Genomic DNA, 576,716 nt, shown 5'->3' on the forward strand with positions numbered 1-576,716 from the left:
TCTTACGAAGCATCAAGTCACCATTCTCTCTCCCGTAAAACCTTCAAACATTTCTGCGCGTATGTGTAGTTATATCAAATGGGCGCATGTTATACCTGCTAAGTTGTATCCTGCTGTCTCCATTTAAAAGTTGGAAATATCTTCACAGTTCAGTAAATGTACTCTACCATTCTTATTGTTTGCATGAGACTCCCTTTTGTGGATGTATGATAGGCTAGCCATTTCCCTATCATTAGATAGTTCCGTTTCCAGGTTTCGTGGTTGCTATTATTTTGCTCTTGCAAAAACGGTGCTGATGCAATGGTGAAGAAACAGCAGAGAAGAATATTCTACAGAACAACTGGCCGGTACTCTTCAAAGAAGTGAATGTCTCGAAGATCGAAGACACACTGAGCAAAGGTGACAAAGAGACGTGACAACTAAAAGTAATGTGTGATCCTGAATCGGGGACTGGTTCGGGAAAACAGAATTCTTGCTGGGCAGGACATTTGGGGAACTATTGAGTAAATGTAAATACGGATTGAAGATCAGATATTACTATGTCAATGTTAATTTTGATAATGGTGGTTATGTAAGAGAATATTCTTGTTAGAAAGTATACACTGAAGTGTTTAGGAGTAAAGGGTCATGTCTACCTTTTAACTGGTTCAGGAAAAGAATGTGTGTGTGTGTGTGCGTGCGTGTGTGTGTGTAAAGAGATAAAAGCAAGAACTCTTTGTACTATTTTTGCAACTTTTCTATAATTTTGAAAAAAAACTTCAAGTACACCAACAGAAATAGCAGCAATTATTAAGGGAGCCTGAAGAAGGTCCAAACTCGGAACAACGATCTGGGGAGGGGAGAGGAACCACATTCTGGAGGAAAGAGCATGAACTATATTTAGATCAAGTGGCCTAGAGAGAACTCTCTCCCTCCCCATGACTCAGGGTGATTCCCAATGTTTTCCGCTGACGTACACCCAAAATACAGGAAATTGACCTTTCAAGCTGTTTTCACCCTTCAGATACCACCGCTTTGTTTATATTTCAATGTCCTCGTCTATCTTAGGTTCCTTTTTCATTTTGTTGAAGTAACATTTCCTTTCTTCTTATAGGAAGCATGGGTAACAAATATTTAAAAATAAATAATGCTGAGATGAACATTCTTATACATATAGCTTTCTGCCCTTGTCTGATTGTATCCTTAAGATACATTTCTAAACAGAGATTCCCAAGTTAAAGTTTTGGGCACATTTTTCGAAAAGTCCATTAATTCATACTGTGAAATGCCCTGCAGAAAGATTTTACCATGAACACATGACCCAGCTTCAACGGTTGTCAACCAATTTCCAGACTTGTTTCATATATACCCTTACCTGTTCCCCTCCCATACACCATAATTGATTTTAAAGCAAATCACAGACATAGCATTTTTATGTATTTATTTACAATTATATATCTCTAAAATACAATCCTGATTTCAGCACTCACTTTACATATTATTAGTGTCTCTATATTATATGTGATACAGGCATACATTCCGGGCAATCCTAGTAGACTGTATAAAATTAGATGCTTATTAATGTAGTTTTATACTGATTTGAACTCCCCGAAGACACTTAAGAATATTAAGAGATATAAAATAGAGGTAAAATACTGTTGCTAAATGATCTTTACAAACACGCAGCAGATAGTATGCCTTTAAAAGTCCTCACACAAAGTCGAGTGGAAACATTTCTAGATACTCATGTAAATTTCAGAATGTTACCTGGATTCAGCTAAACAAATTATTACTAACTAGCTACCAGAGAAAATTCAATTAATTTGTTGCCTGATCAATTGCTTTTTAAATTTCTAACAAATGGGATCGCCTGGGTGGCTTGGTGGGTTAAAGCATCCGACTTTGGCTCATGAGCTCACGGTTTGTGAGTTCGAGCCCCGCATCAGGCTCTCTGCTGTCAGTGCAGAGCCTGCTCTGGGTTCTCTGTCTCTGCACCTCCTGCATGTGCCTATGCTCTCTCCTTCTCTCTCAAATAAACAAACAAACAAAAAAACAAACATTAAAAATAAAATAGGGGCACCTGGGTGGTTCAGTCGGTTAAGCACCTGACTCTTGATTTTGGCTCAGGCCATGATCTCACAATTTGTGGGTTCCAGCCTCGCATCAGGGTGCACGCTCGCAGTGCAGTCTGCTTTGGATTCTTTCTGTCCCTCCCCTGCTTCTCAAAATAAATAAACGTAAAAAAATAAATTTTTTCACAAATGGTGGAAATTAGACATAGTCTTAATTCTGTAGCACACAAGGTCATTATTAAAGTTATTTATATTCATGATAATGTAATATTCCTTGAAACTTGATTCCTAGGTTAGGAAAATGTTTCCAACAAATTTCATGAGAACTCCTTTTCACTGGTAGCTATTTCGTGTAGCCTGTGGACATGGGTGTGGTAGATGTGTTGGTGCCCTCTCTGGGTCCCTTTACCAGCTAGTGCCCTCATCCCGCATCTGCTTGCTGTATGGTTGACGCCTGCGATCTCTGGTTACTCGCCCTTGTCTTATGGGAGCCTGGGAGGCTACACTCTCCCCCTTCCCAGGGAACCAATGGTACTAGGATACCAAGTCCCTGTCCCCTAGCTCAAGAGGAGACCAACGTGAGTAGGCCCTGGGAGTTGGCCAGGGCTAGACCTCACCTGAGGCCCTACCCTTGCTCTGCTCTCTCCCTGTCCCTATCCTGCTTTGATTCCTCCCTTGCAAGGTTTTCCTTAAAAGCACCCCTCCACAAATCAGATCATTGAAATAACCTACCAGTCAAGGAAAGAGGTATGCTCTTGGTTTAGAAGTTTAGGTCGGGAGTCCACTGGTAATGAACTTTGAGCAAATGTGTGCACCCCAATGGCATCAATACAGCTTGCTAAACAGGGTTAGAGGAGAGAGAAGAGGAAGGGGACTTTGCCCATGTCTGCCAGAAACGGAACATTCAAAACAATTCCGATAAGATTCTAAGACAAACCGCGACTAGATTTCTCATCAACTTCACTCAGTCCTACTCCGTTTTCTACGCAGAGTAGCAGTCTACTCTCATGAAGTCATCTGCCTCCGGGCTAAGATAATCCTGGAAATCCTAAGAGTTAGGAGTACTGGAACAGTCTGACAGTTTTATGCACAGTATCAGCTTACAGAGAAGCCGGCTTCGGTTACTAGAGCCCTTCCCACCGATGCTCTGAGACTGTTCTTTGTCATTCCTTCTAGAAGTCTCACTCTCTAGCCCAGAGCTAATCTACGGAACTTTCTACAGTGTTGCAAATGTTCTTTGTGCTCATACAGTAGCCACCAGCTGCAAGTGGCTATTGAGCATTTGAAATGTGGCTAGTAGGACTGAGGCACCCAAGTTTTAATTCATTTAAACTTAGATTTACATAGCCACGTGTGGTTGGTGGCTACTATATTGGATGGCACATCTCTATCTAAACTACAGCAGGGACCTTGGGGCGCCCGGGGGGTGGCTCAGTCAGTTAAGCGTCTGACTCTAGATTTCGGCTCGCGTTATGATCTCACAGTTCATGACTTTGAGCCCCGTCTCGAGCTCTGCACTGACAGCATGGAGCCTGCTTGGGATTCTCTCCCTCTCTCTCTGCCCCTCCCCTGCACATGCTCTCTCTTTTTCTCTCTCCCTCTCCCCCCAAAATAGATACACTAAAAGAAAATTTTCAACGATAGCAGGGACCTTTAGGCAAGCCTGAAGGGAGAACAGAGACCACAGGTTGAAAGACCAAATTGTTCTGTTCGTTTCTTACAGTAACCAAAAGTGTCAGAATGGAGGAAAGCGGAATATCTTATTAGGGAGCTGTACACGAGGGAACGGACCAGCTTGTAACTATTAGTGTACGATAACCCTGAGGCGAGAACACTTTATGAAGAGGAGGCGTTGGGTAAATGTTCAGGGTGTTACAATCTGTCCAGTAGGTCGTGTGCTACAATCGCTATGGAACAATAGAGCTATTTTAAACTGGGCAGTAAAACCTTTGTTACAAGGCAACTTGTTAACAGTCCCTTCATTAGCCCTTACACACGTGAATGGGAACCTGTCACTACTCTGCTTGAAAAGATGCACAATTCCCTATACTAATAAAAAGTAACCTAAAGTCACTTGAGCTGCTTTGTACTTGACAACTTTGCCTATACCGTGAGCCTCAACTATAAGATAGTTTACTGTTGATCTCATTAAAAATATAGGAAGCATACCTATTATACCTAATTATTTCTAACATACCCCTCCCCACCTTTGCTTGTGAGACCACGTGGTGTGTGTTAACTAACTGGAGTGTAAATAAAAACTTGGGGGGAAAAAAAGAAAGAGATGTCAGCATACGGCCACGGCCAGTAGCCACGGCCTTAGCTATATTAATAACCAGAGTAACAGTGCTTCCTTAAAGCCCTGACAGGAGGTGACCTCACCTTAGGGACTTCTAGCTTCTTTAGAAGCAAAGAACCCTTATAAAATCCTGTTTTATTTGCTGATTTTTCTACCGTTGGCTCTAGCAGAAACACTCAAATGCAGCACAGAAGCATGAAAGTCAGCAGGCCTTTTTATTTTAATTTTCTTAATGTTTATTGATTTTTGAGAGAGAGAGAGCGTGAGCGGGCCAGGGGCAGAGAGAGAAGGAGACACGGAATCCGAAGCAGGCTCCAGGCTCTGAACTGTCAGCACAGAGCCCGATGTGGGGCTTGAACTCACGAACCGGGAGATCATGACCTGATCAGAACATGAGGTTCTGTTTCCAAAAAAGAATTCAATATATACATATTTGAATATATGAATTTAAACATACATACACATAGTAAATAATGATAGGTGGCATTACTTAAGCTTTAAACCTTAGTTTTTATATTTTTTAATTCTTTCCCCTCTTTTGTAAGTAATCTCTACTCCCAACTTGGGGTTCAAACTCCCAACCCCGAGATCAAGAGTCCCATGCTCGGGACACCTGGGTGGCTCAGTCGGTTGAATGTCAGACTTGATTTTGGCTCAGGGCATGATCTCACAGTTGGTGAGTTTGAGCCCCACGTCGGACTTCTCTGTCTCCCTCTCTCTCTCTCTCTCTGCTCCTCCCTGCTCGCTATCTATCTCTCTCTCTCAAAATAAATAAACATTAAAAAAAAAGAGTTGCATGTTCTGACTGAGCCAGCCAGGCACCCCTAAACCTTAGTTTTTAAAATATAATTACTCTTAAGACATTGTTGATTTTTACCATCATGATTTAAATGTTATAACCCAATGCCCAGAGCTTGGTTTCTTTTTTTTTTTTTTTTTTTTTTTTTACATTTTTTTAATGTTTACTTTTGAAAGAGACGGAGTGTGAGTGGGTAAGGGGCAGAGAGAAGGAGACACAGGATCTGAAGCAGGCTTGAGGCTCTGAGCTGTCAGCACAGAGCCCGACGCTGGGCTCAAACTCACGAACCGTGAGATCATAACCTGAGCCGAAGTCAGACGGTTAACTGACTGAGCCACCCAGATGCCCCTCTACTTCTTTTAACACTACTTTCCAATGGAAGGAACCAGGGCTTTTTGGAAAAACAGCAGATTCCAAGGCTAGGACAGGAAAGGTACAAGATGAGCCTTGGAGTATCTTGTGGTGCCAGAAATTAAGGAAGTGCTCAAAGAACGATGGGGAAATAACCACAAAGATACAGGAACCAACATGGAGGGACTCCCAACAGCCAGATGTGAAGCAATTTGGGCAACAGAGTAATTAATGCTACTAGTGGATCATTACGTATAGGATAGAATTCCTGAGTCCGTCGTGATTTAAATAATTTAAAAAACAATGAATAGGGAGAAAGAAAAGCTCTTTATTATAGTAGCATTCCAACTAATATGTGAAGAAGGAATGATGTTCATGGAAAAAAAATCAACATTCGAGAAACACCCCAGTAATAATTGTTTCAGTGAACAATCACCAATGCATGTTAGAATTAGTCAGTGAAAGTTTGATGAGGAACAGAATATTTACATAGTCTCAAAGTATGTGGAGTTTCTGGCCCCAAATGGAACACCTGAAATTCAGACAAACCCAGATCGTGGGAGATTCTGCAGAATAACTAGCCAGTGTCCTTCAAAAATGTGGTCATAACAGACTGAGGAACAGTTCTGGAGTAAAGGAGATTAAGGAGATTTAAGGAAATGCATGTGTGCTCCTGGATCAGATCTTGGCCCAGAAAAGAACATTAATGGGACAATTGGTGACGTTTAAATAAGGATTCCAGATTAGTTAAAAATGTTACGTCAGTGTTAATTTCCTGATTTTGATCATTGTACCAGATGTGGTTATGTTGAATGTTAACACTGGGGAAGGGTATATACATCTTGCTCTACTTACAATGGGCTTATGCCCTGATAAGCCCATTGTAAGTTGAAAATATTGGATATAAAAAAATGCATTTACTACACCTAACCTATCAAACATCACAGCTTAGCCTAGCCTAGCCTACCTTAACCGTGCTCCAAACACTTACATGAGCCTACAGTTGGGCAAAATCATCTAACGCAAAGCCTATTTTATAATAAAGTGTTGAATGTCTCGTGTAATGTGTTGAATACTGTACTGAAAGTGAAAGAAAGATGGTTATATGGGTGCAGAATGGTTGTCAGTGTATGGGTTGTTTACCCTCGTGATCGCGTGGCTCACTGGGAGCTGTGGCTCACTGCCACTGTGTCCAGCATCACGAGAGAGGGCCATACAGTACGTCACTAGCCTGGGAAAAGATTGAAATCCAAAATTCCAAGTATAGTTTCTACTGAATGTGTATCACTTTTTTACCATCATAAACTTGAAAATTTGTAAGTTGAACCATTGTAAGTCAGGAACCATCTGGACTGAGAAGTTTGAGAGAGAAAACTAGAGAGGTAGGACAGTCAGGAGGGTGTTGTCCCAGAAGCCAAAGGAATAGAGTCAAAAAGAACACAGTGATAGGGGCACCTGGGTGGCTCAGTGGGTTAAGCATCCAACTCTTGATTTCAGCTCAGGTCATGATCTCACAGTTCGTGGGTGCAAGCCCCGCGTTGGGCTCTGTGCTGACAGCTCAGAGCCTGCTTGGGATTCTCTCCCTCTCTCAACGCCCCTCCCCCACTTGCTCTCTCCCTCTCTCTCTCAAAATAAATAAATAAACATTAAAGAATAAGAGAACACAGTGGTAAATACATCAAATGCAACAGGGAGAACAATTATAGAAGGTCAAAAATAGTGTCCATCGGGAGCCTGGGTGGCTCAATCAGTTAAGTTTCCGACTCTTGATCTCAGCTCAGGTCTTGATCTCAGGGTCGTGAGTTCAAGCCCTGTGTTGGGCTCCGCACTGGGCATGAAGCCTACTTAAAAAATGAAAGAAACCTTTGGGGCACCTGGGTGGCTCAGTAGGTTAAACGTCAGACTTGAGCTCAGGTCATGATCTCATGGATCATAAAAATAAATAAATAAACTTAAAAAAAATAAGCTAGGGCTGTAACCAAACAATATTTATTTATTTATTTATATTTTTATTTTTAATTATTTTTAATTATTTTATTTTTTATTTTTTTTAATTTTATTTTTTATTTTTTAAAATCTACATCCAGGGGCGCCTGGGTGGCTCAGTCGGTTAAGTGGCCGACTTCAGCTCAGGTCATGATCTCGCGGTCTGTGGGTTCGAGCCCCGTGTCGGGCTCTGTGCTGACAGCTCAGAGCCTGGAGCCTGTTTCAGATTCTGTGTCTCCCTCTCTCTGACCCTCCCCCATTCATGCTCTGTCTCTCTCTGTCTCAAAAATAAATAAACATTTAAAAAAATTTAAAAAAAAATAAAATTTACATCCAAATTAGTTAGCATATAGTGCAACAATGATTTCAGGAGTAGACTCCTTAGTGCCCTTACCCATTTAGCCCATCCCCCCCCCCCACAACCCCTCCAGTAACCCTCAGTTTGTTCTCCATACTTATGAGTCTCTTCTGTTTTGTCCCTCTATCTGTTTTTATATTATTTTTGTTTCCCTTCCCTTATGTTCATCTGTTTTGTCTCTTCAAGTCCTCATATGAATGAAGTCATATGATTTTTGTCTTTCTCTGACTGACTAATTTCACTTAGCATAATACCCTCCAGTTCCATCCACGTGGTTGCAAATGGCAAGATTTCATTCTTTTTGATTGCCGAGTAATACTCCATTGTACATACATACCACATCTTCTTTATCCATTCATCCATCGATGGACATTTGGGCTCTTTCTATACTTTGGCTGTTGTTGATAGTGCTGCTGTAAACATGGGGGCGCATGTGTCCCTTCGAAACAGCACACCTGTATCCCGTGGATAAATGCCTAGTAGTGCAATTGCTGGGTCGTAGGGTAGTTCTATTTTTAGTTTTTTGAGGAACCTCCATCCTGTTTTCCAGAGCGGCTGCACCAGCTTGCATTCCCACCAACAGTGCAAAAGAGATCCTCTTTTGGCATCCTTGCCAACATCTGTGGTTGCCTGAGTTGTGAATGTTAGCCATTCTGACAGGTGTAAGGTAGTATCTCATTGTGGTTTTGATTTGTATTTCCCTGATGATGAGTGATGTTGAGTATTTTTTCATGCGTCGGTTGGCCATCTGGATGTCTTCCTTGGAGAAGTGTCTATTCATGTCTTTTGCCCATTTCTTCACTAGATTATTTATTTTTTGGGCGTTGAGTTTGATAAGTTCTTTATAGATTTTGGACACTAACCCTTTATCTGATATGTCATTTGCAAATATCTTCTCCCATTCTGTCACTTGCCTTTTAGTTTAGCTGATTGTTTCCTTCGCTGTGCAGTTTTTTTACTTTGATGAGGTCCCAGTAGCTCATTTTTGCTTTTGTTTCCCTTGCCTCTGGAGACATGTTGAGTAAGAAGTTGCTGCAGCCAAGATCAAAGAGGTTTTTGCCTGCTTTCTCCTCGGGGATTTTGAGGGCTTCCTGTCTTTACATTTAGGTCTTTCCTCCATTTTGAGTTTATTTTTGTGTCTGGTGTAAGGAAGTGGTCCAGGTTCATTTTTCTGCTTGTCGCTGTCCAGTTTTCCCAACACCACTTGCTGAAGAGACTGTCTTTATTCCATTGGGTATTCTTTCCTGCTTTGTCAAAGATGAGTTGGCCATACGTTTGTGGGTCCACTTCTGGGTTCTCTATTCTGTTCCATTGATCTGAGTGTCTGTTCTTGTGCCAGTACCATACTGTCTTGATGGTTACAGCTTTGTAGTATAGCTTGAAGTCTGGGATTGTGATGCCTCCCGCTTTGGTTTTCTTTTTCAAGATTGCTTTGGCTATTTGGGGTCTTTTCTGGTTCCATACAAATTTATTTATTTATGTATTTATTTATTTATAGTTTTATTTTTAATTTTTTAAAAATATAATTTATTGCCGAATTGGTTTCCATACAACACCCAGTGCTCATCCCAACAAGTGCCTTCCTCCATGCCCATCATGCACTTTCCCCTCTCCCTCCACCCCCCCCCCCCATCAACCCTCAGTTTGTTCTCAGTCCTTAAGAGTCTCTTATGGTTTGGCTCCCTCCCTCTCTGTAACTTTTTTTCCCCCTTCCCCTTTCCCATGGTCTTCTGTTAAGTTTCTCATATTTATTTATTTTTGAGAAAGAGATAGCAAGTAGGGGTAGGGTAGAGAGAGAGAGGGAGACAGGGGATCCAGAGCGGGTTTTGTCACCCAGGTGCCCCCCAAAAAACTTTTTTTAATTAAAGTTTATTTTTAAAAACCATAAGGAAGCAGAAAGCAACTTCCATTAGCCGTGTGGGATTTTGAAAGCTCTAGAAATTAGTCTTATATAAAAAACTATTTGCAGTAATATCAGAAGTCTATAAAAGGTGTAAGACAAGGGCAGACGGCCTTATGCCCTGAAAATAGTTTGTCATTAAGAAAACCCTGATATAGACATAGAACATTAGAATGGCGATTTAATGGGGGAAACTCTGGGTGATTGGTGGCTGACAATTTTCAGATGAATAGATACAGCATTTTAAAAGAACTCAGGAAGAATACGTTGGTCTTATAATAGCATCTGGCCTTACTTGTTATAAACTCATTTCTGTGTTCCACCTAAAGCCAGCATACATGGCTTACAATAGCACTTAACTTGCTGTAGACATTCCTGTCGTAAAATGTATTAAAACAAACATTTTTTGGGTGACTGGGTGGCTCAGTTAGTTAAGTGTCTGACTCTCGATTTCGGTTCAGGTCACGATCTTATGGTTCATGAGTTCGAGCCAGCTGATGATGTGGAGCCTGTTTGGGATTCTCTCTCTCTCTCTCTCTCTCTCTCTCTGGCTCTCCCCCATTCGCTCTTTCTCTCTCTCTCAAAATAAAAAAATAAACTTTAAAAAAACCACAAATTTTTCTAAGAACCTCATGGACATTTTTCTGAGAACCTGAGATGTGGCATTAAGAGAGGACTTTAGGGGTGCCTGGGTTGCTCAGTTGGTTGAGCGTTGGACTCCTGATTTTGGCTCGGGCCATGATCTCAAGGGCTGTGGGACTGAGCCCCGCATCGGGCTCTGCTCTGATTGTGGAGCCTGCTTGGGATTCTCTCTCTCTCTCCTTCTGCCGCTCCCCTGGGCTCACCCTCTCCCTCTTTAAAAAATAATAAATACTAAATAAAAAAGAGAGGGCTTTAAACATGTTCATTCGCTCATTCATTCATTGATTCAGTTATGCATTTACTTATTTATTTTTAGGATGGGAGAAACTTGAGTCTGTGTACAGGCCCACGGGGAAAGACTAGAAGGAAGGACAAGAGGTATAGGAGAATAAAAGTAGCTATCTGACAGAGACAGGTACCAGAGGCGATGGATCGCAGGGTGTACCTGGATCTGCCAGTCAGAGGAGGGACTCCTCACCTCTGGGCCCGGAGGAGAGAGAGGACACAGCATAGACGTGGGTGGACGGGACTGACGTGTTGCATCCTTGTTTCATTCACTCTCTTCGTAAGTTAATGGGTTGAGTCTATCCTTCGAGAATGAGGATGATGAAGTTGAATGGGGACAGACGTACAGAACATGACTGAGGGGGGACATGATGGGGGGCAGACCAAGGTCTTGGAAAGGATTGTGGAGGGGTGTTTAGGGCCTAGTTGAGACCCGGGCCCACGAATGTATAGAGGAACCAATCTCCGTGGTTGTGGGATTTTCTCCAGCCGCACTCTGCAGCCTAGCGGGGGTAGATCAGACAGGCTGGGGGGTGGAGCCAAGATGTGGCTTTGCCGTCCTGGCAGAGCAGAATTAGGAGGGTGCAAAGGACTCCACACTGAAGGTGGGATCCACACGGAAGCGGGAAGTAAGGGAAGGCGGGAGCGGAGTGGTAGACGGGGGACTTGGAGGTCTCCCGATGACTCTGAAGCACAATTATGCCAGGCAGGGTGGCCAGGGACAACTAGGGACGGAGAAAATTGTGGTCGGAGATTGGGATACTGCAGTGAAGAGCCGCCAGCAACAGCGTTGGAAGGCGTCCCCCCTGCCTGGCCCTGCACCGCTGCAGGGGGCTCTATGCTCCCATGTGCCGGGGACCGCTAACCCAGCATCTTGTCCAGTGTAAAGTTTTGAAAAATGTTTATTTATTTTGAGAGAGAGAGAGACAGAGAGTGAGCGAGCACGAGCAGGGGAGGGGGAGAGGGAGAGCATGCCAAGCAGGCTCCGTGCTCAGCGTGGAGCCCTACGTGGGGCTCGATCCCACGACCCTGGGATCACAACCTGAGCCAAAATCAAGAGTCGGACACTCAATGGACCGAGCCACCCAGCTGCCCCGTGTCTTGTCCGATTTAGCGGTTGTCCCGGAGTTTTCATTTTCCCACCAGGAGGAAGTATTAACAACTAAATTGATATAAGCAAGCCAGATGGGTCTGTGGGACCACCACTGTTTAATTCCAGCTTCTGCCTTGGTCTCGTCTGCTGGCTTGTGCGAGGCCTGTACAGAGAAGCAAATTCTCACTTTGACACAGAGTTAAACGTGAACGGCAACCGGTGATAACCTTTCTCCCTTTTTCTTTTTAATTCTTTTTCTTTTATTTATTTTGAGAGAGAGAGAGAGAGAGAGAGAGAAAGTGCAAGCAGGGGAGGGGTAGAGAGAGAGAGGGAGAGGGAGAGAATCCCAAGCAGGCACATGTTCAGTGCAGGGCCCAAAGCGGGGCTCAAACCCACAAACTGTGACATCATGACCTGAGCCCCGAAGTTGGACGCTTAACCAGCCGGGCCACCCGGGCGCCACCCTTCTCCCTCTTTCTAATCTTTTCCAAATACAACATAACCCTGTCAAGGACAGTGTGCTGGGTATTCACTGATAACGAAGCAAGTGCACTCAGATATTAGACAACCGACTCATTCTTGTCCCAGGCGGGGATGGGGAGGGGGGAGTATTCACCATTGTGCCCCTTGCTGGACACACACAGCAGGGTGTGCCGGCCAGCTGTGCCCATGCCAAAGCCTACGAGATACAGGAAGCTGCCAGGCCACGAGTTGGTAGGCCCGTGGATGTAGGAAATTACACCTTCGCGTGTACATAAAATATGTTTAGGAAACGGAGGCTGAGGAGTCCTGCCGTACGAGTAGCCTGAATGGTCTTCGTACAATGGTTATGCCATTCGTTACGTGGTGCAAATCTACAACCCGTTATGTTTTTAAATTTTGCAATCCACCCTTTCAGCATGAGTTCAGAAACTAAAGTGCCTAGTTAATGTGCAATTAAATACCATATTTGTTACTCAAGAAAATTGATCATGAACGTGTAACACGAACAAAACACTTGTCCACGTTTATCACCTACATCGATGTCACTGACCCCTTGAAAACCAGAAGACATAAATCTGCAGAGACGGCGTCAGCATCTACCTCAAAAGTTTGTACTTATTTTAAGAAGACTGTGCTCAAAGATGAGGATTTCAGGGGATGCAGCTGCCGAGAGGGTATTTATCTATTGCTCTGTGAACGACTTGTTTTGATCCAATGACTTCTCTTCAAAATTCATTTGCTCGTTTTGATTTCAAGTTTCCTTGTACATGACAAAGAGTGAAGCAATAAATAGCTTTAAATGAGGAGCTCTGTTAGCAGAAGGACTTCACAGTTAAATGATGCCACTTACGTGATGTCATCTATATCATTAGATGCTTCAAATAGAAAATGAGTTGAATTAGGGTTCTCCAGAGAAAGAGAACTAATGGGACGGGTGTGTGTATGAGAGAGAGAGAGAAAGAAAGAGAGAGAGAGAGAGAGAGAGAGAGAGAGAGATTTATTTTAAGCAATTGGCTCACACGATTGTGGAGGCTTCTTCCCAAGTCCAAATTCTGGTGGGGTAGGCCAGCAGGCCGGACAACTCAGGGAGGAGTTGCTGTTCCAGTCCAAATGCAGTCTGCTGGCAGAATTCCTTCTCGATTAGGGTCAGCATTTGCTCTGTTCAGGCCTTCAAATGATTGCATGAGGCCCACCCACATCGTGGAAGGTAATCTGCTCTACTCATTTAAAATGATTTAAATGTTAATCTTCTCCAAAAACCACCTTCCCCGAAACTTCCAGAATAATGTTTGTCCAGCTATCTGGGCACCGTGGCCCAGCCAAGTTGACACAGAAAATTAACCGTCACGTTAATAAATTCCAATACTTCTTCACTGTTGCATCCAGCTCATGGAATCAAAGCAAAGCTTACAGAAATTTATTCTGATGAGGGGGAAATATACAAGATTATTGAGAAAGCTACTGTAAATTCAGTTTAAACATTCAACATTTATGGGGCACCTGGGTGGCTCAGTTGGTTAAGCATCAGATTTCGGCTCAGGTCATGATCTCACGGTTCATGGGTTCAAGCCCTGCGTCGGGCTCTGTGCTGATAGCTCAGAGCCTGGAGCCCACTTTAGATTCTGTGTCTCCCTCTCTCTCTCTGACCCTTTCCCGCTCACACTCTGTGTGTGTGTCTCTCTCTCAAAAATAAATAAATAAATAAATAAAATAAACATAAAAAAAATAAAAAAAAATTCAACATTTAGGGTGAGTATTTTGGTGGTGATTATTTTTTTCATAGAAATACAAATTTGGTGGAGAAAAAAAGACAAAATTATTTTGTCTCTATGAAAGTTTTATTTTCTGTAATAATGAGTAACAATTATTATTTTCTTGACTTCTTTTTTGCTTTCAAGACTATTATAATTTTATTTTATTTTTTATTTTTGAAGACAATTATAATTTTAAAATAACACATTTTGATTTTAAATATATTGTCCAAATTCAGCAAAATATTTCACATGTGAACCAGATTTTCACTTACCAAATAAAAGTATCACATCTTACAAATGGCACTGTTTGCTGTTTTAAATTTTTCTTAAGTTTTTTTAATTCATTTTGAGAGAAGGATAGAGAGAGAGAGCACGGGCAGGGGAGGGACAGAGAGAGGGAGACAGGATCTGAAGCGGGCTCTGCACTGACAGCACAGGGCCCGATGTGGGGCGTGAACCCACAAACCGTGAGATCGTGACCTGAGATGAAGTCAGATGTGCTTGACCAAGTGAGCCGCCCAGCTGTCCCCGCTGTTTAAAATTTTAAACACAAATAAAAGCTCCAAGTCGTCCTAGAATGACAGGAATGAAATGATAGTACTGTTTCTTTGTCTTTAGAATCACCAGGCTATCACTGTTTAGTTCAAACCTCTGTGACAATACGGGGGTATGTGCTACCACGGGTGTTGCAGAAAGAAACTGCAAGCCACAAACAAACTGGAAGGGCTCTGAAGTGTTGGGACACCTAATTTAGACACAAATGTGGGTAGTCGAGTCCACATGTCAGGGGCCAAATGTATAACTAGAAGTGCTCTGAATTGACTCTCTGTGGAACGCAGTGTTTGGTAAAAGGATAAGTAATAAACATGTGCTGATATGAACTTCAAAGTCTATGTCCAAAGAAGTGCATTCGTATGTTTACCAAAAGATATGTAAAGATACATACAAAATGTTCATAGCAGCACTATTTGTAACAAACCAAACCTGGAAACTGCCCACATGCCCATCAACAGGAGAATGGATGTCTTAGAGACTAGAAGGATAAATAGAGTGAAGACTTGTTTAAGGCAAGTTTAAGGCACTTGTTGTGGAAAGGGGGGGGGGAGTGGGGGGCAGAGAGAGAGAGGGAGACACCGAATCGGAAGCAGGCTCCAGGCTGTCCGCACAGAGCCTGACACTGGGCTCGAACTCACAAACCATGAGATCATGACCTGAGCCGTGACCTGAGCGAAAGTCCGATGGTTAATGGACTGAGCTACCCAGGTGCCCCTGAACTTTTTTTGGAGCAAGGGCTATGCTATGCACTCTTGCGTTATTTTGTTTAATCCTCGCCATGCCCTGTGATGGAGATATTAGCCTCATTTGACATATAAGGAAACTGAGGCACACTGAGGTCAAGGATTCTGCCCAAGGTATAAACTTGGGATTTAAACTCAGATCTTTCTCAATCCAAAGGTCATATGTACCCTTTCCATTATAGTCTGTTTTCTTTCCATGATAGATAGGGGAGGCAGAGAAACTTGGACAGTATGGTGTTCACACACTCATACATTCTAAAATTATAACTGCTACTATTTCTTGAGCACCTACTATGAGGCAAGTACCATGCTTGGTACTTTACATAAATTATTTTTACAATTCTCATAACCCTTCATAGCAAGAATTATTATTCTCAGTTTTTAGATGAAGAGACTGAGGCTCAGAGAAATTCAATGATTTGACCAGTTTCACAAATCTCTTACCATCACCTATCTCTTGGCAGCCTTAACAGGGGCCACCAACTGTGTGCCAGGCACTATGGTGGGTTCTGGAGTCCTACGAACGCTAGGAACGAACAACTGTTGTTTGCTTACCTGACCTATTTGAGAGTAGGGTAAGATTCCTGTCCCCAGTTCCATACAGGGACTTGTGGAGACAAAAATAAAGATCAGTAATAGTGACAGTTCCCATTTACTGATTATGCAACGTCCTAGGTACTGTACCACACACACACACACACACACACACACAGGGATACCATGTCTAATTCTCACAACGATCCTGTTAATACCCTCATTTTACTGAGACGAAAAGAGAGGCTCAGTGAGTCTGATTTGCACAAGGTCACAGAGCAGCTAGGTGTCTCCCGTCCGATTTGCACCCTGACCTGCTGACTCTAGGGCTCTTGGTCTCAACTCTCACACCCAGTTAAAGATGTTTGGTAGAATTAGTAAAACGGAATCCGCAATGCAGTCCAGAGTCTTGGGAAGGGGGCGCCGGGCGACAGAAGCACGTGGTGACGGCAAGCCGAAAAGCCGGCGCCCAGTTTAGGGGCACTAGGAAGAAACCGGGCGGAGGCAGGTGTGGGGAGCCAGGAGCCCTCAGGCTGGGAGACCCAGGGAAAGCTGGACGGAGGCTGCGCACCAGGAGTCTCCGCTCCTTCCGGAGGAAAATTCCCACCTCCGGCGCGTGGAAACCCGCAGGCGCCGGCAGAGGCGCCCGGGCGGTCTGTGGGCGGAGCCTCGGGGGCGGGCGGGGCCGGTTTTGCCTTCGCTCCGGCGGCGGCGGCGGCGGCGGCCTAGAGTGCCCGAGCGAGCGGCTCTTTCCGCTCTCCCGCGCGTCGCCGCCTTCTCGGAGCCTCCGCCTCCTCCTCTGTGGCGCCTCCGGCTTCCTCCTCCTCCGGCTGCCCTCAGCGCGCGCGCCCATCGGCTCCGTTATGGCGACCCGCAGCCCCAGCGTCGTGGTGAGCGGCTCGGCCCGCGGCACCTGAGGCTCGCGGCCCGCAGTGCGGGCGCCGGCCGGTGTGGCCCGGGGAAGCCCGGAGGGGCGGGGGGGGGGGGGGCGACCGCCGCGTCCCGGCTCGGGCTTTACGTCACACGGGGTGGCGTGGGGGATGCGTGGCGAGGTGCGGGGTGGGTGCCTCCGGACAGCCCGGGGGAGGGGGGCTGCGTGTGGCAGGGGAGGGTGGGGATGGCGCTTTGGCGGACTCGTGCGGCCGGGGAGGGCCCGCGGGCCAGTTCGGGAATGACCCGGCGCGCCGCGGGTGGGGGCTTTGTCCGGAGAGGCCCTTCTCTAAACCGGGGGTATGCCGCTGAGGTCCTCGGGGCCCCTGTAATAGAGGGCGCAGGCACGGGAGCGGCCACGTGGGAGGGCATGCGGGGACTGGTACTTGCACCTAGTTCCGCAAATGCCATAATGACCGTGCGAATGCGCATTGCCTGCTTGAACCCTCACAGCAGCCTTGGTAGCGGTAACCATGCCCGCGTTTTGACACACGAGGAAAATAGTGACACGGTATTAGGTAATTTTCTCTCGGCCCAGAGGGAGCTAGGCCTCGAATTCAGGTGTGCCTCGATCCGGATCCTACGTTCTTTGATGCTGCGGGGACAAAAAGTGCGAATCTGGTCCTTACCTTCAAGGACATTCGTACCATCACCAGCCTCTGTATCCTGTCTCCAACCTCATTGGTTCTTTTTGTTTCTGGAACAAGCCAAGCTGCACCCCCCCCCCCCCCCCCCCGCCTTTCCGATCATGCTTGCTAAAACGGCCAACACCCTTCCCAATAGTTACATGCCTCACTCTGCATCATCGTCATCATTATATTTTAGCAGTTACCTGATTACCTGTTGATTGTCTCTCCCACTAAAACAGAAGCTTTATAAGGTCAGGAATCGCCACCATAACCACAGCATATAGGACAGTGCCTGGCATGTAAGAAATTCTCAATAATGGTTTGTTGAGTGAATAAATAATTAACCACTTGAGCCCCCCGAAAGGAAGGATTCTATTGATATTGGGAATGATGGCTTAAGGTAAAGGGCAGAGTTCTTCGTGGAGTCTGGCCTGGAATCCTGCTTGCTTGGGCTGTTTACTAGCTGTGTGGCCTTGGGTAACTTCCCTTTTCTGGGCTTAAGTGTCCCTAATGTATAACTGAGGTACTAGCTACCCCTGGGTGTTACTGAAATATTGTAAGACTGTCTGCTTAAACAACCTTTCCGTGGTCCTTGACTGGGAATAGTAATAATAGCTATCATCGTGTTTACCTACATAGTCCTACTTACTCCTCGAAACAACTCTGTAACAATAGCATGATTATTACCATTTTACAGAGGAGGAACCTTTGGAGCCTCAGAGAAGTTAAGTAATTTTACTTCTTGCCATACCCACGTCACATAGTTGCAAAGAGAAACTCCGACTCAAGCCTAGGTCTCTCTCAAGAGTCCATGCCCTTAAGTGGTATGCTAATAGTAGGTACTCAAAAAATGGTGGGGGCTTTTGTGTTTACTCAGTTGCTGAGGAAGTTAGATGTTTTTAGCTTTGGGGTGTGATGCCTGCCCCAGCATACAGTGAGTTATTATTGCTAGAACTAGCTATTGTTAGTTTCATTTGAACGTTAAGATCTTCCTTGTGTTTTTGGTTTGCAAAGTACTGTTCTTTTTTTATTTCCTTGCCAAAAATTGCACGTTAGTAATAACAGGCACTCGTATAGTGTTTAGTATGTTCTGGTTTCTGTTCTAAACTCTTTACATATATTAACTGATTTGATATTTTTAAATTTAAAAATAAATTTATGTGGCTCAGAGAGGTTAAGTAACTTATCCTAGATCACCCAGCAATGCTAGGATTTGAATCTGACTTATCTGGACCCAGAGTCTGCTCTTAACCTCCATTTTTTAATGTTTATTTTTGAGAGAGCAGGGGAGGGGCAGAGAGGGGGGAGACAGAATCCGAAGCAGGCTTCGCGCTGTCTGTGCAAAGCCCGACATGGGGCTCAAACCCAGGAACCGTCAGATCATGACCTGAGCCAAAGCCAGACGCTCAACTGACTGAGCCACCCAGGTCCTTTTTAACATCTCCATTTTAGAAAAATATTTTATTATTTATTTTTGAGAGAGAGCGGGGAGAGGGGCAGAGAGAGAGGGAGAGAGGATCCCCAGCAGGTTCCACACTGACAGCACCGAGCCCAGTACGGGGCTCAAACTCACCAACCATGAGATCATAACCCAAGCCAAAACCAAGAATCAGATGCTTAACCGACTGGGCCACGCAGGTGCCCCCAAATATTTTAAGATTTTTTTTTTATTTTTGAGAGCGTGAGTGGGGGAGGAGCAGAGAAAGAGGGAGAAAGAGGATCGAAAGCAGGCTCTGCACTGATAGCAGCGAGCCCGACACGGGGCTCCATCCCACGAACCATAAGATCATGACCTGAGCCAAAGTTGGACACTCAACCAAGTGAGCCACTCACGTGTCCCATTTCCCCAAATGTTTTCGGGTTGGGCTTTTCCCAGAGCCATCCAGAACCTTCTTTGTGATCTTCTTTAGCCATTTTATGTCCGGTTCTTGTTATGGACTGAACGTTTGTATCTCCAGTAATAGCCAACAGATACATATGTTGAAGCCCCAACTGCCCACTGTGTGGTATTTGGAGATGGGGCCCTTTGTGGAGTAATTACGATTACTAATAAGGTCATGAGATTGGGGTCCTGGTCTTTTAAGAAAAGACACCAAAGAGCTCCCTTCCCCACCCTCCACTGTGCACATAGTTAAGAGAAAGCAGCTGCCTACAAACCTAGAGAGGAGGCCTCGGGATGAAACCTATTTTGCTGGCATCTTGATCTTGGACTTCCCAGCTTCCAGAACTGCAAGAGATAAATTATTGTTGTTTAAGCCACCCAGCTGGTGGGATTTTGCTAGGGCAGCTCCAGCAGACTGATACAGTTGTTTTAGAAGATGTCGGTAATCACCACATGCTTAGACATGCCACACCAAGTCACCAATAAAACAGATGTGGTTTACATTCATTTCGAGGTGCGACTTACATTCATAATCAACTATTGCCTGGTTGATTTAGAAAACTGTGCTAATTCAGTATTAGAGACATGCCAGTGTACTTGACTCTGTTTACAACCAGGCAACAGACTACTTGAAGCTCGGTAGGCTGTAGGGGGAGTCATTGGTGATGGGTTCCAGGTTTATCTTTAGTGCATGTATAACTGCTGTTGATAATCACAAATTTGTGGGCTGGTCAAATTAGATTCAAGTACAAATGACAAGCTTTATTGTGCTGTATAGTTGTATGTATGTCTTTTCTACTAGATTATGTATAAGCTCTGTGAGGGCTCTCAGTTTAAAATCATCTTTGTATGCTCCCTACAAAATTAACTGCACAGTGCCTTACCAAAGTGAATGCTAAATGCATTTTTATGTAATTTAATATATTGCAATCCCTTCCTGTCAAAGCAGCCACTGGATTGTTAACTAATCCAAATCAGATGAGGTTAATATCAGATATTAATATCAAATCAGACAAATAAGGGCTAATAAGATTAAAGGCCACCGAGTATATTTCTATCTAGCTCTTGTGGAGATTGGAGTTATTGGACCCATTTAATATGAAGTTTTGGTGTTTTGGATGATTAAGAACAAGTTCCTGGGGGCACCTGGATGGCTTAGTCAGTTGAGTGTCTGTCTGACTTGATTTTGGCTCAAGTCGTGATCTCAGGGTCATGGGATTGAGCCCCCCATCAAGCTCCACACTGAGTGTGGAGCCTGCTTCAGATTCATTCTCTCTCTGTCTCTCTCTGTCTCTCTCTCTGTCTCTCTCTCTGTCTCTCTCTTTCTTTCTCTCTCTCTTTCCCTTTGCCCCTTTCCTTCCCTCTAAAATAAGTAAAATGAAAAAAAAAAAGACCACATTCGTGTTCATTGAATTATATCTTATTTCTTATCATTGGTCCAGGTGCACGTGAGGCTTCTGAGAGTTTGAGTACTCTCTAAATTCCCAGCATGCTTCACCTATATCTTTTTCATAGCGGTTTAACACTGCCTTATGGTTATTCATATGCATGTCATGTCTTCTATACTGTAAGCTCTTTGAGGGTAGGTATGTCAAATTTATCTAATCCCGTCTAGTATGTACAACACAGTAGATTCTCAATAAATATTTGAGTATTAGTAATAATACAGGTTCTGGATAAGGTCCTCACCATTTTAAAATTAGTATTCTAATATTTGGTCATTATATATGGATTTGAAAGACTTGGACTTTTCATTACATGTAAAAATTGGGAAAAGTTGATGTTGGTGCCTTGTCATCATTTAAATAAATTGCTCCGTATTTAACTTTATATTTGAAATATCTACAAGTAGACATAATAGTATAACAGACCATCATATACCCATTGCCCAGTTCTGACAACAAACTATCTACCTATGGCCAATCATATATTTCTTAAATTAGGACCTCCATCAATATACCCCTTTTATTTATAGTTAATTTTAATAGAGTTGTGAATTCATGCCTAAAGTACCTCAAGTGATACAAGTTTTAAGATTTTTTTTTGTTTCTGCCTTTTGGAAAGGGTTATATTTTAACATGTTTTTTATGCTTGAAAGCACAAATCAACCCTTTTTAAAAATGGTACTGTTTTTTTTTAAATTTTAATTCCAGTATAATTAGTGTAGTGTGATATTAGTTTCAGGTGTATAATATAGTCACTCAACAGTTCTGTACATTACTCAGTACTCATCACAGTAAGTGTACTCTTAATCCCCATCACCTGTTTAACCCATCTCCCTCCTACCCGCCTCCCCTCTGGTAACCATCTGCTTGTTCTCTATAGTTAAGAGTCCCTTTCTTGGTTTGTCTTTTTTTCTCCTTTATTCGTTGTTTTTCTTAAATTCCACATATGAGTGAAATCATATGATATTTGTCTTTCTCTGACTGACTTATTTTACTTAGCATTATACTCTCTAGCTCCATCTGTGTTGTTGCAAATGGCAAGATTTCATTCTTTTTTTTATGGCTGAATAATAGTCCGTTGTATGTATATATATATACGTGTGTATATATATATATATATATATATGTATATATATACATACATATGTATATATATATGTGTATATATATATATGTACGTATATATATACATATATATATATACGTATACAGCATCTTTACACATCTGTGTGTGTGCATATATATATGCATATATATGCATATATATATATATATATATATATATACTTTATGCATTCATCAATCGATGGGCACTTGGGCTGCTTCCATCATTTGGCTATTGTAAATAATACTGTAGTAAACATAGGGGTGCATGTATCCCTTTGAATTAGTGTTTTGTTTTGTTGTTTGGTAAATACCCAGTAGTGTGATTCCTAGATCATAGGGTAGTTCTATTTTTAACTTTCTGAGGTATCTGCATACTGTTTTCTACAGTGGCTGCATGAGTTTGCATTCCCACCAACAGTACAAGAGGGTTCCCCTTCCTCCATATCCTAGCCATCACCTGTTGTTTCTTGTGTTGTTGATTTTAGCCATTCTGACAGGTGTGAGGTGATAGCTTACTGTAATTTTGATTTGCATTTCCCTGATGATGAGTAATGTTGAGCATCTTTCAAATGTGTCTGTTGGCCATCTGTATGTCTTCTTTGGAGAAATGTCTGTTCATGTCTTCTCATTTTTTAGAAGTTTCTTTATTTTGAGAGAGAGCACAAGTAGGGGAGGGGCAGAGAGAGAATCCCAAGCAGGCTCTGCACTGTCAGTGCAGAGCCTGATGCAAGACTCGAACTCACAAACTGTGAGATCATGACCTGAGTTGGATACTTAACCAACTGAGCCACCCAGGGGCCCCTTCTGCTCATTTTTTAATTGGATTATTTGTCTTTTGGGTGTTATGTCAGTTCTTTATATATTTTGGATAGTGACCCTTTTTTGGATATGTCATTTGCAAATATCTTCTCCCATTCAGTAGACTGTCTTCTAGTTTTATTGATTGTCTCCTTTGCTGAACAGAAGCTTTTTATTTTGATAAACTTGAATAGTTTATCTTTATTTCCCTTGCCTCAAGGAGACCTATCTAGAAAGAAGTTGCTACCGCTGATGTCAGAAAAATTACTGCCTGTGCTCTCTTCTAGGATTTTTATGGTTTCAGGTCCCACATTTAGGTCTTTAATCCAATTTGAGTTTATTTTTGTGTATGGTGTAGGAAAGTAGTCCAGTTTCCTTCTTTTGCATGTGGCTGTCCAGTTTTCCTAACACCATTTTTTGAAGAGACTTTTTCCCATTGCATATTCTTTCCTGCTTTGTTGAAGATTAATTGACCATACAGTCGTGGGTTTGTTTCTGGGCTTTCGATCCTGTTCTATTGATCTATGTGTCTATTTTTGTGCCAGTATCATACTATTTTGATTACTACAACTTTGTAGTGTAACTTGAAATCTGGAATTATAATACTTCCAAACTTTGCTTTTCTTTTTCAAGATTTTTTTTGGCTATTCAGGGTCTTTTGTGGTTCCATATGAATTTTAGGATTATTTGCTCTAGTTCTGTGAAAAATGCTGTTGGTATTTTGATAGAGATTGCATTAAACATGTAGGTTGCTTTGGGTAGTATGGACATTTTAACAATATCTGTTCTTCCAATCCATGAGCATGGAATATCTTTCCATTTGTTCATGTTGTCTTCAATTTCTTTCATCAGTGTTTTATGGTTTTCAGAGTACAGATCTTTTCACCTCCTTGGTTAAATTTACTCCTGAGTGTTTTATTATTTTTGGTGCAGTTGTAAATGGGATTGCTTTCTTAGTGTCTCTTTCTGTTACTTCATCATTAGTGTATAAAAATGCAATGGATTTCTCTACATTGATTTTGTATCCTGCGACCTTACTGAAGTTCTAGTTGTTTTTCCAGTAGAGTCTTTAGGGTTTTCTATATATAGTATCATGTCATCTCCAAATAGTGTAAGTTTTACTTCTTCCTTACCAATTTGAATCCTTTTATTCCGTTTTTATTGTCTGATTGCTGTGGCTAGGACTTCCAGTACTATGTTGAATAAAAGTGGTGAGAGTGGACATCCTTGTCTTTTTCCTGAACTTAGGGGAAAGGCTCTCAGTTTTTCACTATGAGTATGATTTTAGCTGTGGGTTTTTTTTTAATGTTTATTTATTTTTGAGAAAGAGAGCGAGCGCGCACGAGCGTGAGCAGGGGAGGGGCAGAGAGAGAGGGAGACACAGAATCTGAATCAGGCTCCAGGCTCTGAGCTGTCAGCACAGAGTCCGACACGGGACTCGAACTCAGAAACGGTGAGATCATGACCTGAGCTGAAGTCAGATGCTTAACCAACTGGGCCACCAAGGCATCCCAGCTGTGGGTTTTTCATATATGGCATTTATTATGTTGATGTATGTTCCCTCTAAAACTACTTTGTTGACAGTTTTATCAAGAATGGATGTTGTACTTTGTCATATGCTTTTTCTGCATCTATTGAAATGATCATATGGTTTTTATCCTTTTTCTTACTAATGTGATGTATTACATTGATTTGCAAATATTGAACCACGCTTGCATCCCAGAAATCAGTCCCACTTGATCGTGGTGAATGATTTTTTTAATGTATTGTTGGATTTGGTTTGCTAATATTTTGTTGAGGATTTTTCCATCTGTGTTCATCAGAGATATTGGCCTGTAGTTCTCTTTTTTTGTAGTGTCTTTATCTGGTTTTGGTATCAGGGTAATGCAGACCTCATGGAAGCAATTTGGGTTTTCTTCTTTCCTCTTCTGTTTTTTGGAATAGTTTGAGAAAAATGGGTATTAATTCTTCTTTACGTGTTTGATAGAATTTACCTGTGAAGGCGTCTGGTCCTGAACTTCTGTTTGTTGGGAGTTTTTTGATTAGTGATTCAATTTCATTGCTGGTAATTGGTCTCTTCAAATTTTCTATTTCCTGATTCAGTTTTAGGAGGTTATATGTTGCTAGAAATTTATCCATTTCTTCTAGGATGTCCAGTTTGTTGGCATGTAATTTTTTGTAATATTCTCATATAATCACAAATCAACCTTTTGACATTAAATGTGATTTATAAATCTAATAGTATTGATTGAAAATAGAAACTTTTGAATTAGAAATTAATTTGGTATTTTGACAGAGGTAGAATTCCTATTTTGGTGTGCATCCCAGCTGTTCTGTCTATATTAGACTGCATGTCTAGGATGAACTCTGGGCAGAGTTCACATTGGCTTTGATTGAAACAAATCAGACTCATGAAGTTCTTAGGCTGCCTGCAAAACCTATAGCCAGGCACTGAGCCATTTTCACAGAAGCCATAGATAGGCTTTATAAATGTTGCATGTTTCAAAGAGTCCGGGTGGGTCCTGGTTTATGCTTGTGTGGAGCAGTGAGTAAGTTGGTAGAAGTGGTGAGTAACCTTCAGGGAAGCCAGTTTGGTTTTCTGGATCTTCTTAGTGTTAAAGCAGTATGAAGTGGTACATTTTCATTCTTGTCAGGTAATAGCAGATATATTCTGAGCCAGACTTGAATGTTTATCCTCTCATCTTGTAGGATCTAGCAAGGTCTGTCTTTTCCCAAAACTTGAACTGAGTTTCAGTTTATAAAATTTAGAAAAGTAATATTTGCTTGTTAGAAAGTCTTTTAGAAATATTCCTATAGGGGACACAAATGTCCCATTTCCATTCTTTTTGTAGTGAAAGTGTTCTGAAATACACATGATGTGAATGTTTAGCAGGCACATTAGTACTTTATGCCAGATCTTAAGATCTGGCATCATCTTTTTTCCCCAAGAATATAATTTTTCTTGCTGTGTATGAAAGTAATATGTGTTGGTTTAAAAACAAGTCAGTACTGACTTCCTACCACCCTCAAACTGGCTGCCGAGCGAGTGCCTGGGCACTCCATGCCACAGGGCCGTGCCCGTGTTCGTGTCCTGGTCTACCTACCTGAATCACTGCCAGCTTCCTGGCCGTGTGCATAGGTGCAAATGGTGTGAAGGTAACACCAGCTGGATAAAACAATACCTAAAATTCCACCCAAGTCAGGAGAACTCAAAACTGACCTTTTGGGACAGAAAAAGTAACACGAACCTCAGATTTTTCAGAATATAATTATGAATTCTGTGAATAATATTATAAATCTTAAGTATGTATTTTTAAAATTTATTGAAAGCCTAGCTACCTGTCCTTAAGCATCTAACATAGTGCTGACGGAAAGGTGTTCAATAGATGTTGGCTGATACTTTGAGATTTAATTATGGTTTGACCAGTATTTCTTGAAAACTGCCAAAGCTCTTATCATCATCTTCTTGAATGTGATTTGGAAGATATTTAGTCTTGAATATCATGTGAAGTAGAGTATTATAACTGGTTTATTTCTTTGAATTTTAAATATAATGGTGAGTAGAAATTATAAATCACCTATGATTAAAAAAAAAAGTGAAATTGACAATGAAAAAAAAGGCCAGGTCAATATTAAAGTGTGCAACTCAGCGAGTTCCCCCTTCTTGTAGTTGACCACTGTTTGGTATATTCCTTCATGCCCACCCTTTCTTCCTTCTTCCACTCCTTCCTTTCCTCCTTTGTTCCCTCTCCCTTCCCCTCCTCACTTCTTTTTTATTTTTTGGGATTACAATTTTTGTTTGTAGATTTTACTTTCATACATCTTTCAGAATTCCTGTACTTTTTATATGTGTGTAAAAAAACACATAATGCCACAAATAATTTAAAAGAAAGACTACTGAATTTTTTTAAAAAGCAGTATATACTCAATGAAGGAAATTTGCAATATATAGTATAAAGAACTAAGTAAAATCACTATAACTCTCTTCCCCGAGATAATAGCTGTTATGATTTTATTATATTTTTTCTGTATGTATAGGTACATGTATAATATTTATAAAACTATAATCATAGTACATTTTACCACCACAGGTACCACATCATCGGTTTTATTCAATAGTTTGTATGCCAGCTATTGGGCATACGAAGACAGCCAAATATGGTTCTACTCAAGCAATCGTGGAGTATCTGCTAGGAAGGCACCTCATGGATTGATTATAACAATCTCAGACTTCTAAGAGTTTGGGTTTTTAAGAAATCACTTAGCTTTCTTGGTGATTTTTTTTCCCCCCTACTCTGAGGTGAGAGAGGCTGTTTGTATTTGGGGTAGGAAACAACAGCTTTTGTTCTGTGTGATTTTTTAACTTGTTAGACTACAGTGTATGAAAATTTTTTTCTACAGTGTTACTAAAATCGTTTTTACTAAAATTTCAAACATACTCAAAAGTGGAGAGAATAGTATACTGAATCCCCATATGCTCATCAGCCGTGTTTAAAATGTTAGCAAGATTTTGCTACATTTGTCTTAACTCTTTAAAGTTTTTCGTTTCGTTAGCTCTTTGCGGAGCTAAAGGAAATTTCATACATGTCATTTTACTGATACAATCTTAACTATTCATCTCTAAAGCATACAGTTCATTTCTTATATAACTATAATTCATTGTCATACCTACAAAGTTACAGAAAATTCTTGATGTCTCATACCTAAATTTCTCTTGTTTTTTGTTTTTATTTTTATTAAAAAAAATTTTTTTTTTACATTTATTTATTTTTGAGAAACAGAGTGAGACAAAGCATGAGCGGGGGAGGGGCAGAGAGAAGGAGACACAGAATCCGAAGCCGGCTCCAGCCTCTGAGCATGCTGTCAGCACAGAGCCTGATGCATGGCTTGAACCCACGAACTGTGAGATCATGACCTGAGCCGAAGTCAGACACCCAACCGACTGAGCCACCCAGGCGCCCCTAAATTTCTCTCATAGGCTAAGGTTTTTTAACATCTAAATTCAGTCGTGTAATGCTGTCACTGAAACAGTCATATTTCTTTTTCAGATTAGTGATGATGAACCAGGTTATGACCTAGATTTATTCTGTATACCTCATCATTACGCTGAGGATTTGGAAAAGGTGTTTATTCCTCATGGACTAATTATGGACAGGTTAGTAAGATCTTAAATTGAAGTTTTTGGTTTTTTTCTTAATTTCTATTTCTGTTTTTTCTTAATTTTCTATTAATTTCAAGTGTCAGCAACTGTTTTAAGGCATTGATGTTTGAACATAAACTAGGCCAGCTTGTCGAATAATAGAGGTTTTCTGTTTTAGGGCCCTCTTTACAAAAAAGTTGGGGGGAGAGCTAATTACCCAGTGTAAGTCATGGTATACTAGGAATCTGTAGGGAGTAGAATAAAGTAAACATTGAAGGGACATTGGAGGAATGAACTCTAGTAACAGTCTTTGATTGCTCAGCCTTGAACAGGATAATGGGCTGGGGCTAAATCACAGGAGGGGAAGGTAATGTTTTGACTATTATGCATGTCTAGCTTGAAGAGTTCCCCTTAAATGAATTGCAGTGAGAGACCTTACTTGGTATTTAAATGCTTGCCTTGTGTGGCTATTTTGTTTTTGACTTTAAGGTTATAGTATCAATATATAGCTGTTGTAAAATATTCTAAGGATTGAGGCTTTAAATGAGTAGAGTTCTTCCTCTCAGCCTCCTGCATAGTCCTTCGTACACACTGGCTATGCACATATGCTGTATGCAAATATATGTACAGTAACTCTTGAACAATGTGGGGGTTAGGGATGCCACCATCTGCGCAGTCAAAATCTGTGTATCACTTCTGACTCCGCTTAAAACTTAACTATTAATAGCCTACTGTTGACCAGAAGTCTCACTGATAACATATAGTTGATGAACACATATTTTGTATATGTGTTATATACTGTATTCTTACAATAAAGTAAGCTGGAGAAATATGTCATTAATAAAATCATAAGGAAGAGAAAATATATTTATAGTGTGATATTTATAACAAAATCCATGTATAAGTGGACTTGTGTGTGCAGTTCAAACCTGTGTTGTCCAAGAGTCAACTGCGTATATTTTAACACATAGGCATGTACTATCATACAGGTCTGAAGTGTATTGGAGATGTTTTCATATTAGTATATTTAGAGCTTTCTCCTATATTTTGAAGGTGGTACTGTCATACAGGTCTGAAATTTATCGGGCACTGTTTCATACTAGTATGGTTAGAGCTATCCTATATTTTGAAGGTTGCATAACATTCCATTTTCTGATTGTACCATAACTGATCTAAGCAGTCCTTTATTGACGGACATGCAAGATATCACCATTATTTTACAGACCATACTAGAAGGGAACATCCTCTTATACACATTTGGTCACTTGCTTCAGCTTTATCCATGGGGAAGATCTGGGTCAAGGGGAAGGTATTTATTGAATGCTTCTGATACCGCCAGATTATGCTCCAAAACGTTGTTTTAATTTATACTCACAGTGGTATACGACAGTGCTCTTTTTCGCAGTCTCTTACAATATTGCCTATTATCAGGGAAATCTCATTTAATCAGAATTTGCCATTCTGATAGGTGACAATGGTATTTTAATTTGCATTTTAAATATTTATTTTTTTAATGTTTATTTATTTATTTTGAGAGAGAGAGCAAGTGGGGGAGAAGCAGAGAGAGAGGGAGAGAGAATCCCAAGCAGGCTCTGCGATGTCAGCTCAGAGCCTGATGCGGGGGTCGAACCCATGAACCGTGAGATCGTGACCTGAGCTGAGACCAAGAGTCAGACTCTTAATCGGCTGAGCCACGCAGGCGCCCCTTAAATATTTATGATAGATGTTACAGTATACCTGTATTTTGAAGTTTATCTTTACTTTATGAAGCAAGGGTATACTTGATGGGGGGGCAAAGGATGTGTTTGGTGGAAGTTTAATGCCTAAAGGGGATGTTTGGTATAAAGCTAAATATATTTCTATTATATTGTAAATTAATTTCTATTAAATTCCTGATACTTCTCTAGGACCGAGCGTCTTGCCCGAGACGTGTTGAAGGAGATGGGTGGCCATCACATCGTAGCCCTCTGTGTGCTCAAGGGGGGCTATAAATTCTTTGCTGACCTGCTGGATTATATCAAAGCACTGAACAGAAATAGTGATGGATCCATTCCTATGACTGTAGATTTCATCAGACTGAAGAGCTACTGTGTAAGTATACTTAATATATGCTTATAAAAACCTTGGTAACTGTACGTTTTTCTGTGTGTGTTTGAAAGTCTACAAACCATACTTACATGTTCATTGCACTTGGTTACAGTGACATTTTCTAATCTATTCACTACTACTTTGTATACAAGTGAATATTGTCTTTTTCAAACTAATCACCTTAGACTAGTCACTCTTTTTAAAGGATTTTTGATCTGGTTTTGTTTTTCTGGTTTTTTAAAGACCACTTTTGGGAGTTGCTGTTGGGACCTGGAGTTACATTTTTGACTATACTTAGTGTTGGCAGATCTCTTCTCTTCTCTGGAGCTAGATTGGTTTTCCGGGGAGTTGAAAGTCAGTTTGCAGCTGATAAATAAGGTGGGCCAACAGTTGTTTCCTAGAAAGCACATGTGGAGTGAAAGCACCGGCCCACTGAAGAAACCTTTGGATTCAGTTACTCTGCCGGTGTCACGGGATCTCAAATGTCTGAGAATATTGACACAATAACCATTATTGACACTGTCAGATGAGCCAGAGTCCGTGTGATCTTTACATGTGAATTTCATCCTCCATAATTTCTTTGAGCATGTGAATGTGTGATTTTTATTAGTTCATAGTGTTGTTTGTGTCTGGTTGCCTGTGGGCGCTGTAGTTCCTGCGGGTTTACTATTTTCCTTACAAGTGGGGTTTCTCCTAGCTTCTTCAAAGATTAGAATAAATGTCTGGTCTTTGTTGTTTCATGAATCTGTATTGTGCATCTTTGTAGAAACTAGCCTTATGTTTATATTTTCATTGAGAATAAAGCTACTTACATTTAACTTTCAACCTTCATTCTCCCAGTTAATCATCTATTTGACCCAAGTTTTTTGACCTTTTCCACATTTTCATCAGTCCTGTGGGTGATTGGAGAACGATTTAAGACATTTTCCCTATCCCCCGAAAACCCTTTGTGCTCATACACCATGACATTCCTTCATAACTACAAGCTCCTTTTAATTTGTCAAAGTCTTGCATGAATTAAAGAATTGCTTAAATGAAGAGTTTGGATTTCACTCTAACAGAAGTTAGTTACAGTTAGTTAGCTGGTTTACACTAAGATTGGAATCTAGTCAGTGTAATTGCTGGCAGTAGCTACCCAGCCTTTAATTGATTGTTGGCTTAGAGTCAAAACAGGTACTTCTGGTCCATGGTATGATTTCGCTTTTGATCTTCTGGAGTCCCCCTGCCCCCGCTCCACACACATATACATAAAAATCAGTCTTATTTCTTTATGCCTTAAATTTAATTTCTTTCAGGATTTGCATAGAATGCTTTTTCTTTGAAAACTTGTGAAAAAAATGAGGGGAACTTAATATTTTCTTCTTTAAAGTATTTTATAGTTATAAGAACAGTATAAAGCCATGGAAATACTTTGACAGTTTAATTCCATTTTCTCCTTTCAGGTTTTTTTTTCCTATTAGTTTTAAATCTTAGAGGATTATTAAGCTTAAGCCCTGAGCTGATAAAAAGAATGAGATCTTAGGGGCACCTGGGTGGCTCAGTCGGTTAAGCGGCCAACTATTATTTGGGCTCAGGTCATGACCACATGGTTCATGGGACATGCAGCCCCTCATTGAGCTCTGGGCTGAAGTGCAGAGCCTGACTGGGGTTCGTTCTCTCTCTCTCTCTCTCTCTGCCTCTCTCTCTCTCTCTCTGCCTCTCTCTTTCTCTCTCTGCCCCTCCCCTGCTTACATGCACACTCTCTCGCTCTCAAAATAAATAAACATTTAAAAAATCACATATTAAAAAAAAGAATGAAGTCTTAAGCATAAGCAAAGCAAGTTTTTAGGTTAGTTTTTACATAGAGAAAAATCATATCTGTTCTATGTGAAATTCTGTGTAAATTTACTACTAAACAACAAAAAATTAAACCCATATACTTACTGTTGATTTGAAGTAACATTTCTGCCCTATTTAATAATTCATCAGCTTGTCATGGAAGATCTTCACACGTACATATTAAAAATCATGCAGCTTAACTTGATAAAATCCTGAGATGGAAATTTAGAATTGTTGCAGTGTCAGTAACATTGATGTTAGTGTAGTTTTACATGCTGATCTTGACCAATTTGAAACAGTGAATTAAACCTTAACTGATCTGTACTAATCCTAAAGTAATGCTCCATGAACTGTTAAATGTTTCTGGAATATGTAAAGAGCAGTAACAGTAACAGCACACTGCATCTAGTTTTCCTCCAAAATAAAAATTGCCTTTTTTTGATTAAAGAATACGTGTTTATTACGAAAAAGCATACAATTACAGGAAGTAAAGAAATGAAGAAATGAAGTTACCCTGACTTCCACTCTACCACTTTTATTTCTAATACGTTATTTTTTATTTAAAATTTTTTTAAAATGTTCATTTATTTTGAGAGAGCGAGAGAGTGCATGCAAGCGGGGAGGGGGCAGAGAGAGAGGGAGACAGAGAATCCCAAGCAGGCTCCCCACTGACAGCACAGAGCCCGATGCGGGGCTTGAACCCGCGAACTGTGAGGTCATGACCTGAGCCGAAATCAAGAGTCGGATGCTTAACTGACTGAGCTACCCAGGTGCCCCTATTTCTCACATTTAAAAGAATTTTCTCTCTGACTATACGTGCATACATATCCGAGTTTACACGTAGTCTTTTTTTTTTAAACATCACAAACAATAAGATCTTTTGTCACCATCAGATGTCTTAATTTTAAAAATTCTTGGATTGGCGACTCGTATCCATCAGCTCGTTCAACTTTAGCGCCAGCCTCACCCCCAGTAGCTTTTCCTGAAGCTTAACCGTGAAGCTCCATGAGCTTTCCCGATTCAAACTTAGGCTTCTTCAGCATTTTCACTTTTCTAACGAAGACATCCTGGAATGGATAAATAGACCGACAGGCCTTTTCTGTGTGTTTTCCAGTGCTGTCTGGAATCAATTTGTTGACGACTTCTTTCAAGTCACTTGTCTGCACCTCTCGGGTCATGATCTCCATCATCTTTTTCTGAATTGGGTGGACCTGTTGGTGCTGAGCGTGAGAGGTCTTCTGAATCTGATTGTTGCATTTGTTAGTAAAACCAACACAAAATAGTTGAAGCCAGTAACCATTGCTAGTCTTGGCGTCAACATGAGATTCAGTCCTGGTCTGCCATTTTTTGACCATGGAGCACATTTTGTCATGGGTAAGATCTGTGCCGTGGAAATTAGGCAATTTTTGCCCTGGAAATCTTCAGTAATTAGCTTGCATTTTCTAAATGCAACTTCATCATTCTGCAGATAAGCAAGGGTCACTTCAAAAATACAACCCTTGAGGCCATCATATGCGATTTTGGTTCCTTGAGTTCTTGTGACTAGTGTTTTTCCAATATTTGTTATATTGAACATAGCTGGTGCTTTCATATCATACCAGTCTTTCCTAGAAAATGGATCAACAACTTTCTTCTTGGCTCCCTTTTTGCCGACTTTTGTAAGGCACTTTTCTTGCCAGCCGCCATGGCACTGCTCAGGGAGCCAAAAGGGCGTAGTTTACATACTCTTAGAGTAGCTAGGTAGGATTTTATTTGCTTAGTGCCTCGATGGGAAATTGCCTGGGGATTCCAAATACCATATTTCATTAAATGTAAGGTGTCACTGATGTTCACGTACCCCTGTTTTTTGTACCACTACAAAAGAAGACACTGTCAGTTATATTGTAAGTTGCCATCAGTTGTAATACATCAATTTCAAGGGTATTAAAATGCGAGTGTGCAGCTTAGAACAATGAAATGTAGTACTGTATATTCAAAGACCTTTTCTATCCTTAAGCCTCTGTGATAATTCAGAAGAATGGAATAATTGATAAGTATGCAAATGTGTTTTCTTTCTTATAAGTTTAATTTCATAGTAATTTTTTAAATAATTTTTTTCATCATAAAAATATGAAGCCTCTGGGTGGCTCAGTCAGTTAAGTGTCCGACTTCGGCTCAGGTCATGATCTCGTGGTTCACGAGTTAGAGCCCCGCATCGGGCTCTGTGCTGACAGCTCGCAGCCTGGAGCCTGCTTCCGATTCTGTGTCTCCCTCTCTCTCTGACCCTCCCCCCATTCATGCTCTGTTTCTCTCTGTCTCAAAAATAAACAAACGTTAAAAAAAAATTAAAAAAAAAAGATGAAGCCTCAGGGGGAAAAATTGTCAGGTAAATTTTTTGTGGTAATATTTTGTATGGGTCTTAAACAAAGGGAAAATTAACCTGATTTATCGTGTCCGGACAAAGTGGCTTACGTTAAAATGAAATTGTTCTTACGATTTGAAATCTTGGAGAAAATTTTTTGAGTTCTGAATTATTATCTCCATGTACACTTGAGAACAGGGAGGTGCAGGGGGATGAAATGACTTGCCCAAGATCATACAGGTTTTTTGAATTGAACCCACACCTTTAATTGTGCAGAACTGAGTCTCGTTTGGGAAAACGTGTAACTGACTTGAATCCTCTGATATGGCTTCCTTTTATTTCTTCATTTTCTACCAGTCAGAAGTTTTGTATGCAAACAAGTTATCTCGCCAGTTGTGAGATTTCTTTTCGTCAGTTGCAGTCAAGGTGTGTAAAGCTATAACTTTCAGTCTTGATCTTGGAAGTCGCTTGGTTAGTAGCTTGATTAAGCTGTTTAATGTATCAAAGATGCAAATTACCTTGTAATTTGTAAGAGGGTGGCTATTTGAACTTGTTAACGAAAAATGTGGAAAATATTGGAGTAGTTTCTTAAAGTGCCTCTTATGGGAAGAGGTCAGTAGCTTTCAGTCTGACCTTTTCCTTTATTTAGTCGATTGCTTTCAGGTCTGCTTTTTTTTTTCTTTTTTTAATCTTTTGGCTTTTTAAAAAATCTTCTATAAATCTAATATCTATCTATCTGTCTATAAAGCAAGTGGAGCGATTTCTATTTCCTGCTTATTCATTTAAGACCATAGACATGTATGGGGGAAAGAATTTGTTCAGTATAAATTGGCAGGAAAGGGGATGTGTACTATCTGTGGTATAAGCAACTACCAGAACTGTATCAAAAGTATACTCTAGCCATTTCCTGTGGGTTTTCACTTGGATGTAGGCTGAGGTATTATATAAACACCTTGTTTCTTAGAACATAAAGGTAGTGTTCAAGTTTGGCCCTGCTAACCCACAAATTTTATATTCAAAAAATGAAGGAAAATAATTCACTCAGCAAACATATTGCCCATCTGTTGTATACAAGGCCATGCAAAGTGGTTCTGTTGAACCTGTTTATTGATTCAGATCCTTGCTCCAAACCAGACCTGGAATGAAAAGCATGAAGATTGGGTGCAATAACTACTCAAGGTTGTAGAAACTGTATTTGAAAACGCTAGATTTTTAAAATTTAAATGTTTATTTACTTGAGAGAGACAAAGCATGAGTGGGGGAGGGGCAGAGAGAGAGAGAGAGAGAGAGAGACACAGACAGACAGAATCTGAAACAGGCTCCAGGCTCTGAGCTGTCAGCACAGAGCCCGAAGCGGGGCTCGAACCCACAAACCGTGAGATCATGACCTGAGCTGAAGACGTAGACTAAACCAACTGAGCCACCCAGGTGCCCCGAAAACACTAGATATTAAATGTCAGCACTAACTCTTCAATTTTTTCAGTATTACGTTGTGCAAATGGTATCTTTGGTTTGATTAGAGCAGTGCTGAGCAATAGAACTTTCTGTGATGATGGAAGTGTTCTGTATCTGTGCTGTCAAATACAGAGTCACTCTGTTGAGCACTTGAATTAGGTCTTCTGCAACAGAAGAACTGAATTTTTAATTTTATGTAATTTTAAGAACAGTTGACCCTTGAACAATACAGGGGTTAGGGTGCTAACCCCCTGCACAGTCGAAAATTCTTGTATCACTTTTGACTCCCCCAAAACTTAACTACTAACAGCCTGCTATTGCCCAGAAGCCTCACTGCTAACATAAACAGCTGATTAACACATATTTTGTATGTTTTTTGTATTATATTCTGTATTCTCACAGTAAACTTGAGAAAAGAAAATGTTACTAAGGAAACCACAAAGGAGAGAAAATACACTTCTAGTTCTGCACTGTACTGATCAAAAATATGCATGTATAAATGGGCCTGCACAGTTCAAACCTGTGTTGTTCCAGGGTCACCTGTAATTGCCACATGTGCTCAGCGGCTACTGTCTCGGATGGTGCAGGAGTAGATGCTCCAGGAGCCCTGCTTCATTAGCATCATTAAAAACATTTGTTTTACTATTTTTTATTTTTAAACATTTATTTATTTTGAGAGAGAGTGAGAGCATGAGTAGGGGAGGGGCAGAGAGAATCCCAAGCAGGCTCTCCACTGTCAGTGCTGAGCCCAATGAGGGGCTCAATCTCATGAACCAGGAGCTGAGATTAAGAGTCAGACGCTTAACTGAGCCACCAAGGTGCCCCTATTTTCTTTTACCTTTTAAGTAAGTTCTGGGCCCAACATGGGGCTTGAACTCACGACCCCAAAATCAAGAGTCCCAAGCTCCACCGACTGATTCAGCCAGGCGTCGTTCACTATTAGCATCATTTTTTAAATTGATAATAATAACTTTTTTTAAAAGGAACGTATTTTTTCAAAAAACTCATAAAACACAGGTAAATCAATTACTCCCTGGGTGTATATCCTTCCAGACCTACTTTTTCTGTATATATTTTCCAAAAATTGGGTATCTGCCGTTTTTCGTCTGAGGTGTGGTCTACTTCTAAAGGTATATGATTCTAATACTGTCACTGCTGTTGATATTTGATCACGGTACAGGAAAGCGGGGAAAGACAGAGGATGCTTGTGATTAGGATGTGCGGAGCGCCTGCCTGAGTGTGGTGGACCGGGGCCGAGCTGGACGTAGAGGGAGTGACTTTCCCGGCAACTCCATTCTAGGGCTCTGAAAGAACTGTCTGGAGTTCGCTGCAACGAGCAATCCCCGTGGTGCTAAGCCCAGACGTCCTACCTCAGTACGACTCCTAGTCTTGCCCTCTTGGGAGCTCAGCTTTGGGGGTTGGCCTCTCTGCATCCTCTTCTTATGGTCTCCTGTTTGTTCCAAGCCGTTCTTTTGCAGCCCGTTCGTTGTGTGTTCTCGCACAGCCTTCTCTCCTGCTTTCCTGTACCAGGCTGCGGTTCTTGTTGCCGCCTGGAGGCTGCAAAATCCCTAGCCATGTACAACTAAGAATAAACAAAGTTCCTTCCTAATTCCTTTCTCATTTTTCTCACCTAGACTCATGAAAGGTAATTGTACATGTGAAATTGCTATAACACTGTTAATTATACCTGAATAAAAAAAAGCAAAAATCATAACTGCCAGTCTTAACACTTAAAAAAAAAAGGTAGACACAGTTGCTAAGGGTAGGTATTTGTAGACCCAGAGAGTTTCTTTGGGAATGATATGTAGTCGACGATGACACTCTCAGTTGAGGACAGATTGGGCTGTCTGGCTGGGACGAATGAGGGGATGGGGTGATTGAGAAGAGGGAAGAGCAACTCGTGAGGGGGACTCTCCCCTCCCCCACGCCAGCCCCATCATCTCGTTAAAGATGAGGCATGCGAGAGTCAACTCAGTAATGTAACAAAGCAGGGATCCAGGGGGAAACTTGTGGCACCGGGAGAGGGGGGGAGGCAGGTTCCTCTGGCAGGACACTTGATCCATGGATGCCATTTCTGTGCGATTGGGGCATTTAACGCCTGTATCCTAGCACACTGGGCTGGAATATTTTTCTTAAACGCATCTTCTTTAGTAGCCTCCATTGGCAAGGTGGCTTTTCACGTGAAAAGGAGATTTAAACTAAATTCACCCTCTTGAGGGGTGCCTGGGTGGCTCAGTCGGTTAAGTGTCTGACTTCGGCTCAGGTCATGAGTCCGAGCCCCACGTCGGGCTCTGTGCTGTCAGTTCAGAGCCTGGAGCCTGCATTGGATTCTGTGTCTCCCTCTCTCTCTGCCCCTCCCCCACTTAAGCTCTGTCTCTCTCTGTCTCTCAAAAAATGAATAAACGTTAAAAAAAAAAAGTCTCTTGAGGCAAACAGGAATATGGAGGTTTGTTTGGATGCTAGTGGAGCAAGTGTCTTACATGCTTAGAGTTCTCTTTTCTCTTAGCGCGTCACCATAGTCTTTGAATCATGGGTTTTTTTCCCCTTGGCTCCATACTTTTCAGTTCTCCTTTCTCTGTTTAAAAAAAAAAAAAAAAAAAAAAAGGCGGGGGGGGGGGGGGGGGGGGCGGGGATGGCATTTGGAATTGGACTGTAATACCAAACTTGTACAGAAGATGTCACTGTCTGCTTTGCTGTACCATGTAAATCATTTAATATGATTCATTCATAGAAAGCTTCAGGTTTTGTACAGTCTTTCTTTTTTTTCTTTCTTTTTTTTGCTATTAATCATTTCTCTCTGTTTGAAATTCTAGGTTTTAAGTTAGTTGAATAAAAGGTGTCTATTAATTTCCTTGAAAAGTAATATGCTTGAATTTTTTCATATCAGAAGTCATACTTAGATCTTTTTAGTTTGCAACACTGAATAGTTTTGGCCCAGTTGTGTTTTTTTTAAAATGATGCTCCATATAAAATGGACATGTGTAAAGAAGCATATGACGAAAATGGAAGTATATAAAGGTAAAAAGCCTTGTTATCCCCTTTCTCACTACTGAGACGTAACTGATGTTATAAACTTGTTTAAAATGCTGAACAAAAGTGGTTTCATAGGCAACACATTGCTCTACTACTTGGTGTTTTTAATTCCCATTGTTCATGTCAGCATGTATAGATTTTCAGATTCTTTTTAATAGTGGCACAGTATTACCTTTTGCAGATGAAATTAATTTAAATAGGTCCCTGTTAATAGACATGTTGGTTGTCTCCAGTTTTTCTTTTTTATAAATAGTTGATACAGTGAACCTCCTTTATATGTATCTTTGCATAGTTGTGTTTTTATAGCATCAGTAGGATTGCTGGGGCAAATGGCACACATGCTTACGATTTCATTTTATTTTATTTTTTATTTATTTTTAAGTTTTATTTATTGAGAGAGAGAGAGAGAGAGAGAGAGAGAGAGAGAGAGAGAAAGCGAGCAAGCAGGGGAGGGGCAGAGAGAGAGGGGGAGAGAGAGAATCCCAAGCAGGCTCTGTACTGTCAGCACAGAACCCGACTGGGGCTTGAACACACAAACTGTGGGATCATGATCTGAGCCGAAGTCAGACGCTTAACTAACTGAGCCACCCAGGTGCCCCACATGCTTACAATTTAATAGGTATTGCTATGTCATTTTGAAAAAGGCTTGTACCAGTTTATACTCTCACTGGGAGTGCTTGTTCCCCCTCACTTTTGTCAACATATATCATCAGGCTTAAATTTTGCCAGTGTGAATGGATGAATGGAGAATCACATTGTTTTAGTGTTTGTCTCTCAGCTCAATATCATTTTATATGTTATGGCCTTCTCTTTTGTGAATTGCCTATTTGTGTTTGTTCTTCATTTTCTATTGGATTCTTGTTCTTGGAATCCAGCATATAATGGGAATATTTGTTACAGATCTTTTCTTTCAGTTTGGGTTCATGTTATGCCTGGGTTTTTACCCTAAGAATGTAGAAATATTTCTTCTCCGTTTTCTTCCGGTCTGCTTATAGTTTTATTTTTTACATTTAGATTTTAATTCAGCTGGAATTTATTTTTGGGTATGCTGTGAGGTAGGGATCATACTTTATTCCCCCCCCAAATGGATAACTACTTCATTGAATAATTCATCTTTTCCTTACTGACTTAAAATACTGTCTTTATCATATACTAAATCCTCATATATTTCTGGGTGTGTTTCTGGGCTCTATTCTGTTCCGTGGGCTCTTCGTAACTGTGCTGGTACAGCGTTGTTTTAATTGCTGTAGGTTTGGTATGGTCTGTTCTCTGGTAGGGTAGCTCAGCTCTTTCGTTCACCTGCTCGTTGGCTCTAGCACAGCCAAATTATGATTATCACCACTAACTACAGTGGATAAGGAGGATTTCCCTTTGAACTCCTGTAAGGGTCTCTGCTGGATTCTGTGACAGAAGAAAACTGGGAGCGTAAGAAGTATGCCTTAAAGGACTACTAATCAGACCTGTTTCTCCAGACTGTGTTGAAGATGACCTGGATCTTGCCTAGATTGTTGAAGGCAGTATTTTGGGGGTTGAGTGTGATCTAGACCAGAATCTAGAGCTTGCTTGACTCATGGGAATGGTCCAGGGCCAGAACCAGACATCCGTCATGCTAATAACTTCCTTCATGGTTCAGAAATTACTGTGACTGGATATGGGTGGCTGCTATAATACTGCCCACTTGACAATGTGTGTCTCCTATTTTTTAGGACTCTTAAAAGCATCAAATCAGTAATGGCCAATTAGAACTTTAAAATTCTTACTAATGTCTAGCTGAGAGTTACCTTGTTCATTTCTTGAAACATAATTCTTAATAATTTGTATCATTTAGAATATCATAATGCTATGACATTAGATAGCTAACTTCTTAAATCTTCTAGGTCCCATTTGATAATTTGAAATGTGTGTGTGTGTACGCAAAAGGATATACATATATGTATTTATATCTTTTTTTTTTTTTTTTAACTAGAATGACCAGTCAACAGGGGACATAAAAGTAATTGGTGGAGATGATCTCTCAACTTTAACTGGAAAGGTATGTGTCTTGAAGGGGAAGAAAAGAGTTCTCTTGACTTCATGCCAAGAGTCAATTAGTAACACTGTGCTTTATCACTAAGAGGCAGTTTACATGGTTATTTATACACCTAAACAAGGGTTATTTAACTCTTAGAAGCAATCTAAGTTAGCTATCTTTCCCTAGGTCATATGCAAGAGAGGCAGAAGAATCCAACATTAAAGTCCATGTTACAAAGTACTTTCTCTGTGGTGATCTAATTTGGAATTGTCCAAAAATATATTTTTGGGCATCTCCTGGGCGGCTCAGTCAGTTAAGCGTCCAACTCTGGATTTCGGCTCAGGTCATGATCTCATGGTTCGTGAGATCTAGCCTCATGCTGGACTTTGCATTGACAGCTCATCATGGAGCCTGCTTGGGATTCTCTCTCTCTCTGCCCCTCCCCTGCATGTACATTCTCTCTCTCAAAATAAATAAGCTTTATATATATATTGGGGGCGGGGGCGAGAAACAGTCTTCTTTTTAAAAACAGACTCACTCAAGGGCACCTGACTGGCTTAGTTGGTAGAATGGGTGACTGTTGGTCTCAAGGTCATGAGTTCAAGCCCCATGTTTGCTATAGAGATTACATAAATAAATAAATAAAGCCTTAAAAAAAGTAAAAAAAAAAAAATAGATTCACACAGCAAAACATGTAGTAGTTGTGAAAGTGTGGGTTCTAGAGATGGACAGCTTTTTTTTGTTTGTTTTTAAATAAACTCTACACCCAACATGGGGCTCAAGATGAAGAATCCCATGCTCTACCATCTGAGCCAGGCCTAAGATGGGCAGCTTTGATCCAAAGCCTGGTTCGGTACTTCCTCTGTGTGACCCTCGGCAGATTATCTAATCCCTCTGTCCTCCCGTATGTAAGGTGGGGACAGTAATGGCAGGTACCTCATAGAATTAAGAGCATTAAGTGAAATAGTGCATTAGACCTCTTCCAACAGTTTCTGGTAGTTAGAATACTCAATAAATTCAAACATACTACTATTTTAAGAAATCTCAAAAAGAGTTCTTTAAAATGCATCAAGATATTTCCAGTGTAGACAGTTGGCCGAAATAATAGAGATATTAAGATATTTGAATATTATTCTTGTGATACATTGAAATGATTTTTGAGTAACCAGTGATAAATCATGGAATGTTACAGTTTTTTTCAGCTGCTGGTTATTTTTTTATTTGTAAACACTGCCAAATATAAAGGCATAATCTCATAAAAGTATCACAACCATCCCATGAGGTAAATACTGTTACCCCTATTTTACAGATCAGGAAACTAAGACTCAGCAAATTTGAAAGACTTGTCCAGAGTCACACTGCTGCTAAGTGGCAGAACTTGACTAAATGCAGGTCTGTCTGGCCCCACAGCTCTTTTCTTCCTCTGGCTTTTAGGTTTTAATGGTTACAGCTTACTTGACTATCTGTTAGGAAACTTTAGCATGCAATACTGGTGTCAAATCCCCTTGCCCCATGTCAGTGTCATGCCAAACTAATCTTGTCTTCCTCAGCATCTTTTGAAAACTTCAAAAGAGAAATTATAATCTGTTGACTTTTTCCCCTTCCTGCCCATCTTATATACCACTGCCAAACCTATTCTTCCCTTCTAGCGTGCTTTGCCCATATTTAGAAGTCATTTGAAGTCCTTACTCCTATAATCAGTTTTTAGTGCTGGAAGGGGCCTAGCCTTCAAAGCCTCCTGGGATTCCATTTGACCTTGCCTTTCCCGCCTAATGGCTCTATCCTATTATGTGGCTTTGTGATCTTTAAAGGTCTCTTTCTAAGATAAATTTCTTTTCACGATCATCACAGTAGAACACATTTATTGTGGGGAAAAAAAACAAGACACGTAAGTTGGGTGAAGCTATTTCATGGTGGTGAGATTGTTTAGACTTTCTATTTCAGTTCTTTTTGGGACACTGTGTGTGTGCAGATACATAGGTATATAAATATTTTTCCTCTTTTTTTCCAGTTAGTGCTTGAGAATATGGGCTTTGGACCCTGAAAACACTTCTTTAGATCTTTACCACTTCACTAGTTTTATGACTTTAGGCAAATTATTTGACCTCTGAGTCTCATTCTTTTCATTTATGAAGTAAGGATGTAGCTGTTTGGCATAAAATGAGCTCTCCATAATGGTAGAAATTCTCATTATTTTTAAATATTTTTAAAATTAAGTTTATTTATTTGTTTTGAGAGAGAGAGCGAGTGAGCTGGTGCACATGGAGGGGAGGGGCAGAGAAAGAGAGGATCCTAAGCAGGCTCCTTGCTATCCGTGCAGAGCCCGAGCCTGGCTCGAACTCAAACCGTGAGATCATGACCTGAGCTGAAACCGGGTCAGACGCTTAACCGACTGAGCCACCCAGGCGCCCCTCGTTGTTTATTTTTAAAACAGTATTGAGATCATACTCTAGATACTACGATTTTGTATCGGGTAAATATTTACTCGCTTTGGATTTTGATTGGTTTGTACAAACTATATCATAATACCAGAAGTCAGTGGTTATGATTTAATCAAGATTGTGCAGCTAGAATTAGAGCCAAGACTAGAATACAGTTTGTGTCTCATGATTCAGTTCTGTTTTCAAACTATAACTCCATCCCGTGGTGTAAATTGCTGCAGCAGTGAGCCGCAGTTAGGATGGGAGAATGTTGTCCTTCACGTGTGCCAGCACAGAACCACATGGTAGGTGGTGAAACAATGATGGGTCCAATAACCGCTTGTATTCGGCTTTAGTAGTGATTGAGATTGCGGTATCTTTTGAAAAGAGACAAATTAGTTGTGATGTGAGGAAAGGGGTAAATAATATACAGACTGTGGTAACAGTGTTACGTATATTACAAAATACACACAAAATTACAGGTTAAACAGGGTAAGGTTAAAGAAAGTTCTAATATTTCTTTCTTGCAACCCTGTGGATCTCGTGTGCCCTACCTTGATAACCACTGACTTAGAAGAATATATAGAACATTAAAATTCCGATGCAATAGGTATGCAACCAAGAAATGAGATCTGCAAATACACAATATAGCATGAATCTTTCTTATGAAATGATTAAACCAGTATGTGAAATGCTGCCTCGTTCCCATAACTGACATAAGAATAGATAGAGCTCTTCTCTACCTTGGAGGTCATTGTTAGATGGTTTCTCCTGTAAGGGCTTTTCCAGTTATAAAATTCTGAGAGGTAGAAACTGGGCTGAGGGTTTATGGTGGAAGAAAGCATTGGTACCTTTCTTTAGTTGAGTCCAAGAATACGAACACATCCAGAAAATGCAGATCAGTTTCAGCCTAATGAGAAAATGGGTTTTGAGTTGGATTCCGTATGGTAAGTTAAATGCATGAGTTTGGAGTTACAGTAAAAATTACAGTTGTTGAATGTTAGAGTTGGAAGAGACATACTAGTTCAAGTCCCTTATTTTACACATGGTAAACTGAGGCCCAGAGAAATTTCACTCTCTGCCCAAGATTAGACATTTGTTTAAAATAATGAGAATTAAAAAAATGTTTCTTAATCTTTATTTATTCTTGAGAGAGAGAGAGACACAGTGAGAGTAGGGGAGGAACAGAGAGAGAGAGGGAGATGCAGAATCCGAAGCAGGCTCCAGGCTCTGAGCTGTCAGCACAGAGCCGGACGCGGGGCTTGAACCCACGAACCGTGAGATCATGACCTGAGCCGAAGTCGGGCGCTTAACCGACTGAGCCACCCACGTGCCCCTAAAATAATGAGGATTTTTTAAAAAAATGAACATATAGGTCAAATTTTATTTTTAAAAATTCCATTATAGTGAAAATTTCTAATTAAAGAGTTCCATATCCCAGCAGACGGCCCATTGTTTAAATCAGGGTTTGATATAGGAAGGTATCTTAAAATAGGAATTTGGATGATGACTTTGTTATGATGTGATTCGAGTTATAATTGGAAACACTGTCTGACTCATTGTACTGATTTTCATTTTTTTTTCTTCTAGAATGTCTTGATTGTTGAGGTAAGTTCCACCTTCTTTTAATATAGTTATTTATGACTTTTCTGACTTAGTTCGCATAGTCCTAAAGGTAATCCAGGGAAAGAAATTCCTCTTCATCAATTTTAATGGTGGGCTTGTGTTATGTAAAAGGGAGTAAGATTGTTTTTTTGTGAGAAATACTTAGTAATTTATTTTTATTGGATAATGGAAAAATGTTGGTATATTTCTTACCCTTCTCTTTTGGGCTTGAAATTTTTTTTCTTTCTTTTAAAGTTATATATATCATTCCCGTGTATGTTTTTTTATACTTCTATTGCATATGTGTATCCATATCCAAAACATATTTTGTGATTTAATGATCTCTGTAGTGCTGCGCTATACATATTCTCTCTCACCCCTTGTTATTTTCACTCAATACATTCTGAGATTGTTCGTGTTGGGACGTACGGTTCGTTGGCCTTAAAGTGCAACATCGCATTGCAGTGACAAATCCACCGGTTTGTTGCCCTTCCATTTTTCCTACAGGGCTGCCGAGAGCATCCTTTTGCGGCACCCTACATGCACGTGTGTGAGTTCCGTCTGTATACAGGCACTCAGGCGTGCAGTGACCACACTAAGTACATTTTGTTTTACTGTTATTGCCAAATTACTCAACAGAGCGGTTGTATGCTTTTTCACTCTCACCAGGAGAATGAGTTCTCATTCTTGTATGTAAAATGTTTAAGGCTTAAGAGCAACAGTATCCCCCAATTCATTTTCGTTGTTTTTAAGGTTTTTAGAAACTTTAGCTTGTGGATTAAAAACTAAACAGATAACACTTTTCCAAGGATGCAGGAATATCCCTGGGAACCGGTTGCTTGTTTGTAAATGTAGATTAATTCCACTTCAGATTGATTTTGTGTGGGGTAATGCCACCTAACAAATTACTGCAAATCCAGCTGAAAACCACACGTGTAGTCTCTCCGCTTGCATGGGGCAGGGGCCTGAGTACCAGTTAGCTGGGTCCTCCGCTCGGCCTCATCAGGCTGAATCAAGGCCGGGGCTCCTGTCTCACCCATGGCCCATGGTAATCTTCCAAGTTCATTTAGGTGGTTGGCAGAATTTAGTGCTTGTGGTTGCAGGGTCGAGGGCCCCGTTGTCTTCCTGGCTGCTGGCCTGGGGCGGCTCCCAGCTTCTAAAGGCCGACCTCGCGCCCTTGCACGGGGCCCTCTCACCTGGCAGCTGACTTCTTCGGAACCAGCAGGAGATCCTCTCTCCGGTGCGCTGTCTCATAGAGCTAATCACAAGAGTGACCGTCCCCCTCATTTTCACAGGCCTGCTCATGCTGGGGGTGGGGGTTATCCTGGGCGTGTCCACTGGGCAGTGGGAGTCTTGGGGGCCATCCGAACTCTAGCCACCGCGGCCCGGAAATCCGCCTCTTTCTCAGGTCTGTAGCCCTGACGTTGCTGATGACTCACAGGTACCACTTTGTGAAGCTTTACACCATCTGTGGAGGGTTTTCGTTGAAGAGCATTAGGGTTATGGTTTAAGAAGTTTTTTCTCAACTGGAGATGGGTTTCTTTTGGATAATGTCCTACTTTTTTTTAAATTAAGTAGGTTCCACACCCACCACAGGGCTTGAACTCACCACCCTGAAATCAGGAGTCACGTGCTGTGCCTATTGAGCCAGCCAGGCGCCCCGTTAATGTTGACTAAATAGCTAAGATTCACCTTCATGTAAAGTCATTTTATATAGTAAAACCTTATTTTTTTGGATACTTTCAAGATGGCATAAAGCAGTGTTTCTCAGAATGTGGTCTATTAACCACGTGCATCCGAGAGTTGGTTACACTAAAAAAAAAAAAAAAAAAGCATTATTCCATTTACACACAGCACTTTGGCATTTTGTATTTATATAATTTCTCAGTTTTATTAACTATATAAATGTCTTTTCTCTTTTTTTTTAAGGATATAATTGACACTGGCAAAACAATGCAAACCTTGCTGTCCATGGTCAAGCAGCATAATCCAAAGATGGTCAAGGTTGCAAGGTATGTATATAACATTATGACATGGGGCATTTTCTTCATTTGAAACAGGATTAAGTAATTGCTTCTTTGTAACGGTAAATGTGCTCGAGTCGTGTTGTCTTCAAAAAGTAATGTGATCTCAAATAAGACTCAGTAAATATCCTTTGTAAATAATTTTGTCATGTGTTAACAAAGCCCTTCATTGCAGTCATTTTTGCCTAATATCATTAACATTTGGTTTTTCAGCATGCTGATAATGGTATCAACTTGTCCCAGGTAGCATGGTAGATGGTTTGGGACTTTCTTGAAAAAATGAGACCAAGGATCCCAAATTGAGGTTCGGAGGTGGCAGGAGGGGGATGGGTTCCGAGGTCCAGGTAGTGGTGACACGTGCCAGCCTCACCTCCGGGCCCTGCCTGTGCTGTTTGGCTTTTGCTTTCTTAGTTTTACCTTTGTTTGCAGCTTAATCATAATTGTATTTCATTATAATTACAGTGTAATCCCTGACAACCGGGAGATAGCACTTTACTCCCACTTTGCAGATAAGGGTACCAAGGCGTAGGGAGCTGGCCGAAGGCACACAGCCTGGCTAGCACACTCTAGAGGTGAGATTTGAAGCCAGGCGAGCCGGCTCAGAGTTCGTGCTTTACCGCCTTAAGTTTTCGGTAGGGTAACATCCCAGATGGTTTTTTGGTTTTTGTTGTTTTGTTGTTTTATATATTTGCAGTTTCAGCGTTTATTTTGAAATCATTGACCATGCTATAATTTTTCTGTGACAAGAGTGTATAATGATGCACTCTTAGGGCACTAGTACCCTAGAAGCCAATCGGGGCTCTTGCTTATTTCTCTACGTGCCCTTTAGGATTGTAGATGTCAACCTACTGTGACCTAGGATGTCCTGTAGCTTCTGAATGTTCCTTTGTCCCTCTTTCCCGGAGTATGCTGTGGAATTGAGAATGCCTCATGAAAGAGGGATTTTGTGTCGCTGGAGGTATGACGTGCTCAAAGAATAAATACTTAGGTCATTTCTTACTGATGCATTTGGCCTAAGTCAGTGTTTCTTAACCTTTTCTTCTTAGTCTCTCCCTCACCGGTGAATTTTAATATCTCAAATACGTTGTTTACAGTATGTGTGTATCTGTGCTTTATACATAAGAAGAGTAAGCATGAGAGCTTATTTTTGTTATTCAGTGCAGCTTTAAGAATGACTAGGTAACCATTTTAACTTAAAAGTTTAATTCAAAATGTAAGCACTATTGGGGCGCCTGGGTGGTGCAGTCGGTTGAGCATCTGACCCTTGATTTTGGCTCAGGTCCCGCATCCAGGTGCTGATCATGGAGCCTGCTTGAGATTGTCTCTCTCTCTCCCCCACCCTGCCCCTCTCCCCTGCTCATGCCCTCTCTCTCAAAAAATAAAAAATAAAACACTTAAAAACTATGAACCGATAGGAATGTCAAACGGAATGGCTGCTTTGGCAAATAGTCTGGCAGTTTCGTGAGAAACGAAACACGTAGCTGTCATAGGACTCCAGCATCTGCGTTTATCCCAGAGAAATGAGGATTCACGTTCTCACAAAAATTTGTGTATGAAAGTTCATAGCGGCTTCATCTGTAATAGCCCCAAACCGGAAACAACCAAAATGTCCCTCAGTGGGTGAATGGCTAAGCAGACCGCCGTGCACCTTCTGTGGAGCCCCGCTCAGCGGGACAGAGGAGCGCGCCATTGAGCCACGCGGCCGCTTGGCTGAGCCTCGGGGGGGTTGTGCTGATAAGAGCCCATCCTGAAAGCTCACCTCCTGTGTGAGTCCATTTACGCAACCCCCTTAAAGTGACAAAATGATAGAAACGGACAACGAATTAGTGCTTGCCGGGGTGAGGGGGGTAATGGGTGGGCGTGACTGGAAATAAAGAGGTGGACAGAGAGAGCCTCGTGTGATGGAAAGTTCTGTATCTTCAGTGTGGTGGTGGTTACATGGATCCACGCGTGTGATGAAATTGCCAAGAGGTATACGCACGCGCACACACACAAATATACGTGTGAGTGACTGGTGGAATCTGGAGAAGGTCGGTTCCCCAGAGTCTGTGTGGGAACTGGTGGTGGCAAGCTCCTAGCGACGAGGAACCTGCGGAGAGGGCACGTAGGACCTCCCGTGCACTTTTGTGGCTTCCTGGGGATCCATAATTATTTCAAAATGAAAACTTTGAAAAAGCTGTTAACGTTGGACTCTCTAGCTGCTTAGTAGCTTTTAATACAGGTGTAGCTCACTCTTTTGTGCTGTGCCTCATCGCACTTTGCAGGTGCTGTGTTTTACAGACTGAAGGCCTGTGGCAGCCCTGCATCGGGCAAGTCGGTACGCAGGCGCCGTTCCTTTTTCCAATAGTATTTGCTCATGTCGTCTGTGTCACATTTGGATGATTCTTGGAATGTTGCAGAGTTTTTCATTATTATTGTATACTTGCCGTGGGGATCTGCGATCGGTGATTATGACTTCTGAAAGCTCAGATGATGGTTTTAGCATGTTTTAACAATACACTGTTTTTAAATTAAGGTATGAACACTTTTTAGACATAATGCTGTTGCACACCTAATAGACTACAGCGCAGTGTAAACATAACTTTGTGCACTGGGAGACCCAAAAATTCATTTGACTCGCTCTTTTGTGATATTTGCTTTGTTGTGGTGCTCTCAAACCAAACCTGCAAGATCTCTGAGCTATGTCTATATAATTTACCCACTTCTACAGACTGTAAAAATTAAAACAAAACAAAACAAAAAGAAACCTGTGTCGGTGTCCCATCCGTAGCAGTTCTGATGTATGGGTCAGGGGTGTGGTGTGGGTATCTTGAGTGTTGTTCTGTTAAAGTTCCCAGGTCATTCTGACGTGCAGCTAAAGTTGAGAATCGCTTCCTGTCCTTCCCAGCTTTTTAAATATATTTATCTAGGAAGGTATAAAATCATAAGTTGTATCGGGACTGCCCTTAACATGCGTAAAGGCTGTCGAAACACCGTCTACAACTTTTCTTAATGGCTGAAGATTTTCAGCAGGTAGTAGGCACTTGAGTTACAAGATTGGCTTATGTTGGAGGTGGCTTATCCCACCTGTGATTTTTGCTCTCAGAAGTAAATACTAGCTCCTCCAGCATGCTAGTTATATTTCAGCCTAAAGATCTTTGTAAGCCACGAATTAAAGGTCTCAAAAGGTGATGCTCACCTCTCCTACCCGTTTGCAGCGTTAGGATTGGATTTCCAGGGATTCTGAACCACTCGTTGGCACTCCCCATCCATTCATCCTTCTGATTAGCCGCCCTTCGATGGGTGCACGGGCGCTCGGGGTGCAGCTCTCAGGACAGTCGATCGTGTTCCAGGTGGGGCTCAGTCAAGGGCCTCATCTGTGGTGTGAACTCACTGCTGCTCCTGCCCAGCGATCCCTGTGACCCAGCTCGCCGTTTCACAGTGTGCCTTGGGGTGTGTTGAAACCGAACGTAGTATATTCTACATGCAGGTGAAAGCAGGTTTCAGAGCACTGATGTTCTCTTGTGTGGTGCCCTGTCATGTCTCCGTATGTCACATGTTACATTTTGTCACTAACAGCTTGCTGGTGAAGAGGACCCCTCGAAGCGTTGGCTATAAACCAGACTGTAAGTGAATTACTTTTTGTCAATCATTGAACCATCTTTAACCCAAACGAGTTTTGTAGGAAATGGTGTAGAGTTACTTTAGAGAATATTTGCGGAGAAGGCACATTTGTAAGCATTGGATCGGAAAGTGATGTGCTGTATCTAAGTGATGAACTGTGATTCTTTGTAGTTGTCGGATTTGAAATCCCAGACAAGTTTGTCGTAGGATATGCCCTTGACTACAATGAATACTTCAGGGACTTGAATGTAAGTAATGCTTCTTTTCCTCGCTCTCATTTTTCAGAACCCGTATACAAATTTACGAAAGAGAAGAATTGTTTTCTCTTTCCAGCACCTCATCATTGGAACAGACTGATGGTTCCCATTAGTCACATAAAGCTGTAGTCGAGTGCAGACGTCCTGAGAGCTGGAACGTGGCCAGGCTAGCGCGACACTTCTTGCTGGCTGCAACAGTTGAGCAGCTTTAGTACACAGTCACTGTCCCATTATGATTGCGGATGATAGATGTGGTCATAAGTACGAAATAAACGAACTGGTTCAAGTCTTTGCACTCACTCTCCTTCAGATCCCCGCCTCTGCTCCGTAGGCGGGAGGCCCGAGAGCGCGTTGGTGCACACGGGCGGGGGAGATTAGCCAGGCCGCGCGAACATCTGTCTGTCCAGCGAACAGCCCCGCGGCACGGTGCAGAACGCGCTTCTTGCCTTGTGTCGCAGAATACGCTTTTCTGATGTGGATTTCTGACTTTCTGTTTTACAGCACGTTTGTGTCATTAGTGAAACTGGAAAAGCAAAATACAAAGCGTAAGATGAGATTTCAAGTTGAGTTTGGAAGCGCCTGGAGTCCCCTTGGAATCACCAGTCCCGTGTTCTAGTTCTGTGGCCAGCTGCCTAGTAGAGCTTTCTGCATGTATCTCCTAAGAATTTTATCTGTTTTGTATTTTAGAAATGTCAGTTCTTTATTTGCACTATAAGCATATAGACTATCAGTTCCCTTTGGGTGGATTGGTGTTTGACTTGTGAATGAAAAATCTCTTAAACCACACCACTATTGAATGAAAATAATGAAATTGTATCTGTAAGAAACATTTAAAGAGAAGATGTATTAGTTTTTTAATTGGTATTTTAATTTTTATATATTCAGGAAAGAACAGAAGTGATTGAATATTGGTAATTATACTACTGTGTATTTAGAAGAGGAAGAAACAGTTTTCCTATCAGTGACAGCATCTAAGGTATTGTTGTGTTGGATAAGCCATACGTCCTGGAATTATTTTACTGTTTCAGTAGTATCGACTGTATTTTCTCACTTGTTCAGATGATTTCCGGTAACTCTTTGTCAACAGTTCCTTTTAAATACAAATCTGCAAATTCCAGAAAACTTGACCACGTTTTGAATTCTTCAGTGTAAAAATCCTTACAATAAAGGCTGTCTCTTTAAAAGAAACTATGCATACCTATCATTTCTCTACAAATTAACCTAGTGTAGTTTTTGTGTCGGTTACCTTTTCCTTGTCTGTTAAGTTTTAGCAGCTATTTTAGTTGTAATCTTTACCAAGCATAGCAAATACTGATTACCTGGTAGAGTGGGTTGGCGGAGCTGGTGAAATCCTTACCAACCCGGGGGACGTTAAATTTCCGACACACGGTGTACTTTCTCACACCTCACTGTGTTAACGCGACACGGCTTTGTCTCGGAGTTGTGTTAGATGGCTCACATCGCAGTCTCGCATGCGGCTCAGCAGTCTGCCTGCAGACACGTGATGCTCCCTTCCTCATGTAGACAATACCTTACTGATTAAAGACCAGCAGCAGCAAAACCTCTTGTTTTCTGGGAGCAGGAAGAAAAGTTTGAAACCCAAACTCTCAGTGGCTTCTCTGCCCCAGGTAGGGTATGAACCGGCAACCCCGTGAGCCATCTAGCCGTATCGATGCCTTAAAAAGTTGCTGTAATTCCCGGGAGCGAAGTAGGGAAGAACTTTAAGTAATACCAAGTAACCATTTGTCGCAGTCCTAGAACTCGCAGAAAACCTTTTCACTTCCGTTCTCTCCTTTGATCCTCATAACCCTGTGACGTCGAGGTTGGCGTTGGTGCACGCAAGTGGAGTACCCGCCGTGAGTCCCGATTCCTCTCCTCCCGTCAACACGTCACCTCCCGGTGGGCTACCCCATGGGCTGCGTCCTGCTGCTTCTCCCCCGCCACCTTTTCGGGTGCACTTCCCACCTCCGGTCAGGTTGAACCGTGTGAAATGACCGTTCTTGCAGGTAAAAAATTATTGGCTGTTGGCAGTTTCAAGTGGTATAAAGTAAAAACGTGCTGCGTTATCTACATTTGTATGTATTGCTTACTCTTTGTGTCCCCCATCCAAGTCTTCTAGAACTTGAGCCCCATTAGGGAGGCAAGAATTTTTATCTGTCTCGTGCACTGATGTAGACTCAGTGTCTCAAAGTTACCGGGAACTCAGGTGATGTTGAATGGATGAATGGCTAAGAGCCCTGGGTTAGACCACCCTGACCTTTGCTTATTAGCTGTATGACATTGAGTGACTGAACCTTGGAACCCGTTTCCAGCTCATGAACGGGGGGAATGCTGGCTCTCCACAGGCGTGCCGTGAGGCTAGTTAGATGCGGTAGTGCAGGTGACACAGGACGGTGTGGCCTGGGACCTAGCAAGGGCTCCGTGAACATTAGTTGATGCTGAAAGAAATGAATGTTTTGAGAACTTAGGTGCATGGCCGGTAAGTGGCAGAGAATTAAAATAAGGTCTGATTCTTGCTACAGTGTCATGAAGAAGCTCAGCTGTTTTCTTCTGATTCACCGGAACTCCTTGGTTTCTGGTTGGGCGATGTTTGAGCTGCTTGGTAAACCCATCAGGAAGCCCAGCTGGCAGCCAGGAAGGAAGGCCCCGGGAGCTCACACACTTTTCTTTTTTATTTCTTTTTTTTTTTAATGCTTTTTTAAAAAGTTCATCTATTTTTAGAGAGAGAGGGAGTGCGGGAGGGGCAGAGAGAGATGGAATCCCAAGCAGGCTCCGCACTGTCAGCGCAGAGCCCAGCGCGGGGCTTGAACTCCCGAGCTGTGACATCATGACCTGAGCCGAAACCAAGAGTCAGACGCTCCACCCACCGAGCCACCCAGGCGCCCCTCATGCACTTTTCTCATAAGAGTTCTCAGCGCTTACTTCACCCGCTTTTCGGGCATACGCTTCTAATCATTTTATTTCTTTAACCAATTTAGAACAGGTTACGTGTAGTCCGTTCATAAGATGACAGAAGGGACACACCATGGGAGCATCAGTAATTTCTGGAATAACGGTCTGTCAAGGTAGAGGAAGAGCACCAACGGCAAAAAAGCCAAAGCCTTCTGGGGTCGCTTAGTCATTTAGAGGAGCAGATGGGCATACAGGGCACACGTCAGTAGTCCTCGGCTGCACTTTCGTTACAGCCTTGTATGATAAGGGAGGTGCATGAGGAGAGGAAAGTGAAATGCCATTTGCTTGATTTTAGGAGATACGGGAACATGGAGTCTGTTTTAGGAATATTCCCACGGGGCGCCTGGGCGGCTCAGTCGGATGAGCGTCCGACTCTTGGTTTCAGCTCAGGTCACGCTCCTGCCGTTCGTGAGTTCGTGCTGTGCTGACAGCACAGAGCCTGCTTGGGATTCTCTCTCTTTCTTTCTCTCTGTCTCTCTCTCTCTCTCTCTCTGTCTCTCAAAAGAAAGAAACTTAAAACCAAACAGACAAAAGGAACATTCCCATCCAAGGCAATGTTGGTGCTTAAGGAAGGGGTAAGCATCTCTCTTCCTTGGAAAATTCACGTGCACCTTGTTCCCTTCACTGCAGCCTCGCTGCTTTTCTCTCAGTTCCTCAGACCTGCCAGTCCCCCCACCTTGCCTCAGGGCCCCCGTTACTGCTGTTCCTTCTGCCTGCCACTCCGTTCCCCCAGATCAGCCGGGCTGGCTCACGTACCACCCCAGTGGACCCTTCCCCGGTCTCCCCTAACAGCCTCAAAGTCGCCCTCTGCCACATTCCGTTTCACTTTCCTCGTGGCCCTCTGCACTGTCGGGCTGGGGAGGAAACAGCCCAGGCGGATGCGGTCTCGGCGAAAGTGAGACCGGCGCCACGCAGCTGCCCGCATCCCCAGTCCCACAGGATGACACCAAACCAGAGAGGGCGGATGACACAAGGGCTAGTTGCCCTGTCGTGGAGGAGCCGCCTCTACGCTCCACTAAATGCTTTTCTAGCCGGCAGCTCTGTCCCCACTCGGGAGGCAAGGTGGCAAGTCCCATGGCTTAGCCCGAAGCCGGGGGGCGGGGGAGGGATGAGAAACTGCCGCACGGCACAACCCCGCAACGCGAGGTGGGTGACAGCCTGGGCACGGCTCCTCGCAAGGCAGCGCGCCTTACCTCCTTCCTGGGAGGGTCACTGGGGTCGGATAGCGGTTGACTTTACGTGGCCTACGTGGTGACGTCTGTGGCAGAGGGGTTCCCTTAGAAGCACCTGCCGATCGATCTTTCTCTGCTTCCTGCCTGGCTTCCCTAATAGACCCTTGGGCCTGTCAGGGCAGGACCTCGCCGGTCTTTTCCCCGCCGTATTTCCAACACCTGCAGCCGTGCCTGGCTGCTACAGTGCTAAGTATTTGTTGGATAAGTGATAGGAGCTCAAAAAGCAAATAAACTATTGAAAAATGATATGTGAATCACCTAGAATTAGAAGCAAAATGCTCAACATTTCAGGGTGAGCAAAAAAACCCAAGAAACAGAAAATTCTGTTTCTTGTTAATACCAGCTAATACTGAATGATTACCATACGGAATGGAGTCATACTAAGTAAGCACTGTTGAATCTCTATGATACCCCTATGAGGCAGATTGTTTTTGTGTTTTTAAAAGATGTTTATTTATTTTGAGACAGAGAGAGAGAGACTGTGCGCGTGCATGCACGCAAGCAGGGGAGGGGTGGAGAGAGAATCCCAAGCACGCTTGTGCTGTCAGCACAGAACCAGACTGAGTCCCCATCGCACAAACCTGGAGATCACGACCTGATCCCTTATCAGGTCAGATGCTTAAGCGACAGCGATCCAGGCGCCCCGAGGCAGATGTTTTTTGATCATCCCGATTTTGCAGATGAAGAAATGCAGGCCCAGAGAGGTTGCGTAATTTGCCCAGGATCACACAGCTAGAGGGGGCAGAAAAAGAATTTGAACCCAGGCAGTCTTATTCCAGAACCTGCCCTCTTAGTTCATTGCCACTTAAACGTTAATGCCCAGCTTTTATGTGCAAACGAATACACTGACAGCATAGAGAAAAATATTAAGCTCATTGAAGGTAATAACTCCAAATGACTTGAACATTAAGCAGCTTTTTGAGGTTACAGCCGATCACTAGGAATGTAAACTGACTTCCTCCAGCGCTAGGAACCCTTTTCAAAGACAGTTACGGAGTTCTTCCAACGTGATCTTCGAGTTGTTCTGCTGGCTCCTTTTACGATCCCATGGGCAGCTTCAGACAAAATAACTTCCTGGCATGAAGGATTGTGTGTGTGCTCTTTGCCATTTTTAAATGTGAATTTTATAGATACTTCAAACCACTTGAAAGAGTAATGATTTTTTTTTAATGGTTTTTCATTGTTATTTGTAACTTCAAGCATTACTGGTAAAAACTGCCAGATTCTTTCAAGTTTTCTCTTTACACGATCTGGGTGCACTTCACAGCGAGCCTCGTCCTTGTGACTCATGACCGAAGTGACTTTCAAACTTGGTGGCTTTACAGCGAAGCTCCCTTTCCCAACATTTTTTTCTCTTTCATTCATTACGACGACCTTTGCGAGCTATGGTTCAGTTATATTGCCCACGGCTTCCCCTGGAGCCCCGGGCCAGAATCAGCCGTCACCTCAAGGAGCCCCGGCTGGTGTTGAAGAACGGCGTTAGACACCAGGATGTGGCAGTTAGGTGTCCTCAGTACCGCTGGGGTGTCCCTGCCTCCGGGTCCTCCTAGTGGGCAGAGCTAGAAGACGAAGCATGCACACTCACACACGTGTCTATGTTTGTATCCATCTACGTGTGAAAATGAGGAGTTCCCACTGGTGTCTGCTCTAATCCACACGGCAGGATTCATTCTAGCCCTCTCCTTCCCTTCCTTGTGAACCCTTTTGCTTTGGGAGAATCTGGCTCAATTCACTACCCTGTCCAACCCCAGGATCGTAAAAGTGGTTACAGGTGCCCGTAACAGATTTACCTAACAAGAGCCCAGTGTCTGGGCGCAGATCGCTTCGTCGCAAGCCTTACAGCATCCGGTTGAAATACTGTTGCCCGGAGTTATTTTCTTCTGCCTCCCTTTCGGCGTGGCTGTGTTATTCACCTGTGAGGCAGTTTGATTTGTTAGTGTCTTTTGTTTAGGCCCCCGTATCCTAGTTGCAGTTCGTTCCGAGGGTGGAACGTAATAAGAGAGCAGTCCAGAAAGGTCTGCTCGGAGATACTTTGTTCCCTCCCCACCCCCACCGTCCCGTTCCCGTTCCCCCTGCTTTTCACTCCCTTCTCCCGCCCACTCTGTGAGCACCGTCTTCCTTGCTTTGAGGGGCGGTTGCGATCGTACCGAACACATACTACGGGTATAGGCACGTCGACCACGTTGCTTCGTTCCTGTTCGCGGCAGACCCTCGAGGTAGGCACTCTCGTTCCCGCCATTTTCTTAGATGAGGGGGTTGAGCCCCACAGATGTGAGGAAGGTGTCCAAGGTGACGTCTTGGAACATAACCAGTCCTCCCAAACTGGGATCGGACCCCAGGACCGACGTTTGTGCCACACCTCTTCCTTAAAATTGTCCGCTCCCTCCTCAGACTGGGTCTCCCTGAAGCTCGGCGTGTCTGAAGTCACCTTTCTGTTAACTGTTGGAACCCTCTCTCGAGTTACTCAGGTGTGGTCAGACAAAGTCCCCAAGGGGCCACCCGGCCTTTGGTTGGAACCTGGGGGAAGATGTTGCCTTTCAGTTGATCCCACCCTCCCCATTTTCAAACTGTGTTTGCGTGTGTTACGGGCAAATTTGGAAATCTACCAATTTCTTTCAAAGGCCACTGAGCCCTCCTAGAAAACAGTTGTGTCTCAGGCTCTGTGCTGGGCATTTCGGGGATAGAGCGGAATGCAGCCGGTCCCTGCCCTTGAAGGGCTTAAGGTCTAGGAGGGGAGAGGGGTCAAGTATACGGGTGTTGTCCTGCAAGGCAAGGCTCCATTGTGCTGGAAGGAGAGGGCGCACATAATGTAACCCGGGTTCAAAGAAAACCCAGAAAGAGGAGGGGACGGCAGGCGGCATTCTGAAAGAAGCTTCAGGGACAAGCAACATTTCACATGCAACGTGGGAGGAAGGGAAAGGTTTGGATAGGTACATAGAGAGGAAGGGAAACTGGGGAACAGTTTGCAGCCACAGGGTCTCTGAGCAGAGGCACGGGTTAAAAAAAAAAATCACAGGGCAGCGTGGGAAATGGCGAGAAGACTATTTTGGCCGTGGCAGAAAGGATGTAGAAGGGAGCGATAGGAGAGACAGCCAGAGAGGTGGATTGGGGTCCTCTTAAGGGCTGTGAGTCTGTTAGGATGTTCTAGACTTCCAGTCAGATGGCCCAGCTCAAACTGGCTTAGACAATAAGGAGGCGTCTTGGCCATGGGACCGGGAAGCCCAGGGGTAGCTCAAGCCTGATCAGTTTGATCCACTGCTCCGTTCTGATGCCAACCCACGTGGTCTCCATCCCATACTCCGCTGTCTGTCCTGCCAGCTTCATCCTCGGCCCTCCCGCCATCAGATGACATCAGCTGAGTGCGAGCTTCATGGAGAATGGCTCTCTGGGTCAACTTTCTGTTAGAAGTGGTGACAAATCCCTCCTTGGGTCTCACTAGACAGAATGGACTGACTCAAATGTCCACTTCTTAACCAGTCACTGGCGGTTGGGGGTGGGATCACCCTTTGCCCCGGCAGACCCACTTCCGGAGCTAAGATTATAGAGTGCATTTCCCTCGGGACCCATAGGACAAAATCAGAACTTGGTAAAGAGGAAGTAAAGTAATGGGGAATTGGTGCTGGGGAGGCAACCAACAACCTCTGTGGCCTCAAGTGCCAAGAAAGGAGTCTTGTGCTCGTTAAGTGAAAACTGGGGAATGTGGAAAGTTTTTAAGTTTGATAAAGTAAAAATATTCCTGTTTTTCAGGGCATCTAAGATACTATCCATTGTTTGTCTAGCGGGACAAACAACTTGGTTTCTTCAACAAATAAATTGCAAAGAAGAACACGAAAGGGGAAACCTATAAAGAGAGACTTAAAGAAATATCAACCAGTAGCAACATATGGACCTCATTTATATCCCGATTCGAGTAAACGTTAAAATACACATCTCTGGGGCGCCTGGGTGGCTCAGTCGGTTATGTGTCCGACTTCGGCTCAGGTCGTGATCTCACAGTTCGTGGGTTCGAGCCCCGTGTCCGGCTCTGTGCTGACAGCTTGGAGCCTGGAGCCTGCTTCCGATTCTGTGTCTCCTTCTCTCTCTGCCCCTACCCCTGCTCGCACTGTGTCTCGCTCTCTGTCTCTCAAAAATAAATAAACATTAAAAAAAATTTAAAATACACATCTCTGACATGAGACGATTGGAAATGTGAACACTGACTTGAACATACGTTGATACCAAGGAATTATTGTGGTTTTTAAAATGTGGAATAATATGTTGTGGTTATGGCAAAAAAAAAAAAAAGAGTCCTATCTTTTAGAAATACATGCTGAATCATTTACAGATGAAAATGGTTTGATGTCTGGGATTTATCTCAAAATAATACAGGAGTCAGGAGAAATAGGTAGGGTCATGACTACAAGATTGGTTATGAGCTGATAATCGCTGAAGCTGGGTGATGGGTATATGCGGAGTTCATGATGCCATTCTACCTTTTTCTGTGTTTGAAATTTTTCATCATAAGTTGTTTTTAAGAAAGGAAGAAAAGGGGGTACCTGGCTGGCGCAGTCAGTGGACCATGCGACTCTTGATCTCGGGGTTGTGAGTTCAAGCCCCACGTTGGGTGAAGAGATTACTTAAAAATAAAATCTTTTAAAAAAGGAAGAAAAACAACTTATCAGGATAAACCTAAGTGAGAAGGCGGACAGGGCCCTTGCCACCATCTGGCATTAAGAATACTAAAAAACATATTATCCAGGGACTGTGACAGATTAAAGATGGCTAAAAATTCTTTCTAACCTTGCTCTTAAGAGGTGGAGCAAACTCCCCTCTCCTGGAATCCAGGCTGGCCTTAGAGAGTTGCTCGACAATTGGCGGCAGAAGTGATATTCAAGGACTATTGAGGCTAAGTCATAAGGAGCCTTGTAAGCCTTATTTGGCTCTCTTAGAACACTCTGGAAGACTTGAGCTACCATATGAGAAATTTGACCACCCAGAGTCGGTCATTTGGGAAGCTTCCAATAAAGAGTCCCAGCTGTACTCAATCTTTTACCCAGCCCCACCAAGTCTCCAGACTTGAGTGGAGCCCACACGGACCTTCCAGACCAGCCTGTCTGCTATGTGAAATAAAAGAATCACCCGCTGAACCCTGCCTGAATTCCTGACCCATAAAATCATGAGATATAATTAAATGGTTGATCCTTTAAGTCACTATGTTTTGAGGAAGTTTTTGAGGCAGCAAAAGGTGGCCAGAACAGAGCCATCTATCTAAGTGACAGGTTGTCACTTAGGGGTAATGTCATGAAGGGATAATAAACATGGAAGTCAGGATAGTGTTTCCTGGGGGAGGGAGATGTAGGTAGGAAGAGGTGGGATGACACGGGGAAGAACACAGGGCCTCGTGCTGAGGTTGGGTGATGTGGGTTCTCAACTGTGCATTTTTATTTTGCCTGCACTTTACAATACTGTCGGTACTAAATATCACATGAGAAAAAAGACTTTTTTAAAAGATCTCAAGCAAGCATGGGGAAATGTTAGAATTTGTTAAAGCTGAGTGGTGGGTACACAGCCATCTGCATTCTGATTCTCTGTGCTTTATATTTGAAGGGATTCTCTAGACATCTGAGATATAATTAGACTATTGTAAGATTGATTAATGGGGCTTCTCCAAGGACGAAAAAGAAAGAACAACATGTGACATGTGTATATGTGAGTGTAGAAAAAGAGGCCGAAGTTCAGTTCCCAAAATTGTAATGATTATTATCTCAGGGAGGTTCTCGTGTGTCTATTGTGGTAACATACATGGACCGTAAAATTGACCATTTCAACATGTTTAAGTGTACAATTCAGTGGCTTTAAGTACATCTGCCTTGTGAGGCAACTATCACTACTATCTATCCCTAGAACCTTTTCATCTTCCGAAATCGACACTCCATGCTACTACACAATAATCCCCCAACCCCACCCTCCCCACCCCCCCCCACCCCCCCCCACCCCCCCCACCCCGCCTCTGGAAGCCATCGTTCTACCTTCTGCCCTGTGAATGTGACTGCTCTACGTGGTTGAATGTAAGTGGAATCGTACAACATCTGCCCCTTTGGAACTGGCCTTTCACTTTGCGTGATGTCTGCAAGATTCAGCCATGTTGTAGCAGGTGCCAGAATCTATCCATTCGTCCATCGATGAAGCCCAGAACCCCCAATGTGACTGTACTGAGATAGGACTTTGAAGAGGTAACTAAGACTTAATGATGTCAGAGGATGGGGCCCTAGTCTGATAGGACTGGTGTCCTTGTAAGAAAAGGAAGACACACCAAGGATGTGTGAAAAGGCCACGTGACGACGTGGCAAGAAGGAGGCCATCTACAAGCCGTGAGGAGAGGTCGCGAGAGAAACTGACCCTGCTGGCACCTTGGTCTCAGACTCCAGCCTCCAGAGCTGTGAGGAAATAAATGTCTTGTTTAAGCCCCCCAGTCAGTAGTCTTTCGTTATGGCGGCCCTAGCAAATGAGTACATTTGGGTTGCTTCCACAGTTTGGCTATTGTGAACAAGGCTGCTGTGAACACGGGTGTACAAATATCTATGGGAGTCTGCTTTCGACTCTCTTGGGTACATATCGAGAAGTGGAATTGCTGAATCATACGATAATTCTACGTTTAATTTTTTGAAGAACTGTCATGCTGTTTTCCGCAGCGACTACACCATTTAACATTCCCAACGGCAGTGCACAAGGGTTCCAGTCTCTCCACGTCCTCATCAACACTTGTCATTGTCTCTTTTCTTTTTTTTTAATACGTACAAAAATTTTAAGTAAACTCTACCCCCAATGTGGGGCTCGAACTCAGAACACAGATCAAGAGCCGCATGCTCTTCCAACTGAGCCAGCCAGGTGCCCCCTGATTTCTTGATAATGGCCATCCCGGTGGGTATGAAGTGGTATCTCATTGTGGGTTTCTTGTTTAGTTTTGTTTTGTCTTTTTTTTTTAAGTGTATTTATTTTTTGAGAGAGAGAAAGACAGAGGGTGAGCAGGGGAGGGGCAGAGAGAGAAGGAGACACAGAATCTGAGGCAGGTTCCAGGTTCCAAGCTGTCAGCACAGAGCACAACGTGGGGCCTGAACTCACCGAGCTGTGAAATGGTGACCCGAGCCGAAGCCGGAGTAAGCCACCCAGGCACTCCTGTTTTGTCTTTAAGTAGGCTCCTTACCCCATGCAGGGCTTAAACTCATGACCCTCAGATCAAGAGTCTGAGCCAGCCAGGTGCCCCTCATTGTGGTTTTTGTTTTGCATTTCTCTAAAGATTGGTGATGTTGAGCATCTTTTCATGTGTTTATTAGCTATTTATTTAAAATTTTTTTTTAATGTTTATTTATTTTTGAGAGAAAGAGAGAGACAGAGACAGAGCACGAGCAGGGGAGGGGCAGAGAGAGAAGGTGACACGGAATCCGAAGCAGGCTCCAGGCTCTGCGCTGTCAGCACAGAGCCCGACGTGAGGCTCAAACTCATGAACCGCAAGATCATGACCTGAGCCAAAGTCAGACATGTAACCGACTGAGCCACCCAGGCGCTCTATTTATTTATTTTTAAATGTTTATTTATTTTTGGAAGAGAGAGAATGCGCATGAGTGGGGCAGGTGCAGAGAAAGAGGGAGGCCAAGGATCCGAAGCAGGCTCTGTGCTCACGGCAGAGAGCCCAATGCGGGGTTCAAACTCGAGAACCATGAGATTGTGACCCAAGCCAAAGTCTGATGCCTAACCAACTGAGCCACCCAGGTGTGCCTCGTTATTTAAATGTATGCCTTCTTTGGAGAAATGTCTATTCAAGTGCTTTGCCCATTTTCTAATCAGGTCGTTTGCTTGGTTCTTGAACTTTTATGTATATATTTAAATGTGTATCATCAGAAAACATGAAATTATTTTTGATGAAACTAAAACAGAGAAAGGGGATTATTTTTTAAAGGAAGCTAATGCACTCTGATTTTTTTTCGTATCTTTTCAATCATTATGATTTTTCTATCATTCTGATTATATCAAAAAGAAAGCCTCAATTTGTGCTATGGTTTTTAATGTTCTCTGAGTTTCAAAAATGTGGGAAATACAGAAACGTAGAAGGTAAGTCATCCAAATACAATTGTAAGCGCACAGTGTTTTTTATCCTAATTGTAATCACATTTTATGTATTACCATGACTTCTTGCTTTTGCGTGTGTGTGTCACACACATTTCCAGGCTACTGCATGAGAAGACCAACACTTCCTCTCAACCTCTCTGGGCCTCAGTTTCCACTGAGAGACCACTTCCAATAACATGGGGTAGGTAGTCAGCAAATAATTCTTTAAAAAAAATTTTTTTAATGTTTATATATTTTTGAGAGAGAGAGAGAGAGAGAGAGAGACAGAGTACAAGTGAGGGACAGACAGAGAGAGAGGGAGACACAGAATCCTAAGCAGCTCCAGGCTCCGAGCTGTCAGCACAGAGCCCGACGCGGGGCTCGAACCCACGAACTGCGAGATCATGACCTGAGCCGAAGTCAGACGCTTAACTGGCTGAGCCACCCAGGCGCCCCTAAATGGTAATTCTTAATACAGCTGCTGCCCAAATTTTATTGCCAGTCTTCTTAACACCTGTATGCTATTTTAAAAACAGTAACTGTTTCAAAATCAAAATAGCTCTTTATTTCCCTGTGTGTGGTCTCTGGAAGGCCCTGGCTTAAAGCAGTCCCTTTCACAGCCCTGCCGCGATGGCTGAAAACTTCCACGGTAGGATGTACATTTGAACCATACACCCAATGCTGAGAATGTTCTTTAAAAACTAACCCAATGGGGCGCCTGGGTGGCTCCATCGGTTGAGCGTACAACTCTTGATTTTGGCTCAGGTTGTGATCCTAGAGTCGTGGGATCGAGCCCCGCATCAGGCTCCACACAGCGTGGAGTCTGCTTAAGATTCTCTCTCTCTCTCTCTCTCTGACCCTATCTTCAGCTTGCACTCTCTGTCTTAAAAAATTAACCAAAGTTATTCATTTATTAGTCAGAATAGCTTTATCATTTTTTCCTGGTTGTAGAAGGTATACATTCTCAATGTAAAATACATACATATGATAGGTTAAGTTTAAAGGAAGAAAGTGAAAATCTCCAGGGAAACCCATCCCAGAGAGAACCACAATTTAAAAGTTGGTGGACATACTTCCTGACTTTTCTCTCTGCATATACATCTGTGTTTTCTTAAATGATAGGACTTTTAAAACAGAAATAGTATATATTCTCAAGAGCCTTCTTAATGTAAGAATAGCTATCACAGTATGAAAACTCAGTTTGTTGTTACTGTGGCTCTGGCACTTTATTTTTATTATAATTAAAAAAAGGTTTTTGGGGGGGCACCTGGGTGACTCAGTCGCTTAAGCGTCCGACTTCAGCTCAGGTCATGATCTTGCGGTCCGTGAGTTCGAGCCCCGCATCGGGCTCTGTGCTGACAGCTCAGAGCCTGGAGCCTGCTTCAAATGCTGTGTCTCCCATTCTCTCTGCCCCTCCCCCATTCATGCTCTGTCTCTCTCGATCTCAAAAAATGAATAAATGTTAAATTTTTTAAAAAAATTTTTAAGCAAGCTCTAGACCCAACGAAGGGCTTGAACTCATGTCCCCAAGACGAAGAGTCACATGCTCTACTGACTGAGCCAGCCAGACATCCCTGTGGCTATGGTGCTTTAGAAGACACCTTTGGGTTTTTAAGGTCTGGGACCTCCTTACCATCCAGAGAGTGAACAAGTTGTATGTTGTTGAAAGACTGGGGATTGGGGTGCCTGGGTGGCTCAGTCGGTTGGGCGTCCGACTTCGGCTCAGGTCGTGATCTCACAGTTCGTGGGTTCGAGTCCCGCCTCAGTCTCTGTGCTGACAGCTCAGAGCCTGGAGCCTGTTTCGGATTCAGTGTCTCCCTCTCTCTCTGCCCCTCCCCTGTTCACGCTCTGCCTCTGTCTCAAGAATAAATAAAAACATCAAAAAAAATTAAAAAAAAGACTGGGGATCTTTGCTGGCAATGGCTTCAGAAGCCATTTTGCTCTGCTGGGAGGGAAAAGAATGAGTGCATTATGGGTGGGAGGGATGAGAAAGTGGGCAGGAGCCTGTGGGGCGACTGGAAGAGGAGGCCTGGGATTCAGGTGTCCAGTACCATTCTTCAACGCGCTCCCGTCTTCACTTGGTGACCCAGAAAGTGCTGGGTCCAGTCAATAGGGGCAGAGCTTGAGTCTAGAGCACTATCTATCTGCCCAGGAGCACGTGAGCTTGAGGAAGTCCCTCCAGCACCGTAATCCAAGAACAGCAGGACCACACAGACTGCCCACCTTGTGAGTGTGGTCATTACTTTTGCTAACTGTCCTGTTGTCTTGTGAGTGCGAAAATCACTTTGTCGGGGTCTCGAAACGTCCCCAGATCATTCACTGCCCTCAGGCTTTCAGGGAACCACTGTTCATGGAGAGGAGTGATGGAGGGAAGCTCTCATAGCCTTATTCAGAGGACAAACAAGGATAAGGGAGGGGACATCCCTTTACAATAAAAATGTGACCTCCTAAATACCTATTGAATGTGTCTGCTTTTCTCTAGCTCTTTGCCGCCATCCGAAATCAGGCCCATCATCTTCTCCTGAGCTATGGCTTTGGCTGTACACCTGCATTTTTATTGTCTCATCTATTTTAAGGACATGAAACCGGGAAGACTCTAAAAGACAAGGTAGAGTGCCATAAACACAAGGATGTGGGAGGAAGAGAACTGGCCCGGGAGTCAGGGCATGTAGCCCATTCCCTGCCATTCATCTCCTTGTGGCCTTGGAGAGGTCCCTTCCTAGTTTCAAATTTCTCCTTCTGTAAGAAGGGGGTAGGACAGTGAATTCTATTCAGCAGTGCTCTCATCCAAAAGGGTGTGGGCAGGACCGAGTTGCAGGCACATTGGCTCCTTCACCATCTTGCCCAGCCCCAGTCCTAACCAACCCTACACGAGCATAATGGTTATTAGCTGGTAAGTGACCTGCCTATTTCTTCTGCAGAGGACGATAATGGAATTCAGAATATCTTCAATACAGTATTCATAATGTCCTGCATTCAATCAAAAATACTACAGACACAAAGAAGCAAAAAAAAAAAGGTCTCATTACCAAGGCAAAAAAAGTGACTGTAAACAACCTGAGGGAGCCCAGATGCTCTAATTAACAGAAAAAGATCACGGCACTTACAAATATGGTCAAAGAACGTTAAGGAAACTAGGGTTTTAGTGAGTGAACAGATAAGGAATCCTAGCAGAAAAACAAAACCCCAGGAGAAAAGGGAAATTCTAGAACTGAAAAGTACAAGTAACATAAAAGATTCACTTGATGAGCTTAAAATAGAAAAGAAATAGTAGAAGAAACAGTAGTTAAACTTAAAGGCAACCAAGAGAAATAACCCCATGTGAAAGATTAAAAAAAAGAAGAAAAATGACCATAGTTTTAGGGCCCTGTCAGACAATATGAAATGATATAACATAGGTGTAATTGGAGTCTTCGGGAATAATGAGTGAGAGTCAGGCAGGAAGCATTTGAAAGCATTTGAAAATGTCCCACATTAATAAAAACCAAAAACAACATTGATTTACAGTTTCAAGAAGCTCAGTGAACCCCAGCTAGGCATATCATAGTCAAATGCTAAAAACCAAATATAAAAAAATAATCCCAAAATGACATATAGGGAAGCAAGGATAAGATTTCTTGCTGACCTGAGAAACAACAGGGGTCGGAAGAGAATGAAACAACTTTGTTAAACTGGGGAAAGAAAGAAAGCCTGTCAACTCAGAATTCTGCATCCATCCAAAATTGGCCTTCACAAATGAGTGGGAAACGGCTTCAGATAAGCCAAGGGTGAGAAAATGTGTCCCTAGCAGACCTTCATTACAAGAAACCATTGAAGGAGGTCCCTCAGACCAAAAAGAAATAAGGCCAGAAGGAAAGCCAGGTATGCAAGAAGGTATGTAGAGTGCTGGAAATAGCAAGTAAGTGACCTGGTTTTACAATTTTGAATATTTTCCATTGACTTGCCTCTACCCCTCTGTCTGTCTCTCTCGTTTGTTCAAATCCCTGGCTAAGTGGTCTCATAGTGTCCACTAACCTTGTAAACCAGCTTTCAACCCAGTTGATAACCTATCAGTTCTACTTTTTTCCCTCTTGGGAAACAACCTTCTTGAAGCCTTCCATCCCCTGCTCCGGTCTGAACTTGTAGCTCTCAAGGTCTAGTGCACGGGTTTCATGCTGGCATCTCCTCCACTATGACCTTGGGAACTGCCTTTGTACCTCTCCTGTGTTGTGCCCCTATTTGATGGATCCCATATCTTTGTCTTAATCGGTTTCCTCTCACGTTCTGGTTTCTTTCTCTTTTAATCTGTGTCCCGTTGTATAGTTTTCCGATTCCTGCCACAGTTGTAAATCTTGGCATTTTCTTCTCGAACAAAATAAGCAGCTTTGTTTTGCAGTCGTGCTTGAAAATTCTGGTATTTGAGGTTCTTCTGCATTTATTTCTACTGGCTGTTATTTCTACTGGTTCATCATCGTAGTGTCTTAAATTTTTACGTGTCTTTGTGTTGGACATTCGGTCTTAGTTTAAAGAAACAACTTGAAGACTAAGATATTGTTGTTCCTCCAAAGAACATTTTGATTTGTTTTCCCTAGGTGCCTGGGGCTCCCAGCTATCTGAAATAAACTTAACCTGATTTCAGGGTATGAGACTTTCTGAGTTACACAGATGAATGGAAGACAGGCATGTGAGACATGATTTACATCCAATTCATCCTTACTCCTAGGGCACCATTTCTCAGGATATAGTCCAAGGCAGGCGATGGTTTACCAGACTTTTTATTCTGGCCTGAACCTGGACTCTGACTTTTGTTCCCTGTCCCTGGGAGTCCACCAGAAGTACCTGATCTCTTGGCTGCTTCTTGCTGATTAGAAAAATCTCCCTGAGCCAAAGTGACCCAAAGAGCTGGTCTTATCTCACTGGTTTGTTGTCCTCTCCTGGGTCTTGACTCACTACTTTCTCACTAAAATTATTTTGTTCACCATCTTTGATGTTTTCAGCAGGAGTGTTGGTCCCCATTGCCTAGTCTGCCATTTACAGAAGCGAAGTCTCTCTCTTTTACATTTTGGTGGCATGCATCCTCCAGTAGCTTCCTGAGAAAAAGTGCCCAAGAGTTAATTTTTGAGGCCTTGTATGTTTGAAAATCCTATCCTCATAATTGTTGGTTTGGCTGGATTTGGAACTCTAGGTTGGATATGAATTTTAATATTGAACGCATTCCTTCCTTGTATTCTAGCGGCCAGTATTTCCCTTGAAAAATCCAAAGCCATTCTGATTTCTGGTCCTTTTCATCTAATCTCTTGTTTTTCCCCTGGAAGCTCTTAAATCTTCTCTTTATCCTTGTATTTGAAGTTTTCATGATGAAGTTGCTTTGAGTTGGGCTATTTTCACTCACCGTGCTGGGCACACTGTATTCTTCCAGACTGGAAACTCATGTCTTTCAGCTCTGGGTATTTTCATGTAATATTTTTTGGATAATCTCCTCTCCACGCACCCCCCCCCCATTTTGTTTTAATTTTCCTGCTCTCTTTCTAGAATGTCTATCTAATATTTGTCTCCTGGAACAATTCTGTAATGTCCTTTTTCTTTTTGGTCCTATTTTCCCACTTTTTGCCTTTTTGTTCTACTCTTTGAGAGCCGTCCTAAACTTTTAATTTGCAGAAGTTCTTTCTTGTTCTCTAAGTGCTCCTGCTTGATGAATTAGGTCTCCAAGGATATTGTGGATTGTTAAACATTCTGCAGTGTGCATTACTTCCTTTTCATTTGAGTTTCTTTTTTCCTATTTGTTTCTTTTACTGTTAGAAGCTTTTTACTAGTGTCTTGGCCAGAACCAGGACGAGGTACGCCTAGGGTACAAAATTTCGGGAAGCACTCCCTTCTCAGGCTCATCCAAATGCAGGGTCAGCACGTGAGGGCGAGCGCCTCCTAAAATTATGCACGCTGGGCACCTTGCCTTACTCTAGTCCCCACTGTGGACCCTGATCCATATTTAAGGATGAGAAATGAACATACTCATTACGGATGAGTCTCATTAAGGATGAGAAATGACCCATGCCATGGAAGCTCCATGGCATGGGTTAGGCCTGTCCACTGGCTGCACTCTAGAATGCCTGGACCAGGACACAGACATTTGATTATGGCATCTTCACATGGACAGCATCTTAATTTGGGTTTTCTGAAAAGTGGAGGCTGAGAAAAGGGTTTGAGAGAAGGTAGTTTATTTGGGCATTGGTCTCCGAAATTTGGAGTCAAGGAGCTGAGAGAGTGACACGGGGCAAGAGAGAAAGCCAATATCAGTGTGTGCATGACTGAGGTCATCCCCATGGAAAACATGGGTTTTATTTCCCCTAGCTCTTCCCCTAGTCCTTAGAAGGACTCAGAGGTTGGGGCACCCGGGTGGTTCAGTCGGTTAAGCATCCAACTCTCGATTTCAGCTCAGGTCATGATCTCACAGTTCATGGGTTTGAACCCTGCACCGGGCTCTGCAATGATGGTGCAAAGCCTGCTTGGGATTCTGTTTCTCCTTCTCTCTGACTCTCCCCCGTTTGTGCGCTCTCTCTCTCTCTCAAAGAAATAAACTTAAAAAAAAGAAGCACCCAGAGGCCTCCCAGAATTGACCATCAAGAACAAGAAGCTGGAGCATTTATTTATTTGTTTTTTTTAATACAGTTAGAGGCTTAATCATACATTTACTTATTTACTTATTTATTGATTTATTTTTAATTTACATCCAAAATAGTTAGCATACAGTGCAATAATGATTTCAGGAGTAGATTCCAGTGATTCGTCCCCTACGTATAACACCCAGTGCTCATCCCCACAAGTGTCTTCCTTAATGCCCCTTACCCTTTTGGCCCATCCCCCCACCCACAGCCCCTCCAGCAACCCTCAGTTTGTTCTCTGTATTTAAGAGGTTCTTATGTTTTGTGCCCTTCCCTGTTTTTATATTATTTTTGCTTTCCTTCCCTTACATTCATCTGTTTTGTATCTTAAGTTCCATATATGAGTGAAGTCATATGGTATTTGTCTTTCTCTGACTGACTTATTTCACTTAGTATAATCCCCTCCAGCTCCATCCACGTAGTGGCAAATGGCCAAGATTTCCTTCTTTTTGATTACCGAGTAATACTCCACTGTGTGTGTGTGTGTGTGTGTGTGTGTGTGTGTGTGTGTATACCACAAATTCTTTATCCATTCATCCATCGATGGACATTTGGGCTCTTTCCATACTTTGGCTATTGCTGATAGCGCTTAAGACATGCGCAATGGTTGGGGCGCCTGCGTGGCTCAGTTGGCTAAGCATCTGACTCTTGGTTTTGGCTCAGGTCATGATCTCATGGTTCGTGGGTTCGAGCCCCACGTTGGGCTCTTTACTGACAGTGCAGAGCCTGCTTGGGATTTTCTGTCTATCTCTCCTTCTGTGTCTGCCCCTCTCATGTGCTCTCTCTCTCTCAAAATACATAAACTTTAAAAAAGAGAAAGAAACTCTCAACGGTTCCAATTTCTCCATATCTGGCCAACACTTGTTGTTTTCCGGGTTGTTTTCGTAGTAGCCATCTTAATGAGTGTGACGTAAATTTATTTTTAAGTATAATTGTGTCTCTCTATGGTCAACAAAAGCCATTTTCACTCGCCAGAAATAAAAAGAAAGGAAAAATGAGCACATAGTGCTAAATACATTGGTCTCCTCTACTAACCACCCTCCCACCCACCAGTAGTATCATACTCTATGAACTCGGGGCACAGCAGTACAGGGTCCTCTGTTCCCTCCACCTGCTGTTCCCTTCCCCTGCCTCACATTTGGTTGTAGGGCTGAAATAGCACGGCCCACTTAGGCTACACAAAGCGCTAGACCAACACCGGCGGGAGGGAGTGTCCTGCTTGTCAATTACTAGCTACCTAAGCACCTCAAAACATTGTCTGTTAGAACAACAGCGATCATTTGTTTTGCTCAGGAATCTGCGATTTGGCCGGGATGGCTTGTGATATCCGAGGACTGGGCAGGGATGACCCTGAACCACGGGGGGCTGCAACAGTAATGGGCCCCCTGGGCCTCTGTGTCCCTCCTTATGGGGTTCTCAGGGCCTTTCCACGGCATCTGCCCACATGGCTTCTCCGGCACGGAGTCCTCAGAGTAGTTGGACTTCTACGTAGAAGCTCAGGGCTCCAAGAGACCCGGCTGGAAGCTGTTGAGGCCACTTCTGCCACATGGGGTAACAAGTCACTGAGGTCAACCCGAACTCGAGGGGAGGGAACACAGACCCCGTACCCCAGGGGGAGGAGCGTCAAAGAATCCATGACCATCGTTAGCCCGTCAAAGAGAGACTTGCTAGGCACGGGTGTTCTCCACTCTGAAGACGGTGAGTGTCCTAGGCAGACAGAGCACCCCACTGCGGTGGCAGGACGAAGCCATGACTCTGGGGGCCCAAAACGCCCGTCCTGCGGCAGCTCGCCCCCTCTGTTTGGCTCCCGACCCATTCATGACTGCCTTTGATTTCTTTCCGCTCCTGGGCTGGGCCCGTGTGCCTTTCCAGTCTCTGCGGGGCCAACCGTGCTGTTTTATGTGCCCGTGGCATGAAATGGGTGGGGGAAATATGTGCATCTTGTGACAGGCTGCACTGTGGCTCTAATGCTTTGTGTGCCGGAGAGCGCGTGGGAGCCGGCCGCAGTCGAGCAGGCCAGACTTTCCGGAGCTCTGGAAGGAAAGTTGTTCCTTGCATGTTCAGTTCCAAGCGACAGAGCACGGCATTGCAATATGCCGCTGTTTGGCTTTTATAAATATTTTGTCCTAGGTCGGGAGCCGCTTCAACTTGGCTGTGTCAACGGCCCCTTTGGTACTCTCCAGATAAGTAGGTGACGGTATATTTTATCATAAGACACTTTGGAGAGTGAAGGAAGATGCTGTGAAATAACGATGACGCTAAAATCAGCCTAAACTCAGACTGTTCCCGGGAAAAGGACTTCAGATCCCCCTATCTCTGAGCTGTCTCCACCATCAGTCCCTCAACCAACCTGGGTCGAGCACCCCCTCTGCTGTGTCAGGCACAGGGCTAGGCTCCCGGGTGTGGGGGGGGGTGGTGGTAAAGGGGAGCCTGGTTCTTGCCCTCAGGCAGCTTGCTACTGAATCGCACGAGGCACACCTGAAAAAAATCCACTTCTGTGAGCAGGTGCCCGGACATGGGGGTGGCAGAAACTCCGAGGAGGTTCGGCATGGCGGGGGTGGGGGGCCGTCCGGGGAGCCCTCCGGAGAAGGAAGCACCCGGAATGGCTCCTAGAGGTGCAGTGGGTCGGAGCAGGGAGAGAGCAGCCCAGCTGGGAGCTCCTAAGGGCCTTCCCTCCAGCTAATATGTCCCCGCCAGTGGCGGGTGCTGCACGTACAGATGAGCGTCCGGGCAGCAAACGGGCAAAGGGCTGGAAAATGGAGCAGGCGGGGGAAGGCTGAACCGAACCATCCGTGAAGGTGACGGTGGGAGCACCGCAAGAGCGGGGCCTGGAGCACTTCCTGGAAGCATTTTATCTTCCAAGTTGAGTTTCCTCCCGGGAAGCTTGACTCATGAGGGTATTTTAAAAATGGAGCAAGTCAGAGTCCTGGCCACTCCAGCCCTTTCAAAGTCCCTATTTCCAACCTGGTCTGCCTCAAATCCAGAGGGCTGTGAAAGATCACGTGATTCCCCTGCTCCAGAAACTTCAGACTTTCCCTTGTTTATAGTATAGACTCTCTCTCTCTCTGATCCTTATCCTAGCTTGTAAATTCTGAGATCTGGCAGGCAGCATTGTTTTCCGTTGCAAATGACAGAAGCACAACTCACCCTAGAATGTAAACTCCATGGAAGCAGGCACTCAGTAAGCACTTGGTGAGTGAATAAGTGAAACCAGCTATTAAAAAAGGGACAAAGGGCGCCAGGGTGGCTGTTGGTTAAGCGTCCGACTCTTGACTGTGTCTCGGGTCATGATCTCACGGTTTGTGAGTTTGAGCCCCACGACGGACTCTGTGCTGACAGGGTGGAGCCTGCTTGGGATTCTCTCTCTACCCCCCCCCCCGCCCCTCCCCTGCTCACACGCGTGCACAAGCGCGCTCTCTCTCTCTCCAAATAAACTTTAAAAAAAGACTTTAACAAGATAAAGGCACAGTATGTGCTCCGGACCTGGGTCTAGGGACTCAAGGCGTCGTTTCCCTCAATCTCCCTCTGTCTTGTGTTTCTATGTGTTTCTATGTACACATCATCATTCTCTCCTGCGGAAGGTGGGCTTCCTCCCAGTGATGGACACGGTCAAGCGGGGTGAGTAGGGCCGTAGCCACATAGAGCTCCAAGCTTAGAAACTGCAGAAGAAGAAACGACTCTCTCCATTTCACGATAAAAAAAAAAAAAAAATCCCAGGGAAGTAGTCTCATTGGTGAGGCTGGGAGCTTTCTGTAGCACCGCTGGCACGGAAGGGGACACGAGTCGCTACGATTGACCTGACCTGGGTCATGTGCTTGGCTGGAGGCTAAGCAGTTTGTTGCCGACGGTGTGGGCAGGGGCAGTTCACCCAAGGAAAGAGCAGGAGAGCTGTTATCAGGAGAAGTTGAGGACCCTGGTACCGGTAGGAAAAACAAACAAAAAGCCAGAATGTCTAGGGACCAGTGCCTGAATACTCACTTGCAATGGGACTGGGGTGGAAGCAGTCCCGGACTGTGGGACAGCCCGGAGGGGCCTGCAACACCCTTGAAATGCTTTTGAGGTGTCAGTTTTATCTTTTTGGATCTGTGCTGCTTTCCACAGGAAAACGAGGCTTTAAACGATTCGATCAAATTTGCGCTCTAGGAAGTTGTGCCATAAGTATTCTGTGGCTTTTTGTACCCCTTGGGACACCCTCAATGGTCTGAAGAGCTCACGTTGAGAGGCCAGACTTGACCTTAACAATTTCCTCCAGACCTATTTCCTGACTGCCTCGGTGCCATGCCATATCCAAGCCTGCCTGTGCCTGTGCGGGGCCGTCCTCCCCTGCTGGGATGTCCTCCCCTGCCCTCTCCGCCTCTTCTGGCCTTGCCCACCTTCAAAGGTGCTCATCAGGCCCCACATTCTTTATAGTGTCTGCCTGGGTGGCTCCCTGTGTCCTTTATACACAGCGTATTACGGTGGAGAGAGCCCCGAAAATCAAGGTTCCGGTTCTAACGTTGCCACCGATTCTCTGCACGACCTCTCTACGAGGTATTTCCTCTCTCTCGGCAACTCAGTTTCCTCTTCTGTAAAATGAGGGATTGCACTGACCCCGTGAGCAAAGGGCAGCTCCCAGCTCGTTCGGCGCCTGCTCCTGCCCCCCACCCAGCCCTTCTTGGCATAACCCCAATTGGGAGTGGTCTCTCCACTGGCCAAATTCTAGGACATTTTATTGGTCCAGAAATTCAGGGCCTAGAGCTTTTTTTCACTGGTAAATGAGAGTTAAGGTCAGTGCTTATATTAAAGATCTCTCTCTCTCAGCTGGGCATGAGGCCTTCCATTTAGTAAGGGGACCCTCCCACACTCTTCCCTATTTTACACTCTGTCTAGCAGGGACTACAGTGAAGCCTAGGGAAAGGAGGACACTGGATAATTTGGCTGAACAAAGCAGATTCTCTGTGTGGTCCGACCTGGCTCAGAAGAAGGTCAAAGCACCAGCTGATCCCAGTTTTATACCCAATGGCAGATGCAGGAAAGGATTCATGTGTTCGAGGCCTCTCTGGCTCAGAATCCCCTTACCCCTCGCTCCTGTCCTCTTCTCTCCCAAGTCAGCAGCACAGAGCCGGGCCTCCAGAAAATGTGCTCAGATTGATGGAATGAGGTGGGGAAAAATGTTTATGAAAGACATACAAGACATACAGAGGGGGTGCCCGGGTGGCTCAGTCGGTTAAGGCTCCAACTCTTGGTTTCTGCTCGGGTCATGATCTCACAGATCCTGGGATTGAGTCCCACGTAGGGCTCCACACTGATCATGAAGCCTGCTTGAGATTTTCTCTCATCTCTCTCTCTGCCCCTCTCCCACCCACCCACACACTCTCTCTCTCTCTGCCCTTCTCCTGCTCATGCTTTCTCTCTCAAAATAAATGAACTTAAAAAAAAAAGACATACAGAGGAGTACACATGTCGCCAAGGATGACTTTGGCTGTATGACTGTTCTTAAGCAGAACAAAGGCAGGACACCAGGAAATGGGAAGAATGTTCTTTCAAGTATATTTTTGCCTCGTGACTGCAGCTTCTGCTTTAAAGACTAAGATACAGGTTTTGAGAGTAATGCCCAGTGATAGGGTCTTGCTCCAGAGTGCGACTAATTCTTTGGGGGAAACTGTTTCCCCAAGAGAGCATCGAAGAGGGTGGGAGAGGCCGTACATCCTCTTCTCATGCGGTATCTCCGTTCAAAGAAGTGCAACTGAGGAATGCTCGAGCCCTTGGCCGGTGTCTTCTCAGGCCAGGGGCCTGGTATGTTTCCAAATGGTTATGTCTCTCTTAACAAAACAGGGAAAGCCTAAATTCGGGTGTCACATGGGCCCCCCGACACCAGGGCAGCTCTGGAGCTCAGCAGAACCGGTGGCAAGATGCAGGGGGCTTTATCTGCCTCTGCAAAAGATCGGCTGGGTGGAATTAGGTTTCCTGTAAGGTGTTTTCCTGACTCAGGCACGTCCCAGATGGGCCCATGTGTCTTGAGGCCCCAGGCAAGCGTCCAAGTCGCGCCATCGTGAATTGCTCTTACAGGAAAAGGAGCCTGTTTCAACTTTCTATACTTCTTAAAGTGTTACTTTGATTAGACAGGAGATAGCAGTGTGTTTAACGATATTACTATTATTACTCTGTCATGGTTATATTTTTAAATTATGCTTTCTCTACCCTTTGCCAAGAGCAAAGGAGAACACACATTTGCACTGCAAAACCAACCAAAGCTGTGTAGGGTTGGCCCAGACAGGTTTGCAAATGTCTGCTAGGCCCTTGCAAGTCTGCTAGAGACTTGCAAATAGGAAGTCTCTCCCTATCCCCAGGTCAGGGGGCTATGATGTTTTTTAAAAATAAATACAAACTCTTTATAAAAAAAAGGAAGTTTTATTATCGCTATAAAAGTAATGAATTTTGTTGTTTGTACAAGTATTACTTGGAAAATACATAAAAGTATAAAGGGAAGAACAGATATCATCTATAATACTAGAACCCACAAATAACCACTATTAAATTTTAATATATTTCTTCCTAGCCTTTTCTCTAAATATTGATACAAAACTATGGATGCAAAATGTCCCCAATACACTCATATTACATATTCAGGAACATATTGCAAAAATAATTTTGTACCTTACTTTTTATTACTTTATCATATCGCAACCCACAGATAAGCATTATAGGATTTTTGGTGTGCTCCCTCCAGCCTCTTATCTGTATATTGATACAAAACCATGCATGCAAAATGCTCCCAATATATTTATACTGCATATTAGGAACACATCGCAAAAATAGTTCAGCATCTTTCTTTGACAGACTCTTGGTATACTTTCTCCTAGCCTTCTTTCCATATTATTGATGCAAGACTATGAATGCAAAATGTTCCCAATACATTTATATTACATATTAGGAACACATCGCAAAAATAGTTCAGCATCTTCCTCTGATCATGTGTGCCGCCCGAGATCACCACTATTAAGGTTGTGATCTATTTCCTTCCAGCCTTTTATCTCCATATTGAAACCAAACTGCACACGGAATGCTCCCTATACTCCTAGATTGCATAGATGGAAACTGCGAGCACTTTGCATGTTTCTGTTAGCATCACGTATTTCGTCAGGGGCACAGTCTCGTGTTACTTACTAGATGCACCATATTTTATTTACCCCATCCTTCATTGTTGATCACCAGGATGTTCCTAATTTCCATCCTTACAAATCCTAAACTGAGCTTTTTTATGGATTCTTTTTCTGTGGCTTTTTGTTCATGCAGTTTTTGTTGTTTCTTGACCATTTTTAGAGGGTCAACATATTAACGATGAGCCCCCTTATGTCTCAGTGCTTACAGCTAATGTATTTCCAGTTGTTTGCTTGAGCAGAAATCCTTTAACATTCTGGCACGAATATAGAAGTTTCCATTCATTAGAAAGAAACTTAAAGTCTGACCCCCGCTTCCCATGAAACTACGAAAATACAACTCAGCCCCTTCTCCTGCCGTGGCAGCCACGTTCTTCCTTGCTTAGGGCCCACTTTTTCCCGATCTTTTCATCAGCTGGTCTTGCAATACTTACCAGCTGTATTGCTGTGAAGAGGAGTGGCTCCCAGACCTTTCAGTTATCAATCTGTCACAAGTGCACAGTGGTCTCTCGTGACATGATGATCCCCGAGATGTCTGAGGTCTGTGCATCCTTGACCCAAATTTTCTGGGTTGCCCGTGACCCCTAAAGGCTTTTTAGAGAATTATGTTTGACAACATAACAAAACAACACGGCATAACAAACACACAGGGAAAAGGAGAGAAAGAAGAGACTCCAGCTCAAATCCCAGCACCTTAGGCAACAGGTATGTTTGTCTTGCATGGTCTTTCCAGTCAGTGCCTGCTCCTGTTTAGACCTACATTTCCATCATGGTGTCCACATGATTTTATGTCCTGATTTGTAAAACTTGGTTATCATAAGCATTTTCCAGGTTTCCACATAGGCTTTATAATTATTACTTGTAACAGCCGAAAAAGGTTCCACTGAGTGAGTGACCACATTAAGTTAACCCCTATGGTTGAACATTCCACTTGTTTCCTTAAGGTTAATTTGGTTGAATCTATAGAAAGTAACAACATGGGCCACAGATTCTAATGAACTTCAAGCATTTGTGGGTTGTACATATCTACTTGTACACGGCTGGGTACTTTAGTCACTATTTCCTCATCCTGGGGCCAAATCTTGGGCCTCCCCCAGGAAGTGCTCAGGGTGTAGGCAAAAGCTCATTATAAGACTGATCAATATCACCTTGAATTTTTTTAACCAAACGAATTCATTTCCGACTCTAGTCACTACTGTGTAGAGGGTATATAAGTAAGCACCGCATGAGGTCTGGAGGGAGAGCCTTGAGACCAGCCTGAGCCAAATCCCTAACCTCCAGAAGCCCCAGTCTTCTTGTTTGTAATTGGTTCTTTTGACTGCCTTATCCTATTTTTCTCTTGTTACAAGTAGAAAATGTGAAAATATTTGCAAAAACATGTAAAAGCACGCTACAACCGCAAGGTGCTGGGATTACTGGGATTCTGACTATTGCGGTTTTTGTGACCAAGACCTTTAAAAGATCTGGTCTTGGGAGAACGGTCCGGTCTGGAGAGCGGGTGGAGGTGGGGAAAGGCGAACAGGTGAAGGAGCTGCCTCAGCAGAATCACACTTCAAAGCAATGAGGACTCCCAGCTCTGTTCTCAGCTCCCAGACCAACAGCGGTAGCGGTGGCGGCGGTGAAGCCCCGGCCACCTCCCCCCCTCCCCAACCCCACCCCCCACCAGCTGCCCAGATTGTTGAGCTAGTAAGGGGGAGAGCTCCAAAGCCTGAGCCACTACAGGAAATGGAGATCTTTTCAGGGCTCCTCCCTAATGGCTCGATTTACTATCCTGCGGGGGTGGGGGTGGGGGGGTGGTTAAGGCTTTTTGAACTTGCCAAAGAGATCAATTGTGGAGGAGGGGAGGGAGGCTAAGGTGGTGGCTAGGTGAAATGGGGTGTTAGGGATGACAGATCTTTGTTCATTCACTGAGCAGTAACTAGTGGGCAGGGTGAGTGGGGTGGAGGGGGCAAGGAGATATACATTTGCTAGAATTGGGGTGTGTGTGTAAGAATATAGATGTATCTGTATACATATATACTTTTTTGAGATTAATGTAATCATTCAAAATACATATGCATATATAAAATTTTAGGGTTATGACGCTAAGTTATGCTGCAGGCCAATGGGAAAACAGATTTCTAAAAGTTTATGCCAACTTGGATATAGCCTTCGGTTCAAGTCTTTCAGGCCTATCGATAAACTCATTGATCTCCCCGCCCCCAAAATGCTTTTTGAACCTATTTTTACTTTCCTCTTGCACTGTCTCTTGGCAAAGCTGTGTAGAAGTGAACTCCCGCCTGCGTGGGAGCACTTTTTTCCAAGTGTTGCCCTGAGCTCTAGGGCCCAGGATCCGGGAGAAATGAATCTGCTGCCCCATCTGCCTCGAGGGTTGCATAGGTACGGTGTTTTAAAACAGCAAAATAATTTGAACTGCAGAGTCCTTCTTAGGTCTTTTTAATTGGACAGTTGCCTGTATTAAAGGAAATCAAAAGCAGCATACAATCACTCCATCTCTCAGCACGGGAGTGTATCCAACTGTTTTCCTGTTTGGGGTTCCATTTTAGTCCTTGTCTGCACGCCCGCATAAATTTGTACGGAGTTGCAACCACTGCCTTTTTGTGTGGCCCTGGTTATTGGCATCTAGTTTCCCAAGTAACACTGACACACATCTGTTCAAATCAATTGACGTTCCCATCATAACTGACTCATTTGGCGGGAAAACCAAGTTGAACATGCCAGTTGGAACAAAGATGCGTGGGTATGGGGGAGCAGCAGGGAGAAAGAAATGGTGGGAGAGGGTATTTTGTCTTACAGATCATAAAACATTTTCCAATAACATTTTTAAGGGATGTATAATATTACACTCAGTGATTATATTTTACCCCATGTCGTGGGACACTTGGGTGGTTTTCAATACCTAGTGAGTTAAAAATGCATATAAATTACAGACTTTAAGAGACGATTGTATTTTCTTGAAACAGGAGTCTTCTGCGTCCAGATCCCGGCCAAGAGTGTTGACGTAGTGTGCCTTTGTTGGGGGGGGGGGGGAGTCAGTACTGCTAACTGGAGATGCTGGATGCCTTCAAAAAAAAATTCCTGTGATTAAATTTGTCTTAAGATTATGTTCAGTTATAGATCATAAAAGCTACCTGTATATCTTAATCCACAACTTAATGTCCATTTTTGAATTTAGAGCTAGACTAGGCTTTTCCTAGTTTGAGAGCCGCGTCTGCCTAACGGACTGAATACAGTGCTGTGTGCACGGAGCTTCCTCACTAACAGATAACACGTGTTGGGAAAAAACCGAGAAAACAATGGAAAGGTGCCTCCTTGAAGGTGTGACACTGGATCGAGGGATCAGCCCACTATAAATTGATTCGCTTTACACAAGTCTCCCACACGTCATGATGCACATTCAGCAGTGTTGAAAAAACAATTTTAAAGAATACCTTGGAGAGTTGCTAAAGAGAATTTATAGTCCGGAACGAATTGCCATCTTCTTCATTAACACCGAAATGTTTGACTAAAATATTGCTTTATTCACATTTTTGTCCTTGGAGGAAAATCTAGGCACACTGCAACTTGGACCGCGTGGCTAATGGTGCGAGATGAATGTTTTAAGTCAGCAAAGGGCACCGCGCAGTCCGAGGGCGGAGTGGACGCCCTGGACCTCGAGGCCCCTGGGGGGGGGGGGGGCATGGAGAGGAGGCCCGGCGTCGGGAAGGCAACGCCCCCCGCCCCCCTGCCCGCCCTCCGCCCCGCGCGGCTCCCCGCCGGCCACCCGCTCACCTGGGTCCTGCGGCTGCCCACCGGAGGGAGCCAGAAGGCGCGGGCGCCGTCCCCCGGGGGAGGGGGGGGGGGAGAGGCTGGGCGCCGGCTGCCACCGGGCCTCCTTCTGGCCCGAGGGGCGCCAGTACAGAGCGGGGAGAGGGGGAGAAGGGAGGCCGGTGAGAGGCTGGAAGGCCGCTGCGAGGTGCCTCCCCGACCCCCGGGGGGCGCAGAGGCAAGGCGGGCGCTGGAACCCGTTCGCCGGCCAGGCCCCGGGACCGCGCGCCGGAGGGGTCCCGGCGGCGGCGAGCGGGCGGGGCCCGGGTGGCTGCGCCCCGGGGAGCCCGAGGGGCCGCGGCGGCCGGAAGGGCCCCAAAACGCCCCGCGCCCGCCCCAGGCGCAAGGGAGTCTGGGAGCGCGGCCGCGTGGGCGCCGGGGCCCGACCGACTCTTCGCTCGGGGCCGCCCGGAACCCCCCGGAACCCCGGCCTCCCCGCACCGCAGATCTGCCAGACTGCCAGGGCCCCGGCCGCGGCCCCGGCCCCGGCCCCCGCGAGGCCAGTTCGAGGCAGCCCGCGCCCGCCAGGGGGGCTTTTGGTGTTTTGTTTCTTCTAAGAGGACCTAAAGTGTGGGGAGGACGCCACACCTCCCTTTGTCCTCTACCTGTCCGTGCGCCAGGTCAAAAGCCCTGCACAGCTTTAGTGGCTTCCACAGATAAAGTAAGGCCTCAACCAGGGGATCAGCCGTCTTTTCTCTAGGCCGACTATCCCGGCTCTATCCCGCCCCTAGCCGACCGGGACCCCCTGTGAGGGGTGCAGGTGGCTCTAGAGGTCGATGGCTGTGCGACACGAACGAGCCGCAGTGTCGGAGTTTGGAGGCACGAAGGGCCCCTGGATCGACAGCTCGGGTGCTGCCGTTTTCTTGGGAAGTGTCAAGCCAGTACCTTGCCAGCGGGGTAACAATCTCTTTTCTGTGAGGCCCCTGGAGCGACAAAGGTGGCCTTGGGGCAGCGCCTCCAGAGTGGAATTCTGGGACCAGATTTGGCGACATAAGGCAAGAAGCAGCTAGAAAACGCAGAGCCTCATCCCGGAGCCACCCCCCTCCGGCCCTTGCTCTGCTGCAGGCCTCAGATCGGGCAGGTCAGGGCCTTCCCACCCGCATGCTAGGCCTCGCCCGGATCCCTCGTTGCCCGCCCCGATCCCTCGTTGCCCAACCCCAAGGAAGGTCCCCGCCACACAGCTGGGGAGGGGGCGGGAGGGAAAGAGGGTGTCGGGAAGGGGCGGAAACGTGAATCTTTCCTGCACTCCAAAGCCCTCTCCACATGCAGGATGTGAGCCCGGTTCCCAGGAGCCACAGAGTGGCCTGGGAACTGCTTGCAGCGGGTCACCCTTCCTGCCACCTCTCGCTCCTTTTCCAATATCCAGCCCTCCTTGACTTGTTGGGCCTTGAAGGTAGTCCTTTTTGTCGTGTGGGTGGTATTCTAAGTGATCGGGAAGGGATCTTTGCAATCGTTTACATTTTACCTGGGCAGGGAAAGGGGTGCTACGAGGAAGCATCTTTCACAGCCATTTACGTATCCAAAGACGGGCAATCGTTTGAGGGACAGCAAACGCGCCACGCGCTAGTCCCGGGCCTAGCTGCTCGCTCCTCCCGGGGCGGACACGGCAGGCGCCGCACTAGGACTTACCTGGCGGCTGGGCCCGTGCGGCTGTCCCAGCCTTGCCCGGGCAGCAGAAACAATACTCCAGAGCACCGATCGCCCACTGCAGTACTGTTCCCGCTGCTAGGGCACGGCTGAGAGCGGGCCACCGCGTCCCTGCTCGGCGCTCAACGCCTGCGCGCAGCCGTCGACCACCCCCCTCCCCGAAGTCGTCGCACAGCCCTGGCCCTCTCCCCGGACTATGGCGGTGCCTCGAGGGCGGGGAGAGGCGTAGAGGGAAGAGGAAGAGAGACCGAAGCCCCCGCCCACCTACCTGCTCCCGAACTGGCCTTTGGGAGCGGGCGCCCCGCGGGACCCCACGTCCAGCAGAACCCAACCTTCCAACTTCCCCGCGAGGGGGTATAGCAGCGCCTCACGTTTTGAACCGTTTAAAGCACTTCAAAACATGAATTGCTGCTGCATCCCCTCGGAGTCAACGAAGGGGGATCGTTCTGGGGTACCTGCAGGTGGAGAAAGACATGATGACTGGAAGGAAGCCCCGTCAAGTCCCGCCCGAAGGCGAGGAACAAAGCAAAACGCAGGACTAAGACACGTCATTCCAGATCGACGTACTTTTTAGAACTTCACCGCGTGACTTCCAGGACTGGCAGGTGGAGCGAAGGGTGTGGCTCTCAGTATTTTTTTCCCAGAGGCTGAATCTTGGAAAAGTGTAGGGTGAAAATCAGAGGGGTGGGAGTCAGGAATGAAGGTGGGAAAGAATCTTACCTCTGAGAGTAATAATAATAAGATAAAATAAATTGAGGCGCTTTGGCAATATCCGGGTCACTCTTGCCAGCTTTAAAGTATTAGGGAAACGTCTTCCTGCTGCAGGCTATGAACCGTAAGTCTCATTTAATGTCCCCATTAAAAAAAAAAAAAAAAGAAACTTTTCACTTATTGATTAAAGGTGATAACCAAAATGTCTCTGGCAGCTTCAGCTGATTCTAACACATAAGAGAGCTGGGAAACACAGCTGGTCCATACGAGCATCCGAGGTCCTTTTTAACCCCCCAGTGCCCCATTCTTGCAGCAAACGCCCTGCTTTGAGCTCTTCCCTCGAGGCACCAAAGAATGAGAGATAACTGCCCCTAAATAAGATACCTGGATGTTTACGTATAAACCTGGCTATTCAAAGTTATTTATAAATAATTTATACCTTTCAATGTCACCTATCAAAACAAATCAAAGCATTTTAAATACTTGATGTCAATTCACTCCTTCCTGTGTCAAGCAGTTCCACAGAAACTATTTCATGTCCTGAAATGGCCGGCACAGTGCATACTCCTTAATGATTAACTCATTAGATACCACTTTTTTCCCTTCTTAAAATGGACACCCATCAGCAATAAGTTACAAGGCACCCACTCCCCCTCCTTTAAACGAAATAGTCAATTAAGCAGAGAAGAAACTACTCTGTAACCTCAACCACACACCTAAAATTTAAAACAACAAAGCCACCACAAAACTCTAATGGGTTCGCAAATTAAAATACGTTTCAATACAAGTAGCGGACACTTGAAGCATCCAACCAAATCTGCTAAGTGTCTTGGTTCACTTAAAAATCACGTCGGTGTTTCAGAGCCAGTACAAGGGATGTCGTGTCCTACTTACTGGTTGGTAAAACGAGCAGAGTATTTAATCAGACTAACAACAACATTCCTAACACCAGACAGAGACCCAGTGTTACCAATTACACTGCTTATGTCACGGTAAACACGGTTATTAATATAGCAACTCCATTCCCTCAACTGGGACATACAGTTAAGTGTTTCTAAATTCCATCTCGTTCTGGCTATGTTATGTACAAACAACTCTTATAGTGACTTTTGGGATTAATGGTGAAAAACGTCCTTGGTTGCCCTTAAAAAGAAAGAAAAACATGTTTAGCAAATGTACAGTTATATTTTGAAACTCCACAACCCTCTCCCAATTAAATATTTACGTTCCACACAAACATGTGAAGCATCACATCAGATGTTAAAGTCATCCCTAATTTCACATTTCCTTAGTTGACTACTTAGCAAAACAAAAGTTTATTCGAAATAGCAATGGTGTCAAAGGCGAAGGACCCGTCCAGATCGCTCTGCAAACTCACTGGAATTGAATTCATTTGTACCTTTCACTTAACCCCTTTCTTCTCTCCCAGTGACAGGACAACGACTTACATTCCTAAAGAGGCACCTCGATCCCCTACTTTACAGATTTCCCTTTAGACTGAAATTTACTTACGAAAACAGATTACAAAGAGGCGTCTGGTCACTTCAGGAGATGGTCAGTCGCTGATACAATAGACAAAGAATCGATACTTTCGAGTGGCCCATAGCCCCACCCCCTGACGAACTGAACTGTGTTCGGCCAAATCATTTAAGAGCCAAAGAATACGCCTCTTCTTCCGTTCATATTTTACAACGTTTTGTCTTAATTTTGCAAATGCCTTCTTCCCCACGCCCCAGACACACGATGTACCTTCCCTTGGCGCGTTCCTGCCAAACTTTCCTAATGTCAAGTTTCCTCCAGGGAAAACTAAACATCTTTGAAAGTTTTAATTGGGAAAAGACAATGCGAAATTAACCACATTTCTTTCTAACACATATTTGCCTGCTTGCATATAAGAGCCACGAAAAGTCCATTTACAGTCTGTCAAAACCGGTGGCTCCCGACCCTGGCGAGGCTGACAGTCGGTCACTGCCCCTCTACTCGGTTTGCTCTCCCCACCCCTCCATGTTAGCTTTTCTCCAGCCCGTTTCCTAAGAATTTTCCCTGCCGTAGTCGTGTGCTAAACACTTTCAAGGTCTGTTTCGCCCGCACCCTGGCCCACAACGCGCTTTACAACCCCAAAGCAACACTGAACTTTTTCAGCATTGTCACCAGATTTTTTTTTTCCAGTCTGCCGTAACCAACGTTACTAGCGGGGAAGACGCCAGCCAACAAGTCCCTTTTAAAAAAAATCGCATGTCACCTCTCGCTCCACTCGAAAATGGCGCCGAAATCGAAGAACTTCTTAAATTTCATTGTCAGCTTTTTGCAAAGGTTTCTGGGATTTTCCTGCGAAGCTGCTTCGCCTGGTCTGAGAGCTAGCGAACGAGCAAGCAAGCAAGCAAGCGAGAGAGGGAGGAACGGGGTGGGGGTGGGGGGAGCACACAGACAGTGAGAGAGCGGGGCCAGGCGGGGAGCAGGACCGGGACTTGGGAGACCGCGAGGTCGCGGGGCGCGGGGGCCGGGCACCGAGCAACGGGGACCGGGGCGCCGGGAGCCGGGGTGGCGGCGCTGAGGGCGCGCTCTCGCGCTGGCTTCGGCGAAGCTCGGAGAGCGGCGTGGCGGAGGCGGAGCGGAGCGAGGGCCGGAGCTGTGCACGCACGGGAGGCGAGCGGGGAGCCAGCGGAGAGCCTCCGGCAGCGGCCCTAGAAAAAGCCGGCTCCGGGGGCGTGGCCACGCGGTGCTCACGCTCCCACCCCCCCCTCAACCCCTCCCCGTCCCGCGCGCCTCTCCCGGGCCCGGGGGCGGAAGGGGGGGGGAGGGGGCGAGGGGAGCGGCGAGGAGGTGGGGGTGTGCGGGCGCTCGACGCCACAGCCTGGGCCCGCAGCCGCCAAGGGCCGAGGGGGGCACTGGGCGCGCGGAGTAGCCGATGCAGAGCCGAGTAGCGGGCTTCAGGGAGAAAAGAAAGAGTGTGGAAAATGGCAAAGCCAGGGGCTCTAGGTAGCGCGGCGTGCACCCAGAGACCGACAAGACGGTCGCCGCCCCACGCCCATCGGTCCCCTCGCGGTGCCCTCTGAGCTGCCGGAAGGGAGTAAGGTGGCTGAGCAAAGACCCCCCCCCCCTTCCCGGCGCTGAGCTCGCTGGGGGTGCCTGAAAAGGTTTGGGGAGGAGATGGGGGTCTGGGACCGCGTGAGTGGGGCTCTCCCCACGCGAGTCCAGACTTATTGGGACTCCCCGGCCCCCGCCGTCTGGCCAAGCTCTCAGGGAGAGAGGCCCCTGGCACGAGGGGATCCCCGAACAGGCTGGCCTTCCGCACTGGGGGACATAGCACGGAGGGAGGGAGCAGTTGTCTACCCAAGCCCCATTCCAACAAGGGAAGCTGATTTTAAGACGAAGTGGGGATACAGGAGGGGAAGAGCCCTTATTGTGGGTGCTGTTCGGGACGGAGAGTTAATTTCCTTAGGTGTGAGAATGGTGAAGACAAGTACGAGAACGTCCGTACAGTTAGAAGATGCACGCTGAAGTGCAGAGGTGAAAAGTCACAAAGTCTGCAATTTTCAAATGATGCAGCGAACACACGCTCGCGCGCGCGCGCACACACACACACACACACACAGAGGAAGCAAGTGTTGCAATAGGGCAACAGTTGTTATATCCAAGTTGGTGGGGGGGGGGGTGGTAAACAGACCGTTCCTCTTGTTGTTCTTTCAACTTTTCTGCATATTTGCAAAGTGTCAAAATAAACATTTTGTGAGCCATCCTTATGAAGTAGTGCCTAAACGCTGTCTATGAGCGCGGCTTCTTTCTCTCTGCCCGTCCCGGGTGGGACAAATCCGCCAGCAAGCAGGACTCCAAGCGAGCCGGCTCTGGACGGGAAGGGCAGTGGGTAGCGCGGCCCGCGGCGGCCACAGCCCGGGACACCGCACGAAGGAGGGCTGGGGCCCCGGGGCCCTCGGGGCAGGTGGGCAGCTAGGCGCACCGCGCGGCTGAGGAACTGCCCGGCGCGATCGCTGGGACCGGGGCCGCCCCGGCGGCTCTCGGCGACCCCGGGTCCCACTCCGGCTGGGTGGACTCCGCCGTGCCTGGCCGCCTGCGCCGGGGACGAGCGAGGAGAGCAGTGGGCCGCGGGGAGCAGAGCCGCGCGCTGACACCGCCGCCGCGGCCCGGGTCCCCCGCACTCCCCGAGGGAGGCCGAGGCTGTCGCGGCCTGCGTCCAGCGCCTGAGAGCGGGGTGGTGGAGGAGCGCGCGCGGGCGCTAGAAAAAAAAAAAATCAGGTGCGGAAAGAAAATGGAACAGGGGCACACACACGCACGCACACACACGCACGCAGGAAATCAGTACACAGAAATAGAACCACGGATTCCACCGTGCTCGGCTCTCGAGTTTCTTGAGCTCCTTAACTCTCGCATGCATTTTACTGTCATGTTTCTGTAGGTCTGATGTAAAAAGTTTAATTTCTTTGCCAGAGCGATCTCGCAGACCCAAGGCGTTGCAAGTGCTGCGCGGCCTTTCGCTGGTGTCTGCGGCTTTTTTTTTTTTTTTTTTAGAGGTGGGGGGGAGGGAGAATGGAGTCTAACAGGGTCTGCAAAGGCTTTAAAAAAAATATCCAAGAGGATTGTACGACTAAGATTGGGTTTTCAGGAAGGGTTTTAAAACTGCAGTGACTTGTACGGCTTCGGTGGGCGCTAAAAACTTATTACTGAACTACAGTTTCCCTATTAAAGTCTTCAGAACTCTTCGTGGACAGGCTGAAAGCTTGCCGGTCCGTCAGACGTGACTGAACAAGCTTCTAAATCCTCAGATCATTTATAAAGCTCCAGTGTCCTTGGGGTGAAAGACTTCTCTGGGCTTTTAAGGCTCGGCTTCGTGGGTAAATTTGCTTATGTTGATCTAACTGCATGTAAGCATTTATTCTCCTACCTAGATTAGTAGCAGGGCAGAAGATTCCAGCACCTTAAGACAAAAGTCGAGTTTGTGGCACGTCCTGTAAAGAAAAATTGCAACAGCTTTCTTTATTAACCGCTCTTTGCTACATCAGCAAATTAGAGAGCCAGTTGAATATTGATGAATTCTTTGAGGGTGAGTAACATGGCCCCAGGCCGCAGAAAGTGAGGGAGGGCAGGCTTAAGTATTTACTCAAGTGAACAATCTTCAAATATTTTTCGAATATGATGTCTCAAGGATTTTCTTAGGTTTTCTTAGGACCTCTGGAGCAAACCCTAATTCTGCAAATGGCTTCTCATTTTAGTAGGCCCTTCCCAACTGGACAAACTCGCAGGACTTAAATTGCCCTCCGAAGTGCTTAGAAACTCGTCCTGGGATTAGAACCCTGCTCGACTCAGCAGCGGCCGGGCCCCACGTCAGGGAGGCCCTCCACCGCTAGTGAGGCAACTTCTCACTGGGCCACTGGGACCCCAAAACGAAAGGGACGTCAGCCACTGTTTATTGTCATCTCTAAAGGACTGTTTCCAAGCTAGTGGTTTTCAGGAAAATAGCACATATTTTTTCTTCCTGGAGTCTACCATGAAACATTCAGAAATTACCTTGCTAAGAAATACTTAGAGTCAGCGGAGGGAGGGGAATTTAGCAATAGCTTTGAAGGGTCTGAAAGTGCAGCTGAGAAAAATAAATTAGCTCTAGACTGGAGATACTCAGCAAGGAAGTTACGCACAACAAGGTATTTGGAGTAATCTCTGGAAAAGTGTTTTCTGAAAAGCCATTGCGAATGGATGTTTGGAAATAGGTACTAAAGAAAGGAGTTGTAAAGAAAATGTCTGTATCTTGGCATGTTCATTTTAAATAGAAATGTCTCTTATGATTACGTGTTTCATGAAGGCCTTGAGTTAGGTAAACAAGACTTTCCTTATGTTGTAAATATCCAGAAGTCTTCGGAGAGATAAAATCAGGATAGAGTTACAGATTTAACAGAAAGAAAACAACCGGGATCGTGTTATGAAGCTTCTACTGTGTTATTTGTAAAGGCTTTTTTTTTCAGGGTTCAAGTAAAGGCTAGTAGCGAGCAGTAATCTGTCAGATTAAACAAAAAAAGATAGGGCCATTTGGTAATTTTTGCACTTTATGAAATTAGTTATGATAAAAAAAATTGCTTTTTGCAAAACTTAGAACTTTGGGGGGAAAATTCAAATCTTAAACTTCTCCCACCCCCATGATCTCACCAGGAAAAAGTAGAATGAATTAGTACATTTTTCCTTTCTGCCAAAGAGGAGCTTAGTAAATCCTTGATGGCTGTTGCTTTTGATTTCAAGGTCTCTTTTCCATCCTCAAAGACGCAGAATCACTGCCTTGAGTGCTGCAGGGATTTCTTCTTTAAACACAGCATGTTTTTCTTGTTGGGTGTGCACTATTATTGTCTTAATTATTCCTGGATTTTTGCCCACTGAATCAAAGACTGTCTCAGATGACAGAAATGATCGGACCTTCGCGCAAAGGAAGGCCACAATGAAGGGGCACAGGGTGGCCTCATTCGCTTCTCCGTGCTGGCCCTACAGTGTCACTGTCCTACAAGTGAGCATGACTTTGTGCAGCGTATGAACTGATAGAGCAAAGTGCAATGAGAGGGATGTGGAAATAGAAAACCCATCTCCTATGTACAAGGATAGGAGTTCAAGTGTAGTCCCAGGCTAGATTTTGACACTTGCTTTCACTCTAAACGTTATGATCATCAGTTTCTAACCTTACACTTCTGGCACTTTCCTTGAGTCTTACCCGATTATGAAAAAGAGAGAAGGGAAAAAAACCAGTATAGATCAATGTCAACACGTCAAATGTGACTGTGTTCAGGAAGCTGAAGTGCATTCGGACAGTTGGTTGCTCCATTTATACAAAAAAAGTTTTAAAAGCCCCAAAGTGATCAGCACCAAGGAGGTCCCGTAAAAAAGCACAGAGCTCTGCCAAGTCTGAATGACTTCACTTTTAGGATCTTGCTATATAAAGGAAAACGCTCCTGGGGGCAAATAAGATCTTGCTGGGCAGAGGGAGGAGGAGGGAACAGGAAATTGAAGGGTGCTAAGGGGTGCTATCTTTGTTTCAAACCGAGATGTGTTTTCCAAACCATGAAATACTTTGTTGAAATAGGGAAGGAGGAAAAGTCAATATGTCTAACTGAAACATTTACATTAAAGCTGTTAACACTGAACGATCCAGGACTCACAGGCAGCTCTCCTTCTTGTCCCCGTAACATAACTGCTGGCATTTAAAAAAAAAAAAAAAAAAAAAAAAAAAAAAGACTTAATAGGCAGAATTTCTAGGACTGGTGGAAAATGTCATTTTTTTTCACTTCCTGTCTCCTAAAATAAGTCTTGGGTTTAAAATTGGGTGGGATTTTGTAGTAGCTACTGAGCAGAGTGAGCCCCATCCATCGGCATGGAATACAGCTGGACGTGTAGACCCAGTTTTCATTTTTAGCATTTGCCCTAAACCCAGGGCTCAGCATCTTTCTTAGTCCAGTGTCCCCAGGGGATACCTAGGCCACAGACAAGGAGGAGGGGGAGAGAGAGAGCCAGGGCAGAAGAGAGACCAAAAGAAGATGAAAAAGAAAAAAGAAAACCAAATCCTTCTCCTCCACTCCTGCCTCTTAGTTCAAACCCTCGATCTGTGCCACTGGGTCACCAAGGTCACCTTCTCAGTCTCCCCACTCATCTCCCAGCTGAGTTTTGCCCCCCTCCTAGGGGTCCCCTAAGTTCTACTCTGAAAACACAATTCTGCTTAAATGTAAGCGATGTAAGCAATGTAAGAAATGTAATCCTTGGCACAAAAATCACACAAGTAAAGGGAACCCTTGAATGTGGCCTTCAGGGCCCTCTTCAGCCTGGCTCCAATTTGCCCCTCTGGTTGTGCCCCCACCCTCCGGCCGCACCTTCTTTGTGTTTCCCTGCCCAAGATGTCTGTTCTTCCTATTTCCTCATCCCTCAAGGCCCAACTCAAAGGCCGCCTCCTCCTTGAAGCCTTCTCATATGACCTCAGAGTGGAGTTAACTGCCTCTGCCCTGCCCTGTCTGAGCACATTAATAAAGTTAGTTACTCTGAGTCTCTTCCTAGCAGATGACAAGCTCCCAGAGGATCGGACATGTCTATCTATGGGTATCTCTTGGCACTTTGCACAATTTTACCTCGCACCCTCATCTGGTGTCCAGTACATATTATTGGCCAAATAAAGGCACACCTGAGAAGGGATAAGAGGAAGTGGAGGGAGTGAGAAGGTTCCTGCTGGTGGTAAAGATTTTGGCCAACATCCTCAACAGTTGGCTTCGGTGGCCTTTGGTGCCCTTGGGACTGAATCTGAAACACATCTCCTTTAGTAATATGGAATTAATCTACTTTTAAATTAGCTACTCAGTCCTGTAAACCTTCTCCTGAAAACCTGTCATCATCATTTTATACTTAACAATTTTTTCATGTTTGTTTATTTTGAGAGAGAGAGAGAGAGAGAGAGAGAGAGAAAATGCACTCAAAGTGGGGAGAAGCAAAGAGAGACAGAGAATCCCAAGCAGGCTCCTTGCTGTCAGCACAGAGCCTGACACCGGGCTTGGTCTCATGAACCGTGAGATCACGACCTGAGCCGAAATCAGGAGTCTAGATGCTTAACCAACTGAGCTGCCCAGGCGGCCCATCATCATATACTTTTAGGTGTCAAGCTGGTCCTTGAAGGGAAGATGGAGTTTGGCCAGAATGGGGGAAACGATGTGGTCAGAGGCCAAGAGACAGAGAAGAGCTGGACAGAGGATATCTACTGGGGAATTAGTTGGAGATTGGGCAGGACAAATAGTGTCCATCCAATCTAGAACAAATAGACTATGGGAGGCGTGCAAGCAGGCACGGGAGTTTTCGCTTTACTTGCAAGGTGATGTGAAGCCTCCAAAGGGCCTTGAGTGGGGGTGTGATGTAACAAAGCAGTGTTTGCAACAGATTCACTTGGCTTACGTGGTCACTCTACAAACTTCGAACCGTGGCAAACCTCCGATGACCTGAATAATCGGAATGTGCTATGTTCCATGCCACACGGGAGTGAGTTTTCTTCTTAGGGAAGAGACACGATGGAAAAACACGATCTGTTGTATTTGCACGTCTAGCCCATCTCCTGATACATAGTAGGCATGCAAATACAACAGATAGTGTTCTTTCTCCCTCCCTCTTCCCCCCTTCCCTCCCTCTCTCACACACTGCGCGTGCACACGTCAAAATGCTCCCCAACAAGAACTTGACTGTCCTTCAAAGTTGATCAACTTCTTGTTAAATGACTCATAAAAATATGTTTTGAAATACCAGTCAATATCAGGCAAAAAAAAAAAAAATCACCGAAAGGATCCAGAAACTTCGCATCATGTGCCGATTTGATGGAATGGAGTGTCCCCATAGATGCTGTGACCGAAATATCACAAGCTATGTAGAGTTCAGGTGCATCTGAATATAATCAGAATATAATCCAAATAGAATCTCCACCCCAATGGAGCACAACTTCAGCAGACAATGAAATGCGAAATGAAAACGAGAATTAATTTGTAGTTTGGGTCACTTAAGAAGGCAGCTTTGAGAAGAGATTATTTTATTTTGGTTGCAGACTGTAAATTATTATAGGGAGTTGGTGTGGGAAGGTCATGGAGGTTGACTTTGGGTCAGTTTGTCCCTAAATTGACCCATCCTCTGTAGTGGGGAGGGACTTCCTCTAGCCCCAAAGAAACCAGTCTCACTTGCTGCATAGACTTGGTCACCAGCCTTTTTTTTTTTTTTTTTTGTATTTTGTTATGTAAATGCAGCTTAGAAAACAGACCAAATATTCTATGGGCATTACTTGGAAAATAAACTTTTCTTTTAAAGATGTGTGTGTGTGTGTGTGTGTGTGTGTGTGTGTGTGTGTATTGAAATAGGTATTTGGCTAAAAGTCAAAAATTTTGAAGCAACTTTAAGAGGTGAATAATTTACATTAGCATGGTGTTTATATAATAGGGCGTGTGTGACAAAGTTAAAATAACACTGAAAATAGCCTGGGCAATTTAAATATTCCTCCTAGTAACTGTAGACCATAAGTGCCTTCGAATGGCAGTCGTTTGGAGAGAATGGCAGGGCGTTTGTATGTTCCTTTACATCTGAAAACTGGCACTAGCATTTACTTCTCTGTCTCAGAGCAAGTCCCCCTTACCAGTCGGAGGACACCTACGAATGAAGGCTGACAAAGGAGGAAAAGGCCAGCCTGTCACTTCCCTTCTGGAAACCTGTTTAGGAATGCCCGCCCCCAATCCTCCCACCTGCTCCTGACCCCAGAGCGCCTCTCAGCCAGTGCTGGTTAGCAACCTGTGAGCTAGTCGCATTTCACGCATCACCCTTCGGGCAAGTCACAAGGACTTCCCCGAAGGCCAAGCCAGATGCTGGTGAGTTGGATTAGAGGCAAGCCAAAACCGGAAGTAGGAAGTGATGGGGAAAAATTGTGTTACTCTTAATATAGAAATCCATGAGCAAAACCCCCTGCCTCTTGATTTGGAAGACTGTTGGCCTGGTCTGAGTTGTACTGCGTTAGAGGATTGTTGACAGAATTTATATGATCCCTAACATGGGTGACATTGGAAACTACATTAGAATTTCTACCCGGTATCACCGTGCATATTGTTTGATTTACCTCGTATACTGTTTTCCTTTGGCTTTAACTGTTGTCATCAATGTCCCCTTGTAAAAACATATGGAAGCTTCCTCTGGGATGCTTTTCACCAATCAGTCAGTCCTGCAACTTGCGGCTTGTAAGACTTGTTTTCCCCGGAGAAGGAAAATAGAACTGACCAAGGCAAGGGTACAGTGACAGATGATGTGTTTCTCTACCCGGTCCGTGTCCTGCCATTCACTGTATTTTCATAAATAAGCTGAAGAATGTTGTATTTGTGGTTTGCCTGTATGACGGTCCCCAGTGATCCCCACCTCCTGGTGTTCCCCGCTGTGTGTAATCCCCTCCCCTTGTACACGGGCTGGAACTGGACACACGCTTCTAGCAAACAGAATATGGCAGAAGCGAGATGTCACCTCTGAGTTTGGATTACAAAAAGCCTGTGGCATCTAGTGTGGGCTCCTCCCCTCCCCTCCCCTCCCCTCCATCCCCTCCCCTCCCCTTCATTTCCTTCTATCACCACGATGATCATCATGATCGGGAACATCATCACCATCTTCCAAACCGCGAGAACATTCAGACAGCCTACGGAGAGGCCGACAGAGGGGAGCTGGGGCCTCCTGCCAACAGCCCCTTGAGTGAGCTTAGAAGTGGATCCTCCAACCCCAGCTGAGCCTTGAGGTGAATGCAGCTGCACTGAGGGCTTCGCTGCACATCCTGAGAGGCCCCGAGCGAGAAGCCCCAGCTAAGTTGTGCCAGATTCCCGACCCACAGATGCTGTAAGATCACAAATGGCTGTGGTTCGGAGTGATTTGTTGTTCAGTAATAGATAACGAGTACAGAATGTCTTGTGATTGTATAAGCGACATTAAGTTGGTAAGCCAAAATCTGACCCAATACTTTATTTTCTTTTGAAAAAGTTGTAGAAAATCACAAAACTGAGTCTCTCTCTCTCCCTCCCCCTCCCTCTCTCCCTCTCCCTCTAACTCCTCTCTTTCCCCCTCTTCTCTCTTTCTCTCTTTTTTGGAAATAACTGTCATTACAATTTACTTTCTATTAATTTTATTTAGTTTTTTAGCAATCTTTATACCCAACGTGGGGCTCAAACTCACCACCCCGAGATCAAGATTCGCACGCTCTTCTGACTGAGCCAGCCAGGCGTCCCTATCATTACAATTTAAGTGGGATATCATAGAGATCAATCATAGGGATTAATACTGCTTAGAATTAAAGTGGGTTCTCTGAAAGTCTTCCCTTTATAATAAACACTTGTCCCTTGATAATGCATTTCTTATAAACACACACAGTGTGTGTGCCTCTGTGTGTGTGTATGTGTGTGCGCGTGTGTGTCTGAACAGCAGTGTCTTAGTGTAATGCCCCACCAGGCTATCATTACTGGTGGACGGATGCAGGGATGGGGGGACTTTCGTGCATCTCCAAAATGTGCTATTGGTTAAAATTAGGGATAAAAGACTTTTTGCCCTTGACATTAACATATACTTTACACACTTAAAAAAATTTGCTGTTTTCAGGTTATAGGAACCAAAAATTTAATGTTACTTTTGAGTCTCCTTTTATGCATGAAAAATCTCATTATGGCTCTAATCTTTTTTGGTGATTTAAAAAGTTGTGTGAAAATAAATATAATGTTTGTCATTTTAACCATTTTTAAGTGTACAGATTATGGCTCTAATTTTTTAAATTTAAATTTTATTTTAGAGAGACAGAGCGAGTGCAAGTGGGGGAGAGGGGTAGAGGGAGGGAGAGAGAGAGAGAGAGAGAGAGAGAGAGAGAGAGAATCTCAAGTTGACTCCACACTCAGTGCAGAGCCCCACATGGGGCTTTAATCCCACGACCCTGCGATCATGACCTGAGCCAAAATCAAGAGTGCGACACTCAACCGGCTGAGCCACCCAGGAACCCTCTGTAATTTTTTTAAAAGTGATCTCTACACCCATCATGGGGCTTGAGCTTGCAACCCAAGATCAAGAGTCAGATGCTCTTCTGACTGAGCCAGCCAGGTGCCCCATGGCTCTAATTTTTAAATATTTGACAAGCAATTACCATAACAAACGGTTTCAGATAATTTTGGCTTTCCAGAGACGGAAAGAAAGATGAAAACTCTCATTTCCTTTGATGGCAATAAAACATTTCTTCTTATTACTACAAATATGATGAACACTATGTGGAAGGTTTTTTTTTTTTTTATAAGTCGCACCCCCTTCAAAATGGAGTGAATATTACCACAGTAAAGGAGGAAAATACTTTTTTTTAAGCGTGGCATTTCAAAAGGTAAATAGGGGTGCCGGGTGGCTCAGTTGGTTAAACCTCCGGCTCTTGGTCTTGGCTCAGGTCCTGATCTCATGGTTCGTGAGATCGAGTCCTGCGTCAGGCTCTGCACTGACAGCACAGAGCCTGTTTGGGATCTTCTCTCCTGCTCTCTCTGCCCGCCCTTCACCCACCGAAAAAATAAAGAAATAAACCTTTCAAAAGGTACATAATTTAGCCAGTTCAAAGTGCATTTTTTTGGTTACAACAGTTTTATCTTCCCGTCTTTGGGATGGCTCCTATGCTTAGGAACTCTCCGCCCCTTCTTCGGTACCAGTCAACTGGACTGAGCACCGACTGAGTACCTTCACCAAGGGCCGTGTAAGAGAAAGGCGAACCAAAGAAGCAAACAAGTAGGAGAGGGTGCCCCGTGCTCAAGAAGGAGGCGGTCCAGTGCGGAAGAAGGGACACGCAGCCAAGATGGCCGCAGTACGCTTTCCCTAATGACACATCCAAGTCAACGAGTGCAGACTACTCCTGAATTCTGACAACTCGTGCCTAATTATACCGAGACGTTTACCGGGCAAGATCTGATTCTTGACCACCATGTTGCTTTGCGTGTTTGTCCTTGCTGTTTCCTTTGCCTAGAATGCCCTTCCCCTCCAACTTCCCCTAGTGAAATTCTCTCTCTTGGCTTTATGGCCTAGTTCAAAGGCTCCCAATTCCATGGTGACTAGGCTTACTCCACCTTGACTCATCTCCTTCCATCTCTTGATCACTTTTGCTTGGTCTCCTTTGATGTATCTGCTTCTTTTCCTAACTGTGCCTTGAATATTAAGTGTTAGGGAATTCTGACACTGTGGTCCTGATTGCCTGTATGCACGTGACCTCTCCAAGGCCGTATCTCCCAGGAATTACCCCTTCCAACTTCTTGAGCTAATTCCTGGTCTCATCCACTGGGATGTTACTATCATCTACCAAACTCCACACATCTAATCTGGACTCATCTTCACCCCTGTCCTCTCTCCTCTCTCCAATTTCCTCACTTAAATCCAGAGCTCACCATGTCTTCTGAGCTTCTCAGGCTCGAAATGGTGATACCTTCTTTGATTCAATCCTTCATTGTCACAGACAGATCGGGATTCAGCTCAAGTCTGATGCCCTCCATGAAGGCTGCTCTCTGTGCTCCGGAGTTTTCCACACTCCAAATTTGCCTACACTGCTCAATTGATCTCTTAATCACGAATGGGGCTTATATCCACATGTAACTGTTTTGTAGGCTAAAAGGAACGAAGTCTTGTTGTTCTTCACTTGAAATAGTTCTCATTTTCATCTCTTCCCACCCTTTGACCCGTTCGCCATCTGGCTCCACACGTCTTCTCGCCTGGTTTGGAGCTATCGCCCCCAAGTGTCCACCTTCCAACAGTGTGCTTCTTCACCCTGCCCCAGTGCTTGTGCCCACCAAGAATGTTCTTCGTCCTCTTCTCTGCCCAGCTAACTCGTCCTCATTTTCTAAGAGTGGGGTCATTGCCCACCTCTGCAAGGAAATCTTCCTTGGATCTTGGGTTGGATCTTCCAACCCAGCTAGAGGCTTCTCTTCTCGGGGAGGGCGTGTTGAGTACAGTGGGAGAAAGTGGACTTTGGAGCCAGACAAACCTGGGTTTGAATCTGCGTGACGTTCCTTACTGCATGGCCTCGATTTGTCTGAGCCTCAGTTTCCTCATCTATAAAACCGAGAAACCAATTTTTCTCTTGCAGCCCTATTGTGAGGATTGAATGAGATTATACGTATAAGGTGTCCGGCACACGGAAACGACTCTTATTACCGTGTGCGTCTGGAGTCTCTTCCGAGGCTGACTCGTTGCACAACCCCAGGGGGTGTCTCGGTGAAAAGTGCTCCTTGCATTTGTGAAGCACACAGCCCGCACGTGGCGACCCAGGTCTAATGTGTCCGGCATTGAGTTATTTCTGTGTGTTGTGGCGTTTAATCTGGGAATTTCTGAAGAGAGGACGAGGCAGGGAAGCGCTGCTACCTCTTGAGCCTCATTTCTTGCCACTATCAACTGCCCCTCCCCATCATATTGGACTAAACTCCTTGTGGTCTTTCTTTTTTCTTATTTGAGAGAGAGAGAGAGAGAGCAGGAGAGAGGGGCAGAGGGAGAGAGAGAGAATCTTAAGCAGGCTCCACGCTCAGCGTGGAGCCCTGTGTGGTGCTCGATCCCATGACCGTGAGATCATGACCTGAGCCGAAATCAAGAGTCAGACAACGCTAAACTGACCGAGCCATCCGGGCGCCCACTACCTGTGGTCTTTGTAATGGTCACAGCTCACATCCGCTGCACAGCTTTTCTCTGAGCTGGAATACTTGTTTCCTCCTGACCAGGCCGCTGGTTTCATTCACCACTGCACACTCAGCACCTATCAGAATGTCTGGAACAGAGGACAAGCTCCATAAACGTCCGTTGGATGAATATGGTGCTTTGGGGGGTTATCTGGTTTTCCTCAGAAAGGGGCAGGAGATTTTTAAATGAACAGTTGTGTCTTCAATACCACGACTGCAATGGACTGTGCATCCCCCACGTTCATATGTTGAAATCCTCACCCCCCCCAGGGTGCTGGTATTAAGAGGTGGGGCCCTGGGGAAGTGATTCCGTCATGAGAGTGGGGCCCTCGTGCATGGAATTAGTGCCTTATAAAAGGAATGCCAGAGAGCTCACTCGCTGTCTTTCCATCACGTGAAAACACAACCAGAAGACAGCAGTTTGCAACCTGGAAGAGTGCGTCACCAGGCCTGATCTTGAATTTTTAGCTTCCAGAATCATGAGAAAGAAACGTCTGTTGTTGACAAGCCCTCCAGTCTATGGTACTTGGTTATAGAGGCCTGAACAGATCTAAGACAATGACTGCATTTCTGATGTCTACTCATGTGCTGAATGACTATAATATCATGCCCACTGTGTATAATATCACGTACATGGTGCTAACACTGCTTTCTAATTATTTGTTTGTCTGTTAGTTTATTTATTTACTTATTTATTCATTTATTTGAGAGAGACAGAGAGAAGAGCATGAGTGGGGAAGAGGGGCAGAGGGAGAGAGACACTCCTAAGCGGGCTCCCCACTCAGTGCGGAGTCCGACATGGGGCTCAATCCCATGACCTTGGGATCGTGACCTGAGCTGAAATCAAGAGTCAGATGCTCCACTGACTGAGCCACCCAGGTAGCCCCAACAGTGCCTGCTGCTTAATAGGTATGTGGCCTTGGGCGAGTTTCTTAATCATTCTGTGCTTCTGTTTCCTGTAAAATGGATATAGTAAGAGTACTTCTCTCAAGGTTGTGGTGAAGATTAAATGAGATGCTTCTACTCTCTGGAATGTTCTCTCTCAGATCGTGCCAGGGCTGGCTCCTTCTCCACATCAAGACTCAGGTTACATGACTCCTCAGAGTCCCTGCCTGCTCTGACCCTTTCTCCAGCTTCTCTCGTATTACCTGGTTTTAAGGTTTTTTTCATGGCATTCGTTGCTATCGCGATGTATCGTTGTTTACTTATTTGTTTATTAGCTGTGTGACCTCAATTTCTCTGAGGCTCAGTTTCAATTCACCGTCTTAGCTCAATGCCTAGAACGGTACCTGAAATGCAGTAGCGCTCAGTGGATGTTTGTTGAATGCATTTATTCTCCTTTTCCAAGTATTTGAGAAAGTTAATGGACAGCCAAACCTGGGTGAAAGCTTTCTGATCATGTAAGTCGGGGAATAAAATTCCTTCCAAAGTACTATCAGTCTGTGGCTAAACATAAGATCCAGCCCTTGGCCTCAGGAGCTTACCATCTAGTTGGTGGGAAGTGACTTGAGTAATTCTTAGAACCACTGGTGGTTTATAAATCACCAGGTTGGAATCCGTGCCTCCCCCGAATGAAAAGTGATACGGCCATTGATCAAACTAAGAAAGCGTGCAGTTCGGCGCTAGGGCTGAGTGGTGCAGCGTGTTCAGTGAAATGGGGACACAGAGGGAGGGATTCAGTTGGGGGCCTTCAAGGAGAGCGCAATCATCCCAGTCAGAAGACACCAGGCATGCATGTTTGCAAAGCGCTTAGAACAGTGTGTGGCCCATAGTAAAAGTTATGTGTGTGTTTCTTAAATAAAAAGAGCTGAACTGATATTTTTATGCCATCAAAATTTTATTTTTTCTTTTAGAAAAAGATATAAAAATATAAGAAAGCTTTATTCATGAAGTTACTATGAGTTGTCCTCTCTCAAAAGCACTCATAAAGGGGATGCCAGAACACTTATTTGTCTGATACTAGAAAATATTATATACTAACGTCATAAAGAGCCTCTACAGGAGACCTCAAACCTGGGGATCACATGGACCCAATCAGATCGTCTGAGTGAAGAGACCAGTCCTCAGAAATATTAACAAGCGAAGATGGCTGCATAAGCTGGCCCTCCTGAGCCTCTGCTTGGTGACATGGGGCCTGGGCACCCTCTTCTTCGTTGAACACACAAGGTGGGCAATCGCAGTTGGGCCTCTGGTTGGACTGTGACGAGGTGAACACCTCACCGCATGCCTCACCATTCTGGGTTGTGGTTCCCGTGTCACTGGCTACTTTCGCGGAGCAGGGCAGAGTAAGCCATGGGGACTGCTGGGGAGCTGCACATGACACTGGGATCACCTGCTTAGAAGAGGTAACTTTTGAAACATAGTACAACTCGGTGCTATACAGAACCATATCCTGAGAGATAGCCTTGGCCCTGATGCCACATTCAGTGACACGGTAGGTGAACTGGTACACGTGTGGCTCAACGTGGTTGGCAGGGCAACCCAGGCCCAAGTGTAACTCATGGAAATGAACATATACATCATTATTCAACATGAAGGGGTGTACTGTGACCATGAACCAGTCTGCGGAGCACAGTACAGTCATCGGACTTTGTGCGGAACAGGCCGAAAACACAGAGGTGAGGATGACCATCCCTCCTATCAACTCCAAAACTTTCATCCCTGTGGCTGATCAGGTAACGACTCTCAGGAAACAGGAAGTTGTCTGGTGAGGATTTCTAGAGCATACAAAAACACAAAAGGCAAATCATCTTATTTCCTATTGGAAGTTCAAACACAATCATTTTTTTAAAACAGAAGTATTTTTAAGGCTAAAAGAGTAGAACCTAAATGTTCTCAAAAAAGGAAAAGGGGTAAATATGTGAGGTGATGGACGTGTTCATTAACTTGATCGGGCGAATTCTTTCATGACGCATACGTACGTCAAACCATCATGGGGCACACTTTAAATATCCTATAATTTTATTTGTCAATTATACCTCGATAAAACTGAAAAAAAAAAGAAAACAAAGAAAAGGAAAACATTCTTGTGAGAGAGAACTGAATTTTCATTGTCAGAACTCACATGTTGACGGATGACTACAAATGGCTTCTCTAAGTGGTTTTTACCATACTGTTTTGATATAAAACACATATCCCCCATATACAGAATGAGTGTCTACACTGGTCAGCAATGGCATCCTTTTTTGTGTGTAACCCCAGCAAAAAAGAAGATGAAATGATTTTTGGGCCACACATTAAATAAGGTGACAGTTTAATTCAAGTTGGCAGCCCCAGTGTCCTCCCATGTACCACAAACGACCCTCCCCCCCCCATTGCCTTGTTTTTGGTTTAGCAACAAACAGAACTCAATAAAAGCCGGAGAAGAAATTGTGGTTTATTACTGACAACCACATATGGCAATCTCCGCAAGTGGCTCACTTGAATTGAGCCCGTGGGTACTTCATAAACTCTAGCAGCAGCGTCATCAATTGTTGCGACCGACGGATTCCCTGATATCTCAGTCAGGCCACGTTGTAAAATCGTGAAATCACAGAAACAAAAAATGCTGCTTTATACTTCGTGTAATGATTGACGAGGTATCTCCTGAAATATTCTTTGCGGCCACGGTTTCCACCTCACTGAGTCATAGTCTTTGCTTTACGGTTTTATTTGATTTTCACTAGCTTTTTATTTCTTTTCTTTTCCAATGGGAAGCTCTGCAGCCACTTCCTAGGCCTTTTACCTCCTAAAGAGTGGCAGGTAGAGCAATTCTAAGAACATATGTCTAAAACACAATATCAGAAGGGGAAGACAAGTGAAACACGAAGGAAGGAAGAGGAATATCATCAAATATTGCCCAACCCAGGTCTCATCTTAAAAGTGAAAATGACATAAACCAAACAGAAACAAACCTAAACTTCCGAAGGAAAATGTATATGCACAACTGTAGGGTTTTACGTTTGTTCTTCTCTGATGGGTTAAGTGACCCCTGCATATATGAATTCACCCTTCGACTATTATTTATTGAGTCCTACTATGTGCACAGCATTGTACTAAAAAGCATCCCAAGCCATTTCTACCCTCCTCTTTTCCCCGGCTGCAAAAATGCAACTTTCTCTTCCTTTGATATTGATGAATTTGCTGCATTCTTTGATGGAAACCATGGCATAATGGGCCCACTAGAAAAGTGCACTGGCCTGGATGAAATGCTTTGTTTCAGACACTTGCTCTGATTGGTACGGATTGGGCCTCCCTACCTCTCTCATTAGTGACTTCTCATTCTGTTGGGTGTAAAGAGAAGTCTAAGGGGTCTATCTGGATCCTCCTTTTCCTCTTGGTTTTTTTCTGAAATATCCCTCCTGGGATCGCCTGTTTGTTTCTTGCAAAGCAAAAAACAGAAGCAGCAGCAACAAACAAACAAAAAAACCCTGACCCTCTTGCCCCTCCAAAAAAAACCAAAACAAACAAAATAAAACGGCAACAACAACAAAACACAAGTAAACTCTGATGCCAGCTGGTCTTGGATAATGACTCAACAGTTAAATAAACAAACCCCTTGCTCTGGAATGATGCTTGATATTTGCTGAGATAATCACTCCACCACACTATTCACTACTGTCCTGGGCTGGTGAAGTCCACCCTACCCAGAGCATGTTTTAGGAGTGGCTTTCTCTCCCTCTCTCTCCTCTCTGTGCTTACTATCATCTCATAGCCTGGATCTGTTGGCCCTGAACAAAAACCTCCCCTTTGAGTAGTTCCTGGAATAGGCCAAAGAAACAATCCTCCCATTGCATTTTGGTTGTTCAGACCCAACACTGAGACCCAAGTTCAAGGCCAGGTTCTGGCCCAGGGAGTCCTGCCTTCCATTTCTGCTCCCTTTCTCAAGCATCTTCCCTATCCCTCACCCCCCTCCGCCCTCTCAGGAATAATCCAAAAAGGGTTATAAAAAGCCCAGAGCCTCTGAGAAACAAGACAGTCCCCCCCCACCAAGCAATCATTTTAGGCCACTTCACCTCTACACCCACTTTTGAATGACATTGCACCAAATCGGTCTTGAAGAAAGGGGTTTAGTAACATCACTAAGTTTGGGGGTTCGTTTAGTACAAATTTCCAAACTCAGGACAGTCTCTCTTTCCTGTTTTATTTATTTATTTATTTATTTATTTATTTATTTATTTATAGCCAGGAACAGCTTGCCACATGAAGGAAGACATAAATGAAGATGCCCATGTGTGTGACACCATGCCTTTGAGTGCAGATAAAACTTGAAAATGAAGTCAGTGGGACCCACATTCGAGACCCTGCATCTCTGAGGTGGCAGGGAGGAGTGAGGAGGCCGGAAGGAGAGCAGAATGTAGTTGCTAATGAGCTCGCTAACCGATGCCACACTTTGGGAATTGCTCCGTTTTACTGAGTACAGGCATCATCACAACTGGGCACCCTCCCTTCGCAACCCCCCCGCCCCGCCGCTACCTGCCATTCCCAGGAAGGGTAGAGGCTGTGTGTGTGTGTTGGGGGATGGTTATAAGTCATTCACAACACAGTGTGGAATCATCAAATCAACTGGCCTTTCTAACTTCTGAGATGTGCTGGCAGGACGGGATCTTTGGGGCTGTGCACTGCATCCTGGGAGCTGTGGACAGAATCCCATTTAAAGTCTCCAGAAATCTTCAGAGCTAAGGGAGCTGAGGACATGGAAGAAATATATGCAGAGAAGGGAGTGCTCACCTTGGGATTACTGTCCAGCTTCTTGAAGAAGAGGAGGGGGAGGAGGAGGGGGGAGGTGGAGGGGGAGGAGGAGGGGGAGGAGGAGGGGGAGGAGGAGGGGGGAGGAGGAGGGGGAGGAGGAGGGGGAGGAGGAGGGGGAGGAGGAGGGGGAGGAGGAGGGGGAGGAGGAGGGGGGAGGAGGAGGGGGAGGAGGAGGGGGGGAGGAGGAGGGGGGAGGAGGAGGGGGAGGAGGAGGGGGGAGGAGGAGGGGGAGGAGGAGGGGGGAGGAGGAGGGGGAGGCATTGGCAGCTGGGCATTTAGAAAGCAGATCTCAAGGTTTGCGTTACCCTAGCCCCATTTTGACTTGATTGCAAATCATCCCTGTGACATTCCAGAAGCACTGGGCTTAGGTGCATTTGTATAGCCAAGCAGGGCTCAGCTATTGGTACAAGCTGTCCTGAACTGAGCTATAGAGGCGGACAAACCCAGAGCTACTAATGGCACCTGGATGCAAAATGTTTGCTTTCCCTGTAGCTACAGAGCACAGTAGCTTTCTGTTTTTCTAAATGTGGTCTATGCATATATATTTTCCATTAGTTCCTCTGACAGCGTTTTCCTCCTTCCTTTTATTTTTTTCAAGAACTCCCTAATAAGCTTAATTCTTAATAGGTCTCATTCATTCATTCATTCATTCATCTTTTACATTAAAAAAAATCATGAACTGTTTCATTCTGGGAATGTAAACTCTATTTCTTAATGTCTTACAGGAAAGAGACTGAATATTGGCGTGAACACAGAGCATTTTTAATCTCAGGAAGAAAAGATCCTTTTTAAAAGAGACAAAAGTTGCAGTCCAAATTAGTTTTGTGCTGTTTGTGTTTTGTGAAAGCAGACGGGATTTTTGCCCCCCCATCTCCTCTGATGTCGTTAGAGACACATATGAACTCTTTGCATGGGGATTGGGGAGGGGAATTAGCTAAACATTTCCACATCTGGTTTTGGAACGGTTTGGAAAAAGAACTCGCTCCATAGGCTCCTGGAAGCTTTTTGGGTCGACAGTTATTTATTTTTAAAATTCAGTATACTCATGACAGCATAGTTATCAATTGTATATTGTTTTCCCAGAATCTTGTTGTCAAAACAAAAGGAAACAGAGGGGAAAAGGAAACTCCAAAGCAGTATGCAATTATCTCAGGGAAATATAACTGTCAGGGCTTTGATTTGCAGCAAAGTTTGTTCATTCTCTTGCAGCTGATTTGAAGAAAAAAGAATCTGAGTCGGAGCAAAGATTCTTTGACAAAACAAGAACAGAAAAAAGAATCCTAACACTTTGTGAACTCTTTCGCCCAGAAACTCAAATAGTCACATTTTGACTTTGCCCTGCCAGCTACCTCGAGGTTTGGGAGGCTTTTAAAATTGAATTCTTTGGATAAAGCCCAGTTTTAAAGAATTAGTTGCTTCACTGCTCTCAAAGAAAGTGGGGATTGTGATTGTACTAATGATGTTGAAGGTACATTAAAGTGAGTTAGAAAATTAAATAACTACTTTGGTGGAATTTACATTAATTCTAAAGACTCCAGGTCCAGCTCAGTGTTGCAAGCTGGCGAAGCATGGTGTTTAAGTTACCGCACGCTATTCATCATTGTGCGCGGAAGAAGAATTATGAACTGCTAATGCTTAACAATGTCCACCTTCTCGACAGAGGAAAACACCTTGACTCAACCTTAGAAAAGACTTCGTTCAAATTAAATGAAAGAGTAGTCATTAAAAAAGTTTTCACTGATTCTAAGAGTAACTGTAGAAAAGTGGAGAGATACAGAAAACAGAAGAAAACATTTCTTAACCTTCAAAGTAACCATCGTTAAATTTTTGGTTTATATACTTCTGATTTGGGGGAATGTAAATATAAATATAAATATAAATATAAATATAATCCATATATAATATATATATAATCCATATATATAAAATCCACATATATGTATAAAATCCGTATATGTATAAAATCCATATATATATAATCCATATTTATGTATAAAATCCACACATATGTATAATATGTAATGTATATATATGTATGTAAAATCCAAAGTCATTTCTGGAAAAAAAGTCAAGGATTTTTGAAAGCTGCTCTTAATTTTTGACATTGAATTTGAAAGCAATCAAAGCATTATTTTTGTTTGGGCCATCTGGTTTTGTTCTTATAATCTGTTAAGCTATCAAGCATAGTTTAAATGTCATGGTTCATCTCCTGCACAAATAAAGGTTGCGAAATAAGTAAGAGCCCAAGATCTCTTGTAAAAGAAGTTTCTGTTGGGTCACAACTTTAGTTGCTTAAAAGGTGAGGAGTCCAATGTGAAATCAAACCATAATAAGGCTACATAACAAGGGTAAACCATACCCTGACTGCACGTAAGTATTTCCAAATAAATACAGAAAGCTGTACTTTAGTGGAAATTGCAAATATCAGGTCATGGGAACTCCTTCCCTTTCGTGCAGAGAAGCTGAGTTGGTTTAATTTTAAAGTTGAATGAAAGGATGTATTTCATAATTTCCGTACAATGTAAGGAAAATCCCAAAGCCATGCCCCTAATTCAGTTTATGTTTTAATCTAATAATTTATTTGAGTTTGATTTTTCCGAAAAACTACACCCTTTGCCACGAAGTCCCAGCGTCCTTTCTCATTTTACAAGACAAGGTGAGCTCGTGTCTGTGCAGGACTCCCAGCCCACAGCAACGGGGCTGCGTTTGTAACCTATTAGCAGTCTCGGGGGGTCTGCCCAAACCAGATAAAGGCCTGTTGTCCTGAGATGATTTCCGGATGTTACCAACAGAAGGCAGAGGATCGAATCAGATGCTCCTTCAAGGGCCTCACCACCTCTTTGATACACCTGTGTCAATAAATGAGGGCTCTAGATGCCTTCCAGAAATGGTCAGGCACATTCCTCTCTCCCTTTCAAAGTCGGGATTTTGGGGTACAGGTTTTCTTAAAGCAAGGTGCACATATACGGCCCCAGCGGAAGGATGGCTTGAGTCCAGATCAAACCACAGTTGACTTTATAGGTTGCCTGGCTGATTTTTAACTGGCTTGAGCAACATGCATCTTTCCCAAATCCAGAGCTATCTTATGTACGCCCCACCCAAAATGTAGCGACTTGGTGCGTGTGTGCACACCCTGACTGAGGCTATTCACCATCCCTGGGGCCCTGAACGGGAGCAAAGGTTTAGAAAAAGGTCCTCTGATAGCAAGGCCGACGGTCATTGTTACAGAGCCTATAATTTGGGAGGCATGCTGTATATTGGAGTAGTTGAAGATGTACTGCTCGGTGGCCAGTACGCTGCTGTGGGAAGACCGAATTTCACACATGCATATGCACGCGCACACACACAGAGGACGGATGGACAGACAGACATACGCACTAAGGAGAAAGGAAAGCCCAGACCCGTTCCCTTCTATTGCCCTCATCCCTCCTATTTTTCTCCATTCCCTAATCCTGGGACTGTAAATTCCTTAAGGAACTGGGTATTGGTCTACTACAGTGTCTGGTACATAGTAAGTACTCAGTAAATATTTATTGAATGAATGACCACCAGCCACCTGCCCCTGTGCCTCCTTGCCCGGTCCCTAAGGGCCTGAGTCTGGTTATCGGCTAATCCCCTGCACCACTTCTTCCCCAGACTCCCAGCTGAAGGCCTGGAATAGCAGCAGAGTCTTTCTTGGTAGAGTGCAGGGCCCCTGTCAGAGGTCAAGGGTCAAGGTCCCCAGCCTGCCCACTTGCCTACCTGACTGCCTACTTGGCTTGCTGATGCCAAGGGCTTCACATCTGCTCAGCACAATGGTACCCACTTCCCTCTCAAGGAGCTCTTAGCCAGCCACTCCAGAGAGAGCCAGAACTCCTTATACTACCCTCCTCGCCCCCCTGCCACAGTCACTTTCTTCGTTCCTTCTGTCAACCCAAACAACCAGTGTCAGCATGAATGGATTCAGCCACAGAGTCACAGGCTATCCCCACTCTGATGGTCTCGGGCAAGTGAACTAAGTCAACCTCTAGAGAGAAGACAAGGTGCTCTTCTCCTCTGGTCTGGCTTTACATGGGAAGAAAGAAATTCTCAAGCCCCAGCCAGGCCAAGTCCAGGCAACCGAGAGACGGTGTAGTCAGAACGGGAAGCCTCCGGCCTACAAGGTCCTGGGAGAGCCTGCAAGGGGCTTGCTGGAGTCACTGGGTTGACTGAGGCACATGGTCACGGCCCCCTGAAGTTGCCCGTGGAGGGGATTCCGTCCGCCAGAAGGAGGAAGCTAAACCACGGGCTGCGTATCTGTTCCTCCTCAGGGCACGTCTACGTGCCCGCTGCCAGACCCGAGCACAGAGGTAGAAATCACAAAACACCAGAGGCTCCTGGGAAATCGGAGGCAAAATGGGTTCGGTCTCCCCTCCCACAAGTTGACCCTGGGCTCACTCTGAGCTAGCCTGGCACCCGCCACTCTGCAACTTCAGACTAAGAGAGAGATCCAGGCCAACTTCAGGCTTTGTTTCAGTGTCCCCTAGCCACAGGGCTCCCTAAAATGCTTCGAAGTTGACCCCATCTTCACATATTTTATTGGTAAATATCACTCTCCATTTCTTTTACCCGTACCTTTTATATAACAAAGGTTTGATACTGAGTGTGATAGCCCCTTATCCTAGCAGTCCCAAATCGTTGGGGCAAGGAGTTGGCCTGGCACGTTCTTATGCAATTCATATTTGGTTAAAATATGCAAATAATGTGTAACATTGTGGGTCAGCTATACTTAAAAAACACATTGCAAAAAATATATATACTTAATAGGTTGAACTGGTGTTCATCATTTGTATATCGTAACATATAAGTCATTAAAAATATGTAACATACAGACGTTAAAATAAATACAAAATGCTGACTTATTATATTATTATCCCTGATGATATATACATATATGACATATAATACTATTATGATATGTATTAATGACAAAAAGAAGTCTCCTTTGCCCTGGCAATCTATCATTCCCTTAACAAAGAATAAAGGATCCTCATGACATTTTTCTCAAGGGCCAAGACTTGAAATATATGTATATAATATATGCAAACATATGCATATGTATACACTATATGCCAATATGTATAATATAATATATAACCCCCACCCTTGGTCACTGTCTTTCCTTTTTGAAAAGAGTTTATTTTGAGAGAGAGAGAGAGCACGCACGTGTGCAAGAAGGGGAGAGGCAGAGAGAGAGGGAGAGAGAGAATTCCAAGCAGGCCCCATGCTATCAGCACACAGCCCGTCATGGGGCTTGATCTCATGATCCGTGAGATCATGACCTGAGCTGAAATAGAGAGTCAGATGCTTAACCAAGCAAGCCACCCAGGCACGCCTATCCTCCTTCTTTCTATATGTATCTAATATATATTATATTATATTATATTATATTATATTATATTATATTATATTAATTATATAATATATATATAGAGAGAGATAGATATATATTTATGGTTGAATTGTGTCTCTCCAAATTCATATTTGAAATGCTAACCCCCAGTACCTCAGAATGTGACCTTATTTGGAAATAGGGTCTTTACAGAAATCATCAAGTTAAAATGAGGTCACTGGGGTGGACCCTAATCCACTATGACTGACGTTCTTACAAAAAAGGGACGTTTGGACACAGGGACCCTGCAGAGGGAAGACAACGTGAAGACACATGGGAGAAGACAGCCACGGGACTGGAGTGAATGAGGCATTTGAAGCCCAAGAATACCCAGAATTGTCGGCAAACATGAGAAACTAGAAGAGGCGAAGGAGGATCCTCTCCTAGAGCCACCAGAGAGAACATGGCCTTTCTGACACTTGATCTTGGGCTTGCGGCTTCCTGAACTGAGAGAGTAAATTCCTGTTGTTTTCAGCCACCTAGTTTGTGGTGCTTTGTACAGCGGCCCTTGCAAACTAATAAATATATTTTCCCAACCAACTGAGCAGACACACATGCTTCCTTCCTGAGATAAGAGCTTGCAACTATGTATGTTCTGACTCTGTGTCTTGCTACAGCCTTAAATTCCATTCGGAATTACAAAGATGGTGAGACAAGGAACAGAGACAACGTGAAGATAAGAGGAGCCAGTCAAAGGGGTGCTGGCGCTGGACGTCTACGGGAGAAACCGAACGGGGTGGGGGGTTAGTGTCATAGCAGGAAGACTTTCTTATTCTAAAAGTTGTCCAAAAGTGAAGGGAGACAGCAGGGATGAAACCAAGCTTTCTTGGTTCTCAGGAGGCATTCAGGTAGAGGCGGGATGGGCACTGGTCAGGATGACTGGAGAGGGCATTCTGTCCTATTGGCAGGCGGGAGATCATAGGGTCTTTAAAGTTCGATTACAGGATGCTGCGTGCGCGTTCCCATGTGTGCATTCATAATATCGTCATTCATAGTGTTCAGAATTATGTATCTTAATGTGCTCATAATTAGCATGTATATTATAAACACAGGCATGGGAGAACACACACACACACACACACACACGCACGCACGCACGCACACCCCATGTGTGCATAGGTTATATATATAGGTCCTTTGAGAGTCTCACAATGTCATTGATGCCCAGAGCCTCTAAACCTGACACATGGAAGACTATGGAATACGACTTACCAGGGACTGAGCCCCCAGTCAGGTTTTTATTGTGACTGGGACTTAAAAGAGGCAGGTGGAAGGGGAGATGGACGGCGGGTCACAGTGTTAAGGAAGATACTCAGAATGAGGCTCACCGCTCTGCTCTAAATGTTGGGGGAGCTGACATGGCCTTTCTATAAGCGGCACGATCTGGGCTCCTGGGTGGCTTAGTCGGTTCAGCGTCCGACTCTTGATTTTGGCTCGGGTCATGATCTCACAGTTCCCAAAATCGAGCCCCGTGTTGTGCTTGGTGCTGACAGTGCTGAGCCTGCTTGGGATTCTCTCTCTCTCTCCCTCTCTCTCTCTGCTCTCTCTCTCTGTCTCTCTCAAAAAAAAAAAAAGTGGCATGATTTCTGAAAGCTCCTCACCAAGGGTTCTTTTTCCAAACTTCTTGCACTGGATTGCAAAGGCTGGGGCTCTGCTCCTTGGAACTACATCCATGGAGGCTCCAGCACAGCTGTAGGGCAAGTGGTCCAGAGTATAAACATTTTCTATTTAACCTAGAAGGGAGGGAGGTAGTCATGGCTTCTTTTCTATACTTATGCTTCTTAGCAATGTTTTAACAATTGCAGAATTCAAAGAATTTTAAAAGTTTGTTTGAACATATAAGGGTCACATATGGCAACAGGTCTCAAACATTTTCTTTCTTTTTTTTTTAGAAAGAGAGAGAGTGGGTGGAAGGGGCAGAGGGAGGGAGGGAGGGAGAGAGAAAGAGAGAGAGAGAGAATCTCAAGCAGGCTCTATACCAAGCATAGAGCCTGATGCAGGGCTTGATCCCACGACTGTGAGATCATCGCCTGAGCCAAAATCAAGAATCGGACGCTTAGCCAATTGAGCCACCTAGGTGCCCCTCAAACATTTTCTTTAGTTTGGATATCTTTTCTTTGCATAGAAAACCCCCAACAGCGTGTGCTCTCTCCAGTTATCTCCCTAGATCCTTGCAGCTCTCCTGTAAGGTCCCCAAAGACAGGCATTGCATGTTAAAACCGTGGAAATGGGATCCCAGAAGGGCAGAAAGCCTTGGCCAAGATCAAGTTTGGCTAAGTAGATTTGGGCCTCAGGCCTTCCCACCAGCCTACCTGGCTTCTCTTCCCCTTTACTCCGTATACAACATTGTATGTTGTATTCATTATGAGTGAACCATTGTGGAAAAGAAGAGAAAGCCCTGGAGTGGCCTGGCCTAGGGACTACTGCACCAAGATACGTGGCGGAGTTCTGCTCCAGTATCTGATGGTGGCCCAGTTACTCAGAAGAGGGAGACACAGCTAACTCCAACTCAGCCGAGGTTGCTGAGCAAACCAAAGCACAGAGGGCATCCAGGAGCAACATCCCAGAGCTGGGAAGAGCCGAGTGAAGCTCTAAGATGGCAAGTGGCAGTGAGGGGCAAGGACCAAGCTTTCTAGAATAGCCCAAGATTCGCAAAAGACAAGAGGAAGGATGGAGTATTCACAGACCGGAGAGGGCAGATCCAGTCAGACACAGCTGAGCGGGTAGTGTGTGCTTCCTTGGCCCCCCTCACTCGGTAAAGTTTTCTTTTCACTCCTGAGTTATGGGAAACAAAGATGGAAACCGAGTCTACCCACTAGACGGGGCCATTCATCAGAGGCAGCTGCCTGACCATAGAAACTAAAATTCTTTTGAAGAAGGAAGGAAGGAAATGAACATTTATTGAAGTTAGAAAACTCACTGAAGACACAGAACCAGTAAGTGGCAAAGACAGGACTGAAAGCGTCTGCGATGCTCACGAAGCTTCCATACCTTTCTTTCTAGTATATGCCAACTCTAAGAAAGTAAACACAGGGAGTGTTGAAAAAAGAGGACGTGAAAAGCGTAGATTGTTTATGGGGATCAGAGTCTAGGGTGATGGGGAGGTGGGGAAATTAATAGCTTTTCAAGCAGGGGAAATGGAGGGGGGAAAAAGGCCATAAACGAGAGACAGAAATTTAGAGGCACTCAGAGAAGATAATTCAAAATCACTGTTTATATTTTATCGCTCCTTATATTTTAGGCTTCTTGAGAACAAGCAGTCATTCCTGATTTCCATGTAACACATTTGTTCCAGAAGCTGCATGTATATCCAGAACATAATGAACTTGAGGACACACAGTATATCCAGGCCCTCCCAATCTATTTTGACAAGGGACATGTATATGGCTTCTGTACAAAGCAACCAAATATGGCAGCCCCAAACTATGAAGAATGGCCTGCAGGCTCACCCAATAAATCTTTCTGAATGGAAAAAGGGTACCACACATTCCCAAAGTCTTACATTTGTTACGGAAGTGGGGAATCACATATTCCCGATTCCGCCCCGAGGACAGAGACTGTGTTTTTTTTCTGATTTCATCACGTCTTTAAAAAGAATGCTGGGCTTTATTTACCAAGCCTGGACGTTTGTGAATCTCCAGACAGGGCTTGGATGAGAATGGTGGGGGGAGGGGAACAGACAGCCAAATATAGATTCAGTGGGTAATTTTATATCAGTACCATGTTCTACACAACTAGGGCTAGGCAGCCCTGGTGCCCTGACAAAAGGCAGGTTTTCACCAACGTTTTGGTGTTCAAAAAAAAAAAAGCCTACTTAGTGAGTATAAAGAAAGCAGTAGGGCTGGGTGCTCTTTATTCCTGGTTGAAGCTACTAGCTGGAGATGTTACAGAAAGGAATTGAGTTTATTTCCCTCAATAATACCATCTGGCATTCTGTCAGACTCTTTATGAAGAATCTTATATTGTTCGAGCCATGCTCTGGCTCATAACAAGAATTGAACAACTGTGGCATCCACCTGTTCCAAATCAAGACTGGGGTATTAAGATCAGCAGTGTTGACCCATTAGAAGGGCCTGACCATTTTGCGTGGAAGGCGAACCTCTCCTAAGCCCAGGGATTAGCATGTTCACATTGGGACAATAACCGAAGCAGGTGCTCATTCTACGGGTGGTTCAGAGTAATTTTTCTGGCTGCCTAGAGGTAGAAGCTGAAATAGAATAAGTCCTCGAGGGCATGACCCCAGACAGGGGATGGGGAGATAAGGGAGATACTCCTTGTTCTTTGCTTTATTGGAAAATGGAAAGAGAATCTCTTGGCACAAAATGGCAGCTTCCCTGGCTCTTCCGGGGCTGTTCTATAGAACAAGGGGGAAAGAGAATGAAGGATTAAAGAAGTATAAAGGATGGTCTTTTTCAAGGGATACGTTCATTTATCAGTATGAGGTACCTTTAGATTCTGAGTCTCTTAGATAAGCAACACTCTCAAAAGGGCCACCTTATCATTATTTATAAAATAAACTGATTTTCAGAGAGGAAGACTTCTCTCTTGTCTCCCTTTTTGAGATTCTGCTTGTGGGAGTTTGTAGACCTGGGGGGGTATTTTTTTTTTAATCAAGTTTTAAGTAGGGGCGCCTGGGTGGTTTAGTCGGTTAAGCGTTCGACTTCGGCTGAGGTCATGATCTCACAGTTTGTGGGTTTAAGCCCCGCGTGGGGCTCTGTGCCAACAGCTCAGAGCCTGGAGCCTCCTTCGGATTCTGTGTCTCCCTCTCTCTCTGCCCCTCCCATGCTCATGCTCTGTCTCTGTCTCTCAACAATAAATACACATTAAAAAATTTAAATCAAGTTTTAAGTAGCATTTATTACTTCTAAATTTAAGAACTTATGGCTTTATTTTGCCACCTTCTTAAGATTCCATGAACCTATAAGGGTGACTGGAAATTTGGTGCTTGTAATGTTCTGGTTCTTAATGCTCCTGTATGGACACATCCCTGGGACCTCAGGTTGGGCTAATTGGATATTGGGGATGGTAAGTGGTCTTGGTGAGGAGGTTACGGAGGAGACAATGACTTAGCTCACCTTATAGAGCACAATTGGGTGAAACTGTTATACGGACAGAAAAGGGGTGAGTAGGAAGTCATTATTTGAAAGTAATGAGGTCCTGGTGGGTTTAAGGCAGGACAGTCATAGTAGCTAAGTGGCTCTGATGTGTCACAGAGACGTGGATGAAACTGCCCTGGTTTTACTAGCTGTGGAACCTTGGGCATATTACTTTCTAAGCTTTGTCTTCCTCATTTGTAAAATGAGGATAATAATAATAATAATTCTTCATAGTTTTGTGTGATGATTACATAAGACCATGAGTCTAAAACTGTCTTGTAGAGTTCCTGACATGGGAACACTCAACAAATATTAGCTATTGTTAAAATTATTATTGTTTTTTTTTTAAATTTAATGTTTATTAATTTTTGAGAGAGAGAGAGAGAGAGAGAGAGAGAGAGAGGAAGAGAGAGCGTGAGCGTGGGAGGGGCAGATAGAAAGGGAGACACAGAATCTGAAGCCATCTGCTCAGAGTCTGACACGGGGCTCGAACTCACAAACTGCGAGATCATGACCTGAGCCGAAGTCAGACGCTTAACCGACAGAGCCACCCAGGCGCCACAAACTTACTACTGTTGAATATAGAAACTCAAGCAACTGCATTGAAACAGATTTCCCAGCACATTTTGGAAGCTCCTCGGCTATTTTTGTGCTGAAGTCTAAACCGCACCTGAGTTTTTCAAAGGCCTGGGAGTTGGAGATATGGGGCTCTGTCGCTTCCTAGCTGTGTGACCTTGGGCAAGTCACTTCCCCTTCCTGGCTTCAGTTTCCTCGTCTAAAACAGGGCCAGTTGTAACAAATACCTTGTGGTCTGGGGGATTGAACGAGGTATGGGAAACTGCACGTATGGGGCCTGGCACAGAGCAAGGGCCCGATAAATGGGAACTATAGAATAGGCTTGGGCAGACGGCCTGGCTACAGGCTTCCTTCCCCCCCCCCCCCCCCGCCGCCGCCGCCACCTCCCTCCACCCCCTTGTTAGTCCCAACGAGAGTGCCATCAATCTGCCACTCTCCTTGGGGGTTGCCGGAAATTCCTGGCACAGATATCTCCTACAGGGATGAATTTTGGATATTCCTCCGTCCACCCCTGTTACCACTGAATTATGGGGGGGAGAGAAGGAGAGAAGAACCATTGAGAGGGAGAGGAGAAAACAAACGTCTTCTGTATACTCCTGCCCTGGCGAGCCCAGGCGTATGCCTGAAATAGGTGTTCGGTAAATACTTGAGGAATGTATGTACAAATGAATGAAAAAAGCGAGGTGGCAGGCAGGCATCCGGGAAAGGAGAGAAAGAAATGGCAGGCTCTCCCCGACTCGGCCTGCACACCATCCCTGTCTCGGGGGCCTCCCCTGGTCGTGGACCGTGACCAACCCCGAATCTCTCCTTTCTCTTGCACAGGCTACATGCAATACCCTTCAAGATACCCAGACAGAGGCTTGAGGCTGGATCAGGGCTCCCCACTTTGGGGCTAGGGCCCTTGTGTCTCTCTGCTGTGGGCAGAAAACGGCTTCATTCTCAGACTGGTCTCAGCGAGCTCCTCAAGGGATCTCCAGATACAACCCCTTCCACCATTTTGAGATTCCTTCCTCGTCCCGAGACCACGCAGTCGGGTGCGAAGGGACGGGTCCACTGGTCCACTTCCATTTGTCTTTTACACACGGAAGCAACCTGACCACCTGGTCTGGCTGCGAAACATACGCAAATGAGTACAGACACCTGTACACACAGGTAGATGAACACATGCTTCAGATACACATGCTGACCACGGACGGGACTGAGGCCGAGGGTGATGCTTTTTACGGGCCACATTTAAAACCTTATGTGCTGTGGTTTCTCAGCGCCTTTCATAAGCTCGACTTCTGTTCTGACATTTGTTTCAAATAAGGTTTCCTTCCATAAAAATACCACTTAGGGACACACATGCAGAATATGCATTTGGCTTTTCCTGGGTGTTAAATATTTTATTTGATGTGCTGATTTTCAAACTACATTGCTGGGAAATTAATAAACACTTAATTGCCTGTGTGACAACCTCTCAACACAGTAGCAACAGTGATTTGGATCCTGAATCCTTAATTCTTTACCTCTTGTTTTCCCTGTGAGCTCCCAGCCTCGTTTTCGTACCCAACCTCTGGTTACCCACAAATTCTACACATGGCACATGAAAGCAGGCAAAACATCTCCCCCCCACCAAAAAAAAAAACAAAAACCCAACAAGGAATTGGAAAAGGAGTGTGAGGGTTCTACCCTACATGATGCGATTAAAAGTAAAATATATATATATTTTAAAGAGACCCATTAAGCCAGTCCTTTTGAACACATGTAACTTCCTGATTGGTTCCACGCTCACATCATCTCTGGCTCGATTTGGTTCTTGGGGTCTGATTCAGCAAGCTTTTGTTTTATCTCATCTCCCATGTGCTGAGAGCGTGGGGTGTCTGGAAGTTGCCCTTTTTTGTGAAAATAAAAAATACTGGAGAAAACCAGGGCTGACTTCCGATATGGGCAATTCCAGCTCATGGGCCAGGCGAACGAGCCCCAGGGAGTGTGTGGATGGGACCCGGAGGTGGAGGTAATTTGGGCCTCATAGCAGCTGGCCAGGCAGCTGGTGGAGAGCAGCTGCAGGAGGGGACAACTTCCATGGGGGGTAGAATTGAAAGTTGGACTTCTGTACAGAACTGTTCAAGGTGACCTGACCCTGGGTTGAATTCTATCCCTCGGTATATGTTACCGGCTTATGCTTTGACATTAGATGCAAAAGGGGTGGGAGAATGAACCAGAGGCACAGAGAAGGACCTCTGCCTACTTCCGGAGGCACAGCATTGCTGGGGGATTTCAGGACCCAAAGGTGGCAATTTCCGTGTGACCTTCCCCTCAAGGCCACGTTGTGATGGAACTTAGCAGTGAGAATGTATCACCAACAGGGCACTCATTTAAAGTTAAAATGTCCTTTCATAACTTTTGGAAAGGAGGTTTGTATACACAGAGTATCTAGGATTTGCCCATTTCTGTTAAAAAAAAAAAAAAAAAAAAGAACTCCTTCCTGACTATAAATCCTGAGCTCTGTAAATAATTTTTGGGTCCAAGAAGACCAACAACTGGCATTTTCACACCCCACTGCCCCCCCCTTCCCCGCTTCTGGAGCCCACAGCAACGGGAGGGGGACAAGGCATCTGCAAGGGAGGACGTGACAGATCCAAATGCACATATTTATTTAGTAAACAAGCTCATAATCTTTGAAATTTTAAAATTCGCCATAAGCCAACACAAGCTCAGGCTTCATCTGCAAAAATGCACAGCATCCGCCTTAAAGCGATTTGGTCATTGCAGGAGGGTGAGAGTGACATTGTACCCAGGAGCACAGTCTTGGCCGGTAAAGGCAGGGAGCCTTGAGTCGAGGGAGGGGAGCAGGGGAAGGAGACAGAGGGGTGGCCAGGCCCCTTTGATTTGGTGGAATCCAAGGTCATCTCCTCACTTTCTCCTTCTCCTTCTTCCCCCCCCCCCACCACTCCTCCTCACTCACATTTATTGAGCACTTACAATATGCCAAGCACAGCACCCAGGGCTTTACGAGGCTTGCCTCATTTACCGTCCAGGACGTTCTCAGGTGGGCACTGTTATCATCCCCGTGTTAGAAGGAAACCGAGGCCCAGAGAGTTTACATCACTTGTGCCTGTGGGTCACATCCTAGCAAGTGACCAGGGCTGAGGCCTGGTGAGATGGCTCCAGAGCTGGTTCTCTCTCCCCCAGAAGTCATGGAAGATCCCTCTCTCATGAAGCCTCCCCTCGTGGGTCCCAACAGGATAAACCCCTTGGTTCTCTCGGACAGTTTCATAAAGAGAGGGCCCAGGCACACCACAGAAAGGGGCCAGGGGTGAGGGGTGGCGCCAGCCAGATGCTTCCCAATTATCCTTTTCTCTCACTTCATTCAACTGCCAACGTATTTCTTGGTTTTAAGAACTGATACGCTTTTTTCCTTGCTTACAAAAATGCAGTTGAGCCTAGAAAAGCCCAATGTATAAGGCTCTGGTGCTTGTATTTTTTTTTTCCAGAGCGCTTGGAATAAGCTTCATACACAAAAAGTATGCACGTAGAAAAGTAGCATAAAATGGCCTTGCATAGATTGTCGTTGAGTACGATTTGATTCGTCACTCCCGGCTCTAGCTATTTTGCTGAAAACCACTGTCATCTGGTCAGCAAAGGAAAAGGGGGCCCGAGGAATACTCAAGGACACAGAGAGCTCGGGCTGGAGAAGGTGAGGAGAAACCTGGGACGGATTCAGTTAAGAACAGCAGAAAGCAGAAGAGGAGCTTGGGAAGAGGTTGACTTAGTCGGGGTGGGGGGGGGGGTGCAGGGAGAAGCTAATTCAAGCACCACAGGCGTGGGAACAGGGAGGGTTGAGCAACAGCTCTGGTGTCAGGTGGCTGTGGGGAGTTACAGTGTGCACTGTAACTTGGGGACCGAATGTGGAACTCAGCCAGCAAGGACCTTGTTTCTCCTAAGGGACTAGGGCATGGGGGAAGCCTAGGTGGCCTGGGGCTGAATCATGGGATACTGAGAAGAAAAGCCAAGCTTATGTGTTAAAGGCTAAACAGGTTGGGCTTGTCCCTGAAATGTACTGACGTGTAACATGTGACTCCTCCCCCCTCCCTCCCGTTGGGAGAATCTGTGCTTCCTTACTGGCTGGTGGGGAGGGCTCCAATGTGAGTGACAGGGAATGGAAAATCTGGAGAAGCCTGATGGACAGCATTTGGATCCTAAGATCAAAATCTAAAGGAGAGTCTCCTCTCGCATCTTCTGTGGTCTTGCAACTAACTCAGTTCTTCCCTTGGGGGAAATAAATATAGGTCATAGAAACCATAATTTTTGATACGTACCAGTCCTTATTTAACCTGGACAGGCACTCTGAACTAGCAAATGGTTCCACCAACCCTTGGGCTCTACTGGAGGGGTTGGAGGGATCCTTGGTGGGTGGAAAGAACCCCCCAGTGATGGCCACACGAGCACTGACGTCCACATTTTCCTCACACATCCACGGCTTGGATTTCATGCCTCAAAGAATGTGCAGGGGGCCTGCAAAGCTCAAAGGGTATGAAGCCATCACTTTATTAGTATTAGCCCATGTCGTTGAACAGTGCTTTTTACTCCAGAGCATTTTCATATCTACTCAGTCTTATCTGATGTGGTAAGTGGGGTAAGTAATGTTTTTCTTATTTTTGTAAGACAGAAAATAAATACAAATCAAAGTTTATATTCCTTAATATGATTTTAAGTAACTATGCTTAATTCAATCTGGGTCTTGTTACCTCCCTTTCACTCATCCAACAAATATGTACTGAGCACCTTCTCCAGACCAGCACCGTTTTAGGTGCTGGAATATATAAAAGTGAACTAAGACACAGGGCATTTGGCTGGCTCAGTTGGAAGAGCATGCAGCTCTTGATCTCGCGGCCATGGGTTTGAGCCCCATGTTGGGTGTAGAGATTAAACAAATAAATAAACTTTAAAAAAAATGTTAACCGAGACAGGGTTCCTATGCTAATAGAGTTTGCAGTCCCAAGTCAGAGACACATTAAATAGAAAAACTCACACATCATTATATAACATCAAATAGTTAATCTCAAAACATGTCATTACAACTGTGATAAACGACACCAAGCTTAGGTTCAAGTGTTATGAGAGTGTATAACACAGGGATCTAACCCAGTCTTGGGGTCTGGCAAGGCTTCCCTGAAGAAAAGACATTTCCATATCAGCTTGCAGACTCAGAACTGGGGCTGCAGATGGGGAAGATAGCGAGCACGTGTCAGTGGAATGCCTAAGACCAAAGCTACAGAGCTGGAGCACAGGTCAACACAATCCTGTCCCTGCAACTCTTTTGGTTTTATCTTCCCTTCTTTCCTGCTACTCTTCTTCCTGTGCTGCTACTGGCCATCATTTTCTCCCTTCATCTCAGCACAATTCAGGTGGGTCTTTGTATTTCATCTTTTTTTTTTTAAAGTTAGTTAATTAATTAATTTAGTGATCTCTACATCCAACGTGGGACTTGAACTCAAGACCCCGAGATCAAGAGTCTCATGCCCTTCCAACTGGGCCAGCCGGGCGCCCCATCCATCTTTCATCTTTGAAAATGAGTCAAAAGAAGCAGGATCTCATAGCATGAAAATCCTGACATCTTGGATGTGTATGTCTTGTAGATGAGGGATGATAATGATAATATATAAGAAACATTGCCTTAGAGATTGCCACAAAGCTGAAATCACTTGGGGTGCTTCTTTTGGCTAATTTGTCTTTTAAATCCTAGGGAACTGAATCTAGAATGTTTGCAATTGGGGGGGGTGGGGGTGAGGGGTAGAGAGTGAGGGATGGAGATCTTCGTGCAAACAATTTTGCCACTCGGGATAATACCCTTGAGATCCATCCGACTTGGTGGCCATTCCTTTTCATCATACCACAATTTGTTTAATTATTCACCTATTGAAGGACATTTCGGTTGTTTTCAGTTTTTGGCTATTACAAATAAAGCTGCTATAAACATTCATGTATAAGATTCTGTGTGGACATAAGTTTTCATTTCTCTGGGATAAATGCCCAGGAGCATGATTGCTGGGTCCTATGGTAATTGCATGTTTAGTTTTATAAGAAACTGCCAAACTATTTTCCAGGGTGGCTGCAGCGTTTCACATTCCCACCAACAGTGCCTGAGAGATCTGGTTTCTCTACATTCTCGCCAGCTCTTGGTATTGTCACTATTTCTTGTTTTAGCTGTTCTAATCGGTGTGAAGTAACACTTCATTGGGGTCCACCTTTGCATTTCCCTAATGGTTAATGATAGTGACCATCTTTTCATGTATTTACCATCTATATTTCCTCTTTGCTGGAAAGTCTCTTCATGTCCTTGGCTCATTTTCTGATTGGATTGTTTTTATACTGTTGAGTTTTTTAAAGTTCTTCATATAGGAGTCATTTGTCAGATATATGGTTTGCAAATACATTTGCCCACTTTGTAGCTTGTCCTTGTATCCTCTTACCAAGGTTTTCACAGAGCAAAAGTTTTCAGTTTTGATCAGGTCTAATTTATTGATTTTTCCTTTTATACGTGATGCTTTTGGGATCAAGTCTATGAATTTTGCCTAGCCCTAGATCCTGAAGATTTTCTCCTATGTTTTTCAAGTTTCATGGTTTTTTACATTTAAGTCCATGACCCAGTTTGAGTTAATTTTTGTATAAGGTATGAGACTTAGGACGAAGTTTGTGACAGTTAATTATGTATCAACTTGGCTAGGCTACAGTACCCAGATATTTGGTGAAACACCTAGATGTTGCTGTGAAGGTTTTTTTTTTTAAAGAAAAGATTAAGGGGTGCCGGGGTGGCTCAGTCAGTTAAGTGTCCGACTTCAGTTCAGGTCACGATCTCGCGGTCTGTGAGTTCGAGCCCCGCATCGGGCTCTGGGCTGATGGCTCAGAGCCTGGAGCCTGCTTCCGGTTCTGTGTCTCCCTCTCTCTTTGCCCCTCCCCCGTTCATGCTCTGTCTCTCTCTGTCTCAAAAATAAATAAACGTTGGGGCGCCTGGGTGGCTTGGTCGGTTAGGCATCCGACTTCGGCTCAGGTCACGATCTCACGGTCAGTGAGTTCGAGCCCCGAGTCGGGCTCTGTGCTGACAGCTCAGAGCCTGGAGCCTGTTTCAGATTCTGTGTCTCCCTCTCTCTCTGCTCCTCCCCTGTTCATGCTCTGTCTCTCTCTGTCTCAAAAATAAATAAACGTTAAAAAAAAATTTAAAAAAAAATAAATAAACGTTAAAAAAAATTTAAAAAAAATAAAGAAAAGATTAACATTTAATTCAGGAGACTTTTAATAAGGCAGATTACCCTCCTTAATATAGGTGGACCTCAACTAATCGGGTCAAGGCCTTAAGAAAAAGACTGACCTCTCCTAAGGAAGAGGGAATTCTCCAGCAGACTGCCTTTGGACTTTAGCTTCAACATCAGTGTTTCCCTGGGTCTCCAGCCTGCTGGCCTATCCTGAAGATTTGGACTTACCAGCTTCCACGATCACATGAGCCAATCTCTTAAAAATAAATCTCTCTTTCTTTCTCTAGTCTCTCTCTCTCTCTCCCTGCCTCGTTTCCTTCCTCCCTCTCTCTGGGTTCTGTTTCTCAAGAGAACCCTGACTACTACCAGGTTATTTTTTTTTTCTGTTTGCCTATGGATATCCAATTTCTCCAGTACTGTTTGTCAAAAAATCTATCTTTCCTTCATTGAACTGCATCTGTACTTTAAAAAATCAGTTGGGCATATTTATGTAAGTCTATTTATGGATTCTATTCTGTTCTATTGGTCTGTGTGTTTATTCTCCTGCCAATACTACACAGACTATAGATAGATAATAGGGCCAACTGATTCCTCCTACTTCATTCTTTTTTAAAGTTTAGCTATTCTAGTTCCTTTGACTTTCTGTATAAATTTTAGATAAAATCCAACAAAAGTCTTGCCAGGATTTTGAGTAGGAATTATGTGAAACCTGTATACCAATTTGGGGAGACTGATAGTTTTACTATGCTGTGTCTTCAAACCCATGAATGTGCTATGTCTATTTTTTTAGATCTTTTATTCTTTCATTAGCATTCTGTGGTTTTCAACATGTAAGTCTTTTTTTTTAAGTTTATTCATTTGAGAGAGAGAGAGAGAGAGAGAGAGAGCGAGCAGGGGAGGGGCAGAGAGAGAGGGAGGGGGGAGAATCCCAAGCAGGCTCTGCACTGTCAGCACAGAGCCTGATGCGGGACTTGAACTTACGAACCGTGAGAGCATGACCTGAGTCGAAACCACGAGTCAGATGCTTAACCGACTGAGCCACCCAGGCGCCCCTCAGCATATAAGGCTTGTGTATATTGTGTTAGATATATCCAAGTGTTTGTTTTTTTTTTTTTGGCAATTACAAATGGTATTGTATTTTTGATCCTGGTGTCCATGTATTAATTGCATTTATATAGAAATATAATTGATTTTTGTATGTTTATCTTTTATCCTGTGACCTTGCTGAACTCACTTATTAGTTCTAGAAGTTTTAAAAATAGATTCCTTGGAATTATCTATATAGATAATCATGTTATCACCTAATAGGAAAAGTTTCATTTCTTCCTTTCTAATCTGTATGCCTTCTATTTTCGTTTCTGACCCTATTGTACTGGCTAGAACTTCCAGCATTATGTTGAATATGGTGGTAAGAGTGGACATGCCTGCCTTCTTCCTGTTCTTAGGATGAAAGCATTCAGTTTTTTTATCATTAAATGTAATGTTAGCTGTAGGTATTTTTGTAGACACCCTCTATCAAGTTGAGGAAGTTCCCCTCCATTCCTCATTTGCTGAGAGATCTGTATCAGGAATGGATGTTAACTTTTGCCAAGTGCCTTTTCTGCATCAATGGATGCAATCATGTCATATTTCTTCTTTCGCTTGTTAATATGGTGGTTTACATTGATTAATTTTTGAATATTGAACCAGACTTGCATATTTGGAATAAACCCCACTTGGTCATGGCATATAATTCCTTTGTGTTGCTGAATATATGCTATTAATATTTTGTTAAGAATTTTTTGCATCTATATTTACGAGGGATACTAATCTGTAGTTTTCTCACACTAGCTTTGGTTTTAGTACCAGAGTAATATTAGCTTCATGAAATGAATAGGAAATGTTCCCACTACTTCTAATTTCTGGAAGAGATTATGTATAATGGCCATTACTTTTTCTTCAAATGTTTGGTAGAATTCTTTGTGAAACCATCCGGGCCTAGGGATTTCTTCTGGGGGAGCTTTAAAATTATGGATTTAACTTGCTTAATAGTTATAGGGCTACTAACTATATTTATTTTTGGTGAGTGTGGTAGCTTGTGCTTTTCAGAGTCCCCTATTATCCTTTTGATGTCTGCAGGGTCGATAGTAATATCTTCTGTTTTGGCCTGATACTGGTTATTTGTTCTCTCTTTTATCTTTGTCAGTCTTGCTAGAAATCTGTTGATTTTATTGATTTTTAGAAAGGAATGGCTTTTTGTTTCATTGATTTTCTTTATTGTCTTCCTCTTTTCAATGTTATTGATTTCTGCTCTTTATGGTTTTTCCTCCCTTCTGTTTCCTTTGTGTTTGTTTTGCTCTTCTTTTTCCAGGTTCTAGAGGGAGCTTAGATTTACTGATTTCAGACCTTTCCTCTTTTCTAATGTATGTATTTAGTGCTATAAATTTCCCTCTCAGCATGGCTTTTGCTGTGTCCCGCACATTTTGAAATGTTGCATTTTTAAAGTTTATTTACTTATTGAGAGAGAGAGATTGAGAGTGAGAATGAGAATCCCAAGCAGGCTCCACACTGACAGTGTGGAGTCTGACACAGGGCTCAAACTCACGAACTGTGTGAGATCATGACCTGAGCCAGAATCAAGAGTTAGATGCTTAACCGACTAAGCCACCCGGGTGCCCCTGAAATGTTGCATTCTTATTTGAAATTTAGTTCAATGTGTTTTTTATTTCTCTCGAGACTTCCTCTTTGACCTGTGGATTATTTAGAAGTATGTCATTTAATTTCAAGTATTTGGATATGTTCCTGTTACCTTTCTGTTGTTGATTCCTAATTTGATTCCATTATGGTCAGAGAACACACTGTGTGTGGTTTTAATTCTTCTAAATATGTTTAAGTTTGTTTTATAGTGCAGAATGTGGTCCATCAAGTTCCATGGGTACTTGAAAAGAATGTGTATTTTGCTGGTGTTGGATAATGTGTGCTATAACTGTCGATTAGACCCTGTTGGTTGATGGTATTGTTAAGTTCTTTTATGTCTTTGTTTTCTGCCTAGCTGTTCTATCAATTATGGAGAGAGGGGTGTTTATATCTCTACCTGCAATTGGGATTTATCTGTTTCTCCTTTCAGTTCTATCAGTTTTTGCTTCACATATTTTGCTTCAAAAACAGCTCAGTTGTTTGCCACATACACATTTAGCATTGCTACGTCTTCCTCATGGGCTGACCATTTTATCATTATATCATTGTCACATATAATGTCCCACTCTGTCTCTGCTAATTTTCTTCAACCTGAAGCCTATCCGATATTAATAGAGCCAGAGACACCCATGTTGTCTTTTGATTAATGTCTGCATAAGATATGTGTTTCCATCATTTTACTCTCAATCTCCCTATATTATTATATTTGAAGTGAGTTTCTTTTAGAGTGCATATTGTTGGGTGATGTTTTTCTTATCCACTTTGCCAATCTCTATCTTCTAATTGATGCATTTAGATGATTTATTTAACATTTTTTATTTATTTATTATATATATATATTATATATATATATATAATAAATAAATATATATTATATATATATTTATTATTATTACATATTTATTTATTTAACATTTAACATATTTAACATTATTGTTGATATATTAGGGTCTGTGTCTGCCATTTTATTTTTTGTTTTCTGTTTTTCATTTCTCTGTTTTTCTTCTTCCTGCATTCCTGCGGGTCACTTGAATATTTTTTTGGAATATCATTTGGATTTATCTGTAATGGTTTGAGTGTATATCTTTGTATAGATTTTAGTGGTTCCTTTAGGTATTACATTGTATATACATAAATTATCACAGTCTAATGGTGGTGTTATTTTACCAGTTTGGGGAAGTGTAGAAAACTTACTTTCATTTATGTCCCTTTGCCCTCCCCAGTTTATAATATAATTATTTTAAATATCTCCTCTACATGCATTTAAAACTCAATCAGACAGTGTTATAATTTTTGCTTCAACCACCAAACATAATTTTGAAGACTCAAGAGGGGAAGGAAAGTCTATTTAATTTATTCACATTTTCATTGTGTTCTTTCTTCCTGATGTTCCAAGAAATTCTTTTTTTTTTTTTAATCATTTCTGTTTAGAGAACATCCTTTAGCTGCTCATTTAGGGTAGGTGCGATAGTGACAGATTCTCTTAGAGTTTTTTCATCCGAGAATGTCATTATTTCCCTTTCATTCCTGAAGGATACTTTTGCATGATATAGGATTCTGGGTTGGCAGGTTTAGCACTTGAAAAAGGTGCCAATTTCCTTATTCAAAATATGGTTTTCCTGTAAGTAATATCTTTTCTCCTCTGTCTGCTTTCAAGATTTTTTTCTTTGTCTTTGGTTTTCGGAAGTTTGGCTATGATACGTCTGAGTGTGCATTGGAGTCATCCTGTTTGGGGTTCTCTCAACTTTTTGAATGTATTTTTCTACATTTCCCCCAATTTGGAAATGTTCAGCTTTTCTCTTTTTCGTCTTTTCTTACAGCATCACCGGTTCCTGAAGCACTATTCATTTGAGTTCCAGTCTATTTTCTCTCTGCGTAATTTCTATTGTTATATCTTCAAATACTCTGATTCTTTCATTTGTCTCCTCTGTTCTTTTGAGCCTAGCCACTGAGGTCTTCAGTTCTAAAATTGCCATTTGGTTCTCCTCTGTATATTCTTGTTTACTGAGACTTTAGAGTTCTTTGCTGAGACTTTCTTTTTATTTGTTCCAAACATGTTTGTAGGTGCTGAGTAAAGCATTTTTATGACAGCAGCTTCAAAATCTTCATTAGATAATTCCAACATCCTTGTCATCTTGGTTTTGGCATCTACTGATTGTGTTTTTTCATTCAGTTTGAGATCTTCCTGGTTCTCGGTGTAATGAATGATTTTAAATTGAATACTGTTCATTTTGGGTATTATGTAATGAAACCCTGGATCTTATTCAAACCCCCTGTTTTAGCTGTTTTTTTTTTTTTTTTTTTTTTTTTTTTTCTGATGCTACTCTGGGAGGGGAAAGGAGGGGATATTGCCCTGTTACTGTCGGGTTGGAGTAGAAGGTCAGGCTCCTCATTTGGCCATTGCTGGCAGGGGTGAGGTGGGAGTCACAGTTTTTCCTGTGGTATAGAACAGTAATTGTTGAACGCATTACCATGTCATTCTTTGGTTCGTGAGGTCCTTAGCCAGTCGGCCTTCTTCTCTGCATCTTTATTGGTCTTCTCATGTTTGTTTTACATATAACGTCCAGGGTTTTTAGTTGTACTTAGTGGAAGGAATGGGGAACAGTGTATCTACTCCATCTTCTTGGAGGCAGAAGTCCCCAGTTGACTTTGAGGATCCCACATCTCATATTAGTTAAATCTCATTACTTATTTGTTAAGGTATGGTGTTAAAAAGCTACATTTGGATATGCTGTCTTCATTGAATGAGTGGATCATACCCTTGTAGCTTGTGAGATGTTGAGGAAGAACCACAGATTAAGGCATCCCCAGAGTTCTCCAGCTGCCAAGCTGGTGACAGATTCCTTAAATCTGTTCTACTCTTGAACAAACAAGTCTTCAATACATGCCCAGAGCTGCAATAGGTATGTAAAAGGCTGTGGAAAAACTCATACTCTAGACTCCCAGAGTTTTTCATGTCTAGTTGGGGAGATACAACAAGCGAATTATCCATCTCAGGACCTGGCGTGTGGTAGACACTCAATAAAGGTTTGTCACATGAAGGAATGCTGCTGACCAAATGCTAACTGCTCCCGGATGAGAGATTTCTTAAGGAGGTGAAGGTTGGGTTGTCTTATGGGTTGCATAGGATCTGGAGGTTTTTTTGAAGGAAAAAACTGACAGGACTTGTTTACAGAGTGGGGTGAAAGAGAGTAAGAAAACAATCAGATTTTGGTTTGGATTCTGGGTGACTGGGAGACAAGGGGAAGGCTGTGAGTTTGATTTTGGACCTGATTAGCCCGAGCTATTAACAAAATACCCAAGCACAACTGCACAGTAAATATTTGGACTGTTTGGAACTGAGGGGAAGATTATACTAGAAAACCCCTTTTCATCTGAGTCTCCAGAAGATGTAGGACTAGCCCAAACTTTGTAGGCAACAAACTGATTTAAGGCAATTTACAACCCCTCCCTGGGCTTTGATTTCCTCATCTGTAAAATGGGATGCATTGCTAGATAGTTGTTATGAGATAAGCTGGCATAGTGTCTGGTATTTGGAAGGAGCCCTATGCTTGTTGGAATGTTTTCCTTCAAGCTCTAGGATTCTGAGATTTCTCTGAATAGTCCGTACTGTATCACCTTCTATGATTTTTTACTTAGTTTTTTTTTTTTTTTTTTTTTTTTTTTTGCCCCCAGCAGAGCTCACTAGTTATATTGTATGAAACTAAGAACGCAGGGGAGAGAGAAGGTTGTACGTGTTGTGTCTCAATCTTTACTTTACGGACAGAAGTTTTTCTCTCTTGTGAGCATTTGCAGTATTCACGCTTGAATCAGAAAAGCCTCCATTTTGGCTGATTCCAGCCCTATACTCTGGGGAGTACAGTGGGCAGGTAGCCATTAGTACACAGGAAGGGAGGGTTTTGTGGTATTTTAAAGCCATTGGATTTTATTTATTTCCAGTTTGCTCAACATTTGTTCCACATATCTATACAGTTGAAAAAGGGGTGCGGATGAGAAGAGAGAAGGATGAAATCTAACTAGGCCTAGAGAAAAGGATGAACACATTTGCCTTTCAATACCAAACTTGGGCTCATAATGCTTAAACACGAGACTTCTGGGTTTCATTTTGTCTTTCTGAAAACTAAACGCTGCTGTGACTTTCCACGTGACATCTGAAGGGTTGATCTTGGTTTGAGAAATGGTTCCATATCTTACTGCTAGGGCTTTATGAGTATAAGTCCTCAATCTATCAGAAATAGTCTTTATTTCTTTCAAGTGGAAAAGATATTTTTCAGATTATAATGTAATACAAGCTCATTGTAAGGAATTTGGAAATTACAGAAATTAGACAATGAAAGTCACTCATAATCCTACAACCTAGAGGTAACCCGTATTAATATTTCTATTTATTTCTTTTCAGTCTTCTTTTTTCTACGCACACACACACACACACACACACACACATGAGCGAGTGCACGCACATGGGATCATACTGTATGTTCATTGCGTATCTTCTAAACAGGATTGTAAATAACTATGTAGCATTTCATGGTATAAATGTTACTGCATAGAATTTCGTAGTAAGGACAACTTTTAAGCTGCTTCTACTTTCCCTCTATTTTAAAAGATGTTACAATGAATCTCTTCATATTTATATATTTTTTGTGCATCTCTATTATTTATTTATTTATTTTTGGATAAGTCCTTAGAAAGAGAATAACTGGGTGAAAGAAGAAGAACATTGTTAAGGTTTTGGCACATGTCGTCAAAGTGCCCTGTGGGAGAGTTGTGCCAATTTGCATTCCCAGTAGTGTTCGAGAGTGCCTGCTTCATTGCATTAATCCAGAATACTTCACCCTCATGTATACATAACACTATTTTGGACCATTTTAATTTAAAAGGCATTTGCTGAGCACCTATTATGTGTAGGGTACTGTGCAGGTATTAGACTCACTCCTGTTATGCAGTGTAAATGCTAAGTAGATAAGGTACATACACAAAGATGGTTTAAAAACCAAGTGAAATAGAACAACATACACATCTCTATAGCCAAGGCTGATATCATTCAGTCTTTAAGTGGCTACTCTTTGAGGAAAGACACTGTGCTAACAAATTTAAAAAATAATTTGGCTCTGGTAAACACTTTAAAAATGCATTAATATGAATCTTGCAAATAATAAACGTTCAGTTGTGATCATTTATGCTGTATTTCCCAGCATACATTTGGGCATGAATGGAGAGGAATATTACAAATTCACATCTTTTAAAAGAGCAAAAAAAAAAAAAAACCATTTGGGGTAAAAAGACAATTTCTGCTTTTGTCAGTTCCTTTTAGAAAATTAACCTGTTGGTTATCGGAGAAGGGGGACACAGAACACACAGAAAGCTAACCTCCTTCTGGCAGCTGGGGATAATTTGTCAGTCTCCTTTGAAATGTGGCTTTGTGCTCGCTGGTGAAGGCAGCTGGAACAGAAAAAGCATGACAGACAAAAGCTGAAATCCACATGAAGAAAGGTCTTTTTCCCCAAAATTACCGTCTGAGTTAGCAATGGTCAGAAAAGAAAGTACATGTATATCTTCCCAGCAACAAGCACGTCTGGTACTAGAGAAGGCCGTCTATGCTACAGGAGCCATTTAGAAGAGCTGTAGCCCTGAATAGGGCTGCTGGATAGCATTTAATCCACCCCTCCGACCCCCATGAAAAGTTACACCCTCAAATGAAATTGAGTTAAAACCGAGTGTAAATGAATGAAAGTATCATGTTTAAAATCCAATCAAAAGCATTTACTATGCTGAAGAAGATCTACTTCATAGATAGTGGATGATGGCTCAAGAAATATGGGTTTAAGAATACGATTGCAACTTAAAAGGTAGCCAATGGAATGGCTAAAAATAATACTATCAAACTGGAAACAACCGAAATGTCCTTCACCTGGTGAATGCATAAACTGTGGTACATCCATACAATGGAATACTACTCAGTAATACAAAAGAATGAACTACTGATGCATGGATCTCAAAGTAATTATACTGAGTGAAAGATGCAATCTCAAAAGATCACATACTCCGTTGTTCCATTTCTATCACATTCTGGAAAAAGCAAAATTATAGCAACATAAAACAGGGCAGTGGTTATCTGGGGTTGGGGGTAGCAGGCTGGACTGATTACAAAAGGCAGCATGGGAAAATTTGGACAGGGCGGGTAATGAACTGTTCTATATCTTGATTGTGGTGGTAGTTACATGACTTTATATACTTGTCTTAACTCATAAAACTAACTATACACCAAAAATAGTAAATTTTACCATATGTTACTTTAAAAAGTGAATGAAAAAAATCTCATAAAGATAACACTATCAAACATGGGGAGGTGGAGGAAAGAGGGGAGGTTGGGAGTAATGTTAAGTGAGCTCCTTTTTTTTTTTTTTTTATAGCCGGGAGTCAGTAGATAAGATCCAAAATGGATAAACCAAGAAATAGGAGTAGAGGCATATTATTTAGTGATGCCGAAGTAACCACCAGATGAACTGAAAACAGAATCTGTTAAAAATGGTTGCCCCTGAGGAGTGGGACTAGGGGTGGGGCCGAGAACTGTTGTTTTTTGTTCCAAGCTCTCTTGTACTATTTGGTATTTTTGAACCATGCTCATGCATTACTCTGATTTAAAAATAAATGTAGTGGAAAATGCACTGGACTGGGAATCGAGAAACCTGATCTCTAAACCTTGATTCTGCACTAATTGAACAACTCCCTTCTCCTCTCTGGCTCTTGGTTTCTACATCTGTACGACAAAGGGGTTGTTGGACTAGATGATCTTCAAGACTCCTTACAGATCTAAAAAAAACAAAAAATGATCAAACAGATGATCTGCATATCCACAACGATCTTTTGTCAAATTCAGCACAAAGAAACAGACGTTTTTATTTTTAAAGCCAGAAGGGACGAAATCATCTCATTAAACAGTCTCTTTCTAACCGCTGAAGAAACCAAGATACAGATTGGTTAAAAGACTCACTCGGAATGACAGTTAATTGGCGACAGAGCTAGGGCTGGAGCTTAGGGCTTCGCCTGGCTCTTGCCATGGCACCACACCGCTCCTCCCAGGTCTAATGGAATCATTCCCAGGCACCAGGGCTGACAAAAATTCCCTGGGATGACACCAGGAATGAAACTCATATGCTGACATGGTTTCATTGGCCTGGGAAATGAGTCAGAATTTTGGAAGTGGTCCCTGACATACGCATGCATGATGCAATACCACAGGCATCCTGAAGTTGGTCAGGGCGATGTTAAAGCTCAATTTGGGGGCTCTGTTTCCTAATAACTGGTGGACGAGCTGCCTTTGACAGCTATTGCCAGCCTACTGACCTTCCCCTTTTGTGCGATAGGAATCCCAGCACTGGAAATCCTACCCATTCCCATTCTGATTTAAAACCATGGGTTTAGCCATTTTTTTCTCAATGATCTTTTATCCCTATAACCTTTAAGTTCACACCATGTCTCACCGACGTCTATCAAGCATGATGGAAGATATGTCCACCTGGAAATTTTTATCAGCCATCGTCAAATGAACAAGGCATCTTGGTATGGTTTAGCAGTCCTCCTAGGAATAGAGCGGAACCAGACTCCTGACTTGGACCATACCATCTTCCTAGGAAGAGCTTCCATGTTGACTCGGAAGCAAGCTAAAAGCATGCGTGTCTTGCCGAGCATTCCCCCCTCCCCCTTTGCTTGGGCCTGCAGGCTCACTTGCCCCTCATCACATAAGGTCTGGGGTTTGGAGAAGAAGGACACCATTATGCGGGGCTATCATTCTTCCTCAGTGGAAACAACGCTGCCCTTTGTAAGCTCCCAGCAAACTTCAAAGGGTGTGGCTATCTTTCTGTGTTCCCAGGCAAGCCTCCTCGGGAAACACGGCTCACAGTGCCTTTCTGGTACTAGAATCTTCTTTCGCTGATAGTGAGTTAAAACAGGAATTTTTAGGCAGCCCTCCTCCCTGCCCCCTTTGGTGCTTTGTCTACTTAAGAAGCAAAATTGTATTTTTTAACCCCCCTTGGAAAATACTTGTTTGCCAACTTTTGTGTCCCCCCCCCCCCCCCCATCTGTGCTCTCACTCTAGCCTGGCTGTCTGCCCAGCTCTGAATCCTGCCTTACCTACTGCCTGGCATTTACTTCACAACAGCTGGCCCAGGGATCTCAAGTGCTTAGCCTCAGCTGCCAGCTTAGGGAAGGAGAGGCCCCTGTAGCTGAGCTCGTGACAAAGACAGCATTTGTTCCCACACCAGTATTCTCGATGTCAACAGCAGTGACAGGCTCCAAAGGGGATCATGCCCAGTCACTGCCCACTTGGGGAGAACTCCACAGGCCCAGGGATGTTCATACATCCAGCTTCCATATCTGCTTTGAGTCTCTCCACCATCCTGTGAGGTGACTAGAAACCAGTAACAGGATTCCCATGTTACAGTGGAGAAAGGTGAACCATTGGACGCCAGGAGATCGCCCAAGGGAATGACGATCATGTTGTTCAAAACAAGATTCAGGATACCCGGGTCTGACAAGCATCAGTTTCTGAGATTTGCCCATTTGTGTATGTGGAATGTGCTATCAAGCCCGGTTTGACCCTGTGAAGACATGGGGACAAGAGAGGGTGCCCAAGATCACCTCTCCCAGGGGGCTGGGTGGCATTCTTGTCCCCTTCCACCAACAAATGTTGACTGTGCCAGGCGCTGGGATAACAGAGGTGACTCAGATAAGCCTTTGTCCTCAGGGTGTTCGCAGATTGCGAGGGTATCACCGTGGCCGGCCAATAGCAACTGGTGTTTGTGTGGTTTTTCTAACTGTAGAAACGAGCATGCACTGAATGGCTCACTTTGAGCCTCCTTGAGAGGAGGATCCATTTTGTCACAAATGTGGCCAGACTACTTACAATGTTTAAACATGTTAAAAAACAAAAAGTTTCAAATGATTAGTTTTTTGGTTGCTGGGTGGTTTTTCGTCTTCAGTATAAAAGTGGGCCCTTTCCCTGATTCCTCAGTAAGCACAGTATTGCCATATGACCCACAACTCTACTCCTAGGGATATGCCCCAGGGAACTGAAATCTATGTCCAAACAAAAACTTGTTCATCAATGTTCACAGCAGCACCATTCACAATAGCCAAAAGGTGGAAACAACCCAAATGTCATCACCTGATGAATGGATAAACAGAACGTGGTCTACTCATACGATGGAATATGATTCACCCCTAAAGGGAAGCAAGCAGTGATCCATGCTACAACATGGATGAACCTTGAAAACACGGCTAGAATGAGAGCACAGACACAAAAGGACACATATTATATGATCCCAGCTATATGAAATATCCAGAATTATGCAAAACCACAGAGCCAGAAAGTAGATTAGTGGTTCATAGGGCTGGGGGGGTGAGGGTGGGGAGGAAGAAAGTGGGGGGGGGGAGTATTTAACGGGTAGATTTCCTTTAGGGGTGATGAAAATGTCTTGGAACTAGATAGCAGTGAGGGCTGCGTGGCATTGTGAATGGAGTTCATGCTGCCAAATTGTACACGGGTTTCTCCTGCTGTCTGAAAATAAAGCATCACACCTGCCTTGGTCACTGTTGAGAAGTGTTCCTGGCACACAGTAGGCACTCGATAATTATTTATGGAGTTCTTTAAAAGAACGAATAAAATATATTTTTCTAATGCTGTTCTGAGAGCCATTGGAGAAGCATAAACCACTTTTCTCTAACATTTTCAGAATGTAGGGAATCAGTTGAAGTATATGTCCAGCAGGGAGAGAGGGGGAGCAAGCTCTCTGGTGTCTCTTCTTATGAGGGCACTAATCGTATCGTGAGGGTCCCACCTGCATGACCTCATCTCAACTAATTACCTCCCGAAGGCCCCGTCTCCAAATACCATCACATTGCGGGGTGAGGGCTTCAACACGGGAATTTGGGGAGGGCACACACTTCAGTCCATAGCAGCCAGGATGCATTAGGTAGTCATTGTACATCAATGGGAAAGGATCACATTTATGAGCAAGATATTGATGTTCATATCTTCACTATACCTTCTCCCTCTAGCCCACCAATGGTGCCTGCTCCTCTTTGGCTCCTGAAGCCCCTAAAATCTCTTCTCTGACGTGGTTTTCCTTGCAGTATCATCTCAAAGCTTCCAAGAAACTAGAGTATAGTTTTTCTCTGTCCCTTGTTTATACTAGTAACACTAGGTTCCCCCCAGGAAGCCCTGCCAACACCAAGGGTCACTCTTGTCACCCTTGCCATGCCCTCTGCCCAGCCCAGATGCTTGCTGTTTGCTTTTTACCCATGTCAATAAGACATGGGCATTTTGCATCACATGACATAGCGATCCATGCAGATCCCATCGCCCCAAAGCTGCTTGGGGGCGACAGGTTAGGGCACTACCAGGTAGGAGAGTAGCAGGCCAGAGTTTTTGAACTGATGTGATTGCAACAACCAGTGATCCTGCTGTCATGTAGATACAACTTATATGAAATAGTCTATGTCGGGGCGCCTGGGTGGCTCAGTTGGTTAAGTATCTGACTTCAGCTCAGGTCACAATCTCGCAGTTTGTGGGTTCAAGCCCGACGTCAGGCTCTGTGCTGACAGCTCAGAGCCTGGAGCCTGCTTCAGATTCTATGTCTCCTTCTCTCTCTGCCCCTCCCCTGCTCATGCTCTCTCTCTCTCTCTCTCTCTCTCTCTCTCTCTGAAAAATAAACATGAAATTTTTTTTAAAAAAGAAATAGTCTATGTCAAGATGCCTGACACATTGTAAGTACTCAATAAATGTTAATTATTACCCTCATGACAAAGGTATTTATGCATCCATTAAAATGTTATTGAATAATACTTAGGCATATAAGTAAATTATTACAGTGTATTAAGTGAAAGGAAGAGATTACAAAGAACATGAAGAGCTTCATCCCATTTTTACAAAAAAGTCACATGAATAAGCGAGATATTATTATTATTATTAATGTTTCTTTTTATTTTTGAGGGAGAGAGCACAAGCGGGAGGGGGACAGAGAGAGGGGGGGACAGAGGATCAGAAGCGGGCTCCATGCTGACAGCAGAGAGCCTGATGCAGGGCTCAAACCCATGAACCACAAGATCATGACCTGAGCCAAAGTCAGATGCTTAACCAACGGAGCCACCCAGGCGCCCCTAAGAGAAATGTTACTGTATAGTGATTTAGGTCTCAGGATCTGAAGGTAGGTCTACTGTTTAATCTGTGCAGTCACTTATTAGCTGTGTGACCTAGAGGGAGTTACTAAACCTCCTCGAAACTCAGTTTTTTTAATCTGTAAAATGAAGATGTGTGTGTGTGTGTGTGTGTGTGTGTGTGTGTGTGTATACATTGACGATATGCTTGCATATCTGCACAACCCAAGAGATGTGAGCTGTAATTTTAAATCAGAATTAATGAGAGTTCAGTACAGTAGTTAGATACACAGTGAACACACAGAAATCAAAAGCTTCCTTCGATACCAGCAATTAGCACTTCGAAAATAGGAACAAAAGATACCAGTCACAAGAGCAGCGTAGGTCAGTGCAATGAGCCGAGTGTCCCCTCTGCCCGACTCTACCACAACCGGGTTTAGAAACAGTATTCCTGGTGATGCAGTTTCCGGAGCCGATAAGCCTCTGGCCTTGGCCCTCTCCCCTCAGGGCTCAAGCCCAGCTAAAGGGACTGGCTGTCGGACTCCATGTTATCCCCTCAGCTTCCTTGTTCTCTCCCCGGTTGAGATATAATTGCTCCCATAGCAAACCAGTCTGCAGACATGATTCCCCGCCTCCCATGTAGACAACATCCTATCTCTCTCCTCGCAAAGCCACTTTCACTTCTTGAACCACACTTTAGTTTTCAGTAGGGTCTCTGCTTGAAATTTGCAGGGAAATGAATTTGCAGTTTCCAGGGGAAAGGTTTTCACGCTCATGAACATGATGGGTTCAAATCCCAGCATTCCACTTGCTAACTGCCTTGCCTTGGTCAAGTCTCTTAACCTCTCTTTCTGTCACTGTCCTCTTCCGTTATCTGGGGGATAATACTGACACCTCACTTTTAAGGATTTGTGAAACTTATATGATATTATGTACATAGGAAGCTCTCAGTATATAGGAGCCTGACGTCATCATTAGAACAGGAATACAGCTGAGCCTTGAACAACATGGGTTTGAACTGCACGGGTCCACTTATATGCAGATTTTTTTTTTCTTAAATAAATCATGTGTGTTCCTTGACTGTTTTTATTTATTTATTTTTTGTTATCAGTAAGGCTTCCAGTAAACAACAGGCTATTAGTAGTTTGGGGGGAGTCAAAAGTTATACGCCGATTGTTCAACGTACAGGAGGTCAGCACCCGTAATCCCCATGCTGCTCAAGAGTTAACTGTAGTTTGTTCTAAACGAATATCAAAGGTTTTATCTCTTATAAGCTACAAACTGCTTGTAGCAACTAAACAGGATTTTCCTACTCCTAGCTTCTGTCCAAGAGTTTCAACAAGATCAGGATCTTAGTTTTAGCCTGGGGACCCCAAACACGACAGCGCAGGACCCCTCAAGAAATAAGCTCAGAAATAAGCACCTAGATGGAGGAAGTGCTTCACAGCACTGGGTTTTCTCCCCCAAAGGAAAATGTTCAAATCTAGAAAAGAAATTCTCAGGACAACCCAGGGAACTGAATCCCGAGCTCCCCTTTGCAGACCTCTCTCTCTCCCTCTCTCTCTCTCTCTCCCTCTCTCTCTCTCTGTCTCTCTCTCTCTGTACCTTTTATGCTGAAATGTCAACAAAATCCGTTCACTGCTGGACCAGGTCCATGACCAATCTGTGCAGGCCGAGAGAGGCGTTTCTTCCACCTGAAAAGCTTCCTAAGACCTGCTACATCAAGTGGAACCCTGGGCAGGGGCTGAGGAGCGGGACTGTGGGGGTGTTTTGTTACTCTGCACCCCAAAGCCTCCTTGGGAGGCGGGCGCTACCGTGCACGTAACTTAGGGGAGTTTCTTTCTTGTTATTTTAAGGATACTGTGTACTTGGGTTAACTACCCTGAAGGCATCATTTTCCTTGTCTCTGAAATGGGGGGAACATAGTAAAATACATCTCAAAGGACTGTTGTGAGGATCAGACAGGTAATGGCTTTAAATCATTTAGTGATATGCAAGCCTTTGATCCATGTTGATTATTATTACTATTGGTTAATCCTCATACATTGCAACTTACTAAATTATTTTAAAAATTACTGCAGCTTAGTATTTTCATAAGTGGTAAGTTTTATATAGTTCCCACGTATCGCAAGCAAGGACAACTGGCACTATTTGACTGCTTTCCCCCCACCCCGCCCTCTTTAGCTATTCAAAAAAACTTTTCCCCTATCATTTTTGGCTGTTCTTCCTGAATCCAAAAAAGCCTACCGTTCTAATCCAAAAGCATTCTAAACTGAGGGGAGTTTCTAAGTCAAACAACCTCCTGTGCATCCTCTGGTGAAGGACCATTTTGTAACATGGAGAATCACCTCTCAGTTTTTCTCCTTTGAAAGTGATTTTGCCTGGCTGTCTTAACAAAGCAGGTCACGTGTGCCTGTATGAAAGGGGTGTTACTTACGCTAGAGAAAACTGGTGCAGCCACCATGGAAAACAGTACGGAGCTTCCTCAAAAAGTTAAAAATGGAACTACGTTACGATCCAGCAATCGCACTACTGGGTATTTACCCAAGGAATACAAAAACATTGATTCAAAGGGATACGTGCACCCCTGCGTTTAGAGCAGCATTATTCACGATAGCCAAACTGTGGAAGGAGACCAAGTGTCCATCGATAGACGAATGGATAAAGAAGACGTGGTATACATACGATGAATATTATCCAGCCATCAAGAGGATGAAATCTTGCCATTTGCAACATGGCTGGATCTAGAAGGTATCAAGCTAAGTGAAATAAGTCAGAGAAAGACAAATACCATATGACTTCACTCATACATGGAATTTAAGAAACAGAACAAACGAGCAAAGGGAAAGAGAGAGAGAGAGAGAGACACCAAGAAATAGACTCTTAACTATAGAGAACAAACTGATGGTTACCAGAGGGGAAGGAGGTGGGGGGAGGGGTGAAATAGGTGATGGGGATTAAGGAGGGCACTTGCCGTGATGGGCACCGGGTGATGTATGAAACCGCTGAATGACTGTACTGTCCACCTGAAACTAATACAACACTGTGTACTAACCATACTGGAATTAAGGTGACGGGCATCGAGGAGGGCACTTGTTGGGATGAGCACTGGGTGTTGTGTGGAAGCCAGTTTGACAATAAATTATACTTTAAAAAAAGAAAGGAACAAAAACAAAGAGAAAACTCTTGGGGTTACTCGAAGCAAAGGCTCTGGAGACCAGCAGGCTCTCACTCCTCGTTCCCATGGTCTCCTGCTAGCCCAGACTGTTCTGCCCATTTAAGTCCGGATTCTTCTTCGTGGCTCCCAGTCGGACTCTGACTCCATTCCCCCTCCTTGCCCCTCCGTTGCCACACTTAGCCGCTCCTCACTGCCTACCACATCAAGTCCACACCCTTCCCTTCGTGTTTGGGCATTTGAGGCCTTCGATGACCCCTTCAACTAAAATCCCTGCTACTTTCCAAAAGCAGCCCCCTGTTTCGCCACCGTGTAAGCGCCTCCATGCCCTGGGCCTGCCTCTTTTCAGAAGCGTTTTGGGGCCTCTGGGTGGCTCAGTGCGTTAAGCGACCGACTCTTGATTTCGGCTCAGGTCACGATCTCATGGTTTGTAGGTTCGAGCCCCGCATCGGACTCTGTGCTGACGGTGCACAGTCCTCTGTTCCCCTAGCTCTCTGCCCCTCCCCCCCCCTTGCGCTCTCGTGCTCATAAAAATAAATAAATAAATAAACATTAAAAAAAAAGAAGCTTTCATTTGTCACTGACTTATGTCTTCCCTTCTCTGAAGTCTTACAGCCCTTGATTGTACCAGAGCATCCAATGACTTGTTAGACTGTCTCACGAGATTCCCTCTCATGGAATTCTTGACACCCCAACCTGACTATATAAGCCTTTCTTATGTGCCTAGTTCTGTGCTATATTCATTTGTTCCCAATAAACTCAAAAAACTCAAAAACGGATACTCAGTAAACATTTCTTGCTAACTCGTTTTGCTTTTTTTTTTTTTTTTTTTTTTGCAAAACCTCACATTTTCACCAAGTCCTTGAAACTCCCAGACTTGCTTCTATGATTGCTGCCCATAAATGGCTTCTTTGACACCTGCCCTGCTGACCTCATCTGGCTGTTTTGAGACTCAGACAGGAACAAGAGAGAGAAAGCCTTTTGGATACTGTCATTGCTGCCATGCCAAAGCACTGACCAAGGTCTGGAGCCAATTTGACTGCACCAGTTGTTTTGGCCTCCTGTAGCCACAGCCTGCATCCCTACATAGAATTCCCATGTTCAATAATCAAACACGGTTTCAGCCTCCTTGACAGCAGAGGACCGGCACTGAACGGGCCAAAGCCTGTGTTTTGACAAAATGGCAAAGGTCCGATCGGTTTTGTGCTCATGCCCACGAATGGGCCACTGGGCATGGTCCTGGGCAGCAAGGTGGCCCCCAGAAAGAGCTATCCATGTAGTTAGAAAAGAGCTTTAGGTCTTCTTAAGGACTTGGTCACCTGGTACAGATACTGTTGACATTTTTCTTTATTGAGCACTTACTATGTGTCAAGCATATTATAGCCATCATCTCATTTAGAATCCTCACAATAACCTGTTATTATCCCTATCTATTAGATGAGGAAACTATGGCTCAGAGAGATTAAGCAACTTGCCCCACATCACAGAGCTGTCTGCCTCCAAAGTTTAAACTGTATGGCCAATCACCACTCAAATCCTCTCAAATAGGGCAGGCGGATGATCAAAGCTTGGCAGCATGCCCCAGGGGTACCCATCCCTCAGTGGCAGCAGAAGGGAAGAGAACCAGACACTGGCAATGGACAAAGACAAAGCCACCGTCCCACTAAACTGTAATCAGAGTTGCAAGCTGATGTTCATGAACACAGTTACAGTTCTACCTTCCTGTAAACCAATAGTTCTTAACTTTTTGGGAGGCTGACCCTTTGAGAAATTGAGGAAAGCTGTAGACTCTCTTCTTACAGAAATGTGTAAATGCAAACACATAATTTTGCATAGTTTCAGAAAAATTCATGGAGCTTCCTGTATTTCATCCAAGAACTACAGACCCTAGGTTAAAAAATCCCTGCTTTATGCAAATCTAATACTACGTTTTAAAAAGTGATAAGTTAGGGAACAATGATTCCTTTAAATAACAAGCCAACCTAAGACACAAAAAACAGGATTTGCTTTATGGACATTTTGTTTTCATATAACTTTCAGGATTATGCCTAGTTGCCTACATGAGATGCATTTGCCATCAACATCTCTGTATTCCCCTAGAGCCCCATGTCGTCAGAAATGACAATGGCACAGGGTGCCTGGATAGCTCAGTCAATTGAGCGTCTGACTCTGGATTTTGGCTCAGGTCATGATCCCAGGGTCATGGGATTGAACCCCATGTCAGGCTCCATGCTGAGCATTAGATGAAGATTCTCTCTATCTCCCTCTGCCCCCCTCCCTAGTTCACACTCTCTCTCAAGGAAAGGAAAGGGAAGGGAAGGGAAGGGAAGGGAAGGGAAGGGAAGGGAAGGGAAGGAAAAAAAAGAAAAGAAAAGAAAAGAAAGGAAAAGAAAAGAAAAGAAAAGAAAAGAAAAGAAAAAAAAGAAAAGAAAAGAAAAGAAAACAGAAGAAAAGAAATGACGATGGCATAGATGACCATCATCAGGACTGGCCAGAGCACAGAGCTAGAAATGACACATAGAGCTGGTAAGAAGTTTTTTGTCACCAGAGAGTGGGTAGTCACTCAGCAGGAGTGGCTTCACTGGTGGGGATTGGACTATATGACCTATAATGGCCCCAATCAGCACCATGAGTCAAGGGTTCTAAGACCTATGGAAACCTGAAGAAGATTTATGCCACAAGTCCACTACTGTTAAGCAGCTGATGGCTCCATGAGAAGCCAGGTACTCGAAGGGGGTGGACTAAGTATATATTGGCTCACTCACCTGAGTCTACAATCAACCTCTTTACACTGGCCCATGTTATTCCAAATAGCAACTGTTCATTCCCCGCCAACCAGAGGTCCTATTGTTCTTTTACAAAAATATTAGATAATCCCAACCCAAGTCATTCCAAGGCCACTTCCCCCTGGCCTCTTGTGTTTTGAGTAGACAAGGTCTTACTGTAATCTTTAATACTATTTGTTAGTCACAGCCTGATACTGCTTCTTCTGAGCCCTCCTCCAATGTTTGAGCCCTCATACAAAGGGTGCTTAGTTGCAAGACATAGATCTGATACATTGATCCTATCGTCCTTTATCCTTTAAAAACCTTTGCACCTTAAAATGAGATGTTGTGTGGTATGTTCGAAGGAACACTGGATCTAGAGCCCTTGTTCCTTCATACACTGCCTCCTGACCTCTCTGAGCCTCACTTCCCTCTATCAGACAGGTAACAGTCTTTACCCTGCTGACATCACATGCATCTTGTAAGATCCAAATAAGATAGTGAAAATAGAAATAGTGTATTTGCTGTAAAGCGTTAGACAAACAGAAGAATTCATAACTACAAGAAATTTAGAAATTTAGAAAACACTTATCAAGGCCATATTATTCCCAGGTACTTTATGTACCTTACATGCTTACAGGATCTGAAACAGGCTTAGAAAAGTCAGATAACACTTCCAAGCTCACCTTGCTAGGTGGCAAGGAACTGGGGCACTCTCTCTCCTCCCTTCCCCCTCCCCCAAGACCAGACTGCTTTCCATTACTCCACATTGCCTGTCCCAGGACATTCCCCCCATTGGAATAAGAGATTGTTACTCACTTATGAAAAATAAATCCTTGACCCTCTTTGAGACCTCCAAGGCAGTTGGTGGTGTTTCCTCCTTGTGAAAGAGCGGCTGGGGATGAGGAGGGGAGAGAGAGAGGATGGGGCAGCGCCTTAGACTCAACTCCTCTATGTTGGAACTGTTCGAGTTATGTATTGCTTTGAGAAGATGGCCGAGTACTTCACTCTCCCTCTTTCCCCGCCCCCCTTTCTAATTTGCAAGTTGTAAAAATGTGTCGCCCCCAAATGCACCAGGTGTCTCCAACTTTCTAATTGAGCAAGGCAGACTCTTTCCCAGCCAAGAGCCTTGAAATATTTATCCAAATTTTAGTTTCACTGAATTAATGCCTTAAGCTGGTGAGCAATCCAACTGAAGGTCAATGTTCGTTTCCTAAAGTTGTCCAATGTCTGTGTGGTATTTAGACCTGAAAATGATGACTTTACTCCAGATTGCAAACTCCCCAGAGTGCACCCTGGAGATGGAAGCCAGCCCACACTGTTTTGTGATCAGTCAGCATAAATGATCCTCTCTTTTGAGTTCAAGGTGGGCTCAGAATTGAAGCTGTCTTGAGATAAAGCAGATCAGCCCCCATTCACCCCTGGGGGGGGAAGGCCTCTGAGCAGGGGAATGTGAAAGGCCCCTCCGGTCAGGGGAGACGTCCGCTCCCCTTGGCTTTGGGCTGTACCAGTTGGCAGATATCGCTCTATGCGAATGCTGGCCAGACCAAAATGGTGCCGAGACAGCCACAGGGTTGTTTAGCAAAAAGAAAGGAAACATCTGCAAATCCTGCGTTGGTGCTGAGCGGGGACAGCCTGCTGCTTTTCCTCATGGGCCCACGGTGGGCCAGGTCCTGACTGATCAGAATGGTTCCCTGAAACAAATGCATTTGAAAGATATTTTCCATCCCCCCCCAACAGGAAATTCTTGTGTTTAGTCATCCTTACTCCATGGGCTGAGTCAGCAAGCTCTGCTCTAACCACAGCTGCTTTCAAATGGTAAGCTTAGAAGACCAGTTAGTTGAGCGAGGAGGCTTGGCTGAAATGCTTTGACAGCCAGAGCTCCAAAATCAGGTTGGATACATTGGAGGAGCTGGAAGTTAGGCACTGCTCGATACCTTTGAGTCCTTCTGGGTGGGCCTCAATTACTTTTTAGTATGTTGGCAATACAGAGCATTCCAGAACTAGAAGGGACAGCAGTTGGAAACCAGTATGGTGCAATGGCGTGATCTGTTGGCCTATGACCTAAGTACTGGCCCTGCCAATAATTAGCTATGTGACTATAGGGTCATTGTCTCCGTTCTCTGGGTCTTAGAATTCTCAGGCTTAAAACCAAGGCTTGGATAAGATGACCTCTAAGTGTTCTTCTTGCTTGCTCTGACAGTCCAAGACAATCTAGGACAGATGACCAGCTGTTCTCTTCTGAAATTACCAAGGGAAGACACCATATAACCTGCTTTGGGAATCTGGCCCAGTGTTTTATCTATCTGTGCTACAAATGTCTTCCCTGGATCTAACTGCAATCTGTTTTCTCTTGTCTGGACCTCTGTAGACATGGAGAAGCCCTAGGGAACGCACTTTTCTAAAAGATCCTTTGTTACCTCCGAGAGCCTTCAGGTCGGAGTTATGATAACTCCTCTGCGGGCAAGGGAGGCAATTGCTTAGGTTCAGATGACCACGTTTCCCTCTCATCAGATGTTTGCCACCCTTCTGGTTGTTATCACTGACTTGTGAACCTAGGCGGACTAAGGCTGGGATAGACGGACTATCCGTCGGACACTTAGCTCTGCAGAGAGGAGGACGTCACTTATTTCGGATCAGACACCTCACAAAAGTTGTTTTAAAGCACAGAGAGTCTGGGGCACCTCTGAGAGAGAGAACAGCTTCATGTAAGGTGACCCTCTCCACTCCTGGGACTGCATCTGGACATGTGTGCCCAACGATGAAAATGGCTCGCATTTACCGAACACTTGTTCTGTGTGTGCTGGGCATTGTTCTAGGCACTTTACATGCTTATTTGACCTCATTTAATCCTTACAAAAGTACAACTGTTATTCGTGTTTTACAGATTAGGAAACTGAGGCACAGAGAGGTTAATTAACTTGCTCCAGGTTAAACTTCCAGTAAGCAGGGGAGCTGCTCTTCTGGCCCAGGGCTCAGCTCTGAACCATCATGCTTCTGAGTGGGGCCAGCTTCATGGGAGGAATGAGATGTTACGGATGATTCTGGCCCCTGTGAGGACTGCCCACCCCACCTGCCTCATGTGCCTACATTCCTTGTGAGGTACATGTGCCCGGCTTGGTTTCCAGGGCGCTCTGTGCCCCTTCTACAGAGAGCAAAGTTTCCTCACGCAGAACTGCCAAGTGTGGACTCTAAGACACTGGAAATGAGTCATGTTTTCCTCTTACAAGGGCAACCTAGGGAAAGATCGTTCTAGAAAATGGGTTTACCCAAACTAAAGAAAGTGTTGGGAAATGGCCATATTCCTCTGCGCTGGTAAATCCATTAGATTTGTCACATGTCAGAGTTGGGGGAGAACTCAGAGCTTGCATAGTGAAAGCCCTTCATGTTACAGATAAGGAGACTGAAGCTGAGATAATGGGATCAGATGCATGTGGACTGAGGGTTAGATGGCTCTTAAAAGTTTGGGAAAGGGACAGAGATTACAGACTTGACCTAATTTATAATTCCCCTTGGAGCCAACCCTGTGAGGGAATTGGAAGGAGGGATTCACCCACACATCAGAGCCATAACCCCTTGCATAACAGGGATTCCGGAAGCGTGGGCTTCAAAGGTAGCGAGATACCAAGAGACTGCCCCATTCAGACGGCCAAGGTCCCCGGCTAAATGGTAAGGTCTTATTTTTAAACTTATTTTTAAAACCAGACCTACTTACGAAATGGATCCCACACTAACAATCACAAACGACTTCGGGGAAAACCACTTCTGTGGAAAAAGAAGCCGGTCACGAAACTCGTGGACTAATGACCGGGATCCAAAGATATGACTCTCAAAGCTTTTACTACGGTGAAAGCCAAACGGAACCGTCTTAGTTCTCAGTTTTGAATGTGCAGACATTATTGAAATGTTTTCAGGCCAAAAGTCTTGCAAAGTATTATTTTAAAAGAAATCTTATGGCAGTGTAAGTTTTCACTGATCCTGACACAAAGAGTCAATATGGAAAAAAGGAAAGAAGGACCTGAGGCCGCCAGGAACCGGCCCTCGGGAACAGTATCTTAATGGCTGTTTTCAAAGAAATAGCAGGATCTCCTTTCATTCCCCAGTGTGAGCCCACAATGTATTTTCCAGCCTCTTCCTCCTAAGCTAAAAAGAAAGTACCAGAGTTTAAAAATAAAAGATACAGAATTAGAGCTCCTGCCTGATTCGCCTGCTACTTGAGCAGATACGTACAGTAAAACCTTATGAAGTGTCATGTCTCCTCGAGCCGGACTCAAACAGATTGTTAAAAAGACCTACATCATGTTGTTGGGCATAGTCTATTACTGCTTACTGACCTTGCCATGTGGTAAAGTCGGCCACACACCATCTTATAAATAGCCAAATGAACTCCCCCTCGTTTTATAGGGTGGCTAAAGCCTGGTTACCTTTCACAATCAGCCAACCTCTTAATTCATCCCAGGTTGCAGCTGGGCTCCGGGAACATGGAGGAGGCTTGGTGAGGCGGGAAGACGGAGGCTGGGAGGGCGACAGGGCACGTGTGCCCACGTGCGTGGCACACAGAATCGCTTTGGAAGGTTTTTTAGAGGTAGTCGGTACTCTCAAACTAGAAAAAACCCTGCCTTTGTAGTGTGAGGGGATGACATTTCGTTGCAAAAATAAATGATTTGGTCATTACCATTTCATGGTTGCTGGCAACCGACCGCCTCTGCTTTCTAACAATTTCCATTTTAGGCACTGACAGGCCCTTCAAAGTGATTCAGCCAAATATCCACCCCAAATTGCGTATTTGGCAGTTTCATACTGAAAAATCTGGGGCCTCTGGGCAAAAATGTCAGAAAGGGCTCCCTCCTTCTTTGTCAATTGCGAAACAAACAGATCACCATAAACAGTCACTGGGGGCTCCTTGGGCAGCCATGCCGACGGAAAGAGAAGGAACGGAAGTTGTTGGCAGGGGCTGCTTCCTTGGCTCCGGTTACTGCTCTCGCTCTCCGTTGCTGCTTGTTCTTTTCCTGAGGGCCAGAGCTGCCTCAGTCGTTAACCCTAACCAAGGTGAGGCCCAGGTTTTCAGCAAGCAGCCATTCTCTGCTGACGGAAAGCAATGAGCAGAAATGGAAATCACTGGGACACGATTCTCTGAGGCCCTGGGGTCTGGGAATACACTGGAAGCTCACCTTATTGAACTGGCTGAAGCTATACGCAGGCCATTACCATGGATCCTCATTGGGCAACTTGTTCTGGTTGATCTCTGGAACCCACCTGGGTCTCTGGGCCTCTGAGCAACCACAAGGCCTGGAGCACTCTGGTTTGCCCGGTGGGAAGCCTGGGAGCACCTCCCAGGTAGTCTCCTGCCTGACAGGTAACCCTAAGAGTCTGATTCCCCCAAGTTCTTTTACACACATTTCCCTCAGCCTTGAAGGCTGTCCCCTTGACTTAAAAAAAAAAATTTTGGGGGCACCTGGGTGGCGCAGTCGGTTAAGCGTCCGACTTCAGCCAGGTCACGATCTCGCGGTCCGTGAGTTCGAGCCCCGCGTCAGGCTCTGGGCTGACGGCTCAGAGCCTGGAGCCTGTTTCCGATTCTGTGTCTCCCTCTCTCTCTGCCCCTCCCCTGTTCATGCTCTGTCTCTCTCTGTCCCAAAAATAAATAAAAAATGTTGAAAAAAAAATTTAAAAAAATAAAATAAAATAAAATAAAAAAATTTTTTTTTAATGTTTATTTATTTCTGAGACAGAGAGAGACAGAGCATGAGCAGGGGAGGGGCAGAGAGAGAGAGGGAGACACAGAATCCGAAGCAGGCTCCGGGCTCTGAGCTGTCAGCACAGAGCCCGACGCGGGGCTCGAACTCACAAACCGTGAGACCATGACCTGAACTGAAGTCGGTCGCTCAACCGACTGAGCCGCCCAGGCGCCCCTCTCCCCTTGACTTTTTAAGCGACTGGTCCCCCTCTCTTCACTTAGGACTCACTTTAAATGTCAGGCCACCTTGGTGAGGCCATCCTGACTCCGCAGCCCAGGCCCGACCCATATTTTCTCTCTCACAGAACTAGTTTTTTTGTTTTTGTTTTTTTTCTGCTTAAAGCACCCATTACCATTTGAATCTATGTATTTATCCACAGTAAATGCTCAGGAAACATTTGTTGAGTGAATGAACAAAAGGGTGGTATTCTGTTTTCTCGTCCAGTCTGAAAAAACTTTAAGAAGTAGGCTTATTATCCCCATACATAGGTGTCTCCCTAAACACGGCCTGCATTTGTTACCACTTGTCTCTCTGAGAGAGAGAGAACTAGCCCTCTCTCTCAGAGTAAGGCTACCCCTTTCCCTGCCCACTTCTTACTTCTTACTTGGTTCATGATGCCCAGGATCTGGGCACCAGGACTACGCAGCGTTTTGGTCGGAGACATTGCTGGAAATTTGTCACCCAGAACTGACCCTGCCAGCAGAGTACTGAAACGTCATTTGGGGGTGGGGAGGCTAGACCATTATACTTAACAATACTATTCACAGTTACCTTCTCTTCCCTTTGGGAGCTATTTTTAAGAGGTTACTTGGATTCCCTGACTATAAATGATAGCCAATCGCCTCGAAACTACAAATAAAGTCAAGTTGCTATTATGTCTGAAAATCGCCTTCCATTCAATTTGCCAGTCCCCCTTTTGGGGAAAGGCCGTCTGCTCTAGTCACAGCCATCCAGCTGCTCAGGTCCCCTTCCTTTAACATTAAGTAATGAAGAGAGATGAGTTGCTAGATCGCCAACATTCGAAAATGGTTCCCAAAGGGTTACCATGCCTTCTGTTCTCTTTCTTCCTGTCATTAGTTGCAATAATATTGATGTTTGTCCAGTTTAGAAAGCCATGGAAGGCCCTGTGCTTTCTGATTACACTTTGGAATGGTGACCAACCCGGTTATTCCTGAACGCTACCAAGGAAGGTTTTGCCCCATCTCTATTTTAAAATATGAATCACCTCAACTATGAAAATCTTCTCCAAAAAGCCTATCCAAATTTAAAATATGTTCCTTTCAGCCTGGAAATTCCACCCCTTGGAGACGATCCTGTATATATACCAGGATGCAAAGGTACACGTACATCCAGTGTGCCCACCGAAATAGTGTTTATGATAGCAGTGCTCCCAAAGAATGGAATCTTAGCTTAGCCGTCACAAAAAAGGGCAAGATGTATTTGTATGTGCTGTCACGGAAAGATCTCCATGATGTCCTAAATGAAAAAAGCGAAGTCTAAAACGGTAGGATCCCATATGTCTTCAGAGCCTGTCAGTTCCTCCTTCAAGCAATCTCACAAAATCCGACTTGTCATTTCCTCTCACTGGTTCAAGCCTCCTAACTGATTCCCTGGTCCCAGGGTCTCTCTTTCCAGGTCATCTTTCCCACCGACCAGAACGAACGTTCTAAAGCATCACTTTTTCCAGCGCTCTTTACTGCCAGAGGGAGAGTCTCAAGCAAGCATCACAATTACAGGAGGCAGGTTGGTGGAGTGTTGCCATGTTCGGGGATTAAGGGAGATCTTACTGGAGGGTGGGTTGCCACCCCTGACTAGCTGTTTGACTTAACCCCTCTGAGCCTCAGTTTCTCCATCTGCAAAATGGACACTGGGTGGTTGTGAGGATGGAACGAGGGAACCATGTAAAGAGCTCAGCATGCTGGCCCAACAAATGGCCAGCTACTATTAGTATTGTCATTTTTGTTATGAAACCACAAATTGGTTTATTTGAAGTTCTTTGAGAGTGGCTTTGTACCTTCATAACACCTTTTGGAAGAAGAAGGTTCCCACATTTCGTTCATGTTTACTGGACATCTAGAACCCGCTGCATACAGTGAGGCCGCCTCTTGTGTATTTTCCCTGATATGCATTGCAGAAGCTGCCCCTTTCTCTTGTACCCCCAAATCTGGAGGAAGTGTCTAAGTCCCTTGGATCCATCACCTTCAAGAGTTTCTCTGCGGACTTCAATCACATGATACCCCTCCTATGCCTTCATTTCTCCAACTATTTGGCTCTAATCTTTCCTGCCTGCCTTGGAGGGCAGCATCCCAATGCCTTCGGCCCTTTCCTGGCCTCATTAAGATTTTCTTTGTGGCTGCCTGTTTTGTGTTTTTTTTTTTTTTTCCTTTGGGATCGGGTGACTATTTTACTCCACTAATTCTTTAAAACAAAAAGGGCTGTTAGCCCGTGCTGTGGAATGAAAGGGCAGGCCAGCTCTGTTTTTTCTTGTAATATCCTAATTTTATGCCATTACTGTGAAAGGGAAATGATGTTTTTATATTCAGTTTGGATTTCTACCTGTTTCATTGAGTGGGCTCTCAGAGTGGAGTCATGAAGGCTAAGACTCAGGTCTCAACTTTGCCTGGGGACAGACTCACTGTGCGACCCGAGGCACGTCTAAGAGATTCCTGCGTCTGTCCCCTCATCAGTGAAATGAGAGTGTTGGGTTATAGTTCCCACTGTGTCTTCCAGCCCTGCTGTAGGTGCTTCCGTGGTCTGGATGGGTCCTGAAGGCAAAGACTATGGCAAAGTTCTCTCATTACACCCACCCCAGTGCCTGGGCTGGGCTGATTCAAGTTGAAATGAGCTCTTCCGTGGGACAGTTGCATGCATTTTCCAAGAGCCTATCTCTCGAAAATTTTTCTGAGGTATATTAAATGTCAAAAGAATTTCCTTTTTTTTTTTTTTTTTTTTTTTCCAGGGCTCACCTTACCACCAAGCTCCAAGCTCCACTTATGCTGAGAAAAACCATACATGCTGAGCTCCGGTCAGACTTGATGGCAAAGAACATGTCTCTCATTACCACCTCCATTTCTGGTGATTGCCATCATCACACGTTTACATCCTGGATGTCTTCCAGGCAAATGCTGAATAGTTGATTATTTGCACAGATGACTGTAGCATGCCCTCGCTTGGATTTTGCCTCCAAAGTCTCTTTATTGAGAGTTTTTATATTAAACATACACTAAGTCTCAAGCTTGATTTTAACTGATCCCACATGAAGGAATGATTTTCAACTCATAACACATGAGGAACATCTGTTCTGCTTATTTGAATTCAGGCAGTGCCATTATTATTGTAGAAGCTGACTGTTGAGTATCAATATTTGTCTCTTTCAGTTCCATTGAACTTTCTGGGGTGCCACTCCCATTTGTGGATCTTTTAAACATACATCTTGGAGTCTATAAAACAGCAGAACAACTCCCATTTTCCTTTTCATTTTCACCGACTTTTGCTGTAGAACTTGGGTCAGGCTCTGGCTATTGCTTGCACACGTGTTTGGGACAGGAGGGTCCTTGTCAAATGCAGCCAGAATCACTGTTCAAAAGTCTAGACATCAGGTGCACAGACTTTGAGGCTGCCTCATGAAGACCATTCCAGACCTTTGTTTGAAACAGGCAAGTTCCCAGGGGGAACCTGACTGATCCAGGAATTCACCTGCAAACTGGAACCCGCGGAGCTGAGTTATACCTCCCTGGGGCCTCCAGATAGGTCACAAAGGAGGATGTCTTTGGACCAGAGGCTCTCATCTTTGATGTCAGGACACCCTGGTATCTGACAATCAGTTATTATTCATTTCCAATAATCAAATGGCAAACTTGTATGTGATTTACTTAGAAAAATAAACTCAAGCAGATTCAAGGATTTCTCTATAAATAACTCTAACATCCCCATATGCTCTCATGAGTGGGAGAGAAAGGGGTGGGGTTTTAGTCAGTGCTCTGGGAACTAAAGAGAACTCTGGGTGTGCCCAAGTGCATGTGAACACTAGGGGCGCTCATGCCAGGCTTCCTATCTGGCAGCAAATGTATATTTTAACAAGGGCCTCATGAGATTATCCCCTGCCTATGGGGTCTGTCACAGCGGGGATTTAAGGGCAGGCAAGACAAGGCAGGCAACACATACCACAAAGGCAGTACGTTGGCTCTAAGTAAGCAGATTGGCTCTAAGTTGGGCTAAATAACAGAAGGACTTAAGTTGGACTCTTAACTACTAGTGCATCCTTGGCTAAGTTACTCAATGTTTCTGAGCCTCGGACTATTCGCTTTTAAAATGGAGACATTACTGGGGCACCTGGGTGACTCCGTTGGTTAAGCGTCTGCCTTCTGCTCAGGTCATGATCTCACGGTTGGTGGGTTCGAGCCCCGCGTCGGGCTCTCTGCTGACAGCTCAGAGCCTGGAGCCTGTCTTCGGATTCTGTGTTTCCCTCTTTCTCTGTCCCTCCCCTGCTCATGCTGTCTCTCTCTCTCTCTTTCAAAAATAAATAAAACATAAAAAAATTTTTTTAATGGAGACATTACTATCACCTACTTCTGAGAGTTGTTGTGTGGCTTAAACAGGATGGTGCAAATAAATCACCCGGCGTGTCTTGAGTGAGCTAAGTGTTCCAAAACACATAGCAGCTGTGGATACCTGGTGTGCATCTGAGGCTGGATCCTTATGCCTCTTACAGTGACTAGCACATTGTAGGTCCTCAAAAACACGCTGGCTTGATACAACAGGCCACACATTATATGTGTCCGCTTAAATAAAATATCTAGAATAGTTAAATCCATACAGGCAGAAAGCAGATTAACGGCTGCCAGGAGCTAGAGGGTGAGGGGGATGGGGAATGACTGCTTAATGGGTATGGGGTCTCCTTCGGGGGTGATGAAAATGTTCCAGAACTAGACAGAAGTGACAATTGCACAACATTGTGAATACACTAAATGCCACTGAACTATACACTTTAAAATGGTCACAGTGGGGCACCTGGGTGGCTCAGTCAGTGAAGCACCTGACTCTTGATCTCAGTGGCTCAGTCGGTTAAGCGTCCGACTCTTGATCTTGGCTCCGTCATGATCTCACAGTCTGTGAGTTTGAGCCCTGTGTCGTGCTCTGTCCCTCCCCTGTGGAGCCTGCTTGGGATTCTCTCTCTCCTCTCTCTCTGCTCCTCCCCTGCTCACTCTCTCTCCTTCTCAAAAAGAAAAAAATTCAAAAAAAATTAAAAATGGTTAAGGTCATAAGTTTGTGTTATTTGTATTTTACCACAATAAAAAATTCATTGGCTTGGGTTTAGCATTTGATTGTCTTTTGTGTGACTCTAATTCACAGACAGCCCTAGGACAGTGCACATGTACAGGGGCTGATAACTGGGTACCTGCTTCTACCCCAAGCAGGCTAGAGGGGACAGCTATGAGGTGCTCATGTTCTAGGCCAATGTCCCACAAAATGGCTGGGCCCTAGCCCTCATCTCCTTCAATCTGGTGTCATGTTGGCCCTGTGGCCTTTCCCCTGACCTAAGCCCATGTAGGAGGAGTAAGAACAGTAGGAAGGATGCCAGCAAGAACCAAAGGATTAGGCTGAGGCTTAGCAGAAACAGTGATGTTCAACTCAAAGCCAACTGTTCTTTGGTCAGGCCACTCAAAGCTGATTGGCCCTGGTGGAAGCCATTGACAGTCCTACTCTTGGAAAACACCACTGTCCACACTACTCCGGGGAGCCTAAGAGGGCTCATGTGATTATTAAGGCCCCGCCATACCCTCCTTGAGCAATCACCCAACACTCCAAATGCTAAGATTCTTGAGCTGCAACCAGGAATGTCCCTGGAGTGAATTAGTTTTGGGGGGATTGAGGGACTGGCTCCAATCTGGGGTCTAGAGGGTGACTGAAGCATTTGAGATTTGTTACCCAATAAAAATCTCTGCTAAGGCCCAAGACTGAAATAACTCAGCTGGGCTCTGGACTCAGCAGGGACCATTCATTAGCTAACACTTCTCGTCTGTGATAGTTACAGACAGGTTTTTTCATGCCCCCCGAAATGGGCTTCAGCATTGCAGCTGGCAGACAGCTGTGGCCTCACAGTGTTTACATTACCCAGACTAATGCAGTCTGTGCAGGAGACACAGAATGAATCTGATTTAGCTTTTGGAAAACGGGATTTTGAAAAGTTCCGTGGTTTGCTCTCACCCCTCCCTTCCTGAGCTGCAGAAAGACCGAGGTGGAACGAAACAGGCACGGCCAGGAAAAGGAGACTCTCATGTCTTTGTTTGGCAATGCTTTGTTTGACACCTCCAGGTGGTGGGAGCTGAGCTGAGACCATAGGATTAAGACGGCCAAATGCTGGTTCATCACTCTGGAGCCTCATCCTACTGGTCAGCCTGAGCTCCCTGGGGACTCTGCAACGTGAAAAGAACAGAAGGGCCGGGGTCCCCATAGACACCTAGGTCTGTGACCAATGGCACACAAAGTGGAAGCAGGGGCTGGCTAATCCTGGTAGGGTGTTCAGGACCTACCACACTACCTTGTGGGCAACCTACTCCAGTTTGATAGCCATTTTGTTTTATGTCCTCAGGTTGGTGTAAAATAAGGTTCCCAAGTCCTGTCCATTCTGCCTTCAAAGTGTATCTGACATCCTCCCTTCTTCTCTGTCACCATGGCTACTGTTTAGTTAGGGCCATATTTCCTCCTGTCTGTACCAGGGCACCATCTTTCCAACTGGTCTCCTTTCCCTGCTCACTCTTCCAGATTGCTCTTTCAGAGATGTGACCTTATATCCCATCCCATCAATAAACATTTCCTGAGAGCTGGCCATTGGGTAAGCCCTTTGTTAGGCAGCAGGGATATGCACATCAACCAGACACAGGCTCTTTCCACAAGAAAATCAGTTCAAGGGGAATAGGGGCCAGGAAGCAGAGAATAATAGGAAAGCCTGCAAAGTGCTACAACTGGGCCCAGAGGATTATGGGAGCCTAGAGGAGAGAGCACCTAACCTAGCACTGAGGAGAGAGTAAAGAGAAGATTCCCCTGATGTGGTTTTCATCTGGCCACTCACCTCAAACCCTACACTGCCGTCACAGTCAGACTCCAACTTTCTCTTTCAGCCAAATATCCCATGACCCCCCTTAAAGAAATCTCTAATCCAGAACGACTTGGTCCCCTGACTCATTCAACATATATAAACTCTCCTACTTCCTCAACTTTACTATTGCCCGTGGCCATGATTTGTCTTATTTTGGAGGTGTATGGCCGCGGTTGGCCAGGCATCGTGTCTTCCCCCTCACCTCTCATGTCTTCTTCCAGCGCCAACACAGTACCTGATACATGGTATCTGTTGACTGATGACCTACTAAGTACATTTTCTTTTCACTGCGGTACTCATCTGCCTCTCACAAAGCAGGATAAATAATTTCACTTCTGTTAGGGCTATCAGAAAAATCTGTGAATGTAGATGAAGGGGGTTGGAAAACTGCTGATGAGTTTGGGTCACACTGTCCCCAGCTTTGTCCTGACCTCTTGGAAAGAGGATGTTGTCAATAATCAAGTGGAGATTAGCAGTTTCAAGAGCTCCAGTAGGCGTATAGTTGGATATATTTTCCATTCTGATTTAAACATTTAGCCTGATTTGTTTTTGGCTTTATTTATTTTTTTGTTTTGTTTTGTTTTGTTTTGGTCCTGAGCCTGTTGGTCAGGGCTAATTTGTACAGCTGCTTTTTCGTTTGGTTTCTTCCAAGAAAGCGAGAGGAAATAAGGTTGCCAGCAAATTTGCAGTTACCAAGGTTTTCCTAAGATGAATATTATTTTTCTCTTCTAATACTGCCAAATACAGTATAAAGAGAAGCATGTGATTATTCCACAAATTTAGTTGTACCAGGGGTCAAATCCTGTACTCTGTCCACATCCTGATGTTGGGAGACCTATAATGCTGATTTCCTGACTTGCTATTTAGTCAACCATATTTCCATAGTTGTACCATATTTCCAAAATTGCAAATTCACCCTGATTTTGAGCTTCGATTCTCAGACTTGACTCCTCCCGTATTTTAGCTGGAAGGGCCAAAGGGGCTGTGGTGGGTAGGGTAGGGAAAGTGGAGGCAATGGAGAAGCCAGAGCAGGAGAAAGAGTGCTGGAGTGAGAAGAGCACTGGGTTTTGGTCCCTGCTCTGCCACTGACCAAATGTGGGACTTGGGCAAGTCACTTCCTCTTTCTGAGCATCTCCACAGGGACCAGTATAGTGAATACACCCTAAGGCTTTTTCCTTTCAAATATTATTGGACCCTATGACTTCGTGGTGGGTATTTCTACAAAGGCTAATCAAGCAAATGCCAAAGCCTTGCCAGTATTGACAAGTCTTCTCCCTTGTGGTCTGCCCTTAAGAGGCATTTGCCCAAGTTGGTGCTTGGTCATTCTGAAGCCTGAGAAGAATGGCCTGAAAGAGAGTGCCCATGTCGTTACTAAAGGAACACAAGTCTGGCCTGGGTAGCTGGTTGTGAGTGCTGCTTAGGCCTGGAGTCTACTTCTTTAACAGCTTTGCTGAGATAGGATTCATAGACCATACAATTCGTCCCTTCAAAATGTATAATTCAGTGGGTTTTAATCGATTGTGCAACCATCACCAAAATCAATTTTAGAACATTCTTATCACCCCCAAAAGAGACCCTGTACCCTTTAGCTGTCATGCCCCTGCACCCAAACCTCTCACCCTGGACAGTGCTGGACAACCACTAATATTTCTGTTTCTATGGATCCATCCATTCTGGACATTTCATAGAAATGGAATCATATGATGCTGTCTTTTGTGACTGGCTTCTTTCACTTGGCATAATGTTTTTAAGGTTCATCCATGCTGTAGCACGGATCAGTCCTTCATTCCTTTTATGGCTGAATAACATTTCATTGCATAGATACACCACATTTTGTTTAATCCATTCATCAGTTGATGGACATTTGAATGGCTTCCATGTCTAACCTACTACGAATAATGCTATTGAACATTCATGTACACATTTTTGTTTGGACATTTGTATTAGATTCATTTGGGTATATACTTAGGAGTAGAACTGTTGAGTCCTATGGTAACTGTGTTTAATTGAGAGCTTTCAGACTGTTTTGCAAAGTGGCTGTACCATTTCACAGTCCCACCAGCAGTATATGAGGGCTCCAATTTCTGGAGGTTACATTTTAGTCCTGTCATGTTGGTAGAGAATATTTTCCAGGGTCGATGGCTTGGAGAAACCATCTACTTGGGATAGTTTGACCATGTAATGTTAACTTTTCAAGGGGATAATTTTTACAAGCAAGTCCCCTCCACTTTATAATATGGCCATTACATCCTAGGAGAAGGTGACTTAGGGGAAGCCACTGTTGGCCTTTGAAATCTACAGGAATTCAGTGGAAACACTTCCAGGCTATCTGACAGATGGCTTATAATAAGATGCCATGGATGTATGGTGGACTTGTATCAGTTTTAACCCTTTTAAGGTAATTTCTGTCCGCATTAGATCATTTCTGGGGTAGAGGGAGTGGAGGGGGTTTTGGTATATCTGCCTCCTCAGTGTCAGTGTCCACCAGTCCTGCCTGGGAGCTAGGGTAGGAACAAAAGAAATCAAAAAGGAACAAGTGCTTTAGGTAGGGTGATCGTATGTACTGGTATGCCCAGGATGGTCCCAGTATATACTTGCTATTCCAGTGTTATTATTAATGGCGCTCTCAAAAGTGTCTCAGTTTGGACAATAAACTGTATGGTCACCTCAACTGTATGCTGCAAAGATGTAATACCCAGCATCCCATTCAGAGCTATAAAGGCTACAGGGTTTCATATCTTGATGAACTTATATCTCATTGGGAGAAAGAAAGGATCTCTCAAGCCTGCTGAAGGTTGCCTCCCAAATGACAGAGTGAGCCAGGGTCATATACAATAGAAACCAAATGCTGATGCGATTCAAAGCATAGGAAAAGTATACTTTGGAGGAAGGGCTGGATGGAAGTTTATTCAGGGAAGGCTTCCATGGATGAGGTGAGGTCTAAAGAGAACCTTGAACGAAGTATAGGATTTGGGCCCTCCGAGTTCCCTGACAGACCAAGGTCCTGAATATCCTTCATCCTTGTTCTAATTAAAAGGCACCGTGCTCACTTGTGCCTGGGCAGACAATTCACATGACCTCCCAGCTCATTTGGCAGCACTTGGGAGAAATCTGGCCTTGCAATCAGACTAAATGATGTGTTACCCTACACTTAATCTCCACCATCCATCAAAATCCAGGGGCCTTGGCCCCAGCCCCTCAACAAGAGGCCCACAGTACCTGGGTAGGATTTCATCCAGGGAATGAATGCAAAGCCCCTAATTCTCCATCCATCTCAGCCCTCTGTAAACAGTTAAAGACTGCAGCCAACAGCAAAAGAACTGCCAACCCAAATGAAAACAGTGAGTCAGCAAAATAAAGACAGATGGCAATGGATTAACTGTAGCATAGACGGCAAGAAGCAGACCCTCCTTAGTTCTGACCAGATTGCCTCCCCTCAATTTCAGGCAACCTAGTGTTCACACGGAGCCCCTCATGAGCTACGCTGGGGGTGGGAGAAAGCATCTGCTGCACACAGAGTGTGTGTAGCCATGGCAGTCTAGAGGAACACTGCTTCAATTCATCGTCTCCTGGTGGTCCAGGCTTGGGGTGGGGGAACAGAGAGGACAGGAAAGATGGGAAGAAGACATTGCTCAGGCTTTCCCCCAGGGCCTTGTGCCACGGCCATTGCCTTAGATGGCCTTATTTTCAAGTACTCTGCTCTGTTGCCCCTGAACCATACTTGTTGGACCACATATTCTAGTTTGTGGAAACACCATCGCCGTAACTTGCCCTGTTCTATCAGTTGGATCCATCGGTAAACTGTTCCATCAGTTTACTCGAGCTCAAGGTTTGGAGATGATAAAAGGTTGAATTTATGTCTAAAACTATTTTTTACAACTGTATGTGAATTTCTGTTTTGAAATTGAAGTATAATTGACACACAATGTTACATTAGTTTCAGGTATACAACCTAGTGATTCAACAATTGGATACATTATGCTGTGCTCACCACAAGTGTAGCTACCAACTGTCACCATACTATTACAATATCATTGACTATATTCCCTATGCTGTACCTTTCATACCTATGACTTATTCGTGTATGTGAATTTCTTTTATCCGTGTTGATGATGGTAAGTACCTAGCACTGTACTTCCTAGAACATCGGAGATGCTCAATAAATATTTGTTGAATGGAAGAAAGAATGGATGAATGAAAGCTCTTACACAAAATGTGGCCTGAAGACCGTAAACAAGGCAGGGCCATCACTAGCGTGAGATCCTTTGTGTAAATGTCTTTATTTATTCAATCAAGGAATCAGTCATTTCACAAGCATTTCCTAGCATTCCCCGGGTACCCAACACTTCGTGCCCACCCGTCACCTGAGCCCAACATTTTCTGAAGACTTTCTTCAAAAGTCCATCGTCTTAAACTGACCTATGTTTTCATGCCAGCTTCCTGCGTTCCTGACATCTTGATATTGGGGATTTCTCGGAAGAGCTCTTAACAAACAACAACTGCTTTTTTATGATGAACAGTCCTTGGAGAAATGGAATAGTCTTAATAATAATTCCAGACAATTCTTGGATATGGACAGGAATGGAGATAGGAATAAACACTTGACCTAGTTGAGTAGGAAAGAAACAAGCATTGGAACGTGGTGGAGCAGGGGATGAAGAAGGTTATAGTTCCCACCCTGTACTGACCTAGCCTACCACTTTCCACAACTAGTCACTCTGCCCAGAATCACCACTGGGGCTTCTCTAGCCTGACTTTTCCTAAGGCTACCCTAATATTGTTACTGGAAAGAATAATTTATGAAAGTGAAATTCACATAAAATTAACTATTTTTAAATTGAACAATTCAGTGACGTTTAGCACATTCACATGTTGTACAACCGATCACATCTATCTAGTTCCGAAACATTTCCATCACTCCAAAGTAAAACCCTTACGCATTTAGCACATTCTCTCAATTTTGCCTTTCACCCAGCCCCTGGCAAGCACCAATCCATGTCCTCTGTCTATAGATTTACCTATTCTGCATATAGCAAAAACATGGAATCATGCGATATGTGGCCTTTGTGTCTGCCTTCTTTCACTTAGCATAATGCCTTTAAGGTTCAGCCACGTTGTAGCAGGTATTAGCACTTCGTTCCTTTTTATGGTTGAATAGCATCTCATTGTGTGGATGTATCACACTTTTAAGTTTATTTATTTACTTAGAGATAGAGAGTACAAGTCGGGGAGGGACAGGGAGAGAGAATCCCAAGCAGGGTCTACACTGTCAGCACAGAGCCCCGTGCGGGGCTCAAACTCAGGAACCGTGAGGTCATGACCAGAGCCGCAGCCAGATGGTTAACCGCTTGAGCCACCCAGGCACCCCTTGTATCATACCGTTTAAGTTCACCATCCACTGATGAACTTTGGGCTGTTTTCACCTTTTGGCTATTGTGAGTAGTGTTGCTAGTGGGAATCCCTGTTTTCAATTCTTTTGGGGTATATACCTAGGAGTGGAATTGTGGACTCACTTGGTAATTCTATGTTTAATTGTTTCGGGAGCCACCAACTGTTTTCCTACCCTGTTATTTTAATACCTTCAAGGACTCGTAAAACACAACAACAAGAGTGACCAATTTCAAGTGACCAGCTTCCGTGAAGTTAACCTAGGTATCCCTGGCTTTTTTGTCCCTCTCCTCTTCTTTCCTTCCTTCCTTCATGTCATGAATATTAATTGAGTGCCTACCATATTTTAAGTAGCATGCTGGATACTGGGGGTACAGAGATCAATGCGACGCAGTCCCCATCTTTGAGGTGCCAGACGTCACAGTAGCCGGGAGGGTTCCAATTGTGGACATTGTGTCCCACATAGACACCATGCTATAAGCTCCTCAGGGTGGTAACTGTGCTTTGCTATATCCCTAGAGCCTAGCAGAGTGCCTGGAACACATTTGCTACCAGCAAAGCAACCTCAGAAGGGTCTGAAATAGGCTGCCCTTCAGCCCATTGCCCTGTCCCAACACCCATGGGGCCCACATAGCTCTGTGTAGGCCATCTCTCTTCCCTTAGTCCTGTCTTAGGCAGGTGGCCCAGAGTGGGTCCACGTTGAGCCTTGTTTCCTCTGGATTCTGTTCCATTTCAGGATGAGTTCTCTTTTGAAAGTGTTTTTATATTTTTAGTTTCATGATCCTTTCTTCAAAGAGGAACCTAGATTGTATGAGGAAGTGAGACCATCTTTCCCAGGGAGTACATTCACGGTGAGCAGAAAAACTCTTGGTCACCAGTTTGATTTCTGTCTCTAGAAAGAGTCTGCTTTCAGACCATGGCTGATAGGGTGGAGGAAGGGGCCGAGAAGTAGGCAGGAGCTGGCCCTAAAGCTCATGGTGTTCCATGATTTTGGTATACTTCTCTTTCAGTTCGGCCTGTGTTCTGCTTTCCTTGGACCTGATTGCTAACCACAGAAGTTTCCAGAAGAAAACCTAGGGCAGCGACGCATAGAGGTTGCCAATTTCATAAACTACTACTTCAGTTCATATTCTCGAAACACCTCCTGGACACAAGTAATAAAAAACTACAGGGTCAATGGTGAGTAAAAGGAGGGCATTGAGGGGGAAGATGAATAGAGAGGGAAGGTGTTTCAGATTAGACTGGAAACCAGAGAAGCCGAAGTGTGGGATGAGGATGCCCCACCTCCACTGTTGAGTAGGAAAGTGCCCCTGGGCAGGAAAGCTGCTTGTAAAGGGAAACGCCCTGAAGCAATCTATAGACCTTTTAACTCCGGTTTAGTCTTAGCTCCTTTATGTCTAATTCTTTGCCTTGGCTCCTTCTGGAGTTAAACCTTCTAGATCCTTCCTGGAGTGCAAGGCTGAGAGGGTAGTGGAGAAGGACTCCTCCCCCAAGCGATGACCATTGGAATGACACATCCGAAGGGTTTTGATACTTTTAATGTTTATTTATTTTTTGAGAGAGAGAGAGACAGAGTGTGAGTGGGGGAGGGGCAGAGAGAGCGGGAGACACAGAATCTGAAGCAGGCTCCAGGCTCCGAGCTGTCAGCACAGAGCCCCACGCGGGGCTCGAACTCATGAACTGCGAGATCATGGCCTGAGCTGAAGTCGGACGCCTAACAGACTGAGCCACCCGGGTGCCCCTTGGTTCTTTTAAAAAACAAGAAAAGAAGTTCTACAAGAGATCATTGCTCTTCCTTTTTGTAAGACCCCAAACCTCAGGCAATAGGCTAGTGGGAGCCCCTTTGTTAGATCAGCCTGCCAGCTCTTGGGTTGCTACCTCTGAATTCCCACTGGGGATGCCAAGTACTATGTTAGGCACTTGGAGGTACAATTATGAACTAGACACGGTCCTTGCCCTCAAGGAATTTACAGTCAAGTAGAGAAGAGAGACAAGCAGACGGCTAATGATAACATAGAATAATGAGCGCTGGAAGCGCTGGGGGAGGACAGAGGAGGAGCATTTAAATCATGCTGGAAGGTCAGGGAAGGCTTCCTAAAAGACATGATGCATAAACTGAAGAATGAGTAGGAGTTAGCCAAGTGAAAGGGAAGGAGGAAAGGATATTCCAGACAGATGGGCTTTGCAGGAATAGGCTTGCTAATAGAGATTAAAGCAAAAATTTATAAAATACACAATCACAAAAAATGGAAAGTTGATCCATACAAGCAAAAGCTGGCTCTTTGGAAACATTAAACTAGGCACAGTTAGGAAGTTTGCAAACAAATAAATAAATAAACCACCTAGGGGTAAAGAAAAGAGGGAAAAGGAAAGAGAGGAGAGAGAGAGAACTACACTGAGAATATATTAAAGAGTATAGGAAAGATTAAATACTCTTAGCAATTAGTGATAAATCTTGCTCAACTCCCTGGTCAGAATACCTTTGGCTACCTCTGTAATTAGAAGTTGTGGTATAGATATAAAATTATAAATAATTGGTATTTTGTATTAATATTTATGGAACCCAGATGAAATGGATGGTTTTCTAGGGGAATATAAATTACCAAAACTGGCTTGAGAACAAGGTGAAAATCTGACTACACCGATAGAGAAAAAATTGAAATAGAATCAAACATGCATACACATAAGCCCTCTTCTCTCTCTCTCTCTGTCTCTCTCTCTCTCTCTCTCTCTCTCTCTCACACACACACACACACACACACACACACACACACACACGTGCGCGCACACACACACAGGTTTATTTTTAAGGTAAATTGCACAAAACCTTTGAGACAAATCATCCCTTTATCAAACAAACTGCTTCAGAGCATTGAAAAAGTTGAAAAGCTCCCAACTTATTTTCCAAAACTATCATTACACCAACACCAAATTTTATGAGGACAAATAACAGTATACAACAGCCCTGAATAAATTATTACCAAATCAAGTCGTGCACTTTTGCAAAAGAAAAATATAACATAACCAAGTAGGGTTTAATCCCAGAGATGCAAGGCTGATTCCCCATTAGAAACGATATCAATATAACTCATATTTGCATATTAAAGGGGGAAAAAAGCTACACGATCATTTCAATAAATATAGCAAAAGTATTTGACACCTTGGCACCATTTGCTTTTAGAAAGCTCTAAAGAAACTAGGACTAAAAGGAAACTTTAATGTGATAGAGAGTACCTTCCAGAAATCTATAGAAAACTCCATATTTCAGGAGGTAGCAGGCATAGCAGAGTGGTTAAAAATACAGTCTCTGAAGCTAGATAGTGGAGGTGTGATTCTCCATTCTGCCACTTGCTACCTGTGTGACCTGGGGCAAGTTAGACAGCTTCTTTGTGCTTCAGTTTCCTCATCTGTAAAATGGAAATAATAATAATAATAATAATAATATATGTATATATATATATATCATTGTGGGAGGATTAAATAATTTGTCAAGTGCTTGGCACATAGAAGCACTACGTAAGCGTTTGTTAATAAATTTTGAAACAGGTATTTTCTCTCACATTTAAGAACAAGATAGGAATGTCCAGTACTAGTTACTCTATTCAGCATTTTACTGGAGGTCCAAGCTAATGTAATAGAACAAGAAAAATAATTAATAGAACCAAAAAGGAAGGAGTAAGACTGTCAAAACATTCATATAACAAGTCTAACCAGGAATGAAGTTGGCCTCTGTTCAGGGAGGAAGTAAGAAAAGGAAGTGGGAGAAATGGGTGAAGGGGGTTGAAAAGTTAAAAAAAAAAATTATGCCCTCTAGGACGTTTGGGCATCACAGTTCTCTTCTAGACATTTCTACTTGGATATCTCACCATCATCTCACATTGAACATTGAATCCAATATCTTCCCCCCATGCCCGCTTCTCTTGACTCTCATTTTACTGTCAATGGTACGACCACTTTCCAAGTCTTCTAGACTCAAAACTTTGGAACTCTTTTGTACTCCTCCTTCTCCTTTGTTTCTCATACCCAATCACCTAGTCTGTCTAGTTAATTTTTCTCCCCAAATGTTTTTCAAATGTTTTATATTCTCATTCTCATCCAGGCCTGTCTCAGCTCATACCTGAAGCAGTGGCTACCCCCTCAGTCCCTCTCCAAGTCACTGGCACACCACAGGCCAGTATTTACTCTAAGACCACTATCCTCAAGTTAGTCTCTTGCTTGCAAGTCTCCGGTGGCTTCTCACTTCCTGCCATATCCAGACTAAACTCCTCCACTTGGTGGTAAGGCCTTTCACCATGTAGCTGCCCCCGACCTAACAAAGTTTCTTTTTTCCTGCTCCCTTACTGTGTACCCTCTGCTTTAGTAAGACCAGTACCCTCAACATCCTCACACACCTCCTTTCTTTTTTAATTTAGTGCCTTTAATTCAGTGCCTGGGATTTTCCTCTTTCTCTCCCTCACTGTCTCCAAGTCTTGTCCTATTGTTCAATGGTCAGCTTAAATAGGGCCTTAACAGGGGCGTCTGGGTAGCTCAGTCGGTTAAGTGTCCAACTTCAACTCAGGTCATGATCTTGCGGTTTGTGAGTTTGAGCCCCGCGTCGGGCTCTGTGCTGACAGCTCAGAGCCTGGAGCCTGCTTCGGATTCTGTGTCTCCCTCCCTCTGTGCCCCTCCCCTGCTAACGCTCTGTCTGTCTGTCTGTCTCTTTCTCTCAAAACTAAACATTAAAAGTTATATAGTGCCTTAATGATACCATTTGTTGAACGCTTAACAGTGTTAATTGCTATGTGCCAGGTATTGTGCTCATTTAATCTTCTCGGTAGCCTTATATGAGAAGTATTTCTTAATTTTCACCCTGTTTTATGGATTGGGTATAGTGATTTGCTCAAGGCTCACATTTCTGGTGATGGTGGATTTGGAATTCAAAGCTGTGTTTATCGCCCAACCCAGAACTTATGCTCCTAATGGACTCTCTGGGCTGCCTCCCCTGGCTGCATCAATCCCACTGACCTTCTCTTCATCACTTTGGCTACTGTGCATTGCTGTCTGGTGCGTACAAGTTTAGCTCCCAGCAAAACTGTGAGCCCCTGGAGATCAGGGCCCACATCTCATACTTCTCTGTGCTCCCACAGAGCTGGGTCCACAGTAGGCACTTGACTAATTGGTAAGGGTCGATCAAACATGGATAGATATACAGAAATTTGGTCTTAGCATCCAGTCTTCAAGTAAGGCTTATGTAGCTTGAAGGTGACACAAGCCCTCCCCATTCAAAAGCCTTGGTTTTAGCTCCAGGAAGGGGATGGGGGAGTAGAATTACTATAATTTTCAAGATCACCCTCCTCCCGATCCTGTCACTCCCTGATGATCAGGCTTCTCTCTGCCTAGCTTAAGTCAATGTTGCATGATGAATCTTCCCTTTACATAAGGATTAGACCAGGCCAGGTTTTGTTAGCATGCAAAAATGGAGCCAACGCTGTCAACTTACCGTGGTGCAAAATCTGACTCCTGGGAATCTTCCAGAAGTAAGCCTGGGGAAAACGAACAGTTATCCTACCTACCTCACAGGGTCATGGTAACAATCAAGTGAGATAATGGATATGACCACACTTTGGAAAGTAGCAAAGAAAAGCAGCTTGCTTCTCGAGCCTGGAGTAGAGCAATCAGAGCTATTTGGTGATATCAAGGCCTTGGCCAGGTGAAGGGTGGGGAGTCTTTGGAAATTCTTGAACTCACCATTTCCCAAAGGTTGCAAGACTCGCTTTCTGGAAACCTTGGGAAAAGTTCACTGTATCATGAAACTTCTTCAGCTACATGTGAATTTATCCTTGACTTCCTTTTCCTTTTTCTAATTACACTTACTCAGCTAGTCCACGATACTCTGGAGACTTCTGAAAGATAAGCTAACTTTCTCTCCTTTTGGTGCATTGACAAGGCAGTATTTCGTTGGTGGCTTGCATTTAGATTTCAAACTTCTCTCCAAGGTCAAGAGCAAGTGATACACTCTGAGACTGCTGTCTTCTGTAGATGATCTATACATGATACCAGCCATCAGAGGTTACTAAATAAATAAGGAGATCTTCTGATTCCCCTAGAGAAACCCCTAGATATTCCTCCAGAATACAAGAGTTGGAAGACTCGTGAGAATTTAGGAGCCCAGGATGGGATAAAGTTAGAGGTAAAAGAAGAGAATTTTTTAAGAGAGAAAGTTTGGGTTCAAAAAATTCCGATTCTGAAAGCGAAGGACTTTGGGGGGAGCCAGGGGAGAGTGAGCTCAGCTTGGACGGAGAAGAGGAGAAAGTGCCGACTGCGCAGGGACCTTGGCCAAAGGGTCTTGGATCAAGAATAGACTGGGCTTGCAGAGGTAGCCAAAGGTATTCGGACCAGGGAATTGAGCAAGATTTATCACCTAAGTTGGCCTAGAATGGACAGAGCTTGGCTTTGGGTCTGTTTTATGTGTTGGGCATGAATTCATACCTCCTTACAGTTGGAGCCTTCGGATAGGGAGCCATCACTCTCAGTGAAAAGGGAACAAAGGGAGGTTGCTGCTGGTGTCAGCGGCAGGGACAGAACCTGAGAAGCAAAGCTATGGAGTATACCCCTAGGCCAAGCTGCACTGTCCCCCGGCTCCTGGGCTACTGGCTATCTTATCTGCATTTGAACAGTGTGCACCCTGCAGATCTGGCAGTTGACCAGGAAGCTCACCTTTGTGCCTCACCCCATGGTCCTAGGCCACCGGCTTCCATGCACCATATCCCATCACTTTACTTTGGGTTCTAGAACACTGACCCTGATGAACTGCTGCACTGAGTTGTGGGAACATTGTAGGTGTGTGTGTGTGTGTGTGTGTGTGTGTGTGTGTGTATGTAGCAAGGGGGGGTGGTTCTCGAGAGGCCCCAGCCTCAGCCTCTCCGACTGCAGGCTTCAGAGGGTGCCTGTGACTATGAACTTTGCTCCACTGTGACTGCTGGACAGAGAGAGATGAGTGTAGGCCCCTGCTGGTTCTGTCCCACACTCCCCGTTATGATAGGCAGTGAAGCAAAGCATTTGGGCAATTGCCTGACCTTAATGGGATAGAAAGGGCTCCTCTCTTGCCTGAAAGGAACATCCAAGTATGTGCTTACTGTTTAGTTTTCCTGGAAAAATAATTTCTCTGGCAGGCTAAGGAGAGTGAATTTGTCTTCAGAAAAGGATTGTGTCATATTCATAATTCCTGCGGCCCCTTCTATGCATTTCCATGGCTCAAAAGCTTGCATTCAGTGGAAGAGCCACCAAACGTGTGCTAAGAAAAGTTTTTAGTTTTTACTCAAAGAAAACTGTGTTGTATAAAGAAAAATAAAGATATACTATTAGGCACTTGGGGGTAACCCAGCCATCCACTGAAATCCAGAGATTTTTGAAGGAGAATGCAAAATATAAAACAGGTAAATTTTAAGGGTACCCTCTCCCTACTTGGAAATCTGCCCTTTAGAAATTCATCCCTTTGTATTTGAAAGAACTTTAGAGGCTTCTACACTCATGTGTTAAAGAGTAAACTATGCCAGGCAGGGATCTCACTTTAAATCAGGTGATAACAGCTGTCTCTTCAGTGAAGATGGGATGGGACAAAAGGATTCAAGGGGAACAGGAAGCCTGAGTGACAAGAGGGGACAAGGGAATGAAAGGGGGAACAGGAGAGTACATAGACTTGGCTAACTTAGGCTATCCTAGCTGGAAGGAGCTTCATAGACCGTCTATACCGGTGCCTTTCAAAAAAACAAAACCAGAAAACCACATTTAAAAAATACCGGAACCCTTTGTTCAAACACAGAATCCCATTATGCATAAAATGAATACAAGTGGGGATGCCCCGGTTAAAGTTGGGGTGAGGGCCTGGGGCTCTAATTAGCTTCTCTTTGCACTGCTGAGCCTAAGAGCAAGGTGAGGTACCACCCCCCCCCCCCGCCGCCCCCCCCCCCCCCCCCGCCGCCCCACTCAGCTGATAGTGAATTGTTCAATCGTTCAATGTGAATTTTGGGAGTTGACTTGTTACATGCAGTAATTATTAAAAATTAACTTACAATTCAGTTCTATGAAAGCTAATGAATGCCCAATGTTCATCTCTTCCTAATTGTTTTGCTACTCTTTACTATGATCTGTTGTGTCTGTGTGGGGGAAACACTGTAGCACGGTGCACTGATGTGCTTCTCTACTCATTGTTCAGTGACATCATGTTGGGAGCTTGGAACTGCCCATGGTGGGAGTATTGACACCACGGCAATCAGCAAACACTATAAATCAGCCCCCCTCTCCCCCACCGACTGAGAGTGCCAATGGTTAAACATTCACCAGCACACCGCTGACCACACTGTAAGTCCTCGCTTTTCCAGAAGCTATACTTCCGGCAACCTCAACTAGACCTGCAGCTTAGAAATGGGGGCAGGGAAGGGGGAAGAAATGCTGCTGAATGACCGCCATCACAAATCACATACACTTAACTCTGTGGAAGAGACAAGTGGCTGCGAGGCCCCAGCCCAGGCAAATATGTGTTAAATTGCATGGCAGATGAGAAGGAACGTAGTGACAACAGCATGAACTGACAGCTGGCATTGGGTGGTGCCAGCATCACAGTCTTGAGCCTTCTACTGTAAGGGCAAACAACCCAACTTACTCCTAAGACCCGCGTCACTGCCCACAGTTTAGAAGTAGTAGCATTGATCCTATGACACCCCCAAATGGGGTAAACTGCAGGCAGAACAAGGTCCGTTGGAAGGCTCCAGGTCTGTGGTGCCCACCAGTGTCCACGTGGATGAACCTGGCACGGTGCTTGGCATATTGAAGGCCCTTAATAACTATTTGTTGAAAGAATGAAACCAATGTTCATGAGCAAACTCCTTGCCTATTTTACCATGATTTCCAGAAAAGGTAATTCGGGACGTTTCTGTTTCAGAAAGCAACAGAGTACAAATACATTTTGAAAAGCTATTTCTGGGGCACCTGGGTGGCTTGGTCGGTTAAGCATCTGACCAGCTCAGGTCATGATCTCACGGTCTGTGAGTTCGAGCCCCGCGTCGGGCTCTGTACTGACAGCTCAGAGCCTGGAGCCTGTTTCAGATTCTGTGTCTCTCTCTCTCTCTCTGCTCCTCCCCTGTTCATGCTCTGTCTCTCTCTGTCTCAAAAATAAATAAACGTTAAAAAAAAATTAAAAAAAAAAAAGAAAAGCTATCTCTGCAAACTTCAGTTACAAAAGTATTGATACGCGAAGGCGGTAAGTGTCCATTATTGGATAAGGCATTGGTGTAAGACCTCTAATGCCCCAATGGTATTTGATAAACAGGAAATTACTTCATCAAGATGGTGAGCAGATTGCCAGTGGCAAAGGCCCTCCCCTTACTGCCTCTACTACAAACATCTCTGCTGTTCCTCTCCTCCTTTTTGTGCCTGCTCCCTTTCCAGTCCCTTGTCACCCTCTCCTTCTGCCCCCCTTTTCTTCCTCTGTCCTCCTCATGCCCTCATCCTGTCAGTCATCGCCCACCTGCCCCTCCCCACCCACCTAAACACCCCCCATGCAAAATCCTGCCTGAGGCCCTGTGGGCTGGAGATTGCTCTCCCCATACCCAAACAAAGTGTCTTTAGTAGACAAGCCCCTTTGTCTACAGTCTTTACAAAAGGAAACTCATCTAGAGCCAAATACTTTCCTTTTCTTATTTCTCAATTTATACTGGCGTGTGTGTGTGTGTGTGTGTGTGTGTGTGTGTGTGTTGTGTGTGTGTGTCCCAAATGATTATGCTGTGCCCAAAGCCCATTTTATGCTTCTACTTTCTCATAAGATAATTTGCTGTATCTAGACTTTATAGCATCGCAGAAGAGGAGATTGAACATATTTCCTGATTTTAATTAAGACTTTTTGGGTTACAGTGACCCAGATGCAGCTATCTGGCTGCTTTAGGCAGATTCCAAGAGGAGCCTAGACCAGAATTGCTGGATTAACTGAAGGCTTTTGTCAGAAAAAAAACACAAAAAACAAACAAACAAAAAAAAACCCAAATTGGCAGTTCAAGTAGCTCAAATGGACGGACACTTGCTCTGATGATGCTTTTTCACTCTCTGGTGGCAAATTAAATGATCTGACTATTGGTTTTCAGAGGCATTTTGGGGTCCTTCTAATGGAGTTTTTGGTTTGTGGCCAATCCTAGTGAGGTTGGTTATTTCTTTTCTTTGGTTCTACAGGTGACTGTCCCCAAGCAAGTGGTGAGGCTGGCTCCTGGTCAGGCTGACTCCATAACAGAGCTATCCCAGGCAACCTCACTTTGCAGAAAAACCTCTCACTGTGGGAGCCGAATCAATAGGAAGAGACAATTCAGAAGTGAGTTTGAGTTAGGAAAAGTAATCTCCAAGATTCCAGCAGGCCACATGACTTCTAGATGGGAAAGTCATCTACTAAGGGCTGTGGTAAGGATTAGATCAACGATATATCCGATATGGTTAACTCCAGCATTTGGCACGTAGTATGTGCTTCAAAGAGTGTTGCAGGGGCAGTTAAAAGTTTTACAAAACAATCAGAATTGTAGGTTTCTTAAGAGACCTGCCAGAGTTGGAACAAATGTATCGCAAGATCCTCAGCTGTGATATCTGTGGCTGCCCCCTGCCACTGTGGTCCATCTACCTGTGCCACCAAATAATGGGATGTGTCTGTGGGTTGAGCAGGCTCGCAGCAAACGCAGAGGGCACGCACCCTGAAAGGTCATGGCAACAACAGAGTTAGGGAATTGGAGACTCGTGGTGATGGCTTCCCAATGTCACAGTTATTAGAGCCAGTGTGTACCTGTGGGGCCACATACAAGAGTCTTGGCCCAGGCCCCGGCTGACTTTGCCTTTCCCCGGGCACCATCCCTCGCCCTGCTCACTTCCAAAGCTTCTACCGACAACTCAGGGGCTGTGCCCGCAAGGCCCTGGGCCCTCCTGGCATCCTTTCCTCGGCCCACCCGCTGCCTACCCTCTGGGCTCACACCAAAGACTAGACTGAGCACTGCCCTCCCTTTCCATTTGGTTTCTTTTTGCTCTAAATAAAAAGCTGATGATGTTCTTTAAAGATGGGGGATGTCTCTATCTCTGAGACATTTTGCTTTAGAGAAGACAGGGACTTCGGTGCTTTACATTGCAGTGTGAACCTTTCAGGCAGTGTGACAAGCCAGTGGGTCCTCTGGCATTTTGGGTCCCTCAAATGACATAGAGATTTGGCTGCCTACTCTACCCGGTACCAATTCAGAGGGCCGTTTAATGCAGGTCTGGGTTCTCCAGGACTCCTGAAGGGACCCATCTGGGGTTAGTACACAGCCTTATGGGTCTGTGGGCGCTCAAGCCCCCAGAGCTCTGGCTCTTATCTCAGCATTGTTCCTGAAACATTGTGACTGGAACTCCTAGGACTGCTTGTAGTGGAGGTTCAATTCCACAGCTCTCAAAAAAAAAAAAAAAAAAAAAAAAGGCATTTCTTAGAAATTCAAGTCCATATCAGGAATGATAATAGGATGGCTGCCTCCCAAGGTTTGCAAGCTGTGCAGGATTTAGCTGCAAAAAAAATAAACAAATAAAGGAATCCAGTCCCTTTTTGTTAATTGCGCCAATGCTTTCATTTTTCAGGCAATTTCAGTTCAATCCCAGATCTGATTTCTTGAATCACATTTTGCAATCAAATCTTTCCCATTTGCAGGAAGGAGCCTTGCTTCGAGTGTGGGATTTGAACGTGCCCAGGTGCTGGCGGTTTTCATAGGCAACGTGGCACATGCTTTGGAAATGTGAACCCCCCCTCTCCCCCATGATTGTGGACCAGGAGGCAAATCATCTTTGGTGGGGGGTGGGGGCAGGGGCCGAAGCTCCTAGGGGAGTTTATGGGCTCTGTCCTTGGACCTCAGCATTTCTTTGGCATCTTGCCTTCTCTCTGTCGGTTTCTCATGCCTTTACCACTGGTAGAACTGCCATCCCTCAGAGTGGTCCTGCCATTGGAGCTCCAGCCGCGCTTCTCCACCTGCTTAGGGCGGCATCGCTCAAGCTTGGGTGCTTGTTGGAAAAATCCCCAAGTGAAGTCTCGGATCAAGCAACTTCAGGAAGCCCCAGGCAGTATCCACTCAGGTGCGCTCTCCCCATAGCCTCAAGCACAATATGATTACGACCACACTCATCTTAAAAGCAACACATCCAAAACACTGCTGAGAGAATGAGGCAGGTCTACACTTGGTCACATGAACAATTCCGAAGAAGGCTTGTGAAGTGATTAAAAAAAAAAAAAAAAAAAGCAAGCTGCCAACAGGACAGTGGAAGCTTGCTTACCTGGCCTCTGGGAGCCACCTCTCGGGATTAAAGGATGCTGTCCACACCCTCCGTAAAAGACGCTGCCACTGGATGCCCTGTTACGTCTGTCCTTGGTATGTCCAGGCACTTCTGCTTTAACTGATTTTTAGTTAACTGACCAACTCTCCCCCAGTTGCATAGATAAAAGAGAGTCTACTGTAGCTAACAAAAAGATTTCTAGCATGAACCCGACTATTTTTTTTTAAAGGATCTACAAATACATATACAGGCTGGTAAATACAGAGACAATTTCAGGAAGTGTGAACAGCAGTTGCTTCTGGGAAGGTAGTACTGAGTGCCCGGGGTAGAAAGGTTCACTACATACCCCTTTATACTGTTTTAACTTTTCACTATGTTCATGAAGTAGTTTCCCCAAATTTTTATTTTCCAAATTGTAAAAAATACAGAGATCAAAAAAGTAGTGCAGTGAACACACGCATATACCTATCAAGGTTCCCCACTCAACATTTTGACCTATGTGTTATATATTTGTATGTGCGTGCATGTATGTATATTTCTTTGTTGAACCACTTGAGTGTAAGTTACAGGCATCACGATACGCTACCCTCAATTCTGCAGAATTCTTGTCCTAAGAATAAGGAAAATTTCCCTCCTCGACACAAACCATTATTACACCTACAGAATAATCTAATATCTAACTGCCAGTCCACGTTCAAATTGTCCCAACATCCTCAAAATGCATTTTAGAAGTTTTTGTTTTGTTTTGATTTGAATCCAGAAGAAGAATCCACATGCAAAGGATTTGTGCGTTGCATTTACTTATGTCTCTTTGGTGTTATTTAATCTATGTCAGTGCATGCTCTTGATTTTGCGTGTGTGTGACCCTGACTTGTTGAAGAGGTCAGGGCAGTTGTGTCATAGTATATCCCGTATTCTGAATTTGTTGGTTTCCTCTCGGTATACGTTATTTTCTTCAATAAAAAGATTTAAAGGCAATAGTAATAAAGGAAATCAGGCCCTGGGTTATAGAAACAGAGATCTTCAAATCAGCTCACCTTCTTAATATCTCCTGCAGTGACACTGCCCAGTGTTCTGGTCCTCAGACCTGATTCTTTAAGCCCCTTCCCTGCCAGTCTATGGCTCTGCCCTTTGGCATGCCTCATGTTGTCATGCCTTCTCCAGTCCCACTGTGCCCTGCCCACCGAAGTCAGGACTTCGGTGCCTCACCCCTAAGTTACTGTAACTGCTTCCTAACTGACCTCTCTCTAGTGCTAGAATCTTCCCCTAAACGTCTGCTGCTGCCTTCATCATGTCATTCCTCCCTAAAAAACCATCAATAGCTCCCTATTTCCTACTCTCCAGCAAAAGTCCATCTTTTCTGTCACAGCCAGCTTTGAACACAGCCTTCAACATCAGAGACACATCTCTACTTAAATCCTAGCGCTGCCAATTTCTTGCTGAGTGGCCTTGGAGAAGTCACTAGGCTTATCTAGCCTTCCATTTGCTTATTTGTAAATGGAAATAATAACTGTGCCTGCCTCCCGAGTTTGTCCAGCGTGCATCTCTCCAGAGCCCCCACTTCTTCTAACGGTCTGTTCAAATCTTGCCCTTTGAGTCTTGGCTCAAGCCCTGCCTCCTCCAGGAAGGCTTCTTATCCACAGCAGCCCTCCTGCTCTGCATTCCCATAGCTCTTGTGGTCTATAGGGAATGATTTAGCAGATGCCAGTTGCTCTGAACTAAATGTTTGTGCTCCCCCCCCCCCCCGTTCGTATATTGAAAACTAACTCCAATGTTTACATTTTCATCTTATCTGCTAGTTTAGATGGCTGGGGCCCCTTGAGGGCAGGCGTAGGTCTGTCTGTTCTTTCTCCCAGAGCTCAGAGAGCTAGTACTGCACTAAGCTCTCAGCATTCAGGGGGGCGGTGCTCTGTGAGAAGATGCTTTGTGAATGTTCAAGATCCTCCTTTTAACTCTGAGAAAATATGAGAATCTCTGTCTTGGGTGAGACAAGAAGGACCAAGGACTGTGACCATCATCCAAGTATGCCACAGTCATTGCTCCTATGTATAGAGTGCCTAGGGTGTGTCTGCATATATATTCTGTTTGATTCCAACTTTATAGTTCGAGAAGCAGAGGCTCAGAGAGGGTAAGTGACTTGCCCACGGTCACCCACATATTAACTGCTGAAGGTGGAATTTGAACCCAGATCTGTCAAAATACAGAGCCCATACTCTTTCCCTGCTGCCTCAGAAGCAGCAGCGAATAGTAGGTGTGTTGGTGGAAGGAAGGGCGAGTTACGAGGGCCACTGTGATTAGGACCAAGTTTATTCCAGCACTCTCCTTTATCAAGGAGAATGTCCACCCGGATGGTAGTGTTGTATTACCAGCAGTGGAGCAACTTCCACGAATCCGTCTTCCCTCAGAATCGAGGCCCTAGGACAGGATTCTCTGTGGCCATGGGAGAGAATGAAACGAAGCAGCTCACACAGGAAAAGGATTTAGGGGCCCCATCTCTGTCTCAAAGGGCCTTAAACAGACCATCTGGGTTAGTGGGAACTCCCAGAGGGTTAAAAGTAATGATAAGGAAATAAGTAGGAGAGCAAAGGAGGAGAGAATGATAAGATGGCAAGTAAACAGGGGACAGGATAGGAGATTAGCTTAGGAAATATGTGTTCAGGGGAATCCCGCATGAAATCCTAAAAAACAACCCCCTGCAGCTGGGGAATTGTGTGTGTGTATGTGTGTGTGTGTGTGTGTGTGTGTGTGTGTGTGTGTGTGTGTGTTTGTTCAATCTTTGGATTTAAATAAAGAACAGACCAGATTCAGAGTCACACTGCCTCCTTCTCGGCAGCCACTTCATCACCCTGGCGTCACATTTCCCAGCTGGAGGGCAGTAATTGCCTGGCCAGATCTGGACCCATCTGGGAAACACCAGGGTCGTCCTGAATCGTCATATACCATGCTGGCCGCCAAAGGCATAAGGTGACCTAAGTGAAGCCTTCACACAGGCCATATGTACAGAGTCATAAAACCCCAAGGGAATGTGGCAACAGAGGCAGAGTTGGTGTGCCTGCCAAATTTCCAAGGGGAAGAAGGAACTTGCTGCGTCTGTATTTGCCCCCAGGATTGGAAAAATGTATCTCAGTCACTGGAACTGAAGGGGGGTGGCCTTTACCTTCACAGGAGAGTCACTGTTTATACAAATACTGCTGATGGCCTGATATATGTGTGTCTTTATATAAATAGAGCTATACACTCACTTTGCCAGATTGCATCAGCTACCTGCTTAACATTTTACCCTGGTGTTTTTTTTTTTTTTTAAACCAGTCTGAAAATCAGAATAATCTGTTGTCTCTGCACTGTTTCTAGTTTAGAATTTTTGCTTTGAGAGTCAAAGAAGCCCACATCTGGTGCTTGCCCTTGAGACAGTCACTGATTAAATGAATTGCACCTACTTTCATTTGTTAGAAACCATATCGCTTTGACAGAGCTCATTCACAGCGACAAGGAGGGTGGAGGGGCGGTCCTGTGGTGGTGGTGGTAATTCTTAGAGAAACCAAGCAGTGAGCTGGCCACTTGCAGGGCTTGCTGTTGCCAGTGTACCCTTTCATTTCTGAATTCAGCAAACGGATGTCAAATGTATCAGGACCTGTGCTAGACATGGGATACAAAAGCAAATAAAACATGTCCCGTCTTGTCCGGGGTTCTCTTAAGGATCTCATGTCCAAGGAAGAGGTAAGCTCCTTGAGAAACAACATTCAGGGATTTCTGGTCATCTTGGTCACTGGAGCTGTTTGCTGCAGGAAGCTCCTCCTCCACTCCAAGCACGTTGTTTGGAAAAAAAAAAATCAGTATGTAGGGGAGGGGAGTGGGGAGATGGGTGAAATGGGTGATGGGGATTAAGGAGGGCACTTGTCATGATGAGCACTGGGTGACATGTGCAAGTGTTGAGTCACTGTATTGTACACCTGAAACTAACATAACAGTGTGTGTTAACTAACTGGAATTAAAATAAAAACTAAAATAATAATAATAATAATAATAATAATAATAATAAAAAACCCCCAGGCCCACGATAGCAACTGACTTTGCATAGCTTTATATATTTGAGTGTCAGCTACCCGAGGGAAGAAATTGGAATTTTTCAGTCTCCTGTAGAATCTAGCAAGGTGCCCTGAGCATAATATCACAATTAATATTTTTGCCAAATGGATTTGTGAATAAATAAATGATTTTGAAGGATGAAGAAAATATTTTTCAATATGTAGTGGAGATCAAAAGCAAAACCAAACAAACAAATTCTAGTGCCAGAATTGGAGAGGCAGCTCAAAGCCACAGCAGTGAGCAAGAGTTGGCATTTATGCAAGCCACAGAGGAATCAAAAGTAGACGTGCATCCTGGGTGCCGGGTATTAATGGCAGAGTGGGGATGGGAGTAGGAGCTGAGCTCCTACAGAAAGCCAGCAGCTGGAAGGATAACTCATAAACAGGGACCGGGATAGGAAAACAAAAAGCAGTTCAGAAGTGTAGTGGCTGCTTTGAGTAGAGCGCAGGGAGAGAGCCACATAACCCAGGGTATGCAGGCAGGGAGGCCTCCCAGGTAAAGTAATTCTTGCCAAATCACAGTATTTGCTTAATTATGTGCTGGACACTGTACTGAGTGCTTTGCTTATATTAGCTCATTCTTAGAACAGCCCTATCTTACAGATACTGAAACTAAGGAACAGAGAGATTAAGAAACTTGCCTAAGGTCACACAGCTACTAAGTGACAGAATCCAAACTCAAACCCAGGTAGTATGGTGCGAGTCTGTGTTCGTAATTATGACTCTGAAAATGAATTTATAACTCAAACTTTCTAAGTCTATGAGGAAATAAACCACCACAAGACTGGCACAACAAATGGAAGAATTCACCTCTTAGGAGCTATAGCTAATAGAGAAATCTGAAAGGGGCTTTGAAATGAGTATGCTGGGGCACCTGGGTGGCTCAGTTGGTTAAGCATCGGACTCTTGATTTCGGCTCAGGTCATGATCTCACAGTTGGTGAGTTCAAGCCCTGCGTGGGGCTCTGTGCTGACAGCACGGAGCCTGCTTGGGATTCTCTGTCTCCTCTCTCTGCCTCTCCCCTTCTTATGCACTCACACTCTCTCTCAAAATAAATAAACAAACTTAAATAAATAAATAAATAAATAAATAAAATAAAATAAAATAAAATAAAATAAAAAATTTCAAGTGAGTATGCTTAGAATGTTCCAAAGATTTTTTAAAAAGGAATAGGAATTATAAGGCAATAATAGAACAGTTTAAAAAATATGGGTGGGCTTGCAAAAGAACCAAACTATAGGCATGGAAATGGAAAAAAAAGAACACAATTAGACGAAGCAAATGGCAAACAAGACACAGCTGATGAGAGGATTAGTAAAGTAGAAGATAGATCTGAGGGAATCATCTGGAATGCAAAGCAGAGGAATAAAGATGCGGAAGATATGAAAGAGACATGAAACTACTTGGAGGCTAAAATGAGAAGTTCTAACAAGTTTCCGGTAGGAGAGAATAGAGGGAATGGAGAACAGGTAGCATTCGGAAGATAATAGGGGGAAATTTCCAGAGTTCTTGAAAACCAGGAGTGCTCTAACTTCCTGTTGTAGTATCAGGCTCAGGAGCCCGCAGGTAGGTCATCAGTCCCCACGGAGGAGGCCAGCATCTTTAGCTCTAGCACTGCTACTGTAACAGCTCCCTCCTCTTTTGCCTGGCTTTCTACTCATTCTTCAGGTGTCAAGGTTAAGTATCACATCCCGCACCTCCCCAAATAGGTCAGGCACCTATGCTATATGATCTCCTGTAATGCACTTATGAAAAGTCTAAGTAAATGTCGATCTGTGTAATTATTGATTCATCTGGGTCCTTGTCTCTCTTGCATGCTGCTATGACTCCAGAGCTCAGGGCAGTGGCTGTCACGTGGCAGATGCTCAAATAGCTGAATAAATGAATGGGTACAATGAGTGGCTATCACCTGAGCCGATGAGAGGAAAATCACAGCCTTGGGAGGGACCTTGGAAAAGCTATTTTAACTCTTCCCCAGTTTATGAGCAGAACTGTTGTGTAACTACTTCTGAAAGAGCAAAGCAATGTGTTTTTCTTAAAACCACAACATAGTAGTTCCTTTTTCCTTTAAATAGTTCTTATTATTTGGAAGCAAAAGGTGGTCAGGAAGCTGTTGAGAATAGACACAGACCTCTTCTTGAAAATACGTAAAAATAACATCTAAAATCATTTCCTATTTTAGAAGAGCCAAGGAAACTGCCAGCTTCAAAGAAACCTTGTAGTAAATCCTTTTGTTGCATGGAATAATGGACCAAATTGAGTGAAGATTCTCTTTTTATCCAACAGAACCAAAAGAAACAGGTTGAAATTTGGTGTGGTCACAGCAGTTGCTCATATCACCTCGTGAGAGCCAATTATTAAATTTTTCAGAAACTGTGACTGGCTGTTAAATACAGCCATTATTAAAAATTAAACTACAGAAACTTACAATGAAATCAACACGATTGAAAAGAAAGCTAATAAATACTCAAACTCATCACTTCCTAATTATTTTACTACACTTATCTATTATCCGTGCTCTTGAGGTTTTTTGTGTCCTTTGTATCCAGATACAAAGCGGAAATAATATATGCTTTGCAACCGTTCATCTCTTTGCAACTCCACCTTCAGTGACGTCAAGTCGGTAGTTTGAAATCAGCCATGGTAAGAGTATTTACATCCTGGAAATTATCAAATGCTACAAATCAGTGTTTCATCTATTATTTTTGATTCTCTTGATCGGGGGTCTGCAAACTTCCGCCCACAGCATGTTTTTGTACAGCTCACAAGCTAAGAATGGTTTTTAGATTTTTAAAGAGTTGTAGAAAACCTGAAAAAAGAATATGCAACAGAGACCCTATGTGGCCACAAAACCTAAAATATTTGTCATGTGTCTCTTTACAGAAAAATTTTGATGACCCTTGGTCTAGACTTAAGAAACTGATGGAGAAATGTTAATAGTACAGATTAAACTTAAAATTGCACTGTCTCTGTAGCTGTTACATTTTAAATAATACAAAAAAATGTAGGAAATATTCCTCCAGTATATTCATAGACTGTTACCAGATTTAGTAAAGAAGTCCCTCACGTCACCGATGTGAACGAGCGACATTTCAACCTACATTCTGTTGTTTCAGTTTTGTCTTACTCATTAATGCAAATACACAAATCTACCGATACTCATGTTGGAACTACACTTGTTTGTAAATTGCCACCTTAGGTTGGCTATAGATACAAGAGTCAGGGAAAAATCAACGAAAGCATTCTGTAAGGGTTATTTGGTGAAATTTGTAATAATGAATATGACATGTTTTATTATTATTTGTCAACTGTGTGCTACACATTTATAATCAAGATGTATAGATATATTTTATTTTCAGAGAGCAGGTTATTAAGCATTTAACAGTGCAGTACTGGTCATATCTTTGGTTTTGTTTTCAGATCTCTAGTTCATTTTATAAATAATAGTATATATTTATAAATTATATCTTTTATATGCTATAAATAGTATAGTATATTTTATGAATTTGATAGCATATTTAGTTACTATTTTTTATTGAAGTAAGAGCATTTAACATGAGATCTATCTTCTTAACAAATTTTCAGGTGTACAGTAAAGTGTTGTTAACCCCAGGCACAATGTTGTATAGCAGAACTCTAGAACTTATTCATCTTGCTTAACTGAAATTTGCAACTGCTGATTAGCAACTTCCCATTTCCTTCGCTTCCCCAGCCCCTGGCAATCATCATGTTATTCTCTGCTTCTTTGAGTTTGACCATTTTAGATATCTCATATAAGTAGAATCACATCGTATTTGTCCTTCTGTGTTTGGCTTACTTCACTTAGCATAATGCCTTCTAGGTTGAAAATGGCAGGATTTCCTTCTTTTTTACGGCTGAATAATATTTCATTGTATGTATATAGCACATTTTCTTCACCCATTCATTCATCAATGGACGTTTAGGCTGTTGCCACATCTTGACTATTGTGAATAATGCTGCAATGCACATGGGAATGCAAATATCTCTTCGAGATCCTGATTTCAATTCTTTTGGATAAATATGCAAAGGTGTGACTGCTGGATCATATGGTAGTTCCATTTTTAAGTTTTGGAAGAATTTCCATACTGTTTTCCATTGTGGCTGAACCATTTTACGTTCCAACAATTCACAAGGGTTCCAATTTCTTCACATCCTTGCTAACTCTTGCTATCTTTTCATTTTTGATGATAGCCATTCTAACAGGTGTGAAGTGATATTTCATTGTGGTTTTGATTTGCATTTCCCTGATGATTAGTAGTGTTGAGCATCTTTCCATAGACCTGTTGGCCATTTGTACGTCTTCTTTGGAGAAATGTCTATTCAGGTCCTTTGCCCATTTCTAAATTGGGTTGCTTTTGGTTTTGTTTTTTGTTTTGTTTTTGCTATCGAGCTCTAGGAGTTTCTTATATTTTCTGGATATTAAACCCTCTCAGATAAATGTTAGCCAATATATTCTCCCATTTCATAGACTGCCTTTTCACTCCATCGATTGTTTTCTTTGCCATGCAGAAGCTTTTTGGTTTGATGCAATTCCACTTGTCTATTTTTGCTTTTGTTGCCTGTGCCTTTGTTGTCCTAGCCAAGAGATCATTGCTCTGTTCATATCTTAAGGAGATAAAGGTCTGTGGGGATTTTTTTAAGGCTTTCAACAGGTTCAGAGTCTCCTTTCTTCAGCTGGATCTGAGCAAAGCTACTAACCTGAAAACAAACTTACATCTGAGCTGTCTTAAAGCATTTGAGTTATGGCTGCAAACTCTAACCCTCTTCATCTGATCATGGGGAGGGAGGAGGCTGTCTAGTCCTTGAGGCCTTGAGCTGCCTGGGAAAATCCTTGGGAAAAGATAACATTTCACTTTGGTGACAAATTTGTTGATTTTACAGATAACATCCACATTTTGCCCTCGAGAAGGAGCACTCAACAAGGACATTGGTTTTTATGGTTTTCTCTAAACAGTCATTAGTACAAATTAATAAATCTTTTTGTTGGGGAACATTGGGCTATATTTCATCTTTGTTCAGCTAACAGAAACAAGGAATGCATTTCCTTGAGTTCAAGATATAAAGAACAAGAAACTTTGAAGTTACATGGATCTGGCACATGCCCCTAAGTCATGCTAAAGACCCAGTGCACCAGTTATGAGCATGAAAGAGTACATGTGAGTAAATTCTTGCTTTCTTTGGCAGTGGAATTTACAAACCTCTAGAACTAAGGTTATTAAACTTGAGACTGCATCAGAATCACCTGGAGGGCTGTTGAAACACAGATGACCAGGTCCCACCCCTGAGTCTCTACCACCAGGTCTACGGTGGGGGCCCCAAATTTGCATTTATAACCAGTTCACAGGTGATGGTGATGGTAATGCTGACACTGCTGGTCTGCGGACCACACTTTGAGAACCAGTTGTCTAAGAAGAAAGCCCCTGTGTTCCAGCTGCCTGGTTTTGATTAAATTCTTTCTTAAGATGTTCCCTGCAGTGTCACTTCGACAGTTTGTGGTCAGCGAAGCAATCTGGAAAATGCCTTTCTCCTACAACTCACACAAAAATAGGCAAAAGGCTTGGCTGCTCTGAACCTGGATCATTTCAGCCTTGGGGAAAGTGAGCTCCATTCCCATCAGAAAGCCCTTTGGGGCTTGAGTTAGTGTTTCAACTCCTGTTAAGACAAGAGATCCAGTGACTCTGAGCCCTTGATATGTACTGTTCTAGAAAGGATCCAGAGACCTAGGGGATCCCAGCTGCAGTGTGGGGATGAGGTGTAGGTTAGGAGATTAAAATTTTGGCACTAGTTAGCTTCAGGTTCTATCTGGGGAAGGAGTGCAAGAGAGGCTAGAAAGTGAGCCTAGAAATAATCCTCCCAGCACTACTCCCAAGAAAGTGGAAGTGATGGTGGAACTTCCTGTCTCCTTGAACCAAAGTAGCACCCTAGAGAGGTGGAGTGATAGGAGAGCTGGAGAGTGTAATGCAATATCTAAAATGTCTCCAGCGGTTATCTTTGTGGGGTGGGGCCACAGGTGATATTTTTCTTTCTACTTCTCTGCATTTTCTAAGTAAAAAACGTACATGTATATATGCTCATAAAAAATTCCTCACTGTTTTTCCCTTTTTAAAAAAATTTTTTTTAACGTTTATTTATTTTTGAGACAGAGAGAGACAGAGCATGAACAGGGGAGGGGCAGAGAGAGGGAGACACAGAATCTGAAACAGGCTCCAGGCTCTGAGCTGTCAGCACAGAGCCCGATGCGGGGCTCGAACTCACGGACCGCGAGTTCATGACCTGAGCCGAAGTCGGACGCTTAACCGACCGAGCCACCCAGGTGCCCCTGTTTTTCCCTTTTTTAAAAAAAAATGATGCATGACATATATAATTAAGTGCATGAATTCCCTTAACCTTAAGTATAAGCTTCATGATTGTGTGTGTGTGTGTGTGTGTGTGTGTGTGTGTGTGTGTGTGAGAGAGAGAGAGAGAGAGAGAGAGAGAGAGAGAGAGAGAGAATACCCATGTAACCAGGATCTAGACCAAGATAGAGAATATGTCCAACTTCCCAGAAGGCCCCTTCATGCTTCCAGTCAATATCCCCCAAGGGTAACCACTGAGTCACTGACCTCTACCATCACCAATTAGTTTCATCTATTCTTGAACTTCAGAAAAATAGAATCACATAGTATGTATTTTTTGTGTCTAGTCTCTTTAGCTCAATATAATGCTGTTAAGATTTACTCAGGTTGTTGCCTATAACAGTAGTTCCTTCCATTTTATTGCTAATTAGAATTCCATTGTATAGAAACACCATAATTTATTTATCCCTTCTCCTATTGATGATCATTGAGGTTATTTCCAGGTCTGAGCTAGTATGGATATCCCATCTATTTCTTTCAAAAGTTAGGATGTAGCAGTGGAAACGATAGATTCCTTAATAGTAACAGCACTCTTTTATTGAATGCCTATTTTGTGCCAGATATTTTACTTAGTTCCAGTCATCCTAATAGCCCTGGGTGAGACAATGCCATTATTCTTCTTTCACAGGAGAGGAAACTGAAACTGAGAGAGACACGCCGGGTTCTCTGGAGACCAGATTCTGCAACAGTTAGAAGTGCAAACAGTTTAGTGGGAAATAGTACCTGTGAAAGAAAAGGGGAGGGAGCAGGATTGGGCAAGGGGATTGTCATATCATGGTGGAGACCTGTCAGAATCTACCAGCCCAAATGGGGAGCTCCAGAGCAAAGATTGCCTTATAGAGGAATCTTCTGTGTGGCGGAAATGGGCTTTGGATCTTCTCCTTGATCAGTCATTGGCTGGGGGCCACCCCAAGAACAGGATGACCTTGGCGCCAAAGCTGACACAGACCCTGAAGGAACTAACAGCTGGAGGCTGTCAACTAACCACAGTACTCACAGCTGGGAAGTGGGTTCTTTCAGGACAGGGGTTCTGAGCAGAGCATCTCCATGTGTGCCATCGCAAGTAAATACAGAATCAAGGATTCAAACCCAAGTTACCTGCAGCCAAAGTCTGTCCCCCTTTCCACTCTGGCATACTGCCTTCCCAAGTCAAGAAACTCTTCTAGTCAAGACAAAGAATCTCTTCACAGCATGAGCCCTGGTCATTAGGTGCTAGGTAAAGCCAAAGCTGGGGGCAGGTCTGATTTTCTTTCTGTCCTTTGCAGTTTGCTCCAACTCTCAGGTGCTCACCATCAATTGCAGGAGTCCTGGCAGCAGAAGTGGGAAGGACATGTTCAAGATAAATCTATCGCCACTTGCTGGGGTGCTGCCCAAAGTGTGAGGCTGCATGTAAGGCAAACAAGTCATGGGCAAGAGCCTTTTCCTTTGAGAAACAAATGAAGGCAAGCTCCTCTTCTTTTTGAGAGTCTGGGCTCCAACTATAGCTTAAACTCAGAGTGGGCAGTCTTAAGAGGGTTAACGTTGAATGAAGTGCCCCACTGAGGGGAAAGGGGCCTCAGTCAGAGGGAAAGACTTTTCTTAAACTCAGGGCAGCATGCTCAGAAAGATGAATGGGATATATATTGAAGTGTGACTTTTCAGAGAAAGTAAGGTTGGTTCTGGAAACACGTGTAACTTTCCAACACGATTCGCTTCCAGGTTGGAGTCATTAGACCTAATTTCGGTGACTACTGTTTCCCTAGGCTGTGCCCTTTCTCTGCAGAGTGGAGGGATCAGAGGTCTCCGGGTATGCTAGCCTGAGACATTGAGACTATTGTGGGCCCTTCATATCTGACCATTCATTTCTGTCAGTTAAAAATGCTGTGGACCAGAAACAAACCCTCACATTTATGGTCAATTTACTTTCAACAAGGGTGCCAAGACAATCCGATGGGGAAAGAATAGTCCTTTAAATAAATGGTGCTGGGACAAGTGGATATCCACACACAAAAGAATGAAGTTGGGCCTTTACCTTGTACCATATATAAAAAATTAAATCAAAACAGATCAAAGCCCTACATAGAAGAGCTAAAACTATAAAATTCTTAGAAATAAACATAGGTATAAATCTTTCTGATCTTGGATTAGGCAACAGTTTCTTAGATAGGACACCAAAAGCACAAGCAACCAAAGAAAAAATAGATAAATGGGACTATATAAAAATTAAGAGCTTTTGTGCTTCAAAGCACACAATCAAGAAAAAGTGAAGAGACCACCCACAGAATGGGAGAAAATTTTTGCAAATTATGTATCTGATAAGAGACTTGCATCTAGAATATATACAGAACACTTACAACTCCATTATAAAAACACAAATAACTCAAAAATTATCAAAGGATCTGAATAGACAGGCCTCCAAAGAAGATATACAAATGGCCAATAAGCAGATGAAATGATGCTCAACTTCACTAGTATTGGGGAAATGCAAATCAAGCCACAATGAGATACCACTTCATAACCACCAGGATGGCTATAATAGAAGGTAAGATGGGAAATAGTAAGCGTCAGTGAGGATGTAGAGAAATCAGAACCCTCACACACTGCTGGTGGGATTATAACATTGTGAGGCCACTTTGAAAAAACAACCTGGCAGTTCCCGAAAAAAGTGAAACATAGAGTTAGTTACCCCATGACCCAGGAGTTTCACTCCTAAGGTACATACTCAAGAGAACTGAAAACATATAGCCACATGAAAATTTGTACCTGGATGTTCATAGCAGCATTAATCACAGTAGCCAAAGAATGGAAACAACACCAAAGTCCACCTCAACAAATGAATGAACAAAATGTGGTACACCCACACGATGGAGTATTATTTAGCTATAAAAGGAATAAAGCACTGACATGTGCTACAACTTGCTGAACCTTGAAAACATGCTAAGTGAAAGAGCCTAATTCCAAAGGACCGCATATTGTATGATTCCATTTATAGGAGATGTCCAGAATATGCAAATCCATAGAGACAGGAAGTAGATTAGGGTTTGGGAGGAGCTAGAAGGGAAGAGAACCAGATTGCCTGTTAAAGGCTACAGGGTTTCTTTTTGGAGCGATGACAATATTCCAGAGCACTGGTGATGGTTGTACAGCTCTGTGAATATACTGTGGTAGGTGAATTATATCTCCATGAATCTATTAAAAACCCTGTGGATGCCTAATCACCTGGTACTCACACCTTTGGATTCTTCTAGCTGTCCTGGATGGGTGGTCAGTTTTATTCAATTCTAAATTCCTGGGCCTGTACCGTCAGAAGTTAGGAATTAAGGTTGGAGCTGTTTTTGTCTTTTGCTCCCAAGTAACATTTTTCTCAATGATGTTAGCACAGTGCAGCCTTTATTCTGAAGCAGCCACTGTCAGAAGGCCAATTTGGACATATGTCGCTTGGATATTTTTTACCCTGAATGTAGTGCCTACTTCAGAGGCTATGCTAAGGGTGGCTTCCTTCTTGAAGAGTCACATCTGCCCAGTTGAAGAAACTGCAATGATACTCAAGTGTTAACATGTCTATAGCAACTTGGATAAAGCTATAGTCAAGAACACACACACCAAAATGGAGAAAATAGAATGACTGACAATGCACAGCGTTGCCAAAGATTTACAGTAAATGGAACGCTCATATGTTGCTAATGGAACTGGAAATCAGTAAAACCACTCTTGCAACGGTTTGGCAATACCTACTAAAGTTAAACAGATGCGCACCCTATGACCCAGCAATTTAACTCCTGCATATACACCAAATAGTGGTGCATAAGAATGTTCACCAAAAGGCATGTGCAGGAATGGACGCGGTATTCCTATTCATAATAGCTCCCGACTAGAAACAACTCAAATGTCCATCAACTGGATAAAGGATAAAATGTAATATAGCTGTACAGTGGAACACCACTCAGCAATTTTTACAAAGCCTCCTAGTACATGTAACAACTCAGATGCAGCTCAGAGACAGAATGCTGAGCAAAAGAAGCCAAACACAAAGCATGCTACAGATTCTATGTTTTCATTTCTAGAAAGTACAAAAGGAGGCAGAACCAATCTACGGTGATGAAGGTCAGGATCGTAGTTACTTTTGGGGGCAGGTGTTGACTGGAAGGGGACAGGAGAAGCCTGTGATTTACTGGAATCATTCTAGATCTTGATCTGAATGGTGTAGACAGATGCGTACCTGGGGACACGATTCACAGAGCTGTACCGTGAGGTTTGAACACCTAACTGAATATAAAGTGTACCTCAATTAAATATATAGAAAAATGTAAACTGAGGTGGCAAAACTATGTTGTTATGGAAAGTGAGAGCTGGAAGGGGTTGTACGGAGAAGGTGCAACCCCTCCTTTTACAGATGAGGAAACCGAAGAAATTCAAGACTTGTCCATAAGCTAATTGGCGTAAGAACCAAGACTGATAACAGTTTGCCATCTTGGAACATGTATTACGTGCCAGGAGCTGTTTTCAGTTATGTGATCCAATGCTCGCATTAACCCTATGAGGTGAGTGGCTGTTGTTATCAGACCCATTTTACAGATGCAGAACCTAAGGCCAGATAGCTGCCAGTCCAGGCAGTCCTACCCCAGCACCCACGCACATAGCCACTCTCCCCAGAGCTGAATGCTGAGACTCACGATCCAGTGCTTTGGGTCCTGAGCATCATGCTCTATTTTTTATTGTTTATAGGAATATCTGTTTATTTCCTCAAAACATCCTCTGAGAATTCTGGGGAGGACTAGCGGTAGGTATAAATCCAGTCATAATGCCCAGCTTATACTTGTCTATAGAAATTGCACATAGGTGAAGTCTTCACATGAAGGCTTCAAGGCTGATGACAGAAAGTTCTAGAACTCAGAAAGATTTCCTCCTGGCTGCTCCAAATCCCTCCCTGAGATTGGGGCAGGATGGGCTAAGTGTGACTCCTCCAAACAAAGCCCTCTCCCACCCCACCTACTCCCCCAGTGAGCAAGTACATTGTTGTCCTTAACCAAAACCAAATGAGCAGTCACGGTTACACTGTTGTCAATGAGGAAGACAGGCCCAGCGGAAATGGGTCTGGCTTTGGGCAATGGCCTCCCAGAGACTGCCTCCCAAGGTGGGACCTACAGCCTGGTTCTGGCTTTTGTGCTATGGGCTGGGAAGAGGGAACTCACCCACAGAGGGGTCTGCTAGGCTTGAACATCTGTTCACAAGGTCAGGAAACAGATGTGTGTTACAAGGGGCCACCTCTTCTTTTGACCCCTTTCCACTCTTCCAGGATCTTCCCCCATGGGCTTAGCAGTCACATGTGGTTCAATTAAGGTCATCCAACATCTCTGGAGTGTCTACTCTGAGAATTCAGGTATGATTTTACTCACCCGCCCTCAAAGAGTTCACTTTCCAGTGGGGCAGATTCCAGAGCCAGACAGCTTGGGTCCAAATCCCCACCTCCCCCCACCCCCTACTTGTGTGACACTGGACAAGTTCCTTCACCTCTCTTGGTTTCCTAGTTTCCTCATCAATAAAGTCAGGACGTCAATCTCACTGTAGGGCTGTGAGGGTTAAATGTTAACACACGTGAAGGATTTAGAACAGTGACTTACGCACCCTAAGTCCAAGATAGATGTGAGCTATTGTTATAATACAACGTTTTGTGGGAGCACAGAGGAGAAGGCCAAACTCAGAGGGAGTCAGGGAAGGCTTCCCAGAGGAGGTGACAGCGAAGTGAGTCTCGAAGGATGAGTAGGGATCAGGATGGAGAAGCAGTGGGGGAAAGAACGTTGTGGACAGAGGAAAGAGCACGAATTGTAGTGGAGAGGCTGGACACTGCTCGGCACGAGCAAGGTGCCGGGGGTGCAGTGTGGTGTCACTGGAGCTGGGGGCGCAGAGGGCCTTAGAAACCTGAATGCTCCCCTTGAAGTCTCCTTTTCTTCCCTCTGAGCCAGGCCAGCCTGCTTTTGGCCATGGGGCTTGCCCTGGATCTCGATAGAACCTTGGCTGGGGTTCACAGGAGGCTGCAACAATCTCCAGGAAATGCCGAGGTGATGAGGATGGCCCTGCATACGGCTAATGTAACTGTCACTCTAGTCTCCCTCCCCCCTTACCCCCCAAAACACATTTTTGTCTCTGTCTCTGGAAAACATGTGTGCAAGCAAAGTTTGGCTGGGTGGCAGATGAATTGAATTTTTTTTTTCTTTTTTTACAACAGAAAGCCATCAACAGTGCAGCTACGTGAGAGCCCCCAACCAGCCTCATATGTTCACCTGAAAAACCAGTCCGAAAAGCCCAAGTCCCCAGGGTGGTCCCATTCCACCTGGGGACTGTCCTCAGTGCATCTGTTTCCCACCGACCCTATAGCGGAGATCCAGCAGGCAAAGGGAGCCTACTGCCTCATGCTTGAGGAATGCTCCCTCCCATCCTCATGGCTTCCAGAACTCAACAGCTCGCCTCTTATGGGCCAATGTTTGCAGAAAATGTTTGCAGACTTCATAGCATGCCACTTCCAGGAATAATTAGCAGTCAGGCAGTCAGTCTTTCACTCAGGTCTGGTGAACAAAAACCTCAAGAATGTGGAGCCGGGTGGGAGGGGTGGAGGAGGTTAGGGGTGTTTGCCTAAGTGAGGCTTGCCAGCCAGCCTAGCTGGCCGAGTTTGCTAGCCCCCTGAATCCCAGTCTCTGAGCACACATCTATCCCCCCGACCCCCCAGCACACCACCCAAGGAACCTGCTCAGTCTGGCCTCCAAAGGAAGGTCACTGGCTAGTCTTTCCTTTGTCCCATAGAACACCCAAGTCACCGTGTAGCCTCTAGCCCTGCCATGCAAACAAGACAAGGAGGCGCCCTAACTCATATCAAGAGCTACTGGTCGTGGGCACCTTTTCCAATAATGTCCCCATGGTCTTGAAGATTTGGCATCTGAAAATCCCCTTCCCCCGCCGTCACCTAACAAAGACACTGCTGAGTTTTAAGTTCACAGACCCAATTGAGTATCAACCGCAGAGTGAACAGTTGGGGATTTTTCTGAGAAGGCTGTGATCTATGCTCTGCCTTGGACTTCTGGCACTATTTCACTGAACCAAAGAAGAATACGGTCGCTTTGCTTCTTTGTTTAAGAAAAAAGTATAACCCCACGGGGTGAAACTCCTGTGACACGTTGGTTTTTGTCAGGCCTCTGACCTTTGGCTAAAACCTAGTCTCTCCCTGTGATAATCCAGTGTTACTAGTTTAATGTACAGGCCCCTGAGTAAATTTTGCAAAGGACTTCCTATCCTGGTGAATGGCAAACTAGCTCAACAGACTGGAATGACAGGGTATTTTAGGAAAATAAAATTGAACAGAAATCAACATAAAGTCCTGTAACTTAGTCCCAAAAAGTCAGTTGCACAAATACAGGACAGGAGAAAACTAGCTGAAAGGTATAATATGCAAAAAAATAATAATAACGGGGGATGCTTAGAAGTTTCTGGCGACAGTCAGACAGACAGTTATCTGGTGATAAAGTGTGATGTGGCCAGTAAACCAAAAAGAAAAAGTAGTTTTAGGTTGCATTCATAAAAGTCTAGTCTTCAGAATAAAGGAGGTCTTCTCTGGCCCCATAGATCAAGCAAAATCCTCCTGAGTCATTGGGTGACATTTGGGGCAAACTGGTGGGTAAGGAGGTAGAGTGTTGAGCTGGATAGGGAGAGTTTTGTTCTTTTATTATCTATCTCCCCACTAGACTGTGAACTCCATGAGAGCAGGGATCACACTTGTTCCATCCACTGTTGGATCCCTAGTACATAGTATGGTGCCTGTCACAAAAGCATGTGCTCAGTGAACAGAACCGAGAGACTGAACAAATGAAGGGAAAATCTTTTTTTGGTCCGAGCCACTCAAGAGTGCCGAACCAGCTCTGGAGGTGAGGTCCCTCCCACTGGAGGAGTACAAGAAGAGGCTGGATAGCCATTGGCGTGGGGATTGTAGAAGGGGTTCAGGGTCCTTAGATGACCTTAAAGCACACCTCCCAAGTCCCAAGGGCGTATAACAACACTCCCTGTGGGAAAAGCAGAGGCTGACACGGTGCCTCTGGGTGGTTTCAATACCCTAGCTGGTTGTGGGCTCAGAGCCATAGGAAGCATGCATTCTTTCACATACCTACTTACTCCCTCTCTCTTCCCTTCCATTTTGCAGTTAAATGGGGTCTCGAGAGTGTTTTGGGGTACCTGTACTAAAATCAGGCAATACTCTGTTATCTTCCTCAGTGGTCGAGAATGATGGTGTGGCCAATCTCACCAGCTGCTTGGAGGTACACCCCCACTCTGAAGAAAATACACTGAATAAATACTAACCTTAAAATCGTGATTCTGATGAAACAGAGCCAGTGACTCTCTCAGAAGTCCTGAGACTTTGTTACCCCCAAAGGGGGCTTTATTTGGAAAAAAAACCCAATTCACAATATACTAGTGACAAATGAGAAGCGACCGTTCACTGTGTAGAAGTCGCTGCCTGACCAGTGCCCTGTAATAGGTAGCTGGCTGGTGGGTGAGGAGAGGGGTCAGGCTCGGGATTTCAGAGACTGGAGCTGCTGAGTTTTCTCTATTGAACACCCTGCCGGGCACACCCGTACCTCTCGTCATTCCTGAGGCTCCTTCAGCCATACTCCTAGAGGCAAACTCAAGACTTACTGGGGGCTGTGAGGAGACTCAAACTCCTTATGTAAGTTATGAAAAGGTGGATTTTTCCTCCTCTGTATCTGTTTAAGCCAAAACAGTCCTTTTGGGGGAATCTGGTTAGTGCTGACAGAAGCAAGGATGAGAGACAGAGAGAAAGATCCAGGGGTTGTGAACCTGCTGAAGTTATACTGGGTGAACTTTTGCAGGTTTGTTTGTTGGTTTGTTTGTTTGGAGAGAGACAGAGACAGAGACAGAGACAGAGACAGAGAGACAGAGAAAGGGAGGAAGGAGGGAAGGAAGAAAGAGGAAGGGAAAGAAGGAAAGAGGGAAGGAAGGGGAGGAAGGAGAGGAGGAAAGAAAGGAAGGAGGGAAGACGGAGGGAAGGAGAAAGGGAAAGGAAGGAGGGAGAAGGGAAAGAAAAAGCTAAGTGGATTTAAGACAGTATGTGGGAAAGGAAATGTCCCATTATTCTGTGGCCATTTCCTTTACACCTAGGAACTCTCCCATGTGAAAGTCTCATCGCAGTCCTAAAAATTAAACTCTACAGAGAGATTCAGTGAGCCAAATGATCCCAAATGAGAAATGGCAGAGGAAGCGGCGCCCACCGTGGTCCCCAGGCCCTCTGGGTGAAGGAGGCTGTTCCAGTGAGTGTCAAATGCCAGAGAGATTTGTGGCGGGCCAGGCGGACACCGCCTTTTGATCTCCATCTGTAGAGGGAGGAATTCGGCTCGCCTTGTTCTGATATAGCTTAATCTCAGATTGAGGGCCCAGAGAGCTTCTAACTATGTGAGCTAGGTACTGCTGGCCAATCCCCAAATGTTCCTTGTCTTTACTCTTCCGTTAATGAGACAAAATGTGAGTGTAATCTAGTGCAGAGCCGGGCAGCACTGTTCACACAGTTTCTATCTATTCTGGAGATGAAAGGGAAAATGTTCAACAGATGGATATTTCTAAAGCCTACCATCCTTTGCTTTTTTTGAAGCTACACATCTGTTGGATATGATTACAACAATCCCCTATGGGGTGAAACACAAGAAGCTTGCCTCGGACACCAAAATCTTGGCCCAAGAGCCCACTTGGGAGCCATTGAGGATATGGCCTTTTTTGTGATATTTTTACAAGTTTAATGGGTATGGGAAGACACCGAGATTGTCCAAAGGGATCTGATATCATGGAGCTTCCCTGGAAATTCTAGCTTCAGGATGACACGTGGAAAAATATTCTAAGCACTAAATCCTAAAAACTCGTTTTCACAGCCTCACGCCTCAGAGTCTCTTGGGAAGCTTCAAAAGGACTGGGGGAGACACCCTCCATCTTTGCAAAGCCAAGAGAGTCTCCATCCCAGCCCAGAGGCCATTCAGGAGAGAAATGGGTAGGACTGGGGTAGACAGGAGGGGGTAGCTTCTGTGTCTTCCGTATATCCAAACAAGAAAAGCTCACACATCCAATAAAAGAAGGCCAAAGTGGGAAATGACCCAAGACAAAATACACTTGGTTCCTAGAATATTCTTTCCCCAAGTTTCTGTGGTGCACTGACATGAGGAATTTAGACTTGTAAAAAACAAACACCACCAGTCTCTCAAACAGGAGGTGACTGGGTCCTCCTCTTCCCTACTGGCTATGTTAATTTCAGGTCCAAGTGGTCCAAGGTGGACCGCACTAAGTGCTTTGGCACTGGTGGGGGAGGAAACTATTTGGGGGAATTCAAGGAAAACTTGAAAATGGGTTTTCCCTCACTGATTTCTCATTCCCTCCTCTTCCTGTCTCTATAGTTGGCAGTCCCGATTAGATTATACGGATTAGACCCAATCTTTCAGCAGCATGGGGAAAAGTAAACATGGGAACAGCTCTGCTCCCATAAATAGATCCACAGGATAGGAGTTTGGGGGTGTTTAGTAAGAGAAAAAATGATCAAGGAAACACTGACTCTTTACTCTCCTCAATTCTTAGCAGGGGACACCCTGGACCTCAATTGTCCCGTCCCTGCTATGTGGAGCACAATATCATTGATTCGTCTGAGGCAGGGTTGCTGATCACTTGAGACCACATCCACCTCTGCCATCTACGATCAACAGGCTTTGTTCTGGGCCCGTAGACAGCCACTGTCTCTGAACTCTGTTAAGGGCTGAGCTGATTTATAATCAAGAAGAACGAGGAAGCTGTCATATCTCAACAGACCCACCGCGACAAATACTGTCTGGCCTCTTCCTTCTTTACTACGCTGGAATTTGAGAAAAGGCAAGCCCAAGATAAAAACTGGTGAGGTTTGCCGGTCTCCCCACAGGCCTCCGCAGACATTTCCTCTAAGTGTGGCCTGGAGAGAAATAAAAGTGGCCTCTTCCCCCCTCTACAGCCTCTGGCCCCAGAGGATGAGGCAGAGTCAGAGCTTACAGTGTGGACGGCCAATACAGAAAATCTGAGCTCACAAGGTTCCTTTCGGGGTAGAGATGGAGAGCCCGAATTCCCAGATGGACAAGGTCACCCCATCGTTGCTCAACCCTCTGTTGTTCTGAGCAAGGCAGCCCAGCGTCTCTGTCTCCCCCAAAGGTAGAATGCACACTAGCAGAGGCAGGAGCAAAAGGGGAGGCAGAAACAAAGGAGTCTTTCTTTAGCAGAGTGACCTTCCATAAGTCACTTAACCCTTCCATGCCCCTTGCTGCCATGTGACTCAAGCCATAATTTATTGGTTACAAACGTTTCAGTTGCTCAATGAAAAGTAATGGAAAAAGGGTGAACTTGTATAGTTATTCTACTATGGAAACTTTGTCCATTCAAAGGCAGGTTACAGAGTGGCCTTTATTTTAATTGAAAAGCATCTGGAAATTGAAAAGCCTGTTTGGCCCAGGGCCGCCTTGCAGAGTAATTGATGCGTGTCATCTGGCTGGACCATCCTCTGTGGGGACTCCAGGGCGGGGGAGTGGGGCCTGCCTGGGCCTGGTGCCCTTTTGGTGACTGGGGCAGATAAGCTCTGCCGCGCATACCTGCTCCCTCTACGGATATTACGGGGACTGCTGTGGCACACCGTCTCAACGAGTCCTCGCCCCACTGAGCCAGGCTGCCATGCCTTTGGCTTTGTGGACTGCATCCTGAGGGAAGGGGGTGTCTGACGTTAAGCCTGTATTCCCAGAAAGATGGTTAGAGAAGCCCGTACCAGGGTGCGTTCCCGCACTCCCTGACAATAAGCCCTGATAGCACAAACATTTCTAGATAACATCTTGTGACTGGATTTTTATGTGAGCAACATGCTCCCAGGCCCTGCTCCTCACAGAACACAGAATGACTGGACAGAATGGAACGCTCTTTAGATAGGGAGATACCAAACCCGGCTCATCCCTGACTGTGGCTTTAAAGAGGTCCTTTCTCGGGGCGCCTGGGGGGCTCAGTCAGTTAAATGTCTGACGCCTGGTTTCAGCTCAGGTCACAATCTCATGGTTCGTTAGTTCGAGCTCCGTGTCGGGCTCCGTGCTGACAGCACAGAGTCTGCTTGGGATTCTCTCTCTCCCTCTCTCTCTGCTCCTCCTCTCTCTTGCTCACTCTCACTCTCTCTCTCTCTGTCAAAATAAACTTAAAACACTTAAAACTTAAAAAAAAAAAAAAAGAGAGAGAGAGATCCATTGTCTTGTCCGGGGCTCAGTGTCCTCATCAGAGAAAATTTATCCACGGGTCCCAAATGGAGCTGTTCACAGAATCTACTGTGCAGGGATAGCGTAGAATGTCAGTTACCAGTCCAGATGGCCTGGGTTTGAATTCTGACTCTCCCGCTTCCTACCCAGGTGACCTTGGGCAACTTACTAACCTCTGTGTGCCTCAGCTTCCTCCTGAGTAAAATGAGAATATTGAAATTACTATTGTGAGGGTCATATGAGTTAATATTCGTAAATTACTTAGAACAGCAGTGGTTAGAGCTATGTAAGCATTTGTTACATAAGGAAACTTATCCAGAATGAAGATTTCTGGACACTGCCCTGGGAGATTTTGATGCAATGGGTCTGGAAGGAGCCAGGACAATATGGATCTTTCAAAGGCTTTCCAGGTGATTCCGAAGCCCAGACACTAGATGGTCCCTAAGCATCCAGCTGTGCACCATGAGAGCTGTGTTCACTTAACAAATGTTAGCAGAGGGACCATTGTGTGCCAGGCACTGGGCTAGGTGCTGGGGATACAACAGCGAACAAGTCAGATGTGAACTCTGCCTCGAAGAAGCTCACCCTCTAGGGGAGAGAGACAGAGTGTAAACAAGTAACCACATAAATACATAATAAACACCTGATATAATTTCAGAGAGTAATAAGTGCTCTGAAGGAAACAAAAGAAAATAAGGTGACTGCTGGGGTCCTACTTTCATGAGGGTAATCAAGGAGGCCTCTTAGAGGAGGTGATAGCATCTGTGAACACCTATGTTACTATCTAGGGAAAGAGCTAGTGCAAAGGCCCTGAGGTAGGAACAAGCTGAAAGGGTTCAAGAAACAGAAAGAAGACTAGAGTAGCCGGAATGTGGCAAGTGAGGATAAGAATGGCAGAAAATGAGGTCGGGGGGTAGGTGGAAGCCAGATAACGGGACCATGGTAGAGTGTTGGGATTTTAAGTGCACTGGAAAACCATTAAGGGTTTTAAGCCTGGGGTAATATGTTCTAACTTATGCTTTAAAATCTTTTTAACGTTTATTTATTTTTGAGAGAGAGAGAGAGAGAGAGAGAGAGAACGCAAGTGGGGGAGGGACAGAGAGAACAGGGAGACACAGAATCCGAAGCAGGCCCCAGGCTCTGAGTTGTCAGCACAGAGCCCAATGTGGGGCTCAAACCCACGGCCGCGAGATCATGACCTGAAGTCAGATGCTTAATTAACTGAGCCACCCAGGTGCCCCTAATTTATGCTTTTAAAGGATCGATTTGGCTTCTGTGTTTGGGGTAGACTAGGGAGGCAGGGTGTGAAGCAGGGAGACCAGTTAGGATACTGTTGTGGTGGTCCAGGCAAGAGATGGCTATAGCTTGGGCAAGGAGGGTAGTCCCAGAGGTGCTGAGGAGTGGTCAGACCCCGGATATATTTTGAGTATGAAGCCAAAGGGATTTGCCACTGGCTGGAATCACAAACTGTCCCTACATGCGTGCCTTGCTGCTATGCTTTGCTCTCCACGTAGCAGCCACGCTGACCTTCTTGAAATGTAGATCAGGCCATGTCACTCCCCTGATCTCAAGCCTCAGTCTAACGGTTTCCCATCACACCATGGAAAGGCCCACAGTTTCCCAGGCGCTCTGGTTCCAGCTAACCTCTCCAAGCTCATTTCCTGCCACTGTTCTGATCCACTCCCCATGCAACAGTCACCCCAGCCTCTTTTTCAAACACACCAAGGAAGAGCCTTTCTAAAGGCCTTTGCACTTGCCGTCGCATTTGCCTCTAGCACCTTCCCCCAGACCTTCTCATGCCCTGCTTCTGTGCTCCAGGTTCCGACTTGAAGGTTGCCTCTTCCAACAGCCTTTCCCCAAGCACTGTATCAAAAGCAGCAGCCGCTGTCATTTTCTATCTACTTACCCTGCTTTATTTTCCTTCCTAGCAATTTTATATTACATTATATTATACCACACTGTATTATAACTTGACATTATATATTATATAGTTATCCATTTATTATCCAACTGCCTACAATCTAGTATAATTTCCATGAGAGGAGGGACTTTGTTCTCTGCTGTATCCCCAGCATTTATAACATGCCTGGTGCGTAGTGGGTTGAATGAGAACCATGGCATACTAAGACATGGATGTCTACATCCTAAACCCCAAGAACATGTGAATGTGATCTTATTTGGGAAAAGGGTCTTTGCAGATGTAATTCAGGATCTTGAAATGAGATCATCCTGGTTTATATGGGTGGGTCTTAAATCCAGTGACAAGTGTCCTTACAAGAGACACACAGAGAGGGACACGGAGAAGAGAAGGCCGTGTGAAGACAGAGGCAGAGACTGGAGCAATGTAGCCCCCAAGCCAAGGAAGGCCTGCAGCCACCGGAAGCTTGGAAGACGCAAGCAAGGATCCTCCCGTAGGGCCTGTGGAGGGAGGCTGACCCCTCCCTCCTGCTGACACCCTGCCGACACCTTGATTTTGAACTTCTGGCCTCCAGAACTGCAAGAGACTAAATTCCAGTTGTTTTAAGCCTTACTGAGTTTGTGGTAATTTGTTACGGCAGCCACAAGAAACTGATACAGTAGGTGTGCAATGCCGTATAATGGAAGAATGAATGCATAAATGAATGAATATGGGCAAGAACTAGATGGGAACAGGATAGGATCAGGAATCAGGAGCTTGGTATTGGACATATCGTCTGAGATGCCCATCGCACGTACAAGAGAGATGTCCAGTAGGCAGTGGGCATATGAGACAGGAGAGGTCAAAGCTAGAGACATCCCACTTGGGGGTCATCAACCACAGGGCTAGACAGTATCGCCACTGGAGGCAGAATAGTTCAGATTGAGGAGAAGGCTGAGGAGGAAGCATTTACAGTGCTGTTTCCATCCGGCAGTAGTTCTCCATCTAGGGTGATTTTGCTACCTTCCCCCAGCAGGGCACATTTGGCAATGTCTGGAGACATTTTTTGGTTGCCACAGGTGGGGGGGGGGGAATGCTACCGTTATCTAGTGGGTAGAGACCAGGGACACTGCTAAACATCGTAAAATGCACAGGACAGCCCCACAACAAAAAAAATATCTGGCCCCGAACTGTTTGTAGCACTGAAGATGAGAAACCTTTGTATATAGGGACTGGTTTAAGTCTCCTAGTGTTGTGGGTTTCTTCTTCTTCTTTTTTTTTTAAACCTATTTTGTGCTGTACACATTTTCTTTCTAAACTCTTATTTATAAAAGATTTAGAAAAAAGATCAAGAGGCGGCAACCAACTCCCCACTACTGGCTTATTGTGTGTGACCTTGTGCAATTTACTTCCTTTTTCTAAGCTTCTGGGTCCTTTGGGTGGCTCTGGGAGAAGGCGGGGAGCAGGCTGATGGCATTAGCTGCTCTCTGAGCTTTCTGCCAGGCCCCAGCGTCTGCATGTTTGTTCTCCACCCCCAGTGAGAGGTAAATCCCCGCTTGGGTCAAGCCCCTGAGCAGAGTTCCCGGCACTCACGGGCAAAGAGAAGAATGTAAGATACCTTAGGCACAGAGACTTCATTTTCTAGGACAGCCCCAATTTCAAACATCCATCACCTTGAATCCCCACAAGCACATCCACGGGTACTTTTGTGTCCCAATATTTGGATTTAGAATTCCTTTTTCCTAATGCTGAACGAGCACTTAAGTGTCAGGCACTATTCTAAGTGCATCATATCATTTAATCTATCACACTGACCCTAGGAGGCAGGACCACTATTATTCCCTTTTTATAGATAAGGAAACTAGGGGTCAGAGGTTAAGTCACTTGGCTAAGGTCACCCAGCCAGCAAATGATAGAGCTGAAGTGAAGACCCAGGTCTGCCCGATGCCAGAGTGTGCCATCTTAGCTACTCTGTCACCTGGCTCGTCACATCACCTTCCAATATACTCTGGAGCTGTTGAGCTCCAGAGGGGAAGCTCTCTCCAGTAGGGGGAGAGGAAAAGAGAAACAAGGACGCCCTCAAATGTTAGCCATTTCCTGGTCTCCGGAAGGGCTTCTGTATGAGCCAGCATTCTAAAAAGGGAAAACACCTTTCCCGATCCCTATGGCACTTGTGTAAGGCCTCTCAAGAAAATTACACAGTTCAAGGCTTGCAAAATCTGTTTTATATGTGGGGCGTTGGCTGTAATACTAGACTTTTCATTTGGCTGCCTTAATTAAGGCCAATAGCCAAGTGTCTCTGCACTGCACTTTTAATTAGAACAGGGCACAGACATGGTGATGTGGAGGGCCATTTGAGAAGTCGCTATTTAGTCGCTTTAGTCGTGGCTATTTCTTCCCTTCTTAAAGTCAGGAGGAATCAAGCCTAATAGAAAAGTGTAAAGGATTCCAGTGCCCAGAGGTCAACCCCTTCATTGTACAGGTGAACGTACTGAATTTCAAGGGCCTAAGACTTCCCCAGAGTCATATGAGCAGATTGGGGGAAGATTTGTAAGCAGTCTCCTGTGACCAGGCCACAAAAATTCTGCATGTCAAGGGGTCACTTCCTCTTCTCAGGGCCTAAAATTGTATTAGCTGCTCTTTTGTTAGGGCATCATTGTTGTTTTCACAGGCTCCCTGGGAAGCTGGAAATTATTCTACCTTGAAGGAACCCACCTGAATTCTTCAGTGGCCGTTAACAGAGTTAAATAACCAAACCACAGTCCCTCAGGCTGTCACAATACTGTATGTGATGAGGAATCAAATGAGTAGTAAATGCTCCGGTCATTAAGAGGAGGAGATCCTCTTGGGAAGAGGTAATTGAGGAAATGAGGCTGCCTTAAAGGATAATAAGAGAGAAGGGAGATGCTGTTCCAAGCAAGGGGGATAGATTGAGCTAAAGTACAGACGTAGAATGTACGTCAGTTACTATTTATTAAGCTCCTACTCTGTGCCCGGTCCTAGAGATATATCCATTTAAGAGTGTCTCTGCAAAGGACCACAAATTTAAAAGAAAGCGAGCATTTAACCCACTGGGGGCAGAGGAGTAGATGAAATGAACTTCTGAAGTTAAAAACAAAAATAAAAGAAGGCAAATACTATGAAATGACAATAATGAGAATGGGAATGAAGAAGGCAAAGATGAAATAAGATGACAATGAATGGAAGCCCCATGAATGCAGAGAAGTTTTGTTCTACTCACTAACGACTCCATTGTTCCAAGCGCAGTACCTAGGACACAGCAGGAACTCATAAAAATATTTGTTGAGAAAAAAATGAACGTAACAGCAGCAGCAGCAACATCATCATCATCCTCATATTCAGAACCAGGTGGCTCAGCAAAAGATCATGGAGAAAGGACTCCAATTACAATTTTTTTAATGATTATTTATTTTTGAGAGAGAGACAGACAGACAGACAGACAGAGCACAAGCAGGGGAGAGGCAGAGAGAGACAGAGAGAGAGAAACACAATCCAAAGCAAGCTCCAGTCTCTGAGCTGTCAGTGCAGAGCCCAACGTGGGGCTCGAACCCACAAACTGTAAGTTCATGACCTTAGCCAAAGTTGGACTCTTAACCAACTGAGCCACCCAGGCACCCTCAATTCCAATTTTTTACTCAGTTCCTTCTCCTTTTGGGGCATTTAATTTCCCATTGTGTGCAGAACGGTGCTTTTTTTCTCAGATTTTTATTTTAAAAACATTACATAAAGGATGTTGTGTCCTCATTGCATTGTATCAGAAGACACATTATGTAAGTTTGCTCGACTGTTGGTGATGTTAGGCTTGTAATTTCAAAGGGGAAAAGATAATTTCACAATGGAGAAATCAGGCAGACACCAACATACACAAGAAATCAAACTAACATACCCTCATGCCCTAGCATTTCAGCATATATTGATGGCCATTGCCTGAATCCATTATTAAGGTGGTGGTTGCAAAATGGTGACCTCCTAATTCTGTGATTCCTTCTATATTTGTTGGCATTCTTCTGGGCAAAGTGATTTTTTAAAAATTTTCAATGTTTATTTATTTTTGAGACAGAGAAAGAGAGAATGAGGACATGAGCAGGGGAGGAGCAGAGAGAGAGGGAGATACAGAATCCGAAGCTGGCTCTAGGTTCTGAGCTGTCAGCACAGAGCCGGACATGGAGCTGGAACTCGCAAACCATGAGATCATGACCTGAGCCGAAGTTGGATGCTTAACCGACTGAGCCACTCAGGCACCCCTGGGCAAAATGATTTTTAAAGTCCTCTCTGACCCAGATGTTCTGTGCTTCTATCATTGAACCTGATTTAATTTATCTGGTAGCAGGGACATTGGAGAGTAGTAGGGCCATTGACTAACGAAGCTCTTCACAGAACAGTTGGATGGGGCACAGAGCCCAGGCTGCTGAGCCAATGAGGAAGGCAAGCAAGGTCAGATGGATTTTGAGGTGCTCAAGGAAGAAGGAAGAACCATTTGGCCAAATGACTCCTCTTGTCTTGATCAGAGTTACTGAAGACTGGCCTTGCCATAGGTGACTCACATGCTGCCTCCCGATCTGCTCTTGACTCTAGGATGTAAGCTACTCAGATGGCCCAAGAAAAAGTGTGACATATATCTTTGTAAAGTCAAACTCAGACAGTAAACGAAGATACAGTAAAAGGGCATATGAACTCTTCAATTGTGACAAGAGTCATTTTCATCCTTGTCTAGTTCATAAGTAGGAGAGAAAAGCCCAGGAAATATGCACAGTATTATTTTGTGTGTGATTTACTTGTTCAGTTTCTACACTCTCTTCTTCCTTTCCTCCATTTCTAGAATTTTCCATGAAGTCCTAGTACACTAAGAAAAATCAAGGGGTACATTAGCTTCAAAGTTTTCATTCTTCCTCTGATTGAAGCTGTAAAATTGATTCTTGGGGTGTGTTTTCAGCAGTGAAATGGGATTTGGCTTAGTTCAGTGGGCCCTGGAATCATCCCAGAACTTCCATGGCCATTTCTCGCACCACCTGCAGAGATCCTAGAGATGTCAGCTAGAGCACCCTTTCCCCATCATCACAGGTCTGCCCACCTTCCATCGTAAACAGCAAAAATGGGGAGGTTAGTTACACAAGCTGGTTCAGATGGGCCCACTCAGAGGAGTCTAGAATCTAGGTTCCTCTTCTAGAAGAAATTCTAGTCTGTTCTCACCACTTGATGGCACAAAGATCTGAGTGCCACAAATCTTTTCCACCAAGGATTGCCAGAGGTTTGCAAACAGTGGCCTTGTCTCATTTATCTTTCTCTGCTTCCCATCACAGGCTAATTCAGCCCAGATTAAAAACAGATGATAGGGCTGGCTTTTGGTGAAGTCAGAGATAGGGTTCTTCCAGAGTCCTGCCCATAACACTGAGCCCAAATGTAGAGTGTCTATGTGATTTGCAAAGTACTGCAAAACCATCCATGGTAGCTTTTGTGGCAAGAGGCTTGGAAGGATGCTTATTCTCTCATTCAAGGTCTCCTACTTCTGTAGCTTCCACAAGTCAACACGGGCTTTGTGCCCAACCCTTCTTGGTGCTCACATCAGTCTGTGTGGGTACCATGTTTAAGGCCTGAAAATTGAGTTGGGCATCTGCAATAGTGTTGGCCTAGATCTGAAGGGAAAGTGAATTTGGCATGCCCACTACATGCAAGGTGACAGAGGCCCTTTGTACACTGCCTGTCTGGACTGACCTGGGTTGAGATGCCCAGTAAGAAAGTTAGAGAGTGGTCTTTTGTCAGCATGATGAGAAGCTGGCCACATCAGAGGATGATCAATCTTGGACTAGAATTGGGCAGAAGGGTGGAGTGGGAGAAAAGGACTAAGGATGGGACTTCTATACAACACCTAAGAAGCCTTACCAATAGTGCAAATTGAGTTCCAAGGGAAAGGAGCCCACCTTACTAGGAATTTTCCCCCATCACCCTCAACAAAAGAAGGATTCCTTTTTGCATACTTCAGCCTGATCCCCAACTACATGAAGGCAAATGAATGTCCCTCCAAAGCTTCTCATGGGAACTCAGAATCTGGCATCATTCAGGAACTGAGAGAGTTCTAGGGATTAAATCTCATTATCTCCTCAATAGCCAGAATGTTATCCAATGCTCTACCATTAAAAAACAAAACAAAACAAAACAAAACACCACTGTAGTTGGTCTCTGCTTTGATCTAGTATTTTCTCATTTCTTATACTCTTGCTACCAACAAACTGAAAATCTCAGCATTTTCCCCACTTACATTCTAGGGAGACAAGTTGTATGTCCTAGCTACTCCCCATTGCCCTATTGAGTACTTTTTTCTTGCTAGGCCACTTCATACATAGGTCATCCATCAGCTGATACATCGACTGTCCTTGGGTCAGGTACCCATCCATGACCTAAGAAGTCACCATTCCATTTTTGAAGAATAGTCCAGGGCCATTTTCTTCAGCAAGGGAGTGTGGACCATGTAGTTTCCCTTAGAAGGAAATGGTGGAGAGGCCGGCTGTAATTGGCATGTCTGCTCTAAGATTTCTAACGGCATAATGGCTGAGGAAGAGATAATGAAGGCCCTATCGGACACCCTTTGCATCAGAGTGTGTGATGGTCACCGATTGCAGCTTTGCCCAAAGCTGGCCCTAGGCATATCCCTCGAATCCCATAGAGTATACAGAGGGCCATTAGTGACGTGGACTATGTAGGAGAAAGACAGTTTCACCAGAGTTTTCTACTGATGGCAGAAGGTAGTAGTGGAGATTAAATGGCTTTTCTTATCTTGGAAGGCTGCCTAGCCCCTCCAGAGGGCCTCAGCAGAACAGCTGTCATTCTCTACAGAGCAGTAACTTTGGCCCCGCTGAGTGAGTGGCCACGTGTCATGTGCCCTTCCTGAGGAACATGCTCCAACTTGTGTCCCCTGCTATATTTGAGCTATTGAAAGTCCCAGCAGGAGCTAAACACCTGCAGCACTGAGTGGTAACCCAGATCGTTACTTTTACTGGGCCAAGCACTAGAGACACAGGAATCCCTTCTCAAATTCCTCACCCCAGTGCCACCAACCTTTCTCTTAGGTTAGTTCCAAAAATAGTGCCCATGTGGGGCCACAGGCTGGTGGGTAAGGGGATGTAAAACATGGAAATACATGTAATATAGCAGGCGGGATGAAACGGAATCGTTCCCTTTTTGGGTCAGGACTGGGAAAATATTGATTATTTCATGTGAATGGAAAAAACTGTCTTGAATCTAGTAACTGATAGAAGAACAGATTAAGGTCTTCTGAGAAGAACTCAAGCTCGGACTTAAAAGCCAATTTTCCAAAACACAGGGCTCACCAGGCTGCTTCAAGTCAGGGGAGTCTGTACACATCCTCTTTGACAAGGAAAATTCAACATGTTGTACATTTGGTCCTGTGGGGAAGAGGGAGGTAGACGACGGCAGCTCTCTTGCACTCTAAAGGCTTGTGTCCCTTATCAGGGCTTGTAGCCGGTCTTTTTCCCTGCCTGGTAGCTAAGGAGTCATTTTGAGACAGACATCTGTTCAGCAATCTGAAAGCCCCAGACAGAAGACGGAGACATTCATTTTCCTTTACTCATAATGCAGAGGCCAGGGAGGACTGATTTGGTGGCAGCGTTCCATCCTGACCTGGATTGCAGCTGATCTGGGAAGAATAATCCAGGATGACACTTAGGCACTATCCAAACGGTCTTGAATTACCAAGCAAGTCCCAAAAGCCAGCTAGGAGAATACTTTGGAACCTGAAATGGATGTAAGCCGAGAGGTCCTTAATCGGAGGTCTGCTGTTGATGAGGTTACAATGTGGTGAAGTGGAAGAATGCTCATCCAAGAATCAGGACATCTGGGTCCTGGCCCACAACTAACTCACTGCATGACCTTGAGCAAATCCATCTCTTTCTCTGAGCCTCTCTGTTCCCCATCTGTGCAACTCAGGGTAGAACTAGATGCATTAGGAGTTCCTTTCCAGCCCTGTCTTCCTATGGTTTGAAGATAGGAAAGTTGGTGGCCCAGAGTATCTCTTGCAGGGTACGATGCCAAACCCAGGGTATACAAAGGTGGTTTACTTTTTATTGAATATTAAATAAACAAAGAAAAATCCTTTTCTCTGGTTCAACATCTCCCTTCACCTCAGCCAGCCATCTCGTTTGGCACAGGGAGGACTAGGTGAGAGAATGAGAAGTACTCAGTATGAGCCCTGCCTGCTGCTGGACCAATTGCCCCTTCCAGGACCCCAATTGCAGCTTGGCCCTTGCCCTTTTTCTTCTTCAGCATGACCAAGAATCCTGGTTTTTAGTCTTCATCTTAGAAACCGATGGGATGAACTAATCCCAATAACAAATTGGGCAATAATTCAAGAAGAAATGATAGCCTACTCTTCCAGAGGGCTTACAATGTAATAGGGGGATAATTACAAATCACAAAGATTTCCCAGTGCCCCTCTAATTTTACGCCACTCTTAAGAATGATGTATCAACAGAAAGAGATCATGAAAGGAATATTAGCATTAAGATTCTGTCACAGATCAGTCATGGGAATAGCTAGATAGAAACAAAGTGCGAATTCAAAATCATTTACAAAGCCTAAGGAAAATGTGTGTTATGCTTTTCTCATCTGAAATCATCTGAAGAGTGACCATAAACTTCTTGTCAAATCAAAACTCTCCCTTTACCCCTGTCAAAGGCAGAAAGGGTCTTTCTAGTTTCTTTCAGACCATCAGTGGAGTCTGTCTTAGGGGGTAGATTTAAAGTCTTCTGGGAAGTTCATTGCTCAGTATATGATGTGAGAGTCTACTGGTTGCTAGAGTTAATGTAGCTGCTTTAGCTGGCTAGGTTATGCCCCCTTTCCTCCTCTCACTCTTGGACAAAGTGTGATGTAGTGGAACGAGTGCTGGACTTGGGCTTGTGCCTTAGTGGAATTTATTTAACTTCATCAAGTTTCACTTTCCTGATCTGTACAATGAGGGGAATAATAGCTACTTACCTCATAATTTTGTTTGAGGACTAAATGAGATAATGCATATATAAAGCACCTAGCATAGTGCCTGTTGGGCACACTGTCGATTCTCAATACACAGTAGTTATTCTTAGTTTTAGAGAGGCCTCACAGTGGGGCTGTGTGATAGCTCTGGGCACTTGGAGGTGAGCCTGTGGACTACTGAAAGTAGTTGTGAGGAGAGAAACAGAAGACAGGAAGAGAAGTGAAGGGGCCAAGCAGAAACTTCTCTTGTTTCCTAATGGCCAGCCCTGACTCCAGGAAACAAGTTTAGAAGAAAGGGCTCCCCCAGTCGTCTCTGTAAATGTGGCCAGAGCGGACCGTTTTCCCTCCTGCTCTAAGAGTGCACGAGAACATCTGCTAAACCTGCCGTTTTCCCCCAACTCGGACATTTTCCACTCATTTGACTCACAGAAATCAGAGATGAGATTTTTTAGGGTTTTTTTTTTTATAGCAAATCCAAGTGTTTTGTCAGTCATGCTTAAGGGGGTATAGCCTTTCAGACGCTGAGCAAGTCTGTAACAGACAACACGGCAAAGAGTGTCAATCCTCCCGTTCCCGCTTTGTCAAATGATGTGGTGCTGTGTGATGCTGTGATATGAATCATTCAGGCAGCTGCCATACTGCATTAATTGCAGAGGAGCTGGATTGCATACAAGGTGTTCCCAAAGGTTCATTACTAAATACTCCTCCAGCAGTTCTTTGAAAGGTTGCATTGGGTGACAAGGACACTAAATCCTTCTATGCGTTAGAGCTCCAAGAAAGGACAACTGGAAATTACACCATGGTTTTCCTCTCTTTTCTTTCCAGAAGAGAAAACATAATTACTCACTTGGGCCATTCCCACCCTCTCCTTGATGTTTTCTGGCTTTGAAGGCACTTAAGTTGCTGTTCCCTCGCGTTCAAAGTCTTACACCACAATTTCTTTATGAAAACAATATGTCTTTTAAATTAATGATAAATAAAAGTGAATATGTCACTGGAAGATCATTCTTGTGTACAGTATCCAGAATTAAAAAGAGTCCAATCACCTCTAACCTCACCCCAATCTCATATCTTAAATTTCAAGCTACTTGGAGACCATCTCCACTCAGATGTTGCACCATTACGTCCCACTCCCTACGCCCCAAACCAAATGTTTCACCTTTGCTCCGAAGCATCTCCTTTTCCTACTTTTTTTTCATTTCTGGTGAGGGCACTACGTACGATGACTCAAACAGCCAGGCCTCGAAACCTTGGGCTCATCCTAGATTTCTCTCTTTCCTTCATCTGCCCTTTCACAGATGACTAAGTTCTGGTTGTTCTGCTTCATGACTTGCCTTTAAATCAGCCTCTGAGTTGCCTACGCCCCTCTGTTGCCACTGCCACAGCTCTGCCCAAAATTCCAGAAGGGTTGCCCTATTGCTCATTGTATTGAATCTAAATTGACCTATCATTCAGGAACCTTACATTATTTCAGAACGAACCCATAGCTCCGGCCGGGGCTCCATCCTCCTTGTATCGGTATGAACCACAAACCACATTCACTCCTGCTTCCGGGCCTGTGTTTGTTTTTGTGCCCACCTTCTATCGCCCCGAATTTACACATCTTCGTATCTCTGAGGGCCTCTGACAAGGTCCGCTTCCTCCAGCAAGCTCTCCCTGACTTATCTAGCATATAGGCACTACCCTCTGTGCCTGTTGCCTCCACCATGATATTTTAGCAAATATTCAGATGATATAAAGGAAAAAATATTGAAAGAGTCAGGAAACCTGGGTGCTAGTCCCGGCCTTGCTTTTGACTCAATATGCGACATTGGACATTGGGCAGTCACTCCCCTTTGGGTGTTGGTGTTCTCCTAAGCAAAATTAGAGAGTGAAACCACAACACTGTTTCTCAGGTACAGGTTATTTGCACAGCACCTTCACATTTGCTGTACCTGCAATCAATCTCTACTTTTATTTAAGTAGAAGTTTCCTATCTTTCTTTTTGATTGAAATACATTTTTCTGGGAAGCCTGGGTGGCTCATTCGGTTGAGTGTCCGACTTCAGCCCAGGTCATGATCTTGTGGTTTGTGAGTTCGAGACCCGTGTCAGGCTCTGTGCTTGGAGCCTGGAGCCTGCTTCTGATTCTGTGTCTCCCTGTCTCTCTGCTCCTCCCCTGTTCACGCTCTGTTTCTCTCTCTCTCTCTCTCTCTCTCTCTCAAAAATAAACATTAAAAACAATTTAAAAAAAAGAAATACATTTTTCATTGTGGTAAAACATATAGAACATAAACTTTACCGTTTTAAAAATTTTTAAGTGTCCAGTTAAGTGACATTAAGTACATTCACACTATTGTGCAATCATCACCACCATCCGTCTCCAGAACTCTCTCCCAAATATTGCAACACTGGAAGTCCATACACGTTAAACAATAATTCACCATTTCCTCTTTCCCTAGTCCCTAGCAACCACTATTCTACTTTCTGTCTCTCTGAGAGTATTCTAGGTACCTCATATAAGTGGAATCATAGGGCAACTGTTTATTTTGTCTCTGGCTTATTTCATTTAGCATAGTGTCTTCAAGGTTCATCCACGCTGTAGCATGTGTCAGAATCATGTACATTTTTCATAAAAGGAAATGATCACATCTGTGAAGTCATGATTTTATGGAATGGCTATATATTTTTCTAATATACATTAAGATAAATATGTAACAATAAAAATAAAGTTTGTGTGCCTCAGTCCCGTCAGTAGTGTGTGCCTCGTTTTCAGGGAACACCTGACTCAATCATCTTCACAGGCTTATCAAGCACGAAAAATATATGCCTCAGGGCAGCAATGGCTTTCAAACATGGCTGATTATCAGGAGGCTTCAAGTGGTTTTGAGAACGGACCTGAGGCCTATCCCAGACCTACTGAATCAGAATCTCTGGGGATGGCCTGGGAGTCTGTGTGTGAACAAGCTCCTGAGGTGTTCACGATGATTAGTCAGGTTTGGGGGCACTACCCCACAACTGACTTGAAGGCAGGGTGCCAGGTCTATGCCACTTTTTAAAAAGCTTTTAAAAATTTGTTCATTTTGAGAGAGAATGAACGGGGGAGGGGGGGAGAGAGACAGAGAGAGAGAGAGAGAGAGAGAGAGAATCCCAAGAAGGCTCTGTGCTGTCAGCACAGAGCCTGATGCAGGGCTTGAACTCATGAACTGTGAGACCATGACCTAAGCTGAGACCAAGAGTCGGATACTTAATTAACTGAGCCACCCAGATGCCCCTATCTATGCCTCTTTTACGTTTCCAATTGCACAGTGCTGGTCACAGAGGTCAAACTCAAAAATATCATATTGGCTGATAAATTGAGAACTTCCAGAAATAGAAAAGAGATGGAATTTTAAATTAACTTTTTTCTTTTCAGCAGTGTGTCCCCCCCCAACTAGTTCCTCTGTAAAAGAGGCATAATGACACCCTACCTTATGGGGTAGCTGTGACTCAAATTGGATAATATGTGGGAAAGCAATGACTGTTACAAAAATTTCTTGTACACTTCTTCTGAGCCCAGCATCATGCCAAGGGCTATGGAAGACAGACAAGAAGTTTAAAACATGATTCCTGGGGCGCCTGGGTGGCGCAGTCGGTGAAGCGTCCGACTTCAGCCAGGTCACGATCTCGCAGTCCGTGAGTTCGAGCCCCGCGTCAGGCTCTGGGCTGATGGCTCGGAGCCTGTTTCCGATTCTGTGTCTCCCTCTCTCTCTGCCCCTCCCCCGTTCATGCTCTGTCTCTCTCTGTCCCAAAAATAAATAAAAAAAAAAAACGTTGAAAAAAAAAATTAAAAAAAAAAACAAAAAAAAAAACATGATTCCTGTTCTCACAGAGCTCAGGATCTGCTCGAGGAAACCAAACTAACCCAGATGGAACAAGTGAGAAGCAAGGACTTCCGAGTGGGGCAGAAATTCAAGCCAGGTGCTCTCTGGGCAGGCTTCATGGGCAAGGCTTGAGCTGAGCCCTGAAGGAAAAACAGAACTTAGAGACAGAGAGAGACAGAAGAGGCCAGAACATTCCAAGAGCAGGGAATGGCATCAGACGTGGCAGAGGCGGTTACCCATGTGGTATATTTGAGTTGGCCCAATAAGACTCGTCTCATCACACAACGCCCCAAAATAACACTGGAAATTTGACTGTTTAGAATTCTGTTCCTTATGATGGCTCTTCTGGAAATGCAAACACACCTGGGCTAGTTTGTATATGACCTCACTTACACCTTAGTGTGCATTAGTTAAATCAGAATGCTTTCTCCTCAACATCTGGACGAGATGGGTGGGCTGAGGGATGGGACTCTGATTGGTGGAGGCTCAGGAAAGGGTCATTTTGGAGCCCCAGGAACAGTTCCAGCTGGGAATCCAGAAAGCGGTGCGGGGGCCCAGGGAGGGCAGCAGGTATCAAGGCTCTAAACTGCCAATGACAATGTCATTGTGAACACAAGGAAGGAGACAAGTCCTAACCAGAATCAATTTCAAATAATTTCTTCTGTTGATGTGTTTAGAGGCCTTTGCAAACCAGGTTAACTTACAGATTTCTATTAGAAAAGCATCAAGCTTCCACGCTGAACAAATGATGGGTACACATGGGTTATTTCATTTGATGGGTGTTTGGGAAGAGGGACTGTGACAGGCATAGAGATGTGGTTCTTTGGAAACAGGCCTGTAATAGGCTCTCTTGGTCATTTCATACCCAGGCTCTCCCTCCCAGCCCCTTTGCAGTTTGACTCTTGGGCTTGACCTCAGGTTGGAAAAAAGTTTCCTTTGCAAAGACTATGTATTTTTTTTTGTCTCCCAGCGTCTGCTGCTCTCAGCAGAGCTGGTTTCTTGAATAGCTGCGATTAAAGACAGAGGCCCTTTCTCTTCCTTCTCTGGGCTGTGAGGAAGCTGGTTTCCCACATAGGGCTGCACTTGGGGCATCTCTTCCTGGTCAGCCCTCCATTCTCTGAGGCCATTACACCAGTTAATCCAGCCAGCCAGCTAGCCAGCCTTGGAAGGTTTGGCTTGGAAGGTCCCAAGTAACTTAGGCAAAGATATTTCGAAAAATGTCTACAAAACTTGACTCTGGGGCTTCAGGAATGAGTCTATGACAGTGAATCCTGTCCACCTTTTTAAAATTTTACTACTTTCCTCACAGAGCCAGTACACATCCTGCCTGTGGGACATTTTTGTTTTCCCTACTCCAATTAGGCATGTCCATAATCAATCACTGAGTTAATTCAAACTATTCCTTCAGAGATCACAATGTGCTAAGCTTTATATTGGAAAGAGGAAGTGAAAGGCAAGGCCATATATTCAGAGAAAATATATCCTCTCCCTACACAACACACATACACAAAACATAGTTAGTTCCCAAGAGGAGACAGTAGAAGGTTAAAGTCAAAATTACTGCAGGGGAAGAGCAATCAGTGTCAACAGAATTTGGAAAAGGAACAGTGAAATTCAGGAGGGGGAAGTGGTCTAGTAAGGCTTCCAATAGGAAGTGGCTGTGAGCTAGACTTGGACAGATAAGCCACATTTAGAAAATATATTGACATAAGTTTTATCATCCTATCACCCTTGCCTGAAAAATCTCAAACAATTCCTCCAGAATCACAGCCTGGCATTCGAGGCTGTTAGTCATATGGCTCCACTTCCCTAGTAACTCCTAATGTTCTGCTACACAGGATTCCTCACCCACCCCCATTTACATTTGGTCTCTTGAGCATCCCCACATGTCTATACCTTGGCTTTCTCTGTGTTCCACCTTCACTCCTTCCCTCCCCTCCAATTCTCCAATGTCACCTATTCCTCATCAAGTTCAAAATCACTTCACCCTTGACTCATCGCTGCCAACACACATCCAGTTATGTCTCCCTCCTCTGAAATTCCTCAACACGTAAGGCATGTCTCTCATCCGATACACCACATCTAAACCACTTGCTAGAAGAGTTAACAGTAGTATATTATGGGATGCAGCAAAAGCAGTTCTAGTGGGATTCGTAGTGATTTATTCCTACATTAAGGAAGAAGAAAAAGCTCAAATAGACAACCTAACTTTACACCTCAAGGAACTGGAAGAAAAAACAACAAACTAAGTGCAAAATCAGTAGAAGGAAGGAAATAACAAAGATCAGAGCAGAAATAAATGAAATAAAGACTAAAAAGACAATAGAAAAGATCTGTGAAATTAAGAGCAGCTTTTTAAAAAGATAAATAAAACAGACAAACCTTTAGTTAGACTTACCAAGAAAAAAGGAGAGAGGACTCAAATATATAAACATAAATGAAACAAGAAACATTAGAAATGATACCACAGAAATGCAAAGAATCATAAAAGACTACAATGGGTAACTATGAAACAATAAATTGTGCAACCTAGAAGAAATGAATAAATTCCTAGAAATATACAGCCTACAAAGACTGAATCATAAAGAAATAGACAATCTAAACAGATGGATTACTAGTAAGGAATCCATAATCAAAAACCTCACAACAAAGAAAACTCCAGGACCAGATGGTGTCAGGGGTGAATTCCATAAAAAGCTTAAAGAATTAATAACAATCCTTCTCAAACTCTTCTAAAAAATGGAAGAGGAAGGAACACTTCTAGCTAGACTCATTTTACGAGGTCAGCATTACCCTGATACCAAAACCAGACAAAGACACCAGAGGAAAAAAAATAAGCCAATATTCCTCATGAACATAAATGTAAAAATCCTCAACAAAATATCATCAAACTGAATTCAACCGTACATTAAGAGGATAATATACCATGATCAAGTGGGGTTTATTCCAGGGATGCAAGGATGTTTCAATATCCACAAATAAATCAATGAGATACACCACATTAATAAAATGAAGGATAAAAATCATATGATTATCTCAATAGATGCAGAAAATGCATTTGACAAAATCTAACATCCATTCATGATAAAACAAGACACTCAAAAAAACAGGTAGAGAGGGAGTATACCTCAACATAATAAAGGCTACATATGACAAACCTACCACCAGTATCATATTCAATGTGAAAAGCTAAAAACTTTTCCTCTAAGATCAGGAACAAGACAAAGATGCCCACTCTCACCACTTTTATTCAACACTGTACTGGAAGTCCTAGCCACAGCAATTAGACAAGAAAAAGAAATAAAAGACATCCAAATTGGAAAAGAGAAAGACTTTTTCTATTTGCAGAAGACATGATATTATACATGGAAAATGCAAAGATTCTACCAAAGAAGCTGTCAGAACTAATAAACAAGTTCAATAAACTTTCAGGGTACAAAATCAATATACAAAAATCAGTTGCAGTTCTGTATGCTAAAAATGAACAGAAAGAGAAATCGAGAAAATAATCCTGCTTGCAATTACATCAAAAAGAATAAAATACCTAGGAATAAATTTAACCAAGGAGGTGAAAGATCTGTAAACTGAAAATTATGACACTGATGAAAGAAACTGAAGATGACACAAATAAATAAGATACTCTGTGCTCATAGATGAGAAGAATTAATACTGTTAAAATGTCCATGCCACACAAAGCAATCTCCAGATTCAATGCAATCCCTATCAAAATTCTACCAGCATTTTTCACATAAATAAAATAAAACAATCTTAAAATTTATATGGAACCACAAAAGACCCAGAAGAGCCAAAGTAAGTTTGAGAAAAAAGAATAAAATTGGAGGCATTACACTTCCTGATTCTAAGCTATGTTGCAGAGCTATAGTTATCAAGACAGTATGACCTTGGCACTGCACTGCCTGCAGAGATGTCTGCCCTCACACTTCTGGTGAAGCCCAAAATCATTAAAAAGAGAACCAAGAAGTTCATTTCACACCAGTCAAAATTAAACGCCAAGTGGCAGAAACCCAGAGGCATTGACAATAGAGTGCACAGAAGACTCAAGGGCCAGATCCTGATGCCCAACATTTGGTTATGAGAGCAACAAGAAAACAAGGCACATGCTGCTCAGTGGCTTCCAGAAATTCCTAGCCCACAACGTCAAGGAGCTTGAAATGCTGCTGATGCGCAACAAATCTTACTGTGCGGAGACTGCTCACAATGTGTCCTCCAAAGCCACTGTGTAAAGGGCAGCCCAGCTGGCCATCAGAGTCACCAATCCCAATGCCAGGCTGCACAGTGGAGAAAATTACTAGACAGACAGCTTATGCGCACATTGCATTTGTGTTAATAAAACTACAAAAAGAAACCCAGTATGGTATTTACATTAAAACACATATAGGTCAATGAAACAGAATAGAGAGCCCAGTAATAAACTCATACATATATGATCAATCAATCTATGACAAAGGGGTCAAGAATACACAGTGGGGAAAGGATAGTCTCTTCAATAAATGGTGTTGAGAGGGGCGCCTGGGTGGCTCAGTCGGTTAAGCAGCGGACTTCAGCTCAGGTCATGATCTCACGCTTTGTGAGTTTGAGCCCCGCATTGGGCTTTGTCCTGACAGCTTAGAGCCCGGAGCCTGCTTCCGATTCTGTGTCTCCCTCTTTCTCTGTCCTTTCCCCACTCTCTCTCTCTCTCTCTGTCCTTTCCCTGCTCTCTGTCTCTCTCTCTTTCTCTCAAAAATAAAGATTAAAGAAAAAATGAAAATAAAAAAATAAATGGTGTTGAGAAAACCGGACAGCCATATGCAAAATAATGAAACTGGACCCTTACACTATACACAAAAATCAACTCAAAATAAATTAAAGACTTGAACATAAGACCTGAAACCCTAAAACTCCTAGAAGAAAACAGAAAAAGTTCCTTGACGTCAGTCTTGGCAATAATTTTTTTAGATTTGACACCAAAAGCAAAGGCAATAAAAGCAAAAACAAATAAGTGGGACTTCACCAAACTAAAAAGCTTTAGCACAGCAAAGGAATCCATCAACAAAATGAAAATAAACCTACCGAATGAGAGAAAATGTTTGCAAATCATATCTGATAAAGGGTTAATAACCAATATATAAACAGAACTCTCACGGCTCTATAGCAAAAAACCAATCTGCATTTAAAAACAGGCAGAGCAACTAAATAGACATTTTCCCAAAGAAGACATACAAGTGGCCCAATAGGTACATGAAAAGGTGCTCAACATCACTAACCGTCAGGGAAATGCAAGTCAAAACCATAATCAGATATCACCTCACACCTGTTGGAATAGCTATCATCAAAAAGATGAGGGGCGCCTGGGTGGTTCAGTTGGTTAAGTGTCTGACTCTTGATTTCGACTCAGGTCATGATCTCACAGATCATGAGATAGAGCCCCGCATTGGGCTCTGCCCTGACACTGCAGAGCCTGCTTGGGATTTCCCTCTCTCCCTCTCTCTCTGCCTCTCCTCTGCTTGCACGTGCACATACTTGCTTGCTCTCTCTCTCAAAAACAAATAAATAAGCATAAAAAAGAAATGTTAATTTAAAAAAAGTTAAGGGATAACAAGTGTTGGCAAGGATGTGAAGCAAAGGGAACCTTTGTGCACTGTGGATAGGAATGTAAATTGGCACGGCCACTCTGGAAAACAGTATGCAGCTTCCTCAAAAAATTACAAATAGTACTACCATATGACCCAGCAATCCCATCACATTTTAATGTGACACACACACACACACACACACACACACACACACACACACACAGGAATATTATTTGTCCCTGAGAAAGGCAAAAATCCTGCCATTTGTGACAACACGGATGGACCTTGAGGGCATTATACTAAGTGAAATGAGCCAAATAAAGACAGATTCTGTATGGTATCACTTATATGTGGAATACTTTAAAAGGAAGTCAAAGTCTTAGAAACAGAGAGTAGAAAAGTGGTTGCCAGGAGCTGGGGGGGTGGGTAGGGGAAACAGAGAGAGGTTGGTAAAAGGATACCAGCTTCCAGCTATCAGATGAGCAAGGTCTGAGGAGGTGATGTAAAACATCGTGACTATAGTTGGTAACACTGTATCATATCATTGAAATTTGCTAAGAGAGTAGAATGTAAATGTTCTACAAAAAAAAAAGAGATAAATACCTGAGGTGATGGATGTGTTAACTAACCAGATGATGAGAATCCCTTTCACACTGCATATCAAATGGCTGATGGGGCCCCTGGGTGGCTCAGTCAGCTGAGCGTCCAACTTTAACTTGGGTCATGATCTCATGGTTCACGAATTCGAGCCCCACATCGGGCTCTGTGCTGACAGCCCGGAGCCTGGAGCCTGCTTTGGATTCTCTGTCTCCCTCTCTCTCTGTCTCTCCCCCACCCCTCTCTCTCTCTCAAAAATAAGTGAAAGTTAAAAAAATATCAAATGGTTGTGATGTATACTTTAAATATCTTACAATTTTACTTGTTATACCTCAATAAAGTTGAAAAATAAAAGCAATTACACACACACACACACGTTAACCATTATTAAGGCTTTTATGTTACTAGGCACTAGGTGAAGCATTTTGTGAGCATTGCATTTGATTGGCAGAACGATCTTGTCAGGAAGATGCAATTATTATTCTCATTTTATGGATGAGGGACTGGATGCTCTGTGGGGTTCACTTGGCCAACGTCATACAATCAGTAAGTGGTGAAACTCGCCTTCTTGTGGCCTCTCCTATCTGGGCACATAGGTATTGAGAGGTACAATGTAAGCAAACCATTCTTACATGAATCCATCCATATTCCGAAACTTTGAGAGAGAGGGTAGAGAGAGAAAGAGGGAGCGAGGGAGGGAGAGAGTGGGCACACAGTTGAAATTGTGTGGGTAATTCTATCCACCATTCCACTTTGTTTTGCCTTGGAGTTAACTTAAACTGAGAGATGTGAATCTGCTGTTCCCTCATATGGTGTTGGTTCCTGTGAGCCTCTCATGAATGATTCTCATGCTTAAACATATGTGCTTTCGAAATTCAATATGGTCCCTAAATGCAAGCCGATTGGCATGGTTCTCAACTAAAGAGTGATCTGGTATAACGTTGGAGGAAATAATAAAGACAAGCCCGTGCTGGACTTACCAAAAATGGTATATCTGTCTCCAGTGTAGCACCTTTCAAAGGAACTTTTGAGGGGTATTTCGTCTATAAATTGTTATGTTTTTGCTCACCAGGAACCTAACCCCTCATAAGATATGACTTTCCTATACTTGTCTTGATTCCCCAACTGGTGTGAAAACTCCATGTGAGTAGAGCCTCTATCCTAAACTATTTTATATTCCTTCCAAGTGCCTAGCAAAGTAACTTGAAAATAATAGGAGTTGAACAAATCAATGTCAAAGATTATTCATGAGACATGTTAATTTTCCCAGCAGGTTTAAGGTTACTGAGATATCCTCTCAAGCTACCCACAAAATGGAAGAGAAGATTTGTACTACCGTGTCTATCCCATGACTCGTTGGCATTCTCTGTACTATTTCTAGAAATAGAATCTGTCTGTTCCCATCCCTCACTGGGTCAACCGAGCACCTGGCAGTTTCCTATTGATGCCTGTTCAGCTGTCACCTTCAAACTCCTGGTTCTGTTTGCTCAGTGTGCCTCCTAGAGTAGGCCTGACTATTTCGGGTCTGAGTTACAGCTGTCAGCGTTTCAGGCGTACCTCACGTATTTCTAGAATTAGGTGGAAATATTTGAAGCCTGAAAAAGGAGCTATAACGTTCTGAGTATGAAGGAAATATTTAGGCAAGTATCAACTGGCAGCACAGAAGGCCAACTAAGAAGAATCGAGTCCCTGGTGATAAAATGAGATGAGAACAACATAGCCAAGCCATCTTGGGTTACTTGCATTTTAGTAGCATGGGGTGAGTTACCAAACTATTTATGTTATTTTTATTAGCATGCGATTAAGGAATTGACCCAATGTGAGACTGTTTGCTATAAATGTGAAATGACAGAATGACTGAACACATTTGCTTTGCTTTGCTCTAATAGAGAATAATTGTAATTCCTTAATTTAAAAAGCCATTCCGGTTGTACATATGTCCTAGGGATGCTTTGAAAGTCAAGCTGTACCTCTTGGACCTCATTCTTTCCAGTTCTGGGTAATAGTTTCTACTCTCCAATCTGATAGGGTTCAACACTGACCTGCAGGAATTATACTGTGATTCTGTACCAAATTATTAAGATATGATTAGTTCTCTTGGAGTTGGGCCCAGAAAAAGTAGAGGAGATTTTATGGAATGGCAAGGTACCAAGGCAAGATGATGATGATAGAGATTTCTTCAGCTTCCAAGATCAAATTCAATTTGGTGACTGAATGCAGGCGAGGCCAATCATCTCTTCTCTTACAACGCATAGTTATTTGGGATTCCTTTATCCAAGAGTGTGTCAGGGGAGGAGTCAAACCCGTCTTCAATTTTGCCTTTTAATAACTTTGCCATTTCATAATTTTGCTTTTGTCATGCACACTGGAAAAAAACAAAACCTTAAAAGTAACTAACAACCCCTCTGTCATTGAGATCCCCCAGATAAAAGCTATTAGTGGAATCAAATAAAAGTTCTGGAGATGAAAAGGGTAGTGATTGTGGTGGCAGCGAGACAAAGACCATAGGCTCAATCCTTAAAAGGATCGGTTGGCTTTACTTTCTGTCTGTATTTACAGACTGCTTCCCAGATGATTCCGAGGCAGGTAGTTCAGGCACCACGCTTGGAGAAACACTACCTTAGAGACTAAACATAGTCATGTCCACAGTCCAAAGGAAATTAAAATCCTGAGAGCCATTGCCCTTAAATTCTTTTCAAATCTTACTTTTCGTGGGAATCTGTGCCTTTCTGCTGAGTCTATTCCTGCTTCCTTCTAGCCCATAAATGACTGGCATGGAGGTCATGGATTTAAATTGTGGGTGGAAGAAGTTGAAAACTTAAAATTTCAGCTCTAGTGCTAATTTGCAGTCTAGTTTCAACTTAATAAGTCAGTCATTTCCCCCTTTGTCAATTGAAAGCCCGTCTAAGAAACATCTGGCAAATTTTGGATGAAAAGCACGGGGAAAATGCTTGCATCACAAGATGAGTTTTTTCTCTACCTACGGTTGCCAGAGTCTGCACACACAACAAAATTGAATTACAGATAAAGGGTGACTAATTCTTTGGCGTAAGTATGTCCCATGCAATATCTGGGATATACTCATCCTGAAAATTCATTGGTTATCTGAAATTCAGACTTAACTGGGCATGCTGTATTTTATCTGGCAGCCCTATCTCTACCACCACCCTTTTCCTGGAGCCTGCACTTGCCAAGACTTGGGCAACAGAAGAGAGCGTTTTGTAACTCAAGGCCGGGAAGGAAATGAGCGCTCATTTAGCATAATGCAGGACAGGAGAAACGCTAGCAGGGGATTAACCTTCCACGCTGGAGAAATGCAGGCATATTCTGGGGATGGGGAGCAGGAGGCTAATGGAGGGGAATGGAGGGGAGGACAGAGCGTGCTTGGGCAAACACACACATAATCCAACTTGCTCCTCCTGCAGCCGCAGAAAAAAAATAGAGAACCAAGGACCTCCTCACACAGAAGGCTTCTGTCATTTTCCACCGCCACCATCAAAGGGAATGAGGCATTTCTATACCAAAAGGCACAATCTCGGAACCGTAGCTTGGCTTTTTTATTATCTCCTATGTCCATCCACAATTGTGAGTTAAGAATTTAGATTGCAAAACTCACTGTGCTCTCTGGGTTCCACGGGCTCCTTTTCCCCCCCAGGTCAGGTTGTGCAAGGGGCTCCCGGCTTCTTGTGCTATGCTGCTCTGCTCTGCAAAAACCCAGCCTCACTCCTTTCTTTCCTGCAAGGCGCAAGTCTTTTTTCCCCATGGCTCCTGTCAGTCTTCACCTCCTAGTCCACTTTTCCAGCCTCCGGCTCTCTAAGAGCCAACATATCTCTCTGCTATCATTCTGATCTTCCTGCCCAAATATGGATTTACAATGGCAAAGCAACCACTTTGCCCTGAATTCAACCAAATAGGGGTACGTGGAGGTCATAGGTAACTGACAAGGGTGGAGGTGGTTTCAAAAATTAAAAGAATTTTCTTCCTGATAAAAAAGAAAGCATGCTCGTTGTAAAAGAATCCAAACAAAATGTAAAAGAAAGGAAAATAAAATACCCTTAATCACAAGACCTAGAGATAACCACTCTGGCCATTTTAGAGAGCATTTTTCAATATTCATTTGTTCATTCATTCTTTCAAAAACAACGTATTAGTGCCTGCTACGTGCTAAACACTGTTTGAGGCTCAAGGAATGCATCTGTAAACAAAGTAGAAAAACAAAACTACCTACATGGCTCTATTTACATATGCACACAAACCCATCCACAATAGAATTTTACGTTAATGGGCTCATACAAGACACGCTATTTTGTAACCTGCTCTTTCGTGGAATAATGTGTCACGGACCTCCTTATACGTCATCAAGTACTGATTTACGTCATCCTCTTAATGTCGACCTTGTACATTCTATAGTATATGCGCACCACAATTTATTTAATCATCTCCCTAACAGACATTTATTTCCCATTTCTGCTACTGTAAAAAAAACAGAGCAATGAGTATACTTGTACGTGTATATCTCTACGTGCTCGTCCAATCATCTTATTAGGAAAAATTCCTGGTTTTGCTCCTATCTCACTTCTTGTTTCTTCTCAGTCTCTTTTGCTATCTTTCCCTTCTCTGATTAATCTCTGAATGTTAAAGCCCTTCACCCTCTTTTCTAGCTTCACCTCCCCCTAGATTATCTCATACAATCCCATGGCTTTAAACATTATCTATATGCTGCTTATATCTACAATTTTGATATCTCCTCTGGAGCTCTAGACTCCTATCCAACGGTCTTTTTTTAGAATCTCCGCTTGTATGTCTGGCATTGGATCTCAAAGTTAATGTCACCAAAAGAGAACCCTTAATTTTGTCCCCCTAATATATTCCTACCTTGGCCTTCTATACTTCAGACAACGGCATCACCAACCATGCAGTTATTCGGGCCCCAAACAAGGCATCAGTCTGGTTTCTCCTCTTTTCTTTACCCTCAGCCCCCTTTCAAATGTTTTCAAGACTATCTCCAAAACACAGTTCAGATCTGTCCCTTTCTCTCTATATTTGCCACCGTCATTTGCTACCATCTGAATCCAGGCCACTCCAGCCTCTCACCCAGGCTACTGCATTAGCTTCCTAATTTCTCTTTCAGTTTCCCCTGTTGTTCTTCTGCACTCCTTTCTTTACATAGTAGTCAAAGGCCCTACAATAATCATACTAACGATACAAGAATACAAGCATTTACTTTAAACTCAGAAAAAGAAGACAAGCTTGTGCCTGACATTGTAATCGAAGACCCAGCAAACACAGTAGTATAAGAAAAAGAAATAAGACAAGCAAGGATTGGGAAGAAAGAAAAAACGATCATACTTGCAGACGATACAGTTGCCTACATATAAAATACAATAGAATTTCCAAGCCATTAAAACTGTGAGGATTCAACAAGTGTGCTGCATCTAGTAGTGTGAAAAATCAGTATCGTTTCACTTCACCGAAAACAACCAATTAGAGCAGGTAGTGTTTAAAAAGGAATTCTACTAGTCAGAGTATATATTCTTGGCAAGGATCTAGAAATACATATACACACAGGTCTTGGGTAAGACCTTTATGAAAGATTTTTGGAACTCACAAAAGATGACCTTGTACTTCCAGTTCCAGGACAAGATGAGGTGGAAGTAATTTTCCCTATTTGTCCCACTAGGTTCAGGTAAAACCTGTCGATGTTATGCATAAAATAAACATAAGAAGCCTCTGATAGGTGGAGAGAAGGCTCAAATAGACTGGCTCCGGATTTGGGGAACTGACGAGCCACATCGGTAAGTCCCTTCTGTGTTTCTCTGGCCTCGTCTATCCCAGACTGGGTGCCAGAGAAACTGGCAACCCCAAAACACCCACAAGGACAGACCAAAACGAGTCCCAACAAAGCCCGCTCTCTCTAGCCAAAGTACCAGGAGAGGAGCAATGTAGTAGAACAGACAACTTTTAACAATACAGTAATGTTCCCTACGCCAGCTAAATACCCGCAGGAAAACAAAAACATTGGGGTACCACTTCCCCTTCTGCCAGCACAGGCAGATTTTAGAGAGCCTGGACTTCACCCTCCCCCAGACTGTAAAGAGGCAGCACAACCTCATAAAGGGCTGAGTGGGAAGCCAGGATTGTAACAGGGTCCCTCCTCACGTGGAGTAAGTGACAGTAATGAGGCTGTACATCTTCGTCCTCCACCGCAGCATTGCCAGAGAAGGCCTGCTAAACCACAAGATTTCAAGAACATATACCGAATGATAATATATGCCCAAAATATCAAAATCATTTGTCACACCAAGAACCAGGAAAATCTAACATGAAGGAGAAAAAACAATCGACAGATGCCAAGACAGAGATGCCATAGCTGTTAGAATTACCCAATAAAGATTTTACAGCAGCCTTCACAAAAATGTTTGCGCCGGGGGCGCCTGGGTGGCTCAGTCAGTTAAGCGCTTGACTCTTGACTTCGGCCCAGGTCATGATCTCACGGTTCATGAGTCCGAGCCCCGCATCGGGTTCTGTGCGGACAGCACAGAGCCTGCTTGGGATTCTTTCACGCACCCTCTCTCTGTCCCTCCCCCACTCATGCACGCGCACACGTGCTCTCTCTCTCTCTCTCAATAAATAAACCTTTAAAAATAATGTTTGAGCCAATAATTACAAATATAAAAACAAAGGGTAAAACACCCTTATCAAAGAAATAGAAGATATAAAGAAGAGCCAAATGGAAATTTCAGAACTGAAAAAGCAAAATAACCAAAATAAAAAAAAAAATCAGTGGAAGGGCTCCAAAAGCAAAAAACAAAACACAAACTCGGTGGGTGGGCTCGATAGCAGAATGGAAGAGGCAGGAAAAAATAGTTGTAAACTTGATGATAAAAAAAAATAGAAATTACTCAGGATGAACAACAGAAGGAAAGTAGACAAAAAATATGAACAGAGCCTCAAGGACCTATGGGATTATATCTAAAGATATAATATTCGTGGCATCAGAATCCCAGAAGAAGAGGAGAAAGAAGACAGGGCTCAAAAAGTAGTCAAAGAAATGCCGGCTGAAAACTTCTCAAATTTGGCAAAAGACACAAATACACCTACAGATTCAAGAAGCTTAGTGAATCTAGGGGTGCCTGGGTGGCTCAGTCCGTTAGGCATCTGACTCTTGATTTCAGGTCAGGGCATGATCTCACGGTTGTGAGATCCTGTCCTGGGCATGGAGTCTGCTTAAGATTCATTCTCATTCTCTCTCTCCCTCCCTTCCTCTCTCTCTCCCCTCTCACCTCCTCCCCAGCTCCCATATGCTCTCTAAAAAAAAAAAAAAAAAAAAAAAAAAAAAGGAGAAAGGAAGATAAACCCAGAGAAATCTAATTCTAGATACATAGTCAAACTTCTGAAAACTAAAAACAAAGAAAAAAGTCTTCAGAGAAATAATACTTTTACCTATCAGGGAAAAACAAATTCCAGTGACAGTGGGTTTCTCATCAGAACCTGTGAAGGTCACTAGAAAGTGGCATAATGTTTTTCAAGTGCTGAAAGAAAAGAATTGCCAACACAGAACTCTACATTCAGAAAAAGTACCCTTCAGAAATGAAGGAGAAATCAAGGCATTCTCAGATAAAAGAAAATTAAAAGAACTGGTCACTAGTACACCAACACTTAAAGAATGGCCAGAGGAAGTTCTTCAGAAAGAAAGAAGGATGAAAGAAAGGATCTACAAACATCAGGAAGTAAGAGGAACAAAGAAAGAGCAAAACATAAGGGTAAATACAATGGGTCTCCTTCTCTTGAGTTTTCTAAATTATGTTTCATGCTTGAATCATAAAATAAAACCCTGTCTTAATACATTTATCAATGTATGTAGAGGAAATATTTAGGGCAATTTTAAACTGGGGAGGAGGTAAGGGGACATAAAGGAAGGAAGTTTACACATTTTTCTCTACTAGGTAAAATGTTGACAGCAGTAGACTGTAATGAGTTATGTATATACCTATACAAAGAGATACACACACACACAAAACCTATAGATAGGGGCGCTTGGGTGGGTCAGTTGGTTGAGCTTCCGACTCTTGATTTTGGCTCAGGTCATGATCTCATGGTTTGTGGGTTTGAGCCCCGCATTGGGCTCCACACTGACGGTGTAGAGCCTGCTTGAGAGTCTCTCCCTCTCTTTCTGCACCTCCCCTGCTCTCTCTGTCTCTCAAAATAAATAAACTTAAAAATAAAAATAAATAAAAATTTTGTAGATACATCAAGTGAAACTCTAAAGAACTCTCAAGTAACCCACGGGAAGATAAAAAAATAAAAACATAGAAACAAAAGATAGAAAAAACAGAAAACATCAAAAATGGAGATGACCAAAATGTCATTCAACAGGTGAATGGTTCAAAAAACTGGGCTATGTCCATACCATGGACTCATGTTCAGCAATGAAAAGGAGAAAATTATTGATACACACAACTTGGATGAATATCCAGGGAATTAAGATGATTAAAAAAATATAATCTCAGGGGCACCTGGGTGGCTCAGTCGGTTGAGCGTCTGACTTCGGCTCAGGTCATGATCTCTCGGTTCACGAGTTTGAGCCCCACGTCGGGCTCTATGCTGACAGCTCAGAGCCTGGAGCCTGCTTCAGATTCTGTGTTTCCCTCTCTCTACCCCTCCCCTGCTTGCACTCTGTCTCTCTGTCTCTCTCTCAAAATAAATTAGAATTTTTAATAAAAAAAAATTTTTAATAAAACATTTTTTAAGATAATTTCAGAAGTTCACATACTGTATGATTCCATTTACATAACATTCTTAAAATGACAAAATTGTAGAGATGAAAAGATTAGTGGTCTCTGGGAGTTAAAGATGGGGTGGGTGTAACTGTAAAGGGGCAGCATGAGGGATCTCTTTGTGGTGATGGACTAGTTCTGTATCTTGATTGCAACGGTGGTTAGACAAAGCTACACGTGATAAAATGGCTTAGAACTATACACAAACATTGTGCCAGTCTCAAATTCCTGGTTTTGATAGTGTACTCTAGTTATGTAAAATGTAATTGCTGATAGTAAGGTTTCAGTTATGCAAGAAAAATAAGTTCTAGGCACCTGTGTACAACATTTTGCCTAGAGTTAACAATTCTGCATGTTCCGCTTAAGAATTTGTTAAGAGGGTAGATCTCATGTTAAGTTTCTTACCAGAAAATACCAACCAAAAGAAAAAGGGACAGGAGGAAACTTTCAGAGGTGATGGATATGCTTATTACCTGATCGTGGTCTTAGTTTCACAGGTATATGCATATCTTCAAACTCATCAAATTGTACACATTAAGTGTGTCCAGTTTGGGGTATATCAATTTTTTCCTCAATAAAACTGTTTAAAAAAACAAAATGTAACCACTGTGAGAAAATGGGCAAATAGTACAGGATGTCTCTGTACTACATTTCCATCTTCCCATGAATCTATAATTACATCGAAATAAGACCTTTCAAAAAAGGTAACCTCAAAAAGCAGAGATATATAATGATCATGTATGAGAAGACTCAACATCAAGATGTCAATTCTCTTCAAATTGATCTATAAATTTAGATCAGTTTTCAGTCAAAATCATAATGGGATTTTTTAATGGATCTTAACAAGCTGATTCTAGAACAGAATAGACAAAACAGTTTCAGAGAAGAGCAACAGAGACAGATTATCAAGACTTATTGTCACGTTATAGCAATTAAAACAGTGTGGTATTGGCAGATGGATCAATAGATCAGTGAAATATAAAAAAAAAAGCCTAAAAGTAACTCTTATAAATCTGTGGGAAGTAGGTATATAACAGACGTTGATTATAAATCATGGAAGATATGATATAGACTATTCGATAAATGTTGTTAAAATTATCCATGTAAGAAAAGATAAAACGTGATAACATCTTCAGATCCTATGTAAGAATTCAAAATGAATTAAAGATCTAGATGAGTTTTCTTTTTTTTTCTTTTTTTCTTTTTAAATTTTTTTTTTCAATGTTTATTTAATTTTGAGAGACAGAGAGAGACAGAGTGTGAGTAGGGAAGGGGCAGAGAGAGAGGGAGACACAGAATTCCAAACAAGCTCCAGGCTCTGAGCTGTCAGCACAGAGCCCGATGCGGGGCTTGAACCCACGAACTGTGAGATCATGACCTGGGCTGAAGTCGGATGCCCACCCGACCGAGCCACCCAGGCGCCCCTAGATGAGTTTTCTTTAAGTTCATTTATGTAAGTAAGCTTTATATCCAATGTGGGGCTTGACCTCACAACCCCAAGATCAAGAGTCGCACGCTCTTCCAACTGAGCCGCCAAGTGCCCCAAAGATCTAAATGTTAAAAGCAAAATTTTATAACGTTTTGATGCAAATATAGAATACCTTTATGATATTGGAGTAAGGAAGAATTTATTAATCACACACACACAAAAAAACCTCACACATTTTAATAGAAAAGACTGATAAATGTGACTGCATTAAATATTAAAATATCGGGGCACCTGGGTGGCCCAGTCGGATAAGCGTCTGACTTCAGCTCAGGTCACGATGTCACCGTTCGTGAGTTCGAGCCCCGCGTCGGGCTCTCTGCTGTCAGCGGGGAGCCTGCTTGGGATTCTCTGTCTCCCTCTCTCTCTGCCCCTCCCCTGCTCTCTCCTGCTCTCAAAAATAGAATAAACATTAAAAAAATAATAAATAAATCTTAAAATGCCTATAGAAAAACGTGACACTACAAAGACAAACCATACAGTGGGAGAAAACATTCACCACACCGAAAATTGAAAAAGAAACTGTATCCAAAAGATACATAACAAATACGTTTTTAAAAGGCAACCAACCCAAAAGAAAAATGTGCAAAGAATACCAACAGGCAACGGATGGAAGGAACTGGAATGATCTATAAATATATGAAAAGATTGAACATCTTTGTTCAATCTTTGAAAAGATTGAATACAGCCTCACTAGTATTCAGGGAAACACTGGTCAGATTGACAAATTTAAGACTCAAACGTTGCCAGTTGTATGGTGTCATGGGAGCACGTAGACAACTGGTGGGGCTGTTAGTAAGAAATTGGAAACAACCTAAATATCTGTCAACTGGGGAATGAATAGGTTAAGTGCGTCACGGTTGTACTATAGGTTGCTGTTCAGCGGTGAAACGGCCTAGCTCAGTATGTACCTACATGGACTCATCTCAGGAACACAATACTGAGAATGCGTGGACAGAAAGTGGGAAATAAAGAGAACCTCAACTTCTCCTTAAGTATTTTATTCTTTTTATTTTAAAAAATGGAAGTCAAAGTAAATATAGTACTGCATTTCCACTCTGCACAGCAAGGACACAAGTGGTTGCTATATTCTTCTCTGAACTTTCCTGTATTTTGAAAGTTCTCAATAGAAATGAAAGGTGTGGCATCAGTTGCTTCTGAGAAACACTGAGTTTGGTGAACTGCCATATAGGTACTAGTAACTTAATGTGTTAACCTTCCCAGGGACATTTTCAGTTTTTTGCACAATGTCTATTTACTGTTTTTTTTGTTTTGAGAGAGAGAGAGAGAGAGAGAGACAGAGACAGAGACAGAGTGTGAGCGGGGCGGGGGCAGAGAGAGAGGGGGAGACACAGAATCCGAAGCAGGCTCCAGGCTCTGAGCTGTCAGCACAGAGCCCGACGCGGGGCTCGAACCCACAAACGTGAGATCGTGACCTGAGCCGAAGTCGGACGCTTCACCGACTGAGCCACCCAGGCGCCCTGAGACATTTTCATTTTGAAACAAGGCTGCAATGTTTAATCCAAAGGTCAAGGCACTGTGGTATTTGCTGTCACTTAGGAATCGTGAGCTACAGAGTTTTGAAGACAAAACTTCAAAGGGAGTTCTTTTCCTTCCATGTACTAGTCTTGCAATTTGGGTACAGTCGCTGCCACTTTGACAGAACGATAGGCTCCCGTTAGGTTGGACAGCTCAGAGAGAACGGCACATTTCCCCCCATTCAATTAGGCTTCCATTCTTGATAAATAAAACTGGACTTGAAACAACTCCCCATAAAATAAAATTTATAGAGACATGATTTATAGAAGCAAGATTTATAGAAACACGGACACCTACCTGCAAATCCCCTCCAATTTTATGAAGCATTGATTCTACTGTGTTCATCAACCCTGAGTAGACTGAACACAATTTAAATATTTCTTGGCTTGTCTGCGGAGCATCAAGTCTTGTCCATAGCTTGGACACTCCTAACTCCCTTCGCCCCCGTCAACTCTGCCAGTTGTTTAAACTGCTCGAATCTTTCTGCAGCCACAGCTTTTAAGTGAGAGTCTTTTTATTGCTTTGGGCATGTTCCTTCTCCCAGCCAGCGCTCAGAATTTTAACTATCTCACTATTCAATTTCTCTCTGTCTCTTTACATGGGGGAGAAACTGGATTGCTGTTCCACACAGTTTGGCAAAGGCTAGCAGGGAGTGAGAGATTACAGCCAGATGCACATCTGCACGTCAGCAGCAAGAAGGTCTGGGATGGTGCTTTTTCAATCAGAAGGGAGTCGTTTTCCCCCTCTCGAAGGAGAGGGCCTCCTCCCTCCCATCAGATATTTGGCGGCTAGATGCTCACTGATTAATTACCGAGGCCGCATCGACACACAATTGGTTTTCTTAACAGCAATCCTAGCAGGCTTCCAGTTCACTCGTGAATGTGCTTTTTATTTTTAAAAGAACTACCCTCCTTTCCCAAAGCATACATTTTATAAAAAAAAAAGGAAAAATAGAAAAATCGTTAAAAGAACAAAGGATGATTTTTAAACAAATGACTCTACCACAATTTCTACTAGTAGAAATTCAAGCACCAGTGGGAGAGTATTTTCAGGGGCAGGGAAACATTGTGAGTACCCTTCAAATCAGAACACCAAGCCAAACAGTTATTCTATTGGCACATCACATGAGGTATCATTCCTAATATCTTCCGGTCAAGTACAGAAATCTATTTTATATTGGAAAGGTAAGGCAACATAGGCATCTTTTCTCTGTACCCCAACAGCCCCCCCATGTGCCTAGTAGAGATAGTATATCAACTTCATTATTAGTAAGTTCCTTTTTCTAGTTTGACTCATTACTGAGCCTTTCCATCTGTTTTCCAAGACATATGAGGTCGCCGATATAATCACTCCAGGAAACCTAACCTGGTTCCTGCCTCTTGGGTCACATTCTCTTTTCTAAGGAGCTCAACATACAATGCAGCCAGTGCTAGAAGTAGTTGATTGCAAGAAGTATAGTTATGGGTTCTCCAAGACAGGCTAAATGTGCAAGTCTGGGTCGATAGTCACTACTTTAAGATCCCATCTCTGTATCGGGGGAAATACTGGAATCTGACAAATGAGCGGTAGCTCTCTGATATCAATGACAATTTGCCATGCAAAATTTGGGGGCAGTCCAAATGAAAAAGTGTTCACTTGAGTCCTGAGAAGCTGCCCCTACTCATCCTGCCCCCCAGGTTCATCTCTCTCCGCTCTCCCAGATACCACACACCTTGTGGGCCACTCCAGTTCTAAACTGTGATATAACCGATAGATGTTCATATGTATGACATACCCCATGGGTGTACTTGGGGACTACACAATTCTTGGCATGCCAGCAATTAATTGGGCCCTTGTCTCTAACTCTCATTAAAACATACTGAAATGTTGGGGCACCTGGGTGCCTCAGTTGGTTGGGCGTCCAACTTCGGCTCAGGTCATGATCTCACGTCCGTGGGTTCGAGCCCCACCTCGGGCTCTGTGCCGACAGCTCGGAGCGGGAAGACTGCTTTGAATTCTTTGTCTCTCTATCTCTGCCCCTCCCTGCTTGTGCTCTGTTTCTCTCTGTCTCTCAAAAAATAAAATAAAACATTAAAAAAAAAGATACCGAAATGCAAACGAGCAAGAATGACGCTGTTATTATAAGGATAACCTTGAACCCATTCCAACTCATAACTCAAGTAAATCATTCAGCAATTTTGGTAACTTCACTACTATCAGTAACAAATTATCTACGCTACACTTTACAGCCAATCATGACCCATCAGCTGTGGTTAACAATGGCTACTCGTCACATCAGTGGCCTGGCCTGCTCTCTCGTGCCTCTGCACATGCTTTTCCCTCTGCTTCAAAAGGTCTAAAACCCCACATAATAAGTCCACAAAACAAGCTTGTTGATTGACTGAAGGAATGAACGAATGAAGTGCTTGCGACCTCAGATAAGCCTCCCACCGCGTTAATAACGTTCACACATCAGGCCACAGCCATGCACAGATGAAAAATAATATTCTGTTACGACTAGGAAAGTCAACTGTGATTATGGGCAATTTTCTTAACCAGAAAGCATTGAGAAGTAAGATGCTTTGCAGCTGTACATTTTTATTAAGGGCCGTTTAAATAAACATAAAACATGTTTGCCAGGGGAGGGTAAAAAGACAGATGCAAATTTCAGTCAGAAAATAGGTACATTCATTATTTTTTTTTGCATTTGCCTTAAAATGTGCCCCTAAAACAGCAATTACCCCTTGGATGTCATTTTTGACCAGCGACAGGGACCAGAAATAGTGACTTAATTTAGGCAGGAGTTTGCTGGTACATAATATGGCTACTGTGCCTGGAGTCTTTCTTGGTCATAAAAGCAGCAAGGAAGTATGACATAACGTTATGATGGTAAATCACAGCCCAAGCCATTTTGGTTGGCAGAATTTGAAAGACAAACATTACTTCAGGAGCGGAGAAGACGTGCCTAATTACCTCCGTGCCTGGGCTGGGTTCCCTGCCGTGTCGTTCCTGGACTCGGGTGTGTCCACACGGCCAGGGGCCACGTGTGCAGGGGCCAGCGTGGCTTGGTGAGGAAGGAGGCGCCCGGAGATGTGAGGACCGGCAGCCCCACCCCTGCAACCTCCTATCCAGGGAAATCAGGCAGCTGAACCCAAGGAGAAGGCAGCCTCCAGGGGCCCTGTGGAGCCTGGAGGGAGGGAGGCGGCGGGAAAGGGAAGAGGCTGGTCCCTGCCTCGGCTGAGGTGGGGAGCTGAACCCATGGCACTTGCGCATCTCCACCATTTTTCCCTCGGGCCAGCCCAAATCACCGCCTGCTTCCCTCCTGAGGTCTCCCTGTCTGGCTGCAGCTGAGGCCCAAATGGGCTTGGGGGCTCACCCACCCCAGGTGACCACAGTCTAGGGGTGGGGTCTTCTGTGCTTGCTTGCTGCCTTTTTGGGGGCTCAGAAATTTCCGTTCCTTTGTAGATTTTGTTTTACACGGATGGCCCCGGGCCACCCTCCTCTCCTGCTTCTGTTTTCTGTCTGTCTGCATCTCTCTCTCTCTCTCTCTGTCTCAGTCTCTCTGTCCCTTTATGGAAATCAGCTACCCTCCATAGGGTAGGTTATAGTAGAATCCCAGCAACGACGCTTTCCCTGGGCCACTCATCCCTTTGCCAGAGCTTTTATTTTTTTTCTCTCACTCCTCAAGGGTAGCCCCCAAATCCCATTAATTCTCAAACTTTCTCTCTCTTTTTAATTGCGATGATACACACAGAACATAAAATCTACATTTTTAAAAAAACCCAAAATGCAGGGGGCACCTGGGTGGCTCAGTCACTTAAGCGTCCGAGTCTTGGCTTCGACTCAGGTCATGATCTCATGGTTCGTGAGTTCAAGCCCCACGTAGGGCTTCGCACTGACAGCGCAGAGCCTGTTTGGGATTCTCTCTCCCACCCCCCCCCCCCTTCCTCCACTTGCGCTCTCTGTCTCTCTCTCTCAAAATAAATACACTCAAAAAATAAATTAAAAAAAAATAAAATCCTGAATGCATTTATTGGGATAGTTTCCCACTCATCTTGATTTAGCGTGCTTTTAGTGCTGCTTCTGTCTGAGGGAGCATCTTTCTGTAATCCTTGCTTGTCCTCCTGCAGGCTGGCAGGGGACAGTGGAGCAGCCAACACACAGGACGACGGTCTACTTTCTGTCTCTATGAATGTGACTACTCTAAGTCCGCCGCCTAAGTGGAATCACACAGTGTTTATTTTTTGTAACAGGCTCATTTCATTTAGGCTAACGTCTTCAAGGTTCATCTACGGTGTGGCAGGTGTCAGAATGTCCTTCCTTTTTACGGCTGAGTAATATTCCATTACATGGACGTACCACCTTTTGTTTACATTCATCCGTTGACAGACACTTGGGTTGCTTCTGCCTTCCAATCTTTCCCTTGAACTGTGGAGACATTAGGAATGAACACCCAAAGTGCTGAAGCTCTCAGGTACCCCATCCTCTGTTCTCCAGAATCCTCATCTTTGATCATCACAGCCCCCAGGTATTGATTATACAGATCAGTTCCTAAGTGGGTTGGCTTACTTTATAGCGGTTAATCTTCACAACAATGCAGTGAGGCGGGTGTTGCTCCCATTTAACAGAGGGCGATACTGAGTCTCAGAAAAGCTAAGCAACTTGCGTAAAGTCAAACGGTTAAGAAATAGCAGAGCTCAGATTTGAAACCCCCAGTCAGGCCTGTCTGGCTCCAAAGCCCCTACTGAGAACCACGACTCCTAGTGTCCACCCAAGGCCCAGAGACCTTTGCCACCAGTTGCTACTTCCTTCGGTTTGGTCTCAGCTTGGGTTGGTTGGGAAGAAAAGTAGAGCTTGCTCCACGCACTGACAGACCACTGACCACCTGTGCCTGGAAGGGCCCTTTGAATCCTCAAATCCTGGCCACCACCTCTTGCGCACGCACATGCATGCCTACACACACACACACTGCGTTCCGAGATCATTCTACTCTGGAGACTGTTTGTTCATCAATTAGTAGAAGAAGACTGGTCTAGACGAGGGACTTGGTTCATGTTCTTGGATCTGCTACTCTTCCGCAAGCTATTTGTTTCGTTTCCTCTCCCGGGGCAATCTGCTCTTGAATGGATTAATTAAAGAGGTGCCCAGCATTTTAAAATGCTAGAAGAATTAGGCTTGAGGCTGTTGGCAGATGTTCACCTGTTAATGTAAGTGTGTCTTAGATGCCCGAGCGACACCGGTTTCTACCGAGGAAAAGACGGGCTGAGGGACCCTGTGGCTGAGATTGGGGTGTGTGTGGAGGGGTGCCCCATGGGGGTGAGAAAAAGCATAATGGGGCAGGGAAGTTGCAGATAGAAAACACAAACTCAACTGCCTCCATTTTGCCAGGAGCTGGCCAAGTCCATAGCTTTCTCTGACACTACCCCGAAAGACGGGCCAGAGTGGCTGTGCACATGCCAGTACCCTGGGCAGCAGCAGGCCCAGCTGGGTAAACAGAAGTACAGGAGCAAAACAAGCCAATAAATCAAGGTGCAGCTCTAGCCTGCCCCAGTCCCCTCCTCCCTCTTCCTTTCCAGCTCCCCCGGGTCTCCCTATCAAGCAAATGGGCCCAGGTGTCCTTTAATCTATCTCCTTTGCCCTTCACAAGGGAGAAATGTATCTGTAGGAAGGGTGAGCTCAGCCCCACCTGTGACCTGCGTCCAGGGTTTCTTGCAGGGATCTGTGAGTTTCACACATCCAGCTGCTAATGGCAGAAAAGACAAGCAGACGTGGGGTGTTTGAGAAGCTTACGGTTGGCCTATGGTTAGAGGGGCCCTGGGTGGCTGACCTTTACAGAGTTACAGAGATGAATGGGCATGTTCTCCACTTCAAGCATTGGAACATGAGCCACAGCCTATATTAAGCACACAGAGCCCTGATAGAACCAGAGTTGACCTCAAACTCCACCACTGCCCCTTTGCCTCATGACTTGCGTTTTTCATACACTCCCTGTGCTCAAATTTGGAGCTCTCACATTTTTGAGAGCCCTAATCCTGCTGGCAAATGGATATATCACCCGCTGTTGTGTCATTGATCCGCAGAGGGCTTCTTCCTTCCGGAGGCCTACACGGTGTCATGTTCCACCGGGTGGAGGTCTTCTGACTGCTCTATCCCCAGTGCCTAGAACAGTGCTAACATATCATTGGTGCTGGTCAAATACTCGTTGATAGAATGAATAAATTAGCATAATGTAATGGCTTAGGGGTCAGTCTCTGAAGTCAGACCAGAATTCCAGCCCAGGTTCTGCCAGTTTGACCTTGGCAAAGATAACTTTCCTTGGCCTTGATCTTCTTGTCTATAAAATAATAGTATCATAAAAAGACTAATGCATGAATTAAAAAAAAAATGCACGTACTGCACTTAGCCAGTGCTTGACCCATAAGTCCTCAGTAAACTGTTAGTTATTATTGTTTCTTTGTACATCAACTCGAGGCAACTGGTCTAGATTGCCAGGGGTGCTGAACTAAAGATTCTGTGGTCTCAACCTGACTCGATGGAAAAGAGGGCTTTAAGGCCTGCTGTGAGTGAAGACAGGAGAAATGGGAGCTTACTCGCAGGGGATTTGCCTTCTCTGGCTTGGCTGTGAAAATGGCCAACCCCAAACCATCTGGAATACTCTTCAGGGAAAAGTACATCATGTACATATGGCAAATTGCTTTTATCAACCATTCAGGTGTAGGAAAAAAACATATGCCTTCAGCGGGGACTGCCCCCCACAGTAAGGGCAAGGTGGAGGGTAGGCCTGCCTACTAAAATTCTGAAACCCTTCAAATAGCCCACTACTTGCCCAAGGGTTGGAAACAGTATTCTTCATCAAAGAAGCAGACCCTGATGAGAAGTCACTCCCTTATTCTTGATGGAGTCTTTGGCTCTATAAGAAGAATGACGGTCTTTCCATGTGCTTTTCAGTCTGTCAAGTGTCACACGCTATATTTCAAACATGTAAGTTGACATCGTGTGAGCAATACTGCACTCATTTCCAACCCTATTTGAACTTCAAAGGACATGTCAACCACATTAGTCCCACCTAAGTATGTGGCACTTTTGATCAACAGGTACCTGATGGCCAAGAAGACTTAGAGGCCCATGTGTATTTAGAAATGGAGCCAAGAAAGGGAATTTTGGACTAAAGGTAAATGAACTTAAGTCTTGTAAAGTTTGACTTCATCTGTAAACACAAAGCACATGAGGTCAGAGAAATTCTTAAATTCTCTATCTGTTTTAAAACACTCCAATGACATCATCTTGAGTCTGGGAGTGTCTTTGGGGTCTGGAGAAGTGTGAGCCAGGAAGCTTCCATGGAGAGAAAAAAATTTTCCCCATCACAAATTCTCTCCAGAGACTTTTAGCTCTCAACAAAGCTGTGGGGTAGACTTGGGCCAGGAGGGGCACTGTGAGCGTAAAAGTCTAATCTTTCACTCCCTATTCCCTGAACCTGCTTCACCAAATAATGAACTTGCCTGTGTACGTTACTCGAAAAGTACCTAAAGAACAACCTGCTCTCCAGAAATACCTCCTTCTTGGCCTCTAGCAAGCCATCTTTTTTTTTTTTTTTTACAGCTTTGGGGCTTGACATTCCTCTTGATCAGAGAATTCGGACAGGGTAACTTAGGGAGGGGCCTTAGCAAACAAGAACACGTGACTCAAGCAAGTGGATGCCATCTGGTCAGTTAGCAATTGTTGGCAAGGGACACTCAACAGGGAACCAATTATGAGAGTAGTCTCAGGGCCTAAAGTCCCAGCTGGGGGGCAGAGACCTCAGAGATATAATCCCAGAACCTGGCTACTTGAGGCCACTGGGGGGCTGGACAGAGCAGCAGAAAAGGGAGATTTGGGGGTAAAGAAGACAAATGTTTGCATTTTGCCTGGAGTCATGCTGGACAGAGTCCTTTTTCACCAGACAGAAGGAAGACAAAGCTCAAAGACTGCTTACCTCCTTTTCTCTGCCCACCTCCCTCCCTTGCCAAATGAATCGGGTACAAAGGGGCTTGTGAATAATTGTGTTTTGCAGAAAGGTTAGGCCCCCTCTTTATGGGCTCCTTACTGATAAAGAATTTATAACAGTCATTCTCTAAAAAGAAAGAATTTCACCCAAGTCATTTTCACCTTACACCTGAGCAAAAACTATGGACAAATGTTCTTTATGAATATAGATGTAAAAATCTTCAAAAAATTTAGAATAGGTAAATCCATAGAGACAGAATGTAGATTAGCGGTTGCCAAAGGCTAGGAAGAAAGGAGAATGAGGAGTGACTGATTAATGTGTATGGCTTTTCCTTCTGGGGTGATGAAAATGTTCTGGAACTACATAGTAGTGATGATTGCACAACAGTGTGAATGTACTAAATGCTACTACTGAGTTGGACACTTTGAAATGGTTGAAATGGTGAATTTTATGTTATGTGTATTTTACCACAATAATAAAATCCTCAACAAAATACAGTTGACCCTTAAAGAATGCAGGGTTAGGGACACCAACCCCTCCCTGCATTTAAAAATCCACATATAACTTTTGGTTCTCCAAAACCTTAACTACTAATAGCCTACTGTTGACTAAAAGCCTCACCCATAACACAGTCGATCAATACATATTTTGTATGTCATATTATTATATACTGTATTCTTACAATAAAGTTAGAGAAAAGGTTATTAAGCAAATCATAAGAAAAAATACATTTACACTGCTATACTGTATAACTTCCTCAATCTGACAAAGGGCATCTATGAAAAACCCACAACTAACAAAATTTAATGGTATAAGACTGAAAGCTCTTTCCTTAAGATCAGGAACAAGACAAAGATTTCTACTCTTACTCTATTCAACATTGTACCAGAGGTCCTAACCAGGCCAAGTAGGCAAGAGAAAGAAATAAAAGGCATCTATATTAGAAAGAAAGAAGTAAAAATATCCCTACTCATAGATGATATAATCTTATATGTAGAAAATTCTAAAGAATCGACCAAGATAACCTATTAGAGCTAGTAATCATGCTCAGCAAGGTTGCAGGATACAAGTTAAACACACATACAAAAAATGAGCAAAGGAAGAAAAAGAGAGACAGAGACAAACCAAGAAACAGACTCCTAGCTATAGAGAACAAACTGATGTTTACCAGAAGGGAGGGCAGGAGGAGGGATGGGTGAAATAGGCGAAGGGATTAAGGAGTACACTTGTGATGAGCACAGGGTGTTGTATGGAATTGTTGAATCACTACATTGTACACCTGAAGCTACTCTAACACTGTGTGTTAACTATACTGGAATTTAAAATAAAATAAAATTTAAAAAATCAATTGTATTACTATACACAAACCATGGACATCCTGAAAATTAAATTAAGAAAACAATTCCAGGGGTGCCTGGGTGGCTCAGTACGTTGAGCATCTGACTTCGGCTCAGGTCATGATCTCACAGTTCATGGGTTCGAGCCCCGCGTCGGGCTCTGTGCTGACTGCTCAGAGCCTGGAGCCTGCTTCGGATTCTGTGTCTCCCTCTCTCTCTGCCCCTCCCTCGCTCATGTTCGCTCTCTCTCTCTCTCTCTCTCTCTCTCTCTCTCTGTCAAAAATAAATAAACATTAAAAATTTTTTTTTTAAATAAATAAAAAAATAAAGAAAGAAAACAATTCCATTCATAATGAAGTAATAAAATAGGAATAAATTTAACAAAAGAAGTACAACACTTGCACACTGAAAACTATAAAACATTATCGAACAAAATAAAAGAAGACCTAACTAAATGTAAAGACATTCTTTGGGTATGAATTAGAAGACATAACGTTGTCGGGGTACCTGGGTGGCTCAGTTGGATAAGCGGCCGAGTTCAGCTCAGGTCATTGATCTCAACGTTCATGAACTCAAGCACTGCGTGGGGCTCTGTGCTGACAACTCGGAGCCTGGAGCCTGCTTCGGATTCTGTCTCCCTCTCTCTCTGCACCTCCCCCACTTGCACTCTCTCTCAAAAATAAACAAATATTTTCTAAAAATTTTAAAAAGAAGAAATAACATTGCCAAGATGTCAATAGTCCCCAGATTAATTAATTTGAATCAAACAGATGCACTGCAAGCCCCAACAAAATCCCAGCTGGCTTTTCTTTCAGAAATTGACATGCTGATTCTAAAACTCACATGGAAATGGCAAGAGACTAGGAGCTAAAACTATAAAAACTAAAACTCTTAGAAGAAAACATAGCTATAAATTCTCGTGACCTTGGATTAGGCAACGGAGTCTTAAATTGGCCAAAAAGCACAAGTGACAAAAGAAAAAGATAAATTGGACTACATAAAAGTGTAAAGCTGTCATACTGTAAATTATACCATCTAGAACATGAAAAGACATCATGAAGAATGGGAGAAAATATTTGCAAGTCACATACCTGATAAGGGACTTAGAGCTCTTACAACTTAATAAAAAAAGACAAATAGCCCAATTAAAAGTGGAAAAAAGATTTGAAAAGACAGTGCTCTGTATAAATGGCCAATAAGTACATGAAAAGATGTTCAGCATCATTAGCCACCCAGAAAATGCAAATAAGAACTATAAAGAGATACCATTTCACATCCACTAGAATGGCTACAATAAAAAAAGATAACAACAAGCGTTGGCAAGGATGTGCAGAAATTGGAATGCTTATATGCTACTAGCAGAGATGTATAATGACGGTGACACTTTGGAAACTGGTCTGGCACTTTCTTAAAAGGTTACACATAGTTATCATAAGACCTAATAACTCCACTCCCAGGTATATATAGCCAAGAGAAATGAAAACATATCCACTCAAAAAGGTGTATACAAATGTTCATGACAACACTATTCACAATAGCCAAAAGGTGGAAACAACTCATATGTCCGTCAACTGATAAATGGATAAAGAAATTTAATATATCTATACCATGAAATATTATTCAGCCATAAAAAGAATAAACCTTAAGGACATTAAGCAAAGTGAAATAAGCCAGACAAAAAAGGCCACACGTTATATGATTCCATTTATATGAAGTGCCCAGAATAGCAAAATCCATAGACAGAGAGAAAATTAGTAGTTGCCAAGGCCTGGGAGGGGCTAGGACAGGGCCTGGTATGGGACTGCTAATGTGTAAGAAATGTCTTTTTGGTGTGATGAAAATATTCTGGAATTGGATAGTGGTAATGGTTGTACCACTTTTTGAATATACTAAAACCACTGAATTTTATACTTCAAAAGAGTATATTTTATGCTATATGAATTATACTGCAATAAAAAATGGAAAAAAGTTTTCTTGGGGAGATCACTCTGATTTTTGGTATGTAACTCAGAAGGAACTCATGGAATTATGTCACACGTTATAATAAAACTTTTCAACTCTCATCTTCTTATTTCTATGAACAAGATTTCTCAGTCCTTATGTATATAAAGAAGGAAAACTAGAAATGGAATAGATGCTGAGTACTGTCTTTCTAGCAAAAAGCAATATTTATTCATGGATACCTGAAAAAAATCCCATCCATTTCATTAAGAGATGCACTTAAATAAAAGTTTACTTTTACGTGGTAATCTTGTCAAAAATGCATAAAGTCAATCTGATTGTGAAAAACATCACACAACCCTAAATTGAGGGACATTCTACAAAGTAGCTTGCCAGTATCTTTAAAAAAAGGTGTCAAGGTCATGAAAGACTGAGAAAGACTAAAGAACTGTTACAGACTGAAAGGGATTAAGGAGATATGACAACTCAATCCCATATGGGATCCTGGATTAGATCCTGGAACAGAAAACAAACAAACAAACAAACAAACATCAGTGGAAAGGCTGGGAAAATCTGAATAAACTCTGCTGTTTAGTGCAACAGACTGAATGTGTCCACCCCAAAATTAGTATATTGAAATCTAACCCCCAACGTGATGGTATTAAGAGGTAAGGACTTTGGTAGATAATTAGGTCAGGAGAGTGGAGCCTCCACGAATGGGATTAGTGCCTTTATAAAGGGGACTCCAGAGAGCTCTCTCTCCCTGTTTCTGCCATGTGATGGCAGTCCGCAACCCAGAAATGGGCCCTCACCTTACCATGCTGACACCCATTTCTCAGACCTCCAGCCTCCAGAACTATGAGAAATAAATTTCTGTTGCTTATAAACCATCCAGTCTGTGGTACTTAGTTACAGCAACCTGAACTAAGTCAGTATTTAGTCAGTATTATGTGCCAATGTTAATTTCCTGGTTTTGATCACTGTACTATGGTTAAGTCCGTTAACATTACAGAAGACAGGTGAAAGGTATATAGGAACTCTCTGTACTGTTTTTTTCAACTTTCACATAAATCTACAATTACTTCAAAATAAAAGAAAATCACAGGGGATTCTCGGGCAAAAATGTTTGATGACTATTGAGTTACATGAGTCACAGCACCCATGAGACTAAAGCAAACCAGTGCAACTCTTCCTGGTTCTGAGACCTGAGAGAAATTTCTCCCCCGGTGTCCTCACCGCGCACTGATGTGATCAAGTCCTTAGCATCCTTTTGCAGGAAACAGCAACAAGTAGGGCTCATTTTTCTTTCTGCAAGTCTACATTGTGCACTGAGAGGATGCTTACATCTCTCTCAAGTGCAGCGGCTCAATTTATTTATTTATTTTTAAAAGAGTGCTCTTCCTGATTACAAAAGTTCTGGAAAACAAAGGTAACTACAAACAAGAAGATAAAAATGCCTGCAATTGCACACTACAATGAGTACGTTGGGCTATTTCCTCCTAGTCTTTTTCCATGCATACATACACGATTTGTTGGGGGGGGGCAGTTCTTTTAATAAAAATATGAATCATCCCAACGTAACTGTAAACTACTTTTCTTTATAATTACAATAAAAGACCATCTCTCCACATCATGACGTTTTTCTCCTACATTTTAAGTCACAAGATAAAATTCCTTTGTGTGGAAGCACCAAAACTGATGTTACTGACCCCCTATTACTGGATTTTATGCTCGTCAACCCTACAGGGCCAGGGGCCCTGTCTCTGCCAGAATCTCTGCATGCAGGCTAGGCAATGAGACCAAGCCAAATGAACCAAGAAACACTGATGGCTAATTAATAAGAAGATAGGGTTTCTGCTCTTCCAAAATATAAGCAAGCCTCAGAATGTTGCTTCCTAGTGGATGATGGTGAGCTGTGGTGCCTATCTCCCTGCACCCCTATTTAGAAAAATGTTTGAGTCTATCTCCAAATATCATATATATATATAATGTTAATATATTTATTTATATATTTAAGAACATATACTTAAGTACATATATATTGCTGGTTTACAAATTACATTAATGTACTGCATACTAATATACGAATTATGGACATTATATAATATACACAAAACCAGAAAATTATTTATACATAATGGATGAGTAATTTGTAAATTATAAACATACACTCCTGAGTTTGTTTAGTGTGTCTGTTTTATGTCATAAAGCATATACAGAAAACAGAAATTTAAAAGTGGTAAAATAAAGAGGCAATGGAAACAGAAGTTCTAATATTTTCTTCCTGCACACACTCCACTTTGGAGATGGAGTGGGATGAATGGAGAGATCTTCAACTCTATCCATTACTTGCTTGGAAAGAAAGGCAGCATGTCACTTGTCATAACACCTTCAAACAGCTCCTGAAAGAGTCCTCAGTCAGGAAGTCTACCTCAAAGCCTCTTGGACCCCTCTAGGCATTTCAAATTGGCTCCTGCAGAGGACTGGTGACCTCTGTGCCACACGGTCGTTCGTTACACTGCTGGTGTGTTGTCTATTGACTTTAGATTGTTGGAGCCTGTAGGCAAGAGGCGGGCCATTAATCTGTCCAGCGCTTAGCATGCTGTTAGCCTTCATTGTTAGAGGCCACTGTGATTTGTAGACCAAACACTGGCCCTAGAGTCAGAAAACCTGGGTTTTGGTCCCTTCTCTGCCCCTTGCTTAGCTGTGTGACCTTGGGCAAGCCCATTCATCTCTCTGAAGGAAGCCTCAGTGTGCCATAGGAGGCAGTGTAATAAGCAGAAGAGACCTAGACCCTAGAATCAGCCAGACCGGGCTCAAATCTCAGCCCTGCCATTGGGTGCTCTATAATCCGGGACAAGCTCAGGTTCCATGTTCTCATTTTCAACTGGGGGACAGCAGTAATACCTATCTCACAGGCTTGTGAAAAGTTCCTCGAAGAACACTCAATAAATGTTTACTGAATCCGACATTTAAAGGTAAGCAGAACTACTGAATATCAAAGTCCTCCAAAATTGGGGCACCTGGGTGGTTCGGTCAGTCAAGCGCCCAACTCTTGATCTCAGCTCAAGTCATGGTCTCATGGTTCCCAGGATCAAACCTCCATCAGGCTGGGCTCTGTGCTGGCAGCACAGAGCTTGCTTGGGATTCTCTCTCTCCCTCTCTTTCTGTCCCTCCCTCCCTCACATGTGCACATGCTCGCTCTCTCTCTCTCTCTCTCAAAATAAATACATAAACATTTTAAAAAGTCATCCAAAAGCATCTGTTCCAACCCCCTCACTCCACAGATGAACATACTGAGGGCAAGCCTGGGGAAGGGGGTTTGTCCAAGGCTACACCCTGAGTTCTGTCTCTTCCATAGTCAGCAAACCTGGATTCTCATTAGGGTGCTAGAATTATCTCCAGGTGGATTACCCTCAACCACCCCTTTGCTTGTAATACACATTTAATAGTTATTGTTCTACATATGAGGGAAGGAATAGGAAGGGAGGAGAAGAGCCATGACACTAAACTAAGGCCCACAGGTCGGATAAAAACTTTCAGCCATTCAGAAGGAATTGGGGGTGACAATAACATTCGTGATAATGGCTCACACACTAAGGACCAGGTATGACGCTAAGCTCTTTCCATATATTAATGTACTTAATCCTCACAACAGCTATATAATCCCCACTTTACAGCTGAGGAAATGGGCTCAGAAAAATTTCTCACTTGCCCATGGTTATACACTGGGAAAGCTAGGATTCCAACCCAGGTAGTCTGTCTTGGGCAGTGGTTCTCCAACTCGAGTAAGCCCTGGAATCAACGGGAGAGCTCATTCAAACACAGATGACTGGGTCCCACCTTCAGAGTTTCTGAGTAAGTAGGTCTCGGATGGGGCTCAAGAACTTCTATTTTTAATGAGTTCCCTGTTGATACTGCTGCTGCTGCTGGTAGAAGGGCCACAACTGTGCACATCAATAGTATATGATTCTACATCCAACCACCTTATTACACTACCCAGGTCACTCTCTTGCAAATTCTTCATTGACTCTTCCATAACCTTAAGATAAAACACAGATGCCTCCTTAAAACACACAGGGCATTTCATGATCTGGCCGTATTTAGCTTTCTAATCTAATCTCCTTCTGGTACCCTCCATACACCACATGTCCATCCTCCAAAGTTGTTCTTCCACTGCAGAAGGTACCAGAAGCTCTCTGTGGCTTCTGTCTGCATTTGTTATTGCTTCTCTCTAGGATGCTGCACCTTCACATGCTCCTCCTGCCAAACTTAACTAACTTCTTGTGCTTTAAGGTTAGAGGTTCGGCTCAAGCATCACTTCCTTCCAGAAACTTAACAGGATCCTACTTCCTACCCCCGCTCCAAGCTGGAATGACAGGCCTCCTTGGGGCTCCCAGTTCTCTGGCCTTCCTTCCTGCTCTCACTATACTGTACTTTTCTATATAGTGATTTCTCCTATAACCATGAGGGACCTGTTTTTATTCATATTAGTATTCCCAGCACTTGATATGTGGTAAATGTTTGTTAAATGAATGTACAAGGTTGATGGTTGGGGAACATCACAGAACCCAAATAACAATATTAAAAAACTGTTTGGTGAGGAGTGCCTGGCTGGCTTAGTCAGTAGAGCATGCAACTCTTGATCTTGGGGTTGTAACTTTGAGCCCCACGTTGAGTGTAGAGATTACTAAAATAAAATCTTAAAAATAAATAGGAACATCTGGGTGGCTCAGTCGGTTAAACGTCCGACTTCAGCTCAGGTCATGATCTTACAGTTACCAAGTTCGAGCCCCACGTCGGGCTCTGTTTTGACAGCTCAGAGCCTGGAGCCTGCTTCGGATTCTGTGTCTCCCTCTCTTTGTGTCTCTTCCCTGCTTATTCTCATTCTCTCTCTCTCAAAAATAAATAAAACATTAAAAAATTTTTAATAAAAATAAATAAATAAAAACTATGTGGTGAAAATATAGAATCAGAAAAAGCAAACTGTCTCTTTCTGTAAGCCTGTCCCAGTGGTGCAGAATTTATCAACCATTCTTTTTCCCATTGCCTATCTCCCTTTCACTCTTTCTCTTCCTCCCCAACTCCACCTACAGTGCTGGAGATATTCTAACTATGCTCCTGGGGCTACATTTCCAGTCCTTCTGCCCCAGTCTCTGATTGCCTCCAGATTGCCATTAAAGTTGTCCCCATATGGTGTGGGGAGAGAACCTATCTCTGGCAACACTATACGACTTAGCCAACTCCAGTTTGCAGGGGTGTGCTCCCCTTCCCTCAAAAGTAGGGAAAATCAGGAATGGAAGGAGAGGGCTGGGGCCGTATATCCTGGGTGACATAGATTTCAACTCTCTTTCCAGATTGTGGCTTATTCTCTTCAGGGCAGTTGTTTTCACCCTCTTAGAAGAATGGAACAGGATCATTTCTCATTATTTTTTTTTCTGACATGAAGGCAGATAATGAATGCTGGATGGCCTTGTGATTTATGAGTTCCTTGAAAAGAGGTTGCTCAGCTGAGATCTAAGAAGCATAAGGCAAGTTTAATATTTATAATTTGCTTCTCCCAATGACTCATCTCAAGTTTCATCAAGAGTTGTGGTTCAGCCAAAGCAAACAGTAGGGGGAGCTATACTTTGTAAAGTGTAACTATGAGAGCCAACCAGCTCTGGTGGAAGTTCAAAGAGTCACCTAACAAACAACAACAAGCAGCAACAACAAAAAAACTGGGAAGGAGAAAGAACCTGATTTCCAGAGTTACATTATAATATTCAAAATGACCAGTTTTTAACAAAAAATTATGAGACCTGCAAAGAAATAGACCATACCCAAGAAAAAACAGAACAACCAATAGAAACTGTCCCTGAAGAAGCCAAAATGTTGGACCTTTTAGACAAAGCTATTTTAAATATATCCAAGGAGCTAAGGGAAACCATGTCTAAAGAACTAAAGGAAAACGTGAGAATGATATCTCAATAAATAGAGAGTATCAATAAAGATGTAGAAATGATCTTTTAAAAGAACCAAATAGATATTCTGGAGTTGAGAAGTACAATAACTGATATGAAAAATTTACTAGAGAGTTTCAACAGCAGATTTGAACAGGCAGAAGAAAAAAGTCAGCAAACTTGAAGATACTGATATCCAATGTGAGAAACAGAAAGAAAAAATAAAGAAAAATGACCAGAGCCTGAGAGACTCATGGTACACCCTCAAATGTACCAACATATACATAATGGAAGTCTCCAAAGAAAAGGACAAAGAAGCAGGAAGAATATTTGAGGACATAATAGCCAAAACCTCCCCAAACTTGATGAAAAATATTCATCTACATATCCAAAAAGTTCAACTAACTCTACATAGGATAAACTCAAAAAGGTCTGCACCTAGACAAATCATAAGCACACTGTCAAAAGCCAAAGGCAAGGAGAGAATCTTGAAAACAGCAAGAGAGAAATCAGTCATCACATACAAAGTATCCTCAATAAGATTAACAGCTGATTTCTCATCAGAAACAGGGAGGTATGAAGGCAGTAGGATGATATATTCAAAGTGTTGAAAGGCAAAAGTTGTCAACCAAGAATTCTATATCCAGGAAAAATTATCCTTACAAATGAAGGAGACTATTATTCAGCCACACACACACACACACACACACACACACACACACAAAAAGAATAAAATTTTGCCATTTCCAACAACGTGAATAGACCTTGAGGGCTTTATACTAAGTGAAATAAATTAGAGAAAGGCAAATATCATAGGATCTCACTTATATGTAGAACCAAAAACACTAACCCAAGCTCACAGATACAGAGAACAGATGGGTGGTTGCCTGAGGTGGGGGGAGGGGGACAAAATGGGTGAAGGAGTCAAAAGATACAAACTTCCAGTTATAAAATAAATAGGTCATGGGGTGGAATGTACAGCATGGTGACTATAGTTCATAAGGCTGTACTGCATATTTGAAAGTTGCTAAGAGAGTAGATCTTAAAATTCTTCATCACAAGAAAAAACTTTTTCTGTAAGTAGGTATGGTGACAGGGGTTAACTCGACTTACTGTGGTGATCATTTTGCAATATATGCTAATGTTGAATCATGTTGTACACCTGAAGCTAATACAATATTATATGTCAATTATACCTCAATTAAAAAAAGAGGGGAAAGATGGCAAAGGGCATCCTTCAGGCTGCAATTAAAGGACATTAGATAGTAACTCAAATCCACACAAAGAAAGAGCCCCAGTGCATGTAATATTAATATTTATGGGTAAATATAAAGGTATTAATGTATTTTTGTAACTCCTTTTTTCCACCTGATTGAAAAGACAACTGCATAAAGCAATAATTATGAATCTATGTTTATGGGCATATCATGTATAAGGATGTAATTATGATGCTCATTTTACAGATAAAGAACCAAGGCATGCCCAGACTGAGGCATGGGGAGGTAGTGAGCCTTGCCAAGGTCACACCACGGTCGAGAGGTGGAGGCCAGAAATGAACACACGTCTGCCTGATCGCAGAGCCCATGAGCTTAAACCTTTTGCTTTGCTCTGCCTCTCCACCTAGCTGCTAGAGGGAAGAAGCTCAAAACATCCCACCGAAGATGGTTCTTGAAAATAGCTTCTCCTTCATAGATTTCTATTATATTACTCACAGTGCCCCCAGCACAGGGCTAGGCACACAGCAGATACTCAATAATTCCAGTTGAACTGAGTTTACCCAGAGTGATCTACATAGTTCAGGGACCTAGGGACAAGGCAGCTTTAACAAGGGAATGGCAAGACTAAATATTATTCATTAAGTGTTTCCCATTTTACCAGGCACCATGCCAAGTGTTTGTATGCATTCAAGTTACCTAGTTTTATCCATATAAGAACCCTGAGAGTTAGGTCCTAGAACTATCTTGTCTTATAGAATGAGGAAATTGAGGCACCAAACACTTAAATAACTTAAGCAAGGTCCCACAGCTGGTAAGTGGCAGAGCCTGAATGTGACCTCCCCCGTGCTCTCTCCATTTGACCATGTCAGGAGTTCTGAGAATTTTCCAGGTATAGATACTAGTTACCAAATGAGTTGACATCCAGAGCCAGTAGTATGATTTCGGAAGTGCCAGAAAGGTACCTTCTCTCAATATCCCTTTAACAACCCTCCCACTTGCTGGCCAACGCATGAAATTCCACTAATAATGATCTATTCCTTGGGCTTAAGTTCCCGTACCCTGAAACGATGGCCTAGGGAAGAGCGCATAAGCCACTGTGATATTCCTTCCAGAGGGATGCTTTCATTGTGCCCATATAGATAGGCAACATAAGATGCCATCATGGCCAGAGAAGGGAAAAACACAGGAGCATGAGGGCCTGAGGCTGCATGAAGGAGAAAGGAACAGGTAGAGACCGGCAATAGACAAATGTCATTGTTTTGGAGAGGACCAGCCTTGGTCAAATGACAGTTATTGCTCTGCAAACATCCTCACAGACAGCACTGAATTTCTGAGAAGGAGAGTCGTTCACATGGGAGCCTTTGGAGCGAAGTTCTTCAAGGGGAGGTGGTGATGAAAACCCAGACTTGTCTGTTTATCCTGAAAGTCCCTCAGTTAGCTCTGAGATGCTACTCAGCACAAACTCCTCTGAGTGCCAATACTGTTACTGCTACCTGCGAAACGACTCCTGTTTGAAAGTAAGAGGAAGGGGACTGATGAGCAGGTTGGGGGAAGGCTGGTGCAGCCTCCCGGGGAAGGGGAGGGATGGAGGTTGCAGCTGAGAGCTATGCTTTTCCACCCAGCTGCAGGGAGTAGTGTGGGGAAAGAGGTCTTGTCTGGGCTCGGTTCTGCCTTCGATGACTGTATAACCTTGAGCGAGTCGTTCTGGCTGGTTCCTTCTCTCCACAGATCTTACATGCTTTCTGTATACTAATGGCTCCTGTCCCTATATCCTTACACTAAAATCTCCCGGCTGAGCTAGAGCTGTTGTCCTAGGTGGGCCAGGTTCCCCTCCAGAGAACACTTACAAAACTAAACATCCTTTAATTTCATATATCCTTCTATAAGACAAAGAATGTTGGGGCACCTGGGTGACTCAATTGGTTAAGCATCCGACTCTCAATTTCGGCTCAGATCATGAGCTCATGGTTCGTGAGATCGTGCCCCACATTGGGCTCTGTGCTGACAGCTCAGAGCCTGCTTGGGATTCCCCCTTTCCTTTTCTCTCTCTGCCCCTCCCTGCTCGCTAGCTCTCTCTCTCAAAATAAACAAACAAACAAACAAAAACATTTAAAACAAAGACAAAGAATGTTCCCTACAGTCTGACCTTGGAATCTGTTCTCTTTGCTATGCCATGTTTTAATTCCGGGTCACACTTCAGAGCTATGTGACCTGGAATAATGCACCTGAGCCTCAGTTTCCTGGTCTATAAAATGGGAATATAATCTTGCTTGCCTGCGCCTTAAGCCCTGCGCCTGGCACATACTGAGCGCTCAAAACGTGCATGTAAAAGTGAATAAATGAACAATGGTTGGATTTGATTCCCAAATTTATGTTTTTGTATCAGCAGAAGATTGGGCCCTTTCTCTATTTGGGGGATATTTAAATAAAATGAAAGCCAAATAAAGCTTTAGAAATGCTGGGTAAAGCCTTCAGCCTTCTCATCTACATTATAAGCCATCCCAGGGACCCGTCCCTAAACTGGCAAAGGCACACGTGCCACCTGGTACTTCATAAATGTTCTCTACCGCTGCCAGGGTGGAGCAGAGAGACTGGCACCACGTGACAGGAGACTCAGTGTGGTCTATTTGGTGGGATTTCTGGGCTATTTGGACTGGTCCACCCCACACCCTGTTTTCCCAATCACATCTTTCCTGAAGCCTGAAATGTCCACATTGTCGTCTGAGGAAACTTAATACAAAACTATCTACCCTATCAGGCGCCTGGGTGGCTCAGTCGGTTAAGCGTCTGGCTTCGGCTCAGGTCATGATCTCGTGGTCTGTGAGTTCGAGCCCCACGTCGGGCTCTGTGCAGACAGCTCAGAGCCTGGAGCCTGCTTCCGATGCTGTGTTTCCCTCTCTCTCTGCCCTCCCCCACTCACGTTTTCTCTCTCTCTCTCAAAAATAGACATTAAAAAAAAACCATCTACCCTATCAGCTCTCATCCTAGCACTGTGGCCTCTACCCAGGAGGCTTTTTGTCCCCTTAGAGTCTTGTTAATATGCACATGTGCCTGTGATGCCCCAGGCTCTTACCAACTAACCTCCAACTTGCAGTTCAATCCTTAGCAGGACTTGACAGAGTGGGACACAAAATCAGTATGTGAGCTAGAGGGCTTGCCTCACAGCAAGAAGGCAAGTGAGGCCAAAGGAGGTGGGGAACTGGGGGCCAGAGTCTCCTCCCTGACATTGCACACAACCCTGGTGACTGTCCCTCCAGTCTGCCTAAAGCTCCGGGCAGAAATGAAATCCAGCATCTGAGCAGCCCAAGATTGGACCATCAAGTCATACCAATTTGGCCTAATGGGTGCAGAGGAGGCTAGTCTACATTATAGACCATTTTTCAAAAAGATACAGTTTTATGACTGCCCAGCCGGTAAAGTAGCATGGAACTAATAGCTAACCCAAGGGCTGCCAAGCCCCAGCCCTGCCAGATCTGTTTAATGACAAGATAAGAACCATTTATAATTAGCACATTTGGTCTGTAAATGGGCCCCGCTATACTCCTAGCCAACAGTTTGTTCCCAGGGTTGCGATGAGCATGTACCCATGATGCTTACTCCATTTTTAACAGGATCTCAAAGCAAACTCAATCTTTATGAAGCTTCGCCCCTAGCAGATGCTCCCAAATGCTGAGGTAGGGGCATCCAAAGCAGCGACTGAGGTTGGCTGGAGCCAGATCATCCAAAAGCAGCACTGTGGGGGAGACGAAACCCTGACCTTTGTTAGAATGAAGCATCAGCGCCCTGAAACCAGAACGGCCCCAAGCTCCCTTATCTGCTAGAAATACGCAGTCTCCCAAACATCAACTGAACACGCTTTTTTTGGTGGGCATCTAGTTGGCAGTAGGACGGAGTCAGAGATGCAACTTTCTGGTTACGTCAAACGAAACTGTTAGGAAAAGACATCCCAAGCAAGCTGGCAGGATACCCGCTTCGGTTTCCTCCCGGGAAAAGTGAATGCACAACAAGGATCCTGTGTGCGCTCTCCGGCCATGGTTACACACACTCACACACACACACAAGTCCTTTGTTGGGCTTTGAGGCAGGAAATGGGAAATTAAAAAGAAGAGCCTGAGAAGCCATTTTATTTCATTTTCAGGGGGCTTGTCACCATCCTGCAAAGGAGCCAGCCCCGAGTGATACAGACTGGAGGCCCTCTCATGGAGTCTTATTTTTCATTCCCAATATAAAGCAGAGAACTTGCAGGGCTCAGCACAGGAGAAGCTTCATCTGATGGGGAAAAGCCTGTAGGCTCTGAAAGTAACCCAGGGTTGGCCTTGCGGGTGTGGTGAATCCATGTTTTGATGAAGTGAACGCATAAAAGAGGTGAGTGTGTGCAAAAAAAAAAAAAAAAAAAATCACAGGCAAAGCTCCAAAAACACCCACTTGAGCTGGGTCTGGAGAGGCAGCCAAACAGAGAGAGGCTCGCCTTTCTCCTTTAGACTTCTTTGGCATATTTGGAGTTTGTGAGGATATGCACACAGGTAGTATGTGCTCCCCCCCACCCAAAGAGCTGGGTTCGGCAACAATGGGGGCACCAGGGGGAGCCTGGGGCTGTTTCCTCCAAAAACTGGACAAGGAGGCTTTGGATCATCAAGGGGTGAGAGGGTTGCAGACAGAGTGAAAGCTTAAAGGTACAAAGGAGCATGGTGGGTGGCAGGGGTACTAGGTACCCAGAGGAGGCCTGACGTGACTGGAAGGCCCCAGGCCAGGAGCATAGAGAGGTGAGGAAGTGAAAAAAAAAAAAAAACCCAAACCAACAGACTGTACGTGTCAGATACTACAGGTTGTTGGCATGAGAGTGTTCCCTGCCCTGCCCTCGGGGAAAAAATGTTTGCAGACCCGTGTGAGTTTAAGCGCTGCGCACCCCAACATGATGTCTGCACAGCAGTGTCACCTCTGGGAAATACATCTCTTGTCTTCAGAGATCCGTATGAGTCCTAGGGAACCTGGTTGAGGTTGTTTCTCAGATGAAATACAGTAAGCCGGGACAGCTGTGCCTGACATTTCCTGAGCAAAGCAAGGGGGGCTGTGCCTGGCTCTGCCTTGTCTGGGAGGGGAAACATTCCGGAAGGAGCCCGCACTCCCAGCCCCTGCTGGGCCTCCCTGCTTCCACTCTGCTCTCTCGGCCCCAGAGTTGGGAGCCCTCTCAAATGTGTTGGGCTGAAGGTTGCAGATAAACCCTGGATGTGGTTTTTTTCCAAGCGCCATCCAGGGCAACCTTCTCACACGTAGCCTCTTGTCCCCAGCCCGTTGGCAATGACCTAGGCCTGACCCCCCCACCCCTGCCCCCCGAAGCAAAGGCTGGCTGGTTTCTGGAGAAGTGTTAGGACCAGGGGAGCATGGGAGCCAGGGCTCTCCCCGGAGCCCAGCAAATCCAGTGCTCTCTGTCCCAGCTTGTGGGGTCTGCACGTGGGGAGTTAAAATGCAGGCTTAGTCCCCCACTCCACACCTGCGGAGGGACAGCAGGCCTGGTGTGCCCCCGATGGCTGGCATACAGGGGCCTCATTCACAATTCACTGCGTTTCAAGGGGCCTTGCCTATCACAGGCCACTCTTCCACAGGGCCTCCTTCCTACGAGTTCCTCCTGCTCACGGTCAAGCTGCTCTAATCTTACAGATAGGCCTGAACCTCCTTCCCTCAGCACATTTTTTAGGAAGGGTGTTTTTTTCTTCTTCTCCCTCTCTCTCTCTCTCTTTTTTTATCATCATCAAAATATATTCACAAAACACCCACATCTCTGTCCACACTATAAATCAGGGTGGGGAGCCTCTGGCCCACAGCCCAGATCTGGCCCTCAGCTTGATTCATCTGGCATGTGGGGGATACTGTACTGGCTGCTACAGCTGCAACCCAGAGAATAATGCCTGCCTCCCTCCCTGCCTCCCACCCCCTGGACCGCCGGGGCGGCCCATTCCAAAGGGAGCCTCGAAAATCGCCAGACTCAGATGGGGGTGGGGGGGTGGCTCCTGTGGCTCCTTCAGTTGTTATTCAACAGGAAGCGGGACTAGGGAGCCAGGGAGGTGATTTTCATAATGACAAAAGTCAATGTTTAGCGGCCACTTTGCGAAATTTTCAGGACTGACCTAACAAGGCACCGGCACCTAGATTTTCTCATTTAGCCTTCCCAACCCTTTTGCGCCAAAGAACTCTTGTTTTCCTCTGGAGGGTAGGAAGCAGGGGCTCAGGAACTGGCCTGGCCCCACAGCTAGAAGCGGCCCAGCTGGGAATGAAACTCGGCAGGCTTACATCAGCGCCTTCGCGGCCATTCGGCACTGCTGTCTGCTGTATCGCTGCTCCGCACTTGTTCTCACGGTTCTGGAGTCCCCTCTTTCCTGGTCTCGGTGACGTCTGCAGTCACCATGTGGTAGTTCGGGGGGGGGGGGGGGCAGTAAACTCGACTCCAGTCACTTCAGTGTGGCAATCTCTGCTCTACACAGTTACAGCACAAACAAGCAAACAAAACCTAAGGGTAGAGAGGATGTTTAATGGGCTACTTGTAATTTTAAAAGGCAGTGAAACTCTTCTCCAGTCCAGACCCGCAAAGAAATAGGAGGATATTAGGGGAGTTGATCACAAAGATTCCCTCTTATTATTTGTCTAGATAGGTGAGGAAAGGTGTAATGGGGGTGGGGGAGGGAGGGGGAGAGGGGAAGAGAGAGAGGGAGGGAGAGGGGGAGGAGAGGGAAGGAAAGGAAGAGAAGCCCAGTAAGCCCTCTTGTACTTTCCGAGAGAGACCTCTTCAAAGCCTCCCATGGTATCTCAATGCCCCAAAGAACCCCTGGAACCCTTTACCACCTCAAAGACTGTGTTGGGAGGGCATCTCCGAGCAGCTGAGCCGGAGCCCGGAGTTTACGCCCCAATAAAGTAGAGCACGTCTCTGGGTACCAAGAAAGATGTTATAAGTCCAGAAATACCCAGCAGTTGAATGGTTAAAGACAAAAAGGGAGCAGGGGGTAAGTTCCAAGCCCCCAGTGTCAGACCATCTGTCTACCTTAAAAAAAAAAAAAAGAAATCTAAGCTTTTGCCTGATGTGAAATCTGCAAATACCAATGGACCCACAAATACCCTTTGCTGACACTCCAAGGCAGCGGACAACTGCTTGGGTTTAGGAAAAACCGGGGGAACTCTAGACTGATCCAGGAAAGAGGAGGCAGCTGCTTGGTGACAGAGCCCCAGAGCCCCCATGACTCCTGCTTCTTAAGGCCCAAGTGACCAGAGATATAGAATAAAAGACAGAGTTGGCTGAGCCCCTAACCCCGCAGACAGGGTGGTCCCAGAATCCGACAGCTGGTACTAACAGCCCTGGCAGCGTGACACTCCAAATGAGTACATCTCGTCCTCCCAAGATCCTTGGAAATGGAAGCTTCGCTATGCTCATTAGTGAGAAGGCTCTGGCGCCCTCCAACCCATTTGTATCTCTACATCCTCTCTCTAAACATTTGTTGTCTGCAGGCACAGCTGCAGGCTCCTAAAAGCCACGGCCTCAGACCTCCGGGAGACCCCACAGGAAGGAGTCAAGGTGAGCATAATGAACCTGAAGGGCATCCTGTCAGAGTCCCACAAGCAAGTGGTCTTGCAGATCTGGCCACGGAAAACACAAGGCTCTGTTTGCAGAACCTGCTTGTATCTTGCCCTGCGTGGCAGTCCAGAAGCCAGCTAACTCGGAGGAGTTTGATTCTACCCAGAGAGAAGTGTATAAAAACTGCAAGACTCTAAGGAAGTAAATCAAAATAACAGTGCATCTAGCAGCCTGGTGACCTATTTCCTGAATTGGATGTTGGAATCGCCTTCCCACAGCACAGCCAATTGTGATGTGTTAGTATTTTCATGCAGCGCAGCCCTCTGGCTTGGAGGCTCTGCCCCGTTCCTTCCCAAGGAAATTCCACTGCAGGCAATGTTATGATTAGTGGACTAATAACACTTGTCGTTGGAACACTCCAGACAAAGCTGCAGTGTGGACTGGCCTCCAAGTCCCTTAATCACCTATTTCATCATCTCGACACTGGAGCCCTGGCAATGGGGATGGGCTTGTGGATCCCAATAATTAACCAAGGGGACAGCTGCTTGCTTGCATGGGGATCTCCCTTCCCTCCATTCATAATCCCAAGCCGATCTGGGGTGTTAACCGGTGTGGTTGCCATGTCCAATACTGGATGACAGTTAGAAAAAGAGATGCTGCGGGGCGCCTGGGTGGCTCAGTCGGTCGAGCGTCCAGCTTGGGCTCAGGTCATGATCTCGCGGTTCGTGAGTTCGAGCCCCGCGTCGGGCTCTGTGCTGACAGCTCGGAGCCTGCTTCGGATTCTGCGTCTCCCTCTCTCTCTCTGTCCCTCCTCCGCTTGTGCTCTGTCTCTCTCTGTCTCTCAAAAATGAATACATGTAAAAAAATTTTTTTAAGAAAAAGAGATGCCGCAGGCTAATTCTGAAGCAAGCCACCTGCCTGTTCACTCCTGACATTCAGGCACACACATTTGCCTTGTGATTAGCTTGCTGGGGTTCTGGGCAGGGGCCAGGGGAGAGTCCGGGAAATGTGTGTGTGCTAATGGGCCCCACCACCTGATTGGGAGCGCTGCCAATTCCCAACACTATAATGGCAGCTCCTTCACTCCTCCCCCTGACTTTGCATGGGGCCATGGGGGGAGGGGACACGGAGTCTCTAATCACACCAAGGCCTCTGAAGGAGCCAGTTCCGTCTATGGGAAATGAGGCAGGGGGTCGGGGGCGGGGGGTGGGGGGACAGTCTACTCCACTCCTTCATCTGGTCCCTTTTGATGGGGCTTCAAATCAAATCAGTTCATTAGCTGAAGGCAGATGCTTCCAGTCTCTGAATGAGCTGATTTAGAAGTGAACATGTATAAAAAGGCAATACAATAACATAGACAAGCAGGGGAGAGGGAGGCTGATACAATCATAGAGGGAGGAAAAGGATCTCCCGGGACTTACTGATTTCTCAGAACTGCTGACTAGCCTCAGACCAGCGAACTTCACTTCCTTTCTAACTCTGAGAGCCATAGGGGCTTCTTGGACACATGTTTGAGGGAAGAAATAAGCGTATAAAAATAAAAAAAAACATATGAAGGGAAAACTAAGTGGGGGGGGGGTAAGTAGAGAGAGCAAGACAGAGAGGGTGAGAAAAAAGAAAATTAAAAAAAAAGGGGAAAGGTCAATTATTGTTGGAAGGTAGAGTGCTAACGGCAACATCTACAGGCCCTTCGCAGAAGCACCGGAGCTCTGGGGTGCCTGAAGCTGGCTTCAGGGAGAAGTACTTTCCCAGTGCACGGTATTTGATTATTTGGAACACATCAGCGGTTCTCCCGATAACAAGACACAAGGCAGGCAATCCTTGGCAGTTTTCTTCCCACAAACGCACTCGTCGTCCAAGGTTCCTGACATAACTACACTATTCATGGGGTTCCCAGGATGAGATGGCTGCCCGCAAGCCAACTGGGCAAATCCCAGGTGTCCACACCCCCATCCCAGACCTAGGTACCAAGACAGAATGGCTTTTGTCCTCTCCTCCACCCTCCCTGAGAAGTATAAGCTGCCTGGGTGACCAGATAGCTCATGGAGCAGAGGCTCAAATATTCTCTGGGAAAGTCCCACCCCCATCCCTTTCCCACTGACCTTTCCAAAATTCATTTGGCTTTGTTTTAGGCTCTACAAGTTATGAAAGTTAGCTTCCAGGGGAGCTAGAGATGAGGCATTCCCAATGTGGGATTTAGACCTCTGTTAATTTCCACCCAACTGCCAGAGTATAGTTTGGGGGCTGCTTCTCCCTCATATCTAGACAATGACGCAAAACCTGTTGATTTGTTTAGACACAAATTGTCCCTTAGCAGGACAGATGGTATTCAACAGAATGGAATAATTAGGAGATTTAAGCAAAATAATTATGTGGGAAAATATAGCTGGAGTCAAGCGTGCCTGGTAATCTATCTATATGAAGAATTCATTTTTTAAATGTGCATAAAAATTGTCATTCTAGATTCCATTGCCTTGTTACCCTGAAGTAAAACAATACTTTATCGATGAGAGATGTTTCATATCATGCTGTTAAAGACAAACACGATTTTTTAAGAATCGTGGGAACAGTGACATGAAACGTTCAGTTTATTTTCATCTCTTCCTGGGGAAACTGAAGTTCCTGGTGAAACAACTTTATGAGGCAACGGCTTAATTACACTAAATGGTTTTTGAAAAATAACACCGTGGGGTGGGGGTCGGGGGGTGGCAGGAGCCACCTTGTTAAGTTGCTGTTTTGACGTTGAGCTGCCTTTGGCTTTCCATAGCTCGGGGTCCAAGAGATGGGACTCTTTTCTGAAACATACATTTCTTTAAAGGAAAGCTTCGTGTCTAATGCTCTTTACTAGGCACACGTTAAGTCCTCGGCCCACACAAGGGACGATGAAAGGGCCTGCCCGAAACATTTAATCTTGAGACAGCTGACTCCTGGAGCAAACAGGAGGCCAAACTGCTTCTTGCCTCCCCCATGGCCAGTGCCACCAAGCTGTCTTTCACTTGTGTGATCTGACAAAGGCAACGAACGTGATTTGGGCCCAGCACCTTGATGGCGTACCCAGCCAGAAGGACAATTGCAATAATACCCGCCCAGTTCAAAAGGTCTGGGGCCAGGGGAAAGAGTGGACTTTGAATTCATTGCATTTGGGATATTTGCATTTTATTTAAGCGAGGCATCGGGTCTTGATCTCCAAAAGTCATTCCAACTTTACAATTCTGGAATTTCTTGCCATTATCTACCAAAGCTGAACACGCACAACCTCGGACTCAGTAATTCTGAGTGTACTCAGAATTATAATTATAATTATAATTATTTTATAAATATTTTATAAATATTTATAAAAATTCTGAATACACTCAGAATTACTAGGCCAGCGTGCTAATATCAGTCCAATATACTCAACAGAAATGCACGTGCGCATGCTCCAAGACACATGCACAGAAATATTTATAAGAGCCAACACTGATAATAACTCAAAGGCACAGCAAGAGTAGAATGGATAGACACTGAGACAGTCATTCGGTGGAATACTATACAGCAATGAGAATGAATGGTCTACAGCTATAAGCAAACGTGTATATAAATCTCACAAGGGCAATGACGAGCAAATCGGCCAGACACAAAAAGAGCCCAGACCTGTATGGTTCCATTTAAATAAAGCTCAAGCGCAGGCAAAGCTGGTCTATGCCGTGAGAGGTCAGGACAGTGGTTAGTGTTGACAGGGAGTGGCTGGGAGAGATGAGGAGGTGTGGTAGGTTGCACGGTGGTCCCCCAAAAGATATATCCACATTCCAGAACGTGTGAATGTGAACTTCTGCAGGGAAAAGGGTGTCTTTGCAGACGTAATTAAATTAAGGATCTCAAGATGAGATCATCCTGGATTATCTGGCTGAGCCCTCAGTGACAAGCGTCCTTATAAGAGGTAGAAGAAGAGAAGACAGAGAAGAGGGGTAAAAAGGAGAAGGGCCCTGTGAAGACAGAGGCAGAGATTCAGAGTGATGCAGCCTGAAGCCAAGGAAGGTCTGAAACCATCAGAGTTGGACGAGGCAAGGAAGAATTCTCCCCTAGATTCCCCAGACGGAGCATGGCTTTGCTGCCACCTTGATTTCAGACTGCTGGTTTCCAGAACTGTGAAAGAAACATTTCTATTGTTGTAAGCCATGGAATCTGTGGTAATTTGTCATGGCAGCCCTAGGAAACTAATACGGGAAAGGTGTTCTCTTTCTCGATTGGGGTGCTTGGTTACATGGGTAAGTTCACTTTGTAAAAATCCATCCCGTTGCACACTAATAATTTGTGCACTTTTTTACGTGTGTATTATACTTCAATAAGTCATTCCCTTAAAAAAAATCTATGATTCAATAATCTAGGTTCCAGTTACCCACCATTTTGAGTAAAGAGAGGCTGGCTTTATGAGGTTTCGTTGTTTAATATTCAAGCCTCGCTTCACAACAGGAAGGAAGGCATTTCACCAAATCAAAAAGTATGCCCCTAACAAATGTATACTCATAGTCTTTCTTTCCACTGAAGCATGGTGAGGGAACTTTGGAAGACACGAGGTCAGAATATCCAGCAGATATCCATTTTCAGATTTTCCTTTTTCATTGAAGTAGGTGGCAGGAGAGTTAAGGGATAACAAATCTCCAGGACTGGAACTGTCTGGAAGTTTGGGGTAATGATAGAAAGACCAATACCTTACTTCTGCTCAGGGTGGGTCAGCTGTAAGCCTTTTGTGATCAACAACAAGAAGCAGCCAAACCGTAACTCCACCTCATCTGGAAATTTTGCAGTGGGCGGGAGAAGCGTGGCATGTAGTTCGTGTGTTGTTGAGAGTGACACTTAAAGACAGTTCCCTCGGTCTTGAAAAACAAACAAACAAACACACAGACAAAAACCACACTTGGCAGCTTACAAACAGCGAACCAGTGGAGGTTTCAGATTTTTCCCAAAAGAATGAGATGCCTCCAAAACGAGCGTGTTTTCCAGTTTCCACCCTCTCCGACCCCCGGCGAGGATTTTGAACATGCACTCCCCTCACGCTGGCTTTGAAGAAGTCAGTACTTGCCAGGACTGTGGACTCAAGACAAAAGCCAAGTGCAGATGGAAGGGACTGTGGAGAGCAGGCCCAGATTCCCTCGGCAGGGATTAGTGAGGAACAAAGCTGGCAGGGTGGGGATTTCGGTCACAGGTGCAGAGAGGCGTAGGGCAGGGGATGGGGTGCCAGGGAAGGCCCTCTTCCGTCCTCATGAAAGTCAGCTTTCACACATGTCTACTTAAAGGGGGCCCCGGCTGCCTAAATCCAGTTACTGATCTCTAGTTCGAGGACACCTCGTGACTGAAGGCGAGCAGACAGGCCTACTGTGTCCTCCATCAGGGAGCAGCCCCTCGCCCATTAGCCCTGCTAAGGCACCTACAATATGGGACTGTGGCCACACGGTCTGGGGTATGCAGTGTGAGGCAAAGACAACGTGGTCTTCTTCCAACCCTGAGAGGGGTTTTGAAGTCCACAGTGGGAATAAACAAAGTTTTCGCGACGGTTTGGGTGCTGACTCCCTTAAGGGGCCAGATCAGGTTAAAATTGATGACTTCTCCAGGTTCCCTCCTGCACTCAAATCCTCACATGCGCGTGCTCTGTTCTGCGTGGAAGAAACAGCAAGGGCCGAGCCCTCCGTTTCTGTTGTCACCTTTGAGCTGCTGCCATCTACACGCAGCTGTGAATGCAAAGGAAAATGAAAGAGAGAGAGAAAAAAGAAAAGTGAAGACAGAACTGAATGGCACATGTTCCAAATTAGGCCACTACGGGATGGCCACAACAGTGACTTCTTCGGCAAGAAGAAAAACTTCACTCAAGGATTTGTTTGAGGGGAAAATGTGAAATAAGGGGCGAAAAAGAAGAAAATGCCTACCTAGGAGATACCAAAAGAAAGGCAATGTTCATGAGACCAGATAACAACTAACTGATTTGAAAAGAAGTCACAACATAAATATAACACTGTAGGTTTACTACAGTGGGATTTTAAAAAATTAATTAAAAAAACATTAGCTAATGTGAAATCCTGAGACTTGACTGTAACATATATTGCATGTTTTTTTCCTAATTCAGTTTCGTCTGTATGGCATTCCGGCCAAATGTTCTAACCAAAACCCCTGAGGACAGACTGAACATGAGACAATAGTTCATAATTCAATTCCATCAGCATTCACTGAATGCTTAGTACGTGCTCAACATTCTGTGTAGTGCTGCGGGCAATGTGTAGGAAGCAGACAACACGGGTGATGCCTGCAAGAAGTTTGCCATTTTGTTGGGGGAGAGAAGACTTCCAAACATAGAACAGTGCAAACAATTAAATTAGAAAATAAAGGCCAAAATAAAGAACCAAGAGAAACATACTTCAGGGCAAAGATGCATGGTTCGGGCAAGAACGGGCAATTCAACACCACGAAAATGCCAAAGATCGTAAGGAGTGGTCCACCGGATACAAATAAGGGAGACTCCTGGGCTGTAGGAAGGGCGGCAGCCAATGTCACGCTCTGAAACTGACAGTAATGAGAAAACTCTCAACTGTTGGTGCTGTTGAGACCAGGGTACTGTCTCCAAATCGACAAAAGACTAAGAACGGCTTCTAAACTCTCTACCATAAGGTGTCAATTTAAAAGGCTAACTGATGCAAAATCGGTCATCTTGATGTGGTAGTGACAAAAGTCTTTGGTAACTGTGTGTGGATACTACCTAAGAAAACCTGGATCAGAAGAAGTTGTTGGTAAGTGCGCGGCACTGTTTACAGAAGCAGACCTAAGTTCTTCGGGCCATCACAAAGGTAGGTTTTAGGTCAAAACAGAGGAGACAATCCAGATACTACTCTCTCTCTCCTCCCTTGGTTATGATTCCCCAAAACGTAGTGGTTCCTTTAGAGTCAGACCGAGTGACCCCACCATGTATTTTACCCACGTGGCCTCACCTCACTTCTCCAAGTCTCAGTTTCCTCAAATGGAAATAATCATAATAGTACCTACCCCCACTGGATTCTGATGAGGAGTCAATTAGGTTATATGTGTGGAGTGCTTAGCACAGGGCTTGCCATATGGCAGGAGCACAGTAAAAGTTTGCTATTGTTTTCCTTAATCATAATAACCTCCTGATTGCCACCAAGGGCTAGATAAATTCATAGTTAAGAGTCTGGGATTCGGACTCAGATTAGAGTCTAAATCCAGTGCTCTGCTATTTACTATGTAACTGTGGGAAAATTAGGCTGATTATTATTATTATTATTATTATTATTATTATTTGCCATTGTGGCTATTATTACTACCATCTTCGTTTCCTAGGTACCCTAAGAGTGGGAAAGGAAGTTAGAAGACACAAGTATTCCAGGCACTGGAAAGGCCAACCTTCCACTGTCAATGAATAAACTGCTCTTCTGAATTACAGTCTCCTCTGAGTCCAGTTAGATCAGTCTTCCAGAGTCCCCATGGATGATCTGGGATTTCCTGTCTCAGCGACCAGCCAGCCTCTTTTGTCACCATCTACCCCGCTGAATAAGAAAGGTTTGGGCCCACAAGGCTGCAAGTCCAGAGTGAATACTGGGATTACTGTGGCCATAGCTCCTTTTTCCTGCTCTCCTCCCCGAGTTGACTATGTCCTCAAGTTCACGGGAGACCACGTGGCACTTTCCGACCTCACCTCCACACAGGACAGCAGATTAGAAGGATACTGACCTCTTAACACTGAGGAAACTCTCCTAGAAGCCCACAGAGAACATTCTTTCCTCTCTCGTTGATATGAACTGGGTCATGTGCCCATTCCCAAATGAATCGTCATAGCCAGGTAGATCTGAGACACCCGGGGGCACAGCATTACCAAGATTGGCTTAGATTACTTAGGCTCCACCCAGTGAAACTGGAAGCAATCCTCGAAACTACACTTGTGGTGAACAATGTGAGAGAGGTAGAATCGATGGTAGGATATCAACCCACAATGGACCACCATTTTAAGCATAGGATATCCGTGCTCCCTAATGCTAGAGATAATGAAAAATAACCCTACCACAAATAATTGGCCACTCCCCGAAAGCTAGTTGAAGTTAAGGTCTACCCCAGTGACCTCTTTGGAACTATAGTCATATCCGGAGTAACAGGAATGTCACTGCCTGGAAAAACAGGGTCCTTTTCTAAAATGGGCTTTCCCTTCTGGCCAGACTTCTTGGTCCATAACGGCAGTTGATAGGATCTTTGGGAGAGGTTTCCTTGGCCTTTTGTTTGAATGTTGTGCCCCCTTTATGATTCTATACATGAAGAGGAAACCAGCCCTTTCCAGGTTTGTCAGGACCCTGATTAATGCCTCAGTAGCAAGCACGACCCAAGCCACAGTGAGCCCAGTTCCTTCCTTTCCCAGAAGGAAGCTAACATGGCTCTCCCTTTGTTTGAAGGTGCTGGGTGAAAAAACACTCACTGCAGGTTCAGAAGGAGCTAAGGAGGCCCGAAAATCAGTTTCCCTCCTCACCTCCCTAATGTTTGTGTTGAATTTAAAATGAAGCAGCCTGAGAAACTAAGATTCATCTAAGCCAAGGTTGAAGACTCCATACACTGGCACAGCTGAGGCTGGCCTACTTGCAGAGTTCAGCGTGACGCCCTGTTCTGGAAGGTATATAGCCATAGGCCTGTGCCACAAGGTTCCATTCCCATCGCTGGCTTCCTTTTTGACCTGTTTTTAAGTTTTCAAAACTCCCACCCCTCTTGCAGAACAGTTTTGATTCCTTGCCTGACCTCTGCCTGGTCTCCCTGGGCAGGTTGTCTTTTCTTCTGCAGCTGGCCAGGCTGGCTGGCTGCCTAACTGTCCCAGGAGACAGAAAGGCACCCTTTACAGCTCTCCAGTTTGGGTCCATTTTCACTGCCTCTCTGGAGTTAACATCAAGGACTTTAAAAACATCTTGGTAAATGCAGATATAGAGGGTAGATAGGATTGTGGTCGCCTTGGCTTTCGTTTTCCTTGCTGCGCACAGAGTAGGAAAATTCAGTGCTGTTTTTGGATTTGACCCAACACCTTTTCTGTCCAGAAAGCCTATATGTGTGTGTGTGTGTGTGTGTGTGTGTGTGTGTGTGTGTGTATGTGTGTATATATATATATATATATATATATATATATATATATAATAGATGATATATCACAGTCATTGGCAAAGCTAACTAATGCCCAAACCCCACTCCTAGATCCTGGTGCCGACTGCCAGAGGTAACCATACGTTAACATTAGTGAGACATGGTGGACTGTTAAACCCATCTGCATTATTTGAGGTGAAAAGGTGGAAGTGAACAGACTTCCAAGTTTCTTGGATTAGTAGCAGTATAATTTCTCTTGGACTGTAAATACTTCGAAAGATCATATTTTCTACATTACTTGGAATTTGTTTTTCAAATCAAGTGAATATTGTATACAGAACATTGTGCTCCATGTTCAAGGGGCTATGTGGGTTTTAGTAAGGGATACATGCCATATGCTTTGGAAAAATTATAAGCAATCCAAGGTAGTATATGCTAAGTCAAAAGGAATGGTAAAGAATGGTACAGAGCAGGCTGTAAGTGTAACAGCAGCACAGAGGACTTTATCCTTAGTTGATGTATAACTAACGGCTTAAACTCATTTCTAAGCCTTGCCCTTAGGCCTTTTCAATCAGGACAATGACATGCACTGGGAGAGGTGGGGTGGAACAGCAACCATCTAGAGTTAAAGGAAACCTCTCATCAACCCGTTGCCAATAGGCACCAAGAGTGCCCTGTTCAGGTGCTTGCTTCCGGGGGCTAATATTGGACTCTCCAGGAGGCCAAAAGAGGGTCTGCCCAGGGGTTTACGTGGCAGCTTGCATTCGGATGGGGAAGGGAAGATAAATGTGGAAGAAGGTTGGAATAATGGTGACCTGACCTCCCTGGGAAACACCCCGCTGTATTTTGAGTTGCCTGGTCACTCAGCTTAACAATCTTAAAAGAAGACATTATTTTGTTCAGTGGCTTGTAGTGAAGTTTATATTCTGCCAAGGAAGAGAAAATAAATGTCTGTGGGAGTGGGGAAATAGTGGGGACCTCCTTGGGAAATTCTCTGCTGTTCACTCAGCTTATTAATTTTTAAGAGACATTCCAAGGTCAGGAAGAGAACCCTGGCCAAAAGTCAGGAAATGTGCTGTGGGGTAGGCCATTTAGCAGAGGTAGGGAGAACATCAGCCTCTGGGAACCCACAAGGAGTATTTATAATGATGACGACACAGGTGTTACCTTTTATACCTCGTTACACTCTTCAAAGTACTTCACATTTGCTACCACAAAATCATAGAATCTTACGAGGAGGACTTGAAGACTTATCCCGGACTTTGGGAATTCTCCAGTGTGGCCTCCCACCCCAGGCAAGACGGGCACCTACAAAATTCCACTCATTGAACTTTCAAAGCAGCCCTCTGTGGAAGCCAGCTTAGTAGGTTGTAACATCTCTATCTTATAGAAAAACCAACTGAGGAACTAGAGAGTGTTGGGCCAAGATGATACAGTCAATTAATGATAAAACTGGCCTTTGACATGCTAGTCCCCAGCTCTTTCCAAGCTATCACACATTTTTTATCTTTAAGGGGATATATTCTAGTCAATCTTCTGGTCCTTACTATGTAACTTAGCAACTAACTGTTCTCAAGTTGCTTTAGAAGCTTCAAATCAACTAGAGTACAAGGTCCTTGGGGACTAAATTCACATCCCATACCACCTTTGAATCTCCATCCTCTCCCCACCTCACCACCAATGTTAGGAGTTCCTGGAAGGTATTTAACAAATGCCCAGAATGAATGGATTGAAATTCTAAAATTTCTGAGCTACTGCTTATACCTTAGCGGTATGCCAGAGTCTACTTTCCACGAGTGTATCCCCATATTTGGAAATTTCGTTTGGTTGTAGCTATTGGGATTACTTAGGCAGGTTGAAACACTCTGATATGAGGACTTAAATTGGGGGAATGTCTTGATATCTTATAGCAGATCGTCTTTCTCGATGGATGAAACAACTGACAATTACCTAGACCTGATATTGGCAAGGTGAGGATCCAACATCTTTATTCCCCCTGAAAGCCCTGGCTGGAATTCTAGAGAATAGGTTAGTCAAGTTGCCCCTTTATGGCCACTGGAATGTATTAAATGAAACACACTGTGTTCACATTAAATCTTTTTTTAAGAATTATTTTTTAAATGTTTATTTATTTATTTATTTATTTATTTATTTATTGAGAGAGAGAGAGAGAGAGAGAGAGAGAGAGCAAGCAAGCAGGGGAGGGGCAGACATAGAGGGAGAGTAAGAATCCCAAGCAGGGCCCACGCTGTCAGCACAGAGCCCTCCCTACACAGGGTTCGAACTCACAAACTGCGATGACCTGAGCCGAAATCAAGAGTTGGACGCTTAGCTGACCGAAACACTCAGGTGCTCCTGCTCATATTAAATCTTAATGTGAGAGGCAGTTCTAATCAGGGTTATTTGTCATGGGTTTTTGACATAAACTAGTGTCCTCCAAGAATGTTAGGCCACAATAAAGACAAGAATCAATTATGAAGAAATATCCACAGGATAGACTAGTTAGCCAGAATATGTGCTTTTTTTCTGAAGTTAAAATTCTGGACTTGGTGAGATACTTCTATTACAAAAATAGATTTTAAACTGCTGTCTATACCTGTCTGTGCCTAAACTTAAAAACAAACAAACAAACTCTCTTAGGGCACCCAGGTGGCTCAGTCGGTTAAGCGTCCGATTTCAGCTCAAGTCATGATCTCACAGTTCGTGAGTTCAGGCCTCACGTCGGGCTCTGTGCTGACAGCTCGGAGCCTTGAGCCTGCTTCAGATTCTGTGTCTCTTCTCTCTCTGCCCCTCCCCGCTCCTCTCTCTCTCTCAAAAATAAACATTAAAAAACATTTTTTTAACTCTCTTTAGTTCATAATTCTTTTGATGTTGTTGACACACACAAAAGCCTTCACTCATCAGTTTCCATTCCTATCTGCCCATTGCTTTAATTCTCCTCTCCCACCAATAGAGTCTCTATTGCCATAAACATCTCTTGTTCCCACCCCCCAAGGAATCTGGAAATGGTGTTAAATAGCAATGAGTTTGCACAGTGCTGTAATTTTTATAGCTATCAGGAGCCGCCACTGCCACTCCTACACCAGAGAGGAGTTAGCTGCCCCAAAAGTCTTCCAAGAGGAGAACAATCTGGCAGATTACCCTCACCAAACACGACCCAGGCAGAAGGGGCCCAACCTGTCTGGTGAGATTCTTTCAAACACATTTTATACTATCAAGGCTTGAATTCACCAGAAATCAACAACAACAACAACAACAATGAAATGTATCAGGAAACGTGTAAGGTGGAGTAATATAAGTAAGATACACTTGAACGTAACTTTCTAAGCCTAAACTGCATAATAATCTTTTCCAGATCCTTTTAGTTCACGTCTTAGTCCAAAAAGAACCTTATATGGAACTGCACACATTTGGCCCGGTACAAATTTGGCCCAGACCAAGCCCCTTAGACATGTCCCACCACAAATTCATTCTGTCAACTGCAGCTTGGCTCCCACCACGGCTGGTTGCGGCTTACACACCTTATGCTGTGAATATTCTACTCTTTCTCCTCAGCCCCCACCCCCAGGCCTCTATCTCCCAACTCCCCATGCTTAGTAGATGAACTTGACAAAGGTTGCTGAAAAAAACTGAAGCTATGGGCCAGAACTCTTTTAAAGCAATTGGACATGTGAGGTATCTCCCACACCGCATGAAGACTTTTCTCTCAAGATTCTCAAAGTTATCCCTCCCTCTCTGCTTTAAAGTTCATCCCTTTCCACCTTTCTCCTTCCACATTTATCCTCTCCCTCGAGACTTGCACTGTCCTATTGGTAGCTCCCAGCCACAAGTGGCTATTTACACGTAAATGAATTAATGGGGCGCCTGGGCGGCTCAGTGGATTAAGGGTAGGACTCTGGGTTTCTGCCTGGGTCATGATCTCATGGTTTCGTGGGTTTGAGCCCCATGTAGGGTTCTGTGCTAACAGTGTGAAGCCTGCTTGGGATTCTTTCTCTCTCTCTCTCTCTCTCTCTCTCTCTGTCTGTCTCTCTCACTCTCTCTGCCCTTCCCCTGCTCACGCTGTCTCTTTCTCTCTCAAAAATAAACTTAAAAAAATTTAAATGTAAATAAATTAAAATGAAATCAAATTGAAAATTCAGTTTAGCTTATTGCCTTAGCCACATTTCAAGTGCTCAGTAGCCACATGTGGCCAGTGGCTACTGTATGGTACAGCAAAGAGGCAGAATGTTTCCATAACTGCAGAATGTTCTAGTGGATAGTGCTGATCAGTAGGATCCTCTGATTCCTTACCTATCCCATGGGTTCTTCAATCTCATCACAACAACAGTACCAACTACCTACACTGGTCCACCTACCCTTGTAGCTACCAGTCTCTAAATGTAACCAAACTTTTTTTTTTAATTTTTAAGTAATCTCTCCATCCAATGTGGGGCTCAAACTCACAACGCTGAGATCAACAGTCGCAAGCTCTACTGACTGAGCTAGCCACGAGCCCCTCTGTCATACTTTTAGAATGGAAATTTGCCTTCAGGACTGCATTCCCTTCCTGATCCTCTGCAATCTGACTTCTATACCTTCTTTAAGAAATGACGCCACCAAAGACTTTTGGGGTATCTGCCACCATTTTTTTTTTCAGTCATCACCTTCTTAAAATTTCTTCTCTCTAACCTCTTTCTCTAACCTCCGGTCCCTGGCACAGCATCACTGCTGAAGTGTTGGTAAGAGGAGACAGTGAGCTTCCCTCCTTGATCATTCATTCATCCAGGATCCTTGTTATGTATCCCTCCTGTCCCCAAAGCCCTGTCCTCTTTTCTTCTTTCTGCCAGCCCTCCTCTGATGAGCTCATCTTCCCTTGTTCGCCGTTAACTATCGACCCCACAAAGATGGATTCAATCTCATGGCTCAAGACACTAATTTCTCACCTATATGCCTGGCATTACTGGGAGAGCACCCAGCATGCATGTTTATAATATCAGTGAATGCCCCCACTTAACCAATGAGTGCAGAGAAATCTACCTCCCCATCCTAGTTCATTCCCATGTCCCTCACAACACTGGGCACGTGAAGAGTCAGGGACTGAAGGAGGCAGAAACCAACACTAGAAAATGAAAGATACGGGAAGGCTCTGGCCCAAGGAACTTTGTCTATATAATAATTCTGCCATAGTCTTTCTTATGGCTAATTCCAAAGTCTCAAGATGGGATAGAAGTTCTTTCGCCTTTTGATTTCTTCTTCTTCCTTTTTATGGAGGGAGGGGTGAGTCGGTAACCTCCACATTGCCACTTCGTAGCACACTATAGTTGTAGACCAAAATGGAAAAGCAGTCACTTGCACAAAGGCAATAGCATGTCATAAGCCTGCAGCGAATTACACCCTGGTGTTGTGTGAAGGAAGCTGACAGGACAACACCTCCTTCCCTTCTCAAAATGAACGCATAAAGTACACTCTAACCTTTAACAGCAGATGACGTCTATAACTAATGTGAAGGGAAGTCAGAACTTGTTTTCTCCCTTTGGCCTTTTTTTTTTTCTTCAGCAGACACATTGCTCTGCTAATGAGAGAGCTAAGAAAGTGATCAGGTAGAAATACACAGCTCAGTCAACTGAAGGAAAATTAAAGTAATGCAGACAACACAGTGCATGGTGCTTGAGTTGGTCACACTTAACTTAAAGACAACTAGTTCCTGACCAACGTACTTCCCCTGCCCCCACCCTAGCCTTATTGAGGTGTATTCATTTGGCCCTTGAACTACACAGGTTTGGACTGTGTGGGGCTCTACTTATATGCAGACTTTTTTACAGGACGGTACTGTAAATGTATTTTCTCTTCCTTGTGACTTTCCTAATAACATTTTCTTTCCTCTAGCTTACTTCATTTTAAGAACACAGCGTATAATACGTAAAACATACAAAATATGTGTCAATCAACTTTATGTTACCAGTAAGGATTCTGGTCAACAGTAGGCTATTGGTGGTTAAATTTGGGGGGAATCAAAAGTTACCCATGGATTTTTGTACAGGAGCGGGGGTCAGTTACTTCTTCTGGTGAAAATGCTTAAGATCTCCTCTCTTGGCACATTTCAAGTACACAACACACTACTATTAACTACAGTCACCATGCTGTCCGTTAGGTATCTAGAACTTATTCATCCAATAACTGGAAGTTTGTACCCTTTGACCAACATCTTCCCATTTCTGCTACCCTCCATTCTACTCTTCCTATGAGCGCAGCATTTTTTTTTTTCAGATTCCACACATACGTGATACCATACAGTATTTGTCTCGCTCTCTCTCCTGGTCAATGTTCCTGAAATGTATATTCAACATCTAAAATGCATAAGTGATGCTAAGAACACTGGGAAACAGGAGAAATTTACACTGGACAGAGGTGAGTAGTCCCAAATCTCAGGGATCTTTGACAGCTACAAGGTCAAAGACAGTTTTTCACAGTGATTTGTATGAAGTTTGCTTATAAAAGAAAAACAAATTTAAAAGAGGCCATTCAGTTATATATAAGGTAATCAAAGTGGCAACAAGAATCTCCAAAGTAAGCATTTACTAAGCAATTTGGGTTAAAATGATATAAAAGGCAGATTGTTTGGGCCACTATATCTGCCTTTTTTGCACTTGAAGAAAATTTATAGGTGAAGAAACTGCTTTAAAAAAAATAAAAAGAAAGAAAAAGGAAAGTCTCCTTTCCCACAGCCTTCTGCTAAACAGATTCTGTTGCTAGGTAAACATAAGCTACCAACAATTTATGTACCAATATATACAGCAAATTGTAGCTGAGAGGAAGCTTGCTAGCTTATGAAACAGATGGTAGATTTGTGCCATGGCCCAAGAAAGAACAGGGTTTTGCCAGGATGAGCCACCCCAAGTCTCTCTGACAATTTCCTAGCCTAATAAACACCCTGACTTTTTATGTTGTGAAGTTGGAGGAGAGGAGAATCATGTAGAAAAGAAGGAAACAGGAAGGAATGGCAAAGAGGATGCTCTCTGAGACTCGAAATTATCGGTTTTAAACTTTGTGTTTAAATATATGATAACAGCAGAAAGTAAACCAACACAGCTCATAATATATCCCTGAGACTTGCCATGTGGGTTGAAGTCAAATTTAATAAGTCCAAATACATCAACTCCACTTCTCTAGCACTATAACAAATTTAAGCAAGCCTCGTCAAAGAATCAGGGGTGGAAAAAAAGGAGGGCATAATCTTCTGTGAAGTCTGTAACCAGAGAATACATCTGTGCTTATGAACATTTTGTAAAAAGAAATTTCGGCAACTCAAGGCCCCCGCGGTTCATATTTCTCACACAAACTACACTGGTGTTTGTCTAACAAGCAACTGGTTCACAACTGGACTTCAACTACCCCCCAATCCTGGAACAAACTGTTGAACCACACTCAGATCCACACTGACATCTGCAGGTAATTGAAACAGGACTTCTGTGAATTAATTTCTGGACACAGATTCTCAAACCATTCATCACAGTAGTGTGTGAACCCATAAAACTGAAATACCCTGGATGGCCGTTTCTTTAAAAAATGCTCTCACTGTTTAAGCCTTTTCATAGCTTAAAATACTGTCTAGATAGAGTATGAACTCAATTATGGAGAGAAAACCCACAAACATATAGCTATTTCTACCTGGTGTCTTTATGGTGATTTTTATTTTCACTTTAAAATGTTCTTCTATTTTCCATTGCTTTTCATTTATTCTCCAACGATCATACAGCACTTTAACACTACGTTCTGGCTACCTCACTTTACCCTCAAACCCTTTGTTGTCCCAATTTAATTTGCATTCACATTCATCAGAGCCTTGAAGATAAAACCCTGCAGAGTGTTGTTTTACTGTATTCAACTGCCGCCAGGCAGTGTGCTTATTTATATACGGCTATCAAAACTAAATACGCACAAACAGATTTGTAGCAGACTCAAACTGCCATAGTCTAATCCATGTGATTTTTCTACAGTACCTTTCAACTGAGCAAAATTTCCAAGTAACATTTATTGGATCAATCTATCATTGCAATATTAGAGAAAATAGGATCTACTACCAAGAGGCTCCTTTTACAATGAGTATCTGGAGGAAAGCCTGTTTTTCTGGGCTTGAAAAATCAAGTGACTCATTCAAGGTCTGAGGTAAAAATCAGCATTTGAAGAAAGCCTTATTCTACATGTTAAAAAATTAAGTGTAATAGAAAAACACATGGAGAATTTCGAGTCATAGCAAAGAAAGTGCAACTGCTGAAGGGCTCATTAGCAAACTTCATCCACAGGCACTCAGAAACATGCATTTCCCCCTCCCCCGAGGCCCCCCCCCCCAACTTACAGTTGGGTTACATAGCAAATGTTTATTGATGTGTTTATTTTTTGGTGCCTGGAATGCATTTTCTTGAAGAACCGAAGTTATGGTTGTTAGAGTAACAAGTTAACTCACAAAAGGAAAGCTAAGATGTTGTAGGTTTACAACGAAATTCTAGGAAGCAATTTTAGCAATAAGATCAAACAAATGTAGGTAGGATCTTAGCAAGAGACTACTTTTTAGTTTCCTTGTTTTGGTGCCTGAGAAAATAATTCTAGGAAGATAAGAAAGAGGACATTTTCCAGTACTGTTCACTGTTAGCATCTAAAATTCCCTTTAAAACTTGCAACTTCTCTTACTTTTTGATTTTATGCTTATGGGCCTTGCTTAAAGTTTTAGTTTAGTTAACAAAAGGACAAGAGATGGGAAATTCGAGAGAAAAATTAAGAGAGATTTTGCTCTAAAAACTGGGTAGGAATCGAAACAGAATGGAGAGAGGGAACTAATGAAAATATGGATATTGCCTCCACTTTATTCACCCAGTCATTCATTCAAGTATTAAGTGACAGGAACCAGTAATTTCTTCATTCAGTTATTCACCCCTCTCCCCAAGTGAGCCACATGGTCAAGGTGACTGCATATTTTCAAAATCATACTTGCATCTCTCTTGCTTTTGACGTTGCTTATGTGTTTTTTTTTCCCATGCAAAAGGTTTTTACTTTCATTTTTATGTGGCTGAAATTTATCCATCGTTTTCATTCCATCTGGATTTGGAGTCATACGTAGAAAGGCTTTCCCCATACCCAGGTTTTCTTTCAGTACTTGTATGGCTTTATTTTTTACATTTAGATTCAGGTGGGAGCTTATTCCAGTATACAGTGTGAGGTGTGGAGCCAAATTATCTATTTTTTACAGCTATCCAGTTATCCCATAGTATTTATTAAAAAGGTCATCTTTGCCCCCAGTGATTTGGGTGTACCACCTTTATTATATATTAAGTTTTCAGGGGCGCCTGGGTGGCTCAGTTGGTTGAGTGTCCAACTACAGCTCAGGTCATGATCTCCCCGTCGATAGTCCAACCGTGGGTTCAAGCCCCGCATCAGGCTCTGTGCTGACAGCTCAGAGCCTGGAGCCTACTTCGGATTCTGTGTCTCCCTCTCTCTGCCCCTTCCCCACTTATGCTCTGTCTGTCTGTCTCTCTGTCTCTCTCTCTCTCAAAAATAATAATAAACATTATTATTTTTTTAATTTTTATATATACCTGGGTCTACTTCCGGACCTTCTGCTTTATTCCATTGATCTGTCTGTTCATGCACCAGTACAATAATAGCAACAGGTTATAAACATTGAATAATAATTTAACAAAAGAATTTGAAGTGATACGCAAAAAGAAAGGGTGCAGCTTTCTTTAACAGAATGGTCGCTAGCAAATGTGGAAGGAATGAGAGAATTAGGAGAACACTATTTTGCAGCTACCATTTAAAAACTGATTCGGGGGGCACCTGGCTGGCTCAGTCGGTAGAGCATGTGACCCTTGATCTCAGGGTTGTAAACTCAAGCCCTACATTGAGTGTAGAGATTACTTAAAAATAAAATCTTTAGGGGTGCCTGGGTGGCTCAGTCGGTTAACCGTCCAACTTCGGCTCAGGTCATGATCTCACGGTCCCTGAGTTCGAGCCCCACGTCGGGCTCTGTGCTGACAGCTCAGAGCCTGGAGCCTGCTTCAGATTCTGTGTCTCCCTCTCTGTCTGACCCTCCCCCATTCATGCTCTGTCTCTGTCTCAAAAATAAATAAACATTAGAAAAAAATTTTTTAATAAATAAAATCTTTAAAATAAAATAAAAATAAAAATAAAATAAAATAAAATAAAATAACTGCTTCATGGGCACCTGGCTGGCACTGGAAGAGCATGAGACTCTTGATCTTAGGGTCATGAGTTTGAGCCCCATGTTGGGTGTAGAGATTACTCAAATAAATAAACTTTAAAAAAAACTGACTCAGATAGGCATCACTAATGAATATGAAAACTATTTGGTTCAAGTTTTGAGGGAACAGGACATGTCCACGGTCACACATACTGTTTAAATGCTAATCCGTTAATTACAAAGGGGAAAGAGGACCTTGGTGGTGGAAGAATCTGGAGAATACTACCTTGACTAAGTGACCAACTTGGCATTGCCAACGGGACACCAACATCATGTACTGCCTGATGTGGTGCAATAGGAATCACCTATGTGGTGGCATTTTTGCCAAAAATGTTCAATCTAATGTTTCACTGAACCTAATCCTGAGGAAACAGTCTAAAAAAATCCAAATTACAAGACATTATGCAAAATAACTGGCTCAGGATCTTCAAAATAAATGTTTTATGAAAGATGAAAAAAACTGGGGGGCTGTCCTGTATTAAAGAAAACTAAAGAGACATGACACCTAGGTAAATTTGCGTGACCTTTGATCCTGAATTTGGGATCCTCAATTAAAAAAAGAAAAGCCCTAAAGGAGATTTTTGGGACAATTTGGGAAATTTGAATATGGACCGTGAATTAAATAAAGTTATGTTATCAATGTTACATTTCTTGGGTATGATGACAAAATTGTGATTATGTAAGCAAACCTCCCTGTTTTTAGGCAATGTAGGATGAAAAAGTGTTTGAAAAAGTGCCTTGATGGCTGTAACTTAATTTCAAATGGTTCAGAACAATATGTGTGTATATATGAGGAGGGAGAGGAGGAGAAAGTGGAGAGGAAGAGACAGTGGGCATGAGAGGGAACAAAGGTGGCAAAATGCTAACAAATGTTTAATCTTAACAAATCTGAACAAAATGTTTCATCTTGGTGAAGGGTATATAGGTGTTCGTTGAACTATTCTTTCAACTTTTCTATAGGTTTGACATTTTTCCAAGTAAAAAGTTGAAAAAATATTTAATTGAATTTGGCCATACCTGTCAAAATTACAAATACACATACCCTTTGTCTCAGTGGTTCCCTTTCTAGAAATTTATCTGACATATGATCAATGTTATTCATTGCAGCAATGTTAGGTAATAACAAGATTGGGAGCAATCAAAATTTCCTCCAACAGGGAACTAGCAAAATAAAATGGAATAAAAAAATGACATCAACTGATGAATGGATAAAGATGTGGTATATATACATACACAATGGAATACTACTCAGTCATCAAAAAGAATGAAATCTTGCCATTTGAAACAACTTGGATGGAACTAGAGTGTATTATGCTAAGCAAAATAAGTCAGTCAGAGAAAGACAAATACCATGTGATTTCACTCGTATGTGGAATTTGAGAAACAAAACAGATGACCATAGGGGAAGGGAAGGAAAAATAAAATAGGATAAAAACAGAGAGGGAAGCAGACCATAAGAGACTCTTAACTGTAGAGAACAAACTGAGGGTTGCTGGAGGGGAGGTGGGTGAGGGGATGGGCTAAATAGATGCCAGGCGTTAAGGAGGGCGCTTGTTGGGATGAGCACTGGGTGTTACACATAAGCAATGAACCACTAAATCCTGCTCCTGGTACCAATTCTACACTATATGTTAACTAACTTGAATTTAAAGAAAATCTTGGAAGGAAAAAGAAACGACGAAGCACTCTGAGGACTAATACGAAGTCATCTTCAAAATATAGGATACATTGTTAGGAAAAAAGGGTAAGGTACAGAACAATACCTACCTATAGCATTGTGTTTGATGGAATAAATAACTTACTTCTTCCCTTCCCTAAACCCACATCCCTTGCAAGGTGACTTTACAGCTCCTTCCAGGCCTTGAATCTGGGCTAGCCTGTGACTTGCTTTGATCAATAAAATATAACAGAAGTTACAGTGCGCCAGATCCAAGCCTAGGCTTCCAGAGGCCTGTGGTTTCTGTTCTTATGAAGCCCTAACCCCACAATAAGAACAAGCTGGAAGGTGAAAGACCCTGTGGAATAGAGCTGAATAATCCCAGCTGAGGCCATACTAGACGAACTGATCCCCAGATGACTCTTCAACTGATCGACTGAGATCAGTGGAACCTTCTAGCTTGCCCCTAGACTCATGAGAAAAAATGAACAATTATTATAAGTCACAAAGGTTTTACTTTGGGTGGGCGGAGAAGGCGGCGGGGGGGGGGGGGAATACATAGTAACAGTTCATAAAAATAATGCTATCGCCTGTGTAAAATTTTGGGGAAAAATACTGATGCATTTGTTCGCATATGCAAACTCTCTGTAAGTACACACAAGAAATTGGAAACACAACTGTTTTGGGGAAGAAAAGCTAGGGTGGCTAGGGGATGAAGATGGGAGGGGGACACTTCACTGCTCTTTTGTACCTGTAGAATTTTGAACCCTGTATTCCCAATGAATTAATAAAATCTGTTTCTTTCACTCAAATCTTTCTAGAACCCTTGAATCATCTCTAGTGGGTAATGTGAACTCTCATACCCTATAGGAGAGATTATAAATTGGGATAATCTTGGCGGGGTGGATGTGTGGTTTTAAGCAGTGCCTATAAAATATGCAAATACGTATGCAATGCAGACTGTCTCTGGAAAAAAACCACCAAAAGCTGGTAACACCGGTTGCTTCTGAGGAAGCACCTTATGGAACTGGGGGGTTAAGGGCAGAAGGAAGACTGACTTTTCCCTATATGCCCATGTCACTATTTGAATTTTTTACCCTGAACTTATATTACCTTTTCAAAAGGAAAATCATGACTAAAATACACACAGCCTTTGACCCAATAATTTATCATTTCTAAAAATCTCTCCTGCAGAAATACTTACAGAAGCAAAAATAAATGTATGTTATTACTTGTGTATACTAATAAATTATAAACAGCCTAAATGACCATCAATTAAGGATTAGTTAAATAAATTATGGAATGTTTGTACAAGGGAATAATATACAGTTGCTAAAAATGAACCCATAAACCATCACCCAGGTCAACATAGCACATTCCAGAACTCTTGAAGCACTTCCGTACTCCCCAATGCCCAATGAATTATTGCAAACTGAATAAACCCATGTAAGCATCACCAAGATCAACATAGAACATTCCAGAACTCTTGAAGAACCCCCCCATGCCAATTCCAGCCATTTAACACTCTATCAATTATCACAAACTGAACGAACCCATTTAACCATCACCCATGTCACGAACAGTCCAGAACTCCTGAAGCGCCCCCTAATGCCCACTTCTAGCCATTCACACTGTGAATTTCACAAACAATAAACACATGTAACTATCACCCAGGTCATAGAGAACATTCCATAGGACATGTTTTCCAGAACATTCCATAGGACATCCAGTTTGTGATCATTCATCAAGCAGTATACTCTTCTGTATGTATACTTCAATAAAAAGCTCTACAATATGCATGTGAGCCTATTATAAAGATGCTTCATATGTATAAAAAGGCTAATTAGGTCTACAAATCAAACTTACATTACAGATGAGAAGGCTGTGGGGAAAGGGGTTTTTATTTACTTTGCATACTTCTATAAGGTTTTTATTTATAATTATAATGTTTATAATGAGCTTTTTCCCCTTCATAACTGATACTTTTTAAATGAATAAAAAATGATGAAAAATACCCAAAAAATAACTTTAAATACTGCTATGAGACGTTAGTTTTTTCCTTGAAGAGAAACTATACACCATCAGGATTACAAATCCTAGAATCCTTGACCCACCACCACCACCAATCAGCGTCCCCCTTCCTGCTACCCGTACCCCACAGGTCTTGGAGGGAGATAAATGCCCGAAGAACAGATTCAAAGAAACACTTGACCAGCTCAGGCTTTCACCTCAAACTTCAGTGTAGTCACTAAACGGGTTAGACTAAAAATTCCTTTTGCCCGAAATAGGCCTCAGTGACCTAGACTTGAACCTTCTTTCTCTGAGGGTGACCTTCTGACCTTAGCTTTGGAGCTCTAAACACTCCTTCAGTCAGAAGAGAGGTAAGGAAAGAAACTGAAGGAAAACCACACCTGAGGAAGGCAAGACACCTCTCAGGGTAACTGAATGGCCCTACTTTGCCTAAGACTTTCCTTGTTTTAGCACTGAAAGTCCCCAGGAAACACCTCAATTCCAAACAAACCAGAACCTAACAAACCAGGCGTCAAGTGCTCTTTAGGCTCCTTTTTCCTGAGCCCCAACCAAGTTCCCCCTTGACTTTCAAGCTGAGAGGGGTGTCTTCTCCTCAGACCCTTAACTTTCAAGCTGAGAGGAGTGTCTTCTCCTCAGAAGGCACCAGACTTCTCTTACCACACTTCACGGAAAATCAGAATCAGAGTCTCAGAAAGAGAGGATCCAAGAGGCACCCAAAAAGAGCATTCCACACAGATTCAACAGCCTTTAACTTCTTCATACCATCAGTTCCACACGCCACGGTGACCCAGTGCTTTCCTGGATCTAAGTTCTGATTTCAACTTTACTTTGAAGATCTGGGCAGTAACTTGGATATCTATCACTCATACTATTGTTTATTTAAGATGTTTCTTTAAATGAGCTCACTTTTTGTTATATTCATTTCTTAAATATATGTTTTAAAATATGTGCTAACTCGGGGCGCCTGGGTGGCGCAGTCGGTTAAGCGTCCGACTTCAGCCAGGTCACGATCTCGCGGTCCGTGAGTTTGAGCCCCGAGTCGGGCTCTGGGCTGATGGCTCAGAGCCTGGAGCCTGTTTCCGATTCTGTGTCTCCCTCTCTCTGCCCCTCCCCCGTTCATGCTCTGTCTCTCTCTGTCCCAAAAATAAAAAAAAAACGTTGAAAAAAAATATGTGCTAACAGAAAACTTCACATCACTATCATAAATGGAAAATCAGCACCACATGCAACGAACAGAACTTACTAGGTATATATTAAAAGGTTGGACTCCCTGACGCAGACTCCTCAAGCAAGTTTTCCTCAGGAATGTCTGCAAGACCAGAAGCTTGGTGCTCCTCCTAGAGGTCAGAGCGTGTGGTTAACACTTCCCTGGGGGTTTTCTTCCAGCTCCTTCTGTAGGGGAACACTCCCCCTGACTTCCTTTCAGCTCCCTCTACAGGTTAGAGTGACTTTCCTCTAGCTCCCCCTATTGGTTAGAGGGTGGAGTTACTCAACAAAATTCTATTGGTTAGAGGGTGGAGTTACTCAACAAAATTTTATTGAGTGACTGTTATGTTTTGGATACAGTGCTAGCTGCTGGGGATACGGAGGAGAAAATGGGGAACGAGTGGGGGTTGTAACTGAGCAAGGGCTGGGAGAGAAGGGAAGGAGGGAGTTAGAAGATTCCGGCACCGCCTGTGCTGTCTCCATTTCCTAAACTCCCCGCTTCATTCAAGCCACGACAATCTGGCTTTTGCCCCGCCCACCTCCCCAAGAGCACACTAATGAAAGTCTCCCGGGGACCGGAATTATCGGATCCAATGGGAAGAGTTTCAGTCCTCATCTTGAGTGACCGTGGAGACAACGCCTTCCTTAGCTTCGCTGATAGTGTTAGCTCCTGTCTCCAGGTTTTTCTCCTACCTCTCTCGCCGCCCCATCTCTCCTTCAACCTGTCTCTTCGGTGTTGGTGCTGGTCAGGACTTGGTCCTTCACCCTCTTCTCCGCTAATCCCACTACTTCCATCTATGCGCATAACCTCCACCCCCATAACCTGACTCTCAAGTCCTGAAATACCAGATGTTTCTCTCTCCAGCCTCGTTTCTTCTATTAGCAAGTTACCGGTCTCTGTGGTAGCACCTGTATCCTATTTCCCTCTACCTGACTCCCACCTCCACCCCAAGTTTGTTCTTCAAGATTCAGCTTCGGTGTTACCTCTTCTGGGAGGCATTCCAGAAGCACAGCCCAGGTTGTGAGGGACTCTCCCTTGGTGTTCCCCACCACACTGGGTGCTTCACCACACGACACCGGGGCTTCCAGATTACCTCCGCTTATGCCACCAGGCTGGTCTACTTGAAGGCATGAACTTAATCTGCACTTAGTTCCCAGCACGGGGCTCAGTAAGTCAATTTGTCAAATTGACTTCAATTTGTCATCAATCTGTCAAACTGATGAACATAAGAAATCCCTGAGCTGTGAGCAATTCAACGCAGAAGAGGAGCTTAGGGGTGGTGACTGGGATGGGTGTGAGCCAGGGAGATTTAAGACCTGAGTATTTAAGCCCGTTTTCCCTTTCCCTTCTGCAGAGGCAGCCAGGGCTGGTGGGACTGAAGGGACCATCAGGGTCAGAGCAGGAAGATGGCTGGAACTGAGGAGGCAGGCAGGGTCAGAAACCGGTTACATACAGGGGAAATGAACAACCGTATTGAGGATGACGGGAGCCGGGGTCCTCACTGTCAGAGATCGGAGTTACAAATATGGATAGGGTGGACCCTGGAATGAACCCTGTGGTGTTTAACGGGAATCGAAGGTACCAGTTTGAACTCATGATTTTTAAGACAGATACATATGTGTGCATGCACACACACACATTTACATATATTTTCTCTATGCTGCCTTTAGACCAGGATATCCAGATAGTAATGATGATACCTAGTGCCTACACCTTGGCTTTGAAAGATTAAAGGAATCAAGGCTCCTTAGAGAAATGTCTGATCTCAAGGCTGGGGCAGGGAACGTATGATTCTGGGGCATATTAAGCCACATAGTGAAACACTGATAAAAAAAACCAGAGATTGGTCAAAAGGACACAGGAGCCAGCTTGGAGGGGCTCTCTCCACTGTCCAAATCTGCGATGTGAATATCAAAATAACGAAAATGACTTAAAACCCACGGACTAAAACAGGACTCCATGAGTCCCACACTGATGCAAATAAATGGTGAAGGGAATTTTTTTTTTTACGGTATTACGCCAACCAGTAAATGTAGAAAGAATGATAGAATGAGAGTCACCATCAGTTGGCCATCATAATGCCACCAGGCATGAATGATCTATGGATACTAAAACTAGTGAGGGGAAGTTTGAGGAAACAGGGTATTTATATACCCTCAAAGGATCTCCACACAAAGTATTTTATTAATTTCAAAGGGAAACCATTAACTGTACAAAAGAAACCTGGCAGGTACCACCTGAACCAAAGGACCAAGGTTCCCATCACCAGCAAAAGGATGGTGATGTCACGTGTATCCTGCAAGAACACACTGCCAATGCAGTGTCACTTCTGTGGTATTTCTGCCCAAAATGCATGACCTGAATTTAATAACTAGGAAACGGCAGTCAAACCTAAATTGAGGCACAGTTTTCAAAATTGGCCAGTACTTTTCAAAAATATGAAAATCGCAAAAGGAGAGACTGGGGACTTCAGATTGGGGGAGATCAAAGGCACATAACGAAGTGTAACACATAATCTTGGATTGAATCCTGGGTCAGAAGAAAAGATTTTTTTTTTCCTTTTTGCTAAAAGAACATTATTGGGACCACGGGAAACCTTTGAATAGAGTCTACAGATTGGATGGTAGTTTTCTATCAAAGGTAATTTCCTGATTTCGATAGTTTTATTACATAGACCGTCCCAGTCTTTGGGAAAAGTACACTGAAGCATGTAAAGGTAATGGGGTGTCATTTCTGTAACTTCTCAGATGGTTTAGAAAAAAATACGTGAATTCTTAAGTATGAAGTATTCGCACATACAGAAGAGAGGGGGAAACAGGGAGAATGCTAAAGCAAACGTGGTTAAATGTTAACTAGGGAATCTGGGTGAAGGACGTGCGGGAATTCTTCGTGCTACTGTCGCCACTTTTCCGTAAGTGTGAAATAGAATAGTTCATGTTTTTAAGATACTGAAAAGAAAATGGAGTGTTTATGGCCTGAGTCACGCATACAAGGCTTTTATTTTTTACCTGTCTACCCACCCATGTTGTTCCAAAACAATTTAGTCTTATGAATAGGTCAAAAACAAACAGCAAGAGAAAAATGAAAAATAAGAAGTCTGCGTGGCCTTGGCAAAAACAGTCTCAATCGTCCCGTTCTACAGAATGCTCGTGAAAAGTCTGACAGACCGTGTGGAGCGGTTTCCTTTTCGTTTTGGGAAACAGCCCCAACTTCAATGCAGCTAATTCTTCTGTGGTCCTGGTATCATTTCATCCCGAACTTGACTGCGACGAGACACACAGAATGCAATACGGGGATACGGAGGCAGAAAATTAATTATTCAGAAGAATAAAAGAGCCTTTAACAACTTTTACAGAATTTTATGCATGTGTACACACTTTATTAAATTTGCATTCTAAGATATACACAAGGTCAGCATTTCACAAAATTTTCTAGAATTTATTCCAAAAGCGGTTATCATGAAACACAGTGATTATATAAGTTAGTCAAGCAAAAAGAGCGTCTATAGGATTTTCTTATCGTATCATCTCTTGTACTTGTTTTCAAATAGAAGCCTGAAACAGGATATATTAGAATAGGAAGAGAGAATTTTATTTTATAACAATGACCACTTTTCAAATATTAGACTTTATATAAAAATAAAGGGGTACTGTCACCAGAGCTCATTTGAAGGTTAGCATCTCTTTTTATTTATTCCAAAACAATCCCTGCATAAACTTAACTTTCTAGTCAATTTAAGCAACAAAAACGAACTTCGGTTTAAACAATAAAGTGAATCATCTGGTCTCCTAGTTCTCCTACTATTGGAACAACTTCATTTTCCTGTCCCAATTCTAACCCACCACTGAATTTCAAGAAGAAATTTCAATATCAACACATTCCAAAGGTTGTTTCTTAAGAGTCCTAAATTAGAGCCCAAAATTCATGGCCAAAAGTATCCCTTTAAGGCAAAGAAGACAGTAGAGCAAAGGTGGGTAAGTATCCTGTAAGAGAAAACCATCTCTCGGTATTATACAGGCAGAAACATCTTCACGTGGTTCTTTCACAAGCGGAATAAACACACCGAATACCCTCGAAGTAACTTCTCTTTAAAATGGCACACTAGGGAACGACCTTCATAATATATACATTTATGTTAGGATTGAAAGATTATGGACTCTGCACAGGGGAAAACAATGTGAGAAACAAAGCCACTCGTGGCCATCGTGGTGGTTATTACAGTTTAAAATCAACACCACACGTGATGCTGTAACAGAACAACTTACTGCAAGCTAAGCGACGCTGTCTCAGAATTCAAAGAGGATAGATTTCCCTTCAAGTCATACAGTGTTACTACTCTGTGAGTACCCTCAAAGCGCATCATCTTCCTTCAGAATTCAAGAATCTTTGCCTTCAAAGGACACAAAGGCAGTAGTTTCCATTTCTTACATTCATTTAAAACGTGGAATATTATGATCCTAGCGGGAAAATTTGCATATTAAACACAGACAACCCAACCACGATGTCTCAACATTAAAAGAAATCTCTCACAACATTTTAACACAGTTTTAAATAATAAATAACACAACGATAGATTACACTCAGCTTTTTTAAATAGCTCTGTCAGGATTTTCCTCTTTTAGAAATTAAATAACTTACGGTACCTCAGACTTACTATCATGTCCACTGTTCACAGCTCAACAGCTTCTTAAAAGCAGAATGCACAGTAACGTGGACTTTTGCGGCTCCTGAGAGCTTCCTCGGAGATACGAAGCTGCCCTCGCTAGAAGGCAGCATCAACAAGAACTGGATTCTGACTCTAGCGGCAAAAACACAACAACCAAAACACAGTGGGCAGCAGCACTCACCACGCGACAAAACAAACAAATCCGAGGACGAGAAAGGAATCAGCAAAAAGCAGCAATCAAAACAGCGTGTGGCAGTAAGACACATAAAGCCCCCTTTTCTAGCCTACCTTATGACATACACCTTTACAGCACAACACTGCACCCCAAGGCACCTCAGGCCTCGTAATACCACCCGAAACAAGCTGTCAAGCTCCGCGTACGCTTTTCTACACAGTGCTTTGTGTGTAAATAACATTATTCATTCATTTGTAGATGCTCCACACATCTGGTCAAGGCAGGGATTTCTTCTCCTTGATAACACCACCTAGAAACATTAACAATATTTTATATATTCCTTCGGGCAACAGGTTTGGGGAGAAAAACATCAACCGCGGTAGCTAAGGCATAAGAACCTCTGGTGACTAATCCAGGCATCCCGTCAGTCCATTTACATTCTCAGCACTAAAATCAATCCTCACGTCATACACTCCACCAGCAAAGCGACATGGATAGTAATGAAAGCAACTACGTGTTCCCTCCCCTCGGTGAGAAATGGCAAGTAAGCAGCTCAAACAGGAAAGGGAAACAAAATAATGTACTTTAAGCTGATGCGGAAAAATAAAAATTTAATATAATCGAAAGCAATCCATCTATTATCGTGGAATAAGGAGATTTGAAACTATGTAGTCAACAGACAACAAAAACAATCTCTCAAGCAAGAGAATTTCTGATCAACTTTAGCTGTCATGTCACTGCTGGGAAAAAGAACCACTGTTGAAAATACACATCAGTGCTTTCCTTTATTAAACGCATAGACTCGAAAATAGGTGCTCTCTGAGGCACGGAGGGAAAAAATATATACTCTAAGCAATCAAAAATGAGTTATTTGAGATTTAGTCACTAGATCCAAAACGAAATCAGCAAGAAGAGACATGAGTCAGGTCACTACACTCGTAAAATTGAACTTTAGAGGAGAGAGATGCCAAAAAAGAACGGCATCGAAATGGTTGAAGTCTGTCACACTTTAATCCTCGTTATGGATCAAAGCTGTCTGCGTTCCTCACTGAAATGTTTTGTGTAGGAAACAGCAGTTAAAACACTGAATCAGAAATGGGTAAGTCACTTGGGTGAGAGATCATCCATCAAGATGAACGAAGAGCATGAATTGGTGCATGCTACTGGAGACTCTGCGGTTGTGCTGCCTTTAGCCAGTGAGTCTGAGGATAAGCCACTGCTGCTACTACTGCCATCCAAAATATCTGAACTGAGGACAAAGCAAAAAGAATTATAAGCAGATGCATCTATCAGGGTAAAGGTAAACATAACATGCAACGACATAGTTTCAAGAACTCACGAATCGGTAAGAGCATTTGTAAATGATAAAAAGCACAAAAGCAACAGCAATGAACTACATAATGGACTATATTCAGATACCTGCAAAAACAAAGTCACAGAAATCCAAAGTAAGACGTTCAAGGTTCTGTAGCATTTTAGTGCTCTCGTGGAGGCACCAGAATGTCAGCATTCCCCTTGACAGGTCATGATTTTTGTGAGGGAGTTAACTCCCTTACCTTTAGCTCAAGAGATTGCTACCCTTAGATTTACCTTCTTCCCTTGCCATCAGCCTTACAGTAAGAGCGATGGTTACTGGTTGAGGTACCCTGGACTGTCTGAAGTACTCTATTAAGTACACTGCTTCGTGGTTCCTCTACTCCAGAACAACAGGTGTTCGGCTACTCTAGATTTGACCGCTTCCCCTTTCCCAAGGTGCCTTCAATTCAAACACATTTGTTTCCTGATTTCCCCCTCCACTTTTGGTCTTTTCTATTCTTCTCATTTTGTGAACTTCTTATACCGTTTCCTTTTCTCTTGCTTTCAAAACCCAAAGGTGTCCCTGCTATCTCTACAAGCTGCCTTCAGTTACTGTCCAGTTAGGCTGCTAAAAGGAATGCTCTCTAGCCACAGACCCAATACCCTCACCAGCCTCCACTTGCCTCTCTGATTCTGACAACTAGCTTCTGCGCCTATCCTTCCGCCAAAACACCTGATGTGGGCATCAGGGCCTCTACAGTCCAGCCCAGGGATGCCTTCCTTATCCATCCAGCCCAGGCTCTCATGGCTGCCAATCACCCATCTGGCCTGCTTCACAAACCTGGCTTCATACTTCAGTATTCACAATTAAGAGCCTTCACAGTTGCGCACCAGGCTGCCTTTCTGGTTCAGATTCCCACTGATCCAACAGTGAAGTTCTATGCTCTCGATCTGGCCTGAATTCACTCACATTCATTTATTCTAGTATTTGTTGAGTACCTACCAAGTGCAGGAAGTAGGCTAGACATTAGAAATACAGTGGTGTCTAAGACAGACATGGTCCCTGCCCTCATCGAACTTACAGTACAGTACAGGAGACAGACATTTAAATAACTCTGCTAATACATATATAATTTGTGATCAAAGCAATAAAAGCAAGATACAAAGGGCTCTGCGAGTACATAACATGGGTAACCTGATCTAATTTGGAGGAACAGGGAGGAACACGTTCCCCAAAAGTGATACGTGAGCTGTCACTTGGAAGATGAGTAGGCATTAACCAGGTGTGGTTTGGGAGGAAGCAAGGGTAGTTTTAGGAGCCAAAAGCAGGCTAGTGTGGCTGTTAAGTACAAAGGGTAAGAACACAATGAGAGACAAAGCTGGAGAGGTAGTCAGGCAGTTTTAGGATTTACACACACACACTTTTTAATTTTGGAAAGGGAAGCAAGCATAGAATTGGAGAAGGATTAATGATCAGGAAATATGGATTCTAAATGAAGTCTGGTTACTAGCTCTTCTACAAAAGCCCGCACTGGTCTAAAGTGCTCTGAGGCTCAATATTAAGAGTACTTAATATCGGGGCGCCTGGGTGGCTCAGTCGGTAAGTGTCCGACTTCAGCTCAAGTCATGATCTTGCGGTTTGCAAATTTGAGCCCCACGTCGGGCTCTGTGCTGACAGCTCAGAGCCTGGAGCCTGCTTCGGATTCTGTCCCCTCTCTCTCTGCCCCTCGCTCGCTCGCTATTTTTCTCTCTCTCTCAAAAATAAACACTAAAAATTTTTTTTTTTAAAAAGAGCATTTAACATCATTTTTATGAATTTCCAAGTTAATGTAGTTCCAGTGTTAACCCATAGTACATTTGGAAGTTTCTGGGCCCTATACCTCCCCCACCTCAACAACATGTAACATTCCCCTCCACACACTTCTCTGCTATTTTTCTTCAAAATGTCATTTCTATTGCCTGTGGATTGTTTTTAGGTGGAGACAGAATACAAATAAGCTTCGGAAAAGTAAAAATAAAAATGGAAACAGTATAGTCCACAGTACTCCCAGTCTATGCTCACTGCTGTGAAATGCATCATTAATAATACCACTTTTAAGTAAGAAGTTCGGAAAATTTAGCTGGCTCTGATATTTTTTCAACCCAATGGGAAAATAGGTCTAAAATATGAATTATTCAAAGTACTGAAAGAAAGTTACACAGATAATCTAAGACATTGGAAAATCAAAAGGCCTTTATATTTGCCTTTGGAACATATGTGATTTTTCCTCCTGCAGCATTTTGCCTAGACTAATATTAAAATGAATTTACTTTCCTAAAGCACATATTGGCCGGGCAGCCGAAGGACACGCTCTGTGCTACTTGGCAGGAAAAAACAGACTTAGATTAAAATTTGGCCACCAAGCAGATAATCTGAATATAAATAAAGACTTTCTTATTCCAGCCACCAGACTTATGGTGAGCCCTGGGTTAAAAGATTCCATTCGTAATAAGACCTGCTTGCTTAGGTGAATCCTGCATTCATTCAAAAACACAGAACATGACTCATGCAGAGAGAGCTCTCACCTAACACCACTGATTACCTTAAGAGAAATAAGCTAACAGGGAAGTTACCAAGCAGTTACCAAGAGAAAAATACAAATCTGAATTTTTCGTTTCGTTTATTCCTTTTCAGGAATTTCTTCTCTATTCTTAAATACGAACATGCATAAAACTTTGTTCCTTTATAGTACAATAGCATACCTCCATCTAGCCTCCAGTAGAATTTACTCCGGATATTTTCACAAAACTAAAACCCGTTCTATCCAACAGTCACAAACTACCCACAGTATATCCATGTAAAGCAAGACTTACGTGATTTTTTTATTCATAGATCACTGAACAAAAGTGACTTTCATAGTGTTCACTATTAAACCTTCTACCGGGCCTTCTAAAAGCAACAACATATGGTCCAATTTGAGTTTATCTTTTTCCCTTCCTAGCTTAAGCTCTGATGGAGGTGTTAATGAGCCTCAGACTAATGGCTGAAAGCCAGACAATGCAAGGAAAGCAGAGGACCTAGACAGTTCAAACTGGACATAGGGGTAACAAATCAAAAGTGAACGATGGGGTGCCTGCGTGGCTCAGTCGGCCGAGCGTCTGACTTCGGCTCAGGTCACGATCTCACGGTTTGTGGGTTTGAGCCCCCTGTCGGGCTCTGTGCAGACAGCTCAGAGCCCGGAGCCTGCTGCGGATTCTGTGTCTCCCTCTCTCTCTCTGCCCCTCCCCTGCTCGTGCCGTCTCTCAAAAATAAACATTAAAAACAGTGAACGAATTCTAATTCATTCTAGCCATGGTGTATACATATTGACGCAATATCTAAATCACACAAAAATAGTTATAATTATTACGGTAGTGCCCTCTGCCTAAAAAAATAAGGGTGAAAGCATAAGAGAATCATTAAAACATTCAAATAATAAGGTAACAACAAAATCAGGATGTCCAGCGTGTCTCACACTATTATCCATCTGGGTCAGCCACTTGGTGCCTTGTGCGGTCAATAAACTGGACTCTATCAGATTAGATTTGGCAGGCAGGTAAATGCACTAGAAATAAGCCACAGCTCTACCAACCCCAGCACAGATCCTGGTATAAGCTAAGACTTACAGGGCATCCCCTACCCCTTGGTGTGGGTTAAACTGGTCCCTAGGGTACATTCTCTGGTCTCTACCGTCTCACCTGAAGAAGACCCAGCATTATCTTTCTGCATAACTTCTAAGTTTTTAAGATCACACATTTAAATATTATCATTTCCCCAGTCACCTTGGGGATAGGAGCTTTAAAGTATCGGCACAGATGTCTAAGCTGCTCACATAACCATGTTCAAGGTATACGAATACAGTTCTGTTATAAAATAAATCTTGATTAAGTCTTATTCTTTGCACATATCACATATTCATGATTAAATTTTCTTGCCGTGACACATATACCATTAAAAATAATGTTAAAGTCACTAAGTGAAATCTAATGAAAAATGTTAAAATAAAACTATAAAGGCTAAATTAGCAGTCACAATAACACTGATGCAGTGGGGAAAAATTTCATGGGAGAACTTGTCCTTTTCTGTGCGAGAAACAGACTACCACTTAATCTTCACTATATGACTGGTGGCCCTCAAAATTCCTTTATGTAACGTGCCACAGATAATCTTGTCCCCAAAAGGACAAGGAGCAGAACAAGAGTTCTCAAGACACAAAAAGAATCAAAGCACCATGGAAAGGTGAACTTCCAAGCTATCGTCAAATTCTTGATGTTCAGGGGCGCCGGGGTGGCTCAGTCGGTTGAGCGTCCGAGGTCATGATCTCACGGTTGGTGGGTTCGAGCCCCGCGACGGGCTCCGTGCTGACAGCTCAAGAGGCTGCAGCCTGCTTCGGATTCTGTGTCTCCCTCTCTCTCTCTGTCCCTCCCTGGCTTGTGCTCTGTCTCTGCCTCTCAAAAATAAATAAAAATGTTAAAAAAAATTCTTGATGTTCAGAAGGACTAAATCCAGAATGACAGAATTCCTGCCTTGTGGTTAACAATGCTCCCCAGATTTGGTTGGCAAAGATTTCAGAATTTTCATCGAGTAAAAAATATGATACGAAGAGCAGGCCTACTATTCCTTTGCGTGGCAGTTAACACACTGGACACAAACCCCAAATGGGTCCATACTCAAACTTCACACTTAATTTACACTTCAGACATCAGATTTTAAAGACTATTATCCGATATATAAAGCTTAATTTACATTGAGGAGGACACTTGTTGGGATGAGCACTGGGTGTTGTATGGAAGCGATGAATCACGGGAATCTACCCCCAAAACCAAGAGCACATGTACACACTGTATGTCAGCCAATCTGACAATACATTATATTTAAAAAAATAAAGTTTAACTTAAAGTTTTAAAACCCACCTCTTCTTTATGGGGTGGGGCAGAGAACAAATTACAATAACTTAAATGATGAGATAACATCTACTTATGATCTGGTGGTACCTTTTCTGCTCCCTAAAATATATAAATATGGTTTCCTCAGCGATCAAGTATACTGTTACCCTTGGCAACAGAAACCAGAACACAGTTAGTCTCCATCTCTGTCCCCGTTTCTAAGAATACGGATGTCTGATCAATGAAACTGCATTACAGAGATAGGAAAAACAGTTTCTGCAAAGGCAGGATCTAATTTTTATATATCATGAATAACTCATGTTTAAAATCTCTTCATTGCAGGCCTACATGTCAGCAATACTAGTATACAAGGGGTCCCAAAAGTCAGTGCAATTTTAAGTTTTAATAGTCTCAGGAGTCCAGATGCTACGAACTTACTAAAAACATCTTTTAAAGCTTAATTGCTTACATACCTTTCACACTTAGTTTTGTGAGTTTTGAGCAATAAATTTCTTTTTAACATATTACTTGAGCCACATGTTGGCTTGTTACTGCTCGATGACTGGTCTCATGTGAATAAAACAAATCTTTCCAGGGTGAAGCAACACTTTTTGCCTTTAGGGATCAAAGTGCCCTTGATCGCCAATGTCAGTGTCCCCAGGGCTCTCATAGCTAGTCACAGGTCGGAGGAGAATGAGCGTAGTGGCAACATAAACAGGACAGAAATAGGACCCTCACCGCAGCCACCATGGTCGATAACGTACGTTTTGCTGCTCAGAGGAATAAACGTCTGAAGGAGGGGTAGGGACCCTTGGTAAACACCCTCTCTTTCCCTTTTTATTTGTGTGAACCTGTTTTATGGCATCCTGTAGAGTCCATGACAATATTTAAAAACTCCACCGCACCCTGTATGTTTTCAGCTCGGCAAAATGCTTTCGTATCTTTTCCCTAACTTGGTTGCTTGGTTAGTAACTGGGTAAGCAAAGCTATTTATAATGTCATGTGCCTATATTAAAACACACTTTACCATAAAAGTGATAGGCAGTTTCCACTAAGTATAGAGTTTCATCCACTAGTCCTGTTGACGAGCTTTAGAAGTTTTCTCTTTGCAATCATCTACATACCTGGAAAAGCACTCTATACCGAAATTAGCACACTGAGCCATCAAGGACAGACACATATGAGAGAGAAGAGAGACTGTGGGGCTGAAAATAGCTAGAACAATCTAAAAGACATCTGTTCCAACATTAGAACGGCACTGATCGACGAGTCTAATAAACTAGAATAATCTGTGACTTCTTGGTCAACTAGAAGTACAGGTTATCTTACATAAAACAAGTATCTGATTTGGAAAGAAAGAATCGCTAATCCTTATACCTTATAAGTAGATTACACAATTCTTCCATTTAGAGGGCACCGTCCTTCTATTTTTGTATAAGTATTTACTTTATTTGAGAGAGAGAGAGAGAGAGAGAGAGAGAGAGAGAGACAGAGAGAATATGCACACGCAAGTGTGTGAGGGGCAGAAAAAGAAAATCCCAAGGAGGCTCCCTGCTGTCAGCACAAAGCCTAATGCAGGGCTTCAACTCACAAACTGTGAAATCATGACCTGAGCCAAAATCAAGAGTCGGACGCTTAACTGACTGAGCCACCCATGCGTCCAATCCCCCCCTTTTTAAATAAGTATTCCCATCCTTTTTTTTTTTTTGAAGTGAATGTACTGTTGGGCTCTTAAAAAAAAGACCCTCGGCTATAAACTCAGGATCCTGACAAAAGGTGCCAAACAAAAAGTCTAGACACAACTGTGTCTAGAACACAGGTGCTCAGTGAGTTGATTAGAAATACATGCTAAAAGATTTCAACATATTACCCGGCCACTGCCACTATCCCTTCCCCTTCCTTCCAATATGTACATCAGCATCCAAGTACTCAACTTCAGGTAGATGAAGAGAAGTTGACTGTTGCACAAAAACACTGAAGGGTCTTAAGTTAGACACCCACACTTGGATGAGTAAGACTAAAATTATGTGAACAGACCACAGGAGTCAGGAAGTATTGGTATACAACAAAACCTCAGTTAGGATTAGGACAGAATACCTCCAAAATTTCCAAAAGATTTTTACAACAACAGGAAATGCTATTTAGAAAACGCCATGCTTAAGAGGATGCCGGTATTCTCTGCTCAGTTAAAAGAATATACTACAAAACGTGGCAGAACAGCCACGATCGAGGCACACTGTCCACAGCGACCCAGGAAAACTTTCTCCCGCCAGCCAGCTGCTGCCCCTCCCCCACACCATTAGCACCCACTGAGAGAGGCTGACCTGACAGGAGCTAGGAATGAAGGTGCCAAGAAGAAACACACATTCCCAAAAAAGTACTCGATGACTTTCAAATGATCTGGTTTTCCACGGTATCTGTACCTCCATGGAGATTTCCCTTCTACAGAGCATGAATCAAAAGTTGAATATTATTTCAAATGATCCCAATGTACTGTTAATGTGGCTCTTTTTAAATAGATCATACCCTAACATCTTTTCGATTTTATTTCATTTTTTACCATGAACTGAGATCAGACAGTTGTGCAGCCTCCGGAGACAGCATATTGGTAGTGCCTTGGAAGAGCCTCTTGGGCTGGCTTTCCGTTTCCATTTCACCTAAAACAGAAAGAGATGATGCTACTGTAAAACAATTTTACAGATACGGGCGTGGTGCTAAAATGGGATGATCTTTGTTTAACCAAAGCTCAGAATACTTCTTCAAGCCATTACTTCAAAGCTATTTTTCCATGCGCTTTAAGGTGGAAGAAACATGCTTCCATAGAACCTCAACCAAAAAGTAAGCAGCCCTAAAAAAAAAAAAAAAAAAAAGAAAAAAAAAAGAAAGAAAAGAAAAGAAAAAGCCCTTCTTATTTAGCACACTACGGATATAGTCATGTTCTTTAACAGAAGAGAAGAACACTGACTGCATCGGGCAAAATGAATCAAGGCTTACCACAGCAGAAATAAAGACTCCCCAAATAGCTGAAGCTCACAGTGAATAATGATTTATCCTAGAGAATTAGGAAAGTCCATTGATTTTATATTATTTTAATAGTGGAACATTTCCCGAGTCGAAGTCAAATGGGTTGAAACGTATGTAGTCTAATAAACTCAAAGGTTGCTTTAGACTACTTAGTAAAATGAAGACTAAAACAAAAATAACTCTGTTAAGAGAAAATACTGAAAATCGGAACCTAATTTTTCTAAGATGTTACACATGATGAGGCCCAGGGGACTTGACTACCCAGGTAAGGTTTAAGGAAGCCTTTGACATCTTTACATACAAATGAAATGTGTGGCATGGAAGAAGAAAATCCCATGAAAAAATCATACTTTTACTCTTCGCTAGAGTTCTTTTAAAAAAAATAGTAACTGAACGCCCATCTGTAATCGAAAGCAATTATTAGTCAATTCACAAAATTGGTGGTGTACTGGCTACCCCAATTTTCCAGATTTTCTCAGAACATCTAGAAGCTAGCAGAAAAACTGCATCCATCACAATAACATTTTGCCCCCAGGAGTGCTAAGACTAAAAACCCTCGGTTAGACCGAAAAAGCCCCTTTCCAAATAAGTCATGATCTAAAACACACAAATAAATACCTTAGTTTTGAGGTTCCTTATCTGAGCTTTACAATGGAAGATTAAACAAAATTCAATTCTTGGGCCTAACTATACTCCAATAGAAAATTAGTAACTGTGAACTTAAAGCTGTACAAGATTCTTAGGATGGAGAAAGATCAAGAAAGAACAAATGCAACATTCATTTTTTTTTCATATTATCAATTAATTCATATTACCTCTCTTCTGGAACTATTCTGAAAATCGCTGAAACTCAGGAAAGGTTATATCTTTATCTGCTTCTTCCAAGCTTTAATATGGAGCTTTTAAAAGCTACTGCTGGACTTTCAACAACACCTTGTTAGCAAAAGACTTTAGCCCTTTTTAGCAAAGAATCCCTCCATCTGCTGGTATATTTTGGAATAGCTTTCAAACTAAACAACCATACTAATTCCACCAATTTCCTGCAAGATATTTAAAATTGATAACAATAATGATGGCTCTTGTTTCCAGGTGTTAGTGTCATGTAATACCTCCTGAGAGGGTTCCTATGATTGTAAATAATTCTCTGCGGCATTAAGGCTACTAGTTCATAAAATAAAATTTATTCGCTGAATACAAACATTGTCACCATATCAAAATCTATTTTCCAGAGCACACCATCTTTAATTTTAAGTTATCTAAAATATCGTACTTTTGGAATCTGGGCATGATGCTATCGCTGGAGTTTCCACTAAAGCTGCAAGTACCTGTTAACCTGATATTAGGAGAGCGACTTGTTTCCTGGCCCCCACAGAGATCTACACAAAGAAATCACTTAGTGCATTGCTTTTTCAAAATTATTGCTAAAACTCTCATTTAAAATGACCCCCAACACTTGCAATCACATAGATACAGGCCCAGGAATAATGACTAAACGTGCATTAATTTTTTTTGCCTTTTGAAAATAGACTCCGGGGGCTAGGCATTTGAGTATACAGCATGTTTATAGACCTGTTCGCTATGACATAAGCACATACTTCTGCAACATATTAACTTGCATCTGTTTTCTATTCAGATCACTGAGAGGCAAAAGTTTTGGAATATATATTGGTAATATGAACATATGAATAAGATTCAGTTGTGAAGTGTAAAAAATATGGACAGTGTTAAGTAACCAATTTACAAACTTCAGAATCAGTAAAGCATACGTTGGGAAGAATATTTCCTATTTCTTCAGAAAAAAGGAATCACGCCTTGAGCTAATTTCAGACAGAAATTCTAATTTGTCATTCAAGCTCAACTAGGTTTAATATCAGAAGTGGGACACTTACCTTTTCTTTTAAGAGGACCAAGAACACTGGGCCTAATGCACTTGACTGGACTCTGACTCCTCCTGCTTCAAAGAATAAACAAACAGGATGATGTGAAGTACTTTTAAGATGCAAGATAAACGTTATAGCCCAAATAAATCAATAAAATTGACAGTCATGTAGAAAAAAATGGAAAATGCCTGTGTTATAAGTTGAGTAACTGAACTGCCAATACATGATCTGACCTGGAATATGATAATCTGAAAAAACACGGCATTTTAAGCTATTTTAAAAAATCGTCTAGGGGCACCTGGCTGGCTCAGTCGGAAGCACACGCAAGTCTTGATCTCAGGGTCATGAGTTCAAGCCTCACGTTGGGTGTAGAGATTACTTAAATAATAATAAAAAAAAAACTTAAAAAAAATAATTCTATAAGACAAAATATCCACAAGTTTTTTCAAAACAGATAAACCTTATTAAAAAACTATTTGGATTTGACTGGTATACAATCTTTAACAAACTTTTTTCCTTATCCTTACAAAGGATAGATTATTGCGCGCATGCACGTGTGCGTGTGTACGTGTGTTCGTTCTCTGGCACCATGTCTCAAAAAACACATCTCTGGTAAAACGTTACTGCTAGAATACAGGTGGTAGGTATATGGATGTTCATTGTGTTCAATTTTGCTGTCTGTTGGAAAATTTCCGTAAGAAAATGTTGGGGAAAAAGGTCATCGGGAGACACAAACTGAACGTGTAGCATTTCAACCACATTTTTTGAAAAGTAGGCTGACTTACCTGGAAAAGCGTCTTGGACTATGCACGGGACTTGGCGGCAGCCCACTGCTGCTCACAAACATTTGTAAGGATGGTGAAAAACATTGCTAGAAAAAAAGCATATTTAATATTAAAATAGTTCTAGTGCTCTGGCTTTCAAAAAGTTCTCAAAATAATAGAAACGACATCCTTAGAACTGCTTAGCTGTGTGTGTATATTTTACATACGCAGAAACACATGCGTGAGAATATGTACCTAGACTGACGTACCATTTTCTTCAAGTTACTATCAGAAACTTTCATGGATTTTCCTTCCAGTCATTGGATTTTTTAAAAAATGAGGCGATTTGTGTGTGTGTGTGTGTGTGTGTGTGTGTGTGTGTGTGTGTGCGCGCGCGCACAGCGCGTGTGTGTGTGTTTTAGAGTAAACAGCTCAGTGTGTGAAAGACAGCTAACACTTTGTCAAGGAGCCTACCTTTCCAAACCCTCTGGTGGGTGATGGTGCTGGAGAAACTGGAGTGAAGTCAATCCTTTTAGGAGAATATAGTTTCTCCGGCTTCTCAAAATCGCTATCACTCTGTAAACATAAAGTGTTATTTCCTTGTAATTCACAATTCAGCCCATCGCAGTTCTTCTTTACTACTCAAACACGCCTACACTTTTAGAATAGAAATGCACAGACACTAAACAGTTGCAATCTAATATCCTGGCGGAAAAGCAGAGATCAAAAACCGAATACAAATTTGGAAATGGGGGAGACAGAAGTGTCTGAAAAAAATTAATGAAGCCAATGAATGACATAAAGGTTTCCAGAAAATCAAAACCAAGCAAACATGTGAGAACTTTACCAGGCTCAAGCTCTCGTCCCATGACTGGCTGATCTGCATTGCTGTCTGCACTTCCCTAAAACAAATAAAAATGAGAGGCCGTCAGTGCTCAGAAGCAAGACATACATTAGGCTCTGCTCTTGTGAAGCACTGCTCTGTTCTTTGTGAAGCACTAACCGTTCGTGTGCAGTTTCTCTGTTCATCATATCCATGCCTTCCTCCTACAAAGACAAGCACATGCTGAAAACACAGTATTTACCCACATCCACACAGTTCTCTACTTCAAAGTACAATTTAAAAGACTTCTTTCTACCAAAAAATAAACAAATAAAAGACTTTTCTACCGTCTTTGACATAATTACAGTACAGCAGCACATGCTAAGACTGTCACCCAGGCCACATCTGTGTTTCACCTGCACGCACACTCAGAAGAATTTGCATCTGTCTATGGCCACCCAGAGTGGGCTCATTTTTAATATCTACATCTTCAGAATGAAAATAAAATCCAAATGGAAGATTCAGACAACTGCAGCTGAGCTAGGAAGTAGAATTTACCCTTTTGATCTGATGCAGTCTGCTACTAGGAACGCGATTTGGTGACGACGACAGCAACTGGAAAGGAAAAGTAAACACTTACTACTTTCTGAATCACAAAGCAGTGTCTGCTGTCAGTACCAGTGTCCAACCTCCCCCCAAATAAGATTTCACATTCTTCTCAGAGATCTAGCTCTTTAGATCACTGAACATTAATGCACCAGAGGCAGGACACTCGGTTTTTGGAAAGTACACCAGGTGTCCAACCTCAAAGCACCATCTGTCGCAAGACAGGCACTGACTTTAACACTTTTCCCAAATGAATGCAGAGCTGTGTACGTTCATGTAAAAAAAGATTCCAGGCCTTAGAAATATCCATTACCCGACTTATCTAAAATAAAGAACTAGGTAAGAAGGGAAAGAAAAAACTTGTAGTCATTTTTAACACCAATGCACCCATGGAGGAAGATAGGCAAAGAAGCCCAGTATAGTATTTTGTCTATGATTAGTGTTTATCGAAAACACTTCAAATCTGCAATAGGGAGATTTTGTTTGTATGCTCTAAATCACTTCTAAAATTTGGTCACTACCACTACATATACCACTGTGGTAGAATATACACCACAAACCTTACTAGTTAAGAAAAAATCAACGTGGACGGCAATGTGTATTTTTCAAATAACCATTCCTTTCCCTTAGAGCATCATTTTTTGACAACACAAGGCTAAAATGACCTGGGGGCCAAATCATGTTCCTTCAAAATAAACACAATCTGATCCCAGAATGAAAGGTAGAATTCATCTCAAGAGACCTTACAGGGTTCTAATAGCCATAATGTAAACAACTGCTATTTACTCCCTAATGAAACGCAAACAAATTTGTAATGCTGTAAGACAAATAAGACAACAATCCAGTTACGAGAGGCCCTATCCTATTAAAACTTCTAAAAACCCTAATGTAGTGAGTAGAATAAAATGGTGATAAACTGTTCCAAGTTTTTTAGGCAAAAGCTAATCCAGGTGCCATTTTTAAAAGTTAGACACTGAAATATGATTTGACCTCAAAGGATATCTCTTCAGTACCCACCCTTTTCTCTTTCTCTTTCCTCGGCTCTGAAAATAGAAAAACTTTACAAATAAAATCCTTTGCAAAAGTGTTTTTTTTCCACTTATAAAAATAACACGTGTTTACCACTAAACTCTTAATAAGGCCATTTGAAAAGCACTGGGCCACGAGGCAAGTCTCTAAGGCAGGAAACACTAACAGGATATCGTGGCAGAGAACATGGACGTGGCAGAGAACAAAAGAAACCCCAGGGGCAACGAAATCATCAGGAAAGCCAAAGTAAAGAGTGCAAAAAGCTGACAGTAGAGGAAGTCAGAAATGTAGATGCTGCATCTATAGAATGTACAACTTGTCAACTAAGAACTAGAAGGAAGACCCAAAAGGAAGACAGGGAGGAGAAATGCTGGGTCTTGTACCAGAAACAAGAGCAATGTACCAACTGAGAAGAAAGCCAAGCACTTCAAGGAGGTGCTGTTAATGGTGTTAAGTAAAGCGAAGAGCCTAAGTAGGAGAAGGAAAGAGGCCCCTGCCACTGGGCACTGGTGATTTTTGCAAGAAGTTTTTTAATAGCATGGTGGTAGGAGCAGTGAGATCACAAACTGGTCGAGTAGCTGGCAAGAAATTGGGAAACAAGGAGCTGGAGGCAGCTGGGTGTAGATTAGGCTTTGTAGAAGCTCGGAGGGGTCAAGGGAAAACAAAGAGAGACGTAGGGAAAAAGACAAGTTTGTGTTCCAGATATTCAATGTGTGAGTCAGGAGAAGAAGGCAGGAGCGAAAAAGCCAGGGAGGAGGGGACTAGAGAGGAGACAACAGACCAAGCAAAGTGACAAGAGACAGAAAATCTAGGAACCATTGGAGAAAACATCACATGTGAAGGTAACGACATCTTAAGAGTAAGAAAGCTGACGTTTATACAAGATGACCGTCTGCCTTCACAGAGAAGGGTCAGCCACTGAAAGTGAAAGGTCCAGGAAGCTCGCAATTTTTAATTAGAATATTGCTTCGGAGAACAGTGCAGAGTAAGTGGCAGGCACCTTGGGCCCAACATGCCCAGAATTTATCTCCTGGCCCTTCAGATGACCAATTCCTTGAAATTTCCCTACTCATAATAAAGGCAACGCTTTTCCCCTGGCCGCTAAGAAATAAAAGTTCAGTCCCCTGGAGTCCTCCTTCCCCTTGCATTTACACCTAATCAGTTGTCAGATGCTGCACAGACAACTCCTGCAGATCTTGCGTCGCTCCTTTCCATTTCATTCAACACCTTGCTTTTTGCAGGTTAATCCGAGAGGTGGGTAAGCGTATTAAGATTTATAGAGGACACTGTGATTGAACACACGTGGTATAACCCATCCGATGACCGAAGTACCCGAAGGGTGCTCCGGAAGGCATCCCAAACCAGGAAGCTCAAAAGGAGAAGGGGATGGAGGGAAGGACAACGTAAGGATCCACAAAGAGAAGTGAACCAACGTGGCCCCTTCAGCGAAATAGGCATTTTAGTGCAGCCAGAGCAAAACGTATCTGTCAGGGAGTAGGGAGAGAGGAATCAAGACAGAGTTGATAAGAATTTTCACATCTTAGAAAAGAGCAAAGTCAAGTGTACAGAGGCAAATTCATTTTCCCTTCTTTGCTATACTACTGATATCGGGAGCATGGCTGTGTAACAAGCAGAAACATTTCTCATCTACAGGGCGAAATGAAGCCGTTCTATTTTCCAGTATCCTCGGGGAAGAAGGTGAGGTGAATCAAACCTCCAGACAGCTAACATTTTCCCCTTTTAAGTATTTCTAGCCACTTCAGCTGGAAATCTTCCTTAAAAGTGTATTTTATTTCTCCTTTCTTAAACAGATTTTACCAACCAGAATGGCCTTGACCTATCTCTATTCTAATCCCAGCTCTGCCACTTAGCAATTGTGTGATTCTGAGCAAGTCATTTCTATCAGCTGAGTCTTAGCTGCTGCCTCTTTGAACTGGTAAGGACATCTTTGGCCCTGCCTACTTCGCAGGGGGTGGCTATGAGGATTAGAAATGTGAAAGGACTCGGTAACATGTAGAATACCATGAAGGCACAGGGTATGGTACACTACAATTTGAAAAAAGGTTAGTGACCCAGGTATCCTTAAGAACATCAAGTATTTTACAGTTCAGTGCCAGTGAGACCCTCAGGGACCATTAACAGGCTCTTAGCCCTTATGCTAAGCCACAGACTGCGTTGTTAAAAACCGGTCTGCTTTTCAGTTTTCCCCTCTCCTCCTCTGCTAGCAGCTATTAGTATACCTTAAGCCCGAATGCACCTCTTTTGATTTGCTGCTTCTCACACACTACTGAGTTGGAAGCTTATTATGATTGTGCATAATTTTAGATGATTTGGAGGTCAGAGGCTCTCCTGTAAACAAACTGATGAACCTTTGTGCACAGACTATGGAAATCTAGTGCGGCCATTCAGAGGTCTGTTTGCTTACATCTCAGATGTCTTTCAGAGTGATGCAGCTACTGGCTAAGTGGGCTCCACATGTGAAGTGCTACTATATTAAAAACCTCATCATAATCTCTCCCAATGCGTCCAACTAATAGGGTGACCCCTGACAGCTCAGGCTATTTAGAACAGTCACAATTAGCAACTCTACCGAGAATATAAATACACGCATTTTAAGGGAGATTTCACTTTGGATACATAGCACTGTCCAACAGGTAAGTGTCAGAAATACTCGGCTAATGTCTAAACAATTTTTTGCTTCCTGGGATAAATAAAGACCATTTTTCTCAGCTATATTTAGAAGTTAATCCTGACTTCCCTCATAACCATCATGCAAGCAGTGACAAAAAAAACAACGAACAATTTTTAAAAACACAAAGTCCCACAGCCAAGAAAAAAGTCTTAAGCAGATCTCTGTTTTGCACCAAAAGCTGACAAGGGCCACAGCATGAGCAAGATAGGTAAAATTATTTTTCTTTAGTGAACGATGGTACATAGCACATCATCTTAAGAACGAACTACGTCTGGAAGTATTTTCCCCAATCCATACCACTAAAAATACTTACTTCTATACTTACCAGGGTATGACGGCTCATAATCGTTGTACTATTCCTCCGAGTTCTAAATGTGTAAGGTTGAAAAACCTGAGAAAGATCACTAAAAAATAAAAATAAAATGATTAATGTCTTTTCCTTTAAGACATCCTTCAACTGTATTAACGCCCACTCTCCAGTTAACAATGAATCTTCGATGGCTCCTCACTCCAAACAATGAATAAACTCCTCACCGGCCTTCCTAGTGGCTTGCTGTGGATCACAGGTCTACCCAGATACTGATCTCCTCAGTGCTTGGGGGGCAGCTAGGAGAGGTATGGGGCGGAGCTCCAGACTGGTTGCTTCCAGCTGCCTCTGGCCAGAGCCCACGCCCCCAAACCGGTTCCCACCAGACAAGAGCAGCCTCATCTGTTTACCCCAGAGCACCTAAACATGTTGCTGCTTTCTGTGTGCGCCATGACGGTGAGAAGGGCCGGGCCCTGTTCTACAGTGTGAGCCCAGTTAGCACCTCTCCCACTACTGCCCTAAATATGTTCTACCTTTGAACCCGCTGCGCAGCTAAATAAACGTACCTGGGGTTTTGTTCATGTTGTCTCTTCTGTCTCCCCCCCCCCACCCCACCACCACCATCGGCCCAAATCCTTCCTCTTCTTGAGCACCCATTTCCATGCAGTGCCCTCTGTGAAGCCTCTCTTCAATACACAAACCTGACGCAATCATCCCTCCTTTGAGTCCAAAGAGCACAATGGGAAATGAGATTCTTCTTGAGATACCCACTTTACCTTTTATTAAAGAAAAGTGTGCGTGTGTCTCAAACTCCTTGGGCAGAGGTCTTTTGTTCATCTTTGCACAATCTCCCCGCACTGCCTAGCAGAGTGCCATGCCCATAATAAGAGGGCAAGAAGGATTTTCAGGGCTGAACTGAATTGGGTTCCAAGGGACCGCTGAAATCACCTAATCCAGCTCTCCTAAATTTTGAATGAGAAAACTGACACTCATGACCACAATCAGGGAGAAAATTGGGATGAGGCCTAGTCTCCTCACCCCTGCTTCTGTCACATCATGCTACCTTGCAAGTATTTACTTAGATCCTGATTCAAAAAACAGTGCATTATTTCTACAACAGTCTAAATGCAGGTCAGTGGGATGGCCCCGACCCCCTAGCAACTGCTTTTGCTTACCAGATTTTAAAAGACAACCCCAAAGACCAATTTATTCCTATAGTATCAAAAATAAATGTAGAGCGGAGGACGGCATTAGGAAAGCAAGGAGCCACTCCAACCTCCCCCCAGTTTCAAAATTTAGTAAAAGAAAATAAGTAAATCCATTTCCCCCCAAAATACAGATATTGTAATCAGTTTGACAGACAAGGATTACCTGTTTCTTTGCCTTCACTGTGCTTGATTAATGATTTTGGCTAATTCTACTCCCATCCCCTTTTTTGGACTAATTCCATTTCCACAGGGTCTCACAAATTAGCTCTCTACTAAGATGAATTGTCTTACTTCTAAGAGTGAAATGTAATAGGCTCAGGAGGTCTGCCAACCTCCTTCACCATCACAAAATTCTACCTGAAAATAGACCCTCTGGTGACTTATTCACATGACAATACAAGACCCTACCACTAAAATTCAAGGGTTGATTGTTCCCATTGTTTTCTAAAACATTGTTTTCTTTAACTGATCTAAGCTACAGGACACCCTTTTTTTTTTTTTATTCACTGGAATGCATTTCAGGCAGTTTTGGGATCTGAAAACATTAGGACAAATCCGAATCACTTAATGTGACATGAACACGCCACTTGAGTACAAGTTATTAGATAAATTGTGATTTATTAAAGTAAATGCTCTGTTAATGCCAGGGTTCCTAAACCGAGCTTAGAAATAGCAGCTCTTAGAGACAGGTGTCAAGTTGCAAGTCTAGTTCCAGGGGCTTCAGTCTGACATTCAGTGGTGTAAATTAGGCAGGGTAAGCAACCTGTTAGAAGAGCCAGAAGCTCCTTGTAGTTCCTTTCAGAGTGAGCCAACAGAGCCCCAGGTAAAGAGGGCCTCATTTTCCCCCACGCTTCCCAGAGTTTGGGGTCAAACTTTCACTCCACCTTGGGACCCAAGTCACTGTCAAGCAAACAAGCCCCCCCCCCCCCCCCCCCCAGTTTGGAGAACCCAAATGAGCTCCAAGTCTCACTTTAGGGAAGCAAGATTGCTTGCAGGGAATAGAGGAGACCCTGAACCCCCTATTCATCGTCCCCCACCCCGCTCACCTGAGCCCGTGGATCAGGGGAGCGCTGCTGGATCTCCTCAGGGCGCCCCCATCAGATGTGTCAGGCTCAAAGTCCAGCTCCATTTTCTCCTGAGCCATGTCGGAGACTTGCAGGCAGGCACAGCGGGCAGTGCTCAGCTCCTGGTGCTTAGCTATGGACTCCCAAGACTCTCACTGCAGGACTGAGCTGCTGGGGACTGGCAGCTGGGGGCGGGGGCTAAGGGGCGGAGGCTTGGGGGCGGGGGCTGGGGCGGAGAAAAGCAGGAGAGGAGGAGGAGGAGGAGGGAAGGAGGATGAGGATGAGGATGAGGAAGGGAGGCTGATAGTGAGTGAGGGGAGGAGGAAGGGGAGACGGTATCGAGAGGAGGTGGTGGTGGAGGGTGACAGAATAAGCGGAAGACGATGGAGAAAAGAGAGGAATGGAGGGAAAAGAGCAAGAGGAAGGGAAAGGGGATAGATGGAAAAACAGGAAAACAGAGTACAAGGAGGACAGAATCGGGAAAGGAAGATGGGGAAAGGACGAGGACGGAAGGGAAGGAGGGCAGGGTGGAGGAAAAAGAGCACGAGAGAGGGAAAGGAAAAGACGAAGTATGGGGAAGAGGAGAAGGAGGCGGACAGAGGGAGAAGAGGAGGGGGAGGAAACTAGGCAGCGGCGAAACTCATGTTGCTATCTTTCGGCCGACGACCTCAAGTGGGGCCGGGCTACAGACACCGCAGCTGCCCGGGCAGTGCTAACACCACCGTAAAGCTGACAGTCGAGCAGGGCCTGGCCGGGCGGCCTCGACGGCTCCAGCTCCCCATGCTCGGGGACCCGGTCCAGCCCCCCATGCTCTGGGACCCGGTCCTAGGGGCTCCTCAGCCCTGCGAGGGGTGCTTATCCCCTCCCTACCCCCCCTCCCCTCCTGGAGGACAGGTGGGGGGTTCGGCCCCTCAGCCGCCGCCGCGGTGCCTCCTCTTCCTCTCTTGGGTTCTGATGGCCCGGGGGGAACCCCTTGGGGCCAAGACCAAAATCTACAACCTGCCGCCTCTTCCGCCTCCCACGCTTCAGAAGCGGGAACCTCCACCGGGCCAAGTCTTCCGCGTCCGGGCACCTATCGGGTCCTGCGCACGCGCCCGGCGGCAGCGCCAATGAGCCCGCGGGCACGGAGCATGCGTGGGAGCCCCGCCCCGCAAACCTCCTCCAAAGTGGGAGGAGCGTTTCCAGGGGGCCCGGCGCCTTCCTCTATGGCATTGGCCCGGGGACCCTGGCGCCCGATTTTGAAAAGAACCAATAGTTTGGAGACACTGGAGCATCATCTTTCAGGAGGAGTTTGGGCCAATATTCGAGGGAAATGGAAACTTGTGGTTTTCACGTTTTTTCGCTCCCAGTTTGTTTGCTCTGACCTCTGTGATCCCTGCTCGTTTCTTAAATCCCTTGATTTTGTTGGCCTTTGGAGGGGCTGATTTCTTTTTCAGATCATCCATTTGGTTGCACTAGACAAAACGGAAGTGAAAAAATAATGAAAGTTCATATGGCGAGTGGCAAGGAGTCATCTCCATTTTGCAAGGCTTCAACGATGTTAAGAAAAGTCCTGAAGAACAAGTAGCAGACCCAGAATTTTTTTTTTTCTTTCTAGGATTTATGGAGACCCCAACAATAGCCATTCGGCACGTGTGAGGCCTGGAATTATTTTATTTAACAAACACCTACATAGCAGTTACTGTGCTAGGTCCAATAATAAGAGCTTTAGAAATATTAACTCATGTAATCCTCACTACTTGAATGACCCTAGGATAAAGATGGCATTGTATTGTGTTAATCATACATACAAAGAGGGGCGCCTGGGTGGCGCAGTCGGTTAAGCGTCCGACTTCAGCCAGGTCACGATCTCGCGGTCTGTGAGTTCGAGCCCCGCGTCAGGCTCTGGGCTGATGGCTCGGAGCCTGGAGCCTGTTTCCGATTCTGTGTCTCCCTCTCTCTCTGCCCCTCCCCCGTTCATGCTCTGTCTCTCTCTGTCCCAAAAATAAATAAAAAAAAAAATCATACATACAAAGAAATATAGGAAATTTGCTAGTTGGGAAATTGGTTTCAAAATTTAGCAAAACTACTTTTACCTGACTCTTCAATTTAGTTATCCCATATTAAACCTGCCAAGCTCAATCATTTTATTCCTCAATGTTAATATTTGCTCCTTGTAATACAGAGTTTCTAAAGCTCTTTTGGAAAGTTTCCTTTAGATTGCCTACATCTTCCTGCCAACTGGATTAGAAACTCTGTTTTTGATCAATTTATTTATCTCTTTTTATCTCAAGGTCATAGCAACTCCATCATCTGCTCAAAAAAAAAAAAAAGTACATTCTCGGGTTCACAAAAGCTACTGAACAGTCATTCGCTGACCACATGCAGAGTCCCTAACTCTGAGGAGTCCAACAATTTAGTAGAATTGCTAACGTTCAGAAGCTTAATGATTAGGAGAAACTTAAGGACATGTGAGGATATGGATACTACCTTGGCCATCATTTCAAGGTTCAATTCACATATTCCTGCCTACCTAGTTTCTTTCACTTCATGGAAATCTTTTGGGAGATTTGGGGTGTTTGTAACCTGTGGCCTTGGACTCAACTTTTCTCTGACTTACCCTTATGATAACTAAGGGTTAAGCAGTTGCTTAAAAGTTGCCATAACAACTGGTAAACTAGACAACTGATTATCACATATTTGTGGGTCACCTTTTATAATGAAGAGGCCTGGTACAGATGGCAGCAGACTGGGACACTCAAAGACAGGAGTAGCATAAGTGGCAAGGTATAGATCTAAGCAAAATGGCAATCTGAGATCATGGCATATTGCTATGGAACAGCAGGAGCTGATCATGAAACACAGCTAGGTTGGTATAATCATGTATAAAAATGGGAATAAGTAAAAATAATTTCTTCAAATATTGTGTTTGCCACTATAGTATACAGAATTGTTTTTGTACTACTCGTTCCTTTTGACATTCTAACTTATGCATGTACTATGGGTTCCTGGCATTTAGCTACACTTTAGTTAGAGAGTTCCTCCTCTTTGGTAATAGCTGAAAACTTCCTGCCATCTTGGGTACGTATTTGTTTCATATTACTACCCCTTTTCTTGCAAGTCTCTTGGTTGCTCTTTCCTTGTCATGTTATAATCTATTGTCTTAGTGTTATTGTACTTCGATTTTTAAAAATTAGATATCTGTAATGCTTAGGCATGATGATATTGTCTGTTCATTCAAAATATATCTATTAAACTTTATTACTTGCCACGAATATCAACAAACTCTTTGAAAAGTAAAATGAGCAGCAGAGTGGGAGTAAGATCTAGTTCTTTTCTCATGTACTCCCTCTCTATTTTTCTGCTATTCAATTTGGCTTTGACCCCATTCTGTATTTAACCACAGCCTTTGACATCCACCCTTACTTACTCAGCTTTAACTACCATCTTTCGTAAATTTTCTAGGTACCCTGGGAACTTTAACAGTGGCTTTCAGGAGACTTTGGTACCAGCTCAGATTCTACTGCTACCTAATTATGTGCCATTAATCTCTCTGGAATTTTATCGACTGTAAAATAGAAGTAACTTGCCTTCTTTACAAGATGGCTGTGAATGGCAGGTTATTTAAACTTGCATTTATTCATAAAATAATTTAAAAAGATGTATCAAGTGTTTATGAGTACAGAAATAGTATCCAGAGAAATATCCAGACGCACCTCATCTGTCTTTTCACTTAAATAGAACGGCAGAGGACTCTTGGCTTTGCCACTTAGCAGTTGTCACTTGAGTAACTCCTCTGGGCTTCAGTTTCCTCCTTTGAAAAATGGGCATTGTGATAGTGCCTACCTCACAGAATTACTGTAAGCATTAAATGCAATCACATATTTAAAGTGCTTATGGGGCGCCTGGGTGGCTCAGTCAGTTAAGGCTCCAACTCTTGATTTTGCCCAGATCATGATCTCACAGTTCATGGGATTGAGCCCTGCGTTTGTCAGCACAGAGCCTGCTTGGGATTCTCTCTCCCTCTGTCTCTGCTCCTCCCCCACATGCACATGCTTGCACTCTCTCTCTCAGAATGGATAAAAAAAATTTTAATAAGTGCTTAGGACAGTACCTGGCATATAATTAAGTGCGTAAAAAAATGGTAGCTATTGTTAACCTGTCTTATGTCAGGAGACTCCAAATCATCCTCATGTCTGGTAATATAATTAAGTTTTTCTTATTCTGTTCTCAGAATGAATGAAGAATGATTATGATCGTTCATGTCATTAACTTGTCATGAACTGTTTCAAGATAATCCCATTACATTCACCAGTAATTAGCTGAGCAGGGTTCATGATTGAACCAATTGAGACAAGTATATGAAGACATTTTTTAAACACTGAAGTGCTATACCATGTAGTGACTATTTTAATTAATAACTATCATTTCAGTAGTTTCACTTGCCTTCTCTGCCAGTTCTCTATACGGTTCTTAAAAGGTATGGTTTTACAAAATTATTAGCATGGAGTTACGATTTCAGTATTCCGTGGCTCATTAAAGTGGTGAAAAATTCTAAAAGAGCACTTCTTAAAATGTTTGAGCCATGACAGCGTTATTAAATGGAAACACTGATTTGGATGAATATTAAATTCTGAGACATTTGTTCTGAGCAAACAAGCTTCTCTACTTTAACTCAAATCATTTTCTTATATGTATAGCTTTGAGAAGATAAATGGTATTTAGTGTAAAAATATACACTTATGATTACGGTAAAAAAACAAAAACAATGAAACCACATGGAAAACAGTGATTTGTCTGCACAGTTGATTCAATTGGATTAGCGCCCTACCAGGACACTTTGGCCCCCTCCCTGTTTTTATATTATTTTTGCTTCCCTTCCCTTATGTTCTCTTATGTTTTGCCTACCAGGACACTTTGGGAGCAGGTGGCAGGTCTTGGGTTGTTCCCCCCCCCCCCCCAGACGTATTGCATTATTTTAAAACTACAAATGTGTAGTGTTGGCTATAACAGGACAGAGGTAACAAGCTTGTAGGTCTCAATTATAAGGGGATAATTGGCTAATCAAATCTGAGAAAACAATATTATTTTAGACACAGCAGAAAAGACGGCGCTCCCGTACCCCTTACTCCTCCCCACCCTTTCTTTCCTAAATAACGGTCAGCGAAACCATCCCGCGGTTCACATGGGAGCGGAGGAACAACCACGGTGAATCGCCCCTAGGAAGAGAGAAGAGAGAACCCGGCTAAGGGTAAAAAAAGCGGCTCTGACTGCGCGTGCGCCCCCCCGCCCCCGCAAGGCTGGCGAAAGCGCCCTCATTAACCTTCATTGCTTGCGTAATAAGTGTGCGTCGGCGGGCCGCGCGTCCGGCGCATGTGCGGAGGGGCGGCACCCAACTGATTCTCGGAGGCGACAGGTTGTAGTTTTTGCTTGGGCCGGAAAGGGTCCCCTGGGGTTTCCTTGGCCGAGGGAAATAAGGGCGAACAGTTGTGGAGGTGACTAAGATAAATTCCCCACTTTCATTATAGACTTGGAGGTGGAGTATCTTCTCAGCGTTAGGGACCCGGAGCTTGTGGGGGGTCCGAGGGTCCGAGCCAGTCTTGCCACGCTTTGTGCCCACTGGTATTAGGGATGGTAGGGCTGCAAAGGTGAGCACTCGTCTAAAGGTGGTGCTTCCTCTCTTTTTTCCCTTTTCCTCCCTCCCTGCTCTCCTCAACCAGTTGACTTGTCCTTATGTGAATGGGAGCCAGAAAACCTTGCGAAGTTCGGACCAAGCAGTAGCTTCTTCCTCGACGTGGACATGGCACAAGAGAAAATGGACCTAGACTCGGAGCTGCTGCCGAGTTCAGCCACAACAGACGACTCGCTGAAACGATCCAACAGCGCCCCTTTGATCAGTGGGCTTGGGTGAGCAGGCTTGAGATAGCAGGGGGTGGGTGGCAGGAGTTGGGGACAGTGACTTACGATAGCATTCCCATCCCTTTCTTCATCGAGCTTCTGCAGCTATCTCCCGTGTTCCTGTTGTCTGGAGATCTCACACTCAGCCTTGGGGAGGAGTGGGTTGGGCTGGCCGAAGGGAGAGCGCACACCTACCCTGAGGTTGACACACGTGAACCTGAACGTGCTCTTCTGACAGTCCACAGGGACCCAAAAGCAGCAACCTATTGGTGTGGAGCAGGACTTTTTCTAACTTCACCCCATCTCTTACCCACTCCTTTGAAGAAACTGAGTGTTCCCCACCCTTTGCCTCCAGATCTTCTGTAATGACTAATTTTTTGTCATTCTCTCAGCTGCTTTGTCACCTCTGACCTTCACCTCCAGCCATCATAAAAGGTTGCCAAGCAACTAAGCTTGGACCTTTTTTTACACCTAGTTTTTATTTGAACAAAAAGTTTAGGTACCAGAGAAACTTGATCTCCTAAATGTTGCATCCTCAATGGCCGGTACTGCCCCCAACTTCGTTCTTGGGGGGAGGGTGGTGAAAAACATCTTGCCTTTTTATGTACAAACCACAGCTATACATACAAAAATTTTGTGTGAATTTTCAAGAGGGAGTAATTGGAGGGAAAATGTAAAAAAAAAAAAAAAAAAAAAAAAAAAAAAAGGGCTCCTTAGAGGGGCGCCCGAGTGGCTCAGTCGGTTAAGCATCCGAATCTTGATTTCGTCTCAGGTCATGATCTCATGGAGCCTGCTTAAGATTCTCTCTCTCCCTTTCCCTCTGCCCCTACCCTCTCTAAAAAAAGGGGGAGGGAAGACACCTTTGAGGACTGATAATGGAAAACATAAGATTTAGAAACACTGTCCTGATGGTTAACTGTTTTTCCTGCACATATCCACTATCTGGCATGGCACAAGCTTATAATTTCTTAAAATAGGGTTTGAAAGTGAGATCTTGGATCTCACATCATAGTATCATAAAGTTTTATCAGTATTGTAAAAATGTTTGAAAAATTCATTCACTTCCTGTGTTAGTAACTTTGTTCCTCGTTTTTGCTAGCATCATACTAATTGATAGGTATAAATCACAACAGTTAGAAGTGAACTCAGAGACCAGATATACCCTCCTTATTTAATGTATGAGGAAACCGAGGCCCATAAGTCTCTAAAATGACGTAGTAGGGCCAGTACTAGGAACCTGTGTCTCCTGACTCCTAAGCTAGTGTTTTGTCCACTACTAATCAACTTCTAAGCTCATTAACTAACCAAATACAGCTTTCTGGTCATTTGAGGCAAAGGAGAATATACTGTTCCAAAAGGAAATGCAAACTAAGATTAATCAAAAAAATAATGCATTATCTTTTTTAATAGGCAGATAGAAAAATAAAGGGGAGGCAGCTGTGCATGTTGAGCTGAAAACGAGAACATTCTATAAATTCAGGATAGACCCTAATCCTATTGTATGAAAAAATGAATTGCTGTGGACCCACTCTGCTAGAAGAAAGCACTTGAGGAGAATGTTGGTTTTACTGGAAGCCTTTATGAAATGAAAAACAAGTTGCAAGCAGTCCTAGAAACAAGGAGAGTGATCGCAGTTATCCCTTCATGCTTTGTTTTGTTCTGCGAAGGATTTAAAGTTTTTATTTTTATCATATTAGAGCATGCTTACAGTGTCAAATTCTGTAGCTTAAGCTCCTGATGCATGAAGCGAAATTGGTACAGAAAGGTGAGAATCAGTTTACCTATTTATCTACGAGGAGTTAAAGATAAAGAAACCACAAGGTGGACCAAGTCCAGGGACTCTCATGTGTCATAAAGAAGTAACCCGAAGATGATATGTGACATGCCTGATGTCAGGGAACTTGGCCAAATGATCTCCTGAGGGCAGATTTTGTGCTGTTATGGCCAGTTTAGAGCATGGTCAGGAAAGTGACACGGCAGGGAAAACAATTTGGAGTAGAATTACACTAGAATTCAAGTTCACCTCCATTCTGTTTGGTTGTATATGTACACTGCTCACTTCCCTCGCTTTCTCACTAAATTGAGCCTCTAATACTTGTTGTCTTGCCTCTTTCACTGCTCATTAAATATTGTTGCACTTCTTTCAAGTAATTTTCCAATTTTGCTTGATGCTTCCTGTGTATGAACACAATCTCTTGCACCAGTATTCGCAGAATTTGTTCCTTAAATACTAACTCTTTAATATAAGAATTACTGGTTTTTTTTCAAAAAAGTTCCTGCACTGTTTTGTGTACATCTCGTATTAATAAAAATACTGATGTCAGGGGCGCCTGGGTGGCTCAGTAAAAATACTGAGCCTGGGTGGCTCAGTCGGTTGGGTGTCCAACTTTGGCTCAGGTCATGATCTCACCGTCCATGAGTTCGAACCCAGTGTCAGGCTCTGTGCTGACAGCTCAGAGCCTGGAGCCTGCTTCCCAGTCTGTGTCTCCTTCTCTCTCTGCCCCTCCCCTGCTTGCTCTCTGTCTCTCTCTGTCTCAAAAATGAATAAAAACATTAAAAAATTTTTTTAAAAATCAAAAATACTGTTGTCAAAACTTTTGAACCTCTTGGTTCTTTATACCCTTTAGCCATCTACTTGTCTGACTTCACTACTGGTGTCAATAACCTTATTTAAAGGTAGTTTTTTTTTCCTTTTACTTCTCTGGCCCTTTGAGTATTAGTAAGTTCTGGGATTTCTGCCAGTGCCTTCCCCCTGTAAATACCTCTAGTCTGGCCCTGCATTTAAACTGTTTGAAAGTCAAACTACTACCTGTGGGCCAAATCCAGCCTGCCATTTGGTTTTGTAAATAAAGTTTTATTGGAACATAGCCATGCCCATTTGCCTACTTGTTGCCCATGGCCACTTTCCTACTACAATGACAGAGTAGCTGCCACAGAGATTGTATGTCCCACAAAGCCCAAAATATTTACTGTCTGGCCCTTTGCAGAAGAAATTTGCCAACTATCTGGCTTATTAAATTCGTACAAACCTGGAAAGACAATAGTGGCTGTAGTGAATGATTGCTTTGGGGATATAACTAGCATAAACATCTTGTAGCTTAGATATTTAGACAGAGCTGCTTATTGCTCATCTGATGTGGTGCATTGAACCTGTATCTAGTTATAGTGTCTTTACTTTAAGTTGTAGCACTTAACTCAGTTGTAGGTATCACCTAGGATTTTATGAATTCATGTTGAGTGACTCCTACCTATTGAAATCTATGCTTCCTCAATGATTTCTTTCAGTTATAGTCGTATTAAAATTGAGTGACAAAAATTTAGGGGAGAATATAATTGCCAGCCTTAAGGATTACCCTCACATACAAGAGTGCAAATATGTAACCCATTAGTGTCCCTCCAGCTTTCTTGTGACTGCTAGAATATTTTCCTGTTCTCATAGAGAAAAATGATTGGAAAAGGAAGTAAACATTAGACCCATACCACATATCCCCTCATAAAATATTGAGTTACTACCTGTTATATACAAATTACTATGCTGCAAAGATGTATTACAACTCAGTAAGCTTTTAATTTAATAGGGAAAATAAATAATCAAAGGATTTAAATATATGATAGACTAAGACCTGTGCTTAGGGAGGGAAAGAAAGTGCTAGGGAGATGCAAAGAAGGGAGTGAGAAATGACAGTAGGATTGAGGGATAAGGAAAATGTTCTTGGAGACGAGGCATATGAGATGGATTCTGATGGATCGATAGGATACAGATGGGAAGAGGGGAGCTGGAGAGCTGGGACAGCATTCCAAGAATATGCTGAGCCTCGAGCCTGCTGAAGATTCTCTCTCTCTCTCTCTCTCTCTCTCTCTCTCTCTCTCTCTTTTTCTCTCTCAGTCTTCCTTTCTCCCTCTCTCCTTCTCTCCTCCATCCCTCTGCCCTTTGCACCTCTCCCCCACTCTCACGCAGGCTCAAAAAAAAAAATGTCCTCTTGTAAGTGAACTGATGGTGTTGGTAAATGGTGGGATTTAAAAAAAAATTTTTTAATGTTTATTCATTTTTGAGAGACAGAGCATGAAGCGGGGAGGGGCAGAGAGAGAGGGAGACACGGAATCCGAAGCAGGCTCCAGGCTCCAAGCTGTCAGCACTGAGCGCAACTCAGGGCTTGAACTCACGAGCTGGGAGATCATGACCTGAACCGAAGTCAGACGCTTAACCTGCTGAGCCACCCAGGCGCCCCTGGGATTTTTTTTTTTTTTTTTTTTGATGACTTTACTTCACAACAGAAAGTTGGTAGCAACTGTACGTTTGTGCCAAGATTTTGTTTTGAAATCTTACTAGTTCATCACATCCAAAAGTCTAGAGCTAAAGTGTGGAGGGCTTTGAATGTTATAGTAATGAACGTAATTAAATTCAGCCCACGGTAATGAAGAGAATTACTGAATATTGTGAGCAGGAGAGCAAGCTGTCCTTCAGGAAGGTGACCTGGTAGTCTGTTAGGTAGATTGTGTCAGGGGCAAAACTGAGATGAAGTGACAAATGAGACTATTGCAAAGTCCGCAGGAAAGTAAAAAGGCTTTGAATTGGTTTTTGGCAGGGAGCCTAAAAAGAATAAGATGGCCCTATGAGCAGCTACAGAGGCAAAACCTGAAAGACTTGGCACCCGAGTGGATATGGCAAAAATGAAGGAAATGTTACCAGTGACTTTTATCCTCCTTGGGGAAACCTGGGTGAAAGGTACACGGGAACCCTCTGTAGTCTAGCAACTTATTGTGAGTCTTCAACTGCTTCAAAATAAAAAGTTTTAAAAAAAGACATAAAGGGGCACCTGGGTGGCTCCGTCGGTTGAGCGTCCGACTTCGGCTCAGGTCATGATCTCACAGTCCGGGAGTTCGGGCCCTGCGTCGGGCTCTGTGCTGACAGCTCAGAGCCTGGAGCCTGCTTCGGATTCTGTGTCTCTCTCTCTCTGCCCCTCCCTTGCTCATGCTCTGTCCCTCTCTGTCTCAAAAATAAATAAAAACATTTTTAAAAATTAAAAAGACATAAAAAGGAGAAGATGTTTTCAGGGTCCCAAGCCCAAATAAGGCCGAGGCGCCATCGACGCAGAGAAAGACAAGCCCCATCTTCAGCAGGCAGCGGTTGCTTGGCTTCAGCCTGTGGTTGCCATGTGGGAACGTGGCCCGGTGTGGCCACGTCTTGCAGAGTTTTCGAGAGAAGCTAGAAATCCGGAATCTGGATTATTTGCGTGAACCCTCTTAATGTTTTGAGTGTGTGCAACTACGTTAAAAACATTTTCATCAAACAGAAGATATCTGTGAAAATCTCAGTTCTGTCGACCTCTACCGGTTATCCCTCTTGTTCGTGTGAAAGCTTCACAGTCGAGAGGGAGTTGGTATCGCACATGGTAGCTTCAGTCATAAATTTAAGTCAGTTACAGGTTTACACAGAAAATGATGCATTTCCAAGGCCACAATAAATTATACTTATTCTTGGTAGCATGACTAGAGGTAAAGTGGCATGCTTGAAAATTTCTTCCCTTACAGGGACACTTGTTTAGGCTCAGCCAACTAAGGCTGTGCGTGTGCACGTGCACACATATTGCAATTTATCCACCTGCACAACTGGCTCCCCAAAGAAGCCATTTACGTTAATGGCATGGTTTCTTAAGTATCTGGAATCTTAATTCTTTAAAAAAAGTTTTGTAATGGATTTTAAATGTTTTCCTTTTTTTCATAGTGATAATTCACAGGTATTCCAAGCTGACACGTTAACAACTAGAAGAAATAGCACAACGCTTATGACCCAACAATGTCTGGTAAGAAAATGCTTGTAGCAGCCTCACTTGGCCAAGACTTGTGCAGTTGGTTTTAACTAGTGCTTCTCAAACTTGAGTGTGCATCTGGAAGGCTTATTAAAATAGACTACTGGCCCTCAACCCCAGAGTTTCTGATTCTGGAGATCTGGGGCGGGACCTGAGAATTTGTATTTCTAACAAGTTCCCAATTTGAGAAACACAGCTCTAAACATCACTGAAGGAAAAATAAACACGGTGACTACAGTTATGATTGCTTTGCTGCAGCTGCAGCAGAGTTAACTTTTAAATCCCATGTGGATTTAACACTGAGATTTGTTCTTATGTATAAGACCATCTGGCTTCCAATTTTTAAAAGAATGTTCTAATTTTGAGAGGAAAATTTGCAGGCTCTCTTAAGAATAGTTTTTAGGCTTTTAGTTTGACTTTTATCTCACATTTATCTTGAATTGAAAATAAAGTTTGTTTTTCATGGTGTTAAAATGTAATCTCTAAATTATTACTCTCACTTAACTAATTATCCTATAAATGTAGGTAATAGCTTGTAGATCAGTAAACCAAAATGAACAAATGATTTACTAAATGAATCTCTTTATTGATGTGAAATTCATATAATATACAGTTAACTAATTGAAAAGTATTCAATTCAGGGGCATTTAGTGCATTTACAGTGTTGTTCAACTACCACCTCTCTCTGGTTTCAAAAAGCACACACTCTTATCTTGTTTTCCAGGTTGAAGGCTTTCAGTCTTTCATCACTGAGTATGATATTACCTATAGGTTTTGGTAAATGCCCTCTATCATGTTAGGGAGGTTCCTTTCTATTCCTACGTAGTTGAGTATTTTTATCATCAAAGCATTGGATTGTTTCAAACGCTTTTCCTGCATCTATTGAAATAATCATGTGGTTTTTCCCCCCCTCTGTTCTTTTAACATGATGCGTTACATTGATTTTCTTTTATGGAACCACATTTGCATTCCTAGGATAAATCCCACTTGGTCTTGCTGTATGATCCTTTTAATGTACTATTGGATTTGGTTTGCTATTGTTGAGAATTTTTCCATTTGTATTCTTCATACGCAATGTTGGTCTGTAGTTTTCTTTTCTTGTAGTGTCTTTGCTGGCTTTGGTATCAGGGTAATGCTGATCTCATAGAATGTGTCAGGAAATGTTCCTCCTCTTCTATTTTTGGAAGAGTTTGAGTAGGATTGGTGTTGATTCTTCTTTAAATGTTTGGTAAAATTCACCAGTGAAGCTATATCTGACTTTTCTTTGTTGGGAGGGTTTTGAAACAGATTCTATCTCTGTACTTGTTTACAGATCTATTGAGGTCTCCTATTTTTTCTTGAGTTTGTTTGGTAATTTATGTGATTTTTATTTGTCCATTTCTTCTAGATTACCTAATTTGTTGACGTATAGTCGTTCATAGATTTCTCTTACGTGATTTTTTAGTGAAATGTTATAGCTTGGAACCCATTTTAAAATAATGCCTCCTGATCTTGCAACTGGGTATTTTCCTCTTTGTAGAATGGTATCCAATATTATTTCCCCCAATGCGCTAATATTATACCAGGAAAAAAATAGAATTGTTCGTTAAACAAATCTTCCTGCTTTTACTCATTCATTTATTTACTCATTCATTTAACAATATTTATTGACTGCTTGCTTCTCCATCAAAGCCCTCCCTACCTATTCACTCTTCTTTTCTACTTAGCCAAGCCAACAAATATTTTTAGGAACCTCCTATGTATTAAGCCCTGATCTAGTTGCCAGAGAGATCTAACCTAGTTTGAGGGGTTGAGGGAGGAAATGACCTCTCTTAGTTGAGATCTTACTGATGTGTAGGAGTTAGCTAGCTTGGGATATGGACTATAGGAGCAGACAGTACTCCAGGTAAAAAATGACACGTGTAAAAGCCTGGAAATGAAAAGGAGTATGGTGTGTAGAGAATTTGAAAGAAGTGCATTCTAGCTAAAGTGGAAGTAAGGATGAAGTGGGGAGAGATGACATTGATTGGACACATAGATTAGTGCACAATCTCGTAGGGCCTTCCAAGTCGTGCTAAAGATTTTTCACTTTGTCCTTCTAAGGTCAATGTGAAGCCACTGAAGAATTCTAAGTCTGGGACTGACATGACCAGATTTGCATCTTTGAAAGACTACCCTGGCTGCAAAGCGGTAAGTAGATTGGAAGTGGGCAAAAGGAAATACAGGATGATCAGATAGGAGGCAGCTGCGGTGACCCTGGCTACTGCCATGGCCGTGAGCATGGAGGAGAGCAGGAGATTCGGGAGATATTTGAAAGGTAGACTCAATTGTTGATAAATTTGGTGGAGGGTGGGCAACGGTGGAGGCAAGGATGACTGCTAGGCCTCTGGCTTGGGCAGTTGATGGGTCGGTGGGGCCACAGAAGAAGGGAACATTGGCAGAAGAATGGATTTGGAGGGAAGACGAGTTTAGTGTTGGACATGTTAAATTTGAAGTTCTCTGGGATCTCTAAGTGAAGATGTTAGTTGTACTGATCTCAGTACCACTGAGTTTGAAGCTCAGTTTGAAGGAACGGTTTGAAGCCCAGGATAGAGATCTGAGCTAAAGACACATGTTTAGGCACCATCACTGGATCGTTAATTAAAGCTCTGAGAATGCATGCTATGACCTATGCAGAAAGTATAAAAGAAGAAAAGAGGCTACAGGAAACAGCTTTAAAGATCACCAGTAGTACCATGAAAAGACACGGAAAAGTATTAAGTTATATGCTATCGAGTGGCCAGAGAGCAAGTACTTAAGTAATACTTAAGTATTAAGTTATAAAGACTGAAGGATGTCCTTTGAGTTACCAAAATGGAGATTATTAATGAATTGCTTGTATTTGAAAGCAAATTCTGTGGAGAGAGGGGTGGGGTGAAATGAAGCCAGATTGGATTGGGTTGAAGAATGACTGAGAAGAAAAGACTTACAGATGGCATCGTATATACTAGCTTGGTTATTCGGGTACACGTTACCCTTTCTATGTGCTAATTTCCTCATCTGTAAAATGGGAATGTAACCGTATCTGCCTCATAGGTTTGTTGAAGTGAGTACATTAATCAGTGTGAAATATATCCATAAAACTGGAAGAAAAAGAGAAACTTACAGCACGTAGCACAACAATGTGAATATACTTGACACCACTGAACTGGTACATTTACACACAGCTAAGATGGTAAATTTTATGTTATGTGTATTTTAACATAGTTTAAAGGGGGAAAATGCTCACAGCATGTAAAAAAAAAATCAGTGTAAAGCACTCAGCACAGCATTGACACATACTAAGTGCTCCACAAATATTATTAATTTTTTTAGTTTTATTAGTAATGGTACATATATAGAACAGACATGTACCTGGCATTTTTTTAAATGCATAATTTTCCTTTGGAATTCTAGGCTTTTAATTTGCATAACGTTCAGTTTAATATAATGTGTGTTTTAAAACAAACCATCTTATATAACAGGTTGTGTTTGGCACAACTGACGTCATTTACACTTACCTGATGACAGGAGTTTCAAGGCTTATTGGTTTCACTTGCTGTAACAGCATGATGCATGAGGTTTTATTTTGTTCAAAGTCTGCACTTCATTATTATTGTGAGACTTATGTAGGTTTATACTTGCTTTCGGGATAGATAGGCCGAATTGTCTAGGAGAATGACAGATAGTTGGGATGCTTTTGGCAGAAGTAACAAAATCCAGTTAGAAGCAGCTTAAACTCTAAGGGAATTTATTATCTCCAATAACAAGAAGTCTTAAGGAAAGGAGCTTCCAGGGTTGGTTAATTCAGTGGCTCAGTGATGTCATCAGACACCCAGGTTCCTTCCGTCTTTCCACTCTGCTACCCTCAGCAGCCTCACTAAACTTTGTACCTAGTAATTAGACGTAGGGTTCAGAATCCTATGTATAGCATGAGCTTGCATGTATTTACAGATGTCGAGAAGGATATGTGTCAATCTATCAGTAGTTATTTCTGGAGCATGGAATTATAGGAAGACTATTAACTTATAGCATTTCTATACTATTTGCTTTTCACAAAGCATCAACAATACAGGTGTTTTCATTTCCTTTTTTTATTTTTTTTTTTATTTATTTATTTTTTTATCATTTCCTTTTTTTTAAATTTTTTGTAATGTTTATTCATTTTTGAAAGAGAGAGACAGAGCACAAGCAGGGGTGGGGCGGAGAGAGAAGGGGACACAGAATCCGAAGCAGGCTCTAGGCTCCGAGCTGTCAGCACAGAGCCCGACACTGGGCTCGGACTCACGATCTGCGAGATCATGACCTGAGCCGAAGTTGGACGCTCAACCGACTGAGCCACCCAGGCGCCCCCAGGTGTTTTCATTTCTAGCTGATATATCACATCACAAATTAGAAACATCATTCTTGAAAAAATACATGTATTATTGAGTGATAACATGAATCATAAGTTTAAGGGTCCTACCCTATACTGGACTGTCCTTAAAATTGGCGTGGCAAGAACCTAGAGTAGCCAAGTTCATACAGACAGAAAGTAGAATGGTGGCTGCCAGGGGCTAGGAGGAGGGTGGAATGAAAAGTATTTAATGGGTATAGAGTTTCGCTTTTGCAAGATGAAAAGAGTTCTGGATACTGGTTGCACAACAATATGAATGTACTTAACACTATCGAACTGTAGATTTAAAAGTGGTTAAGATGGGAAGTTTTATGTGTATTTTATCACCATTAAAATTTCTCAGGGGCACCTGAGTGGCTCAGTCGGTTAAGCGTCCGACTTCGGCTCAGGTCAGGATCTCACGGTTCATGAGTTCGAGCCCCACGTCGGGCTCTGTGCTGACAGCTCAGAGCCTGGAGCCCACTTCAGACAGGGCTGTGTCTCCCTCTGTCTGCCCCTCCGCTGCTTGCACTCTGTCTCTTGCATTGTCTCAAAAATAAATAAACATTTTTTAAAAATTAAAAAAAATTTTTTTCATGTATTTCAGTGAAGGTGAAAGTGTTTTAGGAAAAATTGCAGTGGTAGAAGGTATTGAAGAACAATGGGTGCCCTTTAACATGCAGATAAAGATGTATATTTCCAAACCTTGTAAAAATCTGCTGTCTCACAATTATTTTCTGAATTAAATGCCAATATTTTCCTCCCCACTCTCAGAAAATCACTCCACCCCACTTCTGATGATCAGAAACTTGAGGCCCTCTTTTTTTCTTTTAAAGTAGGCTCCACGCCTAGCATGGAGCCCGATCTGGAGCCCAAACTCACAACCCCAAGATCAAGACCCGAGCTGAGATCGAGTCAGATGCTTCACCAACTGAGCCACCCAGGTGCCCCCTGAGGCCTTCTTCTGACTGTGGAGACCATGCCGTCCCCCCAAATTATCCCTTCGCTGTATCTCCAGGGTTTGCATGCCTGTTCCCCACCCTTCCACTAGGAATTCACTTCCTGGCACCCCTGTTTAATTTGGTTTAGCTACATCTCCTCATCTCTACCCCCACCTTCTCAAAACAGAGCAGGAGAAATATTTCATCTTCCTCTTGGAAATGATTGTGTTTTTCTTGAGCAGTTTGTCCATTTTAATGTCATGACTACTGATATTTGTCTGATTAGGGTTTGCTTTTCACATTGGCAACTACAAACTAAATTTAATTTATGGCCCACCCAGTAGTGAGTGTATAATACATTCCTGGCCCTGCTTTATGCTCGGTCTTGCTAGCCTGCATTCAATTCATGTTCAGAATCAGTCACTGCAGGAACTAGGCAGAGGCATTCGTAAACACAGCACACAACTCTTGTTCAGGATTTTTTAAGTGCTTTATCTCTAGTAACTACAGAAGGAAAATGGGTTAAGATTAGCAACTGTAGTCAAGTTAAAATTCTTTCCAAAGAATTTGATGTCTTTACAATATTAATTTTCTGTGGTTTCTCTTTTAAATGGAAATGAGCTTGATCTTTCTTATCGTAATTCCTTCACTGGAGGTAATGCTTGGGAATCAGCTTCACCCAGCACCCACCCCAATGCCCCTCCTCCTCCCCACCCCCATGACATCATTCCTTGGTGCTGATACTCTTGCTTCCTCCCAAGGACTTTTTCCCCCTAGAGTGTGAGAGAAAGGCACAATGAGAAATTGATACAAAAGATACCAGTGAGGTTTATTGAGATCTCAGGAAATGCTTTATTTCTATTTTAGTACCTTGTTTCGTGTAGTAAAATTATCTAAGGTAATTCCCTTGCAAACACCACCTGTAGTACTTAACCTGTGGGAGATTCTCTTCCAAAAGCCTTCTTTTCTCCATTTAATTTTCCATGTCATTCCTAAAAGAATCAGCCAAGTCCAGTCCACATTTTGTCCAGTGTAAGAACCTTCCTGTGGCTAATGATTCAAATCCTACCTTCCCGAGACATTCACACTACATTCCTGTTGATCTCTTCAGTTGCAGTCAGGCAGTCTTCTTAGGATTTCCTAGATAAAGTTTTCCAATATGAAATTCTTTTTTTTTTTTACAAATTTTATTTTTTTAAGTTTATTTATTTATTTTGAAAGAGAGAGCAAGTGTGCACAAGCAAGCAGGGGAGGGGCAGAGAGAGAGGGAGAGAATCCCAAGCAGGCCCTGCACTGTCAGCACAGAGCCCAATGCAGGGCTTGAACTCACAAAACAGAAGATCAAGGCCTGAGCCAAAACCAAAAGTCAGACACTTAACCGACCCAGCCACCCAGGCACCCCACAATGGGAAATTCTAGGCCTTTACCTGAAACTAACCAGTTTCTTCCTAACCCTTAGATATCAATTAAAAATAATCTCTTCCGGGAAGTCTTTCATAGTTCAGAACAGTTTGCCACACCATGCAATTCTCTTATTTTGTTTTTAATAATATGTCGTCATAATGTAGCTCAAGTACCGTAATTTCTTTATATAGAGCATATGTATATATTTACATTCAGCTTAGCGTGTTTTTCCAATTAGATTATAAATCTTATAAACCTGAGTGTTTCACATTTTATATTACCTTTCTGGGCATTTGAATGATGACAATATGAGAATCAGTAGCATGAATTAAATGTATTAAAATTCTGCTTGTTCAAAGTGTGTGTTTGGTGGGGGTGGGTGTGGGTGCGTGTGTGTATTTGATGGGGTTTTTTTAGGGGCAAACCTATATTTTCAGTTTTGGTGCATGTCACTGTATAACAACTTCTCAGTGATCAATGCTAATAAAGGGAAGCATTGGGGGAGAATATCCAAAACTGTGGCTAAATCACAGTATTTTCTGCTTGCTTTGGAGAGTCGATTATTTTCATAGTATTCTCTAAGAATGGGCATACAGTTTTTTTAAATTAGTAATCATATCTAATGTTGGAGAGAGAGGAGGAGATTGATGTTCTCATACACTGCTAGACAGTAAATCTGTATAAGCTTTCTGGAGGGCAGTTTGGCAGTGTGTATCAACAGCCTTGTGATCCAGAAATTCCATCTCTATGAATTTCTCCTAAAGAATTCATTAAGGATGTGTGCAAAGATTAGCTTAAAGGTTATTATCACAACATTATTTATAAGAGTAAGCAAAAAAATGTGGCAACAGTATGCATGTCCAACAAAAGGGAATAGGTTAAATGAATGTGCCTTCATTATCTGAGTTTGAATCCCAGTTCTAGCAATTACTAGCTGTATGAACTTGAGCAAGTTGCCTAATTTCTCTGGCCCTCACTTTTCTCATCTTCTTTAAAATTTTTTTTTAACTTGATTTATTTTGAGAGAGAAATCAAGCAAGGGAGGAGCAGAGAGAGAGAGAGAGAGAGAGAGAGAGAGAATCCCAAGCAGGTTCCTCACCATCAGCATGGAGCCCGACGTGGGGCTTGAATCCATGAACCATGAGATCATGACCTGAGCCCAAACCAACAGTCGGGAGTTTAAACACCTGAGCCACCCAGGCACCCCTCACTTTTCTAATGTTTAAAATGGGGACAATATTGGGGTGCCTGGGTGGCTTAGTTGGTTAAGCGTCTGACTTTGGCTCAGGTCATGATCTGCCAGCTCGTGAGCTTGAGCCCCGCATCAGGCTCTGTGCTGACAGCTCAGAGCCTGGAGCCTGCTTCGGATTCTGTGTCTCCCTCTCTCTCTCTGCCCCTCCCTGACTTGTGCTCTGTCTCTCTGTCTCAAAAATAAATACACATTAAAATTTTTAAAAATAAGACGGGGACAATAATAATGTCTACGTAAGGGGTTGTTGTGAGAATTGAGTGAAATAAGACATGCCTGGCATATAATGGGTGCTTCCTATTATGGTACATTCATATAATATTCAGCCTTTAAAAATGGTATTGCAGGGGTCGCCTGGGTGGCTCAGTCAGTTAAGCATCCAACTCTTGATTTGGGCTCAGGTCATGATCTCATGGTTCATGAGTTCGAGCCCTGCGTTGGGCTCCTCACTAACAACACAGAGCCTCCTTGGGATTCTCTCTCTCCCTCGCTCTCCGTCTCTCAAAAAATAAATAGACTTTGAAAAATAAAACAATAAAAACGGGGTTGCTGGTAGGGTGCCTGGCTGGCTCAGTCAATAGATCATGTGACTCTTGATCTCTGGGTCATAAGTTCAAGCCCCACGTTGGGTGTGGAACCTACTTAAAAATTAAAAAAAAAAAATCGGGGCGCCTGGGTGGCTCAGTTGGTTAAGCGTCCGACTTCAGCTCAGGTCACGATCTCGCGGTCCGTGGGTTCGAGCCCCACATCGGGCTCTGGGCTGATGGCTCAGAGCCTGGAGCCTGCTTCTGATTCTGTGTCTCCCTCTCTCTCTGCTCCTCCCCTGTTCATGCTCTGTCTCTCTCTGTCTCAAAAATAAATAAACGTTAAAAAAAAATTTTTTTAATAAAAAAAAATAATAATAAAAATGGTATTGCAGGTGAATTTTAACATGGAAAGATATGTGGAATATATTAGGTTATTTTTATTTTATTTCGACAGTAAAAATGCAGTTTATTCACCTGTTTATAAGACAGTATATAAGAGGCAAAGTGTTTCACATCATAGATTTCACTTCTAACTCCTTGAACTGTTCATTTCTTTCACTAAAAGGAGAGACTAGAGGCGCCTGGGTGGCTTAGTCAGTTAAGTGTCCAACTCTTGATCTGGGCTCAGGTTGTGATCACCTGATTCATGAGATTGAGCCCCACTTTGGGCTCTGCACTGACAGTGCTAGCTCTCTCTCTCTCAAAACAAATAAGTAAACATTTTTTTACAAAAATACAATACAAGGAGAGGCTAATGGGGAAATGCCAGGCAATGCTTAGGCAACTAAAATAAGGTCGGGGTGGGGAGGCAGTGCTAAGATCATCCTCATAGGGATGGGCACAAAGGGGCTTTTAGTCGCAAGCTGATTTTCTAGAACTGGTACTGGAAGCACAGGAGCACCACTTCTGGATGTTCATACTTCATTCAGCTCCACCACACAGGCACAGCAGCACCTTCTGGTAGCTGCCCTTGCTGTCTCCCTGGATGTGGTAGTGCAGGGACATGCCATGCTTTCTCTTGAATTCAGACGTAATTTTTAACATGTCCCCTTGCTTCACTTGTGGACACCCATGATTCTAATCAGGGCCTTATCATGAACCCTCTTGCCCTTTAGGAAATCACACAATTAGTCATCAAAATAGGGGGGCTTGTTCTGAATACATTGGACCAGGTTCAGAAAAGCATTTTCCAGGTCTCCTTTGACCTACTCCTTGATAATAAGGGCTGTAGCTCTTGTACCTTTCAAATTCTTTCTGGAGGTGACACACACTTGCTTGGTCATGGTTCTGATCCCCTTGAGAACATCAGTTTCTTTCCTCTTTACCCCAGCATTAGAGATCATAGGCATCTAGGGTCAAACAGTTCGTAATCAATGAGCCATCCTCGGCTCCTCTACCCTTTGCAAGGGCAAACATGGGCTTGCAGAAGTCACCAGATGTGTTGGAAAGAAGGTCCTTCTCCAGATCAGTCTTGTGCATTTCCTTGTAGACTGCTAATTGGTCCTTGAGCAGATGATCTCAGTGAGGGAGTCCTCATCAGTCCTCAGCACCTTCATGGGGGGAGGCATTCAGCTTGGAAGCCTCATACTGAGCAGGTGTTTTCAGTAGGCCCCAAATCACCTTCTCTAGGTGGCCAGTGGAGGCTGAGTTCAATGCTGATGCAAATTCCTTTTTGGCCCTTCTCTGGTAGGCAAAGGCAATATTCTGTCTCTCCTCATTGCTGCGGTTGGTCAATATATTGATGGCAGTGACCTCATCCACACCTTTAGTCTTGATGCTATTTCATTGTTCAAAGGATTCTGCTCAGCATCCACTTGGTGTATGTTTTGACCATCCTGTGTGCATTTGGGGACTGTAGAGAGGTCACCCTCCAAGCTGAGTTTGTGCAGAATTTCGTGAACAGTAGACATTCTGATAAGATGCTGGCCCAGGAGCTGAAAGCTGCGAGCATCCCCAGATGCAGAGCCAGAATATATTAAATTATAAAGAAAAAAAATACCCAAACCACAAAACAGTATGTGTGGTAGGATCCAGGTCTGGAAAAATAAACACTGAGATATTTGCTATGGTCATGTCTGGATGGTGGGTGTTGCTAGGTTTTTTCCCATTATATTTTATACTGAGTATAAAGATAAAGTATAAAGATACTGAGTATATCTTGTTTTATCATGAGAAAAAAGTGAGTCAGTTTCCGTTGAAAAAAAAAGATCAGGATGAATAGGTGGTGCACAGAGGGTTTTTAGGGCATTGAAACTACTCAGTCCAATACTGTAATGATGGATATGGGCCATTATATGTATGTCCAAGTCCATAGGGTGTATAACATGGAGAGTGAACCCTAATGTAAACTAGGAGCTTTGGGTGGTGGTGATATGTCAATTTAGGTTCAGCTATTACAACAATTTACCACTTGCGTTCAGATTTTGATGGTGGGAGAAGCCATGCTTATGTGAGAGGAGAGGAAATCTCTATACCTTCCACTCCGTTTTGCTGTGAACCTAAAACTGTTTAAAAAAATAGTCTATTACAAATAAATTAGTTAAAAGATCACATGGGGGAAACAATGAAGAATGCTGGGTAGGAAGGAATAGATATATCTGAGTCTTATAAAGCTACCATATATAATCCCAGTTGTTGTTGATATGTTATTAAACATTGAATTCTAGAAATATTTGATGATGGTAGTGATAATGGTGGTAGTGGTAGTAATAGGCACCATTTACTGAGCACATACTATGTGCCAGGTGTTCTGTTAAGCATATCACATGTATTATTGCCATTATCACAGTTCATACAAATAGGTGCTTGAAAGAGAAAGTCTTGTTACATTGTTCATAACACTATTCCATATAATAATAAAATGTCCAACATATCCCTTTTATGCAAGTTTCATGGAGAAAAGTTTCCTGACTTTGGCAAGAAGGGTCACCTAGTAGCCTTATTGATTTGAATTAGGAATTTTCTTGAACTGTCAACTGTGGCACATGCTTAGAACAGGCTAGTCTGAATTTCTGGCCGGTCAGCAGTCATGGGCTCTTCGATACCTCCTTCTTTATACCCATCCTCTGGATAGAGAGTGAACCAGGCTCCGGGCTGATGAATATCTGAGTGTGTCTCTTCCAAAGTTAAATAGACAATGCTGTTAGGAATCATCTGCTCGTCTGTGTATACTAAAGTAGATCATTTTGCCACAGTCCAAATTTTTTGAGTGTGTCATTCAAGGCTTTCCAGCATCTTTGCCCTCTCGACCTCGGAATCTTCCATCCCTCCAGAGATACCTGGTGTTGCACTCGCACGAAACTAACAATCTTTCCTAAAACACATTTCCTAAAACATGCTGTATACTTTCCCTTTTCTATTGCTTATGCTGTCAAACTCCTTGTCCTATGAGTCCCAACTCAAATGCCACCTTGAGCCTTATCTGTCTCCTGTCTCCCACTCCCTATGCCCATTCCCTTAATCTTTGCTTTCTATTCCCACCCCGCTTTGCCTCTATCTCACACGTATTTCCTTGTCTCTCATATAATAATTTGCTTTCGTGTCTGGATTGGAAGGTGTCTGAGTGTAATAACTATGACTTATTAGTTTTTCTTTTAATCTTTCCTTCCCCTCTGAGCAGAAAAGCAGTTCCTTAAACCTAATAAGGGCCCAGTAAATATTGAAATACTTAATGGTTAGCCCTATTTGTCTGTCAGTGAATTATTATAATGAAGTAGTTGTGGCTGTCAAATGTAATTTAGATATAGTGAATTTTCAGTTACTGCACATCACTTTTCTATTCTTACTTCTCGACCTTTGCTGTTTCCTCCACCGTCCAGCAGATGATTAGGAAAAAGCAAACTGGTTTTAATATTTTCTTTTTTTTTTTATTGGCAAATATTTATTTATTTATTTTTTATTTTTTATTTTTATTTATTTATTTTTTTTTAATATATGAAATTTACTGTCAAATTGGTTTCCATACAACACCCAGTGCTCATCCCAAAAGGTGCCCTCCTCAATACCCATCACCCATCCTACCCTCCCTCCCACCCCCCATCAACCCTCAGTTTGTTCTCAGTTTTTAACAGTCTCTTATGCTTTGGCTCTCTCCCACTCTAACCTCTTTTTTTTTTTTTCCTTCCCCTCCCCCATGGGTTTCTGTTACGTTTCTCAGGATCCACATAAGAGTGAAACCATATGGTATCTGTCTTTCTCTGTATGGCTTATTTCACTTAGCATCACACTCTCCAGTTCCATCCACGTTGCTACAAAAGGCCATATTTCATTTTTTCTCATTGCCACGTAGTATTCCATTGTGTATATAAACCACAATTTCTTTATCCATTCATCAGTTGATGGACATTTAGGCTCTTTCCATAATTTGGCTATTGTTGAGAGTGCTGCTATCAACATTGGGGTACAAGTGCCCCTATGCATCAGTACTCCTCTATCCCTTGGATAAATTCCTAGCAGTGCTATTGCTGGGTCATAGGGTAGGTCTATTTTTAATTTTCTGAGGAACCTCCACACTGCTTTCCAGAGCGGCTGCACCAATTTGCATTCCCACCAACAGTGCAAGAGGGTTCCTGGTTCTCCACATCCTCTCCAGCATCTATAGTCTCCTGATTTGTTCATTTTGGCCACTCTGACTGGCGTGAGGTGATATCTGAGTGTGGTTTTGATTTGTATTTCCCTGATAAGGAGCGACGTTGAACATCTTTTCATGTGCCTGTTGGCCATCCGGATGTCTTCTTTAGAGAAGTGTCTATTCATGTTTTCTGCCCATTTCTTCACTGGGTTATTTGTTTTTCGGGTGTGGAGTTTGGTGAGCTCTTTATAGATTTTGGATACTAGCCCTTTGTCCGATATGTCATTTGCAAATATCTTTTCCCATTCCGTTGGTTGCCTTTTAGTTTTGTTGATTGTTTCCTTTGCTGTGCAGAAGCTTTTTATCTTCATAAGGTCCCAGTAATTCACTTTTGCTTTTAATTCCCTTGCCTTTGGGTGAGAGTCGAGTAAGAGATTGCTACGGCTGAGGTCAGAGAGGTCTTTTCCTGCTTTCTCCTCTAAGGTTTTGATGGTTTCCTGTCTCACATTCAGGTCCTTTATCCATTTTGAGTTTATTTTTGTGAATGGTGTGAGAAAGTGGTCTAGTTTCAACCTTCTGCCTGTTGCTTTCCAGTTCTCCCAGCACCATTTGTTAAAGAGACTGTCTTTTTTCCATTGGATGTTCTTTCCTGCTTTGTCAAAGATGAGTTGGCCATACGTTTGTGGGTCTAGTTCTGGGGTTTCTATTCTATTCCATTGGTCTATGTGCCTGTTTTTGTGCCAATACCATGCTGTCTTGATGATTACAGCTTTGTAGTAGAGGCTAAAGTCTGGGATTGTGATGCCTCCTGCTTTGGTCTTCTTCTTCAAAATTACTTTGGCTATTCGGGGCCTTTTGTGGTTCCATATGAATTTTAGGATTGCTTGTTCTAGTTTCGAGAAGAATGCTGGTGCAATTTTGATTGGGATTGCATTGAATGTGTAGATAGCTTTGGGTAGTATTGACATTTTGACAATATTTATTCTTCCAATCCATGAGCACGGAATGTCTTTCCATTTCTTTATATCTTCTTCAATTTCCTTCATAAGCTTTCTATAGTTTTCAGCATACAGATCTTTTACATCTTTGGTTAGATTTATTCCTAGGTATTTTATGCTTCTTGGTGCAATTGTGAATGGGATCAGTTTCTTTATTTGTCTTTCTGTTGCTTCATTGTTAGTGTATAAGAATGCAACTGATTTCTGTACATTGATTTTGTATCCTGCAACTTTGCTGAATTCATGTATCAGTTCTAGCAGACTTTTGGTGGAGTCTGTCGGATTTTCCATGTATAATATCATGTCATCTGCAAAAAGCGAAAGCTTGACTTCATCTTTGCCAGTTTTGATACCTTTGATTTCCTTTTGTTGTCTGATTGCTGAAGCTAGAACTTCCAGCACTATGTTAAACAACAGCGGTGAGAGTGGGCATCCCTGTCGTGTTCCTGATCTCAGGGAAAAAGCTCTCAGTTTTTCCCCGTTGAGGATGATGTTAGCTGTGGGCTTTTCATAAATGGCTTTTATGATCTTTACGTATCTCAAGGGTTTTTATTAAGAAAGGGTGCTGGATTTTGTCAAAGGCCTTTTCTGCATCGATTGACAGGATCATATGGTTCTTCTCTTTTTTTTTGTTAATGTGATGTATCACGTTGATTGATTTGCGAATGTTGAACCAGCCCTGCATCCCAGGAATGAATCCCACTTGATCATGGTGAATAATTCTTTTTATATGCCGTTGAATTCAATTTGCTAGTATCTTATTGAGAATTTTTGCATCCCTATTCATCAGGGATATTGGCCTGTACTTCTCTTTTTTTACTGGGTCTCTGTCTGGTTTAGGAATCAAAGTAATACTGGCTTCATAGAATGAGTCTGGAAGTTTTCCTTCCCTTTCTATTTCTTGGAATAGCTTGAGAAGGATAGGTATTATCTCTGCTTTAAACGTCTGGTAGAACTCCCCTGGGAAGCCATCTGGTCCTGGACTCTTATTTGTTGGGAGATTTTTGATAACCGATTCAATTTCTTCACTGGTTATGGGTCTGTTCAAGCTTTCTATTTCCTCCTGATTGAGTTTTGGAAGAGTGTGGGTGTTTAGGAACTTGTCCATTTCTTCCAGGTTGTCCAATTTGTTGGCATATAATTTTTCATAGTATTCCCTGATAATTGTTTGTATCTCTGAGGGATTGGTTGTAATAATTCCATTTTCATTCATGATTTTATCTATTTGGTTCATCTCCCTTTTCTTTTTGAGAAGCCTGGCTAGAGGTTTGTCAATTTTGTTAATTTTTTCAAAAAACCAACTCTTGGTTTCGTTGATCTGCTCTACAGTTTTTTTAGATTCTATATTGTTTATTTCTGCTCTGATCTTTATTATTTCTCTTCTTCTGCTGGGTTTAGGCTGCCTTTGCTGTTCTGCTTCTATTTCCTTTAGGTGTGCTGTTAGATTTTGTATTTGGGATTTTTCTTGTTTCTTGAGATAGGCCTGGATTGCAATGTATTTTCCTCTCAGGACTGCCTTCGCTGCGTCCCAAAGCATTTGGATTGTTGTATTTTCATTTTCGTTTGTTTCCATATATTTTTTAATTTCTTCTCTAATTGCCTGGTTGACCCACTCATTCGTTAGTAGGGTGTTCTTTAACCTCCATGCTTTTGGAGGTTTTCCAGACTTTTTCCTGTGGTTGATTTCAAGCTTCATAGCATTGTGGTCTGAAAGTATGCATGGTATAATTTCAATTCTTTTAAACTTATGAAGGGCTGTTTTGTGACCCAGTATATGATCTATCTTGGAGAATGTTCCATGTGCACTCGAGAAGAAAGTATATTCTGTTGCTTTGGGATGCAGAGTTCTAAATATATCTGTCAAGTCCATCTGATCCAATGTATCATTCAGGGCCCTTGTTTCTTTATTGACCGTGTGTCTAGATGATCTATCCATTTCTGTAAGTGGGGTGTTAAAGTCCCCTGCAATTACCACATTCTTATCAATAAGGTTGCTTATGTTTATGAGTAATTGTTTTATATATCTGGGGGCTCCGGTATTCGGCGCATAGACATTTATAATTGTTAGCTCTTCCTGATGGATAGACCCTGTAATTATTATATAATGCCCTTCTTCATCTCTTGTTACAGCCTTTAATTTAAAGTCTAGTTTGTCTGATATAAGTATGGCTACTCCAGCTTTCTTTTGGCTTCCAGTAGCATGATAAATAGTTCTCCATCCCCTCACTCTCAATCTAAAGGTGTCCTCAGATCTAAAATGAGTCTCTTGTAGACAGCAAATAGATGGGTCTTGTTTTTTCATCCATTCTGATACCCTATGTCTTTTGGTTGGCGCATTTAATCCGTTTACATTCAGTGTTATTATAGAAAGATACGGGTTTAGAGTCATTGTGATGTCTGTATGTTTTATGCTTGTAGTGATGTCTCTGGGACTTTGTCTCACAGGGTCCCCCTTAGGATCTCTTGTAGGGCTGGTTTAGTGGTGACAAATTCCTTCAGTTTTTGTTTGTTTGGGAAGACCTTTATCTCTCCTTCTATTCTAAATGACAGACTTGCTGGATAAAGGATTCTCGGCTGCATATTTTTTCTGTTTAGCACACTGAAGATATCGTGCCAAGCCTTTCTGGCCTGCCAAGTTTCAAAAGAGAGATCAGTCACGAGTCTTATAGGTCTCCCTTTATATGTGAGGGCACGTTTATCCCTTGCTGCTTTCAGGATTTTCTCTTTATCCTTGTATTTTGCCAGTCTCACTATGATATGTCGTGCAGAAGATCGATTCAAGTTACGTCTGAAGGGAGTTCTCTGTGCCTCTTGGATTTCAATGCCTTTTTCCTTCCCCAGTTCAGGGAAGTTCTCAGCTATAATTTGTTCAAGTACCCCTTCAGCACCTTTCCCTCTCTCTTCCTCCTCTGGGATACCAATTATGCGTATATTATTTCTTTTTAGTGTATCACTTAGTTCTCTAATTTTCCCCTCATACTCCTGGATTTTTTTAATCTCTCTTTCTCTCAGCTTCCTCTTTTTCCATAACTTTATCTTCTAGTTCACCTATTCTCTCCTCTGCCTCTTCAATCCGAGCCGTCGTCATTTCCATTTTGTTTTGCATTTCGTTTAAAGCGCTTTTCAGCTCCTCGTGACTGTTCCTTAGTCCTTTGATCTCTGTGGCAAGAGATTCTCTGCTGTCCTCTATACTGTTGTCAAGCCCAGTGATTAATTTTATGACTATTATTCTAAATTCACTTTCTGTTATATTATTTAAATCCTTTTTGATCAGTTCATTAGCTGTTGTTATTTCCTGGAGATTCTTCTGAGGGGAATTCTTCCGTTTGGTCATTTTGGATAGTCCCTGGAGTGGTGAGGACCTGCAGGGCACTTCCCCTGTGCTGTGGTGTATAACTGGAGTTGGTGGGCGGGGCCGCAGTCGGACCCGATGTCTGCCCCCAGCCCACCGCCGGGGCCACAGTCAGACTGGTGTGTGCCTTCTCTTCCCCTCTCCTAGGGGCGGGATTCACTGTGGGGTGGCGTGTCCCGTCTGGGCTACTTGCACACTGCCAGGCTTGTGTTGCTGGGGATCTGGCGTATTAGCTGGGGTGGGTAGGCAAGGTGCACGGGGGGTGGAGGGGCAGGCTTAGCTCGCTTCTCCTTAGGTGATCCACTTCAGGAGGAGCCCTGTGGCAGCGGGAGGGAGTCAGATCCGCTGCCGGAGGTTTGGCTCCGCAGAAGCACAGAGTTGGGTGTTTGCGCGGAGCGAGCAAGTTCCCTGGCAGGAACTGGTTCCCTTTGGGATTTTGGCTGGGGGATGGGCGGGGGAGATGGCGCTGGCGCCTTTGTTCCCCACCAAGCTGAGCTCTGCCGTCCGGGGGCTCAGCAGCTCTCCCTCCCTTTGTCCTCCAGCCTTCCCGCTTTCCGAGCAGAGCTGTTAACTTATGACCTCCCAGACGCTAAGTCGCGCTTGCTGTCAGAACACACTCCGTCCGGCCCCTCCGCTTTTGCCAGCCAGACTCGGGGGCTCTGCTTGGCCGGCGAGCCGCCCCTCCGCCCCGGCTCCCTCCCGCCAGTCCGTGGAGCGCGCACCGCCTCGCCGCCCTTCCTCCCCTCTTCCGTGGGCCTCTCGTCTGCGCTTGGCTCCAGAGACTCCGTTCTGCTAATCCTCTGGCGGTTTTCTGGGTTCTTTAGGCAGGTGTAGGTGGAATCTAAGTGATCAGCAGGACGCGCGGTGAGCCCAGCGTCCTCCTACGCCGCCATCTTCCCTCCAATCTCTGGTTTTAATATTTTCTTAAGCAAAATTTAACTAGTGAGGTAATATGCTCCTTTAAAAAGTCGTATGATACGTTTTTAAATGGAATAAAAATTCAGACCAGGTACTACTTCATAAAACATTTGTCCAACACACTCTCTTTGAGCACACATCTTCTCCCCATGTACCAACTCACTCTTCTTACTCCCTTTCCTGGCTACCCCCCACCCATAGGTCTCAGCTAGGAACCTCGGGCTGGTCTTCAGCTCTTCACTCTTTTTTCCTTTTTTTTTTAAAGAATTTATTTTTAAGTAATCTCTATTCCCAACATGGGGCTCGAACTCAACAACCCCGAGATCAAGAGTTGCACGCTGCACCGACTGAGCCAGCCGGGTGCCCCTCTTCACTTTCTGATCGTTTCCCCAGTCTGCCGCCTCCTCTTCTCCCATCCTTTTTTATTCAGACTCTCATCTTTTACCTGGTGTTTGATCCTGCTTCTGCTCCCTTGTCCCTCCACTCTCAGTTTGTTATGTATATGCTGCTAGGGTTGCCTTTCCAAAACAGATATGATCTTGTTTAAAATACCTTTGAGGGGCACCTGGGTGGCTCAGTCGGTCAAGTGTCCAACTCTTGATTTCAGCTCAAGTCATGATCTCATGGTTCATGAGATCAAGCCCCACATCGGGCTCTGCACTGACATTATAGAGCCTGCTTGGGATATTCTCTCTCTCTCTCTCTGTCTCTCTCTCTTTCTTTCTTTCCCTCTCTCTCTTCCCCTCCCCCACCGTCGGGCACACACGTGTGTGCGCACACTCTCTCTCAGTAAATAAATAAACATTTAAAATACCTCTGGGTTTGAAGAACTCAGAAGGACCTATGCTTTAGGTTTCCTATTGGGCTCAAAGGCTAAAGTCCAGAATCTACCATCTGGTTGCAGCCAAAGTTCCCCAAATTTGCTTCCTTTCATGCTCTATCGTGTACCAAACTGCAGCCACCCTGAATGTCTCTGTTCGCCAAACATGCCTCTGTCTAAGCATCTCTTCCCGTCTCTTCCCACTCCCTGAAATACCCTGCTTCCTCTTCTCTACTGAATCCCTGCCCTCCTCTGGGAAGCCTTCCCTAGGACCCCAGGCAGAGATATAGTCTCTGTGCTTTGATTTCTCACTTATCATAACTCGTTCTGGCACTGGCCTAGTTTTCCCTACCTACACTTTGAATTTCTCAAGGATAGGAAAATGTTTTATTTACCTTTGAGTCTTCAGGGCCTAGCACAGTGCTTTACCTCATCAAGTATTTCCAAATTCACAGCTCAGTGTGCTCTTGAGATATAATGTAGAAGTAAGATATGGTAGATTCATTATCCGGCATTTTAAGGACTAACCAGGATACAGGGAGAATGGATAAATGAATTCTAAAGGTAATTTGCAAGCCTCTTTTTCACAGTTAGCTTTAAATCCCTCCATTCTTTCATGCCTCTCTTGTGTGGGTCCTCATAAGCTTTGAGATAAGGCAGAAAGGGAAAAAGTAGTCTAGACAACACGTATCTGAACAAGCAAGAGTAAAATGTGCTGGGCTACTTGGAAGTGATTGCCTTAAGTCCTTCCGTATTATGAAAGTATGTTTTTCTCATCTGGGTTCCAAGATACTGGATAGGGTTCTTTTGTTTGTTTTTTGCAAGGCAAAACTGGCAAGAAAAAATCAGGTGATTTTAAGATCTAGTGCCTTGGGAGAGCAAAGGTAGAGAGAAGCAAAATGTTCTATTGATGTTCTGCTCTGTATTTCTTATGTTAACAGTTATTTTGTTCTGTTTTGATGTATATAGACTTTTGATTACTATAATTTTCAGTCAAGAGTCAGTGGGATTTTTTATTATTTCTTTAATTTTAAACTTAACGAATACTGTTGCTAGCATGGATTAGACACTCAGATACTTTAGATAATTCAACATTGACTTCATTCATGTTTAGAAATAATCAGAAGGGACGCCTGGGTGACTCAGTCGGCTAAGCATCCGACTTCAGCTCGTGTCATGATCTCACAGTTCGTGGGTTTGAGTCCCATGTCGGGCTCTGTGCTGACAGCTCAGAGCCTGGAGCCTGCTTCGGATTCTGTGTCTCCCTCTCTCTCTGCCCCTCCCTCGCTCACTCTTTCAAGAATAAATAAGCTTTAACATTTTTTTTCAAAGAAATAATTAATCAGCAACATTAAAGCCAGCTTGACTTCTATTTATTTTTTATTGAAGTGTAACTAACAATGTTATGTTAGTTTTGGGTATTGACTTTTATATTTTAAATTTCAGTTTTTGCCACCTTCTTCCGTTCCCATTCCTATTCATGCTTCCTTTGGTCGCCTTCACCAAATCAAACAGGTAAGAAGACTTTCGAAACTCATAGCTGTTCAGTAAAAAAAGGAAACTTTATTTTTCTTTAGAAAAATACCTAGGGTTCAGTAATTCCAAGTGAGGTCACATGTGATTCTGTTCTTAATTCCAGGAATGGTTCCTCTAAAACAAAAGCAACTATGGAGTCCTGTATTTCTTCGGGTTATAAACTGATAGATTCCAGAAAGGCAGTGTATTCTTCTACCTTGAATCTGGCTTCTTTCAGAGCTCTCAAAGAAAAGGAATGCTATCTAGAAAAATTAATTTTTTAGGTTCATAATAACCATAGTTATCATGGTGTTTTTTAAACCGCCAGATGAAATTTTTTGACAGATGAACAGCCTTTATGCTATCGTTCTGTGTTCATTTCTTAGTGATCTGAGTTCAGGGACACATTGTACTTCACTGGCTTACGTTTTGTGCAGGTGTGTGTGTGTGTGTGCATGTGTGTGTTTAATTGCAAACGCCTAATACAGTTAAACCTTTTAATTATCCAAAGATTAGCCACAGAGCTCAAAAGATCAAATCCCCACTCCTCCACAGGTGGTGGGATTTTTCTGACCCAGCTACAAGCAGACTTTTGTTCAAGAGGGGCTTAACTGTTATGGAGCACTTATTATTCACTTAGTGCTGTAACAGGTACTTCACGTGTGTGGTCTCATTTTATCTCGCAACAACCTTATAAGATCAGAATCTAACGATGGGAGAAATTTAGTAATTTACCCAATGTCCAGGGTTAGTGACTATCAGAGCCAGATTTAGCCCCAAATTACTGGATTCCTTTCCAGCTACCCTTTCCCTATTTCAGTGGCAAAAAAGCCAAAATATCTCATGAGCCTGGTGTTTAGGATTCCAACTTCTGCTTCCTTTCCCTCTCGCCCTCTCACGCCATGACTTCCCTAAGGTCCAGTTTATCATCCAGTAGCAAAATAGTATGGTAAAAAGATTCTTTTACTTTTTAGTAGATAAAACATTCTTTGTCTTTGTGAGTATGGAGCTATTTTAGAAATTCAAAAGAGCCTAAAACTAGTAGGTGAGATGACCTCTGGTTTATCTGTGCAATTTGCTTTGTTGCTTCCTCTAAATGAGACCAATATTTAGAAATTGATTACATGTTGCTATTTGATTATGAAGCTTGAAATCAAGATTAATTTAATTGGTTTGTAATATAAATCATAAGGCACTCTGTTTCCATAGTGACAGAATATACATTATATAAACATTTAAAATGAAACACAAGTAGAAAGTGAATTAAATGGGAAAACAGAAATACTTCAATCTGGGTACTGATTGAATGGAAAATTAAGACTTATTTTCAGCAACTTAATGGTCTGATATCTTTTTTTTAATTTTTAAAATATTTTTAAAAAATATTTGAGTGGGGAGGGAGAACATGAGCGAGGGAGAGGCAGAGGAAGAGGAAGAGACAGAATCTCAAGCAGGCTCCACACTGTCAGTGCAAAGCCTGATGAGGGTCTCAATCTCACACACTGTGAGATCATAACCTGAGCCAAAGGCCAGAGTCGGACACTCGACCAACTGAGCCACCCAGCCACCCCCTTACACATATCTTAAATTGCATATTTCTTTATGTGTATGCTTTAACTATGGCTTCTTTTTAGTATTGATCTTATTAACCTTTTGGGAAGGAGGATGCTTGAAAGTAAATCCTGATATCTTTTTACCCATAAACACTCAGTATGAATCTCTGAGAAGGACTTTTTTCCTACATAATCACAATGCCATCATTACATCTAGCAAAATTAAGTTATTCTGTATTGTCATCTAATAACCAGTCTATGTTGAAATTTCATTATTCCCAAAAGTATCTTTTCTGCTGATTCAAACATGTTCCAACTATGATCTCTCAGATCTCTTTTATTTAAAATAGCCTTTCCTCCTGTTCTTATTTCATGCCACTTATTTTTTGAAGAAACCAGGCCATTTGTCATGTAGACTACCCTACATTCTGATTCTGCTTCTGTGTGATGTTGTTTAATATGTCCTTTTATTTCCTGTATTTCCTATAAACTGATTTGAATAAATTTTCTTTTACTTTTAAATAAGCACACATACTTGGGGCGCCTGGGTGGCTCAATTGGTTGAGCGTCTGACTTCGGCTCAGGTCATGATCTCACGGTCTGTGAGTTCGAGCCCCGCGTCGGGCTCTGTGCTGACAGCTCAGAGCCTGGAGCCTGTTTCAGATTCTGTGTCTCCCTCTCTCTGACCCTCCCCCGTTCATGCTCTGTCTCTCTCTGTCTCAAAAATAAATAAACGTTTAAAAAAAAAAATAAGCACACATACCAAGTCAATATTAGGTCCTGGGTCAACATTTAAGTAGATGTGTGGTTTAAGTTGCCCCTTTCCTAGTAGGCAGCTAATGGGTAATTTTTTCTCTACAGGGGTTGTTAGCTGTTTTCTAGGTATTAGAGAGCTTGAGAAAATGAAGCTGGAAGTTAATTTTCTGTCCACCCCCCAGTTTTATTGAGATGTAATTTACATATAAGGTTGTATAAGATGTACAGTATAAGTATACAGTATAAGTATAAGATGTACAGTAATGATTTGATTTATGTATTGTGAGATGATTACCATGGAAGTTAATTTTCTTAAATTTTTTTTTAATTTTTATTTTTGAGAGAAACACACACACACACACACACACACACACACACACACACACGCACACAGTGTGAGCAGGGGAAGGCCAGAGAGAGAGGGAGACACAGAATCCAAAGGAGGCTCCAGGCTCCGAGCTGTCAGCGCAGAGCCAGACGCGGGGCTCAAACTCACAGACTGCGAGATCATGACCTGAGCCAAAGTTGGACAGTTAACTGACTGAGCCACCCAGACGCCCCTAGGAACTATTCTTTTCATGTAACTTTTCCTTTCCTAATACCAATTGAGTTTATGTTTCAAGAGGTTTGGAAGCACTCGGCTTTTAGTTCCCTATACCAAAGCCCTAAACATAAGTTACCGCGCTGCTGAAATAGTTTGTGTATTCGTTTTCTAAGGTTGCCACAACAAAGTACCACACACAGGGGGCTCACCAAACAGAAGCGTATTTTCTCACCACTCTGGAGGCTACAAGTCTGAGATCAAGGTGTTGGCAGGATTGGCTTCTTCTGAGGGCTGTGACAGAAGGATCTGTTCCAAGCTCTCTCATTGACCTATAAATAGCCATCTTCATGTTCGCATGGTGTTTTCCCTACACATTTGTCTGTTTCCAAATTTCTCCTTTTTATAAGGACATATTGGATTACGGCCCACCCTCATAACCTGGTCCTAACTTGATTACTTCTGCAAATGCTCTATCTCCAAATAAAGTGACATTCTGAGGCACTGGGGGTTAGGACTTCGACATATGGATTTTAGGGGGACACTATTCCACCCATAACAGTTTGTTCATGGTATATGGTTCTATAATTTTACATTTATTTCCTGACTTGTCAAATAGGATATAAAATCATCGATACCTAGTAAGAACTTGACTTTTTCTGCAGTACCTTAAGTAACATCAGTTTAATTCCCTACTTGCACACTACCTCTGCATTTCTAGCATCTCTCCTATTTATATCTTCACAGATGTAAACTTTAGCACCATGTATTATAGTCTTTGTTTTATCTCAGCTGGTTTGGATAAATTAAGCTGGGTTTAGACACAAATGTAAGGGAACTTTATGAAATGCAGCCATTTAAAACATCGTGCCAGCTGGAGTAGAGGGCATGATTTTAACAAGGACAATATCAGTTATCACAGTTTCACAGTTACTTTGTCTTATGGACTCTGCTACCACTTCTAGTCTAGGAAAGCAACGGCATTAGATTTCTGTTCTGTGTTTTTCGGTCTTCCTTGGAACCTACTAAGTACCTGGTCTTTTTTATGAAGAGATGTTCTTTAAGGGAATAGCCTAACTTGTTTTAAAGGAAATTTAATTTGACCTTAACTCACAAATTGTTCATTCTTTCAGCAAGCATTTGTTAAGCCCTGTGCCGACACCGGGCAACCAAAATCTTTCAGGCATACTCACCTTCAGAGAGCACAGTGGGTAGCTCACCATTTCCATTTTTACCTTGGATCCTAAAAAGCTGAAAGCTAAGTTCAGTGCTCAAGTGCAACAACTCTCCTTAACCTGGGTTTCTAGCAGACAGCACTCTTTGTCCCTCAGAGATATGTGGCTCTTGATTTGTTTTTTTAGTATTTATTTACTTTCGGGAGAGCGCAAGCAGGGGAGGGGCAGAGAGAAGGGGACAGAGGATCTGAAGCGGGCTCTGCGCTGACAGGCTGACAGCAGCCAGCCCGATGTGGGGCTCGAACTCACGAACTGTGAGATCATGACCTGAACCAAAGTCGGACGCTCAACCAACTGAGCCACCCAGGTACCCCTCTTGACTTTTTATCCTTATTTTAACAATCAGACTTCATTATAAGCATCTCATATCCATTTTGGAAACAGGCAAGATATAAATGATAAAAGAGTCAACCTGCTTTTACTAACAACCTTCAAAATAGCTGATGTTGGGTAATGCTCCAACTTCCAACGGAACAGTGAGCAAAATCCTGTCCTACTTTGGGAAAAATTGCTCTTGGTCGTTGAGTAAATTACAAAGTACTTTGAGCTTCTCACTACAGGAAAACGTCTACATCAGTATTAGGTGGAAGGACTATACTAACTTTACATTTTGTTGAAAAGGTTTACTGTTACTCCATTGTTTTTAAAGACTAACTTCTTAAACTTCCTTTCCCAATTTCCCTCACTTTCCATAATGACATCAAAAGAACTCAAAGCTCTAGGTTCACCTTCAGTTCTTCCTGATTTTTCTACTGTATCTAATTAGGCATCTAATCCTATTAATTCTTCCTTGACACATCCTCTCTGTTCCCACTTCCTTCTGTCCCTTGGGTCCATCCAGATTACTGTAGAAATATTCTAAGAGATTTCCTATCTCTGTCAGTTTAATCCGACTTCCACAACCAACAGCAAGATCACTTCTCTGAGACATCATTTTCACCTTTTTCTCCCCTGTGCAGAAAGTTATAGTGGCTTCCCATTACCTACTGAATAAGAGTAAGACTAAGTATAGCTAGGTTGTAGCGAGCACTTACTCACATAGGTTGCCAGGCGCTGTGATAACAACTGTACAACCACTTCGTTAGCCTCAGTTTGTATTATCATCTTCATATGAATGAAGAGACTGAGGCTAAGGTTAATTCACTTGCCTAGGATTGACAGTTAAAAAGTTACACAGCCCAGATTCGACCCAGTTCTATTTGGCTCCAAAGCCTGTGGTCCTAACAACTATGGTGTTCTGCGCAAACTCTTTAAGTCCCAACCCTTCAATTATTTACAATCCTAGAAATCTGGCCCTATTTTACCTCTCCAGTTTTAGCTCTCATCGCTTCTCAGTACAAACTGTTTCAGTCAAACTGTTTCACTCCCCTCAGACCTGCCATGTTCGTTCCCTCCTCTAAGCTTTTGTTCACATGCTTCCTTCTGCTTGGAATGCCTTCCCCTCCACCCTCTGCTTGTCCAGATTTTAAACCACTTTCAGGGCCTAGGTCAAATTTTCATTCACACAACTCACGCCACTCTTCTATTCCAGACTACCCATAACGTGTATTGTTTATATAGACGGTAATATTTAAGCTCTTTTGATCATACACTGCATCAGTGCAAAATGTTTTAGCACATCCTTCCAGTACATGTAAACTGTATTTACATTATGGGTATGTACTTCCAAGCTGGTATGTAACGTGAGTCATAGAATATATGAGCAACCCAAATACAGAAAGGATGAGATAAAGACGAAATGATGTTTTTAGGACATTTTAAAATGTATTTTATTAATTATGAGTCATTATTGAGAGGGAATATGGCTCCATATTTCTAGTAGTGTTCGTGACCTCAAATTATTTTAGCCAGCTCCTTGACAGAGACTAGTTCAGCATTGTGTTTTCAAAAGAAGGTGGAAGGTGATGTGCTGGGCTAGGAGTAGCACAAGCGCCACCTTTGTCACCTCCCTGTCACTTGCTTAGACTTGTATTATGAATCTTCTGTCCGACATTTCTTTATAGTAATCTTGTTAAGATACTTGTCTATTTTGTGGAACTCGGTTTAATTAAAACTAGATAATATATCCATATGGCCACCTAACTTGCAACTCGTTACAACTAGCCTCCCCCTAAATGCTGTTCTTTTGCAAGATCTTTGGTCTCTATGGGCTGAGTGAGAGCACCTGTGTCAGTCTGTATATCTAATATTAGTAAACCTTCATTTCTTACTATCTTAGATTTAAAATGTGTAAATTGAATTTTTTTTTTTTTTTTTTTTTTTTTGCTTCTCTGTGAATCACCATGTATACTTCCTGGGCTATGATCATGCTTACTTTGGAGAGCACCAACCTGATGTATATAAAACTTGTCTCTCAAATATGATTCTAGGTCATTTTCGGGAAAGCTCATCTGCTTATTTCATGTTCCCCATCATATTTAGCACCATATTTGCCCAACTGTGTCCTAGGTACTTTATTATGTGTAAAATATGTTTTTAAGAAGACCAGGGTGAATTTGGACTGTAGGATTTTTTTAAAAGCCATTTTAACCATTTTTAAGAGTACAATTCAGTGGCATTAAGTACTTTCACAGTGTTGGGCAATCATCATCACTTTTCATTTCCAGAATTTTTCATCCTGCCAGACAGAAACTCCATGCCCGTTCAGCAGTAACTTCCTACTTAACCTCCTTCTCCTGTAACCTCTATTCTACTTTCTATTTCTATGAAGACTTGACTATTCTAGGTACCACATATAAGTGGAACCACAAAATATTCGTTCTTTTGTGTTTATATCACTTAACATAATGTTTGCAGCATTCAACCATGTTATATGTAGCATGTGTCAGAACTTCATTCCTTTGTATGGAATTATGTTTATATCACATTTTTTAATCCATTCATCTGGTGGTGGACACTGGGTTGTTTCCAACTTTTGGTTATTATAAATAGTGCTGCTATGAACTTTGGTGTACAAGTCTCTGTTTGAGTTCCTGTTTTCAATACTTTTGCGTATATACATAGGAGCGGGATTGTTGGATAATATGGTAAGTCAATGTTTAACTTTTTGAGAAACTGTCAAATTGTCTCCTACAGAGTCTGCACCATTTTACATTCCCACCAGCAATGTCTAAAAGCTCTAATTTCTCCACATTTTTACCAACACTTGTTATTTTCCACATTTTTAAATAACAGCTATTCTGGGGCACCTGGGTGGCTCAGTTGATTGAGCATCCACCTCTTAATTTCAGCTCAGGTCATGATCCCAAGATTGTGGGATCAAGCCCCACATTGGGCTCCATACTAGGCATGGAGCCTGCTTAAGATTCTCTCTCTTACTCTCCCTCTCTCTCTCTCTCTCTCTCCCCTTCCTTCCCTCTGTCCCTCCCCCCCCTCATGTTCTCTCACTCTCAAATAAACAAACAAATACTATCCTAATGAGTGTGAAGTGCTAGCTTCTTTGCAGTTTTGAATTGCATTTCCCTAATGACAAATGTTGAACATTTTTCACATGCTTATTGATCATTTGTTTTAATTTTGTAATGTTTATTTATTTTTGAGAGAGAGAGAAAGAGAGAGAGAGAGAGAGAGAGAGAGAGTGGGGGCAGGGCAGAGAGAGAGGGAGACACAGAATCGGAAGCGGGCTCCAGGCTCCTAGCCATCAGCACGGAGCCTGATGTGAGGCTCAAACTCAATAAGCTTGAGATCATGACCTGAGCCAAAGTCAGAGGCTCAACCAACTGAGCCACTCAGGCGCCCCACTTATTGACCATTTGTATATCTTTGAAAAAATACCTGTTCAAGTCCTTTGCCCATATTTTAATTTGTTGTTTGTTTTGTTGTTGTTGTTGTTGAGTTGTGAATGTTCTTTATATATTCTGGATATTAATCCCTTATCAAATGTAAGATTTGCAAATATCTCTTCCAATTCTGTGATTCTTTTCACTCTCTTGATCGTGTCTTTTGTTGCACAGAAGTTTTAAATTTTTATGAAGTCTGTTTTTTTCTTTTTTACCTGTGCTTTTGGTGTTATATCTGTGAAATCATTATCAAATCCAATTCATAAGGCTTTTGCCCTATGTTTTCATGTAAGAGTTTTATAGTTTTAGGTCTTATGTTTAGGTGTTTCATCCATTTCAAGTTAATTTTTATATATGGTATAAGGAAAGGTTTCAACTTCATTCTTTTGCATGTGGGTGTTCAGTTTTCTCAGCACCATTTGTTGAAAAGACTGTCCTTTCCCCATTGAATGGTTTGGCGCCCTTGTCAAAAATCAACATGTATCTGAGTGTTCATTTCTGAGCTCTCTATTCTGTTCCTTTGGTCTATATGCCCTTATGCTAGTACCACACTGTTCTGATTACTATAGCTTTGTAGTAAGTTTTGAAATTAGGAAATGTGAATCCTCCACGTTTAGTCTTCTTTTTCAAGATTGTTCTGGTGATTCAGAGCCTCTTGAGATTCCATGTGAATTTTAGGTTGGGTGTTTGTATTTCTGCAAAACAAAAAAATGCCACTGGGATTTTGACAGGGGTTGCATTGCATCTGTAGATCACTTTGGATAGTATTGCCATCTTAACAATATTAAGTTTTCTAACTCATGAACACAGAATATCTTTCCATATGTGGGTTATTTTTAAAAATATTTATGTGAGGGCACCTGGGTGCCTCGATCGGTTAAGCGTCCAGCTTCAGCTCAGGTCGTGATCTCACAGTTTGTGAGTTTGAGCCCCACGTCAGGTTCTGTGCTGACAGCTCAGAGCCTGGAGCCTGCTTCAGATTCTGTGTCTCCCTCTCCCTCTCTCTCTCTCTGCCCCTCCCCCGCTCATGCTCTGTCTCTCTGTGTTTCAAAAATAAATAAAACATTAAAACAAATTTAAAAAAATAAAAATAACTATGTGAGAAATTATACTTGCATTTATAAAAAAGGTCAAACACTATGGTAAAGTACAAAGAAAGAAAGAACAAATTACCCTAAACCGCACTACTCATTGATAAGTACTGTGAACTTTTTGGTGAATATCCTTCTGAACACCTCTTGTTTATAATTTTACATAAATAGCATGTGAGGATTTTTCCTACTTGATATGTAATACGTGTTTCTCAATGTCAACGACTAGATCTAAATCCATGTTTGCACCATCATTTACTTAAACAAACCCATACTGATAGACATTTAGTTTGCTTTGGACTATGAGTAATATTTGTGAGTATCATAGTATGAATCGTAGGAAAAATAGTATAATAATAAATGTTTGACATTTTCTCTTTTGCATGAGGAAAGGTACAAAGTGTTTCATCTAAGAAGTTTCTGCATATCTGATGTGCTGCAATGCATTAGTAATAGATCTTTGATGTAGTAGGTTCAATAATGAAAAGTAGAGAACTAGACACGTGTTTAGAGATTTGTTTACACTCTGGCTCTTCTAGAGCCCAGTGAATAATGATAAAGGTACAACCAAATGAAACAATTTTGTAAAACCATAGGAACGGGTATTCATTTATTCTCATGTTCTGCCTTTCAGGAAGAAGGCATGGATTTAGTAAATAGAGAAGCAATGCATGAATGGTGAGTCGTGTACTTTGAATTACTATTCTGATCATTTCTCTATTCAGTTATGTCTTTTCTTTTGGTTAGGCAAACTGCAGTACTGATATCTCTTCTTTTGTAGGGAGGTACAAACTGCAAAACAGATAAGTCAGTCTTGGGAAGAAAGTTTGAAACTGGTATGGTATTAACATTACACTTTTATTGAAAGTTTTACTGATTTTCGGTGTTGGCAATACCTACTTCTGCTGTAATTTCTAGAAATCCAAGCTCTCGTTTGAAACTGAAATTTATATGCTGCATAAATCATTTTTGATCGCTCTTAAGAAACAGTTTATCACTTACTCGTAAAAATAACTGACATCATTTGAAAGTGGGGTTCACAGTAAATAGTTGTCTGATACAAAACCATCGTTGTTTTGGACCAGCTTCCTCTCTGTCCTAGTAAGTCTAAGAAGAGTTCAGTTCTGCTGGTCAAATTGCTCACATGACAAAACAATAAATGATTTCACTCCTTTCTACGTAATTGATTAACTACATATTAGAGTCTTAAACCACAGACAGTGGGTTTCTTGGATAAATACTGCATTTTTATTCCTGTAACGTATATACTCACACTAACATTTTAACATGCAACCTTTAATTTGAACATATTTGGAATTTCATTACATCCCCTGGTAACATTTTTCCATGTCTCTGTACACATTATGGTCTTACTTAGTTGTAGAAGTTGAGTGATGTTTCGGCTTCTTTTCCATGGACATCTCAGATAATGATAGAACAGGAATTAAGCTGAAATTTGAGTAGGAGAGATTCTGGTTAGATGGCTGTTGCCAGATTTGGGAATGATTAGATTAGGAAATGGGTCATCAGCAGAAACAGTGGCATCTTATGTTCCTTTGAGCCCTGAGTGCCTTAGATGGACATCTATCCCTGGTTTGGGAGTGGGTCCTAAAGAATGAGTAGATAGCCTGTGGAGTCTGCCCCTTTTTATATTTGGGGCCAACACAATTTATGGATGCTGCTGCATTCCCTTAACTGACCCACTTCTAATTACTTCAGGTGTTGGCACGAGGGAGTGAATCTGTGAATGTGTTAGGATGTGTAAGGGAACACGTAGCATAACTTTACCTGCGTCTCGGAAAAGAAAAGAGCACATTTCAAGGCCCCGAATTATGCAATACTGATTCTGTCTATATAAAATCTATCAACATTTTTTATAGCTGTAGTTATCGTTGCTGCCTCATTTGTATCTTAGTTCTAACCAAATCCTTTTTGATTGTTTCCTGGAAATGGTATTGTAGTCTTCAAAAACAAGGTACAGGTCAAACCGGAAGAGAAAATTTTTAATTTAGGATTTGTGTATATACTAGTAAGTATTGCTCAATATCACGTATTCACGTTCTACATCTTTGGGGACACTAGGGAAGTCCCTCGACTTGCCATGTGACTCTTTTTTTCTAAAAGGGGAAAGGGTGCCTTGGCTTATTGAGGTGAATCGTGGGTTCCCTGCTTGTTTTAGGATGATGTGAGCTCCTCACTGTGGTGCGCTCACTGATTCAGTAAGGGTTCCCTTCCCCATGCAGCAGCTATCTCCTTAAGTGTTTGATAGGGACGCAACTGGTGCTCCAATTGTACACTGCTTTCTGCCTACACAGAGTGCCAGTGATTTAGAGAAACCATCTTCAAAGTGCATTGGTTTAATTCCAGTACCCCCAGCACCTTCTCCCACCAGGGGGATTGGGAAGGTAAGAAAGGAGAGCCTAAGAATCTGTGTCCCTTGAAATACCTATGAGATATTAACGTTTCACCACCCAAACTTTGGGGGGGATATATTTTGCTATAGCACATCTGATCCTAAACGACAGTTTTCCCTTCCTTTTCATTTCTTGAACTATTATTAACATGTAACAAAAGTCGCCAGCTTTGAAGTATGTGACTTCATTAACTTTGGTACTTGTGTATAATCCTGTAGCCGTAACCATAACCCGGATGTAGAACCGTTCCCACGCTCTAGACAATGTCCTCGTGATCTTTTGTAGTCCATTGCCTTCTCTCCCCCACCCCCTGCCCCCACTAGGAAACCACTGATCTGCTTTCTGAGAAGAGTGGTGGTTTTAAACCCTCTGTTCTAATTTGGTTTTAGCAATATTTTTCTCCATCGTTACAAACTTATGTGAGTTACACCGCTTTGTCTCCAAGTCCTAGTCCCAGTCCTACGCAACAATTTCCAATGTAAGTTCATGTTGTATGAAAATACCAAAGTGCTTATAAAATAAGAATTTTAGAAACTTACAAGAAATTATAGCTCCAGGTTCTATGACAACCACAGAAGTAATGTGTTTTTTGCTAAATTAAGATGTCATTGTTTTGGTTTACCATTTTGTATATTGAAAAGAATCAAGTGAGTTAAGGACATGCGAGAACACGTGAATGTATGAAGAATCAGTAATTCATTAACCCTGTGTGAACATAGTCTTCCTCTCCAAGCTTGTTGATAAGGATCAAAGCTAATTCTTGAGCTGTAAACAGCTGCACCTGCTCATTTACCGATGATTCTCACCTTGATTCAAGGCAAGTCACAACCAGAACAGTAGGTCTTTCTAGCTTTTTCCCCCCATAATTTCAAAAAATCCTGAATCCTTCTAAACCGTAAGACAGTTTGCTATCCTGAGGCATTCCTGTTTTTAACCCAGATTTAGAGAAAAGCAATAAAATGATGTGATACTACATAGTCCTTTTTTAGTGTATGTCCTTAGATCTATTCTAATGAAATAGTCATAGCTGATTTTGTTCAAATTTTTTTCTGGTAATGATTGTGATAATTTTATTTTAGAAGAAGAAATCAAAGCCCCACCAACACTATTAGACCAAGTATCTTTGGATCATTAAAAAGAAAAGGTACTTTTATCTACTAGCAAAAATAAATATAACTTTGAATTATTTTTATAAAGTATTATATAAAATCAAGTGCTATAAAAATTTCATTTTAAAGGATTTATTTAAAATATATTTGAGAAGTTACTAGAGGCCTTTCATTTTACTCAAACTACGTAAAGACAATTTTAAAAGCTATAAGGTGCTGGGGTGCCCGGCTGGCTCAGTCGGTGGAGAATGCGACTAGATCTCAGGGTTGTGAATACAGGCCCCACACTGGGTGTAGAGATTACTCAAAAATAAAATCTTTAAAATTTTTTTTTTTAAAGCCATAAACTGCCATATAAATGTGAATTGAGAAATTTAATTCCAGCTTAGTTAACTCTTAGGATTTTCATTATATAAGTATAATTCGCCAGGCTAGCTGCCTTAACTACTTGTGAAAACAAAGTGGGGAATGAGTGAATGAACAGATAGAATGAATCAGTCATCTAGTATTCTGCTAAATCTCGACCCCTGCCCTGCCGCCCCGCCTGCCGCCACACCTACTTGTTGACATCGTATGAGTAAGTTGACACAAATCAGACCCACTTTCTACACTTAAAATATATGCTAAGGTGTGTGTTCTTTGATGGTTCACTTCTTTATGGGGATTAATTTTGGAAATTAATGAAATTAATGAAAAATACCCACCTACTCAGTAATAAAAGGACAGTGGAAAAAACAGTAGTGTTGTGTTTTTTTTTTAACTCCCACAGCCCTGGATCCCATTTCTCAATCCTGCCTCACTAAGCTAGGTTATTCTTCCTTTTTCGTTAATACCACTACTGAGTTTTAAAGTTAATACAAAGTTTAACCATAATAAGGAGGGAAAATGGATAAATAGGAAAGAAGGTTAAAAGTTTAAAATGTGTATTCGTGAAAATTCCATTAAGATAGGAAAGAAGAGGGGCGCCTGGGTGGCTCAGTAGATTAAGTTTCCGACTCTTGATTTACACTCAGGTCATGATCTCACGGTTCGTGAGTTTGAGTCCTGTATTGGGCTCTGCGTTGACAGCACAGAACCCGCTTGGGATTCTCTCTCTCTCCCTCTCCCTCTCTCTCTCTGCCCCTCCTGTGCTTGCTCTCTCTCTCTCTCTCTCTCAAAATAAATAAAATAAACTTTAAAAAAGTAACTTTAAAAAGAAGATAGGAAAGAAGAAGGAAAAGAAGAAAAAGAGGAGGGAGGGGGGAAGAAAAGAAGGAGAAGGGGAAGGGAAAGGAGAGCAAACTATAGGGAAAGAAATTGAAATGTACTTCAGTCTTCCATGTATTTTTGGATAAATTAATGGCAGTTGCCCTAACAACACATCTAACTAAGTATGTACTTCCTGTATCCTAGGACTAAGACAAGATCAGTTCTGGAAAACACTCTTTCAAACTAAGCACATCGTTTTATGATGATGGATCAATGACCTAGCTTTGGAGTATTTTGTCTGTGCTGTGAAGTTGGGGGCTAGTGTTGAGAAAGCGTTTAAATATATTAATAGTTTAGGAGTTGTTAGGAAGTTGGGGTCATTTCAGTATTTCAGATAAAATATGCTTAGGGGCACCTGGCTGGCTCAGTCAGTGGAGTGTGTGACTTTTGATCTTAGGGTTGTGAGTTCGAGCCCAACATTGAGTGTAGAGATTACTTAAAAATAAAATCTTTAAAATAAATAAGTAAGTAAATAAATAAATAAAATACACTTAAAGACAGTGTTTTACTAAATTAAAATAATTCTCCTTTTAAGACACTTATGCATAAAATGTTTTTATGACATTGAAAATTCCTGGAATTTTCTTAGAAGTTGTGATTTATTTATTTATTTATTTTTAGGTTTATTTATTTATTTTGAGAGAGTGCACATGCACGCACAAGTGGGGGAGGGGTAGAGAGAGAGGGAGAGAGAGAGAATCCCAAGCAGGCTCCACGCTGTCAGCACAGAGCCCGACGCGGAGCTTGATCTCTTGAACCGTGAGATCGTGACCTGAGCCGAAATCAAGAGCCAGACACTTAACCAACTGAGCCACCCAGGTGCCCCAGAATTTGACTTAAAAAGTTATTTTTAGTGCTTGCTTTGGTAGCACATATACTAAAATTGGAACGATACAGAGAAGATTAGCACGGCCCCTGCACAAGGATGACACACAAATTCGTGAAGCTTCCATATTTAAAAAAAATTATTTTTATAATACAATTTTGACATAATAGACTTGGTTTCTGTCCAGTGTCTTGGTGGATGTGTCATGTTTCACACAAGCCTCTTGTACCTGGCAGTTGCTCTGGAGGATGACTGCCTTACTCACTTCTTTGAAGTGTCCGTAAGAACCCCAAAGCAAATTCTATATGTACTACGTGGTCTATATTTTAAGTCAGACCATAGTCTGAAGGTAGCCTATACAAGTTTGGTCAAAATTCATCTGGCATTTTAGAGATAGTAACAGATTAAACGGAAATTTAATTTTATTTATCTATTTTAGAATATGAATATCCATTTGGGAAACAATAAGTGATGTCCTCTTTGGAGCCTATTAATGAAATATGGGGGAAAAGGGTATAAAAAATCCAAAGAGGTCCTGGGTGAGGGAGGAAAAACAATGAGAACTCTAAAAAATGGAAGAGAGTATGAGATCACTGTTAGAATCTCGAAGCATATGAAGGCAGTTACTTCCATTGGGAATAAGCAAGAGCAAATAAGGCTTCAAGTGGGAATCCTGAGAAATCTGCAGAAATTAGACATCTGTAAAGAGAATTTTACAAGTAATAATGGTTTCAGCAAAGAAAATTTCCATTTTCTTCTATGATGAATTTGTTTTGATTTGTCTTGCTTTTAATTTAAACTCCAAAGGAGAGGTGAGTAATTTCTCCATAATGGTATAGTTGTAATCTGGCATGGGACAGGATACCCAGACCTCTTTTGAGTTTTATGAGCCATGATTGTACTCGTAAGGAAGGTCTGTGGAATTTCTATTCCTAGGGGTATATTTTTAAATTTTAATTTAATTTTATTTTTAAGTAAACTTTGTGTCCAACGTGGAGTTTGAACTCACAACCAAGAGTTGCACGCTCTACTGACTGAGCCAGCCAGGCACTCCTATTCCTAGAGATATTTTTTAATGAGTAGGTGGCCTTAGTGTTTCATCATTCATATATATTTCACTCTACGAGTTATGGGCTTGAACATTAGTTTTCTCTCATCCAGACATGGTTATCACACGATTATGTAACACTGTGCAGATTTTACCATTTACTTTGACTTAAGATTACAGCAGTATAGTTTTTTGACATTAGGTGCTTCTCCTTATTCTTTAAAAATATATTTATTTTGTTCATTGCATACTATAAAAGAATTGGTCTATTTAGTTCATTGTATATTTTTAGCAAAATACAGACAGCAATAACCTAAACATTTAAAATAAGGAATGAGATTAAATTATGATACAGCCTTACTACATAGCTCTATAAAATGACGTTGTAGAATTTAGTAAATAATGAGAAAATTATACTCATTAAAAACAAAAAGTAGACGATGTATCAGTATTATATTCAATACAAATCCAATTTTGTTTAAAAACAATCATGTGTATACACACATATTTAGGAATTACTGGAAAGTGGTTATCTCTGGGTAATGGGGCAGTAAAAGTTTTTTCTTTGTGTTTTTATGTATTTTATAATAATCGTTTGCAACTAAAAGCAAAAAGCATGCTAGATAAAACATATTCTGCCTTGGTCTGCTTTTCTCGTCATAGGTGAAATGATAGCTAAAGATCCGCCTAAGAGATTTTTCGAAGGCACGACCAACATGCTTTCTCCCGATACTACCCAACAGTCTGATGTGAATGTTTGGTGAGTATTAACATGAATTTTTAAACATTCGTTGGCCATTTTTCACTTGGTTTTTAAGTCTGTTTTTACTATTGTATATATTCAGAAGTCTGGTCTATTATTAAATATTTTTAGAAGTCATCCAACTAATATCCCAAATGGATGCTATTACCCTTAGTTCTTCTCCCTAACGTTTATGTGTGACACTAATATATGCTGGATACATTTTTAGAAGTGGGGTTTTGGCATTTGATTAAGAGGTATCAGAGAAATACATAAAAATGCAAGCTTGGAAAAAAGTTATCTTCTGCCCATCTTTTCTACCTTGGATTTTTGTGTGCTTTGTTAGGCTGAACGTATGAAATCACTCTTGTAACTAGGGCCAATTCTTTGCTTCACATATTTTGTATTTGTTTGTAGACAAAGCGGAGTACACAGAGATCTTTTGAATTCTGTTGTCAGTGAAAGGTATTTTCTTCCCCTGGTCTATCTTCAGATACTCTTGGTGGAAGCAGTAGCAGCGCAGGATCTTCTTATAACTCACCAGTTAGCATCAGCACCGTCACAAACTCCCGTGTCGTCTTCTGATTCTCGTTCTCCATTTATTGTAGTAGACGAACTTTCCGCTAAGTGATTCACCCATCCCAAGACTTTCTCACCAATGGAGAAACACACATTTGCTTCTCTCTCTCTCTCTCTCTCTCTCTCTCTCTCTCTCTCTCTCTCTCTCTCACACACACACACACACACACACACACACACACACACACACGTTAGAGCAATAACAGAATTGTGTGTTTTAGGAGTGCCTGGGTGGCTCAGTCGGTTAAGCGTCTGACTTTGGCTCGGGTAGTGATCTCATATTTTGTGAGTTCAAGCCCCGCATTGGGCTCTGTGCTGGCAGTGCAGAGCCTGCTTGGGATTCTGTGTCTCTTCCTCTCTCTCTGCCCCTCCCCTGCTCGTGTGCTCACTCTTTCTCTCTCAAAACAAATAAATAAACTTAAAAAAATAATTGCAAGATATAATTTAGGCTATTTCCTATTACCTTATTTTCTCAATTTCCTAAAATTCTCTTTATCTACAGAACTTGCATGTCTAATTCCTGTGTTTGCCCTTAAAAGCAATGTAGTGATATTTTCAAAGATGTTTTCCAAATAAGAACTATATTGAAGATACAATCATACATTTTCAAGCTGCTAATGTGTAGAAACATGCTGCACCTTGAGTTTTTAAAAACATAATTCAGAACTCTATTTATTTATCTGAATAAATAAAATTTTAAGTTCTGATGAAATAGAATTGTTCCGTTAATCAACAAGTAAAATAATTTTTTAAATTCTGTACTGAATGCCTGTGCTAGTTCTTAATGATATTTTCAATAATTAGAAAAATCACCTGTCTTAAAGCAGTTTTTAACTTTTTAAAAAATGTTTATTTATTTAGAGAGAGCACACACGTGTTGGGGAGGGCCAGCATGTAACACTATTTGGGGCTCCATGCGGGTCATGATCATGACCTGAGCTGAAATCGAGTCAGATGCTTAACCGACTGAGCCATCCAGGCACCCCTAAAAAGCTTATTTTTAATTTTTTTTAAATGTTTATTTATTTTTGACAGAGAGAGAGAGAGAGACAGAGCATGAGCGGGGGAGGGGCAGAGACAGAGGGAGACACAGAATCCACAGCAGGCTCCAGGCTCTGAGCTGTCAGCACAGAGACTGACACGGGGCTCAAACTCACAGACCGCGAGATCGTGTCCTGAGCCAAAGTCGGACGCTCAACCGACTGAGCCACCCGGGTGCCCCCCAAAAAAACTTATTTTTAAAACTAAGCTAGTTATACATGCTGATGCAAGGATTGCCTATTTTGCACATGAATCCTTGGATGTTTAATTTGTTTGGAAGGAATAGGTAGGGGAAACAAGATGAAAAAAATTTAATTGAATAGCAAGAAAATAATATGTAATTGGGACTTCACTCAATTTGTACTTAACCTGATTATCCCTGATCAATTTTGTATTCTAATTAAGTGTGGAAAAAAGACAATGTTGATAAATGGTGGTCTTTTACATTTCTATGAATTACTTTTTATTCATGATCATGATTATGCATTTGATTAAATAAGGCTTAATATGTTAGGGTTTTTCTGCAAGAATCATATGCCTCCAGTTGTTCCCTAAGGGCTATAAATGTTTGTTTAAACCCCAATTTTGTATTTAAAAGTCTTAAGGGTTTTCTGAATAAGAAAAAGTATGTGTTAAAAATATAAAATCTAAAGTAAGTGCTTTAAGTAATTAAGGATAGCACTAGCATTTTGAAAAATAGAAATGTATCCTCATGAAATGAAGTTGAGAATTAGTTTAAATTTCCTCAGCTAACAAAATAGGAATGGTTATCTAAAATATTTATAAAAAGTTTTTCCTTGTCATTAGAAGTCATCAGAATGATGAAAATCTGATGTAGGTATGCCCCACATAGGAAAAAGACTGTTCCACCAAGAATTGTTTGACAGTGGCCCCAGTGGAATTAATGGTTACATATGTGGGGGAAGATTCTGTCAACCTATGAGTAAATGAATACTTATGAGATGTCTGAGGTCATGATGGTCTCTGGAAACTGAGACACGATTCTACAAATTGGCCAAGGACAAGTGAACTATCAATATCGCCCTCGTTACTCAGCTTCTATACTTACCTGACCCTTGGTGGACCAATTGTGAACAGATACAGGGGCCCTCATGAGATGAGGTGTGATGGCAGTGATGTTCCTTGCTGAATTTGTAGATCATTGACAGACAATAGTGTCCTCCTGTATGGTTGACACTTTAGCCAAAAAAAAAAAAGTCTTTCAAAATACAAAACCTTTGGAGTACAAAAACCAAGGATGGAGAAAGTGAACAATGGGGGCGGGACTACTACTCAGTTGTATAAGGAGCTTTTGATCATTAAATCTTGGTAATCTGGACATTCTCAATACACTTCTTTCAACTCAGACAATTCCTTTAAACTCTGTTCAGTTAGTTTTTATTTAGTTGTACTCCAGGGTGCCACACTTACTATAATATGCTCAGAATCAAGGACTTTGTAGTCGATTTTCCCATCTGTTGCCTTTTAAGGTTTGGTATTAGGAGGATCTGTTTAAATGATTTTCATTTATTTTTTTAAATGTTTATTTATTTATTTTGAGAGAGAAAGAGAGCAGGGAAGGGACAGAGGGAGAGAGGGAAGCCCAAGCAGACTCCACACTGTCAGCACAGAGCCTGACATGAGGCTCAATCCCATGAACCCTGAGATCATGACTTGAGTTGAGACAAAGAGTCAGACGTGTAACCGACTGAGCCACCGAGGTGCCCCAATGATTTTTCATTTCTTAAATGATTTTGAGACCAAAGTAGTTCTGACTTTCACATGATGAGATTTTGTGGTTGATTTTTATTTATTTATTTTGTTTGTTTCAAGTTTTTATTTCAATTCTAGTTAGCTAACAGAGTGCAATATTCGTTTCAGGAGTAGAATTTAGTGATTCATCAGTTACATATGACACCCGGTGCTCATTACAAGTGCCCTCCTTAATGCCCATCACCCCACCCACCTCCCTCCATCAACCCTGAGTTTGTTCTCTATAGTTAAGCATCTCTTATGGTTTGCCCGCCCCCCCCCCGCCCCCGTCTCTCCCTCTCTCCCTCTCTCCCTCTCTCCCTCTCTCCCTCTCTCGCTCTTTTTTTCCCTTATGTCCATCTGTTTTGTTTCTTAAATTCGACATATGAGTGAAATCATATGGTATTTGTCCTTTTTCTGATTGACTTATTTCACTTAGCATAATACATTCTGGCTCCATCTAGTTCATTGCAAATGGCAAGATTTCATTCTTATTATGGCTGAGTAATATTTCATTTTATACACACACACACACACACACACACACACACACACACCACATCTTCTTTATCCGTTCATCACTTGATGGACATTTTAGCTCTTCGCATAATTTGCTTATTGTTGATAGTGCTGCTATGCTATAAACATCGGGGTACATGTGTCTCTTCAAATCAGTATTTGTGTGTCCTTTGGGTAAACACCTAGTAGTGCAATTGCTGGGCAGGGAGATACAAATCAAAACAACAGTGAGATACCACCTCATACCTGTCAGACTGGTTGATTTTTTAAAATTATTGTAAGACTATTATTTTGTCATCCTAAACATGCCAAAGGATTATAATGTCAGTTTTCATAGTAAAAGGCACGTATTTGTTTTCTAGGGCTGCCATAACAAACTACCACAAACTGAGTAGCCTCAACCGTCAGAATAGATTATCTCATAGTTCTGGAGGCTGAAGGTCCAAGGTCAAGGTGTCAACAGAGATCTTCCTTCTGGGGGCTCTGAGGGAAAATTTGTTAATATTTCTCTCCTGGCAGTTGCCAAAAATCCTTGCCTTACAGACATATCACTCCAGTCTCTGTCTCTGTCATCATATGGGCTTCTCCCTGTGTCCCTGTGTTTTCATGTGGTTCTTATAAAGACACCACTCATTGGATTTAGGGTCCAAGCTAATCCATTATGACGTCATTGTAGCTTGATTACATCGACAAAGACCCTCTGTCCATATAAGGTCACATTCACAGATACTGGGGGTTAGGACTTTAACATTATCTTTTTGTGCACACAATTTAACCCGCAGCAGGATACTTTTAGAATTTTGACTTATTTTTCTTGTTAGTTTTTTAAATCATCTATCTTATAACCCATTTTAAAAAATAGCAGAATAAGAGGTGACCGTATTGAACATAGCATTGGTATGTCTTCTTTTTTTTTTTATTTTATTTTAGTGCACACGTGAACAGGGGAGAGGGGCAGAGGGAGAAAGAGAGAGACTCTTAAGCAGGCTCCACGCTCAGCCCAGAGCCCGATGCGGGGCTCAATCCCATGACCCTGGGATCATGACCTGAGCCGAAATCAAGAGTTGAATGCTCAACCGACTGAGCCATCCAGGCGCTCCTGTCTTGTTCTTATATATTTTAAATTTATGCTTGTTTATAAATATATATGTATGTTTATGTACATATACATTAGTTTTCACATCCAAAATCAAGAGTCGGATGCTCAACCGACTGAGCCATCCAGGTGCTCCTGTCTTGTTCTTATATATTTTAAATTTATGCTTGTTTATAAATATAGATGTATATTTATGTACATATACATTAGTTTTCACATCCAAAATCAAGAGTCGGATGCTCAACCGACTGAGCCATCCAGGCGCTCCTGTCTTGTTCTTATATATTATAAATATATGCTTGTTTATAAATATATATGTATGTTTATGTACATATACACCAGTTTTCACATTGTCAATAAAAGGATAAATGAAAGTAGAAGTATGTTTCTAAAATATTTTTTTAAGTTTATTTATTTTGAGAGAGAGAGAGAGAGAGAGAGAGAATATGAATGGGGGAGGGGCAGAGGGAGGAGGGGAGGAGAGAGAGAATCCCAAGCAGGCTCCGTGCTCAGGGCAGAGCCCCATGTGGAGTTTGATCTCACAAACCTTGAGATTGTGACCTGAGCCAAAACCAAGAGTTGGATGCTTAACCAACTGAGCCACCCAGATGCCCCTGTTTTTAAAATATTTTCAGAGTATCATTTTTATGCCTTAAATATATATTCATGTTTGATCAAATATTCCTACTTTACTTATAACGTTATAAAAGAGCAGCACTCCAGATTCATCCTGACATGAGGACTCACTGGTAATAAGTCAGATTCTCAGGTCAGGGTAAAAACTACAGTTCTTAAGATTTATGACTAAATCGACCAGTCAAGCTTATAATTTCAAGTATATTGAATTAAGTATCAGGAAACTCTATTTAAAATTGTAAGATATATGAAGATGAGTGAAATGCCATCCCTACCTTCAAGCAGAATAAGTACAAAAATAATAATGATACAAGACAAGGCAATCTAAGATGACTACAGATACACGTATGAAAGGATGTCTGAACTATAAAAGTAGGAGAGAAACACAATATTGGAATGATAGGATTTTAGAAGCCTTTTAATGTACCTCTCAATGCAGAAATCCTTTTAAGAATTCCACTCGAATGATCTTTTAGCCTTAGCTTGAAATCTTATAGTAATCAACTGACTTTCACACAACAGTTCATTCTGCTGTTGGACAACTCTCACTATCAGAAAGCTCTTATGTTAAAAAAGGGGGGATGGGGTTAGAATTTGTATCTAGGTGGCCTGTTTCATTGGCTCTAGAACAGAGACAAATCAAATTGTGCTATTAAAAGCAGATGAGTTAAGATTCTAATTCTGCATTAATCTTTGTCCCTGCTTCTTGAATTATTACCACTCCTACTACAAGATATATTTAATCTCATCTCCTAAATGAATTTTTAAAATTCACCTAGAAGCAACTATATATAAATATCCACGATGAAAATGCACGTATGATACTTTGGATATCTATGGAGAAAACTAATTACAATTTGCCTCAAGTGTTTTTAAATATTTTAGATCTTAAAAGTTGAGCTTGAAAAATATATCATATAGGTAGACTTCACTGTCAGATCATTGAAACTATGCATTTAGAAAAGGCCCAAGAACAATAAGTACTCTGGCAAAAAGGTAACTTTGTTTCCCTTAAACTCTATGATATCTTACGGATTTCTTCCACTGTGGTTCTTAACCCAAGAGTAAATGAGATTGATTTTTATAAATGTCTAGAATGTATGGGTGGAGAGAGTCATATATAGGAATCTTGGAAACTTGCTCAACTTTCTTAATAGTGGGAGACCTTAATGACCATGGCCTCTCAGAAGAAATGCATTAAATTAATGCATTTATTAACTGAATCCTACAAATTGACCAATAGTCTATATATATATGAAATTGGAGATCTCCGTGGCATCACTGACTTCAAAGTAAACTGGTAACATAACTATTCATGTCCACCTTTTAGGGGGAATGACCCAATTAACATAACTATTTATGTCAAACTTTTAGGGGAATGACCCAATTATATTATGAGTATAAGAGTCAGAAGACCTGACTTTGGCTCCAGCTCGGTCACTGCTCTGTGTGACTTTCAGCAGAGTCACTTCACCAATCTGGGCTTCAGATTTCCAATCTGTAAAATACAGTTGAACTAGATATTTACAAGGTCCGGTCTGCCACTTAAAATTTTATTGATTCTGTAAAAACATTTGCCTTCATCTTTGCTACTGTAACAGATGCATGATGGCATTGAGCTTCTGAGGGCTTTAAGAAAGTATTTAGGAAATCAGAGAGCTTGATTCCTAATATTTTGATTCTTTCTGGCAACAAGAAATTCATTTTGTTCAGCCTCATCAATAGTTGCCTCTCTTGTATGAATTATGCATGCTTTATGATGAAATGTGGAAAGCTCATTTCCCCCTGGTTTCTTGTTTTGTGTGGATAAATGATCCTCTCAGGATTTCCATATTAATACAGGTTCCCACTGACAAAGCACTCACCGTAAAATTTTCTTTCTAGTGACTACAGCTTGAGACAAAACAAAATAAAGATACACTTGGCGTTTTTGTTTCAGAGAAGCAAAGGAGACAGGGCACAAAAAGCTACATCAACTATAAAAGCCCTGGCACAGTTCACATTCGGAAGTGCTCAACTCGTAGTAAATAGCAGACCACCAGCAAAATAGTTTTTCTTTTTCCTTGATAATTAGGATATGGCTATAAGAAAAACCCTCTAACTTCGGTTTAGTTGATTTCGTGGCATGACTCTTGTGCTTGGTAACTCTCCGTTGAACACACACAAAAGAGGGCACACTTGAAAGTCGCCAACAGCTGGTTTGTGACTTTGTGCTGAGGAAGGAAATATACATATTTTTTTAATTTTTTAAATGTTTGTTTATTTTTGAGAGGGAGAGAGAGGCAGACTGCGAGTGGGGGAGGGGCAGAGAGAAAGAGAGACACAGAATCCCAAGCAGGCTCCAGGCTCTGAGCTGGCAGCACAGAGCCCGACGCGGGGCTCGAACTCACGGACCGCGAGATCATGACCTGAGCCGAAGTCGGACGCTCAACCGACTGAGCCACCCAGGCGCCCCTGAGGAGGGAAATATTTTGAAATTACATTATCTAGCAGAGGAACCTAATTATACTTTCCATTTCGAGTCTCACTCTTCTGAAAGGGAGGATTTAGTTTGCTTCCTTAACTCGACTTATATTAAACTCTGCAGTAGTTTACATTGAGTCCTGTCCTTAGACAATCTTTTCATAAGTGTGAAGCCTTTGGAAAGGAAGGTGCGGAGGCTAGCATGTTGGGACTATCAAGGGAAGTTCAGCTAAACCTCTCTTAAACTTTATTTGGAATACATTCCCATGCCACAGTGATTAGCAGATTTCTTTTTTAATGTTTATTCATTTTTTTGAGAGAGAGCGCAAGTGAAGGAGGGGCAGAGACAGAGGGAGACACAGGATCTGAAGCAGGCTCCCGGTACCGAGCTGTTAGCACAGAGCCTGACGTGGGGCTCGAACTCTTGAACGACCAGATCATGACCTGAGCCGAAGTTGGACGCTCAACCGACTGAGCCACCCAGGCGCCCCTGACTAGCAGAGATTTAAAATGTGTTTGTAGTATACACGGCTGTTGAGAGTATGGGGAAAGTGGTGTTTAAATTCACTGCAGTGGGTTCTTAATGTCCTTTGTGGAGGACGTTTGGTGGTATGTATCAGAAGCCTTCAAAATGTGCACCTCTCTTGGCACAGCAATTCTTCTAAAAATTTTTCTTAGGGAAAAATATGGGACAGGTTGAAAAGGATGTTTACTGTTGTGAAAAACGTAATGTTTTCAACACATGGGGCTGGGGCAACTGAATATCCACATGCCAAACAGTGAAGTTGGATTCCTACCTCCCACCGTATACAAAAATTAGCTCAAAATGGATCAAGGACCTAAATAGTAAGATCTAAAACCATTAAATTTTTAGGGAATAAACAGGGGTAAATCTTCATTATATTGGATTGGGCAATGGATTCTTAGATATATCACTGAAAACATGACCAGCTAAAGAAAAAATAGATAAGTTGAACTTTATCAAATTAAGAACTTTCGTGCCTCAAAGGACATTAACAAGACAGTGAAAAGACAACCAGAAAATTTGTAAATCATATGTGATGAGTTTAATCCACAATATGTAAACAGGTCTTATAACTCAGCCACAAAAAGACGAACAACCCAATTAAAATATGGGCAGAGGACTTTATGAATAGACATTTCTCCAAAGAAGATTTACATATGGCCAATAAGCATATGAAAAGATGTTCAATATCATTAGTCATTAAACAAATGCAAATCAAAACCACAAAGCGGTATCACTTCATACCCACTAGGATGGCTGTAATAAAAGAGATATTAACAAGTGTTGGTGAGGAGGTGGAGAAACCGGGCCCTCGTACATTGCTGGTTGGGATGGAAAATAGTGCACTGACTGCGGCAAACGTTTTGGCAGCTTCTCAAAATATGAAACATAGAATTCTCGTAAGATCCTCGATCTTCCAATCCACTCCTTGAAAACGAGGACTCAAAAAGATACTTGTATGCTGTTGTTCCTCGTGGCGTTATTCACAACAGCCGAAAAGGTGGCCACCACCCCAGTGTTCATCACCGGTTGATATGGTGTAATTACATCATACATACAGTGGGATGTTGTTCAGCTATGAAAAGGAATGAAATTCTGGTACATACTACAGCGTGAATGAAACTTGAGAACATGCTAAGTGAGATATTTAAAAGAGATAAGTTCATAGAGACAGAAAGTAGATTACAGGATAGTAGGGGCTGGGGGGAGGGGGTAATGGGGAGTTATTCATAATGGGCATAGAGTCTCTGCTTCGGATGATGAAAAAGTTTTGGAAATAGATCATGGGAATGGTGTACCTTGTGAATGTAAGTAATGCCACAGAATTGCATGCTTGAAAGTGGTTGAAGTGGCAAGTTCAATGTAAAAAACAAGAAACCTAGTATTTGCCACAGATCAGTTAAGCCACCATTTCCCAGGGTGTTTTATAAAATATGAATAAGTTAAGTGTCCTGAAGAATAAAAGATGGTTAAGGAAGTTTAGGAAAACCCATTGAAATCGTTTCTTTAACATTGTGATAGCCCAACAAAAGAGATAGGGTATGAAGCATCTTTAACTTTTTAACTTAAGTTCTTGTTTTTGAGGGCGATCTTGTGGGATCTATGTTATGTACAGCCTTTGGAAAACGTTGGGTTAAACAAATTACAGTACGTTCCCTCCATGGAAATCTGTGCACCCATTAAGAATGATAACATGGTCATATGTCACTCGACATGGGAAAGATGTTTACGCTAGATTGCCAAGTGAAAGAGCAACATGATTAATGGGACCTCATTTTTGTTTTAAAAAGGTATAGGTATGCCTTAAACCTAAAAAGGCATAGGTAGCTATTTTATGTGGATATATAACAGAAAAAAACTTTGTAAGGCTATATACGAGTATTAGTGAGGATGTGGAAATAGGACCCTTGCACATTGCTGGCTAGAATGTAGTGACTGTGGAAAACATTTTCGCAGTTCCTCAAAATAGTAAACATGGAATTGTTAGATGATCCAAGAATTCCACTCCTTGAAAACCAGGATGCAAACAGATACAGGTATGCTAATCCTCCTTGTGGCATTATTCACGACAGCCAAAAGGTGGCAACAACTCAAGGGTCCATCACCAGATATTTGGCACCAGTGGCCATGTCGCCACAAATGTTTTCTTCTCTGTGTTTTCATTCTAGTCTTTATGAGATGGTTTCCAGACCTATTACCATCTTAGCCGTTGGCCTCTGAACATTGTCCAGTTCGTCAACATCCTTCAAGTGTGGGACCGAGAAATGACCACCACACACCACACTTTTTTTTTTTTGCATCTCATTATGAGTTCCTTAAAAAAATGTGATATTAGATTTCTCTAATTAAAGCAATTTCAGAATACTTCTGGTTCGGTGCGACTGTACTCTGAATCCTGTTGTAAGATTATGTGGGAATGCGAGCTGGTGCAGCCACTCTGGAAAACAGGATGGAGGTTCCTCCAAAACCTAAAAATAGAACTCCCCTACGACCCAGCAATTGCACTACTAGGCATTGATCCAAGGGATACAGGTGTGCTGTTTCGAAGGGACACACGCACCCCCATGTTTATAGCAGCACGGTCAACAGTAGCCAAAGTCTGGAAAGAGCCCAAATGTCCATCGATGGATGAATGGATAAAGAAGTTATGGTGTATATATATATATACGATGGAGTATCACTCGGCAATCAAAAAGAAGGAAATCTTGCCATTTGCAACTACATGGATGGAACTGGAGGGTATTATGCTAAGTGAAATTAGTCGGAGAAAGACGAAAATCATATGACTTCACTCCTATGAGGACTTGAAGAGACAAAACAGATGAACATAAGGGAAGGGAAACAAAAATAATATACAAACAGGGAGGGGGACAAAACAGAAGAGACTCCTAAATATGGAGAACAAACTGAGGGTTACTGGAGGGATTGTGGGAGGGGGTTGGGCTAAATGGATAAGGGGCACTAAGGAATCTACTCCTGAAATCATTGTTGCACTAGATGCTGACGAATTTGGATGTAAATTTAAAAAAATAAAAAATAAAACAAGTTAAAAAAAAGTAAAAACAAAATAATAAAAATAAAGATAACTGAATAACTATAAAAACGATTAGGCATGTGTTTAAAATAATATTTTAAATATTATTTTTGACATTTGAAAATGTTCATAATATAATGTAAACCCAAAAATAGCTTATCAAATTGTATATTCAATGCAAAAATTTTGCTTCAAATATTTTTTTCAGTGTTTAAAATAAATATACTGTGGTAGGAATTTGTCAAAAAGATTATATGGTAGATACTCAATTAGCTATTTCCCCATCTTTTAATTTCTAAAGCTACATAGATGAATAAAACACTCCAGATAAGTTCCTTATCCAATCTCCTGTATTTGTTAAAACCTTAGTAGAACTTTTTATCAAACACTGAAAGGAGAGAACAAGAGGGCTTTCATGCTGATGGGAAGGGCAAAGAGAGTCCCTACAGCCTGGCCAAGGAATCTGAAGAACCTCTTGTCCTACATCATTTTCCACTCTTTGTCCCGATCGTTGTACCAGTTTTTAGACACGGTCAAGCTGCATCCAGATTGACTGGCCTCTCTATTGAGAGGCACCTAACAAGATGACAGTGACAAGCTAGGGTTCATAGTGATGTAAAACACCATTTCTTGTCCTTGATCTGATCCCAGTTCTCCTGACCAACCTAATCTACACGTTGGTCTTCTTTCCAGCCTAATGAGTCCTTTGCCTTTTATCTCTTTCGCCATGCTCCCCACATGGTAGGCACTATTTAAATGATCCTGGTAAACTGTACCTACCAGCTCCAAATAGCATCAGCCCAGTGCCTTCCACCGTGTGTATGTGCCTGTGTGCTTAATTTTTTGTTTGTGGGTTTGTTTGTTGTTGTTTTTTTCACTGTTCCAGTCAGTGGAAGGGAAACTTGATTGAGGGCACAGGGTCTTGGGGCTCGGGCAGGAGCCTGCCCTACAAGCAAAGTAAGAGTCAGTAGAGGGGCCTTATTTGACCTTCTCGGGACGCGGGTTTTTGGTGTGGCCTCACTTTTTCTTGGCGGCAGTTGACAGCGCTGGGGTGCAGACGAGAATAACACGGCACATTTTACCTTGTCACAGTTGTATTTCCGGGCCAGCTGGCGGAGGGAAGGCCCAGGGATGCCCCCCCACGGGCAAAGCACCAAGCGCAAGGTGGATTCTTTCTGGAGATTGTAGCCTGAGAGAGTGCGGCCATCCTCCAGCTGTTTGCCCGCAAAAATTAGACGCTGCTGGTGAGGTGGGATGCCCTCCTTGTCTTGGACTTTGGTTTTGACATTCTCAGTGGTGTCACCGGGCTTGACCGTGAGGGTGATAGTTTTACCCATCAGAGGCTTCACAAAGATCTGCATCTCTGTGTCCACAAGGCTGCTGCCACCGCCCCACTCAGCTACCTTGTTCTGTGTGCCTAGTGTTTTCAAGAGAGTAGTTTCCTCACTGCAAGGACTGCATCTTGGTGCATAGTTTCCAACAGGATGCTTAATGCTTATACTTGCTAAGCAGAAGTAACTTTAAGTCTTCAACTTTTGGGGGCATCCGGCTGGCTCAGTTCGGTAGAGCATGTGACTCTTGACCTTGGTGTCGTTGAGTTTGAGCCCCTCGTTGGGCATAGAGATTACTTAAAAAAATTAATTAATTAATTAATTAATTAATTAAAAAATAAAAATGTTTGTAAAAATCTTCAACTTTTGAAGAGTTTTCCATTAATACTATGCTTAAAGTCAACTTTACTGAGATATAATTTACATACTTATCACAAACTGCACCCAGTTTAAGCCCGCAGTCAAGATACAGACCACTTCCATTGCCAGAGAGAATGCCCCCTTGTAGTTAGTTAATCTCAACCCCTGCTGCTGGCTTCAGGTTATCACTGGTCTCCTTTTCTTTATCGCCATAGATTAGATTCTCTTTATGATGTTTCACATACATGTATAATCACATAATATGCACTCTTTTGTGTCTGGCTGGTTTCGATTAGAATGTCCTTGAGATCCATCCATGTTGCTTTCTGTATCAGTGATTCATTACTTTTTATTGTGAGTCATATTTCATTGTATGTATATGTTACAATTTGTCCATTCACCTTTTAAAAATTTTTTTTTATGTTTATTATTTATTTTTGAGAGAGACAGAGACAGAGACGGAGAGACAGAGCGTGAGTGGGGGAGGGACAGAGAGAGAGGGAGACACAGAATTCAAAGCAGGCTCCAGGCTCTGAGCTGTCAGCACAGACCCCAATGTGGGGCTGGAACTCACAAACCGTGAGATCATGACCTGAGCTGAAGTCTGACACTTAACAGACTGAGACACCCAGGCGCCCCTGTCCATTCACCTTTTGATGGACATTTGGGTTGTTTCCAATTGGGGGCCATTACGAATAAAGCTGCTATGAATATTTGTGTTTTAACTTTTATGTGGATGTATGCTTTAATTTCTCCTGAGTAACTATCTAGTAGAATTGCTATATTATAATGGTGAGTGCATGTTTAACTTTATTCAGAAATTGCCAGCCTGTTCTCCAAAGTGATGTTACCATTTTGTATTCCCACCCGCAATGCATATTCATTTGAGTACTTCATGTGTGTGGTTCATTTAAACAGTGTTTTGCATTTTGAGATCCTGCTTTTCTAGAGGATTTGTTGTGTTAAATCTCCCTTAAGATAAGAAAGCCATCAGTGAGAGTAAGGAAATATGTTTAAATACGTTTATTTTATTTAAAAAACGCTCATTGGATTTTATTTGTTTTCAAAGAATTTACCCTGTATATCTTGGGTTTTGTTATTTGGCCAAATGCAATGATTCATCACTGTTTAAAATGATCAGCTAAAGGGCATACTTCCTTCAAAAGATAATCCTATTTGATTCAGAAAATAAACTGACCTGACTTTCTCCAGAGTCTTCTAAAATTCTTAGGAATAGCTTCATATGACTTCCCACTTCTTTTTAGTTAACTTTGAGATAAATTCATAGATAAATCATTCTCAGAGAAGCTATGGCTCGCTAAACTCCCAGTGACGTAGTAAATGTGTATGTAGCCTCCCATACTCCCTCCTTACTGGCAGGTGAAGAGTCTGACTTTATAGATATTGGCCAGTGTCCTGTTGGTTAGGGGCTGTGAGCATCTGGAAAGCTATGAAGCATGGTATCAGCCTTTGGATCTTGGTGACAAAGAAGAAATTCTTTTTAAATGAAACAAGGGGGCGGCTGGGTGGCTCAGTCGGTTGAGCAGCCGACTTCGGCTCAGGTCACGATCTGGCAGTCTGTGAGCTCGAGCCCCGCGTCGGGCTCTCTGCTGACAGCTCGGGGCCTGGAGCCTGCTTCAGATTCTGTGTCTCCCTCTCTCTCTGCCCCTAACCCACCTGCATTCTGTCTCTGTCTCTTTCAAAAATAAATAAACATTAAAAAAAAAATTAAATGAAACAAAACAGGGGCCGCTGGGTGGCTCAGTCGGTTAAGCGTTCGACCTCAGCTCAGGTCATGATCTCACAGTTCGTGAGTTCGAGCCCCACGTCTGGCTCTGTGCTGACAGCTCAGAGCCTGGAGCCTGCTTCGGCTTCTGTGTCTCCCTCTCTCTCTACTCCTCCCCCAGTCGTGTTCTGTCTCTCTGTCTCTCAAAAATAAACACTAAAAAAATTAAATGAAACAAAACACTAGATGTACTTTGTCTATTTCACCGTACCCAAGATCCAAGGGTTTATAGAGCACGTGTTGCCAAGCAACAAGCTTTGCTAATCTCACTTTAGCATATAGGAACTCTAGTGTAAGTTCCAGGGTTGTTTGAGTCTTGTCTGGGACTCCTCAAATGCTGGGCATGAGAAGGAAGCCATTTGTATACTAGAAAATGTGGTGCCACGTTCACCAGGCTCTCGACTAGAGGATTTTGCTATCTCCTTTTCTACACTGTAAAATCAGGAGTAGTGTGCTTGCCTCTAGGATTTCTATCCCATCGTAGATGATCTGCACAGAACCGATTTAGTACTATTCTCCTCTGTGATATAGGACCCACATTAACACATTGCATTTGTGGGCTATTTGGGGTCATTTGGCAATGCCCGCTCTGCCCCAGAGAACTAACCCCTTCTGCTCCCAGCTTTTTTTTGTTTCTATGAGAAGCTTTTCTTTAGTCTCCAATTTTCTCGAAGCCATTTAAAAATATCATTTACTCTATACAAGAGCTCGTCTTTCCTTTATAAATCAAATACATTCCAGGTTTACTATATTATATTGAACTTTTCTTGGTCGTAAACCTTTCAAGGAACCTGGATTCATCTCTGTGACTCTGTGGAATTGTTATTCAATGGTAACTGCACCAGACGTTTTTCTGGTTCGAATTCTTTGACTGAGTGGTTCAGAGTCCTGTATTGTTTCATGTGAATGAAACGGCTCTTTTTAGAAATGCAGCACACTTCTCAGGAAGTTGAAAAGCAGGAGCACACTTTGAGATACGAAGCAGGTTAAGAGCACCTAGGCACTGTGTCTCTGCTGATGTATTATTGATCGTATTTAGATTCTGCTCCTCTCTCCCTAAAGACTTGAAGCAGAGACCGTTGAAGTTGATACAGCTTGTCATCGTTTCTTCCCACCCAGCTTTCTGCTGCCTGTTTCCTTCCAGCTGTCCAGGTGCCCGCTCCTCCACTAGTATCTGCCCAGGTCGGCTCCCTTCCAGAAGGGGCCAGGGCCGATGCTCCAGAGACACTTCTTCCCTCTTCTAATCAAAACTCCCATCGTATGTGGAGAAAAGGGAACACTCATGCACTGTTGGTGGGAATGCAGACTGGTGCGTTGCGTGTGGAAAACAGTGTGGTTCCCAAGAAATTAAGAATAGATCTACTCTATGATCCAGTAATTCTACTACTGGGGATTTACCCGTAGAATGCAAAAACACTAACCCAAAGGGACACCTGCACCCCTGTGTTGATAGCGGCGTTATTTACAATAGCCAAAGTATGGGAGCAACCGAAGTGTCCACGGTATGTATCTCTAATGGAATGTTACTCAGTCGTAAAAAAGAATGCAATCTTGCCATTTGCAACAACATGGATGGATCTAGAGGGTATAGTGCTAAGTGAAAAAGTCAGAGAAAGACAAATACCACACGATTTCACTCATACGTGGAATCCAAGAAGCAAAACAAACGAACAAAGAAAATGAGACAAACCGAAAAACTATAGAGAAGAAAATAGTGGTTCCCAGAGAATAGGTGGGTAGGAGGGAGGATGGGTGAAATAGGTAAAGGGGATGAAGGGTACACTTATCTTGATGAGCACCGAGTAAGGCATACAAGTGTTGAGTCACTATATCATTTGCCTGAAACTCATATAACACTGTATATTAACTCGACTGGAAAAGAAAAGCTCCCATCCTAGCCAGTCTGACATCAATTTGGACGTCCTGATTAAAGTTTTTCACAGGAAGTTGGAAGTGGCCAATAAATTTAACCCTGGGGAGGGTTGTTTGTATTTTAAAGCAACAATTTAGCTCTAATCTCCATCACTGGAACTTGGGGCGTAGTGGTCAGGAGATGACGTAGATGGGACGGTCCATCCCCTTCCTGCCCCCTCTCCAGCGCTCCCCAGACACAACGAAGAGTGGGTAGAAGCCACAGGCCTTCTCTCCTCTCTCTCCATTATCGTCCCCATTTGTTTAGGAGCAAACTGACACTTGGGAGGCTTACGCGGTGCCCAAGTTTCTCCCTGGGGACAATAATGGCACCGATAGCATGGAAGTTGTTGTGAAGACAAAATTATCTGCTACATGCAAAACGCTAAGCTTCCTGGCAAATCATAAGCACACAATTTTATAAGTGCTTGTTGTGATCGTTCTTATTTACCAGCTGGTCTCTAAAAGGAAAGGAAGAGGCCAATCCTAGGTATCTTCCAGTCTCCCTTTCTAGACATTCGGCATGCCATTCTTGGTTTTTATTTACACATGGGTTATAAAGCTTCCTTTAACGTAAGTTTAAGGGATGCCTGGGTAGCTCAGTCGGTTAAGCGTCTGATGCTTGACCTGAGGTCAGATCTTGATCTCAGGGTCAAGAGTTCAAGCCCCGAGTTGGGCTCTGCACTGGGCGTGAGGTCTACTTAAGAAAAGAAACAAAGAAATCCAAGTAGGGAAAAGTAAGTTGATTTAAACAGAATTGTTAGGTGTCACGTGGTGTATGGATGTGGCAAAGATGTTGATGAATATAAGTAAATGCCTCCTTCAGTGATTCCTCATCACTAGAATAAGGTGAAACCGTACTGGAGTGGCCACCCTATTTAATATTGTACTGTGAAATATTAATATTAATATTAACTATTAATATTGCTATCTTCCCCCCCCCCCCCGCCTCCCAGTACTCCTGATCCCCTCTAGCCTGCTCTGCTTTTTCTTTTTGCTCTAGGATGTATCACCTTCTAACATTTTCTATAGGTGACTTTTTTTTTTAATTATTCATTTTTGAGAGAGACAGAGACAGAGAGCGAGCAGGGGAGGGGCAGAGAGAAAGGGAGGCACAGAATCCCAAGCAGACTCCAAGCTCCGAGCTGGTCCCACAGAGCCCGATGAGGGGCTCGAACCCACCAACTGCGAGATCATGACCTGAGCTTAAGTCGGACACTTAACCGACTGAGCCACCCAGGCGCCCCTAGGTTACTTATTTTCTTTTTTGTGTCTCTTTGTTGGAATGTAAGCCCCTCCAAGGCAGGAACCTTTTACTGGTTCTGTTCATGAAGTGAGCACAGTGCCTAAAACAGTGCATGGCCTTGGAGATGGTCACTAAATATCTGATGATCTCGCGGTCTGTGAGTTCAAGCCCTGAGTCGGGCAGCTCCGAGCCTGGAGCCTGCTTCGGATTCTGTGTCTCCTTCTCTCTCTGCCCCTCCCGGACTTGTGCTCTGTCTCTCTCTGTCTCTCAAAAATAAATACATGTAAAAAAAATTTTTTTTCAAAGATTTGGTTACAAAAATGTCCATCACCGTCTTGAGTTTGTAGCAGTGAAGGCTTTGCAACAGACTCAACATCCATCAATCAGAGTTCAGTTCGAGAACTCATGGTGACTCTCACTGGATGAAGGACAATCCGGCACTATCTACCAAAATTATAAATGCACATAGCCTTTGAAGGAGCAATTCTGCTTTTAGGAGTTTATCTCGCGGATATACTTGCTCATGTACCAAATGAGCGTGTGTTGGTGGCTCACTCAAGTGCACTCGTCACTCCTACTAGACACAGCAGTGACAGAACTCATTAAATTATTATGTGGGGCTATATTTATTGATGTGGGAAGATCAGAAGAGCTAACATTAATGCAGCATGCTGTGTGCCAGGCACTGCGATAAGTGTTTTTATATATTTTTATCTTATTTAATCCTCATAACAGCCCTGTGAGGTAGTTCCTATAATAGTATAATAATAAATAATAGTCCTCATTTTACACGGGAGGAAATGGATTCAGGGAGGTTAATTTACTTACCCAGGGTCAGTAATCCGTAGCAATTGCTAATACGGAGCAATGCTGAGATGTCTGAAATATGTTATGACAAAACAATATGTACGCTACGATCCACTTTTATGAGAAAAAAAAATACACATAGATATGTAAGTGCATAGATGTGCATTTAAAAAAAGGTTGGAAAGAAATATATCAAAATATTAACAGTCGGCTGCTGCGATTGTGGGTGGTTTCTCTTTTCTTCCTTTTGCTTATAATTTCCTGATTTTTCTGTCAAATCTTGGGGCTGACTTGGAGGGAGGAAGTCCCGCCAGGAGGCGTGAATTACTTGTGTAATTTTAAAGATGGCTCCATCTTTAAAAGCTCGGCGGTAGTGTGGAACAGTGACACAGATTTGTGGGAAGCGTTTCTAGGCTGAGAGGGAAAAAAAACACCAGTGGGGAGGGAGAGATTGCCCAAAGGGAAAGAGGATGGCTCCTGGGGCCAAGTGCAGGCGAAGTGTCAAAGGCACTGGTGGAAGAGGCAACCTTGAGGAGCAAGTGCCTCGCTTCCATGAGGCTGAGGGGTGGGGGACAAGCAGACGGAGGGCCGGGGGAAAGGCAGAGAACTGGCGCAGGGCTAGGGAAAGAGGGAGCACTGAGAGCTCCTGCCCAATGACCTGTGTCCTATCATCGAAATCCAAAGCTGGCCCTCTACTGAGGGGTCGGGCAGAGGGGGTTGGGTAGGGGATCTGAGGAGAGGGAGAGGATTTGGAACAATCACTGAGAGAAATTTGATACAGATATATAAAAGGACTGCCTCGCAGCCCTTGGGGCCCCGCTGAGGCTGGCTGGCCTGGCTTTGTAGCCGAGCCAACTTCATGACCTTCTCCAGCAATAGCCAGCAGCCCGGGAGTGGGGGGTGGAGAGAATGGGTGGTGGGATTTTCACAGGGCTGGGGATTGGCAGAGCAGGTGCTGCAGAAGGACACGGGGAGAGCGAGTCCAGGGGTCAATGCTAGCATGGCTAAATGGGGCTGACCTGGAAGGAGGAAAGGATGCCAGCAGGCTTACTGATGGCGTCTGGGAAAGGAGAAGGGAGGAAGGACAGGCTGGTGGCCGTGTGGGCCAGAGAGTGTAGAGCGAGACCAATAGGAAACTGAGGTCGGAGGGGTGTTTCTGAGTTTGACACGTTGAACTGTCTCCTCTGGAGCTCTGGGGGGAAGCGGGACGTGCAGCAAGGAAACGGTGCGGACGGAGGGGTGAGGACAGCGGTACAATAACGCCTACCTGATAGAGGGCAGTTTGGCAATATCTGTCAAAATTCCAAAGGCACGTTCCCGTTCGTCCAGCAGTTCAGCTTTGAGGGGTGTCTCGTCCAGATATACTTACTTGCTTTTGTGCAAGATGAGTGTTGAGGGTGAGTCGGGACGGCGCTGTCTGTAACGGCCACAGATTGGAAGCAGCCGAAAAGTCCATCGATAGTGATTTCATTGGTTACATAAATTGTGGTTCATAAAAATGGAACGCTAGGAGGCTGGAGAAGGGAGGACGTTTCTCTTGCTAAGTGGAAGAGGCAAGGCACCGATCAGTGGGAATAGTTCACAGTCTATTTGCTAACCCACGTGTAAAACCTCTCCAGACGGATACATAAAAACTGTTCATATAGGTTGCCTCTGAGGAGGGAGAGCTGTTGGCTGGATGACAGGGTTTGTTTGGAAGGCAACTTCTCATTTGCCCTTCTGTTTCTGTTGTGTAGCTTTCGTCTTTCTTTATGGAAATATAAGCGACAGAGAAAAATTGTATATATTCGAGGTATACAATGTGATGTAGCTTTTGAATTTGGAGCCACGTGAATATATTACTCAGTGAGGGAATAAAAATAATTAACTGATAACATTATATATAGACATCCATGTATCTGTATGTAATTTGGATCTCTTTTATAGATAGGACATCATTAAAATAAAAGCACAACGAAAACTCCCACCAGAGAGTTTGCTTCGAACCAGTCAGTTTGCCCCGGAGATAGGTTGGAATTTGGATGCCATGAAACTGACCATGTGCCAGTAATTGCTGAGGCTGGGTGACGGGTATGTGGGGGTTCGTTTTCATCTGAAACGCGAAATCGCCGCTCTTGTAGGGCAAAAATGCCCACGTGGCGGCAATTCCATGCGGTTTAAGCTAATGCTGTTCTCATTTTTTGTAAATTTTCCACAATACAAAAGTTTTCAAAGACAGAAAAACAGGTGAGCTCCCTCCACACTCTTGCTAGGAATACTCATCCCGGCTCTTGTATCTTATAATTCAATGGGAATAAAGTCCCATTCCCCCGTCAACTTCTTTTTTTTTTTTAATTTTTTTTAAATCTTTATTTATTTTTGACAGAGAGACAGAGTGTGAGCAAGGGAGGAGCAGGGAGAGAGGGAGACACAGAATCCGAAGCAGGCTCCAGGCTCTGAACTGTCAGCACAGAGCCCGATGTGAGGCTTGAACTCACGAACCGGGAGATCATGACCTGAGCCAAAGTCGGACGCTCGACCGGCTGAGCCATCCAGGCGCCCCTCCCCTGTCAACTTCTGAAACAGCGTGCTGCCTCTCTGATTCCCTTTATTCTGGGACCCGATACTATTTTCAGGATTTTTCCTGTTAACAGCAACCTCTCCCCACCCTGTTGTGTGTTAATTGGGTACCACCTTATCCTTATTGCTGGTGAAGCTCATCCTGTTCTCAAAAAATCACGTCTTTAGTTTTTTATGATCACTTGATGTTCTCTTCCTGCCTCACGGTCTATTATTAGCAATCCTAACTAATTTGGGGCCATGCATTTGTCCAGGTTGCATATATTTATCCGTCTGGGGGCTGATGTCTCTAGGACATTTAGTATACAGCCTTAAGTTGTTTTGCTTCTGTCTGCGCTTCTTCTGTTACCTAGGAAGCTACGGGGACTTTGGCCTGGCCCCCAACACCTGCTAATCCATGCGTTGTTGTCTGTCCTCAGGAGGCAGGTGGCTTCCCCTTGCTGCCTACAGGTCCGGGCATCTTCCCTGTGCCCCGCAGTCCGTCGGTCAACCCTGCTTGCGTATGCCCCTAGTACCCCCAAACTTAATCGGTTCCTCCAACTTGAAGCCTCCCCTTTACTTCCTCTAGAAACAGCCTCCTATGACCCCCTTCCTCAGGCAGTCTAGGTTTGGCATACCTTCTCTGTGCTCTCACAACTTCCTTTGTGACGCCAAAATGTGCTGGCCTCTTTTTTTTTTTTTTTTTTTTTTTTGTCCTGTCCATCCCAGACTACGAGCTCCTGGGTTAAGGATCAAGCCTGTGTCTTGTTCTCCCTTGAATATCTCACACCGAGCACGGCATCGGGCACATGGTTAAATGCTCGAAATAATACATTTTTACGATTTTAATTTGAAATACTTCCGGCGTACAGAAAATTGTATGCAAAAATAGCAGAAGGAACTTTCACGTGCCCTTTATCAAGATTCATCTGGTGTTAGCATCTTGTTACATTGACCATTCTCCCTACACACACACATGCACACACACACACACACACACACACACACACACACACACTCATACACACATTTTTGCGTGTGAGGCTCTGGGGAGTAAATCGCAGACATCAATATGTGTTTCCTAAGAACAAGGACATTCTGTTAGATAAACATATGGTAAAGTTGGCAAATTCAAGAAATATAACATTAGATACAACATACTATTATATAATCTACAGGTCATACTCCGATTCTGCTCATTGTACCAAGAATGTCCTTCACAGCTATTTTCTTCCTGGTCCATGATGCAGTCTAGGATCACACATTGTATTTAGCTGTCACGTCTCTTACTTCTCTCAAGTGTCCTTCCATCTGGAACAGCCCTCAGCCTTTCTTTGTCTTTCAAGACATCAGCATCTTGGAAGAGCACGGGCCAGTTATTTTGCAGAACGGTCCCCAGTTGGGGCTTGCCTGATGTGTCCTCATGATGAGAGGTCATGCATTTCTAGCATGAGTCAAACATTAAAAGGGATCCAGTGATTGTCGGTGACGTTAACTTTGATTAATTGTTAAGATGACGTCTGCCATGTTTTTCCAGTGTAAAGATACAACTTTTCTTTTTGTACTGAGTAACTAATGTATGGGGAGATACTTTGAGACTATGTAAATAACATGTTTTTCATAAAACTTTCAGTCACTAGTTTTAGGATCCATTGATGACTCTTGCCTGAACAGTTTTTACTATGGTGGTCGTCAAAGAGTAATTTTCAACATAACATCTATGCATTGGTTAAATGAATTGCTCATTTGTCCTACAGAAGGGATGCCTCCTTTGCTAGGACAGCAGCTTCCAGTTGGCTGCAAGAGTGAAGTCTAGGTGGAGACAAGCTGGCAGTGCTTGGAAAACTTAAATGAGGTCAGTTCTGCTCCAAGCCCTGCTGGCCTGTATCAGGACCCCGCATGGACTCCGTGGCCTTCCAAGATGGTCTCCCTGCTGAGGCCCAGCAGCAGCGGCTTGCTTAGTCAGCCCCATGCCTGTAGGACCCATGCCTGCCTACTCTTACTATTTTCCATCAAAGTGGAGAGCAGAGAGGATAAAGATGGGGGGCACTCTTGCCTTCCATTTTGACTTATTTGAAAAACAAAGCAGAATTCAGGATTCCACCCAACCTTTTCTGCCATTCTGGAGACCACATTTTTAGACGGTGGGATCGAGGCATTGCTTTTTTTTTTTTTTTAATTTTGTCACACAAATTTATTTATTATAGGCTAGCAATGTGTTAAATGGTGGAGCTTCTACTGGTCTTTCAACTCCTTCAGGCTTCTGATGGCCGACTTTACTGTGAGGGCAGAAGTGGTGTTGTAGGTCCAGGCACCACCCGCTACAGTTTTCATGCGGGAACCACGATGCCAGATTCCCCACAGCTCGTCTTTTCATCTTGGTTTTGTCACAGAAGGAGCAAGGCTACTTGGTGTGCTGGCCTATTTCAAGCTTCTTCGCCATTTTCCTCAGGGAGGCACCACAACGGGTCCCGTATTTACCGACGATTCCGACCTTCGTGGTGCATTTAGCCATGTCGCTGCGAGCTAGGTCGGAGCCCAGGGAGCCAAGGTATCATGTTCATGTGGGTTCTTGTACAGAAAACGAAAGGCACCGTGACTACATGGAAGGCAGAGGGAAGTACATGGTGGAGTTATTTTTGTTCGGGGACTGTATTAGTTTCCTAGGGCTGTTGTACCAAAATACCACAAACAGGGTGGCCTAAAACAATAGAAATTTATTCTCTCACAGTTCCAAGAGCTAGGGTTTAAAATCTAGGTGTGGCAGGGGCATGGCATGCTCCCCCTGAAGCCTCGAGGGCAGGATGCTTCCTTGCCTCTTCCAGCTTCCCGTGGCCCCAGGTGTTTCCTGGCTTGTGGCTGCACATCTTCAGTCTCTGCCGCCATCTCCCCTGTGTGTCTGCATTTGCCTTCACATGGCATTCTCTCTGTGTCTGTGTCTTTGTTCAAATTTCCCTCTTCTTATAAGGACCTCGGTTATATTGGTTTAGGGCCCGCCCTAATAACCGCATCTGAACTTGATTACATCTGCAAAGACCCTAACATTCACAGGTACCCAGGGTTAGGGCTTCAGCCTCTCTTTTTGGGGGACCTGACTCAACCCATAACAGGAGCCATGTCTGAAGTCCAGCCCATTTGGGAACACAAAGTGGAGTGCTATTCCCTATAATGCCTCAGCCCAGTATAACAGAGCTCTCTGTCCTTCCTGCTCACTCTGGTCTTGGTTGGCTTGCCAACATGTAAGGAAGGAAAATGAGACAGGCAGAACATCCTCAGCCCCCTTGAAATAGACTTTGGACGTTAATTTTCAAATGACCACAAGCGATGCACGTAGCCATTGCATAGAAGACAATAGTAGAGAACAGGAACAGTCTACGAGGCTCTGGCCCCTGCATTCCTTCACAGAATTCTCATACTTATGATATAAATAGATTTGTTACCATTTGACCGATGGGGAGCACGAGACCCAGAGAGATGAAGTGACTTCAAAAAAGTCACACAACTACTGATACTAAATTTCAGTAAATATTTGTTGCCTGAATGAGTGAATGAATGACTCAATCTGGGACAGTATCTCTGGTCTCCATTTCCTGATCCATTACTCTTTCCACTGTACCTCACAAATGACTGAAGACTGAGGTGTGGTCCCAAGACAATGAAGTATAGATCTGACCAGGTCAATTCCAGATTCTGTTGCTATATTTAATAACTTTCTGAATTCTGTGGTAATGAGCATGCCAGCCTAATTGATTTCTTTTCCTGCTCCTCTTCTGATACACCAATCAGGAGGCCATTTTGTCAAGATACTGAGGCATTGGCTTTAATTTTACTTGAGCTACATAATTGTCTAAAATTATATTTGCACTAAAGGCAGGCCTTATCACGGGGACACTTTTCCTATAACAATATATCAAGGAAGTAAAGAATTCAACATGTTACCTTCATACTCAGAAATGGAAGATTGATATTCCCTCATGCCCATTTCTGGGTTTCCATCAGCATCACTGAGGGAGCCGGGAAAGCTCCATCCAACAAGGACTCAGTAACAATGTGCTGTGTGCCCAACCATGGGCTAGGTGATGGAGTGAAGGTCGGGGAAGAAGAGAAGGAAGCTCTCTCAAGGATCTTCCAGTCTAAGGGAACCATGTGGGCATCCACATGGGAAACAGTGACCAAAGAGAAGTTGACACTTCCTAAGCACCTATGAGGTGCCAGTCACTTGACGAACCCGGGAAGGCAGATATTACCCCTATATAACAGATGAGCAAACTGAGGAACAGAGAGGCTGAGACAACTTGCCCAAGATCGCATAGCTAGTAAGTGGTAGAACCAGGCTTCAAGCCCAGCAGGCCTGTGACTCAACAAAAGAGAATAATATGAGATGGCTTATAGGCAAGCACTTGCTTGCATGGGCCAGACGAGATGCATTCAAGAAGTTTCAGTGAGATGCATGGAATCTAGGAAGGCCAGGATGGGGCCTCTGGGAGATAAGACTGTGTCAGGAAGTTGACAGCCTGCAGCAGGTGCTCCCATACCAAATCCCTTTATAACTTGCCCACTACAACCACCTGTTCCCTGAAGGGCTCAGGCTCCGTCCATCTTCTCTTCTGGTGTACTTGGGAAGGTGGGGAAGAGAAGCCAGTTCACATTTCTACCTTCAACTCAAACTGCCCCCTCTCTGAGGCTGGCTGAACTGTTAACCATCCAAGTGCCTGACCTTGTGGGACAATTTCTCCACGTTTCTCAACCCAGAAGCATAGCCCCCTTTGAGCCGAGAGGAACCTCTCTTTTGAGAACCACAAGACCCCACACCCCCCGTGGCCTCCCCTCTCCCTCCTTTCCTCCCCTTACGCTTCTGTTCACATAGAAAGCATGGCAGGAATTGAACGTGTTTCTGCTTTTTTTTCCATGGCAGGGAGAAGAGCTGGCTTAGTCAGATATAGAATCCTCCCAGTCTGCTCAAGGCGTTGCCAATCAAATAGCCTTCATCTGAAACATCAGATCTGTAGATTAAAATAAAAGAAGGGCACACGCATTCTCGGACTTTTTTCTCTACCCAGTGAAAAGAATAAGTTTCTTAAGTCTGTAGTTTTAGTTCTCAAGAGTCAAAGAGTTATGGTATATGGGGGGAGGGGAGGTGGGGGGAGGGTTCTCTCAAAAGAAAAATGGGATAAATGAAAGGTTTTGTAGGTCACTTACAAGAAATGCAGAGTTGTGCTCAGATTCTTTTTAACTTTTTTTAAAAATTTTATTTATTTTTGAGAGAGAGATAGAGCATGAGCAGGGGAGGGCAGAGAGAGAGGGAGACACAGAATCCGAAGCAGGCTCCAGGCTCTGAGCTGTCAGCACAGAGCCCGATGCGGGGCTTGAACCCACGAACTGTAAGATCATGACCTGAGCCGAAGTCGGATGCTTCACAGACTGAGACACCCAGGCGCCCCTTTAAGACTTTTGATTTTGAAATAAGTATGGAGTCACAGGAAGTTGCCCTTCACCCAGTCTCCCCCAATGATTACATCACACATAATTATAGTACCATATAAAACCCAGAAAATGGATATAGGTACAATGTGTATGTATAGTTGTATGCCATTTCATTACATGTGTAGATTTGTGTGACCACCATCACAATCAAGAGGAAAACTATTCTATCACCACAAAGATCTCCCTGTGTACCCCTTTGTAGTCACACCCACCCTGCCCCCTACCCCCATCACCATCCCTAATCTCTGGTAGCCATTAATTTATTCTCCCATCTCTATAATCTTGTACTTTAAAGGAGCGCCTGGCTGGCTCAGTTAGCTAAGTATCTGCCTCTTGATTTCGGCTCAGGTCATGATCTCGTGGTTCGTGGGATCGAGCCCCGTGTCGGGCTCTGGGCTGACAGCGTGGAGCCTGCTTGGGATTCTCTCTCTGCCTCTCTCTCTGCCCCTCCCCCACTCGTGCTCTCTCTTTCAAAAATAAATAAAACATTAAAAAAAAGATCTCGTATTTTAAAAAGTACAGTTCCCTTACAAAAATGGATTGGCACCTCCAGTTTTCACAGAATCTCAGGCTTGAAGGAGTGACTTCTCCAGCCCATTTCCCACTCCATGCCCAAATTCCCTCTCCACTTCCTCCAAGTGTCCATCCAGCTGCTACAACATGCAAACCAGAACCTTCTTCAGGATCTTATGGATATTGCGGTATGTGATATAAATATTTAGAGCAAGGACATTGTTTCCTCCTGCAAACTTATTTAATAACTGTCAAAACTTTTACCCTTAGACTAAATATTACAAAAGGCCCTCTCCTGTGCTGATTTTCCCATCACACCCTGTTCTATCCCAAACAAGCACCTCCTCTTTCCACCCTTTTACCTAGTGAGTGGGATGAGATGCAGGAGGCCTGGAAGGCTCACAGAAAATGCCAGAAATCCCTTCCTTAACTATAGATGAAACAGTCTGGCCTCCAGCAGTTGGGGCCTTTCAAACGTAAGTGGTGCCTGTGTGGAATTTATTTCCCAGGCTGTTGTTATCTACATGATACCTATAAGTCATTCCGGGGAGATAATCCGTGGAACCCAACTGCCCTGGAGTCCAACTCCTCGGGACTCGCTTGTGGTGGGTAAGAGAATTTTGCAAGGCACTCTATAGCCCATAGCATCAGAAAATAATGACTCAAAAGCATGCCAAGACCAGAAGGGGTTAGCAGAAGTCAAGCCATGGGGGTTCCATGGCTGGGATTAATTTGGATCCCCCACCTCCTCTCCCCTGTACTGTTTTGAAATCTTTCCACTTTGCACAAACCGAACTTGCTCTGCACAAAGAGCACCTTGTTCTCCTCAACTGAACAGCGGCACTTACACAAATGCAGACTCAGACCCATTAGGATGTGGCCTTTAGAAGAAATGATTTCAAGGGGTAGTGGTGGGGAGGGCATCTGACTTTGGGCCAGGAGACACTGCAAGCTAATGAATACCCTCCTCCTTCTTGAAGTATGGCTAAGAGGACCCTAGCTCACCACTTTCTGAGTGGGGGCTCCTGCCTTCCAGAACCCTCACTTCCCCTTAGGTGAAGAGCGTATGAGCAGTGAGGAAGGGAAGGAAAGACTACAGCTAGCTGTGTGCCCCACCCCAAGTGCCATGGCTCTGGGTCCACATCACAGCTTTCAACCCAAAGGCTAAAAGGCCTGAAATATGTGCTTCAGGTGAATGTAGCTACTCGTGTCTCAATGTTTTCCCCTTAACTAAATAGCCTGTGTGTGGAATTTGTCATTTCCAAAGTGAAAAGATATCTCCAACTGCTTTAATGATCCTGGCACGGGCGTGGCTGCTTTGGTTTTTTAAGGGGGTAATTTCTGTGGCTACTTTTGGGCTTTTTCTTCAACTTGTGGTAAATGGACAGAACACAAGGCCACTCCCTGGTCTGGAAGCTGATCATGGCTCTGACCCTTGCTCACTGGGAGGCCTTCTTGTGGACGACAAGTAACTTCAACTCTCCCAGCCTCAGTTTCCTCATCTGCAAAGGAGGGATAAATAATGACTGTCCTCCTAACAAAGGAGGTCATTTACATAAACACATCAGCAACATCTTTGTGAAAGTTTCAGAGGGAAAATCTAGTGATCAAGACATTCCAATACAGTATCAAAAATAGTTCAAAAATGTTCTTCAGTGTTTAGAAAAACATTCTTTTTTTGGAATTCAAATGGTTACTTTCATTTATTTTTTATTAAGTTTTTTTTTTAATTGTAATTCCAGTATAGTTAACATACAGTGTTATATTAGTTTCAGGTGTACAATATAGTGATTCAATGGGGCACCTGGGTGGCTCAGTCAGTTAAGGGTCTGACTTCAGCTCAGGTCATGATCTCATGGTCACGGGTTTGAGCCCCACGTAGGGCTCTGTGCTGACAGCTCAGCAGGCCTGGAGCCTGCTTTGTGGATTCTGTCTCCTGCTCTCTCTGCCTCTCCCCCACTCATACTCTGTCTCTCTCTCTCAAAAATAGATAAAACATTTTTAAAAATTTTTTAAATAAACATTTAAAATTTTTCTTAAATACAGTGATTCAACAAGTCTATACGTTATTCAGTGCTCATCATGATCAGTGTACTGTTTAGTTCCCATCAACGATTGCACCCATCCCTCCACCCACCTCCCTTCTGGCAAACATCAGTTTGTTCTTTATAGGTGAGAGTCTGTTTCTGGTTTTGTCTCTGTCTTTTTTTTCCTTCGCTCATTTTTCTGTTTCTTAGATTCCACTATGAGTGAAATCATATGGTGTTTGTTTTTCTCTGACTTATTTCACTTAGCTTATACTCTCTAGCTCCATTCATTGTTGTTACAAATGGCAAGATTTCATTATTTTTATAGCTGAATAATAGTCCAGTGTGATATATCTATATCTATATCTATATCTATATCTATATCTATATCTATATCTATATAATCTTCTCTATCCATTCATCTGTCAACGGACACTTGGGCTGCTTCCATAATGTGGCTATTGTAAATAATGCTACCATAAACATAGGAGTACCTATATCCCTTTGAATTAGTGTTTTTTTGTATTTGGGGGAGAAATACCCAGTAGTGCAACCACTGTATCATAGGGTAGTTCTATTTTTAATTTTTTGAGGAACCTCCATACTGTCTTCTAGAATGGCTGCACCAGTTTGCATTCCCACCAACAGTGCACAAAAGGTCCTTGTTCTCCACATCCCCACCAACGCTTGTTGTTTCTTGTGTTGTTCATTTTAGCCACTCTGACCCATGTGAGGTGATATCGCACTATGGTTTGGATTTGCATTTCCCTGATGATGAGTGACGTCGAGTATCTTTTCATGTGTCTGTTGGCCATCTGGATGTCTTCTTTGGAGAAGTGTCTCTTCATGTCTTTTGCCCGTTTTTTAATTTGATTATTTGTTTTTGGAGGTGTTGAGTTGGGTAAGTTTTTTATATATTTTGGATAATAACCCCTTATTTGGATATGTCATTTGCAAATATCTTGTCCCATTCAGTGGGTTTTCTTTTAGTTTTGTTGATTGTTTCCTTTGCTGAGCAGAAGCTTTTATTTTGATGCATTTCCAATAGTTTATTTTTTTTTTATTTCCCTTTCCTCAGGGAGACCTATCTAGAAAGGTGTCACTATAACCAATGTCAGAGAAATTACTGCTTGTGCTGTCTTCTAGGATTTTTATGATTTTGTGTCTCAACATTTAGGTCCTTAATCCATTTTGGGTTGATTTTTGTGTGTGGTGTAAGACAGGGGTCCAGTTTCACTCTTTTGCATGTAGCTGCCCAGTTTTCCCAACACCATTTGTTGAAGAGACTCTTTTTCCCATTGCGTATTCTTTCCTCCTTTGTTAAAGATTAATTAACCATACAATTATGGGTTTATTTCTAAGTTTCCTATTCTTTTTTTTTTTTTTTTTGATAGAGCAAACAAGGGAGACAGGGATAGAGAATCCCAAGCAGGCTCCACACTCAGCATGGAGCCCAACTCGGGGCTCAGTCCCACAACCCTGGGATCATGGCCCAAGCTGAAATCAAAAGTCAGATGCTCAACCGACTGAGCCACTCAGGCACTCCTGGGTTTTCTATTCTATTTCATTAATCTGTGTGTTTATTTTTGTGTGCCATACTGTTTTGGTTAGTATAGCTTTGTAACCTAACTTGAAGCCTGGAATTGTGATACCTCCAGTTTTTTCTTTTTCAAGATTGCTTTGGCTATTCGAGGTCTTTTGTGGGAGCGTTTCCCCTCAGGTCAGGACCAAGACAAGGATGTCCACTTTCACCACTTTTATTCAACGTAGCACTGGAAGTCCTAGCCACAGCAAACAAAAAGAAGTAAGAGGCATGCAGATTTGGTAAGGAAGAAGTAAATCTTTCACTCTTTGCAGATGACATGATACTCTATGTAGAAAACCCGAAAGACTCCACCAAAAGACTACTCGAACTGACACATGAATTCAAGTCACATGATGCAAAATCAATGTACAGAAATCGGTTGCATTTCTATACACGAATAATGAAGCAGCAGAAAGAGAAATTAAGAAAACAAACCCATTTACAGTTGCACCAAAAATAATAAACTACCTAAGAATAAACTTAACCAGAGAGGTGAAAGACCTGTGCTCTGAAAATGATAAAACATTGATGAAAGAAGATGAAGGTGACACAAAGAAGTAGAAAGACATTCCAGGCTCATGGATTGGAAGAACAAATATTGTTAAAATGTCTTTCCTGCCCAAAGTGATCTACAGATTTAACGCGATCCCTATCAAAATTCCAACAGCATTTTTCACGGAGCTAGAGCAAACAATCCTAAATTTTGTATGGAGTCACGAAAGACCCTGCATAGCCAGAGCAATCTTGAAATAGAAAAACATTCTTAAAATAATTCTTAAAGTCTTATCTGTTTTACCTTAGGCCGGGTTTTTTGGCCGATCATGACTCCATTCTTAGGGTTCATTATATTTTTTAGCAAGAGGGTGAGGTTGGCCATAAAATATTATGAAATCATTAGAGTGCAGAGTTAAAAAAAAAAAACAAAACAAGAGTGGGGGATAAAGTCATCCAAATACTAGGAATTTGATCTCAGCCATAAAGGCAATTAGCTTTGTGGAGCCAATAGGTTTACTACTTTTCAGTAGGATTACTGTTTCACAACAGCGAGTTGTGTCCAGGTCATTTGGTTGTAAAGTGGAGAGTCAATCAGAATAACCCCGTGGTGCCTATGACCAGGCCAGTTTGTGTGCCTCTTCACCTGATCTTTCTTTGTGAGGGCAGCGTGCCCTGAACTGGATCCCTGGGGCTTTGAGCTGAGAACTTCATCGGGTTCCTGCTACTGGCTAATTAATCGGCAGATCGACTCGTTGCAAAACCAAGTAGCCGTGCTGACCCATTAACGCAGGTCCCTAGGGTCATTAGGACAGCAGAAAGAGAAGGAGATGGCCTCATCTCCCAGGACTACAGGGGAGAAGTTCCTGAGATCTGATGAGTTCTCAGACGAGCATGATCCAGGAATTGTGCTTTTTCTACCTTTTCCTGTAATATTCCTTTTCGAAAAGCTCCTCAGAAAACAAAATGTCCTGTGGCCTTGCCCAGCAATACCCAGCCACTTAAGGGCCCCTTCTCCGTGGAAGCAGTTCTCCTGCACAGGTCTGATAGGCTCAGACCACTCAGCTGGTTGGAAGGTGCAATAGCAGTCAGTCAACAGCCTACCCTTCCTGCCCATGTGATGTCAAACCAGTCTGGCTGATTTTTTTTTTAAATTCATTGCCCAGCTCTGCGGGTCGATAATGTATCTTCCCTTTGTGCTGGGAGACTGTGGTTGCAGTCTCGTTCCTATGTGGGTCCACAGTCACTGTCAAGGGGGAGTACCTTTGATCGCTGCTCCAGTGTTTTGTTTTGTTTTGTTTTGTGACCACTCTAAAATATTGAGCTGTCTACGTGATGCCATAACAGTGGATTGGAAAGCGAGAAGGTCTTTCAGTGGAGGAAGCGATTGCTTGCGTAATAGCCGACCGTGTGGTTTTCTGTTGTTGTTTGCTGTTGTTGTTGCTGAGATGGCTCGTTGTTTTGTGTTGTGTAAACACATACTATTATCTTTTCTTTTTTTACTGAGTTGCCCCAAAAGTAAACTCCCTCGTGGGGAGGCTGCATGCTCTAAGTGGTAAAATCAAAAATTGTGAAGCCAGACAGATCTAAATTTCTTAGCTGTGAGCTCTTGGGAAGACTGAATAATCTATCTGAGCCTCAGTTATCTCATCTGTAAACTGGGCAAGATAACATCTGCCTTGAAGTGTTGTCGGATCGTTATGAGGCTATTTTAAGTGTCTGGCCTAGGTCAGGCAGTCAGTATTTCTCAACTTTAATGTACATACACATCACCTGGGGATCTTGTTGAACTGCTGACTCTGACTCAGTAGGTTCTGGGGTGGGCGGGAGATTCTTCATGGCCAATAAGCTCCCAGGTGATGGCCATGCTGCTAGTCATTTGCAAAGTGGCCAGCACAGCTAGTTCCTTAATACATGAGCACCCCAAAATAATTCAATCTCTCACTTAAAAATTACTGAGAAGAAACCCTTTTTCCTCAAACATGATACCAATCTGCCTATAGCTATGTTCCCATAGCCTTTGCAAAATGGCTCTTTGAGATTGGCCATGGTTGGTCATTTCTGAAGGCAGGTAATCGGTACGTGGGAGAGGTTCATTATACTATTCTCTCTGCTTCTGTACATCTTTAACATTTTCCAAGAAGAAAACCCCAACAGATTTTTAGGGCAGTGACACTATTCTGTAGGATACTATAATGGTGGATGCAGGTCATCATACATTTGTCCAAACCCACAGAATATGCACCAAGAGTGAACCCTAATAGAAGCTATGGACTTTGCGTGATAATGACCTGTCAGTGGAGGTCCACGCATTGAAAAAAATGCACAACTGGGGGATATGGATAGTGGAGTGGCTACGCATGTAGGGAGGGGGCATGGGGTATGTGGGAACTCTTGGTACTTTCAGCTCAGGTTTGCTGTGAACCCAGAACTGTTCTAAATGATGAAGTCTAATCAAGAAAACACCCACAAGGGGCTCAGTTGGTTGAGCGTCCAACTTCGGCTCAGGTCATGATCTCGCAGTTCTTTTTTTTTTTTTTTTTTTTTTTTAATTTTTTTTTTTTTAACGTTTATTTATTTTTGAGACAGAGAGAGACAGAGCATGAACAGGGGAGGGGCAGAGACAGAGGGAGACACAGAATCCGAAACAGGCTCCAGGCTCTGAGTGGTCAGCACAGAGCCCGACGAGGGGCTCGAAGTCACGGACCGTGAGATCACGACCTGAGCCGAAGTCGGACGCTTAACCGACCGAGCCACTCAGGCGCCCCGATCTCGAGGTTCTTGAGTTCAAGCCCCGCGTCGGGCTCATGTGCTGACCGCTCAGAGCCTGGAGCCTGCTTCGGATTCTGTGTCTCCTCTCTCACTTCCCCTCCCCTGCTCATGCTCTGTCTCTCTCTGTCTCTCCACAATAAAGAAATATTAAAAAAAACCCACAAACAAAAGAGAGCTGTTTCCTAACAGCGTGAGAGCCGCAAGAGATACAGGTTGCCTAGTACAGTGATTACCTCCAACAACATGTTCATTAGAAGACAGAAAGCTTTCTTTCCAATTCTGCAAATAAATCCATTCATAACCTTGCCTTCTGTGACCTATGATTGTACAAAAGTAATTTCCCCATCCACCCCAGGATTTAGCACATTTTTTCCCTTACTATTAGCACAACTCACACTTCATTTTCTCACAATGTTTTTTGCATTGTTTTTCTCTACCTTGGTGGACTAAAGTCTGTCCACATCCTTCCTCATAACATCATTTATTCTTTTCACTTTATTGAACCAGGGCTTTTCTCCACCTACCCGGATCACATCCGGAACTGCCCAGCTTGTGCGTTCATTAAGTCCATGATTCACAAAACAATTGCCATGCAAAATTGGAAAACACACAGAGTGAGCTGGACAATCTTCATCATCTTCCTTGAAGTGGGCCTGGTTTTTATTAGGTACTGAGCTGACACAGTTCAGGACAGGTGCCCCCAAATTTTTGGACGTCTTTTGACTCACCAAGTGATGGAAGCAAGTCAGAAAGAAACTAAATGAACAAAATAAGGAAGCAGCCAGCTTGAGCTTAGTCTGTTTGCATTTCTTTTTCCTCTTGGTTACATAAAGTATAAAGCCTCTCCCAACCAGTGTCCTAATTGATTCCTCTTTTTTCTGCCGATGGCAGGGTCTTTGATGTGGTAACTGGACAAGGCCTCATCCCGATAGCCTGTAGCTGGGTCAACTCTTTGTTATTTTGTTTGGTATTTAATCCTGGAGAGTAATGTTCTGCCCTGGTATGTTGTTTATCACTTCCAGATTATAGGTGTAGCAAATATTTTCCTAATGAAATAATCACGAACTTGGCATTCTCCCTCTGGGCTAACACAGCTAGGCTCTGTGGGGCTCTCCGTCTGGATCTTCTAGTTCCAACCCACTCCCTCCAATTTCCTTTCGGTCCATTTTAAGTTGTCCCTTTTAAGCGTATTCTCTCCGAATGCCAGGGCTTTAGGTGCTACTGGAAATGTCCCATCTTTTTCATAATAACAACGTTTTGAAATGTCAGCGCTGTTTCCGTGTTCATGTTGAAACCCCAAAGGTGTCTTCTCGGCAGCCGCTGTGCTGTCTTTCCCCTTAAATGTTCGCAAATGAAAATATCTAGCAAAGACGCTCATTTCCAGAATCCCTTCTAGAAACCTGAACTTTCCATGCCGACTTTGTGCGAGTCCTTTTGAAGTTAACTTGGGTGGCAGAATTGTGCAGGCCTAACGATTTCGAGGTGACAAACACCTGCCGCGACAGATAATTACAACTCTTGCTGTGCATTTCCTGTTTGCCGGCTGCTTTCAGGATGAATCATATTTGTTTCACGATGACAACTATTTCTTTACCTTGTTCCTGATTAAACTCTGTAATACCTATGGCCCCTTGGAGAGTTTGGTTCTTCGTGGTCAGTGCCTTCAATCATGGCAGACAGGAAATAATGGCACATACATCACGGTCTCAAATATCTCCCTGGAAATTATTTCAAAACAACTGGCCTCCTCTTGTGGCACACTCATCCTTGCCTTTTCTTGTGAACCCAACTCTGTATATGAATCGAGCCCACCCTTTAAGTGCCAGCTCAGATCCTTCCAACTCCTGCAGCATTTGTGGGGTGTGCCACACGCTTGAGCGCGGAACTGGGTCCAAGACTGAGGTTCATCTTGTTCCTCCCTTCCCCCATCCCACCACACTCCAACGCACTGTAAATCCCGGTAGCGCAGACACACAGTGTGTGATCACCTGCCAGTCACCCAGTTCTCGGTGATTACAGCCTGTCCAAATGTGACAGGTTTCGAATGAAAGGGAAGGACTTGAGACTAAAGTTGAATTAATCATAACTGCTTTATGATTCTGGGAATCTACTTTGGAAACTCATTGGTTGGGGGGGGGGCGTCCTTTTACAAAACTAGGAAAGGACACACTGAAGAGAGGAGGAAAGCTGCCTACGAAAGACATTGGTTACAGATTTAGTCTTCAAAAATAACCCCCTTCCAAGATGATAAAGGAATAAATTCCCCCACATGGTGATCTAGCACCTTTATGGTTTCACTTTTTTTTTTTTTTTTTTTACAGATGTTTGATCCATTTGGTTTATCTTGATGGAATGCGTCATTCCGACTTCAGTTTTTCTCTAGATAGCTATCCAGTTGTTTTCATGCCATTTATTGACCAGTGTATTATTTTTCTGTGTGGGGATGACACTTCTAGCATATACTAAATTCCTAGATGTATTTGGGTCTATTTCTGTACTTCCAACTCTTTTCGATTGCTCTCTTCATGGCCCAGTGCCACAGCTAGAATTATGGGGGTTATATAAATGTTTTAATTTCTGGTGGAATTTCTCCCATTAATCTTCTTTCAGAAGTTTTCCTAGCTGTGCCTACTTCTCCATATGAATCTAGAATCAACTTGTCTGGGTAAAAAAGAGATACCAAAACCTCTTGGTATTCTTATTGGAACCATGTTAAATTTATATAACTTACAAACAAGGGAAATTTTCATGTCAACACTGTATGTCCAAGAACAAAAAGATGTCTACTTGTTCTAGTTTTGGTTTTACCAGGAGTGTCTTTTAGTTTGCCTTATAAAAGATTATGGACTTTAAACCTAGGGTTTTTTAAGTTTGTTACTCTAAATGGATTATTCTCATTAGGTCTTCAAACTGGTGTTTGTGTGTGTATCCATGATTTGGCACTTTGGAATGGTCTGGGGTTTTCTACAATTCAAAATCCAGAAGCCATAAGAGATTCATAAATTCAACTGCCCTAGGATAAGGTTTACATGGTAGAAATACCATAAGTGAATTATGCTGTAAGCCACACAAGAAATGTATTTGGACAAAGAAACAGTGGAAGCATATTTAAACAACAGTGGTCACTTGAAAGGAGCTGAGGGGACAAGGAATGGGATGGACAGGGATGGCGAGTAGTGATTTTTTACTGTACACCTTTGAGTAATCTCTATACTCAAGGTGGGGCTTGAACTCCCAAGCCCCAGATCAAGAGTCACATGCTCCACTGACTGAACCAGCCAGACGCCCCTGTATACCTTTTTATAGTTGATTTTTGAAGCATGTGACTCTTACCTATTAAAAAAATCTAAACAAATGAATTCCCTTGGCAAATTAAGAAACTTAATACATTTTAGCTCACATATCTCACTCCTTATTTTTCCTATTTAACTCGCAGGAATAGGAGACAGCTTTAAGAAACAGGAGACTAAAACTGAGTTCCTCAGAGGTAACTCAAATAAAATGTGGAAGTCAACGTGAAACTCAGGAGGTCTCCATTTTCTTTTATTTTTTAAAAGTAATTTTTGTCCTTTACAACGGGTTATCTCACACGCACATGTGTGCGCTTGCACACAGACGCACGCATGCGCGGATGCACACACGTGCACACACACACATACACACAGAGGACTTGAAAGGGACAGAGAAACAAGGATAGCCTCCAAACATATTTTTTTTTACAAAGTTCAAAATAGATTACATTTATGTGCTTTTCAGTCATTACACAATGTACAGACATGATCCATTTAATGATTTATCTTCCCCAAATGGTTAAACAGTGAAGATTTTCTCTGAAAGAGTATATGTAGCTTTTACTTTAGAAGCAAAGTACTATTTCCTGCAAAAACCAACCTCAGGCATACATTTTGTGTTTATGTAAATTCCTTGAGAATACTACAGTAGCAGGTGCAGAAGTTTGTTCTGTAAAAAGATCTGAAAGATGATTTTCAAGAGACTCAAGGCATTGTGCTCTCAGATAAAAATCCTAAGTCAAGGGGCGCCTGGGTGGCTCAGTTGGTTAAGTGTCCGACTCTTGCTTTCGGCTCAGGTCATGATCTCACAGTTCGTGGGTTCGAGCCCCGCGTTGGGCTCTGCACTGACAGCACGGAGCCTGCTCCGGATTCTCTTTCTCCCTCTCTGCCCCTCCCCTGCTCGCGTGCACACTCTCTCTCGCAATAAATAAATAAACTTAAAAAAAAACAAACCCTAAGTCAAAAGATCAGTTATTATGATAAGAACAGTTCAAACTGCATATATGTGGTTAAAGATCAGAGACGCTACAAAGAAATGTAAATAGTTGTGCTTTAGGGGCTTTTTTTTGGTAAAGTTGTTTTAATAAATACAAACTTAAAAAATATCTCCGTGACTGTTATAAAATAGACACGTATCAAGGATTTTGTATACTTGGCTTGGAGTTTAAAGGTGAAAAACATCTCCGTGTAAACCACCCGGCATCTGGTAACCCCAGACCGGGCTAGTTGCTTACAGTCAGGCAAAGGGCTAGGAAGAAATGATAAAGTGATTTTTTTCCTCCTGTTGACAGAAAGCATTATCCAGAGGTAAAGCCAGGGTGAACCAATTAACTAAACAAATGCCTACCTTCCTTTAGACTTCTTAGGCCAAATAGAGAAGTCACCCTAATTCTGAGGGTTGCAAAAAACCCCCACATGCTTTGTGTCTGGACCACAACCTGTGCTGTAGTTCACCAGATGAATGAAATATGTCTGGTCTCCTGTGAGATCCTAGGATAGGATAAGCATGATCCCTCAGCACTTTATGCTTTTTCTCTTGGTGCCCTCCACACATTAACCGTGAAACTTATTTTAGAAACACCATGGCAACTGTTTATAATGAGAGGACAAGGTATAATTTACATAGGAACATTGATGTTTGTAGTTAGGAAATGTCATTTTACATTTAAGCTGGTCAGTTTGCTCTTTCAGGCCTTTAACTGTGAAGGACATACGACCTTAATCAGAGTAAATTAGAAAAAAAGATGAGAAAATAACAGATGGTTAAAGTCTTTTGCATAATCGGTTTAGATATAAAAAGAATTTTTTCAAATAATTTCCTAGGCGTAATTGAGGCATCCTTGCTGTCTGTATCATAATGTGCTAGAGTCCTTCAAATAAAATTATAGAGTAATTTAAAATATATATTATACGTTTGCAATTATACATTTGCAATTATTGTAAATCACTCAATAGTTTGTAGCATGTTAATGGAGTGAAAGAGATAAAAGGCAGTCCACATTCATATTTGCAAGATAAATTTACTTCAGAAGTCAACTGAATTCCTTGCTCATGTTCTAAGTATGGCCATTGTGATAAGACCTGAAAGAAAAAAATTGAAGAAAAGTTAAAGCCGTGCATTTTACAAAATCTTCCATTCACTAAGTAATTGTTTAGGCCCCAATGAGCAAATAAAAGACAGCACATGGACAGGCACTCTACCAAAGAATTCAAAGTCAGCTGATATTATACAGAAGAAATCCAATTTATAGCAATGGGCAGTCACTGGACAGATTTAATTAAATCACTAATGTCTGGCCATAGCTAATTTTTTAACCATCAAATATACCTCCCGCTTTATCCAGTCACATAGCAGACACAGCATTTTCAAGTATCAGTAAAGCCCGCCAACTTCATCGACAAACACATTCCGAGCCCATCCCGGGGCTCTAGGACCACAAAGAGACAGAAGCATAGTATTCCTGTTTGGCCTCTTTTGAAGAGACTCCATACGTAAAACCATAAAAATGTAATAACAGAAGAATATGCTCAGTCCTAAATAAGTGGCCTAAGGAAAAAAAGTGAGTGATAAAGTACAGAGAAGGAGAATAATTGCATAGGACCAGGGCAGTCAGAAAAGGTGCCCCAAAAGGTAAAGCTGAAATAAGCCTAAAAGACTGACAGGAATGATAAAGGAGAATGCGATCGGCGGGCATTTCAGGTGAGGGAAGATGGCAAGAGCGAGCACAAGGAGGTTGAGCGGACTCTCAGAATGAGCTTTTCGGGGAATCAATAAATAATCCGACAGGCTCCGATCCAGGATTTATACAGGGAATCAGCTAGACAAGATTAGCTCAAAGAAGTCACAGAGTGTGGAGAGCCTTAGATGCCAAACTGTGGACTCCTACTTCTTCCTATGGACTTGGGGAACCACTGAAGGCTCCTCAGTAGGGAGTGGTGTCCGTAAAACCAGACCAGAAGGGACATCGGTCTAACAGCAATGTGATGGAGCATTTGGGAGAAAATAAAGGGCAAGGGTGTGTGTGTGGGGGGGGAGAATAGGAAGAGAAGGGACACAGACAGAAGGTAGGGGGTCATATTTAGAAGACAATTTTTCAATTAAAAAAAAAAGAGACAAGGGGGCGCCTGGGTGACTCAGTCGGCTGAGCGTCCATCCGACTCTTGATTTCAGCTCAGGTCACGATCCCAGGGCTGTAGGATCAAGCCCCGCACCGGGTTCCATACTGAGCATGGAGTCTGCCTAGGATTCTCTCTCTCTCTCCCTGCCCTACCCGCTGCTCACCTGTACTCTCTAAAAAATTTTTTTAAAAATTAAAAAAAAAAAAAAAAAAGAGCATTCCAAGGAACACTGAAAGAATACTGATGACTTGGCGTCTCAGAAGAGGTGCCAGGAGACTACGAAGACAGGGTCTGTCATCACCAGAACCCTGATCCCTGACACATGGCAGGTACTGAGTACCTGTTCGGTTAAGGTAATTATAAGATTTCAAGCTAGGATGGCTGAAAGAATAATTTAACAGGAAATATGGGAACGGGCTTAAAGAGAAAGGCTCACGAGGTTCAACAAGGCTGCAGTGTTCACCTAGGTCACTGTATGCACTACGTCGAGGTGATTCCCTACAATCCCTAGAAGTAGAAATGCTGGATCGTGGAATATATGCATTTTACATCTTCTACATGTCTTATACCATTGAAAATCAGCAAAATGAAGATAACTGAATACAGTATTAGGTACTAGATCAATAGGCTACAAAAAACTAATTGTAGGGGCACCTGGCTGGCTCAGTCACAAGAGCGGGCGACTCCTGATCTTGGGGTCATGAGTTCGAGCCCCACGTTGGGTGTAGAGATTACTTAAATAAATGACCTTCAAAAAAAAAGAACTCAGTGAAAGCCAAAAATTAAATCTTAAAGTGCACATTACCTCAACACCTCAACACATGCTTTTGAAGCAATCTTACCTGTTTTTCTAAAAAAAAAAAAAAAAAAAATTAAACAGGTGTCAGCACCACCGCCACCTCTGAGCCCACACATAGGACCCAAATGCATCCTCCAAACACTTACCTAAGATATAAGCAGCCACTAATTTTTGATTCACACTTAAGTGGAGGTAGAGAGGCACCAGCGATTCCACATCCCCCAGCGTAGGAAGCATCAAAGCCGCAATGCACACCACTCCCAGGAAGACAGTTAGTAAACTAGGTCCTGAAGAGACAGTTCTGTTTTCTGTAAAAAGACGAAAATCCCCGAGCCTGCTTGTTTGAAAAGGACTTAAGACCAAAGTTGGTTCACATAAACTGCCCACCACTCACCAGGATTCTGGTTTTGTCTGACTTCTCTCTTTCCCCAACATTTCCATTCCATGGGGACCTATCTGCTGGACTTATCTGGAAGCCCATAACTGCTGGGCCATTACAGAATAGAGTGGTGAAGTGGCATTATGAGGTAGCGAGCTCCTGCCGAAAGGTCACCATTCTTACCCCGCCCCCAACCTCACCCTAATCAGTTTCACCCCAATGTATTTCTTGTGTCTACTCCTTTTGGAGCGCACTGCCTTCTGAGAGCATCTTAGGTAGGTCTCCAGACAAGTGTGGTCCTAATAACTGTAGCATCCTGCTACCGTTTTTGAAAATGTTTAAAGCAGCAGAAAGGCACTACTTGAGTGTTTTAAAGCTACCTGTGAAGATTCTTGTCCTCTGCTCTACCCCATTTACAGCCAAGAAGAAAGTAAAAGCAGTATCTGGCAAGTATCCCGCTAAATGAAATAAACCAGTCACAGAAGGACAAATACTGCATGATTCCACCACGTGAAGTGTCTAAAAGAGCCGAACTCAGAATCAGAGAGTAGGACGGTGGTTGCCAGGGACTGGGGGGTGTGTGTTTAAAATGGGAGACGCTAATCATGGGCATAAAGTAAAATGAGTAAGTTCTAGAGATCTGCCGTACAACATTGTGCCTATAGTTAACGCTACTGTATTGTGCACTTAAAAATGTGTGAGTAGGGCAGATCCCATGTTAAGTGTTCTTACCACGATCAAATAAAATAAATAAAAAAAAAAACACGATCAGGCCTGCTATTCAACAGTTCTGGCTGTATGTGTACAATATTCATGGCCATATTTTTAAAAAACCCAGTAACAGTACATTCTGTTCATCTAGTTTTTCGCACCACCCTTCTTTCATTAAAAGGAATAGCCAACAGCAACACAATCTGGTGTTTTATTAATGAAATAACGCTGTTCATTTTATTATTAAATGCAGCTTTTCTAAATTATTAACACCTTAGCTGTTGCATGAAGTTTAATGGAGCCTTGCCAAAGCCATACAGGTGAAAACAAATTCAGATTTTGTAGTGATTACTGCATGAGATGAAACCATAGCATAAATACTGAAAAACAAGTCTTATTATGTTAGTTAATAAATGAAATATCTTTATATCTGCTGCAGAGATAGGCTTTCAAGGAAAACATTTGTTTGTGAAAACTACACTGCTGGCTACAAACCCACAATAAAGATCATCTCAAGGAACTTTTAGTATTTAGAAAAATTCCAAAGACATTTGCATAGATGCTTGAAATCTTTCAAAAGGGAAATTGCTTTTTTGCTGAAACTACAAGATTGTTGCAAAGGTTTTACAGAGATGGAGAAAACAGTTTCCTGACTGGTCCCATTCCCCCAGAGGGAACACGGTTAAGGCTTGATATAGATCCTTTCGGATTTTATAAATACCCATATAAACATGTAAAAACTTTTTTTAACATAAATGAGACCATAATATACACAGTGTTCTATAACTGTTTTTTCCTCTCAGAAATATATTTGAGCCTCTTAGTCAATGTATAACCATCTATCATTCTATCAGATCCTTGTAAATAAATGCCTGCCTGGCATCCCATCTCATGAACGCTCATAATTTAATCAATCCCCAATCGATGGACTTTTAGGTCATTTTCAGTCTTTCACTGTTACAAACAGTAATGACGACTGTAATTTTCTTAAGCCAGAGGGCACAGACTCAAACACTGCATAGACATAGCAGTTCATTAGTAATATCATTAAGACAGACCCACTAAGGTTCAGCTGCATCTTTTCAAAACATCTTCCTAATAAACCTGGGCTGTGGTCGTTTGTAAAAGTATGCTTTGTGGGTTTCTCTTAAATTTCTGTTAAATGAAAAAAATGTATGTATGAGTGTATTCACGCACACAGACGAGGTCTGGAAAGTAACACGGAACACTTACATAAGCAGATCTGTGAAGTGTGTGGGACTGTAGGTGCTGTTTTCCTTTTTGAATTTGTTACTGCTATGTCTTTTCTAGTACAATCAACTCGAGAAGACATTTCTCATTTTTACTGCCTTTCAATACATTTATAAAACCCAAATCTTTCATGATCTAGCCTTTGACCATTTTCTGGCTGGTTCGCGGAGGCTCACAACGTTGTTGCCCTTGTAATATGTCTAATAAACATCTTTCTGAGCCAAAGATGTACAAAAATAAGGACAGTTCAAAACCTCCCCCCAAACAATCTCGATTCGTTTCGACACTTCAGCTTAGAGAAACTCAATGAAAAAGTGTAGAATTCTACATACTGGAAACCAGACATAATTTACTATGAATTTAATAAACGGGAGAAGTGACAAATACTACTTTGTCAACACAGACTCCATCAGTCACCCTTATACTCTATTAGAGAAGAAAACTTTACTTGGTTTCCTGCCACATTAGAAACATTGGGGTAACTACTCGCTAACTGGACAGCTCGGTCAGGACTTCGTATGGGGCTCTACTGCAGTATCCCCTTCGCTCTGAAGACTGGTGAGAGCCATGGAAACCTTGTAAGACAAAGAAAACCAAGCCAACAGACCCTGCCAGATGAGAAGTCCAGGCCTCCTAGTGAAGGCCACGTACACACTTCCTGTGTAACTACCCTGTGCCGGGCACTGTGCTAGGTGCCGAGGACATGACGGTCAATGAGACAAGGAAGGTGCTTGCCTTCCTTCAGCTTCCCGACATGGCTGGCTTAGAGAGGTTTGTTTTGTTTTGTTTTGTTTTGAAAACAGAAATCACCTCATTCATTTACCTACTTTGATTTCACAATTAGAAGAATTTCCTAATACACTTCAGATACCAAAGGATCATTATCAAAGTAAAATAAGAATAAAATGCTCAATTAATACACGCTGTAATTACTTAACCTTTTAGGATGATTTTCACCAGAACTGTAATAAATTTTAAACTAAAGGAAATATCTATCGATAGGTAGACAGATAGATAGATAGATAAAACTGAACTTTTAACCCTTATGTTTTTTGGCTATTAAACTGGTCTGTTGGGGACCTGGGTGGCTCAGTCGGTTGAGCATCTGACTTCAGCTCAGGTCATGATCTCACGGTTTGTGAGTTCAAGCCTCATGTCGGGCTCTGTGTTGACAGCTCAGAGCCTGGAGCCTGCTTTGCATTCTGTGTCTCCCTCTCTCTCTGCCCCTCCTCTGCTTGTGCTCTGGTCTCTCTCTCTCCCTCAAAAAATAAACACTAAAAAAAAATTTTTTTTAATAAAATAAACTGGTCTGTTAAAAACAGAAATGAACCAATTATGCATTTATGAATTTAACATCAAAAAACAAATACTCATTATATGACTCTTCTTATTCTACAGAAGGCATTTTACAGGGGGAATCTTGCATTTCATAAATATTTATAAGTCAACTTCGCAATACTGATCGGAGATCAAAGCGACATTTACCAGAGGTTCTCTTTCAGCTTCAAAAGCTGAAAATCTGGTCCTGTCAGTCCATGACAGTTGCTGAGAAGAAAGCAATATACTGGCTGCTACCTAGTCCCTGGTCTTGGTACAGCAGAAAATCTGGGCACTGCCTGCATGGACAGAGAAGACTCTTGCCTACAGTAAATCAAAGAGGCATTACTCCCTGTGGTATCCAAATAAACCCTCTAGGATGAACAAACTGATAGGGATCTGTGAATTAATGTAATGACAAGTAGATTTGTTTTTAATTCCTCATAGATAATGTTGCAATTTCAAGGACAGCTGCTATCACATTCATCTATCACTATCAAAAAGTTTCCATGTTTTTCTATGGAAAATTTTATCTTCCTCCTCTTATAATAGGGTTGGAAGAAGATAATGAGAAGTTAAGAGGGAGGAGGACTGACGTCCAAAGAGTTGAATATGAGGATAGTGTCAATGTTGAAAGAATATATCATAACGCTTCTGAATATCTAAGCTGGAAGGAAATGAGGAATGGAGAGGGATTCAATTAATAGCCCACAGGGGATATTATAATCTACTTAGTTTAATTAACTTCAACTTTAATGAGATTTTTTTTTCAAAATAATATGAACGGTGCACCAAGCTTGGCCTATTGCCAAACACAATCTCTCTCCTCCTTCGAACTAATTAAATGAGAAAGGATACGGGAAAGTCACAGAAACAAAAGTATATAACTGCCAAATTGCGCTAGCCCCATCGAGCGCGGTAGCTGCATTCTCAGGCCACACACATGTAAAAGGCTATAGCACCCTGTCCTGACGGCCTCGGCTGCTGCCGAGACGCTTTCTCCCTGTTTCAAGGCTAGCTCGAGGCCTCTTGCTTGACGTTAGGGTACCAGATCTCTAAGTTCGGTTTGGAAGTAGTTAATTAGGTTTAAGGGGGCAGATCATTTTTCTAGTAATGATTCTTAGCTCCCTGTTTTCAAGTTAGACATGCATAAGACCTCCAAAGGGCTTTCAAAGCAAACCAAGACTACCTGGTTGAAAGGACTGCTCAAAAAATAAACTTTCAGTTAAATGTTCCTTTATCCTTTTTTCCTCTTCTTCCTTTTGTTGTTCTTTTGCAGACGGGAGAAGAGTAGCCACAACCTCTTTCCTTCCTAAAGCCTTCCTCTGGCTTTGCTCGGAAACTTGGAGACGGAATTTGTCCGTTACACCATAGTGACAGGATCGAACGTCTCTATGACGAATCACACTGAAAACATTAAAAAATAAATGCTGTTTAGGTTTCTGGGGGCCTGTCAAATGGAATTCAGCCAGAGATTTCATACAAGAGAACATTAGCTGACTTATACCCAAATACTCAAATACAGAAATTGGCTAATGATGTTAAAACAAAATCATAGCATAGACCAAAAGGAAATGGGTGGTTCTAAAATACTCGATGAAAACACAGGGCGCCTGGGTGGCTCAGTCGGTTAAGGGTCCAACTCTGGATTTTGGCTCAGGTCATGATCTCACAGTTCATGAGACTGAGCCCTGTGTCGGACTCTGTGCGCTGACAGCGCAGAGCCTGCTTGGGATTCCCTCTCTCCCTCTCTCTGCCCTTCCCCCACTCATGCTGTGCAATCTCTCACTCTCTCAAAATGAATAAACTTAAAAAAATGTTTTAATAAAATCTCTGATGAGAACACATACTCTGCAACATAGAATAAAACTCTTAAGTGGGGTGCCTGGGTGGCTCAGTTGGTTAAGCATCGGTCTCTTGATTTCGGCTCAGGTCGTGACCTCACAGTTTGTGAGTTCGAGCCCCGCATCCGGCTCTGCGCTGAAAAGGCTGCTTGAGATTCTCTCTCTCCCTTCTCTCTGCCCCCACCCCACTTGCTCTCTCTCTCTCTCAAAATAAATAAGTAAATGTAAAAAATGTTTTTAAAGTCTGAAGTAAAAGAAAACATAGGTAAAGAAAATTCCTTTTAGCAATGGCATTTTTCCCCCTTGATATCTGTGGGCAGCAAAAGTTACTAAATAGGACATATGTAAGATGGTTTCTTCCTCACAAAAGTCTCATCGACTTCTACTGACACTTATCATTCACGTAACAAACCTCACCTAGACTCAGAATTGCAAGTCTATGCACACAGGTAAAAACAAGCAATTGAATAAGTAAATAACCCAGTATGACCAGTGTCAACCAGAAGGCTAACCAGAAGGCTGACAACGCACCTCCGTGTTCCTCTGAAAAGAGTCTAAAGCACTTCAATTTTTATGAGAGTTATCTGCAATTCCATTTATTTTGCTTCGTTGTTAATAGAGAACACAAACTGATTAGGTCAAAGATAACACATTTATTGGGCAAGAGACTACATTTCTTTGGAGTAGTCCTTTGCTTATTGTGTATTGAATGAAAATCAAAAGAAACCTGTGAAAACACGTCCTCTAAAGATATATCATCTTACGGACAGGAGAGGATGAAAATGTGTTCGGACAGAAAACACGTGTGCTTCTCATTCTCATGGAAGATTTAAACAAATATGGTTTACTCGGTAGCTTAAATTAAGAGCTGGTCAATGGCGGGGCTCCTGGGTGGCTCAGTCGGTTGAGCGTCCGACTTCAGCTCAGGTCACGATCTCGTGGTTCACGAGTTCGAGCCCCGGAGCCTGCTTCGGATTCCGCGTCTCCCTCTCTCTCTGCCCCTCCCCCGCTCATGCTCTGTCTCTCTCTCCCTCTCTGTCAAAAATAAATAAAACATTAAAAAATTTTTTTTTTAAAAAGAGCTGGTCAATGGATCCATCTGGTCACCACTGGCTCCAAAGTGAAAATTAAATATGAACAGCTTGAACAAATAATCATTTATCTGACACCCTAAGACGAAATTATCTGGAAGAGCTCAGATAACCTTTTACAGATGAGTAGTCACACACTTCCTTCCTGTGTGTATAGATTAACTTCCAGGCTTATTAGCTGAATCATTTCAGATGAACTCCTATTACCATCGTTCTGTGAACGTAGTGTTATTCGTTTCCCAAATGCCGCTATAATAGGATGTTCCGAAGAAAGCTAAATTCCCTATTATAGCTAGAGAAATTTAAAAGAATAAGTCAGAAGTTTACCTTCATAAATGACCCTGCTCTGACTAAAAGCAAAACAATGAGGAAATGTTCGTGGAAGTATTAACACACATATCAGCTCCAACACCATGAAATACTATTAAGTATTTGGTCAACCTGTTTGGAATCTTAGGGACTTCTTAAGAATTTTGAGACTAAAACTTCCAGCAGAAATTCAAAATATATCAAATGCCTATGTGGGAACGGCTTCAGGACGAGAGCCTTTTCAAGTTAAACACATAAATATGAACACACTTAAAACATGTTACCGGGAAGTGATTTCGACTTACATATCCACACAACACTGAGGCTTGACTGCACCTGCAGCATCGACGACAACATACTTATTTGGAGTAGTACACAAAACTGAAAGAAAAAGTCACAATGGCCATTAGTGTTTCTTAAAAATTAGTTTCTACAAGTAAAAAATTAGTAGGGACTAGTTAAAACTCCATGAAATAGACCTGGGAGACTCACCTTTGAACTTTAAGGCAAACTCATAGGGATTATACAGAGTCAACACTTGCTTATGTGTTGACTGGTCATCTGCATAAAATATTAGCTCCGTGGGAAACACAAAAACAGGAAGATTTCCTTCCACTAACTCTGGCTGTCTTTTTTGTTGATGCATTGGCACTGAATCCCCCTTGCTGCAGCTTCTGTTTTTACAGTCTCAAATCTATTTTGGACTTTTCTTAAGTCAGTTAGTTAAAAACTCCAAAGCATTTTGGCAATCTAGAAAGAGAAGAAGAGAGAAGGAAATCGAATGATACCTGTTTTCATTTGTTGTCCCTCCACAAAAAAGCATGTTCAGCTTGCATTAAAATAGGTCCCCAAATCATTTTAAAGATACCTTTTGACTTTTCCTCTTGGCCTACTTATACGGTTAGTACCAAACTATGCAAAGAAATTTACACACACTCCTTCACATTCAAGATTTCAACCTATGATAAATTACATAAATGCTAGATAAAGAAGTGTTTCTACCTCAAATTAATCACCCTCTTTCAAAGAGGTGCGATCACGGACAGCCCTCTTTTAAAACCTCGGATTTCTTAAGAAGTGGAATAAATCAGGGGCGCCTGAGTGGCTCGGTCGGTTGAGCATCCGACCCTTGATTTCGGCTCAGGTCACGATCCCAGGGTTGTGGGACTGAACCCCATGTCAGGCTCCATGCGGAGCATGGAGCCTGTCTGAAATTCTCCCTCCCTCTCTCTTTCTCTCTTTTTCTCCCTCTCTCTCTGCCCCTCCCCTGCTCACACTCCCTCTCAAATAAACAAACTTCTTTAAAAAAGAATAAATCAAGTATTGTCACAACTGACTTTATGTGAGCTAACCAGACTTCTTAAAGACTAAAAAGTATAAAACAAAGGAAGTTTCCGTGATTTGTGGGAGAAAAACATGAGACTTACTTTCACACTCATTTCAACCATGCTTTAGTTAGTGCTTTCTGGCCGCATGGGTGGAAGAGTTCTTTTCATCTTTTTTCTACCGAAAACCCAAGACAAGCAAAAATGTCTTGAAAGGAAGCTGAATATCCAGACTTATTAAGGAGTCCTTGGGAGTCTTCTATGAAAATTCAAAGTCAGTAAATAGGCTGTGGCACGCAAGTGGCACTGTGCCTCCCCTCCTACGTCAAGTACACAGGCTTCGTGAGAACTATTTGCTTCCAACTTAGAGACCTTTTGGATTCCTTCTGGGGTTCTCGAGGATGTTCTGAATAGTTGTGGCTGGCAGAAGTCTGACGGTCTGGTGTGTGTGATGTTTCTGTGTTTACTTCTCAGGCTAATTTTAATCAACAACGTTCCGTTTAGCTACCATCCTAAGAATATGGCTTTTGAAAATGCACAAGCTGGAACAATGCGATCACGGGAAATGTCTGATTTTTCACTCGGTAGAGCATACCTTTAAAATAGGCCATAAACCACTTAATACTTTGTGTTCAGGTTCCCACACAGTCAAAGAGAAACAGAACAGAAGATTAAGGTGTTTGGTTTTACCCGCTATCAGGGGCCTGTGTGCTGATTCTGCCTGAGGCCTTTCTAACTTTTATCAAGGAAGATACTGTGTAATCATGGATACACGTTTTTATTCTTTCCTTTCAGTTGAACACCTGTTATAAGCCAGCAACTATGTCAGGAGCTGTGCAGAGATACACAGAGGGCCCTGACCTCAAAAGACTCGAGTCTAACTGATGGGACAATATTTAATCTACCCCTGTCATGAGGCATACCACTCTATATAAAAGTGCTAGGCATTTACAAGACTGCCTGAACTAGTCTACCTGGAAGAGGGGCCAAGGGACGACATTTGAGGTAGTTCCTAAAGAAAAAAAAGATATATACTTCTGTGTCTGGGGGGAGGGTGGGGGCCACAGGTAGGAAAGGCTCTCTGACCTAGGGAACGGCCTATGCCAAGTCACAGAAATGTGGAGGTGAGGGACAACACTGGGAAGGTCATAATCTCCCAGCTTTCCCGGATCATCATTTGACTTCTTATCCTTACACTTTGTGGCACACATGTAGCTCATGACAGCTGTGGGTTGGTTTTGGGTTTGGGTTTTTTTTGACCAAGCTGAAAGGGCCTATTGACATTTCTATTAGTAATAACATTTAATGTGTGTATAATTCATAACAGATTACAAACTTTTTATTAATTACACATACTGAATTAATTAATACATGCAATGCTTTCAGCACTTACTGTAGGCCAGGCAATGTTCTAAGTGTTTGCTGGGGTTATTAGATGAGGAAGAGACTAGACAGAGACAATAAAGTCAGCAGGCCTCCTGCCCTCAGTCCGGCGTCTCCACTCTACCAAACTGGCCGTTGTAGTACAATAAAAGTAAGATCATTCTGAAGAACATCTGGTGAAATCATTCTAATTTTGAGTTTTTATTTGCCACGACTTTCTGTCTTTTCTTTCACGACTTTTCTGTCTGCTAAGAGCCATACACATTTCTATTTGGATAATGTGCTCTCAGAAGTCTGGCATATTGTTTTTGACAGAAAATAGTTAGCTCTATTACTTGCTTAGTAAGCTTGGCTATTAGAAACAGAACAAACAAGTTTGCCCTCACTAAATAATATTCAACATCTCATTCTGAAACTATGTTAGGATGAGAATTTCGCTTATGGTAAAAGGTGGGATGGCATCTGATTTATGGAAAATAGGTTAGTCGATAAATGTTGGTAAAACCAGGAATCCAACTAGGGGGAGGAAAATAGTTGACTTTATTCCTAACACCTTGTAAAATTCTAAAATTTTATTAGGGTAAATTCCAAATGGATCCAAGTTTTAAATGTAGAAAAATAAAGCCATAAAACACCAGAAACCATGGGTCATTTTTTTTTATATAATCTGAGGCTTTCTAACAACCAGAAACCAAAATATATTGATAAATTCAACTATATAAAAACTCTTAGGGGCGCCTGGGTGGCGCAGTCGGTTAAGCGTCCGACTTCAGCCAGGTCACGATCTCGCGGTCCGTGAGTTCGAGCCCCGCGACGATCTCGCGGTCCATGAGTTCGAGCCCCGCGTCAGGCTCTGGGCTGATGGCTCGGAGCCTGGAGCCTGTTTCCGATTCTGTGTCTCCCTCTCTCTCTGACCCTCCCCCGTTCATGCTCTGTCTCTCTCTGTCCCAAAAATAAATAAAAAACGTTGAAAAAAAAAAAATTAAAAAAAAAAAAAAACTCTTAAAACACTGCAAGACAAGAAAACTTCTAAGCGAAGCCAAAAGAACATTTTCAATCACAGGCCATGTCTAACTCCCCTACTGTATGTAGAGGAAATATAAATCACTATGAAAAAGCACTCTATAAAAATGAGCAAATGCTACAATATTTTATAGAAACTGACATACTGGGTGCTGGGTGGCTCAGTCTGTTAAGCATCTGATTTCAGCTCAGGTTATGATCTCATAATTCAGGAGTTCGAGTCCCACATCAGGTGAACACAAGCCCCACTTTGGGTGAGCCCTGCTTCTGTCTCTCCCTCTTTTCTCTCTCTGCCCCTCACTTAATTGAGCCCTCTCGAAAGAAAGAAAGAAAGAAAGAAAGAAAGAAAGAAAGAAAGAAAGAAAGAAAGATACAAATTGTTTTTAAACTTACCAAAGGCCATGTAACTTCACTCACAAGAGAAATACAAACTAAAGCTATACTGAAACACATGTTATTACTTGTCAGATTGGCAAAAATCAAAAAGTTTGAGGGGTGCCTGGGTAGCTCAGTCAGTTAAGGATCTGACTCTTGATTTCGGCTCAGGTCACGATCTCACGATCCCCGATGCGGGGCTCGATCCCACGCTGCTGGTAGCGCAGAGCCTGCTTGGGATCCTCTCTCCCTCTCTCTGCCCCTCCCCTGCTCGTGCATACATGCTGTCTCGCTCTTTCCTTCAAAATAAATAAATAAACATTTAAAAAATATTTTTTAAAAAGTTTGATAGCACATGGTGGAAGCAACCAGGCACGCTCTTAACATTGCTGACAGGGCTATAAACTGGCTCACTGACTATAGCTGGTAAAAAATGAACGCACACGTCCTTGGTGCTAGAGACTCTGCTTCTAGGAATTTATCCACCATAAATATTCCTCTTGTGTGAAATTATGCATGTGGAGGTTTTTTAATCCTCAGTACTGAGGATTAAATAATTTATGTGAAGCACACAGAACAAAGCCCAACACTCAATAAGGGCTAGCTATCGTCAATAGTAAAAGACTGGAAACAGCCCAACTGTCCATTAATAGGGGATTCATAAAATAAAGTATGATACAGCCAATCATTGGGATACGAGGCGTCTGTCAAGAAGAGGCAGCTCTTGGGGCGCCTGGGTGGCTCAGTCGGTTAAGCGTCCAACGTCGGCTCAGGTCGTGATCTCACGGTCCCTGAGTTCTAGCCTCACGTCAGGTTCTGTGCTGACAGCTCAGAGCCCAGAGCCTGCTTCGGATTCTGCGTCTCCCTCTCTCTCTGCCCCTCCCCTGCTCGCACTCTGTCTCTCAAAAATAAATAAACATTAAAAAAAACTTTTTAAAAAAAGAGGAGAAAGCTCTTTGTGTAGTGTGGATATGGACTGATCTTCAAGGGTAGTGTTAGGTGGGGAAAGCAAGGCACGATGCAGAGTATACAGTATGCTGCCGCTTGTGTGGTAGAGGGACAGTTCCTGGCCATGGGTCAAGTATCTGTGGAAGGATAGCCAGGGCGGCCCCTGGAGAGACAAACTGAGTGGCTGGGGACAGGGTTGGAGGGGAAGTTTTCTCTGGATGACTTTTTGTACCTTTTGAATTCTGAACCCTTGAATACCTATTCAAAAGTTTAAAACAAAAATTTGAGGGGGCGCCTGAGTGGCTCAGTCGGTTAAGCATCCGACTCTTGATTTCAGCTCAGGTCACGATCCCAGGGTTGCGGGACTGAGCCCCACATCAGGCTCTGCACTGAGCATGGAACCTGCCTGAGAGTCATTCATTCTCATTCTCCTTCTCTCTGTCTCTGTCTCTCTCTGTCCCTCTCTCTCTCTCTCTCTCTCGGTCCCTTCCTCCCTCCGCCCTGAGTGTGCTCACTCTCTCCCTAAAATAAAAAATAAATAAAAGAAAATTAGATTAAGTTATATTAAATTAAATTAAAACTCGAATTAAACAACCACTATACCAGGGCCTAATTCGGAAGAGGTGCCAGTGTTGAAACTCAAGAAGGAATTTAGAAACAATGTGTGACAAATCTCTGTTAATTGCATTTTCCAATTCATGATCCTTTAATAACACTGAAAGACCTCAACTGTTAAATACAACGACTGCAATTCTTTAAAATAATTTTTTTTAATTTTTTTTTGATGTTTATTTTTTGACAGAGAGAGACAGAGCATGAGCGGGGGAGGGGCAGAGAGAGAGGGAGACATAGAATCTGAAACAGGCTCCAGGCTCCGAGCTGTCAGCACAGAGCCCGACGCGAGGCTCGAACTCACAGACTGCGAGATCATGACCTGAGCCGAAGTCGGACGCTCAACCGACTGAGCCATCCAGGAGGCCCTAAAATAATTTTATATGCAACAGAAACACATCACAGTGAGAAAAACAAAGGTTTAAGATGGCTGGCAGCCTGAGGAAAACGTGCAATGTTCTGTTACACAGGAGTAGGACACGCTTTATAAATCTGACTGGGAAGTCAGAGTTAACCACACAGAACAAGCACTGAACTCTTGCTTCTAACCCTAGGGGGAGGTTCACTGGCATACGTCAGAGTGCAAGTTTTGCTAGCTCTCCATAATGGCTCAGAATTCTTATCCTTCTCATTTTGAAACTTTCTCTCTACGAGTTGGATACGTACACCTTTTCCCATGAATTATGAATAGGCTGTCCATCCCCCAGTCACCATTAAAGAAAGAGGTGTTTTGTTGGCTTTAGCACTTTATTATTTCTTTTTTGTAGCCCCGTTCCCATTTCGCACGTACCTTGGCTAAGATATAAATTGCCTCCCGAACTCCAACCAATGGAAACCGGAGAGGAATTAGCACCAGGTCACCAAGGGCAACGTTAGAGACTTTGCCAACAAACATAATGAAGCCTAACACCCGCCTCTAACTGATGGTTTTCCAGAGACTAACGCTTTCTCTTTGCTTCTGTCCATATCGCAAAATGATAAAGTGCAAAAATTCTGGGGAGAGATGATATACTAAAGCCGGTAAAAACCTCACTACAGATCGGTTGAGGAGGTCGCTTTCCCCAAATCAAAGACACACCAAGTCAAAGAACGTTAGCTCTCAGCCCTTCTCATTTGACCCAAGAGGAGAGCACGCCCAGGAGAGTTAAGGGACTTACCCGAGGTTGCACAGGGTACTGGTGGCGAATCTCTGGTCTCCAGACCCACACTTCCCTGTACAGTAACCATCTCCTCTGGGTCTCATTCCCAAAGTCCTGCCTCCGGTGTGCTCACTGTCACACGTGCCCTCATCTCTACAAAATCTCCCTGCTTTTCCAGGAGAGAAGAGCTCTCAAAAGGAGGATCCCAAATGCAAGTCCTGATGTGTGTGTTTCCTTTTCAGTTTTACAAAGAAACTGAGAGCCGATTTCACTTACTAAGTTGAGCACGCTTTCTTTTCCGGGTTATGAAAGAACAGTTACGGCTGTCGGTAGCTATTCACTAGGGCATGGGTACCCAAGGTTCATTTTATTCTTCCTCTCTGGACACCAAAATGTTCTGCATTCTTCAAAGCCTACTTCAGATTTCCCCTTTGTGGTCTCCCCTCTACGTCCCTGATCTATACAGACCTCACTAATTTTGTCACGTGATCTTTTACTGTACTTACTGTATTCGTGGCATATCCTGACATTGGCTTTGTGTGGATTACTTCTGACGGCCCAGACTTCAAGCATAATGCCATATCGTGTTTCTGTGGGTTTTTTGTCGGTTTGGGTTTGGGGGCATCCTACATGGACCCAACCTCGGGCACTTAGCAGCTTTGCCTACGGGCGTCTACTGATAACAGTCTCCCCCATCAAGGAACATTCCTGTACCTCATAGCTGAGCGCACTTTGTCCATAAAAGACGGAAAGGATCCCAGTTAAGGGAGCAGTAAATCTATGGTGGCTGCTTGCCAGGGGTTCAGGTGAGAGAACAGAGAACGCGCGCTCCCAGCTGTCTCTCCCCACACCTCCCGCCCGCTCTCCTGCCCCTCTCCCTTGTCATCAGCCCTGGCTCCTCAGTGGCCGCCTAGGTTCCCGAAGAGCCCCAGCCTTACGGGGAGACAGTGCAGCTGGCAGCTGACGATACACGAACGGCCTTGTCCTTTTCCTCTGTACAAAGGCACAGGGATACAACCATGAATGAAAATCTGAAAGAAAATCCGATGTCTGTACACCACCTTGTGACCAGTTTGTAAACTACTCTCTCTCCCTCCCTCTGTCTCTCTCTCTCTCTCTCTCTCTCTCTCTCACACACACACACACACACACACACTCACACAAAAGTCTAAACACATAAGTCCTCACACACTCTCCACTATCAGTCCAGGGAGACCGGCACCCCCCACAGTGTGATTTTTTCTTTTTTTTTCTGTTTTCCTCCCTTTCGATTGACCAGAAGGAAAAGAGAAGACTCGGAGAGAAGTGGGAATTTCCAAACCTTTGCCCACTACAGACTCAAAATGGAGATTGCAAACAGAAACCACTTTAAAGGCATAGTGTCATTTGCACCCCCCCCCCTTTTGGGGGGAAACGGGAGGCTGCGAGAAAATCAAATGGAGTAAGTGGCCCTTGGGGATTCTTGTGCAGAAAGTGGGTTGAGGTTTGAAACGGTTAAGGATAACCTGAAGCAGACTTCCCCAGAAACAAGTGAAGTGACCCGTCTGCTTGGCTCCAGTGTACCAGCTACCGACCCCCTCTCTCCGGCTCTCGTGTTTACTCTGATTAGGGTTCTGGCTCCACCCCTGGGCCCGCTCCCTTTTATCTGGGCACAGGAACTATCTCCTTCTGCCATATTTGGTGCAGGCCTGCCAGTGGCCAGCTAAATACTAAACAGTTAAGAGCAATAAGTTCTTTTGCTCTAGTCTCGCCAGTGTTAAAACCGCTTCTTCCTTCCCATTTCATCAACTCGGCTCTCTTCCTCTTGAAATTTCCAGTACTGCCTGTTAGGATTTTTAAGGGCTGGTACATTCCTGAAGTCAGGTGTTTCACAGGCACTGTTGTGCTGTTCACTATAGGTTAAATGGTTTATTGTACAAATATTAGGCTATTTGGTTTTTACACATTTTCTAGGTTTTCCACGTACTTTGAGGTCTTACCGAAGTAAAAGACTTCACAACAGTCTATACACTGTAAAAGTTGAGTAGTGTATGTTTTAAGATTAAAAAAAATAATAAAGATGCCCTCCAGTAGCATCTTTTTAAAAATATTTTTCTTAGGGGCGCCTGGGTGGCTTAGTCAGTTGAGCGTCCAACTTCAGCTCAGGTCATGGTCTCGTGGTTCGCGAGTTCAAGCCCCGCATGGGGCTCGCTGCTGTCGGCCAAGACCCCACTTCTGATCCCCTGTCCCCCCCACCCCTGCCCCTCCCCTGCTCACGCTCTCTTGAAAATGAATACACATTTTTTTAAAGAAACACATTTTTCTTAAACTAGTTATTTCCAACCTTTGTTTTACAAGATCTCAAGATCTTCCGTTATTTCGAGATGTATGTGCAATTCTCAAAGCGAAATCCCTATTAATCCACATTAATTACTTCATTATATGAAATACCTATGTTGCTACCTACGGCACTCTCCAACGTTTTAGAGTCACAAAGTCATTCAAGGACCATTAACTGAGCACTTATTATACGCTAGGCACCGTGCTAGGGAAGGTGGAGCAAGGATGGAAACATGGTCTCCGCCCTCGAAAAACTCCGTCTAGCACAAAAACCAGATATACATAGTAATTAGGGTATCATGTGACCGTGTTAAAATGCTGGTGGATTAAAAAGCTCTAGGGGCCTAAAGAAAGTGACAGTGTGCCTTAAATAGGAGTTTGCAGTGGGAGTGGAGAGGGGGGTGAGTTCCCGGAAGAACATGTGTCGAAGCACGAAAGGGACTCTTAAGATGAAGCTCTGGCACTGCGTGTGGTTAAAAAATAGCATGTATGGGGGAGTGGCAAGGGATGGTGAAAAATCCTGTAAGCCACGTTCGGGGGTGTAGACTTGATCCTGGATGCCCGTGGTTGTCAACATGTGGTACTGGACCGGCAGCAGCTTCACCCGGGATCTCGTTAACAAGGCAAATTCTTGGGTCCCAAGCTAGACCTACTGACCCAGAAGCTCTGGAGGTGGGGCCCGGTCATCTGCGCTTTCACAAGCCCTCCGGATGATTCTGACGCAGGCCGCGCTTGGAGAACCACGCTGCAGGCGATGAGAAGATGCTCTGACGGGTTTGGAGCAGAGAACTGCCTGGATAAGATCTCAAGCAGGAACACCAGTTGCCGCCGCCACCGGGGCAAGCACGGCCCCCAACTCCGGAGTAGTTACAGGAAAATACAAACGACGCTTGAATAAATGTGACATGAAGAGACGAGGGCCCAGACGAAGGCAGGAGGAATGGGGAGGAAACAGAGTTTAGAGATCTTTTACGGGTGGCCCAGATTCAATCAGGTGCCGAGGATATATCCATACAAAGGTGTGACTGAAATGGTTTTTAGATAAAAGCTGCAGCCTTGCCGGAGGTATCAACCACTCACTAGGCGTTTCCTGAAAGTGTTCCACGCGGTCCCTAGCAAAAGGGGAGGTGGAGCGCAATGTCTGTGTTTCCAGGGTCAAAAACAAACGGTGCCCTGGCTTCCACACGAGTCTTCCGGTCAGCTGGGCAGTTTGACTTCTCACTGGAAGTCAGTAAACTGGCATTCACAGTAACATAAAAATCTTTTGTGAGTTTGGTTAGTGTGAATCCAATCCTTGAGACTGACTGACAATTTCTGGATGTGCTGGCAAAATTAAATTTCAAGCGCTGAAAAGCTGAAAATAGGCATCGGTTCCGGTGATCGAACCAACCAAGGCACGGACGAGGTGAGACCCTGCTAGAGCCTTCTTTTCATCCTAACTTCATCACTGATCACACAGTCCACTTAATTCAGGAAGAAGCTGGAATGAATGAAAGAATCACTTTGTACTATGCCCGGAAGGTCAAGAAAGTCGGGTGTACCTGTTATTTCTAACTTTGGAGGCAGGATTTAGCTGAGGCTAAATCTTCCATTTCCTGATCGAGAGGTGAGAGGGACAACCCACATGGCTAATTTACCTAATGAGAATTTGAGCACAATTCCTATTTCTACTAGGACTCTGGATACCTCTCATTATGTACTGTATGTTTTCCAGCTGATATCAATATCTTGGCTTATTTGACCAACTTATTTTGTCCAAGAATAGTTCCCGATCAAAAACTGCACTGTTTTATGGAAGTTGAGAGCAATCAGGCACCCTGGAGATTAAAACAAAACTTTCATACTATAGATGAGGAAACAGAGGGCCTCAAAGAGCAAATCACTTCATCTATTTATTGTAGGGCAAGCTTTTCCAGAATACTACAAGGTGGCAAAACAAGATTCAGAGCAACACGGATGGATAATCGGTTCATTTAAATTTTAGACAACATTTAAAATTCCTCTATTTTCCATCTTAAACGTTTTAAAAACAGAAAATGAAGAGTAGCAAATTACTTACTTTATTGGGCCATTAGAGGATGGGGAAGCTTTTCTTGTAGTTTCTCGTTTTCAGAAACTAGAGTTAAATGTCAAAACTTCAGGCGAAAAAAATTAAAAAATTAAAAATTGGGGAAGAAAATGTGCATGAACAATTCAAGGAGAGAAACATGCATTCTTTTATAAGCTATCTGTTCTGTTTTCTGTCTTTGCCTACAAAGGGGTAACTTTGCACTGAATGTTGTCCATTACATCCAATTACATATTACATGTAAAGGGAATCTATCACCACTACCCCTTACAGATTTGAGAAACTCCAGATTTTCCAACATCCTGGTATTTGAGTAAACCTGGTATTTTTGAGAGCTCTAGAAATGCTTCAGAAACTAGTTTGATCTTGTATGCCGTTTGGGTATGTAGACGTGAACAACTTGAAAGGCACATTTTGGCCCCGTTTCCTGTTTTCCAAACTTCCCACTGCTTTCTATCAAATATGTATGTAATCTAAAAGTTGGTGTTCACTCCCTGGTCAGTATCCTGTATATAGCATTTTACAGGCAGATTTCCAAGCACTTAAAGGAAATGTGGACACGGTTTTCATCATCAAGAATGTATTAAATTCCAGGTGTGCCCTGGCTGAAAAAGTAGACTTTTCCCCTTCTGTCTGGAATTCACATTAAGAACGCAATGCATTCCGATAGAACAGGGCTGCTTTTTAGGCAAGATCCAAAGGATCCCATTTTCCAGGTGTGCGTCCATCTCTGATTCCCCTCAGAGGTCAACAATCGGGACCGTTTTTATTATTTGCCCTCTCGCTCCCCGCTGTGAGGTCTCTTAGACTCTACTCGGGCAGAAATGCAACTTCAGTCCGGAGAGGGCAGATGTCAGTTACTTCGAAACCGCAGAACATTGATTAAGGGCTGGAGGGCAGGAGAGGGAGTATCAAACGGTCCGTTCTAGGACTTCAGCTCCACCTGACTGGGGCCCAGCCTTTCCAGCCTTCGTCCCCACACCGGCCGGCTCCATGTGAAACCGGTCATGTGAGCCTGTTTACAGCCGAGCAGCTGGTGCAACCATCAGGATCCGTGCGGAGGTCCAGGAAAGGGGACGGATGCAGGCCACGTACCCCTTCCACTACCGCCCCCCGTCACTATTCCACGAAGGCGTTCGCTCTCCCTCCCTGCCTCGCCACCCCACTTTCACCTCCCTCCGGCCATCCCGGGACGCCTCGCTCCGGCCCCATCGATTTCCTTCCAGTTGCTCGCCGGGGGGGACCGACTGGGTGGGGGGAAGGAGGAGTTAGGGCGAGGTCGGTGTCACCCCGAATGGGGAGTCAACCTCCCTCCCGCAGTCCTCCTCGAAACATCCGCCAAAGAGTTGTCCCTGGAGTCGCATCCCCGGGGCAACCGAACTCTGCCGGGCAGGCACCGGGAGGATCCCGAGCCTGCTGCCTCCGCCCGGGCACGAAAAAGGCACACACGGGCCGGCCCGACCCCGGAGCCGGGATCCGCGGGCGGCCGGGCAGCTGACAGTCAGAGAAGGGGCAGAAAGGACTCCATCTGCCCGCTCCCACCTCCCACCCGCATCCCGGCGCCGCGGAGCCCCGCCGTCAGTCGCAGAGCCAAACCCGGGGGTTGGGTACGGCTCATTCTTTGCGCGGGGTCTCGCGCCAACGTAACTTCCACGTCTTCCCGAAGTCAGAGGAAGTGGGTGACGGGACGGGGGGGGGGGGGACTCACCTCGGCAACACCGGCTCCTCGGAAAGCAGCTGCGACTGCTCCTCCGGTCCTTTGTCAGCGTCTCTAAGCTGCACTGCCTGCTGGGATACCGGAGGACTCAAATGCCACCTCTCTCCGCCCTCGAGGATGAGCTGCGGTTGGGGGTGGGTGGAAAGAGGGAGAAGAGGTGGAGCCAGGGGCGGGACCGGAGCCGGGGGCGGAGCCTCCTTACTGCCACCTGGCCTCCGAAGTTTGAGTTTCTTCCTAAACCGCGCTCCGGATTTCTTCCTGCTGCCTAGGACCTGTCCTTCCTCTTCCCTCCCCTCCCCTCCTGCCGCCCCTTGAGGAGGCCGGAGACTCTTACAGAGGGTCAGCTCATCTCTCTTTGCACTTGTCGGGCAGTCACGCTTGATTCCCTCCCCCTTCTTCCCTACACACACACACACACACACACACACCCATCCCGTGAGTACCCAAGGCTAATTGATTCTACCTCTGAGACACGTCTTATTGACCGCCTTTCTCCACTTTGTCCTCAGTGCTATGGGCTCCGTGCAGCCCCCATGACTTTTTGCTTTGGAGCTCTACAGTAGCCTCCCGGCTGGGCTCTCTCCTTCCACTCTTGCCTTGGCTCACGCCATCTCCCAGACTGCAACCAAAGGGATTTATCTTACCTAAGATGTATAGGTGACCTGTTACTTATCCGCTTAAAACCTTTCAATGTTAAAAAAAAAAAACAAAAACAAAAAAAACCTTTCAATGTGTCACAAGTCCCTACAATCCTTCAGCGTGGTATAGAAGGACTTCTGTAATCCTTTTCTGATGCACACAATGCTCTAACCCAATAAACTAGGCATCCCTGGAAGACAGCGGGGCCTGGGACAGCACTGCCTGCCCGAAACACTCCCCCTTGAAAGGAAGCCACACTGTACTGTCCATAGGCCCCTTGAAATATCGTTAAAGATGGAACGCTCGGAATTAAATGTTAATGATGTTCAGAAAGGATAAGTAAGGTACAGCTGCCACAAGTTCCCTACCCACAAGTATAAGGCCCAAAGAATTCCCCCCACTTGCCCCACATGTGCAATAGGCTGCCAGTAGATCTCCTTTGGGCTCAAGTTTCTGATGCCTTTGCTTCTGGATTCCCTTCTCTCTCTTTGGAATGCCTACCTCTCTTTCAAGGCCCGGCAGAAATGCCACTTCCTCCAATAAGCCTTCCAGGATCTTCCATGAGAACTATTGATTCCTGCTCCATCACCGTAGAACGTTGCTTATTCTGCTTTGCAATTCTTCCTGACTTAGGCAATCACTGGTTGTGTATTATGTCTTCCTTTCTCTCCTACCTAGACTATGAATTCCTCAGAGTGACCCACAGCTGCCGGCACAAAGCCTAATCCAGAAAAGACATCAGTACAGTTGGATGAAATGATATCCTTCGACTCCACTGTATCTGAAGCCCAAAGTAGGCCCAGAAGGGAGCCTAGGCAAGGCTTCCCTAGGACGTCTTCATCTTGACCCAGCCACATGTCATTCTGCAAAAACAAACTGGTTAGACAGCAGAGCATTGCAATTGCAAAAGGCCCAAAGCTTGTACTTCCCTTGCAGGTCAGACTGGTTTGTGGTATAATATGTGGTTGTGGAAAATGTAACTGGTACAGTTCACATGAGAATTCAGTGTAGACAAATTTCATGGCGACATAGAAAATAACAGTTTCCAGATGTAGAAATCTCTCCCCCTTTGGGAGGCTTTGGATTCCTATTTGCTTCAGGCTACCCTTGGGCTCTATATCCCTTCGGACTTTGAATACCGTGTTATAAAGTATGCTTTTGCAAAGTTAGGCATCTGGCTTTGTGTTGTTCTTGCATCACTTAATGCGTATTTGTTTTTGCTCCAATTATATTACAAGCTACACTTTGGCGGGTTTCCTCATCCCTAAAATGGGGACAAGAATCCCTGGCCTACCCAGTTTACTAGGCTCTTAGGAGGTTCTAATGTGGTAATATTTATAGCAGGTGTGATAATGTAACTATAGGATGCTCTTCAAATGTAAGTTCTGTTTTATTATTAAAAACCTTTACACTCTACTACTTAGGTAGGTGTGTTTGAGATCCCACGTTAGGAATCAAAGCCTTCATTGCAAATTCCTGAGGATAATGCTTTACTTCATGGTTTCCACAATTTGCCTGAAGGGAAGATTCATCACCTGGAGCCCTTGTTAAAAACATTCCCAGAACCTACCCCAGATCTACTCAATAAAAATCCCCGGGTAAGATTCTGCTCCAACAATTCTAAAGCGGGGTTTTTTTCAACACCACCAAAGCAATTCTCTGACACCGGCTGGGTGTCCTACAGTTCATCTCAATTCTGACACTATTGTGAAAATCATTAAAGGGAAACCTCACTTAGATGGAGGCGGGAGGTTTGGCAGGGGCAGCTCTCGCACCCTACCACTGTTGGTCAATTGTGGATCCAACGTGAAGAGGTGGACCTTGCACTGTGGATACTGCTTTTCTATCTATTCGGGCCAGAGGAAGGAAGGCTTCCTCCTCCCCCGGCAACAGCCCAGCCAATGAGAGACTGTTACAACACAGCCAATGAAAAGCCACTGTACTTGGAACTCCTAGTTTACTCCAATGGGCTTCTTCTTTACAACCGCCCTCCCAACTGCCCCGCCCCCCCCCCCCCCCCCCCCCCGCCTCTATAAAAGAGCCTTCACTGGCTTTGTTCCCTAGACATGCTTGCTGATGGTTTTTGTTTTGGCTTGCTTGTCCCAGGTTGCAATTCTCTGCTGTTCCTAAATAAGCCCACTTTTTGTTAGCAGAATAATGGGTATTTTTATTTACTAAGGGTAACACTCCACCTGGGGACAGCGGCAGATCCCACAGGGTAAGGGCTCGGTCCCACAAGACTGCCCTCCACTTCAGATGCCAGTGGCAAGTCCAGGTTGTTACCTATACTTCTTACTAACTGGCAATAAATCAGAGGTTCCTGGGACCCCCTCCTTGGGTTCAGTTGATTCGCTGGAGCAGCTCGCAGGACTCAGGAAGCCAGTTTACTAGATTACCAGTGTCTTACAGAGGCTGTGAGAGGATACTTAAGGTGAGGTCCTGCACAAAGTAGCATCTGTACCTGTGGAGTTTGGGGCCCAGCATGGTGACATGTGGAAGTGTTCCAGTTCACCAACCTGGATGCCCTCAGAACACTGTCCTTGTGGGGGTTTGTGGAGAATTCATTACACAGGCATGGTTGATTAAATCACTGGCTCGCTGGCCATTGGTGATTGATTCAACCTCCAGCCCCTCTCCCATCCAGAGAGGTCAGCAGGGTGGGACTGAAAGGGTCAACCTTCCAGTCACGTGGTTGGTTCCCCTGTCCTTAGTGCTTTCCAAAAATTACCTCATTAACACAAGCTCATGGGTGGTTGAAGGGGGGTTGTTATAAGTATCAAGACACCTTCATCACTCTCATCACCTAGGAAATTCCGAGTTTTAGGAGCTTTGTGCCAGAATTGGGGAGGTAGACCAAAAATATATTTCTTATTATAACTCGCAATATTACACCAGGAGAAAAACAAGGTCAACAGTACCGTCAGGAGTGACACCAGGTGACTGGTTTATCCCCAGGCAGGTCTGGGAGACACAGCATTTACCAGTTGTTCACCTATCAGAATGAATTAGTTTAGGACTCTTTCTGGGACAGGTCTTTTCAGGCAGGGAGAAATCACAACTGGAGAAGAACTTTGGAGGAGGCTCCAGAAGGACAGATTTCAGCCTGCGTCACAATTGTGCCCGCAATTTAGTATCGGCAAAACCTTCCCCTTGAAGTTCCTTGTCCTTGCCTGGAGCTCTAAGAAGCTGGCTTGGGGTCATATAGCTTGCAGCTCTTAAGACAACACTTAAGACAAAGTGTTAAGCCTTTCATTTGGAGGCCTTTGTTGCCTCAGTCCAATTGGTGGTTTCCCAGAATTTTCTCAGCGCCACGGTGGTTTTGTGAACAACACTCCCTTTAGATCCCTCTCTTCAGACTTCCTTCCCCCCAGCTCCTGAGCTGAGCTCTTTCACGGCAGTTAAACACTGTTATTGTCATTGTTTTCCTGTTTGTCTCTGAGGTGAAGAGGGCTGGATTTGGTCTTGTCCATCCTTGCATCCAAAGGACGTGGCATTGTGCCTGATGTATTGTAACTACTTATGTTGGGCTGATCTGTGAAATTGCTTACTGTCTGCTTCACCTACTTGACTGGGAGCTCATTGAGGGCAGCCACAAGTCAACTCTGTATCCTCACATCCTCGCCTCATGCCACACAGAGTCATCGGTCAGCAACTGCCTGTTCAAGAGCGAATGGTCTCCCTTTTGGGAGAGCCGAGGGTAACTAATTCGGGAGAGAGGCAGTCTGCTTGCTAGGCATCGGCACTGGCAATCTTGGGATTAGGACTCGGGGGAAACTGATTGCTCATAGCCTTTTGAGGTCAGTTTGAGAAAGGCCTTCTGAAAGGGGTGGGGAATACTGCTTGGCTCTCCCATTACCTTGAGGCTGGGGCTGGAAGATGTCGCTAAAACAGTGTCGAACATCAACAAGGCTTCAACTGCATTCTTACCTGCTGACAGTCCAGACACATGGCAAATCCAGGCATACAAAGGCATTAAAGGCCATGCCTTTACTTCTAGACTGTTCAGACATAGTGTGTTGCTATTCCTTTTGGAAGCCTTTGCCCAGAGCTCCTCTCCTGTTCATTCTTGCCATAACTCATTTTGGGAAAAAAAAAATAGGAATCCTAATAGCAGGCATTTGGTGGCAGAGAAGAGAGACAGTTTGAATCACCTAGAGTACTTTTTGCAAAGGAAGGAACTGAGTTCCATTGTCCCGCTAATTAGCTGTATGAGTTTCTTTAGCTGTATAAATCCCTTTCTTTGTCCTGGGCCTCGAAATTTACCCGTCTGTACAATGAGGTTGTTGGACTACAACGAGTCTGTGGCAGGCCTGGCCAGAAATATCTGTTCGAGGTCCTGGAAATAGACTCTCTCCTGCCCTGATCCCTCACCCAAACATATAGAATCAAGCACAGAAACATGGTTCTGTATTTCCCATCCCCTTCACCCAATGACCCTTATTATAAAAATTACGAAGTTACCAATTAGTCAAGAACATTTATTGAATTGCCTGCTCGATGTCAACACTGCGTATGAATGATTTTGTTTTTTATTCTTGAAATGGTGGGGGCATTTTTCATGCTCCAGGAGCTTGTCGTGGCCTCGGTGACATCAAGAGGAGCCTGTGACTTAGCCTGTGAGATGATTTTTACCTTCTGTTGTGGCAACCAGGGCACCTGTACTCTTTGCACCTGTCAGGTTACAACACTGTTACACAAGGCTCTGTTTACCACACTAGAGAAAATTGACCAAGACAAGGAGATGGTCTTAGGCATAGTGTTCAGGGGAAAGATGCAAAGTTCAGGAGTTCCTTTTGACTGTAGACGACGACTGTGGAATGACGCGTGTGAGGTGGTGTGGTTTACAGGAAGAAGCGTGGAGTCATGAGCTATGGAAACTGGGGTAAGTCTTAACTTCCCTGGGCTCAATTCCTTCATTTGTAAAACTTTCATTCAGATGGCCTGAAGAGAGGAAATAATGCATGCTTATAAAGAGACTACAACATCGAAGGCCTTTAGGACATGTTAGTTATTATTATGGAGAATCTGAGAGATGATGAAGGAAGAAATAAAAACCACGGGCTACCGACACTGGTCAAGTCAACAACAAAAACTCAAGGGGGGTCCATACTATCTAATGGTGGGATAGCCCAGACACTGGCTTAGGTTACCCCTGATTCCAGCTTATATCTCAGGACTCTCCCGGGGGATCTCCATGCTTTTACATCCTCCATACATCAGCGCCTCTGTGCTCCCTGACATTTGTATGTGCCATTTTGTTTCTTCTAGAATCAAGCACAGAAACATGGTTCCCACAGCAACCCCAGATGGGTCTCACCACTTCCCACATGAAATCCTGACACACTCAGCATTTTCCAAATTCGGTAACTTTGCTGAAAATTTTAAGGGTTGTCGGGAAGATCCCACATGGTACGAAGTAGCTTCCTGCTCTCCTGCTGTCTTCACCTTTTCACTCTGCTCCTTTCCAAAGCCTGCACTCCTTGTGACCCAACGCTTCATGCTTAACTCCTTGGCTTCTCTCATCAATGGCAGGCCAATCTGGGACTTTTCTATCTAGTAAGCTGGCAGGTACTCCATAACATATATTTATATATATTTTTTAAGCTGCGCTTAGACTTTGGGGACACCCTGTTGAGGGAACATGCCAAAAGGCAGCACCTAAAATTTCATCAGGGCTCCCAGATGTTTAACTTGTCACACCCACCTGCTCCTCTGCTCACTTCATGGGCAAACTTGGAAGGCAGACTGCACTAATATACCTGAAAACAATGTTTCTAAGGTAAGCACGCACGCCACAGCACATCTGGGAACATTTCATCACACACGCACAGATGAGTTTAACGACTGGGATGAGTAAACCATGGCAAGGAGATCCTGCAAAACACATACTTAAGACGTAGCTTGTATGTAATTATACTTCACTCCAGACCATGGGATTTCGTACTTCAAAAGTGACAGCCCTGTAATCCAGTTTTAAGTATTTTTCCAAATGTCCACTACAGGAGGCAGGCACACTATGCCACAGTGCCGTGGTTAAGAGCATTGACAAGAAGCATTCAGATCTGGGTGAAAACCTCATCTCTGGCCCTTGCCGAGCTGTGTGTGACCTTGGGCAAGTTTGCCTCTTATAGCCTCAGTTTTCTTATCTGTAAAATGGGAGTGATTATATAACTGTTGAGGTTCTCTATATAACACCATGAAAGTCATTTTTAATGTTGGCATTGGGAGTAAAATCAAAGTTTAGATATATATTTGGATGAGTAACGTTACTAAATAAATGAACTCCAACATTGAAAACACCCACAGTCCATGTTTAAGAAGCCAATTCTGGTTTGTGGGCAGCTGGGTGGCTCAGTCAGTTAAGTGTCCGACTTCAGCTCAGGTCATGATCTCATGGTTCATGAGTTTGAGCCCGGCATTGGGCTCTGTCCTGTCATCGCAGGGCCTGCTTCGGATCCTTTGTTTCCCTCTCTCTCTGCCCTCTTCTCAACTCTCATATGTTCTCTCTCTCTCTCAAAAATAAATGAACATTAAAAAAAAAAAAATGAAGTCAATTCTGGCTTAATCTGGTTACGCATACCCAAATAAGCACCTAGTCTTTGAAGCAAAACCTCCAAATAAAACTATATTTAACCCATAAAAACAAAATTACAAATGATTATGTCATCAAAATACACTTTGGCCAGTGGTATTCAAGCTTCCGGAACTGTATATTCTTGGCAGTGATGGAGAGCCCATGATTGCCTGTCTGTTTGTGATTGCAAAGGACCAAGGAGTTTTGGGTTCTTTGCTACTCATCTGTGGCCACATTAGCAAGCCTCTGAAAATAAGCAAGAAAACACTGCTATGGTAATTTACTCATCAGGAACTCAAACCACTTCCTTGCCTTTAGTCATCTACCAGTGCAGCAGCATTTTAGGTAACATTGACCACTATGGAAGTAATTAGTTGTGGTCATATTACCTTAAAGCATCATGACAAACCAAGTGACTTTATTCAGGCTAAATCTGTAGAGATGATTTAGATATACGTAACAAATCCTTTTTGTCTGTTTGTTTGGTAGGTTGGAGCACTATCTTAAAATATTTAAACCGAGGACAATCCTGGATCTTTTTGGTCCCACTGAGGACAATAGTCTCATAGTCTGTCTTAAAACAATTTATAGCACTTAATGGTGATTTGTTGTAACTGAATAAGTGCTCTGGCAGAAGCCCCTACAATTTTAAATAACTTGAATGAGATTGTTAGAAACAGGACAAGTTCATTTCAAAGCTGGAAACATTTCCATCTTTTAAGAGGTATGAATTTGCATACTTCTCTGAGGCAGATATTCCTTTGTTCTGAAAAAACAAATGAAGTGTCCTTCAGTCTAACAAAATACAAGCCTGTCAGCTCCCATCCATCCCACTCCATCCCACCCCAAAATCCTCAGGCCTTGGTAACCTCATGGCCTCTTTCTCCAAATCTAGGCTGAATTCTGGAGGTCTGTCTCATTAACCTTAAAAAATAAACTGCCAGTTATTTTACCAGCAAAAAAAAAAAAAAAAATGTGTTTATTCAGGAATAGCAGAGAATTGCAATCTGGGACAAGGAAGCTGCAGCAAAACCATAGGCAAGTCCGGAGAACAGAGCTTAGGAAGTCTCTTTTATAGAGTAAAGGGGGCAGTTGGAAGGGCGGTTGTAAACAAGAAGTCCATTGGAGTAAACTGGGAGTTGGAAGTATAGTGGCTTCTCATTGGTTGAGCTGTGACTGCCTCTCATTGGTTGGGCTGTTGCCGGGGTGTAAGGGGAAGAGGAAGACTTCCTTCCTCCTGCTGGGGTAGTAAAGCAGCAGCCATGTGCAAGGTCCTTCTCTTCCTGTTGAGCCTGTAATTGAGAGGAATGGTAGGGCGTGAGAGCCCCCCACCCCCACCCGATCCAACCTCCTGACCCTAGTTTAGTGAGGTTTCCCTTTATTAATTTTTATAGTCTGGTCCTCCCGGAGGCTGTCAGGGCTAAATCTAGGGTAGTCACAGACTTATTTTCAGAGGTGTTTTCCCAAATCTAAGTCTCTCTAGTCATATATTCCCTCTCCCCCATCTCCCAAGTATACTCCTCAACATAATACTGTTTCTTCTCTTGTTACCCAAAGTTCTACTCTTCTTTCAGCAACCAAAAACTTCCATCATGCCTATTCTGGAATGGCCGCTACATAACTATCACTCTTTATATTCTCAACACCTTTTCTGAACAATTTTTTCCACCTCCTTACCTTTTTTTTTTTAATTTTTTCATGTTTATTTATTTTTGAGAGAGAGACAGAGCATGAGCATGGGGGGGCGGGGGGCAGAGAGAAGGAGAGACCCAGAATCTGAAGCAGTCTCCAGGCTCTGAGCTGCCGGCACAGAGCCCAACACGGGGCTCGAACTCACAAACCGTGAGATCATGACCTGAGCCCAAGTCGGAGGCTCAACCGACTGAGCCACCCAGGCGCCCCACCACCCCCTTACCTTAATGGAAACCTAGTTTTCCTCTGAGGACACCATTTCCCTTGCAGCCTTCACAACACAACATATTCCATAGGCTGGGAGGTGGGGTTAGTGTCCTCCACATTGGGGAACACCGCTGTCAAACATTGCTCCCTCCTTTGAAGTCCATTCTGTTCAGCTGTGCTAATGCCTCCTCATCTTGGTCCCTGTTACTGACTTAACTTCTGGCCACTCTTCTATATCCACTGGAGACTTTAACGACTGGCTCTTAGTCTTCCTTACTACTGTAAGCCCTGCCGCCATTTTCCTGGGGGCCTCCAACGTCCACATGGCCAACCCCCCCATTACCTTTGATCTCCTTGTTTCCAAAGACCCCTCTCCTCCACTCAGCCACCCACTCCAACAGTTATGCTCTAGATTACTCTTGTAAGCAGCAGAAATATATCTTAATTCAAACATCTCATTAGGCCATTGTCCCCTTAATTATCCCACACCACCTGTTTTGTTTGGTTTTGTTTCACAATGAAGGGACGTTTGAGTGGCTGTTGTTAGAAAGAAACAAAAGCCCAAAGGTCCCAAATGAAGTCACTTATGTTAAGCTCCACCAGGCCTTAACACCTAATTACAGTTTCAACCTCTCCCGGGAGTGGAGTTTTAAACCAATCAGTCTGGAATGTCCTGATCAGCACTAGTGAGGTAATCTGCACGATAAAAGTGACTTTGCTTGGAATAAATCTTTTCTTCTTTTGCTAATAACTTCCTTGTCCCACCCATTTCTGCCTATAAAAGCCTTCCATTTTGTATTACTACCCGGAGCATGCTTCTGTTTGCTAGAAGGATGCTGCCTGATTCATGAAATCGCTGAGTAAAGCCAATTACATCCTTGAGTTTACTCAGTTGAATTTTTGTTGTTTAACACTATCAACACGATCCTGTTCCTTCTTCCATGTTAACAGAACCCACTGTTTTCCACTATCCACTTCTCAGGGAATGTGACTTATCAGTTTGGGGGTAAACCTTGATGAATCCAAAAGAATGATTTTCAAATTGTTGTCCCCAGGAGGTCCCTTTCCAAAGTCCCACAAGGTCGAAACTATTTGCATAATAGTAGTCTTTTTTTGTTCCTGTGTGGACATTTTTAAAAACATGTTTTTAATGTTTATTTATTTTTGAGAGAGAGAGAGAGAGCATGAGCAGGGGAGGGGCAGAGAGAGAGGGAGACACAGAATCCAAAGCAGGCTCCAGGCTCTGAGCTGTCAGCACAGAGCCCGATGCGGGGCTCGAACCCACGGACCGTGAGATCATGACCTGAGCCGAAGTCGGACGCTCAACCACCGACTGAGTGGCTCAACCACTGACTGAGCCACCCAGGCGCCCCCAAAATATAATCTTTTAAAAATAGAAAGTATGATGGTAGTCTCAAAAAAACAGAACTGGCTCAGTGGAGTTGCAAACTCCACTCGCTGCTTTCTTCATGTAACTTGACTTTCACCTGAAAGAATGACAAGCTGTGGTCATTTGGACTTGAGTATTTGTCAGATACTTTTTTGCATAAATTAATAGTGTGCGTCTGGTACTTTCAGAGAACAGTCTTTGTTCTGAACTGCTATCGACTGTGACAAATGCCCCTGAGATATCAAAGATCAGAATCAAACAATTCCCAGTAGATGTAGGAACATGGAGGTCCTGCCATCTTTCTTGAAAAATTTCGGTGGATGGTGGGGGTGGAATACAGGTTAAGGTAGGCTGAGAAGCGAATGAAAAAGAAAAGGGAAGCAGTGAGAATAGACAGCTCTTGGGAGAAGTTTAACAATGAAGAGGGATGCCTGGGTGGCTCAGTCGGTTAAGCATCCACCTCTTAATTTCGGTTCAGGTTATGATTTCACAATTTGTGGGTTCGAGCACAGATCCTGCTTGGGATTCTTTGTCTCCCTCTCTCTCTCTGCCCTTCCCCTCATCTCTCTGTCTCTCTCTCTCTCAAAAATAAATAAATAAACATTTAAAAAAAAACAATGAAGGGGAAAACATAGAATAATAGCTGGAGGGGGAAGTAGGGTCAAGGAAAATTGTTCTAGACACGTGAAAGGCGTGAGCATGTATAAATCATGATGGCATGGAGAAAATTAAGAGGTATTGACCGAAGATACAGAAGAGAGAGGGAGTAGTGGGCAAGATTCAGGAGAAGAGGTTGGGATCTGGGACTCAGTTGATGATGGAGGTGGTGTGTTTGTGTGTTGGTTGAGCAGGGGTAGTAGGAGTTTTGAAGAAGGTGGAGAAAGTGTGAAGTTGTCATTGCTGAAATTGGGAAAGCAAGTAGAATAGAGAAATAGAGTAGTCTTGCCAGGCATGGTGGATCTCATCCATTCCCATTGCCTCTACCATTTCTATGTTGCTGGTTCCCAGACCTATGCCTCCAGTCCATGCATTTCTTCTGACCTCCGGGCCCACGTATCTTCTTTTTTTTTAAGTTGTATTTATTTGTAGTCTCTACACACAACGTGGGGCTTGAACTCACAACCCTGAGACCAAGTCACATGCTCTTCCGACTGAGCAAGCCAGGCACCCCCAGACCCACATATCTAATTGACCATCGGATATCTCCACTTGGGATATCCAAATACAGGCGTTTTACTCACCACATCCAAAATCAAACTCATGATCCTCTCTCCCAAACCAGGTCTTCTTTCAGTGTTCCTGATCCCAGTGAATGACACCATCATCCAGATGGTTATGGAAGACACGATCCTAGGAATCATCCTTGTTTAGTCCATTTTCCTCACCCTCCACATTCAATCAATCACCAAATCCTATTAGTTCAATTTTGTTAACATATCTTAAATCTATTCACATCATCCCATCCCCTACTACCACCCTGATTCAGGGCGGTATGACCCTGAATCTGGGCTATTGCCATATTCTCCCACCTGCCTCCCCAAGTCTTCATTCTATTTTCTATGAGCAGAGTGATCTTTTTCAACAAACAAATATCATGTCACACTGCCGTGTAAACCCCTTCAATAGCTTCCCATTTTCCTCCAGGATAAAAAACAAAACTTGTACCTCTCCTTTACTTCCGTCCCCCCTCCACCTTTTCTGTTACACAGCTCATATTCCCAATCTCTCATCCTGCTGCCCTGCTTTTCCCCCCATCGTGGTTATCACTTTCCAACAGTCCGTGTACTTTATTATGACTGTTGTTTATTCTGTCTCCCACCTGTAGAATGAGACCCGCTCTAGGAGACCCTGAATCTTTGTTGGGTACACAGCTTTATCCCTGTTACGATCCGAAGTGTGCCCTGCCTAAAATTCGTATGTTGAAATCCTGACCCCCAGTACCAGAGAACGTGACCGTACTGGAGAGAGGGCCTTTAAAGAGGTAACTAAGGTAAAATGAGGTCACATTTGTGGGCCCTAATCCAACATGACTAGTACCCTCACAAGAAGAGGAAATTAAGACACAGATGTGTACAGAGGAACACCACGTGAGGACACAGGGAGGAGACCGCTCTCTCCAAGCCAAGGAGAGAGGCCTGAGAAGCAATTAACCCTGCTGACGCCCCGACATCCAACTTCTCCCTCCAGAAACCTGCGAAGTTAAATTTCTGCGATCTAAGCCCCCCAGCCTGAGGTGCTTTGTTATGGCAGCCCTAGAAAACTGAAACAGTCCCTAACAGAAGAGCTCCCGGCGCATAGGAAGCACTCGGCAAACATTCGCTAAAAGAAGAGATGAATGTGCGGCCTTCCGCGACCCAGCCCCTGCTGCCCTCACTCACCTCATCTCCTGCCACTTTCCCCCTGGATCTCTCAACTCCTTCCAGACAGAACTTTTCTGAACTCCTCAGATGTGTCAATCCCCGGTCCCCCACCCAGAAACTTCGCGTGTCCTTCCCTCTGCCTGGAGTGCTCTCTTCCCACGTCACCCTATGCTACACATCAGCACCATGACTTCCCACTATGCATCCTTCGGGGGTCAAAGTCAGTTTAAAAACAATGTTCTCCAAATAGATCCATTAAAGTATAATGGGTGTGCAATACACCGCACTTACTTCAAGTGTACAGTTTGACACGTTTTGACATTTGTACACAACCATGAAACCATCCGCACAATCAAGACAATGAACGTATATGTATCCGCCCCAAAATTTCTTCATGACCTTGTTTAGTCCCTGCTTCCCTGCTTCCCCCACTCTCCAATCAACCACTCATCTGCTTTTTGTCACTGTAGATTAGTTTGCATTTTAGAAAAATGACTCGGGGGCACCGAGCCCTTCATTGGGCTCCATGTTGAGCATGGAGCCTGCTTAAGTTCTCTCTCTCTCTCTCTCTCTCTCTCTCTCTCTCTCTCTCTGTCCCCCTCTGCCCCCTCCCCTGCTCACTCTCTCTTTCTCTAAAAGAAAAGAAAAAGAAAAATGACTTTATTGAAACTAATATGACACTACGTGAACTCGACTGGAATGAAAATTTTTCTAAATGATTTTACGGAGATGTAATTGACATACAAAATACTGTACATATTTAATATACATAGTTTGCCTTTTTTAGAGACTTACATAAACGGGGTCATGCAGTGTGTTGTTTTTATTTTGCTCTGGCTTCTTTGACAGCGTAATTATTTTGAGACTCACCTGTGTTGTTGTGTGTATCAATAGTTCATTCCGTTTTATTGCCGAGTAGTATTTCATCGTATGTACTTACCACAGCTTGTTTATCCATTCACCAGTTGGTGGACATTTCTGCTGTTTATAGTTTGAAGCTAGTTTGAAGCTGCTGTTTCTAGTTTGAAGCTGCCATGAACACTTGTGTACAATTAGCTTTAATCCTATTACTTTCTTGGAAATGTGTTCTATCTCCCAGATTAACTGCGGCCCTCCTGTTCTACTCTCATTTATTCATGTCTTCCCTTTCTGTAAATGTGTGTTTGCTTACGAGGACTATGTTGGTTTGGGCGAATGACTTGGAGAAATCGCTCATGAGATAAATCACCACGGTGAGACCAGAAGGATTCGTTTTTCTCCCGAGCGAGATGGGGATAAGAGGAAGCAGAGAACAAAATCTTTGGATCCGTCTGTTATAATTTGACAAACACCCAGTATTTGGACAGTTTCAAGTGCATTGGCCTTTTTGTTTGAGAGATTGGTAAAAGACAATAAGATCAATTTTAACTACATTTTTTTAACTTTTTTTTGACAGAGAGAGAGAGAGCATAAGTGGGGAAGGAGCAGAAAGAGAGAGAGGGAGGGAGAGAGAATCCCAAGCAGGCTCTGGTGCCATCAGCACAGAGCCCAACACGGGGCTCAAACTCACAAACCATGAGATCATGACCTGAGCAGACATCAAGAGTCAGACGTTTAACCGACTGAGCCACCCGGGCACCCCTAACTATACTTTTTTTAAAACAAAGAAAGTGTCCAATGCTGTGCATTTTGCTTGCTGTGGGGTCCTACCCTTTACACAATCTTCCTACATCCTTTATCCAAATATCCACCAGCGAAGGGCTCCTACCCACCCTGCGTTCCCCCCACTAACATGGACAAACCTCACCTCCTCTCAGAACTCCCTCTTCTCTTCCGTGACTGGCTGGATTTGATCCAACAGCTCTGGACCTAGTGACCCAATGGAGGTGAGAGACCCACCCAGCAGCCTGGCTCGAGTTCCAGGCATACAGAGCCCTGTTTCCGATCCTGCTGGTCCTAAAAATATACCGACCATTGGCAGGTGGCTAGGCTATTTTCAACCTTGGGGGCCTCAGGAATCAAGGGATTCATGCCAGACCAGGAAGCAAAAAAGCAAGCCCTTATCGGTGGGCTTCAGATAAAAACAGCTGTCTTGTGGCATGGCCTCAGCTGAGTCTCGACTGTCCGTTTACTGGCATTGCTAGTTGTTTCCCTTTTTAGGCTCAATCATATTTTCCGTTCCCTCTCTAAGCGTGAACCTGGGACAGTGAATGCAGATATCGGGAGGGGAGAGTGGGAGGCCAGAGAAACATTTTGTTTTTCAACTTGCCCAACTCCGTGGAGTGCTCAAGTTACAGAGGAGCTCCGAAATAAGTTAGAGCTGCTCAGAAGTGTCTCTACAGTCTCAGGCTTCAACATCATGCATGTCTAGAAAGTGGGTCATGGTGTCTGTTTCTGCTGGCAAAATTAAAGGACTATTATTATCATCTCCATTTTATGGAGGAGGAACCCTGAGGAACAGAGAGGTTAAATAACTTGTCTGAGTCAAAGGAAGCAGCTAGAAAGTGGCAACGCCAGTGCCAGGGTACAAACTCAGATCTGGTGGACTCCAAAACTTATGCTCTTGATCACTAGTGTTTCTAAACCTGTGGTCCTCAACTTGTCTCCCAGAATTGTATTAAGTGGGTGGCCACCTCATAAACAAGTACAGTTGACCCTTGAACAACACAGGTTTGAACAACACGGGTCCACTTATACACAGATTTTTTTTTTTTAACGTTTTATTTAGTTTTGAGACAGAGAGAGACAGAGCACGAACGGGGGAGGGGCAGAGAGAGAGGGAGACACAGAATCGGAAGCAGGCTCCGGGCTCCGAGCCGTCAGCCCAGAGCCCGACGCGGGGCTCGAACTCAACAGACCGCGAGATCTGAGCTGAAGTGACCTGAGCTGAAGTCGGACGCTCAACCGACTGAGCCACCCAGGCGCCCCTTTTTTTTTTTATAAATATACTGCGCAGTACTGGAAATGGATTTTCTCTTATGACTTTCTTAATAACATTTTCTTTTTGTTGTTGTTGTTTTCAGTTAAACTTTACTTAGCCAACATACAGTGCAATGTTCGTTTCAGGAGGAGAATTCAGTGATTCATCACTTACATACAACACCCGGTGCTCATCACAAGCGCCCTCCTTAGTACCCATCACTCATCTAGCCCATCCCCCACCCACCTGCCTCCATCACCTCTGTTTGTTCTCTATCGTTCAGAGTCTCTTGAGGTTTGTTTCCCTCTCTCCTTCCCCCCTCCCTTATATGCATCTGTTTTGTGTCCTAAATTCCACATATGACTGAAATCATATAGTATTCATCTTTGTTTGACTTATCTTGCTTAGCATAATACCTTCTAGCTCCATCTATGTGCTTGCCAATGGCAAGAGTTCATTCTTTTTGATGGCTGAGTAATATTCCATTGTGTATACAATATATACACGATAATATATAATATATATACCACAACTTCCTTATCCATTCATCTGTCAATAGACATTTGGGCTCTCTCCATAGTTTGATAGTGTGGTTATAAACATCGGGGTGCATATATCCCTTCAAATCAGCATTTTTGTATCCTTTGGGTAAATACCTAATGGCGCAATTGCTGGATCGTAGGGTAGTTCTATTTTCAGTTTTTTGAGGAACCTCCATACTGTTCTCCAGAGTGGCTGCACCAGTTTGCATTCCCACCAACAGTGCAAGAGGGTTCCCCTTTCTCTGCATCCTGGCTAATACCTGTTGCTCCTTGTGTTGTTAATTTTAACCATTCTGACAGGTGTGAGGTGGTATCTCCTTGTGATTTTGATTTGTATTTCCCTGATGAGCATCTTTTCTTGTGTCTATTAGCCATCTGTATGTCTTCTTTGGAGAAATGTCTATTCATGTCTGTTGCCCAATTCTTTTTTTTTTATTAATTTTATTTTTTTTAATTTACATCCAAATTAGTTAGCATATATGTTGTCCATTTCTTAACTCGCTTATTTGTTTTTTGGGTGTTGAGTTTGATAAGTTCTTTATGGATTTTGGATCCTAACCCTTTATCAGATATGTCATTTGCAAGTATCTTCTCCCATTCCATAGGTTGCCTTTTAGTTTTGTTGATTGTTTCCTTTGCCGTGCAGAAGCTTTTTATCTTGATGACGTCCCAATAGTTCATGTTCGCTTTTGTTTCCCTTGCCTCCAGTGACATATCTAGCAAGAAGTTGCTCCTGCTGAGGTCAAAGAGGTTGCTGCCTGTGGTCTCCTCCAGGACTGTAATGGTTTCCTGTCTCACATTCAGATCTTTGATTCATTTTGAATTTATTTTAGTGAATGGTGTAAGAAAGTGGTCCAGTTTCATTCTTCTGTATGTCACCATCCAGTTTTCCCAACACTATTTGTTGAAAAGACTATCTTTTTTCCATTGGATATTCTTTCCTGCTTTGTCAAAGATTAGTGGACCATATAGTTGTGGGTTCATTTTTGGGTTTTCTATTCTGTTCCATTGGATCTGAGTGTCTGTTTTTGTGCCAGTACTATACCGTCTTGATGACTACGGCTTTGTAATATATCTTGAATTCTGGAATCGTGATGCCTCCAGTTTTGTTTTTCTTTTTCAGGATTGCTATTTGGGGTCTTTTGTGGTTCCATACAGATTTTGAGATTGTTTGTTCTAGCTCAGTAACATTTTCTTTTCTCTAGCTAACTTTATTGTAAGAATACAGTATGTGATACATAGAACATACAGAACATGTGTTAATCAACAGTTCCCATTATCAGTAAGGCGTCCTGTCAATAGTAGGCTATTAGCAGTTAAATTTGGGGGAGTCAAAAGTTACATGTGGATTTTTGACTGTGCAGGAATCAGTGCCCCTAACCCCTGCGTTGTTCAAGGGTCAACTGTACTGTCATGCAATTTCAGCCTCATAATTTGCATTTCTATCTACAGTCATAATAATACAAAGAGTACTGTCTTAAATATTTTGGATCCAAGAGAAAATAACAGATCTAAAGTGTAAATGATGTATTTGCTCCAAACAAAGGCAGATAATATCATAGTTAATTCAGAGGCAGTGTTTTAATAATGCACATACCAATATACACTTGGGGAAAGTGATGTAGTTTCAGCAAAACACCATCATCCATCAAGTTAATGTTAGTGACTTTGAATTTTATTGATTTTATGGTTTTGTTTGCATTTAATATGCAAAATCCTTCTGGTTTTAAAGTTGTTTAACTATTGTAAGCATAAGGAGTATGTCTCATTTTACGTTAGCGTATATTTAAGTAATATTATAATAAAAAATCAACACCAAGGGTCCGAAGCATTTTTTTTTTTCCCAATAGAAAGCATCCACACACTGCTCATATTTGAGAAGCTGCCGTACAGGGTGTTAAAGACTGTAAAGAGTTGCATGAGTGTCCAGGGATCCCTGCGATTGGAATTTTGTTTTTGTTGCTGTCATTACCTTGGAGATATCTCAAGGGTGCAAGGTGACCCTGGCCTCTTCAACCACTGGTACTTGTATGCAATGCAGCTGTGGGTCTTTGGCATTCCTCAACTCACGAGTCTAGTTACCATATCTTAGTAATTTGCGTTTTCTGCCACTGGTAGTAGACTGTACTATTTTCTCACTTATTTATCCAAATAAAAATGACGCGGGGACGCCTGAGTGACTCCGTCAGTTGAGCGTCCCACTCTTGATTTCGGCCCAGGTGATGATCCTGGGGTCATGGGATCAAGTCCCACGTCGGGCTCCACATTGAGCATGGAGCCTGCGGAAGATTCTCTCTCTCTCTTCCTCTGCCTCTCTCCCCCACTCGTGTGCTCTGTCCCTTTCTCTCTAAAATAAAATTAAAAAAAAGAGAGAGAGAAAGAAATGGAACCAAATCAAAGCTCCCTAAGGAAGAACCAGAAAGCAGACACGTGGAAAAATGCTTATGGTGTCATATTAAGCACCCCCCCAAGAAAGGTGTGGGGGAGGAAAAGCATTTGGACCCAGGGCTTACAGTCAGGGCTGGGACTTTGTGGTGCTCACTGTTGCATATTCAGTTCCTAGAACAGTGAGTGCCTGGTACATGATATGGCCTAATAAATACCTGTGGAATGAACGAACGAACTGTGGAAAAATCTGTAAGCAGCTGAACAGGGACTGAAGGAAGCATCTGTGAATGAAAAATATTGGGAATGTGTTAGAGCAGAGGGTCTTGGTCTCTCTCTTTCTCTCTCTCTCCCTCTCTCTCTCTCTCCCCCCCACCCCACCTTCCTCTGTCCTTCCTTCCTTTCTCCTTTCTTCCTTTTTTCCCTCTTGTCTGTCACTCTGAAAAATTTTACTGTTACATTTATAATTAAAACATGGGAAAATAAAGACATTCTGTCGGTCTTACAGAAAAATGCACAGTAAATATTTCAGTAAGGCACACCAAAGGAACCAAGGATGTATTATTAAAGTATAATCCGGCACTAAGCAGGCTTTACTGGGAATGTTCCTGGGTCCTTTTATTATGCTCTAAGGAGGAAATATGCAGAACATTTTGAAGCATTCATGCTTGTCAATTAAACATAAAAGAAAGGGGCTATTTGGCAATGGGTGAAATGGCATGCATGCTTCAACACGTGAACCTAATAGGCCTGCTGCAGAGACCTTGACAAGTGACTTTATTAGGATTTGTTCTCGAAATAATTTACTTTATGGTGTACAGGTAACAGACCTTACTGCAAGCTTTTGTATTTAGACCCTTGCAGTTTTAGATGGACCTTGAAAGTGTTCCACCCTCCTTTTCTTTTTTTTTAATGTTTATTTATTTATTGAGAGAGAGAGAGAGAGAGAGAGAGAGAGAGAGAGACAGAGAGAAAGGGAGAGAGAGAATCCCAAACAGGGCTCCTGGGTCAGCGTAGAACCCGACATGGGGCTCGAGCCCATGAAACGTGAGATCATGACCCGAGCCGAACGCTTAGCCAACTGAGCCACCCAGGCGCCCCAAGAGTATTGTAAGAATTAAATGAGATAACTTAGCCTTCAGTAAGTGTTAGTTATTGCTGGTGTCTTTACTGATAACTGCTATCTCAGAGAGTCTTTTCCCCAGCCTTGGAAAGCAGACAGCATAGGCTAACATTTCGCCTGTGAGCATAGTGAAAGAGGGGTTAAATGGCTTATTAATTCTACTTATTAATTACTTATTAATTACTAATTAATTATTATACTTATTAATTCTACTTATAAGTAGCATGCTCACATCTGGAGCTCTGATATTCTGCCACGTGGTGCACTGGTCAACACCTTCAAGATCCTTTCCAGTGCTAAAATTCTGTGATGTCTATAGAAAGGAGTCTCATGGCCAGCCTTTTAAAACGTTTAGTCTGTTTCATCTCAGAGCACAAGAAAGTAACAAAGTGTAGGGCTCTCACGTAGATGACACCGAAGGGAGCCAGCTTCCTAATACTAATAAACCAGTGGTGTCCCATCTACTGCATTTAATTTATGCAAATTTAACTGTGGGTTCATGCCGCCCCTCCGTCTCCAGCCAATGCAGGAAAAGAAAAGAAATACAAAAACAATTCCACTTGCCATCCTATTCCGTAAGTGGATGCCACAGGATGAGCCGGAGATAGAAGCAAAACATCTGGACAGGACACACACAAAAGCACGCTTTTTGGGAAATTTGTAGGACTCTTCAAGAATAGTCTTAATGTGACTTGGAATTGACATGCTGACTTTGTAACTTAACCTTGGCATTAGATAGAACACTGCTACTGCTACTAATAACTCCTACCATTTACTGAGCGATTACTACACACCAGAGTGCTAAGTGCATCATGTCACAACCAGAACAATCCTCTGAGGTAGGTACTTAATTATCCTCAGTTGAAGCAGGAATTTATCATAATAGTAATAATACTAACAGCTACAACTTCTTGACTGTCTAACAGCTCAGAGAGGTCACTTGCCCAGTCTTCATAGTCTTTGACATCAGACCCAGAGGTAGAGCCCACATGGTGAGCTTATACAGACATCACTCGTAAAATGTGAAAGGCACTGACAAGTGATTTCTCACAGGACATCATAGTTCTGTGGGAACTCGTGACCACAAGCCCTAGAATGTCATATGGAATGTGCACATTTATGTGACAACAGACGTTTCAATCTTGGTCAAGGGGCGCCTGGGGGGCTCGGTCGGTTGAGCATCCAACTCCTAAGTTTGGCTCGGGTCACGTTCTGTGTAAGATTCTCTCTCTCTCTCCCTCTGCCCTTCTCACCTGCTCACATTTGCTCACTCTCTCTCAAAATTAGAGTAAAAACTTACGTGAAAAAATATGTAAGTAACTCCTGGTCAAGAGCTATTGGCATCCCTGTCAGCCCCATAACAGTTGAGCTGAATTGTTTCTGTTTCTCTAAAACTATCCGTATGGGTCCTTTGAAAAGTTGTTTACGTTTTTAAAAAGGGTTTATTTCTTTTTCTTTCCTTCTTTATTTTGAGGGGGAGGTGCAGAGAGAGAGGGAGAGAGAGAGAACCCCAAGTAGGCTCTGCACAGTCATCAGGGAGCCCAACGCGGGCCTTGAACTCATGAACTGTGAGATCACGACCTCAGCCAAAGTCAGACGCTTAACCAACTGAGTCACCCAGGCACCACCTAAATGTTTGTTTATTTTTGAGAGAGAGAGAGAGAGAGCAAGCGGGAGAGGGTCAGAGAGAGAGGAAGACAGAGGATCCCAAGCTGGCTCTGTGCTAACATCAGAGAACCCGATGCGGGACTTGATCCCACAAACCGCGAGATCATGATCCGAACTGAAGTTGGACACTTAACCAACTAAGCCACCCAGGTGCTTCGGGTCCTTCTTTTTTTTTTTTTTTTTAAGTTTGTTTAGTATTTTTGAGAGAGAGAGAAAGGAAGTGCGTGTTCACGCGCATGTGCAAGTGGGAGAGGGGCAGAGAGAGAGAGAGAGAGAGAGAGGGAGAGAGAATCCCAAGCAGGCACTGCGCTGGCAGCACAGAGCCCGATGTGGGGCTCGAACTCATGAAACATGAGATCATGACCTGATCCGAAATCAAGAGTCAAATGCTTAACTGAATGAGCTACCCAGGCATCCCTGTATGGGTCCTTTTTGAAATTTATGTTGGGGGCACCTGGCTGGCTTGGTCGTGGAGCATGCGACTCTTGATCTCAGGATTGTGGGCTCAAGCTCCATGTTGGGTGTAGAGATTACCTAAAAAAATAAAACCATTTTTTAAAAAGTTATTTTGTAACGTAGCTATTGTTTTTTCTATTACTAAAAGTCTGTTCAACTGAATCAGTCCCCAAAGTTTTGAAAAGCATATGATTTAGAAACTCTGAGACAGTTTTAAGCTAACTTTAAACTGTTTTCCATTCCGCAGTGGGCTAGAAATTTGAAAGCCAGTCTCAGCACTACTCTCTATGGTCCTCAGCTTTCTTTTCCTAAAACTGAGATAGTAAGATTTTGTCCAGACCTACTGGTATAAATTGAAATATTCCTGGATTCTCTTAAATACTTGGATAATTCTACTCCTTATACATGGCTAATTTTTGTTTTACCAGTTACTAATTCTAAATATTGCCTGTGATACGAGGAGTGAAACTGTCAAAAAGATCTTCAGGATTTAAGGGATGCTGGTTTTCACAATGATGTGTTGTGTCATCAAATATGGAAACAAGTTGTAGGCCTAAAAGTTAATGGCAAGAGTCCATCAACACTGAGTACAGAAGCAGGGATTTTCCGAACAATTGTGGCAACAGCTTGGAAAATACTTTTCCCTTCCACGAGCTCGATGTTACAGGTAAAATCTATTTCATACTTTTTATGTCTCCCTGAGAATCCAATTTCGCTTTTGTGCTGTCTCACACATATTTGTTGTACCTTCTGATCATATCTTTATCTAAGAGCTTTCTTGTTTTCTGATTGCTCTTTTTGGTTTTATCCACGTGATGTGTTTTCTAATCTCTCTGGGGGTGCTAAATAAAGTATCTTTTAAACAATTTTTTAATGTTTATTTTTTGAGAGGGAAAGAGAAACAGAGCATGAGCAGGGGAGGGGCAGAGAGAGGGAGACACAGTATCCGAAGCAGGCTCCGGGCCCTGAGCTGTCAGCACAGAGCCTGACGTCGGGCTCGAACTTACAAACTGCGAGATCATGACCTGAGCCGAAGTCAGATACGTGACCAACTGAGCCACCCAGGCGCCCCAATAAAGGATCTTTTTAAAGATCATTTTTGATCCTTTAGATCCTTTGATCTGCTCCCTTCAGGATATTTCTTTGTTTATTTTGGACTTCTTTTTTTATTTTTTATTTTTTATTTTAGAGAGAGAGTGAAAGCAGGGGATAGGGGCAGAAGGAGAGAGAGACAGAGAGGGAGAGAGAGAGAGAGAGAGAGAGAGAGAGAGAGAGAGAGAGGATCTTAAGCAGGCTCCACCCTCAGTGTGGAGCCCGACGTGGGGCTCGATCCCATGACCCGGGGATTGTGACCTGAGCTCAGAGCAAGAGTTGGACGCTTAGCTGACTAAGCCACCCAGGTGCCCCATCTTGGACTTCTTTTATGTTGCCATTTCTTTCAAATACTTGGTGTTCCTTCGTTGGCTATTTATACTTATATTTATATTTATGTATTTATGACTGGGGGACTTTGATGAATAGGAGATTCAGCTTTGCCTTTGAATAGAACTATTTACCCCAAGATCATCTGCCTTGAAAGGACGGCCTGACTGCAGGCTCTGTATAAGTAAATGGGTCCCCAGCAAGCAGGCTTTCCTTTGGGTAATGGGAGGAGCAGCCAGCTCGGGTCATTCTCCCAACACCGCACTGCTGACGAGAGGTGGACTTGATTCTTAGTTCATTTTATCCCTGAGTGCTGCTTTCTTTTCTTCTTTAATTCTGGGGCTGCTGTGGAGGTCAGAAGGCTCTGTTCTGCCTCTCTCCCTGGTCCCAGTACTCATTCTTGAGCCCCCCCCCCCCAAGGTATATTTTTTGCTTTGTAAAGAAAGCAGTCACTGGGGTGGGTGCTGGTTACCAGTGCTACTTCTTACACCTTCTGTTTCAGCCATTCCACTCTGACTTCCATCCCTCAATGCACTCAGTTTTCCATATCTGTTAATTTCAGGACCTATGAGCTAGTCCTATGAGCTTTCTGTTGCATTCACTATTGTGCCTCTAGAACGGCTTCTGGCATTGAGTAGGTGCTCATGAAGCGCTTAATTCATGATCAAATGACAAGTGGACGGGCACCAAATTACGGAAAGCCTCAGCGCCAAGTTTTTGATTAGATGTGCCATTTAATGCAGGTCAGCTGCCCTTAGGTTGGCTGGTTGGTTTGGGTTCTATAATCTTGGCCCCAAAAGAAACAACCACTCTCCAGGCAGGCAATCACTACAAGAAGAAATTCTGAGAAGGTAATGCTGGCTAAGCAGGGACCTGGACGCTAGAGAGTTGGGAAGGTTGTCTTTTTTTTTTAATGTTTATTTTATTTTTGAGAGAGAGCACATGTGGGGGAGGGACAGAGAGAGAGGGGGACAGAGGATCCGAAGCGGGCTCCGATGTGGGGGGCTGGAACTCACGAACTCTGAGATCATGACCTGATCCGAAGTTGGACGCTCAACCGACTGAGCCACCCAGGTGCCCTGGGAGGGTTCAGTGTTGATCCAGGGAGCTAGTGTCCCTCTGGACGCAGGTCAGCAGTGTGAAGAGAGGGGTTCTTGCAGAGACTTCTGGCAGTAGTATTGTGGTAGGTCGAATAATGTACCCCCAAAGATGTCCAGTTCCCAATCCCCAGCATCTGGGGATATGTTATATTACTTGGCAAGGAGGAATTAAGATGTAGACAGAATTACGGTTGCTAATTCGCTGACTTTGAGATGGGAAGATTATCCTGGATTATCCAGGTTGGCCCAAAGTAATCACAAGATTATAAGTGAAAGGAGGAGTCAGGGAAGTCTGTGTTGGGGTGATTTGGTATGAGAAAAATTCAACCCATCTTGCTACCTTTGAAGATAGAAGAAGAGGGTCACAAGCCAAGGAATGTGATGGGCTCTAGAAGCTGGAGAAAGCAAGGAAACAGATTCTACCCTGGAACCTCCACAAGGGAATGAAGCTGGGCACCTAAATTGAATCAGCAAAAGTAAATGCAGTAAGGAAGATTCAGAAGATCAAGGGCCTTCCTTTCTCTGCCTTCAAATTTCTCATCAGCAAAATGGTGGATTTTTAATAGATCAATGATGTTCAAATCTTTTTTAGTCACTGTGATGGGTAATCTTATGTACTGACTTGACTGGACCCCAGGGTGCCCAGATATTTGGTCAAACACTATTCTGGATGTGGCTGTGAGGATACTTTTGGATGAGATTAACATTTAATTTGGTAGACTGAGTGCTTGCTTCAGCAGCACATATATTAAATCGGTAGACTGATAAAATCGGATTGTCTTCTCTAGTGGGGGTGAACCTCACCCGATCAGCTGACAGCCTGAATAGACCAAAAAGGCTGACCCTTCCCAAGTAAGAGATAATTCTTCCTACCTAATGGTTTTTGAGCTGGGACATTGGCTTTTTCCCTGCCTTCAGACTCAAATTGAAGTAGCTGTTCTTTCTACGCTTCACGCCTGCTGGCCTTTGGACGAGAAGTATATCATTGGTTCTCCTGGTTCTCAGACCTTTGTACATGTACTGGAACTAAACCATCAGCTCCTGTGGGACTCCACATTGTCAACTCACAGATCTTGGGACTGATGAGCCTCCATATTCATGTGAGCCAATTCCTTATGATAAATCTCTCCCTTGCTGATATTGTGATTTTTTTTATTTTAGAGAGAGAGTATTGTGCAAGTGGGGGGAGGGGGAAAAGGAGGGGGTGAGAGAGAGAGAGAGAGAGAGAGAGAGAGAGAGAGAGAGAGAGAGAGAATCCTAAGCAGGCTCCACACTCAACACGGAGTCTAATGCAGGGCTCCATCCTATGACCCTGGGATCATGACCTGAGCCAAAATCAAGAGTCAGACACTCAACCAACTGAGCCACCCAGATGTCTCTGATATTGTGATTTATAATAAGAAATATATATTTGGTCTTTGTCCCCATTCCTGACACAGGGCTCCTGAAGCTCCTGAGCATTAGTAGTATCTTTTGTTCTAATGAGATGACTCTGGTTGGGGTCCTGGATTAGGACTGGTCACCAGAAAGACCAAGCCAAGATTAGAAGCTTGGAATTTTCAGTCCTGCCCCACTCTACCCCCCACCCCCACATCCTTCAGAGAGGAGAAAGGAGCTGGAAATGGAGTTAATTATTGATCATGGCTACATGAGGAAGCCTCCATAAAATCCCAAGTCAGTGAGCACATCCACATACCAGAAGGGTGACACATCCCAACTCCACAGGGACAGAAGTGCCTGTGCTCAGGACTCTCCCAGACCTGGCCCAATGTATCTCTTCATCCGGCTGTTCCTCTGTGTCCTTTTATCATATCCATTAATAAACTGGTGAATATAAATGTTTTCTTGAACTCTATGAGCCATTCTAGCACATTAATCAAACCCAAGGAAGGGAGTCTTTGGAACCCGCAATTTATAGCCTAGTTGTTAAAAGCACAGTATCTGAAGTGGGATACGAGCAGTCCTGTGAGACTAAGCCCTTAACCTGTGGGATATAATGCCACATCCAGGTAGATAGTGTCAGAATTGAGTTTAATTGTAGGACACCCAGCTGGTGTCACAGAGAGTTGCTAGGTAGGGGAAAATCCCACCATATCTGGTGGCAGAGGTGTTGTGAATATTCTGTATGATAGTAAGGAAAGACGCAGAAGGAGAAAAGGAAAACTGTAGGTTTGTCCAATTCTCTCTCTCTCCCCCTCTACCTAGAGAACTTGGCCTAATACGGCCACCAAAGCCCAATATAAATAACAGATACCAGTGAAAATGCTTCAGCTCTGACACGGTTGAGTGGGTCTACAGCCCCATCCACTCAGAGCCCCTGTCTCCTTCTGGGCCCCAGACCTTTGATGAAAACCATTTGTCTCAGGTCACCACTTAGCTCTTAAATTTGATGAATGTGTTTCGTTTTCTCTTAAAGAAGGATATAAATCGAAAAGTAAAAATATCCCAGTGTATCCTCTTGCCTTGATGTCCATTTATGTTAGTTTCCTATCACTGCTGTAACAGATTACCACAAACTTGGTGGCTTCAAACAACAATTCATTATCTTATAGTTTTGTAGGTTGGAAATCCAAAATGGCTCTCAATGGACCAAAATCAAGGTAATGAATTCCTTCTGCAGGCTCTAGGAAGAATCTGTTCGCCTGCCTTTCCTGTTTCTAGAGGCCATTTGCATCCTTTGCTTCGTGGCCTCTTCTTCCATCTTCAAGTCTCTCTCACCCTCACTCCCATTCTCCTGTCTCCCTCTTTGACTCATAAGGACTCCTGTGATTACATTGGGCGTGCCTGAAAAATTCAGGATAATCTCCCATCTCAAGGTCATCTGATTAGCAACCTTAATTCCATCTAGAACCTTAACTGCCCCTTGCCATGTACCAAAGCATATTCACAGGTTGTGGGAATGAGGGCATGGACATCTTTGAGGGGACGTTATTTTGCCTACCACACTATTCCTTAATGGTGGCCGCTGATAGTTTTTTTCAGAAACGTTTTATGTATATACAAGTGCTCATTCATGTGCAGTGCTCACAATTCATGCACATATGCAGATGTTTTTAAACATAACATGGTTCTGTAACTTTATTTTTTCTTCGATTAAAAATATATTTTGAGGGGCGCCTGGGTGGCTCAGTCGGTTAAGCGTCCGACTTCGGCTCAGGTCATGATCTCGCGGTCTGTGGGTTCGAGCCCCGCGTCGGGCTCTGTGCTGACAGCTCAGAGCCTCGAGCCTGCTTCGGATTCTGTGTCTCCCTCTCTCTCTGCCCCTCCCCTGCTCATGCTCTGTCTCTCTCTCAGTGTCAAAAATAAATAAACATTAAAAAAATTTAAATATATATATATATATATATTTTTTTTTTGAGTCTGTCGGGTTTTCCATGTATAGTGTCATGTCATCTGCAAAAAGTGAAAGCTTGACTTCATCTTTGCCAATTTTGATGCCTTTGATTTCCTTTTGTTGTCTGACTGCTGATGCTAGAACTTCCAACACTGTGTTAAACAACAGCGGTGAGAGTGGACATCCCTGTAGCAACGTGGATGGAACTGGAGAGTGTTATGCTGAGTGAAATAAGTCATACAGAGAAATACAGATACCATATGTTTTCACTCTTATGTGGATCCTGAGAAACTTAACAGAAGACCATGGGGGAAGGGAAGGGGAAAAAAAAGTTACAGAGGGAAGGAGGCAAACCATAAGAGACTCTTAAAAACTGAGAATAAACTGAGGGTTGATGGGGGGTTGGAGGGAGGGGAAAGTGGGTGATGGGCATTGAGGAGGGCACGTGTTGGGATGAGCACTGGGTGTTGTATGGAAACCAATTTGACAATAAATTTCATATATATATATATTTTTTAATAACATCCTTTATAGAACCACCCAATATTTTTATCCACTTAAACAGAAGAGGGTTACTACTTTTTTTTTAAATTTTTTTAATGTTTATTTATTTTTGAGACAGAGACAGAGCATGAACAGAGGAGGGTCAGAGAGAGAGCGAGACACAGAATCCGAAGCAGGCTCCAGGCTCTGAGCTGTCAGCACAGAGCCCGATGCGGGGCTCGAACTCACAGACCGCGACATCATGACCTGAGCCGAAGTCGGACGCTTAACCGACTGAGCCACCCAGGCACCCCAGAGGGTTACTACTTTTAACCATAAAGGGCATAGGTTACATTAAAATTATCTATCAGAGATGGGTCTCAGCCCATAGAGCGTCAGCAGGCCGTCAGAGTCTCATCCAACAATGCAAAAATGAAAGTTACTACTCAGGGTGCAGCAAAGCAAGAGGAATCAGATGCCGGTACTCTGATGATGCAGTACATCTGACTCCAGTGACTACAACAATTTCTTCTCTGCAACTAATTTTTCTTTTTTTATTTTAACATTTATTTATTTTTGAGAGACAGAGAGAGACAGAGCATGAGCAAGAGAGGAGCAGAGAGAGAGGGAGACACAGAATCTGAAGCAGGCTCCAGGCTCCGAGCTGTCAGCACAGGGCCTGACGTGGGACTTGAACCCACGAACCAGGAGATCATGACCTGGGCTGAAGTCGGACGCTCAACCGACTGAGCCACCCAGGCGTCCCTAATTTTTCTTTAAAATTAAAAAGGAGGGGCACCTGGCCAGCTCAGTTGGGGGGGGACGTGTGACTCTTGATCTTGGGGTTGTGAGTTTGAGCCCCACTTGGGGTACAGAGATTACTTTTAAAAAAACTTTAAAAAATGGATAAAATCAAAAAGGAAATATACACATTGTTAAACTAATTGAGAGTATAAGAGGATGTATATTGAAAAGGAGGTCTCCTTCTTACCACAGGGCCACAAAACTGCTGCTACTAATCATACCTTGTATGGCCTTCTGGAAAATTTTAAGCATAGAGAAACACATATCTATGTGTGTATCCTTTTGAGGGCATGAATAGAAAGCGAATCAATCATCCCACACTTATTTCTCTGTGAAATTGGCTTTCTAAAGAACTTTTCACTTTGACTTAATTATAGATTCACTTGTAGTTGTAAGAAATGAACCCAGGTCGGGGCGCCTGGCTGGCTCAGTCGGTAGAGCATGTGGCTTCTGATCTCAGGGTCATGAGTTCAAGCCCCATGTTGGGCACGGAGCCTACTTAAAAAAAAAAAAAAAAAAAAGAACCCAAATCTGTCTGAACTTCGAAACCACTGTTTCTCAACTTTGGCTGCACAACACTGGCATCTGGAGAGCTTTAAAAAATACTGATGCCTGGGTTCCACTGCCAGAGATTCTGATGGAACGGCTCAGGTTACAGCCTTGGCATTGGGAGTTTTAAAAGCTCCACAGGTGACGCACATGTGCAGCCAGGGCAGAGCTCTTAATTTCTACAGTCCCCAGTCTCCAGGGCGGGGAACAGGGTTAGTGTGGGTGAGATGGTGAGAACATCTGTTCCCTGAGCTAACTCAGCCCGAGCAAGAACTTGGAGCCAGAGGTGTATAATTAGGAGAAAAGCAGGTTCTCCTCAGAGTGCGCAGACACATGGTAGGGTCCCTGTGGATGTGGGACAGGGGGTTAAGCCAATTATATGAGAATCTCACGTGACAGGGTGATCCCAGTTGACATCTGACTTTTACGGACCCCTTGGCCGCCCCAGGCGGTCACTCATTTCCTCTATAACTGCTCTTCGAAAGCCTTGGGCAAGGCCTCCTTTTCCAAAGTGTCAAGCCTCAAGAGCTTGAAATATGGAAATAAAATATTTTAAACTTTCCGTTGAAAACAGGGAGGCATGCTCCATATGAGAATAAGTGGGTCTGGCTCAGGGTGAGGTCCTGCGTCTCTGCAGGAGGGTCGGGAAAGGCAGCGTGGAGGGCAGGGCCCAAAGTACCGACCCGGCCGGTCTCCCGGGAGGTCGTAGGCAGGGTTGTTTCCTCTTTGGAGGGCTTCTGCACCTCCGCCCGGCTCCCAACCTTCAGGAACCCCCTGCGGGAACGCTGAAGCGGCCCTCCCTCTGCCAGAGACACACCGAAATAGGAACCTCACCAGCGTGGGCATTAGAGGTGCCACTCTCACAATCACAGGACAGCCCAGGAGAGGCAGCGACAGGGTGACTAGATGCGTAGTTTGAGGAGTACAGCTGGCCCACACCGGGGACAAGAGCCACCATTTCTTGACTGCTATGTGCCAGGCGCAAGCACTTGCCCTTGTGATAGGATACTGTACTCCGAAGAGACGATTTTCCCTGTCCCCTGGCTTTTTATTTCCCTTTGATTAGGGTATAATTTAGATTCAATAAAATTCACCCTTTTTAGGTGCACAGTCCCGTGAATTGTATCACAGAATCGCCACCAGAATAAGATGTGGAATGTTCCATCACCTCCAGAAGTTTCTGCACACCCCTTCCCAGTCAATGCCCTAGCCCCATCTGGAGCCCCTGGAGACTACTGGTCTGATGCCTATATTTCAGGGACCGCAGCTCAGGGCCCGAAACTTGAGGCAAAAGACACTCATCACCCCATATTCTGAGTTCAGAGGACCAGCAGCTGTTAGGACCAGCCACCAGCCCCCCGATCTCGCTGGGGAGAAACCAGCTCTCTGCCCCAGTGTCCAGCTGATATAAGAGGTCTAATTTGGGGCTTCACAATGTTTTCCTTCCCCAAGCAGAGAGAGGAGACACTCCAAGAGACCTGCTCATAAAAATAAGGCTTGGAAGTGACCCAGCGTCTTACTAAGACGGGGTTTCCCCGAAACCTGTGAAGAGAACGCGCTGGCACTGTGCTTGCTGCTGCCGGGGCAGAGAGGAAGAAGCTTCTGGAGCAGTGGAGGCCTGGGGGATTGGCAGGCAGGGCTAAGAATAGGCCCCTGGATGTCCTGATTCTTGCGTATATGGCTTATGTCTGCAAGGCCAGGAATTGTCCCAAAAGGATAGATCAGATTGACCCATGGTCTGGCCAAAAACTACCATAGTATGAGGGCAATGAGTTTCACACCTCAACAGAATGTGGTATTATGCCTCCATCAGGGGCACAGCGCAGTTGAGGGATATTTACTGGGAAATAGGAAATAAATAAAATGAAACCATTTTACATATGAACCCCAGTGAGTTGAGACACCTCAATAAACTGTTACACTTACTTTAAAAAAAAAATTTTTTTTTAATGTTTATTTATTCTTGAGAGAGAGAGGTAGAGAGAGATAGAGCATGAGTGGGGTAAGGGAAGAGAGAGAGAGAGAGAGAGGGAGAGAGAGAGAGAGACAGAATCTGAAGCAGGCTCCAGGCTCTGAGCTGTCAGCACAGAGCCTGATGCAGGGCTTGAACCCACGAACCGTGGGATCATAACCTGAACTGAAGCGGTACGCTTGACCGACTGAGCCACCCAGGCATCCCAATTTGTTACACTTTCAATGCCTCTATTAATCCTAAAAACACCTTATAAGGTAAGTATTCTTGTTATTCCTAGTTTATGGATGAAGGAATTGAAGAACAGAGAGGGCACGTAGTGTGTCCAAAGTCACAGAGCAGATAAATAAATGACAGGACCATGACTTGAAGGCAGGTCCACTCAACCCTGAGACCTATGTGCCGTCCATGACATGTGTGTGTCAAGGACGTGGGGAGGAGAAGACGTCATCATGCGGTAACAGTGAGATTCCAGTGGAGACTCAAGGGCGTCCAGTGTGTTAGGTGTCTGTATCCTTCCCATTTGGTGACTTTCCTCCCTCTTTAGCTACCAGGGGCCTGCTTCTTCAGAATAAATCTGCACAGGCTCTGGTTCATTCCCTGCTTTAAGATTCTGTCAAGATATACTTCCCGGTGCCTGGGTGGTTCAGTAGGTTAAACGTCCCACTTTGGCTCACATCACTATCTTATGATTTGTGAGTTCGAGCCCCACATCGGGCTCTGTGCTGACAGCTCAGAGCCTGGAGCCTGCTTCGGATTCTGTGTCTCCGTCTCTCTCTGCCCCTCCCCTGCTCTCTCTCTCTCAAAAATAAACATTAAAAAAAGATAAACTTCTTGTCACTTCCAGTTGGAACCCCTCAACTCACTCTGACCACACACCCTAACCGAAAGCCACCTCCTTGCTTGGGACTCTACAGCTGTATCCGTCCCTCATGCCTGTTGCCACTCTTTATGGCAGCTTTACTTCCCAGATTGTCACTTTCTGGGTGGCCCCACTGCAGTAAACTGGGCCTTGGCCCTCAGATCTAACATAAAGGTTTTCCCTTCCGTATGAGGGCATAACTCAGTATGAGTCGACAGGTTTAAAAAAACAAACAAACGTGGTACTCAGTTTATGTACAGCACAAAACTCTCTTCCGTGATAGAAAACAATAATCTTAAAAATATGGTTATGATAGGGGCACCTGGCCGGCTCAGTCGGCAGAGCCTGCGACTCTTGGTCGCAAGATTGTAAGTTCGAGCCCCGTGTTGGGTGTAGACATTACTTAAAAATAAAATCTTCAAAAATATATATGGTTACTGTAGCCCTAGAAGAAGGGGGAAAAAAAACTCCACCTTAAGCTCCTTGCTAAGTGCCTGCTGCACGACTTATTAAAGTGTTGCAGGAATTCCATTAATGTCAATATGAAAATTCCTTTCTTCAGAGCATTCGTGTAAGAATAACAACAAACACTCAGCATTCATTTACGAAGATTTTAAGCTGCGAGCAACACCATCCTTTAAGCCAATCCAGTTGCACGGGTGCTCCCAAAGCCATGCTAAGATCGTCTCATCAGGATTCACTAGGCCTGAGGATTTTCTGTGTTAAAAGGTGGGTGCCAGGAAATGCCATAAAACTTTGTTAAGCTGATATGAATTAGCAAAAATGCTGCAGCCACTGTGTATAATCTTTGTTTCTTTGGTGAAGATATTGGCCAAGCCACATCTTGATGCTGTGGGTCTATCTTCTCCAGCTACTTGCATTTTATTTGATTGATTGATTGAGACGGGGGGAGGGGGGATGAGAGCAAGCAGGAGAGGAGAGGGGCAGAGGGAAAGAGAGAGAGAGAGAGAGAGAGCGCTGGACACGGGGCTCCACCTCACGACCATGAGATCATGACCTGAACCTAAGTCAAGAGTCAGATGCTTAACTGACTGAACCACCCAGGCTTGCATTTTAAATGAACAAGATGGTTTTATTAAATGATGATACTTTCTAGGCAGTTGAGATATCATAGAATGTGGCATCATTCCAAAAAATTCTACCAAACTGTAGAAACAAAAGGACTGCAAATGAGTCAACACTCAAGTTTGTATAGTCCAGGACCCTGGTATTGATAGCAACCAAGAGACCAATGATAGAAAAGAATGTAATCAGACAGCTTTAGACTCAGGAATTCATGCAAATATTTTTTTAAAGTTATCACAAGTCGAGCTTAAACGATCGGGTAACAGAATTGCCAAGAATTACGCGCACTTCTGTGCTGCTGGGTATTAACTGGTTTTGACGCACTGTCTCACCTTGATGTCTGCCTTCTGGATACTCACTGATGATGATTTGTCTGACTCTGAGATAAGTCTTAGTCGGTTCAGGCTGCCATAACAAATACCATAGACTGGGTGGCTTCAACAACAACAAATATGTATTTCTCATGGCTCTGGAGGCTGGAAGTCCCAAATCACGGAGACAGCATGACCAGATTCTGGTGGTGATTGGTGAGGGCTCTCTTCCTGGTTATATCCTCACATAGCCATTTCTTGGTCCATGCACTATCACCTTGAAAGTGAAGGCTTCAAAATATGAATTGTGGGAGGACACAAATATTCAGTCCATGGCAACATACTACTGTCCTGTTTCCACCTACAGCTTCTTTGTTCTCCTCGTCATATGAGTGCTGGCCTTGGTGAGTAACCAGCTTGCTTGAACCTCCTTCCCAGTGTAACTGAAGGTAAATGGACACTGGAACCTTTGGAGAAGCATTGGGGGAATATTCATTACATATGATTTCCATAGCACTGCAGAGTGCTTCCCCAAAGGTACTCATCCTTCCCTTCAATTGCTGGACTCTGGGTCTGTGAACTGACTTAGATCTCAAAACTGGACGAAGGATCATGATTTTCTGTTGCAATGGCTGACACCGGCCTTTTGCTCCCCACATTGAAATTTCTAGGGCGTGTACAAGTCAACTATCACCCTACTTGGCCACACTCTCGCTTGTCCCTAAGAATACCATGTCTAAAAAAAAAAAACAAAAAAACAGAATACCATGTCTATTTACCATCACTACAGATTACTGCAGGTCAAGGCATTCTGGTTGCTTCTTCAGTTTTGTGGCCTGTATTAGTCTACTCAGGCTGCCATATTAAAGTACGACAGCCTGGGTGACTGAACAACAGGAATGTATTTCCTCACAGCTCTGGAGGCTACAAATCTGACATCAAGGCGTCACGAGGTTTGGTTTCATCTGAGGCCTCTCTCCGTGGCTTATAGATGGCTGCTTTCTCCGTGTCTTCACACGTCTTCCCTCTGTGGGTGTCTGTGTCCTGATCTCCTCTTCCTGTAAGGACACCAGATATTGGATTAGGACCCACCTCCATGATCTCATTTTGCCTTAATTATCTTTTCAAAAACACTATCTTCAAACACAGTCGTTTGAGGTACTAGGGGTTAAGACTTCCACACATGAACTTGGGGAGGACGCAATTCAGCCCACGACAGGGCCTGTTCTGATAATGACTTCAATCTTGCCTAGGCCAGTTAAGTATCGTCATTGGCTCCTGCCAGAACCTTCATTGACGTAAGGGGGCCCAGCTCCACCACAGCATCTCCTACTGTCAGTCCTGGTCTACAGACGACAACCACCATTGACCTTCACGGGGAAACTGGTGTCCCTGCTTACTGGTGCCTTCCTGGTGAACGACTGTCTCCTGGGCCCTCCAGGGAACATAGCCAGGTAGCAGATTATCTGGGCTCACATTGTAACTTCACTATAAAATTGCCACATCTGTGACACCTTGAACTTTCTGATTCCTTCCCCAATATGTAATCTGTTCCGGCGTGTTCACTTCATTGATTGCAGCCATTGTTTGTCCGCCCCATTCCCCTGTTCTCCAGGTTCAAGCAGGACTGGATCCACAGGTCATTGCCAGGACATTAAACCTTGAACCCTGGGAGAGTGCTCCTATGTCAATGAGTTCTCTCCTTTCCCCCTTATGTTTCTCCCCCTGGGAAAACCTGACAGTCCTAAGATAGGGGCATCCCCAGGCCTAGACCTGGACCCAGTGCTAACCGTTTCCTGTTACACTCGATGGATAAGGAGAGGTCAGCTGGAAAATCACTATTTATGGAAAATGTGAGGGTCTCCCTGGGCCCCTGAAGAGGAACCATGGACCCCTAAGAACCTGGAGGAGAAGAAGGTGGCCCTTGATATCATGATGATGTAGGACATGTCTGTGAGAAGGCTTTGGTTGCGTGACCGGATTCAGTGGCCTCTGGTCCTTAACTGAGCTCCTTACCTTCCCATGTGCTCCCATCGGTTCTCTTGCTGGTTCCACCACCGGCCCCCAGTTTTGTGGCCTATATTAGAGCACTCGGGGGGAGTGCTCTTCATGCCCACGCTCTTACTGGTGCCTCATAGACAGTCCCCAAATCTGTTCTGCCCCGCTTTCACTTCAGTGGGTCCCCTCTTCTCCAGCCCCAAGGCACCAGCCCCAATTCCGATCTCCTGTCCCCTCTATCCGGGGATTGCAGGGGCCCCGGCGCAAGTGCCCGGCTGATTCAGGAACCTTTTTTCTCTTCCTGCTGTTGGTGTCTCCTTCTGTCTCGTGGCAGCTGAGAGCATGTTGTCATATAGTCAAAGGTAACAATTAGACTTCCACGGAACCACTCTTTTAGGGCCCAACCACTTGTCCTACCAAAGGACTTGTGAATCTTGAAAGTTCTGCCTTGGGATTAAAGCCTGCAGTTTTGTCTACTCTCTAATTTGGGTGGATGACGGCATTCCTCCCTCGGACTAAAGACAGACGATTACTGAATGAGCCACCAGGGGGCAAAACTGCCTTAGTTTAGTAAATTCTGTCTCCCTCTCTTTTTTTTTTAATTTTTTTTTTAATGTCTTGAGAAATATCCACGTTTTTAATTTTTTTAACATTTATTTATTATGGGGAGACAGAGAGACACGGAGCATGAGCAGGGGAGGGGCAGAGAGAAGGGGAGACGCAGACTCCAGGCTCTGAGCTGTCAGCACAGAGCCCCATGCGGGGCTCGAACCCATGAACCGTGAGATCATGACCTGAGCCGAAGTCGGTTGCCCAACCGACTGAGCCACCTAGGCACCCCACTAACTGTCTCTTTCTTATGACAAAGTATGCAACATTTGGAAAATATAGATAAACCAAGAGTAGAAAATAAAAATCACCTGATAGCCCATACCTCTGATAACCACTCAGAACATTACATTTTGTTTACATTCTTTTTCCCCTTTACCTAAATGTAAATAAAACTTTTTAAATGTACTATTTCTCTACATACTATCTTGTTTCTACTCTGTAACAAAATCTTGTAAAAATCTTTCCTAGGTGTTATGTATCCTTCTATGGCATTATTTGCTATTTAATTATCAAAAAAAACCCCTATCTAACATCATTGTGGTTAAATTTTTGTACATACAGAAGGGGAGGAGAAATTTTCCCTCTAACTTTCTAGATTATAAGTTCAGAACTCTCCCTGATAATAAAAGATAGAGGGGTGCCTGGGCGGCTCAGTCGGTTAAGCATCCGACTCTTGATTTCAGGTCAAACCCTGATATCACGGTCTGTGAGTTCGAGCCCCAAGTTGGGCTTTGTAGTGACAGTGTGGAGGCTGCTTGGGATTCTCTCTCTCCTTCTCTCTCTCTGCTCCTCCCTTGCTAGTGCTCTCTCTCTCAAAACAAATAAATAACCTTAAAAAAATAAAAGATTAATGGAAGAAAAACAAACAATTTAAATAATATGTATATCCAGGAAAATGGACTGATTCCCCCAAATGGCCTAAGCTACCACTTTAAATACTATCTCCAGCTAAAGATAATGATGTTGGAGGTAGGAGGTGCCAGTTATGGGAGGCTATGAGAAAAAGCACAGTAAACAAGGATAAGGTTATTATGCAGATTTAAGTTGCTGTCTTTTCCTTTGGTAAGTTTCTGGAGATTCAGAGTCATACCCTTCCTGGTACAGTGAAGGAGAAACCCATACAAATGGAGATTTCTAGAGTGCCTGGGTGGCTCAGTTGGTTGAGTGACTCTCGATGTGAGCTCAGGCCTTGATACCAGGGTCGTGGGATCGAGCCCCATGTTGGACTCCATGTTGAGCATGGAGCCTACTTGGAGTTCCCTCTCTTTCTCTCTCTCTCTCCCTCTGCCCCTCTCCCACACACACACGTGCTCCCTCTAAAATAAAAAAAATGTTGGGGCGCCTGGGTGGCTCAGTCGGTTAAGCGTCCGACTTCGGCTCAGGTCACGATCTCACGGTCCGTGGGTTCGAGCCCCGCGTCGGGCTCTGTGCTGACAGCTCCGAGCCTGGAGCCTGTTTCAGATTCTGTGTCTCCCTCTTTCTCTGACCCTCCCCTGTTCATGCTCTGTCTCTGTCTCAAAAATAAATAAATGTTAAAAAAAATTTTTTTTAATAAAAAATAAAAAAAAAATTTCCAAAATGGCGATTTCTCTTATAAATGTAAATGTCTCTTGCAGCTTCTGGGTGGCTCAGTCAGTTAAGGATCTGACTCTTGCTTTTGGCTCAGGTCATGATGTCACAGTGCGTGGGATCGAGCCCCTTGTCGGGCTCTGCGCTGACATTGCAGGGCCTACTTGGGATTCTCTTTCTCCTCTCTCTCTCTCTCCCCCTCCCCCTGCTTGTGCTCTCTCTCTCTCTCTCTCTCAAAATAAATAAATAAACCTTTAGAAATAAGTAAATGTAAATGTCTTTTATGAAGGGGTAACTTCTTTGTTTTCAGAGCCTCTCCTATGTCTGCAGCCTCTCAAAAATAATCAGCCCAAAATAAATATGCCAAAGAGGCAAAATAATTGGGGATAGCAAAGTCTGCTCCCCTTCAACATCGTTGATAAGCCCTTCATTGTAAGTTATCGATGACTCTAAGAGGGATTGCCGGCTCAAAGGCAACGCCATCCTTTTAGGTTTGGGACACACATTGCCAAGTTACTTTCCACAAAGAGGGTGACAGATGCTCTTTGCCCTGTCGTTTGCAACGCTGTTCCTATTTTTAAAACAACAAAATTCAACCCAGTAAAATTTAAAGGTCTAATTGGCTTTATTAAACTACTTACGAATCGGACAGCATTCCATCTAGCAAACAGAAAGGAGATCCAGAGGGCTACGGAACGGGAAAGGTTTTTAAAAGTAAAGAGGGAGCAGGGGAAAAAAGGAAATTATTAGCAAAGAATCCATTGTTTTAGGCAAGGTCATCCTCCTAAAGGAAACGGAAAGCGTCTATCAGTAAATTTCCTAGTGCTGACCGGGAAATTCCCGTGTTGACTGGCGAAAGGTTACATTCCTAGGATGGTTGAAGCTGCAGTCGGGTTGGGTATTAATCCTGGGTTTACTGACTTGGGGCCTTAGTTTAGTGGCTCCATTATGGCCCTGCGGTTTTCTTTGTAGCACTATCTTTTGAAATCTCTGCCAATTTGACAGGCAACATATTACATCATAGCTGGTTTAAATTGCACCTCTTCAACAATCAGACGTGGAACAAATATTTACTGAGCGTTGATTCGGTCTCACGCTCCGGACACTGGAAACCCAGGGAATAAGACACCAATAAGCCCGCAGATACGGGTTGCAGAGGAAATAAACCGGGTAGTGTGTAATAGAATGTAAGGGGCATGCTCCTTAGCTACTGTTGGGAAGAAAACAAAAATTCCTTTCCACCTTCTAGGTTCTTTGGCTGGTCTATTAATTCAATTGATGTAAAACAGATGTAAAAGTAGATTTCCAAACCGAGCAAGCCAGCCTACCGAAGAGAATCTCTCTTAAAATAGGGTAGGGAGGCCACGAAGGAGGCAGAATTTATGCGCGTCCTCAGTGGGTGAAACTGTAAACGATAAACTTCTCAAGCCGGGTGCAGCCCTCAGCCTGGACTTAACTCCCTCCACATTCTCCACTGTGAAAGCCAACCCGGCAACAAATTTCAGTCCCACATTTACATATTAACCCAACCAATCCCAGTTAACCTAGTTTCAATCTCTGTTTTGCTTTGAGGACCTACAGGAGAACTAGGCTTGTCACTTCGCCGTTGGAACTCGGCCCCCTCTTAATCTTCCTGCGAACACGAATCTAGTTTCTCTACCGGAGTCTGTGTCTCCCAAATTGCAATTTTAGTTGCCCAACTAAATGCCCATTTGCTTATATTCTCAGTGCATTCTTTCTTGGTTGAGACAGATTAGCAGGAGAAAAAACGAAAGTTTAATAACATGTTCTTTAACAAGAAAACCCCAGGCCCAAATTGGTGTCACGTAGACCGAGTTCCCGAACTGGGGGTGAATACCTAATCTAACTGCAGTTTCAGCCTCCCCGCAGAAATGTGGTCTTAAACAGTCAGGAATTTTTCGGTCAGCACCAAAGAGTCAGCGTCCAGATTCTCCAAAGAAAGGTGAGGTAATCTGCATGATAAGACCCCTTGCTTCTCCCCCCGCCCCCCCCCCCCCCCCCAAAGTAAAGCCACCTGGTCTGGAACAATCTTTTGGGTTTTTTTGGTTTTGTTTTTTCCCTAGTGACATCTTGCCCCACCCCCCTATTAAAACCTTCCACTTTGTGGGACTCCTTGAAGCGCCCTCTATTTGCTAGATGGGATGGGGCCCAATTCATGAATCGTTTAATAAAGCCAATTGAATCTTTTAAATGGACTTGGTGTTTTGTTACTAACAATGTGTATCTCTGGTGTATGTGGGAAGAGACCCAGGAAACCAGGGTAACTCTGCAAAATGGCTGAAGGCATCACCTTAACTACCGCCTTCATCTGAAGACAAAAGGGGGGAGTGCCTGCTGGCTCAGTTACGAGAGCATGTGACTCTTGATCTCAGGGTCGTGAGTTCAAGCCCCACATTGGGTATAGAGATTACTAAAATTAAAAAAAAAGTAAATAAACTAAAAAAGAGGAAGATGTTGGGGGTCAGTTTGGGGAGGCTAACAGTGGGGAAAAGTACGGTGGACAAGGGTAAGTTTGTTAAGTTTGTTATGCAGATTTAAATCGTTACCCTTTCCAGTGGTAAAAGTTTCTATAGGTTTCGAGCCATCCCCCTCTTCCTGGAACAGAGGAGGAGACACTCTTACAAATGGAGATTTCTCCTATAAATGGAAATGTCTGATACAAAATGATGAGGGGGATAAGGCAAGCTGATACCCCACAAACGCCACCCCTGCCTTGGGATATGTGTGATATTCCTCAGGCACGCCTGGCTGCCCAAGGACAAAGGAAAGGAAAGAAAACGAATGGTTAACTGATAGAGATCACAGTCCTGCAGGACAGAAATCTCCATCAGTTTACAAATATCTCAGTAAACTACAAGAAATGGGCAATCTTATCAATAGCCTAATCTCCAGAAATCTGTGGACTCAGTTTCCTGAAGCCCCAACATCACCCTCCCCTCCATAGTGATGTGGGGAACAAAGGCAAGAAGGAAATGGCAGTCAAATTAAATTTCCTTATAACTTGCAGCCCTTTGACACATCCTTGAGGCAAATACGGAGTGTGACCTTTCTCCGGGAACCCCCTACTGTCTTAATGTTAATGCCTAACTAGAGGGAAAAACAATCTTAGCTTGACAATAGCTAGGCCTCCAGTAGCCTGGGAGTCTTCTTTAGCATATGAAAATCTCTGGAAACTTCCCCTAGGTTTTAGGTCCCCCAACTCCCAACTATAGAACCAGTCTCTCCTCATGGTCCCAGGGCAGCTCTTCCGGCCTACGAGTCCTGTCCCTGTGCTTTCATAAAATCACCTGTTTTGCACCAAAGACGTCTCAAGAATTCTTTTTTTGGCCGTCAGCTCCGAACCAACCCCGTCACCCCAAAAACCTCATCACAAAATGGTAACTTATAACTGGGTTTGGGGAGAATAATAAATATGCCAAAGAAGCATCTTTTGGGGTGGCAAAATTTGCTGCCCGTCACTGCTGATGAGGTTAAACGTTGCCTTCCCTTAGGCTCTTCAGCTACCCTGTTTCTTCTATCGTGAACTGGGGTGTGGTGGGGAGTGGGGGTAAAGGGAAGCTGACAAGAAGCTTGCTGCCATGATAAGGATGCCCTACATCTTGGAAAGTGCACGCTCCACTCCTCGGCCATTCTCTCTGGGCTGCAACAGTGAAATGCTGAGGTGGCCTGCCTCCTGTCTCACCGCAAAAGCAGACACAAGTGCATCAGGCCCAGAATGGGTACACACCACCCCCAACACACACACACACACACACCCAGGGTAAGCCACTGCTTGTGATGAGGGATGGCCAGAAGGAAATGATCACCCCAAGCCCCTGAGCAGAAGCCCCGGGCTCTCTCTTCATCCTCACACGGACTCACAGGTGGGAGGCTTTAAGCCTGAACATTTATAATTATAACGACAGCGCATGATGTGGAAAGGTTGGGGTTCAGAGGTCAGGAAAGAATTATTGAGACATCTTCGGTGCAAACAGGCGGTTTTGATGAGGGAGCATAAGGCAAGCTGATACCCCGCAACCCGCCTCCCCCTGCCCAGGTGGGATATATGTGACTTTCCTCGGGCACTCCTGGCTGCCCAAGAACTAAGGAAAGGGAAAAACCAATAGTTAACTGATAGAGATCACAGTCCTGCAGGACAAGTCTCCATCCGTTTACAAATGTCTTAGTACATTACAAGAAAAAGGCAATCTTGTCAATAGCTTAATCTCCAGAAACCTACAGACTCAGTTTTCTGGAGCTCCAATATCACCTTCCCCTCCATAGTGATGTGGGGAACAAAGGCAAGAAGGAAATAGCAGGTAAAATCAAATTTCCTTATAGCCTGCAGCCCATTGACACATCCTTGAGATAGGCAGAGTATAACATTTCTCCAGAACTCCCTACTGTCTTAATGTTAATACCTTACCACCCAGAAAACAACCTTAGCTTCTTGACAACAGCAAGGCCTCTGGCACCTTAGGAGTCCTCTTTAGCATATCAAAGCCTTCTGGAGGCCTGTCTTTTACCTTCCTCTCTCCCAATTCCACAGTATATAATCAGTCCCTCCTCACAACCCCAGTACAGCTCTTTCTGCCCCAGGGTCCTGTCCCTGTGCTTTAATAAGATCACCTTTTTGCACCAGAGACGTCTCCAAAATTCTTTTTGGCTGTCAGCTCCTGACCCCCACCACTCCAAAACCCCATCAGTTTTATTAAAGTACAGGCACAGGACTTGTGGGCAGAAAGAGCTGTACTGGGGTTGTGAGGCATGGCTGATTATATACTTGGAATTTGGGAGGGAGTTAGGGATAGCCTAAGTCTTTAAGGAATTTGGAAGCAAGGTTTCCAGGGCCTTGAGGGGTCATTTACTAGTGTCTAGTAAACTGTTAGTCATGAGACCCTTCAGATATATGTCAGTGGGCCGTATGCTTGGAGGATAATTGTTCACATATATCTGGGGGGGGGGGGCGTGTAGAGATAAAGGAAGTTTCCAAAGGGTTTTTGTATATTATGGGGCGCCTGGGTGGCTCAGTCGGTTAAGCGTCTGACTTCGGCTCAGGTCATGATCTCACAGTTCGTGGGTTCAAGCCCCGCATCGGACTCTGTGCTGACAGCTCAGAACCTGCAGCCTGCTTCGGATTCTGTATCTCCCTCTCTCTGCTCCTCCCCTGCTCGATCTCTCTCTCTCTCTCTCAAAGATAAACATTTTTTAAAAATTAAAAAAAAAGAAGACTTAACAGGATCCTGGAGATCAGGATAATGGTAAGCTAAGATTGCCTTTTGCCCTTAGCAAAGTGTCAACATCGAGGCAGCTGAGCTCCTAGAGGGAGGTCAGTCTGCCTGTTTCAAGGACTTGTCAGTGGGCTGTAAGTAGTAAGGAAATTGAATTTTTTGTCTTGCCTTTGTTTCCCACATCAATGCACACTCCAACTGTGGAAAACTCCACTGGGTATCATAGTTCTCCCTCTGCTCCTGTGGTTTTAGTGGGATCACTGTATGAGTTTCAGGTGGACAGCATAAAGGCTTGGCCTACATATATTGTGAAATGATTACCACAATAGGTTTAGTTAACATCCATCATCTCATATAGATACAATAGAAAGAAATGGAGAAAAAAATGTTTTCTTTGTGACGACAGAACTCTTAGTGTTAGCGAGCCCTCCTGCTCATCTGTAGACCCCAACAGTTACAATCAAAAAGAGACAAGACCGCTTAACTCATGCTTCAACTAGAACCCATTGCGCTTATTTCTTATCGCATTTTCTTGGGGCATTGACAACGACTGGAACATTCCAACCGCCAGACCAGAAAAGCCCCGACAGCAGTGGAATGAATGCCTAGAAGACCACACCCAAAGCATCCCCTTCCCTGCCCGTGATCATGGGCTGAATACATACGGACCGCGCCCCCACCCCCATACCTCCCTCCCACCCGCCGATGCTGGCACCTGAAATACATTTCTCTCTTTCTCTTTTCCAAACCTTTGTCTCTTGAGTTATTTGGCTTCTCTCGTGATGAACTTATCAGAGTTTGTTTGGCAACAGTTTGGCAAACCCTACCAGGAGCTGTGGTCTCGATTTGTCCAGCACCCTCAGGATTCTCTGGGCCAGAGCAGTTGGCCCCACAGCACAAGGGCTCACCTGTTCCATTTCCAGAGTTAGTAGCCATGATGGATCAGTCAGTAAAATTAGGATTCACTCTCTTAACAACTTCCCTATCGCACAGCTGTGTTAGCTGTAGTCATCATGTTGTATATTACATCCCTAGTACTTACTTGTCTTATACCTGGAAGTTTGCACCTTTTGAGCACCTTCCCCAAGGGCACCTCCCTGCCACCACCCCTGCCTCTGGTAATTACAAGTGTGATCTCTTTTTCTGGAACTTGAGTACCTTAGTTCTTGATCCCTGCCTTCTGGGTGGGCAGAGGAAGGGTTGTTACCATGACAGTAGTACAGCAAGCCATGGAGCCCTACGTAGAAGTGACTATGACTATGGTGGCTGATTCAAAGGGGTCACCGAAGTCGAAATACAGTGTCAGAACCAAGGATGAACAGGTAGGTAGGTAAATAATGAAAAACATCAGATGTTCATTTGTTGAGCCCAAGTGGGCGGCCATTCAGAATCGGAAGCTTGGCTTACTGTTGCAGACCTCTGTCTCCCTCCACACCCCCGGATGACTGCTTCCTCCTCCACCAGGATTTCAGCTGCTTTATAAAGGGGTACAGAGGGGAACTTGCAGGGGGGAGGACTTCAGCTTTTACGACTGTTGGCAACAAGCATCCGAGTCCCCAGCAAAGGGCGCTGGTCACAGACGTGGCCTTTGCTTGAGGTGTCCGTGTGTGAGGAGACACAGGGGGAGGAGAGAGATGTGCAGGTACCTCTTGGGGCTAGGAGAGGAAGGAGGAAAAGCCTCCAGCCCTTTCCCTCACGCTGACCTCCTCCAGTCCTGTCCCCTCCCCATTCCCTCCTCCCAGGCAGAAATGCCCAGAACTGCTGAATTTAACTGATTAGGGTCTGGATCAAGCTCTCAGTGAAGAAAAGCACTTCAAGTGACCCTGTGGATGGGGCCCTCTGTACCAATTCAATCTACTGTTGTGAAAATGTATAAGGACAGTGATGTGTTCCAGGCTTGTACTACAAATGCTCACAAGGCATCAGAAGATAATCTCCCGCTCAGGGCACTGACACAAGTCGACAAATTCCCCTGAGATTTATTACAGTGCGTGTGAGGGGGTGGCTGTCAGTATATAGCGTGATCAACTCCCTGGCTCCACACTCCCGCTCCATGGGCAGGACTCGGCTGCTCTCACAAGTCCGGCCAATCCTTCCCTTGATGAAACCTGTTATATTTTTACTGACTCTGGGGCTGTTGTTGATGGCTTAGCCATTTAATCTGCCAGTTGAAAGAGTTAGACTGGCAGATTAAAGACACCTTTCGGGGGGCGCCTGGGTGGCGCAGTCGGTTAAGCGTCCGACTTCAGCTCAGGTCACGATCTCGCGGTCCGTGAGTTCGAGCCCCGCGTCAGGCTCTGGGCTGATGGCTCGGAGCCTGGAGCCTGCTTCCGATTCTGTGTCTCCCTCTCTCTCTGCCCCTCCCCCGTTCATGCTCTGTCTCTCTCTGTCCCAAAAATAAATAAAAAAGGTTGAAAAAAAAAATTTAAAAAAAAAAAAAAAGACACCTTTCGGGGCACCTGGGTGGCTCAGTCACTTAAGTGTCCAACTTCAGCAAAGGTCATCTCGTGGTTTGTGCGTTTGAGCCCCACGTCAGGCTCTGCACTGACAGTGCAGAGCCTGCCTGGGATTCTCTCTCCCTCTCTCTGCCTCTCCCTCACTTGAGCTCACTATCTCTCTCTCTCTCTCTCCCCACCTCAAAATAAATACATAAACTTTATTTTTTAAAAAGACACCTTTCTTGGGGCACCTGGCTGGTTCGGTTGGAAAACCATGTGACTCTGGATCTCTGGGTTGTGAGTACGAGCCCCACTTCGGGTGTAGAGACTACTTAAAAAAAAAAAAAACACCTCTCTTTGGAGTCACAGAGTGTGGAAACCAACTACGGATGCTTATGGGACTGTCTGGGTCACTCACAGAGATGCCCACAGGAAAGGGCCGTTCTCCAATGAGACCAACTAAAATCAAGCTGCTGATCAAGCCTGCACTACCCAGATTGCCATCAGACATGGTGGCACATCTACCATCAGGGACTGGGCACAAAGTACAGGACCCTATGTTTCTGATGCAGAAGCCACTGCGACAGGCCACATTTGTGGCTCTTGCAACTAAGGAGACCACGTTGCACTCAGCATTGACCCTGACAGGTTGACTCCATCAGACCTCGGACTGTGTGTACCTCTCGGTGCTACCAATGGTCTCACCACTTTTGATACGTTTTCAGGTCACACGTTGCCGTTCCGGTCTGATCAGCTGACTCCCAGCACGCTGTCGCGGCTTCCGTCAGTCTTATGTGTGGCGTGCTTTCCGCTCTCCAATCCACTTGCAGCCTGACAAACGGTGCGTCTTTTTTCCTCAGGCGTCACCCCGGAACGGGCCAATAGTCAAAACAGTTTGATGCACTTTCTGCACTGCATTAGTATCTGCTATCGTGGAGCTCTGGAACGCTACCTGCCTCTGCTTCCTCTGGGTCCTCACACCTTAGTGGGGCAATTTGATCACTGAATGCAGGTCCCCAGCAAGGGATCTCTTGGCAACGCTTAGGATGAAAACAGCAGGGGCTGATTGAAGGTAAGACGAAGTTACAGGTGTTTGTACGGGACATAGCGACTGTGTAGCGGTGGAGGAAAAGTGCCAACGCTAGGAGCTTGGGAGAGAATTCCGTTAGACCTCTGAAGGATAGGGGGCAATTAATACTGCTTTTGCTCCCTGGGTCCGGCATTGCCACTGGAGTCAAACAGCAGCTGCACTGGCACTCCGACCTGCTGCTGAGTCTGTAGTCTCCTTCCACGTGCTATGAAAACAGAAAAACTCTGGGGCGCCTGGGTGGCGCAGTCGGTTAAGCGTCCGACTTCAGCCAGGTCACGATCTCGCGGTCCGTGAGTTCGAGCCCCACGTCAGGCTCTGGGCTGATGGCTCGGAGCCTGGAGCCTGTTTCCGATTCTGTGTCTCCCTCTCTCTCTGCCCCTCCCCCCCTTCATGCTCTGTCTCTCTCTGTCCCAAAAATAAATAAAAAACGTTGAAAAAAAAATTTAAAAAAAAAAAAAAAAAAAAACAGAAAAACTCGTGTGCCTATGCTGGCCGGAGACTATTTTATTCCTGATGCCATGGATGGCAGCTCCTGAAAAGTCACACGTGTCAACACGGGATGCAGTACAATTCCTATGCTTGTGACACTTGGGTGGCCCTGGGTTATCTGTGATGGCTAACAGTCTGGCCTTGGACTATATCCTTACAGTTTCAAAGTAGACTTAGTCCCCGGGGACTTTTTCAGAATTGGGTGAGACCAGGACTCTGGAAGGCAGGGATGAAAATCGTTTATAAGACAAATTAAGCAGATTTGACCCCACACGCTGGTGTTCTGATGAATCAGTGGCATGCTCGTGTAAAAATTCAAATTTGGCTAAGAATGTGATGGGCTAAAGGGTGCAGAGTTGGGGGAGACAGTCCACCACGGGCCGGGCCGTCGGTGCCTTCGCACATTTTTTTGCCGGGCATGCCAAGACTGGAAGGCCCTGACTGCTCTTTACCTGGCTTTTCTCGAGATTGTTTTCGCGTCACGGCAAACAGCCTTGAGGGATGAGGTGATGTCTCCCCCCCACACAGACAAGGCTTGTTTCCACTTGCTGTCCTATACTGGTGTCCACTGCGTGCGCCAACACCCATGATAAGCCTGCTGCATCACCTCCGTGGGACTTCGGGAGCGTGGGAAGCCAGCACGGGCACTCGGCAGATCCCCTGGAAGTTGCTTTGCTGGGAGTCTTTTGCCAATATCGGCGAAGCAGTAACAAGTTAACTTTTTAGCCTATACCTATGGTAAACTCTCAGAGCTGGTAGAATTCTTGACATCACCCTGTCTTTTCATTTCCTTACCAGCGACTTCCGAAGAGCACAGGTTTTTCATTTTGATAAAGTCTAATCTACCAATTGTTTCTTTTGTGGATCATACTTTTATGTCATGTATAAAAACTCTTTGCTCAATCCCAGGTCACACACAGCTTTTCCTGTGCTTTCTTCTGAGAATGTTTGCAGCTTTATGTTTTACATTTAGATTTGTAATCCAGTTTGGATGAATTTTTGAATAAGGTGTTATTTTTTAGATCAAGGCACAATTTTTCTTTTTCTTTCTTTTTTTTTTTTTTTTTTTTTTTGACTATTGACGTTCAATTATTTCAACATGTTTGCTGAAAGGCAAAAAAGCTTTGAATTGCTTCTTCATCTTTGTAAAGTATCAGCTAGCCATATATGTGTAAGTCGATTTCTGGACTCTATTTTGTTCCATTGATATGTGTGTTTATCTCTTCTTCAATACCACGCTGTTACATTATGGTATGGTAGTTTACAAAATAAAATAGATAAAATGCAAACATAAGACTTCGTCCTATTTATGTTACAGAATGTGTTTCTTGCAGTGTGGAAGGAGAATATAATTCACATTGCACACTGTATGAAATCGCCATGAAATATTAAATAATTAGACGGTTGGGTTATAAATGCTTTATATTATGCAGAAAACTTTGATGTTTTGGTGATATTTGGGAAAATTGTTTTGGATGAGATGAGAAGCATTATTATTTTTCCCATTTAAATGAACAAAAGAGGGGCGCCTGGGTGGCTCAGTCGGTTAATCGTCCGACTTCAGCTCGGGTCATGATCTCACGGTCCGTGATTTCGAGCCCCGCGTCGGGCTCTGTGCTGCCAGCTCAGAGCCTGCAGCCTGCTTTGGATTCTGTGTCTCCCTCTCTCTCTGCCCCTCCCCTCCTCACGCTCTGTCTCTCTCTGTCTCAAAGATAAATAAAAACATTTAAAAAAATTAAAAAATAATAAATGAACAAAAGATAGAATTCTGCCATCCAAAAATGTGGCATCCAACATATTTCCAGTAATAGATTAGTTTCAAATAATGAGGAGTGCCTATACAGTCTTTTTCCACACTTAAAATTCTAAATAAAACAAACAGCAACAACAATGTTGGGGTTCAGAGGTGCCTGGCTGACTCAGTTGGTAGAGCATGTGACTCTTGACCTTGGGGTTGTGAGTTCAAGTCCCATGTTGGGTGTAGAGATTACTTTTTTTAAAAAAGGTATGGTTCAGGGCAGTCTGCCCTAAAATATGCCACTTTGGCATATTGATTATTTTGAATTAAAGTTACTTAAGAGAGGGGTATGGGCTCCATGTTGGGCGTGAAAACCTAGTGAAAAATAAAAGAGGACATAGGCAGGGGAGGTGGGAGGGAAGAAATAATAAAGTCACTTAAGAAACAGCCAGTGCGAGAAGTACACTCTGACCCCCCTCTGCCCCCCTGAAAACAGGAAATTAATTTCCCATGTGAAAGGTACCATCCCTGTACCAGGAGAGTAGAAGGCATCCTTATCCCCAGAAGTAGGGAATTCAGAGCCAAGAAGGCTTTATAAACAAACTCTGTTACTTCACCAATTCACTACCCTAATCCCAAACTTCTTTGTCTCATCAGGTTCTTCACAAATGTATTGTTTCTTTGTTTAAAAGGTATAAAAGCTGCCTACGTTGGTCATTTCTTGAGTCTTGTGTTTTTATGAGCTCCTGTATGTATGAAATGAAATTTGTTTTTCTCTTGTTAATCTGTCTTATGTCAATTTAATTATTAGACCAGCCCAGGAATCTAGAAGGGAAGAAGGGAAAACTTTTCCTCTCCTACAATCACATGCTCCCACTTCGCATTGTACAACTATGCTTTGTACAAAACAAATCCCACTCAACTTCTTCTCAAAAGTCTCACACATGATCACATCCAGTTCTAAATTCAAGACTGTTGAGGGGCGGGGCGCCTGGCTAGCTCAGTAAGTAGAGCATGTGACTCTTGATCTTGGGGTCCAGAGTTCAAGCCCCACATTGGCCATAGAGCTTATTCAAAAAAAAAATGTAAAAATGATAGCTGAACAATGTTCATCCTTCTTTAAGTTTGTCACAATCGTGTACTGATATTCTGTCATTTGTGGGCTAAACTGTAAATTTCAACTACCATCAACACACCCTATATAAGGGGCGGGGCAAAGAGAATACATTAACATACCAACAACACGCACGTGCGCGCGCACACACACACACACACTCCAAAATAAGGAAAGAAAAACATATGAACAACCACTTCCATTTTGTTTCTGAAACTAGTTACAAGGCCGTAGTTGGTATTTATAACTTTTCTTCTACTACCCATTCTGTTTTCTCTTGCCCTCAACCAGTCTCTCAGCTACCAAGTTCTCTTTGCCTGGTGGACTGAGGTAAAGCTTCATTTCTGAGAGATATGAGCCCTTTGTAGTCCTGCCTATATGGTGTTGCTGTAATCTTTCATCAACTTTTACCACTGAACATTGCAGTATTGGGGGGGGGGGCGCACCTTCAGGCTTAATCCTCCCTGCCTGCATTGCATAAAAGCAACCAAACATCCCTTGATGATCAGGATCAATCACACCAATCAAAGTCCTATTTTTCCCGTTGGTCCAGTGACATGTGTAGTTTAAATAGCTCGGCTGCAGTCTCAACATTCATTCAGTTCAATGGAGTCTTGTAGTTTCTACTGGTAGACTAATAATCAGACCCCTAAATCAGCAGAGGCTAAAATCAAGGGAACAGGAAGAAACTACCTGCAAATGGATGTTGAGCAGGCAATCCACCATTCCAGATGATGAAAAATAAGACATGGCCGGGATAAGGTACGACCAGTGTGAATTCTCTTGAGCTCTTTCTTGCCTTATTTTGCTGTAAAATGAGTTCTGTTGGCAGAAGCAGTGTTGTATGGGATATCGTGATTGTGCGTAGGCCCACAAACGTGGTATCTGTTGAGGTGTTGTAGGCATGGAAGATAAATCCACACTGCAGCACCCTCCGTGATGGAAGGGGCCCATTGTAATCACCCTCCCAGCAGATGGCTGATTGGAGCCTCCTCCCGCCAAAAGAAAATGGTACATTTGGAGGAGGTGGGGGGTGGTCGGCGTTGGCCTCTGCTCTTGGCAGGTTGGAATTGGACACTCAATTGTTCTGATAGCTAGATCAGACTTGGTGAGGGGAAGTCCATATAACTGAGCCCATGGAAAGCCTCTGTCTCTGCAACCATGGCCACTTTGTACATGGGCTCCTGAGCGAGCCATATTGTTCACATGATAATTGTGAGTCCTCGTCAACAGTTCATGACCTCTGGTGGGCATTTATATGGAACACAAATGTGTTTATACCCTGTGGCCATTAGAGGGCCCATCACATATGACTTTTTATTGGTTAAATTTTTAGGGAACCCTGACTAATACAACTGGTTATAGAGAGGTCCCTGTATTAGCGGGCTAGGGTGGCCATAACAAAGTACCACATGCCGGGTGGCTTAAAAAGCAGAAATTTATCTTCTCATAGTTCTGGAAGCTTAGAAGTCAGAGATCAAGATATCGGCAGAGTTGATTTCTTCTGAAGCCCTCTTTCCTTGGCTGGTTTCTTCATGTATCTTCACACAGTCTTCCCTCTGGGCCTATCTATGCCCTAATCTCCTCTTCTTATAAGAACACCAGTCGTGTTGGATTATCACTTACCTTGATGACCTCGTTTCACCTTAATTACCTGTTTAAAGGCCTCATCTCTAAATATAGTCACATTCTGTGATACTGGAGGTTAGGACTTCAATGTACGAATGTGGCAGGGACACAATTCAGTCCGCTAGAGTCCCCATGAAACCATAAGTGTGGGTCGAGGAAAGGAAGGCAGTGTGGCAGACAAAGACACACGAGGAGTGTGAACCATCGCTCATGAACCTTACGTGTGCCCCTAGAACCAGCTGAAGGCCAAGTCATATACACCACTTCTTTTCAGGATCCTCCTGTATCCTCCACTAGCCAAACAAGTACATCCATCAAGGATGTGATGGGGATCACTACCGTGGAATTTTTAGTCTCCGTGGTAGCCCTAATTTCTGGGAGTCCTCCATGCATATGTATTGGTTTTGGTCTGCTCTTTGGAGAGGACAGCATAGTGGTTAAGAGCATGGATTCTGGTTTAAATTCTGGTTCCACCAATTACAAACAACCTTGGGCCAGTTGCTTAAACTTTCAATGCCTTGATTTCATTTTCTGTAAAATGTGTACAATAGTGTCTACTTCGTAATGTTGTTGTTGTTGTTGTTATAGTTGTTGTTGTTGTTTTGGTAACGTTGTTCTGAGGAATGATATGTTAGTATATGTAAAGGGTTTGGAAGACTGACTGACACAAAATAATGTATGTTTGCTATTACTGCTAGGATTGTAAAGGAGAGTAAGTTCCAGCCTTCCATCTGGCCTTCCTAACAGAAAAATTCTCACCCCACAGGTCAGGAGGCCAGTTGGGGTGTTTTGCCAGTTGGGGGTTACCTCTGTTACAACTGAAAACCCGGGAACTTGAGGGGTGCCTGCGTGGCTCGGCCAGTTAAGCGTCCAACTTCGGCTGGGGTTATGATCTCGCGGTTCGTGAGTTTGAGCCCCGAGTTGGGCTTGCTGCTGTCAGGGGGGAGCAGCCTTTGGATGCTCTGTCCCCCTCTCTTAGCCCCTCCCCCACTCATGCTCTCTTTCTCTCAAAAACAAATAAACATTAAAAAAAAAAGAAAGAAAACCCAGGAACTTGGGAAATTACTACAGAGTGAATTTGTATGCCCCCTAGGCCCACTATGAGTTGGATTTAAGCCAAAACTCCATTTATCACTTGCCCTCCTTTAGCCCTTGCTCTGTGGGCAATAGTGTTGCTCTGAGTCCCCTGGATTAGTGCTAGCTCAGAGCCATAGTCCAATAATCCCTGGACAGTATGGATTTTTATTTCTCCACTGAACAGTTACCTTGGGAAATCACTGCAGGTCCTTTGGGGGATAGTTAGGAAGATTTACAGTACATAATTATGATGTTACCATAGCAGCCTTCCTTGTGGTACCTGGCCTCCACTTCATCCTAGGGACTCTGGGGATATGACCTGCGGGGTTGGTGACCCAACTTTCTGTTTGCCAGAATTCTTTTCATTAAATGGGCCATGCTTCTGTTTCAGTCCTAGGGCTCCCATGATCTAGTAACCACCACCAAAGATCACTGTTGACCAAACCATTTTGATTGACAGTCTGCCCTGTAGCTCTCTTCCCGAGCATGGCTATCAGTTAGCTTTTGCTATGAAAACAACGCCTCAAAGTTTAGAGGCTTAAAACAACCATTCATTTACTTAACAAGTTGTTGGTGATTGACAGCTTGGGCTGGGCTATTCTGCTCGTGTTGGCTGGACTGTCACGTGTCTGTGGTCAGTTGCTGCTGGTGGTCTTGGCGACACGACCTCTAGGGGTTGGTTGGCCATCAGTTGGGGCTACAGGGATGACTGGGGCATAAGGCTCATCTGCTTTGATCACGTGGCGCCGGGGTTCCAAGACTAGCAAGAGTACATGCCCCAGCGCGTAAACACCTTCCTCGCTTTTGCTTGCACTGTCTTTGCCAATTGCCAAGGTCCTATGGACCAAAGCAAGTCATATAGCGGATTCAAGAAAAAAAGACACAGGCCACCTCTTGATGAGAGGATCTGCAAAGTCAATGCAAAGTTAGGGGATTCAGGGAGGGGAAACATTTGTCTCTATTTTTACTCTCTGCCACAGTCACCAATTCCACCCCCCCAACCCCACCCCACCCCATTCCAGAGCCCTTGCCCTTTTAAACACATCACTTAATTTCTTTTTTTGTATGTTTACTTATTTATTTTGGGAGCAAGAGAGAGAGAGAGAGAGAGAGAGCAAATAGGAGACGGACAGAGAGGGAGAGAGAGAATCCCAAGCAGGCTCCGTGCCTACACGGAGCTCAATCCCATGAACCATGAGATCATGACCTAAGCTGAAATGAAGAGTCGCTTGCTTAACTGACGGAGCCACCCAAGTGGCCCCACTCATTTTCTTTAGAGAAACACTGTCCATTTTCATCCAGGAGATAAACTCCTCCACTAGGTGGGGGGCAGTGGAGGGGAGGTGGTGGAAATGCCCTTATTCAGCATAAACAGCTCCCTTAATGCCATCCTCCCACTTCAACCCTCCATACCAGGCAATGTGAGGGTGCTTCTTCCATGAAACCGACTTCTGCTCCTGCCCCACCCAGGCTTTGCCTGAGATTCGCTGGGCTGTGGTGCCCTCCACCAGGACTGAGTCTTCAGATTGAGCCAATCCGCATTCATCTGGGGAATTTCTCAAACTCTTGGTCCTTTATCCTCACACCCCTTTCATTAATTTTATGAATCAATTTACTTTGCACTTCTTTCTAATGGTTTCTATTTGATTTGGAGGGGGAAACACCTGCGTTCAATTCAGTGCCTTCTGCTACAAAAGCCTCTGATTACATTTAAATCTATTACCTCTAGACCAATATAGCAGTTAATGCGTTCTTTCCATATACGTTAAGAGTGGGTGATTCAGAGAGAAGAATTAAGGCATATGCCCTCTATTGTGGGTAAGAAGAACCAGGAGACTTGTATAATTTCCTAAAGACAATAATTTTGGCCCATTGCTACTATTTCATATTTAGTGTGTGGTGTGAGGGAGGAGGCATTTTGCTTAATACATCACCTGAGGCTATTTTGTCTACTCTGGTTTTTCATAGGGCTATGGTTGAGATTTTATCATGATCAGTCTCCTTGTGCTGTCCTGCCTGCCTTAGGAAAAAATTTAATATAAAAATAAACAAAGGGGTCACGACCTGGGCAGCCTGTGGGGCAGGGAGACAAGGGAAAGGGAGGAGAAGCCTGCCTAACTATCCCCTTCCTCACTGTCACCCCTGCCCCTGAGGTCTCCGGGATCCATTAGCCTGAGTGTTCATTGGTACAACCTTTTTACTGGGGAGTGGGAAATACTGAATAAAATTAAGCCTGCAAAACTTTGACACGGTAATTCCTTTTATGCAAACATGCAAGGATATATGCACATATAATGTTTAACCTTGCTAGTAATCACAATATGCAAATGAAAACAGTGAGATATCTTGATATCAATGATTTGAAAGAAAGTGAATGCCCATTACTAGGAAAGTTGAAAGTTTTCATAGGTACATTAGTACAAGCTGTGTGGAAGGCAGTTCTAACAACATGTATCAAAATTCATAAACAGATGAAAACCTTTATTTATTTATTATTTTATTTATTATTTTATTTTTTTTAATTTACATCCAAGTTAGTTAGCACATAGTGCAACAATGATTTCAGGAGTAGATTCCTTAATGCCCCTTATCCGTTTAGCCCATCCCCCCTCCCACAATCCCTCCAGTAACCCTCTGTTTGTTCTCCATATTTAAGAGTCTCTTATTGAAAACCTTTTTGTAAATATTTTATTTTTAAGTAATCTCTATACCCAACATGGGTCTCAAACTCACAGCCCCGAGATCAAGAGTGGCATGGTCTACCGAGTCAGCCAGGCACCCCAGATGAAAACCTTTTGATCCAAGAGCTCCACCTCTAGGAATGTAATCCAGGGAAATATCAGAGAAGCATACAAAAATGTGCACGCAAAAATATTAATCTCAACATTGTTTATGCTAGTGAAAAATTTGAAACCATCCAAATATCCATCAGTTAATTATTGGCCACCCATAAGGAATAATACACAGTTGCCATAAGGTATCAACATGGAAAGATATGTAAGATACATCGTTACGTTTAAAAACAATTGTCAGGGCAGAATGTTTATGATTCCATTTCTTGTTTTGTGATTTGTGTGTGATATATGTATATATGCCTTGCTATTAAAAATGTAAATAGTTGATAAAACATATACCAATCCGTTAATAGTCTTTCTGGGGGTTGTGATCTGAAGAATTGTACTTTTCTCATAATACATATTTACAATGTTTTAATGTTTTACAAGCAATGAGTAAAATAATACTGAAAGATTAAGAAGTTTAGAAAATTTGCTCAGCTTCACTGATAATTGAATGAATGCAAATTAGAGGAGCAATGAGACATAATTATTGCCTTTCATATTGGCAGAAAAAATTCCAATTCAATGTTTCGTAGAGCCCGGGTCTCTAAACTTCTTTGATCAAGCACATATATTAAAAAGTAAAACTTTTTGACCTTGAGCACTCTCTCTCTATATATATACATATATGTTTATATGATTTTTTTATAAATAAAGATGGGCTTATATTCCTCATTCTCTTCTGCCACTTGAAAATTCATGCATACAATGATGCATACCGCATAAGAAAAACTGGAAACATTCAGAATGTTCATTCAATAGGGGACTGGTTAAATAAATTATTGAACATTATTAGTCAGCATATATATTGGGGTAGTGATCAGTCGTCCAAGAGAGTGAGGTACTTATACATTATTGACATGGTAAGAGCACTACATGAACATATCAGGTTTGAAAGTATATACAGAAAACCCAACAGGAGTTCATGGAGGGGGCGGGGTGAGGAATGTGCAACTTAGCAGGGACTCTGATTTCCATTGTTCTAATTGTGCTGTTGAAAACCTCTAGCAAGTTGTTTGTATAACTTTTCCCATTAGAAGAATAGTAAAGATCTAAAACAAAATTTTCCAAAGTCGCTTGAATCATTAAAACAGAATGTACACATTTTACAGTGGAGAAAATGGGTAGGTTTTGTGTGTTCGTACTCGCTCCCAGTTGAGGATTGAAAAAATTCCTAAAGGGATGTGAGGCAACAGAAAACGGGTTCACGCTTCCAAGCTATTCAAGATCACGTTTATGAAGGAAATTTTCTAACGTTTTGAGCAAGTTTTGTTTTGCTTCCGTTGAAATTTAAAACACTTAAAAAAAAAAAAAAAAGGACCCACCGGGAGGTGGAAGCTGGGTCTCCCGGGAAAGCCGCGCGCCCCTCCCCCTCCCTCCCCCGCCTCCCCCAGCTCGAGTCCCCCCTCCCCCCGTCCCCCTCCCCTCCGCGTCCAGGGGCTCGCGATCTCCGGCGCTCCGCCCGCCTCGAGGCAGCTCAGCTTGGTGGCCCTCGCGGAGGACTGACCGATCGCGGATCGCCGCGGCCCGAACGCGGTGGGGAAGGAGGGCGTCCGCCGGGCAGCGCGGCTGACATCTGCGGTCACGGGGTGACATCTGCGGTCACGGGGTCGGCCTCCCGCGCGGAGAGCGGCCCCGTGCGTCCCTCCGTGAGTCGATCGGTGGGTCCGTGCAGCCGGCTCAAAGCCCTGGGCTCCCGGCACCAAATGGGAGGCTACACCAGACCGATGGCGGCGGCGGCGGCCCTGTCGGGCCCGGGGGTGCGGCTGTCGCCCTTGGCGGCGGCCCGCGGCTCATACGGCGCCTTCTGCAAGGGGCTCACGCGCACCCTCATCACCTTCTTCGACCTGGCCTGGCGGCTGCGTACGAACTTTCCCTACTTCTACGTGGTGGCCTCGGTGATTCTCAACGTCCGCCTGCAGGTACATATTTAGAGCAACTAACTTTGTGGCATTCGGGGTGGGGGGCCCGGCGGGATGGCTGGCTTCCACCCACCGGCTCGCCAGCCCTAGAGCAAAGCGGCCAGTTCGACTCTCCCGCACGCAGACTTGCCGGTCTGCTTTTCCACTGCCTTATCTTTTAATGTAAATGGGCGGCTAGAAATCATCGTTTGCCCCAAGCTCACAGTACAACCAGGAAAGCCTAAGATAGAATGAAAAGGTGATTCTCTAGGAAATAGATAATTCAAGGAACAAGGAAAGAACTTTAAACTCGGAAAATCCTCACAAATACTTGAGAGGCTCTTGCATCCATAAAAACACAAAACAGCCCAAACGGTAGGAAATGACAATGGTCACAGAATGCCCGAAGGGGGAAAACAAGAGGAAAGGTTGCTAAGAACTTAAAGGTAAACTAACTGTACCGTAGTGGTCCAACTAGGAGGCAAATCTTCCAAACGAGAAAAAGGGGTAAACGGACTTTCAACGGAAGGGAATGAATTCTGAGCAATAGATGGGTTGAGTTAGAAGCTGGAGGAAATGCATATGATCTGGAAGGCATACATTTCTTCATCCCCAAAGAGAAGCCAATGGCGAACGGAAACTGCAGAGGAGAACGAACCTTTCAAACTGTACAAGGAAGGCATGCTTCAAATATAAAGCAACCTCGGACGGGGCCTGGTTTTGAACAGTTGCCAGGAGTGGAAGAAAGGGAATCCGCTTGGACACTGATTGGCACGTGCACCATGACTCTGCGGTCACAGAGGAGACCAGTCACCCGGTTCAACTCAGCTCTTCAGTGAACGATATCGGAATAATCATTTCAGTGGAAATATAAGTTACGGTTTTCCATTTTTAGACTGAATCTGTCAGCTAAGAAGGGAAGACAGTTATGGTTGTAGAACCAGACGGCAATGTTAGCCACTCGGACAGTGTGGGAGTCCAGGCAATAAGCAGGCAGAGAGGAGGAAATAGAACAGTGGTGTTATTCTCAGAAAGCAGGAAGTCCAGATTCTGCCTCTAGTTGAAAGAATAAGGCAGGTTTGGGGATTGTATTATTAAAGTCAACAAAGTAGCTAACAGGAGATTTAAAAATAGTGATTCAGCCATTTTGAGCGGGTAGGAGGTTCTGGGAGGGCAGGAAGTCAAAAAATTCCTCCTGTTATCAAGTAAAAAAATAGTAACAAAAGCATATTCTCAAGGAAGAAAAAAGGTAACCACTAAACAGACATGTAAATGTTTTTTGCTGCTGGCTGGGGGGAACCTCGTTGAACAGGATGGGCGGGGATTTACTACTTTTCATTATATGCCTTTTTTATTATTTGATTTTTTGAAAACTGTGTGTGGATTGCTTTGATTCAAAATTAAAACATATTGGGGCGTCTGGGTGGTTCAGTCGGTTGAGCATCCAACTCCGATTTCAGCTCAGGTCATGATCCCAGGGTCAAGGGATCGAGCCCTGTGTCCGGCCCATGCTGAGGGTGAAGCCTGCTTAAGATTCTCTCTCTCCCTCTGCCCCTCTCCCCTGCTCACTCTCTCTCTAAAGTAAAAAAAAAAAAAAAATTGCAGATCTTCAGTCCCCTAAATCAGAATCTGCATTTTAAAAAAATTAAAACTTATTAAAAACTGCATTTACTGCAATTAGAAGGAAATTTGGGGGAGGGGGAGCTGGTAGACCCCCAAGGCAAAACTTTAAAACCAAAAATGGCCAGTAATCTTCAGGTAGCCCAGAGCTTCCTCACTCTCTGAAACTGCACAGGCAAATTTCTGCAGTGTCGCAGTTAAGGTAAAAAAAAAAAAAAAAAAAAGAGAGAGAGAGAGAGAGAGATTTATTTTATAAAACTTATAATTTTTGAAAACTGTTTTCCGGTTTTGTTGAGATATAAGTGAACATCTAACATTGTGTAAATGTAAGCTGTGTAGTGCGTTGATTTGATACACTCCTATATCGTGATATGATTGCCATCAGCATTAGCTGACACCTCTATCACATCACATAATTACTGTTTTTGCGGTGAAAACATTCCAGATTAGTCTCTTCTCAACCTTCAAGTATATGACAGAATATTGTTAACTGTAATCACAACTCTGTCTTAGCTCCCTAAAGTTCGTTCATCTTCTAACTGGGAGTTCGTGTTTTTGGACCAACACGGAGGTCCTCACTTCCCCCACCCCCCCCCATCCCCGCCCCCAGTAAACACCATCCCATTCTGTTTCTGTGGGTTTGGCTGTTTCAGATTCCCCATTTGAGTGAGATCATACAGAATGTTGATGGCCTTTTGGACGAGTGCCTCAAGATGTTTAGACAAGATGCCTACATTTTAGTATCGGTCATAATAGCGAGACAGTGGAAATTAACTAAATGTCCACCATTAGTGTAGGGGCGCAGGGCAGGCCGCCCCAAGATGGGCCGCTTTGGCATGAACATTATTTTGAGTCAAAAGCAATCCAAACCCAGCGCATGCAGGAAAAACTCTTCACCTCCCCCTCAACTGCCTGTCTGTACCGGGAAGAGAGCTGGGAACAGAGATTCCTTTTTACTTAAGAAACTTCTCTGCATAACAGGGTGACCTTTGTTTTCCAAACATCTCCTCCCCGCTTCCAGCTAATGGTCTTTCTCCCCTTTTATTTTTAGGCCCTACCCCTCTTCTTAGCTCCTATAAGCCACATGTTGCCTCACTGTTTTTGTAATCTCAGGTGTGTGTGGATTCCCCATATATCTGCTATTAAATTTGATTTTCTGTTAACCTGTCTCCTATCGATTTGATTCTTCATCTGGCAAGAAGGACCTTGAAGGGCAGAGGAACTTCCCAACTGTAAGCTTGGTTGAATAAAAATAGCACAACTATATAATGGAGTACTGTGTAACCATCAAAAATAAGGGATTCTAGGGGTGCCTGGATGGCTCAGTAGGTTAAGCATCTGACTCTTGATTTCAGCTCAGGTCATGATCTCACGGTTCATAAGTTCGAGTCCCACATCAGGCTCTGCACTGACAGCGTGAAACCTGCTTGGGATTCTCTCCCTCTCCCTCTCTGCCCCTCCTCTGCTCATGCTCGCAATCTCTCTCACAAAATAAATAAACTTAAAAAAAATAAAGAATTCTATTTTATAGAAGTGGAAGGAATTTAATAGATGGGAAGTCATGTCACAAATGGCTTATGATTGAACCAGAGGGGGGAAGTGCACGCGCACACACACACACACACACACACACACACATACACATGTATGTATGTGTGTACATTTGCGCACTCCGCTTATATAGAAATAAGAATACTTGGGGGGCGCCTGGGTGGCTCAGTCATTTAAGTGTCTGACTTCGGCCCAGGTCACGATCTCTCAGTCTGTGAGTTCGAGCCCGGCTTCGAGCTTTGTGCTGAAAGCTCAGAGCCTGGAGTCTGCTTCGGATTCCGTGTCTCCCTCTCTCTGCCCCTCCCCCACTCACACTCTGTCTCTCCCTCGCTCAAAAATAAAATACACATTAAAAAAGCATTCTTTACAGCAGATATTCAAATGAAAGCAAATTGGTTTCAATGTAGAAAGTGTAACTAGTTATAGACCACTTCTCAGAAAACACATCTTTTTGCCCATTATCAAAGATCAAATATGCACATTTCTAAACAGTCACAGTTTAAAATTTTAACTTGCAAAGAGCAGGGGCTTTTGGTTTCACTTTTCAAATTATTTCTCCTAATTCACTGCAGGGATAATTTCTCTCATCCCACAGATTAAAAAAAAAAAAAACAAAACGAGTGTAAGGACAGCATCCTCCGATTTATTAACCTCTTTCCATGCTCCTCAGACCTTCAAGAGCTGAATATCTCTGGCATCGTTTAGCATAGGCTTGTTGTAGAGTTAGATGCAGTTCTCTTGAGCTCTGCTAACACTACCGTAGAGCAACAGAAAATATCCTTTAACCCAAACTTTCTATGCAATTCTCTGAAAGCACCAGATGGGAGGGAGTGCCTCTCTTAGTGCCCACGATTTTCTACTTTGACTCTATCATTTCCCCCTTCCACGTCCTCTCCTGATAAGACCGAGCATCTGACTTTACAGACACAGATGGCAGACTCCAGACCCTGGACTTCTTCAGCCTGGGCTTTCTTTTGTGACCCTTGAACCCCCTTCCTTGGATGCAGTTCCATGACTGCCTTCAGACTCACACTGGTTTTGGTCACTTGAATGACGACTAGCATTGACACTCTTCTCCAGCAACCCAAAGACACTGTCTCTAGAACCCTTGTCTCCAGTGTAGGGTGGAAATAGTTGGAGAGTTGTAAGCATTGTCTTTCAAGATATGACTTACCATAAGTCCCCCTTTGGGTGTTTTTACTGCAAATCTAAGAGCTTCACTTCAAATCCTCCCTGAAAAGTGCTGGAGAACCTGGAGGTCGGGTTTATAAAGCCAAATTTTGTTGAACCAAGGAATCTAAATGATCCTGGGTAAGGTAACCAAAGTCTCATAAGGTGGAGGCTCCAGGACGAGCAAGGATATCCAATATTCCAGGGCTTTACTGGATGCTAATGTCTTTCCATCACCTGTATTTCTACCCCAAGTACTCCTGTGGTGTGGGGTACTGAATCCCAGTGATTTCTGGCAGTTCCCAAAAGGTGGGGATGTTAAGTAGAAAGATAATGTAGACAGTAATAACCTTCTACTCCTTGGATTCTTAGCATGTACAAACACCCTTCTTCCATTCAAAGGATTCCAAAAATACTCCCTCCTGGCATAACTTAATTACTCCATGTACAACCAAGAACTACCCATACAAACATTTTTAGTTGTAGGTGAGGTCATGGGGCCTCCGTTTATAGTTCAGTTTCTCCCGGTGATGACTCTTCTCTAACTCTCTCATTATCCCAACTGGATATTGATATTCTGCAATTCTATGGCCAAATGGTGAATTCATCACCACCACTCTATCCTATTTGCAAGACTAAATAAGAGGTGAGAGAGTTGAAAAAGCAAATAATCATCAGTGAAATACAGGTAGAGGGTAATCATTAGGGAAATACAGGTAGAGAGTAAAGTCCTCAGTTCTGCGATGGCCACGAGGTCCTGTCATTTATGATTTCTCTATCAATCTCACGTTATTTTTGTCTTTCTTATGGGGGAAGCTCAGTCCTTCATTCCTGAGGAGTCTGAGCCCTTGATGGTCCTTGGTAGGGTTGCAATGCATGTAGGGATTCCCTGAGTCTCATCCATATTCCTCCTCGTCCTCATTCTATAGCATGAACACCATGATCACCTGTTTTGAGTGGCTTCAGGAGCTAAGAGTGGCTTCAAATTTGGTGGAACCAAGGTCTCATAGCATTTTGGGTGTGTTTCTTCTAGGGAACTAAAACCTCTAAACTAGCAGAGTTGTAGGAGCTAGAAGTAAAATGTTGCAGAGGGGTCAGGTGTAATGACCTTTATTTCCACCCCCTCATTCCCCGGCTTGCAAATCTCGGTAGTGGGAGAAACAATACTATTTATTGGCGGCTGGTTCATACTATTTATTACATCCTCGCAGTCTCTGCTGTGATTCTCCTATCAGGGTGTGTCACAGGCTCCATACAACATACTGACTTACCTCCAAACATTTTGGGCACCATTGGATCAGCTAGATGATAAAGGCCAAGGTGCAGACTTACTGGCATGGTTGTCTACACCAGCTTGGAGAGCGTGTTTTAGCTGTCGGCCCACATTAGCCCCCGGGTGGTAGGGCTAACATCTGTTTAAGTCTGGGATGGTGGCAAAAATCTCTGCAATTCCCATAAGGATTAGCTATCAATTTTACTTGCTCTGTTCATAAGGAGGTGGAGCTCTAATTGATTCCATTTGCCCCTTCTTCCCCTATACCCCCTTCTCCAGGGGCCAGGTAACCAATGTGGCAGTATATAGGAGGCAGGCACTGGTCTCTGGCTGGAGATTTCTGAGGTCAGGAGACTTGCTGGAGCCACCTGTACCAGCGGGGTGAATAGGAAGAAAAGGGTGGGACAGTCCTCCACTCCATGCCTCTGCAACCCTCTGGGGGTGCAGAAGATAACCTTAGTATTTTCCGTGACACCATGTGCTGTAGCATGGAGGTTAGAAGAACCAACAGAACCTCAGGGTAACCCTGACAGCTACCAGCCAGAGAAGGAACACTCACTCCATCTGGAGAGAGGACTGGGGGACTTGGTCTGGTGGGTTTCAAAGGACACCCGGGCACCTGGCTGGCGGCTGGTTCAGTTGGTAAAGCACGTGACTCTTGCTCTCAGGGTTGTGAGTTCAAGCTCCACGTTGGGCATAGAGCTTAAACAAACAAACAAACACCAAAATGTACCCCCTCTGAGAGGGTTCTCAGCCACAGTAGGGGGTGAGGGGCATGCCCTGAGATTGAACATCAACAACAACAATAAAAAGTATGGACTCAGAAATGTGTAGATGCTGCCTGATGCTAAGTATACCCAGGAACTGGTAGAATCATCCCAGAGGAGGCGTACAGAGTCTCACTCGGCCTGCTGAGTGGCAGACCCAGGCAAGAACTCCATTTTCCCCTAACCTCCATCAGCACCCCCTCTACTCTGTGGTAGGTACCACTGCAGGGGTTCTCTGGGTCCCATGACACTAGCATTGACTTAAAGGAAGTTACATTAGCCTCTGAAAGGTTTGGGGCTGTCCTGCTCCCAGTTGCAAGTTGCCAAGGTCAGTGGGTACAGGCACTTTCAGGGCAAGGCCAAGGGAAATGTTCACAAGTGTGATAACAAATTTCTTGCACCTGACTGTCTCCCCATTCTAAGGATTCTGGATCTGTGTAATTATGATTCATGCATGGGAATTGTATGTGAGCTATTCCTCTAGCTGTTAGGCTGGTATGGCGACTCAAATACTAGACACTTCTGCTGGCCAGACTTAAGAAACTTTGTGGTTATACAAATCAACTAAGGCCTTGGCGGAATGTCTATAGATTTCATTCCTGGGAACTCCAAGCTTAATTACCCATAGTCAGAGATCTCTGCGTGGGTAGTAGTGTCTTCAGGCTGCCATAACAAAATATCACAGCCTGGGTAGCTTAAACAGCAAACATTTATTTTCTCATACCCCTCTTGGACAGAAAGTCCAAGATCAAAGTGCCAGCATGTTGGTTTCTGGTGAGGCCTCTCTTTCTGTTACAGAAACTGAAGGCAGGCCATCCCAAGATGGGCCACCCTGGTATGAAGATTATTCTAAGCTGAAGGCAGTCAAGACCCTGGGGGCTCAAGAGAAATTCTTGTCCCTCCTTTAACTACACAGAAGAATCTAAATTGGGGGTCTTTCCCACAATGAGGGTTATTACCAGAGATGAATATTATCTGAGTGACCCATCTGTGTGGCAGGCAAATATCTAATTACCAACATCTGCTGTTCTTATCGCCCTGTGAAGTGCATTGCTTCTCTCTGAAGTCCCAGACCCCTGCCCCTTCTCCTTAGTTCAGGATCACATGTATACCTCATTTTGCCTGACTGCCTTTGGAATTTCCATGTCTGTGTGGATTCCCCATTCATATTTCTATTCAATTTGATTTTCTCCTGTCAATCTGTCTCTTGTTAATTTGATTCTTAATCCATCTAGAAAGACCCTTGAAGGAGAGAAAAATTCTTCCCAACGCGATCTTATAGACAGCTGCCTTCTTATTGTGTCCTTACATGGTGTTTTTTTTTTTTTAATGTGTGCGCAGACAGGGATCTCTGGTGTCTCTTCCTCTTCTTACAAGGACACCAGTCCTATAGGATTAGGGCCCCACCCTTATAACCTCAATTTAACCTTAATTACCTCCTTGGAGTCCCTATCTCTGAATAGAGTCACATTGGGAGTTAGGGCTTCAACATTCACACTGAGGGGGCCAGAGGGACACAATTCAGTGTATAACAGCATGGCAGAAGACTCCCGGATGTCTGTTAGGGTAACAATACCCACTTTGCTGCTGATGTTAACTGCCACCTCCTAGACTCTATTCCTGGCTCTAACACACTAGAAACCAGAGAGCCCATTTTAATGGCACCTACTTTTCGCTGGCATCCTCAGTCTAGAGAGGACAGCTAGCAGAAGTGCTTTTGAAAGCTTCTGATGCTTCACTTATTCACTAGTTTCTTGAGGCCAAGGTTACAGGACAGACACTTACATTTCTTTGGAGGGCAAAGCCAGGGAGTGAATGGGTAGATGCTCATGGAACCCAATACTGTACTCTCATGTTCAGAAGTCTTGAATTTCTTCCCCTACATGATGCCAGTGGGTCCTAGCCCCTCAATGCCATATATCACAGCCTAGCATCTGGTCCAGATTGGCATTAGACAGCCCAGAAAATAGAACCACAGCCTGCTGCTTAAGCCCATCACAGTGAACAAAATTCATGAATGTCTACCACTCATTCTGCATTTAACTCTGTTCCTTGACTGACACTGCATCTCACTTCCGACCCCTGGATGACATGCCTTGAGTCAATCTAGAAAGATGACAGAATCTTTGGATCGTGAGTAATTATATTCTCCATAAGGTGGCTCCTCCCTCTCCACACACAAAACACAGAACAGACAGCAATTACTGACTGACATCGTGAATTAAATGACCATTTAATCCTCGGGGGATTTGGAACAACCCTGTCCAAACCTTGTCCCGGTTACAAGTAGTTGACTTCAATATCCATTGTCCCCCCAACACACACAATGATTAATGCAAGCTAATAATGATTCTACCATTCCCTTTGTCAGAAGATGGGAAAAAGCCCCACTGATCCAATCAGGACCAGTGAAATGTGAAAAGTGCACTACGGTGCTACCAAGAAAGCTTTCCTCTCTCCTAAGAAGTAAATGCAAGGAGGCATGGTTTCCACACCCCCCCCACGCCCCCCTCCCACCCCCGCTGCGGACATCTTAGATCTGAATATGGCCCCTGGGAACTGCTGTAGCCATCTTACTAAGAGCCGACAATGGAACCCAGTCCTGGAGGGTGACAGATCCAAAGGAATGGCAAAGAGCTAGAGCTGGAGCTCTGTGTCTGGAGCCTGCTATACTTCTGGAATAATTCCCTGATGATACTAAAAAAAGAGAAGCTCTTACTAAGTGTGTAAGATGAGTGTGTGTGAGATGCTGGATCTTGCCCAACACGAATTATTTGAGTTGCTGAAGTTGAAACCAGCATTCAGATTGTCACTGATTTATTGAAGGCGTTTAATGAAAATAGGACGATGAAACTGAGGCTGAGGAAGGGGAAGTGACTTGCCCAACGTCACTTTGGAAGTTAGCAGCTAGATGAGAATCCTGGTATTGGCCTGGGAGAGTCTGAAACTCTCCAAATATCTTAGGATTCTAATGACGAACAGTAGGGATGAGAGAAAAGGTTTCTTGAAATGACAGGATTTCAGAAAGCATCTCTCTAAATAGTTCTTCATCAGATATAGTTTTCAAAGTAGTCCTTCTCGAAGAATGTATCAACTGGTGGGTGGTCTGGGAAAACCCGGCTGTCTTGGCTTGACATATCTCTGTGCCCGTCAGTCAGGTCTGAGGAGACGGTGCTGTGGGGAGAGTAGTTGGCTTCATGGCCACAAGAGGCTCCATGGGAAAAGGATGGCTGCCCTCTCACCTCTCCCCTCCCTGGTTACACATCATTTTCCCTCAGATCTCCACTTCCCAGGCTGGAAACCTGGCCTGTGAGGAATACACAGAAACAGCCCAGGAACTCCCTGGTCCAAGGCAACATATCATGAAGGACACTCATTTGACTAGACCGTGTACTACCACACTCAAGTTCATCCAGTAACTGTTCAACTTTTCTCCCTTCAAGCACTGACTAAACCAAGAAATAGACTGCCATCTTGAGGTCGTTTATAGCAGAGGAAAAAGGGTTCAAGCATTTGCTGTGTTCACACTTAGGCAAATCATTTTCCCTATTCAAACCTAAATTTCCTTGCCCATAAAATAAGGGTGTGGTCCTAGATCATTGGTTCCCAAACTCACCCCCACAAGGCATCTATTCCTTTAGTGGTTTGTAATTGGGTTGCTCATCAGAATTACCTATGATCTTTGAAAAAAAATATATATATATATGTCCATGCTTTACCCCTAAATATTCTGGTTCACTAAGCATGGGGCAGAGTCAGGGCCTGGACACATGTGTAAAACAAAAACAAAAAACATTCCACAGGTGCTTCCAAAGTACTCCTATGTTAGAAATCTGTGATGTACATGGGAATAGGTGCTTCTCCAACAATGCCAGCCATAATTCCTTGGTCTTGGGCTCTGGAAACCTTTACTCTTCGAATGTACACTGTGGATTTCCAATAGGTGTTAATGGTATGCAGCATTCTCAGAGGTGTTTGACCACAGAACCAACACCTACTAATAGTTCAGACACACCAGTGTTTCTCAGATCACAGGAAAACCCTAGATTAGGTGTCTTGGTGACCTCGGGCTGCCAAAACAAAATACCATAGATTGGGTGGCTTAAACAACAGAAATCTACTTCTCACAGTTGTGGAGGCTAGAAGTCCAAGATCAAGGTGCTGGCCAAATCAGTTCCTGTTGATAGCCCTCTTCCTAGCTGGTAGATGACTGTTTTCTAGCTATGTTCTCTATGGCTTTTCCTCCATGTGTGTGAGCTGAGAGAGAGAAAGAGAGAGAGAGAGAGAGAGAGATATCTTCCTCTTCTTTAAAAAATTGTTTTAAGTGTTTATTTTTTGAGAGAGATAGAGTGCAAGTGGAGGAGGGACAGAGAGGGAGGGAGACAAGAATCTGAAGCAGGCTCCAGGCTCTGAGCTGTCAGCACAGAGCCCGATGCGGGGCTTGAACCCACGAACTACGGGATCATGACCTGAGCTGAAGTTGTACGCTTAACCGACTGAGCCAACCAGGTGCCCCTCTCTTCCTCTTCTTATAAGAACACCAATCCCATCTGATTAGGACAGCACCCTTATGACCTCATATAACCTCAATTCCCTCCTAAAAGCCTTATCTCCAAATACAATCATGTTGGGGTTAGGGCTTCAACATATGAAACTGGGGGTGGGGGACACAAGTCAGGCTATAGTAGTAGGAGATATCCAAGGCTACTCTGAGTCTCCAGTTTAGGATTCTCAGTGAACTATTATGTTTTGATGAATCATTGTTCCTGATATTAAGGAACTTCCCATGGGAAAATAGCATCAACTGACCCCACAGGAGTGTATTTTCAGTGTTCTCATTGCCTCTGATGAAGGATATTGCCAAAGAACAATGTATTACTGTGATGACCAACAGGAACCAATATTCTAAGCCTGCTCGGAGTGCTAGGTCCATATCCCATCTTCACTTCTAACCTAGATGGAGCCAAGCCATGCCTTATTTATCATCACAAAGCAACAAGTTTTACTGATCCCAGACAGTGGTCTAAAACGCTATTTGTGGGGCACCAGGGTGGCTCAGTCAGTTATGCATCTGACTTTGGCTCAGGTCATGATTTCATGGTTTGTGGGTTTGAGCCCCGTGTCGGGCTCTGTGCTGACAGCTAAGAGCCCGAAGCCTGCTTTGGACTCTGTCTCTCCCTCTCTTTCTGCCTGTCCCCTGCTAGCACTCTGTCTCTCTCTCTCAAAAATAAACATCAAGAAAATTTTTTTAAATAGTAAAAATTAAAAAAATAAAACCCCATTCCTGCATCTGAACTTTGCACAACATTCAAGTTGTGGGCTAAATATTCGTTTTCCCTTCTGCTCTCCTGGAGGATAGACAGGAGATTCCCTTTATTTTTACTTCCTTTTTGGGTCCAAAGAGAAAAGACCGAGCTGAAATTCCAACTCCTTGCAAATTCACAGATGGTTCCTTTACATCCAGTTTTTTATTCCATTTTCACCCACAGAAGGGATTCACACACCTTGAGTAAGCTCATATCCCACACACATTGTTCTTATGTATTAGCTCATGTCCTTTCGTGAGTCCACATTCTACTTTTGAGACTCTGCGTTAGGTATTGGCTCATATTTCCATACACAGACTGTGGTAGATTGATCACAAAGGCCACAGCAGTCCCTCCCATCCTTCGGAGTGCACAGCGCTGGGACTTCACCACTCCTTTCATTGGGAAGAGGAATCTATTTCTCCACCTTCTTGAATCTGGGGTGGCCTGTGACTTCCTTGACCTATAGAAGGCAGTGGAAGGGGCACTGTGGGATTTCGGAGCCTCATCAAGGAGACTTGGAAGCTTCCATTCTTGTTCTCCTGGAGCCCCAAGACCTCAATGTTAAGAAGCCTGGGAGCCTAAATCTCCTGGGAGCTGTGAAATATATACAGTCCTGAGCCACAGTGCGACTGGAGCTACTGAGCACAAGGCCGGGCCAGGCATGTTCACCCATGACACCCACCCCCACCCCCCGTCTAAAGCTACCCTGGAAAATACTGACTTGCTATCTGGATCTGACACAAAGGACCAATGGCTCTTGGCCCTGTGTTCTCCAGGGCCCCATATTGCTGGCAGCTGGGCAGTGACTCAGAGTTTTCCAGGAGGGCAGAGAGACGTCCCTGATCCCCACCTTCATAGAAGCAGTCCACAAACCCTCCTCAGGGCGAGGTGCAGAGCTGGGGCCGGGCTCTCTCCCATACACATTTTTCAGGCTGCCCATTGCTGTTTTCTGGATTCTTGCTATCAAAGCTGCCCTGCAGGTTTACTATCACCAGAAATCCATCGTATAAATGTGTGCATGAGTAGGCAGGGCGGAGAGGAAAGAAGGAGTACACATGGTGGTCAGCCTGGGCTCTGCCCTCCCTGAAACTAGGCCTTGACCCTAACATCCCAGAAGAGGCAGCCCTACCCATCTTGGCTCACAGGACCTGATCTGCTCTGTTTTATGGTCTGGAACTCCTCATGATCTACCACCAATGGCTGCATACACATCTTCTAGACGCCAATGTGTCATCCCAATGGCACAAAGAAATCATGTCCCAAATATAAAGGACTGAGGAAAAATGAATACACTTGATGCATTGATGAGGTGGGATCGTGGTCGGGTTTTCTTCCTCACCAATTCCTGTTCTCCTTACTGTGAAGCTAAACTGAAAATAGGAGTGTTAATTGACCCAACAAATGGGGAACCTGACTGGCAGTATCTACCAAAGCTAAACACAAGGATCCCTTGTGACCCAGCAAGTGTAACTCTAAGTTCTTTACCGTACAGAAATATGTACAGGTATTCAGCAAAACGTGAGTGCAAAAACTGACTGTGCAGAGCACAGAAAGAAGCAGAGAGACCAGTAAGGAGGCTATTAGAAGGATCCAGGAGAGTGGTAAAGGGAGTCTGAACAAGGGTAGTAACAGTGCAGGTGTAAGAAAGTGGTCAGATTCTGGTTGCATGTTGAAGGCAGAGCTGAGGATTTGCTGATGGGCATGAAAGAAACAGAGTCAAGTAAGATACCAAAGTGTTTGTCTTGAGCAATAGAAAGGAAGTAGTTACCATTTACCAAGGAGGGAAAACAGAAAGAGCAAGCATGGGAGGGAAAAAAACAGAGCGTTGAATAAAACTATCACAAATACCAAATAATTCAACTTATTTTAAAAAGTAAGCCTATGAAATCAGTGAAACTAAGTTTCCCTTAAATGTTCCAATATACAAGCAATATCAAAACTTAGTAAGAGTTCTACTTAAAATTCCAACTCCAAACCCATAATTCGATTGCATAGTTTAAGTTGGAACATCAGGAGCCACATCATGTTTGGGCCAAGCTGTTTTGGCAGCGGGGAAGGGGCATGACCTGTAGCATTATCTCATAAAAACACATGATTTCTGAAGGACACTGGAGTGTCACGGCCCTAATTAAGTTATGTGCATATATGTGATTATGATGTTAGAGAAGGTAATGACATCATCAGAGTGCTGATTCAATGTTGTGGTGTTGCTAATATACTAAAAGCAAATGCCGCTCGTAAAATCATATAATCCTTCTTTTTATCTTTTCAACATCGGTGGAGGTGACATGATTAGTTTCTCCTGATCTCACCATATAGCAAATTCAGCGATTTCTTAATATCTAATCCTCCATTCGTCCCCTCATCATGGTGCATCACTCTTTGAATGTGCTGCTCTGGATTCTGTTGGCTAATATTTGGGGTGTATGTTGCCTAACATGGGGGTTAACGCTGCAGGCAACATCTGCAGCCTGGGGCCAAGAACCGCTGGCTGAGAGACACATGAATAAGCAGGCAAAGGTGGTCACAGAACCTCACTCAAGGGGCGTCCAGAGGCCGAGAGTCAGCTAAGGAATTACAAAGGCTGAGACAACAGCAGGGACACCCCAGCTCCAGAGGTTTGGGACCTCCCCCTCTCCACGTGTGGCAGGCTCCGCCACATCCCGGAAGACCCAGGGCCCTGGGCTCCTCCCCCAGCCCCGCCCCTCGCTGGCCGTCCAACGCGGGGGGGACCCTCGGCCGCCCCTCGATTCCGAACCCGCCTCCTCTCGCGAGCCTTAGGCGCCCCCGCCCCGGTGTCTCTGGCCCTGGCGCACCTCTCTCGTGTTGCGCCTGCGCGGCGCGCTAGCTGTCTTGTGGGCAGAGCCTGCGCAGACGTCGGGTACTGCCCATAACCTCTCCCCCAGTTCCTGCCCTGGTCCCTCGTCCGCGGAATGCACTTTTGCGGATGCCTAGCAATGTAGTGCTGTACTAACGGGATGTCGTGGTGTGTGGTAAGGTAAGAGTGAATAAATGCCTCAGGTAAAATCATACCCTCCACCTGAAATAGGACCAATGGGGATTGGGTCCCAACCTAATGTGAGGCTCATTATGTAACACAAGAGAGGATCTTACAAGGGGTATAAAGTTCAGCTGTAGGTGGAGAAAAGGAGAAGTGATTTAAATTCCGCGTACCGCTGAACCTCTCAGGCAGGACAGTGAGACATTGCAGCTTGGGCCCCTCTAGACTGGATGGCAGGAACACAGCTGCTGACACCTGCACCCAAAGTCTTTATGAAACCCTAGGGAGACACGTGTGCCCAACCACCCAGTGTATTTACAGGCAGAACAGACTGCCGGGGTCTCGATCCCCTCTCGGGAGATTTTAACGACCACGATGATGTGTTGGGTTTTTAAAAAAATATTTTATTTTCGAGTAATCTCGACACCCAACGTGGGGCTACAGACTGAGCCAGCCAGGCGCCCCACAGAGATGTTTCAGCCGTGGTAAGCTGTGTGGGAGACACGCAATGTTAGCTACTGGAAATTTTATACAAGAACTGGAAAGTGTGCATGTGTTTAAAGAACAAGCTGCCAAAAAACGTTACTACCCACTTAACTAATTTAACTCTGCGTTGACAAAGCCTTTAGAAGTAAGACCCATCATGAAAGATGCCCCAGATGCAAGGGACCAAGATTCTACTGCTGGCTTCGCCGGGCATTCACTGTGTGCTTGCTGCTTCTAGTTTTGGTCCTACTGATTTCTGGACTGACTTTCTGTACAACCATGCTGGTCCTGCTCCTTCTGACTTACCCTTGGGAGTATCAGCAAATTCCCCCACAACTGCCACAATCCCCACATACGTGCTTATGGCCTTCGTGAAGTGCCCGAAAGGGTCACTTTTCCTAGGGAGGTAGTAGATTACCTAATCGCTTGAGGGGACTACTTGCATGAAAAAGGGGAGACCTTAACAAAGACAGGGAACTTCCACTGTGGCCTGGAGACCCCGTTCCCCTGGCACCAAGTCCCTGTTGTTAATGCATCAAATTCCACACTTCAGAGCTCTGCCCTGGTTCAGGCGATGATGCACACAGCAGAGCTACAGACTCTGTGACCATGCTGGCGTTCATGTGAATAATAAAAGAATTCTACAAGAGAGATTTTCTGAAGCACATAAATTTTATTGGAAGAACACAAGTATTTTACAAAATGCAAGCTACTTAAGCAAGAAATACATTTTAAAGACGGAAGTGAGCATAGCTCAGGGAAACTCAACAGTATGTCTTCTCAATGATATTGCTTGCAGTGAAAGGATATTAACTAGCCTTTTCAAGATATCACTCATTCGTGGGGTGCCTGGGTGGCTCAGTCGGTTAAGCGTCCGACTTCGGCTCCGGTCATGATCTCACAGTCCGTGAGTTCGAGCCCCGCGTCGAGCTCTAGGCTGACAGCTCAGAGCCTGGAGCCTGCTTCTGATTCTGTGTCTCCCTCTCTCTCTCTGACCCTCCCCCGTTCATGCTCTATCTCTCTCGGTCTCAAAAATAAATAAATAAACATTAAAAAAATTAAAAAAAAAAGATATCACTCATTCTTTTTTTATAACGATATTTGTTTACTTATTTATTTAATTTAAGCTTCATGCCCAGAGTGGAAGCCAAAATGAGGCATGAACTCACAACCCTGAGATCAAGACCCTGAGATCAAGAATTGACCTCAGATCAAGACTTGGACGCTCAACCGACTGAGTGACCCGGGTGCCCCTGTAATAATTTTTTTTTGAAGTAATCCCCACACCCAATGTGGGGCTCGAACTTAACAACCCCAAGATCCACAGTCACATGCTCTACTGACTGAGCCAGGGAGGCGCCCCCACGAGATCACACATTCTTGGGGTCTAGTCCCAAACTCTAAATACAACAAAAGTATCATTGGCTCAACTATGATAGGTGAAAAGCATCAAAGCAAGTAGCTGTGGCAAGTGAACTGGGTCATACAGTAGACAGAAGGGTTTGGGACACGCTCAGAGAAAATGTGCCGACTGGAAAGACCAATCAGCCTGAAACTACGGCCCTCCACCCCGTAGGAGAAAAATACACTGTACATACATGGTTTGACATGTTCTCATATGCAAAATAGTTTGCAAGATTACTTGCACAAGCACAAAAACACAAATTGTAAACAATGACAACGTACCAAACGCACGCCAATACCAAAATCACATTAACCCACTGTCCATGTCTTGTCATATGACGAATTGCTGATGTCACGGGGCCACTCCTTGAGTCCAAATCCTCCAGGGGAAGTTCATGGCTTCTGTAGCACTGCTGCAAGTCAATGAAATTTAAAATCCTATGGACAATAAAGGTCACCCTTGTACATTGCCAATGCAAATGCGACATATAAAGGGAACAAGCAAGGCAAAACAATAAGAAAGGAGCAGTAATCTCCCTTTCCCCTGTATAGACACTTCCTTCCCCTTCACTTTGAAGATCTAAAACCATTTGAGGGGAACACTCATCTGTACTCATGGGAGGCTCTTTTTTTTATTATTTCTTCAACCACTTTACTGAGGTATGGAGACATACGAGTGACATACGATAAGCTGTACATAGTTAATGTATACAACCTAATGAGTTGAGGGATCAGTATACATCCATGTATCAACCATCACCATCAATTATATCATAAGCGTAACTGCCCCCTCCAATGTTACATTTCACCCTCACTAATCAGTATTTTTCTTTGTAATAAGAAGACAACCAAAGGCAGAAGACCTACCCTAAGAGGGCAACTGTTTCCGTATGCATTTACTCTGAGCTCTGGAGGAGAACTCCTGGTGTCTCCTTGCGGCTTTAACCATATCCCACATCCTACGGGTCGGCACCCCAACGGCACAACCCGTCATCTACCCGGAGGGTAGAGTGGCATCTACACCAGGCCTTTCGGCATTCTGTGAGGCCGCTGTGTCTGACTGATGGGGGAGACTGAGGCAGTCAGTGAGTCTCCTCCAGAGTCACTGACCTCATCCCACTGATATTCTTTTCCGAAGCTGGAAAGAAGCCTTACAGTGGGTCTGCATATGAATGAGAAGAGACCAGGCAAGCTCAGAAGGCCAACCCTAATCTCACCCGGCAGGTGGTCTGCTTGGCAGGGGTCCAATCCATATATGCTGCTCCTTGAGTGGGCACAATGGATGGGGGGGTAAGCTCAAATGCAGACGGGCCTAGATGCCACCACGTAAACTGTCCAGGAGTGCACACGTTTTGCACGTTCTTCCCGCCCATTTCGAGAGGCCTGTGCACTAAGTATCCATCACACAGGCTCCGAGTCCTCCCCTCCTACCAAGTATTCTGTCAGGTCCTGTGTGCCGCAAGAAAGACAGATCACACCTCAGCTCCTCCAGGACACTCAAGAAAGAGAGGCCGCGAGAGGGACAGTACAGCTCAACTTCCAGCGGACCACTGACACCAGCATAGTGACTCAAATCCTCTCTTAACAAGGTTTGTACTTTCCTTGATCATTGCAGTTGACTCTCTGGATCACAGAGAAGCCCCTGAGGGCACAGGCACGGGCAGGAACAGAAGCAGGCCAGAGTACAAGCCACTACTCATGCATCTTAACCTTCAGGTGAAGGTACTCTTGGCAAAGATGCTCTAGAGGAAGCTCTATGCACAGGCCTAACTTTGGCCAGTCCTCGGGACTCACCAGTCGGGGTGGGCCTGTGGGTAGCAAGGGGGCCTGGTCTCTCATGGGAGCATGGCATAGGGGCAAAGAAAATAAGAAACAAGAGCTAAACTATCCCCATTGAAAGGAGGACACGACCTCCCCCTTCCCTTCTCTGGGAACATGGACTTTGGAAAACTTATCATTGTGTGCTCTCTGCCTCTTCGCAAACCTTTTGAAAAGCTAAACAAGTCTGTTGCTAGTTTTAAAACCCAGCCTCCTGACACACGGAGGGGAAAGCAAACACCACAAGCAGTGCCCAAGAGCCAACACATCCGGGACAAAGGAAGAAAATGTCCCTGGAGGATAAAATTGACATAAGCAATTCCTTCTCAGAAGGGCCTCAGGTTATTGTCACCTGCAACAAGACAGCAGGGGGAAGGATGACGCACCCTACCCCGTGGCCTTCCTTCACAGGCCCACGGTACCACAGAGTAAGGATGAAACAGCAGAGCCGTGCCTGCTGGCAAACCCACACTCCACGTGGAACGTGGAAAACAACACCCTCTTCTCCTAATGAATGTGTCAACTCAAAAAGACAGGCGTAGTTTCTCATGTCACATCCACCAATGTCCATTGTCTTCTCGCCCCCAGTTATGCTGCCCCAGGGTAGTGCGTGAGAAGGGAGAAAGGGGGGGGACACATGCCTGAACCCACAATGCCTACCACAACTTTCACTCCAAGTCCTTCGGCCCACCCAAGGTCAAGATTCCTTCTCTTCCCAGAGTGTCCTCAGAGCCTTTGTGGGCCCCAGATTTCACTAATCAAGTGAAATCAAGAGCCTGAAAATGGAGGTTGGTAACCACAAAGGCGCAGTAGCAAATGTCCTTGATATTCTAAAGGTCCCCTACCTCATGGAAGGTTCATTGACAGCACCCACAAGCGGCTCCGCTTCCCGCTATGTGCAGAGTATGGTCAGCAGAAGAGTGCAGAAAGCTTAGATGGAAACGCTTGGATACAATTCCAACCACATTCCCATACACAAAATGAGGATTCCTAAGGATTCCTAGGAGGCCATTGATCTCCATGGTAGACATACTCTTTTAGTTTCTTTGCATTGGAGGCCAGAGAACCAGACATGACCCATTTCTTCCCTGGGAGCTAATATCTGCCCAGTCACCAGATGCTGCCATTGCCCCTGAACCCACAACACCTACCACACTTTCACACTAGGACACTCTACCCACCCCTTTTCAAGTTCCATTAAACTCCCAGAGTTTACTCATATATCCCTTCTGGACCCTAGGTTTCACTAATCGTGAGAAATGAAGGGCCTGAAATGGCGTATAGAAACAAAGGCGGGGGGCGCCTGGGTGGCGCAGTCGGTTAAGCGTCCGACTTCAGCCAGGTCACGATCTCGCGGTCCGTGAGTTCAAGCCCCGCGTCAGGCTCTGGGCTGATGGCTCGGAACCTGGAGCCTGTTTCCGATTCTGTGTCTCCCCCTTTCTCTGACCCTCCCCCGTTCATGCTCTGTCTCTCTCTGTCCCAAAAATAAATAAAAAACGTTGAAAAAAAAAATTAAAAAAAAAAAAAAAAAGAAACAAAGGCGGAAAGATTAATCCTCCACCCTGGACACCTGACCCAGGAGGCTCCCGGACATCCAGCTCATCAGCTCATGTCCGTGACAATCTAAACGTCCCCTGCCTCATGGAAGGTTCATGGACAGCACCCACACGCCGCTCATCTTACCGCCATGTGCAGAGTATGGTCAGCTGAAGAGGGCAGAAAGCTTAGATGGAAACGCTTGGATACAATTCCAACCACATTCCCATACACAAAATGAGGATTCCTAAGGATTCCTAGGAGGCCATTGATCTCCATGGTAGACATACTCTTTTAGTTTCTTTGCATTGGAGGCCAGAGACACATTTCTTCCCTGGTAACTAATATTTGCCCAGTTGCCAGATGCTGCCATTGCCCCTGAACCCACAATGCCTCTCACACTTTCACACGAAGACACTCTACCCACCCCCTCTCAAGTTTCATTACACTCCCAGAGTTTTCTCATATATCCCTTCTGGACCCTAGGTTTCACTAATCGCGAGAAATGAAGGGCCTGAAATGGCGTATAGAAACAAAGGCGGAAGGATTAATCCCCCACCCTGGACACCTGACCCAGGAGGCTCCCGGACATCCAGCTCATCAGCTCATGTCCGTGACAATCTAAACGTCCCCTGCCTCATGGAAGGTTCGTTGACAGCACCCACACGCCGCTCATCTTCCCACCATGTGCAGAGTATGGTCAGCAGAAGAGTGCAGAAAGCTTAGATGGAAACGCTTGGATACAATTCCAACCACATTCCCATCCACAAAATGAGGATTCCTAACGATTCCTAGTAGGCCATCGCTCTGTATGGTAGACAAACTCTTTTAGCTTCTTTGTATTGGAAGCCTGAGAACCAGACATGACCCATTTCTTCCCTGGGAACTAATATCTGTCATGCCCCAGAGGCTGCCATTGCCCCTGAACCTACAATGCCTACCACACGTTCACATTAAGACCCTCGACCCCCCGCTGTCAAGTTTCATTAAATACTCATATCCCTTCTGGACCCCAGGCTTCATTAATCAAGAGAAATCAAGAGCCTGAAATGTAATAAGGAAACAAAATAGGAAGGATTAATCCTCTAACCTGGACACCTGACCCAGGAGGTTCCCGCACATCCAGAAACATCTGCACATGTCCATGAGAATCGAAACGTCCCCTGCCTCATGGAAGGTTCATTGACAGCACCCACGCAGGTGCAGGTACCAAGGGTGCAGGTCCCAAGGGGTGCAGGTACCAATGGGGCCTGGTGTCTCATGGGAGCATGGCATCAGGGCAAAGAAAATAAGAAACAAGAGCTAAACTATCCCCATTGAAAAGGGGGACACGACCTCCCCCTTCCCTTCTCTGGGAACACGGACTTCGGAAAACTTGTCCTTGTGCGCTCTCTGCCTCTTCGCAAACCTTTTGAAAAGCTAAACAAGCCTCTTGCCAGTTTTAAAACCCAGCCTCCTGACACATGGAGGGGGAAGCAAACACCACAAGCAGTGCCCAAGAGCCAACACAGATCCGGGACAATGGAAGAAGATGTCCCTGGAGGATAAAAGAGGCATAAGCAACAGCAGTTCCTTCTCAGAAGGGCCTCAGGTTATTGTCACCTGCAACAAGACAGCAGGGGGAAGGACGACCCACCCTACCCCGTGGCCTTCCTTCACAGGCCCACGGTACCACAGAGTAAGGATGAAACAGCAGAGCCGTGCCTGCTGGCAAACCCACACTCCACGTGGAACGTGGAAAACAACACCCTCTTCTCCTAATGAATGTGTCAACTCAACAAGACTGGCATAGTTTCTCATGTCACATCCACCAATGTCCATTGTCTCCTCGCCCCCAGTTATGCTGACCCCAGGGTAGTGCGTGAGAAGGGAGAAAGGCAGGGGACACACCCCTGAACCCACAATGCCTACCACAACTTTCACTCCAAGTCCCTCGGCCCACCCAAGGTCAAGATTCCTTCTCTTCCCAGAGTGTCCTCAGAGCCTTTGTGGGCCCCAGATTTCACTAATCAAGTGAAATCAAGAGCCTGAAAATGGAGGCTGGTAACCACAAAGTCTCATTAGCAAATGTCCTTGATATTCTAAAGGTCCCCTGCCTCATGGAAGGTTCATTCACAGCACCCATGCGCCACTCCTCTTCCCGCCATGTGCAGAGTTTGGTCAGCAGAAGAGTGCAGAAGTTTAGATGGAAACGCTTGGATACATTCCAACCACATTGCCATACACAAAATGAGGATTCCTAAGGATTCCTAGTAGGCCATTGCTCTGCATAGGAGACATCCTCTTACAGCTTCTTTGTATAGGCAGGCTGACAACAGGACATCCCTACGTTGGGATAGCCACTCCGGAGAACAGTAGGATGGCCTCTCCTAAAATTAATAACTGAACTCCCATATGACCTATCAATCCCGTATCTGGGCATTGATATAAAGGAAAGGAAGCCACTATGTCAAAGACACATACTTACCCAATACTCACCGCAGTATTATTCTCAACGTGTAAGAATGGGAGACTGCTAAGCATCCATCAACAATACAAACGGACAAAGAAAATGTGGTACATGTATACAATGAAATAATATTCAGACATTGAAAAGTGCGCCTATAAGAGGGAACCAGTGTAACAAGGCATACACTCCATTTCAAAGGCTTTACCTTGTGCTCCTTCGGCAGCACATATGCAACGGCCTTCCCGCTCGTCCTCCCGCCACGTGCAGACTATGCTCAGCAGTAGAGTGCAGAAAGTTTAGATGGAAACGCGTGGATACGATTCCAACCACATTCCCATACACAAAATGAGGATTCCTAACGATTCCTAGGAGGCCATTGATCTCCATGGTAGACATACTCTTAGTTTCTTTGCATTGGAGGCCAGAGAACCAGACATGACCCATTTCTTCCCTGGGAGCTAATATCTGCCCAGTCACCAGATGCTGCCATTGCCCCTGAACCCACAACACCTACCACACTTTCACACTAGGACACTCTACCCACCCCTTTTCAAGTTCCATTAAACTCCCAGAGTTTACTCATATATCCCTTCTGGACCCTAGGTTTCACTAATCGTGAGAAATGAAGGGCCTGAAATGGCGTATAGAAACAAAGGCGGGGGGCGCCTGGGTGGCGCAGTCGGTTAAGCGTCCGACTTCAGCCAGGTCACGATCTCGCGGTCCGTGAGTTCAAGCCCCGCGTCAGGCTCTGGGCTGATGGCTCGGAACCTGGAGCCTGTTTCCGATTCTGTGTCTCCCCCTCTCTCTGACCCTCCCCCGTTCATGCTCTGTCTCTCTCTGTCCCAAAAATAAATAAAAAACGTTGAAAAAAAAAATTAAAAAAAAAAAAAAAAAGAAACAAAGGCGGAAAGATTAATCCTCCACCCTGGACACCTGACCCAGGAGGCTCCCGGACATCCAGCTCATCAGCTCATGTCCGTGACAATCTAAACGTCCCCTGCCTCATGGAAGGTTCATGGACAGCACCCACACGCCGCTCATCTTCCCGCCATGTGCAGAGTATGGTCAGCAGAAGAGGGCAGAAAGCTTAGATGGAAACGCTTGGATACAATTCCAACCACATTCCCATACACAAAATGAGGATTCCTAAGGATTCCTAGGAGGCCATTGATCTCCATGGTAGACATACTCTTTTAGTTTCTTTGCATTGGAGGCCAGAGACACATTTCTTCCCTGGTACCTAATATCTGCCCAGTCGCCAGATGCTGCCATTGCCCCTGAACCCACAATGCCTCTCACACTTTCACACGAAGACACTCTACCCACCCCCTCTCAAGTTTCATTACACTCCCAGAGTTTTCTCATGTATCCCTTCTGGAGCCTAGGTTTCACTAATCGCGAGAAATGAAGGGCCTGAAATGGCGTATAGAAACAAAGGCGGAAGGATTAATCCCCCACCCTGGACACCTGACCCAGGAGGCTCCCGGACATCCAGCTCATCAGCTCATGTCTGTGACAATCTAAACGTCCCCTGCCTCATGGAAGGTTCGTTGACAGCACCCACACGCCGCTCATCTTCCCACCATGTGCAGAGTATGGTCAGCAGAAGAGTGCAGAAAGCTTAGATGGAAACGCTTGGATACAATTCCAACCACATTCCCATCCACAAAATGAGGATTCCTAACGATTTCTAGTAGGCCATCGCTCTGTATGGTAGACAAACTCTTTTAGCTTCTTTGTATTGGAAGCCTGAGAACCAGACATGACCCATTTCTTCCCTGGGACCTAATATCTGTCATGCCCCAGAGGCTGCCATTGCCCCTGAACCTACAATGCCTACCACACGTTCACATTAAGACCCTCGACCCCCCGCTGTCAAGTTTCATTAAATACTCATATCCCTTCTGGACCCCAGGCTTCATTAATCAAGAGAAATCAAGAGCCTGAAATGTAACAAGGAAACAAAATAGGAAGGATTAATCCTCTAACCTGGACACCTGACCCAGGAGGTTCCCGCACATCCAGAAACATCTGCACATGTCCATGAGAATCGAAACGTCCCCTGCCTCATGGAAGGTTCATTGACAGCACCCACGCAGGTGCAGGTACCAAGGGTGCAGGTCCCAAGGGGTGCAGGTACCAATGGGGCCTGGTGTCTCATGGGAGCATGGCATCAGGGCAAAGAAAATAAGAAACAAGAGCTAAACTATCCCCATTGAAAAGGGGGACACGACCTCCCCCTTCCCTTCTCTGGGAACACGGACTTCGGAAAACTTGTCCTTGTGCGCTCTCTGCCTCTTCGCAAACCTTTTGAAAAGCTAAACAAGCCTCTTGCCAGTTTTAAAACCCAGCCTCCTGACACATGGAGGGGGAAGCAAACACCACAAGCAGTGCCCAAGAGCCAACACAGATCCGGGACAATGGAAGAAGATGTCCCTGGAGGATAAAAGAGGCATAAGCAACAGCAGTTCCTTCTCAGAAGGGCCTCAGGTTATTGTCACCTGCAACAAGACAGCAGGGGGAAGGACGACCCACCCTACCCCGTGGCCTTCCTTCACAGGCCCACGGTACCACAGAGTAAGGATGAAACAGCAGAGCCGTGCCTGCTGGCAAACCCACACTCCACGTGGAACGTGGAAAACAACACCCTCTTCTCCTAGTGAATGTGTCAACTCAACAAGACTGGCATAGTTTCTCATGTCACATCCACCAATGTCCATTGTCTCCTCGCCCCCAGTTATGCTGACCCCAGGGTAGTGCGTGAGAAGGGAGAAAGGCAGGGGACACACCCCTGAACCCACAATGCCTACCACAACTTTCACTCCAAGTCCCTCGGCCCACCCAAGGTCAAGATTCCTTCTCTTCCCAGAGTGTCCTCAGAGCCTTTGTGGGCCCCAGATTTCACTAATCAAGTGAAATCAACAGCCTGAAAATGGAGGCTGGTAACCACAAAGTCTCATTAGCAAATGTCCTTGATATTCTAAAGGTCCCCTGCCTCATGGAAGGTTCATTCACAGCACCCATGCGCCACTCCTCTTCCCGCCATGTGCAGAGTTTGGTCAGCAGAAGAGTGCAGAAGTTTAGATGGAAACGCTTGGATACATTCCAACCACATTGCCATACACAAAATGAGGATTCCTAAGGATTCCTAGTAGGCCATTGCTCTGCATAGGAGACATCCTCTTACAGCTTCTTTGTATAGGCAGGCTGACAACAGGACATCCCTACGTTGGGATAGCCACTCCGGAGAACAGTAGGATGGCCTCTCCTAAAATTAATAACTGAACTCCCATATGACCTATCAATCCCATATCTGGGCATTGATATAAAGGAAAGGAAGCCACTATGTCAAAGACACATACTTACCCAATACTCACCGCAGTATTATTCTCAACGTGTGAGAATGGGAGACTGCTAAGCATCCATCAACAATACAAACGGACAAAGAAAATGTGGTACATGTATACAATGAAATAATATTCAGACATTGAAAAGTGCGCCTATAAGAGGGAACCAGTGTAACAAGGCATACACTCCATTTCAAAGGCTTTACCTTGTGCTCCTTCGGCAGCACATATGCAACGGCCTTCCCGCTCGTCCTCCCGCCACGTGCAGACTATGCTCAGCAGTAGAGTGCAGAAAGTTTAGATGGAAACGCGTGGATACGATTCCAACCACATTCCCATACACAAAATGAGGATTCCTAAGGATTCCTAGGAGGCCATTGATCTCCATGGTAGACATACTCTTAGTTTCTTTGCATTGGAGGCCAGAGAACCAGACATGACCCATTTCTTCCCTGGGAGCTAATATCTGCCCAGTCACCAGATGCTGCCATTGCCCCTGAACCCACAACACCTACCACACTTTCACACTAGGACACTCTACCCACCCCTTTTCAAGTTCCATTAAACTCCCAGAGTTTACTCATATATCCCTTCTGGACCCTAGGTTTCACTAATCGTGAGAAATGAAGGGCCTGAAATGGCGTATAGAAACAAAGGCGGGGGGCGCCTGGGTGGCGCAGTCGGTTAAGCGTCCGACTTCAGCCAGGTCACGATCTCGCGGTCCGTGAGTTCAAGCCCCGCGTCAGGCTCTGGGCTGATGGCTCGGAACCTGGAGCCTGTTTCCGATTCTGTGTCTCCCCCTCTCTCTGACCCTCCCCCGTTCATGCTCTGTCTCTCTCTGTCCCAAAAATAAATAAAAAACGTTGAAAAAAAAAATTTAAAAAAAAAAAAAAAAGAAACAAAGGCGGAAAGATTAATCCTCCACCCTGGACACCTGACCCAGGAGGCTCCCGGACATCCAGCTCATCAGCTCATGTCCGTGACAATCTAAACGTCCCCTGCCTCATGGAAGGTTCATGGACAGCACCCACACGCCGCTCATCTTCCCGCCATGTGCAGAGTATGGTCAGCAGAAGAGTGCAGAAAGCTTAGATGGAAACGCTTGGATACAATTCCAACCACATTCCCATACACAAAATGAGGATTCCTAAGGATCCCTAGGAGGCCATTGATCTCCATGGTAGACATACTCTTTTAGTTTCTTTGCATTGGAGGCCAGAGACACATTTCTTCCCTGGTAACTAATATCTGCCCAGTCGCCAGATGCTGCCATTGCCCCTGAACCCACAATGCCTCTCACACTTTCACACGAAGACACTCTACCCACCCCCTCTCAAGTTTCATTACACTCCCAGAGTTTTCTCATGTATCCCTTCTGGACCCTAGGTTTCACTAATCGCGAGAAATGAAGGGCCTGAAATGGCGTATAGAAACAAAGGCGGAAGGATTAATCCCCCACCCTGGACACCTGACCCAGGAGGCTCCCGGACATCCAGCTCATCAGCTCATGTCTGTGACAATCTAAACGTCCCCTGCCTCATGGAAGGTTCGTTGACAGCACCCACACGCCGCTCATCTTCCCACCATGTGCAGAGTATGGTCAGCAGAAGAGTGCAGAAAGCTTAGATGGAAACGCTTGGATACAATTCCAACCACATTCCCATCCACAAAATGAGGATTCCTAACGATTCCTAGTAGGCCATCGCTCTGTATGGTAGACAAACTCTTTTAGCTTCTTTGTATTGGAAGCCTGAGAACCAGACATGACCCATTTCTTCCCTGGGACCTAATATCTGTCATGCCCCAGAGGCTGCCATTGCCCCTGAACCTACAATGCCTACCACACGTTCACATTAAGACCCTCGACCCCCCGCTGTCAAGTTTCATTAAATACTCATATCCCTTCTGGACCCCAGGCTTCATTAATCAAGAGAAATCAAGAGCCTGAAATGTAACAAGGAAACAAAATAGGAAGGATTAATCCTCTAACCTGGACACCTGACCCAGGAGGTTCCCGCACATCCAGAAACATCTGCACATGTCCATGAGAATCGAAACGTCCCCTGCCTCATGGAAGGTTCATTGACAGCACCCACGCAGGTGCAGGTACCAAGGGTGCAGGTCCCAAGGGGTGCAGGTACCAATGGGGCCTGGTGTCTCATGGGATCATGGCATCAGGGCAAAGAAAATAAGAAACAAGAGCTAAACTATCCCCATTGAAAAGGGGGACACGACCTCCCCCTTCCCTTCTCTGGGAACACGGACTTCGGAAAACTTGTCCTGGTGCGCTCTCTGCCTCTTCGCAAACCTTTTGAAAAGCTAAACAAGCCTCTTGCCAGTTTTAAAACCCAGCCTCCTGACACATGGAGGGGGAAGCAAACACCACAAGCAGTGCCCAAGAGCCAACACAGATCCGGGACAATGGAAGAAGATGTCCCTGGAGGATAAAAGAGGCATAAGCAACAGCAGTTCCTTCTCAGAAGGGCCTCAGGTTATTGTCACCCGCAACAAGACAGCAGGGGGAAGGACGACCCACCCTACCCCGTGGCCTTCCTTCACAGGCCCACGGTACCACAGAGTAAGGATGAAACAGCAGAGCCGTGCCTGCTGGCAAACCCACACTCCACGTGGAACGTGGAAAACAACACCCTCTTCTCCTAATGAATGTGTCAACTCAACAAGACTGGCATAGTTTCTCATGTCACATCCACCAATGTCCATTGTCTCCTCGCCCCCAGTTATGCTGACCCCAGGGTAGTGCGTGAGAAGGGAGAAAGGCAGGGGACACACCCCTGAACCCACAATGCCTACCACAACTTTCACTCCAAGTCCCTCGGCCCACCCAAGGTCAAGATTCCTTCTCTTCCCAGAGTGTCCTCAGAGCCTTTGTGGGCCCCAGATTTCACTAATCAAGTGAAATCAAGAGCCTGAAAATGGAGGCTGGTAACCACAAAGTCTCATTAGCAAATGTCCTTGATATTCTAAAGGTCCCCTGCCTCATGGAAGGTTCATTCACAGCACCCATGCGCCACTCCTCTTCCCGCCATGTGCAGAGTTTGGTCAGCAGAAGAGTGCAGAAGTTTAGATGGAAACGCTTGGATACATTCCAACCACATTGCCATACACAAAATGAGGATTCCTAAGGATTCCTAGTAGGCCATTGCTCTGCATAGGAGACATCCTCTTACAGCTTCTTTGTATAGGCAGGCTGACAACAGGACATCCCTACGTTGGGATAGCCACTCCGGAGAACAGTAGGATGGCCTCTCCTAAAATTAATAACTGAACTCCCATATGACCTATCAATCCCGTATCTGGGCATTGATATAAAGGAAAGGAAGCCACTATGTCAAAGACACATACTTACCCAATACTCACCGCAGTATTATTCTCAACGTGTAAGAATGGGAGACTGCTAAGCATCCATCAACAATACAAACGGACAAAGAAAATGTGGTACATGTATACAATGAAATAATATTCAGACATTGAAAAGTGCGCCTATAAGAGGGAACCAGTGTAACAAGGCATACACTCCATTTCAAAGGCTTTACCTTGTGCTCCTTCGGCAGCACATATGCAACGGCCTTCCCGCTCGTCCTCCCGCCACGTGCAGACTATGCTCAGCAGTAGAGTGCAGAAAGTTTAGATGGAAACGCGTGGATACGATTCCAACCACATTCCCATACACAAAATGAGGATTCCTAAGGATTCCTAGGAGGCCATTGATCTCCATGGTAGACATACTCTTAGTTTCTTTGCATTGGAGGCCAGAGAACCAGACATGACCCATTTCTTCCCTGGGAGCTAATATCTGCCCAGTCACCAGATGCTGCCATTGCCCCTGAACCCACAACACCTACCACACTTTCACACTAGGACACTCTACCCACCCCTTTTCAAGTTCCATTAAACTCCCAGAGTTTACTCATATATCCCTTCTGGACCCTAGGTTTCACTAATCGTGAGAAATGAAGGGCCTGAAATGGCGTATAGAAACAAAGGCGGGGGGCGCCTGGGTGGCGCAGTCGGTTAAGCATCCGACTTCAGCCAGGTCACGATCTCGCGGTCCGTGAGTTCAAGCCCCGCGTCAGGCTCTGGGCTGATGGCTCGGAGCCTGGAGCCTGTTTCCGATTCTGTGTCTCCCCCTCTCTCTGACCCTCCCCCGTTCATGCTCTGTCTCTCTCTGTCCCAAAAATAAATAAAAAACGTTGAAAAAAAAAATTAAAAAAAAAAAAAAAAGAAACAAAGGCAGAAAGATTAATCCTCCACCCTGGACACCTGACCCAGGAGGCTCCCGGACATCCAGCTCATCAGCTCATGTCCGTGACAATCTAAACGTCCCCTGCCTCATGGAAGGTTCATGGACAGCACCCACATGCCGCTCATCTTCCCGCCATGTGCAGAGTATGGTCAGCAGAAGAGGGCAGAAAGCTTAGATGGAAACGCTTGGATACAATTCCAACCACATTCCCATACACAAAATGAGGATTCCTAAGGATTCCTAGGAGGCCATTGATCTCCATGGTAGACATACTCTTTTAGTTTCTTTGCATTGGAGGCCAGAGACACATTTCTTCCCTGGTAACTAGTATCTGCCCAGTCGCCAGATGCTGCCATTGCCCCTGAACCCACAATGCCTCTCACACTTTCCCACTAAGACACTCTACCCACCCCCTTTCATGTTTCATTAGACTCCCAGAGTTTTCTCATATATCCCTTCTGGAGCCTAGGTTTCACTAATCGCGAGAAATGAAGGGCCTGAAATGGCGTATAGAAACAAAGGCGGAAGGATTAATCCCCCACCCTGGACACCTGACCCAGGAGGCTCCCGGACATCCAGGCTCATCAGCTCATGTCTGTGACAATCTAAACGTCCCCTGCCTCATGGAAGGTTCATTGACAGCACCCACACGCCGCTCGTCTTCTTGCCACGGGCAAGGTACGATCACTGGAAGAGTGCAGGAAGTTTAGATGGAAACGCATGGATACAATTCCAACCACATTCCCATACACAACATGAGGATTCCCAGTGAATCCTAGTAGGCCATTGCTCTGCATGGTAGACGTACTCTTTCAGCTTCTTTGTATAGGGAGTCTGACCACCTGACAGCACTACATTGGGTAGCACTACGGAGAACAGTAGGATGGCCTCTCAAAAAATTAATAATTGAGCTCCTATATGATGTATCAATCCCGTATCTGGGCATTTATATAAAGGAAAGGAAGCCACTATGTCAAAGACACCTACTCATCCCATATACTCACTACAGTAGTATTCTCAATATGTAAGACATGAGAGACTTGTGAGCATCCATCAACAGCATAAATGGATAAAGAATATGTGGTACATGTATCCAATGAAATAATATTCATCCGTGGAAAAGTGCGCCTATAACAGGGAACCAGTGTAGCAACGAATACACTGCGTTTCAAAGGCCTTACCTCGTGCTCCTTCGGCAGCACAAGTGCAAAGGCCTTACCTTCAGGTGTTCGATATCCATTCCCCTTCTGTCACCCACATCCATAAGAGGAATGAAAATCCACTTCAGGCTAACAGGGTTTGACATGAAATACTTCACACCAAGAATTCATAACTCATTAACATCCCCGCTGGGAAGTACACATTCACGGAGTACAGGCCTCATAACGCAACTGATGTGGCAGGCTCCAGAGTGGACTCCTGGGAAAGAGCCACCAAGCCAGACCCCACCTTAAATTGGGAGGGTCACCTTGTCTTTCCCTCAGGGTCCTGAGTTTGAGATGCCACCAATTAAACAGTCACCCTTTTGGAAGCTTCAACCTTGGGTCTTATTTTGTTAAGTGCCAGTACTCAGAAGTCTTACCCACAAAACATTCATCTACGTCTTCCCCATCCCTCCCCCCAGTGAAATGACCCAACGTGACTTTGATGGGCAGTGGGCACAAGTGTGTGTGGAAGGAGGAGGAGGCATCACGGTTATTAAGTTGTACAACTGCTTTTGACAAGCAGACAAGCCATTCTTGTTCACTTTTGTACCTACCGCCTGGGGAAGGAACATGCGTTGGGGCACAGAGTTTTGCAAGTACCTCACGTCTCAGGTTTTCACTGGGTAGGAAGTCGTAATGACCCCCATCTCCCACGGCTTGAAAGTAACTGAACCAAGTACAGGGATAAATGAAAAGTCTTTGAAATGTCAACATGTTGTGTAAAGGCTACATACGTTAGTGTCTAACCACAAAGAAATGTGGATCGTTTGGACTTTGGGGAGTGCACATCAGGCTCTGTGATGCCACCTTCTGGATAGAACTGGTGCGAACAAAGCAACAGAGGAACCAGAGGTGTGTCTGACACTAGAGGTCACAAGGGTCTTTGAATGCACCTTAGAGCCATTCGTCTTTATGCTTAACACTCTCACACCCAACCGTCAAAGTCTTCACCTGATTTTCCCCAAATTAACCACTGCCCAGAAAAGAAGTAACTTTATACAGAGAAGGAAAGAGAGGAGACCTTTGGGCACTGCCAGTTACCAGGCACCCTCCAGCCCCAACTTGACGCTGAGTGACATCAGCTTCAATGTCAGACGTCCAAGGCAGCCAGGAAAGAATGCAGCTCAGAGAAAGGCAGGGTCTGGGATGCTGGGCTACCTCCTGGCATCACAGCAGAGTTAAAGAGGTCCATTTCCAAAGAGATGCCCAAGACCCTCTGAGAATAGTTGCTGGCCCTGTGAAAGGAAACAAAACGTAGCTGAAATTACAGCAAAAGGCTCAAGAAATGAAGTGCAAGTGGGGTCTGCACAGGTGGCAAGAGGATCTAAACCAAGCCATGATCTTTTGCTCCCCTAAACACATTCTGGAAACGGTGTCCTGATTTCTTCAGTACCTCCTGTGTGCTGAGCACTTCATAAAGATGATCACGCTTGATTTTCACACCACGCCTGAGAGCAAGAGCAAGGTGTCATTTCCATTTTGCAGATGTGGAAGCTGAGGCTCAGAGATGACAGGAAGAAAGGGCCGAGGGTCTTTCAGACTCACATACTGGAAACTTATTGTGAACGAAACACGATGGGTGACACGGTCTCGGCGACATCTGCAAAGCCAAAAATAGCTAGAATGTACGGAAGGGGAAACCCGCAAAGAAGTATTGACCCACATGTTGCTTGAACTGTTAGCCTGTGCTTCTAGGACGGCTGCCACATAAATGCCCACCCACCCCAGCGGGGGTGGACCGGCAGACTGTCACCCTCTGGCACCCACTTGGTGTACAGGTCTCATCTTTCTCGCCTCTCCTAGGTACGCCTGGCTTTCAATTAATTCAGATCCATGACTTAAAAAAGTTACACTCAGACCTGAAGAAATGCACCTGAGCAGTGCTCCCACAATCTCTGAGTTCCTGAAGTTTGTGTCTGACCATCCCATCCAGGCCATCCTGCTTCTGCGTGGTATTAGAAAGCGATTACCAAAAGGATAAAAAGGCTCAAGATCAGGGTTTTTTGGACATCTGACATTCTAATAAAGCCAACGTGTGTGTAACAGTGGCACGCAACAGTAAGCAGAGGAACACGAAGAAGGTCTGGGAAAAAGATGCCACTGACTCCTTGAGGAAATTGACTCAAGACATGGAGTCTCTACCACGGAGTTAACAAGTAGTGTCTAGGCAGTGACCCCGACCTTGTGGGAAGCGCCCGTGTTAGAGACTCAGGGATGGGATTTCCACACCATCTGGAATAAAGGTACAGCTGACAGGAGACAAGTGCTATTCACCCAACACCTCTGGCCTCGCACAGCCTAAGGTTGCTCTTACCTGTATGGCTGGCCTTGACGATTGGTTCAGGGTCCTCTCCTCTCATAACGGGCCCACCGGCTGACCAGAACTGGACGTTCCCATCACAGATCCTGAGGGAGGTGATGATTGTACAAATCTACAAAGAGACTTACCTGTGGAAGGTCAGCTTGGGACCACTGCAGGAAAATTAGGCCACTTGGAAACTCACAACACGAGTGGATGGGGCAAACTTCCTCTTTCCCTCATCCAGAGCAATTTCTCAAAGTGGTTGGTGGGGCCAGAGGACCCAATCATGCAGCCTGTGTGAAGTAGGCCAAAAGAGTGAAAGAGAATGTAAGGCAGGAACTGCATGCATGAATCAACCCACAAGGTGAGATTGCGGCTTTAGAGGCTGATTGTCCCCTCAGCACGAACCATGGTGCATCCCGCCTTCATCAACCAGCACAGGGGAATTATTAAATATTATGTTAAGAGGTATCACCCCTCAGTGGCGAGAAGGGGTGTCTCAGAACTCCCATGTCGCTCTTCACTAATGAAGCCATCCACTCGTACACAATTGTGGGTAACAAACCTTTGGAATGGGTGGTGGTGTTCTCACTTTGTTACCAATTGCTGACACTGACATACCACGCAAGACACGATGGGTAACAAATCATTCAAATGGGTTTTGTGCTCTACTTAATAGACCACGAAATGCACATTACAATGGCTGGGCTGTTATACTAGACTTCTTAATCGGTAACATAGTAAGTTCCAAAACTGCTAAAAAGCAAAATGAGCTAAGTTAATCACAACAAATTCACCAAGCATTTCACACATTGCATAATGTCCCTACCAGCTGACATTGAACATAGGTCTCCGAGGAGGAAACAACGGGAACAAATTGGACATTTGGTTACATACACACTGGAGAATCTGCTCTCAATGTGCAAGAATGCCCCTAGGATACTACAGGCAATGGAATGGGCAAGTAATGAAAGCACCTTCATTCCACACTTAGATTTTGTTCAAGATCTAGGACTCTGTCTCAAAAGTCAGGATTGGTGAGGCTAGTTGAGTGTCCCGGTTCCTGACGTCTGCTTTGCTGTCAGTACCGAAGACAGTAAAACCCAAATACCAGCAGTGGATCTTTCACAGGTCTAAATGTAATCAAAGTACATTTTACAGACCTTCAACGTGTCACCGATATGAGTCATTAAATCGTTTCTACGTGAGCTAAGATACCAAATTCAAGTCAATATCAAGAATCAATCAGCAAAAAGGCTGATAAGGCAAACCCAGCTATCACCATTATCAAAAGGAAGTCCCTGTTGTACCAAGTATCAGATTACTCTCAGGGATTAGGGCGCTCAGGGTTTTGAGCAAAACAACAGCTTCCCTCTCATTGAATTCTCCCCTTGCATACACATTAGGTCTGACACAGGAAGGGAGGTGTATGAGGAGAAGCAGGCAGCCACTGACTATTTCCTAAGCCAATATGCTAGCCCTTGGGGCATTAAGGCACGGTCAGCTCTTGTGGCTCAAGAGGCAGGGACAGCACCCTCTGCGACTGGGGTGGAGTAGGGTGCAGGGAGAGCAGCATGTCCAGTCTAGCCCAGGACCCCTAACAAGGAGGACTGGAGGTGTCGGGGAACAGACTGTTTGTAAATAGGATACCACAAAGTAATTTTTTCTATGGCAGAACACCTAGGAAGGAGCACCTGGGTCAGCATTTAAAGACACAACAATAAAAAAAAGAAAAGAAAAGAAATACCACTATGTCACGTGCACAATCAGGGTTCTAATATAATATTCAAAAGTATGCACTGTGACCAGCAAGGGCCATTCAGTTCTAGAACACAGAGAGCAATACTTCTGGGGGTGAATTTGCTTGTAAATAAATTGAAAATGCCCCGTGACGTTCAAAGCAAACGCACTAAAGACGAAGTACAGAATTGACCTGAATAAAGTTGATAAGTGTCATGTAATTATTATGAGAAATGAAACCCAGAACGAAGCCAACGGAATTCCGGGATGGCCGGTGACAGGCACTTCCCGGAATTCGCGGTCAGGAAACGGCACCGTCAGCCTGATGGTCAATACCTGCTATTTTTTACATTGAAAAGAAAATTTTAAGTAGGCCCATGAAATAAAACACACAGAGCCAGTTTTTCAGAAACATTTTAATAGCAAATAAGACGAAAGGTTGGGCTCCCGGGCCACCGGGAGCCAGTCACTGTCATAAAGCAAGAAGCACACACATAATTAAAACAATCTCTTCCTCGTTTGTAAAGTAACGATAACGCCAAAAATGGTTAACACAAAGCTTACGCAAAGGGCCTGGAACAACATTTAATGGAACAAAGTCATAGGAGACCCAATTCTTTTGTACACCCAAATCCCCAACTGTATGAGAGGCAAGCATTCACCAGATTGTTTTGAATCGTAATTTGAGATCACCTCAAAACGTTTATTATTATTCATTTTGAAGACTTTATTTTTAAGCACTCTCCACACCAGTGTGGGGCCTGCAATCACAACCCCCACATCAAGAGTCACAGGTTCTATCACTGAGCCAGGCAGTTTCCCCAGAAAACCTTTGTTTTTAAGAGAATTTATCCATAGGGAACAAGACCAGGATTTAGCAAAACAAATTATGTCAATCACGCCATTATACTGGAAACATAAGGCACCCCATTAGACGTTGAATGCCTCCTCTGTAAATTGAAATTTACACCAAGCGCTTTAAAGGCAATATATGAGGAGCGCCAACATCAAAATTCAATTGGCTGCCTTAAGACGAACATGGAAAATTAAATGCCAAAACAGTGTTCAGTCTTGGCTAACAAGAGCGGCTAGGAGACATTCGGCGTGTGAAACTTTCACGTGTCCAGCCGGACAAATTGTTCCAAAGTGCACGCTGAAAGTACTTTCACATTTGGAGAACACGTATGAAACACAGTCAAAATAAAAAACCAAACTCAAATGGATGCAATGTTGCAATATCACAGGGAAAACACACCCCACTGCCATTACGTTATCACAGGAAAAACAAGAAATAAGATCCCGAGCAGATCATTCCCATCGGGGACTTAAAGCACCAAGGCCCTGCCAAGCAGACCCAATAGACTACCTTCTTATTCGAAGACGGCAATTAATAGAACACCTTTTTTTTTTATGGAAAACACGTGAAAAGCTCCCGGACCGCTATTGGTTGGATACAATGATAGGAAAAACACGAATACGTTACAGAAAAATGCAGCTTTCAGTGGTGACTGAAGACAATTCCCGGTGGTCAGTGAACAAGCCCCGAGCCCACCACGCCATCTGTTTCCCCACTTTCACGTTGGAATTATCAGGGGGTTCCCCCGCCTTTTCAAGGCAGCATATGCAGAAGACCATTCCAAATTTTGAACAACTGATAGGAAACACACAGTCATGTTAAATGAAAGACAAAACTGCCCTCAAAGGCAGGCATCGGCTGTCGTAATCACACACATGCTCCCCTTTCCTTACTTTCACTCTCCTTTCGTTTCAGATCAAGATAAGAGATAGCCTGTCACCAAGACACCTCACACAAATGGCCGAGACCCAGATGTAAACAATAGTCGGTGACAAGTCCCGTCCCCAAACACTGTACCATGGAAACCAAAATCGGCTCCCAGGCAGCCAACAGCCATCGTCCTGTCTGGGACCCACTCAGGCTCAGCCAACCGCACCCCTTTTTCTGCATTTTTAAGCTGCAAACACCACAAAACATGAAGACCACGAATCCGGGGGGGGGGGGGGGAAGGGTTCGAGACCCACACTCAGACAAATGAAATGATCTGAAAGACTCATCATGTTGTTACATAAAGCACAACAATGTCCCCAAAGGCAGCTAAGGGCCCTTCCCTTGTCATCAATCCGGAAGCCCATGAGACACATCTGTCAACGTGTCTTAGGACACACCATCCGCCCCCTCCCCCCCCCATTCTCTTAAACTCACACTTCAAACAGCCAATTATGAGAGAAAGTCAATTAAACTTACACTTGTGAGATCGGAGCATTGTCAACCGCCATATATCCACAGTACCCGCCATATTTTGTCATCACTGAGGGGAACGGTCTACGGAAGCCTCGTTGCACAATCCGAACCGTCATCGGCCTGCTCACGTGGTAGGGCTTCATTGCCGGGTGCTTGCCATCCTTCAGTGGCCCCGCCTTCAGACATCAGCTTGGAGGGCCTGCAGTGATTGACAGCCAGACTGTCCATTCTCTTAGGTCTAGGAGTGGAAACCGCCATACTTCCAGGTCCAAATAAATTACTCAAATATTTGTTCATATTTTTGTCTCTGTACATCCGTGTCTGTCCCTCAAGGCCGACCCCCCCCCCCCCCCCCGCCTTGTTAGGCCTTTGCACATACCTCTTCCTTTGTTTCTAGTCATCTCGCACTTCGGAAATCTGGCTCACCTAGTTTATCCTGACCTAGCTAAATGCGTCCTCCTCCAGGAAGCCTTCCATGCTTACTCCTCCCATCTTCACATAGTGCACATCACCCCTGACAAAGACCCTCTCATGCTAGCACTATCCTTCCCCCATTTGTCAGGCGGGTCGGGGGTGTTGCGAGGCTTTATTGTGTAAATACTGTCACGCAATAGTTTGTGAGGTTGCCCTAACTACTGCGATGGTTAATTTTCGGTGTCAACTGGACCGTCCGTGGGTGCCCAAGTTGAACATTATTTCTGGTTGTGTCTGGGAGGCTGTTTCTGCATGAGGTTTGCATTTGAATCGGTAACTCAGGAAAGTGGTTTGCCTCGCCCACTGTGAGTGAGCATTATCCCAGGCACCGAGGGCCAGAATATACCAAAAGGCACAGGAAGGAAGAATGGTCCCCTTTCCTTCTGCCTCACTACTTGAGGCGGGACATTTCATCTCATCTCCTCCTACTCCTATTTCTTTTCTAAGTAGGCTCCACACCCACTGTGGGGCTTGAACTCATGGCGCTGAGATCAAGAGTCATGCCCTAGTGACCGAGCCAGCCAGGTGCCCCACTTTTCCTGCTCTTAGACTGGGATTCATATCATTGACTCCCCTGGTTTGAAGGTTCTCGGGCCTTCATTCTCAGACTGAATTACCCCACTGTCTTTCCTGGCGTTCCAGCTTGTAGATAGGAGATCGCGGGACTTCTCAGCCTCCATACATGTATGAACCAAAGTCTTCATAATATATTCCCATTGGTTCTGTTGTCTGCAGAATGCTGACTAATAAATTGGGAATATCGCAGCTAGCTGCAGCTGTCACAGATGGCTTCATAGGCCTCAAATAGAACTCTGGAGCAACAGCAAACCCAAATAAAGTAAAATGAGTTCCAAACTACGGGGGACGAAAGGAAGACACCAGAAGCAGACAGCCTGATAGTTGGGCAGTGTTAAGGACACAGCCATTGGCCCGGATGGGTGTCTTATCCACGGAGTCTGGCTGCTCATTTACAAACTCCGTGAGAGCTTATGGTTGAGCTGGGTTGGGGGTAACAGGCTAACAAAGATCTAGAGGGCAGCAGAGTGGTCGCAGGCTTTGTCCAGCAACCAGTGAAGGGATGGTTTGGGGCAGTTAATCCACGAGAGGGGAGACAGGAGGATAGCCTGGAGCTGTTGATGTAAATGCCGTCCCAGGATCTGCCAACCCCCCTTCAACACTTGTCTCTAAGGCTTGTCCCTCTGACTGGTTCTGTGGATGGACACATGCTGGATCCTTTCAATGCCTGGCACGTGATAACCTATAACACACACGTCCTGTTTCTCAAATCGCCTACGTCTCCCTCGTCCTTGGGTCACCAGTCGTTCCTGTCCCATTCACACTCAATCCCAGGCCAATGCCCTGGGCTGCTTCTACCCGTGCGGGAAGCGCTAGCAATCACTACTTCCCTGCTGTGCATTACGGCCAGTGGTTGCGTTTGTGGGCTGCACCTTTGCTGCTGGGATTCATACACCAGCTCTTCTTCCTATCAGCTGGGTAACTTCAGATGATTTTTGTGCTTCAGTTTTCTCCTCGGGTACATGAATGTGCCAGTAAGAACCAGCTCACTCGGCTGATGGAATATTCGTTGAGTTCACGCAAAGCCCTTTCCTGCTGCCTGGAGCCTTCCCATCCCAATGTAGCCCATATAAATCTGTAGTTTCTAAACACTATTCGGAGCACATAATCCGCATCTTACAACACACTACCTAGGTCTCCGATTGTTGGGTCCACAGCTTTACTGCTTTCGTCTGCGGTAATTTCTCCATGCTAGTGAATAAATCAACCAGTCCTGATTTTTTCACCTTCCTATGTCTCATAGCACGTGCTCCTTTTAGCAGCACAGATCCTACATCTGTCTCCTATCGCCTTTCTAAATGCATCACCAGTTTCCCATATATAATCATAAAATATAGCTCAGTACACAGCATGGTATATATGGGGATTCAATATGCACCTATGTAGGTCCTGAAACAGAACCTTTCCCCGGGAGATCTCCAGAAATACTCCCTCTTGAGGAGTTCCTAAACCCTCTGGTCCAACGTCGGGTTGTGCCCGAAGGCACAATGGGAGAGGTGCTCCCATAGAGGAGTTGGCAAAGGGCTCGGGAAGATGTGGTTGCCTAGCTCAGGCCAGTCTCTCAGGAACGTGCCCCAGGCTGAAATGTGTACCCCTGAGACTTGCTGTGGCTTGTGAGAGAGGAGGTAGGTTAACGGACTAGGGACCTTTCCAAGGACACGAGGAAGTCATTTACTTTCCTTGGTAGGATCCGTGGGTGCTGAGTGCTGGGAGAAGTCACCAGATCGAAGGCTGAGACTGTGCTGTACCTGTCCCGCCGTGGTCCAGAAAGGCAAGTCGGCCTCCAAGTCCTGAGCGCCCACACATGCACACACACTCGCGTGTAATTGTGACACTGTGATAGACGGAGATCTCAGGACCTCACAGACGGGCACAACTCGCTGACTTACCACAAAGAACGCCTGCCACTATCGTCCACTAGAAGAAATACAACTTGCCAACAACCTCGAGGCCCACACCTGGCCCCTTCTAATCATAGTATTCTTCCCCCCACTCAAAGGTCACCATCTCCTGACTTCCCTAATAATCTCTTCCTTTTCTGTTTAGTTTCACTGACTAAGCTTGATTCCGTAAGTATTCAGCTTTTCATTACTTTTCACTCATGTAAAATTTGTCTTCGGCCTGAGGAATATCGGTTAGTATTTTCTGCAAGTACTATCTTCTGGTGACAAATTCTCTCAGGTTTTCCCCTTCGGTGTTTATAAGAAGACCTTTATTTCATCTTCATTCTTGAAATATGTTGTGGCAGGGGGAGGAGTTTCCCACTGGGAAGTATATTCTTTCAGCGCATAGAAGACGATATTTCATTTTCTATTCTTTTGCTTTTTCTATTTTTTCCTTGAGACGGCAGCTCTCAGGCTAATTTGCTTTCATCCTCTGAAAGCTTACAACTACTCTATTTGCCTTTGGTTCTCAATAGCTTTCCTACAATGTGCTCACGTGTAGATTTCTTGCATTTTTCTCCACGAGGAGTCTGTTCTCAGCTCATATCTGCTCATATACTGCTTTGCTTCGTTCTCTTTCCTATTTGCCTGGAACCCCAAGGAAATATCATCTCTTTCTTTCATACGATCCTCCTTGTGTCTTACTTAATCTGTATTTTTCATATGTTTATCTTTCAGTGTTTCATTCTGGATATTTTCTTATGACACGCCTTTTGGTCCACTGTTTACCTCTTGAGCTTGTATCACCTATGCTTAGACATATCCACTGAAGGAGGGAGTCCCTGTCACCGACTCCTGGGTCAGTGTCTGCCAGCCTGAAAGGCCAAAGCCCAGAGGGTGGCTGAGGCTTGCTCCCGTGTGGAGCCTGGGAGAGAGGAAAGGACTCTCATCCTGGACGTGTGGGGTTAGCTCTCCAGGCTCCGGGCAAGAGGATGACGGTGTAGCCGTGAGGCAGGCAGGCGGAGGTCCGCTGAGGGGAATCTGGGTGCAGCAGGCTCTAGTGAAGGAAACAGCCTCACAGTACAAGCATGTGGATGTGACAGACCAGGTTGAAAGTCCCCACCCAGACCACTGTCACTATTTCACCTGGCACAGATCCCTGAAAAAGTCCCCTTCCAGGACATTGTTTATGTCACCAGACTGGGAGGTAGGTGTGGGAAAGCCCTATCATCAGGGATTTCCTGGGAGAACAAAATCAGAGAGGATTGTTTCACGGCAAGGTCACCTGAGGTCGCTGGCATCTTGTATTGTAGGTGGGGTAAGAGATAGGAAACACCAACTAGTAAATAATAACATATTTTTGAATATCTGTTAAAACACCGCATTGCCCTTACGTTTCAAAAATTTCCACACTGATTTTGGGTCTTCATTGCTCCATATGAACGTCAAAATCAACTCATCTGATCAAAAATATCCTCTTTGAGTTTCTGGTAAGATTATTTGGGGGGAGGGGGTAGCGAATGCTGCACATAATTGGATTAAACGCAGTATTCGCACATAGCCTGACCCCATCACTAGGCACGTGTTGGAAGTATAATTTAACTTAGGGAAATTTAATGTCTTTAGGATGTGGAGTCATTGTATCCCAGATCTGGGATATCAGTCCATTTGTTAGACTATTATTTTGGATCCATCTTTAGCTTAAGACACTTCCTCATGCGTTTTCTTTACAAGTAAAAAATACATTCCTGGTACTACTAACATTGAATTATTCTGAATAGGGTGTTTAATATCATTTTACATTTTATCCAATTATTTCCTGTATATATGAAAGGTGGTGATACATTTCTATTAATCTGAAATGGCAAATTTCCCCGTATCCTTTCCAATTTGTTAAAAGTAAGCACTAAACCTAACATGAGGCTTGAACTCAAAACTCCGAGATCAAGAGCTGCGTACTCTGGGCTGCCTGGGTGGTTCAGTCAGTTAAGCATCAGACTCTTGATTTCAGTTAGCTCATGTTATGATATCCCAGTTCGTGAGATCCAGCCCCCTGGACTCGGTGCTGATAATGTGGCTCCTGATTGGGATTTTCTCTCCCTCTCTCTCTGCCCCTCCCCTGCTCGCTTGCTCTCACAAGAAATAAATAAACTTAAAAAAAAAAAAAAAAAAAGAGTTGCACACTATACTGCCTGAGCCAGCCAGGAGCCTCTCCTTTCCAATTTGTTAAAATCCTACTTATTCTTTTCCTTTTTCCTTGATGTACGAACATGTATAAAGTCACGGTTGGAAAGCATCCAACCACTCTTTTGCTTCTCTTTCAGTTTCCATATGGATCATTGTCTTTTTGCCTCTTAATATAGCATATTAGCTTCTTAACTTCCAACTCTTCTTACATGCCCCAGTCCTGGTGCATCATTCTTAAATATGCTCTCTGGATTATGTTAGCTAAATCAACATCTGCAGCCTGGGTGCCAATAACCTCTGGCCGAGAAGATGCATAAGCAGCACAAAGTGGCCGCAGCAGCTCATGCAAGGGGCATCCAGAGACAATGGGTCGGCGAAGGAACTCGAAAGGGCGGGTGGCCTGCAGGCACGGTGTGCACCAGAAGCACTCCTGAAAGAGGAAGCACCTGGCCCGCCCTTCCCCACGTGCAGCAGACTCCCCGCTCACCAAAGAAGACCTGCTGTCCTGGGCTCCTCCCCTGGCCCCGCCCCTCTCCCACCGCCCTCGGCCCACCGCCCGCGAGGACAACCTCGGCCCCGCCCCTCCATTCTGACCCCGCCTCCCCGAGCGGCCTTTAGGCCCGACCCACCCGGTGCGCTCGCGCCCTAGGGCACCCACCGCTCCGTCACGCCTGCGCCCTGGCGACCTCCCGGCCTCGTGGGCGGAGCCGGCGCCAGTCCCGCCCTCCCCCCCCCCCCCTCCCCCCGCCCCGGGCCCGGGCCCGCCTCCGCGCACACGCACTTCCCGCCACGCCTCCCCGCCCAGCACAGCCCCGCCCCGCCCCGCACAGCCCAGCCCAGCCCAGCCCAGCTCAGCCAGCGCGAGCGCGAGCGCGAGCGCGGCGCGATGGACGGCCGAGTGCAGCTGATCAAGGCCCTCCTGGCCCTGCCCCTGCGGCCCCAGACGCGGCGCTGGAGGAACCCGATTCCCTTCCCCGAGACCTTTGACGGCGACACCGACCGCCTCCCGGAGTTCATCGTGCAGACGGGCGCCTACATGTTAGTGGACGAGACCCTGTTCTCCAGCGATGCCCTGAAGGTGACGTTCCTCATCACCCGCCTCACGGGGCCGGCCCTGCAGTGGGTGATCCCCTACATCAGGAAGGAGAGCCCCCTCCTCAATGACTACCGGGGCTTCCTGGCCGAGATGAAGCGGGTGTTTGGCTGGGTGGAGGACGAGGACTTCTAGGCCGGGAGCCCCTCGGGCCTGGGGGCGGGTGCTCGGGGGAGGGTGCGCTGCGCCCGTCGCCGCCGCGCAGATGGCCGCGGGCGGCGCCTCGCCGCGCCTCGCCCTCCCTCCCCCTCGCCGCGATCGAGCGGCCGCGCTCTCCCCCGCGCTGCTGTCCCCTCCCGCGTAGTGCTTGCCTTTGTTCCAGGAATAGCGCTCCAGGTCCCCGCTGCCGCCGCCGGGCCCCGCTCGGGAGCGCGCCGCCGCCCCCTGCGGCCAGCCGGGCCCCTCCCGCGCAGCACACTTGGCCTCGGGCCGGCGCTCCAGCTGCGGGCCGGGCTCCCGTTACACGCCGGACAGACCACCCACAGCCCGGCCGCTGCGGGCCGCCTCCGCCAGACTGACCGCCAGGCCTGCGGCGCCGCGCGCGGAGACCCGCGCTGAGGCCGGGCCGCCGTCGCCACCCAGCGCACACCGCCGACACACTGCGGCCCGCGGCCATCTGGACTCAGCCGACAAGCGTCTGAGCTGGCCACGGCCCCTGGCCCCTGGCCCCTGGCCCCTGGCTCCTGGCCCCTGGCCCCTGACCGGCGATTCCAGCAGCTCGCCACCCACCGCGCCCCGGCTGGAGGGCCGGGCCAGCCTCTCACCTGCAGCGGGACCCACTCCCTCCCACCTCCCGGAGACCTCTTCTGCTCCTGCCAGATGGCCGCCGGGTCCCAGGGGTGCCTGGCAGCCAAATCCAGTCACTCGTTTCCTCCTGTGGACCTGTTAGTTTTGCCCACAATCCGGTTCTCTTCTCAATTCGCAGCTGTCTCTCTGACGTGTGCCTTTTGTTCAACACAGTAATTAAGCCCTGCACTCTGCCCAGCTCTTCTACACTACCTGGACAAACGTCTTTTCCTTCTTTTCAATAAATGTCAGACGCTGTGCAAAAGAAATTGAGTCTCCATGAGTGTGGCACCTCTCCCTCCCTGGTCCAGTGCGTGGGGTCCGTGGCCCGTTGAGCAGGCATGTGTGTCCCCTGTCATTCTGTGGCCGACGTCGAATCCTGCATGATGCAAGCGAGCCGACGGTCCTGTGCTGGTCCCGGGGATGGGCACCCCACTGGTGGCCGTTGGGGCCCAGAGGCTGCCTCGTCCGATCCAGTCGGCTGCGTGCCCCTTAGGAAATGGACCTCGATCTGAGTTTGGCCAAGGCGATAGCAGGAAAAGTCGACTAGGAGGCTTCTGGAAAAGAATTCCTCATTTCCAGAATGCTGCTTGAAAGCACAACAGCTTTTTGTGGCAAATCATGAATCCCACACATTTGTTGCTGAACACCTGTCAAACTGTATTTAATTCATTATTCAGGGAATCAGCAGAATGACAGGTTCTTTAGAAAAAGCACTTACATTTACAAAGCCTTGACTGGGTGAGTGGTAGAGAAGGGAATGCACAAGTGGCATTGTTCGTTGAATACAAACCTGGTTGAGGAGCCTCAGGACAATAAAATTCTAAGTTTCTCTGAAGGGCAGAATAGGAACAAAGACATTACTTCTTACTGTTTCTCTGTATGCTAACCTCTGAAGTCTGTGCGGACAATAGCCTCTGCTACCTGGTCTATGGCTGGGAAGGTTAAATATCCTGATAAAGTCAAATAAAAATGGTGGGCTTATAGAGGAGCACTCAGTTCAATCTGCCTTATTTCTAATTGGGTGATTTTTCAAGAACATGAAAAAGAATCCATCAGGTTCCTAAAACGGTATTGTTTTCCTTTATCGCTTTCTGTGCATCCGTTGTTTTGAACAGGAAAACTTTTGTCACTCCTGTGAAGTTTTTCATAGACTGTACACGGAGCTAGGGGAACATCTGAATTATGTATATGATGATGTCTGTATTCCAAGAAGTAGTCAAGGCATCATTTACTTTCAATTTGGCTTGTAATGTATCACAGTCTTGATATCAGAGGGAATATTTTGAGTTACTTAATATAATAAAGTTGTCATGGTTCACAGGGTTCTTAAAACAGTTGAAAGCTGGCTAATTATGAGATCCCAAGTGGAGGCGCTAGCTGTCAGCTCTCCTGCATGGGTTTCAAGGATGATTGTGTTAAGCATATTCAGTGTTTGGTTTTACGGTTTGTTTATTTATTTTTGAGAGAGAGAGAGAGAGAAGAAGGAGGAGGAGGAGGACGACGACGACGACGATGACGACAGAGAGAAGGAGAGAGAGAATCCCTAGCAGGCTCCGAGTTGTCAGCCTGGAGCCCCACGTGGGGCTCCATCTGAAGAACCTGGAGATCATGACCTGAGCCCAAGTCAAGAGTTTGATGCTTTAACAGATCGAGTCACCCAGGCGCCCTGCTTTTAAACGTAGACCCTGCTCACATGGTTTGGAAACAGTTTCTAGAGTCAGCCTAGCATGTTCCCCATGGTATTTGTCTACCTGGCTCTAGAGAGGTGGGTGTCATGGGCAGGGACTTCTGGGTGTCCTTCAAACAATGTCCTTAACCCCCCTTCCTCTCCCAATAAAAATGCCCTGCAGTTTTCTTCCTCCTGCCAGCATGGCTGTGTTAGGAATCATGCCTTCATCTCCTCGAGTTGTACCCTTCCCGGTCATCTTTCATGCTGAAATGTCTTGGAGAGGGTCTTAGTTTGCCAGAATCAATCATGCACACTTTAGCAAGAGTCCAGAAAAGGACAAAGGAATGGTATTTGTCAGGAAGAAAGGAGGTTCTTTTTCATTACTTTGCGATCCCCCACCCCTCCACCTTGCAGTTACATTCTCAGTTCGTTGCCCCTCACTTCCCTCTTGCACTGGACTGGACTCAACACCCATCGAGAAGCCTTATCTTAGAAGGGGGGACTGATACAAAAACTGACAAAAAAGAAGATGAATATAAGAGGAACAAGAGAGAAATGCAATTAACCGTTTATTGACTTATTTTTGCTGGTTGGAGCCAATAATGACCTGAAAGCTGGAATTAAGATAACAATACACAAATTTTGTGGCAGTGAAATCCACAAAAATTTAAAGTCTGACCAAAGCGGACTTGGGGTGCTTCAGTGCCCTGAGTCTCAGGTCTCAGGGGAATCTTAGTAGAACACACTCATGAAATGGCTCTCTCTTCCCTTAATCCCAGAGGACAGAGAGGGGGTAGGAAGGGAATTCTAAATGGACCCTTTGTGAGTGCCCATGATGTATCTGTCCACCAGAAGCTTGGGGCCGAAGGTGCAGGCTTATAGAATACCAGCAGTCTGAATCTTCTTCCAGGAGCCTTCCCAGGGGACGGATACCCGGCGTCTTCAGGAGTTGAGACACTGCTTTGTCTTCCATCATGAAGCTACTGTTACTCCTTGGGTACTCCATCAAGCCCTTTTGAGCAGGAATAATTCTTAAATGAAAAGTCACACATCTAATGGGACCAGGTGTGGGAAGGACAGAGATCAATCAAAACACAGTGAAATAGAGTGAAAGCCTGTCATGATCTCAAACCATTTAATAGCCTGGGGAAATGGTCACGACAGAACAGGAAGCAAAAAAAATAAATAAATAAATCAGTGTACTGAACAGTCAAGACCCAGTTAGGGCATCGAGACCCTTCTATCTTGCCACCACTGCAGCCCATCACAAAGTCCGGACTGCAAGGTCCTGGCCTGGGCCCAAAGCTCCTTACCTTCCCATTTGCTCCCATCGGTTCTCTTGCTGGTTCCACCACCAGCCCCCAGTTTTGTGGCCTATATTAGAGCACTCGGGGGGAGTGCTCTTCTTGCCCACGCTCTTACTGGTGCCTCATAGACAGTCCTCAAATCCGTTCTGCCCCGCTTTCGCTTCAGTGGGTCCTCTCTTCTCCAGCCCCAAGGCACCAGCCCCAATTCCGATCTCCTGACCCCTCTAGCCGGGGATTGCAGGGGCCCCGGTGCAAGTGCCCGGCTGATTCAGGAACCTCTTTTCTCTTCGGGCTGTTGGTGTCTCCTTCTGTCTCGTGGCAGCTGAGAGCACGCTGCCAGATGGCCAACAGGGGAACATTTATAATGTCAGCGCCCTGTTGGACCTAAGGAAACAGTAAGCCTGTTATTTGGGCCTTGACCGCGATAGTACCTATTCTGCTATCTGAGCAGAAGAGGGCATATTTAGTTACCCTCGAAGCAAACACGTTCTTTGTAAGATCGTTAGGATAGATTTCTAAAATTAACACATAGACCAAAGTCCATATAACACTGTACCTATTTTGACCTGTCAAAATCTCACTCCAGAAAGATTGTTTTCAAATCATATTCTTACTAGTAATGTGAAGAAATGTCTCTTTGCCTCTGTCACTATTAAATTTTTAATTTTCAATAAGATGCAGTATCTCAACAAATACTCTTTCCCACAGCAAAATGCTCTCTTTCATCCTGCTTCGCCTCTGTCACCAATAAGATGAGGCTCTTAGAGAATACTTTCTCCCTCTCTTCTCCTCTCCTCTACCTTACTATAACCAAGACAGTTGGAAACATTCTTCTGTTTTCCAACCCCACTCTCATCCCCTCAAGTGATGGGGCTGGTGGAAACTGTTGACACCAGAGGGTATGGGAATAATTCAGCTAGGAATTTTTATCATTTTTAGGTCTCTATGAGGAACAATATTTAACTTGTACTATGAAAGTCTATCAACCCACTTTCAGGTATTTGATGTTAAATGACATCTTAGGGATGAAGACAATGGTGAAGTTAAATTTAGACCTTTTCAACATCTACAAACACCGAGGTTTTCCCATTTGCTCCGAAGAAAACATACAAGTATATTCAAGTAATGAGTTAGCAGAGTTGCTAGGCACAATGGTGAATGAAAGAGAAAGAACGCCTGCCCGTGAGATATTGAGAGGAGATCAAAGGGTCAGACATCAGACAAAACTTCAGATGTAACCACCCACAAATTTGGAAGCCACATTCCCTTTCACCAAGAAATCTTTTTTTTTTTTTTTTTTTGAGAGTGAGAGAGTGTGAGCAGGGGATGGGCAGAGAACAGATGGGGGACAGAGGATCCAAAGCAGGCTCTGCACTGAGAGCGGCAAGCCCCATGTGGGGCTGGAACCCATGAACTGTGAGATCCTGATCTGGGCCGAAGTCGGACACTTAGCCGCCTGAGTCACCCAGGCGCCGTTCACATTCGCCAAGAAACCTTAAGTGGGGGAGTTCATCTAATGTGATTCTGAACGGGTTGTAAAGACAATGTGAGGTTAAGGTTTAAGGATAAGAACCTTCACGTTGACTTTCAGTTTGGAGGATTATCTATAATCCACTATTCCAGTTTATTCTATCTTCATGGAATCACGCAGCCTGTCTTGGAAGTCAGAGTTCGGTGGGTAACACGATGACTAGCACCACCCTTCTCAGGTGTTTACTGTCATTATCATCTCACCTCAACCCCTGAATCATCGCTCAAATAAGTTTTTTTTTAATGTCTATTTATTTTTGAGACAGAGAGAGACAGAGCATGACTGGGGGAGGGGCAGAGAGAGAGAGGGAGGCACAGAATCTGAAACAGTCTCCAGGCTCCGAGCTGTCAGCACAGAGCCGGATGTGGGGCTCGAACTCACAGACCGTGAGATCACGACCTGAGCCGAAGTCAGACGCCTAACTGACTGAGCCACCCAGGCGCCCCATCGTTCAAATAAGTTTAACGGATATTCTGTGTGTGTCAGTTGTAGCAGGTCATTAGACCACTGAGCACGTTGAGGAGGACACTCTTCAGGCAACCCTGGAACCTCAGACCACTATGGGACGTTTAAACCCATTATTTAATGAATTGACACCCACACAATTTGTGCAATCAAGTCCATAAAGACAAGGAGCAAAGAATTTGCTGTGTGAGTAGCCGTAACATCAAGGCCAGCCCCGTCCACTCTGCCTACACTAGAACACGCTAATATCTAATACTTGAAAGTAACGAAGACTTACGTGTATTGAGCTCTTAATATGTACAAAGAAATGCCAGAAGTGCCTCATGCACATGAACTTATTCATCATCACTTTAAGATAAAGTCCATAGTTCTGTCCACTCCTTTTAGAATAGCACAGGTAGGGGCGCCTGGGTGGCTCAGGAGGTTAAGCCCCCGACTCTTGATCTCGGCTCAAGTCACGAGCCTGTTTGGGATTCTCTCTCTCCCCCCTCTCTGCCCCTCCCTCTCTCATGCTCTTTCTCTCTCAAAATAAATAAGCAAACATTCTTAAGAAAATTTAAAACATTAAAAAAAGACTCATGCCCTACTGACTGAGCCAGCCAGGTGCCCCTTGAGTACCTCTTTCTACATTTATTGGCCACTTGGTACCTTCTTTTATGAAATATCCATTCAAAAGCGTCACCTATTCTAAGTTTATTTATTTATTTTGAGTCTTTGAGAGAGGGAGAGAGGGAATCCTAAGCAGGGTCCCACTGTCAGCACAAGCCCATCTCGGGGCTCCATTTCACGAATGGTGAGATCACGGCCTGAGCTGAAATCAAGAGTCAGACGCTTAACCAATTGAGCCACGCAGGCGCCCCTCGCTTATTTTTAAACTGGTTTATCTATCTTCTTATTGACCAGCAGCAGCTCTTTATATGTTTTTGGTGTTACTACTCCAGCCAAAGGCCATCAGGAACACACCTATAATTGAGCGAGTTGGGTCTGTTACTCCTTGGAGCAAGGGAAAACACAAACCGTGCAGAGCCACGGGGCATCTCAGCAAGAAGATGTTAGAAGAAACGTACCGAAGTTGGCTCGTGTTAGGTAATTTGGGTGACGGTTTTAAAAAGTGAGGCTTTGTTCTGGATTGGATGTTGTCAGGAAGTGGGGGAAATTCTATGACTGTCTTTTTGAGAGAGGGAGAGAGAGAGAGAGAGACAATCTTAAGCAGGCTCCACACTCATTGTGAAACCTGATGTGGGGGCTCGATCTCACAACCATGAGAACATGACCTGAGCTTAAATCAAGAGTTAGACACTTAACCAACTGAGCCACCCAGGCCCCCTGGAGATATCTTCTTGTATTGTCTTCTAAGACCTGCTTGATTTTTATTAGAATTGCATTTAATCTAGAAATAAATTTGGGAAGAATATATATTGTAACAATTTTGAGTCTTTCAATTCATTACCATCTTATATCTTTCCATTTATTTTGTTATTTAAATTAGTTCAGTAATATTTCATATGTTTCAGTGTCAAGGTATTGAAAATCTTTTATAGATTTATTCCTCGGTATTTGATAATGTATAATACTATCATAAATGGTATTTTTTAAGATTTTATTTTTTTGAGGAATCTCTACACCCGTGAATCACGAGATCATGACCCGAGCCAAAGTCTGATGCTTAACTAACTGAGCCACCCAGGCGCCCCTCTTGTTAATTAAAAAAATTTTTTTATTTATTTTTAAAATTTTTATTTATTTTGAGAAGGGGGAGGGGTCGAGAGAGAGGGAGAGAGATAATCCAAAGCAGGCTCCACGCTCAGTGAGGAGACCGATGCGGGGCTCAATCCCCCCCCCCGTGAGATCATAACCTGAGCCGAAATCAAGAGTTGGACCCTCAACCGACTGAGCCACCCGGGTGCCCCTCATATACACATTTTTTTTTTAAAATGCTGCAGTCAACGTCCTTATTGGAACTGCTTGTTGGTAGGGCGTGCGTGTCATAAACTTTACGAGGTATTGCCACATTCATCTCAAATTTTGTTCTCCACTGTCCACCAGCATTTTATGAGAACTCTCATTTTCCCACATCCTTCAACATTTGATATTGTCAGTATGTTTACTTTTACCAATCTAGTAGTTTTGAAATGGGAGGCCGTTTTTGTTCTGCTTAAAATCTGTGTGGGAGCTTCCTGATACGTGAGCATATGGCAATTTGGGGAGAATGCTGTGCTCTGAGGGGGCCTGGAAGCTCTGTGCCCCTTCCCACACACCTTGCCCTCCGCGTCTCTTCGCACTGGCTGTTCCTGAGTTCTATCCTTTCATAATAAAGCAGTGATGTGCACAGAAAAGGCCAGGTGAGGACACAGCAAGAAGGTGGCCTATAGAAGCCGGGGAGAGAGAGGTCAGGAGAAACAGGATCTGCCCACACTGGGATCTGGGACTTTGAACCTCCAGAGCTGAGAGAAATAAGTGCCTGTTAGTTAAGTTAAAAACACCCACACATACACACTCCCAACTCTGATCACTAGTGTGATTGTACATCTCTTCAAATGTCCCTCACTTGGCATTGATTGTTCATGTACCTTTTGGATATCTTCCACTTGTCCTTGTGTAATTACTCTCCTCCACCGTACTCTGTGCCCAGGACGCTGACCCTTTTGGACAGCGTGAATGACCCACTTGCCCTCTGGCTTCCGGTTGAGTTTGTTGAGTTGCTGAATTGTTGAGATTGTTGAGTTCTGATTGAGTTTGGCCAATGAGAGACCTCCATCTCTACCAGACTGAGTGGTGACTGTGGCTGAGTTCCTCTACCAAAGACAACAAATGCCCTCCAGGGGCTTTCTTGTTTTATTTGTTTGAAGTTTTATTTTATTTATTTTGAGAGAGAGAGAGAAACAGAGAGCAAGCGTGAGCAGGGCAGGGGCAGAGAGAGAGGGAGAGATGATCCCAGGCAGGCTCTACACTGACAGAGACTGAGACTCTAGCCCAAAGACCATGAGCCCATGACCTGAGCCTAGATCAAGAGTTGGACGCTTAACCAACTGAACCACCCAGGCGCCTCACCACAAAGACCTTTCTCGTTGCCCTACAATAATGGTGTATAAGAAATTCCTCAAAACTTAAAACAGTCACCTGTTCTCTTTGCTCACGTGCTATCGGCTGTCTGGGGCTCTTCTGCGACAGGATGCGGTCAGGGTGGGCTTGGCTCTACGATGCCAATTGCATTTAGATTTGCTTCAGTGTGAAGCAAATGTATCCAGAAGCAAATGTATCCCTGTAGTCCAGACCGAAGGATCAGTGAGTACTTGGGGCAAGCTCTTCTCACGGCAATCACGGGAATGAAGGACCAACAAAACCTCACAAGCATATTGACGTTCTCTATTCACATCATGTCTGCTCACACTGCATCGATAAAAACAAGTGTATGACAAAGACTAGATTCAGAGAGACAGTTATGTACACTCCACGCCGAGAGTGGGTGGGGGTGGGAGCGAATATTTGCAGAACAATTATCCAATCTATCACAACTTCCTCTGACCGTACACACACTTTTTTCATAATCCTTTCATTTAATGCTCCTCTATTACCCCATTTGTGTGCGCCATGGGTTTCTTGTTAGAACCCTGATTAAGCCTATATCATCCTCACAAGTTTCTATAGATTTTCCACTTTTCAGGGACATGCAATACCCCCTCCCATTTTAGTGCAGCCTTTCCCCCCCCTTTTATGCTTTCCTTTTTTGTGTGGGTCCTCTTCCCTGAAGGCCCTACCCCATCTCTGGCACCAACCCTTTCCCACCTCTTGTGACTAATGCTAACAACTTAGTGTGCATATTTCTACAGTTTTCTTCATACCTACCCAATCGTGTGTGTGTGTGTGGTGTGTGTGTGTGTATTCATATGTAAGCTTTTTTGAGTTAATATCTATTTAACAACCAAAACATGATGCATTTTTCTACATATTGTTTCTTATGTGAAACCTTAAAAAATCTCCCCAAATTGGCTGCCATAGACCTTTCTTATTCCTTTAAAATGCTGAATTATGGGGGGTACCTGGCTGGTTCAGTAGGTAGAGCATGCAACTCTTGATGTGGGGGAGTTTGAGCCCCACGTTCCGCGGACAGAGTACTTAAAAAAAAAAAAACTAGGGGCACCTGGGTGGCTCAGTCATTTAAGTGTCCGACTCTTGATTTCAGCTCAGGTCATGATCTCGTGGTGCGTGGGACTGAGCCCCGCATAGGGCTCTGCGCTGACAGGGTGGAGCCTGATTGGGGTTCTCTTTCTCCCCCTCTCTCTCTGCCCCTCCCTGGCTCTCTTTCTCTCTCAAAATAAATAAACATTAAAAAACTAAAATGCTGAACTATGTTCCATCCATGCTGACTCCATTCCCCTATTGATGAGTAAAGTTCCTGGCTTAAGTGCTGCCCAGATCCCACCTTTAGGCCTGAGGTAGTCCTTTCCCCAGCTGCTGGGAGCCTAGGCTTCTGAGAGCCACAGCTGAACCACTCCCCAGTAATTGCTTTGGGTTGAAGGGAGTTGCCTGGCCCAGGGGTACCTATTGCCTTTAGGTAAGACCATATCTAATGACTACTCAGCATGGAGGTACCAAGGCCTGGCCTCAACTCCTCAATCCATAACTTTTCTGAATGGCTATTCCAGCTTTAGAGGTCACTGTAGAATCAACTGAGGCCTCTGTTGCAACTGCCATGTTTCTTTAAAACCTCCCTCTGCTGAATCCTGCTTCTCTTCCTCCCTTACAGGTGTTACGAGATCTGTTTCTGAGGGAACTTAAAGTGTATTTGGTGCTAGAACGGGTCCTAAGAGCAGATTACGAGATAGGATTTCGGAGTGCGATTACCTGCCAGCTGCTTAGATGCGAGGACTCCATCACTGGTGGTGGGTAAGTGCGGATAACCGGTGATGTGGTAGTGATGCACCTGTCAAGACTTTCACTAGCAGTGAACAGAGACAGGACACCAATGGAGGGAAATGTACTGGCAGGTGCAATGTCTCAGGGGTTGAATTGTTCAGAAAGTAGTAACTATAAAGATCGTGCAAATAGATGGTTGTAACAAGAGACTACTATAGAACTGCACAAAGACGAGGAAACGCAGTCATTAACACCAATCTAACCTAGGCACCAAAGCCAAGAGTCTCAAATGCAGGCAGAAGGCAGAGGCTGACTACTGGCCTGTAAGTATTAGTCCTCTTTGTATGCTTCTCACAAGTCCATTTTGTTTTCTACAACATGTCAGATCTACTCATGCACAAACTAAGCTCAGCCTTTCCCACTCCCTTCACGTGTTCAGAGAAAATCACTAAATCAGAAATGAGTCAGAGGTTGGATTCTATGAACTCAATATACAAGACTGCTGCCCTGTAAGCCCATCTCTTATCTAAATCTATCAGCATATTTAACTTTTCCAGCCATAGACGAGGTAGCAAAGGCTATTGTCCGCACAGACTTCAGAGGTTAGCATACAGAGAAACAGTAAGAAGTAATGTCTTTGTTCCTATTCTGCCCTTCAGAGAAACTTAGAATTTTATTGTCCTGAGGCTCCTCAACCAGGTTTGTATTCAACGAACAATGCCACTTGTGCATTCCCTTCTCTACCACTCACCCAGTCAAGGCTTTGTAAATGTAAGTGCTTTTTCTAAAGAACCTGTCATTCTGCTGATTCCCTGAATAATGAATTAAATACAGTTTGACAGGTGTTCAGCAACAAATGTGTGGGATTCATGATTTGCCACAAAAAGCTGTTGTGCTTTCAAGCAGCATTCTGGAAATGAGGAATTCTTTTCCAGAAGCCTCCTAGTCGACTTTTCCTGCTATCGCCTTGGCCAAACTCAGATCGAGGTCCATTTCCTAAGGGGCACGCAGCCGACTGGATCGGACGAGGCAGCCTCTGGGCCCCAACGGCCACCAGTGGGGTGCCCATCCCCGGGACCAGCACAGGACCGTCGGCTCGCTTGCATCATGCAGGATTCGACGTCGGCCACAGAATGACAGGGGACACACATGCCTGCTCAACGGGCCACGGACCCCACGCACTGGACCAGGGAGGGAGAGGTGCCACACTCATGGAGACTCAATTTCTTTTGCACAGCGTCTGACATTTATTGAAAAGAAGGAAAAGACGTTTGTCCAGGTAGTGTAGAAGAGCTGGGCAGAGTGCAGGGCTTAATTACTGTGTTGAACAAAAGGCACACGTCAGAGAGACAGCTGCGAATTGAGAAGAGAACCGGATTGTGGGCAAAACTAACAGGTCCACAGGAGGAAACGAGTGACTGGATTTGGCTGCCAGGCACCCCTGGGACCCGGCGGCCATCTGGCAGGAGCGGAAGAGGTCTCCGGGAGGTGGGAGGGAGTGGGTCCCGCTGCAGGTGAGAGGCTGGCCCGGCCCTCCAGCCGGGGCGCGGTGGGTGGCGAGCTGCTGGAATCGCCGGTCAGGGGCCAGGGGCCAGGGGCCAGGGGCCAGGGGCCGTGGCCAGCTCAGACGCTTGTCGGCTGAGTCCAGATGGCCGCGGGCCGCAGTGTGTCGGCGGTGTGCGCTGGGTGGCGACGGCGGCCCGGCCTCAGCGCGGGTCTCCGCGCGCGGCGCCGCAGGCCTGGCGGTCAGTCTGGCGGAGGCGGCCCGCAGCGGCCGGGCTGTGGGTGGTCTGTCCGGCGTGTAACGGGAGCCCGGCCCGCAGCTGGAGCGCCGGCCCGAGGCCAAGTGTGCTGCGCGGGAGGGGCCCGGCTGGCCGCAGGGGGCGGCGGCGCGCTCCCGAGCGGGGCCCGGCGGCGGCAGCGGGGACCTGGAGCGCTATTCCTGGAACAAAGGCAAGCACTACGCGGGAGGGGACAGCAGCGCGGGGGGAGAGCGCGGCCGCTCGATCGCGGCGAGGGGGAGGGAGGGCGAGGCGCGGCGAGGCGCCGCCCGCGGCCATCTGCGCGGCGGCGACGGGCGCAGCGCACCCTCCCCCGAGCACCCGCCCCCAGGCCCGAGGGGCTCCCGGCCTAGAAGTCCTCGTCCTCCACCCAGCCAAACACCCGCTTCATCTCGGCCAGGAAGCCCCGGTAGTCATTGAGGAGGGGGCTCTCCTTCCTGATGTAGGGGATCACCCACTGCAGGGCCGGCCCCGTGAGGCGGGTGATGAGGAACGTCACCTTCAGGGCATCGCTGGAGAACAGGGTCTCGTCCACTAACATGTAGGCGCCCGTCTGCACGATGAACTCCGGGAGGCGGTCGGTGTCGCCGTCAAAGGTCTCGGGGAAGGGAATCGGGTTCCTCCAGCGCCGCGTCTGGGGCCGCAGGGGCAGGGCCAGGAGGGCCTTGATCAGCTGCACTCGGCCGTCCATCGCGCCGCGCTCGCGCTCGCGCTCGCGCTGGCTGAGCTGGGCTGGGCTGGGCTGGGCTGTGCGGGGCGGGGCGGGGCTGTGCTGGGCGGGGAGGCGTGGCGGGAAGTGCGTGTGCGCGGAGGCGGGCCCGGGCCCGGGGCGGGGGGGGGGGGGCGGAGGGCGGGACTGGCGCCGGCTCCGCCCACGAGGCCGGGAGGTCGCCAGGGCGCAGGCGTGACGGAGCGGTGGGTGCCCTAGGGCGCGAGCGCACCGGGTGGGTCGGGCCTAAAGGCCGCTCGGGGAGGCGGGGTCAGAATGGAGGGGCGGGGCCGAGGTTGTCCTCGCGGGCGGTGGGCCGAGGGCGGTGGGAGAGGGGCGGGGCCAGGGGAGGAGCCCAGGACAGCAGGTCTTCTTTGGTGAGCGGGGAGTCTGCTGCACGTGGGGAAGGGCGGGCCAGGTGCTTCCTCTTTCAGGAGTGCTTCTGGTGCACATCGTGCCTGCAGGCCACCCGCCCTTTCGAGTTCCTTCGCCGACCCATTGTCTCTGGATGCCCCTTGCATGAGCTGCTGCGGCCACTTTGTGCTGCTTATGCATCTTCTCGGCCAGAGGTTATTGGCACCCAGGCTGCAGATGTTGATTTAGCTAACATAATCCAGAGAGCATATTTAAGAATGATGCACCAGGACTGGGGCATGTAAGAAGAGTTGGAAGTTAAGAAGCTAATATGCTATATTAAGAGGCAAAAAGACAACGATCCATATGGAAACTGAAAGAGAAGCAAAAGAGTGGTTGGATGCTTTCCAACCGTGACTTTATACATGTTCGTACATCAAGGAAAAAGGAAAAGAATAAGTAGGATTTTAACAAATTGGAAAGGAGAGGCTCCTGGCTGGCTCAGGCAGTATAGTGTGCAACTCTTTTTTTTTTTTTTTTTTAAGTTTATTTATTTCTTGTGAGAGCAAGCGAGCAGGGGAGGGGCAGAGAGAGAGGGAGAGAAAATCCCAATCAGGAGCCACATTATCAGCACCGAGTCCAGGGGGCTGGATCTCACGAACTGGGATATCATAACATGAGCTAACTGAAATCAAGAGTCTGATGCTTAACTGACTGAACCACCCAGGCAGCCCAGAGTACGCAGCTCTTGATCTCGGAGTTTTGAGTTCAAGCCTCATGTTAGGTTTAGTGCTTACTTTTAACAAATTGGAAAGGATACGGGGAAATTTGCCATTTCAGATTAATAGAAATGTATCACCACTTTTCATATATACAGGAAATAATTGGATAAAATGTAAAATGATATTAAACACCCTATTCAGAATAATTCAATGTTAGTAGTACCAGGAATGTATTTTTTACTTGTAAAGAAAACGCATGAGGAAGTGTCTTAAGCTAAAGATGGATCCAAAATAATAGTCTAACAAATGGACTGATATCCCAGATCTGGGATACAATGACTCCACATCCTAAAGACATTAAATTTCCCTAAGTTAAATTATACTTCCAACACGTGCCTAGTGATGGGGTCAGGCTATGTGCGAATACTGCGTTTAATCCAATTATGTGCAGCATTCGCTACCCCCCTCCCCCCAAATAATCTTACCAGAAACTCAAAGAGGATATTTTTGATCAGATGAGTTGATTTTGACGTTCATATGGAGCAATGAAGACCCAAAATCAGTGTGGAAATTTTTGAAACGTAAGGGCAATGCGGCGTTTTAACAGATATTCAAAAATATGTTATTATTTACTAGTTGGTGTTTCCTATCTCTTACCCCACCTACAATACAAGATGCCAGCGACCTCAGGTGACCTTGCCGTGAAACAATCCTCTCTGATTTTGTTCTCCCAGGAAATCCCTGATGATAGGGCTTTCCCACACCTACCTCCCAGTCTGGTGACATAAACAATGTCCTGGAAGGGGACTTTTTCAGGGATCTGTGCCAGGTGAAATAGTGACAGTGGTCTGGGTGGGGACTTTCAACCTGGTCTGTCACATCCACATGCTTGTACTGTGAGGCTGTTTCCTTCACTAGAGCCTGCTGCACCCAGATTCCCCTCAGCGGACCTCCGCCTGCCTGCCTCACGGCTACACCGTCATCCTCTTGCCCGGAGCCTGGAGAGCTAACCCCACACGTCCAGGATGAGAGTCCTTTCCTCTCTCCCAGGCTCCACACGGGAGCAAGCCTCAGCCACCCTCTGGGCTTTGGCCTTTCAGGCTGGCAGACACTGACCCAGGAGTCGGTGACAGGGACTCCCTCCTTCAGTGGATATGTCTAAGCATAGGTGATACAAGCTCAAGAGGTAAACAGTGGACCAAAAGGCGTGTCATAAGAAAATATCCAGAATGAAACACTGAAAGATAAACATATGAAAAATACAGATTAAGTAAGACACAAGGAGGATCGTATGAAAGAAAGAGATGATATTTCCTTGGGGTTCCAGGCAAATAGGAAAGAGAACGAAGCAAAGCAGTATATGAGCAGATATGAGCTGAGAACAGACTCCTCGTGGAGAAAAATGCAAGAAATCTACACGTGAGCACATTGTAGGAAAGCTATTGAGAACCAAAGGCAAATAGAGTAGTTGTAAGCTTTCAGAGGATGAAAGCAAATTAGCCTGAGAGCTGCCGTCTCAAGGAAAAAATAGAAAAAGCAAAAGAATAGAAAATGAAATATCGTCTTCTATGCGCTGAAAGAATATACTTCCCAGTGGGAAACTCCTCCCCCTGCCACAACATATTTCAAGAATGAAGATGAAATAAAGGTCTTCTTATAAACACCGAAGGGGAAAACCTGAGAGAATTTGTCACCAGAAGATAGTACTTGCAGAAAATACTAACCGATATTCCTCAGGCCGAAGACAAATTTCACATGAGTGAAAAGTAATGAAAAGCTGAATACTTACGGAATCAAGCTTAGTCAGTGAAACTAAACAGAAAAGGAAGAGATTATTAGGGAAGTCAGGAGATGGTGACCTTTGAGTGGGGGGAAGAATACTATGATTAGAAGGGGCCAGGTGTGGGCCTCGAGGTTGTTGGCAAGTTGTATTTCTTCTAGTGGACGATAGTGGCAGGCGTTCTTTGTGGTAAGTCAGCGAGTTGTGCCCGTCTGTGAGGTCCTGAGATCTCCGTCTATCACAGTGTCACAATTACACGCGAGTGTGTGTGCATGTGTGGGCGCTCAGGACTTGGAGGCCGACTTGCCTTTCTGGACCACGGCGGGACAGGTACAGCACAGTCTCAGCCTTCGATCTGGTGACTTCTCCCAGCACTCAGCACCCACGGATCCTACCAAGGAAAGTAAATGACTTCCTCGTGTCCTTGGAAAGGTCCCTAGTCCGTTAACCTACCTCCTCTCTCACAAGCCACAGCAAGTCTCAGGGGTACACATTTCAGCCTGGGGCACGTTCCTGAGAGACTGGCCTGAGATAGGCAACCACATCTTCCCGAGCCCTTTGCCAACTCCTCTATGGGAGCACCTCTCCCATTGTGCCTTCGGGCACAACCCGACGTTGGACCAGAGGGTTTAGGAACTCCTCAAGAGGGAGTATTTCTGGAGATCTCCCGGGGAAAGGTTCTGTTTCAGGACCTACATAGGTGCATATTGAATCCCCATATATACCATGCTGTGTACTGAGCTATATTTTATGATTATATATGGGAAACTGGTGATGCATTTAGAAAGGCGATAGGAGACAGATGTAGGATCTGTGCTGCTAAAAGGAGCACGTGCTATGAGACATAGGAAGGTGAAAAAATCAGGACTGGTTGATTTATTCACTAGCATGGAGAAATTACCGCAGACGAAAGCAGTAAAGCTGTGGACCCAACAATCGGAGACCTAGGTAGTGTGTTGTAAGATGCGGATTATGTGCTCCGAATAGTGTTTAGAAACTACAGATTTATATGGGCTACATTGGGATGGGAAGGCTCCAGGCAGCAGGAAAGGGCTTTGCGTGAACTCAACGAATATTCCATCAGCCGAGTGAGCTGGTTCTTACTGGCACATTCATGTACCCGAGGAGAAAACTGAAGCACAAAAATCATCTGAAGTTACCCAGCTGATAGGAAGAAGAGCTGGTGTATGAATCCCAGCAGCAAAGGTGCAGCCCACAAACGCAACCACTGGCCGTAATGCACAGCAGGGAAGTAGTGATTGCTAGCGCTTCCCGCACGGGTAGAAGCAGCCCAGGGCATTGGCCTGGGATTGAGTGTGAATGGGACAGGAACGACTGGTGACCCAAGGACGAGGGAGACGTAGGCGATTTGAGAAACAGGACGTGTGTGTTATAGGTTATCACGTGCCAGGCATTGAAAGGATCCAGCATGTGTCCATCCACAGAACCAGTCAGAGGGACAAGCCTTAGAGACAAGTGTTGAAGGGGGGTTGGCAGATCCTGGGACGGCATTTACATCAACAGCTCCAGGCTATCCTCCTGTCTCCCCTCTCGTGGATTAACTGCCCCAAACCATCCCTTCACTGGTTGCTGGACAAAGCCTGCGACCACTCTGCTGCCCTCTAGATCTTTGTTAGCCTGTTACCCCCAACCCAGCTCAACCATAAGCTCTCACGGAGTTTGTAAATGAGCAGCCAGACTCCGTGGATAAGACACCCATCCGGGCCAATGGCTGTGTCCTTAACACTGCCCAACTATCAGGCTGTCTGCTTCTGGTGTCTTCCTTTCGTCCCCCGTAGTTTGGAACTCATTTTACTTTATTTGGGTTTGCTGTTGCTCCAGAGTTCTATTTGAGGCCTATGAAGCCATCTGTGACAGCTGCAGCTAGCTGCGATATTCCCAATTTATTAGTCAGCATTCTGCAGACAACAGAACCAATGGGAATATATTATGAAGACTTTGGTTCATACATGTATGGAGGCTGAGAAGTCCCGCGATCTCCTATCTACAAGCTGGAACGCCAGGAAAGACAGTGGGGTAATTCAGTCTGAGAATGAAGGCCCGAGAACCTTCAAACCAGGGGAGTCAATGATATGAATCCCAGTCTAAGAGCAGGAAAAGTGGGGCACCTGGCTGGCTCGGTCACTAGGGCATGACTCTTGATCTCAGCGCCATGAGTTCAAGCCCCACAGTGGGTGTGGAGCCTACTTAGAAAAGAAATAGGAGTAGGAGGAGATGAGATGAAATGTCCCGCCTCAAGTAGTGAGGCAGAAGGAAAGGGGACCATTCTTCCTTCCTGTGCCTTTTGGTATATTCTGGCCCTCGGTGCCTGGGATAATGCTCACTCACAGTGGGCGAGGCAAACCACTTTCCTGAGTTACCGATTCAAATGCAAACCTCATGCAGAAACAGCCTCCCAGACACAACCAGAAATAATGTTCAACTTGGGCACCCACGGACGGTCCAGTTGACACCGAAAATTAACCATCGCAGTAGTTAGGGCAACCTCACAAACTATTGCGTGACAGTATTTACACAATAAAGCCTCGCAACACCCCCGACCCGCCTGACAAATGGGGGAAGGATAGTGCTAGCATGAGAGGGTCTTTGTCAGGGGTGATGTGCACTATGTGAAGATGGGAGGAGTAAGCATGGAAGGCTTCCTGGAGGAGGACGCATTTAGCTAGGTCAGGATAAACTAGGTGAGCCAGATTTCCGAAGTGCGAGATGACTAGAAACAAAGGAAGAGGTATGTGCAAAGGCCTAACAAGGCGGGGGGGGGGGGGGGTCGGCCTTGAGGGACAGACACGGATGTACAGAGACAAAAATATGAACAAATATTTGAGTAATTTATTTGGACCTGGAAGTATGGCGGTTTCCACTCCTAGACCTAAGAGAATGGACAGTCTGGCTGTCAATCACTGCAGGCCCTCCAAGCTGATGTCTGAAGGCGGGGCCACTGAAGGATGGCAAGCACCCGGCAATGAAGCCCTACCACGTGAGCAGGCCGATGACGGTTTGGATTGTGCAACGAGGCTTCCGTAGACCGTTCCCCTCAGTGATGACAAAATATGGCGGGTACTGTGGATATATGGCGGTTGACAATGCTCCGATCTCACAAGTGTAAGTTTAATTGACTTTCTCTCATAATTGGCTGTTTGAAGTGTGAGTTTAAGAGAATGGGGGGGGGGGGGGAGGGGGCGGATGGTGTGTCCTAAGACACGTTGACAGATGTGTCTCATGGGCTTCCGGATTGATGACAAGGGAAGGGCCCTTAGCTGCCTTTGGGGACATTGTTGTGCTTTATGTAACAACATGATGAGTCTTTCAGATCATTTCATTTGTCTGAGTGTGGGTCTCGAACCCTTCCCGCCCCCCTCCCCGGATTCGTGGTCTTCATGTTTTGTGGTGTTTGCAGCTTAAAAATGCAGAAAAAGGGGTGCGGTTGGCTGAGCCTGAGTGGGTCCCAGACAGGACGATGGCTGTTGGCTGCCTGGGAGCCGATTTTGGTTTCCATGGTACAGTGTTTGGGGACGGGACTTGTCACCGACTATTGTTTACATCTGGGTCTTGGCCATTTGTGTGAGGTGTCTTGGTGACAGGCTATCTCTTACCTTGATCTGAAACGAAAGGAGAGTGAAAGTAAGGAAAGGGGAGCATGTGTGTGATTACGACAGCCGATGCCTGCCTTTGAGGGCAGTTTTGTCTTTCATTTAACATGACTGTGTGTTTCCTATCAGTTGTTCAAAATTTGGAATGGTCTTCTGCATATGCTGCCTTGAAAAGGCGGGGGAACCCCCTGATAATTCCAACGTGAAAGTGGGGAAACAGATGGCGTGGTGGGCTCGGGGCTTGTTCACTGACCACCGGGAATTGTCTTCAGTCACCACTGAAAGCTGCATTTTTCTGTAACGTATTCGTGTTTTTCCTATCATTGTATCCAACCAGTAGCGGTCCGGGAGCTTTTCACGTGTTTTCCATAAAAAAAAAAAGGTGTTCTATTAATTGCCGTCTTCGAATAAGAAGGTAGTCTATTGGGTCTGCTTGGCAGGGCCTTGGTGCTTTAAGTCCCCGATGGGAATGATCTGCTCGGGATCTTATTTCTTGTTTTTCCTGTGATAACGTAATGGCAGTGGGGTGTGTTTTCCCTGTGATATTGCAACATTGCATCCATTTGAGTTTGGTTTTTTATTTTGACTGTGTTTCATACGTGTTCTCCAAATGTGAAAGTACTTTCAGCGTGCACTTTGGAACAATTTGTCCGGCTGGACACGTGAAAGTTTCACACGCCGAATGTCTCCTAGCCGCTCTTGTTAGCCAAGACTGAACACTGTTTTGGCATTTAATTTTCCATGTTCGTCTTAAGGCAGCCAATTGAATTTTGATGTTGGCGCTCCTCATATATTTCCTTTAAAGTGCTTGGTGTAAATTTCAATTTACAGAGGAGGCATTCAACGTCTAATGGGGTGCCTTATGTTTCCAGTATAATGGCGTGTTTGACATAATTTGTTTTGCTAAATCCTGGTCTTGTTCCCTATGGATAAATTCTCTTAAAAACAAAGGTTTTCTGGGGAAACTGCCTGGCTCAGTGATAGAACCTGTGACTCTTGATGTGGGGGTTGTGATTGCAGGCCCCACACTGGTGTGGAGAGTGCTTAAAAATAAAGTCTTCAAAATGAATAATAATAAACGTTTTGAGGTGATCTCAAATTACGATTCAAAACAATCTGGTGAATGCTTGCCTCTCATACAGTTGGGGATTTGGGTGTACAAAAGAATTGGGTCTCCTATGACTTTGTTCCATTAAATGTTGTTCCAGGCCCTTTGCGTAAGCTTTGTGTTAACCATTTTTGGCGTTATCGTTACTTTACAAACGAGGAAGAGATTGTTTTAATTATGTGTGTGCTTCTTGCTTTATGACAGTGACTGGCTCCCGGTGGCCCGGGAGCCCAACCTTTCGTCTTATTTGCTATTAAAATGTTTCTGAAAAACTGGCTCTGTGTGTTTTATTTCATGGGCCTACTTAAAATTTTCTTTTCAATGTAAAAAATAGCAGGTATTGACCATCAGGCTGACGGTGCCGTTTCCTGACCGCGAATTCCGGGAAGTGCCTGTCACCGGCCATCCCGGAATTCCGTTGGCTTCGTTCTGGGTTTCATTTCTCATAATAATTACATGACACTTATCAACTTTATTCAGGTCAATTCTGTACTTCGTCTTTAGTGCGTTTGCTTTGAACGTCACGGGGCATTTTCAATTTATTTACAAGCAAATTCACCCCCAGAAGTATTGCTCTCTGTGTTCTAGAACTGAATGGCCCTTGCTGGTCACAGTGCATACTTTTGAATATTATATTAGAACCCTGATTGTGCACGTGACATAGTGGTATTTCTTTTCTTTTCTTTTTTTTATTGTTGTGTCTTTAAATGCTGACCCAGGTGCTCCTTCCTAGGTGTTCTGCCATAGAAAAAATTACTTTGTGGTATCCTATTTACAAACAGTCTGTTCCCCGACACCTCCAGTCCTCCTTGTTAGGGGTCCTGGGCTAGACTGGACATGCTGCTCTCCCTGCACCCTACTCCACCCCAGTCGCAGAGGGTGCTGTCCCTGCCTCTTGAGCCACAAGAGCTGACCGTGCCTTAATGCCCCAAGGGCTAGCATATTGGCTTAGGAAATAGTCAGTGGCTGCCTGCTTCTCCTCATACACCTCCCTTCCTGTGTCAGACCTAATGTGTATGCAAGGGGAGAATTCAATGAGAGGGAAGCTGTTGTTTTGCTCAAAACCCTGAGCGCCCTAATCCCTGAGAGTAATCTGATACTTGGTACAACAGGGACTTCCTTTTGATAATGGTGATAGCTGGGTTTGCCTTATCAGCCTTTTTGCTGATTGATTCTTGATATTGACTTGAATTTGGTATCTTAGCTCACGTAGAAACGATTTAATGACTCATATCGGTGACACGTTGAAGGTCTGTAAAATGTACTTTGATTACATTTAGACCTGTGAAAGATCCACTGCTGGTATTTGGGTTTTACTGTCTTCGGTACTGACAGCAAAGCAGACGTCAGGAACCGGGACACTCAACTAGCCTCACCAATCCTGACTTTTGAGACAGAGTCCTAGATCTTGAACAAAATCTAAGTGTGGAATGAAGGTGCTTTCATTACTTGCCCATTCCATTGCCTGTAGTATCCTAGGGGCATTCTTGCACATTGAGAGCAGATTCTCCAGTGTGTATGTAACCAAATGTCCAATTTGTTCCCGTTGTTTCCTCCTCGGAGACCTATGTTCAATGTCAGCTGGTAGGGACATTATGCAATGTGTGAAATGCTTGGTGAATTTGTTGTGATTAACTTAGCTCATTTTGCTTTTTAGCAGTTTTGGAACTTACTATGTTACCGATTAAGAAGTCTAGTATAACAGCCCAGCCATTGTAATGTGCATTTCGTGGTCTATTAAGTAGAGCACAAAACCCATTTGAATGATTTGTTACCCATCGTGTCTTGCGTGGTATGTCAGTGTCAGCAATTGGTAACAAAGTGAGAACACCACCACCCATTCCAAAGGTTTGTTACCCACAATTGTGTACGAGTGGATGGCTTCATTAGTGAAGAGCGACATGGGAGTTCTGAGACACCCCTTCTCGCCACTGAGGGGTGATACCTCTTAACATAATATTTAATAATTCCCCTGTGCTGGTTGATGAAGGCGGGATGCACCATGGTTCGTGCTGAGGGGACAATCAGCCTCTAAAGCCGCAATCTCACCTTGTGGGTTGATTCATGCATGCAGTTCCTGCCTTACATTCTCTTTCACTCTTTTGGCCTACTTCACACAGGCTGCATGATTGGGTCCTCTGGCCCCACCAACCACTTTGAGAAATTGCTCTGGATGAGGGAAAGAGGAAGTTTGCCCCATCCACTCGTGTTGTGAGTTTCCAAGTGGCCTAATTTTCCTGCAGTGGTCCCAAGCTGACCTTCCACAGGTAAGTCTCTTTGTAGATTTGTACAATCATCACCTCCCTCAGGATCTGTGATGGGAACGTCCAGTTCTGGTCAGCCGGTGGGCCCGTTATGAGAGGAGAGGACCCTGAACCAATCGTCAAGGCCAGCCATACAGGTAAGAGCAACCTTAGGCTGTGCGAGGCCAGAGGTGTTGGGTGAATAGCACTTGTCTCCTGTCAGCTGTACCTTTATTCCAGATGGTGTGGAAATCCCATCCCTGAGTCTCTAACACGGGCGCTTCCCACAAGGTCGGGGTCACTGCCTAGACACTACTTGTTAACTCCGTGGTAGAGACTCCATGTCTTGAGTCAATTTCCTCAAGGAGTCAGTGGCATCTTTTTCCCAGACCTTCTTCGTGTTCCTCTGCTTACTGTTGCGTGCCACTGTTACACACACGTTGGCTTTATTAGAATGTCAGATGTCCAAAAAACCCTGATCTTGAGCCTTTTTATCCTTTTGGTAATCGCTTTCTAATACCACGCAGAAGCAGGATGGCCTGGATGGGATGGTCAGACACAAACTTCAGGAACTCAGAGATTGTGGGAGCACTGCTCAGGTGCATTTCTTCAGGTCTGAGTGTAACTTTTTTAAGTCATGGATCTGAATTAATTGAAAGCCAGGCGTACCTAGGAGAGGCGAGAAAGATGAGACCTGTACACCAAGTGGGTGCCAGAGGGTGACAGTCTGCCGGTCCACCCCCGCTGGGGTGGGTGGGCATTTATGTGGCAGCCGTCCTAGAAGCACAGGCTAACAGTTCAAGCAACATGTGGGTCAATACTTCTTTGCGGGTTTCCCCTTCCGTACATTCTAGCTATTTTTGGCTTTGCAGATGTCGCCGAGACCGTGTCACCCATCGTGTTTCGTTCACAATAAGTTTCCAGTATGCGAGTCTGAAAGACCCTCGGCCCTTTCTTCCTGTCATCTCTGAGCCTCAGCTTCCACATCTGCAAAATGGAAATGACACCTTGCTCTTGCTCTCAGGCGTGGTGTGAAAATCAAGCGTGATCATCTTTATGAAGTGCTCAGCACACAGGAGGTACTGAAGAAATCAGGACACCGTTTCCAGAATGTGTTTAGGGGAGCAAAAGATCATGGCTTGGTTTAGATCCTCTTGCCACCTGTGCAGACCCCACTTGCACTTCATTTCTTGAGCCTTTTGCTGTAATTTCAGCTACGTTTTGTTTCCTTTCACAGGGCCAGCAACTATTCTCAGAGGGTCTTGGGCATCTCTTTGGAAATGGACCTCTTTAACTCTGCTGTGATGCCAGGAGGTAGCCCAGCATCCCAGACCCTGCCTTTCTCTGAGCTGCATTCTTTCCTGGCTGCCTTGGACGTCTGACATTGAAGCTGATGTCACTCAGCGTCAAGTTGGGGCTGGAGGGTGCCTGGTAACTGGCAGTGCCCAAAGGTCTCCTCTCTTTCCTTCTCTGTATAAAGTTACTTCTTTTCTGGGCAGTGGTTAATTTGGGGAAAATCAGGTGAAGACTTTGACGGTTGGGTGTGAGAGTGTTAAGCATAAAGACGAATGGCTCTAAGGTGCATTCAAAGACCCTTGTGACCTCTAGTGTCAGACACACCTCTGGTTCCTCTGTTGCTTTGTTCGCACCAGTTCTATCCAGAAGGTGGCATCACAGAGCCTGATGTGCACTCCCCAAAGTCCAAACGATCCACATTTCTTTGTGGTTAGACACTAACGTATGTAGCCTTTACACAACATGTTGACATTTCAAAGACTTTTCATTTATCCCTGTACTTGGTTCAGTTACTTTCAAGCCGTGGGAGATGGGGGTCATTACGACTTCCTACCCAGTGAAAACCTGAGACGTGAGGTACTTGCAAAACTCTGTGCCCCAACGCATGTTCCTTCCCCAGGCGGTAGGTACAAAAGTGAACAAGAATGGCTTGTCTGCTTGTCAAAAGCAGTTGTACAACTTAATAACCGTGATGCCTCCTCCTCCTTCCACACACACTTGTGCCCACTGCCCATCAAAGTCACGTTGGGTCATTTCACTGGGGGGAGGGATGGGGAAGACGTAGATGAATGTTTTGTGGGTAAGACTTCTGAGTACTGGCACTTAACAAAATAAGACCCAAGGTTGAAGCTTCCAAAAGGGTGACTGTTTAATTGGTGGCATCTCAAACTCAGGACCCTGAGGGAAAGACAAGGTGACCCTCCCAATTTAAGGTGGGGTCTGGCTTGGTGGCTCTTTCCCAGGAGTCCACTCTGGAGCCTGCCACATCAGTTGCGTTATGAGGCCTGTACTCCGTGAATGTGTACTTCCCAGCGGGGATGTTAATGAGTTATGAATTCTTGGTGTGAAGTATTTCATGTCAAACCCTGTTAGCCTGAAGTGGATTTTCATTCCTCTTATGGATGTGGGTGACAGAAGGGGAATGGATATCGAACACCTGAAGGTAAGGCCTTTGCACTTGTGCTGCCGAAGGAGCACGAGGTAAGGCCTTTGAAACGCAGTGTATTCGTTGCTACACTGGTTCCCTGTTATAGGCGCACTTTTCCACGGATGAATATTATTTCATTGGATACATGTACCACATATTCTTTATCCATTTATGCTGTTGATGGATGCTCACAAGTCTCTCATGTCTTACATATTGAGAATACTACTGTAGTGAGTATATGGGATGAGTAGGTGTCTTTGACATAGTGGCTTCCTTTCCTTTATATAAATGCCCAGATACGGGATTGATACATCATATAGGAGCTCAATTATTAATTTTTTGAGAGGCCATCCTACTGTTCTCCGTAGTGCTACCCAATGTAGTGCTGTCAGGTGGTCAGACTCCCTATACAAAGAAGCTGAAAGAGTACGTCTACCATGCAGAGCAATGGCCTACTAGGATTCACTGGGAATCCTCATGTTGTGTATGGGAATGTGGTTGGAATTGTATCCATGCGTTTCCATCTAAGCTTCCTGCACTCTTCCAGTGATCGTACCTTGCCCGTGGCAAGAAGACGAGCGGCGTGTGGGTGCTGTCAATGAACCTTCCATGAGGCAGGGGACGTTTAGATTGTCACAGACATGAGCTGATGAGCCTGGATGTCCGGGAGCCTCCTGGGTCAGGTGTCCAGGGTGGGGGATTAATCCTTCCGCCTTTGTTTCTATACGCCATTTCAGGCCCTTCATTTCTCGCGATTAGTGAAACCTAGGGTCCAGAAGGGATATATGAGAAAACTCTGGGAGTCTAATGAAACTTGAAAGGGGGTGGGTAGAGTGTCTTAGTGGGAAAGTGTGAGAGGCATTGTGGGTTCAGGGGCAATGGCAGCATCTGGCGACTGGGCAGATACTAGTTACCAGGGAAGAAATGTGTCTCTGGCCTCCAATGCAAAGAAACTAAAAGAGTATGTCTACCATGGAGATCAATGGCCTCCTAGGAATCCTTAGGAATCCTCATTTTGTGTATGGGAATGTGGCTGGAATTGTATCCAAGCGTTTCCATCTAAGCTTTCTGCCCTCTTCTGCTGACCATACTCTGCACATGGCAGGAAGATGAGCGGCGTGTGGGTGCTGTCCATGAACCTTCCATGAGGCAGGGGACGTTTAGATTGTCACGGACATGAGCTGATGAGCTGGATGTCCGGGAGCCTCCTGGGTCAGGTGTCCAGGGTGGGGGATTAATCCTTCCGCCTTTGTTTCTATACGCCATTTCAGGCCCTTCATTTCTCGCGATTAGTGAAACCTAGGGTCCAGAAGGGATATATGAGAAAACTCTGGGAGTGTAATGAAACTTGAGAGGGGGTGGGTAGAGTGTCTTCGTGTGAAAGTGTGGTAGGCATTGTGGGTTCAGGGGCAATGGCAGCATCTGGCGACTGGGCAGATATTAGTTCCCAGGGAAGAGATGGGTCATGTCTTGTTGTCTGGTCTCCAATGCAAAGAAACTAAGAGTATGTCTACCATGGAGATCAATGGCCTCCTAGGAATCGTTAGCAATCCTCATTTTGTGTATGGGAATGTGGTTGGAATCCTATCCACGTGTTTCCATCTAAGCTTTCTGCACTCTACTGCTGAGCATAGTCTGCACGTGGCGGGAGGATGAGCGGGAAGGCCGTTGCATATGTGCTGCCAAAGGAGCACGAGGTAAAGCCTTTGAAATGGAGTGTATGCCTTGTTACACTGGTTCCCTCTTATAGGCGTACTTTTCAATGTCTGAATATTATTTCATTGTATACATGTACCACATTTTCTTTGTCCGTTTGTATTGTTGATGGATGCTTAGCAGTCTCCCATTCTTACATGTTGAGAATAATACTGCGGTGAGTATTGGGTAAGTATGTGTCTTTGACATAGTGGCTTCCTTTCCTTTATATCAATGCCCAGATACGGGATTGATAGGTCATATGGGAGTTCAGTTATTAATTTTAGGAGAGGCCATCCTACTGTTCTCCGGAGTGGCTATCCCAACGTAGGGATGTCCTGTTGTCAGCCTGCCTATACAAAGAAGCTGTAAGAGGATGTCTCCTATGCAGAGCAATGGCCTACTAGGAATCCTTAGGAATCCTCATTTTGTGTATGGCAATGTGGTTGGAATGTATCCAAGCGTTTCCATCTAAACTTCTGCACTCTTCTGCTGACCAAACTCTGCACATGGCGGGAAGAGGAGTGGCGCATGGGTGCTGTGAATGAACCTTCCATGAGGCAGGGGACCTTTAGAATATCAAGGACATTTGCTAATGAGACTTTGTGGTTACCAGCCTCCATTTTCAGGCTCTTGATTTCACTTGATTAGTGAAATCTGGGGCCCACAAAGGCTCTGAGGACACTCTGGGAAGAGAAGGAATCTTGACCTTGGGTGGGCCGAGGGACTTGGAGTGAAAGTTGTGGTAGGCATTGTGGGTTCAGGGGTGTGTCCCCTGCCTTTCTCCCTTCTCACGCACTACCCTGGGGTCAGCATAACTGGGGGCGAGGAGACAATGGACATTGGTGGATGTGACATGAGAAACTATGCCAGTCTTGTTGAGTTGACACATTCATTAGGAGAAGAGGGTGTTGTTTTCCACGTTCCACGTGGAGTGTGGGTTTGCCAGCAGGCACGGCTCTGCTGTTTCATCCTTACTCTGTGGTACCGTGGGCCTGTGAAGGAAGGCCACGGGGTAGGGTGGGTCGTCCTTCCCCCTGCTGTCTTGTTGCAGGTGACAATAACCTGAGGCCCTTCTGAGAAGGAACTGCTGTTGCTTATGCCTCTTTTATCCTCCAGGGACATCTTCTTCCATTGTCCCGGATCTGTGTTGGCTCTTGGGCACTGCTTGTGGTGTTTGCTTCCCCCTCCATGTGTCAGGAGGCTGGGTTTTAAAACTGGCAAGAGGCTTGTTTAGCTTTTCAAAAGGTTTGCGAAGAGGCAGAGAGCGCACCAGGACAAGTTTTCCGAAGTCCGTGTTCCCAGAGAAGGGAAGGGGGAGGTCGTGTCCCCCTTTTCAATGGGGATAGTTTAGCTCTTGTTTCTTATTTTCTTTGCCCTGATGCCATGCTCCCATGAGACACCAGGCCCCATTGGTACCTGCACCCCTTGGGACCTGCACCCTTGGTACCTGCACCTGCGTGGGTGCTGTCAATGAACCTTCCATGAGGCAGGGGACGTTTCGATTCTCATGGACATGTGCAGATGTTTCTGGATGTGCGGGAACCTCCTGGGTCAGGTGTCCAGGTTAGAGGATTAATCCTTCCTATTTTGTTTCCTTGTTACATTTCAGGCTCTTGATTTCTCTTGATTAATGAAGCCTGGGGTCCAGAAGGGATATGAGTATTTAATGAAACTTGACAGCGGGGGGTCGAGGGTCTTAATGTGAACGTGTGGTAGGCATTGTAGGTTCAGGGGCAATGGCAGCCTCTGGGGCATGACAGATATTAGGTCCCAGGGAAGAAATGGGTCATGTCTGGTTCTCAGGCTTCCAATACAAAGAAGCTAAAAGAGTTTGTCTACCATACAGAGCGATGGCCTACTAGGAATCGTTAGGAATCCTCATTTTGTGGATGGGAATGTGGTTGGAATTGTATCCAAGCGTTTCCATCTAAGCTTTCTGCACTCTTCTGCTGACCATACTCTGCACATGGTGGGAAGATGAGCGGCGTGTGGGTGCTGTCAACGAACCTTCCATGAGGCAGGGGACGTTTAGATTGTCACGGACATGAGCTGATGAGCTGGATGTCCGGGAGCCTCCTGGGTCAGGTGTCCAGGGTGGGGGATTAATCCTTCCGCCTTTGTTTCTATACGCCATTTCAGGCCCTTCATTTCTCGCGATTAGTGAAACCTAGGGTCCAGAAGGGATATATGAGAAAACTCTGGGAGTGTAATGAAACTTGAGAGGGGGTGGGTAGAGTGTCTTCGTGTGAAAGTGTGAGAGGCATTGTGGGTTCAGGGGCAATGGCAGCATCTGGCGACTGGGCAGATATTAGTTACCAGGGAAGAAATGTGTCTCTGGCCTCCAATGCAAAGAAACTAAAAGAGTATGTCTACCATGGAGATCAATGGCCTCCTAGGAATCCTTAGGAATCCTCATTTTGTGTATGGGATTGTGGTTGGAATTGTATCCAAGCGTTTCCATCTAAGCTTTCTGCACTCTTCTGCTGACCATACTCTGCACATGGCGGGAAGATGAGCGGCGTGTGGGTGCTGTCCATGAACCTTCCATGAGGCAGGGGACGTTTAGATTGTCACGGACATGAGCTGATGAGCTGGATGTCCGGGAGCCTCCTGGGTCAGGTGTCCAGGGTGGGGGATTAATCCTTCCGCCTTTGTTTCTATACGCCATTTCAGGCCCTTCATTTCTCGCGATTAGTGAAACCTAGGGTCCAGAAGGGATATATGAGAAAACTCTGGGAGTGTAATGAAACTTGAGAGGGGGTGGGTAGAGTGTCTTCGTGTGAAAGTGCGGTAGGCATTGTGGGTTCAGGGGCAATGGCAGCATCTGGCGACTGGGCAGATATTAGTTCCCAGGGAAGAGATGGGTCATGTCTTGTTGTCTGGTCTCCAATGCAAAGAAACTAAGAGTATGTCTACCATGGAGATCAATGGCCTCCTAGGAATCGTTAGCAATCCTCATTTTGTGTATGGGAATGTGGTTGGAATCCTATCCACGTGTTTCCATCTAAGCTTTCTGCACTCTACTGCTGAGCATAGTCTGCACGTGGCGGGAGGATGAGCGGGAAGGCCGTTGCATATGTGCTGCCAAAGGAGCACGAGGTAAAGCCTTTGAAATGGAGTGTATGCCTTGTTACACTGGTTCCCTCTTATAGGCGTACTTTTCAATGTCTGAATATTATTTCATTGTATACATGTACCACATTTTCTTTGTCCGTTTGTATTGTTGATGGATGCTTAGCAGTCTCCCATTCTTACATGTTGAGAATAATACTGCGGTGAGTATTGGGTAAGTATGTGTCTTTGACATAGTGGCTTCCTTTCCTTTATATCAATGCCCAGATACGGGATTGATAGGTCATATGGGAGTTCAGTTATTAATTTTAGGAGAGGCCATCCTACTGTTCTCCGGAGTGGCTATCCCAACGTAGGGATGTCCTGTTGTCAGCCTGCCTATACAAAGAAGCTGTAAGAGGATGTCTCCTATGCAGAGCAATGGCCTACTAGGAATCCTTAGGAATCCTCATTTTGTGTATGGCAATGTGGTTGGAATGTATCCAAGCGTTTCCATCTAAACTTCTGCACTCTTCTGCTGACCAAACTCTGCACATGGCGGGAAGAGGAGTGGCGCATGGGTGCTGTGAATGAACCTTCCATGAGGCAGGGGACCTTTAGAATATCAAGGACATTTGCTAATGAGACTTTGTGGTTACCAGCCTCCATTTTCAGGCTCTTGATTTCACTTGATTAGTGAAATCTGGGGCCCACAAAGGCTCTGAGGACACTCTGGGAAGAGAAGGAATCTTGACCTTGGGTGGGCCGAGGGACTTGGAGTGAAAGTTGTGGTAGGCATTGTGGGTTCAGGGGTGTGTCCCCTGCCTTTCTCCCTTCTCACGCACTACCCTGGGGTCAGCATAACTGGGGGCGAGGAGACAATGGACATTGGTGGATGTGACATGAGAAACTATGCCAGTCTTGTTGAGTTGACACATTCATTAGGAGAAGAGGGTGTTGTTTTCCACGTTCCACGTGGAGTGTGGGTTTGCCAGCAGGCACGGCTCTGCTGTTTCATCCTTACTCTGTGGTACCGTGGGCCTGTGAAGGAAGGCCACGGGGTAGGGTGGGTCGTCCTTCCCCCTGCTGTCTTGTTGCAGGTGACAATAACCTGAGGCCCTTCTGAGAAGGAACTGCTGTTGCTTATGCCTCTTTTATCCTCCAGGGACATCTTCTTCCATTGTCCCGGATCTGTGTTGGCTCTTGGGCACTGCTTGTGGTGTTTGCTTCCCCCTCCATGTGTCAGGAGGCTGGGTTTTAAAACTGGCAAGAGGCTTGTTTAGCTTTTCAAAAGGTTTGCGAAGAGGCAGAGAGCGCACCAGGACAAGTTTTCCGAAGTCCGTGTTCCCAGAGAAGGGAAGGGGGAGGTCGTGTCCCCCTTTTCAATGGGGATAGTTTAGCTCTTGTTTCTTATTTTCTTTGCCCTGATGCCATGCTCCCATGAGACACCAGGCCCCATTGGTACCTGCACCCCTTGGGACCTGCACCCTTGGTACCTGCACCTGCGTGGGTGCTGTCAATGAACCTTCCATGAGGCAGGGGACGTTTCGATTCTCATGGACATGTGCAGATGTTTCTGGATGTGCGGGAACCTCCTGGGTCAGGTGTCCAGGTTAGAGGATTAATCCTTCCTATTTTGTTTCCTTGTTACATTTCAGGCTCTTGATTTCTCTTGATTAATGAAGCCTGGGGTCCAGAAGGGATATGAGTATTTAATGAAACTTGACAGCGGGGGGTCGAGGGTCTTAATGTGAACGTGTGGTAGGCATTGTAGGTTCAGGGGCAATGGCAGCCTCTGGGGCATGACAGATATTAGGTCCCAGGGAAGAAATGGGTCATGTCTGGTTCTCAGGCTTCCAATACAAAGAAGCTAAAAGAGTTTGTCTACCATACAGAGCGATGGCCTACTAGGAATCGTTAGGAATCCTCATTTTGTGGATGGGAATGTGGTTGGAATTGTATCCAAGCGTTTCCATCTAAGCTTTCTGCACTCTTCTGCTGACCATACTCTGCACATGGTGGGAAGATGAGCGGCGTGTGGGTGCTGTCAACGAACCTTCCATGAGGCAGGGGACGTTTAGATTGTCACGGACATGAGCTGATGAGCTGGATGTCCGGGAGCCTCCTGGGTCAGGTGTCCAGGGTGGGGGATTAATCCTTCCGCCTTTGTTTCTATACGCCATTTCAGGCCCTTCATTTCTCGCGATTAGTGAAACCTAGGGTCCAGAAGGGATATATGAGAAAACTCTGGGAGTGTAATGAAACTTGAGAGGGGGTGGGTAGAGTGTCTTCGTGTGAAAGTGTGAGAGGCATTGTGGGTTCAGGGGCAATGGCAGCATCTGGCGACTGGGCAGATATTAGTTACCAGGGAAGAAATGTGTCTCTGGCCTCCAATGCAAAGAAACTAAAAGAGTATGTCTACCATGGAGATCAATGGCCTCCTAGGAATCCTTAGGAATCCTCATTTTGTGTATGGGATTGTGGTTGGAATTGTATCCAAGCGTTTCCATCTAAGCTTTCTGCACTCTTCTGCTGACCATACTCTGCACATGGCGGGAAGATGAGCGGCGTGTGGGTGCTGTCAATGAACCTTCCATGAGGCAGGGGACGTTTAGATTGTCACGGACATGAGCTGATGAGCTGGATGTCCGGGAGCCTCCTGGGTCAGGTGTCCAGGGTGGGGGATTAATCCTTCCGCCTTTGTTTCTATACGCCATTTCAGGCCCTTCATTTCTCGCGATTAGTGAAACCTAGGGTCCAGAAGGGATATATGAGAAAACTCTGGGAGTGTAATGAAACTTGAGAGGGGGTGGGTAGAGTGTCTTCGTGTGAAAGTGTGGTAGGCATTGTGGGTTCAGGGGCAATGGCAGCATCTGGCGACTGGGCAGATATTAGTTCCCAGGGAAGAGATGGGTCATGTCTTGTTGTCTGGTCTCCAATGCAAAGAAACTAAGAGTATGTCTACCATGGAGATCAATGGCCTCCTAGGAATCGTTAGCAATCCTCATTTTGTGTATGGGAATGTGGTTGGAATCCTATCCACGTGTTTCCATCTAAGCTTTCTGCACTCTACTGCTGAGCATAGTCTGCACGTGGCGGGAGGATGAGCGGGAAGGCCGTTGCATATGTGCTGCCAAAGGAGCACGAGGTAAAGCCTTTGAAATGGAGTGTATGCCTTGTTACACTGGTTCCCTCTTATAGGCGTACTTTTCAATGTCTGAATATTATTTCATTGTATACATGTACCACATTTTCTTTGTCCGTTTGTATTGTTGATGGATGCTTAGCAGTCTCCCATTCTTACATGTTGAGAATAATACTGCGGTGAGTATTGGGTAAGTATGTGTCTTTGACATAGTGGCTTCCTTTCCTTTATATCAATGCCCAGATACGGGATTGATAGGTCATATGGGAGTTCAGTTATTAATTTTAGGAGAGGCCATCCTACTGTTCTCCGGAGTGGCTATCCCAACGTAGGGATGTCCTGTTGTCAGCCTGCCTATACAAAGAAGCTGTAAGAGGATGTCTCCTATGCAGAGCAATGGCCTACTAGGAATCCTTAGGAATCCTCATTTTGTGTATGGCAATGTGGTTGGAATGTATCCAAGCGTTTCCATCTAAACTTCTGCACTCTTCTGCTGACCAAACTCTGCACATGGCGGGAAGAGGAGTGGCGCATGGGTGCTGTGAATGAACCTTCCATGAGGCAGGGGACCTTTAGAATATCAAGGACATTTGCTAATGAGACTTTGTGGTTACCAGCCTCCATTTTCAGGCTCTTGATTTCACTTGATTAGTGAAATCTGGGGCCCACAAAGGCTCTGAGGACACTCTGGGAAGAGAAGGAATCTTGACCTTGGGTGGGCCGAGGGACTTGGAGTGAAAGTTGTGGTAGGCATTGTGGGTTCAGGGGTGTGTCCCCTGCCTTTCTCCCTTCTCACGCACTACCCTGGGGTCAGCATAACTGGGGGCGAGGAGACAATGGACATTGGTGGATGTGACATGAGAAACTATGCCAGTCTTGTTGAGTTGACACATTCATTAGGAGAAGAGGGTGTTGTTTTCCACGTTCCACGTGGAGTGTGGGTTTGCCAGCAGGCACGGCTCTGCTGTTTCATCCTTACTCTGTGGTACCGTGGGCCTGTGAAGGAAGGCCACGGGGTAGGGTGGGTCGTCCTTCCCCCTGCTGTCTTGTTGCAGGTGACAATAACCTGAGGCCCTTCTGAGAAGGAACTGCTGTTGCTTATGCCTCTTTTATCCTCCAGGGACATCTTCTTCCATTGTCCCGGATCTGTGTTGGCTCTTGGGCACTGCTTGTGGTGTTTGCTTCCCCCTCCATGTGTCAGGAGGCTGGGTTTTAAAACTGGCAAGAGGCTTGTTTAGCTTTTCAAAAGGTTTGCGAAGAGGCAGAGAGCGCACCAGGACAAGTTTTCCGAAGTCCGTGTTCCCAGAGAAGGGAAGGGGGAGGTCGTGTCCCCCTTTTCAATGGGGATAGTTTAGCTCTTGTTTCTTATTTTCTTTGCCCTGATGCCATGCTCCCATGAGACACCAGGCCCCATTGGTACCTGCACCCCTTGGGACCTGCACCCTTGGTACCTGCACCTGCGTGGGTGCTGTCAATGAACCTTCCATGAGGCAGGGGACGTTTCGATTCTCATGGACATGTGCAGATGTTTCTGGATGTGCGGGAACCTCCTGGGTCAGGTGTCCAGGTTAGAGGATTAATCCTTCCTATTTTGTTTCCTTGTTACATTTCAGGCTCTTGATTTCTCTTGATTAATGAAGCCTGGGGTCCAGAAGGGATATGAGTATTTAATGAAACTTGACAGCGGGGGGTCGAGGGTCTTAATGTGAACGTGTGGTAGGCATTGTAGGTTCAGGGGCAATGGCAGCCTCTGGGGCATGACAGATATTAGGTCCCAGGGAAGAAATGGGTCATGTCTGGTTCTCAGGCTTCCAATACAAAGAAGCTAAAAGAGTTTGTCTACCATACAGAGCGATGGCCTACTAGGAATCGTTAGGAATCCTCATTTTGTGGATGGGAATGTGGTTGGAATTGTATCCAAGCGTTTCCATCTAAGCTTTCTGCACTCTTCTGCTGACCATACTCTGCACATGGTGGGAAGATGAGCGGCGTGTGGGTGCTGTCAACGAACCTTCCATGAGGCAGGGGACGTTTAGATTGTCACGGACATGAGCTGATGAGCTGGATGTCCGGGAGCCTCCTGGGTCAGGTGTCCAGGGTGGGGGATTAATCCTTCCGCCTTTGTTTCTATACGCCATTTCAGGCCCTTCATTTCTCGCGATTAGTGAAACCTAGGGTCCAGAAGGGATATATGAGAAAACTCTGGGAGTGTAATGAAACTTGAGAGGGGGTGGGTAGAGTGTCTTCGTGTGAAAGTGTGAGAGGCATTGTGGGTTCAGGGGCAATGGCAGCATCTGGCGACTGGGCAGATATTAGTTACCAGGGAAGAAATGTGTCTCTGGCCTCCAATGCAAAGAAACTAAAAGAGTATGTCTACCATGGAGATCAATGGCCTCCTAGGAATCCTTAGGAATCCTCATTTTGTGTATGGGATTGTGGTTGGAATTGTATCCAAGCGTTTCCATCTAAGCTTTCTGCACTCTTCTGCTGACCATACTCTGCACATGGCGGGAAGATGAGCGGCGTGTGGGTGCTGTCCATGAACCTTCCATGAGGCAGGGGACGTTTAGATTGTCACGGACATGAGCTGATGAGCTGGATGTCCGGGAGCCTCCTGGGTCAGGTGTCCAGGGTGGGGGATTAATCCTTCCGCCTTTGTTTCTATACGCCATTTCAGGCCCTTCATTTCTCGCGATTAGTGAAACCTAGGGTCCAGAAGGGATATATGAGAAAACTCTGGGAGTGTAATGAAACTTGAGAGGGGGTGGGTAGAGTGTCTTCGTGTGAAAGTGCGGTAGGCATTGTGGGTTCAGGGGCAATGGCAGCATCTGGCGACTGGGCAGATATTAGTTCCCAGGGAAGAGATGGGTCATGTCTTGTTGTCTGGTCTCCAATGCAAAGAAACTAAGAGTATGTCTACCATGGAGATCAATGGCCTCCTAGGAATCGTTAGCAATCCTCATTTTGTGTATGGGAATGTGGTTGGAATCCTATCCACGTGTTTCCATCTAAGCTTTCTGCACTCTACTGCTGAGCATAGTCTGCACGTGGCGGGAGGATGAGCGGGAAGGCCGTTGCATATGTGCTGCCAAAGGAGCACGAGGTAAAGCCTTTGAAATGGAGTGTATGCCTTGTTACACTGGTTCCCTCTTATAGGCGTACTTTTCAATGTCTGAATATTATTTCATTGTATACATGTACCACATTTTCTTTGTCCGTTTGTATTGTTGATGGATGCTTAGCAGTCTCCCATTCTTACATGTTGAGAATAATACTGCGGTGAGTATTGGGTAAGTATGTGTCTTTGACATAGTGGCTTCCTTTCCTTTATATCAATGCCCAGATACGGGATTGATAGGTCATATGGGAGTTCAGTTATTAATTTTAGGAGAGGCCATCCTACTGTTCTCCGGAGTGGCTATCCCAACGTAGGGATGTCCTGTTGTCAGCCTGCCTATACAAAGAAGCTGTAAGAGGATGTCTCCTATGCAGAGCAATGGCCTACTAGGAATCCTTAGGAATCCTCATTTTGTGTATGGCAATGTGGTTGGAATGTATCCAAGCGTTTCCATCTAAACTTCTGCACTCTTCTGCTGACCAAACTCTGCACATGGCGGGAAGAGGAGTGGCGCATGGGTGCTGTGAATGAACCTTCCATGAGGCAGGGGACCTTTAGAATATCAAGGACATTTGCTAATGAGACTTTGTGGTTACCAGCCTCCATTTTCAGGCTCTTGATTTCACTTGATTAGTGAAATCTGGGGCCCACAAAGGCTCTGAGGACACTCTGGGAAGAGAAGGAATCTTGACCTTGGGTGGGCCGAGGGACTTGGAGTGAAAGTTGTGGTAGGCATTGTGGGTTCAGGGGTGTGTCCCCTGCCTTTCTCCCTTCTCACGCACTACCCTGGGGTCAGCATAACTGGGGGCGAGGAGACAATGGACATTGGTGGATGTGACATGAGAAACTATGCCAGTCTTGTTGAGTTGACACATTCATTAGGAGAAGAGGGTGTTGTTTTCCACGTTCCACGTGGAGTGTGGGTTTGCCAGCAGGCACGGCTCTGCTGTTTCATCCTTACTCTGTGGTACCGTGGGCCTGTGAAGGAAGGCCACGGGGTAGGGTGGGTCGTCCTTCCCCCTGCTGTCTTGTTGCAGGTGACAATAACCTGAGGCCCTTCTGAGAAGGAACTGCTGTTGCTTATGCCTCTTTTATCCTCCAGGGACATCTTCTTCCATTGTCCCGGATCTGTGTTGGCTCTTGGGCACTGCTTGTGGTGTTTGCTTCCCCCTCCATGTGTCAGGAGGCTGGGTTTTAAAACTGGCAAGAGGCTTGTTTAGCTTTTCAAAAGGTTTGCGAAGAGGCAGAGAGCGCACCAGGACAAGTTTTCCGAAGTCCGTGTTCCCAGAGAAGGGAAGGGGGAGGTCGTGTCCCCCTTTTCAATGGGGATAGTTTAGCTCTTGTTTCTTATTTTCTTTGCCCTGATGCCATGCTCCCATGAGACACCAGGCCCCATTGGTACCTGCACCCCTTGGGACCTGCACCCTTGGTACCTGCACCTGCGTGGGTGCTGTCAATGAACCTTCCATGAGGCAGGGGACGTTTCGATTCTCATGGACATGTGCAGATGTTTCTGGATGTGCGGGAACCTCCTGGGTCAGGTGTCCAGGTTAGAGGATTAATCCTTCCTATTTTGTTTCCTTGTTACATTTCAGGCTCTTGATTTCTCTTGATTAATGAAGCCTGGGGTCCAGAAGGGATATGAGTATTTAATGAAACTTGACAGCGGGGGGTCGAGGGTCTTAATGTGAACGTGTGGTAGGCATTGTAGGTTCAGGGGCAATGGCAGCCTCTGGGGCATGACAGATATTAGGTCCCAGGGAAGAAATGGGTCATGTCTGGTTCTCAGGCTTCCAATACAAAGAAGCTAAAAGAGTTTGTCTACCATACAGAGCGATGGCCTACTAGGAATCGTTAGGAATCCTCATTTTGTGGATGGGAATGTGGTTGGAATTGTATCCAAGCGTTTCCATCTAAGCTTTCTGCACTCTTCTGCTGACCATACTCTGCACATGGTGGGAAGATGAGCGGCGTGTGGGTGCTGTCAACGAACCTTCCATGAGGCAGGGGACGTTTAGATTGTCACGGACATGAGCTGATGAGCTGGATGTCCGGGAGCCTCCTGGGTCAGGTGTCCAGGGTGGGGGATTAATCCTTCCGCCTTTGTTTCTATACGCCATTTCAGGCCCTTCATTTCTCGCGATTAGTGAAACCTAGGGTCCAGAAGGGATATATGAGAAAACTCTGGGAGTGTAATGAAACTTGAGAGGGGGTGGGTAGAGTGTCTTCGTGTGAAAGTGTGAGAGGCATTGTGGGTTCAGGGGCAATGGCAGCATCTGGCGACTGGGCAGATATTAGTTACCAGGGAAGAAATGTGTCTCTGGCCTCCAATGCAAAGAAACTAAAAGAGTATGTCTACCATGGAGATCAATGGCCTCCTAGGAATCCTTAGGAATCCTCATTTTGTGTATGGGATTGTGGTTGGAATTGTATCCAAGCGTTTCCATCTAAGCTTTCTGCACTCTTCTGCTGACCATACTCTGCACATGGCGGGAAGATGAGCGGCGTGTGGGTGCTGTCAATGAACCTTCCATGAGGCAGGGGACGTTTAGATTGTCACGGACATGAGCTGATGAGCTGGATGTCCGGGAGCCTCCTGGGTCAGGTGTCCAGGGTGGGGGATTAATCCTTCCGCCTTTGTTTCTATACGCCATTTCAGGCCCTTCATTTCTCGCGATTAGTGAAACCTAGGGTCCAGAAGGGATATATGAGAAAACTCTGGGAGTGTAATGAAACTTGAGAGGGGGTGGGTAGAGTGTCTTCGTGTGAAAGTGTGGTAGGCATTGTGGGTTCAGGGGCAATGGCAGCATCTGGCGACTGGGCAGATATTAGTTCCCAGGGAAGAGATGGGTCATGTCTTGTTGTCTGGTCTCCAATGCAAAGAAACTAAGAGTATGTCTACCATGGAGATCAATGGCCTCCTAGGAATCGTTAGCAATCCTCATTTTGTGTATGGGAATGTGGTTGGAATCCTATCCACGTGTTTCCATCTAAGCTTTCTGCACTCTACTGCTGAGCATAGTCTGCACGTGGCGGGAGGATGAGCGGGAAGGCCGTTGCATATGTGCTGCCAAAGGAGCACGAGGTAAAGCCTTTGAAATGGAGTGTATGCCTTGTTACACTGGTTCCCTCTTATAGGCGTACTTTTCAATGTCTGAATATTATTTCATTGTATACATGTACCACATTTTCTTTGTCCGTTTGTATTGTTGATGGATGCTTAGCAGTCTCCCATTCTTACATGTTGAGAATAATACTGCGGTGAGTATTGGGTAAGTATGTGTCTTTGACATAGTGGCTTCCTTTCCTTTATATCAATGCCCAGATACGGGATTGATAGGTCATATGGGAGTTCAGTTATTAATTTTAGGAGAGGCCATCCTACTGTTCTCCGGAGTGGCTATCCCAACGTAGGGATGTCCTGTTGTCAGCCTGCCTATACAAAGAAGCTGTAAGAGGATGTCTCCTATGCAGAGCAATGGCCTACTAGGAATCCTTAGGAATCCTCATTTTGTGTATGGCAATGTGGTTGGAATGTATCCAAGCGTTTCCATCTAAACTTCTGCACTCTTCTGCTGACCAAACTCTGCACATGGCGGGAAGAGGAGTGGCGCATGGGTGCTGTGAATGAACCTTCCATGAGGCAGGGGACCTTTAGAATATCAAGGACATTTGCTAATGAGACTTTGTGGTTACCAGCCTCCATTTTCAGGCTCTTGATTTCACTTGATTAGTGAAATCTGGGGCCCACAAAGGCTCTGAGGACACTCTGGGAAGAGAAGGAATCTTGACCTTGGGTGGGCCGAGGGACTTGGAGTGAAAGTTGTGGTAGGCATTGTGGGTTCAGGGGTGTGTCCCCTGCCTTTCTCCCTTCTCACGCACTACCCTGGGGTCAGCATAACTGGGGGCGAGGAGACAATGGACATTGGTGGATGTGACATGAGAAACTATGCCAGTCTTGTTGAGTTGACACATTCATTAGGAGAAGAGGGTGTTGTTTTCCACGTTCCACGTGGAGTGTGGGTTTGCCAGCAGGCACGGCTCTGCTGTTTCATCCTTACTCTGTGGTACCGTGGGCCTGTGAAGGAAGGCCACGGGGTAGGGTGGGTCGTCCTTCCCCCTGCTGTCTTGTTGCAGGTGACAATAACCTGAGGCCCTTCTGAGAAGGAACTGCTGTTGCTTATGCCTCTTTTATCCTCCAGGGACATCTTCTTCCATTGTCCCGGATCTGTGTTGGCTCTTGGGCACTGCTTGTGGTGTTTGCTTCCCCCTCCATGTGTCAGGAGGCTGGGTTTTAAAACTGGCAAGAGGCTTGTTTAGCTTTTCAAAAGGTTTGCGAAGAGGCAGAGAGCGCACCAGGACAAGTTTTCCGAAGTCCGTGTTCCCAGAGAAGGGAAGGGGGAGGTCGTGTCCCCCTTTTCAATGGGGATAGTTTAGCTCTTGTTTCTTATTTTCTTTGCCCTGATGCCATGCTCCCATGAGACACCAGGCCCCATTGGTACCTGCACCCCTTGGGACCTGCACCCTTGGTACCTGCACCTGCGTGGGTGCTGTCAATGAACCTTCCATGAGGCAGGGGACGTTTCGATTCTCATGGACATGTGCAGATGTTTCTGGATGTGCGGGAACCTCCTGGGTCAGGTGTCCAGGTTAGAGGATTAATCCTTCCTATTTTGTTTCCTTGTTACATTTCAGGCTCTTGATTTCTCTTGATTAATGAAGCCTGGGGTCCAGAAGGGATATGAGTATTTAATGAAACTTGACAGCGGGGGGTCGAGGGTCTTAATGTGAACGTGTGGTAGGCATTGTAGGTTCAGGGGCAATGGCAGCCTCTGGGGCATGACAGATATTAGGTCCCAGGGAAGAAATGGGTCATGTCTGGTTCTCAGGCTTCCAATACAAAGAAGCTAAAAGAGTTTGTCTACCATACAGAGCGATGGCCTACTAGGAATCGTTAGGAATCCTCATTTTGTGGATGGGAATGTGGTTGGAATTGTATCCAAGCGTTTCCATCTAAGCTTTCTGCACTCTTCTGCTGACCATACTCTGCACATGGTGGGAAGATGAGCGGCGTGTGGGTGCTGTCAACGAACCTTCCATGAGGCAGGGGACGTTTAGATTGTCACGGACATGAGCTGATGAGCTGGATGTCCGGGAGCCTCCTGGGTCAGGTGTCCAGGGTGGGGGATTAATCCTTCCGCCTTTGTTTCTATACGCCATTTCAGGCCCTTCATTTCTCGCGATTAGTGAAACCTAGGGTCCAGAAGGGATATATGAGAAAACTCTGGGAGTGTAATGAAACTTGAGAGGGGGTGGGTAGAGTGTCTTCGTGTGAAAGTGTGAGAGGCATTGTGGGTTCAGGGGCAATGGCAGCATCTGGCGACTGGGCAGATATTAGTTACCAGGGAAGAAATGTGTCTCTGGCCTCCAATGCAAAGAAACTAAAAGAGTATGTCTACCATGGAGATCAATGGCCTCCTAGGAATCCTTAGGAATCCTCATTTTGTGTATGGGATTGTGGTTGGAATTGTATCCAAGCGTTTCCATCTAAGCTTTCTGCACTCTTCTGCTGACCATACTCTGCACATGGCGGGAAGATGAGCGGCGTGTGGGTGCTGTCCATGAACCTTCCATGAGGCAGGGGACGTTTAGATTGTCACGGACATGAGCTGATGAGCTGGATGTCCGGGAGCCTCCTGGGTCAGGTGTCCAGGGTGGGGGATTAATCCTTCCGCCTTTGTTTCTATACGCCATTTCAGGCCCTTCATTTCTCGCGATTAGTGAAACCTAGGGTCCAGAAGGGATATATGAGAAAACTCTGGGAGTGTAATGAAACTTGAGAGGGGGTGGGTAGAGTGTCTTCGTGTGAAAGTGCGGTAGGCATTGTGGGTTCAGGGGCAATGGCAGCATCTGGCGACTGGGCAGATATTAGTTCCCAGGGAAGAGATGGGTCATGTCTTGTTGTCTGGTCTCCAATGCAAAGAAACTAAGAGTATGTCTACCATGGAGATCAATGGCCTCCTAGGAATCGTTAGCAATCCTCATTTTGTGTATGGGAATGTGGTTGGAATCCTATCCACGTGTTTCCATCTAAGCTTTCTGCACTCTACTGCTGAGCATAGTCTGCACGTGGCGGGAGGATGAGCGGGAAGGCCGTTGCATATGTGCTGCCAAAGGAGCACGAGGTAAAGCCTTTGAAATGGAGTGTATGCCTTGTTACACTGGTTCCCTCTTATAGGCGTACTTTTCAATGTCTGAATATTATTTCATTGTATACATGTACCACATTTTCTTTGTCCGTTTGTATTGTTGATGGATGCTTAGCAGTCTCCCATTCTTACATGTTGAGAATAATACTGCGGTGAGTATTGGGTAAGTATGTGTCTTTGACATAGTGGCTTCCTTTCCTTTATATCAATGCCCAGATACGGGATTGATAGGTCATATGGGAGTTCAGTTATTAATTTTAGGAGAGGCCATCCTACTGTTCTCCGGAGTGGCTATCCCAACGTAGGGATGTCCTGTTGTCAGCCTGCCTATACAAAGAAGCTGTAAGAGGATGTCTCCTATGCAGAGCAATGGCCTACTAGGAATCCTTAGGAATCCTCATTTTGTGTATGGCAATGTGGTTGGAATGTATCCAAGCGTTTCCATCTAAACTTCTGCACTCTTCTGCTGACCAAACTCTGCACATGGCGGGAAGAGGAGTGGCGCATGGGTGCTGTGAATGAACCTTCCATGAGGCAGGGGACCTTTAGAATATCAAGGACATTTGCTAATGAGACTTTGTGGTTACCAGCCTCCATTTTCAGGCTCTTGATTTCACTTGATTAGTGAAATCTGGGGCCCACAAAGGCTCTGAGGACACTCTGGGAAGAGAAGGAATCTTGACCTTGGGTGGGCCGAGGGACTTGGAGTGAAAGTTGTGGTAGGCATTGTGGGTTCAGGGGTGTGTCCCCTGCCTTTCTCCCTTCTCACGCACTACCCTGGGGTCAGCATAACTGGGGGCGAGGAGACAATGGACATTGGTGGATGTGACATGAGAAACTATGCCAGTCTTGTTGAGTTGACACATTCATTAGGAGAAGAGGGTGTTGTTTTCCACGTTCCACGTGGAGTGTGGGTTTGCCAGCAGGCACGGCTCTGCTGTTTCATCCTTACTCTGTGGTACCGTGGGCCTGTGAAGGAAGGCCACGGGGTAGGGTGGGTCGTCCTTCCCCCTGCTGTCTTGTTGCAGGTGACAATAACCTGAGGCCCTTCTGAGAAGGAACTGCTGTTGCCTATGCCTCTTTTATCCTCCAGGGACATCTTCTTCCATTGTCCCGGATCTGTGTTGGCTCTTGGGCACTGCTTGTGGTGTTTGCTTCCCCCTCCATGTGTCAGGAGGCTGGGTTTTAAAACTGGCAAGAGGCTTGTTTAGCTTTTCAAAAGGTTTGCGAAGAGGCAGAGAGCGCACCAGGACAAGTTTTCCGAAGTCCGTGTTCCCAGAGAAGGGAAGGGGGAGGTCGTGTCCCCCTTTTCAATGGGGATAGTTTAGCTCTTGTTTCTTATTTTCTTTGCCCTGATGCCATGCTCCCATGAGACACCAGGCCCCATTGGTACCTGCACCCCTTGGGACCTGCACCCTTGGTACCTGCACCTGCGTGGGTGCTGTCAATGAACCTTCCATGAGGCAGGGGACGTTTCGATTCTCATGGACATGTGCAGATGTTTCTGGATGTGCGGGAACCTCCTGGGTCAGGTGTCCAGGTTAGAGGATTAATCCTTCCTATTTTGTTTCCTTGTTACATTTCAGGCTCTTGATTTCTCTTGATTAATGAAGCCTGGGGTCCAGAAGGGATATGAGTATTTAATGAAACTTGACAGCGGGGGGTCGAGGGTCTTAATGTGAACGTGTGGTAGGCATTGTAGGTTCAGGGGCAATGGCAGCCTCTGGGGCATGACAGATATTAGGTCCCAGGGAAGAAATGGGTCATGTCTGGTTCTCAGGCTTCCAATACAAAGAAGCTAAAAGAGTTTGTCTACCATACAGAGCGATGGCCTACTAGGAATCGTTAGGAATCCTCATTTTGTGGATGGGAATGTGGTTGGAATTGTATCCAAGCGTTTCCATCTAAGCTTTCTGCACTCTTCTGCTGACCATACTCTGCACATGGTGGGAAGATGAGCGGCGTGTGGGTGCTGTCAACGAACCTTCCATGAGGCAGGGGACGTTTAGATTGTCACGGACATGAGCTGATGAGCTGGATGTCCGGGAGCCTCCTGGGTCAGGTGTCCAGGGTGGGGGATTAATCCTTCCGCCTTTGTTTCTATACGCCATTTCAGGCCCTTCATTTCTCGCGATTAGTGAAACCTAGGGTCCAGAAGGGATATATGAGAAAACTCTGGGAGTGTAATGAAACTTGAGAGGGGGTGGGTAGAGTGTCTTCGTGTGAAAGTGTGAGAGGCATTGTGGGTTCAGGGGCAATGGCAGCATCTGGCGACTGGGCAGATATTAGTTACCAGGGAAGAAATGTGTCTCTGGCCTCCAATGCAAAGAAACTAAAAGAGTATGTCTACCATGGAGATCAATGGCCTCCTAGGAATCCTTAGGAATCCTCATTTTGTGTATGGGATTGTGGTTGGAATTGTATCCAAGCGTTTCCATCTAAGCTTTCTGCACTCTTCTGCTGACCATACTCTGCACATGGCGGGAAGATGAGCGGCGTGTGGGTGCTGTCCATGAACCTTCCATGAGGCAGGGGACGTTTAGATTGTCACGGACATGAGCTGATGAGCTGGATGTCCGGGAGCCTCCTGGGTCAGGTGTCCAGGGTGGGGGATTAATCCTTCCGCCTTTGTTTCTATACGCCATTTCAGGCCCTTCATTTCTCGCGATTAGTGAAACCTAGGGTCCAGAAGGGATATATGAGAAAACTCTGGGAGTGTAATGAAACTTGAGAGGGGGTGGGTAGAGTGTCTTCGTGTGAAAGTGCGGTAGGCATTGTGGGTTCAGGGGCAATGGCAGCATCTGGCGACTGGGCAGATATTAGTTCCCAGGGAAGAGATGGGTCATGTCTTGTTGTCTGGTCTCCAATGCAAAGAAACTAAGAGTATGTCTACCATGGAGATCAATGGCCTCCTAGGAATCGTTAGCAATCCTCATTTTGTGTATGGGAATGTGGTTGGAATCCTATCCACGTGTTTCCATCTAAGCTTTCTGCACTCTACTGCTGAGCATAGTCTGCACGTGGCGGGAGGATGAGCGGGAAGGCCGTTGCATATGTGCTGCCAAAGGAGCACGAGGTAAAGCCTTTGAAATGGAGTGTATGCCTTGTTACACTGGTTCCCTCTTATAGGCGTACTTTTCAATGTCTGAATATTATTTCATTGTATACATGTACCACATTTTCTTTGTCCGTTTGTATTGTTGATGGATGCTTAGCAGTCTCCCATTCTTACATGTTGAGAATAATACTGCGGTGAGTATTGGGTAAGTATGTGTCTTTGACATAGTGGCTTCCTTTCCTTTATATCAATGCCCAGATACGGGATTGATAGGTCATATGGGAGTTCAGTTATTAATTTTAGGAGAGGCCATCCTACTGTTCTCCGGAGTGGCTATCCCAACGTAGGGATGTCCTGTTGTCAGCCTGCCTATACAAAGAAGCTGTAAGAGGATGTCTCCTATGCAGAGCAATGGCCTACTAGGAATCCTTAGGAATCCTCATTTTGTGTATGGCAATGTGGTTGGAATGTATCCAAGCGTTTCCATCTAAACTTCTGCACTCTTCTGCTGACCAAACTCTGCACATGGCGGGAAGAGGAGTGGCGCATGGGTGCTGTGAATGAACCTTCCATGAGGCAGGGGACCTTTAGAATATCAAGGACATTTGCTAATGAGACTTTGTGGTTACCAGCCTCCATTTTCAGGCTCTTGATTTCACTTGATTAGTGAAATCTGGGGCCCACAAAGGCTCTGAGGACACTCTGGGAAGAGAAGGAATCTTGACCTTGGGTGGGCCGAGGGACTTGGAGTGAAAGTTGTGGTAGGCATTGTGGGTTCAGGGGTGTGTCCCCTGCCTTTCTCCCTTCTCACGCACTACCCTGGGGTCAGCATAACTGGGGGCGAGGAGACAATGGACATTGGTGGATGTGACATGAGAAACTATGCCAGTCTTGTTGAGTTGACACATTCATTAGGAGAAGAGGGTGTTGTTTTCCACGTTCCACGTGGAGTGTGGGTTTGCCAGCAGGCACGGCTCTGCTGTTTCATCCTTACTCTGTGGTACCGTGGGCCTGTGAAGGAAGGCCACGGGGTAGGGTGGGTCGTCCTTCCCCCTGCTGTCTTGTTGCAGGTGACAATAACCTGAGGCCCTTCTGAGAAGGAACTGCTGTTGCTTATGCCTCTTTTATCCTCCAGGGACATCTTCTTCCATTGTCCCGGATCTGTGTTGGCTCTTGGGCACTGCTTGTGGTGTTTGCTTCCCCCTCCATGTGTCAGGAGGCTGGGTTTTAAAACTGGCAAGAGGCTTGTTTAGCTTTTCAAAAGGTTTGCGAAGAGGCAGAGAGCGCACCAGGACAAGTTTTCCGAAGTCCGTGTTCCCAGAGAAGGGAAGGGGGAGGTCGTGTCCCCCTTTTCAATGGGGATAGTTTAGCTCTTGTTTCTTATTTTCTTTGCCCTGATGCCATGCTCCCATGAGACACCAGGCCCCATTGGTACCTGCACCCCTTGGGACCTGCACCCTTGGTACCTGCACCTGCGTGGGTGCTGTCAATGAACCTTCCATGAGGCAGGGGACGTTTCGATTCTCATGGACATGTGCAGATGTTTCTGGATGTGCGGGAACCTCCTGGGTCAGGTGTCCAGGTTAGAGGATTAATCCTTCCTATTTTGTTTCCTTGTTACATTTCAGGCTCTTGATTTCTCTTGATTAATGAAGCCTGGGGTCCAGAAGGGATATGAGTATTTAATGAAACTTGACAGCGGGGGGTCGAGGGTCTTAATGTGAACGTGTGGTAGGCATTGTAGGTTCAGGGGCAATGGCAGCCTCTGGGGCATGACAGATATTAGGTCCCAGGGAAGAAATGGGTCATGTCTGGTTCTCAGGCTTCCAATACAAAGAAGCTAAAAGAGTTTGTCTACCATACAGAGCGATGGCCTACTAGGAATCGTTAGGAATCCTCATTTTGTGGATGGGAATGTGGTTGGAATTGTATCCAAGCGTTTCCATCTAAGCTTTCTGCACTCTTCTGCTGACCATACTCTGCACATGGTGGGAAGATGAGCGGCGTGTGGGTGCTGTCAACGAACCTTCCATGAGGCAGGGGACGTTTAGATTGTCACGGACATGAGCTGATGAGCTGGATGTCCGGGAGCCTCCTGGGTCAGGTGTCCAGGGTGGGGGATTAATCCTTCCGCCTTTGTTTCTATACGCCATTTCAGGCCCTTCATTTCTCGCGATTAGTGAAACCTAGGGTCCAGAAGGGATATATGAGAAAACTCTGGGAGTGTAATGAAACTTGAGAGGGGGTGGGTAGAGTGTCTTCGTGTGAAAGTGTGAGAGGCATTGTGGGTTCAGGGGCAATGGCAGCATCTGGCGACTGGGCAGATATTAGTTACCAGGGAAGAAATGTGTCTCTGGCCTCCAATGCAAAGAAACTAAAAGAGTATGTCTACCATGGAGATCAATGGCCTCCTAGGAATCCTTAGGAATCCTCATTTTGTGTATGGGATTGTGGTTGGAATTGTATCCAAGCGTTTCCATCTAAGCTTTCTGCACTCTTCTGCTGACCATACTCTGCACATGGCGGGAAGATGAGCGGCGTGTGGGTGCTGTCCATGAACCTTCCATGAGGCAGGGGACGTTTAGATTGTCACGGACATGAGCTGATGAGCTGGATGTCCGGGAGCCTCCTGGGTCAGGTGTCCAGGGTGGGGGATTAATCCTTCCGCCTTTGTTTCTATACGCCATTTCAGGCCCTTCATTTCTCGCGATTAGTGAAACCTAGGGTCCAGAAGGGATATATGAGAAAACTCTGGGAGTGTAATGAAACTTGAGAGGGGGTGGGTAGAGTGTCTTCGTGTGAAAGTGCGGTAGGCATTGTGGGTTCAGGGGCAATGGCAGCATCTGGCGACTGGGCAGATATTAGTTCCCAGGGAAGAGATGGGTCATGTCTTGTTGTCTGGTCTCCAATGCAAAGAAACTAAGAGTATGTCTACCATGGAGATCAATGGCCTCCTAGGAATCGTTAGCAATCCTCATTTTGTGTATGGGAATGTGGTTGGAATCCTATCCACGTGTTTCCATCTAAGCTTTCTGCACTCTACTGCTGAGCATAGTCTGCACGTGGCGGGAGGATGAGCGGGAAGGCCGTTGCATATGTGCTGCCAAAGGAGCACGAGGTAAAGCCTTTGAAATGGAGTGTATGCCTTGTTACACTGGTTCCCTCTTATAGGCGTACTTTTCAATGTCTGAATATTATTTCATTGTATACATGTACCACATTTTCTTTGTCCGTTTGTATTGTTGATGGATGCTTAGCAGTCTCCCATTCTTACATGTTGAGAATAATACTGCGGTGAGTATTGGGTAAGTATGTGTCTTTGACATAGTGGCTTCCTTTCCTTTATATCAATGCCCAGATACGGGATTGATAGGTCATATGGGAGTTCAGTTATTAATTTTAGGAGAGGCCATCCTACTGTTCTCCGGAGTGGCTATCCCAACGTAGGGATGTCCTGTTGTCAGCCTGCCTATACAAAGAAGCTGTAAGAGGATGTCTCCTATGCAGAGCAATGGCCTACTAGGAATCCTTAGGAATCCTCATTTTGTGTATGGCAATGTGGTTGGAATGTATCCAAGCGTTTCCATCTAAACTTCTGCACTCTTCTGCTGACCAAACTCTGCACATGGCGGGAAGAGGAGTGGCGCATGGGTGCTGTGAATGAACCTTCCATGAGGCAGGGGACCTTTAGAATATCAAGGACATTTGCTAATGAGACTTTGTGGTTACCAGCCTCCATTTTCAGGCTCTTGATTTCACTTGATTAGTGAAATCTGGGGCCCACAAAGGCTCTGAGGACACTCTGGGAAGAGAAGGAATCTTGACCTTGGGTGGGCCGAGGGACTTGGAGTGAAAGTTGTGGTAGGCATTGTGGGTTCAGGGGTGTGTCCCCTGCCTTTCTCCCTTCTCACGCACTACCCTGGGGTCAGCATAACTGGGGGCGAGGAGACAATGGACATTGGTGGATGTGACATGAGAAACTATGCCAGTCTTGTTGAGTTGACACATTCATTAGGAGAAGAGGGTGTTGTTTTCCACGTTCCACGTGGAGTGTGGGTTTGCCAGCAGGCACGGCTCTGCTGTTTCATCCTTACTCTGTGGTACCGTGGGCCTGTGAAGGAAGGCCACGGGGTAGGGTGGGTCGTCCTTCCCCCTGCTGTCTTGTTGCAGGTGACAATAACCTGAGGCCCTTCTGAGAAGGAACTGCTGTTGCTTATGCCTCTTTTATCCTCCAGGGACATCTTCTTCCATTGTCCCGGATCTGTGTTGGCTCTTGGGCACTGCTTGTGGTGTTTGCTTCCCCCTCCATGTGTCAGGAGGCTGGGTTTTAAAACTGGCAAGAGGCTTGTTTAGCTTTTCAAAAGGTTTGCGAAGAGGCAGAGAGCGCACCAGGACAAGTTTTCCGAAGTCCGTGTTCCCAGAGAAGGGAAGGGGGAGGTCGTGTCCCCCTTTTCAATGGGGATAGTTTAGCTCTTGTTTCTTATTTTCTTTGCCCTGATGCCATGCTCCCATGAGACACCAGGCCCCATTGGTACCTGCACCCCTTGGGACCTGCACCCTTGGTACCTGCACCTGCGTGGGTGCTGTCAATGAACCTTCCATGAGGCAGGGGACGTTTCGATTCTCATGGACATGTGCAGATGTTTCTGGATGTGCGGGAACCTCCTGGGTCAGGTGTCCAGGTTAGAGGATTAATCCTTCCTATTTTGTTTCCTTGTTACATTTCAGGCTCTTGATTTCTCTTGATTAATGAAGCCTGGGGTCCAGAAGGGATATGAGTATTTAATGAAACTTGACAGCGGGGGGTCGAGGGTCTTAATGTGAACGTGTGGTAGGCATTGTAGGTTCAGGGGCAATGGCAGCCTCTGGGGCATGACAGATATTAGGTCCCAGGGAAGAAATGGGTCATGTCTGGTTCTCAGGCTTCCAATACAAAGAAGCTAAAAGAGTTTGTCTACCATACAGAGCGATGGCCTACTAGGAATCGTTAGGAATCCTCATTTTGTGGATGGGAATGTGGTTGGAATTGTATCCAAGCGTTTCCATCTAAGCTTTCTGCACTCTTCTGCTGACCATACTCTGCACATGGTGGGAAGATGAGCGGCGTGTGGGTGCTGTCAACGAACCTTCCATGAGGCAGGGGACGTTTAGATTGTCACGGACATGAGCTGATGAGCTGGATGTCCGGGAGCCTCCTGGGTCAGGTGTCCAGGGTGGGGGATTAATCCTTCCGCCTTTGTTTCTATACGCCATTTCAGGCCCTTCATTTCTCGCGATTAGTGAAACCTAGGGTCCAGAAGGGATATATGAGAAAACTCTGGGAGTGTAATGAAACTTGAGAGGGGGTGGGTAGAGTGTCTTCGTGTGAAAGTGTGAGAGGCATTGTGGGTTCAGGGGCAATGGCAGCATCTGGCGACTGGGCAGATATTAGTTACCAGGGAAGAAATGTGTCTCTGGCCTCCAATGCAAAGAAACTAAAAGAGTATGTCTACCATGGAGATCAATGGCCTCCTAGGAATCCTTAGGAATCCTCATTTTGTGTATGGGATTGTGGTTGGAATTGTATCCAAGCGTTTCCATCTAAGCTTTCTGCACTCTTCTGCTGACCATACTCTGCACATGGCGGGAAGATGAGCGGCGTGTGGGTGCTGTCCATGAACCTTCCATGAGGCAGGGGACGTTTAGATTGTCACGGACATGAGCTGATGAGCTGGATGTCCGGGAGCCTCCTGGGTCAGGTGTCCAGGGTGGGGGATTAATCCTTCCGCCTTTGTTTCTATACGCCATTTCAGGCCCTTCATTTCTCGCGATTAGTGAAACCTAGGGTCCAGAAGGGATATATGAGTAAACTCTGGGAGTGTAATGAAACTTGAGAGGGGGTGGGTAGAGTGTCTTCGTGTGAAAGTGTGGTAGGCATTGTGGGTTCAGGGGCAATGGCAGCATCTGGCGACTGGGCAGATATTAGTTACCAGGGAAGAAATGGGTCATGTCTGGTTCTCTGGCCTCCAATGCAAAGAAACTAAAAGAGTATGTCTACCATGGAGATCAATGGCCTCCTAGGAATCCTTAGGAATCCTCATTTTGTGTATGGGAATGTGGTTGGAATTGTATCCAAGCGTTTCCATCTAAGCTTTCTGCACTCTTCTGCTGACCATACTCTGCACATAGCGGGAAGCGGAGCCGCTTGTGGGTGCTGTCAATGAACCTTCCATGAGGTAGGGGACCTTTAGAATATCAAGGACATTTGCTACTGCGCCTTTGTGGTTACCAACCTCCATTTTCAGGCTCTTGATTTCACTTGATTAGTGAAATCTGGGGCCCACAAAGGCTCTGAGGACACTCTGGGAAGAGAAGGAATCTTGACCTTGGGTGGGCCGAAGGACTTGGAGTGAAAGTTGTGGTAGGCATTGTGGGTTCAGGGGTGTGTCCCCCCCCTTTCTCCCTTCTCACGCACTACCCTGGGGCAGCATAACTGGGGGCGAGAAGACAATGGACATTGGTGGATGTGACATGAGAAACTACGCCTGTCTTGTTGAGTTGACACATTCATTAGGAGAAGAGGGTGTTGTTTTCCACGTTCCACGTGGAGTGTGGGTTTGCCAGCAGGCACGGCTCTGCTGTTTCATCCTTACTCTGTGGTACCGTGGGCCTGTGAAGGAAGGCCACGGGGTAGGGTGCGTCATCCTTCCCCCTGCTGTCTTGTTGCAGGTGACAATAACCTGAGGCCCTTCTGAGAAGGAATTGCTTATGTCAATTTTATCCTCCAGGGACATTTTCTTCCTTTGTCCCGGATGTGTTGGCTCTTGGGCACTGCTTGTGGTGTTTGCTTTCCCCTCCGTGTGTCAGGATGCTGGGTTTTAAAACTAGCAACAGACTTGTTTAGCTTTTCAAAAGGTTTGCGAAGAGGCAGAGAGCACACAATGATAAGTTTTCCAAAGTCCATGTTCCCAGAGAAGGGAAGGGGGAGGTCGTGTCCTCCTTTCAATGGGGATAGTTTAGCTCTTGTTTCTTATTTTCTTTGCCCCTATGCCATGCTCCCATGAGAGACCAGGCCCCCTTGCTACCCACAGGCCCACCCCGACTGGTGAGTCCCGAGGACTGGCCAAAGTTAGGCCTGTGCATAGAGCTTCCTCTAGAGCATCTTTGCCAAGAGTACCTTCACCTGAAGGTTAAGATGCATGAGTAGTGGCTTGTACTCTGGCCTGCTTCTGTTCCTGCCCGTGCCTGTGCCCTCAGGGGCTTCTCTGTGATCCAGAGAGTCAACTGCAATGATCAAGGAAAGTACAAACCTTGTTAAGAGAGGATTTGAGTCACTATGCTGGTGTCAGTGGTCCGCTGGAAGTTGAGCTGTACTGTCCCTCTCGCGGCCTCTCTTTCTTGAGTGTCCTGGAGGAGCTGAGGTGTGATCTGTCTTTCTTGCGGCACACAGGACCTGACAGAATACTTGGTAGGAGGGGAGGACTCGGAGCCTGTGTGATGGATACTTAGTGCACAGGCCTCTCGAAATGGGCGGGAGGAACGTGCAAAACGTGTGCACTCCTGGACAGTTTACGTGGTGGCATCTAGGCCCGTCTGCATTTGAGCTTACCCCCCCATCCATTGTGCCCACTCAAGGAGCAGCATATATGGATTGGACCCCTGCCAAGCAGACCACCTGCCGGGTGAGATTAGGGTTGGCCTTCTGAGCTTGCCTGGTCTCTTCTCATTCATATGCAGACCCACTGTAAGGCTTCTTTCCAGCTTCGGAAAAGAATATCAGTGGGATGAGGTCAGTGACTCTGGAGGAGACTCACTGACTGCCTCAGTCTCCCCCATCAGTCAGACACAGCGGCCTCACAGAATGCCGAAAGGCCTGGTGTAGATGCCACTCTACCCTCCGGGTAGATGACGGGTTGTGCCGTTGGGGTGCCGACCCGTAGGATGTGGGATATGGTTAAAGCCGCAAGGAGACACCAGGAGTTCTCCTCCAGAGCTCAGAGTAAATGCATACGGAAACAGTTGCCCTCTTAGGGTAGGTCTTCTGCCTTTGGTTGTCTTCTTATTACAAAGAAAAATACTGATTAGTGAGGGTGAAATGTAACATTGGAGGGGGCAGTTACGCTTATGATATAATTGATGGTGATGGTTGATACATGGATGTATACTGATCCCTCAACTCATTAGGTTGTATACATTAACTATGTACAGCTTATCGTATGTCACTCGTACGTCTCCATACCTCAGTAAAGTGGTTGAAGAAATAATAAAAAAAGAGCCTCCCATGAGTACAGATGAGTGTTCCCCTCAAATGGTTTTAGATCTTCAAAGTGAAGGGGAAGGAAGTGTCTATACAGGGGAAAGGGAGATTACTGCTCCTTTCTTATTGTTTTGCCTTGCTTGTTCCCTTTATATGTCGCATTTGCATTGGCAATGTACAAGGGTGACCTTTATTGTCCATAGGATTTTAAATTTCATTGACTTGCAGCAGTGCTACAGAAGCCATGAACTTCCCCTGGAGGATTTGGACTCAAGGAGTGGCCCCGTGACATCAGCAATTCGTCATATGACAAGACATGGACAGTGGGTTAATGTGATTTTGGTATTGGCGTGCGTTTGGTATGTTGTCATTGTTTACAATTTGTGTTTTTGTGCTTGTGCAAGTAATCTTGCAAACTATTTTGCATATGAGAACATGTCAAACCATGTATGTACAGTGTATTTTTCTCCTACGGGGCGGAGGGCCGTAGTTTCAGGCTGATTGGTCTTTCCAGTCGGCACATTTTCTCTGAGCGTGTCCCAAACCCTTCTGTCTACTGTATGACCCAGTTCACTTGCCACAGCTACTTGCTTTGATGCTTTTCACCTATCATAGTTGAGCCAATGATACTTTTGTTGTATTTAGAGTTTGGGACTAGACCCCAAGAATGTGTGATCTCGTGGGGGCGCCTCCCTGGCTCAGTCAGTAGAGCATGTGACTGTGGATCTTGGGGTTGTTAAGTTCGAGCCCCACATTGGGTGTGGGGATTACTTCAAAAAAAAATTATTACAGGGGCACCCGGGTCACTCAGTCGGTTGAGCGTCCAAGTCTTGATCTGAGGTCAATTCTTGATCTCAGGGTCTTGATCTCAGGGTTGTGAGTTCATGCCTCATTTTGGCTTCCACTCTGGGCATGAAGCTTAAATTAAATAAATAAGTAAACAAATATCGTTATAAAAAAAGAATGAGTGATATCTTTTTTTTTAAATTTTTTTAATGTTTATTTATTTATTTTTGAGACCGAGAGAGATAGAGCATGAACGGGGGAGGGTCAGAGAGAGAGAGGGAGACACAGAATCAGAAGCAGGCTCCAGGCTGTGAGCTGTCAGCCTAGAGCTCGACGCGGGGCTCGAACTCACGGACTGTGAGATCATGACCGGAGCCGAAGTCGGACGCTTAACCGACTGAGCCACCCAGGCACCCCACGAATGAGTGATATCTTGAAAAGGCTAGTTAATATCCTTTCACTGCAAGCAATATCATTGAGAAGACATACTGTTGAGTTTCCCTGAGCTATGCTCACTTCCGTCTTTAAAATGTATTTCTTGCTTAAGTAGCTTGCATTTTGTAAAATACTTGTGTTCTTCCAATAAAATTTATGTGCTTCAGAAAATCTCTCTTGTAGAATTCTTTTATTATTCACATGAACGCCAGCATGGTCACAGAGTCTGTAGCTCTGCTGTGTGCATCATCGCCTGAACCAGGGCAGAGCTCTGAAGTGTGGAATTTGATGCATTAACAACAGGGACTTGGTGCCAGGGGAACGGGGTCTCCAGGCCACAGTGGAAGTTCCCTGTCTTTGTTAAGGTCTCCCCTTTTTCATGCAAGTAGTCCCCTCAAGCGATTAGGTAATCTACTACCTCCCTAGGAAAAGTGACCCTTTCGGGCACTTCACGAAGGCCATAAGCACGTATGTGGGGATTGTGGCAGTTGTGGGGGAATTTGCTGATACTCCCAAGGGTAAGTCAGAAGGAGCAGGACCAGCATGGTTGTACAGAAAGTCAGTCCAGAAATCAGTAGGACCAAAACTAGAAGCAGCAAGCACACAGTGAATGCCCGGCGAAGCCAGCAGTAGAATCTTGGTCCCTTGCATCTGGGGCATCTTTCATGATGGGTCTTACTTCTAAAGGCTTTGTCAACGCAGAGTTAAATTAGTTAAGTGGGTAGTAACGTTTTTTGGCAGCTTGTTCTTTAAACACATGCACACTTTCCAGTTCTTGTATAAAATTTCCAGTAGCTAACATTGCGTGTCTCCCACACAGCTTACCACGGCTGAAACATCTCTGTGGGGCGCCTGGCTGGCTCAGTCTGTAGCCCCACGTTGGGTGTCGAGATTACTCGAAAATAAAATATTTTTTTAAAAACCCAACACATCATCGTGGTCGTTAAAATCTCCCGAGAGGGGATCGAGACCCCGGCAGTCTGTTCTGCCTGTAAATACACTGGGTGGTTGGGCACACGTGTCTCCCTAGGGTTTCATAAAGACTTTGGGTGCAGGTGTCAGCAGCTGTGTTCCTGCCATCCAGTCTAGAGGGGCCCAAGCTGCAATGTCTCACTGTCCTGCCTGAGAGGTTCAGCGGTACGCGGAATTTAAATCACTTCTCCTTTTCTCCAACTGCAGCTGAACTTTATATCCCTTATAGGATCCTCTCTTGTGGTGCAGGCTGGGACCCAATTCCTAGTGGTTCTATTTTAGGTCGGTGGGTATGATTTTACCTGAGGTACTTATTCACTCTTACCTTACCAAACACCACGACATCCCGTTACTACAGTACTACACTTCTAGGCACCAGCAGAAGCGCATTCCCTGGACGCGGGCCCAGGGCAGGAGTTGGGGGGGCCATGGGCGGTACCCGACGTCTGCGCAGGCTCTGCCCACAAGACAGCTAGCGCACAGGCGCAAGACGAGAGAGGGGAGGGAGGAGCGCCCTGGCCAGAGATTCTGGGGGGAGGGGCGGGCCTAAGGTTCGCGAGAGGAGGCGGGGTCGGAATCGAAGGGCGGGGCCGAGGGGGCCCCCGTGGGACGGCCAGCGAGGGGCGTGGCTGAGGGAGGAGCCCAGGACCCCGGTCTTCTGGGGATGAGGGCGGAGCCTGCTACACGTGGAGAGGGGAAGGTCCCAAACCTCTGGAGCTGGGGTGTCCTTAGCTGACTCTAGGCCTCTGGACGCCCCTTGCGTGAGGTTCTGTGACCACCTTTTCCTGCTTATTTATGTGTCTCTCAGCCAGCGGTTCTTGGCACCAGGCTGCAGATGTTGCCTGCAGCATTAACCCCCATGTTAGCCAACATACACCCCAAATATTAGCCAACAGAATCCAGAGCAGCACATTCAAAGAGTGATGCACCATGATGAGGGGACGAAAGGAGGATTCCATGTTAAGAAATCGCTGAATTTGCTGTATCGCGAGACCAGGAGAAACTCATGTCACCTTCACAGATATTGAAAAGATAAAAATGAGGGATCATTTGATTTTACGAGAGGCCTTTGCTTAGTATATTAGCGATTCGTATATGACATGACTGGGGCATCTAAGAAGAGTTGGAAGAAAGCTAATATGCTATATTAAGAGGCCAAAAGAGAGTAATCTATATGGAAACTGAAAGGCAAGTGAAAGAGTGGTTGGATGCTTTCCAACCATGACTTTTTACATGTTCATGCATCAAGAAAAAAGGAAGAGAATAGGTAAGATTTTCACAAATTGGAAAAGAGTGGCACCTGGCTGGCTCAGGCAGTATAGTATGCAACTCTTTTTTTTTTTGAAGTTTATTTATGTATTGTGAGAGAGTGAGCGAACAGGAGAGGAGCAGAGAGAGGGAAAGAGAGAATCCCAATCAAGAGCCACACTATCAGCACCGAGCCGGTGGGGGGGTGGGGGGGCTCATCTCAGGAACTGGGAGATCATGATGCCAGCTGGCTGAAATCAAGGGTGATGCTTAACTGACTGAACCACCCAAGCAGTCCACAGGATGCAACTCTTGATCTCAGGGTTGTGAGTTCAAGCCTCACTTTAGGCTTAGGGTGTACTTTTAAATAGTTGGAAAGGATACGGGGAGATTTGCCATTTCAGATTAATAGAAATGTATCACCACCTTTCATATATACAGGAAATAATTGGATAAAATGTAAAATGATATTAAACACCCTATTCAGAATAATTCAATGTTAGTAGTACCAGGAATGTATTTTTTACTTGTAAAGAAAACGCATGAGGAAGTGTCTTAAGCTAAAGATGGATCCAAAATAATAGTCTAACAAATGGACTGATATCCCAGATCTGGGATACAATGACTCCACATCCTAAAGACATTAAATTTCCCTAAGTTAAATTATACTTCCAACACGTGCCTAGTGATGGGGTCAGGCTATGTGCGAATACTGCGTTTAATCCAATTATGTGCAGCATTCGCTACCCCCTCCCCCCAAATAATCTTACCAGAAACTCAAAGAGGATATTTTTGATCAGATGAGTTGATTTTGACGTTCATATGGAGCAATGAAGACCCAAAATCAGTGTGGAAATTTTTGAAACGTAAGGGCAATGCGGCGTTTTAACAGATATTCAAAAATATGTTATTATTTACTAGTTGGTGTTTCCTATCTCTTACCCCACCTACAATACAAGATGCCAGCGACCTCAGGTGACCTTGCTGTGAAACAATCCTCTCTGATTTTGTTCTCCCAGGAAATCCCTGATGATAGGGCTTTCCCACACCTACCTCCCAGTCTGGTGAAATAAACAATGTCCTGGAAGGGGACTTTTTCAGGGATCTGTGCCAGGTGAAATAGTGACAGTGGTCTGGGTGGGGACTTTCAACCTGGTCTGTCACATCCACATGCTTGTACTGTGAGGCTGTTTCCTTCACTAGAGCCTGCTGCACCCAGATTCCCCTCAGCGGACCTCCGCCTGCCTGCCTCACGGCTACACCGTCATCCTCTTGCCCGGAGCCTGGAGAGCTAACCCCACACGTCCAGGATGAGAGTCCTTTCCTCTCTCCCAGGCTCCACACGGGAGCAAGCCTCAGCCACCCTCTGGGCTTTGGCCTTTCAGGCTGGCAGACACTGACCCAGGAGTCGGTGACAGGGACTCCCTCCTTCAGTGGATATGTCTAAGCATAGGTGATACAAGCTCAAGAGGTAAACAGTGGACCAAAAGATGTGTTGTAATATCCAAAATGAAACACTGAAAGATAAACATGAAAAATACAGATTAAGTAAGACACATAGAGGATCGTATGAAAGGAGAAGATGATATTTCATTGGAGCTCCAGACTAATAAAAAAGAGAAGGAAGGAAAGGAATTTATTTGGCAGGTTTTACCCAGAGACCGGATGGTCGCTAGGGCGCAGGCACATTACAGGCGGGGTGCACAGGTGCTCTGCGGGGTGGGATCGCTAGGGCCTGAGAGGAGTGGGAAGGGATGGGCCTAAGGCCTGGTAGTGGGGGGGGGGTGGTCAGAGTGAAGGGGTAGGACCGAGATTCCATCTGGGGTTAGGTAGGCGAGGGGCGGGGACAGGGGAGGGGTCCAGACCCAGGTCCTCTTGGTGAGGGCGCGGTCAGGTGCAGGAGGAGGAAGAAATCCCAGCATGTGGAGCTGAGGTGTGCTCCCGTTGTACACGCCTCTGGAGTCCATGCACCTCTCCCGGCGTGTTCCTTCGCCCGGCATCGATATTGACACTTTGGAATGTCATAAATAAATCATCTTGTGAAAAGTGTCTCTGCTTTGCTCTCGTTATTTTTGCCACTGAAAAGATATTGTGTCTCTCCCAGCATATCAAGGGGCTAGTTGTGTCAATGCATTTTATTAGTGGTGATTGTACCATGATTCCTTATTTGCTATCGATGCTTTGAACACAGTTTGATTTGCTGTGTTATAGGGTCTGAGGAGCCGGATAGTATGACTTCTGCCTGCATCCATACATGCTTTTCAATAAAACAATCCTACCAGTGCAACTAAATATATTTCTTGACTCCAAAAGTCCCAAGATGCCCTCCATGAATTTTATCTATTCCTTAATAGTAGGAAATGAAAGGTGTCAAACATATTTTTAGTTTCTTGGAATGATCACATGGATTTCTCTCTCTCTCTTAACATTTTATGTTATTAAATTTTTTTTAATCTTTATTTTTGAGAGAGAGTGCAAGCATGGGAGGAACAGAGAGAGAGAGGGAGACACAGAATCCGAAGTTGGCTCCAGGCTCTGAGCTGTCAGCACAGAGCCTGACTTGGGTTTGAACCCATGAACCGTGAGTCCGTGACCTGAGCTGAACATGGACGCTCAACCGACTGATCCACCAGCTGCCCCTCAACATTTTATTTTTAAGTAATCTCTACACCCAAGGTGGGGCTGGAATTTACAACCCTGAGATCAAGAGTCCCATGCTCCATCCACTGAACCATACAGGTGATCTGGATTTTTCTCTTTATGTTAGTTTTGTATTGCTGTCTTTCCAAATTATCACATATTGATCACAAATTACCACAAGTTTATGATCTTACAGTTCTGCATTGCTAGACGTTTGGTATGGGCATTTCCAAACAAAAATCATAGTATTGGCACATTATGCTGCTTTCTGGGCTCCTGGGCTCCTTCCTCTTTCTTAAAAGTCAACAGTAATGGATTCTGTCTTTCTCACACCGTATTTCTCTAACCCATTCTTCTGTCTCCCTCTTTCACTGTTCAGATTTTACCGGAGTAGATATTCCCAGACAATCTCAGCATTTTAAGATAAACTGCTTAGAAACCTTAGTTCCATCTGCAACTTTTTTTTTTATTTCCCTTTTGCTGTATATTCTCAGGTTGTGGGGGTTAGGATGCAGACATCTTTGAAGGGCCATTATTCTGTATACTACCTTCTTCTTCTTGGTTAGTATAGCAAATTACATTTGATTTTCAATTCATAAAACAACCTTGCATTTCTGAGATAGACTACACTTAATTTTGATGTGGTATTTAAAAAAAAATACATTACTAGATTGCAATGGGATAAATAGTGATATATTCATTCAGTGGAATTCTAGAGAATATTTATTTATTTATTTATTTAGAGAGACAGTGGGCACAAGTGAGTAAGGGGCAGACAGAGAGAAGGAGAGAGAGAGAGAAGCGGGGCTCACCCAAAGCAGGGCTTGTGTTCACCTGAAGTGGGACTCGAACTCAACGAACCATGAGATCATGACCTGGGCCGAAGTCAGATGCTTAATGACTGAGCCACCCAGGCACCCATAGACAATATTTAAAAAGTAACTACTCACTGCAATATGGATGACTGCTACAGAAAATATATCCAGTATAAGAAGTGAACACAAAAAAGTATAGGGGCAACTGGGTGGCTCAGTCAGTTAAGCATCCCACTCTTGATTTCAGCTCAGGTGATCTCACAGTTCATGAGATTGAGCCCCCGAGTCTGGCTCTGCCCTGACAGTGTGGGGTCTGCTTGGGATTCTCTCTCTCTCTCTCTCTCTCTCTCTCTCTCTCTCTCTCTCCCCCTCTCTCTCTCTCAGGCTTCTTTGCCTCCCCTGGTCTCTCTCTCTCTCTCTCAAAATGAACATTTTTTTTTTAAAAGAAAGTATATAAGTTCATGATTATTTTTTATATCAATGCCAAGAATGGGCAAAACTAATGTTTGTAGCATTTAGAATAGTGGTTATCCCAGAAGAGGGGTGATTAGAGTTTGTAAAGTTGCATGAAGGAATTTAATGAGATGCCAAAAATATTTTCCAAAGCAACTCTTTGGATCTCCAAAGAGCATCTCCAATGCTTCCAAAGCAGCATTCCGTATTCCCACCGTCATGTATGAGATTAATTTGCTCTTCAAATTCAATAGCACTTAGTACTGTCAAGTTTTGTTTCATTGTTCTGTTTTGTTTTTACTTTAGCCCTTCTAATAGCTGTGAAGTGGTAACTCATTGAGGTTTTAGTTTGCAATTCCCTAATTATTATTTTTTTTTAAATATTTTTTTAACGTTTATTTTTGAGACAGAGAGAGGCAGAGCATGAACGGGGGAGGGTCAGAGAGAGAGGGAGACACAGAATCGGAAGCAGGCTCCAGGCTCTGGGCCATCATTAGCCCAGAGCCCGACGCGGGGCTCGAACCCACGGACCGTGAGATCGTGACCTGAGCTGAAGTCGGACGCTTAACCGACTGAGCCACCCAGGCGCCCCTGCAATTCCCTAATTATTAATGATAGTGAACACTTTTGGTGCATGTGCTTATTTGCCATATATATTTATGAAGTGTCTGTTCAAATATTTTGCCCATTTTTTACATTTATTTATTTTTTATAGAGAGAGACAAAGCACAAGTGGGGAAGGGGCAGAGAGAGAAGGAGACAGAGAATCCGAAGCAGGCTCAAGGCTCTGAGCTCCGGGCTGTCAGCACAGAGCCCAACACAGGGCTCGAATTCACAGACCGCGAGATCATGACCTGACCTAAAGTCGGACGCTTAACCGACTGAGCCACCCAGTCGCTCCTTGTATTCAAGTCTTAATCAGATATGCGATTTACAAATATTTCCCCCCAGACTTTGCCTGTTTTTTTTTTCATTCTCTTAAAAGTATTTTTTAAAGAACACAAGGTTTTTAACTTGATGAAGTCCAATTTACCTAATTTTCCTTTTATGCATTATGCTTCTGGTGTCATAGATAAGAAATCATCACTTAATCTGAGGTTGTATAAGCTTTTATCCTGTTTTCTCCTAGTTTTATAATTTTAGGTTTTACCATTAGAATTATGAACCATTTTGTGTTAATTTTTTTAAAAAAATTTGATGTTTATTTATTTTTGAGAATGAGAAAGAGTGTAAGTATGGGAGGGGCAGAGAGAGAGGGAGACACAGAATCTGAAGCAGGCTCCAGGCTCTGAGCTGTCAGCACAGAGCCTGATGTGGGGCTTGAACCCACCAACCGTGAGATCATGACCTGAGCCAAAGTGAGACACTTAACCAACTGAGCCACCTGGGCACACCCCATTTTGTGTTAATTTTTATATCATATGAGGTATTGATTGCAATGTGTTTTTTGCAGATGGATATTTAATTTTTCCTGTATCTTTTTGGAAAGGAATTTCTCCACCTAACTGCATTTACAACTTTGTCAGAACTTAGCTGTCCATATGTGTGTAGGTCTATTTCTGGATTCCATATTCTCTTCCATTAATCTATTTGTCTGTTTATGACAAAACCACACTGTCTTAATTACTATAGCTTTATCACAAATCTTGAAATCAAATAGTACTAGTCCTTCTAGTTAGTTCTTTCTCAATATAGTTTTTC

General features: G+C 44.2%; 7 protein-coding genes, 2 long non-coding RNA genes, 2 other non-coding genes and 5 pseudogenes across 35 annotated transcripts; 8 read left to right on the forward strand and 8 right to left on the reverse strand.

The window, feature by feature from the left end:
• Window positions 1-16,574: 16,574 nt before the first annotated feature.
• Window positions 16,575-51,607, forward strand: HPRT1 (hypoxanthine phosphoribosyltransferase 1). The gene is made up of 9 exons (XM_019426948.2): window positions 16,575-16,723; window positions 27,673-27,779; window positions 29,672-29,855; window positions 40,466-40,531; window positions 44,521-44,538; window positions 46,465-46,547; window positions 50,118-50,164; window positions 50,334-50,410; window positions 50,921-51,607. The coding sequence occupies exons 1-9, from the start codon at window positions 16,697-16,699 to the stop codon at window positions 50,966-50,968; spliced, it is 657 nt and encodes a 218-aa protein (XP_019282493.1). The 5' UTR covers window positions 16,575-16,696; the 3' UTR covers window positions 50,969-51,607.
• On the reverse strand, window positions 32,525-36,899 carry LOC109253696 (40S ribosomal protein S3a-like; annotated as a pseudogene).
• Window positions 51,608-99,646: 48,039 nt separating the features above from the next.
• On the reverse strand, window positions 99,647-100,486 carry PLAC1 (placenta enriched 1). The gene has a single exon (XM_019426947.2). It carries the CDS (start codon window positions 100,484-100,486, stop codon window positions 99,848-99,850), a length of 639 nt encoding a protein of 212 aa, XP_019282492.2. The 3' UTR covers window positions 99,647-99,847.
• Window positions 100,433-303,370, reverse strand: PABIR2 (PABIR family member 2). Of its 6 annotated transcripts, XM_019426943.2 has the most exons (11): window positions 302,256-303,370; window positions 300,020-300,098; window positions 295,926-295,982; window positions 295,548-295,591; window positions 295,392-295,446; window positions 295,019-295,120; window positions 294,566-294,651; window positions 293,790-293,854; window positions 291,437-291,533; window positions 129,921-129,992; window positions 100,433-100,544 (listed from the first exon to the last, which is right to left on the reverse strand). In XM_019426943.2, the coding sequence occupies exons 1-11, from the start codon at window positions 302,351-302,353 to the stop codon at window positions 100,499-100,501; spliced, it is 801 nt and encodes a 266-aa protein (XP_019282488.1). In that variant the 5' UTR covers window positions 302,354-303,370; the 3' UTR covers window positions 100,433-100,498. The 6 variants fall into 6 exon arrangements, with proteins under 6 accessions (XP_019282488.1, XP_019282491.1, XP_019282490.1 ...); XM_019426946.2 differs by lacking the exon at window positions 129,921-129,992 and having other exon boundaries at window positions 100,526-100,544; XM_019426945.2 differs by lacking the exons at window positions 100,433-100,544; window positions 129,921-129,992 and adding an exon at window positions 281,182-282,985 and having other exon boundaries at window positions 293,790-293,851.
• LOC109253695 (60S ribosomal protein L32-like) lies at window positions 213,605-213,992 on the forward strand (annotated as a pseudogene).
• Window positions 303,371-307,595: 4,225 nt separating the features above from the next.
• LOC109253721 (P2R1A-PPP2R2A-interacting phosphatase regulator 1-like) lies at window positions 307,596-414,294 on the forward strand. Of its 11 annotated transcripts, none has more exons than XR_008418399.1 (13): window positions 307,596-307,668; window positions 307,973-308,159; window positions 313,876-313,954; window positions 316,043-316,129; window positions 334,558-334,626; window positions 344,216-344,259; window positions 344,363-344,417; window positions 345,897-345,986; window positions 346,385-346,473; window positions 347,075-347,139; window positions 350,890-350,986; window positions 381,333-381,518; window positions 413,804-414,294. XR_008418399.1 is itself a non-coding variant. In XM_019426927.2 (12 exons), coding segments are annotated over exons 2-12 (783 nt in total). In that variant the 5' UTR covers window positions 307,596-307,668; window positions 307,973-308,052; the 3' UTR covers window positions 413,805-414,294. The 11 variants fall into 11 exon arrangements, 7 of the variants coding, with proteins under 7 accessions (XP_019282472.1, XP_019282475.1, XP_019282471.1 ...); XR_008418400.1 differs by lacking the exon at window positions 307,596-307,668 and adding an exon at window positions 307,688-307,788; XR_008418401.1 differs by lacking the exon at window positions 334,558-334,626.
• On the reverse strand, window positions 323,375-324,440 carry LOC109253720 (annexin A2-like; annotated as a pseudogene).
• LOC128774055 (U6 spliceosomal RNA) lies at window positions 349,206-349,312 on the forward strand. Its single transcript, XR_008418520.1, has one exon. It is a non-coding gene; the product is annotated as a U6 spliceosomal RNA (small nuclear RNA).
• LOC109253723 (ubiquitin-like) lies at window positions 363,593-364,229 on the reverse strand (annotated as a pseudogene).
• LOC128773921 (60S ribosomal protein L37a-like) lies at window positions 374,793-375,146 on the reverse strand (annotated as a pseudogene).
• Window positions 388,983-412,607, reverse strand: MOSPD1 (motile sperm domain containing 1). Of its 6 annotated transcripts, XM_019426934.2 has the most exons (8): window positions 412,478-412,607; window positions 409,359-410,181; window positions 401,005-401,497; window positions 400,070-400,327; window positions 399,883-399,958; window positions 397,523-397,740; window positions 392,822-392,983; window positions 388,983-390,838 (listed from the first exon to the last, which is right to left on the reverse strand). In XM_019426934.2, exons 4-8 carry the CDS (start codon window positions 400,221-400,223, stop codon window positions 390,807-390,809), a joined length of 642 nt encoding a protein of 213 aa, XP_019282479.1. In that variant the 5' UTR covers window positions 400,224-400,327; window positions 401,005-401,497; window positions 409,359-410,181; window positions 412,478-412,607; the 3' UTR covers window positions 388,983-390,806. The 6 variants fall into 6 exon arrangements, with proteins under 6 accessions (XP_019282479.1, XP_019282483.1, XP_019282481.1 ...); XM_019426938.2 differs by lacking the exon at window positions 401,005-401,497; XM_019426936.2 differs by lacking the exon at window positions 409,359-410,181 and having other exon boundaries at window positions 412,478-412,604.
• Window positions 414,295-441,980: 27,686 nt separating the features above from the next.
• TRNAR-UCU (transfer RNA arginine (anticodon UCU)) lies at window positions 441,981-442,053 on the forward strand. The gene has a single exon. It is a non-coding gene; the product is annotated as a tRNA-Arg (tRNA).
• Window positions 442,054-469,589: 27,536 nt separating this feature from the next.
• LOC109253719 (small integral membrane protein 10-like protein 2A) lies at window positions 469,590-472,850 on the forward strand. The gene has a single exon (XM_019426922.2). The coding sequence runs from the start codon at window positions 469,873-469,875 to the stop codon at window positions 470,098-470,100; it is 228 nt and encodes a 75-aa protein (XP_019282467.1). The 5' UTR covers window positions 469,590-469,872; the 3' UTR covers window positions 470,101-472,850.
• Window positions 472,851-501,057: 28,207 nt separating this feature from the next.
• LOC109261644 (uncharacterized) lies at window positions 501,058-507,626 on the reverse strand. 3 transcript variants are annotated; one of them, XR_008418317.1, is made up of 4 exons: window positions 507,573-507,626; window positions 503,716-503,862; window positions 502,661-502,867; window positions 501,058-502,502 (listed from the first exon to the last, which is right to left on the reverse strand). It is a non-coding gene; the product is annotated as an uncharacterized LOC109261644 (long non-coding RNA). The 3 variants fall into 3 exon arrangements; XR_008418318.1 differs by having other exon boundaries at window positions 503,582-503,862; XR_008418316.1 differs by having other exon boundaries at window positions 502,661-503,862.
• Window positions 507,627-513,532: 5,906 nt separating this feature from the next.
• Window positions 513,533-514,837, forward strand: LOC109261166 (retrotransposon Gag-like protein 8). Its single transcript, XM_019439732.2, has one exon. It carries the CDS (start codon window positions 513,576-513,578, stop codon window positions 513,915-513,917), a length of 342 nt encoding a protein of 113 aa, XP_019295277.1. The 5' UTR covers window positions 513,533-513,575; the 3' UTR covers window positions 513,918-514,837.
• Window positions 514,838-532,512: 17,675 nt separating this feature from the next.
• LOC109261580 (uncharacterized) lies at window positions 532,513-539,390 on the forward strand. 3 transcript variants are annotated; one of them, XR_002077451.2, is made up of 4 exons: window positions 532,519-532,869; window positions 536,586-536,866; window positions 537,581-537,787; window positions 537,946-539,390. It is a non-coding gene; the product is annotated as an uncharacterized LOC109261580 (long non-coding RNA). The 3 variants fall into 3 exon arrangements; XR_002077452.2 differs by having other exon boundaries at window positions 532,522-532,869; window positions 536,586-536,732; XR_002077450.2 differs by having other exon boundaries at window positions 532,513-532,869; window positions 536,586-537,787.
• The last annotated feature ends 37,326 nt before the right edge of the window (window positions 539,391-576,716 follow it).

The sequence above is a fragment of the Panthera pardus genome, unplaced genomic scaffold, assembly GCF_024362965.1.
Source record: "Panthera pardus isolate Hobbes unplaced genomic scaffold, ASM2436296v1 HiC_scaffold_27, whole genome shotgun sequence".
Taxonomy (NCBI): domain Eukaryota; kingdom Metazoa; phylum Chordata; class Mammalia; order Carnivora; family Felidae; genus Panthera; species Panthera pardus.

Coding starts and splice junctions, on each gene's coding strand:
- LOC109261166 (XM_019439732.2), top strand. CDS start 513,576: ATGGACGGCCGAGTGCAGCTGATCAAGGCCCTCCTGGCCCTGCCCCTG.
- LOC109253719 (XM_019426922.2), top strand. CDS start 469,873: ATGGGAGGCTACACCAGACCGATGGCGGCGGCGGCGGCCCTGTCGGGC.
- HPRT1 (XM_019426948.2), top strand. CDS start 16,697: ATGGCGACCCGCAGCCCCAGCGTCGTG. Junction 16,724..27,672: donor CCCGCAGCCCCAGCGTCGTG/GTGAGCGGCTCG, acceptor TTTCTTTTTCAG/ATTAGTGATGATGAACCAGG. Junction 50,411..50,920: donor AATACTTCAGGGACTTGAAT/GTAAGTAATGCT, acceptor TCTGTTTTACAG/CACGTTTGTGTCATTAGTGA.
- MOSPD1 (XM_019426933.2), bottom strand. CDS start 400,223: ATGCATCAACAAAAAAGACAGCCAGAGTTAGTGGAAGGAAATCTTCCT. Junction 397,741..399,882: donor CCTCAGTGTTGTGTGGATAT/GTAAGTCGAAAT, acceptor TAATGTTTTCAG/TGTGATTCGTCATAGAGACG. Junction 392,984..397,522: donor TGAGCAGTCCTTTCAACCAG/GTAGTCTTGGTT, acceptor GTCTTTTTACAG/AAAACAGAACTGTCTCTTCA.
- PLAC1 (XM_019426947.2), bottom strand. CDS start 100,486: ATGAAAGTTTTGGAGTTGATAGGAGGGATGGTCATCCTCACCTCTGTG.
- LOC109253721 (XM_019426923.2), top strand. CDS start 308,053: ATGGCACAAGAGAAAATGGACCTAGACTCGGAGCTGCTGCCGAGTTCA. Junction 334,627..344,215: donor GCCTTCACCAAATCAAACAG/GTAAGAAGACTT, acceptor TCTGCCTTTCAG/GAAGAAGGCATGGATTTAGT. Junction 347,140..350,889: donor TGGATCATTAAAAAGAAAAG/GTACTTTTATCT, acceptor TTCTCGTCATAG/GTGAAATGATAGCTAAAGAT.
- PABIR2 (XM_019426940.2), bottom strand. CDS start 302,353: ATGGCTCAGGAGAAAATGGAGCTGGACTTTGAGCCTGACACATCTGAT. Junction 295,121..295,391: donor GGGACGAGAGCTTGAGCCTG/GTAAAGTTCTCA, acceptor TTATGTTTACAG/AGTGATAGCGATTTTGAGAA. Junction 293,855..294,565: donor AGTCCAAGACGCTTTTCCAG/GTAAGTCAGCCT, acceptor TATTCTTTGAAG/CAGGAGGAGTCAGAGTCCAG.